Source organism: Eutrigla gurnardus (genome assembly GCF_963514095.1).
Source record: "Eutrigla gurnardus genome assembly, chromosome: 14".
In the NCBI taxonomy this organism is placed as follows: domain Eukaryota; kingdom Metazoa; phylum Chordata; class Actinopteri; order Perciformes; family Triglidae; genus Eutrigla; species Eutrigla gurnardus.
This window is the reverse complement of record NC_139937.1, coordinates 11,317,137-11,779,636: the sequence shown is the minus strand read 5'-3', so window position 1 is coordinate 11,779,636 and position 462,500 is coordinate 11,317,137. Positions and strand designations below refer to the sequence as shown.

The 462,500-nt window shown below is 42.1% G+C and overlaps 16 protein-coding genes and 2 long non-coding RNA genes across 27 annotated transcripts; 6 read left to right on the top strand and 12 right to left on the bottom strand.

Annotated features, from left to right (window-relative positions):
* Positions 1-8,160: 8,160 nt before the first annotated feature.
* znf407 (zinc finger protein 407) lies at positions 8,161-144,291 on the bottom strand. Its single transcript, XM_084026973.1, has 10 exons — positions 144,227-144,291; positions 141,638-142,372; positions 139,184-141,451; positions 131,930-132,044; positions 82,098-82,172; positions 59,282-59,448; positions 52,015-52,098; positions 50,052-50,172; positions 44,185-44,363; positions 8,161-9,722 (listed from the first exon to the last, which is right to left on the bottom strand). Exons 2-10 carry the CDS (start codon positions 142,305-142,307, stop codon positions 8,842-8,844), a joined length of 4,560 nt encoding a protein of 1,519 aa, XP_083883099.1. The 5' UTR covers positions 142,308-142,372; positions 144,227-144,291; the 3' UTR covers positions 8,161-8,841.
* On the bottom strand, positions 141,063-396,614 carry atad2 (ATPase family AAA domain containing 2). 4 transcript variants are annotated; one of them, XM_084026975.1, is made up of 31 exons: positions 396,232-396,613; positions 395,551-395,705; positions 395,081-395,136; positions 394,770-394,935; positions 394,470-394,557; positions 394,285-394,366; positions 393,991-394,161; positions 393,460-393,580; positions 393,186-393,200; positions 392,574-392,675; positions 392,244-392,352; positions 391,826-391,941; positions 391,294-391,468; positions 391,002-391,090; positions 390,407-390,566; positions 390,189-390,279; positions 389,887-390,064; positions 389,657-389,793; positions 389,328-389,460; positions 388,871-389,057; positions 387,648-387,833; positions 387,393-387,528; positions 387,083-387,279; positions 386,810-386,969; positions 386,563-386,685; positions 385,077-385,229; positions 384,268-384,981; positions 383,936-384,066; positions 383,597-383,725; positions 383,198-383,257; positions 141,063-141,073 (listed from the first exon to the last, which is right to left on the bottom strand). In XM_084026975.1, exons 1-30 carry the CDS (start codon positions 396,430-396,432, stop codon positions 383,225-383,227), a joined length of 4,494 nt encoding a protein of 1,497 aa, XP_083883101.1. In that variant the 5' UTR covers positions 396,433-396,613; the 3' UTR covers positions 141,063-141,073; positions 383,198-383,224. The 4 variants fall into 4 exon arrangements, with proteins under 4 accessions (XP_083883101.1, XP_083883102.1, XP_083883100.1 ...); XM_084026976.1 differs by lacking the exon at positions 141,063-141,073 and having other exon boundaries at positions 383,079-383,257; positions 396,238-396,614; XM_084026974.1 differs by lacking the exon at positions 141,063-141,073 and having other exon boundaries at positions 383,079-383,257.
* On the bottom strand, positions 168,832-183,023 carry has2 (hyaluronan synthase 2). The gene is made up of 4 exons (XM_084027722.1): positions 182,534-183,023; positions 174,361-174,987; positions 172,682-172,783; positions 168,832-172,557 (listed from the first exon to the last, which is right to left on the bottom strand). Exons 2-4 carry the CDS (start codon positions 174,985-174,987, stop codon positions 171,631-171,633), a joined length of 1,656 nt encoding a protein of 551 aa, XP_083883848.1. The 5' UTR covers positions 182,534-183,023; the 3' UTR covers positions 168,832-171,630.
* zhx2a (zinc fingers and homeoboxes 2a) lies at positions 317,131-339,358 on the top strand. Of its 2 annotated transcripts, none has more exons than XM_084026989.1 (12): positions 317,131-317,342; positions 331,147-331,629; positions 331,959-332,636; positions 332,795-333,007; positions 333,482-333,961; positions 334,119-334,203; positions 334,394-334,579; positions 335,296-335,717; positions 336,501-336,753; positions 336,870-337,029; positions 337,336-337,455; positions 337,997-339,358. In XM_084026989.1, the coding sequence occupies exons 2-11, from the start codon at positions 331,537-331,539 to the stop codon at positions 337,451-337,453; spliced, it is 2,688 nt and encodes an 895-aa protein (XP_083883115.1). In that variant the 5' UTR covers positions 317,131-317,342; positions 331,147-331,536; the 3' UTR covers positions 337,454-337,455; positions 337,997-339,358. The 2 variants fall into 2 exon arrangements, with proteins under 2 accessions (XP_083883115.1, XP_083883114.1); XM_084026988.1 differs by having other exon boundaries at positions 317,131-317,571.
* derl1 (derlin 1) lies at positions 339,759-345,229 on the bottom strand. The gene is made up of 8 exons (XM_084026992.1): positions 344,913-345,229; positions 343,105-343,216; positions 342,955-343,019; positions 342,321-342,347; positions 341,370-341,465; positions 341,117-341,169; positions 340,751-340,861; positions 339,759-340,615 (listed from the first exon to the last, which is right to left on the bottom strand). The coding sequence occupies exons 1-8, from the start codon at positions 345,063-345,065 to the stop codon at positions 340,471-340,473; spliced, it is 762 nt and encodes a 253-aa protein (XP_083883118.1). The 5' UTR covers positions 345,066-345,229; the 3' UTR covers positions 339,759-340,470.
* tbc1d31 (TBC1 domain family, member 31) lies at positions 346,847-356,545 on the top strand. 3 transcript variants are annotated; one of them, XM_084026985.1, is made up of 23 exons: positions 346,847-347,197; positions 347,571-347,711; positions 347,960-348,075; positions 348,221-348,399; positions 348,605-348,756; positions 348,914-349,073; positions 349,264-349,464; positions 349,597-349,755; positions 349,927-350,006; positions 350,118-350,264; positions 350,470-350,603; positions 350,849-350,982; positions 351,083-351,262; positions 351,363-351,595; positions 351,888-351,960; positions 352,101-352,180; positions 352,274-352,409; positions 352,579-352,671; positions 353,116-353,244; positions 353,416-353,610; positions 353,835-353,904; positions 354,002-354,136; positions 356,238-356,545. In XM_084026985.1, exons 1-23 carry the CDS (start codon positions 347,127-347,129, stop codon positions 356,390-356,392), a joined length of 3,153 nt encoding a protein of 1,050 aa, XP_083883111.1. In that variant the 5' UTR covers positions 346,847-347,126; the 3' UTR covers positions 356,393-356,545. The 3 variants fall into 3 exon arrangements, with proteins under 3 accessions (XP_083883111.1, XP_083883110.1, XP_083883112.1); XM_084026984.1 differs by having other exon boundaries at positions 349,582-349,755; XM_084026986.1 differs by having other exon boundaries at positions 346,848-347,197; positions 349,582-349,755; positions 353,982-354,136; positions 356,238-356,377.
* LOC311024545 (uncharacterized protein) lies at positions 356,723-362,271 on the top strand. Its single transcript, XM_084026990.1, has 6 exons — positions 356,723-357,871; positions 357,986-358,096; positions 358,344-358,462; positions 358,803-358,970; positions 360,193-360,317; positions 360,523-362,271. The coding sequence occupies exons 1-6, from the start codon at positions 357,574-357,576 to the stop codon at positions 361,817-361,819; spliced, it is 2,118 nt and encodes a 705-aa protein (XP_083883116.1). The 5' UTR covers positions 356,723-357,573; the 3' UTR covers positions 361,820-362,271.
* cUnh8orf76 (chromosome Un C8orf76 homolog) lies at positions 363,010-367,142 on the bottom strand. Its single transcript, XM_084026212.1, has 8 exons — positions 366,941-367,142; positions 366,499-366,600; positions 365,779-365,922; positions 365,289-365,339; positions 365,008-365,152; positions 364,679-364,814; positions 363,895-364,027; positions 363,010-363,780 (listed from the first exon to the last, which is right to left on the bottom strand). Exons 1-8 carry the CDS (start codon positions 367,043-367,045, stop codon positions 363,604-363,606), a joined length of 993 nt encoding a protein of 330 aa, XP_083882338.1. The 5' UTR covers positions 367,046-367,142; the 3' UTR covers positions 363,010-363,603.
* zhx1 (zinc fingers and homeoboxes 1) lies at positions 372,001-382,170 on the bottom strand. Its single transcript, XM_084026987.1, has 8 exons — positions 381,235-382,170; positions 380,083-380,414; positions 379,520-379,977; positions 378,956-379,159; positions 378,512-378,727; positions 377,883-378,047; positions 376,381-377,613; positions 372,001-375,401 (listed from the first exon to the last, which is right to left on the bottom strand). Exons 2-8 carry the CDS (start codon positions 380,297-380,299, stop codon positions 375,120-375,122), a joined length of 2,775 nt encoding a protein of 924 aa, XP_083883113.1. The 5' UTR covers positions 380,300-380,414; positions 381,235-382,170; the 3' UTR covers positions 372,001-375,119.
* Positions 396,615-397,001: 387 nt separating the features above from the next.
* Positions 397,002-400,999, bottom strand: psma2a (proteasome 20S subunit alpha 2a). The gene is made up of 8 exons (XM_084026523.1): positions 400,922-400,999; positions 400,307-400,383; positions 399,870-400,002; positions 399,250-399,372; positions 399,045-399,126; positions 398,613-398,686; positions 398,022-398,079; positions 397,002-397,930 (listed from the first exon to the last, which is right to left on the bottom strand). The coding sequence occupies exons 1-8, from the start codon at positions 400,960-400,962 to the stop codon at positions 397,814-397,816; spliced, it is 705 nt and encodes a 234-aa protein (XP_083882649.1). The 5' UTR covers positions 400,963-400,999; the 3' UTR covers positions 397,002-397,813.
* A 791-nt stretch (positions 401,000-401,790) lies between these two features.
* On the top strand, positions 401,791-403,561 carry mrpl32 (mitochondrial ribosomal protein L32). The gene is made up of 3 exons (XM_084026254.1): positions 401,791-401,962; positions 402,258-402,454; positions 403,006-403,561. Exons 1-3 carry the CDS (start codon positions 401,860-401,862, stop codon positions 403,255-403,257), a joined length of 552 nt encoding a protein of 183 aa, XP_083882380.1. The 5' UTR covers positions 401,791-401,859; the 3' UTR covers positions 403,258-403,561.
* Positions 403,562-405,057: 1,496 nt separating this feature from the next.
* On the top strand, positions 405,058-406,048 carry LOC311024381 (uncharacterized protein). The gene is made up of 2 exons (XM_084026752.1): positions 405,058-405,316; positions 405,616-406,048. Exons 1-2 carry the CDS (start codon positions 405,183-405,185, stop codon positions 405,971-405,973), a joined length of 492 nt encoding a protein of 163 aa, XP_083882878.1. The 5' UTR covers positions 405,058-405,182; the 3' UTR covers positions 405,974-406,048.
* A 683-nt stretch (positions 406,049-406,731) lies between these two features.
* Positions 406,732-410,521, bottom strand: LOC311024656 (coiled-coil domain-containing protein 127-like). 2 transcript variants are annotated; one of them, XM_084027166.1, is made up of 4 exons: positions 410,426-410,521; positions 409,382-409,516; positions 408,488-408,732; positions 406,732-408,389 (listed from the first exon to the last, which is right to left on the bottom strand). In XM_084027166.1, the coding sequence occupies exons 2-4, from the start codon at positions 409,509-409,511 to the stop codon at positions 407,943-407,945; spliced, it is 822 nt and encodes a 273-aa protein (XP_083883292.1). In that variant the 5' UTR covers positions 409,512-409,516; positions 410,426-410,521; the 3' UTR covers positions 406,732-407,942. The 2 variants fall into 2 exon arrangements, with proteins under 2 accessions (XP_083883292.1, XP_083883291.1); XM_084027165.1 differs by having other exon boundaries at positions 409,382-409,519; positions 410,426-410,518.
* A 203-nt stretch (positions 410,522-410,724) lies between these two features.
* On the top strand, positions 410,725-418,683 carry sdha (succinate dehydrogenase complex, subunit A, flavoprotein (Fp)). Its single transcript, XM_084027163.1, has 15 exons — positions 410,725-410,838; positions 411,512-411,592; positions 411,883-412,044; positions 412,222-412,365; positions 412,617-412,781; positions 412,874-413,022; positions 413,163-413,287; positions 414,907-415,075; positions 415,168-415,363; positions 415,453-415,624; positions 415,915-416,033; positions 416,255-416,366; positions 416,833-416,963; positions 417,248-417,361; positions 417,457-418,683. The coding sequence occupies exons 1-15, from the start codon at positions 410,776-410,778 to the stop codon at positions 417,541-417,543; spliced, it is 1,989 nt and encodes a 662-aa protein (XP_083883289.1). The 5' UTR covers positions 410,725-410,775; the 3' UTR covers positions 417,544-418,683.
* A 2,612-nt stretch (positions 418,684-421,295) lies between these two features.
* LOC311024206 (uncharacterized protein) lies at positions 421,296-434,355 on the bottom strand. Of its 2 annotated transcripts, XM_084026511.1 has the most exons (4): positions 434,051-434,355; positions 433,197-433,248; positions 432,937-433,166; positions 421,296-422,317 (listed from the first exon to the last, which is right to left on the bottom strand). In XM_084026511.1, exons 1-4 carry the CDS (start codon positions 434,189-434,191, stop codon positions 422,162-422,164), a joined length of 579 nt encoding a protein of 192 aa, XP_083882637.1. In that variant the 5' UTR covers positions 434,192-434,355; the 3' UTR covers positions 421,296-422,161. The 2 variants fall into 2 exon arrangements, with proteins under 2 accessions (XP_083882637.1, XP_083882636.1); XM_084026510.1 differs by having other exon boundaries at positions 432,937-433,248.
* Positions 434,356-437,954: 3,599 nt separating this feature from the next.
* fxyd3 (FXYD domain containing ion transport regulator 3) lies at positions 437,955-450,508 on the bottom strand. Of its 2 annotated transcripts, none has more exons than XM_084027099.1 (8): positions 450,258-450,508; positions 442,310-442,365; positions 441,225-441,257; positions 440,830-440,853; positions 440,545-440,619; positions 440,411-440,447; positions 440,233-440,276; positions 437,955-438,673 (listed from the first exon to the last, which is right to left on the bottom strand). In XM_084027099.1, the coding sequence occupies exons 2-8, from the start codon at positions 442,341-442,343 to the stop codon at positions 438,654-438,656; spliced, it is 267 nt and encodes an 88-aa protein (XP_083883225.1). In that variant the 5' UTR covers positions 442,344-442,365; positions 450,258-450,508; the 3' UTR covers positions 437,955-438,653. The 2 variants fall into 2 exon arrangements, with proteins under 2 accessions (XP_083883225.1, XP_083883224.1); XM_084027098.1 differs by having other exon boundaries at positions 442,310-442,367; positions 450,261-450,507.
* A 385-nt stretch (positions 450,509-450,893) lies between these two features.
* Positions 450,894-452,087, bottom strand: LOC311024258. The gene is made up of 4 exons (XR_014598288.1): positions 452,068-452,087; positions 451,705-451,779; positions 451,555-451,579; positions 450,894-451,419 (listed from the first exon to the last, which is right to left on the bottom strand). It is a non-coding gene; the product is annotated as an uncharacterized lncRNA (long non-coding RNA).
* Positions 452,088-452,327: 240 nt separating this feature from the next.
* Positions 452,328-454,384, bottom strand: LOC311024259. Its single transcript, XR_014598289.1, has 3 exons — positions 454,258-454,384; positions 452,631-452,675; positions 452,328-452,382 (listed from the first exon to the last, which is right to left on the bottom strand). It is a non-coding gene; the product is annotated as an uncharacterized lncRNA (long non-coding RNA).
* Positions 454,385-462,500: the final 8,116 nt, after the last annotated feature.

Genomic DNA, 462,500 nt, shown 5'->3' with positions numbered 1-462,500 from the left:
GTGGCCGTTACCAACACAGCACTACGTAGTGCAACGTTTGAGCTGAACTTTTTTCGGACGCCCTGTTTCTATGTATTCCTGTCGCTCTCATTAAAGCCCACAGTGGACAGGGAATGGCTGATTCGTGAAGAGGAGTTATCTATATGATACTTCCAAATCCAAACACCAGATGTTAGCAACTGCTACTCACCATCTTTTGAGTGGTTACATCTCCAGGCTGATCTCGAGTATACTGTATGTATCTCTCTGGTAAAAACTGTGAGCTCTGTTAGCACGTCCACTGTGGTTTGTACTGTTAGTGCTGTTACTGCGCTACCGAGTCCGACGTCGCCATGTTGAGAGCCGGGGAGAGGCAATCAAAATGCTCCCAATCTTGAATTTGGTATATTGCTAATGCTAATTATCCTTTAAGTTAGCTACAGGGTGAAGATTTGTTGACTTCCCTCGTTTATGGACACTTTGGCACGGGGAAAGTTCTAAATTCAGTTGAACATTACTATGTTATGGAACATTAAAGCAACATGGAAAACCTGGTGGGGCATCCTAGTGACTCACTTGACTAATGTACTAATAATTACAGTGCCTTGGGTTTGATTCTGGCTCAAAATATTTACCACGTGTCATTACTGCCTCTTTTCTCTACCAACTGTCAGTTAAAGCCAAAAGTCAAATGCTGTATGAACTGATAGAGAAAAGAGAATTTGACAGAGATAACAGAGAAATGATGCCGCTATGTACAGCTGCGAAAATTAGCTCAATTTTATTTTGAACATTAGGTGCCACACTGTATTCCTGACATTTTTTTTTCATATTCTCACTTGGTACAATATGTGGTGGTTCTTCTCCCATATGAATATAGGACGTGCTACATGCCCACGCACCACCCTGACCTTCATACCTTAACTTCCCGCCTTGCTACATACATGTCACACTACTTCCTATGTTGGCACTGAATGTTTGCATTCAACGTAAATCGCGAGGTGCAGAAGTCCGATCGATGCTGGTCCATTTTTCACATCATATATGAACCGCATATCAGCAGAGTTTGGTTAATGGACTGCTTCTCCCACCATGACACTACCCTGCCACGGATCTGCACGTCTCTGTCACCGTCACAACTTCACAACCTCCACCAGCTTTTTAATGAGACTGGCCGAGTTCCCTGTTGACAGCGCACCTTCTACATAAAGAACAGGAAGCGAGAGAGGGAGAGCATGAGTGTACGATGGGTGGATGAAGAAGAGGAGGAGAGCAGTATGAAGAGGAGAGCAGTGGAGAGTGGCGAGGCATTCTGAGAGGAGCAGGAATTAACAGGGCCCCAGGGACGGCCAGATCAGAGCCGGGGTCCCGAGAGAGCACTTACCACAGGGGCCCCCCACGCTTGTTACAGCAAGGCAGGGGCCACTAGGGGACTCTCAGGGCTACACTTCACAAATGTGGGGCTCAATTCGCCATGCAAGATGGTTAAAAGGCAGACGGTCAGGGTGGCTGGGAAGGAAGCACATCGCAATTATGAGCTGCTTTGAAATACCCTGCTATGAGAAAGCTAGAGAAATTATAACAAGCTCCAATATGTTTAAGATCAATTTGGGAATAAATCCTCACAAATGACGTATTCCTCTTCTCTGAGGACATTATACTCAAAGGCTAACTCCTATGCAGGTTTTTTTAGGGCTCAAATGCCAACTAGATCTTCGGGGATGAGGGAATTAGCCAATAACGTGAGTCCTGTTGAATGACACAGACACCACCCATTGGCAGCACCATAAATTTGCGACTGCACTTCTCCGGTGGCACTGTCATGGGTACTATCACATCTAATCCAATATCAGCGACACTAAAACTCAATCCCTGCAAATGAGATCACCCTGGGAGTGGAGGCCTGACTTCCTTGTTGTACATTCGGAGGGAGAAGCAGGAGAAGGGAAGTAAAAGACGTGAGGGGGTGACAAAGAGAAAAGGCTGCTGCAAAGTATAGCTTTTCATGCACGGATATATTTGACATTCTCATTTGAGTCGCATAATTTTGATAGGGAAGATGCAAACACATGGGCCCATTTATAAACATTTCACGCACTGAAGATAGTCAAACTGGATTGGAATGTAAGTGTAATAAATGGAAACAGAGTGGTGTTGCAAGAGCAGGCTGGGGGATTTTTTTTTTTCTTCAACTGAAAGCTGTCTCATCTGCCCCATGTACAGCATTTTTCCAGTTTCTCTTGGTGAAACAACGTCAGGCAGTTAGTAAAGCTAAGAAAATCTGTTGCTGAAACTTTCAGGCAGTGTCAATATGTATGTACATATCCACAGGATGGGGCCTCGCTGTTAAATTAGTAACGGACACCAACAGCTTTGTTTCCTTCCAACTGACAAAACACATTTTCAACACACTTTTGAAATGGTGCAATATTAATAACATCTGAATTTAGTTCCCACCAGCTGAGTTGGGGTCAATCAATCAGCTTTTTGAATGTCAAAAAGTTACATCCGCAAAATTAATGGAAGGAGCCTTTCAGGATAGGTTTAGTATCGGTCCGACTGCTGCTGCTCTTTCATGTCAGAAAGTGTTAGTTGTACTTTTGCTGTGAAAATACAAAAAATTCTGAATGTGAATAGAAGAAATTCCCAATGTGATAATAATTTTGACAAGATGTGGGAGTGAGAACAGGTATGATATTTGCTGAGGTTGTGGTGGACAGAAGGGATGTAAACTGCTGTTTTTCAGCTCAGGTAGGTAATAGAAAACAACATTATTTTAACAAGAATATTAAAAACAAGAATGTTTTAACAGTAAATTTTGGTGTAAAGAGATTTAATTCAGAATACAGTTTTACTTAACTACTGATCATTTGCTTCATTTTGGTGCATTAATATTTCCAGTGCTGGCACTCGTTTTCTCTTTGACGAACATTTGCCGAGCAAAAAACATTAAAGTTTCACCTCATCATGAAATATTTTCTAAATCAAGAAAAGCTTGTGCTCCTTTTCTCTCTTCATCTGTCACGCTGTTTGTTTTGATAAAATGAATACACCAACATAATTAACCCTTACATGGCAGGAGTGACATGAAGCAGATGGTTGTAGCAGCTATGTAGAAAGGTGTTATCACAGACTGACAGTGAAGATCTGCTATTTAAACAAGTGGCGTGTTGGCGCACGATGGCGTGCCGACTTCTCAGACTCTATACATGTGAATCAGACTCTGTGGAGGCCACTGATACAAAATTGAGGATGTCAAATTGTTTGATTCAAGAGGGTAGATTTAAGGCGTAACATTTCCTTCCCCTCAAGAGGGGTTTATAATTTTGAATATTGTAAATCTTAATGGAGAAGAAACGAAACTGGAACCCTTTTGAGGGCATTTCAGCTCAATTCAATTTCAGGTTTCTCTTCCATGATGTGCATGGCGTTGAAAAAGCGTTGCTCTCGTAAGGGCAGAGGGAATAGGCCTCCCACTGATCCACTCTTTGCCTCATCATGTACTTTCCCTTCTGCTGGAGATACTCGGTCTTTCACTCCCTCTTTTTATGTTTTGAAGTGCTATTCCTCAGTGTTGTGTGCCTAATTAAAAAGCACTTACAGTTGTTTCTGGTTCAAGGTTGAAACGCTGCTCTCATCATAGAGAGCTAATCAGATCTCTTTTCAATCACTGCCTCTCCTTAATGAAGAGCTGCAGACGGTCAATGGGCCTGCCTGCCTGGTGTTTTATTTTTTGTTCTTTTTGGGGTGGGGGTAAGCTGCTGGGAATGGAGAATGCTTGCCACTTTTGGAGGGGGTGTGCATGTGTGGGATAGAGCGGGCTGTCAATGTCTGTCAGGCGCTGAGGTGTGTGGCAGTGAGTCTATGGCAGGGAGAGCGGAGTGGGGGGGTTCGCTAGGCAGGGATTAACATGATCAAAGACACAAATGCAGAGCCACATAGGAAAAGTAAGAGAAAGGGAGGAGAGCCATGCAGGGCTCCCCACATACCCCTCCTTCCCTCCCATAATAACTCCCATGAAAGAGATGAACCGTAACTGAACCGCGGCTTCCCCGGCACGCCACCTCTGCCTCAAACAACTATCGATTTACAGCAACAAAAATGACAAAAACAAACAAACATTGGATTCCGACCGTACATGCCAGGATACGTGGCCTATCGATGTTAGCATGGATGTATGTACACACCGGGATTCGAGGTTCTAGCAAGCAGGGCACATGTAGAGGGGAGACAGACAGGAAATAAACAAACAAGTCGGGTTTAATAGAATTGTACCTGGAGCCCTGAGGACACGCACACACACACAAGCAGAGCATATCAGCCGGCATGCTAATACTGCCAAAGGGAAGCCAAAACTAATAGCAGAGACATTAAGAAAATGATCCCCGGGCTGATATGTTTTCTATAGATGGCGACTAAACAGAATTGCTATATTTATCATACTCAGGGAAACAGAAAGAGAGAGAGAGAGAGGGAGAGAGAGAGAGAGAGACCCCCATCCATGCTCCTGTCCCTCTCAGTTGTCCCCAGGAGAGTGATGAGAGTTGCCCCCGGGAGAGGGTGCAACTTACTGTTTCTATGTGTGAGAGTGTGCATGTACGCGTGCGTGTGTGTGTGTGTGTGTCACACCCAATACTGAGCTCTCTATGCTGTACTCCCGTCCAGTCCATCCTTAAAGTAGCAATGCCACAATGTAAAAATACCACATTACAAGTATCCTTCCTTGTCAGTACAAATACAGAAGCATATTAGCTTTTAGCCCCTGCTGTTCTATCTGAACATGCTGGCACTATGCAGAACTTGTAGAGACTTTAATGGAAGGGGAACCCCCTCCTGAGTAAGAACAGCTCGCTCTTGGTTTGGAAGGAGCTAAGTTTTGAGTGCAATAACCATCTGGATTGACTATGTTGATCTATGGTCTTACCACAAAGCTGATAGTTCATCCGGCCATTTTGGTGGCAATGTAGATCCGGGTTCCTGGAAATCCAGGTGTGAGGCTCGCCATCTACTGGAGTCGTTGGATCTCCTTAACTGGACCTCCTCACTCAATAAGCACCCGACCTGCATTTACAAACAGGCTTACAGACTCTGGTTTGTTGTTCTTCATATTCCATAAATAAGTTCAGATTTCAAATTCTCAAATATAATAATTATTTTGTTCTAGGAAATTTGGCTTAGCATATATTGACACAATACATACCGGTAGTCATAAAAACAGAACTAACTTATTAGCGTAGCCAGTTTTTGAGGAAGCAATAAAACATATACACTCTCTGTAAAGCAAAATTTTATTTTTCTGCAGAAACAGCGATTTTACGTGTTTCCACAATTGAGTAAACACACAACAAAGCTAGCAACGCAGAGAAGCTAACGTTAGCTTACCGAGGCTTCTGAGGTTCACCTGATTAAAATGAATCCGGATGAATTCCAGCACACTAATATTACACGTCATCCGATAACTGCCCCAACAGTTCTGACTTAGTTCCTACTGTTTCTCAACTTTTTGTGAAGTTCAACGTTGTTAGGAGTAACTACTCCTAGTTTAACATGGGAGGGATTATATCCACGTCGCGGGTTTCCCCTCGCAAACTGCACTGCAAAACTTCCGGTCGATTTTATTAACCGCATTTTTTTATTTTTTTATTGACAAGCACAGATCAAACATGACATCGTCAACACGTCTACCGGTTCCAACAGATACAAAAGCAGTGCCAAGTTTTAGTAAGTAACCGCACTGCAAAACTTCCGGTCAATTTTAGTAACTGCACTGCAAAACTTCCGGTCAATTTTAGTAACCGCACTGCAAAACTTCCGGTCAATTTTAGTAACCGCACTGCAAAACATCCGGTCAATTCGACCAAACGTGAGAATGAGTGAAATAAAAGATTTGAAGTTATGGCAAAGGTAGTGCCTAATGAGAAAAATAAAACCATGAAAATTTAAGTCACCAGCTCAGCTGTTTATGACTTTATTCATTTCTATTGTATTAATGTTCAGATGGGTTGCAAAGGTTAATATGAACATTGAAATAGTGAACGTGTAGGCAAACTGTTGCCTATTCACACACCCTGCAAGCACAGAGCAACATTAGCGTTCAACTCCAAAATTCACTCTGATTTTGTATCCCTTTTAAGAATATATATACTGCATATTATAGTATTTAAATATGGTTCCCGATGCATTAAAAAAAAAATCATCATCAGTATCCTCAGTGGAGCTAATTTTGCATACTTCTGTGTAGTTTCCCACAGGCAAATTACTGCTGTATATCTCCCCCCCAATAGTTACATTCTGTTGTTACTTAATACTTTAATGTGTTAATCCACCTTGGTCTCACTTCTTTACCCTCATCACTCCATCCCAGACTCCCCCTCCTCCCCCTGCCCTTTTCCGGCTCTTCAATTAAGCATCAGCAGCAGGTTTCCATCAGCCGTCTGGTCCGCTGCAGCAGGACTCGTCGGAGCAGAGGCCTGTCAGGAAATGAACTCATCACTGGGTGACAGCTGCTAATTTCTCTCTCTTCCATGTCACACGAGTGGCCTGCTGCAGTTAATAATGAGCCATCCAGCCCTGATTAGGGGCATACACTAGGAGGGAGGAGATGCACACAATACCGTACACAATCACTCAGCCAGACATGTAGGATAATGTGCGAGCATGGGCGCAGATGGACATTCCTATTGAGAACAAAAGCATCAAGGCACACAGTGAACTGGGGACTTTCATGAAGAGCATGAACCCAGCTTATCTGAGGTCACTTACTTTGTTATTTGCATCCCAGTAATACTAGGCTACTACAGTAATGTGGTAAATGTTAGAGATTGAATTCAATTCATTACTAAAAGAGAATGTTGGGCAAGAACATACAAAAACACTTTTTATACCAGCAAATCTATCTTGTAATTCAGTGAAGTGTCTCCACTTCATGAAAAGAATCTGAGGGGTCACAAGATAATTAGAGAGAAGAACAAAAAACATGTACCAAATACAATTATACTACGTGTTTTCAGCTTTTCCTCTTACCGTTTCGTATATATCTAAATAGAATTCAATCATGTCACAAGTAGACAAAGCTTGCTATTAAGGGAGTCAGAAGCAAAAAGAAAAACGGGTCTGAAAGTACCAACTTAAAGAATGCATCCGTTTTGCAGTTCATCATGAAATGCTAACCATTACAGGTTACACGGACTAGTTAACCCCCTCCCACAACCACTTGCACGCTGCTTCCTGTAATTGGATATTAAACCTCAATAATGTAGGGTTATTTAGCAATTTGAAAACAGACTACGGCGATAAATTATATAAGGCCTTTCAATGATATCGTTTATCTTTTACCACTCAGTGGCTGACACGCATGTATGGATGCTCACACGGAGAACGTGACCCCGGTGAAATGTGCCCGTCTCTGCTGAATGGAGACAAAAAAAAGAGCATGAAAAGAAGGTGTGATTTTATAAATGCAACAAGGGGCTGAGAGCAGGAGACAAAGACCAGCTGAAAGGCAGACAGGTGTTACGTGAAATTACTTCTCTCTGTGTGGTTGTGGATCGCGCCGCTCTTTCACTTCTCTCTGGCCTCACCTCTCTCAACATCTATCTGTAATCCTCTCATTTTTCCTGCCCACTCCTCCACCACTTTCTCTCGGCCCACCTTCTCGCTCTGCGTGTGCCGTTCATACGTGTGTGTGTGTGTGTGTGTGTGTTAAAGGGATGATCTCTTGATGCCCTCTGTGTGTATGAGTGCTTTGTCTCGCCACTTTCAGCGGTTGGCCATTGTGTTTGCAGCCGTCATACTGCTCTCCCACTCACTCCATCAGGAGCCAGGCCTGTGTAGGGGCCTAAATGAATATTGATTCTCCCTCCAGTGCTGAATACTGCTGGGGGGAAAAAAAGGATGAGTGTGTTGTCTGCAATGAGCAGAATGGGCCTGATGGGGGGATAGAAGAGAGGATGACGATTAGGATGATGGTGATCATGATGACGATAATGATAATGGTGATGATAATGACTTTGTTCGTGATCAGCAAGCATGATTGGAGCCATCAGCTGATGCATGTATGTGCGAGTTGCATGTATGATGGCGCTGCGCTGGACATGTTAACGCCGGTGTCGTTGCTCAAATGTGCGCCTGACATGACAATTAACAGCAAATGCGATTCAGAAAAAAATCTGGACATAGTAGTTAAAAATTAGACTCAATCTTTATTGACAGACATGAAATTGCATGAATGTTTTTTCGAAGTTTCCCAAAAGCTGAATTTACAAGCAGCAAAAACTGAAAGGTAATAATTATCAACTCTATTTCATTACATATAAATCATCAGTAAATCTGTTTTGGAGTTTTTTTTCCATTAATCCATTTAGTTATTATTTCAAAACTAATAACATACTAATGCCTCCGAAGGATGGAAAGAAAATTAAGAAAGTTAGTAAACCATTGTGTCAATATTCTAACAACACAAAACAAAACAAAAGGCAATATTAAACAAAGGTATCTTAAAGAAAACAAAATGCAGAATACACATTTTCCTTTGAAATTACCCTCAGAATTAAGATGCATATTCAAAAAATGATCTCAGGAGGGAAATATATTAATTTCCTTGTGTTGCATGGCATTAATCAAGTGGTTGATGTAGTCTTGGTGGTTGTGAGGATTGCAACTTGACTCACTTAGCACCAAAACCGGTTTCCCTTCCCTCACTGTCCCTCTGAATAAATGACGTTTAACCTGAGTTTGGCATAGCCCAAGGGAAGATATTAAAAAACAGAAAGCACAAGTAATGTTAAATAATGTAGGCTTCAACAGAACTGAACGAGGAAAACTGAGATGATATGTCAAATGTAGCTGTTAAATTTCTCTCCGCTACCCTTCCAGAACTATATTATGAGGGGTTCCATCCAGATAGACTACCATCTCTTCTCCAGCCTGCGGCTCTGCCTGCTGCACCTCCCCGTCGCCGGCCTCAGCCTCCCCGTACACGGCTCCCTCCACCTGTAAGGTGCAGTTATCCAGCTCTGTCACTATGTAGTGCGTTCCTTCGTCGTTGACAATAACCTGGGTCAGACCTTCCTTCATCATCTGGGATGCAGCGAGCTTCAGCACCTCCTGCATCTCCTGCTGGTTAGCCTCCTGGATGACCTGCACCTCCTCCTGTTCCTGTTTCACGTCCTGCTGCTCTACACTCTCCACAGCCTCGGCTAACTCGGGCGCCAGGACCTCGTGAACGATGGCTGGCCCCCCTTGCATTTCTTCCTGGTGGCCCATTTCGCTGACGGCGCTGAGCAGTGCATCCAGAGCCGTAGACGACTCTGAAACAATATGACTTTGTCCTGCGGGGGTGATTGCTAGCCCTCCTCGAGCCACAGCCCGCAGCTCTTTCCTGGCCTCCCCAGACTCCAGCACCACATACTGGGTGCTGCCTCCGGCCAGGTGGGCCCCCGCGGATGCCAGTTCCCTGCCCGAGGCTATGAATTGTCCGTCTTCTGTGATGTGGAGCACCTCCGCCACCTGGCCGGCCATGGCCAGCGTCTGCAAGGTGGCAGCAGCCGACTCCTCCAGGGCCTGGTCGATGGTCACCTCCCCGTCACCGTAGCCCTGGATAATGATGACCTGCTGGACAGGCTCATCGTGGCCGTGCACCTCAGATGAGCCCTTAATGTGCACAGGGGATTCCACAGCTTCTGCTTCCACAAACGTAGCCCCCTGACCCTTCAGACGACACTCGAAAGACTTGGACACGATACCTGGCAAACACAGAGACACATTGGACATCAGATTGTTTCATATTTTGCTGATACTTTTATTTAATTCCTAGTCAAATTAAGAGAAAAGACAATAGGGCCTTAAATGAGAGATAGAATGGAAACAGAATAAAGAAGGGAAATAATTTAGTGGCTAGACAGAAAATACAGGACAACACATGGCTGTTAATTATTCATCCTTCTTTTAATGTTCTTTGTAACCACAACCGTTTTACCGGTTTACTATGTTTCTGCATCCATCACTGCGACAAAAAGGGAAAAAGCTATAAGGAAGTTGATGTAACACTCACATATTTGTGTCACTTAATGCTTGAAAGGAGACAGAATATGGAAATATTAGGCTGACGGAAGAGTGTGGTGAGATACTGCTGGTGCTAATTGAGCCACACTGTGCCCTCTCAGATCACAGGTTGCCATGGCGTTTCCAAGGTGATAGGAACAATGTTAGAAATGCCATTGTTTAAACAGCGCCTGGCTCAGACATTTGTAGGCTAATCTATGCAGAAAAATGGGAAATTTGAGACGGTGAAGCGGGAACTCTGTTCACGCCTCAGCTTTTGAGCAAAATAATAACTAATTGTACAAATACTAGAAGCACACAACTATTATTGTCATGTAAGGATTACATTAACCCTCAATTTGCAATGTTTTAGTTTCACCTGAAGGTCTGCTCTCCAGAGTTTGCGGATTCTACACTCCCTAAAAATATCAAAACCTCTCTTCAAAACATCTACTTTTGGGGAAATTACAAAAGGACTTTTGGTTGTTTGTTTTTTTCCCCTCATTTCCTGAAAAGTTGACATTTTGGTGGTACAAGGTTTACCCCCCAGGGTGGCGATGAGATCACACAGATCTCACAGTACATACAGGAACAAAGTCATCAATCATTGATATCCCTATCTCCCCCTGACATTTAATGTCCTGCACTCACACGGCTGACAATGTGATCAGAAAGTCACAGTTGTGTTGCAAACAGCATCTGACCCAACAGTGCCCCGTCCTCCAGTGTAAACAGATGCAGCTTCGGCTCTCGCTCTTATTGAAAAAGTAGGCAATGACCACTGATCCTTTGGTAAGAACAAGCCTGTGTGTGGGTACAATTCCAAAATGGACTATCTGAAGCTTGGACATGAAACAGTGAAGAGTATGTTTTACTGGTGAACTGTTAAGACCTGGACAGACATGAATAGCAGGAACACACGTGTTCTGAAAGGCTGCTCCCAGGTTCAGCTAATCTTAGAGCATTTAAATGATCAATAAAACACCAAAACACAGTGTTTTCTGGGCTTTTCCAGCAGCAAATGCATCCATAGATACCTTCCGTCTGTTCAATATATGATGAGAAGATTGGCAAAAGATTGCTCATCTCTGTTTAATAAATCAGTCCTGTGCTAATGTTCCCGCTTTAGCATACAGTATCATAAATCATTAGGAACTGACATTATTCGCAAAAGTGAGGAGATGAGAACTACTTGTTATTTTAATGACATCAGCACATACACCCACACCTGTCTACTAACTGCCAGGGTTATTTTAGTGAGTAACTAAATAAGAGGGAACATTGGACAAAAGACAGGCATTTCAAGATGTCTCTTCACAAAGAGGTAGAAGAGTTAGCGATAGCGCAGACAGACAGTGTGATTTTCTTCTGAGGATAAAGCTTTTTCTTCTTTCGCTCACTCACTTCCATTCAGAAGATTTTTCTCTGTGTGTTTTCATACCTGGTGAGAGCATTTACAAAAACTCTGTTTCCCTTTGTGTAAATGGGGACAGGACAATCAGACCAGGGCTGCTTCGTGGGCCTCTAAAGCCTTCATATCAGTGCTAGATTTTGCATTTAAGCTTAAAGTGACCTATTATGTTATACAAGTTGTACATGTGTGTGTGTGTGTGTGTGTGTGTGTGTGTGTGTGGGTGAACTAACTGCATGTGTATCTTCAGCTTGGTAAAGCTTGTTTTGCCAGTTTGTGCCAAAATATGTGCATGTGCGTATCAACTCTCTGACTTCATCTTGTATGCATGTATCAATATGTGGGTGGGATGTTGAGGTCAGACTTTACTGGTGTGTGTTAGTACAATATGTGCTACTATATGATTTTGTATGTATATATATCAGTCCCTGCGTGTGCTTGCTTATATAAGTGTGTGTAGTGCTGTGGGGGTGGCAAGGCTATGCGTTGATAGTGTGTGTCACATTAGCCATGGGGTGCTGTCGGCGGGACCCAGCGGCGGCCCGCTGAGGTTTATGGAGTGTCACTCAGTCGCCGCAGCCGTGAATCAAGTTAATGTTGCAGATCCCATCTCTTCAGTTGTCCTGCGCTCCCGGTGGAAGAACAACATTTGAACAGCGTGATTTGGCCCCGGCGAGAGGCTGATGCCTGTTTAATATGTGTTTTGAGTGTTCTGACTGACTGATTCCTTTAACAGGAACTAGGAGAGGAATGAGAGAGAGAGGAAGACAGACAGAGAGAGAGAGAGAGCAGGCTGCTTTATTGGCTGTGATCTGAAACAAGATGGAGGCTCCCTGAGAGGAATAATACAACAGGAGGAAGAAAAGGATGCCGAGACGCTCGGTGATGTCATTTTGATTTCCAGATGACAGGAAAGTTGAACATTAAAACTGAATCAGTGACTTATGAGATATATAAAAAGCTCATTGTATATATGGGGGAATCGTACTTATTACATGAACTTAATCAATTACCAATTCAGATTCGGACATTGTGCAGAGGTATGTGGATGCAATTTTATGATTCTGTGAGAACTTGTCACAGAGCAGCACTATTGAAGACATCAGAGACAAAGAAGAAAAAAAGAAAAGAGAATGAGATGAGCGGAAGGGACAGAGAGATATGCGTCTATGAAATGACAGAGAATAAAGAGCTCTTGTGGTTGCATTCTACATTTTGCAATAAATCAAGTGTCAAATGCGAAGCGTTGCTTTTTTTTTGTAATTACCTCCGCTGAGTGCTTTTTTTTTTTTTAAAGCTCAGACCTGGTTGCTAAGACTTGTGGCAGTCATAGAAAAAAGTCCATCCGGTCCAAAAGTTAATTATTATTGGATGTGCACGGTTAAAAAGCAGTAGTGGAGTTCTCATTCTCTCTCTTTACTCTGCTTTGGTGTCAGTCTTGTTTAAAGGTTGGGATCCTGATCAGAATAACATCTGGGGGAGAACACAACTGTCTGTACGGCATGATATAAAAGTAATGAGAGTGAAACGAGTGACATGGGATAAACTCATATTAGGAATGAAATTAAACATAACCTGATTTTGCTGGAGACTCCTCTGGAACCCATTTAAGGACCCGTAGGTGATCCCCGGGCCGCGGTTTGCTAACCGCTTGCCTAACACCAGTCGTGTGTTAGCGTCATTTAAGAGCGCGGAGCCTCCCTGCTCAGTGTACAGTACAGATGCAGTTATTGATCAGCGGATCAATGGGTTGGCCAGCGGCGGGGGCCCGGGGCCTCTAAGTGGCATTACTTCAGCTCGGAGAGGCCGCCAGGGGAGCGGTCAGACAGCACTTACCAGCAGTTAGAGAAATTAACCTTAACACCGAGACACCAGCACACACACAATCAATTACACTGGCTGTAACACAGGTCAGCCCGCTGCAAATGTAAGCTCACTTGCACATGCAATCAGGCCTGCAAGCACACACACGCCTACACGGTAGTCCTGGTATACTTGTGGGGACATATCACTGATTGTAATCCATAAACCTGAACTCAACCCTCACCTTAACCTATGCGTACAACACACTGAATCCTCATTGGTTCTCACTAGGATAGACAGAAATACACATGATAGACAAAGGACTCAACCTGAATAGACAGGAAGCTTGGACGAATATGCGATATCAAAACACAAGAGCAAAGAAAAAACTTGCTCACCAAATCAATTACAAGGTCAATGGCAGGACCATGAAACAGCCAGCGCTTAGGATCAATTCTTAACTACAGCACAAGCCCCTTTACAATCCTTTTACCAGCCGATTACCTTCAATTATAGATATGGAGCCGGTGCCTTAAAAGACATGATGGAGACCCCTAAACCTGACACACATATAGCTGTTATTTGTGGGGGGATTTTTACAGACGAGGTGGTGTGTGTTTGTGTGTGTGTGTGTTTGTGTGTGTGTGTCACTGGTGCAAGCTTTTGAAGGTGACACTGCTAAGTAGATAAAGTGTCAGTTCTGGGTGTATCCAGGTCACCGGGGAAGGCCCGCATATGAGAGTGTGTGTGTGTCTTCCAAGTGTTTATATTTCTGTGTATTTTTATTTTTATATCAATGTATGTGTGTGTATTTCATTCTTTGTTATCATCTCAGCATAATTTTCTTGTAATTAGAATTAGTTTATTTAAAAGGGGACAGTACAATTTCATAAAACACATGGTTACACATGGTTAAAAAAGCCAGAATTAGCCAGAAGGCTAGTTTTCATCTGTAGTCCCCTGGCCATGATTACAACATTACATTTAAAAAAGAAGAAAAGAAAAGAAAATACATGTATTTATATGTAATGATTTTAAGAATTGTGTTTACGCATGCATTGTATTGTTCATTCTGAAATACAAGTGCATAGATGTTGAATCCTTTGTGTTGATAATCACCCATATGTGTGTGTGTGTGTGTGTGTGTGTGTGTATTTTAGGATCTCCTTTGGTCGTGCTGTGTACATGATGACCTTACCTGCCTCTCCTCCCCTGTGAGGCCTCAGGCAAAGCTGCATGTGTTTCCTATGCGTGTGTATGTGTGTATCTGACTCTGTGTGTGTGTGTGTGTGTGTGTGTGTGTGTGTGTGTGTGTGTGTGTGTGTGTGTGTGCGCGGGCACACAAACTAGCAGGTCAGCTGAGGTCTGGCTAGTGATGGCTCTACTTTGTCTGGTAGGGACAGCCGCTACTGTCACCTTTACAAACGCCATGAATCAACGCCAGGGAGGACAGGCCGGCCGACCAAAAAACAACCAATTACACAGCAGCCAGATTGACACCGGGTGGACTGGGCAGAGAGAGAGATGGAGACGCACTGAACACACCCCAAGGACGAATAAACTCCAAGAGAATGAGGGCACAGACTGACAGAGGGCCTTCTGTGCTGTAACACCGGTAACGGTGGCTCTGAAGGCCAATATTTATCCATCAGTGACTTCAGTGGGAAGTTAAAAAAAAAGAGTGAATATCACTTGTGTAATTTGTGTTGTTATTCTCTGTTGTCGGGAACACAATGTTTAGTCTCATGAAGAATGTGTAACATAGACTAAAGGAAGGATGAATCATATGACACACTTCCTGTGTGTCAGATGAGGTTGGTCTCAGAAAAACCCATATACACATGTGTTTTCCTACATTTCTTCATTATGTATAATGAGTATTACAAGTTAAGAAGATACATATTGGTGTCGCCTATTGTGACATTAATGTCACAATCACACAGGGTGAATGTTTGAATGTGAACAGAAAACATATCAATACACAATACAGGAGAGGGAATATCACACCAGCCAAAACCCTTGGACAAATATATTGTAGTATTCCATAGATTGAGCTAGGAAGGGTTCAAAAGGTGAGAAGGACACACACACACACACACACACACACACACACACACACACACACACACACACACACACACACACACACACACACACACACACAGTGGTCAGAGGGAAGACAGGTCAGTGTCCTGCTCTCAGCTCTTTTTCTGCTGACAGAGGATGACCCAGTGTGAGTATAATCTGGTCCACACTAACTCCATCTACCTCATGTCCCCCGGTTCTGTGCCCCCAGAGAGAGAGAGAGAGAGAGAGAGAGAGAGAGAGAGAGAGAGAGAGAGAGAGAGAGAGAGAGAGAGAGAGAGAGAGAGAGAGGTGAAAGGGGAAGCACATAAAAAAACACAATCATCAGGGAATCCATCTCCACTACACCTTCACTTTTCATCCTTAGAGCAGCATGGGTGTCTCTAGTGGCCATGAACATAGTTAGTACAGTAAATATTCAATAATATTCAGTTGCGGCAATTAAATTAACATCAATAAATGAGAAAGCAAACAAATCTTCCGGATGCATACTAGATATAAAGTTATCATATGTATATCCACTGCTTCAAATGCAAATTACATGCTATTCAGATTTTTTATTTAATTTGTTTTTAACACCAAAAAACAAAGAAGAAAGGGGCGCAGCAACCCACTTTGTAGAAATGAAGACAGAATGTAAAGGTTTGAGTGTAACAACTGTTCCCAGGGACTAATATATAAGCTACCAGTGGTCACCGCCGCCTGAGAGGACCATATGGAGGGGATTTTCAAATTAAGAAGGCTAAGTATGAAGGCTTGCTTAGCCAGCACAGGTAGTACACGCATGCAGCGCCTCTGCAGGAGAAAACGCCGCCATGCATCACAGGGAAGACGAGCGTCATCCAGCACAACACAGAGGCTGCTGCAAATTCATCTGGTTGGCTGTGGATGAAAAAGCTCAAACGTGTGGGAGGGTGCTACAGTTGCACAAAGTGAGGCCTGATCCACCTCAGCAGGGCTGCCAGCGAGAGGGCGTCTGACGCTGAAAGGCCTAAAAAACACCTGATGACTGGGGGTTACATCACTGATTATGTGGCCCAGAAAAACACCAGAAGATGCATCATTTCAACTTTAAAAATGACTAACCAGATATGACAAATGCACTACTTTTTTCGGTTGGAGCGCCGGTTGTTCCCCCCGATGCTGTAAATCACAGCTATTTGCACTGCAGATGAAGGTCAGAAATGATCACAGTGAGAGCCCGGATAGAGAGAGAAGGCATGTAAGAGCCTCATCTGAGAATCCAAGAGGGATAGTTGACATATGAAACAATAACAAAGATTCCTCCTCCTTCCTTTCCCTTCTCTCATTCTCCCCATTAGGCCCTCTCTCTATCTCTCAAGCCTGTTTCCTTCTTCCTCTCTCTCAAAATCTCTGGAGGTGGACCTTTGATTGCTTCTTTAATTAGCCATGTCAGACGGCTCCGTGGATTTACTGGGGATGTCGAACTTCTGCAGATAATTACATGCCTTTTTCCCTTTCTCTCCATTGCTACATCCCTCCATCCATCCTCCTTTCTCACTGTGTCCCCTATCTATCCCTCTCACTCACTCTACCATGATATAATGATTAATTATGGATGCTGAGTTTGAGAATAAAAGATTTTTTCTTTTGCTAATCAAAATGAAATCCCCCCCCCCCCCCCCCCCCCCCCCACCACCCCACCCCCCCGTCCAACCCCCATTCTCATAATTACAGTGTGAAGATGATGTTGCTGATGTCTTTTTGTTTCCAAGGCCTGGCCCGCGTTCTGATCCGAGGTCCGTCAAGGCGGAACGGAGTGAATAGTCGACACATAATGGCTCGCTTCAGAAGTTAAAATGCGGACAAAGAGATGGAGGCAGATCGCTATGGAAAACGTATGGAGGCCAAGACCAGGAATCAAAGGGAGGCCTGGATCTCCCTCCCATCCTCCTGCCATATTTACTGGGTATTTACCTAACAGAGGCATGCTGGAGATATTTATCGTCCTGATGGCTCTATATATAGGGCTGAGGAGCTCGGCGAGAGGAGAGGCAGGCGCGGTGGGAGGTTGCTTCTCTAATCTCCATCTCCAGGCTGACAGGCCTGAGAAGGCCTTAATGAATGACTCTTTTCATCTGCACGCCCGTGTGTATGTGACAGTATAAATATTTAGCAATATTGCAGTCAGCTCGTGATTTTACACAGATGGAGTGATTGATGGCTCAGCCCCGCGATGCATGCCAAAGACCATCCTGGAGATGTTATATAAACCACCACAGCCTCTCTCTCCTTCCATCATCATCTCCATCTCGTGCTCTCTCTATCTTTCACACTGCCTCCTCTGCTCTCCGCCTCCTTCCCAGCTTGTCTTCTCGCTGTCGATCCGCCCTCTGTGGCTCTGCCAATTTGCTTCACTGTTGAATTCCTATCATACAGTGAGGTGTCCCTACGGCTGTGAGACAGGCTAAATCAGAGGAAAACAACCTGACAGGCAGGAAACTTGGATGAGACGGGCCATCGACATGTAGTATTTTAAAGTATTTTAAACCGCTTATTTAAACATAATTTGTCCCGCAAATGTTTCTTTTTTCTTTTTTAATCTTTGTTGTAACGCTGTTTTAAATTTCTAAAGTGTTTTGGAAACTTTTAAAAAAGTTTGCCGATGGACTGATTGATGATGATGATTATTTTCCATACATGAAACGTGTATACAGTATGAGCACTCCTCCCACGCTCTGTATGTACAAACCAAAGGTCAAAGTCGAAATGTGAATGAGTTGCTCTGAAGTATGATGTCGCACACATAAACACACACACACACACACACACACACACACACACACACACACACACACACGCACACACACCAGGATGAAGGGATATACTCACAAACACATTCTGAAACACATCCACACAAGGCTGTCATCTGTGTCAGAGAGAAACCAGACCATAGTCACTATCTCGCCAACACACACACACACACACACACACACACACACACACACACACACACACACACACACACACACACACACACTCTGCTTCCAATACACTGCTAGAGCTCTCTATGCAGAAATGTGTGTGTGAGGGTGTGCATATGCAGTTCAGTATACTTGCAGCTACTTTTGTGAGGACATTGAGTTTTGTGGACATTTTAGCTGGTCGTCATAGCGATCAGTTCACATGAGGCCTGGTCACTGAATAATGGTTAGGTAAGAGTTACAGCATTAATGTTATACATGTTGCAGTAACGTTAAAGGAAAGACTAAACCTCAAGTAATGCATACGAATCTATTGCTTCGAGTGTTTCTGTATTTGTATGTTTGTGTGTTTTTGTGTGTGTGTGTGTGTGTTTGTGTGTGTGTGTGTGTGTGTACTAAGCAGACCTTCTGCATTGCCTCTGCATAGCCAATTAAACTAAAATACAAGAACACAATCCCTGAACAAATATATGAGGACTTTAAGGGGGGATGTTGAAGATGTATTAACCTTGTAATTGCCTGTGTAAAATATGCTCCCCTGGTAATGAAATTTCCTGCTTTAATTTGAAAAAATTGGGGAAATATCTCCCCTTTTTTGCCTTGTGTTTTCTCATTTAATTGCATTTAAAACTTCAATCTCAAACACCCCCACCGCTTTATGGGAGGGAAGGACCAGCGCTGGAACACCACATCTATTAATCTAACTGTCCTTTATCGGAATTAGCATTCAAATGTGATCGGTTCCACTGCGCCTTCACCACCACTTGTAATTCCATGAAATCCACTCCTATGCAATAACTACAGTGCCCTTCAAGACCACTGCAACCTCCCCCTCGCTTTGAAAGGTATTGATTTTTATTTGTTCTGTAATGAGAACAATTAGTCTTTTTCCTGCCCTCCTTCATCTATCACCTCTACGTTCCTGTGACTCTGCCACCAAGCCGGCCTCTGTCTTTAAACCCAGCTGGAGGTCCATCCTCTGGACAGAGGACACCACTGCGCCCCTCTGCATAGGAAATACTACCAGCTCAAAGGGAGATAACAGAGGGCATGTAGCTTTTTCTACCTGACTAAAAGTAAGCAGGAACTGAACACAGCTAGTTTGATCTCTCTGTGTGGTTGGACAAAGGCCTTTGGAGGAAGATGCTGATACAATGGAGATTCTGATGGTTAATATTAATGTACATTTTAATAGCAAAACAATTACTTAAAAAATAATATTTCCCTATATTTTTTTTTCTTGGCATGAAGAAAAAAGGTTTGACTTAAATTAAAAAAATGAACACCAACAAAAATGTTGAACTCATTATAAATCAATGCCACGATAATTACAGAAAATAAATTGTATCCTATCTATCTCTCTGGGTGGTTAATCTCTTATTTTAATGAAAGGCCTACATACAACCCATGAACCAGCCTGACTTTAATTGACATGGTTAGGGGAAATTACCACACTCTAAATCCAGCACGGCTGGTATAAACATGTATCATAAAACGAGAAAACACAATAAAGCACTCCACCTATCCTTCAATTCCCACTGTGGGAGTAGAGTGGCATGCTGGACTGGCGACTAGCGGCGATCAGGAGACTTTAGCCTCTATAAACCACCTGATTGACAGAGTGATTTGTGACTGACTGACGGGATAAGTGGCTAGCTGCTTGCTCTGTGCAGCATTTGCGCCGCTGCACACGAGCATGTGTGTTTATACGTGTGTGTGTGTGTGTGTGTGTGTGTGTGTGACGTCAGGTCCTATTTCAGCTGTGGCCGGTGAGGAATGAAGCAACGGAAAGGGTCCATTTCTCTTGCCGCGCTGCCTGAGCCTTACTTACCCTAATGATGTATAATAGCCTGCAACTACACTTAACCTGAGCATTACTGTGGCAAAGACTGAGTGGAGGAGGCACACGCACACACACGCGCACACACACACACACACACACACACACACACACACACACACAAAGGTCTAGCTTCTCTGAGGACGCTGTTTACCAAACGCTGTGAGGACAGGGAAAGACCTGGCACGTTGAGAAATGAAAGACTCGCAAATGGCACTCCATCAACTCAAATCAAACCCCGAGATGTATCTTAACATCGACAGCTGTATCCTCGCTTCCTCTCTGATCCTTCGCATGCTCTTCACTCCGCTGCTGAGTCACTCCGCAGCTATAAGCTAAATGATACAAGCAGTTAGCACGCCGCATCTGTTGTCTGTTAATTAAGCTCATTTTCCAGGATGCCTGTGTATGTCCACGCACGCAATATGGAATCTGCTCCTTTAACCTTTTCGACGTTCATTAGCGCGGACGGGAACGAGCTCATCGCTTACATGTGTGCTTCATAAGTGACTGGACGGATGCATGTGCATGTGAGTGTGTGTCTGTGTGTGTGAGTGTCTGTGTGTGTGCAAGACAGGTCGGAGACAGAGGAGAGACAGTAAATGACAGAGTCACGTGAGGCGGCTACTGTATGAAACCTCAGATCTAATCAATAGGAGTGAGGAGGACGCCAGGCGCCAGCCAGAGGGTCACCACTCATCACTCAGGTCAGCAGTGAACACGCACACACACATACATGCGAGCATGCACGGGGAGGGCATTGCATGGGGCACATTACTAGACAGGACTATGAGGCAGTGGAGAACGGGTCAGAGAGGGGTTGAAGCGCATAGCAACAGAAGGGGAGCCGGATCGATGGGAGAGATTGAAGGAGCTCCGTAATACCAGAGGAGTCACGGATGTCCAGAACACAGCTAAGCAGGGCTAGGACACAGGTCAGGAGGGTTAAAACAGCCTCGCAGTGCAGGGAGGAGGCATCGACAGGCCATAAAAGGGGTGAGGGAACAGTCGAACCGACTGATTTCAAAGCTCAATGCAATTGCGGTCACCACGGAGCATCGTCGGCGTGGAAGATATGTGAAAAAATGACCACGTTGTAGCTGGAAATGATCTAATATGACAAATATAGCAAGCTTTTAGCAACAGTTGCAACAGGAGACAGCCTGCTAAGCTGTGGGAGCTCGGCTGAAAGTGGGGCAGCCGAGGAGCACACCAGAGTGTGTGTGTGCGTGTGTGTGTGTGTGAGTGTGTGTGTGTGTGTGTGCTGTGGCTATGCAGTAGAGAGACACCGGCGGAGGGAAGGACTAGGCCTGGTGGCATTTAGCCCTGTTCTATAATGACACTGAGAGCTGCGGAGGAGACACAGGCACTGTTATTGAATTATTGAAGGTGCACGGTGAGGTATAAATCTGCCATGGAGATGCCATACTGTAACACACACACACACACGCGTGCACGCACGCACACACACACGGAGGCCACCGACATTCAGCGAGGTTGGCGTGACGACTGCAGGCTTTGACTTGCTGACCTTGAGGTTGTTAAAACAAGCTCTCCGTCAGCTTTTCTGCAAAATATGTTTACCTCGTGAGAGAGAAGGGGCGAGAGACAGAGGAAGAGGAAGGGAGAGAGAGAGAGAGAGAGCGAAAGTGTGTGTGCTGACATTGCCGGATATAAACACAGCAACTCCATCAATTCTTCTGGATTGTGAGGCAAAATAATAAAAAAAAGGAAGACACTGCGGAGGGAGACATGAAGTAACTACCAACCCGTACCAGCCGGGCTCCGGACGGCTTTTACTACACGGCACCGTCGTGACCGAGAGAAGAGATTAAGCTCTCGAGAACAAACATTTGAATCCTGTGAAACCACAGATTAAAAGAGAACGGTTGTATATATGTACCTGTAGTGAATGCAGCCGGGGAACCGTACATCAACCACCAATTACTGATGGCTATCTCTTAAATAAAAAGAGACAGAGTATTGCTACATGCATGAAGACATCACTATATGTGATAATTCCCTTTTCTTCCCCTTCCAGCGGAAAGATTCTCAACGCACGCACCAACACATTTTTTATTTCCATTTTTATTTCTGTATCTCTCTACAGATAGGGAGGTAGTGTTCCTCAGCTCGGCCGCCTCCCACCTCGAACACACGGAAGCCTTCCCGAAGAACCGTGGAAGTGATTTACTGGATGTGTGTGAAGCAACCGCGTGTTTACAGAATGTTGCAAAGTGCTTATATGCACATTTGGTTGTTTTTTTTATGTATACATATTTGTGTACGCGTGTGTAAGTGGGTACGTGTGTCCTGCCTGAGCTCGGTAGCCGAGGGGGGCACCTCTTCTTATTAACATCATCAGTCTGCATCATTACTAGGCTGCCTGGGTTGGGCAGCAGGTGCTATGAAGGTGCCAGGGTTACAAACGACCACGGAATCGCTCCTGGAACACACACACACGCACGCGGGTAGACACAACACACACACACAGACTCCGAACCCCCCCCTTTCAAATCCCCAAAAGGGATGTGGGGTGTCTGTGTCTATCTATTATCCAGTGGGTTAGCGCTCGGTGTCTGGCCAGGTTTTCACTAGGGGGGACGGACTCCATCCATTCTCCTGACAACGGGCCGGCGATACACAGCGGAGGCTGAGAGCAACTGGGTTCAGAGCAGGGGAGGGTCCGCAAGTCAACCAAAAAAACATTACACAGGCAGGACAGCATGCAACTAACTGGAACATGCACACGACACAACGAACAAAAAAACACGCCCAGGTGCAGATTAAAACAAATGCAAAGGTAGACGTTTATTTGGGGATGACAGTGGACTTTTAACGTTATCGTACATATGTTAACATACACGAGCTGACTATGGGGAAAGGGTCCGTCCCAAAAAGACCAACAAAGGAGATAGTTTTCGTTTCATTTGGCAAGTTTTTTAGGTATCCATCACTGCCTCCACCCTTGTAAGGTAGGTCAATAAATCTCCATTTGTGCTCACTATATTAAAAGTAGTTTTAATACTTGATGAACTGTAGATGTAGCTGGCTAGCACCCTAGTTTTAGGGAAAGTAAGCGTCAAACCATTCTTCTTTTAATGCAGTTAATGGTCAAACAGAGGAATAAAAGTGGAGGGAAAGACTCTTTCAGGAAAGACATATTGGATCTTGTTAAATAATTTGTTCAGCGGGAACCGCAAATGAAAATCCATTTACCTCCACTGTATTGAGGCGTAAGCAAAATCTCAAAAAGGGATATTTCAAAGCCTGGGCAAATAAAACCAAAATGATCTGCGTAGCTGGATCCCACTAACTGTAAATTAAGATAATTAGAAGTTTTAGTTTTTTTGTGATTTGGGTGACCCTTGAAACTGGACTGATTTAACTTGATTTAAATCAATAACATACATTTAAGTCTTAAGATATAAATCGAAACTACTGGCTATCAGGTTTTTGAAATTGTACTAGTAAAACACACACATGCATGCAACAACACAAACACATGGACATCCCATAAATGTGAACATTGTTATGCTGACAGATGGATATCCACACCAGTGACGTTAATGCTGATAAAATGCCCTGCATTATTACGGCGCGTAACCAGAGAATGGGAATAAAAGCTATATGAATGGGGGCCGGCCTGTTTCTGAGGCGCCTGTATGGCACCACCCTTGACACCAAAGATGTGTCAAAGACAACAGACACTCAATACAGTGCTGTGCTGCTCTGCCCTGCCCACTCTTATGGATTATGTAGCCGGTGTGCGTTCATTTAAGATGTGCACATTGATCTGGCATTGACGAACCCTTTCATATTAGCCAGGGTTTGCTCTTTACGGCATCAAGGGCAATCAGATGCTCTGCACTGCATCAGGCTAAATTTAACCTCCTATCAATCCAAATGTGATACACTCAAAGTCGTCCTGCTTCAATCACTCACTGGCGGGTCACTTTCAAATAAAACCTGGACTTCAGGATTCATGCTAAGAGAAAAAATAAATCCGTATGACTTTTTTTTATTCTGTAATAACATGATTCCAGTTAGTTTCATTAGATTGACCCACTCAAGTGGCAAAATCAGTTTTGTTGATTGCACAATATGCTGATATATCCCTCAACCAAGCACTTAAAACTGAGTCAGAGCAGAGATAGGTATGCCACTGAATAAATCAGCATTAGGGCGATATCGATTTGACTGCAAAAATTGAGCAGGGTGGGGGTGCAAAACAAAATGATGAATAAATCCCAGATTCACAACAGGGGGAAAGAAATTGTATTCGGTTCTCTAATATTGAAGCCGCAGCAGAAATTAATGTCCCCGGTTAGTTAGTGCTGTTAATTGGGCGTGCAAAATTAAAATGTTAACGTCACTGCTACCCGGGAACGCAGAGAAGGGCCCTCCAGCTGTATTTGACCTAACAGAGCGTGCTTCCTCCTCCTTCCTTCTCTCTCTGCTTCAAGTGTCTCCAAAACTAATAAAAAAATACAAAAAAACCCTCACAAATCCCCCCGTGAAGCCCTCCATATGAACTGTCACATTAATAACACTGCACTTGTATTCAAATTTTCTGTCGAAAAGCTAAAGAAAGATTGAATGCCCCGCCGTCGCGCGGCCAAAGATTGAAGACGTGTCTCATTGACATTGTTAAAAGTTTATGAAAATATATGAATTCTCAAACGTGGCGGGCCGCCGTGCAGCTCCACTCCTAACACTTCTGTTAGAGACGGCGGCTTTTAATCAAAATGATTGAATACCACAAGTTTGGATTCAGGGATTCTAATAGAGGACGGATAAAGTGTCACGGTCCAGAACTAGAAAAACCACACGGGATTACACATGCATGCATAAAAACCTTTCTATATATTTTATTTTTAACAACATATTCCTCATTGCTAGGTATCTTGTTTCCCTCGGTTACTAAGTGCTTGTGTAAATGGCATGTGTGCTGACTGCAGTGTACAGTGGAGGATTGTTTTTTTTTTGCTCTGTACTTTGATTTCTGGAGCTGATATAAAGCTGTATCTGGGGAAAGAGACATATGGCACCAACGTGCACACACACACACACACACACACACACACACACACACACACACACACACACAAACACACACACACACACACCTGTGCTGAACATATAGTAACAGCTGCTGGCGACGTCACATGTGAAGACTGACGGAGTGACAGGCGGCCATGTCTTCATGTGTCCGTGTGTGTGTGTGTGTGTGTGTGTGTGTGTGTGTGGTGGCAGCAGAGGGCTGAGGTAGAAATGCTCTCCTAAGACCAGGAGCACTGCAGATTAAAAAAAAAGAAATAAAGACCACTCTACTGGGGGTAACACATGCCATCTCATTGGACCACACACACTGCATATCAATGCAAGAGCAAAAGGGGAAAAAAAGAGCCTTGTTTTTTTCCACTATACCTTTCTTTACTTCTTTTTTTATAGCTGACCTTTTTCCCACAGGGGTAATTTGGACTTCCCAAGGGGAACTTAAATGACTAGAATAAAACTATAATACACCACGACTACTGGCCATTACTTAAGTAAGGGATTCATGATTGAGGAAACAAAATCTGATTATAAGACAGGTGAGTCAATGTTGGCATTCTCTTCCCTGTTTGTATTGTGGAGTTGTGTTAGTTATTGCTTTTTGTCAAGCATGTGCACTTATTTAGACGACTCTGTTGCACCGTCATTGTCTAGAAACACAGTTTAAAATCAGTGACACAAGCATGCACACTCACAAACATACCCATTTGTGCTTTCTGCATGTTTACTTACCAATATTATTAATATTAATACTGTGCAGGCATTAAGCTTGTAAGCTGCTCGTGGCTAATTAATGTCAATATCTTCATAGAACCTGCTGAACAGGTAAAAATCATCGAAAAGTGTGGATTTCTTATTTTCTGAGGTATACTCCAATGTATCTGAATTCAGTCTATATCTAATTAGAATAACAGCGTATAACAATGAGCCTATATGAAATAAAATGTCTATCACCCAGTTAATAAAACGCAAATCATCAGTTCACGTCAATCAAGGTGTTTTAATACTAATTTATAGTTGGACATAACGTCGTACTGTGAAAATGATGGGCTGCCCTTAAGTTTGACTTATCTGACAAATATTAGCTGAGCTTCTGCACTGAGTGACGTTTGTGTACTGTGTGTGTGTGTGTGTGTGTGTGTGTGTGTCTGTGTGTGTGCTCTCATACTGCTGTAGCAAGCAGGTGGTGTTTTTCACTCACTCCAGGAGGCTCCTCAAACAAAGAGCTTTTAGCATCAACTTATCAATCTCTGCTGCGACACCAGTACCAGCTGGTCGGAGGGCAGGTTTGAACGTACAGTATAAACACACGCGTATATATGCACACAATGCAAGTGTTGCCTGGAGGGCGCTGCAGGAGGCGGCTCTTGTACCCGCTTTATGTGAACGAGTTCAGCATACGGGGGACGCAGGTGAGAGCAGAGGCAGAGCAGTTCTGCAGGGAAAGAAGCAGTGATGAGGTGGATGGAGGGCTAGATGTAAACTTGGCTTTCCACAACTTTTAATGCAATACAACCTGCTTTATTAACTAAGGATGAATGAGCAATGTGGGCCGTTAATTACCCCGACATCTAACAGGTCACGATTACTTTATGTATAGTCTCTTTCTACCCCAGGGAGAGGAGCGGACATGGTCAGGAAGGTTTGAGATAGCAGAACCCCCAGTGACAAAGAATGAAGACAGAGTAATTCAATATTGTGTAAGTGAAAGAAGCCAGTCCATCAACACCGTTAGAACCTGGATCAGGTGGCCGGTACAGAAGCTTTTGTTTTAATGCACTTTGGTGAGAGACGGGTGGGTAATCTACTACATTAGATGATGCACTTGACAGTCATGTCACTGCACTTCCCCCAAAACTGATAATTGACCAAAAACAAAATGCTTCAGTACATCTAAATAAATGCAAGCTGGAAATGAATTTCAACTCGGGTCTATAATCTATAAAATTCAGTCTAATTTCCCTCCAATACAACAACCTCAACCTGAAATCTACTGGTGATAAAATGAAATCCCTTTGAAAAAATATCAGAGGAACAATATAAGGCAGAGCTGAACATCGCAATACAAAATATCAGTTTCCAGGTTTGCTGACATTTTAAATGAGAAATTATTCAAATCCAAGTTGGTGCTTTTATCTATCATGTTAGATAAATATGATCATTTCCACACATGCACACTTCAAGTTCAAATCAACAGTGCCATAACCGTCATCAGTGGATGTGTTGAGGGCCGGTAATAATCATGGCCAATCACACTGGCTCCTCTCATTCCCTTTAGAAATAGAGCTCTGTCACTCGAAAAAGCTCACAGTTTGGGAACTGTGGCGGGACTGATCTTGGACCTGTGGAGTTGAACGTTCTCAATGTGGCTGATGGCCGGCTGTGTATAGATATAGTATAGTATAGTATTGTTAAATTTTGCATTTAGTCTGTCTCTCTTCGTTTGTAACTTGTGACTTGCGTAACTCGCTTTACTTTATACGGAAGTGGCAAACTACAATGGTTGCAATGGCGACAGTACACATAATAATGGCTGCCATTCTGACCATTCTGCTAAGTTGACTTGAATAGGAATGTCTCTTCTAGTACTATTTTAATTCTATGGGCAAAACTTAAACATATAACTTTATTCTGTCTTTCAGTGATCAAATGGAAGAAACACACAAAAAAAAAAGTCAAATTTAAGCAATTTTAGTGACAAGTTTTCCAAAGTCACTCCCTCACTGAACTCCAAAAGTGCTGTATGGAAAGTCACCAAAAGTCTGAAAAGGTGCAAGTAAAGGAAATGGAGTCCTTGAGCTCATGCGACATCAATACGGTGCCAACCCACCAGTAGCAAGACAGAACACAAAAAAAACGATTGGAACCCACCAATGACTGTCATGGGGTAGTTTAAGTCCATCAATGATGAGGGAGGTACAGCTGTAAATCCTGCCAGTGACAGGTGGGGTAGAGATTGAGGCCCAACCAGTGAATGATGGGGTGAGTTGCAGTCAAATCCATCTACATCAAAGCTCCAGGCCCTCGTCTTCCTCGGCTCTCTAAAGAGGCTCAGGAGTCACAGCTATCACTCTCTTCCTCTCAACCTACCGTCCCAACAACCCCCCCCCCCCCCCCCCCCCCCTCCCTTGATTTGCCCTTTCATTATCTCCATGGCAAGAAGGGTGGAGGAAGAAAAAAAAAACAGAAGAGGAGAGTGGAGAGGTCTGAAGAGGTTTTCAAATCCAGTGAAGCCTGTCATATTACAAAAACATGTCGCTTTAAACTAAATGTGAAATATCAGTAATTGAAGCCATAAATCCACTGTTGTGTTTCCCCTCACCTCCTCCCTTCTCTCCCTCTTTACCATCCCTCCCCTGCTCTCCTTATTTTTTGTAAGGGTGCTTTTGATGAGCGGTAAATTGGAAATTATTTTGTGTTGTAATGCCGCACTGAAACGTCTTTGCATTACCATGCGTCAGTCAGCGCTGACAGTGAAATTACTCAACTGTCAATCTGGCTATCAAAAGAGGTGGGTGGGGGGGTTGTTCGCAGAGGTGGGTGGTGCAGGGGGAGGAGGTGGTGGTGGTGGGGAGGTGTGTACTAGGAGTTAGAGATTGATCAATAAAGAGAGGATGATAGGGAGGAGGTTTTGTCCATGATAATACTTCTGTTGTGATTGAATAAATCAAAGCTGTTGCAGAATTTAGCTGTTACTATTACCCTCCTGAGTGTTCGTATTACTGTGTGTGTGTGTGTGTGTGTGTGTGTGTGTGTGTGTCGGTGTGTCATTCCCGCTACAGGCACCAGCTCGGGAGGGCAGCAGCAAATTAACCATAATAATTGCCGATAAGGGACAATAAGAGGGAAAAATGTATAGAATCAAGTAAATGGAATTATTCCTTTGTATGGCAATAATTTACGGTCTGACCAAGGCTCCTGAAGTCTGTCTTAGATTCCCTCCTGCTGCGTCCCTAGGATGTGTGTGTGAGCGAGCGAGAGTCCCAGAGGGCACAGCTGTGTTTTTGTCGGGGTGCGTGACTACATTTCTAGTGATACAGCCGGGAAATAATAAGCTGGATGAAGCTCTAACCTCCAGCTGGGGATCATTATAAAGCAAATATCTACCAATACAACCAAAAATGTTGTGATTCTTGTTTAAATACTAATCCAACACAGTTACTCACTAAAAAATATACCGCAACGCTTCCAACGATGGATTACTATTTCACTTTTGATCAAGAGTGGCTTCACCTCATGGTAATTATAGTAATAGTTCACGAATGTTCCACTATTATCACTACTGCAGTGTGTGTGTGTGTGTGTTGTTGTGATGTGTGTCTGTAATGACTGGTGTGTTGAGAGCTTCTGCAGTATATAGGGGCAGAGAGAGAGAGGGAGAGACACGGGAGAGTGAGAACTCCTTTATTGCTCAATGCTAAATTAATTGCACCAATTATTCACGGAGAGAGTTGTCTAGTGGCGGCCTTCGGGGGGCGAGGCCCTGACCGCTCTCCCTCATTTTTAATTGGCTGTCCTGTTGAATAATTGATTGGAGCAAATGTGAAATGGATGGGAAGGTCCAAGTGTCTTTCATCACAACGGGCTGGCCGCTCTGACAGCCGGCCACAAACAAACTCTGCTGCTGTACGCAATAAACAAACCGCACGCAGTTGAATTGGCCACTGCGGCGGGGTTAGAATAGCAGATATGACTCCTGTACAGGACACTGCCCTCTGAAAACCAAACAAGATGCACAACACCAGCAGAGCGAATACTGGTGGGGCAGGAGTCAAGGAGGCAGGGGATAAACTGTTTGTGTGAGCCAGGATAAATAGTGCTCAAATAATTTGAAGTGGCAACTGAAAAGTGAACGACGGTATTTTAATGTTAGTGACTCAGGCTCAAGTGTGGAACTGGATAGTTTTTCAAATTAAAATCCAGTACCACCTTAACCTTGAGCTCAAAGAATTAAAAAAAAAAAACAGTAGGGCTTATGGGAAATGTAGTCCTGATACATACCAGCAACTAAACCAACGCCAATCTACCATTCATGGTTTGTTTTTCTGCAGTAACAATCACATAGCCACTATCAGGATATAATTAGAATATTATTAAGTCATTATAATCACTCTACTAATTCATGCCCCGAAAAACTATTAATTTTCATTACCTTCTGCAAAAAATAAATATAAATCTGATGTTTTTGGCTATTACGGGGTGCTTTAAATAAAAAAAAAGTGACCACAATTGTATTTACTAAATTGTTACATGAACCTCTTACATGAGCTCTTTGCCTTTTTAATTTCTCTTTAATATTTGGGCTAATTGGGACCTGATAAGTATAAAAACTAAGCATCATCTTTTGACATCATGTAGTTTTTGTAAGTGTTCACAAATGTGGACATCGGGCCCCCGTTAAGCAGAATTATGGTATAGACAACCCAAAATGTGATGTCCATGCATGTGGACGCCAGGTCTAAGAGGTTAAAAGTGATTCTGATGTGTGTGAGGAAACACTCAAAAATGCATGAATGTTTAACATAGAAATCTGTCCATCATTGCATCCACCCCTGATTCTTTCTTACGTAAACACATATTCTATGTGCCTCAACCAGCTACCACACACACACACACACACACACACACACACACACACACACGCACACACACACACACACACCTGTGCACACAAACGATAATCAAAGGCTATTAACTCCCGGTGCTTTCGCAACAAAACAGATGTAAGATTCATGAGTCCCTGCCCGTGACTGTTGTCTTTGCCACAGGCTAGTAAAGAAACAATTAGTGCAGAGCTGGCCTCACTGTCCGCCACAATCAATAGTCCCTGATGGTCTTCTAAGCCTATTGACCGAAGCCCGCTCCTCTCCCTGACCCCTCATCTGTAGCGGCCGACAGCAGCTTCAGCCCACGTATCTGGACCTTGGAAGAGGGTTACCAGGTTAAACAAGGCTGATCCATGCAAACAGGCATTTCGTAATACTGTCTGCCACAGGCTGCATTTGTATGCAAGGGCTGTAGTTGATGGTGTCTGTAAAAGCTCGCCAGCTATTTAGCTTGATATGAAACGTCGAACTTAAGGGTGCACGTCACACAAAAGAAGCAGCTCTACAGAAGTCACACGTGACTGCCAGAAGACCTTGAGAAACTAGCAAGAGTAAGCTAGATTTACAAGTTATCCAACTGTTAAAACCAGCCCGGTGTGCCAATGAAAGGAGCTGGCAGCATTAGCTCCAAAAGTCACTTAATCAGGCAAGATTCACTGACAGCAGTCCCTTCAGGCCTCTATCCAAAGACACTCCCCCAAAACTATCATAACAAATGTGAACAATGAAAATGCAAGCTTGTGTAAGACGTGCAATGAGTGCGCAGGTAGACACGTAGGCAGACAGACAGGCAGACATGTAGGCAGACCGGCAGCCCATCCCGTCCAATTATTTCATTTCAGGTGCATGAAACAATTAGACGGGCTAATTACAGTCCTGGGATTACCAACTGTAGCTTTAAGCTAATTGTTGTTCATCTGGGAATGTTTGCATTGGAGTTATTCCTGAATGGGGTTCTCAAACAGGTTTTCCGACTGTATTTGATATTCTGAATCCCTGAACTAGCTTAGAAAAGGACTCTCAACAGGGATGTACTGTACGATCCTCAGTAGGTGTTTAGTTTGCGACAATAACAACGATAGCCGCAACTTAATCTGCTTTTCCGAATGGAAACTTTACGTCGAACTTTGGAATGATTATAAAATTCAGCATATACTCACAAAAAAACCCAATACAATTATGTTTTTACTATTTCCCAAAGAGAAAAAGATAACAGATAACACATTGCAGGGCTACGGCTATGCACACCTGCATTTTTCAGCTTTGTGTATGCGTGTGGCTTATGCCGCTCGATTTACACACACCATCTTGTACCAATCATCTCACTTAACAGCGGCCTTAGTGGCACTGAGGCAATCTGCTGATGTTACAGTAATTGTTTGTGTTTGTGTCCTGACAAAACCCTCCTCCTTCCTCGCATGTAAGAACATCTGGACCGGTCCAACTCGCTGCTCCCCGGTCTGCTGTGACGAGCTTCTCCTGCTAAGGAGGAGGAGGAGGAGCGGGGACGCAACAGAGACGGGAGGCAGCGGAGCAGCTGTAAGGATGAAAGGGTGGGCAGCGGTGAACAGGTGTCACTCCCACCGACGGGCTGCCACTGTGGCCCCCAACCTGACCCCCCCTCCGCCCCGCCCCACCTGCACTGCCCACGCAGGGTAGTGGGGATAGCAATGGTTAGGAGAGCACCCATCCCTCACCTGCTCCGAGCCCCACGCCTACCTTCCTCCTCTTCCTCAGATGGCACCCAAGTCTCCGCTCAATCTGGCTGCTGGGCCCCCAGATTGACATACAAACTCACACACGTGCTCATTAGCACACGCAAATACCCGTACATATTCATAAGTGCGCCGACGTGAGAATGCATTGGCTCAAAGTGCTAAAGTACTGTTTATACTGCACAACCTTTACCTGCAATACCAATACAACGGAATTTCAGAATACCACAGTGTCAGTGTCAGTCTGGGATTACCGTTTTACTTGAACGTGAAACACCAGCTCAAACTTTGCGGGGCGATCACCTCATTTTTAGAGAATTAACTATTTGCAACACATCATCAATCTTTAGTATCGATGGTTTGATTCAGAGTCCAAGGGGGCGTTTTAAAAATGATTGTTATCCAAAAGTGGAAGGTATTCATATATATGTATAATATAATAATATTAAACAGAAAAAAGCAAAGCAAATCCAAACTTTGTCTGTTACTATTTTTACGGGCTCTCTCTTTTTTTTTCTTGTCGGGGACGAATCAATAAGTTGATTTGATCGACAGATCTGTAAAACTGAGCTTCTTCACAAAGAATCACACAAAAACACCACTTTAAATCTAGTTTTTAAAAGAGATGTGCTCATAAGGTTCTTCAGTCATTCAGCATGAAAAAAACATAAAAGAATGACTGATCGATGACAGGAATCTTAGTCGAGACCATATTTTTGTCTCACTCAATGTATAGTTACTATTTATGTTGGGTGTTTATGGTATTCAATGCCTTTCACAATGTTTCAAAGCTTAATTTCTTCTAAAGTACATATAGTTTAAGTAAGTTTTGTATTTTCTCTCAGCTTACTTATTTATATATATCAGCTCTAGTTCTTAACTTTTCTGTTTTGACACACGTCTACTTCCTGATGTGGGATCAATAAGTTTATCTTATCAAAATGGAAAATGTTTTTTGATTGCCTAATCATTTGAGCAATGAACTGCATCAACTCTAAGACAAATAGAAGCAATAAGATGATAATAACCACAATAATATAATAAGAAGCGGATGAGTAATTATGACCAGGCCATGGGCTCATTTGTTTACAGTAATCAAGCAAAACTGTCGTAACTAATTAGGTGGTAATGGACTGATGTTTTAAAATGACATGTAACATCTTCATGAGGAATGGAAAGGTCTACCCAGTATGTTAATTAATCAATCAATCAATTTGAAAATCTATTTATCCATCCACTGTGTCCAACCATCTATCTGTCCATCCGTCCACGTCTGATCCTCGCTGCCATCACGGCCTCCATCACCTTCATCACTTTGTGCCGGTGGCGTTACAGGACAGTGTGGAGGGAGGGACGGAGGGAGGTGCAGGTGTGTGTATAAAACATCCCCCCCTACCTCCCTGCCCTCATCCCCCCTCCACTTCCCTCCCTCCGTTGCCGTGGTGAGGAGGGTAGTAATTACTCTGGTGTCAGCGGTGCTGGGTGCGACTCCTCCCCCGGCAAGGGGCGGCGGGCATCCATAACCCATCGTCCTGCCACGGGGTAAACGCCGGGCCATCCATCACGCACCCACTTGACAAATACCTTCCATAATAGAAGTTTATTTTTATGGGAGGCTGAATCAAGGACTTTCCCATGCATACAAAAACGTGTCAGAATTATTTATGGCTTGTGCTGAGACGCACAATATGTCATATCAAAGTCCCATCCCGCTTTGCCGGCGCCGCTGCAAGCTGCCGGCGCTTGGCCTGTCGATATCTCCGCTCGCTATCAATAATGTGGAACACCGCCACGATAAGCCTCAGGATTCGGAGGTCATACTCGACACACACAAACGCACGCACACGGGAGCTGACACACACACATACACAAGCATCGCATGCATACACAGACAGGGACATGCAAAAAAAAAAGAAGAATTCACACATGATGACATACATCGATGTGTTTTCAAATGCATATCAAACAAAGGCAAACATTTCCGCGTGCACACACACACACACACACACACACACACACACACACTGTGTGTGACAGAGTCAGGGAGGGAAATGTAAAAGCAGAGTCGAGATGAGAACATAAATTCATACATGAGCCCACATTCCCTCATGTAATGCTCTTAGCAATGAAAACAAACATGCCTTTGCACTCGCACATAAAAACACAAAACAAGACAAATACCAATCTCTGCATGAATCAAGTGAGTTGTTTTTTTTTCTGTCTTCGTTTAACTGTTGATTTTCTTTACCCACAGTTTCTCCCCCCAAGGATAAATTACGTAAACAAAGATGTTCACAAGGCTGATCTTGACCCCGCTGTGTGGCGAGCGGGACCGCGGATCGCCGTCCGTCAGTCAAAATCACCGCCAAGGTCAGATGAAAACAAAACGGTTTGGAGACGAGGGAGCGTGTGCGTGTAAAAATGTATACGCACGTCCATGTGCGGTGGAATAATCTCCGACGGTACGGAAAAAAAAAAATAGAAGAAGAAGAAAAACATAACAAGTCAAAGGAAATCCCTACACTGCAGCCTGCAAATCTGAGAGCTGTCAGTCAGCGTGAGTGGCAACCCCTTTCGCCCAGAGAAACAGCAATAAATTGGGTTTCCTGATAAGGACCCAGCATTCAACAGCACAACGTCTGACCAAAAGGAGGGGGAAAAAAAGAAAAAGAAAACGAAAAATGAGCTGCTTTTCCGTAGGCCACTTGAGTGCTGTCAATCAACATGACTGGCAGGCTCACATGTCGCCAGTGGAGACGGCAATGGAGGGAAAAAATAGATTAATGTACAGAAGAAGGAGCAGTGAGAGAGAGGGAGAGGAGAGAGAGAGAGACAGCGTTAAGCCTGGCTGGGAGAATATGAATAAATATGATAAATATGATAATTGAAATGATGAGATTTTGGTACTTGGTATTGGATTCCGCTATGTGCCCAAAGGGATTAGTCCCTCATTCACTGTCATTTTCAGCCGTTCTGTCCCCTATACACACAAACACTGGCCGCACGCCTACAGAAACTCACACAAACCACGCACATTTAACACAAATAACTAATTCTACCAGGTGGGATGCTGTAATGTGTAAAACTCTGAGGCAGCAAGAGGCAATAAACCGAAAAGTAGCCGTCTGCGAAACCCAACGACAAAGTAAAAAGAAATGGGGGGGAAAAACAGCGTCGGTAGCAGCGGGAGAACTTTGTCCTGTGAAGACAGAAGATGTATGGCTCCGGGGAGATAGTAGCAACAGTAAATGATTACCTTTTTACAAACTGGGCCTTTGTAATAAAATGCGTAGGGGGGAGTATTATCAATTCAGCCGCCCGGTGAAGATAGCATTTCTGAAGCCACGGCGAGGCTGATCACTATCTAGAGAGGAGCCTGAATCTGTATTCCTCACTGCGAGTCCAGGAGGGAGAGGGGTCTGAGACCTGTATTGCGTGTGTGCGTGCGTGTGTGAGAGAAAGTGTGTGTGTGTGTGTTTCACTGAGAGAGACATCCGTTAAGGCCTCTTATGCCTGCAGGCCCAGCCGTGACAGAACCAAGATCTATTTTCTTACACCCACAAACAGAAAGACATGCAAGAGTGTGTGTGTGTGTGTGTGTGTGTGTGTGTATTTGCAGCAACAACACACATACACATGAAATCTCTTCTACGTGCAAACATACACACTTAGTCCTTGGGGCAAAGAACTATAAGATAGGAGATGTAGTCCTGTGTAAAACTGTGTGTGTGTGTGTGTGTGTGTGTGAGATTCTCTGCTAGATGTCTGATTCTGGAGAAAGACATTGACAGAAGACATGTACACACACTTTCTCAAACAACACTTGTCTGATAGCAGTCAAACAGGAGCTGAAAGACAACGCGGAGGAGACAGACGGACAGACAGAGAGACAGATAGCATGGTGGAGCTCAGCTGCTGGCCCAGAGTCACATCACTCACTAGCAACACACACACACACACACACAAACAATCACACGGCACCAGAAGAAAGAGGCAGAAAGCTGATGCAGGGAGAGAGTAGTGTGAGTACAGTCATGAAGGGATATCAGTGTAGCCCGGGGCTTAAATGCATATATGAAGCTGGGTGACCCATGATGCAACACTCTGTCTGTCCCTCACACGCGAATCTGCTTTGCGATGTCACACAAACTACACCGCTGCAAACCGTCACTCTTCACCAACGAGAAGGCCTATCAGAGGTCACTGAATAAGAAATAAATAAATCAGTCCCGGCCACGCTTGATGAATGAAAGTGCACAGTTTTATTTAAAATGTTTTAAATATGTGGTAGAAAATAATTATTAATGGAAACTGTGAGCCTGGGCTTGGAGACTACACATTAATAACGGGAGAAGCTGCTTTATAAACCGGGGGCATGGATGTTTTAAATATTCCATATCTCATAGCAGGGACTTAAGGTCAGTATATTTCTGCCTGCAGTTTGAATTTAAGGCATCATTCTTGTTTTAATGTGCCTGTCGCTAGCATACCCCTTCGAAAACACGGCAAATAAAGCCAGAACTATCTGCATGGCAGGACATTTAAAAGTGAACAAGTCAAATGTAATGTTTTATAAATTGTTTAATGTAAGTTTAAACTAAATTTAAGACGTATTTCACCACCGACATGTAATACAGTTAAAGTTTGTACTTCCACGAGCCCGAATATTTTTCGTTAAATCATCTAGTTTAAGGCTGATACTTTCACATTTACTCTTATTCAATTAGACATTTCAAGACATTCTTGGACCCTTAAATCCAAAGCGACTTTCAAGTAGGTAAGATAATTAAAGTAAAATAGACACATCCAAGCAACCAACACACACGTCGGGAACCCGGCAGCTTCCCAAACTCTGATCTCCAATTTTAAATAAAGTGCCCTGTTGAGATCCTCCTCTCAACAAATACATAGCTCTGGTACAGAAACACAAAAGTCCCCCCCCCTCCTCTCTCCATCCTCCTTATTCTCTTTTTTTCTACCCTTTTTTCACAGGTGTCAGAAGAGATTTCATGGCCTGTGCGTATGTGTGAATTTGCCACACCCCTTTTGAGTGCTAATTTACCCTTTTAGGTTTAATCTCCCAGTGAGTGGCTTTCCTCGCCCTTTAATTAGGCTATGGGGAGTCGACACCAACACTAAACACACACACTAAGACTTTGGAGACACGCACACAGTCCATTTCTAGCTCCCATACACACATATATGAAAACGCACACGCAGAGAGACACACTGAAATGCTGCAGTCCCAGACTTGAGACACGCTTTGCTAAGACAGTCCTCATCAGCCCTCTGTGGGCCTCTTTCACACTCTGGCTCCCCTCAGCTGCACCAGTCACCAAGACAGGACAGAGGGGAAAAAAGAGGGAGGGAGGGAGAATAAGAAAAGAGTAAGAAAAAAAAAAAGTGAGATATTCTGTACTTGTGCTGGTGGTGAAGGCATTCATCTCTAAACCTTTTTCCATTTCAAATCTATTTGTCAAGTTAAAGCTGCATTAAGCCACATCAGATTTTGGCAGGCCCAAGTGGCAGCAGGAGATGGATGTTTGAAATTTTTTTTAAACTTTAAAGACTTCGCTGCTCATAAATTTCCTAACAAGATTTTGGTGATATGTGCACTCATTGAACCCGAATAATGGCGGTGGAAAAAAAGAACCTATCAGGGCCAGGCATTCTCTTATGTTAATGAGATGCTTGAATTTCACTCAGTCGTTTCATCACCAAATCTGGGATTTAGGCTGAGAGCAGGCGTATTTTATTTTTACATAAAACTCTTAAATGACCTGTTGTAGTACTACCAAGTACGCTAGAAGAACTTTCACATTGAAGGACTGTCTGAGCGACATCACTCAGAAGGAACATGGGCCGTTTGTTGCTCTCCGGATATTCCCCCTAATTAGTTTCCTTCTCCATCTATGAGCATTTCTTAGAACACCACCTGCACCAATGCTTAACGCAACACTTAAACTCCCTCTTTTTCTTCTTGCTCTCCAAACAGATTTACCCAAACAAAACTGCCCACTAAAGAGGGAAACACAATAACAGCAGTAGTGATAGTGGCTTGTTATGTTGGAAATAAGAGGGCACTTAATTGGGGTCTGATAGTGTAATAGGCCCCTCTGATTACCAACTCTGCACATTGGCTTAAATTAGCCCACTGATGAGCAGCCAGGGGATTCAATTATGCTGGGGGAAAATATAAGGGGCCCTAATAGGCCACTGTATCAGAAAACATGGGACTGGGCTGGGCTAAAGTGTTGGTAATTGGTTGTTTAGTTGGGAAAGTTGAGCCTTTTGCTAATTAGAGATGCAGAAACGTTGGGAGAGCCACCAAACACACGACACATGGAGGCTGGAGAGGCGAAGGGGGAAGACAAGGGTCCTTGGCGCAGAAAAGGGGGCAAAGGTCGTGGTGGAGATCTCAGAAGTTCACTTCAGCCAATGAGGGTGTAGATCACGGAAAACATGCTGGTACTAGGGAGCCATGTTTTCCCAGTCCAGGTCAAGAGGGGCAAGAAAATGAAAATCAGCAGTCTGGCCTTGTCTCACAACATGCTCTCCTTTTCTTTTCTTCTCTTTTATCTTTTACTCACATTCCTTATCAGTCGTAACAGCCTTCTTTCTAGCTGGTCTTTGACGGGTTAGCTGTTAGCTGTAGCTTGATATGTACAGTGTCTGAATTGAGGGAGAAGGAGGATTGAATTATGGATGAGGTTTTATAGGAGCCGGCGGCCTGTCTGGTCCCATATTCACCGTCCCATACAGGGAGACCAGCCCTGCCCGCGAGCATCACCACCACATGTCACTGCAACAAGGTGTCTGTGTGTGTCTGTGTGTGTCTGTGTGTGTCCGTGTGTGTCTGTGTGTGTCTGTGTGTGCTGCTGTCTGAGTTCTGTATGTTCACATGAAAGCAAACGGTGTCCCGACAAACGCAAACAAACATACAGCGAATGACTTTCCTTGTATTTTGAATAAAAAGAAAGAAGTTAAGCATTTGAAGTGCGCCAACACATTAGAAATTATTCCCCAGGTATTTTCAGGAAAAGAGGTTTCGGTGATTGATGTTTGCTCGTTAACTACTTTAACCAGATTGTAAAATTAAAACTTTGTAGCTAAATCTCATCTATTTGTGTGGTTGCAAAACTACTTTTCTCCTCTTTGTACCCTCTTTGTAACATGCAACTTTCTATCTTCCAAATTTGGTCCTGCTATCACACTGTGCATCTATTCGGCTGTGCCCTACATAAACCATCTGCATGCTTTCGAGAATAGTGCAACATAAGCAAGCACCTACACAACTGTGCCACTGCAACACCAGGGAGCATATATCAAGTGTCATCAATCTGCCTCGAATGTTATGACAGTGACAGAACTTCACCCAGAGGCAGAGGTTGACCCAATCAATGACACTACACGTCCAGTCATCATTAACCATCTGGGAAAAAAGGAGAAATCTGTCTGCGATGGCCTAAAGGTGGCAAAAACACACAATGGAGACAACAGTTCACATTCAGAGCAGCCAGAAACCTACTGCCTTCCACGTCGCCACACTGATTGGATGGGACTTGTCAGTCAAGGCTCTGAATGGCCACTAAATGGCTGAACAGAGGCTCCCGGGTTGGTGCCAGGAGGGAAAGGAAGGGAACGGAAGAGGTGGATGAAACAAAAGGCCGTTTGTTGTGGCTGATGGGTGATAAATGCAGCCAGTTGGGGGAGTTTTCACGCTCATTGGAGCAGGTCATTATGCAGGAATTGCTGCTCGCTCGGCCCAGACCGCCACCGTATTGGTTTACTGAGACGCATGCAACCGACAGTGTGCATTTTCCCCCTAAACCGCTTAGCTAACCCCCCCCCCCCCCCCCAAACACAAACACACACACACACCCCTTGTTGCATATCTCCTGGGACATACTGGCATTGAGCAGCTGCTTCTCAACTGTAGTGGCTAAACCGAGACACCATGCCGAGTGTGTGGATGGAAAGGACAGAAGAGGTATACAAGTGTTAGGAGTTCAAAACAATTCACTGCCGTCCTCAATGTGAGTCATTCAGGACCAGACGAAGCTGAAAGGTGTTCCTCCATGAGGGAATTCTCCAATTAACACCCCAACAAGGGCTCGAGCTAATCTTCAAGTTTCTACATGCAGGCGTGCTGAGGTTGTTTGTGTGGTCGGGAGAATTAGACACGATGGAGACGGAATAACAAACACAATAACAGAGTGTTTATAGTGAGTGTTGCAGTGGAGACATACTTTAGGCCATATTCAGTGGTTTTTGAGAGGCATTAAGAAAACTTTGTAAAATGTATTTTCTATGTGGGATTGCTATGATAACAGCTGAGCTCAATTCCGTAATAGTTAAGTATTTTGATATTTTCCGTTAGGCCAACACATGCCTGATTGTTGACTTTGTTAGATACGACTCACAGTAACTAAACCTATGCTGTGACAGCATCAGCACAATGATTCACACTGTTAATCTGACTTTACATTGTGCCGAACAGAATGAGTGTTTTTCATTAATGCCCATCATCTGAACGCAACATAAGGACGGTGACACAAAGACGCAGGTTCATCACTAACGCTGACGACTTGATGTTCTATAGGTGTTTTTTTTTTTTTCTCCCAAAGAACTGTGATGCATTGTTTTTTGGAGGCTTTTTTTTTTCTGCTTCTTTCACATATTTTCCAACACAGAAACGTGTCACATATAACACATTGTTATTAGAAACAGATGTTGATTTTATCGTCGGTGTCTGTGGCTTCTTTCACAACGTCGACACGGTGTCATATGCGCTGGGATACCGGGACGCATTTGCATGACACACACACCTGTCCTCCCGCAATCCAACGCGCCTGGTAACACAATACGCAAGTAAAAACTCAGGAGAGTAATGTTTCATTACATGATGAACAGAAGGTGAAAGCGAGGGAGGAGAGCCGGCGAGGCACACAGATGCATAACTTAAGTAAAAGCCATCCAAACCCATATTTGTTTACAGATTTGTTTAATAAGGACAAAATATATGCAAACAAATGAATTTGCCTGTGGTTGTAACTGTGTATTAAGATCATCACTTACAAGGCCAGGTCTCCTCTAGCCCTCTACTGTAGCCATCCATCATACATTATTAAGGAAAATAGAATCTGCATAAAGCGGCAACAATGCCTTGAAGAACTTTATTTATTTATTTGTTTTATCTTTTCGAGGCACTAAGCAGCGGCTCCAAGTACCCAGTCGCTGTTAGCTAATTACAAAGCATTTGATCGCTTTGCCTCCAAGATGTGCAATTATAACCTTGGTTGAAAATATAATAAGGGGAATATTTCACAATTTGAAAACAGTGGGATGAAGACGCCGTGACAAAGCTAATGGCGACATCTCACCTGTGAACGTAACGTGGTTTTGGGTATCGAGCAGGACGGGAGGCTGATTTAACAAAGCCATTGCCCTGCAACCACGGCTGACCTCGCTGGAGGGAGACAGCAGCGGAAGAAGGAAATATGCTATTTCCCAAAGCTGCTCCGGTCGTAGCGCACTTGCAGCATTTTAACTAGAAAGAAAGTTCCCGCAGACGGGTAATTCAGCAAAGTTGCTCCGAGGTACCTGTAGCTCTAATTCTGCTGCAGTGCTATCTATGGCGAGATCACACAGGCGGCGCCACTTCTTTCTGGCATATCTCTCCGCGGATCACACAGGGAAGACAATTGTCATTACCATTTTATTAAAATGTGTCCTATCAGCAACATTTTCCCCTCACATATCTAACCTCCTTTTTTCTTCTTTCCCCCCCCCCTCTAATTCTAATCATCATTCCCCTCCATCACTTGCTGGCTCTAATTCCCTCTCTTCCTTCGTTTGCAAAGGACCTCTGCTTTCATCCTTGAGAAGGGCTTTAATTCGAAGTGCGACGCTGAATAAAGAAGGGAAGATGGAGAGCGAGAGAGAGAGAGAGAGAGAGAGAGAGAGAGAGTGATATGGAAAGGCAGAGCAGCGGTGCAGACGTTCGGGTGTCAATCAATCGGGCGCAAGGGGCTGCGAGGGCCCGTGACTAGGGTGCGTTTGATCTGTGTCTTTCAAAGGGGGAACAGCGGGAAGGGCCATCACAGATGATTTTCCTCTTGCTGCTGGCCCCGGTGCCATTCTGACAGAGAGCAATCACAAGCAGGTTAATTCAACATCTACCTTCTTAATCTTTTTTTCCCCTGTCTCTTTCTTTTGGTCTCGTTCTGTCTACTTAGATGAAACACTGCTCTTTCCGCTACTACCCCCACCTCCCTTTTGCCTCTTTTGAAAGAGGGAGAGATCACAAGTGTACCTTCAATGCCTTTCCAAACCACCTATAGTTTGATTGCTTTGGTCTGATCAGGTAAAGTGTTGTTGATTATCGACGCCACACCATCAGCTGTATCTTTGAATAATTTCTTTTGCTGCCATTCTCTGGGTTCATATCTGTGGTGTTGCTGTGACCGGAATATGAATTAGGGGGTCAAGATGACATCTTGAAAACACGCTGCTTAACTTGATGGGAAGAGCAGGATGTGTCCTCAAAATGACTGAAAGACGACATGCAACGCTCTTTAACACCGAAAAACTGAAAAGGGCCTGAAAGTGGACAGTCAAGCATCGCTCGGTGGAGCTGGGTGGAATCGCAGCAAGATCATAACCACCTTCAAGACGGAGCCACAGCATTGGCCTTGGCTCATAGAGAGAAATCTCCTTTATTTGCTAAAACTGTGCTGCTCTCATATGGCTTAACGGACCACACAAAGCAACAAAATGAATCTTCTTCACCAAAGGTCAGCCGTGCATAAGGACAAACAGAGGTGAGGGAAATTCTGGAGTGAAAGGGTAAGAAGGAGCGTAAAGGTGTACTTTGGTTAAAGGTGAGAGGGTACGGAGAAGACAAAGGAGCGAGGTGTTTTTATGAATAGTTGAAGGTAAAAAGGTTGCGTGGGGAGGTTAGGACATGGAAGTGAAGGAGAACAAAGTTAGTTATCGAATCAGAACAACTGAAATTACACCAGGATTAAGTCCGTTTTAGACATTTTTTAAAAGAAAATAAACTTTTCAGAGTCAGCACAAAGACACAGCTCCAGATCCATTCAGTTACAACAGGAAATAAACAACAGTACTTCCAGTAATGTCCCCGAGTGGCCTCTTTCCCATGATGCTCCCCTCCAACTCTATAGCTTTTATGTAAGGTCAAAGGGATAACGGGATAAAGGCTGTCCTCTCTGCTCCTCTGAAGGACAAGCACTCGGCCGATTGGATTTGGTGGCCTTCAAGGACAAAGGGAGAACACTGGGATACAAAGGAACCAATAGTGGAGGAACACGATTTCATCTGTCTCTATGGCCTGAGTGATTGGCAGGGATGGCCAGACCTGCAATCTTTGAGCGCTGCCCCTTTGTGTCCGGGTGCCCTCCATCAGCATCGGATAGCAAGACCCGATCCATTGACAAAAACACACTCGAGGATCTGACCTCTGTGGAGCGGCGGAGAGCCTGGACAGGGTTGTGGGGGCAGTCAGCTGGTTCATCCAATGAATCCATGGAAGGATTTCAAATGTTGATTTGTCTGTGGGCTTATAGTGTATGTCTGTGTGTCTGTGTGCCATTACACACGGAGAAAATGAAGATGAATGACCATGGAAATGGCATAGTTCAAAAGGAATAGCGCGCACACACACACACACAGTTACCTGCATGCAGGTAGGCGAGGTCTGGGTTCTCGATATCAGGGTGAGTGTCCTTCAGGTGGTTGCGGAACTCCATGGGAGAGTTGGTGGCAGAGTCACATTTGGGGCAGTTGTACATCTTCACGCCCTCGTGTTTGCCCGTATGGAGAATGTGCTTCCGGATGTTCTCAGCACAGTTGGATCTGAGGGAGACAAACAAAGATAAAAGGCCTTATTCCTTTTTGGAATAGATAAAAAAAAACAAAGATTAAAAGATGAGAGTCATGAGGGAGAAAACATAAGATAAACAGTTTGGCAACTTTCCCAAGAAAAGGTTTGCTGTGCTAACATTTTATTTTGTTGCAATGATGACACACACACACACACACACACACACACACACACACACACACACACACACACACACACACACACACACACACACACACACACACACACACACACACACACACACACACACACACTACAGAATAAACCCCTCAAACTGGGTTTTGGAGCTGAGGGAGCAGCCATGTTTGGACGGACTCTCAAAGCATTCATCTAACCTAAATACGCCTCTGTGAAACAGCTGCAACCGGAAAAAGACTAAAAAACACTTTACGCGAACAGTGAAACACAACTTGTTACACAAATAATATTTACATCCCGCAAATTCTTTGATAGCAGTGGGTGCTGCCTACTCTGAGACTGCGAGTGGATCTGGAGGCCTGCTGGGAGCACTGGAGATACGTCTGAAGACATCCGTTATACATCATCAGATTTGTAATTGTATGAAACGGTGTAGAAATAGCGGTGCGCGTTGCGTGTGTGAGAGTTTTGCGAGTCTTCGGGCTGGTCAGATAGGGCAGGCCAAGCGGTGAGCTACTGCATGGTGTAGGATGTAATGATGTCAGCTCGGAGAGTCACACACAAACCCTCCGCTGATTAATGACGCTGCCTGACTTGCTCCTGGGCTCTATCTAAACCTGCCCACGGACACACACACACACACACACACACACACACACGTGTGTTACCGTGGATCGGCAAGACAAACATGCACATACATACGTAGACACGGACAAAGATAACTGTCGCCCGCGCCTAAATAAAAATTACACATCTCCGATATGACCACGCGGGTGCAAATACACAGACATGAATCCTCCCTCGCGCACGAGAGAGCGCACACGTGATGCATCATGGGAGTGTGGGACACAGTTTCATACACACACATAAACGCGCACCGTCGTGTGTTGATGGATGGGGCACTCGTGCTCAGTTTGGACCTGACATTCTCGGACAGTATAATACGCAATTACTCTCCCTTATCACCTTGGCCGGGACAATAAAGCCTCACAGTGCCATAGCTCATGCCAGCCAAGGAGAGAATTTGTTTTCACTTTTGCAGAGACACCTCTCTCCATCATGGGGCCACAGTCCAGCCCGGCTCTACTAGGGCCTCAACAAAAAAAAAACAACACAAAAAAAAAACAGAGCAGGCCCTCACTGTGTCTGTTCATGCTGTATGAAATGCATAAGCACTCGGTGAACGATGAGGGCTCTTCACAAAACTGAACACTAGAGTCGGTCGGGGCGCCAACTCTCAACAGAAGAAAAACACTTAAAAAAAAAAAGCAGTAATCCACAGCAATTTAGAAATGTCTGTTTTTCATCCACCGATGAATATAACATAAAATATCTAGATCATGAAAGCTTATACATTCGCTTCGTGTCAGGGAAGTCACAGGAAGTGATGTATTTGGATTTCTGGTTTGTTTGAAATAAAGCAGCAGAACCAGGAAGTTAGTGATAGCAATAACAACAAGGACGAAGATGATACTGGCCACGCTGATGCAGACCTGAACATCAGGCCCGATATGAAAACCATACAGTTAAAGTTAAGAGCTAGAATCATTTGAGGAACCTAAATGAGTCAGATTTACATCTACATTGACGGTACAAAGATATGTGCATATTATTAACCCTTCATATTTCTACATTTTGCAATGAGCAGCTTGTTACGCACTGTTGGGGATGGCCATCGAGACTATAGACAGGTTCACAGACAGATCATGGCCACGTTTCGTGACTGCTCCTCGGCTTAATGAAAAAATGATCGATGTAAGAACTTAAGCTGTCACATGCTCATGAATTACCACAAATCATACTGCTAAAAAATGCATTTTAAACCAAAAGTGAACTGATTTCTTATTCGAAAGTGGGAGCATAAATAGATAAAATTTGAAGCAGAGCTAAAAGGTTCTAAAGAGAGCGCGGGTGGATTCCTAGGGGGGCCATGCTATCTCTCAGATATGGTAATGGCGTAATTGTCATATTAAAACAACACAACGTGCATTTAGGAGTCAGCAGGTGTCACAGTTAGTGAGAGCCCACACCAGCCCTCCTACTATACACTGTATTAATTAGTCCAACACTGTTTCAACTTCCTCCCCCATCTATGCACTCACCATGGGAATCAGCCATACTGATGCTCAATGGATACATCACCCCTTCACTGCCTCTCTCTCTTATTTCATCCATTTCCATATTCCTCCTCCCAACGAGTGTATGGTAATGGGAGAGGTGTAATTGAGAGGCGCTTCGTTAGAGGAGATTTAAATGTGTTTCTTTGTGTGTGTGTGTGTGTGTGTGTGTGTGTTAGAAGTTGGGAGGTAGGGGGGGTGGGGTGTATTTGGATCATTGGTGCTGTTTGGATCTTATTCTGCCAAGGAGGGCCAGTTATCATCATTAATGCCCCCCCCTCCCTTATCTCTCCCTTCACTTTACAAGGTCGGACACCTTCCTGGCATTGACAGTAAGCGTGTCATCCTCAAAGCCGCCATCGCCTCGAATCGGGACGGCATTTTAACAGGTAGATTGAAACACTAATGCCGCAGCGTTCAATAAACAATAATGCCCCAGAAGGAAGGACTAAGAGGCTACGTATCAATTAGACCGCTTAAGATGCCACTGTGACTTTAATGAGAGAGAGAGAAAACCTCCTCATTGTGAACAATGGAAGTGATTCCTTAAACAGCCAAGTAAAGAAGTTTTCCGGTTTGCATAAATAGCTGGAGAATAGTCAAATGGACATCATTAATTGACAGCCCAGGACTCCCAGTGCAATATCATTAGAATATTTTTACCACTATTCCCCAACTATAATTATCCCCCCTCTATTATCTCTCTCTGTCTGAATAGGAGATGAGTGGCATTTGATAGATCATTCACTCCCCGCTCATTTACATGCATTTGAGGAGCAGCGTTGATGGCGATCACGTCGCATGTGAGCGGGAACCGCTGATGCCATCGGCAACATTTAATATGGATATTTTAATAGCGGAAATCAGATGTGTACCTGTGAAATAGATATAAACATTTTCTATGAGTAAGAGCTGTCAATCACAAAGCTGCTGTTTGTCTCCTAAACACCCAAATGTCTTTACAGCTGCACCAGAATTATTACATAAGCTTACACTGAAAGGTCAAACATGCTTACACATCTAGACGCTGCTTATCGTGGTCAGGTCACCAGAGACGTCGGAGCTTAAAACATGTATTCAGAGTGTAAAAGCAGGGCGGAGGCGAGGGCCCTCGCGGCTGTCTGAGGCCCCCGCATTCAATTTCTCATCCTCACATTATTAAGCCAGCGGGGCGTTTCCTCAACCTCTTCCTCCTCCCACCTTGCTCCCGCTTCCCTGCCCTCTGGACCTCTCAGAACCCCTGGGGCCACCAAAATGTTAATTGGGCTTCTAATTTACTGTTTCATTTGCCACTATCTGTAACGATCATTAAGTATCAGTGCAGGAACAATGGGGCCAGGAATATTTGACTCCGTGTAGAGTATCTCTGATACTCGGGTTAGTCTACTGCGGTGGTTTCATATCGGTCCAAAATTTGCCCTCAGGGACAAGAAAAAAAAAAAATCAAAACAAGAAATAAGCCAATTTGTATGATTAGCAATCTTTTTTTCCCTAATACTTTCAATAGAGACTTTGGCTCAATAAGTTTAATGAAACATTTGGAAGGGATTCAACAAATGTTTGCAAGATGGGATTCGCAACAAATTCCTGCAGGATGCAAATTTAATAAAGACTATCGGCAGTTCCAATCTGACTAGACTAAGAGCCTAGAGCCACGCTAGCGGTTCTGTGAGGACGTACTCTGTGCTTTTGTCAGCATGCTCACAATGACAATGCTGATGTTAAGCAGCTTTATTGCATCACCATCTTAGTATTTGAGCACTAAACACAAATTACCACTAAACTTCATTGGAATGATGTTAGATTTCGAGGTATTTGCTCATGAAGCAAAAAACTGGAAAAAGAAATTGACCTATAATGGCACCATGGGAAGTCCGAAGATCACAAAATTCCACAGGATTCATCCTATGGAAACTTTGGATATCTGTACAAAATTGTGTGCCAATCCATGAAGTATAAGTAAAGATATTTCACTGGATAAGTGATTTGATTGTGCTGGATTAAATGTCAGCGGTTCACTAAAGTCATTACAATTCATGTTCAGGGCAACATAAAAGCCCGTATACCATTTCACCCGATAGTTGTCGAAACATTTCAACCTCATTGTGACACTTGAGAAAAGTTGATCACCAGCATCAGTGGGATTCATCCCATTTTTATTGTTACAGTTGTTATTGTTATAGATATTTTATTCTGAACTAAAGTGGTGGACTGATGGTTATTTCCACCCCTGGAGCCATGCTGCTAGCAAGGATAATAAAAATATCAACTGCGTGCTGGCTGAGAAACCTTGTAGTTGAACTCAGAAGAGCACATATTAAAAAACAAGATGCGGTCTTCCTTAACTATTAAATTACACGTGTAATTAGTTAGGCACGGAAACCTTCGGAGCATCTTAAATTAATCTTAACCCAAACAAAGCCGCTACGCTGTTCCAGCCGTCATCGGCGCAGTCAAGAGATATATCACGATAACTTTAGGTACAAGGTGAGATACTGCGTTGATACTTCCAAATTAATAGCCTAGACTGCAATTATAACATCTCAGCATTTCATTTTTATCTAAGTTGGACTGCACACAAAAGACTTATGAAATGAGCGGAGCGTTGCACTGCGAGCCGAGAGCAGGTGTCGCAAGCTGGCGAAATGACTTTGTCACAGAGGGGAACAAACGAATGAACAGTACATCTAAAACCAATGATGGGTTTGAGATCGTTCCCTTTCACACTCTTCTGCCACAACCTGACGAGGGACCGCAGGATGAGGGGGGGGGGAGATGGGGAGGATGGAGAGTCAAGGGGAGAGTGAGGGTGAGATAGAGAGAGAGATGGAGATGTGCAACGCCAGCCAAAACTTTTTCAATTTCACCGACAATTTCCTGTGTAATTACTGATCTGGTATGATGGTGTTTTAATGACAGGGACCTGCCAGTGACAGTGACATTGTGTGTGAGAGAGTGTGTGCCTTTTTTTTTTTTTTGGAGGGGGGAGGGGGGGGGGTCTGGCTGGGCCTGTTGATGAGGCAGAGTGATGAGATGGAGCCGTGCTGTGAAGATTAGACCTGTCTGCCCTCCACCTCACACACTCACACACACACACACACACACACACACACACACACACACACACACACACACACACACACACACACACACACACACACACACACACACACACACACACACCTAACCCACCCACACACACACAAAGCCTCTAGCATTAATGCCACCCACCCCCACCCCTCCAAACTACCTTACAATGCCACCTGCTATCTCACCATCACACTCGCTCACTTACATACACCCTCCTACACCCCCCCCTTCCCACCTATCAAGCCCCCCCGATCATCAGTGCCACGGTGGCGGCCATCAGTGCCACCAACCATGAGCGGGTCAATGAGCCGGTACCTGTAGTCGCACCAGGGGCAGCGGTACGGTTTCTCTCCGGTGTGAACACGCTTGTGCCGCGATAAGTGGGACTGCGTGGTGGAGGCGAAGTTGCAGATCTTACATTTGAAGGGTCTCTCTCCTGTGGGGAGGAGGGGTTGAGAAGATGAGAGATGACATGAATGTTTGCAAGAACAAACACTGAAACAACAAAAACTTTGACACATACATTAACAACCTCGGGTAGAAGGCTGACACGGTTTCGCTAACATTGAACACATTTAGGACTTTTTAAATGATGCTGTGTGGGATTCATTTGGAGATCAATTAATGACAAAAGCATATTTTTCTGAGACATTTTTCGACTGTGATAAAACTGCGAAATTAGATTTTCTGAAATTAATTTAAGAGTGGTTGTTTACTTTTAAGACCGTAAACAACATAAAATGAAAAAGAACTTTTAAATGTGAGTTAAAGTTAAATCAGGGGACGTGTGTTTTGACGTGTATTTGCTGAAATCATTTGAAAGGTCCATTTCTCAGTAAGCGCTGAAAGCAGTAGATCTGGCAGATGAAGATTAAGATATGAAATGACAGTCGAACTGCAAATGGAGAAAGAAACTGGACTTTTCATTTGATCTGAAGTGCCAAATACAGTATAGTTGAAGTGTCTGCACTGTCCATATAATTAAAGTGCAAGTTCAAGTAAAAGGTAGTCGAAGAAAATGTTGTTAAATGTTGTGTTCTCTCCCCGGACAGTTCATCTGTCAATCCATCTCCATGAAATATAACATTTTGACGGGAATCCAGATGATTAAATGATGGATTATTACCACGTTTGACACATAGCCATTAATCTCATAGATTTATAGACTTGATTCTAAATTATAAGAATGAGCTCACGGGGGTTAAAGCGTTGATTTAACTTAAAGTCAACGTGGCAGGACTGATGTCGGTGGGTGTAACAGCAAGTTGTGGAAAATTGTCCATAGCGAGCGCAGAGGTTTCGTGCACTGTGAGTTGTATTTTTTAATTCTTTTTTTATTACAAATGGCAGAGCGGAGCTGTGTGGGAGTCTTTTACTCGGCGGCGTCTGGGATGTCAGTGTTTAAAACCTGCAATAAAACCTCACCCTGCTTCGAGGAGCTGCTAACCTACAGAACCTTGAAGAAGTTTATTAACATGGCGTTCGATTGACTCTCGCGGTGCTTGTGAATACGCTGCTTCAGTGACATTTCCATACAAAAATAATATCTGAAACAAATAAAATATATCTGAAGACACTAAGCCATGGTGGGATGTGCAATGTTGTCTTTAAAATAATGTAAAGGATAGGAAAAAAATGGCATTTGGCTTTAAAAATCTGTCAGACAGGAGACTATAGTCCGGTCCCTTCATGTGCAGCTGCATGACAACAGATATACAGCTCAATCAGTGGAATTGACACATGTCAACACAGGGGAGGAGGACAGAAATTGGTGGTTTTGAGGGACGGGATGGCTGGGAAAGTGAGGAGCAAACAAAATGAATTATGAAAACCTAAATGAATATTTATAACAGGATTCTTGATCCTTGGGCGCCTGCCAGACAACGGTTAAGAACAGTATTTGTTTCACTCTCCCAATTTCCAAAAAAAAAAAAAAAAAAAAAAAGCACTTGTTATTGACAGCCTATCTAAAAAAATGCAATTTCCCTAAGCGACAGAATGACATGGTGAAATGATAACTGAAATTAAAAATCTCAGATTCAGTCAGCCATACTGGTACACATGCCTATCACTGACAGCAGCGTGTCACGCCGATGCGCCCGCGTGTGAGCGCGAGGCCGAGACGGAGAACAGTTGCTAAAAACTACGTGAAGGAAAATTGACTGTGGCGGTTCAGATCTTCAAGTGTCAATCACTGGAGGTAAGGGAGGTCTGCAGTCAGCGTGTGTGCTTAGATTAGTTTTGGACATGAGTTCAGGGTGTGTGTGTTGTTGCTTACCTGTGTGTTGGCGTCTGTGCTTGGTGAGTGCATGTCTTGTGCCTCCAGCGAAACCGCACAGGTCACACAGATAAGACTTCTCTCCTACGGAGACGGATTGAGGGAGGACGAAAAGGAAAGATGAAGCATTAGGGTCTTCTTGGGCAGGGAGGAAAAATCATAGAAGGAACATTTACATTAAAAAGACGTTAAATCAGGACAGAATAAGAGACAGACAGCAGGAACCTGAGAGGCAAAGATCAATTCTTATTTATACTATATTTTATACAATAAAATCCAGATTTCTTCCAAGAGACTAAGAATTCCTGAACTTGAATCTTATATTTTAGACCTCCCAAAAACCCAAACATAATCAGTCATACAATAATACATGTTTTGAGCTTCACCTGGATGTACCAAATGTACTTGCAAGACGGGAAAACACGCATTCAAATTTTTTTTTTTCAGTTAATAGATGTTTGACCTTGCTCAACAATCTTTGGTGGACTCTTTTGTTTGTTTCTTCAAATAAAGTAATCGCTCTAAACTGTGTCTGGTCGTCTCACCACTCGTGTCACTGTAGGACTTTGCTTGCAGATCTTGAAAATGACTTACATTACAGTGTTGTAATAACTGACAGAAATGACAAAAAACTGTTTATTTATAAATGCTGAAACTGAAAAGAGGACATCATACTTTAATAATTACCGATGTTAACTCCAATTTAACTTAATGAATTAAATTGAAAGACAAACATGTTTATGTTTTTAATATGTGTTAACCCACGTATTCATGTGCATTTGGATCAAGCTTATTATGATACACTGAAAATGCACATTACGGCGTCAATAATGAAATAAACTGCTGCTACATCGGTCTTATTTCAGTTGTTTTGCCTCCGTCTACCTCAACTCAGTGTGGCTCAGTTTAATTAATCTGTCACTAATACTTTTTTAAATTCAAAGTTGCATAGACATTAATCAAATACAATTAAATAGTGAAATTTCAGGCTCGTGGGACGGTAATACGTGAACGGTTACTGAAGCAGATTTATGAAATCCTTGAATCCTTTCGAGTGGGGAGAGTCTGGTGGAGGAAGGAATGAGTGATGCGTCAGTTCACTCAGAACTACTGCCGAGGTGCCACTGAGCAAGGCAGCGAGAGCCGCAGTAAAGCCAACGAAGGATAAATACTGCGTGGATAGGGAGAAATGTGAAGAAAGGAGTAGAAAGGAAAAGACGTGAGAAAAAAACGAGACAGATTGAACAGATGAGCAGCGGGTCTAGTTGGCTAACAGATGAGCCGAGCAGAAGTCACAGATCACTAGTGTATATCCATCAGAGCTCTCACAGCTAACTAATTCCTCCAATCAGATGGATCCGTGTAAATATGTCAAATGGGGGACGGGAAATTGCCAGTGTGGTTTATTGACTGTGATAAAATCTGAAAAGCACCGCTGAACATAATTACATACTTGTCAGAGCCATAAAAATTAGCTTTATTATCAATGGGATGGTTTTGTACAACTTCATTTGGGGGCGATGCCTTCCAGATGGGGAGCGTGGAGAGCTTTTTTACACTCCTCCTCTCTTCCCTGCATCTGGCTCTGTCATTAACAGCATGATGGGCTCTCTCTCTTTCTCTCTCTCTGCCACGGCACGCAGGCAGTAACACACACACACACACACACACACACACACACACACACACACACACACACACACACACACACACACACACACACACACACACACACACACACACACACACACACACACACACACACACACATAACGCTCACTCAGGGAAACACATGCGCGTGCTCACACAAATACATTCAAAGAATGGACGCAGATGTGTATGCAAATGTGCACACACACACACACACACACACACACACACACACACACACACACACACACACACAGATGCAGATACTCCTATGTACAGACACACACATCAAGCTGCATGTGGTGCCCCGGTAACACATTACGGCACGCAAGCGCCTACATGGAAGCACCACGAGCGCCACACAGCTGACACACGGACACGCGCCGCACGCGTGTACGTCACGTGCCGCCCAGATCCCCATCACTTAAATATTCATCTAAATGCTGATGTTGAACTCCAGCTCTCACCACACACTGATAACACATTTGGGCGACTCTTCCAGCTGGGCCTCAGCGGTGCTCCGCTCCTCTTCTTGCACAGATAGCAGCTTTCACCGAGTCCGCAGAGACAAAAGCAGCCTCAAGTTTCCTCTACAACACCCATTTAAAGCCACTCGACTGTGAGAAGAGTTTTAATGCAGAGCCACTTAGAGGGGAGAAAAACAGCCTTAAAAAAGGTGCATTTGTTAGCCTATTCATACAGGTTCACTTTTCAATCCCAGGGCGGACAACATTTTCATATAAGTAAATGTCTGTTCTCCTACTTTCAATGGCTCTTTACATGTTTTGTTCTAATAGGAAATATCTGAGAAAATGAGTATGCGGCGTAGATAATACGGGTTAAATAACCTTAATCAGCAAAAAAAGGGAGGATGAAGAAGTCAAAGTGATCTGTGACAAGCAAAACCGCTGCAGTAATGAGAATTCAGCACAAGGGATGAGGAAAAAGTAAATAAAAGGGACAAATGTATGGTCAAATCCTAATTGGTTGATGTCAGTTTTTTTGTGGCCGAGCCCTGCCCACGACAAACCAGTAAGCAGAGCACCAACACAAACACAAACAAACAGAAACCGGTCATGTGAAGTATCCAAAACAGTTTGGCCAAACTTCGGTAGATAAGTGTTAATGTAGAACCATTGCTCAAAGAGAGAGAAAAGGGCCTTTAATGAAAAACAACAACAGCAAACAAACAAAAAGTCATCTTTATCCCTTTGTCTCTAAACTCTGCAATAGTTACTAAGGATCTGGTCAGACCTTTTCTTCCAATCAGAAAAACAGCACCGGCCCCTCCGCCACTCCTCCCCTCCCTCCCCTCCCATCTCTCATTACGCCCAACGCTACAAGACCCCACCACAGAAAAATCCATAGCCATCGATCCCTGCTACCAGCAGCGGTCGCCACAATTATTCTTGAGGAGGAAACGTTGGCGATAAATTACATGTGTGCTTTTCATCTGCTGCTCTGTGGCGGTGAGCCCTCCGAGGACCCGGCTGGGGACAGCGAGGTGGGGTGGAAGAGGAGTGACGTGCTCCTGTCAACACTGGAGGATGTGGCCACAGCAGCGTGGACCCCCCACAAACCACACAACCACGCATCGACTCGGATTCACCTTAGCCTCTACCTTTTATCGGTAAACAAATAACACTTAGTAACCCTTAACTTAAACGTTTTCCTTATGCAACATGAACCCTGAAACCACATTCACCAACCTCAACCTCGTACTCAACTTTAACCTCAACTCGTTTCTAAAATCTGAACTCAAATATCAACTTTGCAAACAAAGAAATCAAGCTATAGGTCACAAACATCTGTTTAAAAGCATACATGAGGCTAGCGCCAGATACAAAAATGCCCTGAAAACTACATTTCTTGCTAATGTATCTGCATCAAGCCAGTAAACTTCATGGCCTTTTGAATATTGGCTCATCGCTTCTTCTCTGTTTATCACATGACCAACCCTTACAGGAATTAAATATCCCTTATTGCAAGACAATAAAGATCTTTCAAGTCAAAATATACAACCTCTCTCTCTCTCTCTCTCTCTCTCTCTATATATATATATATATATATATATATATATATATGTACATACATACATGTGTGTGTATGTATGTATATACGTGTGTATGTATGTGTGTGTATGTGTGTTTTAAATAACCCCAGAGGCGTCTGCTGCTATAATTGCCTCCCTCATTAGTTATGTTTTAGCAGGAGCGGATGGGAGGGCAATTAATTTTACCGCTTAATTTTTGACACGGAATCCGCTGCTGTATTGATGTGCTCGCCATTTTGGGTCTCATTTTTCAGGGAAATTAATTGACAAAGTGCGAAGATTTATCAGCATATCGCCAGATTAAGCGACAAACTGAAGCAATGAGGAAATCAATTGTGGCCCTGTCGCTGTGCTCAACCTTCCTCTACCCCCCCCCCACAACGCCCCAGAGCCTGGGAAACGCTGGGTGGGTCAGACGCAGTGCACTTATTTATTTATTTGAGTCGCTCGTTCATCAGCCGTTACAAATGACCCTGGCGGCTGACGACCACCGAATCCCCCGCCCCCCCCTCCCTCAGACACGACTGGTGTGTGAGGGAGGGAGTGATTAGCATAAAAAACACACAAATCAGAGGAACAATGCATCCTGTTACAGGCAGGAGAAGGAGAGCAGAGGTGTTCAACTTTTTTTTCCCTTCTTTTTTTTGGGGAGGGGGGCTCTGCATGTCGCAACTCTATCCACAGGTTGATGAAATGACTCCTTACTCCTGGTTGTTTGTTTGGCTACGATGTGGTTGTGGGCGCAAATGCTAAATATGTATTGTTGAGTTTGCCTCCATCAAGTATTTATTGCTAAACTGACTATTTGCCGAGTTCTGCCCTTCTTAGTTACTGTTGCTATGCCTGTCAAGCTGTCCGTTCTCACATGAGACACTTTTGTTTTCTCCAATTTTGAAACAGGTTTCGGACAGTTTCTCAGCTGCCATCAATTTGTCGGCTAATACGAGACACCGACGTTAGCGCAGTTGTAGCTAGCTAGCTAATTAAACGAACGTTAGCGCCATTACTTAATTGAAAATGACATATCCGGCTAACTTTTCAATGCTACAAGCTGACTGGTTTTAAAACGGCACCCTGCATCTCGTGGACAAAAAAGCATTCACTCTTGTATTCGTGTATCCATCGTTGATATACTGTGGTCAATCTGGGAACCTTGCGGCTATCGGACAGATGACGAGGTAACCTCTGGGGGCAATATCTACATAATTTTCAAAAATTATTTGTACATTGTCTCAGTGCTCAACCTATGCTCAGTCTGTCTCACTGTATTTCAGACTATTTCAGAAATGTTGTTTTAAGGGAGTATAGAGCAGTTATACACACTTTAAAAAGAGTAACTCATATTCAAAACTTTCCCCTGTGGTGAAGTTCTTAGTAGAGGGAAAGTACTTTGTTTTTCTTCATCTAGTGACTTCGTACTTTATAGTTCCAAATAAAGATGTAGATGTTTGTCATCACACCAACTCCCCAGTTAGTCAGCTTCCTGTGAGCCTCTACATAACCCAAATACACTGGTACTGGAACGCACCCCCCGCCTCCATTACTGACTGCTCTGTTCCCAGGAAAGATCAGCTCAACTTTAAACCCCCCACTTACTTTATTAGTATTGTATCTTAGTGCTGTGGAGGAGCCCATTTGTAACATTTAAACAGATCACACGCATGCAGATCATATTTCAGTGTGTCAGGTTGGCTGCTGGAATGCGATTGCAGTGATTGTATAGCTGTAGCTAACCGTCCGACCCGGCAGCAATTACAACCGGCAAAGGGGTGTGGGGGTCAAAGTAGAGCAAATCGTGTTAGCTTTTTTTTTTTTGGGGGGGGGGGGGGGGGTTGCTTATCAAGTCAGGTCTTCTCCCTAGCTAGAAATGAGGTTGTGTCAGGATCAATCTCCATTCTTCTATTTTCACATGTTCATACATGGTCACCCTTGATCTTTCAAGCTTTCTTATTTCATCACTTTCCTGTTTCCATCTCAATCTCTTCACTCACTCTGCAAGTCTGTGTTTCCTCCTGCCAAACTCTCTCTTTCACACACACACACACACACACACACACACACACACACACACACACACACACACACACACACACACACACACACACACACACACACACACACACACACACACGCACACACACACCACCTTATGCCTATCCAGGTGACAGCTAGGTGACAGTGTGACGCCAGCCCGCTGATGGGGAATGATGAGGGCTGGAAACAAATGAAAATAAAACGTCTAATTATGTCAGAGGCGCCTTGACGTTACATCACTGTTAAAACACATTTAAAATAACATCCAGCAAGTCTTAGACACACACACACACACACACACACACACACACACAGCAGGCACCCGTGACGGATGGAGGGCTCTCCTGCAAGCGCTCAGTCAGGCTGTCAGGCCACTGGCTGCTGCTGCTTCTGTCATTGACTTAAAAGGGCATCAAGGAGCCGTGTGTGGGACATTACTGAGGCCGAGGGGAAACTGCTGGGCTGCAGCATAAAGACACCTTCAGAGAGCCTGACTTGGACTCCAATCGAGGGGCTATTATTCAAGACAGTATCCTCCCACCGCACCATCTGTCTATCCAAAGCTTTTAGTCGGTAAAAAAGCACGACTCAGTCAGTACGGTCCCACAGTGTACTGTACGTACAGAAATGAAAGGGAAGGGTGGAATGTTAAAGAAAAAAAGCCCTGCTTCTATAAAAAAAAATACACAATGACAATCCCATTGGTTTTAATATGAAATGTCATGTTCCAGTGAGTTATCCTCTTATGCAGCCTTTTTGTATTCCATTTTTCCCTTTTCTTTCACACATTTTGCCTCAAAAGGAACAAACACTGGACTGTGTCAATGTGGGAAAACACACTCTTGAGGATCAGATGGATTTGATGAACACACACTCGCTGACCAGCTGGGTTTGGAGAAGCAACGCTTGGTGACCAGATGGATTTTGGGGAAAATACACATGATGACCAGTTGGATTTGGGGAATACACAGCATCTTAATTTCCTCATCAAGCAACCCTCCAAGTCGGGAGGATGGCAGCGGACAAAAGCAAACATGTAATCCAACCATCTTCTCCCTTCTCTCTTTGGCTATCAACCGCGTCTATTCAAATACAATTGGCTGATAAAACACCACTTAAATGTGACAGTCCTATCGGGATCAGGAAGTAAGGGGTTAACCGTCCGACAAGATGTGTGTGTGCAAGATGGCCAAGAAATAGTCCTCGACTTTGTCTGGATGTTGGAAAATCAGTACAGATGGACAAGTCACGCCTGCTATCGGCCAAAAACGTGTGTATGTTTTTTTCCCCGAACAAAGCTGTGAAGATTCAGAAATAATGTGAGACTTTCACAGCTAACACATAAAATTGATTTTGTCTATAGAAGAATAAAAAAGTACATTATGTCTGCTCCAAGTACAGTGTTTCTTGATAAATAACCTTTTGTACCGAACTCATAAAAAAACAGTTTAATGTGTCAGCCAACGTGTTTATGGAGGAGTAAAGGAGTAACGACTTGGGGGTGGAGGTTACCAGCTCTCATCGTCTCACCTGTGTGTGTCCTGTAGTGGTCCTTCATGGCCGACAGGTTGAGGAAGGCGTAGTGGCACGATGGCCAGGCACACTTGTACGGTTTCTTCCCACTGTGCAGTTTCATGTGGTTGTTCAGGGCCCATTTTTCACTGAAGGAGCGATCACACAACTCGCATTCGAACTTCCTGCAGGGGAAGCGAGGTAGAGGAGGAGGAGGAGGAGGAGGAGGAGGAGGGAAAAAAACGAAGAGTTATTTACTGATCCCAAAGCTGACGTAAAATGCTAGACAATCTACCCTGTGAGAGAGGAAATGGGGGTTGCTGGGTACTTCACAGCTACAGAGCATGCGGCCATATGACTGCGTGCTGTACATCTACACACACACACACACACACACACACACACACACACACACACACACACACACACACACACACACACACACACACACACACACACACACACACACACACACACACACACACACACAGAATGCAGTTGGCTGCTGGTGTGTCATGTCTGTATAAGCAGGCATTGATTTTTCTGTCCTGGCCTGCCACCTCCACCATTTATTCTCTGCTTTGCACCAGGGCCCAGAGGACTAGAGAAATTCTGTTACAGTCCACACACACACACACACACACACACACACACACACATACACACACACACACACACACACACACACACCCCGCAGGGCCAGTGGGGAGAATAGAGTTCACCTGTCCGGCGTCCCTGACCACTTAGCCAGGGCTAAATGAACAGTTAGCCACATTTTACCTCCCGCCTCTCTCTTAACGCTCCTGGATCAGAGCTTCCCTCCGTCTTAACTTCTCTACAAACACATCCTTGCAACCTCTGCTCACATAATCCGCTCTGCTATGGTTAGTCAGTATCAATCGATGATGGCAAAAGCCTGATTTATCACGTGTGGCTTTTGTCTTTCTGTCGTGCGGTACCAAAAGCCTATTTTGAAATAAAACAAAAAAATGCATGGTGTTCTTTCTTTACTGGACATCCGTCTGTTCTTCATGCCGACACCTCCTATCCAACAAAAGCTGTGTGTTTTAGCTGTTGTTTTCTTTACGGCGTGTAGGATGTTTGCACCTATATTCATCTGCTGTGTTGTTAAACTTCAAGAAACACACAGAAGTGAAAACAATAGAGAGGAGCCTGTGCTTGAATTAATCTTCACCCCATGCGCTATAATTTAGACACAGAATGACTAATGTGCGAGTCATAAACAAATGACGTCGGGTTTTGGGGAGCATTCGTCTTGCAGCGAGGGCCATGTTATTTTAGGGAGGGCGGCTGTCTTTAAGTCCTGATTGTGTCGCTTAATCCCCGTGGTATCTGTTTCATAGCGAGCAGCATGACACTCACCTGAACAAATAATGACTCCAAGCAGCATGTAGCATGTGTCTGAATCAATAATTCAAACTCATACATCTTCCTTACTGGAAGAAGGGTGGGGGGCAATGGAGAATGAGAGGGGAAAGGAGAGAAAGGAGGGAATTAAAGATGGGGATGGTGGAGAGAGGGAGAGATAGAAAGGAAAACGTGTTCTGGCTTCCGTATCAATCTATATGTTCCACGAAGATAAATCTAAATGTGATATGGATGTCATCCTACGCTAGTTGAGAGGACATTTTAAGCTCACTTACCAGGAAGGATGGAGCGGCTTTAAAATGGCGCCTTTATCACCTGGCTCTAAGCTCAAATGCATATTTAAACAGTCCTGTTTTCCTCTCGTTCTCATCAACCGACTTGGCACGAGACAGGATTTTCGACTAACAGATGTATGTCTGCGTCTGTATATCCTTCCCTTTCCTCTCCTCCCTGTGGTATTTATATAGAACAGCCCGTCGCCCGTGCCACCATGGGAGAGGTAAATAAGATGAGTGAAGAGATGCTATCTTTTATTGTAAGCATTATGCACAACACTCCTGCTTTATGAGCTAAACGGGCCATTGTTTATCACGGGGCGTAATCGCAAAGTCGGGCAGGCAGGCCTCGACGTGGGCACGCTGGGATGGAGGGAAAAACGAGAGAGAAAAAATAAGGCAGCAGGAGAGCAGAGAAGATGGAGGAGTCAGGGCTGGCAGAGTTGACTATCAGTGGGGGTTTTGTAAGGATGAGAGGAGGGTTTGCGTCTGTTTTTATGGGATCAGATGGAGCGCTTTGATCTTGTCCCCGCATGTCAGATCCCGTCACGATCCACCGTCTCGCCCATACATATGCATACTGCCTCTAAACAGCCAGGCACCATGCAAAACACACCAAAGGTAGGAGGTAGAGGGGAGAGAGAGTCAGAGGGAGAGAGAGAGGTTGAGTGAATGTGTGTGTGCGTGCGTATAAAAGAGGAGAAAGGCAACGACATGCACAAGTAAGAGAGGTCTGCCAATTCAAAATATCTCAAGACATTTTATGAAGCTTCCGAGAGCCGAGTTTAAAAGCGCCAACAAACAACCACAATTAATTCAGAGATGCTGCCAAAACAACTTGTTTCACGTTCAGCACAGCCTGAGAAAAGTTCTGAAACTCTTAGTTTTAGAGTTTTTTGGTGATTTTAGGGATGGAAAGTATACGTGCATGGCTATTGTTTCTCACTGTATTTTATGAAGCAAAGGAGAAAGAAAAGGACTGTACAATGTGTACCACACTCCTAAACGACTACCATGGTATGATTTAATATTCAGATATTATTTAATTTAAATGTTTGGGCCTGTAAATGTAAGTTGTTGTTTTTTTCTGAGAACCTGCAGATAGCCAAATGCTAAATAATAATAAACAAAGATAATGACAAGTCAAGAAAGAGACGATGGGCTAATAATGACTGACAGGCATACAATTATACAGTGACGACTTATGGAAATGCATTGGCGTGTACATATTATAATAGGCTAGAATAACTGTGTGTCACAAAACCAGTGGGAGAGGTGCTGGACACAAAACTATAATGGGGTTTCCGCAACTAACAAACAACAAAATGGCCGTTAATCAAAGAAAAATAAAGCGCATGCTGCTGCATCACAAAGATGACTCGTTTCCTTCACATTTGCCGAGGAGGAAGTTGTGTGGAGTTGAAACGCAAACAAAAGAGCTCTGAATACAACATGTTTCTATTGTGTTCATGTACAGATTACAGTGTTTTCGGATGCTCAAAGCTGTTCAGGTCGGAGATTCAAATCAACACTTTGTGGAGGGAAATTACCGCACGCTAGAGAGATTAAATCAAAGTCCAGAGATAACTGTTTTAAATCATAGAGCAAAAATATACATCAAATCAAAACAAAAACACGAGGAAGTATTATACTTATTATTATTTTGCTCCTTGGATTTTTCATATAACTGTTGAGCTCTGATCATCACAATTTGAATAGCCTGTAATCACGAGCAAGTTCTACTTCCAGTCATTATATCTCCACTTTTCTTTCTCCCGCATCTCTCCATCTCCTCCCTCCCTTTTGCCTCCTCCCTTTCCTTTCCCTTCTGATCACGAGGCAAGGCGACATGATTGACACCGTGTGCAGATTTATTCAAAGACCCAGGTGGGCCTCTTGCCTGTATGTTCAGAGAGCTGCATGCTACTGTGTCTATACTGTCACTCATTACCATATCTATACTGTGGTGTGATAACTGTCATCAGACCAGGCATATAGGGCTACTGTCAGAACATCACAGGCCACACTGGCCTTAATTGTGATAGAAATCCCTCAGGAGCAGTTACTGTACCTCTAACAGGGGTTGGGGGTGAAAAAAAAGACATGACTCATTACCACACGCTCACTATCGCCCCCAAGTGGTGAGGTGGGGCTCTTTGATGGGGTCCTGCAGAGTGTGTGCTCAGTGTAAACTGTGCTCTTGCGTTCTGGATAAAAACTGAAAAACAGTGATTAACAAAAAGAGGTTTGTATAAAAAACAGCAAAAATGTATGAAAACTGCATAAAAAGCAAAACACTATGTCTATGCTGACACCCCTGTTCCTCCTGCAAGTTTGGATTTATGCTGCAGAGCATCACGCTAATCAATTTGCATGTTTTTTTAATTGACTGGATTAATTGTGTAGGCCTATTTGGACAGCTACAGATCTTTTCCCTGTTTTTTTAATTTTTATTATTATTATTTTTGTGTTTGTGTTGGCCGGCCGGTGAGAGGAAATAATCTGCCAATGCTCTCACACTGCAACACAAAGACAGAAAGAGAGAGGGAGAAAGAGAAAGAGAGGGAGGGAGAGAGAGAGAGAGAGAGAGAGAGAGGCCGACGCTCGCCTCAAGCCAAACTGACACAAACAGACAACTTCAAAGTGAAGACTGTTGTTTATTTGGTGAAGGGAAGGGGGGAGAGAGGGAAAAAAAGGGAGAAAATTTATCTGATATGCAACTGTCAGGAGAGCATTTTCACATGCAAAATAGCGAGTGAGTGAGAGAGATTACCTAGAGGGAGGAACATGACAGCATTCGCTAGGGTCAGGATGGATCATCATCTTCAGCCCCCCACCCCCCTCATCTCTCTCTTTCTCCCTCCATCGCTCTATCTTTACCTCTCTCGCTCTCCCGTTCCCCTCCCTCCTTCCTTCCGTTTTCCCCTGCACTCCCTTTCCCTCTCATCCTGTTTTCAGACTCCATCACTCTGCACTTCGACAACCCGGCAGCTTAAATCCAGACTAAATTAGCTGAATGAAGATTAAATCATTTGGCCCTGAGCTCTCCAAGATATTGGGAGGAAGACTGAGTAAGCCTTAAATGGTGTCTGACTGGCTTCGGACCTATGCATGTGTCTGAGGGGAGACTCTTCCCTCAATGGCAGTCAATTGAAACCTGATTAGAGTGGGGTGTTGGGTAAAAAATGGGGGAAAGATTACATTGCTGGGACAAGTGTTTCCTAAGCAAGGACGCCGGCTTCGTTAGTTTTCGTTTGCCTGCACAATGTCGCCCCGACGACAGGTTTGTTCCCGGGGCTAAGATATCGAACCGGGCAACATCATCGCTCATGGTGCTGAGCAGAAATGCTTGTGAACGTGCTGTAGTCAAAGTGGTCTGCGGGTACACAAATCAGGCTCCTGGATGGTGCCGGTTTAACATTCAAGTTAACGCAGACAACCTGGCCTTCTTGAACAAACTCTGCTGAAGAAAGAAGAGCAGAATCCCTCAGGAACACGTCCAAGAATTACCCCAACAGCAGAGCATTTTACAGTGAAATATCTACGTCTTATAGTTATATCACACTGAGACCTGCAGGAGTACGCAGCCGGCACGTCACACGAAACAACAACTAGAACCACCATGAAGAGGCCACATGTGTCTGCAGAGTATTGTAGATGAAGCTCCTTTGAGAGGGCCGCTGCTGCATATGACTGCAATATAAACAACAGCACACAACAGAGATGCTGCTGCTGATTTATGTTTACCTTCAATCCCGGGAGAAAAAAAAGGGGGGGGGAGGAGGAGGAGAGAGGGGGAGTAGAAAAAAAAAAAGATAATGAAATAAATAATAAAAGACCAGGCCCATCAGATAAGCTCCTGTTTATCCCGCTGTAGGGCAAATACAAATTGTCAATTTAATGAACACGGTGGACGTGATGAAAGCGGGGTGAAGGAGCCTCCTGCCTGACAAACAATCAGGAAATGTTATCTTAATATTGTTGCGCTGTTATTCAGCCCATAACTTAGGGGGTGGGGAGAGGCCATGAGGAGGAGGAGGAGGAGGAGAAGGAGGAGGAGGTAGCATGCAGGGGAGAGGGGAGCGATTGGGGGGGGGATGCAGGGAGGCACAAAGGCCAGGTCCCTCTGTGGTGGCCCCGTTATTGCCTGTTTTTATTATGAGCCATAGCTCAATAGTCCCAAACACACTCTGAAACACACAGACCTAAATTTGAGCCTGCGAAGTGCACACACACTCATACAGACGTGCGTTTTGTGCACACTCACAAACGCAACATTATTAACGAGAAGTCATGTCTTTTCTTTTCTTTTTCTTTTTTTTTGCAAGAGAATGAAAGAAAAAGATTCTGAACAAAATGATCTCTTTCTCCGAGTGTACGCGTATACTGGTGTGATGTCTTGTTTCCAGACTCAGTTAATTTAAAAGCTTAATAGGTTTTACGCATATCAGACTATTAATCTAAATGTTTCAACCCCCCAAAAAAAACTGCAAATCAAGATCTCCAAAAAGCTTCGTGCTGAAATTAGCAGCCGCTGAAAAGTACTGGAAATCTGATTTGTGTGACATAGTTCGGTCAAAGGCCTCTTTCCAAACCCCCCCGCCGCCCCAACCATCCTTTAAACGGCACTTTAAAAAGTGTCCAGATGCTTCACCGCTCAAAGTTTTTTTTTTTTTTTTTTGTAAGTCTTGAATTTAAAGCATCGCAATCTGAGCAGCCACCAAAATTAACTATTATCTCCATATTTATATATTGCCGGCACTAAATTGCGTCGGGAAGAATTACTATCAATATGAATATCTGCAACAATAACTCAGCCGCAGTGCTGAGGACAGGATGCTCTTTATCAGGCTTCTGATAGGCCTTAAATACAGCACAAGGCAGCCATATCAGAGCTTTTTCTCTCTAATATCAGGCCGCATTAGCACCTCGTAAATCAAATTACACTCCTAGAATTTCATTAGGCTCACCTGCCAGCGCTGCTGTGCTGCGGAAATATTTATGTTTTTACGCCGCGATTGTGCGCTCTCAGGTACACAAAAGGGAAGAAAGGGGGGCTGAGAGGGAGAAAAAATGGGTGATAAACCTAATTATCTTAAGAATACAGAGAAGATGTGTCATAAATTGTGGCGATCCGGAGGAAAGCCGGCGTTTGCGAAGCCTGTAGGCTGAGAGTTGGGGGACACGTTGGCTCTGCTGTTTACCATCTTTAACCAGGGCTAGACTCCCGCAATCCAATTAGCAGCTTCCCCAAATTCGCTCGCGACAGAAATCAAACAGGATGATGTACGACGCCGATCACCGGGCCCTCAACAACAAGCTGATCTAATAAAGCCAAAGCATGACTGCTAATAGTGCAAATACTCGTTCAAACTGGATCCAAATGTTATGATAGGAGTCTGTCTTTGTTTCACAATTACCTCAAGAGAATTTCACACTGTTTATTTGTTGTTTGTTGGATTATAATATCTGCACCGTGCTACAGCTTTTGCTGGGTGTGAACTGAAGCCGGAGGGGGCTGGAGACCGTGGCCGTGCGGCGGGGACGCCGACGTTGCCGTAGTTTCTTCCCCCCGTCTGGAGCGGCTGGGTCTGGATGGTGGGGTGTCTGGATATGGATTTTGATTAGACACAAAGGGAAATGACTGAGCCAGAGACCGTAACGACAGCCACTTAATAAAAGGTACAGTCTATACATCAGAGAGCACCTAGCTGTAAATCATTCGACCCTGTAACGACGTGCATTCCCGTCCCATTACCGAGCCCCTAACAGGCCACTCATATTTACTCTCTGGGCCGCCATATCATTTTAAAATAATGAGCTTTGTCCCTTATCTAATTAACAGAGGCCATTTGTCCCCCCCCCCCACCCCTCCTCTTTCTCTCACTGGGATTAGGAAACTAACACATTTAGCAAATTTGCTCCATGGTGTGACCAGTAAAAGTTATAACATAGATGGGGCTGTTGCGACTATTGTTGTATGTTGTGTGTAATTGCTAGATGTTGCAACCAGAGGCTGTTTATCCAGGATTGTGTGTGTGTGTGTGTGTGTGTGTGTGTGTGTGTGTGTGTGTGTGTGTGTGTGTGTGTGCTCCACTGGGCAGAAGTAAAAGACCAGGTCCATTCTCCCTCTTATTACTGGAATTGTAATTCAATGATCACCTTAGATCACATGCGTGCCATAAATCAGATAGGCTTGACAGAGGATGAAAAATTGTATTAATAATGTGAAACTTATTATACAGTCCCAAATGCTCCCTTGATAAATGACATTGTTTGGGCCTGACAATGATTGCATTTAAAACATTATTTCTGTTTTCTGCTGGTGAGTGTGTGTGTGTGTGTGTGTGTGTGTGTGTGTGTGTGTGTGTGTGTGTGTGTGCACTGCTGGACACGGTGGTGGTTGTTTGCTGGGTGGGGAAGACAGAGGTGGGGTTCCCGAGCTTCATAAAATATTCAAGATGTTTCCCACCCTTCTCTCTGGAGTCAGTGGGCAGGCGGTGGCCGTGGCAGTAAGGATATAAAATCAGTGTGTGTGTGTGTGTGTGTGTGTGTGTGTGTGTGTGTGGCCAGCACAAGTGAAATAGGCTGGTGGCTCACCGCAGCGCAAACTCCCAAACCACAGAAATGATTTGTGCACATCTTCAAGTCATAAAGCGGCATTCTTGCATTATTGTTACGGCGCATCCTAGTCAGATATTAGCAAATGTGAGGAACTGCAGAAAGGAGCTGCACGAGGCTAATCATTTATGAACGAGTCAACTATACTTTGCCCCCCCCCTCCCCCCGCCTTCTTTAAATAAGTGATTTAGAGAAAGAGTTTATTTTTCTTCATAACTCAATTTATGTAAGAATGTTAATATAAGAAAGAGCGAGTCTAGACTTGAGCGAGAGCCAGCAGAGACACAAAGCCCCTTAACGGAAAGTGAAATGTGAAGATGTGGAGGGAAAAAAAAGAGATTCAACACAAAAACCGTGTCTGCACTCTTTCTCTCGGAAAGAAACAGGAACAAGCTGGGCGGCAGGATTTAACTACACGAGTCCAGTCTGCGTTCACCAACAACAGACAAACCTCTGAATCGGAGCTTGTGGAGAGAAAGGCGTCTGGCACAGGTCCTGTTTCTTATTTCCAAGGACGAACACATTAAGTCATAGCACAGTATCTTGCTTATGCCGTCTCATTTTTAACACCTATCTATACGGATTAAGAGCCTTTGCTCGGTGTATTAGCGGGGCGTAACGCCCATGGAGTCGGGAACACCCACCCTGCCTGCCGACGCACATCAAAACTGACTCAACAGCCTCATGTTCTGACACACTAATTCTCTTTGTTCAAGAGACAATAACAGCAACAGCAACACGAGATCGCCCTTTGGGACTCGTAATGATCCAGCTAAACAGACACTCGCATCCAATACTTGGCACGATACTCGCCAAAATCTCTGAATCAGACATCAGAAAAGGAAAAAAAAAAAAGTTACAATCTGATTAACAAACAAGTGACGAACAGCGAAGCCAATATAGGGTGTTTAGAGAGCAATATGAGTGTTTCAAGGGGCAGATTTCAGTGTTGGAACTTAATAAAACACTTGTAGAAGCATGGTGCAGGCGACATGCAAAGTGTGCTAGAGCAATAAAAATGTGTTGGAAGTGATGAGGAGGTGTGAAAAGGGCCTCCAGACAGCAACAGAAGTAAAGTTAGTGATAGAGACAAACTGAGAAACTTTTATGTGCTGGCTGACAAACGGTTATAAACCATCACGCGGTGCCAAAATGTGACGTCCTCTGTCTGACAGCACACCGGTCATTATTACGGCTTACTGTTTATCATGTATGTGTGTTTATTATTATGGCGTAGTACATGTTGAAGAGTGAAAAAAATCCAATAAACAGAGAAGATTGCACTGGTTCTTGCAAACGTTTTGCAACGGGCCGATAATATGTGGCATGAATAAGTAGCACTTTGACTGCTACTTGACGATACAATCTCCAGCTACTTATATCGGCTGGAGAAAAGTGGTATCAGTGCAGCTCTGGGGGTTTAACCAAAGTCTAATTAAGTTCCTGGACAGTCGGAGTCAGATCCAAGCACAGGGACACGGAGAACCAGGCTGGTCTTTCCCTGTGGACTTGGCTTTCCCTGGCTGGCCCTGTCCATGTCCTTTACTGTACTGTAAGAAGTCCCCCCCCCCCCCCCCCCCCCCCCCACAGCTGATCTTATTACCCAACCCACCCACTCTCCCTTCTCTTCTCCTCCTCCTCATCCCTGCAAATGACCATGATGGGAGGCCATTCATCTCACTCCTCCGGCCACCACAATGAAATAAATCAAGATTTTTTCCCCCCCAAATATAACAATATTTGTATTTGGGGTGGGGCAGACGTAATTGATGACTGCGGCCGTGCTAATTAAAAACAGCGGAGGTTTCATTAATCTTGGTCATTGGGTAGGGGGGGGGGGGGGTAGCGGGGGTAGCTGTACAGTGTTGGCTGGACGGGGGGGGGTGTAGGGGGGGGGCCGGTGGACTTCCATCGTCCTCATCGCTCAGGTGATTTGGGCCATTGTCGAGCATATTAGCACGATGAGGTTAATGTGAAAGGGCCATTAATAATCACAACAAAAGTCCAGAGTACACAAAGTCAGTCTCTCTGTCTCTGGACTTCCAGCACGACGCAACTCTGGGAGCCAAACAAGACAATATAGTGAACAATCACACGTGTTTACTGCCATGTCCTGGCTGGAGAAGTTAATTGCTTTTCGGAATTTGTTTTGTAGCAACCCAATAACCTGACACACACACACACACACACACACACACACACACACACACACACACACACACACACACACTCGAACACTGCTTTAGAGAGAATTAATTAGCAGCCCAAACTTTCTCTGCTTTGCCTGTGTTTGCGTAGTCAAACTATCCAGCCACAGAGGACCGGAGTGTCACGGCCTCTCCAGAAGAACACACACTATGAGCACCAGGTCCATGAGTGTCCCACTGTGAACGATTCTAATGACGTGATCAATTCACAATCTTCACACTCGGCATTTGAACATTTTATTGAATGATCTGCTACATTCGACACGCCGTCTCGCCTTAAGAGCAAAGACAAACAGCCGCTGTCGCTCAATTCGGATTGAATGGGATTGCTGTTTGGTTTTACTTGAATTGTGTTTGTGTTTTAAGAGAAAAGGCAGATGAATTATAGATGTTGTCAATGAGCGCGACAAAAGTGTAACATGACAAGATGACAGGGTGACAAGCTGCTAATCAATAAAAAAATTCAATAATATGACAAATGGGACAATTTCAAGCATATTTAATGGTTCATAAGTTTGAAGCCCGAATTATTAAAAATACATTTCCAAGACTTTAGCGGAACCCCAGGGCTGCGACAAACCCAATACTCAGCAGCATCCAGCAAATAAGTCACACAGTGTCTACTTAACAGAAAAGACGGAAACAGATAAAACACAATCATATTGTTACCGTTGTGCCATTACAGCGCAGACAATTTACTAAGTAGCACCTATGAACGGCGCAGATGGATATCATCATCACTCCATAATGGCTTCTACATGTTAATTCACAACTTTAGCTTCTCCACCACAGAATAATGGCGAGCATGCATCTGGTCGGGCAGCGTATGAAGCATAGAGAGAAACGGAGAGAGAGAGACAAAGAGAAGGAGAGGGAATTAAACAGAGAGAGAGAGAGAGAAAGAGGAAGAGATGGGTGGGTGGGGTGGAAACAGTAGCATATGGTGCCACGCTGCCATAAACAAGCTTTATGAAAAGACCGGAGACGTTTATTTAATCATGGAATACCTGAGGAATCGCAATAAGACACACACTTTGTCCCATTATTGTTAGCCCATAAATTTAACTGCTTTACCAGAACGACGAGGAACCTGATACAGCCGCCGAAGTCAACGCGGGGAAGCAGGTGAATTTATGTATGTGTGTGTTCGTGAAGTGTGCGGGGTCTTGGCTACGGTAAAGTGTGTGTGTGTGTGTGTGGGTGTAACAGATGAATAGCCGTTACTGCTGCACCGTGCTATCTGTGAGATCTGCAAACACAGAACAATACACTCTGGGAAGTATCTGGTAGAGAATGCCCAGATACAGATGTGTCCTCCGTTTCTACTGTATTACTAATTTTCTTCTTCCAGCAGTCTCTCTGCATGCATACATATTTATCTTATCACCTGTTGTCGCTCTCGTTCTCTACAATGTAGTCCCTCATCATAACTCATGTAAAGAATTAAAACGTTCATTAGTGTTTCGACCTCGCGGGTCAGTCAAGAAAAAACATCAGAAAATAACAATGTGCGTCTAAAGGCCCCCTGAGGAAAACGCATTCCTCATTTGTACTGAACTGAAACTGGACATCCAAATAAAAGCTGGGCGCTGCACTCGGGTCATCACAACGTCACGCACACGCCCTTACAAATGCACAAAAACAACATGACTTGCACACAGACACGGACATGTGCAGACAAACACACCATCAGCACTCAGCAACACACAGATACACATACTTGAAAGTTCACAAATACACTACAAAGAGCTTCCTAACCTAAAAACAATTGGACTGCATGTGCACACACACACACACACACACACACACACACACACACAGCTCTGGGTCAGGGGGACAGCGGTAGCTCAGAGCCAGCTGTGACCTGCCGGTCCAGGTGCTCAGGAAAACCGCTGTTAACGGCCACGATTGATGATCTAATCAAACTGTCACCACGGCGATCCGCTGCAGGGGGAGGGGAGGTTGGGATGGCGTGGGTGTGTGTGGGAGGGGTGGGGTGGGGGGGTGAGAGCAGGTGGGGGGGAATATCCAGGAGGCCTTGTGCATGCTTACCGTAAGCCCAAATTGAGAGTGACAGTCTCAATAGTGAAAAGGCCCCTTTTTTTCCCTCTCTAAGTAATGGAGGAAACAACTCCAGCGGTCTTCCGGAGGATGTCACATAATCAAGGGAGCCCCCCTCCCACCCCCGAAAGCCGCCACCCACTCCCCCACCCCTTTTCTGGGGGGGTGGCTGGAGACTTTGGACACGGGGAGATGATGTGGTACAGTCCTGGACCTTCGGCCCACACACAGCTGATCATGATGAGCTCTGCTGTGTTTGGTCGTAAATACACTATTCAACATGAAAATGTCAAGTCACGATAATGCTGGTAAAAAAAAAATTGTGATTTATGATATTATCCCAATAATCATAAAAATATGCTTATCTTAAAATGGCACTAAAACATACTGGTACAATTATTTTCATTACATCACTGATGAGAAACATTTTTTCGTGAAAAATAATCAAATAAAGTCTCCCTGAATTTTTTTAAACATATTTTTGTATCCTATATTTTTTCAAATAAGTCTCTATTTTTCAGCTCTACCATGCCCAATAATGGAAATTCACTAGCAACTTATTGTGAATGTTTTTATCGCAATCCACGCGATCCATCGTCCTCCCATCCCTAAAACACACAGCCAAATAAATAAATACTCCGGATATCATGTAGACCTGATGAGGCCTCACAGACCCTCAGTGTACTACATAACTTTTAGACCTTCTGCTCTTTAAGGGAAGATTTTTATCGTTGATTTAGTGATGAATTGTAGAACCAGCTTCACTCTACATGGGTAGATGATGGTGGGAGTCCTAAAACTGCAGTAGTCATTTTTATGTTCTCTAAATGGAGTAATTTCCAGTGAATTATGCTGCAGTGAACCAAGACTGGTCCTCATTGCCCCTGAAGGACCCCTACGGCCTCCTAAAGACTGTCCGCTGTGCAGGCCCCCGACCCCACTCTCAGAGCTGCTGTCCTAAACTATGATAGATCAGCCTCATACGATGTCCAACACACGAAACTACACCCACACAACCTGCAAAGGCACATCAGATACCAGAGGGTGTGGAAATCACATGTAAAGCTGTTGATTGTTGGCAATAAGATACAAGAGCAGAGGGTTTATCAGTGAGGTATGAGTACTAGCAGGTTTTCTTAGGGGGGCACTATGGAGCCCGTCTCATTTCATAGTACACTGCTCCAAAAAATGAAGGAAACACTTAATCATCCCTGTATTACAGCAAGTCAGTTAAACTTCAGGGATATCAATCTGTCCATTTAGGAAGCACAAGTGGTTATGGCAACAGTGACAACAGGTGCAATGGAGGCAAAAACAAGACAACCCCCAAAATGCTTTTGATGTGGTGCGTTGCTCTCTAGTTCTCCTTCCTGACTGATTCTACTCTTGTCTAGTCTACTTGCAGCCCAATCAGGTCCACAGGTAGTCCAGCTCCTCCAGGATGTCACATCCATAAGTGAGGTCACAAGAAGGGTCACTGGGTCTCCCAGCACATGAGGGTGGCATGAGGTCCTAACATTATCTAGTTGCAAAGTCCAGCACCGTGCAGCTCGACTGGCATTCGCCAGAGAACACCAGAAGTGGCAGCTCTCAATTGTCAGACCTTATGCTGGTGTAGTGGGACCTGGTTTCCTCCTGGTGCAGGACTAGCCCGGCCTCGTGGCCAGAGCGCGTAGGCAGCTCCTGGATGACGAAGGCATTGATGCCATTGACGGGCCCTCCCCAATGTATCGGTGCATCCGATGCCGCCAAGTACCACCACTGACTGTCTAGGAGTTCCCTGATGCCCTGGTCCAGGTATGGGAGGCGATCCCCCAGAACAACATCCTCCGACTCATCAGGAGCCCAGAGGTTTTCGGGGGGAGCGTGGGCATGCAGGCGCATGGGGGCCAAACAGGCTACTGAGTCACATTATGAGTTGCCGTGATGGAATTCATGTTGGATCAGCCAGTCACACACAGCAAACACAGGAGATGTTTATAAGATTTATACTATTTTTTTTACAATCCTTTTAAATACTTAATACTTAAATAAATAAATACAATAATAATGAATATGAATTCAATATAATCTTAAAAATAGAACTGTTTTAACTGTAATAAGGAAGATTTTCTATTTGGGCTGTGAATATTATTTGTTAACTCACTTATGTGGTGACACGTGAGTATTATGTTGCACTGTGCATCTTTGAAACTATAAATATATGGTGCGAATTTGTATGTATTTGTTTCAGAAGATGGTACTTAAAGACTTGCAGAAATCACTGAAAAAAAAAGAAGAGATAACAACATCTCAATCTTTTGAATTCCACAGCATATATAGGCGATGCATACGTGGTGTGTAGCCACATGGGAAAATATGATCATATTTTTCTAGTCCACACAAAATAAAACAAATTACGCTGTTCTAAATTTAGCTGCAAGAAGAGAAAGTTCAGGAAGTTTTCCAACTTAATAGTGGCCTTGTTGATCGCTGCCTGTTCCTCCTCCTGTGTGTTAATAACCTTCCCCAGGATATATCCATGACTGCCGCTCGCCCGTCCAGCTCGCATTAATTTAATCGCTGCTCAGCTAATTCATTGATTAATTGGCTCATTAGTGATGCCTGGCAACATCCATTTCTGCCATGACAGTCTGATGTTTCAATAGAAAAGAAAAACAGGCTGGCACCAGCCCAGTTTTTCCACAGTCCCACTGTGCATAATGGCCAACCACTGTCAACAGCTCGCCGCACAATCGTGTCACTGTGTAACTGCCTGGTTTCGTGTCACAGGATGTGAAATGAATATGAAGGTGAACTGTGTGCGTTCTCCGTTCTCTTCTGGTTGAGTAATGTCACTTGGGTTTCGGCGCTGGGTGACATCATTCGAAGGGGGGGGAAAGAACAACTTCAAAAAGCTGGAGGGACTGTTGGAGCGGCACTGGCGAGATGAGGTAGACGCCGTTACGAGGAGACAAACTCCGGCTGCAGATTTATTCCACGAGGTCACGTTGCTCTGACATGATGAGTGGCTTCCAACTCTGGGACGAGCTGTCGACCGCTCGCTAACATTACTATTAGTAATAGGAGCCAATAGGACCCTGCTGCACCCTGCAACAAGGATGTGGATGCTGGCGTGTCCAACAACAATACATCGACAGGATCGCTGATGACATCAGTGGCCATAAAGGAGCGACGGTATACGTGACCTCTGACCTCATCCCTCCAAGACACAAGCTCAGATGTATAATTGGCATTGTCACACAGTTGCTGCTACGGGGCTGCGGTAGTCCTTAGCTTTAACTAATGATGAGTCGGACCACAGAGGGAGAGATTTCAGCATTAAAATGTGTCAGCTTTTCAGAGAACCAACATGCCTCCCCCCCGTCCACACCACCCGCAAACACACACTCCCACAATTCTGCACCATATGCCCATGACAAGTGCATAAAAACCGTTCCCAAGCGATAGCACAGGCCAACCCATAAAAACTTAATGCACCTAATTTTCCAGTAATCAAACTTTTATAGACTGCAATGGCTTTTAAACTAACAAATTTTAATTATCGCTTAATTTTTTTACAGCAATATTAACACGATCCCTCATTCTGGGGAGTGTTCATTCTCCATGAAATATTGAGTAGGGTAAACAGTGAGGCGCTGTCCGCTGGCTCCTGTTCAAACAAGGAGCCAGCAAACACAAAGGTGAGCTAGGGGTCGCTGAGGCCTTTGCCAGTACCGTGCTACGTGTGCTGCAGGGACCTCTGGGAAATGGCGCTTCATGAGTGCAAGCGCACCGAATCTGTCCGCTGACGTTGCACTGCGATGACTACGCGGCACTGATCACTGGTGTGTTGTAGGGATTCTGCTTCAGTGAAGTTTTTGTGGATAAAAACAAGAAGAAAAAAAAGATGATTTCCTTTCACTTTTGCCACGATTAAGCTTAATATCCCAACTATCCTCGCCTGCTTTCAAGTTAATATTTCCCTGCTGCTTTTTCTGTTCTGCTAATCACATCCATGCTTACAGTAGCGGCAGAGCGGGATGTTATTGACTGCCGCCCTTGGGTGGCTGAAAAGCAGGCCTTACCACCCAACACCAAGCCAGAGAGACAAAGTGCTGACACAGGCAGATAAGGGAAGGAAGAAAGAGAAAGATTAAAGAGCAGATTCATTATCAATAATTAAGGGAAAGGATTTATTCTAATGAATTAGGGGTTGTCTTTACTCTTTATCTCCATATCACACCGCTAACTCTCTCTCTTTTCCTTTTTACACACGCACGCACACGCACACGCACACACACACACGCACACGCACACGCACACACACACACACACACACACACACACACACACACACACACACACACACACACACACACACACACACACAGGCTTGTGGTTTTCTGTGGGACTTGACCCCTGCCTGCTCCGTGTGCTCCATATTGCCACCATGCTGGCTCTAGGCAGGGCTCTTCCGCCCCGGCTCCACCAGGCAAGCCTGGATGGTCCCGGCCCTCAGTGCCGGGGCAATATGGCCGCGCTGCTCGGCATGCTGGGACGCGGCTGCAAGCCCAGAACCCGGCGCCGCAAAGCCAGATGCCCAGCTCGGCCGAGCTCGGCCCCTGGCAAAGCAACGTGACCGACCCCAACGACATATATTGGTCTACTGATGTGTTTTTAAATGAAATCATATCCGATTTGATCGACATTTACTGCAGATTTCAATAAATAGAGAAGACATTTACGTGCGTTTACTATTTCGATCCAAAATGAGTATCTCCTTCCAGTCATTCTCTCTTCTCACTCCAGTAATATGTAATAAAGGATGCTCCGACTATCCCTGCCTTCATTTTGTGAGTCATCACACCTGCGCTGCATGCACCATGCTAGCTATTTCTGGATCTGTATTCATGCCTTTTCACCTGGTTTTCTTCCGAAGGGATTTTAGCACCCACTTACCTCGCTTAGACATACAGTAATGCTGCACTTGAGCAAAACTGTGAGCAGATTTGAGCAATTAGAAGACTCCAAAACACTGAAAACATTCTCTCCAGCCGCTCGTATCATGCCTCCCCCCCCCTACTTAAACAAATATATCTTTCTTCTGGGTTGTCAGCACTCCTGTTTCAAGAGTGATGAGTGTATTAGTTCAAGGAGTTTATTATTACAAGCGTGAAAATGGCAGGCGTTTTAACAATTACCTATGAAAACAGGTATGTGAGACAGGTCAGTTGTCTTTTGGCGCCCTGTTTTTAAAGAACTAATTACAAGCAATTGAGGCAAGGTCGCTGCTGTCAATCATGCTCTCAAGCCACTCCCTTGTTATTGAAGTGTTGGTTTAGGTGCCTGCAGACTCACCGTCACAAACTGAGACGCACACCAAGGTCAAAATGCATGTGCCAACTTCATTTCAATTAAGTCAGTTTAATTCATATAAGAACAGCGTTTGGATTGTTACTCCAAAGAAGCGATACACAATTTATTCCACGTTTCCACACATTCATAACTGATGGTCATATCCTCTATTTTTGTTTCACAGTCAAGATGCCTCTTTCGTTCTCCTGTGAATGAGCAGGATAAAGCATTTCTGATGTGCGACACTCAATGGCGATCAATAAAATCAAACTAGTGGGAATACTTTTAGAGATTCTGGAGACGATACAAGCGTTTTCCCTCTAGGCCGGCTCAGACCGCGCATCCATTAACTAAATAAGGGAGATTATATATTCAGATGAAAACGCACTGAGGAATAAGGATAATTCAACTCTGTGTGACATTACAAGCGGGCGATAACAAAAGTGACAACTTGTCGTTATAATTCTGAGCTGTAATGCAAAAATGTTACGATACAAAAATATATATTTTTTATGTAAACTTGTGAGGACGTGTGGTAAGTATACGGCGAAGAGAAAGCACACATACGGGCAGACAAAGGGACAAAAAGCCCTCGTCTCCGCTCGGCGCCTGCAGTGAGGAGTAGTGGTGTGACTGAGACGAAGACCCAGTTGTGTCACTTTATAACAGTTCAGCTCTCTCTCTCTCTCACCCTGAACCTGTCAGATAGTTGGAGCCTGTCATCTCACCCATCCTCCCCTCCGATTCCTCTTCCTCCCCACTGGGGTTAGAGCGATACGTGGAGCTAATATTAGCCTTGTTGACCACCATTGGCGACTACAGTCATTGGTGGGGCCTGACTGTAATGAGACACTGGGATTAGATTACATGAAAAGGTGTGGACAAAACATATTCTTCTTAATGTGATAATAAATGTGTTTTTAACTTGGCCTTCCTGTGTTTTTGTGGATCTGCCTCAACACATTAAGCTGAAAGGAGATTCCACACGACTAGAACGTTTTGAGTTTTGAAACCAAAAAGGAAGTGCTTCATCTGGCTTTCACCGCTGCAGTGTGTATCGACTGCTCAGCTGAATCTTTTTTTTGTGTGTTTTTGCTCTGCAATTTTTTTCTGCTAACCCCGTATTACTGCTTCCTCTTGCTTTAGTCCCTGGGTGGTCAGCGAAGGCTGCTCAATGTCCCTTACTGCTTAGGAAAAGCCGAGTGGGGACAGATTACCTCCCACATGGATCAATAAAGTTCAGTCTGATAAAATAGAACGGCGATATTTAAAAATTGTCAGCACTGTCAAGCACCCAAATCGGTGGGACTCTATCCCCCTCACGGATACCCATCCAAAATAACTTGGCGTTTGAGGCCCCTGACGGATTTGGCTAAGTGGAGCCTGGCATTATCTACGGCGAGTCAGGTCTCTTCCTCCTCCTGCTCCTCCTCCTCCTCCTCTCTTCCTTTGACTAACAGATCTCCCCAGTGTTCTAAAAATATCAGGTGAACGGGGCCGTAGAGATGGTGATGAAACTGCCTCTCTGACACTGTCCCACTGCAATCCATCTCTCCACCGCCTGCCAGCCAGCATATGTTTGCAATTGGCTCCCCCCAGCAACCCCCCCACCCCTCTCAACAACCCGCCCCCCCCCCCACTGGTCCCCAGTTGCTGGTTCAGATACCCCCCCTACACACATTTCCCCATCCTTTCCCTCTCCCTGTCTCTCTTTATCCCTCAGCTACCGTCCTAGTCTCCAGGTCTGGGCTTTCAAAACCGGTGCAGTTATCAATCACCGAGCCAGCACTGTCATGTCGGACCAAACCAGCCTCACACACACACACACACACACACACACACACACACACACACACACACACACACACACACACACACACACACACACACACACACACACACACCCTTCTTTTCCTCCTCCATTTCTTTCCTCCTTTCTCCCTTTCATCTCCCCCCCTATCTCTCCGTCATCCCGCCTCACTCTCTTTCCTCCCCGTCTCGTCCTTTATTCCCTCCTCTGTCCTCTCCTCCTCTCTTACACTTGCCCAAATTTGTTCCACTTAATAAGCCCTCCCCAATGACCTTGTGCTAATTAAGCTGCACTGTGTTGGAAATATGATGGTTAATTAATGATGAGATAAATTCTGTCTGCAGGACTGTCAGAAAAATGATGACACCGTGTTTTACAGGTTTAAATAGAACAAACCTTGTGGCCGTCCTCCCTCTAAGTGCACATGCAAGGGAGTGTGTGTGTGCGTGCGTGTACACTAAGCACGTGTTTAAGTGCGCATGAATGAGTGCGGTAAATTGAATGAGAGAAAACATGGGTTGACAGTGATCTTTCTGATGACGGGTGGGCGTGTACAGTGTGTTTTTATGCGTATGAACATAACTGTATGCAAGTTAACATGGGTGTGTAACTTAACTTATACAGTTGAAATCAGAAACATTCAAACCCCTCACCTCAAAAGAGATTATAATGATGTGAATCAAGATTAATGATAATATATGACCAAAAACCTTATTAAACAACGGAAAAATAGTTATTGATACATATTTGAGTCATTTTGAGATAATTAAATTGACTTTGCTTTGAGTTCAAACGGAAATGGAAAAATTAAACCCTTCTTCACAAATATGCATGTGCATTATGATCCAACCCCCGGCTTCAGTATTTAGCCTTCATATCTTCCAATAAGTGTTTTCAGTAGGTGCTGACAAGCTTCTCTTACAAAAGCCTCTCGCTCATTGATGTTTGACTGCTTCATTGCTGCAACTGCCTTCTTTAAATCCCACCAAAGATTTTCAATAGGATTTAAATTCAATGATTGAGAAGGCCACTCCAGGATCTATTTCTTAACCAAGCTTTGGTCAACTTGGAGGTGTGATTGAGATCATTGTCTTGCTGGAATGTCCAATGGTCACCAAGGGTCAACTTGATAATAATTGTTACACGGCTGTATTAACAAAATATGCTGTTACACGTGAATACTATGTCATACATTTTCTCTGTTGATTTTATGTATCAAGCAACTGATAAAGAAGTCCTCCAAAGCAAAATCAAGCTCTTTGAAAAAGAATGTCTTTGAAAAAGAAAGAACATTTTTGGGGGTTAAATATTTCCGATTGAAACTCTGATTGTAGGACTTGATGGGGGGGGGGGGGGGGGGGGGGGGGCTACCTGCTGCTTGATAATTCTTAATGGTTTTGTAGAGTGGCAAAAATGCACACACTGAGCTAACACGATGTGGTAACACACATTACAGCTTCATTCATGCCCAGTATCCTTGTGTCTGAAAAATGAGAACAAAAGGTCCTCCATAGTGAAAAGTTGATGCATTAAGAGATACCAGCCAGTCCACTGAATCCGAGTGCTGTCCTTGTAAAACTACACGTTCTTTAACCTAAAATCAGTGCTTTTGTTGGCTTTGGCCGCATTTCCAAATTCACAAAGATCCACTTGTGCGACGGACATAAAAAAACAAATACTCCGGCTGCTTTCTAGCATCGCCACCATTACTGCGGCGGCAGAATCAAACGCATTCTTGTTGACCGTGAAAGCAGAAATGTGTTAATGTGGAAGTCATTCAGTGTTCAGTGCTCTAGTGTGAAATGTCTCTGGGTGTGTAACCTTCACCATCCATGATGTTTTGCATTGTTATCACATGGCACGCATCACATAATACACATCTCATACACGTGCCTATGTGGAATTGGGGCCCTTTTGTAGGCGTGCCACTAATAAAGCAAGTTAGGATGCAATGGAAATGAATAAAAGTGATTGGAGTAGAGATTTGTGGATTTTTACTTTCAGCTGTCAAAGTTAAAGTTTAGCTCAATAAGTGTGGTTTCAACATGAAACTTGGTAGAATCTACAGTGTTACTACTGTGCAGGTTTTTCAAATGTAATGGCAGCTTGTCCGATGTGAACATATGTAACTGTGAGCATGAAGTATCAGCTATCATTGGATCAATACAAGTTACAATCACAAAAAAACGGTGGCGGCTCACACGGAGGCTTGAAGCCGTTGAGGATATGAGGATTCGCTTCCATCTAATCCAGATGAACAGCTGACAGTAGGAATTCCGTTGATAATGTCAGAGAGATGGAGAGGCATCTGGTCGGGTTGCTTACTTCCATATCTGAAGCCACTTGTCATATTTAATACCACACGTTGTCAAAAGTATCAATTTTGGTTGGGGAGTAATGAAAAAGCGGGTCTGTTTCTATTTTAGCAGCTCGCTTGACAGATTGAGAGGTGTTTAACGTCTCGTTTTGGCTTGTCAGGGTGGGGGTTGGGGGGGGGGGGGGGGCTTCACAACTTCATCTCCTCATCTTTCTTTTTCACACACACACACAAACAGAAACACACACACACGTACACACGACGCACATCCACTGACAGCAGGGCTCTGCCTCTGATAGACAGGGCCAAGCGGGAGACATTACACATACACGGAAAGACACACTCACATGCGCAGACAAAAATGGTAAAAGGAACATCATTCATCCTTAATTCAAGAGGGAGAGCTGAAAGTAAGATGAGGGAGGGAGCCAGATAAAGTTTGACAGAAAAAAAAAGAGATGTAAGCAAGAGAGCGAGACTGACAGAATGAGTGAAAGCCGTTTAACTCATTAGGGAAAGGGAGGATCTCAAGTTATATTTAACTTGAAATTTACCGTAACTAGTGGGGACCATTTTTTTTTTTTGCTTAAACGCTTGCAGATCTCCATAGAGGCTGTAGGAACCATCCTCCAAAATCTAGAATTAATTGCCTGCTGCGTCTCCCACTTTAGTCTCCTGAAAACAAGCTAAAATACCAGAATCCAGGATAACGAAACATATCTGGATCCTACTCTCTCTTTCATTAATGTAAATGTGCTAGAGTTGACCTTTTTACGAGATTTGTTGTGCCGTTTATGATGTGTGGTGTTTAAATTACCTCTCTTTACGCTGTCCAACTCCATGTTTCCCCAGCAGGTGGGTGCTGAGGTGTTTCTTCATCACGAAGGCCCATCTACAAAAACACACAAGAGTTTTGCTCAGCGCGGGTTCATTCCAACTTTTCTTCTTTTTCTTCTACTGTTTATTTAAAGAAAATCCAAACCATAAATGCATTACTTCAGTGAGCCTGACAAATTCTTCTTGTGACATTGAGAAAAGACAGCCTTCTGTAATGATGTGAACTCAAATTAATGAACTATAGTTCTTAAAGTAAGACAAAAGCTGGATATAAACATCTTTTTTGTCAGTGACTCCGATTGAGCTGTAAACGAGAAAAGATGTTGCGTCTTTGTTCTGGTTACTCCTTTATTTTTCTTCCCGTAAAGATGAATGTTCACTTTAGGAATGAGAGCAACTGTCTGATGCTTGTCCTCTGGTTTTCTCCAGTGATGGACACTTTTGAACAATCGCATGAGAACACGAAGCCATCATTCTCTTACATTCCAAGACTTCTCTTTTTACAGTAAACCCCTTCTGACAGAGTTTTAAACATAATTGGTCATAAACAGGTTTTTTTGGTGGAGATGGAGATCTATTGTTCTGTTAATAGATGACAGAAGGGCGAAACAGACATAAATGTATATGAAAAACAACACAAGTGGACTACAAAGTTGAAACGTTTGCTTCACAAGCACCTTTTTGGTCAGACAGGCGAGTGAGAATCTCGGCAAAGGCTTCCACATGTTGTGCATCAACGTGTCAAACAAATATGTAGGTCTGCACACTTGCGAGGATCCCAACGCACATGCATCTACAGTCGATACGGCTGCACGCACACGCAGTCGAAAACACCGGGGCACCGCGGCTCGACGGTGACCGCAACGTCCTGACTTTGTCGAGGGCCCTGAGTTTACCGTGTCTCCTAAACAGCATATGAAAACATAATGAACGGATGACAGGACTAACTACTCTGACATCCAAGCTGCTTCACCAGAGTTTTCGTCCCCTGGCCTTTTCATTTAGCACCCATCACTTCCCATTATTGTGCAACTGAGAGACAACGACCACATCTGAGAGCCGAGGATGGAGCTACATGAAAGAGGCCGAGGGAGTTGAACCGACAGTCATGTGGTTGGCGCTGTCACTGCAACCCGCCCTCCCCCCCTCGCTCCTCCCATTTCTCCTTCTCTGGAGGTTTACACTTTTGTTTCTTCCATGATCATTATTCTATTTTCTCTCTGGCAAGCCCCGGCTGTGCCTTTCCAGAGCTTTCCTTCTAACTTCAGGAGTCAGTGTCTCATGAAGCAAAAGCATAATAAGTTCACTATTTATGTCGCCATGTCAGCTATTGCCCGGCTCTACCCCGACGCCCACACACACACACACACACACACACACACACACACACACACAGACACACACACACACGCGAGTCCTGTCCGTCATCGTGGCCCCCGAGGCCAATACTAACTAACACCACCATATAAATATGCAAACATGTTCCACTATTTTGCCTCCCTATCATCACTCTACATTTCCTCCATCCTCTCTAACTCAATCCATCCACCCGTCCAGAACGCTGCCTTGGAGTCAAACTGGGAGCGAGTGTACAACTAAATCTTGTACACTCCAATCACGGAGAATGGCAAGATCAAAATGCTGATCTCCCCAGTCCACTGGAAGGAAGCGCCTCTGAATGACGGCATCATTTATAAATAAACAAAAGATCTTTCTGAGGGGGGTGAGGGTTAGCTAATTAATCAATATATTTGGGGGGAAAGCACGGCCTTGGAACACTTTGCGCGTGCTTGTTTAAGTCGTGTTTTGATGTGGAGGGAGGGGGGGGGGGGGGAGCTTGCAAACATTTCTGTTAATTATGTATTACAGCTGTCCTTCATAAACCTAATTACAGAGTGCTGAAAGGCAACTGGGGCAATTTGCATATGTGCATGAAAGACAAGACATATGCAAAATATGATTTTAATTAGCATTCTTTGATAGCAAGGGGTACAAATCAGACTGGCATGTTGTGAGATTCTCATCTCGCTCACTTTTTTTTTTCTGGATTATTCTCAGAGTGGCACGGAGTGCAAGATGGGTAATGCCCTGTGGAGGCACCTGGCACAGTCTGCTCACACGCACGAATGGCTGTTAATATTCACAGAGATGCACAATAATAACGTGCACAAGTAAAAAAAATGGAACGAGCACACAAATGGTGATGATAACACATTTACAATTAGCTATTCACCATATGATTATCTAATACACCCAGGCTACTATTCCTAATAAGGTTGAGATAAAACGCAGGCTGCGCACACACACACACACACACACACACACACACACACACACACACACACACACACACACACACACACACTGATACAAATTCAGACAAATGACAGTCCTTACTCACAAAAACTGACATCCACAAGTACCCTATGTCTCATGCGTACACACACACACACCAACCAACACACAGAAAGAGCCCATATCTAAATGTTAAAGGGGCAAAACCATTTGTTTAAGGCAGTGTGTAATCAGCCCCCTGCCCTTGGTGTGTGTGCATCCTCTGCCATCCAGGTCAAGGCCTCAGCTTGTCGTCCTGCTGCCTTGGGCTGCATCATCAGCCCCAACCATCAGCCTTGATGGTTATTGTAACAAAGGGATACTTTAACATGCCATTCATCCATATCAATTCTCTCCCCCCCCCCATGAATTGAACTAATAAGGCTGTGCCTCTGCCCTCCAGGGAGGCTCATAATATCCATTGCAGATATGAAAAAAAGGAAAAAGAAAAAGAAAGACAGAGACTCTGGTGTTTCACGTTCGACTTTCCCTTCAGACTAATCGGCGCGCCACAGCTCGTTAGGTCCGTGACGTGCCGGAGCTTTACCGATAAGCAGGGGAGACACGGCTCAATTACCCACAGTTACAATCTTTCTCTCTCTCTCTCTTCCCTCCCGCCGCATGATGATGAAGAGATAACATGTCAATATTTGATACAAACAACTTCATTTGCCTAATGGTGTTCCTGGATAGGCCCGTCTACAGGTCCAGAAGGGATGGGAGATCTAAGAAAAGGCCTGGAGCAACGCTCGGCTTAGACGCACCGTAGCCCACCACCCCTCAAATCACGCACGCCAATTCCCGAGAGCTGTGCACAAGGCATGCTGGGATAAGAGCCAGGTCAGACATGACATACTTTGCCAACTTTTGCTCGAGTTACTTTCCGTGTGTTCAGACGTGTTCACTCGAAATGTTGCCTTCAAAAAAGTCATCGGAGATGGGTTTTGAATTGACCCAGCGTGGGTAAATACAGCGAAGAAGCAACGGTGGGTTAATTTTGCCCAGTAGGCATGGGAAGAAAACCACCCGATAGAAACGTTGTTTGGATCCAGCAACCCAACAGTGAAAACACCCACAACAATGGGTCAAAATACTCTCCTTCTACATTGTAAAATTAACACAATACCCGTGCTTTATTGACCTAGGCTGGGTCAAACACACTTTACTCTGGCAGGGATGGAAAACAACTTCTGGTTCGAAACCAAAAGGGCATGGCTGTCGATGTCTCATATGAAGAAACAGACCGTCAGACAAGTCCATGGACACAATAACACATCTGTTTGTATGTGACTGTTCATTTTCAGTGCATTGTTATACATTATGTTCTGCATCTCCACACTGGGGAAATGGAGTCCATTAAAAAAACCAAGACAAGAACAACCAGAAAACAAAATGAGAAAAGGAGGAAAGAAAATGTGCTTTTCTTTTTTAAACAACTGCCTTCTAACAATGGTGGTAGAGGACAAAAGTGAGGGAACAGTTGGCCCGATTTCTTACACTTTTACCTTTGAAAATGACTGAGCATACAACGAGAAACGCTATGAGCTGAAAAATTAAGCTGAAATCGAACAAACCGCTGCATTGTAATTGGTTAAAAGGTAACTGAAAGCCCATTAGGAGAGAGGTGCCAGATGCGGGAACTGCTCAACCCTCACCGGGCGAAGCCGGCGAAACCTGGCGAGGAAGAGGGATTCCATGTGGGGAAAGATGAAAGGGGAGGTGGGGACGAGCTCTGAAGTTATGGGACTATGCTTCAGCTCTTTTGGAGGAGGAGCACACACATACACACAGACTCTTCAGTGGTCCGCCGGGCCCCAAAGAAATGAGTGTGTGCGGGCTCATCCAGCCTCCTGCGCCAGTCCTAATGATGGCCTCCACCTGCTGCTTTAATGTCACAGCTGGATCGCCCTCCATCCCTCACTGACTCTGACTGCCATCAGCAGCAGGTAGCCCCCCCCCCCACCCTCTTCTCCACAATTCTCCCTCCATCTCCTCTGCCATCTCAGCTCCCTTCACTTCCATCTTCTGTTTCTTTGTTTCTACCACTCATCTCAATATCACCTCCTTCCATCCATCTCGCCGCCACACTGCGTTTTCTACTCCCTTCCCGTAGCACGAAGCCTTACAGCACCTACATCGCTTTACCACACCTCCATTCCCCTCCTCTCTCCCATTTCTGTCCATTTTCTGTCTTCCCCAATTCTCTTTTCTGTCTATTCATCATCTTCACCACCTTTAACTCATACCGGGTTAGTGAAGAAGCAGCTGCATTCATGGGAAATGTGGTTGGATGGATGTTCTTGTAAAAGACATCACAACTTATTTGACAATGATCTATTGGCAGAAGAAATGCTAAAAAAAACACGTTAGACGGGATACTGCACCCACAAACTATATTTACCACCGGAGAGGGAGACCCATAGCATAAAAGAGAACTTTTCTCAATGTCACAACTAATTTACTCTTCTGAGTAAAACATAATGTGTTTCTTCCTTGTTTCTACTTTTTTTTTTTTTTCATAAACCCATCGTGGAGAAGCAGAAAAAGCTGGAAGTAAGTTGACAAGTCTAATCTGAGAAGCTTTGACAGGCAGGTGAACTGACAGAAGAACAGAAACCAACACTTGGCTGACAGCAACCCTGGAGCGCTGAGACAGCTGCCGACGTGTCAGAGAGACAGATAAACAGACAGGAACAAGAAGTCCAAAGATAAGACATTTATTGACAGACAGAGCGACTGCTTTTCTGACAGACAAACAGACAGACAGACAGGGAGACAACAAGAATAAGGACCGAGGAAGGAGGCGTTCTGCTGAGTTTACAGGCTGAGTTTAATGGATGCTCTACAAGCGGGCCTATAGCAGTTGATGGGGTGAACTAAACGTGGTGTCAAATTTGCAGATGTGGAGATAGATGGTGATGGAAGGATGGAGAAAGAAAAGCCACAGGAGAGAAAGAAGGGGAAATGCAGGAATATGAAAAATCATGATGGAGTATCTCGATAAGCCGGAGTGAATGTGAAGTAGGGAGAGAAAGCGGAGGCAAATGCAGTTTGTGGCGCTGTCGCTTTGTTTGAGGGATGCAAGAGAAGACTTTGCATCAATATTGCTCAGGCTTCTAAGAGATCCGCTTATGGAAACATCCCATAATGTAACAGATATTGGGCAGGGAAATAAATAAATAAAACATCTGAATTGATTTTGTTTTTCAAGCCCATGCCAGAGCAAAAGCGAGCACTTGATCTATTCTGAGATGATCTTGATAAAAATAAAAGGGAGGCAAAGTGTTTCTCTGACGACTGATCAACGTCAAGCCTCTGAATGGAACAGACACCTCTCACTTATGATGCCGCCGCCGGTGGGTGTGCGCCGGTGGGTGCGCGTGTATGTCCTCTAGTTTTAGAGGAGGTACATAAAAAGCTCACTTTGCCTCTCCAAAGGGGTTTTTGGATCATCTGCTGAGGCAGGTGATGGGGCTTGACGGATTGATTGAGGCGAAGTTCTCATCGACAGTGGCAGCGCCCCATAGAGTTCCCAGCTCCAGTGCACACTGTTCCATTAAAGGATCATTTAGAGGGAGCGCAAGTTCCACCTGCACTTATGCAGAGCACACCCTAATGTGAGATGAAACAGACATTTCCAAGCTACGGGAAGGGAGGGAGGAAGGGGAGGGGGAAGGAAAGGAGGAGAGGGGGGATTATAATAATGAAAAATAAAAATTCAGTCCCTTCCCAACAGCGCATTTCCATCTTCGAGAGAACAGCGATTGATGAAGTAATCTATTATTGATATCATCATCGTTATGTGCTGATGGCAGTTTCAGTGTTAAGGAGCCCCCAGCTCTGAGCGTCATAGCACTGTTTGCATATTATGCTACTCAGCATCATTATATTTTCTAATTAACTGCTTTAATTTGGGATTTAAATCCTAAGTGAGGGGAGAAACTTGAAAATGCTGAACAAGAGAGAATAATACTGTATTTGGTGTCAAGATGAAAGGAGAGGTCTACAGAGAACAAGGTACAGACAGTTACACAAGTGGCTACAGCACTTTTCAAAACAGACTTGAATTAGCTGCCATATTTTGTGGCGTCAGCACAAATACGATTCACCTTTATGGATAAAAGAAAAAACACTATCTACACACTATGAAGACTGAACATGTCCTGAGAAACATGTTTAAATGAAATACATATAACATACTAGAACACGGCTGTGTTATGAGGAGGTGAAACGGTCTCATTTTACACAACAAAACAAAATGAATCAAAAATGCTGGTTGTTAAAGGCCGTTAGCTTCTTTTGCTAATGCATCTCTCTCTCTCCTTCCTTCCCTTCCTCTCTGCAGTGCAGTTAAAGATATGAAAAATATATGTGCTTTTTTCCCCTCTCTCCCCCCCTCTCTTTTCCACCGCGCCGTGTTAAATCATTAAAGAGAAGTCCTGCTCATTATCTCTCTAAACAAAACTTCTCTTAAACCAAATAAATCACCGTTGCGCGGCACGGCTAACAGCCGTGAAGGGATAAATTACAAAGCGCCTCACTGGCAGCGCTGGTATTTTAAAAAGCTTGCTGCACAATTTCTATGATGTGCAGTAATTTGTAATGCAGGTTTCCTTATGTTTATAAGGTCTCCTCAGGTGTGTGTGTGCGTGTGACAGTGTGTGTGTGTGTGGGGGGACTGAAAAAAATAAAATAAAATAAAAAGAGCCTATTTGTGTTCTTTATTCTTTCCATAATATAAGGCTTATTTGGCTCCAAATCAAACACTAAGCAACATTATTTGACATGTCTGAAAACATTTTTTGTAAAGTTGATAATATTACTAAGACGGCAAAGGTGGGGGTTTGACTGATAACATTTGAAAGCCTGTATGAAGCTGTATGTTTGGGCTGAAGGTCAGGACTTCAGATAACACGCACAAGCTAGCATTTTGTGTTGATATTACAGAGCATAAAATTTAATAATGTATGGTTGAAAAAATCAGATTCTGCCAGAATGGCATTCTTGGCAGGTTGGACTTTTGAAACGACTCTTGGACCATCACAGGATGCAGCTATGGGACATATTGGTATAATTAATTTCCTTAAGGAAAGAGGTGTTTGCTTTCATATCAAGATATATAGGCGCTGATGCTACTGAAGCTGTTACACCAGATCCTTCTCGCTGGTCTCCGAAGGTGCGGCAAGAATAAAAAAAAACGGCGACTTGTGGTCAGAGAGGTTGCTACGTTGCATTAGAGGTAGACAACGCTGCTGATGTAAGCATTATATTTTTAATCAGCCAGTCAAACTGATATATTGTTGGAACTGTAACCAGTTTTTTTATTCTTCAGTTGACCACGACTTCATTATAACAGGACAACACACCAGCAGGGCCTCGTCTCGTGTTAAAGAGTCTAATTGAGGGGAAAGACACCAGCCAGCGCTCTTCACCTCCGTCCCCACCTCTGTGCTCCTTCAGGGATCAGGAGCCGTGATGAGCCCCCCCGACCTCTCTCTGGCCCCCAGTGGGCAGATTAAACTGCGGATAACAGGAGTGCACTTGGGTCCGTTTACAACAGCAAGCTTCCCCCGTGCCTCCTGGGGATATAAACCAACAGTATCCCTGAGACCCACCCCCCCACACAAAAAAACATGATTTATTCAGTCTGTTTACTGTACACTATATCTGCCTGTCCTCTGAGAACAAATTAAATGTATGAAAAAGAGGGTGAGGAGAAAAGGGAGGAAGAAAGAACGAGCAAAGAAAAGGAAAAAGGGAGCGAGCTATCAAAATAAATAATTAAATCCAGGAAATAAGAATAAAATAACACAAACACAAAAGTCTAAAGGCGTGGAGTGTGTAAAATGTTCACAGGAGATGTATAATAACAAGCTTCATTCAGGACACACACTGCACCGGGATAGCAAAGATGCACGACAAAGACCGATTCTTAACAATAACTTATAACATCAAATGTACGTCCAAAACCCCAAACTACGGCTCTTCAAACTAAGGTGTAAAATATAGGTTTTGGTAAATCAAAGAACACCGGGTCGGGTTTAAACCTGAGCGACTAGGAGATGCTAAGACGGAGGAGGGAGAGGTGGAGAGGGTGAAAATTGAAAAGAAACAAACAAAGAAGACAGCCTCTAATTTTGCCCGTTGTTGTTTTGGTGAGTGGTCTTGCACATTAAAAAGAACTGAAGCAACATGACAAGCACGAGTTGTATTTCTCCCACTATAGTTTTGCCAAAGCAGATAATCCATAAAACATAAGGCCTCTGTATTGACGTTTCTCCTCAGCTGGCTGAGTGAAGGGCGTAGCTGGGATGTCAGGCCTGTCTGTGGGCCAGCTACCACTCTCATTATCCCCGCGCCTCTGTGAAGGGCAGCTAAGGTCACACTCCAGAGGAGCAAAATAAACCGCTGTGGTATTAATCTAATATTCAGCGATCCTATCAAAGAGTGACTTATTAGGTCTGCGGAACCATAACTGTTGATGGAGGAGATTGTACAAAGGGGGAAGTTCACACTGTCTGGGTATGAAAAGTTGAGCTGCAAATGTGACGTCTGACATCTTCTCTGGTTGACGATATTGAAAGGTACTTTTTCTCAGTTTGTGAGTATTTCCTCAGTGAGGTGTCAGCTGTCTGATGTATAATAAAACAACGGACTTTCTGGAGATTGAGAGCACCGCTTAGGCATTTATACAATGCACCATTCAAGTGTTATTATAGATGCTGTTGCCTCCTACTCAAAGTGCTAGTGCACTTCTAGAGTGTGCACACACACACACACACACACACACACACACACACACACACAAAGGATGTCTTTGTTTGGCTATTGCTGCCTTGCGTTGTCTTGACACCCACCATCTGCCGCCCCGGCAACAGAGAAGAGTGAAGAGAAGACTTTCTCTCTGGAAACTCGCCCTCCGCCCCGGCAAACCCCACCCGCAGCCCCCCGTCGACAAAAACATTCGGCGAGGTTTCACTCAAAAGGGGCGCTGGCCTCCCTTCCAGCGTCGACGCTCTCTGATGCTCTACAGGTTGAATCGCAGCTCAATAAACATGCCAATTTCTACCTTTTCTAATGCCTTGTTTAAGCCCTCGCCCAAACGTCTAAAGTGGTAAACAAACACTACCGATTTACAGCGCCGTTCCTTTTTTCTTTTTTCTTTTTCCCAAGAGCAAAGAAAACCTCCAAGATCTCATTCAGCCATTTAATAAAGACTCGTCTTATTGAAGTGTGTGTGTGTGCGAGTGTGCGAGTGTGGGTAAATTGTAAAGGTCCTCCTCAGTCACATCCTGCAGACGAGAGATGTATCACATAGAGCAAGCACTCAAAAGTAAATGAATAAATAAATAAATAAGTAAATAAAGTATGCTATGCAGATGAGGGTGACGAAGCCTCCATCTCAGCCTATTCTGCGATGCACTGGCCATTCATCACCTGCACATGCAAAGCGCCGGCTCCGGTCCTTAGCATATTCGCATATTCTAATGAAGGCTTGCATGCAAATGAGGACGACCTTTTCCTTTTTGCTTTTCCTTTTTTTCCCCCCCTTCTTTTTCTTTACAACTTTACATTAACAGGAGGAGAGTGGAGAGTAGCGGCTGTAATGGCTATTAGAGCGACAGGCTAGTATGTGACGACGGATCTAAACTCAGGGACGCGGTAATTAGGCTAATCTATTACCAGACGGCGCCTGTCAAAGATCTTTATGGTAAAGGACGGACTTGTCAGACACTTTATTTATTCAAACTGGGTGTGGATTTTGTCAGGGGATGGTCAGCTAGACCCACAGAAAAGACCCACGCGGTGACATGTGATCAGACACGGATAACAGATCCAAGACAGACACCCAGGAGACCTGAGCCCCGCTCCTGGACCTCTGAGGTGCTACATGTTGTGCAACCTAATATGTGTCGAGGGTGTCCAGCCTTGTGTCATACCAATTTACTGATATTATCTTGCATCCTGTCCAATAACGCGTGATGTAATGTTCCTTTTTTTTATAAAATGTATGATTACTTGAAGAATTGAACGATTGCACTGATTGTATTTGAAAAACTCGTAACCTAAGCAGTAGCATAGTTATTATAAAAAGCATTTGCTTTCCCTTTTCCCCACACATCTTGAAAGAAGTCAAGCAAAAAATATCTGTAAATGTGTCAAACTACAGTGTCAACGTGAGCTTTAACATCCCTTATCGTTTACACATCAGATCAAGCTGTCTGTCTTTGCATCCGACTCCCTGAGCCTGGCCTCTCTTCCTGTCGCCGCTGACCAGCCGAGGGGAGGGGAGACACCAGCCTCCCCTCTCCTGTCCACCAAGGCAGGGTCCTGCACTGTCGGCGGGAGAAAGTTATGCCTCCTTACTGTGACTTTGAACTTTTCTCAGATGAGGCATAAATATTGAAATATTGAAATGAAAGATGCGGCGGGCGCAGAGGGGATGGGAGGGAGGTGGAGGGGGAGAGGGGAGGGGAGGGGAGGGGAGGGGAGGGAGGGGAGGGAGAGAGGATAGACGGATTGGGGGGGTAGAAGAGACAGGAGGCCCACTGAGAGAAGAGACAAGGCCCTCACCCCTCTGCCAGGCTGCATTCTAGCAGGCCGACAGTTATGGATAGGAAACATTACTGCTGCTGGTAATTAAAGCAAAAACTAATACTGTCTCTTGGATGAGGGGGTTTCATAGTGAGCATCCATTTGTCACTGCTGCACGCTCGCCGAGGCCAGATTAAATCACACACATATTTAGTCCCGCTGTGCAGAGAGGCTATCTATCTATCTATCTATCTATCTATCTATCTATCTATCTATCTATCTATCTATCTATCTATCTATCTATCTATCTATCTATCTATCTATCTGTTATATATTTACACATTATATACATAAATATAAAACAATCACACACTATTGCCGGCTTCAATCGCAAACACTGGTATCAGTTTTCCGACCCACATGTAGGTCAGCTCCTACTAAAGACTCCTCAGTGAGGCAGTAAGTGACTGACTGAGTGACTGACTGTAGAGTGGCAGTGAAAAGGCCACTGGCTGGGGGGGGGAGACGAGGACTGAGGAGGAGGAGGGGATGCCATGTCACCAGACGGAGGGGATCGGTGACACTGAGCGTGTCACAGGGTGACGGCTGCACTCTGCTAGGACCAGCAGCCCCTCCAGCGCTGTCAGAGGAACCAGCAGCTCCAGATACTGACACTAGCAGCCATACTGACAGGCCAAACATGACTCGTCTCCGCTCTCGCCGCAGACGAGGCCTGACGGCACACAGAGACAGAACGGAAAGGAGCGATGGAGGGATTAGAATGGGTGGGGGTGGGGGGGGGGAGGGCAGTAAATAAATACAGACTGAATCTTTGTCTCTGGAACTGGACAAGCAGAACCAAAGGAAGATCCAGTGAGCGACAAACCGTCACAGGTAAAACTCTTTAACAAAGATCGTGTTAAAAATGATGTCAGCTTGTTTTGACTAAATAGACGGCATTTTATTTTATAATGAGAAGAAAGAGTCAACATTTCTTGAACTTTTGTTTTTCGTTGTTCTTTGAGAACTTGAAAAGTGCTCACTTACTAGTTTGGCAAAACCACTTTTAGACTTAAAACATGATTTATTATGAGAATGTCCTTTAGTTTTTGAAAAAAGAAGAAAAATGAATATATATATGGATTATAGCAGCCGTACCACGTTACTATGGAAACACTTAAATAGCAGCCATGATAATAGCTGGAAAATTACATGTTACGAAACATTGTTTCTTTTTCTTGTAACCAATGCCTCATAAAGGAAAGCACATCACACCAAAGGAGACCATGTAACTATGCACCTGACGTTACATAAACAGCTTCGGTTACGCTCTCCTATCCTTGCTTTTCGTGAATTCACATCCAAGTTGACCTCATGATGTTTTGAGGAGTTGTTAGGTAGGAAAAACAAAAACAAAGAGACAGTTCAGATCCAGCAAGAGACGCAGCATGGGGGGAAGGTGGGAGAAAAGGAAGGATGACAATGATAAGATATAGATGGAAATATGGTGATTTGAGGGGGAAAACACGGAGGGGGGAGGGTGGTAATGCCAAAAGGGGAGAGGGCAGAAAAACAGAAAGGGGAGAGAAAGAGGGAGGATATGTAGAGGACTCGGAGAGAGGGGGAGCACAGCGGCGAGACTGATCGCTGTTGATCTTCACGATAAGCGCTCCCGACAACTTGTGACCAAAGTGGCGCTTCGACACTAATCGGCCGTGAAGGCTGACCTGCAGCGAGGCAGCGAAGTTCAGATCGCATAGGGCCGGCGCTGCAGCTCAGACGAGATGGACCCAGACAGGAGACATCCAGGCATCAAAACTCCCTGAGAAATTGCGACATGGCTTCAGTGCACTGTGAGAAGAACATAAGAGGAGGGGGGGGGGGGAGCAAGCAGTGATACTCGGTGCTCTTGGCAGTCGAGGCAGACTTATCTGGCTTGAGATGAAAAGAGAAGGACAGAGGCAAAGGAGAGTGGAGTGAGGGAGTCAATGGATGTGCGTAAGGGGAGGGGAGCCGGACGGAAAAATATGAGCAGAGTAAGAAAAAAAAAAAAAGATCAATTTTATTGACAATTATCTGTGAGCTGCACTGAATTGGAGACTAACCTTGAACTGTGTGTGTTCAACCTCTGCAAGACATAAAGGGTGTGTGTGCAAACTGTACCGGCATGTCAGAATACTCTCATGAGCAAACAAGTCAAAGGTATAAAAAAATAAGTAAACTGTGCAATCTTTCATGTGGTGTGCTGGGCCATTCTTTGTCGCACCAGACCCATCTTCATAGCAGTGAAAGAAATAACATTATTTTGCTTGAATAAAGGAGATATAGTTGGGTAAAATAGTTGGTCAACTTTTGATGCAGAATAACAGAAAAATCCCACTTGTCCATCATCTGTTGGCCAACTGATTTGACGACAACATGAGGGCAATTTGTGTCCGACATTTACCCTCAATATAATAAAGAAACTCCTCCTTCATTTAATAACAATCCAATTCACCGTGCAAAACCACCACACCAATAAGGACATGCAGTAGCATAAAGAAAAGAAATTTAATACAACTTTTTTGATGAAATTGTTTACTGTTTAAGGATAGTTCCTCTGCCACGAACACGCGGTCTGTCAGTGATCCACGTACCACCAAACGTCTATTCCATACTTTCCGTCTCATGCCGGCCCGTCCTGCAGATCTTCAGTCTTAGTTCACGTTCACAAATTAATATTTTCTCTTCCACACAGAGCGGGGTCGTCCTCGGTTGCCAAGGCGCTGCCACCACGACATTAATGGGGAGGGAACACAAAGCTGCATTTTAATAAGACGGGGAGTATTTCGTTTATTCCGGCGTTCATGACTACTGTCTCCCACTTAAGGCGCCGCATGCAAAAATGCGTCGGTGGTGTAAAAATACATGGGATCTAATCATATCTGGCACCATAAATCATCTGTGGCTGTGTCCCTTTAGGACAATTTACGGCACGTAAACATGAGCTAGGTGAAGAGTGGGGGTGGTGGAGATTGTGCGCGCAAGACAGAGTGCATCTACATGTGTGTGTCAATATTTCATACCAGGAGTGTGTGTGTGTTTCCAGAGACGATACGATAGTTCTGCCTATATTTTATGTAGGAAACGGGAGTTTTATCAAATGCTCCACAGCGGATGAGGCAACGGCGAGTGTTTTTGGGTTGATTGATGAACGGATCACATACAAACAGGAAACATGAATCTAACCGCCATCGCCCTTGACTAACGAGTTTAGAGATGAAACCCAAATATGGCTCTACGGCTCTTCTGGGTCTGATAACATGCCAATGCATTCGATAATGGCAGCTAAGTTCAACCTAACCACCAGCACACAAGTGAGGTTGTCAGTCTGAGTATTCTTCACACGGGAGCAGGCACACGCACGCACACACACACACATGCACACACACATGCGCACACACATGCACACACACACACGCGGTTTGGTTAAATCGGAGACAGAAACAGGGCTTCTAGAAATATTCCCTTATTGATCTGTTGTGGGAAGATGCTATCTCTTTACATGAGGAGCAGACCACTGGAGCCAGCAGACACACACACACACACACACACACACACACACACACACACAAAATCATGTACAGACACACCTCAATAGCATTAATATGACATGATGAGCGTATGCTCCAAACATCTAAAAAAGAAAAAAAAAAAAACACTCACAAACGTGCACGATACATTTAGACACTGACAAACCAAACACACCCGCAAACCACACACACACACACACACACACACACACACACACACACACACACACACACACACACACACACACGGCATAAATGTCTTCAGAAATAAAGCTTACCAAGTACAAATACAGCCGTCTCAAGACACAAATACCATTCAGCGCAATTACAAACCGGCCAAAACACTGTTTACTTATTTATTGATGAAGTTAATTGCTTGTTAAAATTGCACACGGATTCTTTTGCACAAACTGCATAAACATTTCATGTTCCGTCTAAAAAGAGGAAAGTTTGGAGGGAATGGAAAGCAAAAAAAAAAAAAAAAATCACACTCCTCTCTTCACTTTACACATGTACACATCTTGAATTCTTCACCACAACAAATTGCTTATATTTATTCTGCAATGCTGGAAAATTAGTTATTTTAGAAAGGACTGGGAGTGGAGTGTTTTCTGGTTGGATTTTTGTTTAACCCAACACACCAAAAGGACTGTCTGAGAGGTAACGCAGCACAGTGCACGCCATTAGTTCCGACTGCTCTGGCATCCCATTCCTGTACTTACAGTATACCGCAAATAGGACCATCACTTTTCATTACCTGCTGTTTCCAGCGGAGCTTCACTCTATCATTGCCACGGCATGCTAATGTAAAGCAGGCTACTGTCATGTAAATTAAACTGTTTGTTTTGTTTGCCTTCCCTCCTCCGGCTGATTGTCAGAGCGACTTGCCAGGAGCAGCAGGTGTGTTTGTTTGTTTGTGTAGGAGTGCACCGGTGTGCCGGGTTTGCTGTTTGTGTGGCGCCGCGGCTGCTGCTGCTGCTGCTGCTTCACGCACACAGGCTCCGGCTGCACAGCAACAAGTGAGCCTGCACATGTGTGTGTGTGTGTGTGTGTGTGTGTAAGTTATCGGAATCTGAAACACAGAAATGACACACCGCACACAAACCTCCCAGTCAGCCAGATGTGCTCCTGACCCCGAGCTCAGCCACTGAAATGCAAAGTTGCATGCATACTTGGTGCTCCCCCACCCCCCCGGCGCAGGTACAACCAACTGTCACAAACAATGGGGGAATATGCATACCGTGGGCTCGGGTTTGCGACAACATGCTCTCAATGTAAATCATCTTTTCACAGGTTTCCAAGAGACAAGCCAGTCCGCCACCAAGTCAGCCAGCCAGTCACCCAGTCAGCCAGCACGGCACTCGGCTGTATCTGCAAGGCTACTGCCACTGGGTAATTGACAGTGCATTCAAAAAAAGACAAAACAAAAAAAACACAAGCGACCCTGTTAAAAGCGCTGCCTTAAAATATGGAAACTTGTTCATTTGTAGACATGGTGAAATATCAGAGCGAAATAAGAAGCCTTCATGATTCCTCATTACGAGACAGATGACAATGACTCCCGTCTCTAATTAGACAGTGGGGCTTTTTTTGAGCGGCGACTGACATGCGTTAACTAGACAAACAACTCTTCCACATCTGCAAGGAGCGTCGCAGGAAGCCACAGTTCCCCTTCTAAAAACTGAGCAGATTTGAATCTCTTTCTGCTGAGCAGTATGTTAACTAGAGAGGTTTTTACAGCCGGCTGGTACACACAAGTTACTTTAAAGCACGGAAGGATTTCTTATTTTGTTTTGGTCAGATGAGAGCACAGCAGTCGGACCAAGGCCTTGGTGAGAGGGAGGTTTCCCACTAGTTTTTTAAAGAAAGTCTTCACTTGGACTAAAACTGCGATTCAACCATGAATTGTGGGTAAATGGGTCAGCTGTGAGTTCTATTCCCAGTAAAAAGAAATTCATCCACAGCCATTCTGCATAAGAAAATACTGTCTGCATGTTTTTAATTGAAAATAAAATGTAGCTGAATGTGATAGTCAAAGGCAAAGGGGCGTTTTTTTTTTTTTATTACTATAAACTTAAAATATGACATACAACTGTTAGAGGACGAATAAAATGATGTACAGAGAAGCTGTTCACACCCCCGTACAACACACATTTTTGACTGGCATTAAAGTTTGACTCTATCACACTAAATATCCATTACTTGGACATTGAAATGACACTGACTGTATGCAAAGCACTTTACATGTAGTTTATTCAGACCAAAGTGTGTAGGTATAAATGATTATGGGCCTTAATGTCTGCCATCTGTCCTTTAAATTGCATTTATCAGATGTTTTGGATTCACATTAATTTGCTGTCCCCGAGGCTAGACCTGTATTCATTTGACATGTTCTTTATTTCTATTTCATTTCACACTTGAGTTCTTAATCAAATGAGAAACCAATCGGCATTTTTAATTGTTTTAATAAGTATTAAATTAAAAAATGTAAAGACGATACACAAATATTTAGGATATATATAAAAATGTTTTCTGGTAATTCAATAAATCATCATAGTATATCATTATCAAGATGTGTTATTCCCTATATCGGGGTTTGGTCCTGCTCTATAACACACAGAAGTGAAATATGAATAATCAGAGTTGGACATGAAAATGAATTTTATTTTAATATTAAAATTAATCTAATGATTATGAGATGTTATTAATTTGGTCATTCTTAATTATGAGATTTTTTTAAGTTTATTTTTCTCTTTTTTTCCCCTTTAGCTCCTGTTAGCAAAAGCAACAACGATGCCAGACTCTAGCAAGCTCAGATTTATGACTCTGTGTTACAATGCTAATGTTAATTCAGAGTAACATCAGCAGAGTTTTGATCGTTAACATCTTTCCTAAAAAGACACACAACTCCTGTGCTAACTGTGCTAACAGGTGCTAGCTTGTTAGCTAAAAGTTGAGTGGATGTGATTGACATGAAGATGAGGGGGGGGGGGGGGGGATATCAGGACACAAAAGAGTTGTTGTGAAATGCCATTGCAAAGTTAAAACAGACTTTTAAAAAAAGGAATTTTTAAATGTCACAAGTGAAATGAAGATGAACTGCAACAAATTTATAGGAAACACTCAACCACGCACACATTCAGTGAGGCGCATTCAGCTCGTTGCTAAACAGGCAGATGCAAGGTAAGAGTATTCTCATCCAAACAAAGAGATTTAATCCATGTAAATCCAAACGGCTGCTAAAGAGCCCTCGCATGTTTTAAGCAACAGTTCTGCCTCTTCTAACAGCCTGATGAGAGTGGCTGAAAACAATCAGAAGAATAAAGTGTTTAGAGAGAATCCATGGAAAAACTGCCTTCCATTTCTGCTTGAAGTAATAGTTACTCATGGTCTCCCACGCTCACGCACGGCGGCCTGTGCCAGCGATGTCCACCAACAACAGGCCCCGTCTGTCAGAGGACATTATTCGTCATACCTTATCCCAGTGTTTAGCTTTCTCAGTCCCCAAAACAAAACAACAGCAGGCTGTAGCAACGTCGGACGTGATCCCGTGACAAATCTGAAGCAACACAAACGTGGCAGAACTTAAAGTGATTCGGGCCTGCGTGATGAGTCGACCACGTCCGTCACTGCGAATCGCTCAGCTCTCCTCTAAAGCAAAGCAGATGTCATCAGAGCAGGCAGAGAGAACGGGCCGCTTCCTACCGCCGTGATAGAAACAACAGAGAGCTTTTTATACCAACAGAAAAGTATGTGTTTTCAGCTTATTTTTAAGACGAGCCATCCAAATCCTCGTCAAGTGAATTATAGTGACAGCAGCCGTGAGACTGAAATGAAGCTTTTTCCACATGTAATGATATGTAATGTAACCAGAACTCTTGGACACTGATGACCCCACAATTCCCGACATATAACCAATTCATTATTGACAATTGTTACATTTTTACAGCTTTTCTAGCCTTTACAGGCTGCATTGTAAATCACCTTACTACTCAGCCAATCAAATTCATGCATTATGATGAGCATATAGTGAGCGACATAATCACAAACGGGGGAGACGAGATGAGAGACAAAAGTCAGAAAAATAATAAATGATCATGAATTAATGGGCTCTCACACGCTCATTATTTCCACATAAAATTCAAAATGAGTAGCGTTACGTCTGATACGTTCCAAGGCCATTATTAAAAGCAGCAATGTGACGCACGACTACTAGACAAAGCAAAAATCTTTAAGCAAATATACATAATGAAAGTAAGACATTATGACATAATGTTTGTCTAACTGGCCTCTATGAATGTTAATTGAATACCCCTGGGATACATTACAGTATAGATGTATCACACACTTTTAGCCCTGATCTGAAAAACATGGAAAACTCAATTCTGTATGTATAATACAATTTTTATTGATGCTGGAGATTGTTTGACTTATGATGACAACTGACTAAGGTCATAGCTTATCCACCCTTCTCTGTGCTAGACTGTAACGCACTGTGACGTACAACACTCAGTGCTTGTGCACATTTCAGTGTTTAATGCATTGAAGGCCTACCTTCAAAAAACATGGCTAAAAACAAATTCTTGACAAAATGTAGCGACGAAAATCAACATGTAGCTCATGTATGTGTGAATGAGGATAAAAACATTCTCACAGACTGTGTGTCTCTCTAGAGACAGAGAAGAATAAACATTTGGGAATGATGGCTGCAGACGGACTTGTGGTGAAATTCACGATGCAAAACAGAGAATTGATTTCTCCAAGAGAACAGGCGGAAAAATTAAAGTTCAAAAGAGAAGAAAAGGAACATTTGATACGTAATATGTCATGACAATCAGGTTGGTGGGATTTTTTTTAAGAGAGAGCCTGTGGCCTCACGTCACCTTGAAATGTTCTTTTGGGGGACGTCAGTCAGTGCAGCATGAAGATCTCCACCCAGTCAGGGGAAGAAATGAAAAATGAATTAAATAAATAAAATGTCTTGTTAAGAAGGCTGCTACTAATAACTATGTGACTTCTGCAGAAGGGCGAGTGGTAAAATAATAACAAGGGGGTTCAAGTTGCTAACAAAATAGGAGGCTGAGTAGAAAAGGTGAAGAAAAAAATGTAAGAGGGAAGATTTCCAAACCTGCGTGTGTGTGTGTGTGTGTGTGTGTGTGTGTGTGTGTGTGTGTGTGTGTGTGTGTGTGTGTGTGTGTGTGTGTGAGCATGCTTGTAATGTTGGTTTTAGCCTGGTAACACATTCCCAGGACTACTGGTTCCCACTGGTGTTAACCAGAGCCCGGGCCTGGGGGGTAACTGGGAGAGTTTGATCTGGAAGTTTCCACTGACCTAGGGCTCCTTCTGTTGCTCTGCCCAGTTATGCTAATGCCTGGCCGGGTGTCCCTCACCATGGGCCAGCCTTAATGACTCTCAGGATGGAGGGGAGCAGCCAAAACAACTCTCCTTGGTGGGTATCTTGTTAAATTAAAGACTTCGGGGCCACTCAGGCAAGCCTTTGCCAGCCTCTGAACTACTGACGGACTGCAGCGGGAAAAGTCAAGAAAAACAACTTCGGTGTACAAACAACAGCGGGAACTCGAGGTGGGTTATCTGATACAAACAGGCAAATGAATATGCAAAAAACAAATGGTGTCAATAGCACAAGAAAAACATATGCTTATTAGTTTGCAAAGCACAGAAATTAGACTGGATATTTTGATAAAGTAGGAAGCGTGTGTGTGAGTTGAAGGTATATATGCAAGGTTTGATAGGTCAGTAGCAATGAAAGCCACGCGTGGGCAGCTGTGATTGTAACCCAGTAGGTCGGTCAAGGATGTCCAATCTCTGCTGGTGTGGAGGTAGTTGGAAAACAAAGTAGGGTGGGAGTGTGTACAGTCATCCTTCTTCTCACTCTCATACACACACACACACACACACACATACGGACGGACGCACCAACCCTCACTCTGAAAACTACTCACACACACACACACCTCGAGACTCTTTGCCCTCCTCTTCCTCCCTCCTCCATCTCTCTTATTCTAATCTCAAGCTAATCTTTTCTCATTCTTACCTCCCCAAACCGACTCATATTTCACCGCCCGTATCTTTACATTTTCTATTATCCCCTACTGAAAAATGTGACCAATGGAGGCACTGTTTTGAAATAAAATATGAATCATCTTAGATAAAGATATGGTGCAGTTGTTATTTATTTATTTTGTATGTTGTTGTTTTTTCCTCTAAATTCCCAGTTAGCCATCGCTGGCCTGTGTTTGCCGTGTTTACCCTCCTCTTCCTGCTCGGTGTGAAATAGGTTATTCTTCCCCCCAACTCGCTGACATTTCTGTCAGCGGTGCAACTAATTTTTCTACATTTTCCCTGCAAAAACAAGGTTTCTTATAAAAAAAAGACGAAGCAAGGTCTGCTGACCAGCGAGTGGTGTCTGATCAGATTGGGACGCCCAGAATGTAATACACTACACACACACACACACACACACACACACACACACATGCACAGCTCTTGTATCTACAACTCTGCCAGATATATATAATAGAGAGAGAAATAGGAAATATGAAGCCTTCAGCCGTAGCGCAGCAGCGTTACATATGAGGGGAGATCCCATCGGTCCGGCTCTGTATTTAGTATTTCTCGTGAGTAATCTCTTGTCATTTTATCACAAGAAATGAAATAATGGGGCAATCCTCTAATGAAAAATGAGGCCGTTGCTGCAGCACAGGAGAGACCGAGAGACAAAGAGGAGAGAAAAGGGTTCTGAATTTAAGGCTTTCAAGGATAACAAACACCTCTATCCTAGACGGAAAAACAACAGAGGTGCATATCCCTAATTAGGTTGAATTAAATGTGATGCAGGAGAAGGGTTGACAGCAGAAATTAGCCGCTTTTTGAAGAATAAAAAGAAATCTCTGAGCTAAAGTAAAATAGCATTTACAAGTCTTGACTGAGCTTGAAAACCTTATAAAAAAAAGATTTAGGACTGATTTACTGAAATCATTTTTAAAATGATGTATAAAAATACACCTATACAGAAGAGATTGGGTGAAATATAAGAGAAACCCAACAACTGAGCAGTTAAACAATATTAAATTAGAAACAAGACATAATGAACAACATTTATAAATAAAATTATAAATAAGTCAGAAACTCCACTGAATTTTAAACTCCCAGCAAACATGCACAAACATTTCAATAAAAACATATCTGATCCATTTAAAGCCAATCATTTTCAGACTTAATTTAAATTAAGTTATTTATGTTTGCAGAGTGAAGATAGAAAGAGGTTGTTTCCTCTTATCGACACACACACACACACACACACACACACACACACACACATGCACACGCACATACACACACACACACACACAGACACAGAGTCCCTTACATTCTTTCATCTTCTTCAATTGTGTGTGTGTGTGTGTGTGTGTGTGTGTGTGTGTGTGTGTGTGTGTGAGTGTGTGTGTGTGTGTCCGTGTATGTGCCCATGCTCGTCTGCATGCGTGCAGCTGCTGAAGTGTGTGTGACAGACAGTCTCTCCTTCCATGCATCTGTGTTTAATTAAAGGCAGAGTTTCGGCATCCCAAGCCACCACAACAGCCCGTGTGCGGGTCACACACACACAGAAACAGACACACACGCACACGCGCACACACACACACACAGAAACAGACACACGCGCACACACACACACACACACACACACACACACACACACACACACACACACACACACACACACACACACACACACACACACACACACACACACACACACACACACACACAGTGAGCAAGGGAGGGAGGCTGGCCCTAATGTGCATAATTAACTTAACCCCCATCACTTGACTTTAAAAGGGCTGTTTGGAGGACTGAGCCAGGCAAATGGAGGCTGGGAGAGTGGTCCTTTATGTCTAAAATATTCATTACTGCATTTCAGAGCATTTTCGAGCATCCTCTGATTTTTGTTTTCTCGTTTGGGAGGACAGATTGTTGCTAAGCACCTCTGAGACGACAGGAGAAGCTAGTGGGAAATGGGACGACTCACCATTTCAAATAACACGCGCAGAGTTACCAAAACACACACAGACACAGACAAACACACACCCGTGCAATAAAACAGAGAAGCCTGGAAGTATATCATGTGGTTACACTCTTCTACTTCTGACTTTTGGAACAAGAGACGAGAGAGTCCTTGCATGTGAAACACGGTGTAAACCGGCCAAGGGAGGCTGTCATGACTCCAGCAGAAGAGGAGTTGAGAGGAGGAAGGAGGATGGGAACAGGAGTGACTGGCCAAGAAAATCTCTCGCCCTCCGGCCTGGTCTTTTTCCTCCTCCTCCTCCCGTTATTCCTGCGCCTCGTCCTGCTGTGCCAGTACTGACTGCTACCAGCCACACACTTCACCTCCCATCAGGGTCAGGGCGCCAGCGAAAAGGTCAGCTCGCCGACAGCTGATTGGCCGGGATGGCCCCAGTCGGGCGGCCGGTAGCCAATAGGCATCCTGACGCACCTGATGTGACACACACCGCTCCGAGCGTCCTCTCTGCACAACAGGCCAGAGAGGACGGACAGAGTGAGAACAACAAAACATGCAGAGCAGCTAACAAAGAGAAACAAGAACAGACTGTCCAGTCCTGCAGCAATGTATGCACCAAAAAAAGAGGAGTTTATTAATTGGCTTTTTAATATTCTAAGCTTGAATTGAACATTTCTGCAAAAAAATATATATATATAAACTGAAAATCAGCTTGAATAAGAACATAAAGCCCCAGTGAGGATGGAATTAGATCTCACAGCTGCAGCTGCTGGACCGACTCCTGAGGTCGCCTGCAGGCCACCAGCATCAATTGTTGCTAATGAAGTATCAAACTGACAACGCATGGACTACAGCACTGCAGATATAAATACTGAGCTGACTGAAACCGTCCACACCTCAGACAAACGACGAAACGTACCCATCCCGTAACAAGCAGTCTGGTTGGCCGACTCTGATCTGGTGAAGCAACTCATGATCGCCTTGAACTCCGTATCACAAAAAGCATGACGAGTCAACGGAGGAAATTAGAATGGATATATTCATATTTCCGCGTATTAAGCATTGGGAAATGCATATTCATGATGGGCCGGTTGCTAATTATCCAGTAATAGGAGTGCTTGAGCGTGTGTATGTGTGTGTGCATGTGGTTATTTAATGGGTAATTAGCTGAGATAAGAAACTAATAAGCACTGCACCTCAAACACTGGCTCCTATTACAGTGAGTCTACTTAGTATCTGGTAAAAAAAAAAAAAAAAAAAAATCATGCGGATGGAAAAAACAAGTGCTGGTGCAAGTCAAAGCCCCCCCCACACACACATATGAACACATGCACAAAGGAAGACTGAGTAGGGCTATAAAAAGTGCAAAGGGCCAAACTGCAGGGCTGTCTGTGTGTGTGCATGAGTATGCGTGTGCATGTGTGTGTGTGTGCATGTGTGTGTGTGTGTGTGTGTGTGTGTGTGTGTGTGTGTGTGTGTGTGTGTGTGTGTGTGTGTGTGTGTGCGTGCCTGGCGGCAGGGCTGTTCATGTGGCTCACACTGGAACAGATCAAAGGAGACGCATCATTTTTGGGCATGTGTGCACCAGCTCCCCCCCCGCGCCTCCGCCCCCTCCATCCACCACCCCTCCATAATAAAACACAATAAGGACCAGCAGATCCGTCGTCAGCGGCTGATGTGGACGGACAAGAGCAGGAAATGGATTTGGAAACCTCCTCCAGCGCTCTGTCACATTTCCTTGCACTCTGTTGCTGACAAACAAGACACATCACCGTTCTGTTTGACCGCCCCTTCGCAGTCTTTTTCCTTTCTCCCTCTCTCACAAGTATTTGACTTGTGCATGAAATGTGGGCGGAGCTAGCCGCCGCTGCTGTTGTTGTTGTTGTGCCCTTGAGCACACTTGCCAACCTGAACAAGTTAAAGTCCAGCTGAGTAAATGCTACAATTTATTTGGGAGTACTGGGAGGGCTGGTGGGTGAGTGAGTGAGTGAGTGAGTGGGGTATGAACTGTGGCGTGTCAGTCATAAAGTGAATGTTTGACTTTATTTTTCCATAATTCACTCCCAAGCCAAATTCCTGTTAATGGTTGGACCAATATTGTAGTCATTGCAACGGCAACTTTTTTGACAACAAATGTATTGAAAGTCAATTTTCAGGGGAAAATGCAAAACAATTGATGTTTCCTGCTATGATGATGTTGTACTTTCATCTGTCTTATACTATTATTGAAAATTCAATATCTTTGGATTGTTGACAAAACAAGACATTTGATGACCTTCCCATTGGAATGATGCAACATGTTCTGTTTTATGGAGCAAATAAATGACAGATTCAACTTCCTTCTCTGGCCAAAAAAAAAAAAAATATCTGACAAATCATTTTAGAAATAAGAATACGTGATTATTTTGTGGCATTTTTTTTAAAACCCACCAGTTAGTGATATCAGAGAAGCCCAGTAAGCTCCTCCCAACACACACACACGGACACACACACACCACACACACACACACACACCACTCTGCCACTGTAAGGCAGTGCTAATATTTGCTTGGCTCACTTCTAATACACATCAGCATCAGGAGTGTGTTTTTACTATGCTGTCGCAAGCCAGAGAAAATATTTGCTTCCCTCAAAGCTCCCCACCTCCTCTCAAAGCCTCTCCTCCTCCACCATCGGCCGCTGCCACCCCAACTTTCTCCAGGCACACACACACACACACACACATCTAGCCTCCCCCGATAGATAAATGGCGGTGGATTTGCTTAGCAAATTGTTGTGTCACCTAAAAAAAAACCGACAAGACTTGTGTGGTAAAGATACATGTAAATAGTTGACAGGCAGAAAATGATTTTCCGTGATAGCCGGCCATTAGGCTGGCGCTCTCCAGCAGGAGAGGTGTTATTGGAAGGGAAACCCTACACGGCTGCACAGACACACTCCCCAACCAGCGCGATGAGGTAGATGGTCCGCCAATGCTTCACACATGTAGACCCACAAACACACACGGACAGACATGTGCTTTAGCACTCCCCAAATGGTGTGTTTTGCGTCTCGTTTTCCCCCCGGCTCGTGAAACATCATGACATTGCGGAGCAGGCCCCATTAAGGTAGGGCTTTAAAGCAAACATTACAGTGTCATCACACCACTTCAGACCTCCCCTCTCACCAAATATCAAAGCCAGAAGAGCTGTCAAAAGCCTGTATTAATCAATTTCAAACTGAACAGAAAATTGTTTCCTACTCTCCACTCCAACGGCTCTGATTTAGAGTAATCTCGAACCCTCTGGAAAAAGAATTCACCTCCGAAACGCCGGAGTGAGAAAAGAGAGGAGGAGAAGGAGAGAAAGAAAGAAGTAAAAGAGAAGAAAAAAAATCAGGGTCTAATTAGGAGTAATTACAGCCTTTTCATTTCCAACATGATGAAATAATTTGATTCTTTTTAAAGACGGGGGTCTGGTTTGGCTCAGCGCAGACAAAGCGCCCCTACGTCGAGAGTTGAGAGCTGAAGCAGGACAATGGCGGTCCTTCTGAGAGCTGAGCGTCACACCGGCCCATAAATCATGCCAAAGGTAGGCTTCAGACACGGCTATTTGACTGTGCCTCGCTGATGGCCGCCATACAGGGGTGACCCACATTAGCGAGATAAAATAAATATGGGCAGCGGCAGCATTGAGATAGAGGGAAAGTGACATGTTAGAAGGAGAAAGGGGACATACGTCACCACAAAACACTTTGGCTGGAACAGACATCGGCGGCGCATCGATAAAGGGCCATGTTGTTCCAATTCGCTCTGTAGCGATGAAGTAAGGAACAAGAAAATGTATTTTGTTTCATCTGGGAGGAACGACTTCTATGAGGATGGAAGTAATCAAATACTGTTTGGTGAACAGTAGAGTAAGGTCTAAAAGATGTGGCTGGTGTTTGAAAATGAAGAAGATGGAGCAAGCGGGAAAATGTTTCATCAGCAATAAGAGACAAGGAGGGAGGGTGCAGTTGGAGAAGAAAAGAGAGGAAAGGGGAAAGAAAGGAGGATGCTGGGGCATAATTACAAGTAAAATGTGGGGAAATTAGCATAGAGAATAAGGGCTTCTAGTTTGTCTCTCTCTTAGGCATCCTCCCAAAGGTTCTCCCATTGGAAGAGCTAAGGTAAGAAACAACTCCGGCTAACTTCGGCTCCTTTTCATCTTACTAAGGACACAGCACATTTAAGGCTTCCACAGCTTAAAAGGCCTCCTTAATCAACACCAACTCTTTCATGTGTTCAGCACTAAAGAGAAGAAATTCCTGTTTCCAAAGGCTAACAAGGAGAGTATCGAGAGTCTTGACTCAAGTTCTAAACTGAAGATTGGTAGAAGGAAGAAATACCCGCTTCGATACAACTTTGTCAAATAGATTTTACAAAAATATATCAATCTAGTTTAAAAAAAATACCCTTAAAAAGGAATTAACTGGATTTTGCAGGATTTTGCTCAGCAGATCATAATCAATTACATTTTTAAAAATCATAAAAGCCCAGAAATAATAAGGCTGGGGGCTAAGGGGTTATTTTTCTTATTGTCAAAAAACGACTCGAACCGAAATGCATCAACCGCTATAAAAAAAGTAATTTGCTAAGACAGTTGCATGTTGTTTTTAACAAATGTAACTCAAACAGGAGTAAACGGTGCATTTGTTAAGAAAGATTTGTTTTTAACGGCAGCAGGCATTGTACCTCCAAAATAAACTACAGTGCACATGTTTTGTTGTTTTTAATCACTTTTGGAACACCGATGGATCTGTGCTGCAGGTGAATAAAACACACAGGCACTCTAAGATAGTAGGATCAAATCACTGTTGTATTGTTTTGGTGGAATCGGTTTACAATAAGAAATGGAATATGGCCGCCCGTATCCTTTAAACGCAACTCAAAGACAAAGAGGCAGATAGGTTGACAGGAGCTGACTGAGCCCAGACAGGGAGGCCAAGTGAGGAAGTTGAACACCAGCTTCCCTGCTCAGCATCAGCAGCCTGCCTACAGCCAGCTTGGAGCAATCTCCTCCAACTCTACCTGCCAATCAATAGACCTGGACCTCTCCCCCAGGCCCAGTCGGGGGCCACAGGGTGGCCGAGCCGTGTCCCTGGAGGCCCGTCCCCACCAGGGTAGATAGCATAGAGAGGGAGAATAAGCTGAAACAGTTGTTTGTGCTGTTTAAATAAAGACAGTGGACTCTAGATCTACAGGCAATGGATACAATACACATAATAATGTAGTTAAATGAGAGTTAAGCTACCTTTAAGCTTCAATGCTCAGTTGTTGAGTTATTATTAAAGTTTCAAACTGCAGCTACCACTCTCCTCCTGCAGGTTGCTCATGTTCATCTTAAAGCGTCAGGATCCTCCAGACTGTCTTTCCCTCTTGTCACATTAAAATTTTTAGTTAAGACGTGCTTGAAATGTTGTCTCTTTTTAAATCTGGCAGCCTCATTCTCTACAGGTTCTTGTCAAAACCTGAAATCTCTGAATAGAAATCTGTTCTATGAAAAGTGATTTTTTTTTCTTCTTTTTTGCCTACAAGATAATGTTTGACTTTTGTCAAGGCAATATACCCCTGTCTGCACAGCTTCACATTTATCTATGTGTATGGGTGTGTGGGTATGTCTGTGTGTATCTGTGTCCGATTCCAAGAGAACCGGAAAATAAAAGCAACAGAGATGATGGAGGTCAGAGCCCCCTTTCATGCTTACAATCATAGCAGAGGCCCCATTGGGCGTGTAAAGCTGAGCCGAGCATCTGTCTGTCTCTTCTCTCCTTTCCAAACCGCGCGCGCACACACACACACACACACACACACACACACACACACACACACACACACACACACACACACACACACACACACACACACACACACACACACACACACACACACACAGATATAGACGTAACTACCCGGGCAGGCCTCCCCTTCCTTGCCTCCCCGTCCACCTGGCCGTTTGATGATGCCTCACTCGCTCATGACAACGCATCGATTTTACTTCTAGCCGCCGTGTAAGCCGTCTGCCTGGAGGAATCCATTAGGGCCAAACAGTTCTCATCCTCCCATTGAGTGACAGCCGTGACAGCCCCCCCCCCAACACCCCCCCACCCCCAATTGCCTCATTGCAGACTGACAGCTCTGCACTCAAACGGGCCTTTTTTCACAGCAGCTCTAATAGTTTAAAACGCTTACCATTACTAGGCACAGACACACACGGGGCCGGATGGTGGCCAGCCAGGGTGTCCGAGTGTTCGGGGTGAGGCGATTTGGCTGGCCGGCCGGCCTCTTGTCACAGCCACACCTCCACCTCCTCCTCCTCCTCCTCCTCCTCCTCACATGCTTGCCTCCACTGTGTCCGTTCCCTATCATTTCCTAACAGCAGCTATCTGGAGAAGCTCTCATGGGGGGGGGGGGGGGGATCCTTGATCTTACGATCAACCTGCACCGCATTTTCAGTAGAAAAACCAGCTGACATAAATACTACTATTTAGACCCTCCAGCAGTGAGAGGCAAACCACTGACAGCCGTAACAGTGAGACATTTATTCACCGTTTTTGACCATGACCCCAAGGATCAGCTTACGCCTTTGGCAAATTGTGCTTCCCAAGGCCACTACAGAAGATATGAATACGTTCTGTGTGTGCAACAAGCCGGCGGTTGTCCTTCTCGTCCAGTTTGAAGTGTAGACTGTAATTTGCGAATGCAAGTGTGATTGGGGCGAGTGTGTATTAATATGTGTGCTCCTTTATATCTGCGAGCGTGTGTGTGTTTGCGAGTGGGGGCCGAGGTGAGCATTTTGCCACATTTAGACGCCACAGCCAAAGTCTCTCGGGTTAAGGCCCCCGTCATTTGGCTGATCGGATTCAGCGCCGGAGGACAGATTGGTTACATGCTTCATTTCTCACTCTTGTGCATTAATGCTTGATGTTTTTGCTCAACTGTGTTGGTCGCCGTCTTACTTCTAAATCGAATAGGAATCCCAGGCAGACAAGAGAAACAAGATAAAGCTACTTCTGTCCAAACATACAAAGCACTTCAATTCTGCTTTCAAATCCAGACCCGTGTACATATTCACATCGGGCCCATTAAAGATGCTCTAATATTCTCCACATTGAATACTTCAAAACACACTGTTTAGCCTGCCCTGAATGCTGGATTCACACTCCCAATTTATGATGTCAAGACTTTAAAAGTCGCACACTCGCTCACTTCACTTTCACCTGAGCCGTGTGCCGCCCGGCCCTACCAAAGGCTTTCTACCGCGTCTGTTCTCCATCTCAGCAGCCACTCAGAAAGAAAAAGCATGACCTCACATGAAAATGACCCCGGGAGGAAATTCAAGTGTCAGACACACACAGAAATATGCCTGAAAAAGAGGGGGGGGGGGGGGGGGGAGGCGGGGGGAAGACTGAACAAGTACCCGGTGTAATTAGCTAATAATTAAGTCACAGGGTAATATGCATTTTTAAATTAATTAAACCTTGCCTTGCACCATAAATCAAGCGAAACTGTCATTGTTTCACAAATTAAATATATACATTTCCGAGCAATAATACTGTTGATTGCGTAACTGCGGGGCTCATCAGGGAGGGAAGGCACGACATGTGTGTGGCAGGCATCGACTCAGTCCAATGCCCCAAAACCTTTGACAGGCCCACGAGTCACAGGCAGCCAAGCACGCTCGAGGCCTCCGCCAGTCAGACTCCACATCAACGCACCTCCCACTTTCAGCATGGGACACTGCCAGCATTCAAATCTACGGGAATATTTATGCGTTACATACGGAGCAGTTATTTAGCATGTTCTTACTATAAAAAGGGAATGTGCTGTTTTCTTGCGGATACAGTTTATCACAGACAGATAGTCCATCACGCATCCAGTAAGGCCCATTCAAGCAAACTGACATAATATCTCTGTTTGCTTTCATTGCTCATGAAGGAAATTCATTACCTCACATTTACAAATGCAGAAGCCAATAGATGCAATCATTATCCAAAATATATTGTTTGTCACCGGTGGCAAACGATGGTATATTTTTCTTCCCAGTGGTTCAGACGTTAATTTGCTGAAACATGATGTTGTAAAATAGCAAAAACAAAGACTCTCTCACACACACACTCACACACACTCACACACACTCACACACACTCACATAAATTCAGAGTGTCGTGTGACACCCAGACGTATAATGAACAATATGAACTGCTGCCATCATTATCCTACACAATGTATTTGTTATCACTGCTCCCATAATGAAGTGTGTTTGATGGTTGGTACAAAGTCCCATTGCTCAATTGCTTTTTCATAAAATGGCATCAATATATCTATGTGGACGCACAGACAGACAGACACACACACACAGATATGGAAACTAACAGTTCACATGCAATTAATCAGGGGGGGGGGGGGGGGGGGATGCTTGTGTGAGCAGAGCAAAGTCTTAGGCTACATTTGTTTTAGCTCTAAAACTATGTTACCTTGCACCCTTTTCTTTAATTCAATATGAAAAAACGTGCGTGTCCATTAATTATTACAACCAGTACAAAAGAGGGGGGAAAAAACCTGAATATGTTAGTGTAGCTACCGCTTATATTTTTTGGGATAATTTAAAAAAAATTCCTACAAGTGTATGTTTTCTGTTCTATAACAGGCCACAGTAGACAATTAGCTACAACCCAATCCTCAATTCGGGAGGTGTCTACAAGTTGCAGGCTGATCTTTTCACTCTCTTTTTATATGTGTCTAAGTTTTTTGAGGGAACTTGGTCTTGTCGTAACCATTTTGCCCTTGGCTAGCATACTAATATGGCCTTGGGTTGGAATACATTACTGCTCAGATTAGCAGGAAGGATGAAGAGGAGGTTTTATTTTTAGAAATTAGAATATTTGTTACATTATTAAAAGGGGGAACATCCTTTGATTCCTCTCATGTCTTCTTTTTTTCTCTTTTTTTTTTACCCCCCCCTTCTTCCTCACAGAGATAGTCCCCAAACTGCCTACCTGTGTAAAAACAGAAGTCTTCAGTGGACGTGAACATGGCTTAGGGACATGAAAGCAGCATGTCTCTCCCTCTCGTAGCCCGGCGTTATGCTCGGCACGCCACACAAACTCCGATTTTACTGCCACAGCATTTTTCTTCCACCACCCCCCCACCTCCCAACCCACACCCCCATCCTGCCTTCTTCATTATTCAATCAAATCTTTTGTAGTTAACATATGTGTTATTAATAGCAGGTCGACAATTATATGCAAAAACAAAAGCGCATAAGCGAAAAACAGATTAAAACAGCCCATTATTTAAATCCTTTGAAAATGTACAAATACTGTTTATTGTAAGTGCCAGCGAGTTCTACATTCTTTTCCATTAAAGTAACCAAATCCGATCAGATTCAGGTGTGTTTCCACTGACTAACGCCGTCAGCTCGGGCAATAACAATAAACGGAGGGAGTGATTCCCTCGTCTTGTCCCGGGGGTCTGCGTGGTTGACCTATCAAGAGAGTGAAAAGAAGGAGGAAGAAAAAATAAAACTGCACCTCGCTAATGTTGTTTTCTCAAATGATTTTATGACAAGGGAGCGACGAGGCCGAAACAGGATTAGTCGACTGTGTCTGAATCCATTTAGCTAAAAATTGACCACATACTGATTTTATTTTAATCACAAAAGACCCTTTTAATTATTGCAGTAATTAGTAAAATATATGTGCCTTCACCCCATATTGATCTATATTGTCTGTACAGTTAGTGATGCAGAGGTCTGAGTATTGACTGAGACCTGAGACCCCCCCACACACACAGTCCTTTTTACTACCCCCCCCCCCCGACAGACACACACACACACACACACACACACACACACACACACACACACACACACACACACACACACACACACACACACACACACACACACACACACACAACCCTCTCCTAACCCCTTGAGGGCTTTGATATCTCTCTCTCTAACACACTGCCTCTCTCTTCTGCCTCTGGGTGCTTGGATGGGTTGGTTGTGGTGTGTGTGTGTGTGTGTGTGTGTGTGTGTGTGTGTGTGTGTGTGTGTGCGTATGCATGTGTGTGTTGGGTGGGCTGTTTAGGCTGATGGGCCCTGAAGAGGACAGATGACCAGCAGAGCAGAAGAAACTGCAGAGCTGAATAACTCTTCTATCCCTCCGTCACGTCAGGAGGAATCCAGCGCCGCGCGAGACACCCGGCCTAAGTGTTGTGACGCCTAATTACCACCAGCATCAGCACCCGGCGGCACCCACAGCCGAGCGGCTCCTTCGGACGGACGGCCCTTTGTAGTTTCACACGCAGAAGGAAGGAGCGAGACAGGGGGAGAGAGAGACGCCCATATGACGCCGGGGGGATGAGTGTGTGCGTGCCCGTGTTGGGAGGTGGGCTAAAAAAGAATGTGAGGTCCGTTTGAAGTTGGGAAGTTTTTTTTTTTTGCTTCTTCTTCTTCTTATAGCAGTCACTTTTCTGACTCATCAAAACGTGCCTTCCTTTCCTTCCTTTGTTTTTAACAACATTTTTTCCCTCTTCCCCCGACTGAGCATGACACTTCGTCCTACTTTCCCCAGACAAGGCACCTTTAACGGCACCTCTAAAGACTCACAGGGCTCTCTTCCCCCTCTTGTGTAACAAACACTGGCTCGTGTGCTGCTGTGTGGGTGGTGTACAGTGTGTGCAGGGTTTTTTTTCAAAAAAAAATTTTTTTTAAGTTTGACATTGGAATTTGTTTTGGTCGGTGGAAAATTCCTAAAAACGAAGAAAAGAAATCAAAGTAAATCAAATTTAAAAAATCAAATCAAAATAAAATGTTTAATTTAAGAATGTTTGTCGTCTAAATATCTGCTTTTGTTGCACTACTACATCCATACAGTATGGGGTCTGTGCCTGGTAAAGCCAAAATGGTCAATGTGCATTACAGCCAAACGGCGTGTTTTCTTGCTCTGAGGAACATTCTAGCAGAACCAGTCCTATGCCATTAGTGGTACAGCAAATATGATTCCACGGCATCCATTGAGTCCTTCACCAAGAATTTGTTTTGAGGCATTCGTGTAAGAGCAGCGGGGCCATCACACTTTGGTCCATCTCATTTAGAGCTGGCATGCTTCACACAGTCTCTCTCACACACACACACACACACACACACACAGATGCACACACACACACACACACGCGCGTCCAGTGGGGAGGGGTGCAGAGCGGGTGTTCCCTGGCACACTAATCGGCATGACAGAAATAAAATAAAGAGAGTTGGACTCCGTCAAAACATGTATGGCCCCTTAAACAGAGAGCTAATAAAAGAGCTAAAGCTGCTTGTCCTTTCAGCTGAGCCTGCCTGATCACACACCAACAGTCACATTATCTTAATTCAGGGGATTCTTTTAAGTGTCTCCTTAAACAACGGAGAGAACGTTGCTGGCGAAAGACAAATGAGTTTACCAGTTTTAGCAGGGGTAAGTGCCTAAATCCAGTGCCATCGATCCCTATCTGGGTTATAACGAGGCTGCGAGCTGCCACCGGAGCTCCGCTGGTCGAAAAAGGCTTAAAATATTACGGGCTAAAGAGGGAGGAGAGAGGCGTTTGAAGCAAACCGCCTCGTCCTCTGTACTGGTCAATACCTTTAGGCGCCACAGGAAGGGCATTCACACATGCAAACACTCACGAGTGACAGTCGCAGCCACCCCCACCCACACACACACACACACACACACGCATATTGGTAAAGGGATGCCTTCAGAACCAACAGATCGCCCCACTGACTCCACAGGGGAAATTGATTTTTCTCCCGTCTTTTTTTTTTTTTTCCTGGGGAGGTGCTGGGCAGGTTTTTAACCTAACACTCTAACCTGAGTGTTAATGCACAAAGAGACATCATGTCCATTGATCCAGTGGTGCCGCCAGGGCGTCTTTAAATGTCTGAGGGGGAAACAACACGGGGGGGTTTTATGCTAAACTAGTGGGATCAGAGAGGGATTCGTGAGGCCTTATTTACACAATCATCACTGTTTGCTACTGCGGTCAGCATTATCATTTGATGGGGGGGATAGTCCATGTCCTGCAGTAGTTTTTAATTGTTCTACTTCAAGTAAACAGCTGTTTGTTGGATGTAGAGCTTCATACAACACAAAAACTAATTTAGATTCAGCAAAAAGTTTGGCAAAATATACAGTACCTGCAACAGTGGGTAGAGTAGGACAAAGAAAGTACTCCAACCCTGCGGTGTAGCACATCCTGTCTGCTAATTATTGTCTTAAAAAAAATAATAAATACTAAGGATTAATAATACATTAAAGACAACCAGAAGAAAGGAAAAAATCCCAGCCATAAAACATATGTATTTTTAATATGAATCTCACTGAATCAATACCCTCAATTAGCAAAAGCAAGCAAATTGCCAGGCGAGGCGTAATTACTCGAAGGTCAGTAGGTATTATTCACAGTCACTTTAGTTTACCACATTAGAACAAGACAGGACGTCGGGCTAAAATTATAAATTCCATTCTCATATCTGTCCTTTTCTGATTTAGATGGATGAAGAATAATTAACTCCTAATTATTCACATCACTTAAGGCACTTTCTGGATCCACAAAAGAGATGCAGTCTTGTCTGTCAGCCCACTTCAGCTGCTATCATTTAGAACGATCCAACAACTTGACCAATGACAACGGGGGGAAAAAATAAAAAGCCACTCGGGCTGCCTGTCTGTGTCCCCCCCGAACCCCCTCCAGCTCCACCCGTTTTCTACCTCAGAGGGTCTTAAGGAGGCACACTTCCTTTAAATTCATCCATATGCAAATTCAAAGATGTGATTTGCATTTTAAAGTATTTAACTCCCCATATTTATTGGGCTCTGAGGCCTTGCTGATCATTGATTTATGTGCTTCCGGCAATCATATTTCCATATTTTGTGTGGTTTTTAACGACAGTAATAATTCAAATATGCAAAAAGTTGTTCTTTGAACGATATCTTTAATTATATCCTCAAAGCATCATTCCTTTTCGTTTCTTTTTTTTTTCCAGAGCTGAGATTGTCTTTGAATAAAAAAAGGCTGAAGACTCATAAATTAGACTGCGCGGTGAGACATTGACAGGCAAAACTCCGGTCGGTTACCTTATGCACAGGGAGACGTCTGAGCATGTTTTGCCTATCTCAAAAGCCACAAACAGACTCGGGGTGATCTGCTGTACAGGGACCTGTGTGACCTTGTCCCCAGAGCCCTTTATTAATGCTGACATTCTTTCACCACAATTCCAGTCTCAGATAGTGAAATTCGTCTCTTATACTCATCCAAAAAAAAAAAAAAAAAAAAAGCACATGCATAAAAAAAACAAGGAGACCTTCCCCCCTCTGCTTTGCCACTAACACAGAAAGTTCTCTGTCACCTCTCCTTATTACAGTTGTCAGAGTCGCCGCGTGCTCTTATGAAAGCCGTCACCCTCCACATGATTAAAAGTGGCGGGTTCCCACCACCGTTTGGCCTACCAGCATCACGGAGCAGCCGTCAAATCTGTCTGCAGTGCTCCATATTCCGGTGCCCATATTCCCTTTGTCACTTTTTAGTTTTAATAATTGTTCACCCATACACGAGCATGGGTGACTAACACATTCGATTAGTAGTGTTTGGTTGCAAAAGGGGGAAAGGGGGATGTTCCATTATCTTGTTCACTTGGTAGGCTGCATACTGTGAGAGTGGATATAAAAAAATAGAGAAGAGATTGGTTTAGCAAGAGAGCCTGCATGAACATTAGACCCCTGACCGAAATGAGCAGCACAACAGCCGACTACACTGGGAATTACAGCATCATCGTGCTGAATGTCAGGATTATGCACTATCAATATCTACGCTATAAAAAAATATGTTACAAATATTATAAAGATTTTAAAAAAGATATAAATGTATTGAAACTTATGAACATGAGCAATATATTTTACTTGCGTATTTTTTGTAACCTTATATCAACCGTATACGGGCAGAAGACTACATGTTCTCTCTTTTTTTTCTCACACACACACACTCACACTCACACACACACACACACACACACACACACACACACACACACACACACACACACACACACACACACACACACACACACACCAAAATCCAACATACTGTCTCCTATTTATTGGAAAAGGCCAGTTAAAAAAAGTACAAAATTAACGTGGTAAACCTAAATAATAATTTACAGGCAAATACAAAATAACTAATTAAAAAAATGTTTTGTATATTAGGGAAGCATCATAATTATCAGCCACCGTAATTATTGCTATTACTGTAATTTTTTTTTTTACATTTACTTGATAATTTGTATCATCAAAACGCGCTTTTCACAGCAACGTAGCTTTAAATGCAGGGAGGTTGAGGTGCTGAGTTCAGTACAAGCCAAACACATTAACACGGAGGCCCTTGGAGGATGCATTTCACCCCAATGTTTAACTATCACTGCCGAGTCTTGCACCGAGTGTACGTAACATATGTTACACCCCCCCCACCACCCCACCCCCCGAGACTCCTGGCACACCAAACTCCACTCCGCAATTAAGCATTAAGCCTCACTTCAGATTTCTGCACAGTGGCTCTAGAACTGATCACTGCGGATCAGGGTTATACCATTAAATTGATTTAATGTGATGTTTATGTTTGTGACATGGACGCAGACACACACACGTACGGACCAAACACACTTATGAGTAGCAGTCACACTCCGGAGCAGATTTCTGCTTTCATCTCGAGAGTCGGTCTAATGGAGATTACGACGGGCGAATGTTCAAAACTAAATTGATTATGTGACATTTGAATATGTATTTAATATAAACATGGAACTGCACATTCGCATTTACACACACACACACACACACCCCATCATATAGAGGCCAGTCCACAAACGCACACTTACGAGGAGTGCCAAAACAGCAGTCGAACGCGGTCAATGAGGAGGCTGAGTGCTGATCAATTTACAAAGCAAATAAAAAAGCCCAACGATAAAATCACTCCAATGCAGCACGCAATATCTGCAAAAACTCCTCTAACATCCATTTTTAAGTAGCACTGGTGAGAGAAAGGTTTTTTTTTGTTTTTTAGTTAAATCAGGATAAAGCAAATCAATTAGGCTCTGTTGAAAATCCCTCATCTAGTGTAGCAGAGCTGTGAAACAGGGTGTAAAACTATTCTCTCTCCCTCTCCGGAAAGGTTATCGCATTGTATCTTATTGCCTTTACCTGCACCTATTCACTGTGAACATGCACTGATTTGAATAAGCACCGCTCCAGAGGCTCTCTTATCAGATCCCAGACGGGTGTGCCAACACAGCAGTATCAGGTACACACCATCTCTTCCTCCCCCCCCTCAAAAAAAAATAAAAGATTAGAAGAAAAGAAAGAAGGAAAAAGAGAAAAAGAAGGTGCATCTGGGATCTTACCCTGATAACATGATCTAACTATAATCACACCCAGGCTTCATATGCAAAAGTGACCAAAAGAGGAAAACTGTTAATCCTTCTTTGGAAATGATTCCTTTTTCCCCCCGTTTTCATTTTATTTATTTTTTTTCATAAACGTATTTTCTCATCCAAAATATATATAATCCTACAACTGCTGACCTACAGACTCATACATTTATCTCACATATAAAATGCGGGATATAATGTAGTGAATTTTTAAGTGGGATATTATTAAAAAAAATCATTAAGTGGTGTGATAAAAACAAATTGTGGATCCGCTAATGTGCAACAATTACCCACCGAAGGCACGATATTTTAAAGATTTCATTTTATTAATAGCTTGCATTGGGACTTTCTTTTCTCACTATACACAGCCACAGGAATACAATTCCCTGAAGATGCACTGGTTTCCAGTTCCGTGGCGTTGTTTGCTTTTGCTCTGTGAGGGGAAAACACCAGCTCGGGAAGGCATCAGTCAGTGAGGTTAGCGAGCATGGTAGCAACATGACCTCAGAAAATGTATCCTCCTCGGGTAGGTTAAACACACACAAACACACTCGCGCACAAACAAGCGCGCACTGAGACCGCGCTCATTTTCCCTGGTCCTCTTAGCGGGCTAACCTGCTCTCTTCATTAGGGTGCTGTGGGGACTTATCACTGTGTAGTCTTTGTCCTTGCTGTAATTGCCCTCTCGGCATGTCAGCCCCTCCACCCAACCCACCCACCACCGTCACATCAGCCCCACACCCAGCCAGCCAGCCAGCCCGGCATCAGCCCCCTCGTGACAGGCCTGGTTAGACGGCGGTGCGGGGAGCCTCTCCTGAGACCTGCTGATCAGCCCCTGAGGTCCACCGGTATAGAGAGGCTTGTTCTAGTTAAAGCAGCACCGGCAGGGACCCCCCTCTGAACGCCTGCCCTGCTTCGAGCCCAGCCTCCAACCCCGCTCATTTACAACCGCGGTAGTCCACCATCTCACCGAAGAAACGGGGGAAATGTTCTGTTGACAAATTTCCTACTTTTAAAAGTAGAACTTTGGCAAGAATTGGACATCAAAGTACATAAAAATTAGCCATTTCCCTTTCAAGGCATCGACACATTTAATCAACAGAACAATTTGCTGAAATCAGGAAGAAGTTTCACTTCATTTATCTGTCTCCCACCAGTTCTGACACTGCCTCTAACCCATACAATTACACCCGTGCCTGTTCTACTTGTATTTTATTCTAAAACGACAAAATCAATTGAGATGAATGCTAAAAGAGTCACAGATTTCAACAAACCTTTAAACAGAACAAAAAGAGTCTTAATTGCATTTCAATCATGCAAGAGATCCACATGTACCAAACACCAGGCGGCCAAATATTGCAAATGAAGTCTGGGACTGTGGCTTTCTAGCAAGTTGAATGGCGCCATCTAATGTCCAATAAAAAGACCACAAGTCAAATGTTTCTTTGAGCTCCAAACTGGGCTCAAAGAAACAAATTACTTTTTTTTTTGGCTCTACTTGAAGCTTATGTAGACTTTAAAAGTCTAAGTAATCAGATTTTGCTGGAGGGGGGGTTTGGGAGGCAGCACGCAGGCTTTGAAGTGACCATAAAAGTGGGCAGAATGAACCTCCTAATTTGAAATGTAACTGTAATAGACACAGAGCTATCAGTGTTGCAGCATAATCCTGACCTCTGTTTGTTTTGCTGAATAAACAGAATAAATGAATAAATGCTTCCTCTTCACGCGGCACGCTCCTCCTCATCACGCTCAAGGTTTTTTTTTTTTTTCTCTCTTGTGGGGTAATCGATGTGTCAGCGTTTTCATGGCCGAATGCAGGGGTTCAGACCTACGCCTCGGTCTGGAGGGGCTCCGCATCGCAGGGGTTAACGTGGTGCAGTGTTGGGGGGGAGTGAAGACTTCTACTTATCTGGCCACATGTCCACCCCTCTTTCCTGCAGGCCAGACAGGAAGGCGAGCATCTCCCCCCTCTACCCATTTGCCCGCTCCTTGCACTTTATCCTACTCAAAAAAATTACCCCAATCTGCCCCCGTCAACAGCTTCGGCACAATTTGGTGGCGACCGCTCTGGCGACGAGATTTTGGTGACAGCCTGCAAAGCGTGATTGTGACCTCTTCCGCCGCTAAACCCAACATCGGCTACCGGGGCCACGGAGGATTCAGGCGAGCAAACAGCGAGACATAAAAGAGATGTGATGTGCCGTATAACGTTTTAATAACTTTGTTGCACCACATCTGAAATGCAAACACATTAAAGTGGACACAGTGCCCATCTCATTAAACACACAGCAGTGTAAACATTATCTACCCCTCTCCACACTTGCATAAACATACAGAAAGACCTCATTGCCTTTCTGCATCCCTGCATCCATCCGACGGATGCCACCAACAAGCCTGGGGAGTTTTTCTACGAGGGTGTTTTATGCGTCCCGCGGGGCTCGGAGACAGTGAGATGTGGCTATAGCACACAGAGGAACCCAGTCAAGGACACCGGCAGCATCACTCACTCCGCTATTATTTGCTCATATTTAAAGCCGGGGCTACCTGAGGGACTGTAGCTACACATGCAGAGGAGGATGGGTGATTTCGGAGTCCGACGGGTGTGCTGAGCGACCGGCAGCTAAAGGAGACGCGACGCCGGCAAGGCGAGAGAGGGAGGGAGTGACGGAGGGCTTTATATGTCAGCCCGGTGATACCAGCGTTTTTATGGCCGAATATTTTTCCTCTTGTCAGAGCTGGATAAGGAATCACCATAAGGTTGGGGAGCATGAATATTGCCCTTGAGGGCCCACTGTGGCTGCTCCTGTTTATGGTTGACTAGCAATCAGCCACCGATTCAGGACCCGCAACCCCTCATCCATCCACGTCAGCAATTAATCAATTAAATGGGCAGCGGGGAGGAGTGGGATCGGCTAGGTGTGTTAATACAATAGCCTGTTAAGGTTGATGTAATTTCGTCACTAATATCAGCCATTCATCACGGCCTATTATCGGTTTCACATAGACAACGGTCGATATCACTTCATAAATCCGGGAATCATCCGGATCTTGTGATATTTAGCCTGAAAAAATGCTACAAATGACAAACTAGAGAGAGTTTTGACCGTGTAGCGTGTGTTTGATTATATACAAATCACATAACTGCCCTTGACTGCAGAGGGTGGAGCCAAAGAAACTTCACATCGTACATTGTGTCTCTGATTAATCCTCAAGGGTTGAAAAATAAAACAATAAAATTAGCTGAATCCTCACTCGCCCCCAGACACCATTTTTGGGAAGAGACACATGATGTTCGAGACACCCTGTTTGTGTGAATCATGATGTATGTATCATAATGGAGAAGGCGCGTCTGTGTGTGCGTACAAGTGTGTAAATAGATGGTAGTGTGTAGGAGGAGGCCCTGTTCCTCGTATGAGCATGTGTGGGCCAGACCACATGTGATACACAAAGTGAGAGTGGTATTTGGCGTATCGGTGGATAGGAAGGCTTGTATCACTAACAATGCTTTTTTTGGAGTCGAGCCACTGACAGCAGACAGTTTGTGCCAGTATTTCATAACTTGAAATGTCACTATTTTCAAGGCCAAAATATCTGAAAGCTTACAAAGTCTCTTTTCTGAGATTTTCATCCCAGTTACAACAAGGGGGGAAAACCTCAGACACAATATTTATATGGAACATATTATTTTCTTGCTGCTGAATCTCGCTCTCACAACTGTATTTTTGCCTCCAATTCACTTTTGACTTTTTTCCCCCCCGAGCTCCACACCCAGCTGTTTTCCTTCAGGCTGGGTTGCTGATGTTTTTGGGGCTTGTAAAGCTCACTGAGGCACCATAAGTAATAGCGGGCTGCACAAATGAACTTGACTTGACCCATCTACTAAGCGTAACCATAATCCGTGCATAATTGTTTGGAATCTGATCAAATTGTTTCATTAGACTTAAGAGCTTACCTCAGACAAGCAGCGCAGTGTTGATTAATTCCACAATAAATACGCTTTGTAATCAAACAAACTACATCATATCCATCATATCAATTGGACAGCACAAATTGGCTGACATCCAGTTTTTAAACAGAGGGCCAATACCTGCCCTGTGTATCGCTCTAATGTGACTAACAGTTTCATTCAGACACAAAGAGCATCCCTTCCACCCAGGCCAACAATTCCCCAGCACTCCCAGCAGGTACATCAGCTCAATTATGATGATGGCAATGACTGATTACATTTTACCTCTCCCCCGTTCCCCCAATAAGTCTGGCCATCACACAGAGAGAGAAAGAGAGGCGGGGGAGAGAGAGAGAGAGAGAGAGAGAGACCGAGATAACGGCGTCATCTCCGGTGAGCTACAAGCGTCCCAGATGCCAGTCTCCGGGACGGTATCAAACATCTCGGTGGCAGACTCGCCGTGAAAATAATCTATACCTACAGGAAGTCAATTAAAAAGTGCCAGGGGAGATTAAGAGCAGCGTGACAGCTTTTCGTCAGGCCACAGGTTTGTCTGGGGGAACCGGCGTGCTGCGTGTCTGCTGCGAGACGGTAAAGAGTGTATTGGTAGTAAAGACATGTTGGAAACGCGGGTGGCGGCGGAGGGAGGAGAGAGAGAGACCGTTGCCGAACACCCTTAAAAGCCCCCTCATGAATATTAAAAAGGCCCTTGGCAGCCGGCAGCTCCGCCACAAGTTTGCAAACCAGCGTAATGTGTCTGTGTGCGCTGAGGAAGGGCTCAGTCCGGATATCAATTAAATCAGGCGTCGTCAGTCTGATGGCCCTCTCGATGGAGGGACAGCCCATTCCCCTCTACACATCCGCTCAGCTTTGTGTCAACCATCCATCTCTCATCTTCCCCTTCCCTTCCTCCTCTCTCCCGCCTCGCCATCTTTATCAGCCCCAACCTACTCTTCCTCTCCCGCTCTTCCCTCCTTTGCTCTCTCCCTCTCTGTCTCTCAAGCAGCCGGTAACTGAATGCACAAATTACTCTCCCCTCCACCTTTAACTCCCACTAAATCTTTTCCCTTTTCCACTTTGCTGAGCCGGGATATTTTATTCCTCCATCAAATATGCATCCCATTAATTAAGTTAAATTACTCCTGACTGCCAAATATCCCCTGCCCCGATGGGTGTCAACACAGAAATGCATGACTGTGAACCTGCAATGACACGGCCCCAACACTTAAACATGAGTTACAGCCTTTTGCAGCTCCATCCATGGGCAGATTACCAGACACTTTGGGCTGCTGGAATTAAGCGCCGTTTGCTCCTTCCTCTCCACCCAGCTTTTTAATAAGTGCACAATGGATGACACTCGCACTTCTGACAATGAGAGGACTGATATTTTAATTACACCCCTTTTTTCATCTGCCTTCCTCTTCATCTTTTAATTGCTGTTGTTAATCACTCATTAACTTTCCCCTCTTTATGTTTTTTTTTTCTCCTACAGTGTACCTATGACATGATTAATTCTATAGAATTGATTGTTCAGCAACATTTTTAAAACAATCCAACTACTTTAAAGGATAAAGTTAGCACTTCTTTTGTGGGGACTTGGTTGGGGCAAACTTTACTCATGTTTCTTAACCGAATGGAGCCAATTGTTTGCTGTTATTAATCTGTAGATGTGTCTTTGCAAAGTTTATATATGCTATCAAGATAGGAGCAAAATATTACTACTACTGGAGCGCATTAGGAGCCGGTTCGATTCCAGCCTCGGGAGCTTTGTGGAATGCCATACCCCTCTATCCCCCCGTTGTCTCTTTCTAGATACCGTCTAATAAAAAAGGCAAAAAATGCCAAAATAAATAAATAAAGACTAATACGCTATTGTAATTACTATTACTTCATTTCCCTGCAAGGTGAGATTTAACAAAAACAAAAAAGTGATAAAAAAGATGAGAAACGCTGAGGCTACAAGAAGTTTAATGTTTTCGAAAGGAAACTACTGAGATCATACGTAGTGCAGACAATAGCCTCTTAAGTTAGGCGGTCCTCAAGAGTAGTATAACTTACTATCATAAGCCTATGTGCTGTGTTGGCTCCCTAGCTTAACTACTGATCTTGCCGTTTAGTGTCTGGACCCAATGTTTGTTTTTGTTTGTCTTTGATTAAAGTGAAATGGTCTGATTATGAAGCCCCCAGGCCCCAGTTGTGGGCCCACTAAAGAATATGAGATTGTTATTAAAAGCTAATAGGACTGATCTGCTGACAGAGATTTCTCTCTTTGTCTCTGGCGCTGCGAGATGCTGCGTGGGGTCCCATTCAAACTCCTCGAAAGCATCCTCGCACCGACATGAGACTGACCGAGCAAACCGACTTCATCTCCCTCAAGTACTTGCGCCGTGTAATTTGAAACACAAATCTAATCGCATTCATTGCCTTTCTGCTGAGCGTTGGGCCTGTAATCCAAACTCAACTAATGAAGCCATACGTTTGTTGTCATCTCTTCAGCCGAGAAATATCTGAGAGGACGCGACACGAGGAAATAAAGTTTGACAAAGCTGCAAAACAAGTATAAAAAAGTGTAAAACTGTACACCGTTGGATTTATATTGATACATCGGAGCTGTCCGGAGTAGATTTCTTTCTCTACTCACTTTTTCCCTCTCTTGCCTTTTTCCTGTGTGTGCATGTGTGCCTGTGCATGAGTGTGTTTCTATTGCAAAAAACATTAATTTTACAAACATCAGCCCAAGGCTACTAAACACATCCAATCCATTATGTTGCGCTTTATCGTGTTATGGGGGGTAACGGGCTGTAAAGCTGTCTCGGTCATAAAGAGCGATCGCAGAGTGCCGAGTCAAACCAGAATGCCGAGCTCTCCAAGCCATACGCAGCCCTCGTTATCATCAGAACAGCTCCGTCACATACTTAACCTTTCCAGACCAGCCTTTCTGCATTATTTTCCAAATGACCTTTAGCGTTACTTATTTCATTTCCGATAATGGCATACTAAATTTAGTTAAATGCATCAGAGCAAAATGTGTTTATTTTGGTGAAGGGGACTTCACTGACTGACAAGGACCGTGCTCCCAGACACAAAGTCTTAATAGTCCAGAACGGTAAACATTAATACGTCATCCTGCTGGGAGTAAATACAGGGCCCTGTGTCTGAAGAGCTCACATCAATTAGACGGATCAAAACAAGTCAAATAAGGGCCGTACCCATTTACATAAGGAGTACATACATGAGATATATACTGTAAATAAGATATTGCCATCTTATCCATACACAAGTTCAGGGAGACATTGGGGAGGCAACACACCTGTGTCAAGGTTAGTTTGCTGCTTGGATTTCTAGTCTCCGTATTTGGGTGGCAATGGGGGATGCACGCTAGAGATCCGTCACTCCCAAAGACCGGGTCGGGACCCTCAAGTGGGTCGCAGGAGATTTTATTAGGGTCGTCAAATACATTTTCTTCCCCCTTATTAAAAATATTGAAAAAAAAATACATTTCTTCCGTTGTCTTTAATTTAACATGTATACATATAATTCACGTTTAGCCACATGAGGGCACCTGAGCATTCGTATTGTTCTAATAACCGTAGTCTACTTTTAACATTGAATCTTATACGAAGTGAATGCATATATTTTATATAACAAAGTTGTGATTTTTCAAACAAACATTTCTTCAAAATGTATTCCAGATAAAATAGCATGATATAGAAATGGTAATAAAGATGGTCGTAAACATTAATTTATGCACAAATACACATATGATTTATAGATAAGGCCTATTGTGAATTATCAGTTTGTCATTTTTTTGTTTGTTTGTTGTTTTGGGAAACTAGATGCCAAACTTCAGCTTATAAAAAAGCTTATATTGCAAATTATCTGTTTCTAACACACATCCACATAAAAAGTGTGCAAATTTTCCCTGTCTGCAACTACATATGGACAGACATCTGAAGGTTAATAAATGCAGGAATGAAATGTGCAAACACAACACAGATTGTTTGAGAAATTATTCAGTGTTATTGCGTGTTAATTAATTCAAAATCCGTGCTAAACATTCAGGACAGCTTTCAAAAGGTCCAACTCTAACATTTCTATACGTAGCCTTTTCCGAGCGCTGGTGTATCACAGACACAATCCCTCAGCCTGTAAGTAGCAGGAGTTTCGTGCTCTCGTTGTATGAGCGGAGGGGTGGGGGGGTGCAGTGGAGGGATCTTAGCAAAATCGCTAATGTACGTGATGATTAAGTGTAACTCAAATACCGAGTGTGTTGTTCATAGGCCTGACAGGCAGTAATTTGGTGTATTATATTCTGCGGTTTTAATTGCACGCCACCAACGTGTCCCTCTGACACGTTATGAAGCGATGATGTACAATTATTTCGGGGCGGCGGGAGATCAGTGGAGTGACATTATAATCATCCTCATAGGGATCCCTCTCTTCATCTGCAACAACCATTAATGTTTAAATAGGAGGAAGGGAGGAAAAAAAAAAAAAAAGAAAACACATAAAAATAGTTCTCAGGGAGTTCTAACCAGAATCTGTTTGAGGATTATAGAGAATCACGTCAGGGGAGAAGGAGAGGGGTGTGGATAGACAATAGAGGGGCTGAGTTAAGTGACGGCTTTCTCTGGATAAGCAGCGAGCTAAGATGCTCTTCCACTGTCACTGCCAGGCCTCACACTACTCATACAGGCCCGGGCATTAAGGCACATTACAGCGGATGAGCCACGCAGGGCGGAACTGATGGGCTATTCTGGGAACAGACCAGACAATCTCACAAGACAGGGGGGACATAAAAACCCTGACATGAGCCAGCCCCATCCGGTTAACAGTCAAATCACACACACAACACCCAACATGAAATCATGACTATATATACTCTCTCCAACACTAAGTCAAGAAAACTGAGACAAGGAAGGGAGGGGGGGCACAACGCAGCCTTCTCCACAGAGAAGACAAACTTTAGCACATTGGAAACTTTTTTTTGTGTGTTGTGAGAAAGCAAAAGGTTTTTTTTAAAGTTTTGTTCAAATTCCTGAAGTGACACTAGGAAACGGGCAGCTTATGACCCATAATCATAAAACGGCGGTCCACAAGAGGACAATCCATGTCTGTGATAGTGTTAATACTTTCAAGGCCTGGGCTGAGATATTAAACCAATGCCTCAAAGCATTTAGACTGTTTATGCATAATTTAACACCTACAACAGCACTGGATGTCCATTGCATCTTTGGGGAGGACGAGAGAGCGGGAGGGTGGAAATGCTGAATCCAGAGCCTTTCTGTTCGATGATGGAGGAGAGGAGGAAGAGGCTCATTAAGTGGCAGAGCCCCACTGTGGACAAAACACGCCATGAGGAAATGCAAGAATCTGCCGCCTCACATGCTGGAGATTTTCTCTTTTTTTTTTACCAATTAAATATGAGAAATCTTATCTTGTACGCTAACAGCCAATATGTGTTTTTCTGCTGTTTTTGCACCTTAAGAGTTCTTCATAGGCAAATTAAGACAGAGCGGCCGGTTTGAAAATAAAGACACAAACAGATAGGTAGAAGCCTGGACGCGGATGTGGAGAGGAAGTGAGAGAAATGGCGAGGCAGAGACAGAAAGCCTATAAAGTGTTAGCGATGATGAGCGAGGCGCTGACCGGCCCACTCAGCTTTGATTGACAGCGTGGTCAAAGGGTTCCAATCTGTCCCGGCCTCGCATTTGCATTTGTTAATTAAATGCCACAACAATATGATCTTTAACTATCAACAGGTTCAACAAGTGCGGCGAAGCTAAAGCGAGGTGGACAGCCGAGGCGCAGCACATCCGCTCGATCGCGGCGTCGGTGCCGAGATAATCTGCTAGTCTGAGACCTTAACAGGGAAAACACGGCAATCGATGGTGGTTTGGGTGGGTGGGGGGGGGGGGGGGGAAGAAGAAAGACAAAACACACAAACAATATGCTGAGCTGGTGCTCTAAACAAAATGGCAATAAACTAAACCAGCAAAACGCCATGTCCCGTGGAGGCCCAAGGAAATAGTAGAGAGGGAAATAAATGAACGAAGCCCAAAAATGTATATTAAAAAAAAAAAAAGCAGCCAAGTCGTGCGTTAATTGGAATGATTAATTGCGATTATGAACAAATATCTGGAAAAACCTTTATTGGTTACGAAGCGTTGCACCGTCATTAGTATCTGCAAGAGAATGCAGAACTTAATGGCACTATGATCTCACTTTAAACATTACACCCCGAGACGTGGCCATCCATTAGTAACGTGCTTGGGATTCAGGTTAAGGACATCTCATCAAATGTGAGGAGTTTGGGAAGGGGAGCACGCCACGTGTATGTACGGCTCTGGCCTTAATGAGCGTGTTTCTGGGGGTTTCTTTGTGTTTGCTGCTCTTTAGTCAAGAGGAGGGATGGCCTGGTGATCAGTCAGCACTGAAAGCACACACAGGGCCGATTTGTCACCAGTGGCTGGCACTGGCAGCACACGGCTCCTCCGTCCGCATGATTTGTGAAACCGGGGGCTGTATTTAGTAGTCCCATTTAAAGGCATATTGGGGAACGTGCATGCGCGTATGTGTGCGTATGTAAAGCCTCGGCGCTTTGGTCAAAACCCGACGCGTTCGCAAGCACTTGGGAGAAGAGGGTTTTCAGCTGGAGGGCGTGTGAAACATGAGCCTTCCCTCTCATTAAAGGAGAAGCTGTGTTTAAACCAAAGCTTGTTTGCTCTCGCTGTAATGTGTTTGCGAACATCAGCGGGAGCAAATAAACACATTCGCTCCGCTCGACTTTTAGAAGAACAAAAATGGGGCCCGGCGACTGAACTAAATGGAAACGGTTTACACAGAATTACGCAGAGGGAGAAACTAATAACTCCACATATGTCTTCATCCGAGCGAGAGTGGAGCCGCAGAAGCTCGGTGGCACAAAGCTGGAAATCCCACAATTTATTCTATTCCCCGACTTCATGTTAAACAGCTTAACACGTCCATTTGAACATGGCAAGGCAGTGAGGAGGTCTACCACGGGAAAGGACCGAGCTGAACACAACATATGGTGGAGATGTAGGGGGTACGAGGTAGTGGGGTATAGCTGTACTCTTAGCTGCACTACTGGGTATTTATAGGCACCTGGTTACCGACATCAACTTCCAATTAGGATCATTTGTACAGCTAAAACGACAAGCAAGGTAAAGTAAACTCTTATTTATGCTGCCTAAATTTCAGGGGGAAATTTGATTAGAGGCAAATACATTTGTCTTTTTAAGAAAGGCCTGGGAGCAGTTAGAGGTTAGATGAATGTTTTTTCCACACAGCGACAAATTGGGTAGGTTTTGAACATTGGCTAGCTTTTAATGTCTTTCAATTGTTGTCTTTCCTAAAGGAACAATAGCCAATCTATAGAGAGATTCAACCAGAATATTAAAAATAATGTCAAATGATAGTGTCTGGATGAGCAGCTCATTTAGGCAGCGTGTGGAAGCTTTTAATGGCTTTTTTTTACAGCTTGAAATCCCACACTTTTGACAAGGAATCTACAGCAGATTCGTATCACTTCTCTTATTGTGGTCGGCCCAGGGTTAAGTTGGAGTGAATTATGAATTAGGTTGAGACAAATGCAATTTAAAGTGGGCTGTACGATAGATAATTAGCAGAGATCCCCCTACACCAACATGAAACCTTCCTACAGCTTACAGCGGTAACACCACCATTCTGGCTGTCACCACTTCTCAATTTCAAACCAATAATGAGAGGCTTATAAAAAAAAAGGCAGCAGGTCACGTTATCACCCATGTTTCTTTATAACTAGTAATAATGTTCACTTGACTAGTTATTAAAGAGTGTTTGTTTTTTTTAAGATAAAAAAAGTGTTTTCAATCATTTTTAAAGATGTTATTCCTTGCAACTCACCCACAGATGTCGCATTTGTACTCTCTCATGCCGAGGTGTCTCTTCACGTGGTTCCTGGCGTCTCCCAGCTGAGCCGTGGCAAAGTTGCAGATCTTACACATGAAGGGCTTGGATCCTGCAAATCAAAGTATGGAGAGAGTTTATATCCGACAATAACATTATGTCTGAAAGAAAGAGGTGGCAATTCTAATAAAACCTGACTACGTAGCCTCTGGGCAAAAATCTGATTTTACATAACACATCATTTCTCAATGCCAGGCATGTGAGACTGTTATTAGTTCTGCGCGAGGACTTCAACCTACTTCAGAGCCACAAAATGACTTCAGAATTATAAAAACAGCCCTTACTACAGTTGCCATAAAAACTACAGTAACATACCAAGTGCCAGGCGTCTCTTCGTTCACTCTCTATCTATCCTTGTCACTCTCCTTCATCTCTTACCTACTCTTCCTTTGCCTGTGGATGCGTAAATTGGATTCCAAAGGTCAGGGCGAATACGTAAATCAATTCTGTGTGCGCTCACGACCTCCCATTCCATCATTAAAGCGCTAATCACTCTGGCGGGCTTCTCGGGGAGGTTTCTCCCTAATTATTGTCATTAATAAGTCCAGGGGGCGGGGTAGCGTTTGAGAGAGTGGCAGAGCCTCTGCCTGCCATCACTCACTGAGCAGCAGAGCTGCGAGGGCTGCTCTGAACGCGCGATCTGTGTGACGCACAAACATCTCGCAGCTCAAATTAAGTTGGTCCTGCAGGATCGGGTTTATATAAATGGTTGTTTATGTTAGATGATCACTTATTCGTATGGTTTAACAAAAAAGACCAAAGTCTTAATTCAGCCACCGCAGTTGCTAAAATCCTACACTTCATAAAAAAAAAAAAAATATGCATTCGGCGACAATAAAAATGGATATTTGGTTTGTCAGGCTGGGCCACATTCAGGCCAGCCTCACACAGTAAGACATTCGGATCTAAGTGGCGGCACGGGTGCATCCACGTATCCACGCGTCTCTGAGCAGACCTTCACCCTCTCGCAGTGAATCTCCCGACATGTTCTACAATATTTATTCCAGGGGCAGCCGCTGATTTGATTAAGCACTTTGTGTAGATTACTAATTCGTTCATACACGGTTCACTTGCTGAGAGCTGGAAGTACGACACATCGAATTTTAAGCCGGTAACGAAGATTGAAAGGCAAGCCTGTGCTAACAAGGCCCATAAACATGGGGGTTGGGGGGGGTTGAGGGGGTGGAGGGGGGGCTTTGCTGTTGCCCAGCCAGCCTTTTCATTTCACATGTCCCTACAGTACACACAAATCACTCCACACGGACACAAATACAGGCAGATAAACACAGAAAACCCCTATACATGAACACACTTCACACCTAAATGTGCAGACACTTTCACACACATTAAAAAAAAACTCACACAACAAAATCATCAACACCCTTAAAAAGAAAAGAAAAAAAGACAGACACACTCACACCACACCTGCCATCACGCCTATGCATACCTTCATCTAGATTCAGAACCCCAGCTCACACCTATGCATTGCATACATACACACACACACACACACACACACATTAAATTCATAAGACATAACCGCCCATGGACAAACAGAATGAATACAATCATTCACACACACACACACACACACACACACACACACACACACACACACACACACACACACACACACACACACACACACACACACACACACACACACACACACACACACACACACACACACACACACACACACACACACCTAAAGTTGAGGTGAAAGAGAGGCGTGTGGGGAGCTGATTTGTCCAGATGGCTGGCTGAGTATGAGACATGGCAGAAAGGAGAGAGATGTAACGTCCCTCAGCTCCCACATCTTATCACATTAATACTCCACCACTCCACTTAAACAGCCTCCGTGAAACTGAAATTGACCATCAATGCAGTGTCATGTTAAATTAATATTGCCATCCACATAGGGGCGATGTGGCTCCCTCACATCCCAGATGAGACAGGGAATGACTAATTCATTTCCTGAGAGGAGAGAAGAGCCTCATGTAATGTTTCACTCTGCACACGCACACAAGGTGATGTCTCAGGCCTTGCTCTGCCACACATATACATTCATATAAATATATTTAAACATACTAGTTAAATATACACCGTTAGCACCGAGTGTCCAGCTGCAAACCTACCCCACATTTTCTATTACCCGTCACATTGTTTGGTTTTTAAATTACTGTACCAATAGATCAATTTTACATTATAGTGAGTGGATTAGAACACGGTTAATTTAGTGCCATCTGCTCCTATATGGAGAAACTTCACCTGTGCACATCAGCACAAATGGGCAAAATATAAGGCAACTGCAAGCAAAAGGTGAATAAGAGGGGCAGAAAGTATCCCCGCCATAGCTGGGCAATCCATCCACCCCTATATGGTAACATCATAATACGCAAAGTGTCTTTTCCTGGTTTTTAAGACTCCATAACAGCAAAGTGACGTAGTTTGGTGAAGTTACTAGACTGTTTTAATATTAATTTAGTCATTATATCACCATTGGTGATGATGATTATCAAAAATATTTTAAAATGCACCAATAGTCAACCCTGCAGCACCATCGCACTATCAATATTGAGGTATTTGGTCCAAAATATCGGCATATTTGACTTTTAAATATGTGGCTGCATTTAAGAGGCACTCTGGCGTTTAAGTGGGGACTCACAAAATCCACAAAAAAAGAGAGACCTGAAAGGCTTGTTTTTTCAGACTTTGTAAAGGTCCTTTCAGAAGATTACACAACTATGTTCACAAACTGTTTGGGAGTCCACGTGATGAGCAAGCTGAGGTGTCAAATTGGTAGAGAAAGACTCCGGATGAGGTATCATTCAGCGATGCACAGCCGTTGAACTATTAGTTGGGAATTTATGTATGACTCGACAATGTCACACTGATGGCCCATTAGTAAAACAATGGAATACATTTTTCCGCAGGGCAACTCTTGCATCCAACAGCTGTTGGATTGGATTTACCATTTTACAACATAAACAGTACAAATCAAAGCATAATATTTGGAAATAGGCCTACACCCATTAGGTGGTATGAATATACATGTGATAACACAGAAAAAAGGAAGAAAACCAAAATGTTCTAAGGACTTCAGCCGCAAGCACCATCAAAACAAACTGCTGCAGAGCTATGTCACTGTCATTATCCTAAAGAGAAGGCAGGATGTAAAGTGTTTGCAATGGTAGACCCTTTGTGTCCTGGGGTTTCTCAGTCTTCAGTCTTTCATCAACACGGTTTCTAATGTCTTTCCGTATGAAGTCTGACATTATGTCTTGTCACGATGCGGAGGAAGCTCCTTTATCTTAAAAACAACATTCCTGGGAAGGACTTGTTTGCGGTCCAAATGGTCCACAATCATCTTGAAGGTTCTTGCTTCGTGATCATCTGGTGGCAGCCATGTCTGTGTGTTGTACCTCACGGTCTGCAGAAAAATGTCTGGTATGATATCGGCCGTTGGTAGAGCTGCCGTAGAGAGTAGGGTTCCCCGTTTGGCAATGATGGCAAGAAAATTGTGTCTCCACACACCTTGAGGAGGAACTGTAGTCCGGTGTCCATGGGGGCCTCGGAGAAGACGAAGGGTCCAGCAAGAAAAACTGCTCATGGTTCAGTTGTGGTTTTCGCCATCCTCAAGAGAGTCTGTCGGAAACGACTTGTTGTCCTCAACAGTCAAGTCAAGAGTTGTTCTCCGGTGGTCCGATGACAGCTCATCCAAAGACTTGTGGAGCCTGGAGACCTCCCTGTACACATGCTGTTTAACCTGTCCCTCCACTGACTGATTCACTGGCATGGATACACAGCTATTTCATCCAGAGCTGTAAATACTGCAGTCTAATGTCTCTTTTCACTCTCCGCTTTCACCTTTTCAGAATACATGCTTTTCTCCGTTCGGTCCGGAAATTTGTTTTTTTGTCATGAAAATTTGACGCTCTGATTAGCGCCGACGCTTACTATAGAATCCATGTACACGAAACATTATCTCTTCCTTCATGGTCTATTTGACCAAATTGTTTGACACTGTTTGGTTCTGGATCGCAAAATGGACTTGGACTTTATTAAAAACTGAATAAAATAAATGATATCAGAGCTTGACTGTAAGAGTTGCCAGGTTGCCATCAGTCGCAACCACATATAATATAATATAATATAATATAATATAATATAATATAATATAATATAATATATAAAAGTAGTGACAGGTGAAACAGAACAAAAAAGAAAAAGGAAATTTGTATCCCACTATATTTGAGCTGGAAGGAAATGATGCTTTAGTACTGCATATTATCGTTATTAGTGAAAATATAAGGTGACTAAAATGTTCTTACAGCCATGTGTATGTTCATGAAGCAGAATAATTCTAAACTGAAAGTCACGTACCCGTCATTCACAATCAGCATACTAATAAGTACTAATTACATAAGGAAACAGGTGGTGGAGGACAAGGACTTGCTGAATTATTGGACAAACAGCCAAGTAGGATATTTCCAAGAAATGGACATGCAGCAAGTTCTCTCAAAGGCATTAGGTTGATTTCAGGTAAATTCTGCACAGGTACAGATAATGTTCAGCCTACACTAATATCATTAGAATTATACTATTTATAGAATTAGATATCACTGGTGGCTGCACTGTTTCCTATTTGTGTCCAAACATTTACAATAACTCCAGAGTTATCATGTCCAAAATTTGCCAGAACACTCCATTATTAACTGGGCAGTCGAGCAGCAATCTAACAGCCCCATATATTACATTTACACAAGTACTATGTCAAATCATATTTTTTTCCTTTTTTTTTTTTTTTTGGTGTGATGGCATCATATAATATGATGAAAGGCACTTAAAGCTTCATTCCTTAATAGAAACTTTGAAATATATATTTTATTTATGACAATAATTGACGAGGATGACAGGGCATCAATTTCATAGTTTTTTTAATACATTTGGCCAATATGTGGACTAACAGGTTTAAATATTGTTGTCTATCAAAGCTGACTTTTTATCGACTGCAGTTTGATGCTCTAAATTTATTTTTTCGGCTTTAATAATATATTATTCTTAGAAACTGCTGTTATTTCTGCAATATTACATTCCAGATATTTCTACAAACACGCATCACATCCTGCATGTGAACATGCATGCATGGCATGTTTGTCCATTACTTCAAGGCTCCGTCTCAGGTCAGACAGCTCACTCCACAGTGAAAAAGTGACCAATTTACCTCAAAATGCAAATTCCGGCTGTACCCTCATTGGCAAAATGCAAGCATGTGTACGCGTTTCCTTTAAGGGACAAATTGACAAATCTGTGTGCAGCCTCCCACCGCCGTCTCCTGATTTCACTGATTAATCAAGTGAATAAAAACTAGGTCTTAATTAAAAGGATGTGGACATGCTCCCAGCCCAGAAACTGGCAGACCCCCACCGTGCAGCTCCATAAGCCCCACAAACAAACTCCCAGAATAAATGACCGCCATATAAAAGGTGAATAATTCACTGTAATGAGGGAACTTAGCAATAATAACAACTGGCATATGTTGTCAAAATGAAGAGAAATAGTGTTGTTTTTTTTAACAAATAACATAACTGAAGGGAATCTCATAAACAAGTACATAACTCAACTGAATTTAAGGAGGTAAACCTTAAAAAACAAAGTATTCATCATTTGAAACCTCCGAATGTGCCCTTGACTTGAAGCCATCTGTTGGGACCTCAGTGTCACGGCTTTCATTTTCTTAAGTAACACTAAGTAAGTGACCTCAAAACTCAAGAATTATGACACGGGGTAAAATTATGAATACATATAGACTATTCATTAATAAGAAGAAAGTGGTGGCTCAACATGAATCATCAGGACCTTCAATCTTTAAAGCTTCAAGCAATCCGACTTTGGACACATAAGGTGACTGGCATACATACTACACAAAAAGGACAAAACATGTTTCCTTCAAGGGAAATGAATCCTCTGCCCCAGAAAATACATCGGCTGTCCCTCTTATACTGAAGCAACAGCATATCAAAATTATTTTACGGCAGCACATTTTTAGCTCATTGCATTTATGGGAATATGATGACATAATGGACTGTTTTAAGTACTTCACCGGTCTTCAGCGAGTGAATATTATCTCTGGGTTTCCTAACCGAAGCTACAATACCTACACCGTCATCGGGTCTGAAAGTGAAAACAATCCTATTTTATCTCCCTTACAACACACGCGCACACACACACACACACACACACACACACACACACACACACACACAAAAAGCACAGAGCATGGACTTCAATTAAAGTCCCATTAAAGTTTGGGCTGAAAGGGGGATGAACCATAGGAGGCAAAGAAGGGCATTTATTGATGTCGCCCTCACATCTCGTTCCTGCATTTAGTTGATTTTAAAAGCAATTAATACACATGGTCAGGGGAAAGTAATGGAGCGCCCTATGTTCTTAACCTGCCGGACATTTCCCAGCCGAAGCCCTGACCAACGCAGCCCTGCTTTGCATTATAAATGACAAGATAAATCTTAATGGATTGAGGATAATCAGCAAGCCATGAAGGCTGACATGTACACACACGTTGGCTCGGCATACGAGCGCTTACACACATATGCACAAACATGGACATACAGACACAAGGGAAATTAAGGGCTTTGAATACGTCTGCATTGATTATTTTAAATTATTAGCCCACCTCTCTTTGGACCTCCAATGCTTTTAGCCTAAGCTTTAACACATTTACAGAGACTTATTGACTATAATTACAACTGAGTCTTGGTAATGGACACATCAATTATGAGTCGCACATGTCTTTGACCAAGCATTGCTCAGGGAATCCCAATCTAGGGTCCATTAGCGTCTCTCTTGCTGGTCTGAAGCTCAATCAGTCTTTACCTTCACCTCTACCGAAGCAGCTATTACCTGGCTGCAGGAGATAGTAGCCTTAAAATTAGCTTGAGCTGCCAAAGAAGAGGCTGCGTCTCCCCACTCGATACACTTGTAGCCAAAAACAAAGCGCTAATAGCTGAGCAGCCACACAAAGAGATTATTGTTTATTGATAAGTTTAGAAAATGCCTCACGATGCTTTGAAAATGCAGGATGTCATACCAAGTAAATATCTGCATATATTGTTAATGTGAGTAGGAGAAAGAACAAAGAGTGTGAGTGAGTAGACACAGGATACATACCTGTGTGTGTGCGAATGTGGGCCAGGAAGGCCATGGAGTTGCTGCTCTTGCACACCTTCCCACAGTATTTGCACACGCTGCCCTGGTTCTCCTCACGCTCGCGGTTGATCTGCTCCGTGTCCTCCAACACGTACTTGTTGACCTCCCTCAGAAGCTCCTCGTGCTTCTCCTTGATGTGGACGAACAGATCCTGCTCCGACTCGAAGCGGTCGGTGCATTTCACGCACTTGAAGCTGGCGCCCCCTTCGGGCAGCTCCTCCACGCTGTTCTGCTCGTTGCGTAGGTGGGCGGCGCTCGTCAGGTGCTGGTGCAGGTTGCTCTCCGTGTAGAACGACTTGCCGCACACCAAGCAGTGGAAATGCTTCTCCTTGGACGGGTGCTTCATGGAGATGTGGACGTTGAGGCCGCTGATACCGTCGGCCATGAAGCCACAGTCCTCGCAACGTATGCGAGAGCTTCCTTTGGCTTCCTCTCTCACCTTCGTTTCGTTCCGCTTGAGCTTCTTAACATAAGCGGAAGTGGGAGGCAGGTGGCCGGGAGGCAGGTAGCCAGAAGGCACTGTTCCTCCGGTCAGACATATCACAGCAGCCTCGCCCTCTAGAGCCAGACCTTCCTGCAGCTGCTGCTCCTGCTCAGCAAGGGCCTTTATGGATACAATGCAGGCATCAAAGGGAAGGGCTTTGGACATTTGTGTATCTGAATGAGAGCTGTCACTTTTTGCATCTAAAATCACCTCAACTGCACTAAATTGTTCTTCATCGGCTTGGTCCCCCTCTTCCTCCTGGTTCTCCTGCTGATCTGACTGATCCACTGCAGGCTGAGATCCTGCTGGAGCCTCCTGTGGTTCACACGGCTCTGTACATTCAATCGTCTTGTCGGTTGGATCTGGTTCACCACTACTGGAAGATGTACCGCTCTCTGCTTGCTTCTCGTCGGCACTGCCGGCTACACTAGCCGCAGCATCAACAGGCTCTGTGGTGATGGAGGCTGCAGCTGAATTCTGACTTTCCATATCTTGGCTGTCATCAAAACAAGGGTCAGAATCTTCTGCGGGGCTGAGGTGTTCACATTCAAGGTTGGAGTTTCCCTCTACAAGTTTAATAACCTCCTTCAGCTTCAATGGGAGTCCCAAAGCTCTTTGTCCATCACTCCCTATTGGTTCCATGTATTTCTGGCTTTTCTGTTTGTGCTTGTCTGTGTTGGCGTGGCGAGACATTTCCCTGCTTGTTACAGCATAGTAGCTACATGCTAGACAGACGTACTCAAAATCTCTGGTATGCTTTCTCTTAACGTGAAGATGGAGCGACGGGATCGATTGAGCGACAAAACTGCAATGGACGCAAGAAGTAACGGAGTCATATTTGCTTTTCTTCGGGCTCGCGTCCGACTGAGTTTGCTCCTGTCCACCGTGTTCGTCGGAGGCCGCGTCGTCAGATTCCTGCTCGTTGTCGGCGGTCGGCGTGGCTGCGTTTGGCTCCTGTGCTTCTGCGGTTGTGGGCTCCTGCAGCGATGCACTTGTGTGATTGTTGACCGGGTTCTTGTTTGCACACTCCTGCGCTCGTCTGACGTGTTTCTTCGTGATACAGTGACGATCCATGTCTCCTTTGGTCACGCAGCTGTAGTTGCAAAGGGTGCAGCTGTAGCCGTACTCCTTGCTGTGTTTGCGGCGGACGTGGACACTGAGGTTAGTTGCGTTGGAAACCACGAGACCACAGTATCCACACGTGGTTGTGGACCCGTGCTTTGGTCTGCCTCTCTTCTTTTTGTGAGATGCAAGCTCTAAATCTCCCTCCTCGGCCAACCGCGTCCGTTTCCTGATCTCTCCGTCCGTTTCCTGATCCCTCTCTGTTGAAGTAGCTTCCCCTTCACCACCAGCCACCTGAGGAATATCTTCTACGTCAGCAGCATCTGCATTAATGTCTCTGCTAACACTCTCAACGTAGGCTTCAAATGAGGCCAAATCTGTGCTCTTCTCCCCCTTCTGCTGCTGCTGCATGTGACTCTCTGAGGACAGGTGGATGTCCATCCACTGAGACGTGGCCGCAAGGAAGTTGCACAGTTTGCAACGGTACCATTCCTGGTTCAGGTGTTTGAGTCGAGTGTGGTTTTCTAGCAATGCAGGGGTGCTGACCCTGAAGTCGCAGTGTGTGCACTTCAGTTGGAACCGGCTGAACGGACGTTTCGCCGCCACTCTGGTTGGAGTAGCCTTGAGAGTGCTGCCGGGATCCTCGGCTTCCTTGGGTTCATCCACGTTCTCTCCAGCATCAACTAAAAGACATTTCAAGAGAGGCACTTTTCAAATCTCCTTTCAACCATCAATGTGAACAATTCAGTTAAAAATATGTTTAATTGCTTTGAACAATAAATGCACGAATTGTGGACATAGCATGTCTTAACATGTTTAAAATAACATGTTCAACTTCAATGTAACTGGAGAAGAGCACATATACTCACATGTGTATGGGGTGTCTTTGGTGTGGTATCTTTGAATATGCACATCCAGAGGGGACTTGTCTCTAAACTCTTGTCCACAGTAGTTGCAGGAATATATCATCTTAGGTTTCGGGGTTCGATTGCTTAATCTTCTCTCTTGGGTAGGGATCACCTCCTCTTGATCTGCCTGCTGTTCATCTGATGTTTCCTTTTTAGTTAAAATATTTGTGTTAATGCCATTGTCACTGGCTGCTGATCTCAGCTCATCAAGATCAGACTCCTGGTTTTGTTTGACTTCAGCAGCACGTTCTGTCTCCATGTCTACTTCCTGATGATTTTCAGCTGGACTCATGTCAGAGATATTCTCACTTTCTTCAGCTGGCTTTTCAGGTCGATTGGTATTCTTTGACTTCTTTCTGTGCTTTCTTGCATAGTGGATCTTCAGTGATCGCGGGCATTTGGCTGAGAAGGCACAAACTGCGCAGAGGTTATCCGCAGCTTCAGGTACAGAGTCCGGCTGCAGCCTCTCAGCGGGTTCCTCTTCTGCTCCATCGGGCATGGCAGTCCCACTGGGTGAGTCTCTTTTGGTTTCCTCCATTTCCACATCACCTGTCTTCACCTCCCCCCTGATGTCATTATCACTACCTTTGTCCTCAACAGCCTCCTTTTCTGATAGCAATGCTTTTTCCATAGCATATCCTGTTATAATTATATAACAGTGAAGTTGATCGTGATCATTGATGCTGGATCAAACTCCTGGAAAGAAAAAGCAGAACTTATGTTTGGCATCTTCAATTGTCTGAAACACAATTTAATGAATAGAAGAACATTCAGGAAACGAGTAAAAAAAAAGTTAATTTGCCACAAATTGTGTAATTAAACATTAACTTCTGAAAAGTGATCAACCCTTCAACACCACCATCTCCCTAAACCCAAGTAAATGTCGCCATCTAGTGGTTACAGACAGACATTGTTTGATAAAAACAATGTCAGCATGGGAGCCGGCTGATGCTGCTCACTCAATGGGAAGAACAGGTCCTCTTAATTTACAGTAATGGTCCATACATACTGATAGAAAAATCATGACTAAATTCTTGTAAACATGATTCAAATCATTTCCACAATTAGACCAGTTAAAACAGCTTAACATTTAATTATGAATAACCATATTTCTAGTGTTTTACACAGTCTCAATGTGTATTTTACAGTGGTTAAGACGCTACAACTTAAAAAGTTAGTTTTCTCTATTTGCTTGTATTTTCTCCACACTTGTGCAAACTGAAAAGTGCTGCTTAACATGCTTGTGTTTTAGTTACTTGGAGCTTTCTCAATCACCATGTAATACACAGTATTAAATATCGGGGATGGCTAAAGTAACTGCTAGTTTCACGCCATGTTCTACACAAAAGGACAAAAGTTTCAGCATTATTATTTTAATGATTGAATTTCTGCTTTGTTATTGGAGATAATTAGGGTGAAATCTATAATGAATATGGTGTTTATTTGTGTGTGTGTGTGTGTGTGTGTGTGTGTGTGTGTGTGTGTGTGTGTGTGTGTTGTAGATCATGCATTGTTTCTGCTGATAAACCTCTGTCTATTTGTGCTTGTAAACGTAAAGTGGGATCCATAAGAAGTGGTCTTTGAGGTTCTGTTAAGGTCAACCAGTGATCACTTTATTTCAATCAAGTCCAACTTTGAGGACGAGCTACAGCTCACTTTCTCCATCCACTGTGTGTATTTTTCGCAGAATATGACAGGATTAACAAGAGGTACACTATATAAAGTCAGAATGTGTTTATTTTAAATAGATTGAATGCCAAAATTAAAAGGTGAGAGAGAGAGAGAGAGAGAGAGAGAGAGAGAGAGAGAGAGAGAGAGAGAGAGAGAGAGAGTGTTGAATGGTCTCACTTGTCGTTCGTTAGAGAGAATAACGCGTTATCTGGGAGGAAATCAATAGTGTCGGTTCAAACCGACACTATTGACAAACTATTGTATTGACAAACAACGTTACTGTGTCTGCCTCTGGGACAACTCATATAACTGGAATATGATTTAGACACACTGCGGACTGGCTAACTATATACATTACCAGCTGCTTCACTGGCGAGCATCTGATGCTAGCATAAGAGTAATATTAAGTTAGCCGAACATGTTTACGCTGCACGTTGAAACCCTGCGACGACAACCCAAACCGCCGAGCGCTAAGCTGTTAAAACACTCCGTGAAAACTCGTTTCACGGCGTAAACGTCTCTCACACCTGTATACATATATCAGTTTGTTGTTGTTGGTCCTGCCGGCTATCGCGGCTAACTCGCTAACTAGCGAAGTGTTTCTCAACTGTATTTTGACCTGCACGCCGCACGTCCAATTAAATTGCTACTTCGGCCGTGTAGACCAATCACATCGCGACAGAGGCGGGTCTAGACGGATCCACGGCTCGGAAAACGACGGCAGCACAGAGGCCCAAAAAGGAGGCTAACATCGACCTCTGAAACAGTGCTCTATTTAGCCCAAACAGTGCTCGAAAACATCAGAGAGGCATCTTTCGTTTCAGTAAAAGCAACTTAATTAACGCTTAGGCAATGCAGGGAGTACACATTTGAACTTACCTCTTGTTATAGGACTATTTCCACTGTCCGCGCTTTTTCCTGCTAGACACAAATGGCGTACCGTAGCGTGAGGCGTGCGTCACACGAGGGCGGCGCGGCTTCGCTTCTTTTTTTTTTTTTTCCATCAGCTGATTTGGTCACGTGACGCATTCCGGTTCTGTAGTGGAAAACGCACGTAAATGAATGGCAACACATTTGAAATTGTGCCATTTCAAGACTGGTTGGGTGGAAATGTGAAAGATCACATTCCTGCTGCTGAGAATAGTGACTCTTACAAAACACCGGGTCAGGAAATGTTGCATTTGAGTTCATGTTGTTATCATGAGGACATTTACATAGACCGTGTGAATGCAGCACATTTTCTTACATTTCTGCAGAATGTGTACATTTTAGTAAGTTTTGATTCTGTTTTGAAGTTAAAAATGTGCAAATGTGTAACACAAGCTGTACCAACAGAAAGTTAAAACAATCCCTATTTTAGAGGAAATGTGTATTTTATTATATTGCTTGGCATTAAAAAAGAAAACTCAAACCACTAAAAATGGTGCTAAAGTCCCAAATAGAGTGAATGACCATTTATTTTACCTTTCTGAACTGTCATTAAAATGTTATGTTGAGAAAAGGACCATTTCTTTTTAAATTATTGTCTTTATTTAAAGTAGGTTCAGCATGTGGCCTGTGCAGGGAGTGTATATATTTGGTCAGCCTGTGATGAATCACCACTTCTAGTTGACATCCAGTGTTCGCTTTATGGAAAGACTGAAGATGGATTAATGCATAGACATTAATTGATTAAGTAGTCTGACAGGTCAGGAGGTGATAAATGATATCTCCTGCAATGAATACACAGTTTACTTTGGAATAATTTTGTTTAATTAATCACAGTCAAAATTATATGACATGGATGGTTGGAAACACATAAGCCCTCCTCCCCAAACCCCCATTTTTCATTAGGATTCATCATTCATTTTTCTCCATTAGTTGTCTATTAAAACAGAGGAGGCTGGCTTTGGTGGACCGGACACAGCCTCAGTCTCCATTGTTTTTAGCCACCGTGCTTCTTGTAAAGTTTTGCCATAAAATCGACAGACACCCTTATTTTTTCTTTGCTTTAATACTGCATTTACAGATCTGTGGATATGTAAAAAGAATACACGTCATTCATTCAGATTTCACTTTATGATAGCATTCATAAAGCTTTCACGTACTGCAATAGAATAGAGCATTTTGATTTCCCTAATGTTACGTGTTCTCATTTTACATACATAAGGATTAGTCTAAATAAAGGAACTTATATTCTTCTAATGACAACCACTTTTTATATTGTTGTTTTAGTAAATAATTAAAGCTGTCTTAACATCTACAGTCAGATAACGGTAATTATATGATAAATAGTAGCTTACCTAGATGTCTGTGTTAACCCAGACATGAATAAGCCTATCAGATGAAGAGACCCAGTGATCAAACACTCTCACAGACAAAAGACATTTTACTGGAAAGGTTGAAGTCGTTATTCCTGCAACATTGGTTTAAATTATTTTATCTTGTAAACAAAGAATCCATCAAAGTAACATTTACAGTCTACAATATATGAAATATTTATATGAAAAACTAAATGAAACACAACTAAAGTCGGCATCCTTAAATATTTGGCGCAAACTATTTCTAAAGGCCCTGAACTCTAAGTCAACCTACACAGGTGTTTTACATTTTTTTGCCCAATTAGTCCTCCTCTCAGGACTGTCGGCCTGTAAATCCATGTTTAGTACTGAGAGCGCAGGTTTTACTCATAAAGAAGGCTCCGTTTCATTCCAACATAAATCGTGACAGTGAGCTAGCATGGCCCTTGAAACAAAGGCAGCTGCGTGGGATTCAGTCATCATTCATTTTACTGTCAAAAAGGCTTATCGACATTTAGTTTTGTTTTGCAATAATCATTCTTATTAAGGAGTTTGGTTCTCCAAGTAACTTTAAGAATTGCCTCTTTTATCAGAAAAACTTTCTGTGCGCCAACTGGGTCATCAACTGATACTGTGATGTGGACCCAGCATAGGATATTAATCTTTACATCAAACCTGGAAACCATATGCAGTACAAAGAAGAACAACGTCACTTAGAGTATGGCATTTATGTTTTATAGCAACGCAAGACTGACCCTGTTATCTGTCTCATTAGGAATAATTGATGTTCTACCTTTAGATGTTCCACATATTTCCCCACTGTACTTTAAGCATTTTGTGCTTTAGTCTGCGAGCCATCTGTGTCAGTGTGGCCATGCTCAAGTGTCTTTGTACTTGGAAAATTATTATTATTATTATTATTATTATTATTATTATTATTATTATTATTATTATTATTATTATTATTATTATTATTATACTGCCTATGGATGAATATTATGTAACACTTGAGGCCAGATTTAACAAGATATTACTTACACACATGTGGTCTGCAGTTTTCATTGAGCTTGCGGCTGCAATCTGTGTATATTCAACATCTGGTTCAGGTCTTGCAGTAATAATCTTGATCACAAAATATTTATTATAATATTTTCAAATCCACCTGAGAAAAATGTACTATTACTCAAAATATTGCTTGTAAAATGATGATCCCGTAATCCTTCGTGTGTATCTGATAAACAAAGCACATGTTAGTGAATCTGGAGTTCTTCAGCTGAACAAGTTTCACTATAACGGACACTTAAAACCACCAGAGGGAGCAATCGGCACATTTATCACACTTGGGTAATCCTCGGCCACAGCTGCACAGTGTGAGTATGTGTGTGCATCTGTGTATGCGTGTGTGTATGCGGTGCCATGGCAACCACTCCGAGACACATCTCACAAAAACTGTGAGCTGAAAGACAGGACTGTTGCCAGAAAGTGATAATGCTGTAATGGTGTTTCTAAAGGAGGAAAGAGAAAGCTCCTACACACAACGTTCCAGCACAGTGATATCTGAATCTACAGAACCAGCTAATATAAAACTTTAAATAGACTTCTATAGGGTCCACAGGGACAGTTTTCCTATCAAATAGCCTACATATCTGGTCTTTCATGTGTAAAATACAGAACATCATTGCAACCTGCTAACCTCCTAATGACTGCTTTACCCATCAATAAACGTTGTCTATTGGTTCTAAACATAATATAAAGGTAAATAATTGGTCAATTAAGTTGTTGCACTTGCTAACACCAAATGTGTTTTCCCCACATACAGCAGCAGAATTAAAGAAACTAAAAGGCATGGTGGTAGCCATGACAACTGAATCACACAGCAGCTAACAGCATTGCAGTCATGAAGCTGGGTCTCTGCTCGTGTTTTAGCAATACCTTATGCATTTTGAATGAAAGGTTTTAGGTTTTAAAATAAGACTGGGTGGCAGGGGAAATCCCATCATGCTCACTGCAGCTCGAGGCCTGTTTGAGTCCCGTCAACAGTCCAGCGTCATAAAGAACAACATTTTCCCATGCTGCATAGATGCTGTAATGTAGTGTGAGGATAGCCCCCCCTCCTCCTTGCCCCCACCCAGAAAACTCTACTACGTGTGTATATGTATGTGCGTGTGTGTTTGCCTTCATTATCGTACCAGCAGCTGTTTTAAGACCATGAGGTCACAGCAGCCCCAAAATGCATCACCTCACTGTGTAAACACACCGGCACGAGTTTTAGAAAGGGGTGCAGTGATGTTTGGGTTTGAGGGTTTCATGGACACACACTGGGGAACATTGTAGCGTTGATTTAGTCTGAAAGAGAAGGTTTCTAAAAAAAATAATGTAGAGGATATCAAAGATCCCCAACGATGCTTTCCCTGGTTATTAGTGATTAGTGGTGAAACTAATTTACATGAACACATGTAATCAGTGAGGATTAGGCTACCTTGTGCTCCATTTTGATCTATTTCCTGTACTGTTTTGTCTGCTCCTGTCCACACCGTACCTTTATCCTATCTATCGTAAGCCTGCACCCCAAATGGATGGCATGCACAGTAGCACTCGCTTCACTGCTCCCTGTCACTCAAGTTCTGACATTTCCCTCTACAGATCTGAGCCAGACCAGGGCCGATACACAGATCAGGTTTCTGTCGGATCTAAATGAACCCGCCTTTCTTTGTCCGGATCCTTAATGTCCGAGCAGTGTATGGGATCAGAGTAGAAACTGGACAGGGTGGAAGGGAGGGTGATACGTTAGTCAGTTGGCTGCTCATCCCTGCAGCTACAACGGCCCGTCTCTGCTCCATAAACATGGATGACATTGAATTATGAAGGTGAAGGGTCAGTATTGAGGTTTGGCTTCGTGTTCTGTGTTCACTGGGAGTGTCTGAGTCGAAACAGACTGAGAGATCGCTGGTTATCTGGCATCAAACACAACAACACATGCAAGCCACGCAGCTGCGGGACACGTTTGCTCTTGGGACCCTCTCTCTGTCTCTCTCTCTCTCTCTCTCTCTCTCTCTTACACCCCAGACGCCCCCATCCCTCCCTTTTCCAACCTCCACATCCTTTCCTGGAGGCATTACCTCACAGCGCATTAGGCAGAGTCGGAGGTATCACCTGGGGAGTGCCTCTGTGTGTGTGTTTGAACTCTGTATCTATGTGAGTGAAAGGGAGAGCAAGAGGGGAATATGTTTCTGAGACACTGCTGTTTAAATGTGCCTTTTAAACAGCTTTGGGTGGAGCACAGTTGACTTAATCCTTCTTTTTCCCCGAATTCAGCTCATTCTCGAGCCACTTGCAAATGTACAAAAAAAAAAAAAAAAGAAACATGGAAGGACGAATCACTTACAGGACAAGATCAGTTTCTATTCTGTTTGGTATCATGCAAAGGTTTTGCCCTGTTTTCTTATAACAAACATTCATGGTTTGATATAATTGTCACTGCCACAATCATATAATAGTTTGAAATATATTGAAGATTCTGAAATGTATGACTACTATTACAGCGAAGGGAAAAGTGGAGGGTGTATGCTCAGATACACTTAAATGATTGTGATTTTGGTGATGATAACCTAAACGAAGGCCGTGAGAAAAGGGGAGTTAATTGTTCTTACAGGAGAGGTTGCTGTTAAGAAAGCCATAAAATACACAGAGCATAACTGGGCAAGTTGCTGCTGGTCATCTAAACATCCTCGAGGCCGAGGCTTATGAGAGTGGCTGTGTATAACACCAGTCAAACAGCCCTGATTTAAATCTCAGCGCCTCCCCGGGCCCACCCAAAGAGACAGGACAAATTAGACCGCAGGTTGCCTCTCGTAGCATCTCTCACTGTGCATTTGTTATAATCTCATCCTCGCTTTTATTGTCTCAATCTTGGTCTCTGTTTTTCGCTTTGTTTTGCTGGATAAGCCTGCTTTTTTCAGTAGGTGCCTTCTGTGCGAGCAACCCCACTGTGCAGACGCAGTGGTCCCATTCAAATGAATGAGGGGGCTGTGGTGGGGTTTTTTACACACTGCTAGGTCAGTCTCCACACAGCCTCATTAATGTTAAAATGCAGCTGAGGCGGACACGAGTTTGGTCAATAGTTTTAATGGTGTCCTGCAGTGGCAGTCCTCGATGTGTTGCTGCCCGAGGCAAACTCTAATTAGGACCCCCCATCAGGGATCCTATCATGTTTTGTAAAAAGTTGCCATGGAGATGATTTAGGTGTGGCGTCTTGTAGCTATGGATGTGCAAACAGCTATCATTGGATCCCCACTAGGCCACAGAGCGCTGTTTTTCTAAGCAGATTTATGGACGTTTATCCAGGATTCACATTGAAGATATGAGTGTAGAACAATGCATCTACTCCTGGAGGGAAAGAGACCAAAAACAGTTAAGTACACTGTGTGTCGATGTACTACAACGGTTCAACATGGAGTTCATATCTTTTATGTCCCAGCATGAGAAATGATTCTTTCCTGAGTTACAGACTGCAGTTCTAAAACTTGACTGTTTTCCAGAGCTCCTGTCTGAGATGTGAGGTCTCCGCCTGCAGTGCAGCTCTGAATGTTTTTTTTTTCTTTGCAGGTTCACGTCGCAGCTTTGAGGGTTGCGTGTGTGTGTGTGTGTGTGTGCGTGTGTGTGTGTGTGTGTGTGTGTGTGTGTGACGGTGATTATGGTGTCATGACGTCCACTAGTGTTAGGGCTGAACCCGGGAAACCATTCAGACACAGCAACCCCCACAACGGCCCTTCTTGCACACACACTTGCCCGCCTCCCTCGCTTAAACACACACGCGTTCAAAAAGCACTCTCACACACGTGATTACCAATAAACGGCTCTTCATAGTGGGCGAGTGTGTTTAGGCGGACTGCAGACCCTCAACAGCTGATGTTTGGAGAGCTTTCTGTCGGTAACAGCCACATCAAGCTGGAAGTCAACTGGCCGAGAGACTATGACTCAGTGTATATGTATTTATGTTTCACATGTGTGTAGACTTGTACACGCTTACTGCACATTGGGGACATGGACATACAGTGTCCACACAAGAAAACATGTACTCACATGTTGAAATAGGGGATCATGGGTAAGGGGAGAAATTAAAGGAAAAGTTGGACCTTTCAGGAAATATTTATTCGTTTTCTGGTGATTTGACATCAGTCTCATGTCTGCACTAGTAAATATGAACCCAGCATCAGCAGCTGGTTAGCTTAACTTGCCTGGATCTGTCCACAGTTATAAAATACACCTACAAGTATGTGCATTAATATTTCTTGGCTGGGACCAGTTGCTAGGCAATCAGCCAAGAAATAATCTGGCACCCAACCTTTGTAAATGGTTGTTTTTAAACTAAAGTTTTTTTGCACAGATCAAACAAATGAAATCGAACATATTAAAGAGGATCCTTTAGAGGTCACTATTCCTTTATGAATGTAATAAATAATGCACCAATGAAAATTAAATAGCTGATCGTATCAAGAAATACGTGCACAATACATCCATACGAACAAAACCTCACTTTTTGTTAATTAAATGTGTAAAAAAAAAGAAGAAAAGCAACGACTACCAGACTTCAAAAAGGCTGCAAAGTTCACAGAGTAGAAATTGTTATTCTGTGTTTGTAAGATTCTTAGTGTATCTTCAGTGTCTTTTACCTCAAATAGGAAAAAAAACAAAAAAAACATATCTACATTTAGCTTCCAAGATGCTCAGTTTAGTATATTATAGTATATAGTATAGAAATGAGTACTATTATGGCTCTGGTTTTAACAGGTTTTCTGTTTCTGATAACCCTGCTGCATCATTGCATCACTCTTAACACTACGCACCACCCATATTCCTGCTAATAGGGAATGAATGTCATTCAGCATAACTTTCGATTCGAGAACACGTGCGGCCAATTATGATATTGCATCATGGGAATCTGCATAAAACTGTGCGCCTGTTTGAAGCAGTGAACTTTGCATCGGTTTCTCCCACAAGGGCAGATTCCACTCCAAATGTCCTGGTGCCCAGTAAAGGAGGGGGAGAAGGGATGACGGAGTGGATGGATGGGCAGCACATATTTTAAGTATTCACTAAAAGACCAGCTGGACTACAACATAAGAACAATGTGGCTTTGTGGTTAGAGCTTGTGGTGGAGATAACTAGACATGAATGTTATTTCCTGCTGAAATGACTTGATCTTTAATGTGGTCTCTTTTTTTTTTAATTATTCCCAGCTTTTTTTTAAATTCTCCAGCAGTTTCAGTAGAACTAGGAAGTGATGAAAAACGGTGTCAAAATGAACGGGTGATGTCTAGTTTGATTGATAGTATAAAAACTTTATGTCCTGATTTACAACAAAACGAAACTTGATCCATTGCATTTGTCTAAGAACATCAGTATCCTATATAGACATATAGACTTACTGATATGATATAAAATATACAAGGATTCATCACTCAGTTGGCAAAGGTGTAAGCATTTCTTTATCCCTGGAGGACACAAACACACAAGCCTCCTTTTGTCTTCTTCATTATTCTTGAGTTGTTCTCATTCAGACACTCACACTATTGTTGTGCTGGCTGAGAAAATGTTTGTATCCGCTGTGGTTTACGCAGTGTTTAGTCTAGAATAACACCAAAGCGGGTCGGCAGTCTGAAAGCTTAAGTGTGTCACAGCCTCGAGGGCCTGCTTTGCCCCCGGACAGCGACACCGAGAACGTTCATGCAGCATTTAAGATCTTATCCAGAGAGAAAGAAAGCATCTTGAAACACTTTTTAAAAGGAGTGGCATAATGGTATGAACAAGAAATGTTTCTGACAGAATGGATTTTAAAAAAAAAGAATGTGTTATAATCAGAAATCCATTCTTTTGATCCCAATTTCAAACCATTTAAAATCGTGTGCAAAAAAAGCTCCCCAAGATATTCATACTACTGTTTCAGGTCATGCATTCAGCTTTGAAACAGTGAAAATGTTTCAAGCTCCACTGGAAAATAATGCAACTGATTTTTAACAAGGGGCATCTGCTAGTCATTTTTTCCAACTGAAACACGTGTTTTTCATGCCACGGGGAGAAATGTCATGATCAATAGAAACCAGGAAACCTTGAACCTGAAATAGTGAACCTTGCTGTTAAATAAGCAGGTGAGACCTTTCAGAGTCCGGTGGGTGAGAGAGAGCAGGGGTGATTTTCCCAAACAGATTTAGTGCCGTGATTTCTTTCAGTCTATTGTTCAGGAGATGGATGACTGAGGGTTTACAATGTTACTGAGCTTTTTGGCAAAGTCACCTTCTGCACCAATGCTTGGGAATGAAGGGAACTTACTTAACTGCACCTGACCCTCTTTTTCATTCCGTTTATTCTCCATATTCCAACTGAAAAGCAGAGAGACTTCTGTCTTTCCCCTCTCATTTCTCTGTTTCCATTTCTTTATTTTCCATCTGTGTGTCCTCGCTTTACTCGGCTGAAATCGCCAGTCACATAGTCACACTATATTAGTATTATGATAGCGTTAAATTACACACTAAAAATACATCAGATCCTCATCCGAGACAGTTATGGTTAAATACCTTGCAAGATGTGACATTGCAGGTTAGTGTTGTCGCGGTGACTTATATGCCAGACAGCACTCAGCAGGTCTGAGCTGACTGAGGATGAAATACGGTCCAGACGTTTAGGTCTCCGTGTTACGTGGGAATATATTATTGGCGACGACACTGAGGAAGTAGTAGTGTTCCCTTCTAGGCTTCTGTACTCCAAACAGTATCATATTAATCCACCTTTTCCCGAGGATGTATAATGCTGACATGTAAAATTGCATTTCTGAATTACTGTTAAGTACGTCTGCAAAAGTGGAGTTATATCTCCTTTCCTCTCCTCATCCCTCCTCTCTTCTCTATCTCTCTTTTCTGTCGCTACATTGTGTCGCCCTCAGAGAGTAAATTTCATTTTAGATATTGGATTTCAAATCACTGTAAAAGGAAACGATTAAAAGAAAAAAGATAACGCCACACATTAAACGTCAGTGTAATTCAGAGGGGAATTAAGAGCTCATGGATGAGCTCAGACGCAAATTACATTTCAAATGATGGCGAGGAGATTAAAAAGCTGTTTGATTTGCGCTCAGTTGTTTGATTCCCAGCAGTGTGTCACTGTGATCTTATGGTCTCCCTTGATTAACTGTGTTCAAGTCATTTTATGAAGGGAGGGGCCTGCCGAGTCTTTTTCATTAGAAAACCTTTCTGAAAGAAGTTTGTAATCTCCATTAATGAAAACTTTTTAGGAACCCCTTTAGATATCAGCTGTCAATTCAAATAAAATTATCTTGGTTTTTGGCCGTAAATAAGACGTTTTTAGACGACCAAATAGTTATAAATAGTTGAAAGGCTTAAAGCTGTTAGATAAAAACACGACAACTCCCCGACCGGAAAGAAATGGTGCGGTAGCACAACCTGTCAATCACAATTATAACAATGTCTACTGAGTCACTTTCTCATAGCCATACATTCTGACTTCTTTTTTTTTCAACTAGAGGAGTCGCCCCCTGATGGCCATTTAAAAGAATGCAAGTTTAAGGCTTCACTTTTCAAAGTTGCTGCCTGCTCACTATTTGTTAACGTATCTATGAAGTACATACTGTATATTTTCTATTGATTTTTTCACCGCACCAGAGTCGCTTTAGAAAACTTGCAATATATCTGACAGTCCGCCCCGCACAGTCCTGGTTTTTCTCCCATGCCTGCTTTCCCTCCAGTGGGCCCAGTATGGCCTGGGCCTCCGGGAGCATTGTGTCAGTATTGGCTGCCAGTGTGGACCAGTGGAGCAGTGAGGTGAAACTCTGCTCCTGGCCAGAGGAGGCGCCACTGCTGTCCGACACAGAGATCTCAAACTCCCACTGGAGGTCTGACTGCGGTTGAAAGCAGCAGCGAAGCAGGATCTTGGTCTTTCCGCGGTGGGCTGGTTGCTACCGGACGCCCCGCTGGAGCCTGAGCTCCAGGAGTTCGTCCGACTTCCTTGTCATGCATCTTTGCAGTAGAGACTGAATATTCTAGACAGAGCATCAGCAGGCTACCTGAGAGGAGCAGGTCGATGTGAGCAGTCACACAGATCTTCACTGACAGTCTCCGTCCCAGTGGTTTCGATGCACCAAGATTATCTTACAAACCTTGAAAAGAGTCTATAGAGTGCCTGAACTCATTCAGCGGATGTCTGGGTGGCCACTTATCCTGCTGTGGAAAACTTTGTCTGAATGACAAATGAATATATCAAAAACAAGTAAATTGCCTTACATTAAAGGACATTTGGATGATAAATTGTGTGGAACAGGACAGTCTCAGGTATTTACAAGTAGTCGGTTTTTTTCTCTCCTTACGACAAGGTCATTTGATCCATTGTTAATATAAAAGTATATCATATAGTCTTTTTCCTGTTTTGAGTACTATAGTGTATTTTAGAGACTTATTGGTGGCACAGGTTTAAATCTAGCTCACAGCTATGATGTAGGGCGTCCTTAAAAGCTCCCATTCATTCCCCATGCCTTGTCATTGTCATCTAATAAAGGAGAAATGTCATAAAAGAGGAATATTTTAACAGGCCAGACTTGTGACTCGAACCCAGTGACTGGAGAAGCATGCCATGATGTTTTATGATCGATGTAAACGCTCAGCAGGATCTTGTTCTTTATGCGTGTGTCAAGATCATTTCAGTAGCCTTGTAGAGAACGCAGGCCTCTGTCTCTCTTTCTGTTTCTTTTTCTCTGAATCCGATTGATTCACTCAGTTTCCGACTCTGTGTTTCGAGTCTGCATGTGTGTGTGTGTGGGTGTGTGTGTGTGTGTGAGGGTGTGTTACAATTCATGCTGTCCTGTCCTACTGGGAGGGGCGGGTTTGAAGAAAGTCTCTGATGTCACACTGGTGGAGTTACAGCTGACGAGAATTCGAGGCTTCTAAGAAATACAGAAATGCATGCGGCACATACACGCACACACAAACACACACACACACGCACACACACACACACACACACACACACACACACACACACACACACACACACACACACACACACACACAGAGGAACAAGGAATTCCCCTTGTTGTTCATGAAACATCTGGAGCACAGAATCCCTGAATCCCTGGTTCCCCTGGCAACATTAAATCAACAGCTAGACAACTGCCTGCCCTAAATATGTGTGTGTGTGTGTGTGTGTGTGTGTGTGTGTGTGTGTGTGTGTGAGAGAGAGAGAGAGAGAGAGAGAGAGAGAGAGAGAGAGAGAGAGAGAAGGAAAAGATGCATTTGTTAATCGAAACTTTTTATTACAATAGTCATCTACAGACATGGAAGTAGATTTCTCTATTGAAGCCGTGCGAGGATTCAAGCAGCTGGGAATCAAACCTTGTGGTTGAAGGACAATCCACTCTTCCCACTGACCACAGTTCCCTGTGTGCTATTTCGTAACGTGTGTGTGTGTGTGTGTGTGTGTGTGTGTGTGTGTGTGTGTGTGTGTGGGTGTGTGTGTGTGTGTGGGTGTGCGTGCGTGTCTCAGACGAGTGATCAGTATCTTCTGAAACAAATGTTTCAATTCGTTTTGAGGTTTGAGTGTTAAACTGCAGGGATCCAAATAACTTTGTTGTGCTTGCAGTCAAATCATTTCCAAAAACCCTTTTAAGGGAAAAAAAAATGTGAGTTTCCACGAGCCTCCTGTGTGCAGCAACAGGCCAAATGAGGCATGTCTGACCTTGGGAACATGGTAGCTGTCTGAGGTCGTTATATTGTCTGACCCCAGCCATCCGCTCCGATTAGCCTCCCTGTAACAGAACTGCCAAACGTTTTATTTTATTTTATTTTTTTCCACTTTTCTTTAATTATCACATACTTTAATGGACATTTTAAAAAGTTTATAAGCCAGATTCCTATCCAATGTGTTGTGAACCAATATTCAATATTTATGAGACCCATGATTAACTGAAGGGGTTGTTGACATCCAGCCACCCCCTCCCCCCCTCCACCGTCTCAGCTTTGTCTGTCTGACTCATTTCCTTTCATCCTGACCAAAAGGCAGTCAAAATGACACGAGCCACACCACAGAGACATCTGAGAGCCACGATCACTGTTTGAATGCAAACCCTCAACCGCTAATGAAAGTGCTTTTAGACATCATAGATGTATCTCGCCTGTTTGAGTCACTGTTTCATCCGCCCTCCTTTAAAGGTTCTTATTGTCACTGACAATTGAAAAAAAAAGTGCCTACACTCAGAACAAACAGAGTGTGTGTTAGAGTGTGAGCGTGCATGTGTGTAATCATTTAAATGAGTGTTCTTGATAGACTTTGTATCGTCTGTGTTGACTTCTTCATTATCTTCCATCTTGCAATATGTGATGACGAAAAACCTTGCAATAAAGCCAAGCTCTTCAAGTCTAATGTCATGATGTTACCACTTTCTGATCATTGATAGAATTCAAAATTTAGCCTCAGAATTGAATTTGATTTATTGAGAAATGAAAAGAAAATGTATATAATTTAGAGAGAGAGAGAGGCTGAGATAGAGAGAGAGAGAGAGAGAGAGAGAGAGAGAGGGAGGTGTTGGGAGAACATTAACATATTCACTTGTGGCATTGTTATGGCGTCCTCCTCTTAAAACCAGGCCACATTAATCCGACAAAGCTTTTCTTGGCGGACAACATCAACTTAACAGCCATTCATCGTCATGAGCCACACTCATTCCATTGTCCTTCCCTTGTAAAAAGTATACACACTCACACACACACACACAGACACACACACACACACACACACACACACACACACACACACACACACACACACACACACACACAGCCACACACACACACACACACACACACACACACACACACACACACACACACACACACACACACACACACACACACACACACACACACACACACACAGAAAGCCAACAACACAGCAGCCCTGGTTGAGTTCCTGTTTACTAATAGCACTTACCTTTTGCCATATCTCACTCATAGCCTGCTTTGTCCAAAGGCAACGTGTCAAAAGCTCACTCATTTATAAGCATCTCATTTGTTTAATCTGTACAATAATTGTAAAAAAAATAATAATAATAATAATTTGCTGTTTTCGAGGGGATAATTGTACCAGACTATTTCTTGGCTTGAAACAATCATTTCCAGTCTGCAATTGGTCAGGGCCAAGAAATACACACTCATAAAACAGCAAATTGCCATTTTACACTTTGGATTTTGACCAACATGTGCTGGTGGTGGATTCTGTCAGACTGAACCAGGCTAGCTGTTTCCCTATGTCTCCAGGCTTCGTGCTAAGCGGAGCTAGCCAGGTGCTGGCTGTTGCTTCATAGGTCACAAATCATTTCATCTGACCATCTGGAGGAAGGGGGCACTTGCAAATATTTTGCATCAAAACTTTTCATTTGACAGTGATGTGAATTAATGACAGTTGCAGCATTTTTTTGCTGGCAGAGGACCAAAGGGGTCCAGTTCACCCAGAGCAGCATCTGGCAGTGTGTCTGAGGTAAATTGTTGTATAGCTTAAGCTTTTGTAAGCTTCTATAGTTTTCAAGTTTTCTTTTAGGGAACTGCTGGGTGAATTTGAGTTCCCTCTGGTATCCAGCTGCAAAGTGTATATGTGTAGAGCTTTTATTGTGAAAGGGAAGAGCGGAGGCAGTGGATCTTCCATGTTGTTGTACTCTTTGGTGCACATTGTGAATCTATCCCTTCCACACAATGTTTATTTTACAACGCATTATATTCGCATTCTATGTGAACGTACGACAAAAGGCAGTTAAAAAAACGATATTGACGTGCAAAGACCTTAACTTTCCTTGAAATGCAATCATATGACAGTTTTATGAATATGCCCCTGCTGTTGCGTACGTTGATTCATTTTGAAGAAATGGGATGAAGCTTGACAGAATGCATGTTAACCTTGAAAAACTATTATGAAATAGCGTCTTGCTCTTTCATTCCAGCGCTGCCAGAGTTCTGTGAAATATGTAGGCAGCATAAAGTAGAGGCTTAGGATGAATCATATATCCATAGTTCAGTAGTGGTGTACCACCGGAGCTGCTGCACACAGAGAGAAAGTCTGTAGCTCGCTGATCCACTACACATGTTACATCATCTGCACAAAGACCACAAGCCAAGCAAATCACTTTGGCCTTAAATTGCTGCGGGTACATATTGTAACCCTAAGTCACCCATGCTCATGTTACAATCAAGAGAAGCCACAGCCTTCCAATCCCCCCCCAACCCCCCGCTTTGAAGACCTCAACCACATCTGTAACTGGTAAGTGTCCAGCTTCCGTTTGGAGGGGAATACATTTTTCTCTTTGAGATGATCCTTGTTATTTATATTTGATTTCTATTGTCAGCTCTGAATTCTTATTCCTAATTGCGAGATGGCCTAAAGAGAAAGGGCTGGAAACGGGGCAGGACGCTCAGGGGAGAGGGGTGTTCGTTCACACAGAAACCTCGGGAGAGGAAAGAATGTATCGCAGCGGGTTTGTGACTGTCAATGTCTTGCGGTCAATTTGTAAACCTATCCTCACTATTCATAGTGCATGCATATGTGCACGTCAAAAAGAATTATAAAACTTAAGGGAGAGCGTTTCAATCCCCTTTTTGGTCTAAAGGAGGGAATTCTTAGTGTCCAGGTTTTCTGATAGGCCTACATCTGCCTGGGAATGGAATTATTGTAATTAATGTAATAAATCATAAAACACCATTAGATTAAATGGAATTATCTCAAACGTTATTTCTCCATGATTATAGTGATTATAGTACACTTTAAAATAAGGGTACAAATCTTATGTTAATACTTATTGATATTGAATTAATGCAGAATCTGCATTCCCGTAGCTCACTCTTTACAAATGATCAGATCCCTGTGACTTTAAGATAAGAGAAGATCATTCTTTATTAGTCCCACAGTGAGGAAATGTGCAGCGTTACAGCAGCAAAAAGAGTTGGTGCAACAAACTGAAAAATCACTAATTTGCAATATCATTGTATAATAAACTATGCGTTCCTTTCTATCTTCTCAATTTTGTAAAAATTATTTTTTTTAGGATCTGTTGAAGTTGCTTTCATTCCTTTGATTGTGTGCTTTCATTTCAGTGTGACTCATGTTAATGTGACACATTGTAGCATTCAGAGTACATGAGCTGAAGTTAAGTTAACCTTAAGTTAGGATTTTAATTGTGTGTTTCGAATAAATCATCATTCCCAGAAAGAAACCCAAATGTGAATTTAATTACATGTTCTTCATGTTGGTCCAGATCAGAGTTCTTTGAGAGGGTTTTTTTTTTGTACACCATAGACGTCAAAGTTGTGGTTGAGCTCCTTGACTTGCATGAAACAAAGCAGAATTTGTCTGAATTCTGCTATGACTGTCTGTCGTCAAGATGTGCGTGACCCATGCTCCCTTTATCTCGGGGCTTTCTCAGCACTCAGCATTGTTTTCTGCTGTAATTATGGTTCCACTGTTTATCCCGATGGGGATTTTAGTGCTCAAACACACAAAGCCGCTCCACCCTCACTGCTCATTATTATCATATACAGCATTAGGGAAACGCTGCATTGGTTAATGGTTTTATGCTGGATGTTAGGCCAATCATAAACATTATTGTAATTGTAGAGGAGAAAAACTGATTCAAATACCCCCTGCACTGTCAGAATAAAAAACACATTCAGCCGGCGTTAAGGTTAAAATGTTCCTACTGAGAGCCAAAATTGTTTCCTGCAAAAACGCCCATGAGCCTCTGCTCTACACTGTGCTCCATGTTTGAGGAGGTTTTTAACAGCATGTCCATGCAGTCCCCAAACTATTGTCATCTTTATCACCATCCAGAACCTGAAGCGGTCAACGAGCCAACATAAAGAGAGTCAGTGCTCCTTTAATCAGCTTCCACTGGGAGAGGTCAAATTTACTCAGCTTTATCAAATTAGGGTCTGCAATGTGCACTGTGGGATTCAGGTGGCACGTGTGTGTGTGGGTGTGTGTGTGTGTGTGTGTGTGTGTGTGTGTGTGTGTGTGTGTGTGTGTGTGTGTGTGTGTGTTTGTGTGTGTGTGTGTGTGTGTGAGAAAGAGAGAGAGAGAGAGAGAGAGAGAGACAGACACACAGACACACAGCAAACAAGAGACACAAACTGAGATACAAGGAGAGAAAAAGAAAGAGGACACATGGCTCCTGTTAAGGCAGGGATGACTGGATATACTCTACAAATGAATTATCACTACCCCCCCCCCCCCCCCCCCCCCACGCCCCCCCTCACTGTCCCCTGAGCCCCATGACTGTCTGTCAGTTGAGACTTGAATTTCACAGGGATACGTGGCCTTCTATAAACATACAAATATAGTCATTTCATATGATCATTGTGAGACCATCAGTGAACAGAGCCTGAGTTATCAGTTAATGAACTAAAAATATGTTTTATTCCACTGACATGTATTTGACCAAGGCCAATAAGTGATAAACCACATGAATATATAAGTATTAAAATACTCATATACACAATTAATTGAGTTCTCACATAAATGGGAATTTATATTATATGTTCTTATATTTTCTTATATTATTGTCCCATTGCTTGACAGAATGGCTGCGTAGGAATAAAAATAAACTGAAATGTTCATTAGACTGACCATTTCCCAAATCTGACCTACAATATTACAATCCAGAAACATTACTCACCACACTCACTCCCATAGGCACACACACACACACTGTGGTCCATCCTCCCAGCTGTGAACTTCTCTCCAGGCATTAAGGCATAATCTTATTTCCCCCTCGCTATGGGAATCAAACCACAGCTGGATCTCTCTCTCTCTCTCTCTCTCTCTCTCTCTCTCTCTCTCTCTCTCTCTCTCTCTCTCTCTCTATATATATATATATATATATATATATATATATATATATATGTCTGTCACATACATGCACACACATAAATATATCCCAATGGCCATTTCTAATTCAAACTAGTTCAGCTGTGACCAGCTACAACAGTAAAAGGCTGTAGCTTACACGCTGCTACATCAGTAATAACTATCTAATAGATAAGTGGAGTCCCTTCCCTTCCGGTGTCGCTCATGGGACCTTATTTCAGAAGAAATATGGACGCTAGAGACAAATGTAATTTTTCTTATCCTGTTATCATGCCATGAAATACATAAGATCATTTTGCAAGTCAAGAAAAGTCAACCTTGTAGTAGTTAGGTTTGTCATAGTACCATTCCTTTTTGTGTGAATCCATTCAGGGTTGAGTGATATCTTATCAGAACTGATAGAACAAAGACATCCGACTTACCGTGTGTGAAAAATCGCGAGTGTGCTAAAGCTGTGGGTGGTCAGCCATTTGGCCGTGGGGGAACAAACATCTGGACTCTACCAACGTCACCCACTAAAGCCCCACTTAGCAGCTCCAGTTTTACCAGACAGACATCGACGACCATCAAATATTATTCATTATAAACAACACCATTGGATTTTAGTTTTGTGTTTTTAATAATGTGATGGTTACATTCAAAATATGCGTTGCATGCTGTCCAAAGAGAAAACGGTTTACCATCATCAATGACTGCTTTAATTCTGTCTGAGGCCTTAGAACACATGGGAGTTTTTAAAACAATTAAAGCCCTGAATGAGGTTCATTATGTGGTTAGAGGGTTCAGAGGAGAGGAAAAGGAAGAGAAAGGTAAAATGGAGTCGGAGGAGGGAGATGTGGGGATATGAGGTGAAAGACATGGGTGAAGTGCAGACAGGAGGAGGAAAAGAAAGAGCCAAACAGAAAGAAAGAGGTGGAAGAGGAAGAATCAGGGTGGTGAAGGAAGCATGGGGTGAGGGCTTTTTCTTAAACTGTCTGAACTTACGTGTCTTTACCCCCCAAACACAGTGAGAAACTCCACAGGCCAGGGGTGCATGGAATACGTCAAGCTGTGAAGAACACCCCACCCTGACACGTCAATTAACCGAGACCCCGGGACCCCAGGGCCAGTTACCATCACACACAGATCTCAAATCCATGATTGGCTCTGAAAGAAACCGTGTTTAGAAAGAAGCTGAACATCTGGGAGATTGGACAACTGAAAAGTACGAACAAATGTTTATGACTTAAGAAAACGAGAAAGCAGGAAATCCTTTGAAGTGATCAGTTGCTGGCAGCGTTGTCGTCCCCCCCAGAAAACCCATGACAGACTGGAAACTAGCCATCCAATCAGCTCGTGCAAATTATTTTCACATGTCTTTCAATGCATTTATTGAAGAATATTGGGTTTGAATCAATAGTGATAGTCTGATATCTCTCTTTCCACCTCTACGTCACACTCCCTTTGTGGAGCAGCTGCAGCGGATTTAACTCACGACTGTTTTAAAATGCAATCTGATAGCAATAATTAAAACGCCAAAGCCTCTGTGAGGAATTAATTGCACTTACTCGGTCAGGAAGTAACAACAGGCACAAACGTACGCGTGCTGTGACTTCTATGGCCAGCTTGCGGTCGGTTTGCCTTCCAATTTTACAGCCTCCTGTGTAACTAAACCTCTGGCGCACCAAACAAAGGGCTGCTGTCACTCCTTTTTCCATGCATCACCTTTCATCTGACTTGAGTGAGAGCTCTTTTGAGTCTTTTCTAGTCTAAAATTTCCCATTCATGTACTGTATAATTTACAGCTAGTCTTTTGCACATGTTGGCCACAGTATTGAGAGTGAGTGTTCATAGATTTGTGACATTATTCTGCACACGTTGCAAATCCATCCAACATTCTTCTCTGGAGTGAATCATACATCAATATTACTGGCAATCCGCGAGTAAATGTGACATTATAGAAGACCGTGGTGCATAACGTGCCATTATACTACTGGGACGGAGAGAATACCATATTCATCAAATACAGAGAGAGAACTTTGGATGGATGGACTTTATGGCTTTTGATTTTACAATAATTTTGTAGTTGAGCTGTCTTCTTGTGATTTACAAAGATCGAACCAAACCAGACCTTCATGTCCCCGTCTCTAATCAGGTGGCTGTTCTCTCTCCTACCTCGTAGGTCCACAGCAGAAATTCAGAAGTAGAAGTTGTTGCAAAATCACAATTAATGACATTTGGAAACTACATTTTTTTAGTAGTTGTTTACAGGTGACAAAACACTGAGAAGATATGTCTCAGGCAAAGTTCAAACCCACTTTTCTACAGCTTGTCTGGGAGAGAAAAGAAAATGAGACTGATGCTGCATTTCTTCAACCTACAGAGGAAATACATTTTCAGGCTGCTCAGCTGTTAGAGTCTTAGCATCAAAATGGTTTTGGGTTCAAATCCCAACAATATTTGTTTCCCTTTTTAAATGTTGAGCGTGTATTCATTCGGCTGTTGAGCTTCTTGCCTCATAAATTAGAGGTAAAACCAGATCTCTGTGACCTGTTGATCCAAACAGTCTTGTGGTCAGCACTCATGGAGCAACAAATGGTGAATTTGTTATGTTTTTACTTTTTTTTTTGTTAAATGGGGATGAAAAAATGATCTAAATCCACAACAACAACCAAAAAAACTTAAAAAACAGAACTATTTGTGTCCCCATAAATCTAATGTATAAATGGGGCAATAAGAGACAATCTGTGGTGAGCATCAAACACTTGGGGCACATTTCCTGGCGAAGTTTGGTACAAACTGTTCCCATACTAGGAATTGAACCCAGACCACATGGATCTAAACCAGGAGTCCTGACCACTAGACCATCGGGGACAACAGGACAGGGAAATCTGGTTTTACTTCTAAATCATGAGACAAGGAGCTCAAGACAGCTCGACAACAAAATGACTCCAAAGTGAAAAGCCAGAGAGTTCATCCCGTGCAGGGTAGACCCATTAGATGACTCTGGTGTGTTGCCAAGTTGTTCTTCTTCCTCTAACTTGTTTGACAGATGGTTATTAGAGCTGGACGGGTATAAATGATGACAACGGTGACAACATGGTCACAACGTGGATTAACCAAAAATGTTAACCATAATCCACATTATTAGATTATTGGATTCGATTATTGGAAAAAGCAAATATCATGGTTTTATGTCCAGCTGGCATCAGAATAGTTATCACATTCGTTGTTAGTGTTTCATTGTGTAAAAGTAGAAAGAGCAGCCTAACATAACGCAAGAAGTTTCTTTCCAACAAAAGTTAATAAACTGTAGCGGAGACGTATGAGATATGAGGAAAGGTTCATTTCATATGAAGAAATGAATGGTTTCTATTCCGACATGGTGAATTCAAAAGCCTTCACATGCGCTGCTTATGATCAGAAGGACCTTGAATATTTACTTTGTGCCCGAGATGACATGAATAATGACTATGAAAAACTGCCTCTCTGCTGACTCTGACCCCTTTAGATGTCTCTTTATGACACATTATGTAAGACAGCTGAAAGCAACCCTCCTACCTCATGTTCCCGTACAACTAAACTGCAGTCGTTTCCAGGGAAACATTTTTTTTCCCCGGACTAAACAATTGCAGTTTTAAACATTTTTGAAACACGAACAACGAACAAAACAAAACTTAAACAAAAAAGAGATATAAATGGATCGCTACCTCTGTGTAAATGAGAGTTCCATGTTCACGGGTTGTCACATATCTATCATAATTCATAGCCAGCTCAACTATAACACTTCCAACACAGTTAAACCGCAGTATGTGCAAAAACGGTGGACACTCCTATCAGTGACGGGAACTTGTGATTTTGATTTGATAATTTTTTATTGTTCCGCAAAATGAACTGCAACCTTCCAATGGTTCAACTCATAGAAAACACATTCGACATAGTTTCACATGAGGGCTGTGAAGCTCGAAGGACTTTACAGCCAAGTTGTGCAAAGGTTTCACATCCTGTGGTGCAATCTGTCCTTGTGAAGTACATTTGATGTGATAAAAGTGAGTAATGGAACGGTAAGGATTTCAGGCTGAGGGCTTAGGGGCAGTAGTAGGCAGTCGTAACCAGCTGAGAGGGACAAGCAGGGTATGATTCGCTCAGCTGCTGGAGACATTTTGCCAGTAGGGAGCCATTAGCTTAGCAAGCCACAGTGCTAAGCAGTGCTGTAATGTATTTGGCAGAGATAAAGCAGCGATGGCGTTGTCTGTTGACGCACTGAGAGAAAAGTCTGGCTGCTTCCAATGTGCTGCTGCTCTGCCCACATGTGCTATTCTCCTCTGCGTGGATGACAATGACCTCAGTGCGAGACAACAGACGCAGAGAAAGTACTGCAGATATGGTTCGTAAAAGACTTGGTGAATATTTGATGTCTCATCTAGTGGGAGTTTCAAAAGTCTGTGCAAATGATAATAGTGGACCTGAATTTCTATAGCGCCTTTCAACCGCTTTACACTACATTCAGCCTATTTTCCTATTCACACACATGCAAACACTGATGTTCAGTATCTTGCCCAAGGACATTTCTGCATGCAGACTGAGGAGCCAGGAACCGAACGGCTGTTCTTCTGATCGGAGGACGACTGCCCCATAGTTTTATTTCAGGCATTTAGAAATGATTACAGTTAGTATCTTTTATGCACGTTGGCAAATACCCACACAGATACCTATTTCAAAGTAAAGATTCAAAGCAAATCTATTGTAGCAATAATTGATGACTTTAGCATCTTTGTGTAGAAATCCTCCTCCTCAACCGAAAAATTCTTTAAGACCTGAATAAAAATAAGCAGTTAATCTAAAATGGAAAAATATATGGAAAATAGACAATTTTGGACTTTGTTTCTATTTTAGTGTATTAGTGTACAGTGCCGTGTATTAACTATTGTTCATCCACTGAAAAGTCCCTTTGGTAAGAGAGGGAGTAAGAACTGACTGGGTCATCAGTAGGTTCTGCAACAGTGTTCTTTAAATCTTCCAATCTTTTAATCTATCTGGCTAGAATTGGCTGCTTAACGAATGATGGTTGGTCATTTATTAGCATGCAAAACTTTGTTTTGTGTTATTGAAGGATACATTTGGTGTTTACCAAAGAAAACAAACCATATGTGAAAACTTCCTTTTATATCAGCAGTTTATTAATATATAAATACATTATTTCAAACATGTGGGCACTTTAGTAAATAGTGTGCATGTATTTGTTGGGGACTATTTCTACTAGTATTTGGTGTTTTATATAGTGAATATTTCAAGAATAAAACAATTAAGGCTTTCCCTCCATAGGCAATACTTTTACTGTTCATTGTTGTTTTTGGTCTTTTGTGTATGTTGCCAGTCCTATCATTTACTGCTGCAGATAAATAATCTCTCCTATACAGTAAATTGCTATGGCAATGTAATGAAAACTTGGTGACATCAGTGGAAAAAACTAATTTGGATCCCTGACCATTTTCAGAATACAAGCTATGGGCTGTTGATCCCTTAAAGTTTCCATTAATGGTGCCAGTAGAGACAGCCAGCACAGGCGATCTGACAGAAAATGAAAAAAAATGTTCAAACAAACAGGTCATTAACATCAAGATAAGTCATTTAATGTCACAATTTAACAAACTCATTTGATAAGATAAGACTTTTAGCTTTTAGCAGCATTTGCACGTCTTAGATACTGAGGAACAACATTTGTGTGTGTGTGTGTGTGTGTGTGTGTGTGTGTGTGTGTGCGTGTAATTGAGCTTAGTTGTGCCTTGACAACTGTCTACCCTCTGATACACTAGTGGAATAAAGGAGCTCTGTTCTCCTTCTCTTGATTCCTCTAGTTCAACACAAAACTAACACACACACACACACACACGCACACAACCACACACACACACATGCACAGCCAAAAGCCTAGTTTTGGTCGCACACACCTATTGTAAGACCCACACAAACAACACGGTTCCTCTTAAGGGCTGAACATCCATGTCTGTGCGTCGACTGGCCGTCTGGGAATTCTGGCAAATATTCAGATGGACCGACTCACCTTTGGACCGCACACTTTCTCAGAACTCACTTACTTATTAATGGCAGCATATTGTTTCTAAAATTAAAAACTGAACAGTGATTCCATTATAAAGTACAGGACATCAAGTTCACAATTAAACCCAACAAGAATATAAACACCCAATTTCCCCAAGTCTCTTAACACCATTTCAGGGAAACTCTGATTCGCGGAAAATGACGGTGTCATTATGTGTGCGGTGACGACCCCGGCTACTACTCAGACACGTGAAGAAACAAGAATCAACAGAAATCCAATCAAACAGGAGAAAATTACAGTAACGACCATGGTTAAACAATATATTGCTTTATACTGTTTGTCTAAATAAAATGCTAAGTAACCTTGAATCATTTGGTTTAAGTTGAATGGTAAATGGTTGGAAATACAGAGCTGTTATTCTGATGAATTTTCTTCTTTTTTTTGGCTTTCTGAGACATTTACATAGCTGAGAAGTGTAACAGAAGGAGAGTTTATTCGATATTAACTAAATCAAATAATTAAACAGTATCTTTCATTCCAATGATTTACACATACTCATGCCAATCCTACACCTCCCACACAGAAGAGGATTTATTTATTAAGAATGCACTTTTTAGGTGGCAGATGCATTTATGTATTTCAGAAAATGGATGTGACAAAACAACAAATCAACACGCAAATGAAGAACATTAAAAGTGTGTACTATGGAAAGTTATTTTCTTGATTGTTTCAACCTTCTTGGTGCATGGGTTTGTCATATTGAAGGTTTATATATCAAATGCCTCCATGTTTTAATTCAGTGAACACAGCATAGGCATATCTAGCCTGTTTTTAGGGGTGCATCCCCCCCCCAACAGCATCATGGTATGGTATGATTCACATTCAGAACAATATTTAGGATCATTGGGTGCAGCGCTCCTAAAGCTCTGTTCCTAGAACCGCCCTGGAACACAGGCATAAGTTTGAGTAGGAAAACACTGAGAGGAAGAACTCCAAGTATGACCACCTGGTGGAGGAGTGTTGCTGCCAGGGGTGGAGCTCCCGGTGCTATCTGGTGGAAGTGGGATGTAGGCTTCACAGGCACGTCCTTCAGCAAAGTGGCCAGTCTCCTGCATGACAGCCATCAGGAGTGCGGCTCAGGCAGCGTAAAGATCCTCGAGGCTACTGGGAATAGGGGCACATCCTAAGCTTCATCAATTAGATAAATACAAATTCAAATAAAAACTCCAACAGCAGCAATTTTAAAGAAAATTTTTATTTGGCACAACACAAAAGTGCTTTACGATAACACTGCCCATGACTAGTTTGGCATGAAAACACCCTTATGGTTCAATTGTTGGTCTCGTTCGTTAAACCTCGGAATAAAACCTCTCCTTAAAAGTGTGTAAAAATGTCACTCAATTTTCTTTCTTTATTGCTCACTCAGGCACCTCGAAACTTAGAATACATATAATTTGCATATAATTCAATATTTGTGCAAATGTTTTGGATTAAAGTTCATTGTTCATTGTATTAAAGAACTGAAGACGGGAGGCACAACTCCACTTAGTTTCATCACTGCAATGAATTTGAAACAACCATTTTAGCATGTTAGGTATACTTAAAAGATCATTTCTAGATGCATTTATTGGTTTGCAGTCTAGACTAAATGGAACCGCTGGGGTTGTACATGTATACCAGAGGACATCTGAATAATTACAGAATCCTATAAACCACAGAATTATCTTATATAAATATGCTGGTTTTCTATCAAAGTACAAAGTACAAAAACACAGGTCCATCGCTTCTCTTGAAATCAATAACTTATCCCTACAAATTGCATTTTTATTGTTATTGCAGACAAACCCCCCAGCTCATAATTTCACATTGTTTGGTCAGATACACACGTCATTGTCAGAACAGTTGAAAGCATCCAACAGATACATTTTCCCATTTTTCTTATAAAAAAAGAACACGAGTGAAAATAAAGAATCTTTGGTAGCTAAGCAAAAATAGAATAATAATGTCTATGTATATAAAATGCATTGAAATACAAAGTAACAAGAAGTAAACGGCTACAGCAAAAGGCTGACAAGGCAGAGAAATCCAGCTTTGACTTAATAAGGAACTGCGTATACAAAAAAAAAGACATTTTTATATTTAATATCACAAAAAGATCATAAATTACTTCATAATGCATCAGTCTTTGGATGGCATCCTAATGCCTTGATGCGATGCAAAGAGAACCACTGAGGTATTTCATCTTGATTACGTCCAGCATCATGCTGGACGACAGGAGAGACATAAAAGTGCATAAGAATTAAACTCATGCCTGCTCCTGGTCTACAGCAAACACTGGACTTCTTCATTCCAAAATGCTGTTCCCTTCCATCAAGTGCCCTTATTCACATTCCTGTCATCAGGTAGTAATTTTCTCCTATATTTGGTGCATTGTTTTGTATTCTTCTCAAATGTGCTCCTCCCGTTGCCGCTCCTTCTACACAATGCAAGGAAGCAGAGGGGTGAAGCAGCACTGTCCTTAATACAGTATGTGAAGAAAGGAAGAGAGCAAGGACACGTGGAAGGCAAAAAAATCACCAAAATCTTTGGATTGGAACACGTCCGCCGTGTCTACTTGGTGGTTATCATTCAACTTGGTAGAGAGAAAAAAAATACATTAACAATAATAGTGTTAAAAAAAACATTTTTTCCAACATACACCCATCATTCATGTCAAAAAAAGAAATGTAATTGTTTTCTGTAAAAAATAAAACAGTCACAGCAGCAATGATACGCCATCCCTCTTCTGGTCACATGTTCACCTGGTCACCTGATCCGGCTGAGATTACATCCACCAATCAGTGATCAGTTTGAGATTCTTCACTTTGTAAACGTTGAGAGAAATACTGCATTCACGTCATATGGGAACAACAACAAGACGCTTCCAGACGTTCGAACACAAGGGGGATGTTGCAGCCTCTTAATAGCATGGTCGGACAATTCTGGGGATGTTGCAACTTTTTCACATTCAACATATACACACCGCAGCTTTGCACTACCGTTGATATTTAGGAGTTGCAATTATGAATTGCTGAAAGTGACAGAATAAAAATGTCTTCCGTTGAAATAGATAAATACATTAATAATGTGTGAAGACTATGAGGAAATCCTTCCCACTTGAGATGAGTGCAACAAGAGAAAGAGAGCAGCGTTTTGCTGTTAAGCCCTTTCTGCACCCTGAAATCGATATTGTGGCTGTTCCTAAGAGAGACTCGCGAGATAAGCCAACGCTTTGCCCTCAGAGCTAAGAACTTTGAAGCTGTGGCATCTTTAAAAAGACGCAGGATAAATCATTGTTTGTTTTTTATGCTAAAATGGCTTGCCTTACCTATTCATGTGATTTACAGAACATGAATAGTGATGGCGGTAGCCTCTCTCAGCATCTTTTAGGATTAAGAATGTAATCCTCGATAGTGGAAACAGCGTGACAGGGCGCTGGCCTTTTCATATTGAACTTGAACTTGAAGATATGTGGGAGTTTTTTCTTCCCTAGTGGGGGCAATACGTAGATCTGTTGCTAATCAGAATGTACATTTCTTCGAGACACGACGATGCTCTGGAGGTAAAATATTTGTACTAGTCAAGTTAAACCCCAATGGGTGGAAATACAAAAAAGTTTTCTTTGGCTGAATTGTTAAGCCCAGTGAAAATGACGTGAGTAAGAGGTAGCTAATATTACAAAGCCTAGCACTCTTGCTGCCAACTGCGATATATATTTAATCTTGCCATACTGAGTAATCAGCTAGCTAGTGAGTTTACAATAGCCGATCTTCAGCTAAATGTATTCCAGGTACACCAAGAGCCTGAATACTGTGGTCATGAATGAGCAGAAAGAAAAATCATCAGCCCCTGTCATCTATATGCTCCTGCCATTCAAGTTTGAAAAGAAACACTGCTTCTTTGCCCATTTCGGTTGAACTCAACCAATTTTGCCTCCAGAGCTGCTCGGCATCTGAAAAAAATTTGTGTGACAACAAGATTTGAGGGAAAACACCCATAAAAGAGAGTTCTGTAAGTCATACATCCAGCACCATATCGTAGTGTTCCTTCTTCCTCTTACCGCACTTATTTATGAGCACGGTGTACAACGTCAACAGAACGACCCAGTAACTGGCATAGACAACCGCCCCTATGACCAGAACCAGCTTTTCGGATTCAGGGAAGGGTTTTCTAGTCTGCAGGATGACCGTGTAGATAATCCCAATGAAGAGGATGGTGAACCAGACGGATATGGGAACCAGACCGATGAAGTTCGTCACCACCGTTTTCCTCCCAGACGTCCCCCACCCGGACTTGTTGATGGTCGCTATTGCAAACATTTTGGCCGGCAACAGGCTCGACATGTACAGTACGGAGTAGAAGGACATGAACACCATGACGATGTTGCCTCTGAGGCAGCTGGCGAACGAAGCCTTGATCAGCGCCACCGCCTGCACAATGAGCAGAAACAACAGAATATTCCACAGCCTTCCTTGGTAGAAGAGTTGGATGGCGGTGGCGATGAGGAAAAACGGGAAGAAGCCTGTGATCACGGCCTCATACGTCATCCACAGATGGTGCTTGTGGAACCACATGGAGTTGTACAGCCACTCTCTGAAATAGGACTTGCTCCATCGAGTCTGCTGATTGAGCCACCGCAGGTATGTGATCGGCGTCTCAGTGAGGCACTTTGACCGAGCGGTGTATTTGGTCGCGTACCCGAGGCTCAGGACTCTGTTGGTGAGGTGGCGGTCATCCCCAAAACTGCAGTGGGAACCCATGAAAGTCTGATTGTACCAGTCTTCGAGGAACTCATGCAGGAGGGAGTTCCGGTACATTCCCAAAGGCCCGCTGATGCACTGCACACAACCAAAGTAAGACTGGCAGGCCCGCTCAATGTTGAAGGCCATCCAGTACCGCACACTGCTCAGGAAGGAGATCCAGGACTCATATTTGTTCAGGATCTAGGGTGGCAAAAAATAAAAGGTTGGAGGTTCAGCGAAAAAGAAAAAAAAAACATAATTGATACTCTTTGTTAATGTGTCACTTGCAAGGAATATGAAAAGGATTCTAAGTTTTATAACTAACCTGCACATCTCCTCCAACGCCTCCCACCATCATGTCTTCTTCTAGAACCTTCACCATCTCCACCGATGACGCCGGGTCCAACATCGTGTCAGAATCACACACCTGAGTAAAACCCAGAACATAGACAGTGAGTTACCCGTGTTTCAGGGCCCAAGATCATCTGTTACTGTTGTGTAAAAAGGCACACGGCTTGGAGAGTTTTTCTTTATCTAAATCAAGTAATGTAACGTAATCTCATTGGGGCAAGCTGGCAGCGTTTCTTTTTGATTCTCTTTTTCTTCTATAAATGGTAATGGTTTCCTTTGTAACAAAATCAGCTGATGAAAACAAACCCGGAGCCCAATTCCTATTAACAGAACACATCTGCTGGAAGCCGAGCCTGATGATAGTAAAAAGGCATGCAACACTGTCCCTCCTTTGTTGAAGAGTACTGGCATGATTCCTGGCAGCGTTGCAGTAAGTTCTTTTGAAATCTCTGTAAAACAAACCTGGCAGGCTGCATCCACCTGCAGGTGTTAGACAGCACCGAGGTGTTCGGCTTCAACTCCCATTTTTTGGGGATTGCAAACTCATAAAAAAATTATTGTAATGATAATAGAGTAAAGAGGGATCTGTTCAGTTTTACTCAATTCATTTTTTTTTCTTTTGCAATACCAGCTGACTATTAGAAAGCAAATATGAAGGGATTATACTTGGTGTTTTGGCCAAACTATGGAAGTTACACAGTCTCACTTGGGTTGAATAGAACTATGCTCTCGGTTCACAACCAGAATATTTATCTCTACTACAGCCCATATTTATTTGAACATTGACAGGGTGCAGGATGCAAACAGGCTTCCATCAGGTTGTATGTTGCCAGCTTGGCACTGTTGTTAATGCGTTTAGCTCCTGTTTGTATTTTAAGCCACATCACCACACAATGTTAGCATTATTAGACCGTAGGAGCCCGCCAAACACCCCTTGGGAACTGGCTTTCCCAAAGACATAATTAAAGTGTCGTTAACATACATGGGTCACTCTTAATCATGTTCAACTTTCAGCTATTTTTAGATTGTTTGCCAGCAAACACATCCATACCAAATGTTACCTTTTCTTTGACAGTGTTCGGGGCCCTGACTCTTGAATACCACTCGTGTAGATGATGTAACACTCAGCTCTGTGAAACAGATCTGTTAGACATAAGCTACCGCTGCCCTTCTTCACGCTACACTTCCCAACCACGATGCACACAGCCACCGTCCGTCTACAGTAAAAAGCAATACAAAAGACTCTTTGTGGACCCCATGTTTGGTTTGGCAGAGCCCCTCCGCCTCCTTCACTCTTTCTCCATCTCTCTTTCTCTTCCCTTTCACTGATGTCAGCTGTCCTTGTTTTACATCTACAGAGATTTACACACAGACCACACATACAACTGAATATGACAAACGTGTCCAATTTGTACTATTTCACTTCTTGTCGGCGCATTCTTTTTGTCCCTCCCATTTTAGTTGTAATTTCTTTTCATTTAAACCCATCTATTAATATTTACATTTTCATTTAGGTCATTTAGCAGACGCTTTTGTCCAAAGCGACTTACAATAAGTACATTTGTCAAAAGAAGGAAACAAAGAAACCACAACGTACCATTGCTGATAAAGTAAGAGCTAAAAATATATACATTTCTAGTTTCGCTGATGTACCTGCACATAGTCCATGCTCCTGCCCAGTGCTTTGAAGGCTGTGTACATGACCTCTCTCTTCCCTCCCCACTTCTGCATGATGCACACACACTTGTTGTTCAGGACCAGCCTGGAGACCTGCTGGATGCTCTCGGCGTAGCTCTCGTCCGTCTCCTCGGCCCCTCTGCTGTGAAAGTTACTCCGCCACACGTACGTGGCCGACTTGTCCCATCCCATGACCTCTTTGAAAATATCCATCATGTACAGGTCGTCGTCATTGTTCCCGTCGATCACCATGATCACTTTGATCCCCGGGTATGTCAGCCTCTTCACCGACACCAGGCACTTCCTCAGGTAGTTGGGGTCCTCTTGATACGCCGCGATGCACAGCGCCAGGGTTTTATTCAGTTTGATCGGCGTCTCGAGGGACCGCCGCATGTTTCGGTGTTCTAAGAGCGCGAAGAGGCTCTGGATGACGAGGTGGACGACCAAGATGGCGCCGTACAGGCCGAAGGATAGGTGATTGCGTGCCGTGGTGAAGAACTGGTAGCCCATGATGTAGGCCGTGGAGATGCCCACCAAGAGGGACACGCCGAACATGGTGGTCCCAAATATCCGCAGGTAGGTGAGGGCTCTCTGACACTTCATCTAGGAACAGAATGTGGACACGGGTTACATTTAGTCAGTGTAGTACAAAAAACATATTCTAGTGTATGAATGACAAGCCAAAATGCTATGGGATGAAGCTGTTTTACTACTTTAAGTATTTTTTTACGCAGCATACATAGAAAACACGTCCATACCAGCAGTAGAATTTATTAGGCTTTAATAATATGCAACTCTTCTACAGCACACTCAACCTTGTTTGATTATAACAAGCCCAGGTGGAGAAAGCAGTAAAGTTTCTCCTCCTGTCCCCCTCTCCTTCCCTCTACACCTCCCCACAATCCCTGTCTAAATGTCAGACATTTGTGAGTAGCCGATTGTTCCAGCTCCCCCGTTAGTGTGGGTGGGCGCACGTTACAAGATTTCTTGACCCAATTAAGCAACAGGCTGGCTGGCCCTGCCAAGTGTTCTGAGTGCTTTCTAAATGAGACAAACTATTATGATTTTTTTTTTCTGGTTCAAAAAGATTTTCAGACAAGGACAGACCATGGGAGTTTATTCTGTGTGGGGCTTTATTTCATGTGGGCACTGGCGAAGGACATTCCCTGCCTTTCTGTCTAATCTCTGCTCAAACTCTTCTGCTCAAAATCCCGAAGTTTGTTTCCAGCTCTTATTACGTTGCTACCGCCATCTGTTTGGCAGACCAGCGGAGACCCACTCAGCGTGGCTCAGCTCGGCTCAACGCAGAGCGGACCACCCTGTGATGTCATCTGTTTATATCTCCGTGGGAAGAAGAAGACAAGAGCCTTTTAGATGTTTTAATGCTGCATGTGTGCTTCTTCACCTCCTCGCCTTCCTGTAGCAAGAGCATCGTGTCTCGGATTAAATAGACGCGGAAATAAAAACGTCATTTTGATACTTTGAGCTGCATTCTAAAGATTTTAAACTCCCTTTTTTTGGGGGGGGGCATTACATGTAAGTTACACGTGTAAGTTTAGTCAAGGAAAGCAAATAACGTAAATCAGGATGAGCAATAAAATCATCAACAGAGAGAGTACACACAGCCTAGCAATGTTTGTGATTTGGCAAGAGTCCTTCACACCACACCTAAGACAGATGGAGGGAGGGAGCACAGAAGACAGTAGACAGAAGGGGAGAGGGGCGGACGACGTCAAAGAGAAAGAAGTAAAGACATGAAAAGAGGAGTGGAAGCAGAAAAGGAGAATGATTTCTAGAGAGACTGCAAGAGAAAGACAAAGGAAGAGATATTGAGAAATTAGCAGAGAGAGAGAGAGAGAGAGAGAGAGAGGAGTATGCACACACCCCTTGGCTCAGACATAAAGCCTTGTTCATTTGATCGCTGGATGGGAAGGCCACAACCAGTGTAGCAGGCCTCCTCTGGCACGTGGCAAGGCTCTTAACGTCAGCCGCTCATTTACAAGACCCCTGACACACACTATACACACACAACGCAAACTCATATGCACACAAATGCACATATAAAACCTCATTACACCAGGGAAGAGAGAGGGAGAGGAGTGTGTGTGTGTGTGTCTGTAAAAACACACATTTTTAATTGCGTTAAACTGAGCGTGGGTTTCACCTTAGACCTCCTTTAGTTTGTGCGCGTACTGCATGTGTGTGTAATGTTTCACAACTATATAAGGTAGTGCAGAACAAACTCTCCCAGCATCAACTTCTGATGAACTCAGTCACTTCTCAGGAGAAATGATCTGAAATGATTTGTCAATGTTTGGATTATATATTAAAAGAAATGAAGACAAGAAGTCATCACAACTCTTTTGATAAAAAACCTCCATGGCCAGGGAAGACACATTCACACCTACTGTTACAGTCACAGTTACACAATTCACCGAACCCGCACGTGTTTGGGCTGCGGGAGGAAATGGGAGATCTCGGAGGAAACCTTACTGCGGACACATGGAGCACATGCAGCGTTCACACGCCGTTTGTTGCTTTATGACTGCTTGTTTATTTATGATCTGCACTTAACTGACATGAAATGCTTGCTTCTGGTTAAAGGTTTGTGGTGGAGAGTACGAAACCAAACTGTGACACACATGTAAAGCTTTGCCTCTGAATGCTGTCCAACGCATTGAAGTGTTTGAGTCGCAGCTCAGACATTGCCAGTCATCGGGGTGCTTTGCTCTTCGTAGCGTCTCATGCACCTTCGTGGGCGTGGGATCCAATGCAAAGGTCAAGACTAACAATTAGCTCAGACTGCAGGAAGATTAACTGCAGACTGAAAACGTCAGTCATGGTGGCCGTCCGAACCGGCCCCAGCCCCTGAGACATAGAGCTTATAATCGTATCTGTATCTGTGACGGTGAAGGTGTCATTAACACATGTGGATGTTGTCACTTAGGAGTAGTGTGTACGTGGCTCTACACAGGTCAGTATATGGTGTGTGTGTGTGTGTGTGTGTGTGTGTGTGTGTGTGTGTGCGCGCGGGTTGAAGGTGTCATTAGGAAGTGTGGATGATATCACCCCAGCTTTTTGTTTGTTTTTGTATCTTGGCACATGTGAGTGATAGACCCCCATCACTATCTGTGTGTGTGTGTGTGTGTGTGTGTGTGTGTGTGTGTGTGTGTTTGACCCTATGGTGACCTTGGGTTGGATGCTTTAATAGTCTCACTCTAACGTCATTAACGGTCTCTTGAGTTAAATTCCCACCGGCTCTGTTTCAGAGATCATTTTACAAAAATGTCTATCTCCCATGGATGGGGACTAGATGGTTGTTTAGCAGAGAGGAACTGATGAATGAATGAATGAGTGAATGAGTTGTCTCTAATCGGCTAATATACCCTTTCAATGCCATGAAATCATCTGAAATGAAGTCTTTTTAACCAGTTAGAACACAATATTGTTCATAACCTATCCATTTGATTTCTATTTAATCTTTGAAATGTTAATGTTTAATTGGGTTTGTGGTTTGACAGCGAATTGAGTGTCAGATTAAGTATATCTGCTTCCATGGAACCTACATGGACCCATTAGGCTTCTTTAAGGGATAGAGTATAGAGTATCACCATATGCTGCACTAATAACCCTTGTGAATGTTATTTCACAGTGAGCAAAATTATATATGTGACTTGTCTGGGGTAAATGTGAGTGCCATTAAGTATCGCTGCTGCAGCTGAGCACTACGCTGAGCACAAATACATGAGCTAAGCAAAAAAAGCCTCTGAGTGTGTGTGTGTGTGTGTGTGTGTGTGTGTGTGTGTGTGTGTGTGTGTGTGTGTGTGTGTGTGTGTGTGCTGCAGAGAGGACGAGATGGTTTGACTAAACTCATAGGAGAGCAGTGAATCCCTGTCAGCAGGGTCCCACTTCCAAGGCCTGTGAAGGAACCTAAATATAATAAGGCTTGCCAGACTGTGTGCACAATGCACATGAATGTGTGTGTGTGTGTGTGTGTATGTGTGTGTGTGTGTGTGTGTGTGTGTGTGTGTGTGTGTGTGTGTGTGTGTGTGTGTGTGTGTGTGTGTGTGTGTGTGTGTGTGTGTGTGCGTTTGTGCCTTTATACAGTATGTGTAGAATGTGTGTGCTTCTTTACTGCGTTCTCTGTACAGGCTGTATAAATCTGAACCTGAGCCAAAAAAGACAGCCTGCCGGTCCGTGTGGAGCTGAGACAACATAAAGCTTACATCTTTATAATATTGTGAGTCGGTAGTCGCTGACAAGAAGTGTAACCTTCATAAATCAGGGGCTCTGGCCAGATCAGTGCTGTTCACATAAAACTTTAATGATGCTTTGAAGAATGGGCCAGCTCACACCTGTGGAGGGTATATACGTGAGGAAAGAAATACACTGAAGGCATAGCAAGCTACAATATATGGTATACAGGCTAAAATAATATATTAATTATATTTATGGTCTGATAAAAGCCTCTTATCTATCCATTGAAGAAATATTGGGTAATGTATATTCTATCACCAAGACAGCATTGGAAAACCAAGAGCTGCTGAAGTCATACACACCTTTGACCTCTCAAATCCACGATGTTCTGCCAACAAAAAGTGTGTGTGTGTGTGTGTGTGTGTGTGTGTGTGTGTGTGTGTGTGTGTGTGTGTGTGTGTGTGTGTGTGTGTGTGTGTGTGTGTGTGTGTGTGTGTAAACTGGGCAGGGCTGGAACAGGCCAGGATGCATTTTAAAGGCATTAAATGTAAAGATGGCCCTTGTGACAGTTGCAGCAGGATGCAGGAAAAGGCTCACATGTTTCTAAGCAGATGATGAAGCAGAGGAGAGGGAGCGGCTGGGAAAGACTCCAGAGTTTGTCTGTGGACACACTCAACACCCTCAAGGCTGGCTGGACACTTCTGTTTCCTGCCGTCTGATTTACGGTCTCGTGGAAATGTGTTTTTTTCATTTAGGATTTGTGTAAAATAATCTTTGAGACGTATATTTATATTCGGACGTAAAATCAACAGCTGTCATGACCCTCCTCACTCCTCCTCAGTCTCCCACCCACAAAACTCCTGTGTGGTCACTGTGTGCTGTTGTTGTGGGAGCGTTGTCATTATAACCCGGACTAAACAGTATCGCCAACTACACTATGCTGCTCTTCCGACTGGCAGGTGGACAGGGTACACAACTGGCTACGGTACAATGTTACAACATAGCGGGGGAGTTGACTCTCCCTTTATTTCCCCACCTTCCGTGTCATATTAGAATCACGTGTGATATTAAAATCATGTGTGATATTAGAATCATGTGTGATAAGGCTGTAACTGGCAAAGGCACATAGGTTGCAACATCAGAGAAGACTGCTCTGCATTAATCTCTATAAATCAGTTTCATTGATGTGCTTCATCTCAGTGTTTTACTGCTACAGTCGGGGGTTGCATCATTTGAGTTCAATTCAATTGAAAAGTGTTGAAACTTTGTAATAAATCCACTCTCAATTTCAAAGACAAACTATGCTCTTCGACTCATTGCTAACTTTCTTTTTTCTTTTGTAAATGAGCAGGAGTAAGCAATGTGATGCGACTGTGTACTACAGAGAGGAAGATGGAGAGAGGAAGAGCAGCTGACAACGAAGGAAGACTGCAGTATTCAGTAAGAAAAGAGAAAAGGTGGGTTGGAAGGAAGTGAGACAGTGTGAGAGGGAGAGATGGCAGATACCAAAGGAAGGAAGGGGGAGAGACTGCAGGCATGGTGGTGGAATTGAATCAGTTCACCACCAACTGGACTTACACCACTCTGGCAGCCTCCAAGATTTTCAGCCAAATTAAAATATTCGAGAATGCCTAACTCTAAAATCCATCCTCCGTCTGATTATTTGTTTGCTTTTCTTCCCTATAAAGTGCATTTTCACAGCAAAGGTGATTTCTAACTGTTGAACTGTATGAAAAAAAAGCTTCTGTATGGTTTCTCCCGCTCCCGAAGGCCAAGAAATCTCTGCCGTTGATCCAACACGTTCCTTTATCTGACTTCAGACGGTTATCAACAGTGCTCTAAAATAACTGGCTTCCTCCCCACATAGTGCTATTCTAGCACTTCCTATAATCACAGTTAATTACAGCTGAGAGATAACCTAACAGACAGAAACCCATAGTAGCCTGAAAGAAAGTACGGATGTAACTGTAACAGCTTTATTATAAAACACAAGTTGCCTCCTGGGTTGCTGTCCCGTAACTCCTGGACCTATGCATTAACACTAGCCCTCGCTGTGAGACCCTGTGACTGAGAGGTGATGGGAATCTAACTCAGAACCTCATCGACAAATTGGCATAATGTGGCATTAATGCAGAATAGATGAGGTAGGTGGAGTTTTGTGTTTGAGGGGGGATGCACACATGCCCTCTATCCTAACTTCAGTAGTTAGACATGGCCAGCCCCTGAGGTCCTGTACGCTGAAGGACCCATGCTGTGAGCAGTAATGGCACGTGGGCCTTGCTGTGAGCCCTAATGGAGACCAGCCATGGAACGGCTTCCTCTGTTAAGTAGTAAACTTCTCAGTGCCCTGTGTGGAAGAACATCCTGTAGCAATGATGAGTCTACAGTGAACTGAGTCACCTATTGAAGAGAGCAAAAAAAAGTTACTCTGGCGTCACCAACTATAGTATGGCAGGCTTCACGGACTGGACGGCCCACATCGCTGCACATAAGAATTAAATCTCTGTTTAAGTGCTTAATGTTCCACTAACAGGCACCAGGGATGGATCGCCGTCCTCACTGCAGCAGACTGGGCCAAACGCTCGGCAGAGGTACTCCCTGGAGGGCTAAGATTAGGGGTAGTATATTGGTCTTAGTCTGGATGCATGTGTGCATTGACAGAGGGTCCACTCATGCGCTGATTATACAAAGCACTTGTGCCCTGAAACTGTCATTTTTCAAATGTAAGTTAGACTAATACTGATTAGTGTGGCAGCTACTGTAGGAGGCTCTCCAGGAGAACGGCGATGCAGGACATATTTCTAAACAATGCACAGCAGAAGAGCTGCTAACGTAAAAAAGATGTGGTGGATAAACTCTATCTCGTTTCAAATACTGTCGGGGGAAAAAAACGACAGCTTTGAGTTCCTCCGCCCCGAGGAACTCTCACACAGATTATGATAAAACTGACAGTGGATTAAATGCCCCATCATTTCTATCACAGTTTGCACAGTGTGAATACTGCGTGATAAAAAGATAGAAGAATGCAGATTGCATGTGTAGGATATTAATTCTATACTGTACATTATAGATCAACGTCAGGAAAGATTAGACAGATGGGCATTCCCACAGATGTGTGGGTTTTACATGAGCCTGTTGTGGTATCTACACTCTGTGAGGTCAATGTGGGCGGAGGACGAGAGTATGCCAGATGTTTATTTGTATCAGTGTATTTGTGTAGGGATTAATGTGTGACAACCAGCAAGAAGTGTGCAACCATTGTAACCTAAGGTCACTGTGTTAAGGTGGCATTCCTATAAGCTACTGTCCAAAACCTGAAGGCCATTCAGTGTCCATGTGTGCGCAAATAGCAGTCTTTCTCATTTGCCATCAAATTACGCGCTCAACCACGCGGTATCCGATGCCGACCCTCCCATTGGCTCGCAAACCTCAATGAGTGACGTACGGCTTGCGACGTCATCAATTCGACGGATCCTCCTGCTTACGGTAACTGGCTCAGAGGAGACTGCGTAGTCTTGTATGACGAGAAGACCGATTAGGGCGGATATGTTTCGCACATTTTCACATCTGGCACTGCTACGCAAACAGGAATGCAGATGTTCGTGCTAGTTTTTTTTTCTCTCACTTTAACTATAATACTATAATTTTGAAGGAAGAAAAAATACGCTTTTTCAACCTAAAACCTCTCAGAGACGTTGAGACGCTTGAATAATAATAATAAACTACTGTAGTGACAGCTGGCATGCCTCCAACTTAAATCACTCCTTTCATTGAGATGAAATACTTAACAACATCCTTAGAATTTTAAATTATGAAAGCAATATCTGACACAGAGTTTAGGGGATCAACGTCTCCAAACGACAAAATTAATATGACAGGTTTCTGATGGAACATGCATCACTGTGTCAGCAAGCTGCGAGCTCACCGGACCAAATGATCACCGGCCGCCTACCTTGGAGCAGCTGTTGTCCTCTCGGTCGTCCTTGAAGGATGCGGTCAGCTGCGGCGGCTCTGGTGCCGCTCCACGGGGAGAAACAGTCTCGACAAAGTTTCAAAGGACACTTGTGTAGTAATGAGTCTCATGAATCCGCTGACATTGATCCTCATTAATAATAATAAAAAAATAAATTAAAAAAAAGTTTGACTTACGTTCCTCTAAGTTTGCTCAGCTGGATGCTCAGAGGGTTCACGACTGCGTGTACTCACCAGCGTCTAGCATTCTGTCTGGAGTCATTAACTACACACCGCATGTTTCTTGGGTGTACAAACACAGACATCATGCCGGTCGACTCTGGCATCATTCATATACAAAAAAAAGAAGCATAAATTAAGAGTATAGGCTATGCAAAAAATATATAAATATTGTCCTCCATCAACTTCTGACAGTTTCATTCATACTTTAAAAGTTTTTAAACAAAAAATGCCATCAGCTGTGGCAGCGTCTATCATACTCAGGATTTAAAAAAAAAAAGTTTCCAGCAATGACTCTAATAGAATATCAAATAAAATATGATAACATCTGTATTTTGCTGTCTCGTGGGGCATGTAGGTAAGTATTTTCTATCGTTTCCCCGAGCATCCAGGTTACACAGAGCGCAGAGAAGTGGCCAAAAGTCTCTGCCTCCGCTGTCTAATTCCTTCCAGACGGCTGTGTGTGGAGCCTCCTTTATGACTGCTTCGGCCCCCAAACCTTTTACCGGGCTACAACAGATTGGCGTGTTGTTTTAATAAGAGGGGATGGTTTAGGGGTATAAGGAGGAGCGACGGAGAGGAGAGGAGAGAGAGAGAGAGAGAGAGAGAGAGAGAGAGAGAGAGAGAGAGAGAGAGAGAGAGAGAGAGAGAGAGAGAGAGAGAGAGAGAGAGTCAGTAACATTGGTTGTCCATGCCCCCATTCAAACCTGAGACATGAGCAAGATTATGGCATGTCCTGAAATGCAGTTAAACCTCCAAGTTTTGCCTTTAATTAGCCTCCCCCTCTACACACTACACAATGTGGAAAAACTAAGCACACAACGTCCACTACAACATGTATACTTATACATTGAACCACTTTAAATTGCCCGGTATTTAAAATAACGCATAGGATCAGAAATGTTAATCTAAGGAGGCGTTGCACACTGAGCGCACAAATGCACGTGTAAACTGGAGCTTGGATGTTATGGAATTTCAGTCATTTCATTGATTCACTAGAGCGCAGTTCCCAACTTTGACCAGCAGGCAGTGCTGTGCAATACGGAACCCAGAGTCTGGACTGTTCAGTGGCTCCTTCTGAAAGGCGACCGAGGGAATACCCAACCAAACTCAGCAGTGTCACTCTTTACCACCACGACGCAAAACGTGTTCTTCATCAGCTTCGCCTCTTCTGTTATACATGAAAAACACGAAAGTGAGGAGAAAAAGGGGTTGCATGTTGTCACTGTGATGAACATTTGGTGATTTGAAATCATTCGGATATCTGAAGGAATAAATTGTGAGCCTTTGTGAGCTGCAAAAAAACCCCCAAATCTCCATTTAAATGAATGCTGTTCATCCATCATCACAGGACAGTGACATACGTCTGAATCCACAAATATTGATTCTGTAGATTGTGTTATTTTCTGGATGGACTTTGAAGCCTATCTACTATGTACACAGAATTATTTTGGGAGGAATCTGTTAATGTAGCAACGAGCGTGAATTATTTTAATGCAATACTTTTACTGCCAGCTATACTTTTAATGCTTTATGCATGCATGAATTCTCTTGAGTCTGGTATAGATTTTGTTTATTCAACTGACTGATCTTGACAATATTGTCGTGACCCCATTTCTCGTAGTGTTCTCATATGTTATGCCAACTCTGGAATGTTTTCGCAAAGATCCAAGCTCACATGGAAAGCATCCTTTTTGTGAAACATCACAGTTCAGAACGTGCCGAGGTGATGAATAGAAAATGGGACCTGTGGTAGCGATCCCCCAGTAGACCTGCATTGTTTATGTGTGGCGCAGTAAAAATACACACTTCCCAAGCTCCCGTGGGCCTATTCCTGACTGCAGTCAGTTAGCGACATTATTGTCACAGGGGCCATATACTGTTTGGAGCCAAATGAGTCCTTTACTTTTCTTTTTGTTGTACAAGCTCATTTTCTCAAGTATTTATTTAAACAAGGAAATACACAATCACTTGCAGAGACCTAAAGGCTTCCTGGAAGAGAGTGTAGAGCTTAAGCAGTATAGAACAGAGCTGTCACTGGCATCACAGGAAACTATCAAAGTGAGTGCTAAAAGGTAGGCTACTTGTTTTCACAATGTTGTTGCACTGTAAAATTGGATCCACAGAAAAGCATTTTATTGGGCCTCTGTTGAACTAGCAGAAATACATCTAGTTCTACTTGGAGGACAGTAAGTAACAATTTAGTAAAGCATGAGTGCCTCTACGTGAGCTAAAGCATTTGGTTTCATTTCAAAAACTACAAGGACTGATGGAAGCAAATGGAAACATGATGTCAGTGCTGATAATTAACAATATCTCCCACACATTATGTACTAATAAAAGTGTTGTTTAACAGTTTAGTTTTCGATCAATTCAACAGAATGCACCAAATCCCGATTGTATGGTGTCCATATGGAAATACACCCATTCTACATGTTCTACGTCTACTTCTGTGAGACTCTACAGGCAGGAAACAGCAGCAGAGCATTGGGAATATATTGAGTAATTATTCTGGGAGGTATAGTTAGCCGGGAGCCTGTGTTCACCAAAACATGTCACACTGTTGATCGGAGGTATTGTTTTACTTTTGCCTGTCCAGTATGGCCGCCTGAGATTGAACACAAATCCCCCCCACACTGACACAACCCCCCCGAAATATCGCTTAAACATTTGAGGAGCAACTTTATGGTTAGAATATAACACGGTTGATTTATATCCCTGAGACACTGTTGCAGTATCAAGCTCAAAATCATCATCAGGAGCAGGTTACAAAGGTGGTAGAAAACCAAATATAACGCAGGCAACAAAGGGTTAATAACACGGAAGTGCCCGAGCCAATCAAAAGGCACGTCCGCACCGTACGCAGGCTAGAGACAGCATACGCTAGTCGGACGCTGGGTGACACTGTAGGGCGACGAGCAGCTGCCAACGGCCTTAAAACACGATGTAATATTGTCAGTTTAAACCGTTACATAGTTGTGTGCTAGAAACGCCCTGCTCACTGAATACTGTCGAGTGAAACCGTTACTTCCGCATTGGTGAGTTGAGGAAATAAATAATGCTAAGCTATTAGCAGACAATGCTAAGCCAGTAAGCTAGCAAAGTGTCAATCAATTAACTATCAATAACTGTGTAAAGACCTCAGCTCTCTATAGTAGTTATCAATTATATGCTTTTTGTGGCTGGTCAAGTCAAGTTTTTTAAAATGCTGAAGCAATATTTTTAACTTTTTTTTAAATTCATGGTAATTATAACCTAACATTTGAGGAGTTTACCTCATTGTAATAATATAATGATCTCTGATTTATAAATGTAATAATAGTGTGTGCAGAATAGTTAAGTGCAAAAAGTAATTTAATTTTAAAAATGTGTTTTATTTTGATATTGTGACAGTATTTCTATTTCTTGATGTTAAATTAATGAGCAGGGAGACAATCTACTAATGGTCATGTTCATAATGGCAGGTGAGGTGTGTTTTCGAGTTGATGGAAGTTGATGGCGAGCCAACCCGAGAGAGATCGATCCCTGGATTCTTGAATTGAAGATCCTTGAGCCAAGAACTGCCAAACGTTCCGTCTTCCTGCAGCGGCGCTAGGATAAAACCAAGGTTAGCTTCACACATACATGTACGCTTAGACTCTGACTTACAGTCCCATTTCACTGGACTTGGAAGAGACTATTTCCTGGTATACCTCTTCAAACTAATCCTCTGTGCCCGTGGAAGGACTGAGTCATGAACCATCACTGCTTTATAGTGCATTATTGTGCCGCATACAGTGATCTTGTAATGGCGGTTACCCTAAACAGTACCACTGTAAGGTTGGATTGATCTGTGATAGTCGTTACTGAGTATATGATAGGAAAAGTATTAAAAAATATGTTTTGATTGAACATTGTTAATAACCTTTCCTTGGATCCACATTTGGGAGATTATATATATTTTTTATTTCCAGAATCGAACAGATCACAATGTGCATCCAGTCAGACAGAAAAGTAATTTAAAAAGTTTAGTGGTTGAATACGACAAAACAGTTGTTGCTGAATGCACAATCTTTGTGCAATAAAGAGTATATTGTTGTTTATTAGGTTTGAACAGAACTTTTGATATTCTACAACTGAGCACTTTTTCTCTGGTGTGTTCATTCAATTCCAAATAGTCTTTTCTATGAGCATGGTGTCTTCTGATTCTAGTCCATGTAGGATCAATCTAGATTTAAAGCCTTCTTGTACTCCCACATTGTTATGAATATGGTCTCTTCAGTTAAATTAAACTTCTAAATATCGACAGTGATCCTGCTAGTATTTGTTCTCAAAATATTCAGTTAAAAAGTAGATGGATCCATATTTTAAGACAACAGTCCATCTTGTCTGTTTTTCCGATCACAGACATAACATGATTTCTTCTATGATCTCTTTGGGGAATCTATTCCATGCCACACAGGTTTGAGCATTTTATTGAAATGATTACGGCAGCAGAGTATTTAGCTCAAGACTTGTGATCCGAGAGATTTTGTATTTCCGAGGTATGAGGTTGGTGAAATTATTTATCATATGGAGATCTGATAAATATAGCTGAATGTGAGCTCATATGAAATACATATGAAGTTGATTTGTGAATGAAAAATCATTTAAAATCCCGGGAAAGTCTGATGATCTTTGTAGAACAAGGTTCAAAAGCAGGAGAGAAGGTGCTCCCCAACAAAGTCAGATCACACAGAATACATTTAGGTTTTTTAAACAGTAGTACATCTTGTTCACCCCTAACTGTGTTAATATGTGAAGCTGTACTAATAAGTCACAGCTTACACTTCCAATTCTAACCATTTCAGCTGTCTTTACCAAAATCGGCAGTATTGCACTGCTTTGGCTTCAGATGTGGGGATGAAAGGTTGCAGGTGTGTAATGGTGCTGAAAACACTGTAGCGAGCTGTCTTCTCTTGCTCCTCTTACCTGAATATTGTGTGTGTGTGTGTGTGTGTGTGTGTGTGTGTGTGTGTGTGTGTGTGTGTGTGTGTGTGTGTGTGTGTGTGTGTGTGTGTGTGTGTGTGTGTGTGTACAGTTTCACTCATCTCACAGTGACCTTTGAAAACCATATGTATCATCCCATCTCTCATCACTTTTTTGATGATACAGTGTTTGAATCAACCTTTTTGCTGACATACCCCCATCGCCCTGTCAGATGACTAAAGTATCATTGACACCACCTGTCACTGTCCAAATGTGTTCCTTTGAATGTATTTTAAACAGGATATTGTTATTATTTATGTTATTTAACACTTTGAACTCGTCATTAGTCGACTAGGTGATTAATAGCAAGATGGTTGCTGTGGAGGGCCGCCGGTCCTCCTGCAGCAGCGGCGACTCTCTGCTCTGATCTGAGCTAATCAGCTTTTCAGTTCCATCCTGTCTCATTCTCCTGCCCCTGTCTATCACCACATCCTCTTTCTGAAATGCCATCCGAGTTCAACAGTCAGTGTGGTTCTCTCCTGTTTGATTGGATTGGAAGCACATTTTAGTCTGCTGCTGGCCAGACTTACTAGCTCACAAGCAAGCTAGCACCTATGCTACCGACTAAGGCTGGCAACCTTAATTGATGACTCTAAATTGGTGCTAATAGAGATGTCAATGTGAGCATTAATGATCAGCCCTGTGATATCCTGGCGACCTGTCCAGGGTGTATCCTGCCCTCGCCCTATGTCAGCTGGGATCAACTCCAGCCCAACTTTGACCCTGAATCGGATAAGCAGTTATGAGTAATGGATGGATATTTAATTTATTATCAAGTAAATTGTTCTTGATTTTGTTTTATTGTATTGAGCGGTTTTTAGTCTATTTTCAGAATAATATCATGCTGATGAAAAGGTATGCATAACGTTTTAGGATTATAGCATCATAGATGACAGAGTAAATACAGTTATTTGGGTTAAGTTTATATTTATGTTTCATATTTCACTGTGACCTTTAAAATCAGTCTTGGTTTATTCTACTTTACACTTCATGACAGACAAATGACTGAGCAAAACCACACTTGATCTACAGCACAGTAATTGGTGTAATTAAATGGCATTCTTTAGACCTGCAGCTTATCTAATGGAGAGAGGAATTAGATACGGTATTACTTTAAGACACATTTACATAATCAGGGCCTGTTCTGAGCATGCAGCTTTAATGTGTCTAAAAGTTAACGTTACACTAACTCTTGTTCAACAGAAGAGAATGGAAGAAGACAATGTCTGTTGCGTTTAACTTGTTACTAGCTCTAATACAGTATTAAAAAGATGGAAGCACAAATATTTTGTATGCTTCTCCTAGGGGCTAAGCTCCCCCTGTCTTTAAATCCTAGTGACGTCTCTCGTGGGAGGTATATAAATCAGAGTTTAGTTTAACCACAGTCGCAAATCAGCTGTGTCTCAAGGCGTGGTTTTCAGCTCAAAGCGCAGTTTCTAGACTGCTCAATCAGAAAACCACCAAAAACAGGCTGCTGATTGGATGTTGACGTCGGGTCTTGTGACTGGAGGGATTATTTCAGAGACAAAATGCAGACACACGCACAAAATGGATTGGAGCTGGGCGTGACACACAGTATTATCCAAAACACACATATACATGCTCTCTCTCTCTCTCTCTCTCTCTCTCTCTCTCTCTCTCTCTCTCTCTCTCTCTCTCTCTCTCTCTCTCTCTCTCTCACACACACACACACACACACACACACACACACACACACACACACACACACACACACACACACACACACACACACACACACAAACACACGCACAGAGCAAGCTACATTGGTTTCCCTACTCTCCTCTCTGACATAAAGAGTTTTCCTCCAAGACTTTAGCTTCAATTGGTACCACATGCTCTTAAATACGTTGCAACCTTCAGTCTATGATTTCCTCACGTCTCTCTGGAGGGCTGTATGTTAAGCTGTGATTTTCCCAAATTTAGGAATATGGGGAATATGTTCTTTGCTGTCCTACCCAAAAATGCAATCAGTCAGAAGGAAATAATGCTATTTAGGCAGGGCAGAAGTCAAGCGGGAAATTGTTTAGAGTTTAAAATAACATGCTTTGCTCTCTTAGATTTCTGATATTCGCCCGTATCTTATCAGTTTAGAACCATTATATTATGTGCAAACACATTTCATCTTGGACAGGGAAATCCCTGGTATTCCCTGGTAGGTTGTAGTGTTACTGAGGGAATAGTGATTAGCATGTAAGGCAAAGGAAGAGTAAATATGCTTTCTGCAACCTTGAGTGATCCTGATGAGGCAGGAATGAAACCACACACATGCACATACATCCTTTAATCTCCCCAAATAGTCTGTCAGTTGAGGTGGGGCAGCGTTGGTAATGGATAGAAATAACCTTTGAACCCTAAGAGGGAAGCATCTTCCTCCTCCTTCCTCTGAGTTTCCACTAATGCCGTGGTGATCTATGGTCTGTGGATGGTAACTAGTCAGACAGACGACCAAGAGAGAGAGAGACTTTGAGGGAAAAAGAGCGAAAGAGATTGAAGATTGAAGCAGTAAAATGGTACTTGTGTTGATAACTCAGTGTGTGTTAGCACTCATTAGAGAGTTGTGGTAAGACATGAATGCCTCAGTGCAGGAGAGAGAGAGAGAGAGAGAGAGAGAGAGAGTGTGTGTGTGTGTGTGTGTGTGTGTGTGTGTGTGTGTGTGTGTTTGAGAGCCAGAGAGAGGATTCCCCACCCATCTTGTTGTGGTGTTGTAACCATGGTGATTTCTAAGACCAGACCACTGTGCAGAATTAAAGGAGTCATTTTTAAGTTTAACCAATAACTCTCTCCCTACACTTCCCTTTGTCTGTCTGTCTGTCTGTCTGTCTGTCTGTCTCTTCCTTTCTTTCTTTCTTTCTTTCTTTCTTTCTTTCTTTCTTTCTTTCTTTCTTTCTTTCCCCATAGTGTTTCCATACCCCCCCCCCCCCCCCCCCCCCATCTCCACCAGTGCCCCCTGTCTTCCTCAGTCTGACGTCTCAGCCTCTGCTGAGTATTATTTGAGGTCACACAGACCTCAGGGCCACAAGCTGTGAGGATTGCAGTCGACATGTATTCAATCATCATCCCCCCCTCACAGGACAATGAGGTGCATTTACAAACAGCTCCATATGTCTGCAACATGGCAGCACAGAGAGATTATAATACAGCAAACCAAAAAATACTTGCATGTTCCCCGATCCATGTGTCAAATGTGTGTGACAACAAGTGTATACTGTACTATGTGACAATCAGAATTCTGAGACAAGCTACTTAAAACCGTTTTCTCTATATATAATATATATTATATTATATGTGTGCCGGAACAAAATCAGATGATCCTCATGTTAAATATATTACTTAATACTCATATGGTTAACAGAATAATTGCCAACTCCAGTACACAACATGTAATATTAACATTCCTAACCAGCCAGTTGTTGTCTTCTGTGTATGAAATGCAGCTGAAAAGTAAAATCATAAACAAAATGCCAAACAGAAATCATTCGTCACTGTCTACCAGACTTCTGAAGAATCAGTTAAAAATCAGGTTTTCAACGATTCTCATAAAATAAGGAAAGTCATTAAGGTGATAAAACAATGTTCAGTCTTTTTGGCCATTACAGGGGATCCAAGGATCTCCAGGACAACAAAAAGAACATTAGGGTTAAGTAAATATATTTGTCTAATCTCATTTATATATTCGATTGAATTGTTTCAAGCACGCAGAGGGTGATGATGAGGTTTGGTTAGGATGTAATTAGTCTATACATGTTTATATATGCCATTTGCTGGGAGCAGAAGATGCTGTGATGTACGTGAAACACCACACTACCTAATCCACTACCACTACTAATCACATTTGGGTCTTCTTCCCCTTCCGACATGTACACATAATAAAAAATACCATAGTCAGTATTTTTTACCATGTAAATTTGAACTTTATATATTTCAGTGTCAAAACAAATGGTTTTGAAACATATTTCACAGTACAGTTTAGATTTAGATTCAGTTTAGGGTGAGTTTAGAGTGAGGACTATAGGTTGAGTTTTCATCATATTTATGCAATAACCACCAGAGCTTATTTCTGAATAACGACTGGTCTCCTTGACCAGCAATGATCATTTTCAGGACTGATTGAGATACAACGGTTCCCTGTGCACAGAACAGTGAATTGGCACTCAGTCCAAATGGCGTCCTGAGTAATAACCTTCGGAGTATTCAGGACAACTTGGAATTAAAGATGCAGATTGATTGATTGCTCTCTATATAATTTCCAGGTGAAATAGGTCATCAGAGCCCCCCTTGGTGTCCTCTGAGAGGCTCCATCTCCTTAATACCTTCACAATTGTAATGCCAAGTAATTGAACTGTTGTTGAACTAACTTAACTTGATGTTTTGTATGATAAATTGGTTGAGTCCATTAGGTGATATCTTGAAAACTCTCACCCCACAGAAGCTCAGTTTTTATGAAAACAGTTTAGCTTTCGAAGCTTGAAAATATAACCTTGATGATTTCCAACAATGGTAATATCTGTTTTTGCGCAATTTGTCCATGACATGGGGTCCTAACCGGCCGCGAGTGAAGCCAGTTCCCTGCTGTTATTATGGTTGTTGGATCCCCCCCACACACACACACACACACAATTTAATATTAATTTTCATATTTGAATATGTTTTTTTTACTATTTTAATATATCTATGTCTGATGCACAAAACATTCCAAACATTTTCATGCACAACACGGGTCATCAAAAGTTTCAATATTATTTGATAAATAGCTGTATATTTCATTAGAATATATTTTTGATACAATCATATCATCACCAAGGATTGTAAGAAAAACTGAATTATAACACCATTACCGTTATGTCATTATATTAATCTTCCTGCCATACGGTGTAGAGACAAAGCAGAGACTTGCAGACATGAATCCAAACAGAGCTGCCAGGATGAAAGTCAACAGTATAATATTTGTTCTAATGTATGTGCCATTCTGTCTACAAAATCAATGAATACTTGAAACATTTTAATTTCTGAGTTCATAAATGAAGAGTGCCCTTCTAATGGAGAAAACACTATGCATTGCCATAAAGATGAACCCAGTTTCTGCACGCTGGTAAAAGTAAAAGAAAACTAATGATAAAAATTCAGTAATAACATCACATTGATTATTCAAATATTTGGTTCAGTATTGTTGTATTCTAGTATTGGACCACTATTAGATAGTTTCTAACACTTTCCCCTCGGGCAGTCACAGTCCAACACTCATATAACCAACCAACTCATGAGGATCTGTGTGAAGCAGGAAGTCTGCTGGTCGTTCTTTATTGCCTCTGCTGTCCTCTCCACTGCTTCAAAGAGCCGCTATTATCAGAGTAATGGTCGCTCTCAGGGGACTCAGTGGCTTTTATCTGAGAGCTAAATGACAGTCGTATGTTACTAATAGGTTCTTTTTGACTGCTTTCACCGTGGAAAATGGCTGTTGTCGTCACAATCTCAGACATGCAGTTTATTGTCAAAACTAATCCTTAAGATTTGTTTTTACAAATGTTGATTTTATTGCCAATAGATGTCTAACTTAAACAATGGGATTGTTATGCAGTAGATGACAGAAATATTAAGAATTGCCACTAATTCTTGGTCTCTAAGTAAATGCTTTGCTCTCCATGTGATCACAATTTTCACATTCAACACTTCCGAAAATCTGTTCTGCCTTGTTTCAACACTCATACAATTACATGTGTAAAGCTTGCATTCCAGTTTGAGCTGACTAAGAGGTGTTATGAACGTATGACGGTATAACAATAGAACTAACATTTTTCTCTATTTGACTCTCCTCGGTTAAGGAACATTACTCATTATATATCTGCTGGCCTTCAGTTCATTTTTGTATCTAAAGCAGAAATTCAGAGGAAAACACTTCAGTGGATCCCGAGCCTGTCTGGTAAATGAGCATGACAACATTTCTTACTAACAGAAGTGAGACTGGAATCGGAATTTAAAGGGAAACAGGCCTTGGTGTGTGCTGCTTTCTGTAATGGATGCTACAAAGGATGGAGCTTGAGCGTTATTATAGACCTAAACGGCGATTATGAGTGTTAGATTACACAATGAACACACGGCCTTTCATGTGTTTAGTAACCATAATGTAATGCAGAGGTCTTCAACGTTTTTCAGGCCAAGGACCACCTTATTGCTTGCTGTATGTTTTCTCTAACATTATAAGCGTTTGTCACTGCACCTAAGCTGAAAGAACAGAAAAAAAACATATTGTGACTCCTCCATAAATTATTGCACATACACTTGCATATTTCTGCACATTTTTATGGTCTCTGAATGAATTAGAGGAATTAGAATTAGAACTACTAGAATGTTTTTTCAGTAAATGTTTTAATTTTGATTCATCAACCACATGATTAGACACCATTTGATAGGAAAAACATGCTATAAAATTGTAAAGTAGTCATGCGGTTTGTGTACAGTTTATTACCGAATTAGTCTTACTTGCTACCTGCTGATTAAAGCGAATGGATAACCATCCCTGAAGTTAGCAACAACTCTGGTTCAGGTTCACTTAAGGTGGGCTGACTTTAAAATGGACCAACTATTCGCCTGACAACTTTTAATTTTTTTAAAAAAATTCTAAATTCTCAGTTAATGTTTAAACAAGCATTTTTAACATCCTTATTTTGAGCCAATTCATTTGTATGTACTTGACAAAAAAGTCACACTGCAAAGTCCATTTAGTAGCTGTTCTAGTGATTTCAATCATATCACACAATCTTCTGCAGAAGATGATTGTAGATGCTTAAAAATACATTGTTTTCAGTAATTTAAAGGGGCTAAATTTGAAATTAAAATCTCTGGGACCACAGTGAACAACTATCTGCAATGTAAAGATATAATGGAATAATGTCTAACTGAGCAGGGAAGTCACTTTCCCTTTCTGTGTCTTGTAATTCCAGCTTCTCTGTGCTTTATTCTTTATTTTCAAGTTTAGATTCATTTTTTATTTTATTTTATTGCAACTTTCAGCACAAATGTACTATTTAATTAATTTGTTTGGTTGGGTGACAGCTCTTCTGAAAAAAAGTTGCTTCTTCTTCTTTCAGCTGCATGTGCTAGACATGTTGCTCTTTTTCTCAGTGGGACAACCACTCATGCTCAACAAACACAACCAAAGGACAAAAAGAAACATTGATCAGGACATCCCCACTACTATTAAGATTCCCCCTTAAAGCAATATCAATGCCCTAGTCTCTGATTAGATTTTGATTTGGCTGCAAGGTTAGTGTTTTAAAAAAAAATCATAATAATGGGTTTAATACATTAAACCAGTACAGGAATTAAATAGTCAATGTGACACCAGATATGGGAGAACAAGGAGGGGACCGCCTCCTGTGTAGATCACAAGACTTAAACACATGGCAGCATGCAGAGAAGCCTTAACTCAACTGTACAACATTCTCAGTCTACACGGTGGGTGAATGATGATTACAAGCATGACATTAGTTACTGATGTTTCACCAAAGCCCTGTCCTCCACATAACATACCATGGTATGTAAGAGGTCTTAAGGGCAATCAGAAGACATGTAGAAATGATGTATCTATATGAATTCCCCACTGTGAATTTCTCCATTCATCACAATCAATTTTACCACTTTGTTCTGTGCAGAAAATACCAGCTGAATTTGAAATTCATTTTGAATGCTGGACCAGCTGAGTATTCTCAAACAGTGTCATCAGGAATATGACAGACACAATATGGTATAGTGAACTGGATATGAACCCAGGAAGACATGCATGTATGATGTGCACTCTGGAACTCTGCGTTAGAGGAATATCCTGCTGTTTAAATCATGCACACATCAAATCTAGGACAAAGAGGACATTTGTCATACAACCTTAGCCAATCGGTCTTTATTCTTGTATTGGCTTTATTGTTGTGGGCTAAATGTTATCTTCACCTTATTTTAACCTTGACATTATCTTTATCTTCATGTCATAATTTTGACAGATATTAAAAAAAGGTTGTTCTGCTGCTTCAATGATGCAACAAAAGCATTCAATCTCCTTTGGTTGCGATCTGGATAAGATCCTTTGATGATGTTGGTGTGTGATATATGGCTCATTACACTATCAGAGTACCCTGCTGTCTGACCACACTGTGGACCTTTCTCTGTGCTTGTTGGTCTTATCTGAACAGACAGGCGAACATGTGACAGAACTGGACCCCTGCTAGTCCGGGATCAGAGGACGTTTGGGTCAAATTCTTCTCTCTCTCCAACACCTCCACCTATGGTGTGAGACACACCAACGCTCTCATGTAGAAAATCTCTCTCTCTCACACACACACACACACACACACACACACACACACACACACACACACACACACACACACACACACACACACACACACACAAGAATACAAAAGCACCTCTGCACATATACTTTCATCCTAAAGTTGATTTGTTGACTGGATGGCCATAATTACGTGAATAACACACTTGCACATAAACCAAAGCCCCTCTTTTTTCTTTGATTCAGACGTGTTCAGTGGCCAGCGTGATCTCTAGCCTCAGGGGTCAGAGTGCAGAATGTCCAGGATACCAGAAGTCTAAGGGTCATATTTGACCCTTCAGGGCTGCGGTCACCGAACCAGCTGGAAAGTCATGTATGAAAGAGCTGCAGAATGAAGGGCTCTGAAACCTTTATAATCCTCCAGCAAAAAACATGGACACCTGAAGAGGCTGCAATATTGAGAGGTTGGAACCTTTTTTGGCTTGTTGTGCAAAGTTGTCTATTCAGAAAGTGGAGATTCTGATTTTAATTTCAGAATAAATAATTGAGAATTTGCAACAGCCCTGCTCATCAATCATACTCTACTGATAATTGTATCAGAAAGCAAGGAGAACCATTGTTTTCTTCTGTGATTTCACTACCATTTCTTTCTGCTTCCGTTGGTCTGGATATCTCCCATCGCAGCGATTAGAACCTCATGTGATGTGTTGATGAGACAATAAAGGCAGATAATGAAATATTACATATCATGACTTTATTTTGAAAACATGCAAAGGCCCCTAGAAGCTTCTGGAAAGGTTTGATGTAAATGATCAATGCTTCACAAAAGCAGCGTGTTTCAATTCAACCTCAACAATGATGCTTTTAAACTCTATCTTGGTTGATATAAGGTTATGTAATTAAGCCAATACAATTAAGTTTATATAAAAATGTGAAAAAAGCACATTCATACCACAAGAGTTATTCATCTGCATGGAGTGGTGTAGCTTGACCACAAAGAGTAGTGCTCCATGAATACAATACTTTAGAGACCAAAGCACACCCAGAGAGAGAGAGCTGTCAGCTCCATATCTCCCAGATACATCACTGTCAACAGTTTGTAAACATAGCTTCCCACTTTTACACTCCAAAGTCAATCCTTTAGTGCTGTCATTCCAACCAGTCATCCTTCAGGATACCTGCTAAGTTTGTGATAAGAGGCTGAAAGAGCGTCACTGGTGTTGGAGGCAATGTCTTACAAAGAAGAATGCATACCTACTGACAGGGAGGTATTTAAATTGCACTTTTTCAGCTTCCATGGCTCTGCGGTCTTGTCACAGTCTTTAAAGAGAAGGCCTGTCAATCTTTCTTTTTTCATTCGTCTCCCAGCAGGCCTGGTGGAGATAAGGCAGGGAAAATATAGGCCAAGCTGTAGAGGTATATTTCATTCAGAGGTCAGAGTGGACAAGCCACAGCTGTCCAGGGCTGAGATGGACTGGTGCCTGCAGTGATCAATAATCTGGAGGTTCCAACCGCTGCCCCACACCTCTTAACCCGCTAACCGACCCGACTCAGGACCTCTCAGACCTTGTCATTCACCTGGGGATTTACACTAATTCTCTCTGACCCAAACATAAACGCTCTGTCATTACTACCTTGTTGTGTCTCTGTTTGCCTTTTCTTTATTCCACATGCTTAATGGACATTCTTTAGCCCCCCATTAAACTTTTTCTACTTCTCTGTGCCTTTAAATAGATTTCCCTTAAAGTAAGCTCCACTCACGATTGTAGCTGCATATTTCCAAATACATTTTTGATAAATGAAGAAATTGAACAAAATATGAAACAAGGCTTCATTCTGAACAACTTCAGCCCATATGAAAAAGTGCAGCCGAGTCATTCAATGGAATTCGACCAGTCATGGTACGCAAGAAAAAAATTTAACCTGGAGCTGCGGTGGCAAGTCAAATGTGTGCAGCCAATACTTTACTTTGCAATGTATATTTCTACTGGAGATGTGTTTACCTTTTGACCACTGCAATGGAAAATAAAATAATTACTGCTGTGATAACTTTCCAGAGTTGTAAAATCCTGTCTCAGAGTATTTTAAATGCTGTGCATTGCTTTAGCATCTGCTAAGCCTTCAAACTCATGGATCTGTAACTCAAACACAACCCCCTGATTAACGCAAAGCTATTTCAGGTCTGAACGCCTGCTAAGAGACTACAGCCGTGGTAGCAGCCCTGTGAGGCTGTAGGCACATGGATGCATGCTGATGTTTAGCAGGTATAGTCGTTACCATGTAAGTGAACATGTTAGCATACTGGCATCTCAATTAGTGCTCAACATAAAGTCCAACTGATGCTGATGGGAATTTGATTAGTTTTGCAGGTATTTGGTCATAAACCAATGTTTTTTTTTCATTTGTATCCCTATTAAGCAATTTACATTCATACATCATCCCATCCAAGGATGCATTAGTCAAACAAAAACCTACCGATAATACATTTTCAAATATAGCCACTCGCATAGAATATTTCCAACATAAGGATATGGCAGGATCTCTGAATATATTTCAAACTAATGCAAAACATATTTGAGGTAATTACTGGCTTTTGAGTTCATCTACCACTCACTCAACCAGACAACGGTCAGATTAAAGGTTGAAGCAAATGGGACACAGCTCCATTGAAGAAGTGGTTGTGGTGCTATTAGCTTAATCCTTGGTGTTACTGCAGGTTAAAGGTCAGATGATATCAATCTTGACTCTTGCTCCCAGTCCAAAACTGTCCAATGATATGTGAACAAATTATGTAGTATCTTTGGAGGTGTAACAGCAATGAAACCACTATTTTATACTTTATCAGGTGTCAGAGAATGACAACATTTCTCCATTTAAAGATCAAATGAATGTCTGTCTGGCAGAATGTATTTAGGTTAAAACTGCTGAAACTAAGGCTGAAATCCATCACTACTCACTACAAGTGAACTACATTTTGTAGCTCTCTTTAGTGAGAATGAATATACCCTGTATAGTGGGCTCAAAGTCTCCTGCAATTCATCTTGAAAAGGAGTGTACAACTGATGGTCACTAACCAGGTCACTAAGTGTAGACAGAGCAGCGAAATTGAGACAAATTCATGAGTTTGAATATCTATTTAATTTGAGCAGAACAGTGCTGCCACAACGTCCTTGTATTTATGAATTAATTTGGGGAAATACGCTTATTATATAGTTCTCTTTATATTCCACTACATTGAACTCCCTGCAATGTGAGTATGAAGAAGTGAATGATAATGGCTGCAATGCACAATTATCTTTTTGCAAAATGAAAGTGGATGTGAAAGTCCTGAAGCATGCTGACCCTCTTGACCAATGACTGTGTTCTTAGATGTGAACACTTAACACAATAGAAGTGGAAATCTGGCTGTTTGGGGTGGAGACATTGATCCGGCGCTACAGATGATTAGTCTCCAGTCGGATTTGGTTCCAGGAGTTGTGCTCCAATCGAGGTTCGAGACAATCGTCCTGGATAGTAAAGTGAAATGTGTCATTGACTGATAAAAACCAGACTGGACACTCACCCAGAACTTGCCAAGAACGCTGCCAATACAAATGTTTAAAGGGTGTGGCTCACATTTCAGGTGCTGCAGATATTTCTTTATGATAGAGGCCTGTTTTACTTCATCAAGAAAATACATTTTCAAGTCATCTCCAGTGTAGTATCCGCCTTTGAATCAAAAGACAAGACAACGCTTTCAGATATAATTAAACTGAATGCTTTAAACATAAACCGATGAGCACATTACCACTGATCAGCCGACCTCCGTCTCTCCTCTGTCTGTTTCATCGGGGGGCGGGGCTGAGACACACACACACACACACACACACACACACACACACACACACACACACACACACACACACAGTGATCAATAGTCATGTCGAAGACGATTATTATAACTTTTCTCTGAGTTTTGTCAACATAAGAATCACTCGACCCACAAGACGTACAGTATTTATACACATTTGTATGGTCTCTGAAAGACAAGGACTTACAATTCAGTACATTTCTTAATTTTGATTCATCAACCACATGATTAGACACCATTTGATGGGAAAAAATGCTATAAATATGTAAAGCACAGAATTTACAAAAATTAAAACGGAATTTATCGGATTTATCAAACGTGTTTGTCTTTGAAATGGCTGGTTCACCTTTGCTTTGACGATACGGAAATGGCAATAAATGTGATCAGGGACATTCAGTTACGCACTTTCATGATTTATAGATAAGGTCTCTTTTGAATTGGGTCTAAATGGGTTGCCCTTTTTAAAAAGTGGGTCCCCAGGAAGACATCTGTGTGTCTGTTCTGTTAACTGTACTTCACCTCTGTTTTACTCCACAAAGCTTTTTCGAGGCTGATCTAACAGACTACATTTTCACCTCAATAGTGTTTTTACACCGTCACTTGTCTCTGTGTTAATTGAGTTGATTTTGTTTCCTCGAATGTTTCCATTTGTTCTTGAAAGCCAAACTGAATCTGCATCTTATCAAAAAACTGTATATTTATGGAAGTTATGTAATATCAATATTACTGCCCAATAAACAGAAACCATTGTTTACTAAAAATCAGAGAGACGTCTTGTTTCCAAGCTTTTACTTGGTGCAGGGATCAATTAGGCCAGTGACATCACAAGGCTGTGAGTGCGTCAACAGCGGAGTTGCCTTTGATGATACTCATTCACACCCGGGAAATCGTGTGTCCATTGTGATGATGTGAGGCAGAGACTAATAGCGGGACTCAAGATAAGAGAGAGAGAGTTGGCCGTGGTACAGCAGTGTTACACTTGGGATCTCTTGTTTCATCCTCTGATTTCTCAACACTAAGCATGAACATATGAGCCTATTCTCTTTTTTTTCACCCTCACTTCCAAACTTTTCCTTGAGTTTTGCATTTACCTTCTTGTGTTACACCTTCCTGTCGCTCTGTCACTTTCCGTTCTCTTCTGTTTCTCTCTAACTTTGTGCTTGGCTCACACAGGGGATACCTCCAACTCCAAACACTGCAGAGTTAAAACAAACCCATTTTGCTACAGTGAAAATAAACCACTTTCTCTCTCTCTCTCTCTCTCTCTCTCTCTCTCTCTCTCTCTCTCTCTCTATCCTTTCTCTTCCTCTTTCTCTGACCCCCCTACTTAGCCACAGTGAAAATAAACAGCTTGGTCTCTATTTATTTTACGTAGGGAGACCTGACCACCGCAGAGTTTCCTTTGAGCCATTTCATCCTTAACCTGCTTAATTTTCCTGTTAGAAAAACGTAATCTGAAACCTCCCACTGCTAATTTGTGACATGTGAACGTATTAGGGAACCAATTAGATGTCAGTGTCTTCATGTGCCAAAGTCCACCATCCCAATATGGTGATTACTGATCATTTTATCTCAGCAGATTTCCTGAATAAAGAAATGTTTTTTGGAAGTGCTACATGTGCAGATGATGCACTGTTCCACGTCACAACCTTCTGAGGTCAGCAGTGAAATTGAGCAGCTTTTTCCTCAATTCCTTAAAAGGTGACACATTACAGATGCCAGGAAGTGCAGCTTGTATGTGGACGTAATCGAACCCATGGCTCATGTACGGGAGATGCAGGGAGAATAATGTCGGGTATGCACATGGGTCAGTATTGCCAAACAAGCGAGGGGGTTTCAAGTGTTAATGACCCGGGAGTCCCAGGACGCACCAAACCACCTCATATTGGCTTTAGGGGTTGAAGCAACTCAACGGTTGCTGTGGTTACACGGGCCAAATGTTTTCTGTCCAAATATAGTCAGTGGCTACCACCAAAGTATTAACATGAGAGTTGAATAAAATGATGGGATAAGGTATCGTGTTTACCTATCACCTAGGTTACAGAGTGTTGTTCAGGTTCTTTAGAATAGGAGGATCAAGACAGTAGGACAACAGGTGAAAGATTACAATTATTTATGAATGAAAAATGTGCAAATATTTACGACGGTGTATAAGGGCAGAAAAAAAAAGAAACGGAGCCGAGAGCGGTGGGCGATATTCTGAGATTAAAAGTCGCAAATTTGCTAGTTTTAAAGTGGCAAATTTGCGGCTTTAAAACTAGCAAATTTGGGGGTGGTTTGCCTAAGCTAGCGGTAGCTTTCACTTGTTGTCATAGCAACGGCAAACGTCGGGTCAAGCTACGTGTTTACTTCCTCTATGACCTACCGCTAGCTTAGCCAAACCACTCGATCAACAAACACACGTAAGATGACAATTTGGCCCATATAAAATTAACCAACAATAACGATCAACAGCAATCACCCTAGGGACCTTAGTAAAGCGTTGTCGCACGTTGGGATGGATTAATTAGAAAGGTAAAAGCGACATTCATGGGAAGTTAGCTATGATAAATGCCGGTTGTTAGCATCGTAATAAACTATCAAATTTGCGACTTTAAAACTAGCAAATTTGCCACTTTAAACCTAGCAAATTTGCGGCTTTTAATCTCAGTTTTTTTTTCCGACAGTGGCCCTAATACGCTGTCGTAAATATTAGTTAAATACAAAGCTAAAAAGAAATCCAGCATAATCAGGAGGAGAAATGAATGAAACGAATGGAAGTCCAAATCAAAATGCTTACTTAGTTACTCAGCCGCTGCATCTGCATTGCTTTGTAGCACTCTGGACTTCCTGTTCGCTGACTTGTTGCCCTCTGGCTCACGTATCTCCATTTTTCTCTCCACATCCTCCCCCTGTAGTTCTGTTCTACCTGTAAAAGTCCTGCAGGAGGAGAGGGCCTCCCCTCAGGCCACACCATTGGTCTCCATCGTAAACAGACAGAAGATTCTTCATTATCAATCTTATGACATAATTGTTCAAATTTTTACTTGTTTGTGAATTGTAATGCAATCTAAAAACAGAACACAAAGACCGACACTAATAAAACATTACCTAAAGTGGAACTGGCAACCCCCTGGCACAGTGTTGAGAACATAAAAAATAGTTTGAAGAATATTAAAGACTTAACAGCAGTGATAAATTACATTGCTGGCTTAAAAGGGACTAATGTGTTTTGAATGAAGCTTCTATTCACTCATTCAAGACTCCTTACCTCACATGATCTGTCAACAAATCCGAATATATTGTAGCCCCATGTTATTTGTGCAGACTGATTGCAGGTTGATAGATGTGCCTTTTCTCTGCCATCGACTTGAGAAGGTTGGCAGCTCAATAAACATCCAAAATGTTAGTACTCCACGCTTTATTATTCCCTTATGAACCTTTCCATTCTTCCTTATTTTGTTGCTTTTTTCCGGTCTTGCCCGGACTCTCTTTGTGCTTCTCTTACTGTCACATTTTATCTCCCTCCAGCTCTCATCTTACCACTCCGGCTCTCATATCTGTTACTCCATGCCTCTTCATGTCCTTCTCCTCTAACATGCTGCCAACTCTCTTTTGCTTTCCAGCTACACCATTATATCATCATCATCATCTTGTACATGCAGCATAGCTCATTGTTCAACAGTAGAGCCTGAATTGTGTTTGGAAAAGACAGACTACCTTTTGTCTTTTAAAATCACTACCAGGTTGTTTCCAGTTTGTTGGCCAGGTCTGTATTTGGGTGATAAACAGCACTGTCTCTTCTTCCTCTCTCTTCCAAGAATCCCCTTCTACTGAGCTGATTAGGTCTGGGGCTGAACTAATCATTAATCACTTTTTACCCTCTTTGAGGGTTTCTCCTTTGTTAACGTTTATACTTTAATATGGGTTTAATTTGTTATTTTTTCCCATAAGGCAGTTGTGGGAAAGGCCTGCATCTGCCCCAGCTATTTTCCATCAAGCAAGTGTGTGCTGTTACAGTTTTCATTGTGAAAGGCTCCTATTATTTTAAGGACACTGACTTACTCAACTCAAATATGACAGCATGTTCAATACAATACAGGCACACAAGTGCTGTGGCTGGGAAGTGTCTTTGTGTGCATGCATATATGTGTACACAATAAGTCTGGACAGAGCGTTTATTCATCTGCGTGTCCTGTGTGTGTGTGTGTGCGCGCCTTTAAATGGAGATAGTGGGTCTGTGGTGTCAAATAAGGAACACATTGAGGGGAAACTGTGTGTGTGTGTGTGTGTGTGTGTGTGTGTGTGTGTGTGTGTGTGTTTTAAAATCAAAACTGGTAGACATCCACCCTGGTCACATCTGGCCATGCATCCTTTATAGCTCCTTTAGCACAGAGAAAGACAGTATTGTTTTGAGGCAATTAGACTAACACATACAAACATCCTGCAGCAAAGCATGTGTGTGTGATCGACCTACCAGAATATAGGCATGCATGGGAGTGTTTAAGTGGGCAGGTTAGTATACCCAGTGTTTACTTTGACAGTTCATATTAACATATAACTTCTGTGTATGCTTTTTCTGCAGCTGGATTTTAATGACGAAAAAACGTTTAAAAATCGATTTAATCACATCACAATTTCCTTTACGTTGGCTTTCTCATAACGTAGGTGCTTGGCGCCTTTTTGTTGGCTGGAAGGTAACAATGTACAGTGAACATAAAGAGCAGGAGACCTTAAATACTCTGGATCAAATGTTGATATTAGTCACAATGGAGCGGTGCTTTCTACCAAAACTGTCTCCTGCTTCAAACTGCAACTGTTGAACTAAACTCTCAATGGCTCTGGGTTTACACAGTACCTGTCGTCTTGACAACAGTGACCCATGGTTGCCTTATGACATCATTGCTGGGTCTAATTAGGTTGCTGGGGAAAATCCCCTACTCACAGCCCAAACAACCAGACCACCACGCTTCACATCAGCTCGCTAGCCTTCTAGGAAACATTCTGTGTTTGGGTGGAAACTCGTACACACATTAGTGACTGCGATAAGATGAGGATGCAGTCAAAGATGTCTGCCAAGGTAATGCATGCACACAGGTTGAATATACAAGCCGTATGTATGTATGTTTATCTGGATTTAGGCACACACACACACACACACACACACACACACACACACACACACACACACACACACACACAAACATGCACTAACACTCGTGCACATTACAGCAGCTGTGAGCAGAGAGAGCCAAATAGCAAGTGTCCCACTTCTTAGAAGGAAGAAAACTGCTCTGGCTTACCAAATGTTTTAAAGCAACATGCTTTCAGCATGGCGCTTCTACAGCACAAAGGCACTCTGTTTCTTCTTCATTGTTTTCAAGAACAGAAATTGTTGCTTAAAGAGTAACTTTTCAATTGTTTAAAATCAATTTAATGTTTGCTTATTTTCCCCCCATATGTAGGTAATTAAGCATTTTCTAATGCACTTGAGTTCAAACAGACTATTAAACTGTGAATACCAAGCCAAAAAACAACGATATGATAAACGATTTAAACAAAGGATTTTTTTTAAAAGATTTTGTTGAGTTCCTCTTACTGCAGCTGTCAGAGATTTGAACAGAACCAATATGTGTCAAGCATTTTTTAACACACTTCATTTTGTAGACATGGTACAAATCAGGAGTTATTTTGCAGAGAAGAGAAGAAAAAAGTTTTGTAATGCAGTGGCAGTCCAACTACAAGTCCAATAAACAGGAACCAAGAGGAGAACATGGGTTAATGAGTTTTGGAGCAACGCTTGGCATGTTTAGGGATTCATCGGTCAGTATCCTTATTGTGTGGGTTTTTCCCCCCGTCTGTGAGCCTGTGTGTGTGTCTGTGTGTTTGTGTGGGTTCTGCTCAAAATGCTGAATCGCCCTCATCAATATCACCCGATGGATAATGGGTTCTTGCCCACTGTGTCCAATTGGATCATGGGCCAGAGCAAACATGGGTGTAACCTGTTAATGCATCAAGGCGTGACTCCTCCAGGGTGTGGTGCCCTGAAATCTATCTGTAACTGCATGTATTGTATATGAGAGAGAGGGGGAGAGAGAGAGAGAGAGAGAGAGAATGGTGTATGATAAATGACAACAGACGGGAAAGGAAGAGGAACACAACGAAAAAGAGGAGGACTGAGAGACAGAGAAGGAAACATGTTCATTATGAAGTGTTTTCAGTGATTGATTGGATAACTGCCTTATTTATGGTTTTATTGCCTCATAAAGCATTGACTTCAATAGGACAGAAATCTAGAAAGCAGATTCAGTCTTTTTGTGATTGACTCATCTGAAGTGTGATTTAAAAAAATCACATCAACCCATGGAATTAAGAAGAAAGACAACGAGAAAGAAAAGAAATAGTGAGTCAGCATTTTGCCCCAAATATTACTTTCTTTAGAGCACAACTGTTATAGGTTATGTTCTGACCAATGTCAGCAGGACGTTCTGAAATGGACCGCTGCATCGGCACAGCTGGGGTGTTGATGTCGAAAGCTTCACCATAAAAGTGTCGCGCAGCCCAGTAAAAAAGTTGAAGCGGTTTTTCCACAATATAGTGTGACATGGAACATCAAGGCGTTGCATTGATCGATCAAAGATGGGCACATTTCTGGACACAGCTAGGTAATTGTAGTGTTGACCATTCTTTGTCAAAACCGAAGAAGTTAAATAATTGCCGTCAATCTGACTTTGATTTAAAATCTTCTCTCATAGTGTAAACCATTGTGCAGAGCTTTGGTACATGATGACAAAGTCTTCAAAATTAAACTTTATCAAACTGTTTTTTCTAGATAGCAATTCATCATATCAACTGAAGCAACCTTCAGCAACACAGCCCTCACTGGGCTTTGAAGTTGGTATGATGAACTTCGCAACTTTGCAAACAGTTGGCTACACATCCTGTTGGAAAAGAGCAATATTAGCATTTATTTTTCAAGGTGTTTCATTGTACGCCCGGCACATAAGCCCAATTATCATACTGTGTCTGTCTTCTGTTCGGTGCTGGGCTGGTTTGCTGCAGCCAAAAACAATGCAATGAAAAGCTATTAAGCTTTTTAAGTAAAATATTACCATCAATAATGGAGAAAGATCTTGGACTGAAAATAATAAGTTCTCATTTAATTCAATCAATTCAGGAAGTCAAGACCCTACAGAACTTAAGTGATGATAAAATTATGATAAAAAATTATAGAATGAAAATATTTTTTACTAGCAAATCAATTTAAATTTTTTTAAAGTGTATGTTACATTTTGTCAAATAAATTGCACTACCCCAGGTCCAGACAGTTTGTAAGCTATCATTAAATGTTTCTGTCATCCAGAAACGTGCTTGCTGAATGCTGTCACCCCTCTCTATTCCATGATGCCATTCTTCTTCTAGCACGGCTGTTGCTTTGGCTAATGGCTCCCATGAGATCACTTCAAAGTCTGCTTCGTGGCCCACTGAAAACTGTCTGTTGATGGCGACAGGTCAGAGTGACACACATACACAACATTCACACATCCAGGCATGTATGCACCGACGCACGCGGCCAAATGCTTGGAGCACAGACTCCCGTCTGTCCCCGTTGCTAGCTGACATCACCTTTTTATGAAGTGCACCCTGTTTTACACTGGCTAGGGCCTTGTTTGGATTGGGCTGAGCAATGAATTGGCCTGGGTTGAAACTAATACTTCTGAAGGGAGGATCGGGGGAAGGAAACCTGGAGGTGTGACTAAGAGAATGGAACCAGACCCAGGGCTGGTGGGGCATTTTAGGTCTGGGGCAGTTGGGGCAAGAGCAAAGGTTATTAGTCAAGGCAGAGCATCGAGAGCTGGAGATGGGATTGATTTAGTGGTGGGAGGGGTGTGGCTAAAGTTCTGGCTTTGAGTTGTCAGTACTCAACGGCAGGACCTCAAAGGGGGGAAGGGGTTTTGAGGTCTGAATTATTAGGTTTGGCTTGGCCCTGAGGTTGTTGGGATGTAGTTATAAAGGGCGAGGTGGAGCTACGGAGATAAAGAAGCAACATATTCACTTATTTTATTTGAATTATAGTGGGCCCTGACTTCATTACAGACAGCACTTGAGCAATTTGTTTAGCATTACCTTCAGCTTCTTTTTCTCAGCTGGAGTTTAAACCAGCATCTGTTCAGGAGCCTTCCGAACCAGACGACCTGGGTAGGAAACACTGGACCTGAGCTGGAGAATGGATCCGAGTATAAAACTCCCGGAGTTGAAATCACATTATATCACATCATAAATCTCGCTCATTTTACGCTGCTAATCATGGCTCTGACAAGGGCAAGGCGCTGCAGTTGGCAGGCCAACACATTGAGATAGACATTTTCCAGCAGGCTCTCAGCACACTCCGAAGCAGCCGATTCAGAGGATTAGATGAACCTTGTGGTATGGCGGTATGTCTCCCATACCTCAGCTGCTCCCACTGCAGTTAAAAGGTTTTTTCTGGTCAGAAGACATCTGGCTGGGTAACTGCATGTCAGTCAGTGAGCCAGTTTGAGTGAAGCTGCTCAAAGAGAGTAGACAGAGAGACAAAGAAAGGTGAGTTACCCTTAGTCATGACTTTTTTTTTCTAAAATCCCCACCTTGTGTTGCACTACACTGTTTCAAGCAAGTGGTCACCACAGGTAATATTTGCCATATCAAATAAGACAATACGAAAGAGGTGACGGGGAAAAGACCTTTTTCACTGATGATTAAAGACAATTCAATTTCAGTCCTACTTCACAAAGCTCACTGTCATGACATTGTAGGACACTTGAATAGAACAGAGCCATCATTACTGCTATTGTTAACACCTTTGCTTTGCCCATTGTGTTGTTCAAAGCACTGAAAAAAAGCATTTAAACTCAGTAGTCTTATATTCTACCATCCCTTTCATGCAGTCGATATACCTCAGGTGTTTATTTCCCTTATGCTCTTTTCCTTTGTGAAGGCAACACACAGGTGAAACCGTATTCATCTCTAGGCTGACCCACACACTTGTTTGCATTCAGGTGAGAATAGTGCATAATGTCCACAGTACATTTGCTACTGCATTTAAAGCTAGTATTTGCTTTATTACCATAAAATAACCTTTACCTTTTTTTTCTGTGGTTGCTCATGACTACAAAAGCAGTTTCAGAACAGCGTGTTGCTATGGATACCACTGCTTATTTCAGTGGTCAGAGATTGAGCTTGTCATATCTCATCATCTCTGTGGATGTTTCTTTGCATATTGAACGACAGTCATTTGGCATGAGATCACTGATGGATCACAAATGAATTGATGCTATACTTTTTTGCAGGATGTGGACGGTTAGAGGGTCTATATGTTCACCACTAAACTCTTAACAACTTGGTCTCTTCAGTTCAGCTGAATAAGGCATTTTCCCCTGGCTGCAAATTAACTGTGAGATTTGAAGTCACGTTTTGAATTTCACTTATGTCACCCCTTCATACCGGCAACCTAACATAAATGTTGTGGCTCGTATCTGTGGTGAACAGTTTACCTACAGTATAGCTAGTAGACAAAACCTTTGAAGCAACTCAATCCAAACGGTTAATTTCCAGAGCAAAACCTCCCTCTCTAACCATTAAAAACAGACAAACTTGGATTAACACATTAGTATACATCACAAATACATTTCCTGCATCTAACGTATACATATAAATATCACTCAATTCTGTAAAAAAAAAGTGCTTTGGGAGGAAGTTTAAGCATTGAGAGGCATAAGAAAGTAAACCTTACTTTCAAAAATAAATTGAAATGCTACTTACTGTATGATATATAATACTAGTGATCCCCACTATTAGTGGTATTGTGGCTGAATACTGTGTTAGAGGTACTCGCCACCAGTGATGATCAGCCCGATTCAGTTTGTGCTTTGGCAGAGAAACACTTATTTTTTTGAAGACTGTTGAGAGACAAAGTGGACTCACTATAATCCAAATTTGAATGAGTGGATTAGATCCCCCTTGTTGGTCAATGAGTGAGTTGCTGAATGAGATAATTTTGGTCATGAATGATATGTCCACTTTTCAATGAGATGAAGTGAAGTTCCATCAGTTGCACTACTCAGTCAGACAGTTGGCTAATACTGGGGTCAGTTGCAGAGGGAAGATTTTAAAAAAAGCCTTGCGGCGCTGTAAAGAAGGTCCAAGGTACTTAAATCTATTGTGAGGGGCTTATGTTTATGACTACAAGATACAAGAGAGGGTATTTCACATTGCCAATAGCCACAGTTTCGAGAAGTGATGTGAAAATAATGTGAAAAGTCTAAAAGCTGCTGGGTTCTCAGAATGCTTTATTTTTCGGAGACTCTAGGAAAATTCTTAAGGGACTTCATGGCTGCTGTTTGCCAACAAGAAGTGCTTACAGGGATCATGGACGCTTTATCTGGGCCACACTGGAATGTGTTTATGTCAGATTTTACACATTTTCAACACAGATTTGATTCGATTTGCTGTCAGAGAAGCTGTCATACAGACCCATATGCTTCAGACTCATACATGTTCCCAGAAACAGTTATGTATCTGAATCCCCCAGAGTGAATAATTATAATAGGATGTGGGATGGTGAAATGAAATTGAATAAAAATGGTCTATTGACAATACGATACAAGACAATACAAGAGAAATATTTCATGACATGTATATATATAAATGAATAACATGCATATGTCGCAACAGGAGGCGTCATGTCTGAATTGTATTCATTTTGTTAAAGGAATAACCCAATAGGATTCAAAGCAAGTTTTCGCGTCGCACTAGCCGCTGGATCATTTGGGTTTATTTGTGCGTTGACAATGGTATTCTATACAAATGAAGATTTTTTTTCATCCCCATTTGGACATCCTACGGCACAATAAGACCTTCTTCAACTCCTTTCCACTGTTTTTCTGCCACCACAATACGCAGGCAACTGCATTAAAAAAACATGACAAATTGGTCTATAACTTGGTTATGAAAGAAAATTACTTATCATAATGACACAGCAATATTTGGTCATCTTGGCAGTTGGTTGTCACAGTTATGTCAAACTTGCTGCTGCTGAGTTGTGATTTGCCACAACTCAAAACGTTAAATTAGTGCAGCAATACATCTTAGTAAACAGCAACTGTCTCCCCTCACCTCCTATTAGAAACATTGTGGTGAGTATCTGTAACCCTGTGTTCCTCTGCCATTATTTCTGATTAGGAGAGATGAGTGTGTATACTTTCTGTTCCATCTGTTTGGCTTATTTCTGGGTAGCAGAATACTGCCCAGCTCTATTGTACTTGGGAACTATCCATCACAAAATCATGGGTGAATTACAAATGTTTTTCTTTGTCATCTAGAACACATGTTACTTCAACACATTGATGCAAGGATCCAATATGCAAACTTTTTTTAGATAAATTACATCCAATATGGTTATCTGGGAGAACCTTTTATGAAATATTAACGTATCTGCCTGCAAGGACCATCAGAATAACACGGTGACTTTTGCCCTACATTTGAGGCCACATCCTCTTCTGTGATCTCCTGTTTTAATGTCTCCTTTCCTTCCCCTCTCATTTACTTTTTTTTCACCTCCTTTGCACCCCCTCTTTTTCTCTCCTTTTTCTCCTTTCCTCTACCCTCTCTTCTACTTTTCCTGCCGCTTCACCCCCACCTCCTCTCCATTTGGTATGTAAGTAACTAATGTTCCTGGGGGGGCTGTTCAATTTGGAGAAAGCCTTACCCCCTGCATTGACATCTGTTGCCCTGTTGCCTGCTACCAGTGAGTCATACACACACATGCCTGAATGACCCCCACTTTCTTTACTTCTCTTAAATTGTGTTAACCCTCTCACATTTTCACTTCCACCACAAACCACCACGTTCCTGTTTGTCTGCCACCTTCTCTCCTTCTTCACTCACTCATTTATTCCCTCCCCCTTTCCCAGCTCCCTCTCCTCCCATCCTCCTCTTACCCCCCAACAACTCTCTTTATCTCTCCCATCAGGTCTGTTAGGGGAACAGGGTTACCCTGAGACTAAGCTATTGCACAAGATTCTTCACCTCTGCCCATGCACAGTTTTTCTGTTTAACTCTGATCCACATGTTTTCTAATGTGCATGGGGGCTGCTGGCTATTCTTACTCAGAAAGCCCATTAATATGTTTTCAATGTGTTTGGTGAAAAATGGCTCTTGACATTTTTTATATTGCTTTCTTTTTCATCTTAACCACTGCAACCTCAGTAAATTAACATATTTGAAGTGAACCAACATATGTGTGCAAGAAGAAATGTTATTATGCAATACCCATTATTACTTCCAGTAATAACCTCTAGTGCCACCAGTTTATAGCCATACTAGGTGAGGCTAGGGGTCCACGTCCAGGTCTTTGGTCCAGACTGAAAAATATCACCAACTATTGGATGCGTTGCCATGACATTTTTCTACATTTTATGGTCCCTGGAGGATGGATTGTAGTGACTTTGATGATCCTGTGGACTTTTCCTCTGGAGCTACCATCAGGTCAACATTGTCTAGTACTTTGGTTTATGACCAAATACTTGCAAAGCATCTCCGTCATCTCATCATCCCCTGCATGAATAACTTTTTTGTGAGCATGTTAGCATGGTGACGTTAACATTTAGTTAGCACAGATGTGCCGTCAGTAGGCCGTCAAATGACTTCTAGTAATAGCTTATTATCACATGATTTGACTTTGATTTATTAATTTAAGTCTTCAGGCTGACAAACCACTTACGAAACCTCCATAATGAATTGCTGAAAATGCACAGTGGCGGCAATATACTTTGTAAATAATATAAAAATCACACTGTCAGATGATTAACATGGTTGTTTTTTAATATTGCATAACCACATTGAAGGCCAGCTATTGGCCATTACATTAGAACACCATTTACAGAGAAGAAGATTGAGAGGGCAATCAAAAATTCTCTTTGCCAGGTGGTATGTTGTCCATTAGCTGTTAACTGCTGGCAGATGTACTTTCCTGATCAAGTGTCAGTTCATCCAATTCATGTTAATCCACTTTCAATACCAGACTTCATCACATTTTCAGTGCTTTTGAGCAGCATTGTCTAAGGCAGACTCATGGAGGAAAGAGAGGGAGGAAGTCAGAGAGAGAGAGAGTGCCATATAAACCTTTCCATCCATTACAATCACTGATCAAACCCATGTCTGAGCCTCAGCCAAGAAAAAATCAAAACATTCTTCCTTTCAGGATTTAAATGATAATAATTATAGATTTCAAGTTGAGCCAGAGGAGCTTGTTGTAAGACTGTGGCCCCAAACCTTTTTGCTCCATGGACTGGTTTAATATTAATAATCTTTTGGCAGACAGGGAGTGGGGGTCGGGGTATGCCAGAGTTTGCTATTGACTTATAAACAAGATTTACCCTCCCTCCCTTTCTTTTGCTCTCTCATCCATGGCCTTTCCCCTACTGGAATAGTGTTGTGTGGCTGGGTGTGTGTCAATATAATGCACTCCAATTGTTTTGTGTGGACAGTACTGAGCGCGTCTAGTTGAAAATCTTTGAACTTTCCAGAGTGCCGAGCTTCACTGTCTCTCATTGTCTCCGTCGCCATTCCAAAAGTAAAAATGTATAAAAAATAATAATAATAATAATAATAAAATAATAATAAAATAATAATTTCCTAGAATCGCAACATGTTTTTAATCTAACAAAATAATCAGTTTCAAACCATATTCAGTGCTTCCCATCACCCAGATGTGGCTAAAAAGCCTATAGTACTGATGACTGTATTTGTAAACGGCACAATAATGTTTTCAGCTATAGCCTAATTATAATTTGAACTATGGCAAGCTACATTTGATATAATGTGCTGTACTATGTACTTTATTATAGTTTATTTGAATCATACACAGTACAGTACAGGGTAATTTGAAACGTGTTTAAAACAGTCAATAAAGTTATAATTGTCTGCTTTTATTATTATAATTATATTAATTTGACCCAGACAAACATGATCACTACAAGAGGTTTCCACTGCATTTTGCAAAGCATTATGGTCAAAGTATCGGTATCAGAATTGATTAAGTCAATCAATCGATACCAAGCCCTACCAATAATTGATGACTACAGATTGCCACAAAATCGCACAGTATATAGAGGCATTTTAAGACCAATGCTTACACTTTAAAAGGGCAATTTTGTTTGCAGGTTTGCACAAGAAAAATCTGGACTACTGTGCATGTCTTCATTTGGTTACACTGAATCAATCTGTAAGACATCTGTAGAGGAACATTCCTGGCTTACAGCCTAGAAACAGTGTTTGTGATAGTGATGACGGTGAATCTGACCCCTACTCTTGGGTTTCCTCCAGCTCTGCAGTTCATCCTTTTTATTGCTATAGCCAACTCACGTGGGGGCATGAATGGCATGATTGGTTTGGAAGAGATTCAACTATAAATACAGTTTATATGGTCGAAATGGACGTCACCCACATTACATGTACCTGTCAGTAAATTTTGAATTAATCGTTACACTTAATAGAGAAGTGTAACAGCTCCTGGTTCTTTAGGTTTATTTCGAAAATTTAAGAAGATATTTATGTTTTAGTGTTGTTCAGTGATTTGTCTACCCAATTCCTCTCACTTCTCCTCCCTTTCCTCTCTTCATTCCACAGCCATCCCTCCCTCTCCTTTACATTTTGCTGTAGCTCCACAGCTCCGTTGTCATGTCTACCATATGCTGCGTATGTTTCTGGGATCACAGCCAAAGTTGAGTCAGGGAATTACATTGAGATTTGTCAGTGCCAAGAAACACAGCGGTGTGTTGGTTTAGACACAGACACTTGTCAAGCCCTCACGAGGGAAAAGTCAAGTATTCGCCTGTGATGTAATGGTATTCCCCCTGTATAGACAATTAAAAAAGACACATGCTTTATGTCCAATCATGAGTCAAAAATTAGTAAATGAAGAGTATTTTCTTGACAAGGATTGATAAAGGAACCAGATTTGGTTGATTTTTTAAGCTGCTTCGTGGGAAACAGACTGAATATAGTTAGTTATCTTGATGCTAAATACAAGTGAATTTTATTGCCAGTGAAATTTGCATTGGCAATTATTAGCTTTACACTTATTACGCTATTCTGAATCACATCCATAAAATCCTTGTCAGTATAAGACGGTTAGGAATAAGGTCAAGGTTGGACAAAAAAAAAAAAATATATATATATATAAAACACCGAAGCATCTGAAAAAGTGTATTTAATGCTTCCCACATTTTGCAACGCTGGAACTGTTGGCATGATGTGTTTTTGTTCACGTAGCCATCGTCATCACTTCGGGGAAAGGGAATTTTGTTCACAAATGAACCATCTAATGACCACGTTTGTTCCGAGTGGTGAAGCACGATATTACATTGTCGTTCCTTTCCTCTGATACAGTCAGATATCTATCATTTGATGAAGTGTGCCTGTGTGTGTTTTTCAGCCATAAAGTGTACGTGGGTTTACCTTTGTTGTGACTGTTTTGAGTTAAAATGAATCAAATCGATACCACTTTTGCAATCAGATTGATTTCTTGATCATTTTTGGATACATTTTTCTATTTGTGTCCTGTGGTTCAGTACGGTATGTTAAAATAATTTATAATAAGTTACAGCCGTTGATGGTTTGAAACGCGGTCCAACCATTCGTGAAGCACTTTGATTGGCGTGCACGGTAACTGGGCTGTCATTCACCACAATACCGGAGTTCAAATTGATAGACGTGCAAATGTTTTCTCACCCCATGACAAATGTCTGGCAAAAGAAAATAAGAGATAAAAATAAAATGGCAGTAACTGCCTTGAATTAATCTTCGCAAGGATCTCCCACAATGGGAAGAATTGTTGGGCAATTTCAGAGGATAATTTTCAGCACTTAGCCACCCACTAGGCTTTCCCACGGATCTGCCAGACCAAGATTCCCTCTCTGGTGCAGAAGCCCATCAGCCTCTTGGTGAAATTAAAGTATAATTCAACTCAATCTCTAACTCCTTGAAAACGTTTTATTACCAGTAGTGTGTAACCGCAGTCATAGATCTATAATTCAGTCGGGTCTTGCCTTTATATTCTTTGGACACGAGGACAGCCTCTCGCATGGCCAAGTTATAAAAGGTTTCATGAGCAGTTACAACCCTTGCTGATGATAATGATACACAAAGCATCTGCTGGTGGTCTGCATCCAAACCAAAGCTACATAAAATGGTTACACTAATGGGTCATTATGTCTCATATCGGCACTCCAGTATGGGAACAACTGGTATGTGCTGAATTTTCACACACTTTAAAATGTGTTCTGCAATGAGAAATATAACATATAGCTGTACAAATGTAGCATCATCAAAATCAATGTCAGGCAAAAAAACGAAAGACAACGTTTTTGTGGTTGTGCTGAAATATGATCTGAGCATACAAATTCAGTGGTCAGTTATCATATACCAGTGATGTGTGTAGCAGGTGATTGCGACTAGCCAGGCTCGGAAAAAGTTCTGCAGGGGTCTTCATGTGCAGACAAATTCTGAAAGAAATGCTGCCATATGTGATGTTTCGTGCGGAGCTGAACATCCTGACAGGCACCGGCGTACCTTGAGTTATATATCACCCTGTGGAGTTAGATATTCGGGTAATGAATATCATCTTTGAACCACTCGTATAATATATGTAGTGGCGTTTTGTATCCAGCTGATTGCCCGGTTACTTTTCCTGAATACTATGTCATGATGGGCCGCTCTCCACATGGGGCACAATGACACATTATAGTATAAGACAGGTCCTATGTACATCCAGATGTGATGTGCTGCACCTCAACCTTTAGCTACAGTTCCCTATGGATGCATGCCGAGAAAATTATGTAATCCAGATACTGCTTGTCAAAGCATTGACCTTTCTATTCCATAGATGATAGATTTGGTACTACAAATCACGGTCACTGATAATGCACCAGAAATCCAATGACCCTTCCATTTCTGTCTTTTTTGTTGACTTTTTATAAGTTGGGTCTTGTTTTTCATAGCTTTGGCTATTGGAACAGTTATTATTACACTTACCACCAGTTTAATTACTGACATAACATAACATAACAAAGTCTAATGTAGCAAGAAACAATCAGAAAGGCTGTAGCCACACTGACAGTTAACCCAGATGATCTAAAAGGCTAAATCAAGACAAATTTCCCTGAACGGGACAATAAAGTTTATCGTATCGTATCGTAAATGTTGAGGTTAAACTGAAAGAGATCACGCCATTAAATAACCGTAATAATCCCTCATTGCAAAGGTAGCAATAAATGCTTTCTGAATGGGCTACTTTTTACATACTACTTTTACTTTTATTTGACTGATGATCGTCAACAAGTAAGTTTCCCATTCAAATGTGTGTATCTCAACTACTTCACTAACACTATTAACAAATTAACCAAATTTAAACAAACCAAGATGTTTCTTGCTGGAATCAACACTATCTGTGTACTTATACCACGTACACACGAAAATCTCTAAAGCCAGTAGAAAAGGTTTCCTTCACATCAATTTGTAATTTAATCCATGATGCTGTAATGCATTTGGATTCAGTTTCACATGTATATGATGCACAGTTCAGAGACTCTTCTCACACAGCTACCTTTAATATTGAAGGTAACATACTGGATGGCTTTTTTTAGATAACACATGTGAAAGGGAAACCCAATGTCATCAGTCTCATCGTGCTGTGTTGTACATGGACCCGTGCCATGCCTCACATACTTCAACAGTGGGAACAGTATTTTTCATCCGCGAGGTGAGCAAAGCAGAACAGTAGCTGTTCCTCCCCTGCAGCTTGACTTCTACAGTGTAGAGTTTATCAAACAAAGACCGATAATGTCCCACTGGCTAGTGATGTTTACATTAACCGACAGTTTTAATCTTCATATTTATCATGAAGACCCTTTGCTAGATTTCTTTATTTCTGTTTAAATGTCTAAATTAGCACCGGCTTAAAGCTGACCTGTACCAGCAGAGCGAGCATGCACATGTGCAGAGCTAACACTAGACCGTTCATTGAGCCGTTAGCTTCAAAGCACAGGAACTGTATGCCAAAGAAGGCCTTTAGCACAATAACCTATGTAATCACACACAACCGTTCATCCCTGTAAACGCATTCAGCTGCCTGAATGACCCCCCCCCCCCCCTGCTGTTCTAACACCATCTCGTACTCGGAGGAAATGAAGGAGGCCAGTGTGGCTCTTAATTGCTGGCATCTGATAACATGTGGACACACGCAGCATGGTGGATGCACATGGCCCTCACACACAGGACCATAGATGCACCACAGTGAGAGCAGTGCTGCATTATCTTATCAGTGGAGTCCGGACTAAATTATCTCAGCAAGTAAGATGTCTAGTCAGACGGCTGTTCAAGCTCCCAGCACACCTTTTCTTATCACAGAGGAGAAATTCTGAAAGTCTGTGGAGTCCTGTCTATATAGAAATGTAGTCTCATACATTGTAAAAAATAGGGGAAAAACATAAATTAATTCGGGGGAAGTGAGAATATCACATGTCATTGAGTCATTGATGTTGTCTCCCAGCAATGAACAAGGAAGCCTGTTAATAGAGAATTTGAGGAAATAAAAAAAGAAAGAAGTCTGAATTACCAGCCTCAGGCAAGAGATTTCTTTCATTGCAGTTGTCAACAAGCATGATGAGAACAGAAAGTTCCTTCCTGATGCAGAAACTGGAGAGGGGTTTTTTTTATTTATCAAAGCAATCACTTTGAGACAGGATTTGGATTTTGCACGCTAACTGATTGGAGTGACAAAGTTAATCTCTATTTCACATTCAAACCGCACACAGCCACCCAACACCAAGTCTGTTGTATTTATTCAAGGACTGGTCCATTCTCTTCTTTTCATCAAGCTCTGTGTTATAACTGGAGGCCACTCTAAAAAGTAAAGACGCAGACAAATTGAAGCGATTTTCATTTTGTCAGCTTACCGTGAGCTTGACCAGAATGAGAAATTAGATCTGTTATTATTCAAATAAAACGGCAGTGGGAAACTTCAAACTGTTGAATTTGTGTTTCTCCCTGCAGACAAGACGGAAGCCAATACAGCTGGGAGAAAGAAAAAAAACTTGCCTTTCAGAAGGAAAGATGTTTTGAAAAATAAATATGAAGGAATTACAAGTGAGCCAACTTGTTAAGGTTGTTATGATTCTGAGCAAAAGAAGGTTCACGACTGTGAAAAGCAGACCACAAATGAAAATTTCATTTGTGGTCTGCATCGCTCAGCATGATTGTCGCGGTCGCATTTGGACTTTGCAATTGACCCTCAGCTCATAACAAGGAATAGATTTGCTAAATCAAATTAGGGGTAGTTTCATTAAGGACAAAAGGGGGGGAAATACAAGCTTCTTTGGAGTCCTTACAGCTCCTTAGTACCTTGCAAGACAGCGGATATTAATGCCTTTTATTTGCATTTTTAAACTGAATTTTTCAGTTCTAACTTACAAGCGAAAAGGCTTTGAGATGGTGTTAAAATGTAATGCCCACGTTATATTTCCTATAACTTGTGTCATCCAGGACCAGCTTCCTCACAGTGGATGCTGATCCTGAATGGACCTTTTTTTAAGTGTAACCTGTGACTGCTCAACATAATGTAGTTTCCTTATGATATGCTAACTCATAGCCTTGGAGGTAACTTTGGATGAGATTACTACTGTCCGTTTGCATACAAACCCACTGTAAATCCTTTTTACTTGTGTTTCTGCCGATTGAAATGCAGAAAGAGACTATGGCATTATACAGTCTCATGCACACCGCTACGGTATGTGGTGAAAGCCTGTCAGGCCTGTCATGCCTAGTCGACAATACATTGTTTCATTAACATTACTCATTTTTACACATACCAGGGGTTGTTTTCTTGCCTTCAGGACTCATTGCTGCTACCCCTGTCTTAGAGTAGGAAAACAACTTCAACAGACCTGAAAATTGCCTGTGCTTCATAATCCATCACAGTAATGAGGAGGCCCTTATTTGACTTTGTCAAAGTCTCTGTTTTATCGTTATTTCATCTCGAGTGTTTTCATATCGCGTGCGTTATGTTACACTCTGCCTAAGCCAATCACGCGCAGGAAGAAGTCTCTGTCAGGATATAATCCCTCACAACATGACTTCTTGCAGCCTAGATTGTCACATCAATTTTTACTCAGGGTAACAGCAATATTTAATATTCCATGATAAAGGGAAAATCTGTTCAACAATAAGATTTACTTCAAACATCAGTAAGAAAATAATTGGGGAATTCTATAAAAGCAATATAAAATCAGACATAAATATTTATGACACCTACAATTTTCTTCCATTTAAGTGTTAAACCAAAGAAAGCTTGATTTTCTGATTACTGAAGTAGCTTATTTGATGCAGAAAAGGAAAGCCATTACAATTTTCCATTGTTGACCTGTTTTAAATCGGCCCACTTTTTCCTGGGTTTGTAATCTTTTAGATAAAGGCTTCTGCATGGGTCCTTGGGGTGCAGGGCATGGCTGTAAATAGATACGAGGAGGAAACTAAGTGGGTGATCATGTTGTTTCAGCCTTTTCAACAACACACTTGCAGGGACCACCCCCCACCACACGCCGCCTCATGGACCAAACTCCCTATTCCCAAGCTGATTGACAGTCTGCAAACGCCATCCGTCATCCGGCCACTAACTGGCCAAACCATCCAATCAGTTTGCTGCCCTGTCGCCAATAAGCCACTGTTAGCAAACCAGCAGTCAGTTGTTCAGCCTGTCAGCCACCCAGAGGACAAGTCACACAGCGGTGGTTCAACCAACCAGCCAGCCGGTCAGTCAGTCAACACCTTTTGGTTCTTGCTATCAGGAGTTTCCTGTCACTGTCTGCCCCTCCTATAACACCTGGAAACACACACGCGCATGCAGACGGGCACTTGCAGAAAGACAGACTCACACAGGCAGAATCCAGCCAAATGGCTACTCCTGTCACTCTGTGTTACACCTTGTTGTCAAACTGAAGTCGCACATCCATCCAACAGATGTTTTCTCTTTGAAGTGATCAGATGGTCTACCTTCAGAACTCTGCGGTCGCTCTGGCTCTCACGTAGTCCGTTATGAAAAACCACAGGACTAGGAAGGATTAAAATAGGGAGTGTTGGGCTATCACAGAATGAGCATGCTGTCTGTTGCCGGGGTCAAACCGCTGACCTCTATTCAGCGTCTGGCCACCACAGCTGGTTGGTTATGACTTAATAATCACCTTTTCGTTTTTAGCATTCAGAGTTTTGACGGATATGAAATACATACAAATAGTTTGCTATTTGAAATGCAATTGAACATACACATCCATACAATTTAGATTTTTCCAGGCTAGGCCATGTCCAAAACATATGGGGTAAGTGATCTCTTTTACACTTCTGGATACATTGAGACAATTTTGACTTGCTGTCCTAAACTGGCCTGTTTACCACTTTAAACTGTAAAAGACAGAGATGAGCGCAGATAGATGTTGAATCGACCAGCTTGAAGATTGAGTTCGATGTGACAGTTTAATAAAGTCACGTGCCTCTGCACGACTCATAGGGCAAGTAAGGCATCACTTGAACACACTTAACAAGTTAGCACATCACATCTCAAATCACCTCTCCAACTACACACACGCAGCAGGTGAATAGACATTCCCATGATAATCACTCGAGCCAACCCAGCCAGGAAGCAAATGGCTGCAGCCAATAAAACAGTCCAACTTCTCCATTTGCTTTTTCAGGCCCTCGTCTAGACAGAATCGCTCAACAGCCGTCCCAGAGTCTGAAATCTTCTCAGATGTATTGTGAGCTAGTCTGATTTCGACTCTAAATCCTGCTCATAATTTCCCACCTCCTCTGCATCCATAAAACAAATCTTTTGAAACTGCTCTAGCCAAAGGTCATAAATCTATAACTGCGGTACAAGAAAGGGGATATATGTCCATTACATTTCAACCACCTTTGGATATTGTGCAAATTTATGGGTTCTTTGGTCTTCTAGTTATAATTTTGATGGTATTGAAACTGTTCCGTATAGTTACATTTTTAATGCATTTTCCATAATCCATCTATTGCCTCTTTCAGCGCTAATGCTCAGCTGCTGTTTTTCCAGGTTTAAAGTATCTAGGTTCAGTGTTTGTAGGACAGGCAGCATTATGTCGTCATCGTCTCCCTGCTTTCCCAGCTAGTTTGCTGTTTATTGGCTTCGTCAACTCTGGACTACATACATCATGGTAAACTGTAGCAACAGGAGCCAAGCATATGGCGCCAGTAACATTAATAGTTGGGAAACACAGGAGAGATCAGACAGAAGACAAGGAAGCCATTCAGATCTTCTCTTACAATCACTGTAGTATAATTCCCATGTAATACAATAAGATATGGAAAACAGACAGTGGTTTTGATAGTGAGAAACAAGCTAGCAGTTTCCCCACAAAGTGCAATGATTATCTTTAAATGTATTATGTGAATGTGACACTTTCAATTTGACCAAATTACCCATGGCAAAAAGCGGTGCACACTGTCACACTGGATCAAATTGTAAAATCAAGTTTTAGGTCATATTTTATAGGGGTTTCTATGGGGTTTCGACTGTCAGTGTTTGCAAAAACAGCTTGTTGCATTTTATACGATATACCAAGAGAAACTTTATAGGAGGTGGGGGGTACACTTCTCTGCAGGGAGGGTAAATAGTGAAGCTGTTTGATGACTGCTGATTCGCTCTCACCTGCCGGGTGTCCTTGCCAGCTCTTATTGCTTCTTAGTTGAATCCTGTTACACTAAAGTGAAAGATGTTGTAATACTCCTAAAAATCTAAGGACTGAGATGGCTTAAAAACGGGGTCAAACTGACCCACTCAACCCAATAGCAGGGCTCTTTGAAAGCTGTATATGTTTCAGCTCGGTGTGTATCCGCTTGTTATAATTCCTAGTTTCTCTAGTGTATCTTTGCTGTATGTGTGCATATAAAAACAGTTTGCCAGAAGAGGAAGCTGACAGCTCTGGGTCTCACTAGCAAGTCCTCCCTTCTCCATGACATACTGCAATAGTGCGGGTGCAGGTCAAGCTGCTAAAGCCCCTCAGCTCTATTGAGTTAGCGGTAACATGGGGAGCAACTTTACAACGTGATCAATATTTTCACGTGACACGATCCTTGGTCGTAATGCCTCCTACTTGCATATGTTTCCAATCTGTGCCATGATTTACCATTAGCATGTGAGGAAAAGAGAACATAACAGCCTTATTATGAAATGTAGATAGAGCAGTACAACCACAGTGCTTCATTTAAAGTAATTTAGGTTGGTGCTAGCATGTGCTGCTTATTAATGTCATGATCTGATACATGGGCCTCACTATCAAAAGGATGTGGTCCATCAACATTAGGCAGCCTTGTTATGGTGGTATTGTTGACACGTACAAGTTCATAATTAAAAGAAAACATTCTGCCAAAGTCTGAAGCTACAATTTTCTCATGTGACGTCAGGAGGAAAGGCAGGTTTGCTACATTATAACTCCCAGACGTCACAGACTCCCATTGTCTCTCAAAAAAGCTACTAAAACCAGCTGCAGTTAAATCTACAGCTGCTCGACTCTGTAATACATCATGGTGAACACCACATGCAGGCAATTGGGTTTTTTTTTCGAACAAGACTTAATGATTGAATTTATTGGTGACTATGATCATTTTTTCCCACTACAGGGTGCAGTTTCTTACCTCTAGTGGCAGTGTAGGGGTAAACAGCCCTGAACACCCTAACAGGTGTTTTGAGTTACTGTGGGCTAATTGGGCCTTTGTTCGACGATATGAAGTCACCAAGCTTCAGGGTTTAAATGATATGGGTCCGGACTAAAGACATGGAATAGGAGACTGAACTGTTTTCCATGGTCATTTGACTTAAGTACAGATGATGGTGATTGTTGTTACTTGTTATAGGGACAACGCGTCAGTGGGGCCATAAAGAGTTTTTCGCAGCTACTCAGGAAGAGAGCAAACTCATTTGCAGAGACGGATGAATAGCTTAGTAGCTCATCCTTCTCCAGCAGGAAGTGAGGCAGAGAAACTGTTAGACCCAGCACTGTCACTGGCCACCAGCCTGCTGTTTGGCTCTCTGTAACCGGTGTAACATTAAAAAGCTAGACAGCTAGCTAACTAGCCACCTTTCCGCTAGTGAATGAATGAATGTCATTCATGGCAGTATATCCAGTAGTTGTTATTTAGATTCCAAAGTGGACCAAAGGACTGACCAACCAGCCGGCACTGCTAAAATGAATGAGGGATGATTTTAATTGTAAATATGCGGGGTGTGCAGCATGGTGGGTAAAATAATGGTTGGTGTAGACTTTGAAATTACAATGCTGATTCAAATGCTATAACTAAAACAGTATGGGCCCTAGTTTCGTAGACCAGGCGCAGTCAGCTTTCAGCGCACCTGCGCCGCGCCGACGGGGTGTGTCCGCCTGGACTTTGCAAGTTTCGTGCACCGCGCAGGCTCGCGCAGGCACACCTCCTGTCTCGCCCACCGGCGCAAGTGGGAAAGAGGGAGGAGAAGAAGGCGTGAGTGGGAGACGAGGAGGAGACGAGGCGTGGACTGGGATTAATACAGCCGATTCAGATCTTCACCAATCAAATGAGCTCCTCTCCTCTCCTTTAATGCGTTAGGGGAGGTTCAGTGTAAGATCCGTCACTTGACAACCCGATGACAGAAGCAGCGCCGCCGCTCCCACCACGCTCATCACGCGCTGTGCGTGCGTATCATAATAATAACAATGCCGATATTATAAAAAACAGGAGAGAGAGAGGGAGATGTTTTGGTCCGAGAGGCTGAGTTTCCGTTACGCGTGCCATCCGCCTTTGATCTGACGTCAGATGTGACGGGACAATCTATAAATATAAATTCACGTGTTGATTCAATTAGTTGCATTAAATAGTGTTTGTTGTGATTATGTATTGCATTTAAATGTGCCTGGAACTGTGGAAACCTGCCTGTGAGGTCTCGGTGACGTGTGCGCACTGCGCGCCGTCAGCCAAACTTCCACTCCGCCAGCTGTGATTCGCATTGAATGAATGGACTTTATTTACGCCTTGCGCCTTGCGCCGAAAGTAGACCAGGTTGGAGCTGGCGAGCTTTCAGCGCAGTCTCGGCGAGGCTTTTTGCCACGAAACTTCCGCTACGCCAAGCTGAATCTGTGACGCCTCCCCCTGCTGCGCCGCCACACCCATCTTGGCGCAGGCGATCCACCAAACTGCCAAACTGACCTTGCGCAAGGCTGCGCGGGTCGAAACTTGCATTGCGCCGGCTCCGCCACCCTGCGCCGCCCTGCGCTGCGCCACGAAACTAGGGCCCTATAAATCTATCACCCATAAGCCCTTTTCGTGAAAACCATTTTGTATATAAATAATAAGTAGATGATAAATAGTGTAAATAATGAAAGACTTGAATAGCAAACCATTAGTTTCATTCGTAACACCTGTGTTTTTCTACTATGACAAGTCAAAATGTCTGCTGGGAGAAAGGCTTATTACATCCTGTCAGTGCTGCCATGCTTAACTGTACAACTCCTTTGGTTGAAAAGCAATATTTGGATCAGTTTTCACCTCCTTTCATCTAGGTTAGACCTTCTCCTCTTGACCACCTTTCCACATTTCATGGACTAGACAGAGTCATGTATTACAACTTCCCATTTTACAACCATCTCATTGCCATATTGCCTTCGTTAACCCATGGCTGGTCCATTAATGTCCATGAAATGACTCTTAACCTCGCTTGTATCGTTAAAGCTTTTCCCCCACACTGTGGTCATAAATGATCAGAGTGGGAGAGGACAACCCACCAATAGTACTCTGTTAGTTTAACAATTTGGCATGTTTTGCTGTAGATAGAGGGAAACAGATAGTTTTAAGTGGATGAGACAAGAAAGAGCGTAAAGAGAAGAAAAGGGAGGGAAGATCTGAGAGTGGAGGATCTCTTAAGTGTTGGGGCTGTTAATACATTTGGAAACATATCCCAGTTTACATAAGATGGACTTGGAGCCAGCTGTTGAACGGATTTCCTCTCGTCTTGCTCTGCTTCTTATTTTCCCCCTATTATTCTTTTCTTTATTTACAGTATATACGTCTGCTGTGTATACCAATGCTAGGTCAGGATTCATGCTATGCCCCAACTTGCCAATGTTATGATTCATCCTTTGGTTTTAGTCAGTCGATCTATCCATATCGGCTGTGTCAGACCTAATCATAAAAAATAATAATTATTAAAAAAACTAATATTTTAGTCATTTTAAAATGTTTTCCCCCTTTTTTCTGGGGAATAGATCTTCCTTGTGTTTGTAAAAATGGCGCAATCTTTGACCTTGTGAAAACTTTTCAAACACAATTAAATAAATCTGGATTTTTTTGTTTGTTTAAATAAGCAGTTTTTGGAGAGGGAGTCAAAAAAAATCAATCTAAGGCTTTTTCTTCTCATTTTATAAAAAGACCTTTTGTCTGGTCAGCTATCCATGTTGAGCAACCAAAATGCCAACATAATATCTATATACAAAAAATACACTGTGTGTATTTAAGAGAACGAGGCATTGTGAAGCGCAATGCATTGACAGGTTGAAAAAGTGTGAAATGTTTGCTACAATTTGTTGACATATTTTTTTATATACAAATATTAGCATGTCTTATCCTAGTGATTGCCCTGATAACCAATTAGTCAGAGGTACATGTTGCAGACATGCCGTGTTCTAATGCTTGGCATGTGGCATCGTCACATGCTAAACATTAGAGCCTGTTTAACATTAAAGTGTTTAGGGGAACAGTAGAACATCAGTGGTCGTGTGCAGCATGTAGAAGAAACGCGTAAACACAAACACATATGCACACAAACGAAGTAGTATTTACATCCGGCGGAGGCAGCCATTTGCAATCTTGCCCATATGCTGCACTAACACATGTGTACGGACACTGCTGCACATTAATGACGTCCATCCACAGCTCCTTGCTATTACATTTCCTTCCGAACAGACCATTATCCAGCATTTAAATTGCAGTTAGCAGTATTTGCGTAAATAGTGGCCAGTACCATAATGGAAACCACCTACACTTGTTAAAGTACCATGACCATGTGATACCAAGTTTGCCTGTTCAACAAGACCAAACACATCATCAGTGAAAAAACCCCCACAGAGAATAAAGAACCAAGAAAAGAAGAGAAAAATAGTGTCGCAATCCTAAAAGATGTCTTTCTACAAAAACAGTAACCAGATCTTCACACTTCAGTCAATTAATAGCTGAACACTACAAAAAAAACAATATTTTTCTTTTTGATGTGAGCTCAGATTTTGCATGAAAACTTGCAGCCCTAAGAAGAACCTCTTGAAACCATCATGTCCATGCTTGTTTCACACCTCTCAGCATTTGGCCACACTTAAGTTGTCTAGATCCCGCTGTAGAGACGGATGTACTTGTAATATCAATGCCTCTGATTATGTAATGTCTCATTTACTGTGTGTGCATTTTCATACAGCGTAGGTGTCTAACGATGGTCGTACACTACAATTTTCCATTATGACTCATTTCCGTAAACATACATGCTACTGCACATTTTTTTGTTTCATATGAACCTGTATGATTTAATGTCAAACAAATGCAGACGAATGTTTCAGCACGCGTACTGACTTAACCTGGGAGATAATTATTTTTGAGTTAAAAGTCAAATTTATTGGTGTTTTTTTCTGTGGGAACCCAGACCGGTGGGTGTGGTGCTTGTTTGTTATGGTTCCTGAAAAACAATCACAATACAATAGAAAACAGCTGCCCAATGATACACAGATGGAACCCAAGAGCCTGGTCTGCTCAAGTTTTTTTTTTTCTCGCAACTGTCGCTGTAACGTTTACTCCTGGGTGATGTTGGGACAGTGAAATTCATTTACTTTGAAAATCATGAGCATGTTCTAGTCCTGTTCTGTGTGAGAAGTGTCCTCAGATAACTCAGTGCATCTGAATGGTTGGGTACTTATTTATATACACATTTATTTGTGAGGAACAATTTGAGTTTCAGACGTTCAGAGTGGACATTTTTGGAAAATTCCTCATAAAGATAGAGGTGCAGGGATGTGTGTGTGTGTGTATGTGTGTGTGCTTGTGTGTGTGTGTGTGTGTGTGTGTGTGTGTGTGTGTGTGTGTGTGTGTGTGTGTGTGTGTGTGTGTGTGTGTGTGTGTGTGTGTCAGCGTGTGTTGGTGTGTGAGCATGTTTGTGTTTGAACAGGAAAGGAAGTATTTGTGTGAGTGGGTGGGTGGAAGTATAGTGTGTGTGTGTGTGTGTGTTGTCACTGACAGCTGTCATCAGCCATCCGTGAAAAATACCTCCCCACTTCTCTGCGGGGGTTATAGCACACAAACAGACACTCACATAAACGGACACACACAAACATCTGAGTGATTTATTTACAACCACGTCAATTATGAATATCACACCATGGTAAACAATAAAAGGTTTTAAAAAAAGAAATAATTGAACTAGTCTGCTCCACGAGTGCTCATTTGACAATCATCAAGAAACAAAAGGATTGGCTGCAAGTGTGAAACACAATAGCACACAATAATGCCTCTACACACACACTCACTCTGTCTGTGTGGGTGGGATTGCTGCTGGAGCAGACACACTCCATCAAACAGAGCAGTAGAGTTTACAGCTTGATCACATCAATCTGCTGATTGGCCGGCCAAACTAAAAAAGGTCACTCTGGGACAATACTCAGAATCACAACTGTTCTGTGTGTCTGTATATGTTTCTGTGGTGTGTGTGTGTGTGTGTGTGTGTGTGTGCGTGGTCATGCCAAAGTATAAACACCACACACTCAAAGCATTTCAGTCTACTTCTCTACATTTCATGTCCTGATTCCAGTCTTTAGACCTGCAGATAAAAATGTTGTCACCATTTACCAGCTTGACATTCATGGAGATCTTTTAACGAAAATGAATATAACAGTATCAAGTGACATTGTAGAGAAAACATAAATAATAACAATAGGGATCGCTTCCTGAAGTTGTCAACGCTTGGGCCCTAAAAAGAGGGCTAGGGGACAGCAAAAATGAATCAAAACAGCTGATGTATTTTACAGAATAAGGCAAGGCAAGGCAACTTTATTTGTATAGCACATTTCATACACAAGGCAGACTCAAAGTGCTTCACATCATAAAACAAAGTGAGAAGAAAAAGAAAAAAAAATAGAAGAATTAAAAGAAAAAAAAAAAAAAATAAGTGGCATACATTAATGATTCATCCTTGTCTTTGTTTGAATCAAATGCTAGTTATTGGCTATAGTGTAGTCTAGAGCATAATCCAATAACTTACATATTGCCGTTACACCGGTCAGCCGTTGGTTTTTTTGACATCACAAAAAAGACAACATAGAAAAAACAGAAACAATAGACACCATTATGTTGTTTCACGATATACCTCATATCGCCGCACCTCCATTGCAATATATTGGCACTGACTGAAAGACACATTGTGAGACAGAGACAGATATTTTGTAAGTGAGTGTGTGTTTGTGTTAACTGCCAGTAATTCATGGAAGCCGTTGCCTCGCTGCTCTGAAATTCACAGAAATCTACAATGACACACAAGGTTGGATGCAGCTATTGTATACATAGAGTAAACCCACAAGCAAATTACCTCACAGATGCAAACACACACACACACACACACATACAGAGACATGCACACACCTACAGCTGTGCAAGTTTAAATTGGGTTTCAGTTTTCCATGAACATGCATCAGGCGTTAGGCTTCCATCTCGTCTCTCAGCGCAGGAGACGGCATCGGCCAAAACCAACACACTGGCCGTGTGTTTGTGTGTGTGAGAGAGAGGGGGGGGGGGGGGGGGATGCTCAGAGAGAACAGAGCAAAAGTTTGAATGAGCAAAATGTGTGTGCGCGCATGTTCACACGCCTTTTTGTCTACATAAGCAACCGAGTACGTGAGCATGTGAAGATGGCAGCTTCTCAAACCCCCCACTGATATGATACATGACCAATGCAACTCAGGGAATCGTCCTCCCCCCATCTTTCCCTGCTTCTCTCCGCTGGCTGGATATTATAATGCAGTAATTACCCTCAGTATGAGATTTATGGAGTGGCTTACACTAACTGTAATGTTAGTGAAGATTATTAGTGGAGGGAGCGAGACTCGCGTTTCACAGCATGGCTCAACATCTGTGGTAAAAATCACGCTGGTCAAATAATCTAAATGCTGATTCGGATTCACCCGCTTGGGTTGTTTGTCTTTTGATTAGTCGGGTCAAACTCATGTAGTAAATAGGCAAACGTTAGATATTTCATGATGACAGTTAACTAAGTGTCATAAGTTCAGCGCTGGCAAAATTATTTATCTGCAAGTAATGTCACAGCCAATGGATGATCTCTCCTTACGGGTCTAGGAGTGCAAATTGTAAAGCTGTCAAATGAATTCTCTGAATTTTATTAACAATGGGTCAAAGGACTACATGTAATATGAGCAAGCTGTTGTATTTAGGAACCCAGAGACTCTCTAAGCTCCCCTTAGCTCTACACCGCCTTTTAGCGTCTTCCAACTGCAACTTTTATATTTTGGTTCATCGTCACCATTCTCATCAAGGTCATCTCCGGCCATTTTCAGCGAAAAACCAACAGTCCGCTATCTTCCCAGCATCCAATCTCAGACAAATGAAGTAGTTGGTAAACATAGTGGAGTATTTATTAGCCAAAGAATTTCTCTCAGCAGCTGGTGTAGCCTAAACCAAAGTAGAGGAGGGGATATTAAAGTCACTGTACAGTTTTTAGGTGGACAGAAAAATAACTCTAAATTAATTGCCTTATCAATTTTATGAGGTGATAACCATGACATTTTACCATCCGCTAGTGTCCACTATTGCTGCAAATTTTGTGTTTTTGCATAATTCCAGTGGCGTCATTTGCAACAAGTGGCCTTGGGGGGCCTCGGTTGGAATATTTGTCTACTCTCATCTTTGCTTTGAATTTGTATGCAATTGCGCTGTGCGAAAAATCGCTTTGCGTTTGGTGTGAACACACCTTAAGACTCAGTATTTCCAGTAATATCTGCAGACTGAGAGCATATGAATGCAGAATCTGTAGGCAGGACAAGATTTTAGCATCAGAAGTGTTGTGGTTTCTAGTCCCAGTAGTATTGACCAATCATATTTGGCTTCAGTTCAATGCAGGTAAACAGTTCATATGGAGAGCAAAAGAGGCCGAATGTGCTGTCCGTAATGCCAGAACCAACCTACTATCGTCTGACGATGATTTCGCTTTTTATTTGTTTCAAATTGGTTTGTTAACTGGCTACTCATGAAATAACCCGGTCATACACATTGTCTCTCAACTCCGACTCCAGTCTCGCATCTCAAGTTGCCAATCGGACTGTAAACGATGAGCTGTAGATGGAAAAGCAAATCTTCGCCGGATTGTCTGCTGGCTACACCAAACCCTAGAAATATAGCTTCTTGCCCCTTGAGGCTTATCTGTCGTCAGACTGATAGCCGATGGGTTCTCAGATTGCAAAAATACTGATGACTGGGATGAAGAGACGTGGAATAATGCACCAGAGTGAGGCGAGGGCGCTGGTCAGCGCCCGCACTTCCTGCGAATGTGGTCACGGCCCCAGTTTACGTACAATTTCTTAAGTTTAATATGGAAAAGTTTTTGTCTTTTTTTTGTCGCCTGTTGCATGTGAATGTGGCTTGGCATGGGTGTGTCTGTTGTTTGTTTGGGTTTTAACATCTTTATTGTGTGTGTGCGGCGAGGCTAATAAAGCTGAATGATGCAGTCTGCATCCTCCGGTAACAACAGGACACATCATGTTCATCAGCGTTTCCAGCTCTCTGTCTTTTGTGCGCTGTAATGTTGACGTTTGTGAACAGACGCAGCGCTGGCATGCACACGACCCAGATAGTAAGCAGTGGAGGCCGCCAGTGGATCAGTGTTTATAACATTGAGATCCGATCGACCCTGAGCTGTGCGCTTGCTGTTATTGTACAATCCCTGCACAGCTCCGGCCTAACAGCTTCCTCAGCATGTTTATATCCACAACACTCACTCACACTGCTTCCATCACAGAGGATTTCATAGAGAAAGCGAGAAAACACTGAGTGACTTTGCCGCACTGCTTTGTGTTAACTTTAATTTTCTTCTATTTATTTAACTGAGACCAAGCCCTTTCAGGGATTCAGAATGAAGAACGCTGGGCTCCTTGATGTCTGTGTGGTAGTGATGAGATATATTGAAATGTATTTCGAAGTATGACCATGATGTTTGAAGGAGGGGGAACGCTGGGCAACAATGTCAAATGCTGGATTTACACAGAAAATAAACTATTCCACAAGGATTTTCACTTGTCTGTGGTAACATATTCAAACTAAACACCTCGGCTGTCCACAGTTTGAGGGAATTTGGGGATTTTCTGTCATTAACTGGTGAATTGTTACTTGTTAGTTTAAGGCAAACTGACCTAATGGTATCACTACAGTTAAAACATGTCGTACTCTACACATCTGACTGAAGGAAACTGTACACGGATGTTCAAATTAAAAAACGGTTTATGCATCTGTAATTCTTCTAGAAATGTTTCAATCACATAACGTCCACATGTTTAGGTTTGTAATATTTTTAATGACTTGGAATGGCTTTAAAATTATTTACAATCTATTAATGATAACAACAAACTGTTTATTGATCAATTACAAATGAAAACAGTTAATATTAATAGGTTTTCATATGATGTGCAGCATATGTGATTAGATCATTACTATGAGTGTTAATAAACTGCATGAAGGGATTTACAGTTGGATTTTTATTATTTCAGCAAGCTCATAAAACATGTGGACACTGTTACTCTTCTCTTTCATCCCCATCCTTACAATATCATGACTGTATTAATTATTGGCAGCAGCAGAAAGTGTCCCATTTCTGGTATATGCACCACGCACACGCTTTTGACCATTGCTCTTTCCTTATGTTAACTCCTGACCTACTTTTTAGTTTACTCCCCACAGTCGCATCAATCAGAGTCGACACACAAGCGCGATGGTCATATCAGTTTTCACAGATCTGCACAAAACACCTCCAACAATTCAAATTAGTGCTGGAGATCAATAAAAAACAAATGTGAGTTTATACAGAGATGGCCAAACACTAAATGACACAGCTCATACGCTGCCACACACACACACACACACTATTTATTGTCACTGATTCTATGTCTATAGTATGAGTGACAGAGCAACTACAGCTACAAACTGATGCCCGAAGCTTGGCACTTCTGTGACACTGCTGTTATTTAACAACGTGATGATGACAACACTTCAGTGGCGATTTGGTGACGATAGAGCTGGCCACAGGGGGCATCTTTGTTGCTTGTGTGGGTCACAGGGCCCTAGTTTTGTAGACTAGGCGTAGTCAGCACGCAGTGCACGTGCGCCACGCCGACGGGGTGTGTCCGCCTGGACTTTGCAAGTTTTGTGCACCGCACAGGCTAGCGCAGGCCCACCCGCGCAAGTGGGAAAGAGGGAGGAGAAGAAGGCGTGAGTGGGAGACGAGGAGGAGACGAGGCGTGGACTGGGATTAATACAGCCGATTCAGATCTTCACCAATCAAATGAGCTCCTCTCCTCTCCTTTAATGCGTTAGGGGAGGTTCAGTGCAAGTTCCGTCACTTGACAACCTGATGACAGAAGCAGCGCCGCCGATCCCACCACACGCATCACGCGCTGTGCGCGCGTATCATAATAATAACAATGCCGATATTATAAAAAACAGGAGAGAGAGAGGGAGATGTTTTGGTCCGAGAGGCTGAGTTTCCGTTACGCGTGCCATCCGCCTTTGATCTGACGTCAGATGTGACGGGATAATCTATATAGATATAAATTCACGTGTTGATTCAATTAGTTGCATTAAATAGTGTTTGTTGTGATTATTTATTGCATTTAAATGTGCCTGGAACTGTGGAAACCTGCCTGTGAGGTCTCGGTGACGTGTGGGCACTGCGCACCGGTCAGCCAAACTTCCACTCCACCAGCTGTAATTCGCTTTGAAAGAATGGACTTTATTTGCGCCTTGCGCCGAGAGTAGACCAGGTCGGAGCTGGCGAGCTTTCAGCGAAGTCTCGGCGAGGCTTTTTGCCACGAAACTTCTGCTGCGCCGCCACACCCATCTTGGCGCAGGCGATCCACCAAACTGCCAAACTGACCGTGTGCAAGGCTGCGCGGTTGAAACTTGCATTACGCCGGCTCCGCCACCCTGCGCCGCCCTGCGCTGCGCCACGAAACTAGGGCCCATAGTGTTAAAGTAGCATTAGTCACATGACTTAGGTTAATTACCTGAAGACATGAAACCCGATCCCGAGTATTGACTCTCCAGGTCTTAACCCTAAATTCGTAAAATAAATTGTGAGTTAAATGAGAAGATATCTATTTGTTCAAAAGAAGATAAAGCCACGAGACGGTGAGCTTAGCTGAAGTGATGTCATCATTGCAAAGTTGGCAACCAGTGGAGACTCCAGGAAGTCACCCATAGTCATACTCCAGCACATATTCCAAGTAAAACCACAACTTCTTTATTTGACGCTACAATTAGGCAGTGAATTAATAAATTAGTTAATTAGTGAGCTTTAGTGCTGGTGGGCAGATGTATTTACCTTTGGACAGGTTAGCAGTATCCCCTCCTTTCCTGTCTTTATGCTAAGTTATGTTAGCCAACTCTAGGCTCTGTCTTAATATTCAGCATTCACACTTAAGTGGTATTAATCCTCTCATCTGACCGTTAACAGGGAAGCATATATCCCAGACTGTTCCTTTGACGTTTAACTTTATAGAGATATGTTTGTCCTTAAATTGGCAGCGAGTCCATATAATGACACTGTGAAACAGTTCTTGTTCATCTGCATCAGGACAGAATAGGTGCAAAACATTGGATCAAAAATGAAACTCTTTTTGTGGTTTTGAAATGGAGGAGGCTGTAAGGGTTTTTCCAAGTTTTAAACAGAGAATGTGTTTATTGGAAATGTGTCGCTCCAATAAAACATCCAATACATGTATCATCACCGGATTTGTCTCGTTCTCCAACAAAACAGATTGAAACTAAATGGAGAGGAAATGTCAGCCCATCCAAGAGATCATCATGTCTAGCCACCACTAAATGTCTCTCAAATCATTCATACTCAAATCATCACAAATAAAGTCTTTTGCCGTATATCATACGGTCCAAGCCTTGCTCTTCAACAGGCCTGAGTGTCCGCCCTGCTGAAGAGTCCTTGAGCACTGTTCCAATGTAAATCAAACCCTGGATTACAGTAGAATCTGTCAGAGCATGGGTCCCGACCTGAAACATTGTCTCTCTCCAGCCTTTTGGATTTTCTCACAGTTATCCATGAGGAACACCCTGGTGAGTATCTCTCTGCCAGACCTCTACATATGTTGGCCAGACAGCAACACACACACACACACACACACACACACACACACACACACACACACACACATTTAGTCCAGGTTGTGGAAGCACCACACCCTGCAAGACAACCAGCTTGTCAAACCCATTTACACGTAGGTTTCTGTGCACAAATGAATCTTTCATTCTCTTTGTGGCATTCAATCATTAAAAAAGATGAGAATTTATGCAGAAAATAATGGTGCAACTATAGGATGTGTGCAGGAGGACGAGGTTTCATGGTGACCTCTTGCAGTTGTAGTTTAGAATGACAGCAGCAGACAACAGAACGTGGTTTAGAGAGGTCAAGCTGGGGTTAAAGACTGGCAGGGTGGGTCTGTTTTTTCCTGGCAGGAAAATATCAAAGCTCACATCTGGAACCCCTCCCTCACAACACAGGAATAGCTTTCTATAATACTTAATAACTTGTCAATGTTAGCTCTGTTTTTGTTGATTGTATTGTTTAGTAAAGCCTTGCTGAATGACACTTCAATCGGACAATCATTCAATATGTTTATTTGGGCAATTTCAAGCCATCAAATTGTCAAAAATCTGCTTATCATGATGTAAAAACTGTCACTGGAAGAAAGCAATAATTTGACGTGGATCCACATCACCTACTGAGAGCATGATACAGATGTTAGAATAACACAAATGATGTGTAAAACAAAGTTATAATGAAACAACAGATGTGATCATAGGCCAAGGGTGGCTTGAAGGAAACACTGTTTCATCAGCAGAGCCAGCTGTGAGGCGAGCGGTGTGAGCGAGCAGTCATCTGTGATGATAAGGAGGGTAGCAGGAGATAAAGATGTCTAAACTGTTTGATTTGGCCAAGCTCTGGATCGGGCTGCTTAAGGTTAAGTAAAGAGAGCCAGGGAGATATATGTTTGTGAGAAAGAGACACTGATATTGACCAGAGGTGACAACAACACACAAACACAAGGAGCCAACGTAGTCACAGGTCTTGTTGGCTCCTTGTTGAGTTTATTGCCAGTATCCTGTTGACCTTTTGTTGTTGTTTTTTTACTCCGAATGATTTTAGCTCTACAGACTTTATTTTGAAAAGTTCCCCAACCACAATCTCTGTGTGGTTTATGATCAGTATCTGGTCAGAAATCTCTGTCATCTCTGCTCAGGAAACCAAACCAGCTCATTCATGATTGGCAGACTAAACAATCAAACATCCATCCATCCATCCATCCATTGTCTACCGCTTATCCTGTATTCAGGGTCGCGGGGGGGCTGGAGCCGATCCCAGCTATCATTGGGCGAAGGCAGGGTACACCCTGGACGCCAGTCTATCGCAGGGCCGACATGTAGAGACAAACAACCATTCACGCTCACATTCACACCTACGGGACATTAGAGTCATCAATCAACCTATCCCCATCCTGCATGTCTTTGAACTGTGGGAGGAAGCCGGAGAACCCAGAGAGAACCCACGCTTACACGGGGAGAACATGCAAACTCCACACAGAAGGGTATCGAACCCGGAACCCTCTTGCTGTGAGGCGACAGTGCTACCCACTACACCACCGTGCAGCCAACAAACAAACAAAAAAGGAAAATAAATCACTCACTGATAATGCATTATAAAAAGACAAAATGTACTGTTTACTGATTACTTCTTAAATGATCCACATATCAGGTGTGCAGAAACAATTGAGACCGGTAACTGCAGAGAGGCGAGGCTCAGATCCCACCCAACTCTTGTGGGAAACCAGCCTGTAGTGGTGGCTGGCAACCAGCCCGAAATAACAGTCTGGAAAGAGGATTAGACCATTTTGTGAGATGTAAAAGACATGTACTGGACCAGTACTCGAGTTGTGGTTGCTGTAATTTGGCCATTTGGACTTTATGTTGATTGTGGTTCCAAGGCAGGTCCCAAGAACAGCATGTTTCCTCACTGCAGTGAGCACATTTAGGACAGTATTGTCCTCAACAATGAAGCGATGTACAAAAGCGTGGAGAGATTCTGCGCCGCACTTAGGGATGGATATTAATTAAGTGGGGTGGCGCTGACTCAGGAGGTAGAGCAGGTTGTCTACTAATTGCAGCATTTGCGGTTGTATCTGCGGGTCCTGCTGACAGCACAAAAGGGCAGTATTGTAGTCCATTTATCATGTAGAGGTGCGATATGTCGGGTGGTGGAGTGGGGGGTAAATTAATGCAGGTCATATCAGCACCCTGGTGTCAGTAGCCAACAATTCTATACACCATGGGTGCCATAGCCAGTGTGGCTATTTGCACCCAGCTCATAATATAGTGGCAAGAAAAGCATCCAGGTGTCCGTAATAGCCAACAATGCAATTTGCTCCATGGGTGCCACCATAACAAAGTGTATGTGTAGATGTATTGTATGCACAGTATATGTTTTAGAAGGGAAGAACAAGAAAGACTTGCACACTTGTTGGCTTTATACATACAGTATAGACACAATCAATCAAATTACTATTACTATTTTATCTTATTTCACTCAATTTTTTTACTTACTTTTGTATGTATGGACATTGCTTTCCCAATGTTAACATAATTCCTTTACATTTAGTGCATTTAGCAGACGCTTTTGTCCAAAGCGACTTTACAATAAGTACATTTGTCGAAAGAAAGAAACCACAACATATCATTGCCGATAAAGTAAGAGCAAAAAAGTAGAAACAAGTGTTGGGTCCTCATCTGAGTAGCCTTTCAGCAAGGATACCTTAAGAACAACAGTGCTATGATCAAAGTGCTACAGGTAAGAACATAGAGGTGTGTTTTTTTGTGGAAGTGAGTCATTCTATGCAGTAGGGCTGCACGATTCTGGAAAAAATGTGAATCACAATTTTTTTGCTTAGAATTGAGATCACGATTCTCTTGCACGATTTTTTTCCACAAAATGTTTATTCCACTGATAAACTTTAACAAAACAAAAAAACGTTTGTTGCTTTGGCAGAGGCATAGTAGTAGTAAAAATAAGTAAAAAAAATTATCTTTGGACTTCAAAAAAAGTCTCTCCGCTTCCCAGTATTGCACGCTTGGTGGGCTGCCACTGAAGGTCCGTGTCCACAGGGGCGATTTTAAACGCGAGTGGACGCGTCGCTTCCCAGTATTGCACGCTTGGCAGGCTGCCACGAGAGGATGATTGACAGGCGCTCTCCTTTAAACAACAAATTTTTGCGAGCGTTCGCAAGTTTTCTGGGTCTAAACTAAGTAAGTTACATTGTGCATTCATGATGGATTTTTATTTCTGTTCACATTTTTTAGTTTGTCTGTCTGTCTCTCTGGTCGTCCTAGTCTGTTCTTCCCCGGTGTGACTTTTAGTCACCCTCATGTCATCTGGCCGCTCCTAAAAAAATCCAACGGGGAATACTGAGGTTACATCTTGGTTGATTCTCCAGACGTCATCTGCGTCATTAATTAAAGAATGCCTCTTTGTCTCACTTTCTGTCCTGATACATTAATTTGCCACAATCATCCTCTCTGTGTGCAGCTTTCTGACCCCAGCCTCTCCAGCTGGAGTTGCTACCTCCATGGCCACATGGCACACTGGATTGCGCTTCACACCATGTGAGGCAGGTGGCTTCAATGTGGTTGGAAGGGATTATCAAAGGTGATTTCCAACCTCCACCTCAGGTTGACCGTCAACTCTGTGCTCTTTGGTGAAACAATGATGGCTGTCTTAAGGGACACGGTTTCTTATTTCCAGCAGGAAATAATGTGGGCATGTGAAAGGCCGAATGACCCAGACACCTCTGCCTAACCTGACCCCGCTCTTTCAAGTTTTTGACAATATTCACCATCGTTTCAGTTTCAACTTGTATTATACTTGCTGTTTGATGTTGTGTATGTCTCTGGCTTCCCATGACTATGTTTGAAGAAGGTCAACAGGGAAGTCGATCTGACCCATGTGTAAAAAAGTTTTACATGAGCACAGCGTGCTAGCATGGCCAGTAGTGAGTTGTAACAAACAAATCAAAGTCATGATGTTGAGTTGCCTCCCGTAGGCTCTGAATAAGTTTAAGTTACAGTGTGTTGTGTCTGGTGATTTTATTGTGGAGGGTGGAACAGAAGGAGTGAGGCGGTAGCTGCGCTGGTGTTGGAAGGTTGGAATATTATAGATGTTGCTGTCTTAGTGCAGCCGGAGCCTCCGTGTTATTATTTTCCTTCATAAAGTTCATTACAGGTGCAGTGTAACCCTGGGCTACACCAGCTGTCTGACTGGTCAGCTGAGTTTGCCACACATCTTAAAATGTAGCAAATTCTTGTAAACGTATAGCTGCTGGCTGAGACCAAGCAGCCCACCCAGCAGTGTGGACAGGAGGAATCACTGATACTGACTGATGTCTGTGTACTTCATTCTTTTGATTGAGATTATAGATTGGTTGCCAGTGAGATATAAATTTAATTTATATAGTGACTTATACTGTTGTAAAATATTAGTTCTGCTATAGAAACAACATTTGGCCTAGTTATATAACATTCTGTTATATTTATTTTTCTGAATTTAAAGATATCCAGGCTAAAATAGAAAAATATATAGCTAATATGTACGTGCCAATATTGGTTTCACACACATCAGTTGAGTAGGCGGTCCTTTAGGACACATTTTTGGACACATTCGCATACATTCCGCGAAAAGAATGTGGCCATATGTGCCCAGACCACCTCTGAATGCGGTCTGGGCGATGGGATCTCAATGCATCCTCAACGTGTCTTGTTGCATTCACACCTGTGCTGAGAGCTGTCCTCTTGTGCTATATGCTATAACAGATATATTAGAATAGCAATAATATATGCCTTGTAATGAACACAGGCATCAGTAATGTGGTGTATTAGTAGCACATGAAAAATGTTGTATACCTTCATATAAATGTACTTATAAATAGATTAATAAATTAAATAAAATCAGCAGCCAGAATACATCAACTGTCAGCAATGCTACAAAATGGTGTAACATTTTTAATGAATGCTTTTGTTGTAATTTCCTGTGTGTGAAACAAGTATCCTGCAGAGTTCAGCCCCGACTCCAACGTGAGGCGACCTTAATCCTTTGACCTCTTCTGAGGTTCCTGCTCCTCGCCTTCCTCCTTATGAAGCTTATTACTCAGGACCCCCCGCCAAACCGCAATCTTCAGACTTGATTTAGTTGGCTCACTTTCTTGGACGCGGGATACTTATTATTGCTTGGCTTGTTTATGTAAGCTTTAAGTAGTCCTTATGTTGTTACAAATGCTTAAGGGCAGTTTGACAGGTTGCTTTGTCTGGCACAGTTTCACACACTTGAGTAGCTCATACACACAAAAAAACAAGACAAAACTGTTAAACTACCCTAACACAGGATTTTCACCCCTGTCAGCAGTGAGTCAGGCCTCTATTTGAACAAGTTAAATTCAAGTTTGCTATATGATCTGATTATTATATACTATGGTACTATAAAAGAGTGTCTGTGGAAATCATACACTATTAAGAATAGTGATTTTAAATAGTGGAAGCATGTATGGATGCATGTTACAACCATTTTTCAGGTCATGGTCCATGCAGAAGACTGATGTAGAGATTTAAAATGATGATCTATAGTGTATTCTTATATTGCAGCTTGTTGGCTAGAGTCTCTTCTTCATGGATTTGAGGTCAGTTTGACTGCAGAGGAACTAGTGTTCAACGAGCCATGTGTCTCACTAAGCTTGAGACCAAACTGAAAGAAAGGAGAGAGCCAGTGGAAGAGAGTGAGCAAGCATTTGGTTATCTGATGATTTTTAAGAAAGACAGAACTAGCTGAAACCTCCCGGCCTGCTCCCCCGCAACTGTAACCGGACTCAGCATGATAACATTTTTAGGTGAATTACCTTCCAACTCGTCACGGTCAAATCGATTATCCTCTACATCTCTGTAACATAGACCATGCTTACGGAATCAAAGTCAAACCGTTTGCCGCGACCTCAGCCTCCATCGTAGAATTTAGCACAGATTTAGAAAGCGAGTATGAGTCCGATGTAATGTGATATGGAATCAAGCGTGATGGAGAAACGGTGAGAAATGATGTGAAATGATGTGACAGAAAGAGGACGGTACATGGAAATATATACACAACAGTATTTTGAGAAAACAGCCTTGTAATAAATCCCAAACTTACGCCAATGAAACTGAATAATTATTGTATGTTCACCAGAGGAAGAGAGAGTATACGAAAGGTAAAGGAAGGTGAAGGAAGGTTGTTCGTTTCAAGTCATCAGAATAAAGTTGAACTGAAATAAAAAATAGATTTTGGAAAGGTAATTAGTAAATTGTACTTGTTTTACTACTTTTCATGCAGTTTTTTCTTTACTCCTACTCAAGTATATTTTCAGACAAATGTATCACTTTAACCCTGTTAAATTTGGCTAAATGAATCTCGCTACATTCATTTATTTATTATTTTATGCCTCCACATGACTCTCTGAATGAAGCGGCCTGGCTAAAGCCACAGCAGTGCGGTGCGGCCAGCATTTTCCACATGTTTATAGCTTTTAAATAGCCCGAGCCGCAGCTAATATTTACAGACGAATTAACAGCACGATGTGCAGCGGCTTGCGGTTGTGAACGCTGGTCTGAAGTCAGGCTATATCAGAGAACCATGCTGACACTGAGTGTGTCCGTACTAGAATGATACAAAATGAAGAACATGTTGACACTATTTATATTTACTTTGTGACATAACAAAGAATGAATGCATTTGTGACAGTTCATCTTGCAAGTTTTGCTGATGTATTTGCTGAATCATAATTGAATATGGAGACAACAAGCAAAGAATATAATTAATGAAAACAATCTTTTCTTCATGGTCTACTTAGAGTATAATAGTAATGTACTATTTTGTGATCACACTTGCAGACTGGGAATATTGTCTGGTGTATATGTGGCACATTAATGTATTTTCTATGGTGGTTGTCAAATCTGGTGTGTGCTTGCGATAGTGATGTCACCAAACTTAACAGGGTGACAGGTTTAATTGACAGATGATGCAAATTATGCAAATAATCATTTTTGCGTCAGAAGTGGGGGGATGTCAGTGAATTTGATTGTTTGATTATTCTTTGAACTTTTAGCAAGCCACGCAGAAATGGCGAGCACTTGTGAGGCGACCTCTCTTCTTCAGGGACAGATGTATGAAATTGTACATAAACAATACTATGCTTGGCCAGTTAAAAAAGGGGGGAAACATTTTATATCAACGTTCGTAGGCTATACAAGCTTAGGAGATGTTCCAAGTCATTAGCACAGCACAGCCATTCCCAGAGAAATGTTGATCACCCACCCAGAGGCCTGAAGCTTCAACGCTGTCGATGTCAAAACATGCTCAATTGTTGCAGTATCGCTATATTCTGTTTCCTTACACACACAAAACTAAGGTAAACCCAAATCCCTGTTCAACTTTACCAAGAAACATCAAGGAAGAGTTTTCTAGGTAACACAAATGCATCTGTCTGAAATAAATTCTTAATTCGTACCATCCCAAAGTCCTGGGGGAGATGTAAGCTGTTGTTTAGACAATTGGGCAGATATTCAAGGATAAACAACCCTGATGGGAGAACAATGGCAATCATTGGGACCAGTTTAACTTCTGATGCAGACCTCCATGTTTGCCACTACCTGTTGTCCACCGAGGCCCAGTGGACTGCAGGTGACCTCATGTTACATAACCGACACAGACAAGCTCAGCTTTGTTTCATGGGGTGTAAAAATATCCATTTCACTTTGGGGCCTCAGTCTTCTCATTTTGTCCTTCCTCATATCAAACTGTCAGATCACACTTTCTCCATGCAGATGTGTATCGACCTGCCTGAAAGATAACAATATTCGTGTATATTGGTTCCATAATAACTCCGCTGCGCTCCCAAATATGACCCAGTTTTTCCTGTCCTATCGTTTTGTCGATCTGAGCGTCTGCCTGTATTGAGTTAGTAAGATTGACGGGTTGGTGTGTTTGGGGGGCCTAAGCTGCCTTCTGTATTACCACACACTGTCAGGCCTGGCTTACATATCCCATTCAGGTCGGAAGGAGAGATAGGCAAAGAGGGATAGAGCGGTACTGGAGGGCTGTTAAGAGTCAACAAGAGGAAGACAAAGGATTGGATCAAGGGAATTAAAATTGAACAGGTCAGAGAGGACAGAAAATTGGAATCAGCGGATCAGGAGAGGCCAGAGGATAGAGATGTGAATGTGGAACAAAGACAGGGATGCAAGGAAAGACGGAAGGAGGCATCATGAAACCTCTTAGGATATGATCACATTAGCTTTCTGTTTACAAAATTGTGCCATAAAGTAAGGGAAGTGAAACCTTTATACCACACAGGTCCTCAGACTTCTTCTGCTTAAACTTAGTAAATATTTTATTCTGCACAATTTACGACTTTACAGATATGAGCAAGCTTGGGATGCTATCGATTGTGTGGCTCTTAACATGGCAGTGCCTGAGCTGGCGGCTAATAGCTAACATCGCTAACAGTACAAACAAGGGCAAACAGAGCTAACTGAGGAGGAACTGGATGTTGGGCGCTACGTTATGGAGACACTTTGGTTGGATTGGCGTCATCAGCTCTTACCGCCATATAAGAGTAGTGCAGAGCGGTCCATGAGCTAGCCTGTGGGGCATGCTCACGCACAGGACTTGCTCGGATAACAACACACACAGAGGGAAAGTGATTCATTCTCTGCTCATGAAGACATAACTCCACTGTAAGTTAACATAGAAAATAGTTCTTACCTGCTATGTGAATGCTCTGAATGTTGTATATTGCTCCTTTAACAAAGCTTCCTTGTTATGATTTATTTTAAACGACTTAATCATAAGGTAGCATTGCACTTCCTTTAAAACATATTTGCTTTCTGAAATTTGAAGTACGTAAATATAATTTCTAAGAGACAGGCCCACCATCCACGCCTGCCCGATCAAAGTTAAACAAAGGTGAACTCTGAGTAACAGGGTGACACAGGGGAGGTGAATGGAACCGGAGGGAAAGATGGGGAAACGGGGTAAAGTGGAAATAGAGACGGCAATGGGAGGTCGGAAAAGCGAAATGGAAACCATCTGCAGGCACCTAAAATGTGTGTCAACCTCTCACTGAGAGATAGAATAGGATGGCAGAGAGGGGAGAAGGGTTGTTGAGTGAATGAGAGATATCAGGAGAGCCAGTGGTGTGGTTCCTCTTATCCTCAAAGCCTCTCTTTCTCCCTCAGTGAGATACCGCCTTATGAAAGTGAGCCGTGGGGCCAAAAACACACATGGAGTTAATGCCTTTAATGATAAATAGTGCTTGTAGGCTTCTCTGGTTTGCATTTCTGAAAGTAAAAACACACCATAATAAAGTCCACAGGGCCAACATTATGTTTCTGTATTTTCAGCCAATCACATTCTCACATCTTAAAACTGATCCTGAGATGCCCTGGGTTTCATTCAATGTACAACATGATGATACAAATATTATGTATTGCAGGAACATGCGAAGATATTTAGAGTAAAGTTAATAAAATAAATACTATTTTCTATGCCAACCACGCATCTGTATTTGTTTTCCACAGTTCATTTTGCCTTTTTTGTTCATGTTAGTATTTGTATTTTCTATTATGTAATTCATGTTCTGGAGGTATGGGGCAGGGGTGGTGCCTGGGGGTGCAAAGAAGGAAGACCAGCAATATTCAAAAATGTAACTGAACAATTATACAAATAATATATAAAATAATAATATATAAAATGTTGCACAGCAGTAAATTACCATTTCCAAACAACACTACAACAACAACAATACTTCTGCTTACTTTTGTTTTATCAATAATTTGATCATAGTTCCATATTTTTAGGTCCCGTGCCAATCAGTTGTAAATTAATAAACATTTCATAGGAATTTTTTGCATATAGGGTATATGCACAGTTTAACCAGTATAACCAGTTTAACCTGGTTCAACTTTTGCTGCAGCACCATGCAACAACATTCAGCAAGATGCTGAATTGACCAATCAGACACAAGCGAGTAATCATTACTGGTAGATGACGTGAATGGTGTATTTTTACTGTTTAACTGGTGACCATCACATCAGAGAATGATGATTGTCAACATGGTAACTTTCCAGTAACATCATATGCTGTTATAAAATGTAAGCTGATCTGATGAGCTCTTAAACGCATGGATTTCTCAAACGGCCCTTCTTGAATTGATTTTCATTGTCTCACTTGTACCTAAGAGAAACATAATGGATGTTTTTGTAGTGGCTGTTGCTCAAAGGGAACATAAAATGACTGCAAAGTAGGCTTGGGCAGTGTTACGATATTATAGTATGTCAGGCTATTTAGAAATATATACAGTATATTGTATGTGATTTTTCATACTGACATTCTTCTTGAAGCTCTTGATGTGATGTATTGTAGTGCACAGCAGGCACCACCAAAGGTCAGCTTCTACTGGTTGAAAAGTCAGCTGAACTGAAAAATGGTGACTATGAGTGGTGGGGATAAAGTTACTGGCCTTTGCTCCTGGTTGGTGGTTGGGGTTTGTCTTTCCAACTAATCCCACTGATGCGTTTGTACCGGCGTATGCATAACATAGACACAGCGAGAGAGAGCGTATGTCAGTGGTTGCGTTAACTGAATATTTTTCGTCATTGACTGAATTTCTGTTTAACAATGACGGAAAACTTCTGCAAGCCGTCCGTTGTTTCTCAATCCACAATCCAAAAGGCAAATGTCTTGAAAAAAGATTGATAATGATAATCAATCCATATTTGTTGGCCTTTTAACTTTTCAAAAACAACATTTTCCATCTGCCACACACACACAAAGGGCGATTTGCAGCTGTATTAACATTCAAAGCTTCAAGCTTCCTTAGAAAACCTCAGTAGAAGCTTTGAATGTAAAAGATGACATTCGCTACAGCCCTAGGAGCTTGGTCCCATCCTCTTGGTTGTTTCCCATCTACAGAGCCAAGTACAGCTAACGGACCGTCAGGAGATATAGATACACTCTGTCCTTAGATAGGCCTATGTCTTATCACCCCGACCTCATCATCTATGAATAATGTTCTTAATTATGTATCTGCATTCATCTACAGAATAATTTTTTCCTCTGAAGAGTCCAACATGACCAATCAGTATCGGTGTGTGTGTGTATTTGGTAGGCGCACAATACTTAGGGAACAAGGATTTCTTTTTTGGATGCAGGTGTGTTATGAGGTGCTTCATAATCTTAAAGGCTGGGGAATAATCATAGTTTTGGCTTAAAAAAAAGAGAGAGAAAAAAGGGTCAGTACTGACCACAAGCTCCAGGGCTCATGCTACTTCCAACATTGTGATGAAATTGACTGTAAAACGCTAAATCAGATTTGTTGCATGTTACCGAATCATAGGAAGCAGGGAAAGCCAATTGTCAAGCAGCTGTCTTGGCTATATCTGCATACAGAGTCTTGCTTCTAACTGCTTGCCTTGTGTTTCTGATCATGGGCTGTGATGAGGTGATGTTTGAGTCCAGAGCTTCATGCTTGAATAACCATGTCTTCACACATTGGGTTAACCTATTGCACTTACGATGTGGCACATTAAGATCCGCTTTAACCCTTTGACCTTTGGATGACCTTCTAAAGGATCTGAAAGCATCTATAATTTACTGAGTCACTTCCCCGTGCTTGACTGAGTCCCGTCCCATGAAAGAGCCACATGTGCCGGTTCTGCCGTCTGAAATCAAAAATGTTCCGCACACTAGGTCATTTTCTATATGTCTACGTATATTTAGTATAGACAATGTAACTGTTGAATCCCGTTGGCCTCTTGAGTGGCTTGTCAAAGTAGCACATTTAACATGAGGCTTATCCCACTGCACCGTCTGCACATGTTTGATGCCCCAACCTTTGCCGGGCCATGAAGTATTCGTGAAGATTAATGAAACGGGGAAAACTTCTGAAAGGAAACAAAAAAAATATATAATGAAAACAGTTCAACCTTAAAGGGACAGTGTTTAACGTTTAAGTAATTCATTAGCTAAAATCAATGTCTTCATTCATAAATATGTACTCATAAGTGTATAATTACCTCTGCCAATAATCTGATTTATCCTCGTAAGTGAGGAATTTCTCACTGTATTAAATCTGTATTTACATTGGATGGGTAAGTCTTCAGGAGGCGTCCATGTCGTTCCGCCATTTTGAAAACTATAACCGCCGAGGAGGGACATAAATGGACGTCCCGGACACAACCTTTTGCCTTTTACAGTCAGTGTTGTATAGCAATATAAGCGCTTTCGTCACATTTGTTTGTGTTTGTTGTGTGCCTAGTTGTAAGCCGATGCTATAGGCTATGACATAGGAATGGAAGGCTCCCAAAAATAAACCAATAAAAACATGGCAACATAAATCACTATCTTGCTCATGTTATCAACCTCATCCCCTGAAAGAATACTGGTGAAGTGGTATAGGATGACATGTTGTCATAGCTTCTTGGTACACAACGGCTAGTTAGCAACAAAGCGATGCGCTAGAGAGCACTATTCCTTCCAATGCAAAATACAATTTCACCACGAGATGGAAGTAATTCCTACACACTGTCTCTTTAAGATTAATAACACCGTTACATTGGCTGCTGTGAAGTGGAGCAAAGGTGCTTTTCCACCATGCAAATACACACACCAATGCCCCAAAAAAGTAAAAAGAAAAAATTGAAATAAACCTGAGAAATTCATCAATGTCTGACCACTGCTTGGAGGTGAGATGTGGAAATAGATCACTCAGACTCCTGCTGGTGTGACCTCATGGCCCCATCTTATGATTAATGAAAACGGTAATTTTAAGTTCAGTTTTACAACCTTTTTAACCTCTCTGTAATTCCAGAGGCCAATACATAATAATATAGACAGAACTTGGTATTACATAAGACGATTTGGCATATGATATAATGGGGCTGATTATACCCCTTCTGTCTTTGTTCAGTGGCTGTGACATAAGAACAGATTTTGTTTTTGTCAGATGTTATTGACAAAAAAAAAAAGAAAATTTGGGGTGTGCCTACTTCTTGCTTTGACTGTAGTCATGTTAAATCGCTCTCGTTGTTAGGGTTGTGTTATTCCTGGAAATACATAAAATTTCTCAATATCACTGGGCATCCACTCAAGACTAACTTGAAAAATGTATTCTCTATTGGCTGTTGCTTAGCTCAGAACCATCAATGAAAAAAGATTTAGTCTGCTGTTGGGTCTTCAACAGTTAAATGATTCAACACAATATTACTTTAAATTTGTGCAGCACAGACGAACCTTTGTCTTAAGCAGTGGTTTGGGATGGAAAGCCAGCAGAAAGCAAACATTCTGGATCAATTAATAAGAGGGGAGGGGGGTCGCACTGTGACGGTAAACTATAATGCAATGCATTACATCTGTTGGTGTGTGTGCACGTGTGCTTGTATCTCTACATCTTCCTCTTTGTGCGTCTTTCCCCAGCATGTATGCATGTCTTTCTGGGTGTGTATGTGTATGACAACATCTTTGTGCATATTGTACTTGTAGCTCTATATGTTTTTGTAGAAAGCTGCTTTGATGCTTCAGTCGTGACTCACTGCAAAACATTCAGAATGAAAGAAACCACAGCTTTACAAATGTGTCTTTCCATTAAAGTGTCTGGCACAAACATAATAGAAGTGGAATTCCTCAGAAATTACAGACATCTTTACATTTCATCAGATAAGACCAAAACATGTGTGCACTCATGATGCATTGAGTGCCACTTAGCATAATTCATGTAATTTATCGGTTAATGCAATTAACATCCACTGTTTAAAAGTTGCAATCTGTTTCGTACAAAAAGATGTGACATCTCTCAACTCTTTGTTGCTCTCCCTGAGGCAATACCAAAAAGCTCTGTATCGTTAAACAAAGGCACCTACGTCAATGCAGAACTACCAGCGCTAGAAAAAAATGTTTCTCACATTATGTCAGAAAGTAGAAAGAATCCCCACTCCCTCGTGCAGATGCTCCATAACCTCTTGGCATTTCTTAATAGCAAAAGGAAGGCTTTGGGGCCAAAACACTTGGATTGTCTTCGTTTAACCTTTTAAGAATGTCAAGGCTATTTGAATCCTTTAGTTCACATTATCTCAGGCTATTAAAAGAGTTATATTGAGAAAGGTCTCTCGTTAAAAACAAACCAATCCGTAATCACAGCTGTTCTTATCAGTAGAATGAGCTGCACCTGGGCCATGCTGCCTCCAGCTCCTAACAGTATCATCTAATCTCCACAATACATCGGGCATAACCAAACGGCGATCTGGACCCGCGACCAATTTCTGATAAATAAATATGAAATAATAATGTTTATGGAGCATTGTATTTTCTTTTTTAAGCTAATCCAGTTAATATGGCAATATCTTAACTCAGTTAACCCAACCAAATCGATTGTTTAGTGTGTTCAGTTGGCTATAGAGAACAGTGTTAGAGAGATGTGAGATGACAGCATGAGGCAACTGACCCTGCTACTTTCTGGCTTCACACTGTTTAACCTGGTCCAACCAAACCAACTACACACCTTAAGGTTTAGAGGTTAAGATCGTCTTACAGCTGTCAGTTCTCTATTGTATTTATCTACTGGTAGGGCAGTCACAGGTTACACTCTCTATTTATCTTCTTCAGAAGATTTTGTCATGTTTTCTTTGACTTGAAACGTGATATGATGATTGAATTCATTGATTGGAATGATAAGGAAATGTACGTTGTTGATTGTACTTAAGGAGAGATGTAAGGACACAACCTTATTAAGAGGGTGAGACCTCTGCTGCGAGGGTTTGCTTGTAACTGGAACCAGTGGAAGAGAATTCAGTCCAGTTTCTGTGAGCAGTGCCCTCCTGTCACCAGGCAGCCAGCAGTAAACCGGCTGTGATGGAGAGAGAGATGCTGGGGAAAAAAGACACATTGGCCACAACTAACCTCATTAACCCCTCGTGTCTCAGATGTCCTGATACAGCTTGACCTCCCTCAAACACAGGGTTAACTACCACAGCTTTTTTGGAGGCTACATTTTGTCATTTAGGGACTCGGTCTGGGAGTGTGAACCTTTGTGACCCTACACCTTTTTGAATTTAGAGACAAAGCATGGCTGATTGAGATATCCTGAGCTTTAACAAATGACTGCATTTGAGGCATTCTTCTCTTCTATACAGTGTTTGAAGCTGTGATTTTGTTGAACAGCTGCAGGGTGAAAGGCTTCATAAATATCAGATGTAAACTCCCTATCATCACCGGAGACACGATCGTCCAAGTGTGCTTGTTTGTAAACCAGAACGTGACAGTTTAGTAACTGCATTGAAGAATTAAGCACCTCATCTGATTATTTTTCATGGCTCTGCTCCCGCCAGATGTCTCTCATTCTGGTTTACGTTTCACATTTGTTTACAGGTCACACGTGTATTTGAATTAATTTAACAGATATGCATATACAGTGTTTGTCAAGTAGGCCCTTCTATTCTTCAGCTGATCATTAATAGACTGACAGAAAATAAATACGCAGCAACCTTCACTTCATGTGACGAGGGCCACCCAGGACATGAAAGCTACGCGCATGCATGCACACAGTAGCACTGCTCGTAATCATGGCTGTGCAGTGCTATTGAGCTTTCCAGTGTTTTCCTATTTATCGGAAGGGAAACCACAACCTGTTATAAACCGTGTGGATTAGTTTGACTTTACATTTATGATTCCTTTATGTGGCTTCTGCTCATTATCGCCACATGCTGTAAGATTTTCCACTAGCCGACGCGTCTGTGGTTAAATGCTAACGCAAACACAATAAAGAGCAGGTTATTATTCTGGTAAAATATTACTAATAATGGGATGCATGTGTGTATAATGAGATATATGTGTGCCTGCGTTTGTGTTTGTGTGTGAACGAATTGCATTGCATGCATTGAAATTCAGGGAATTACACCCCCTCCCCTCCCCCCTCAGTTGGAAACTGTTGAGTTTTGTTTCTCTGAATCTCAGTATGTGAGTCCGTCCCGCTCCCAGGTTGGAAATTATAGTCCTAAAAATTGAGCTGTATCATCAAATTCCACAAAAGACATTTCCCAACACTTCTCTGAATTGGATGTGCTCGAGCCAAAGCTCAATTTACTTACTTAATGTGAATGTCTGAAGCTTAAACTGGGGCTCCACAATGAATCGAAATTTTATTGAAAAAGCAACTTGCTGCAATTTTTAAAATTGCATGTGTGGAATTGACTTGGCCAGGTCTGCTGCTGTGTGTGCAGTAGCAGCTTCTCTTTTGTGTGGGGAGCGTGAACTGCCAAGCTGAAAAGTTGCTCAGACGGAGCATAAGTAGACTGGCTGAGAGGAAAGTGTTCTTTAGAGCAGCATTTCCCAAACTTTTTTCAGGGGACCCACTTTTAAAAAATGACGATTTGACAGAAATCAATTCAAGATCGAATTTGTGTGTAAATAAAGGTTCGTGATAATTTTCACTGCCAGTCAACCTTCATTTACCACTTTTATTTTATCTTGAATTGGTATACCAGCCATTTTGATGAGATAAATACGTATGATAAATCACAATTTTGTTTATTGAAAACATACACGTTAATTACTTCATGAATGTGATCAAATAGAAGCTTTCGGGTGGAGTTAAGAGGTTGTTTTTCTACTCATCAGGAATGTAACTAACCCTTTATATTAGGTTCAATGTTATAAACAGGTTATAATTATCAGAACAATACGAACATGCAGGCTCCCTCATGTGGCTGAAATGTGTACTGCAGATATAAATATTAAATAAAAGTTGGTGGAAGAAATTCTGCAAATAATAAAATGATATCTCCCGCATGTTGGTCCCGACCCAGTCTTTGGGAATGACTACTCTAGAGGCCAAGTGAGTGTTTCCGTAACTCAGCTGGAATGAGACTTGCTGATGCAGCTCCTCCATAAGAGAGCAAGCCCAGAACTACAAATTTGCCTGCAGGGTAGCCAGTAGGTAGCCTGATGTGGACAGCACCACGTCAGCTTTAGCAGCGAGGATGACGGTACAACGGGAAGAAGTGAGCATTTCTCTCTGGCTTTTGGTGGTAATATGAGCCTGAACAGTTGTCTTTATCTGTGTGCTCTGGCCTGGCAATCTGTAGGACTGGATTTTTTTTTTCGTTTTAACTTCTAGCTATGGCTTTGCATTTGCCACAAGTTATTTGACCGTCCAACCCGGTATTACAACGAGGTGGCTGACGTGAGTTTCAATTCCGGGTCACAGTTTTCACTTTCCGTGGGTCCTCCCAGCTGCTGAAGATCGTATAGTCAGACATCTTAAACTGCCACATTCAAAAAAGGAAAACATGCATTTAATATCAATGCAGAGCCACATTTATCACATGCTCTTGATCAGTTGGTCTTTATCTGGGGTCCTTGAGGGAGTTCCAGGGCGTTTATTTTCTTTAATTCACTATAGAGGTGATCCCAATGTCAGCAATGTCTTCAACTGTAGATGACGACTATGAATTCTGGTCCCTGAAGTGAAATCTTCACAAACAGGGTTCCTAATTTGTATCAATTTAGGGGCCCTTGACACAAAATGGGTTTGAATGCATGTCTTCCAGCAGTGTTGGCCCACCCAGAGCTTCAATCTTAGACGTCCAAAAACGGTTGAAAAGAATGTCACAATAGACACAATTGCTGCAGTATCATTATTTATCATTATACATATTACACATAAATTGAGGAGAATTCAGATGTTACTTCGAGGCAGTGGTTACCCTAACTTGTTTATCGTCTTGTTGACAGTGTGACAAAGCCAAGAAATCCAAGCAACCCTATTCAGACCTCTCACGGAGAACTGTGAGCCTCAGTGTAGTGTCAAAAATTACCAAAGCGTGGAATCTCTCCACAAGCGCAGGATGTTTCAACATTTGGAACCGCTGTGATTCTTCCTAGAGCTAATTACTGTATGCCAACAGAAATAACCCACGTTGCTTCTGTGCCAGCCCACCCACCCACACACACACACACACACACTCACACACACAAAGACAACATATATCTTACTCACTCACTCACACACAAACACAAGGTCCAATTTTGTCCCTTTTGCATTCAAGTGGTGTATCAGCTGAGGGTCACTGCAGCTGTTCCTGCCGCCTACTGCACCTGATAACCACCATGGGAGCAAAACACAAGCACACACAGAGAAACATCACCGTATCTCCTTCTGCAAGACATGAGATAGGGGAGCAGTCACTTTTCCACTGTGCTGGTCGGCTGATCTGTTTGCCTCTTTCACCGTCTGCAACACACACGGACACAAACCTCTCCTGTAGGACAACTGGTAGCTGTGATAAATACATTAAACAACTTTGATTCGGCGGTCTTGTTGTTGCCATTTCCTTTCAAGCCAGGGAAGGTCTTTATTCATGTCTTCTCTTCAGACTTAACATGAATCGACAGGAACAATTGCTTTAGGAGTGAACCTGAAACTCGAAAGTGTTCTGGTCAAATGCTGTGTATCGAAAGAAGATTATTAGTAATGTCAGGTCTTGGCCAGTAAATAACTGGGCCAGAGAGAATTGCTGAGGTTAACATTTTCAAACTTTGTTAATGCACACACCCTTCAATTCTTAACTCTTGTACTGCAGACCGAATTCAGGAGATAAATAAACTGGGGCAGTAACCTTTTAATTTCTAATGCCAAACTAGGTGCGGGCAACATACAATTTAAAATATTTAGCAAAATAAGAAAAGATTAAAAGTGTTTTATTTATTAAAAGGCGATGTGTAACCTTTACCAACCCATAAATCATGAGCATGAACAAAAGTTACATTTTATTTGATCATTTTTCCTTTGACAAAGTTTGGAAGGGAGTTTGTGGCCTTCGTGAAAAGAGTAATTGATTCGAATTGATTGACCACAACCTCAGTGAAACTGTGTTTATTGTTTGGGGCGTAATCATTAGTCCAATACAGACATATTGTATCTCGTAAAGTTGCTGTGGATTGCGGATTTTTATTTTTTTTTAAACTGGATGAACTCACTAACCCACTCTAATTCCAGGTTAGTGGGTTGTAATGCTCAGTGACAGAGGGGATGTTAGTATTATGAAGTTAAGTGACACTGACCGTAGAGTGATGTTGTTCACATTTTCTAGGAAGCAAATTGCTTTTTTCCAAGAGGAATCATTTCCCCAAAGGGCCACCCACCCAACATTATATAATTATGTGCAGTGACTTGTGAACTTAGTTGACATTAGGTAAAATGGTAAAAACGCATGTCTCAACCCTGAGCAGACAGCCTACATCCTACACTCATAAGGACTACAGCCTGTTTCTACAGATCCCTCCTTTAACTTCCATGGCTGCAATTTTCAGTGTGATTACTTCCTCTCCTCTAAACTCGGAGGGTAGAGCTCCCAGCTTGGAGAGCCCTAGTGTATGTGCATGTGTGTGTTTTATGTACATCCAGATTGTTAGTGGATACATGTGTGTGTGTGTGTTTGACGTTAAAGGTAACAGCTGGTTCTCAGATCCATCGGTATGAGCTCTGTCTACCTTCAGGCACTCATTCAAGGTCAAGTGTCTTTAACATTCAGAGTTTTCACTTTTCACTCTGTGCAATTAAAACTGGACGTGTGTATTTGACATATTCACCTTAAAAACCAATAACTTTTGTTGGTGATTTATGGTCTCTTGCTCCAAAAAAAAAAAAAAAAAAAAAAAATACATCAATGAGTGTGATGGTTAGCACTCAAGTACTGGGACTCAAGTGAGTAATTGAATTAGGATCACACTTGAAATTAGGGGGTCACTGTTCAGCTAGTAGGTATTGTTCATCTTACAGATCAGTTCTCTCCCAATTTGTCAAAACAGTTTGAGCGGTCCTCTCATTCAAACTGCTGTTTTACCCTTATGGATTCGTCTTACAGCAGAATTATAATATAGTACCGTGTTCCTAGAGACACCTCAAGCAGTTACAAGCAGGAACTCGAGAAAAAACAGTGATTTTAGACAAATTTTAATTCACTCGGTTTTGTTCAGGACCAGTTGTGAGACTCCGACCCCTACTCCCTATCAGATTCAGCTTGGCTCCTGTTGGCAGACCTGCAAATAGATAATAGTACAGAAGTTTCTTCTTCTTCTAATTGTATCTGACAAGAATTCATGTAGCAATAATTTAAAGAAATAGTTCAAACAAATATTGCTTTAGAGCTGCTGGGAGGTTGATTTATTTAACCTTTGGACAGAGCCAGGCTGTTTCTCCAGTCTTCATGTACATACCAGGCTGCAGCTTACGTATTTACTGAGTGGTGTCAATCTATTCATCTCATTCTCTGCAAGAAAACAAAAAGGCATAGTAATTCCCAAGATGTTGAACTCCCCCTTTAAGCTGGCTACAAGACACAACTGGCCTTCAGACAACCACCTTGCAAGCCCACAGGGATGAGCTTTCATACTAAGATACATTTTGGTGAAGAATCCCTTTCATGTCGCTGATAATAAGATTGTGTGTGAAACGATGACAAATCGACAAGCGCATGTCGGCATTTTTGAAAAGCTGACTCCAGTTTAGGTTCGACCGCTGAAGAGATCCAAGATGTCTGGTGGAACCACACACAAATAAAGCCAAAAACAAGAGACAAATCGGTGAGGATTGAGAAAGGAGATGGCTGAGAGAGAGGCAGCAAAGGGGAGGGAGGGGGGGGGGGGGAGGGTTGGTTCCTGTGACTAAAAAGTGAGATTAGTTTTGGAGTAGTTCCTGTAGTAATTTTAAGGGGATTTCCCTCCTGATCCGCACAGCTGATTACACGAGGGCTTTAAACTTTAAAGGGCGATTAAGGAGAACGAGAGCAGGACAGTGATGAAACTGAAGTTGACAGTGTGAGAGAGGGTGATGTTTGGATAACGACCCGGTGGTCGTGGTGGGGAGGAACATGAACAGTGGGACTCCGAGAGGCTTTGAATAATGGACGTGGATATGAAGATAATATTAAAAATAATGATGAGGATCACTGATGCACTGATCAAAGAGGAAATCAGGCAAAGGTCGATCCTAAGGTAAATAGTCCCATGACCCAGATCTAGACTCATATGTTAAGACTTACACTGTGTTTTGGCTCGAGGCTAGTTAACAGCATGAGAGTCTACCTGTGTGTCTATTTCTGCTCGGAGCTAAGATTAGATCGGCGCCAGTCACATGGGTGCTGCAGGTGTGTGTGTAATGTTTCTCTGAGCTGAACCCAATTTTGTGTGTATGTGTTTGTACGTATGGATAACTGGTCAGAGTTTCTGTCAGCCTCAAGCTCTCCGGACGGCACACACACATCCACATGATGCACGTGGTGGCTGCTGTGCACCTCCTTTCCCGGCCGGCGTCGGTGCCGGCCCCCCTGTTCCATGAACGAGCAGGAGAATATCAACAGTGAGTTCTCCCTCCAATGGGAGGACTGCTGTCCAGCGCACACAAGCTGTACGCACACACAGCGACGGCCAACGCTGGTTCTGCTGTTCCCCAATGTTTTTGAAGTGTGAAATTGAGCCCAGATGCTCAATAAAGCGGTGGGAACGAGGAGATGATGTGTGTGCGAGTGTGCTTGTGTGTGTGTTTGTCTGTGTGTATTTGTAAAACACACAGACCCTGCCTATGTCTATTCATGCCAGACTTGAAGCAACTGTCAGACAGCCATGTTTTTATCGCGTAGACGTTTACTCACTTTATCACAGAAGATATGAACAAAAATGACAGTGAGCGAGCTCAAAATCAACCCTCTCCTCTCAGGACCACATGCACTCTCTCTCTCTCTCTCTCTCTCACACACACACACACACACACACACACACAATGTATACACAGTGCATTATTTCCGATCTAGTAGTCCACCCTTAATTTTCCCTCTGATGTGGACCGTAAAGGGGTCACAGACGTACAGAGGAAGTGTTTCCACTGGAAAATGAGCTCACGAGACTGGAGTGTGTACGTAAAGACACTACGACATCTCGTGAGTTTCCGACTCTTCTAATCACCAGTTGGAACGGAGTCACAGTGGTTGCCTATCTCTGTCTGCGTGTATGTGTGTGTGTGTTATCCGCTTCCGTCTGTAGTGTAATTTTAGAAGGAGCCAGAAAGGTTTCTCACACACCCACACACACACACACACACACACAAACTGGCAAGTGGAAGTCATTGTTGTCTTGGAGGTGATACTGCAGAAGTGAGTCAGAATTATATGAATGCAGCAGTGTTGACGGCTCCGGATCATTGTCAAATATATGTTATTATTGATTATATATTATCTTAAAGGAACACTTAAAGTGGTACACCAGTTAACAACATAGTTTGTTGTCGGCTACCGCTGCTCTTAGTGGGATTCTTATCTCCAGCCAAAGTGTGGCTCCTTGTGATCACTTCTGTTCCACTAGAGGAGACAGAGAGACCATCCAGTCTTATCTGTCCGACTGCTGCTCACGGACTTAAATTCCTGTTTACCTGCATATTCTGATTGACATAAATTTAGATGTCTTTTCCCTGTTCTTACCAGCATCATCTGGTCCATTTGAGGAACTCGCTGCTACATCCTGATCACAGGGGCAGGTGAATCCCATTTTGAGGTGATTTCCATTTTTTTGACATTCTCGGCTTTCTTTGACAGGGTGCGATGCCCTAACATGCAGTTTATTCTGTCAAAATATGGAAGTGCCTTGTGCCATTTTGCCAAAAAATATTTTTTTCCACGCATTGGCTGACTTTTTCGACCATGCAAACACAAATTCCCTCTTTCATTCGTTCACCAATCTTCTTGAAAAGGTTGGCGTTATGATATTTTTGCCATTTATATCGACATATCGCAAGTGCTCTATTCAGTATAACGCCTATGATGTTTACATGACCGCATCAAATCCGGAATATTGTCATATTCCGAACAATAGTGCAATGTGAGTGTGCATGTAAAGGTAGTCACTGAGATGCAGCCGGCCGGGCGTCATGGAAAACACCAACATGATGTAGATTTCTCCATTATGAGAGGTGATCAGACGGGCCTTTGGTGGCGATGATGCTACAACAAAAATAATAATATTAATGGTGACCTTAAAAATTGGGTTTTTACAGCGTTCACTTTCATCCCTCTACCAAACTGAGAGGTGGTCAACTGTCCACACATGCGTCATGAGGCTATGACTCAAGTCCAGCTTAAATCAGCCAATGATGTCATCATGAGTCATTAAATAATCTTCAGAGTTATATAGCCTGTTTCTAGGTGAGAAAACATCAACATCCAAATTGAAAATGTAAACTTGTGTAAATCCTGAAATGCTCTGTTTTACAGCAACATTTGTCACAAAAGCTCTTTTTTTGCAGCCAGTGGGCGTTTTGCTTAGTTTAGCATTAAGCTAGCCTGCCAGCAGAAAATCAATCTACAAACACCCTTAAAGCTCACCAATTACATGATAGCACACAATTTCTTTTAAATCAGTTACTCCACACAATCTGGTGCAGAAATCAATGTCCAGAGGCTTTAAAATCAACTTCAGAAACCAAGGCAACTGAAAGAAAAACAAAGACAAGCATACGTGCATACATACAGAAATCATGTGGGACACAGAACAAATGGGTGAGGAGATGTGATGTGCAGGCTGACCAATGGACAGGAGTGGGAGAGAGCCACAGCTGACGGTTCACCAGCTGTAGGACTCACCGCTCCCTTGTGGAGCATCCATTCACTGTGAGGACAGCCATGTCAATAGATAAGTCTACATTTCCTGCTGTCCTGCATTTTTTCCCAACTCCCCAAAAAACAATCAACTGTTTAAATCCAATTACACATTCTGTAAAATGGCTCTTTGTACATGTGGATGAGTTCTTTCCATGTGTTTAGAGTATATATTCAGTTTTTGTTAATCTGTTTGACTTAAATGAATTGGATTACATGTAAGCAGAATGCTTGCTTGTGTGTGTGTGTGTGTGTGTGTGTGTGTGTGTGTGTGTGTGTGTGTGTGTGTGTGTGTGTGTGTGTGTGTGTGTGTGCGTGTGTGTGTGTGTGTGTGTGTGTGTGTAAATTTAAAATGACTTCATCATGGGGTGTGAGCCCGCCTTCAGTTCCACTGCCAACCGAGGCATGTATCCCATCCAGGGCACGGGCCAATCGCAAATGAGTAATCATCGTCGTGGAAACGTGCTGACAAATATGCTGATGTAGTGGGAGTGACTGATTATATTGAGGTCAAAACAATTATATGGGACCGTCTGACAGTTAATCCTGCTCAGTCACAGCACATTGTATGCGCTGGGAATAAAAAAAGAGAGAGATTTCAAGCGATAGCCTTCGTCCATACTGTAAATGTGCGTAACTAAAGCACTCCAGTGTGGAATCGGATGTCAACCCTGGTGAGCGAAGCAAGCACAGAGCTCTCACATGCAGCACACACACTCTGTTGCCAAGTAGTTTTTGTTTTGTAATTCCATCTGCAGATTTATTTGGCCGTGTGTTGCAATAGAGTTGGGTTGGTTTTATATACAGTATTGTATCCCACATGTTGCTATTTAGCTATATAGAGAGAAAAAAGTCTCTCCCATGGCACCAGAGCTCTTAAAACTGTATGCAGGCATGTGATGCCAAAGACACCAGCGTTAGGCAACACCAAGAGTCATTGGATGTGCATTTGGCTGGCATCCATTCAGCGGAGTGAAACACGACCGAATGTCACAGTTGGCACAGACGAGGCTACGTGGATAGCTAATAGAGTAGAGTCACGCTGACTTAGAGCTTCAGTAGTTGCCATTTAAAAGTGACATTACTGTGGGAGATAGATGTGTGGCTTGAAACACACAGAGCTATGCCAGTGAAATTTCAGCAGAATAACCCTTAAATAAATAACTTTAATGATGGAGTCACAGATGAATTGCAGTTGGTGAACGCTCACGTCCCACGGTGACGTCATAGACCCTTACGGGTTGGCCAACCTGTCAGCCTGCATTGTGTGAATTAACGTATGATGTGATAAACATGTACAGTACCCACTTTAAGCAATCAGTGCTCGGTGTTTGGCATATAAATGTTACGTCTCCAGTTCGGTTTGGTCTCACAATGGTGGCGCTGGGAGGGGCCATCATGTCATGCAATTGGAAAGTCGATATGAACATTCCCCATCTTATTGTGCCCCTGTTAAACTATCAGTAATCAGTCTCTCTGTGTTTTTATATCAAAATCCAATCATGTTTTTTTCCTGTAAAACAAAATATCTAGTATGAATATTTAAGATTTCAACCAATAGTATCATGACATCCATCCATTAATCAATATGCAACTTTTAGCGACAAGTGAGTGACTGTGCAGCCACTGTCTTCTGTACCGCCATATCGCGCCCCATCCTAAGCCTGCCCACTCTTTAGGGTCCTATCACATGCTCTACTTTATTTCCTTTCAGACTAGTGAGTTATTGCTTTTATAATATTCAATTTAACTTTTTTTATGAATTAATAATATTGTTCAAAATAACTAGACTGCCTGTATGTACTGAGGTTCTCTGTTGGTGCCGTGGCGATCTGCACATCAGATAACGATGTCTTCTCTGGATGAGAATTAATTAGGTAGTGACTGTGGTGCTAGATTAGGAAAGGTCAAAGGGGTCACCGAAGATATTGACATTCATCGTCTGGGGTGCAATGACGTCCACATGGGAGTCAGATTTCAGGATACCTTGTTAGGAATGAGGGTGGTTGTCATGGGAACATTTTTACCTTACAATGGTGAGGAAAGAGGAAACATCATTGAGGCATGGAAATCATTAAGAAGACTATGAATATACATACCAAAGTCCACATAAAAATTAAATTACTCCTACCCGATGTGCAATGATTATTGTTATTACCTATTTCTTTTATTCTTAAAGCCACAGGGGAATTGCGTCGACTGGTGAGAGTTTGAATCCATCCTTGTTGTGGAATCACAGAGAGTCGTGGAGGTAACACCCCCTCATACGCAAAATAAATACCCACGTCAGCAGTCGTCATCAGCGTTGGGTAACTGAGTCACCTTATGAGTCACCGTGACCGGGAACACCCACACAGCAGATTCGAGGCAGCCCCCGGAGTCTGTGTGACTGTGTCTGTGTTAGGGTGCTTTGTGTGTGAGTGCATGGGAGTCTGCGGGGGGGGGTTTGAGGCTTGCCCAAACAGTTGAGCAATCTGATCTACGTTGTGGGGGGGGGGGATTTCTTCTTTCCTTTTCTTTTCTCTCAAACTAATCTGCCTATGTGAATAATGTGTGTACATGGTTTTGTGTTGGAGTACAGTGTGTGCACCAGTACAGTGTACAAACGCTGCCGCTGACACTCTGACATTCTGTCTGATCGTTGGGTCCCAAAGCTGCTGGTTTGTTTGTTTAGTTGCCTGTTTCCGATTCCCCCACTTATGGCTTTTTTTTCTATAGCACTTTGTTTCATAGAGCATTGTGCAATCATGTGCTGGAGGCTTTTGGGCTGCTCTCTGTGGTGTTTTCCACTGACTGAGAGACACTACACCAGTGTCCCGGCTCTCCTGCAGAGTATAACCATTATTTTGATTGTTCCGTGTTCTTCTACCAAAGTGGTCTGAATGTTGACATGCTGCCTGATGTAATAGAAGTTGAACTACCACACCACTTCACAGTAACAGTCGATTATCTTATATGAGAATAGTTAGCACTGGATCACACAGTCTACTGTCTACTATATGTTTCATGGCACACCACTGTGTTTTAGATACAACTCATTGAGCCTCATGCAAGAACCATTCATTCAAACACACTTTCATCACACACAGTTTAGAGCTGGTCCAGACCTTAAATTAGCTATTGATGCTATCGTATAACACTTCAATCAATCAATGTGAACATATCAATCTGCATGCTTTTGATGCTCACTTAATAACCTCAGACACTTGCAAAAACAGCTGTATCCGTAAAAGGACGTATCATTGTCGTGTTGAAGGGAGAAAAACGTTATCTGATGGTTTTCTTTGGCTATGTTGTTGTTAAGCCACATCATCGCAGCATTAGCTGGGAGCAAATGTTCCTGGCCTGGGGTTTGACATCATCACCATATCGCTCCATCGGTACCATCAGCATCTCTTAATAGCTCACACATCCACTGATAGGAAATACGTTTGGCTTTTAACAGTCTGCAGCTGGGAGTTTTCTTTTTCTGGGCCGCGCCACTGCTTTGTTTACAGTGCAGTTAATAAAAGTGCAACACACAGTTGCTTTGGAAAATTTGGGGCGTGCATTGTCTGGTGTTTGTCCGTAACACCCTTCATAAAGAAAACAGTAGATAGTTGTAGTGTCTTTTTACACCAGGCTGATTGGCATCAAAGAACTGGAGGTTCCCTTTACAATAGTTATAATAGATTATTTCACATGTCAGATTTATTTTTCTTCAATCCTCCAAACAGGAATGTTATGTGCCTCTGTGCACCAATCAGAATTTAGAAACATTTCAATCAGAATCTGATATTTGTGGACAGTTTGGTTGCTGTCAGTGAAATCTAATCAAATATGCAGAGAGAGAAAATAAAACGAGGATGAAAAATCATAGCACAGAGTTAAAGGGGTCCTGCAAACATAAAGTTTCTGTTTACATTCAGCATGACTCACCAGTGTGTGTGTGTGTGTGTGTGTGTGTGTGTGTGTGTCTGTGTCCTTGAGGTCGACCAACACATTCCTCATCACACATTCGCTGAGCAGATTCATAAACGTTTGAATTTTTGCATTGTTTTCTTCCATGTTTACTCCTTCGCTAGCTTTATTGCTAAATATGTGCGTTGCCTGACATGTTGCCGTTGCCTGTACATCAGCGTTGCACAGTGTAAAAAAAACCTTGACTGGAATTCAACGACTGGAACTAAAAAAAAGAAGTTGGAATTGAGACCAGCTGCCTGACCTGCCACACCCTTTAATTGTATGGGCGAGCTGAATATGACCTCAGTAGATGTAGTCCGGTAGTGATTTAAACCTAACTTGCCATACCATTTAAAGTGCCACACCTTGATTGTAAAAAGTTAGGTTCACTCCTGCAACATGTAAATCATCTATCTACGTCACGTTTTGAGTTAAATGAGCTTGACAGTTCCTCATATCATCTCCGCAGAGTTCAAGCTGCTATTAAGGAGCCAGGCTTTATCTCTAGATGATCCGTGTGCGGGACATGTCCCCAAGGCACCAAGCTGGAACGACGCCCTGAGCATCCTATATGATAATGGAGCATACTTTGTAACTTGTGTTTGGTTGGTTTACATTCTTCACAAACCTCTGACTTCAACTGGGGCCATGAAAGTTAGTGTATCAGAAACATGTGGGTAAAGATGGAGGGCTACGGCAGACTGATGAGGAACTCTGAGAGAAAACCTGATTTAATTTGTGAGTAAAAACCCTCAACATCCTGATAAGCATGACAAGATTCTGTGCGGTTTGGAAAACTGTAGAAATGTAGGTTAAGGTCCATGATGGTGCCTATGCTGTAAAGTTATGTTTTTGTCTGCATTTTCTGGATCCGTCTGAACACAAAAATAACTTGCAGGAGTTGTATTGTGCAGTGTCTAATTTTCTCTGGGAAGTTACATGATAGCATCATTTCTTTTCTGTCATACTGTTGAGTGGACACTTCCTATCTGGTTTCTGACCTCTCTGGTACCATGCTTCATCTTACTTCACGCCAAGGTGTAAAATGACCAAAACATTTCCATCTTTGTGTGATTCATCTTAATTCGTGACAACCAGCTTCAAAGACGGTCCTCTCAAGATCCATGTAAGTCTACGCAGATGGTGCATACTGTGAGAGGCGGTTTGAGTGGTGCAGTGTTGCATTTTGGGAGACTGTAGTGTATGGACTGGAAGGGAAGACATTGTCCTTCAGAGGACGGAACAAGAATGAAGCATAATGCTAAAGATGCAGTCAATTAACCGAGGTGCCACAATGAGGATTTTAGGAAAACACCTCAAACCTGATGTTGAATGATGATGATGATGTTGGGACATGCAACAAAGAAAAGAAAAAATCAAATGTGCACCATGTGCTTTTTTCACAGAAGGCCATCCCTACTACAGATAATATGAAACAGGACTCACAATAAGAGAGTTTTTTTTTTAGAATTAATTAAAGTATAGAAATAAAAGGCTGTTGTACCCAAAATGAACAGGAAATAACTCTGAATTAATGTCCTGTTTCAGGATATAAATTGCCATCTTTATTACCATTTTGAACTGGATGTTAATCCCACTCAACCTTGTTCAGTCAGGAATGTGCTCTCACATGCTGGGGCAAACAATAAACCTCTGCTTGTCTGAAAACGATTCTGATAACAAAGGGGATTTGTCTGGTAATGTGGACGTCTTAGGTTCAGCCTGGAGTGCTGTCAGTTGCTTTTATTGCTGTGAAACACTCAAACAAACTATGAACTGAGGCTCTGCAAATGGAAATTGTTATTCTATCCCCCTTACAAAATGTAAACATCACCATTTATCGTTTTGTTGTTACATTGACTAATGTAAGACTTATTATTTAATACATAAAGAGTTGATGTGTTACAACACATTAAATAAAATCCATTTGGAAGGAAATAACTTATCTTTCACAATGAAGATGTTGTATAGAGTTGGTGTTACTTCTCATTTTTCTATCATTCATCAGGGATTAACAAACATGTTTTAATTAGAGTTGGGATTATAGCACATCTGCAGCACATTCAATCTGAAAATGGTGTATGTTTTGTCAGCGGCCCCGGTAATGCAGGCAGCAGGGCACAAGAGCCCATTTTTTAATAACCCAGAAACTGTGAGAAGAGCAAAAAGTGAACATTTCCTCTTTTTTTTTTAAATAAATACTCTTTAAATTGGTATTTGTAAATGAACATCTCTGACCAAACATCATTTTCGCATCACCTTCTACTGTCTTGAACAGGTTAACCAGCCATTTCAAAGACACATACGTGTGATATACCACAATTTTATGCATCGTTAACTTAATAAATAATACTGAATAAATGCATGTAGTTGGAGTTAACGGACTCTCTTCATTTCCTCTCATGAGTTAAACAATACACACACTTAGGTAGAGTTACCATGCAGAATGTACGCTCGCCTTTCATATTATATCCAATGTTACAAGTAGGCTACAAATATCAGTATGTGCTTTCAGCATGCACTCCCTCCTGTGGCTCAAAGGTGTACTGCAGATATGAATCTTAATTAAATGACTATATGGAAGAATTTATTTGGTGACCCTAATAAAATGTCCACATATGGGAATGACTGCTATAAAAGGTACTAATACATAATGCATTAATGGTCATGGCATGCTGTAAATGAATGTGTGATTTTGTAACAGGAGGAAGACATCAGATGGCAGGCAATCTGACTTTGGAAAAAAGGAAAAACTTAATATTTTTGTTATATAATATTGCTCTCCAGCTACTACTGGCTACACCATGGTGTCCAACTCATGGTATGATGTACTGTGTCCCAAATCCATGGTCATAGAGGCAAATTTAACGTTTCAGAGATCAATTTACTTTGGTCGAGTTGCATTTAATTTACTACTCATGATATCTTTGGGTTTGACAACCTCTGAATGAAAAAATGAAGAGATCAGATCTAAATCCAGCACTCATTGATTGAAAGTAAGTGAATAAAAATGCAGTTATCTTTTTCCTCTTAATTGTAAACAATCCACCAAAAAGGTGTGTCAGGATAGGATGTAATGTGAGTGAAGTGAGATTAGAAAACAGATGGATATACCCAGAGATGTCTGTATGTATACTCCTGTCCCCTCAGTCAACTGTGATCGTATAAATAGTCATACTGGGAGTGGAATGTGGCCATACAGGTCACTTTTTTTGTACTGTCAGTGTGTCTCGCATCAAACGTCAGACCAAAGCATGACAAACATGCATATGTATCATGTGAACGGAGGAAATCATACATATTCATTCATACCGTCTCATGTTAGATGGCAACATGCACATTCCTGCACTTCCAAATACAAACAAAACCACAACGTCTCCAGTAGTTCATATTACCGACCTACAGATCATCATAATTGACATGAATTCATGTGACAGGCGTAGAGGCAGGTTCCCACATATAAGGCTTAGTTCAGCTACTCTGATGGGGAGGAGAGGAGAGGAGGGGCTCCTTGACTCAAAGGGAGAAAAGAGTAGGACAGCTTTCATTGATAAATAATGACGATAAATCAATATGAAGAGGACGCTCAGAGTAGGCAGTCCGATGATCCAGATGGAAGTGGTTCTGGAGTTTGTTGCTGCATTGTGTTAAAGGCTGATGAAAATATAAGCATGGATGTTTATTCAGGTGCCTTAAGGTATTTATGAACAGTCCAAATGTAAAAACCGGGAAGAGAATGGAACCTGTCTGTATTATACAGTGAAAGTGTGTACATGCTTACAACTTACAGAGCTCATAGTTGGAATGTAGATAATACTTTGAGTCTTATTTTCTGTGTCTGTTGTGCTCATAAACCTCACAGATTTTTATTTGCTCAGATATATTAGATCTGAAACATATACAAAGGTCATTCAGAGACGCCTAGTCCAAACCCTTCAAGGCACGGGTGTTTATCCAAACATTCCTTGGGTCTTTGGCAACCCGGCGCTCATATAACGCAGTCATACATCAAAATCATGTTGCTTTTAAGAATACATCATTAATAATGACAAATACGCAAAACGTATATTTTGGAACTTTTACAGCCTCTTTTTGTCTTTTTAGAAATGAATTCATAAATGTCAGCTAACCTGTTGTATTTCATGTTTATGCTCTACTTTCTTACACAAAGTCTACTGTAACTTTTCATACAAAACTCAGGCCACTTGCTTGGGTTCAAAACAACCTGGTGTATGAACTGTGAGGAACGCTTCGTTGTTTGGTATTTGTGTGTGGATGCATGAATCCACATTTCATCAGCCATGGTAACAACAGCTGAAGCACAAGGTTAACCAAGAAAGTGAGTTGTTGTGAGATGCTTTTAAAAACTCAACATCCCAATATGAACTTCTCACAACAACAACTAGTTCTGTGGAGTATTTTATCTTCGAAGTAAACATCGCTGTTGAGGATTTGTGTGTTGTTTTGGCAGTTTGAGCACCACAAGCCGAGATCTATCTTGTTCCATTATATTCGAGTAGACAGACGTCTCCATGGCAACTCACACCAAAACAACCTAGATTGCAATAGCACTACGGCTAGGAAAAATCTGTTTTAGTGTGAGCGGTCCCTTTTAACTTTATATCAGTCATTATTCAAGCCCTTAGTCGGCCCAATAAGTCATTTATTGATCTAAAAGAAGGCTATGCTTCTTTGTCACCTTTCTCCTCCACTTCTTCCCCCCATCCATTCTCTTCCTCCTCACGTGTCTTTCCTCTACAATCATCTGTTTTTCTCTCTTACCTCATATCTGCCGCCCTCTGATACGGTTTATTAGAATCCCTCTCTATTTTCCTCTATTTGGTCATTAGTTAATGCTTTTCGATTTATGGTGGGTGTCACCAACAAGCATATCGACCCTCGGCAGGACCTCTGTGTGCGCACATGAACGTGAAACACTCGTCAGTGCACACAAGCCACAGAGTCTACACAAGTTAACAAGTACACAGCTGCATGCACATACCCAGCAATAAAAGCACTCCGACACAAGGATCAACTCGCAAATACAGTCCACACACACACACACACACACACACACACACACACATCGGAATCTTTCCAACGCACTATACGCACATCTTCATTTATTGCCATGACAATGATCAAAAACATTCCCACCCTTTCTTCTCCGTAAACCCCCTGAAGTCAATCACATGCACACACACACAAATGTATGTGTGTGTATGTGTGTGTGTGTGTGTGTGTGTGTGTGTGTGTGTGTATGTGTGTGTGTGATGAAACACAGCATCCAGGTCCAAGACCTTTAACTCCAACAACAGCTCGTAGGTGTTGCCACAATATGTGCAGGTCACTGGACAGTCATGATTAATTACCAGGTTTTTTTGGCAGGCAAACATCAGCTAACGTGCACCAAATCCTCAAATAACGGTTTCATTCAGCCTATTTTAAACAGACAAACATCAGCTAAAATGCACCACATCCACTGACAATTATCCAATTGTCTTTAACTCTCACGGATCAGAAAACACAGATCTGGGCCTATCCTACACGTTTATTAGCTACTACTAGAGTGATTGCATCTCTTTGTCTGGGCGTTTGACAAGGAGGTGGGAACATGCGTTCATGTGAGAGAAGCTGGATTCGCAGGTATATGTTGACCCCGAGCATTGTTTAAATGCAGATGCTTGGGAATGCCTCCACATCAATTCACTTAATACTCACAAAACTTTTTGATGCCCTCTTTCTCAAGTGTATGCTTCAGATCAGATGATGCTTGCATGTCAATAACCTCCAGTTGCAGAGAATTCTGTGCTTTTGGGGAAATATTGAATGTGCTGGCGATATGGTATGATGGTATGAAAATGCAGCAATTCTTTGGGCATGTCAGAATCACCGAATCTGGCTGCAAAGTAATTGCTCATTTTACCCCAAACATCGTCGTTACTTGTGTGACCTTGGCACTTGCTGATGACTTTGATAAAGTCATGGAGTGTGGGAAAGTGGATCATTCTGTGAGATTGGAGGAGAAAATAAATGGTTTCTTCTGAAGAGCAGGCAGTTTTTCAATGGGATCATCATCTATGTTTTCCCTCCCTTTTAGCCCAACATTCAGCACATTCAGAAGAAAGATGTGGCTTAAAAAGAACATCTCTGACATGAATCCATCATCCAGCACTTGCGAGAGAACCGTGTCGGCTTTCTCGCCTTTGCCATCGCGGAGAAAAGACAATCTCCTCCCTTAGCTCACATACTCTCTCGAGGGCATTTCCCCGCCTTAACCACTGAGCATCATTGTGTAAAAGTAGGTCACAATGCTCAGCTCGCATATTGGCAACTAGTTTGGGAAACAGTCAGTGTTGAAGACTCGATGCTGATCTGATAAAGTTAATAGTAGATGACTGTGCCATAGTATTTTGCAAGTTCATCCTCTGGGTGACAGCTGACAGTCACGCTGATAGTCCTTTTACTCTCCCTGCCATTGATGGAGCGCCATCTGTAACTAGCATGTTAACACACTTCAGGAGAATCAATGTCATTTACACTGGGATGCTTTGTTTCGAAGTGCCTCTGCAAGTTATTTTCCTTTGTAATGGAGGTACGCTCATTGCAGAGCAGACACAACCTTGCCCTCTGCAATTTCAATGTACACATATTTCTGAGTCCAGGACCCGGAGCTTACGTAATGGATAATGCATGTTCTGATTGGCTGATACTGACGGCACAGAAGCACTCTGAGTTTGAAGCATGGGTTTGAAGGATTAATTGTGGCAAAATGTCTCTTATTGGGGCGTTTGTTTATTCTCCAAGATTCATTTGTAAACGATCTGTCTGGCTTGAATGTTCTCCATGGTGAACCCATTTCCTGATGCTAGATGTGCAGTCAGGGGATCAATTCAGTTAAATTTAATTTGATTTATATAGCCACAAATCAAACATTTGCCTCAGAGGACTTTACAGTCTACAGCTCACAACATCCTCTGTCCCGGGACGCTCCATCGAATGAGGGAAAACTCCCTAAAACAGTGGAACTCCCGAAAAAAAGTGAGGCAGGATCGCTCTCCCAGGCTAAACAGAAGTGCAATCGATGTCATGTGTACAGAATAAACAGCAAAAAACAATTTTTCAAAATTGTCAATCCATATAACAGAAATTATACATGCGAGAGAGCCGTAACATTAACGGCAGGCAAAAAAGCAGCAGCAGTGAATATAATAAAACCAGAGTGATACAATTCATAGATGTGCCTGTACTTCATTTAATTCCATTCAATGGGGGAACTAATCCATTTCTAGCCTATCATGGTCTTTGGGTTTGTAGAGAGTGAAACAGTTATTTCAAGTCAGGGGTCTGTTTTGATTTTGACTTGAGTCCAAGCCATGTGAAACCTCTGCTGAATGCTGCATTGACAACTGCCAAAACCAAGCAAAACTCAACAGCCTCACAGTGACACAAGGACACTAACCTTTATCCTCTCATCCTCTATCACCTCATGTGTCCAGGTTTGAGGAATAAAAAAACTCATCATCTCACATTTCTTTAATTTTCACAGTCACCCAGTCGGTGCCAAAACATCAGCTCAACTCGGTTCAGTTTGTTGTAAGTGTTTGAAACACAGCTGATATACACACTCCCCTCCCCCTCTCCATTTTAACGCCTCTTTATCGCTCCTCTTTCTCCCTGTCTCGTTCATGTTCAGTGTTTTCCTTGATGGTTTGGATTCAGCACTACCATAACAAATACATTGTTGCCACGGCAACATTCCTCGAAGTCCCAGGAAAACACGACAGAGCATCGCTTCTGAGAAGGAGTCTATCTGTAAAATCCTTGGGCTAGAAGTGTTGCTTCATGCTATATGATTCTCAACAATATTTTTAATTTTGTTGTAATTATTTCTGTTTCATAGGGGTGAGGGTTTAAAAAGTAATTTAATTACATGAAAGTGCCACAATAAATGCCTTTTTTCATGAGCAGAAACCATAACTTTGTTTTTCTGTTACATCAACCTGTATGATTTTCCCAGATGAGCTCACCTACCTTCTGCTCTCTGACACCATCTGACCACGGCTGACGTCTGGTAAACGTACCATTTGTGTATGTGGGCTGTAGGTGTGTGAGGGGTTTTGGTACGGCATGTGTGTGTGTGTGTGTGTGTGTGTGTGTGTCAGGAGGAGTAAAAGAGAGTAGTGGGGTTTATGGCAAGCAACGGTAATTTAATTTATACTACATTCTTCATGTAATTTATGATTTATCCAAGTACAGTGCTGGCTGCCTCTTGGCTGGAATGCTACTGGCTGCATGTGATCACGCCGTGAGGAGTCTGCTGAGCTCAGAGACTGAGGTGTGGCAGGGTTAAGGGGGTTAAAGGTGGTCTCATATTCTGGAGTCGCTGGTCTTTCCCTGGAGATGAGAAAAACAAGGAAAGCTTTGGCCACTTTGGCTAGCTTCCCATTATCTCCTTGCAACGACACTTCAGCCTGCAGGAGTCTATGATGTGATTTCCACAGTCTCTGAATTTCAATCTCACTGAACTGTAGCTACTGTTTACGGAGGCTAAAACATTATTTGACAGGCACTCACCACCCTTTTGGTCAAAATGTGTCTGTTTTTTCTCATCTGGGTGCAAAATCTTTCCCACAATGCAACAACAGAAAGTAAAACAGACTTCTGAAGTTCCCACACCTTCATTCTTTAAGATGACAAAACAAACCGGAATAATAGAAATACTGTAGCCTCACAATCTCCCTTTTTTATAATTATTATACATTGTATTTTTTTTTTTAGAAATTCTCACCATCACTTCTCTTCCATATACTGTCAACATCTGCTCAAGCCAAATTTGGTCATTGGAAGAAAACTCACCTCCTCACATGCTGTTGGATATGACTGTCTGCTGGCGTTTTTGAGTGGTTTACATAACCTTGTGTCAAATTCCTCCTACTGATTACAGCATTACGTAGCAGCACTCTCTGTTTTTGTGCAGTGAAGGTTAACTTCTCATGCCTCGAGTGTTTTTGTGTACAGTTGTGAAAGTGCCGGTCCTCGCTCTTTGTTATATGTGGCTTGTGTCATGGCAGAGAAGTAACATTACAGGTCCATGTTTCATGCAGTGTATGTATACAAACACATGAGGTGTGTTTGGCTCAGGAAGAGTGATGGGTCAATTTGGTAAAGTCTTGAAACATAAGTCCTGGGACAATCACTGTAGTTAAACAGACATCATGGTGTGTGGAAAATTATGTTTTTGGCTTTTTTTTTCTTACATACATCAAAGCCACAACATCATCATGGTTCGATAAGGGGTTTAAGCAATGGCACATGGATGGACAACATTGTTATTTTGCTTATTATCTCATTATAACCAATGTTTTTCTTTTTAAATCAGTTTTGGCTCATAGAGCCCACAAAAGAGTCGAGCCACAGTAGATCAAGGAGAAGCCCACGTAAATAAGTGCCACAACAAGAGAGAGAATACCACGAGTCCTCTCAGAAGGTCTTCCAGTGATGTTTGAACACAGAAAGGGATTCTGCAGCCCAAATCGAGTTAGGTAACTCGTTCCAACAGTCAGGCACCACAAAGAGTTGAGATAGAGATTTTCTGCCTCAGATGGTTGGACTCGACTTGGGCCAGTGGAGCATAATGGAAAGATACGTGACATAAGCTGCTTTTGGTGATTGAAAACCAAACGCATCGGGACCATTTTCAGCAGTTTGTACTGGGCATGTTTACAGCCCTCCGAGGGATGTTGTAGCAGTCAAAGCCAGCGATGACCTGTGTCTGTCGGATAGGGCCTAATCTTTCTGATGTTATGTATTATGAAGCGACATGACAAACCAGAAGAAGTAACATTACTTAACTATTTGAAAGTTTGCCCACACTATGTTGGGAGAGTGAGAAGACGCTAATGTTGTGCTGACCAGAAGGACTGTCTGTAATTACCAGAAGTGAGAGAAAGTGAGATTAAGCTGCTTAACCATTTTGAGATATTAGTGAGGCAAGCAGAAATCAGATCTCAGGTAGGAAGGACAGATAGAGCTGAGTATCTATGCTGGCGGTCCTAGCATAGATCCTTGTGGTACACCAGGGAAAAGAAAGTGACTTTTTTCTTTGTCCTGTGATATACTCACTTTTTTGACAGTGTCTCAGTAATGTGAAATGGATGGAGAGAGAAAGCATTCCAGTGGTAACATTTACCATGTACATTTTAAAATTTATTTTAATTCATAAAAACCCCATAGAATTTCATGTTCCATGTTTATCATCTATTTTTCCAATCCTTTTTCCTGATGTTTTGGGTTTTTGCCGTGGTATCGTTTCAGTGTTGGTATCAAGATGTTAAGGCAGGGTGTACTATTCAAGTCACAATTTTGGTATTGTGACAACATTAACAGTGTGATCGTGAAAAAGAGAACCATGGGGGTGAAAGAAAAACATTAAGTATGTTGTCCCCACCCATGTTTTCCCAAGAGTTCCTTCTCTGGACCCTCTGAGCGGTCTCTGAGGCTATCCAGGTTCAAAAACACACACACACGCACGGCCAGGCAAACACACACACACATACACACGAGTGTGCTCGTGCATATATCCAAGTCAACATATGCACGTTTGCCCCTCTGGAGGATACTGTAACAGCTCACATGCAACCTCTCTCTCTCTCTCTCTCTCTCTCTCTCTCTCTCTCTCTCGCTCTCTCTCGCCAGTGGAATGATGTAAGTTAAAGCACACAAACAATACACACACACACACACACACTCACACACCAAATCCCCTTTCTGCCCAAATCTATAAAATGTGATATGGCCTTTAACACACTCATCTGAAGCTATTCGAACCATAGACGTAGAAGCTGTGTTTCCACTGGGGCTTTAATAAAGATTTTTACTGCAGTCGTGGAACCGTTTGAATTATTCACCCATCTCAACACCAGAAGTAACACTAGGAGCTGCTCGAGTCTTATCACAGACCGTCTCCTTCAGATTCAGTGTTACTCAGTGAAAACAGAACACACACTAAATTACAGCCAATTGTTGAATGAATGTTTTGTAAACACTAAGTTGCCTTTCCTTAATCCAGACTTTGACATGACAGTGTAATGGTTGTAAGGAGGAGAGTGGAAAGTGAACTTGTGTGGTGTTAGGAGAAGGTTGACATCAGGTCCATGCATGTAATGCACTTTGCTCTTCAAACATATCCTGGAAAGGCTGGTGAGCTCATGGAAAACCTTGATCTTTTACAAAGAGTGTGCAGATCCCAGCTGGTTTTCTGGCTTTCCTTTTAATGGCTGAATCACAGGATGGCAACAAACTACTGAAATGCTTTTTGGGGGGGCAGCAGTAGCCATACGATTAGTTCGAAGAGACATTTACGTGGAATATGGCCAGCTTAAATTCCAGGAAAGGCTGGAGAAGTCTGTGTGGAGGATGTGACTAAGCACAAGGTCATTTCTTTTTCTCTCAGCAGCTCCTGCTAGAGGGCCCATCAACAAGGCACTGAACACTGTGTTGATTTGCTTGGCTGAATAAAGGTTATAAGGTTACAGGTTATTGTAGCATTAATGAATAAAAACACCCATGTAACTAAACCCAATGCCCTCCCTGATTTTTAACATCCTTACATTCCAAAGTAACAACCAGCCTGGTCACTTTTGTAATTAGATCCAAGTTAGAAAATGACAGCGTTTCTGTAAATTCTAATTCAATAACTGTAAATTATGTTTAAATTGAGGCGAATAAAACTGCAAGCAAGGAAGGATGTCATGGATCAGAAAGTCACACCTTTTGGTTCTGTTTGGTCTCCACCAACTCCTGAGGTAAATATCTGGCCCTTTAGCTGCTAAATGCTGCACCAGCCGTCACGTCTGTCAGCTGTTTGGTGCTCGGCCGGTAGTGAACATTGGATGCTTGCAGCTGTCTGCTGGCATCATTCAATGACAGAAGGTTGATGAGAGGGTTGCGGGCCGATGAGCTGAAAGATGTTGAAGTGCTCCGTAGGGCCGAGGGGGGCCGCAGAGTGGGTTCAAGACTCTCTGTGGGTTTGCACGTACGAGTGACACCTTCCACAGGCCACGTCATGAGTTGAACCATCATATTTAACATTTATTTGTGCAGCTGTAACATACATAAGAAAGTTGAGCCCAGGCAATGAGAGTTAAGGACAAAGCTTTCCTGTCATTCCTCAGAGCTTTCAGGAAGCAATTGTGTTGTAATCACTGTTGTTATCAAGTCCAAAAGCTGTTGTTTAGCCTCAGGATCGGACATGATTAATTAACTCTTTAGAGGCCATTGTAAATATTAGCGTCAAAAAGAGAGTAATTGTCAGTGGTATCTCTTCTAGGAAAGGCCCTTTGCTTATGAGGTCGAAAAGGTATTTATTAGCTCTTCTTCAGATTTATCTATGAGGAGGTCTGCGGTTTTTGAACCGAGACAAACGGAGAAGTGTTTACTGACTTCTTCTCATTTATCATTAGAGCTCCGAAGTGTGTTTTGGTAGTTTTGAAGACAAATTGAAGGGATAGTTTACTGCTCCGCAAAATTTGAGGCCCTGACCCAGAGGAGAGGATATGAGAAGAGGGGGAGAGGAGTGATAAGGAAAGCCTTAATGAGATATGAAAAGGTGTTTGAAGGCAGAGTTGGCACTGATTTAGACAATGAATATTCCAATACAAATAAATAATCACTCTGAGCAATTTGACGTTGAAAATCTGTTTAATAGTTGTGTATTATAAGTCTATTTGTATGCAGACGTTTAGTTTAAATGAAGGTCAGTCAAGGTTGAAAAGTGAAGCTTTAATAGATGTTTAGTCTTTAGTCACACATATACATTTACTTGCATTGATTTATACATTAGCACCATGGATTTTTTTCTTCCTGTTTTCCACTTGTTTGAGTGTTTTTGAAATATGGAATTTAAGCTTTTTTCTCGTAATAGTGTGACTCCAGGTGGAAATCCAGGGATTTTCAGGGGATTTTCGTAAAGGAGTAGTTTGGCATTTTGGAAATGTTTATTAATTAAACAAATGTAATGAGATAATTAGAGTCAGTCATAGCTGTTTCCCTTTGTTTCCAGTCTATATCCATACTAACCTAAACAGCTGCTGACAACAGACAGATACGTGAGTGGTATTGATCTTCTCATCCAACACTTAATTGGCAAGAAAATATATCAGCATCTTTATTCCTGAAATATTTGCATGAATATTTCCATGATTTAATTGTTTCTGTAACTACTATTTAATGTGTGTGTATGTGGAGCTATATTTGTAAAAGTACATGTGTGTACAGTATGGATGCTATATGCACACATGTTCACATGCTAATGTTCTAGTTCTCCATTTGTGAGGTCCAGAAGTTGTACAATTACTATGTCTGAGGACTTCTCGTGGCCCTTTGGGGTCAGTGTTAGAATTAGCCTTGAGTTAGGGCCCGTATATGTTTCTGTCTGTGGCTCTGTGTGAGTTTCCACTACTTCAAAGGCTGTCTGAGGGCCCGTGGGGCCTCAGACACCTCGCAGGTGTTTCCTTTGAGCAGACACATACTGTCAACATTTCGGCCAGGAGCCAAAAGCTCCCAAACTACAAACCCTGGAAGAATACCCGCTCCTCAAACTATAAAGACTCTTCATCCACCAAGCACAAAGCAATCACCATCTGCTGTAGTGAAGTGCTCAATGTGGTCCTGCTGCTGCTATATGTGAAAAGCTTTGCTCCTTATAGATTTACACTTTCACAACATGTTGCTTTGAGAATAAAAGCATACTTACACCCCTTCTAACTACTTAGGAGGAGAAATGTTTTTTGTAGGCTGTTGGATTGATGGAGATTAACATGTGAAATAGTTTAGAGAATTATTAGCTCAGAGAATGCAAAATATTTTGATCTAGGTGAAGGAAAGATCTCCAGATAAACAACATGGACCACTGTCACAAATTGTCCTGTCTGTTGCTCAGTCAGCAGCACGATCTTGCAGATGCTCCCGCTCAGTTATCTTTTTCTCCCCAGCAGAGTCTGTGTGAAGCTAACAGGAGCTCCACACTAACAGGAGTGGGCCACTGACCTCCTTCACCTGACAGGGTGAAGAGTAACGGGGCATGTTGTCTGTCTGGCCGTGTGGCTGGATGATCACATGTCTGGCTGCTGGGCAGACTGTCTGTCCACCTCTGACACTCTCTTCCTCTGTCTTTCTGGCTTGTGAGCTTCTCTCTCATAATACATTTACTCAGATAGATAATTCTGAGGAAGAACTTACAGGAAACTCATTAGTATTAAATGCTGTAGTGTAAATAGAAGTGTAAATAAATAATAAATAAATTGAATTGAACTGGTGAAAGCAGCAAGGCACTGTAATGTATCCAAGATGCCCAATTACTGACATGTAGAAACAACAACTTATTTACCTGATTTAAATAGTTTTTATCGACTATGATACATTTAAAACCCAAATATAAAACTGTATTTTTTTTATTTTGAGGATAACTAATTTGTTCTCAAGGTCAAAAGGTCAGCCTGGTGTTCTCATTAGCCTGTCAGGATGGAGAAATCAAAAGGATGAGTCATGAGGGACTCATTAACAATGTTTAGTCTGAGGAGAGACTGAAGACATGACTGGGTCAAACAGTCTGCTCACATCACAGTCAAATGATAAGAAACCACAACTAGAAGACTTACAAAGTCAATGAATTGGGTAAAAATGTTGAAATATGAAATAAAAATGGGCAGGAAGAGGAGCTGGAAGGCGAACGCCTGGTGGTCAAAGTTTGATCCACATGTGGGTTCACCCCTGGATGAAATATCATAAATTCTCTTGTGTACCAGTCCAGCAACTTGTACTGTACAATAGAGATTCTCTATCTAAAAGAGTGGACCCAATGATACACATTAGCCATAACATTGGGTTAAAATCACAGACATCGTTGTAGGATGTTTTCATTTAATATTTTATTATTATTAACATTTATATTTAATAATTATGAATGTTGGACATTGTCAAATGTTATACAGAATACAGTTACCGTGTAGTTGGTGGTGTAAAACCCAAACAGTATGTGTAAGCAAGTCTTTTCCCCCATCTCCTGATGAAGGCCTACTGGCACGGTTTGTTCATGGTGACATGGCAAAACAAACCCTCTACCTTTGGTGTTTTTAGCTTACCTTGAATACTCACAGACAACGAAAACTGCGAAGACTTCTATTGAAAGTCAATGGCAAAGCACATATACAATGATGACAGTGTATATTTTACACCTGTAGATGTGTATGTTTGGAAAAGCCATTTAAAAGACTTTCCTTTTTTTCTTTTTTCACTAAATGGACCAAGGTATGATGCAATATTCCCTTGGTAACCAGCCAGCCAGTGTTTAGGTCTAACGTTCACCTTCATCATTGGCTGATTCAACACGGAGACCAGAGCAACATGCTAAACAGGAACCCAGTGTGTCCCAGGGGCACTTTGACAACTTTGACAGTTGTGTTCTTTAAAGTGAATAATGGATTATTGTCAAGGGTCATGAGCCATTTTCTACAAGAAAAAAAATTCCCAGCATCTGTTTGCAGAACAGTGCTAGGTTCTTAGTAATATAGTTCGAGGGTTGTAGAGACGATTAGAAATCTATAAATATACATGAAATATTGTAGAAGACGAATTTGTGTAGTTGCTTTTGCTATTGATGTGACTAATTATTCTAATTATGGTATTGAATGTTATTTTAATAATAAGTAAAATCCCTCAAATACATTAAACCTACCTATATTGTGTTTATTTATTGTGACCATTAGTATTCACCGGGTCATTATTATTTAATATGAACCATGAATTAATTTCCTTCAGAAATAGTAAATATTGTGCGACAATACATTGTCTTTTTTTCCAACATATACCATACCAACAAAATGCAGACGGATAAATATAGGAAACATTAAAAAAGCAAAAGTAGTCTTTTCGTAAACAAAATCAAAACATTTAGGGCTAGATTTACAAAAGCACTTGCGCCCGCTTGAGGCGCATTCCCCATCCATTCACAACTAGCATGTAAAAACATGGAACGCTATTTACAAACAGGGCACACTTGGGTAAAAGTGCAGATTGCGTGCCACACGAGTGAAAAGAGGCAAGTAGAGCTTACGCTTAAACTGTGCCTAATTACATATATTTCCCCGGTATTTACAAAAACTGCGAGTGAGAGCACATCTCTATTCTTCGGGGGAAATTATCCGCCTCTTAAAAGCAGGTCTAAACCAGGAAGCACCACACGAATGACACTTTATCAATCACACAAACCAGAAATCATCCGGCATAACAAATTAAGCAGCCATGCAATAACACAGTTACTGGACTTCTTCTACATTTTTATGTTGAAATTGATTGTAAATAAAAGTGAGAAAATAAATAATCAATGCAGACTGGAACAATTCTGTTTTTGTGTTCTTTATTATTTTTTAGTGAGTGGTGTATCTTAGACTGTTTGCTCAGGTATTTTTCTTTTCCTGGGGATACGAGTGGTTGCGGACGTGGATGTCTCAGGTCTGGATGTCTCAGATCTGGATGTCTCAGGTCTGGATGTCTCAGGTCTGGGTGTCTCAGGTCTGGGTGTCTCAGGTCTGGATGTCTCAGGTCTGGGTGTCTCAGGTCTGGGTGTCTCAGGTCTGGGTGTCTCAGATCTGGATGTCTCAGGTCTGGGTGTCTCAGGTCTGGGTGTCTCAGGTCTGGATGTCTCAGGTCTGGATGTCTCAGGTCTGGGTGTCTCAGGTCTGGGTGTCTCAGATCTGGGTGTCTCAGGTCTGGGTGTCTCAGGTCTGGATGTCTCAGGTCTGGGTGTCTCAGGTCTGGGTGTCTCAGGTCTGGATGTCTCAGGTCTGGGTGGAACATTGGAGGTCCCCTGCAGAATACCGACATGCCTGCAGCGATCGTCTTCTCGTTCTTCTGCAGTCGTTCTTCTCTCTTGGTTTCCACTCTGTCTATTCCATTTATTGCGCAAACCAGTTATTGTATCTGCCCGCTAACGCTACCGTTTCCTTGGTTCGTTATGTGCTTTTTAGCGCTTTCTTTTTGTCATTTCAAGATCCATGTGAGATACATGTGGGCCCATTCATTGCTCTTTTAGAGGCGTACTAATTACGCTGGAGGGTGGAGTATGCGCTGTTTGCCCGGTGGCTGTCAAGTTTGATAAATACTACGTAAAATGAGGAAGCACAGCAGGCGCTGTTTGCGAACTTGCAATAACAAACGCAGCACAAACTGCGCCAGTCTTAGTAAATCTACCCCTTAGTCTCTTCTTCCCCAAAACAAATGCAGATGGCAAACATATAAAACGTACAGTACGTTCACAAAGCTGTCAGCTTACATTTCCACAGAATGAATGGCTCTGTGTTTTGATAATTAAACGCAATGTTTACCTGCAGCGTCTCTAATGGTCCGTGTCCCCTTATCACAGCCGACGTGAGTGAAACCATAGGGTGACCTCACGGTACGACGTGGCCTGTATTCCCGCTTTGGTTTACATCCAAACTTCCTGTCTTCTCGGCAGCGAACGCACCTCAGAGACCACACCGCAGAGGGAAGTGGGGGGGGTGTGTGTTTGTGTGTGTGTGGTTGTGTACAGCCATGAGAAAATTACATTTGCGGCTTTTCAAGACTTTTTAGCATTCAGATTATTTGAGCCTGTGCATCTGCCAAAGAGCATATATATGATGGTTTGAAAAAGACAGAAGGAAAAAAGGTTAATGAGGCCTCGTGAGTTATGACATATGGATTATACAGAGATAAAGATACAGAACAAGGCAGAGAGAGAGGTGGACAGACCATATGCATAGATGGCATAAGGGTTTGATTCCCCTCTCCAATGAATTATAACACTTCCTGGTTCCCTTACACAGGGAAATTATTTCCTCACTGCTACCCGCTACTCTTCTCAAGGATGGAGCCCCGTGGATATGTGTGCATGAGTGCCGACCCTGGACAGGATCTTCCTGCTGTGAAGGCTATTGTGCTCTCCAGGGTCTCCATATGTTCTCCACTGTTCACAAGATCTGACCAACATCAGCTTATGACTGATACGGGGTATGAAAACCATACGAACACATAAAAGCTACACCTGTAATCATTATATTGATGTAATAATTCATGTTTCCATAATTCATGATTCCGCTGTACGTGGACACAAAGCATGCAGGGTTTGATAATGTGTTAGTGGAAGAATGTCGTACACAACGTGAGCAGGTCGGGTTTTTTTTTTTGAGGAGTGGTTTATTTAGAGCAGAGGTAAAGGTTTAGAATTAATATTATGACCAGTTATGGATAAACCAGAAAATATTGACGCTGGCTTGGGCTGATGCAACAGCCTGTTTAACCTGCTAACCTGCCACTCTGCTCAAAATCATGTGAAGACAGATGCATCATTTAAATTTTCCAAATGGTGACTCACAACAAAATGTATGCTGCTGCAGAATGGGAAATGTCAAAGTTATTACAAGGTTAATGATATGGCTTTCACAATCCACATCAGTAGATACATTAAGATCATGAAAGGTAACCAGCATGCTTCCCCACCTCACAATTTACATCCGATGCTAATGTTGGGTGCAAAGGAGGAAGTAGGATGCCCTTTATGTAGCAAGCCCTGAAGTGTGGAGTTTGAGCTGGTCATTAGGAATTGTTTGAAACAAAATATTGGTTTTAAAATTATTTTATTGATTTAAAAAAACATTTTCTTCCTTTTGCTAAAAAGAAAAACAACCAAATAGTTAATTCACTCATTCATTCCAGCAGTACCAGACCATAGGATGCTGTACTTGACCAATCAGAATCAAGTATTCAACAAAGCTGTTTCATAAGTAAATAAATAAAATACATTTTGAAAATACGATAAATCTTTGGCACTGAACATAAAAAAACATGAAAACTGACCGTAATATTGGGTTTTGCAGTATCCCGAGAAAACACTCCAGCATTGATGATCCAGGTTACCATGACCTAGGAAGGGAAGGAGATAAATAGAAGACCTAACCATCAAAGCAACACAAACAAACGTGGTGTTTGAGACCAGGCGAGCGCCGGTGCTTGATGTGAAAATCTCCAATTTTGTCCTTTAATTTCTCAATACTTTTTCCCACAGCAGATCTGTTGCAACGCGTTCCAATGTTTAAATTGGTGTGTGTGTGTGGATAATTGCATATAACGCACTAGCACAGAGTGAAAGTGTCTTTGAAGTCCCTGTCTAACCTGGCAGATCCCACAATGTGGTTCCCATCAGGACCCAACGTGACTCTGCAGGGGGCAGAGAGCGAGGGCAGTGGAAACAGTGGTAGTAACAATAATTACCACAGGCTTCGCTTCTGTGAAGTCACGGGACACACAGACAGAGGTTATATGAATATAAAGGTAAAGCCAGAGAAGAGGGAGCCAAGAGTGTGGAAGAGGAGGGATTCCAAGAAAGTGTGCAGGAGACGGAGAGCATACCCAGTGGCTGGAAATGATTAAATCATTTGGAATTTTCAACAGTACAAATTATGTACTGTTGTTTTTTTTACTCTGGGAAAAACTGTGAGAAACAGGGTCGGTACACAGATCAAACTATTAGCCTTAATCAGCCCCGATCCACTGGCATTGAGGGTTTTATAAGAGTCACAGTCTGCCTCAATGAGCCGCCAGTGTGCCGCTCCGCTCGCAGCTGTGTCACAGTGAATGTAGTCCAGTAAAGAAAAGGTTGACAAATATCACCATGCAGACATGAATTTGCTTTGGCCTGAGGCAGATGCATCTGGAAATTCTTGCCCCAGTCTGTATCACCTCTTTTGACGATAAAATACATTGTGTGGTATAAATTCACCCAAAATATATTGCAGCGTCTCCTGTTTGCCTCCTGATTATTGTGAATGATGTTGAAGGCCATTCGTTGGCAGTATTTCTTGCTTTTGAATCATGTAGTGAAAGGATGTTTGGACTACAGTGGTTTGTTTGTGTTACCATCCCTGCGTATATTGAACCAATCTATTCCCGGCCCATTGCCAATTTGTCAAGAGTAAGCTTGCAACATCCACAGATATATTTTTTTGCACATTATTTATTGATTTGCTGTTGGGATGTAATTTGAGGTTGAGTAGGTAATTCTATTCAGAAACACTTTCTGTTATATTACCTGAAATCCTCATAACATATTTAATATTTAACACATTTAATTCTCTGACATTAAAAAAAAAGTCATCTGTGGCCGTGGCAGGACTGTAAAAACCCCGTCCAATCAAAGAAGTCGGGCCGGAGAAGATAATTGGATGGTCTTCCTGTCTGTCAATGTTTACTTCCTGATTGTGGCACTCTGCTGATCTCGAGCACTTGTTTGGCATTCTGAGGGAGCGGCTTTGAACAGCGGTCTGAACAAAGGGGGCGGGGCTTTTTCAGTTCAATGATGCGTTCAAAGTCAAAGTTTCTGTGGTTTATCCAAATGACCTACTCAACCTTTAACTTTAATACCGTCCACTCACTAGTTAAGGACAAGCTAGTAAGTGGACACTGTGATTATTTTGTGACACATACACATGAGCCCAATGTCAACACCGAACCTCCATGCTTAGTTCTAGTACAGTAGGACCTTGAAGCACTGCCAACATACAAATACCCACCACATCATCCGCTTTGCTTGCGTTACCGCCACACGTGTCTATACATACAAATAGACCAAGTTGTCAAGGTTTTAATTTGTTTTAAGCTCCTCGTAAAATACTTAATGAACAAGTAACAAAGTGTTTTATTGTGACATGTAAAATACAATGTGTCTGAAAACATGTGACAACTAAGTCGACTAAGTCTCGTTAAATTAGTCTGATTAAATGCTTCAGTAAAACTTCCCTTGGAAGTGTTTTTAGGGGTTTGTCATTTATTTTAAAGGGATTATTTGGAGTGGTCGTGAATGTTTTCCGTTAACCATTCAACCATTGATTGGCCTCCATGTAATCCAGTGAAGGTACATATGAATGGAGAATATTGACAGTAACAACTAATATTGTAGATCCAGTTGAAGTAAAGACACTAGAAATGTAGGTAACATGCTCCCTGCTGTTGGCCTGTTTTGATCACATGTCTGTGAGGTTACAGTTGTCGTATAAATCCATGATCACCTCACAGGTTAACGTATTGTCAGCTCGAGTCCAGTCACACCACAATGCACACCTGAGTTTAATTAAACTCACGAGCACCGCCAAACTTCTGACTCTTTGTTTTGTGATACGTGAAACATGACACGACAAGCTAAAATTACATTTCAAACTACAAACACCTTTAAATGACCCTGCAGGGTTCAAGGGCATGTGTCAGTGTGACAAAGGGAACGGTGCAAAAAAAGGTGTTATTGACAGACTCTCTGAAGACAGGTGCTATTATTGTTTCCTCTCTAGTAGCGCCCTCCCTCCCGTGTGTGCACATGCATGTGTGCACGTACGCATGTAGAAAGGCTGCAGAGACCCTGGTTGCCTGGTTTGTGACCCTGGTTGACCTGTCCCACTGAAGGATTGTGTAGCTGCCTTTAATTAGCACAAGGGCATGTGTGTGTTTTCGTACAGATATGGATTATTTTTGTTACCCATCTCTGTTAACAAGAATTTCACTTTTTGAATTATTTAATTTTTTAAATCATGCTTCTTTGGTTGCAGCTAAAGGTTTGTTTTAATCATTGGGAGACATATGAAAAGCTACACAGGCACATTTTTGAAAGGTATTGTAAAGGGGTTTTAGCTTCTTTCAGATATGTCTTGTCTTTTAGATGAAACACACAAAAGGTTAATGTGAATAATGAAAAAATCAAACCTTGAATGCAGTATTCTGTTGTTTCTTTTTCAACACAAGGACATGAGATGAGAATGTAATGTTTCTGTGTAATGACAAACGTTAGAGCCTGCGTACGCATCAACCTTGAAGAATGATTTTTAACGAAACACATCTGGCGAATTAAACGATAACATATTGTATTTACAGCCGCGTAACTAGAAGAGCATAGATCGGAAGTGAGCAGATCAGTCAGAACGTGCTGTTCAGCTCTTTATGGGGTTTAAGGAGGTGGGGGAAATGCACAGATTAAAAACATCTTGAATGAATCCGGGATATAATACACTCCAGTGGGCAAACATTTTGATGTTAATGTCTCTGCTTCTGCCTTATCTGGTTCTTCTTTCATGTCTTAGGTCAATGTTTATATGAGCTCAGTGTTAATAATTGGAATAACTGATTTTGGTTTGATTTGTCTCCGCCTGTATCTTTCCTTATTCTTGTCCTTGATGCTCCCCCAGAGCAGAGAGCCTTTCTGTGACCCTCTGCAGGTGCCACGTGTGCTTTTTGTGGGTCACCGAGTCGCATCGTAAGATGTATATCGTATAAGTGGAACTGACAGAATGGAGGAACCACTCACCTCCAGTGACCTAGAAAAATAGAGACACAAGGCGGTCTTCAGCCGTGCTAGTATCTCCGTGAGGCTGCATTCGGGCACACTGGTGCTTTGAGCTAAATGCTAACATCAACATGCTAAACAGGTGTAACTTTACCATCTTAAATTAGCATGTTTGATAGCATTAGCATTAGCATGTTTGCTCATAATATATTTAGATATTATATTTGGTGATAATAAGACAATCACTAAGGCTATAGAATATAGAACTCCTATCTGAGTGGCTTTTTGTTGTTGGACATAATTTAGTCCCCCTAAATGTCAATGTTTGTTGCTAAATGTCAATGTTTAAGATAACATGGCTCTACATATCTTCCAGTGTAAGTTCTGCGGGTCAATTTGAGAATCCATCAGTAGTCAGGTATAAGTCATTTGTAAATCTACAGGTCTTGTCGTGGTTGCAGCCATGCAGTACAAGAAGCAAAAATCTTTGTAAACCGATCCCAAAAATGACAAAAGTTATCAGTTTGAACTTGCCATTAGACATGACATCTCCTGTAGGTTGAATCCTGTGGTTAAGACAAAGTTTAGGTTATGAACAACATTTTTGGTAATGGTTTTACGGGCTCATCCGAACAGTGATGCGAGCGGTGTGAATGCAAGCCGACCAGACTGTGCATCAGGCAATAAACAGTAAACACTCTGCTTGACACAGGATGTGGGAACCGCCGCGGGATACCAAAAGTTCAGAGACTGATGGGAATGTCAGTCTTCCAGACTGATCATAAACCATAGTATTGCTCAAATTCAAATTGAGACCCGATAATGGCCCTCTGTGGAAAGTGAATGGATCACAGATTTATCCTGAGGATAGCAGGCACTCAGTTTAAAATTTATTAGGTACACTTTGCTGAAATTAACACAACAGACCTGCAATAAGTGCTACTTTCAGGAAGGTTATTATGTTTAGTTTTCACACTGTGTGTACAGGTATGTGTCCGAGTTCAATGGAAGTCTGAAGGATCGATAAGCCAAATGTACAGAAAACTGTCCTGTTTAGTTGAAGATCACTTTAGTTTACAGCAACAGGGAATTGCATAGTTGTATAGTTACAGATAACATGTTTTATTCTCTCGTAGAGGAATGCAGTGAAAATGTATGCAGTGTGAACTTCTTCTCGCCAGACAAACGCACAAGATCGCGTCAGTGCGAATTAGTCTCAAAGTCCGTTTTAAAGGTATTTCAACACTGAATTACAGAAGTCAGAAAAGTGGACATCTGAGTGCAACTGATTCAGTTTCGGGCTTCAAATGTATCCCATCCACTGATAAAGGAGAAACACCTGCTGTGACATCACAGAGGTGTGGCCAGAAACAGAAACATGCTTCAAAGCAGCAGATGATTTCTGCAGTGTGCCATCCACGCATAATGTCATATCAATGTGTTTAGCGTTTTTCAACAATGGTGGAGGTAAAAGTAAAAATAACGTTCTTCTACACGGGACCATTTGCTGAGAATTCAGTACGTAAGGAAATTGTAACCTATTGCAGCTTTCTTATCTTTCTTATTGTAGACCTTACTTTCAGAAGTCTCTCTCATGGTGGTTGAATTATCATCGTGTTTTTGGCAACATATAAATCCCCTTAAAACTCGCCACCTAACAATGAAGAGCTTGATCAACCCAAGTGTAACAAGTGTCACTGGTCAGGAGTCTATCTGAGAGGCAACCAGGCCAACTGAAGTCTGATTGTGATGGATGAGTCTGGTCGCACAGTTCTCGGACATCTCCGGGGGAACATCAGACGAGGGTCCGGGGCTGAATGATATAGATGCGTTATTATTAATTCTGGAAAAAAACATTACAATTCTGTTGTCAATCGGAACTTCCTGACCTCTGACCCCTAACTCTGCGTCATGGGAAACGGTGCGATAAGGAGCCTGGGTTTAACAGCCATGAAAGACCAACAAGCTTATCAGAGACACAAGCCAGACCTGCTGACTAACTACGCTGCCAGCACATTATAAAGAGCACATGCACTTTACGAAGACCACATGCACTTGTAAATCCAATTTTATAGATTAATCACACTAAATAAAAAGGGAAGTTGTTGATACTGGGAAGTAAAAAAGATCGGACGAGGCCTTGAGGCAATGGCAATGCATAGTTGTGCAAAATGTGGTGCTCTTTTAAACATTATTTTGTGCATTTGCCAGATCAGCAACATGCTATAACAGAGAGTTCTTTATAACGCCTCTGCAGAAAATTACAGGTTCTGTGCAGTGTGCAATCTCATACCAGAGTTTTTATAATGACATCATAATCTTTGTATGTTTTTTTTAATTCAAATCTTAACACAGACAATAAATTAAAATAACCTAAATTGTTTTAAAATCAACTTAAAATGTGCTTCTTTGAGGGCCGAGAACCCCCGGTTCTCGGCCCACCACGCACCTGTCCTGGTACCGGTTGTGTTTCTGGTGCTTTTTTAACGATTCTGAACGACGACGCTCAGACAGTAAAAGCAGCGTTCAGGCTCGGCTCTTACTCTTTGCAGTAAATGCCTGCGGTGAACCAGAGACCAAATAAAACGACAGGTTCTTAAAACTACGACTGACCGGATCACCCGGTTCGCGACACCGGCTCAGATAGAGACGAGCGAGACAGGACCGGTATCTTAAGGTGCGATAGGAGACAGGACACGTGTCCCAACAACATTCACCAAAGAAGAGACCAGGGTCAGAGCCATCAGAGACGAAGGCCCGCCCCTACTTGGCCTCTGATTGGCTCAGACCTTGGTATTTTTTCTTCGCTGTATGCCCTGGGGGGAAAATTTTTTTTGCTACACATAAACAGACCTGCTAAATGTTAGGCGTACCGGTGCGACCAAGGAACATATTTAGCCGCACGTCACTAATTTTTGGTCGCATGTGCGCCCAAAATGGTCGCACGCTGGGGCCCTGAGGGGCATCAAAACTTGTTTTAAGGTTTGGCATTCCTTGTTTTGTCGCTCTGGTCGCCGTCAGAGAGAAAGCCAGAACTGGGTTGGAAGCACATATGGAACTGCTATGTTCTCCCAGAGTGTTATGTTGCTCAACATCTGCTCAGTAACAACGCTGACCACAGAGTCTGTGCCAAAACATTGGGTCAATATTAGCATATGGGCTCGATTCAACAGCACACTGCGAGTGAAAGCCGTGCATAAAATAATGTCAATTCTCAAAAGAAGTTTTAAAGAGGTGGTTTAACACGTGACAAGCTTACATGAGAAGGTCTGGAGATGCGAATAGAAAAAACTTAAGTGGACGAATGAAAACATTATTTTCAAAAATGACCTGCTGAGCTACGTCATGTAGCTCCATATGTTGCATAAGAAAGCAACCGCCTCAAGCACTTTGTTTTACTTGCACTATAGAACTACATTATACACAAGTAACCACTGTATGTCTTTTTTTTACTGTGTGCGTCGAACATCCCCGGCCTCGCAGGAAAATCTGATTGTGTGGAAGTCCCAGCAAGAAAAGAACACTATCGACAGGAGCAGCAGAGGTCTCTGTATCACTGTAGGAGGCTGCAGAACCACCATGCTGCCTGTATGTGAACGGAGCTTTACTGTGAGCAGCTCTGGTGCACCAGACTGATGGTGCTGCAGTTGACTCAAGGACAGCCGGAGAGAGTGAAGGGAGAAAAAGGGGCTTTCCATTGCCCTAGTTTCCATGAACGTGTGTGTGTTTGTGTGTGTGTGTGTGTGTGTGTGAGATGGAGAGTATGATTCCCTCTTTGACGAGAACTACAGCTTTAACTGGCTCACATTCAAAAGACGATTGAGTGAGAAAATGTGATTAACAGGGAAATAATATACACAAAGGAAAAGCCACAGTAAAACCGTGTGTGCGGTGTGCACTCACTCTCACAGGTGGGCCGAATGCACATCATTCTTGTGATGTTACTCTGCAACCGCAAACTCTCTCACTTTACCTCCAGCACTCACGTTGCCGTAAAAATCGCCAAGCATCAAAGAGCATTCCTACAACCGAACTATTGCAGTGACAGCGACTGATGATGGCGAGGAAAACCGGCTGCCGGAGACAAAATATTTGTGGTTGATATTAAAGGTTTTAAATTCCAAGTGGTCCACTCATCACCTAGTCGTCCATCAATCCAAGCCAAACGATTGTGAATCACCCGTTATGTTCCGCACCATGTATACTGCAGTAGGAGTTAAGGTATCCCTTCAGTCTAATTTAAACAAGACAGTAAGAGTATACAGCCATGCTTGCAGCTCTGTGAGGCTGTTCTTAGGCACAGCTGTGCTTTGAGCTCAACTCTAATGCAGGGCTGGCAAGTTTTCAATTCAGTTTGCAGTGAGATCCGGTATCAGTGCATTTTATGAGAAGGCCTTCTGTGATCACCACAGGGGTCGCTGGTCATCGCTCCTCAACCCCCAGGAATTTTGTTTAAAAAGTTCTGCAGCCTAATTCACAATTTTCAGCGTGTATAGATGAAAGGTCATCATGGTCAATGATGAATAAATATGGTTAGTCAGCTGAAAAAGTTGAAACTGTGTGAAAAGCATCCTTAGATTTAGCATCCTGCATTCAGAGAATATTGTCAATCAGCCAAATTCTTTTTTTTTTCAGTCAAAAATGTCTGTATGCTAACCCAATTTTGCAGAATTTTCTATTGAAAGGTGAGTGTAGGATTTGGCCCCATCTAGCAGTGAGATTGTAGATTACAACCAACTGAAACATCCCCCGCATGCCAAGCGTGTCAGAGAACTATGGCGGCCTTCAGTGGTAAAATAATAGTAGGGCCCTATGATTTCCAACGGAATCACAGAATTTGACAATGAAAATGGAATCAACTCGGAAAAACGTGGAATTTGTCAAAAACTGGATAGACATCCAGTTGAGAGTCTCTACTGTGTTTTAGTGTAATTAGTGTAAAACGGGCACACCGCTTCATCTAGCGTCTCTCCGCTGTCTGTTTCACCGGAGGGCGGGGCTGAGACACACACACACACACACAGTGATCATTGTCATGCCGAAGACGTTTATTATAACTTTTCTCTGAGTTTTGTCAACATAAAATGAGTCGACCCTCAAGAACCATGTGATGAGCAGCTATAAACAGAATCTCACAGTAGGAGTAGAGGATCACTGTTCTAAACTAACGAAAGCACAGCGATTGTTAGTTTCACGTGATCATTCACTTAAGGAAACTTAGCTATGAATATTAAATTATATTTCTGCCAATGGATGCCCCTAAATACTGCACACTGGCCCTTTAACAATTTATTTTTATTGTGATGGATTCCTGAGATTGCACGTGCTGTCTGCTGGACTGAAACTTTAATTAGCAAACATAGTTTGATAAGTTAATTGAGGATTTAAATAGGAATATTTAGAATGAGTATTTTCTTTTTTTTTACAGCAACACAAACCGTATTCTACAAAATGTATAAATGCCTTAAGCAGCTTGGCAAAGTAAAGCTCTGTCTTTCATGACAGTAAGTAGCATTATACCAAAGGCCTTCGGTGCTCTGATTCATTATTTTACACAGCTTATTCAGCCAACATTAACAGGCGTGTTGAAGCCGGACACATTGAAAACAGTTCACACAGCTCCACAAAAGATTGGGAATCACTTAAAACTTAATGCCTATAAATCTCTCCATCATAAACACTGGGTTACCATGGTAACTGTGCTGGAAAACGCACACATGCAGCACATTTGGTCCTGACACCATGGTTATGGCTATACGCATCATCCTTTGATAATACGTCATAACTATAACACAGGTATTTGCGTGGTTGTGTTGAGCAGCATGATTGGATATGGGTTGTCAAAACTAAACTTTGCATCATGACGGGGACTTCTTGCTTGAGCAATCCCAGCGGCGGTTATGCTATATTATTGCTATATTAGTGTCAACTTAGGCAGCAGTCTGTCTGGAACAAATTAAAACCAATTTGACAACCAAAAGTGAGGCTTTAAGAAACAGACCTGAAGTTAAATACTGTTTTTACTAGCAATTTTCCATCATAAACACGGAACAGTGCAATTTGTTTAATGTGAGAGTGGTGGGACTGTTTGTTCTGTGTTACTGCAGCCTGTCAATAAATGATGTGATGTGAGTAATAGGTGGATGCTCAAGGGTACTTCAGGAGCCAATACCATGGAGGAAATAGAGTTACTTTTCCATTCGCCATGCCCTTTACAGCCCAACATGCCATTCATTCACATTAGACACACTATCTGTGTAAGAAGAAAAATGGTGATGATTACAGTTGAATATAAAATTGTTGTGACAAATGAGGTTAACATAACGTTGTACATTGTAGTTCAGCCATTAGCCATAAATCACAGGTTGATCCAGTGCGGCTTCAAAATAGACTGCTTTCCGGCAAGTTGACACTTTATACACAGCATTTTGTATGGAGGCTGCTCGGCAGCCCACCGCTCTACACATAACACTTTTCCACATTCATCATGTGAACCTGCTCTACGTCGCTGTGTGCAGTGAGTAGAGCTTTTAAAAGTGGGAAATAAACAAGGTGTTCTTAACCCCATCAGAAAACAGCATTCGGTGTTGATTTACAGACAGTTTCCTGAATGCTGTCAACAAAGAAGCCATTTACTCCAGTTCACTCCTGGTTCCTGTAATTAACGGTCAAGACCCCTGAAAACCGTGGTTCCCTGCTTGACAAGACTCACAACTCATTCTCAGGAGAAAATGAATCTCATTCATAGACTGAGGAAAACCTAAACAGAAAATGTTTTGATACTTGGATTTAGGTTTACTGCAGACAACAAGTAAAATGACCAACAAGGCCTTATCTTATTGAGAGGGAAAATATTGACCTCAGAGTCATTGTGAATTTACCTTGAAACATCCAGCTGCCATTCGAGGAATTGCTTCTTTGGAACGGTGGCTGCTACTAATGGCTGCCATCCATTCATTTGACAAACTAACAAGACTTTAAAAGTACACAGGCACAGTAACGTAAAAAAAAAGAAGGGAAAAAAGGGCCAGTTAGCTCAGATGGTTAGAGCATGGTGCGCTTTATAACACCAAGGTCATGGGTTAGACCCAGACATATCTGCAGTGTAAGTCCGTTACCAACAACATGTCTTCCTTATTGTACTGATAGAGATATACTGCTGCACTTTCTTCCAACAAATGTACCTAATGTAAGTCGCTTCGGATGAAAGCTAAATGCTAATGTAAATGTAATGGCATGTTAGCAAAGTGATGTTACCTGCTAGATGCTGACATCAGTATGCTAATATGCTCACAATGAAAACTGTTTAGCAGTATGTTTCCCATGTAAAGTAGGTTAGCCTGTAAGCATGCTAGCAATCTTGAAAAAAGAGTTTGGTCTATTTGGTATGCATCTCTACTACTAGCTACTTTAAACAATATAACCGCTATATATTATATAAATGATCAGAGTCTGATAAATGGTAAATATGCATCCTGTTGACGCGCTTTGATTTTCCCTCCTCTCTCTCCCCGTTCTGACATTTCGCTGCTATGTGCAATGTAAACCCGACATTAGTGTTACATGTATCATCAAGGGTGAAAAAGGTGACAAAGATGCGGTCTTTGTGAAAAAACAGCGCAGCAGTCTACCGGCAGGTCATCCAAAAGCTTCTAAATGTTTAGCTTATTTGTTAAGAGTTGATGACATTTGTCCTTTGTAGGTTTCCCCGTTTATGGCGTCATGATAATATCACATCTTTGTTTTTTAAGGGTGTGAGTAACTGAGTTGTTCATAACAATTGTGTCATTTATCACTGCATTGGCCTACACTATTTGAATCACATTTATTGCTATTCCCAATGACAATGCATGCAGGTACAAGGCTGTGATCAGTTTATCTCTCGGATCAGTCCCCCAGTGCGATGTTCACGCTGCGTTTTCTAACTAAACCCAGATGTTGGCAGAATGCTTCACACCGCGAGAGTGACATCACACAAATGTTTTTTTTTTTGTCATATTTACACACATGGCTTCTCCACGAATCCTCCCAAAGGAATACTCAAACTGCACCATGGATTTTGCAGAGGTTGTGACGAGATTAATTTATGTAATAATCTGTTAAAATAATAAATTACAGGCAGCCCAACTTCTTTTTAAGAGCTCTGGCGGCAGGATGACATGTCCACATTTGCTACTGAAGGAAGACGGACAGTATTTACAACCTCAAGTGGTCACAGGAAAACATAAACATAGTCACAGATTTATGCTTGTGAATAAATGATGCTGTTTTTTCTAGTGAGGAGTCTCTGTTATGAAGGGCTGAGTTGGGGAACTTTCCAGCCTCTTTTTGGCAATTAGTGTAAAGTGGAAAATGTATACTTAATATTACTCCACGGTGGATTTGGGGCAGCAAGTCTGGATTGGACCTAGTCTCTCCATTACATATAAAATATGGTACTTGCCCAACAATCCAGCGTTCCAATGACGAGCATGCTACATTTGCCGACTCGTGTTCCACTTTTGACAAAACCCCAGACATGATGAATTCAACCACTGAATTCTAGCGTTAAAAATGGCATAAAATGGGGAAACTGCAATTGCAGTTGCAGCTCAGAACAATGTTACGCATTTGTTTTTGTACACACATTTACAAATAGTAGTACATATTGCAAAATCCATCCTTCTCGTTCCATCTCGGAAAAGGAGGTGGTTGTGCTCTTGTGTGACACGTCAGGGAGACGCCGACTTTCTCTTTGTTTATCAAGCAACCATCTCCATAGTGATAAAGGGAATGGAGTCCAAATCCAGAGCTGATGTTGCAACATTTAATCCTCTGATTGAATTACTAGGGAGGAGCAGAGAGAGGGAGAGAGAGAGGGGAGTCTTTACTCTACTTTCATAAGCATTCACTTTGGTGAGGCTGTAATGGTGTGGAGGCTCCAGTTGTCACTAAGGAGGGTGTGTCATCATCAATATTACTGACATGTTCAGTTTTGCCGTTTTATTGCTACACCGCCCCCTACTTTTCTCACCTAAAAACTCCTCATGAGAGTTTCCTCATAATAATTAAGGGAAATTATAAAGGCAGTTTTAGTGGATTTATGTTGCTGGCACTCTTTGATATTAACACTCCATTCCAGACAGCGTATTAACCATCAGGTAATTTATGCTTCCCAAGTACATCATTATCTCGGATGTCTGCTGTGAATAAACATCTAAAGATTCACTTAGAAATCATAGAAAAAAATATGCTTTAAAACTTACCTAGGAATGTTTTCTTCACGGTAAAAGTAATTCCAGTGATAGTTGTCTGTTCATCCATGAGTATATTGTAAACATGAACATGATAATAGCTTATCAGCAGCAACTTTGCCTAAATGTAAACAAGGCCCAAAGATTATAGCAATAGCTGACACTGGAACAGCCTGTTTGATGAGATGAATATTTGCTCTCCTGGTGGCTTCCATTTGTTTTTTCTGTCTATATGGTGGTGTTAAAATAAAGGAAGCTTCTGATACATCCAGTGTACACTACCAGCCCACCACCAAATAACCGAGGTGAACATAATGAATGGTCGGATTGGGTTTTTTTTCCAGACAGGCAATTGATTTGCAACACACCCATAGAAAAACACCTCCATAAAAATGATACTGTAAGGTGATCTGTATTCAGATTGTCATAATGCCCATAATTCACTAATGCTGCTTTAAGTGAAGTCATGTGCAAAAACCTTCAACAGAAAAAAACTTAAAATGCATGAAGCAGATTAAGTTAACTGAATAGTTGTAATTGAAATAACTGGTGCAAGTATGAAATATAGTCTGCCTCCTGAGGGTGTAGCAGATTCATAAATGTTATGTGATGAAAATGTTGGCAGGAAATAGATGGTAGGTAGCAATGTGAAAAGAACCGTTATTTGGCTGAGTGACAGAAAAACACGTCCTTTACTTCTAATATTGTATTAAACTCTCTAATATGCACATATATTACTCAATCTCTCTATTACTCTCTCTCTCTCTTATTTGCCCACTCGTCCCCCACCCCCCCTCTCTCTCTCTCTCTCTCTCTCTCTCTGAGTGGGTTGTATACACAGTGTGGTTACGGTCTCCTCAGCCCATTAAACTGTGTGGAAGCCATCTGTATTGTTGGTAGTGGCCTTGTTGTGTGTGATTGCACAAATTCATCACCATTAGGAAATCATGGCAGAGCAGTGTGGTTGGAATACACACTCAAAGGTGCAGCCAGGAAGAGAAAGTGTGTTCTTGTTATGTGTAAAGTATTATGTAAGTAACGTGTTAAGGAATTCACTAAATTTAACTTATAATGCAAATACAGATATTCAGATATATAGTGACATGTACTGTATGTGTCTCTTCATCACGGAACATGTTCTACGGATGCCAAAAACAATAAAGCACTGTTTGCCTGCATATTTCACACACAGCCTAACTACCGGTTTGTGCACATGACACAATAAGACGACCGCTTATACAAACATTATCCAAAAGCGGACTCTCCAGAGCTGCTACAGCAAATTTGATTCAGATTGCGGCTGCAATAAAATGACCGTAAGAGACCTTTTGTCTCGATTCCATGTAGTGAGGAAACGCTTGGCTGGTGGAGACCGTCGTAGTAATCCACAGCAGAGCGTCAGTGCTGTTTCAGTGCCATAGCAGTATCAAATGTGTGAACATGGATTGGACGAGATGACATGGAAATGAAGTAGAACTTGAGGAAAACAAGCTAACCAGGGGACAAAAAGGAAAGATGATAGAGGAAATAGTTACCCATGCTTTTATTTTTCTGGTGTTTACAGTTTCTTACAAATAGTTAGTTGAGGAAATAAATGGGGGTCTGATGATTCTATATAGCACTATTTCCATACAATCTGACTCAGCTTCTGTCTCTCTCCTCGACCATTCTAAATGTAACAATCAACATACAGCGTTTTAATGAGGGAACTTTAGTAGTGTTTGTAGGAGCGGTTTCTCCCTGCTTTCTTTATGCTAAGCTAAGCTAATGTCTCCGGCTCTAGTTGCATATTACGTGGACAGATCAGATGTGATAGTGGTATCGATCTTCTCACGAACCAGCTCTCGCAAATAAAGCATAGAAGCATATTTCTCATTAGCAGGGAAATAGATAAGGTGACAACAATACAGTGATGGCACTGAAAGAAAGTCAGATGCTTCTTACTAAGATGTCATAATTTACCACATTGTAACAATACCTTGTCTTTAATCCTTCACATTATATGTGCTCTCTCTCTCTCTCTGTCTCTCTCTCTCTCTCTCTCTCTCTCTCTCTCTCTCTCTCTCTCTCTCTCTCTCTCTCTCTCTCTCTCTCGCTCTCTCCTCTAGTGGACTAGGCTTCCATCCAGATCCATTTAGTGGTTCATAATGCTACACACACATCCACACACACAAAAAAACTCGGAGAGCAAGGAAGAAAAAGCGAGCGTTTTCATACGATCTGCCAAGTAGGTTGTTTGTATGTTCCAAATGCACCCATATACCTCTGAATTAAAATCATTCCCGCTGACGTGATCTCTACTGTTTGTTCATAGGGCTGCAGTTGCATGTAAATTTTGTTACAATGTTTTTATTTTTGTGTAGGAATACAATGTTGGGTTGACACAATGAAAATATTTATTGATTTTCCCCTTTTGCAAAGCAATTTCAGATGGCAGACGTCTTTAAGAAGAAAACGTTTGTATGAATATATCACTTCAATGTGCTTGCACCACGTTTAAAGTCAAATTCAATGCTTTTCCGTTGTATTTATAAAACATATGTTTAAGAACCAAAGGTTTTGTACAGCTCTCAGTTGAGGACAAACACTAGTCCTACAGGGAGAGGACCCTCACTGTGTTGCTGCCTGCATTGCCGTATTGTTCCAACCAACTTTACATGCGTAGGACTTGTTGTATTTTAGTTTATAGTAAATTAATACATTTCATCATTTAAATATGCTTTGGCAATATGAAAAGTGTTACATCATGACAATAAAGCCATTGGAATTTTAAGACCCAATGTCTTTGATAGAAAAGAGACGATTTACTGACTATATTTCTTGCTGAAAATGCTGTCAATTTAAATTGTTTCCATTTAAGTGATTAACGACTAAGAGAAACTTGTTTTTTTAATGACTGACGCATGACTGAAAAACAACATAAATGTTATGAGTGGATCACATGACTGTTTTAACGAAAGAAACCAATGAATAGACCAAACAGACCAAAGCCGTTCCAACATCGTAACGTCACCCCCAAACTCTCCTCAACACACACTTGTGCCGTCGCTCTGCTGCTCTCGTCTCAGTTTCACGGCCGACATCCACCAACAGAGATCTGCATTTGACATAGTGCTTCTCTTCTTCTCTCCGAGCTCATCTTGAACCCAGAGAGATGCGTGTGAGTGCTAAAGAAAACACACCTGTAAGAAATCAGTGTTAAACTGAAAAAAAATGATTCTCTGGACCTGTAAATATTTATTTATTGTGAACTTCTAAGTGCTTTTACTTTAAAATGTCTAGTTTTATTATAACGTGTTACTCTGTGTTCATATTTCATTGTGTGTCATTTTTAGATGTAGATTTAAACCATTACTAAAACAAATATGTTGAACGTACATGCTAACAAAAGCCAGACAAAGATATTTGAGTGAACTTGTCACAGTGAGTTTGTGATGTCAGAGGAGACTGTGCACTCGTTACCATAAGGAGCACCAAAACAGGCCGGGACTGGTCACTTATTTGAAGTGGATGTGGAGCCTTGTGAGTATGTTTATACGGTTGGTTAACTTTCCTCACACTCAACGGGTTGCTGAAATTACATTAGTTGAGCAGCTGAGCCAACTTGTTATCATGCATGTGAACTTGACCCATTAGGCTGAGTGTCTATTGCGTTTTTTGAGTGCCAGCGTCTGTTTACAATTATTCCAAAATGAGGCCGCCTGGAGAAAAAACTCTGCCCTCGCGTCATTACAGAGCACTAAATACGCAGCTACAGAGAGTTTCTGTTTCAGAGGAACATGAAGCATTACTCTCTTTACATCAGTGTTTACATTGTACCAAACTTCTGTTAGGGATTAAAGTGAACATATACATGTATTCCTGTTCTGTGCTGAAGTCCACTGCTGAGGAGCTTCAAACTATTGGTTTGTAGATGAATGGAATATAATCCAAAGAGTCTTGTATTTTCAGAGAAATATTTCCGATTGAAGAAACTTTTGGTATAAAACTGTCCATAATGAGGTCTGTTGAAATCTCCATTGTGTTGGGAGTAATCCCACCAAAAAAGAAGAATACCCCTCCAGCTGGTAGTGGAAGGTTGGCAGCCCTGCATTACTCTGAATTCTGACTCGTAAGTCTGCCATCGTTGTGGCGTCAGTGAGAGATTAAAAAGTTGCATCAGAACATTAAGCAAATAGCGAGTAAAAGCTATTAGCTTGAGATATTATCTTATATTTATTCATAGTGTTATGAATGACATCCAGATAGAGATAACCGAGGACCCAGACTTCCGGCTGCTCATAAACACAGACGCACTCGCACTCTCTCTCTCAAACACACAATCCTCTCCGTCTCCGTCTGTGGCCACCCACTCCCCCGATCTCTGCAGGAAGTTACTAATCTGTTGGTCAGACTTGATCATGATAAACACAGTCGGTGACCCTTCTGCCCAAACCTCACGCTCCCGTTTCTGCCTTTAAACAATTTGTTTGGCTGTCCGACTACAGTGCAGCAAATTACTGGCATCCAGGAATTATCTGACCCCCCAGCCCTAGCTGCGTCATTAACTGTGATCATTAGTGCCCTTATCCACAGCAGGGCTTAATGAGACTTGCTATTAGTTTTTTAAAAATCCGAACCTAGAACAGATTGCATTATTTCTTTAAGTCCAACTAAGCTGTGCTGGAATGGATTTGCATTTTAAATGTGACCACGGTGTTTTGTTTTGTCTTTCAAACAGTACAAAATGCATTTCAAGGCATGCCAAATGAAACAAACTGCTCAAATACACAGCATTTCTTATTCCTCGAAAATCCTTGTGAGGCTCTGAGTACACGGATGGTGTGCAGTCAGTGGCATCAGTGAAATTTTGAAGAAAAGCTTCTAACATACTGGCATCTGTCTTAAATAATTGTGCATCACTGTCTCACCACTACACTGCCTTTGGTGCCTGTGCTCATTAACATATTACCGCAACATCTCTCATCACCCGTCATGGGAAAGTATTGGATGCTGTGGCAAACTATCAAAGTCAACAAATCCTGATAGTTTTGATACGACATTAACACTGTAAAGCATAGAATGTAAACTTTTCTGTTCCTCCAATGAAGCGGTTTCTGGATAAACCAAACCAATAAAGTTGAGACAGTTGAAGTAACTTCATTCAGGTTCAGAAACCATTAGGTATGGTGATCGTTTCAGGGCTCGTCTCAGCTAGCTTTGTTATTCTCACGCTCCGGTTCTGCTTTTAAATGATCTGATCCATAAATGGCATTAAAAAAATCCCAGAGGTATGTCATCTAATCCCTCCAAAATCAAAGAAAGCACTGCTCTGCACTATACCTTCCCTCCACCTAAAGCCACGACATTAGAGATTTGTTCGTGAATATAACATCAGGCTCGCAGGTTTTTAAATATCACGGTGAAATCTTATCACAGTGGGTGATAGATATTCACATTCCTGCTAAAGTGCAAAGTCACCGTGATTCACTTCCCATTTGAATCAAGACAGTTTATGGTCAGAGACTGAGAATTTGGAGTATTTAACTTGATGTATTATGCTTCCTCCGTGGGCTGCATCTCTGTTTCAAAGTCAGGGAGCATGTAATTGGGTTAAGTGTCCTGGATGTTTTCTTAGAGACACTAGGGAAGAGAGCCAGTCATGCATCCTCGCACATCAAAGCACGCAATGAAAAAAGAGACAGACAAAGAGAAGCCAATGCAATCACCATCATCAGAATTTCACATTATTATTTTAAAGTGGTAAAATATCTCAGTGGTGTCCAGCCACCACTTGATGTTGCGTGTTAAGCTTAGCGCTGATAACATAAACAGTAACCGCAGTGAGACTTAGTCATCAAGCACACCAACCCGAATTGTGCACAGTGATGGTTTTCTCGGCTCAAATGGCCGTGTAGAAGTGTCGGAGACAGGATGGTGACACGAGAAATGGCCAAGATACAGAACTTGTGTCCAAAACAAATCAGGGGAATTTAGAGTTGGGAGAGACTTTTCTATTATTCTTCTTCCATGCAGAAGGATTTCATTAGCCCAATACCCATTGTTACGAACCTTCACCTCATCAAACAACTTTCTTCAGAGTTATGGAACCATTTATGTCAATATTGAATAAATAAATCTTGAGATAAATAAATTAGGCAATAAAGACATGAATTAATGTAAATAGAAATACCTTTATTTATTTCAAGGGGCTTTTATTTCATCCTCTTGCAAGCCCCACGGCTGTGTTGGGTCACATTTTCAATTCATCATGACATTTTTTTGTGAAACCGCCAATATATGAAATCTATACAGTTGATGTCTCACTTTAAAATGTTTGGAAGAGAATTTAATGATGAAATAGCTGTTGTTCTGAGCAGGTAACGGCCGGTCTAGTTGAAGCGCCGGTTAGCATCATAGCTAAGCTAACATTAGTCTTTCACAGCCAGCGGCCAATCAGAGGCATACTGTGTAGGTGCAGCTGGGACGGAGCAGGCACCGGCTGTATGAAACAAGCGACCGTGAGTCCGTTTTTTTCATTCTTTAAGTTTTCTCTGAATACTTGCTGTATGTAATTTTGTGTGTGTGTGTGTGTGTGTGTGTATGTGTGTGTGTGTGTCACAAATGAGATCCATCCATCTATCCATCCATCTAATCCATCTGCTGAAAACTGTTAATAGGTTGCTCTAAGCCAAAAATATTGCAAGATCAACACAATTACACATATTGTACACATGTACATCTGTTTTGTTTTTCAGCACTAATCCATCACTAGATATCATTTTAAAGCTTTTGAGATACGTTCCCACTAGAGCTTGATCCTGCCAGAAACACTTCATTTGTGACTTGACTTCATTGTCTGAATGATCATATGTTTTATTTCTGATTTATATGCCAGAATGTGTCATGACATCATCATTTCGGAGGTTAGCAGTTAGAAAACGATGGTTTGACAAAACCCCAACAATCTTTATGATTAGTATATTAGTTATTTAGCATTTTATATGCTGAATGTAAAGAGCTAGAAAGTCCATGGTTTAGAGCCTGGAGAGGCCCGGCAGAGTTTGACTTTAGTGGCATTACATGACCCGGCAAAATCATCACAGGTGCTTTCTCCATGCACATTTGTTTTCATTAAGACTATTAATAACTACTTTCTTTTTCCCGTCATGATTTCAATTTGCACCCAGCACCAGTCTTGGGTAGCCAACCTGAAATTATGGCTTACTGTGGGTTAGTATCAAGGAAGTAAAATAAAAATGTCAGTTTTCACAACATCATTTTCATCGCTTACATAGTTACTATCATGCTCCCGCTTATGTCTGAATTCAACACTGATTTGTTTGTATGTGTGTCAATCAATCAATCAGTCGTAGCTGTTTCGGACAGAAACTGTCAGTACGCTAACAATTCGCTGTCGTGCTGAAGATAAAGTTCTATTTTTATCTCCAGAAGGCTTATTCCTTCCCTCAGAAAGAACAAAAATGCCACGTTCTGAAAGACATTGCAAAAGTGTCTTTTCAGTATCGCACTGTGGAAATGCAGATATTAAAGATCATATTAAGATGGAAAGATAACAATATTCAGTAGCAGCCACACCAATTTAATAGTAGACAATCAGGCATCACCTGGGATGAATTAGATACTTTAATTAGAGTTATCGGCTTTCTCGCTCCCATATACAGACAAGGTTGTTTCTTTTGAGTCCCACAGTGGGATCTTCCGTGTAGATGTTTTGTTTGATTTAGATGCTGCACGCCACTGTTCACCTTCGTCACAAAATCAAGCAGCGACAGGTGGATTATGCGTGCTTCTCAGAGATCACACAGTATTTGCCTGCTGCGAGCGCACACTTACTGCCTCCACTGTGTCTGCACAAGAGGAAGTGTGTTGGTTATTTGATTGTGTGCGTGTGTCGCTGCCTGTTCTTCCTCATCACACGGAGCATTAAAAGCTAGCGGGCTAATTAGTATTTTGGCTTTTGGTTCCTCTCTGACAACCCCATGGTGTTCTGTCTCCTGATTGGACACTGCAGGCCAGCAGCTAATTGGATCAACATAATTACTGACATTCTTATCATGTTGAGGGTTTCGCTTCATGTGTTCAATTTCATTAGAAGCCCCTAAAAACACACAGACACGCATTCACACACATGTCAAACACATCTACACAATTGTACATACGCGCACACAAATGCTATCGTAATCTCTGACCTATATCTGCTGGTCGTGCACTTGATGATAAGTTATCTAAGCAGCTAAGATGAAATTTTATATGTTGGCTAAGTAGAGATTTCAGCGGAGTCTTTAGATAAAGACAGCTAAGTGCTTTGCTGACAGCCAAAGCTTATAGGAAATCCTGTTTCAACTCCAGTTTCATAACTGGAGTATTTCACTCTCTGATTTGACTGTTTTTACAGCCTCTTACTTGTGTCTTAAATCTGGCAGGTTTTGCCTCCGGGTTCCTCCTGTCTTTCCTCTACATGTTCATATTTTTGTTGCTTGCTCTGTCTGCTTGCTCTGCGTATTTTAGGAATTCTTATCATAACAACAAAACAGATTATGGCATATCTTGTAAATCAAAGCCAGACACAGGGAGATATATTTTCCCTTGTTTTTTTGGTTGCAAAAATTCATACTTGCTTTGTATACTAACTACTTGCTTTTTATTTTTGTAAGAGAGAGGGCAAGATTCTTCATTGTATAAAAAAGTGGCAAATTTGCTACTTTAAAAATAGCAAATCTGCTTCTTATAAAGTGGCAAATTTTCTAGTTTTAAAGTCACAAATTTGCCACTTTACAGTATAAAGTCGCAGATTTGCTACTTTATTATGGGGGTCATAGAGGAAGTAAATACTTTATTTTGCAATTGCTGTGACACCAAGTGAAACCTACCGCTAGCTTAGCCCAACCACCTGATCAATAAATCATAAGATGACAATTTGGCCCATATAAAATAACCAACAATAACCATCAACAGCCCTAAGGACCTTAGCAAAGCGTTGTCACACGTGATGTATTAATTAGAAAAATAAATGCGATATTCATGGCATTTTAGCTAGCATACATGCCTGTCATCAGGATAAAGTCACAAATTTGCTACTTTAAAAATAGCAAATTTGCGACTTATTTTTATCGGAATACCTCTCTCGGCTCCATTTCTTTCCCCCTACAGTGGCCCTAATACGCGGTCCTACATTACAGCATAAAAAGCAACCTTAAATTTTCCACTTCAATTCATCCAAAGCAAATCACCAGGCTACCTCAGTAGCTATTGAACTTGAATTTAGAAAGAGTCAAACCAATTATTTAGCAGAAGATCTGTAGTTTCAAAATGCTAACCGACAAAGTTAGGGATCAATTCATTATTTTCAAGAAGCGATCATCATTGTAATGACAGATGCACTAATCCAGATTTGCATGTTAACAATGCCCAACACCATATAACACAGTGCAGCATTTAGCAGCTAAATAACCAGACAGGTTCTACAGGAGTTAGCAGAAACCAAAAAAGAGCTTAAAAAAGGAAAGAAAGTTTGTCCCGTGGCAAAAAGACTCCAAATGCTAATATAGCCGCGTGCCAACACATTCTTCATATCAACTTTATAAGGTGATAACATGTGGCCCTGCCCCCAAGTGGCCAAAAAAAAAAATCTATTTAAGTATGTGTTTAGCTGAATTAAACTGAGGCCAGGGTGAAGTTCTTGAATGTTGCTGTGATTTATAGGTTAGTGTGTGGCACAAGGAGAGAGAACAAAGGAGGAAATGTATATCACAATCTAATTAGCTATATTGAAAAAGACAGACAGAGAAGGAGCTATGAAGAAAGAGTGTGTGTGAGAGAATGAGTGTCCGGGCTACACAGCAAACCACTTCATTTCATCTGCTGCCCATTTGGCTCCAATTAGCATGCAGCCCCCTCTAGCTCCCTCTGTCTCCTCCCTCCCTCCTTCCCTGCCTCCTCACTCTGCTTCCTACAGCCCTGACACAATTACCTCCAGTAGCCTTTGTGATCGGGCTGTCTGTGTGTTAGAGGAGAAAAGGTGTCCATGTGCATGGATGCACATGTGTAGCTGCGTCTGTTTGGGGGTAGTGTGTGTGTGTGTGTGTGTGTGTGTGTGTGTGTGTGTGTGTGTGTGTGTGTGTGTGTGTATGTGTGTGTGTGTGTGTGTGTGTGTGTGTGTGTGTTTGTGTGTGTGCCTAGCCTCCCGCTGCCTTTTTCCATAACAGGCCACCACCAAGGCAGCCCCCCCCACCCCACCCCCCCGCTGTCTGTTTTAAGACATAAGCACACACACTCAGAGGCTGAACAAAGCCCCCACAGTTAGTCAGTCAGTCCACTGAGCTGCGCAGGGGTTGCTTTTTGTAAATGGTAACATATTTCCTTCAGCTGCATTGACATAATAAGCACTTATGGAAATTTCAACATGTAAAATCAAAAAAATGGCTCAATGGCAAACAATTTTCACTGAAGAAACAGAGCCACGTGTATTGTTGCTGTTAAATTGTAGAATCTTGCACACAGCTGTGAATATCTCAAACACCAACGTCCGTATATGGCAGCATTTCTTTTCTTGATTTGACACCAATACTGTGTTAAAAAGTTTTTGTGTAATGTCATCATATCAAATACCTTTCTGAACGTTGGAGCACAGGAGTGTGGATGTGTCACAGGACGTGACTCCATAAGTGACACGCTAATGAGTTGTTTTTACGGCCGTGACCTTTAATTCTAAGATGACATCACGCTGCACACATCCGCGCATCCGCGGTCTAGTTATTAATTGAGGTTCTCTCTTGGTTGCTGGTGTTTGCACTTTGAATGGTCTGGGGTCCCCCAAGGATGAGCTGTTATTGAGTCATTTGGAATCCCCTACTGTCAGACCACCCAATGATGAGTACTGCACATGACCTCTGACTCCTGCAGAACATCACGCCCTTTCTCTCCCTGCTATCGCTTCCTCAATCAATATTTAGCATCTACAGATTAGGTCACAAAAACACTCTTAATTTGAAATTGCAATTGAGACTCTGAGGTTTGTGTGTGCCACATCTGCTCACCGGTTTTGGGTAAGAAAATACAGAGACACAAATGACATAACACAAATTAGGCAAATCTTTTATTTTTGAGATTCTCCTCCTGTCGACACAGAATTAGAAATGAAGACAAAACATATTGTAGCGGTCTGTGGTCACCCAGAGCTCTACGATACAACCTCACAATTGTACAGAGACTGAACGGTACTATGTGTAGAAACCATTGACAGTCTGTGGTACAAACAACAAGGTCGAAGCCGTATTAATGTCGATACAACCTCATACAACCGATTCAGAAAACAAGCAGACAGGCGTAACAAACCGTGACTTCAGACGTTTTACAAATTGTCATCATTATGTAGTTACTTCACTTTATCCGTTTATTGCAATTCAATCACAAGAAAATTCTCCGGAGACCATGGGTATCTACCAAATTTCATGACGTTGCATCTGTGTTTATATAAAGAGAACTTCATACCTTTTTATTCCTATGAAAGTTGCTCATTGCACATTCAGCAAAAACAAGTTTGACTGACTTGATTACATCCGAAATTTCACAAAAAATGTCAACTCTATGGTGGCGCTAGGGGACAAATCAGGAGATGACCAAAATCAGTAAAGTCAGTATGAACTAGCTCCAGGCTAACTTTTTTTTCACCACCGTCCCAAAGTCAGTGTAAAATTGTATTACTTGGTTATTCTTATCTAACAAAGCTTCTATTCAAAAACCTCAAGCAAAGCTTCAAATGTTTAAAAAAACAACACAAAGACATTTGGCTTCATAGTGAATGTGATGGGAGATGAGGAGAGGCCGGTGTGTATTTTATGTCTGGTAGCTGAAAGTATGAGAACCAACAAATCAAGAAGACGTTTACACCTCAGTCACGTCAACAACAAAAGGTAAAGTTTGATGGAGTCAGATCAAGGTCTGCAGAAGAAACACACTGCATATTTTGCACTCTTCTCTCGCCTATAGCAGGCAGCCAAGAAAACATGAAGGAACTGTCAAATAATGAAAGTTTCTTGGAATGGTTGCCTTGTTTATTAACATGTCCAAATAACTGAAAGAAAAGTCAAGGGAATGTCCATGATCTTGATGTTATTTTATACGTTAAAATCGTATTTTGTACGTTAAAATCGTATTTTGTACGTTAAAATCGGCCCATTTTGTCAATGAGGTTTGAGGACTACCGCCACTTGCAATGAGATAAATTGCACTTTCCCTTTTGTAATAGTGTACACTGTGAGACTTGTGATTACAAATGCAGTTTCCCCTCAGTTCTAGTAGTTGCAATGTGTTGAGTCACCGTGTATCATTTGCCTGGTGTGTCTGGTTTTGGGAATTAACCAATAATGTCTTTACTTATCTGTTGTTTGGGACAGAGCAGCTGTGGAGGAAGTCAAGGTTAACAAGATAAACAGTTTCTAAAGACAACCCAGCTTTATTTGGTCTAACGCAGGGGGACTGACAGCAACTTGAGTTTTTGGTGAGTCATGAAGATAAATCCCAAGTTGTGTTCGGAGTTGGGAAGTTTTTAGTGCACAGGCGGTTTGCAACGAGTCCAGCTGATGCATTTTGCATGCTTAATTTACTAATTTATACGCATTTGCACGCTTTAGCTCAACAAATCACATCTACTTAGCATGCTTAGAAGCTTGTACACTCCAGGCACCTGATGGATTTAATCTATTTTAACACAATATGAAAGTCATCCTGCATAGGAGAACATCTGACGACAGCTGCCATGAGTTCGCAGTGAGAAAACTACCAATCATGTGTTGCACAGCGTATTTTAAATGGTGTCTGGCCCCAGACCACAGACAGGGACTCATGCTAAAATTGTATGTATGCAAACAGTTAACTACTACTGGAAATCGCTACGTCCATTGCACTACCCGCTGACATAATTTGGTTTTGACCAGAAGGAAGTCTGAAATACATGTGTGTGGTAATGAGCACAATGCACAAAAGATATCCAGAGGCTGGCCATGATGTTTGTTTTAACCAGATACGGATGTGAATCATTGTTCATTGTAATGAAAAAATTTGAATATTCGGAAACGGCAGTATAGCCCGTGGACCGGGTTAACTCTGCGTTGAGAAAAAGCACTTGAGATCAAAGAAACCACCAAATGGCATTAATATGCTCCAGCCTGCAGATGTGGAGGTACAGCAGTGTGGTTCACCTTTTCAAAGCTGGTACAGATGTCCGGTGGTTTTTATTTCGGGTTAGAGTAGGGACAGAGGCTAACCAACTGACAGTTAACAAATGGTCTCCCTGCTTTATAGAGCGGGGGAAAGGAAACCAGAATGCCATTCAACTTCCTCTAGCCGCCTGACACACACACACATACACACACAGTGGCTCACATACATGCCACTAAAAAGTGATGAGGAGGGGACTGACTGCGGTCACATTTACAAGAAGACTCTACTCAACAGCAGCCTACAGTTTCAGTTTCCCAGGCAGATTTATGGAGGATTATATTTCAGTTTTGGGTTAGTGAATACCCCACTAAGCGTAAATACTCTGATCTTATCAGTTGTGTTATTTCAGGACACAGATAGAAAAGAAGTAGCATGTGACAGCGGTGTGTGTTGGAGGGGGGCTGTTGCATATAAGCCAAACCCAGAGAGCAAATGCCTCCCCCAAGACTGCACAATCCTCTAGATGTCAAATATTAATAACAGAATGTTGTCCATCTGGATCCGGATCTGCATCAAAATACACTTTGATGGATACAAATGTAGATTTTTTTTTAAATTTGTTCAGAGATGGGGGCAAATGTATTGCTGGTATTGTTATGCTACTGTGTTGCTGAGGCCCCACATATTGAAAAAAGGCAGCGCCAACCGCACAGTACAGCAAGACAGCAAGTTATCGCAGTTTATTTCAAAATAAAAAAAAACATACTTTTTGTTTCCTCAAAATTTGTCGTATGCCATAAAAACATAGAAAAGGAATTATGTTGGGGCAGTCTCCACCCATGTACCTGTTAATTCCTGAACTTTGAATGATATCACATTGACTTCACATTGTACTGCAACAATAAACAGACTTGGAGATGGAGCAGCTTGCTACTGCATTTCTGTTACCTCATCCTGCATTCACTGTTTATTGGCTGTAGCAAGTGTGCCCTATATAGAATCTAGTGCATTATGATGTTATCGTATTGTCTAGTTTTGACCACTGGCAGGATAGCAGTCTACTTATATACTGCTCTCATATATAATTATAATGTTCTGATTATGGGAGAACATTGTTAAAAATCTTTCTTTGCATGTTGCCTATATGGATGTAACAATAACTTAATTTAAATGTTGACATTGAGGCACACAGATTAACAACAAAATGTTAAAACGGCACTTCATATCAAAAAGGTTGCCGTCCCCTGCTGTAAACATCGTAGCGACCTCTTGAATGATTGGCCAAAATTGATTTTGTTACACAACACTGAGAGGAAACAGCGGGGAATCAGGCAGTGCTCCGGATCCCACACTGGACATCAAACAATGTTCTCCGGGCTCAAACTATTTTCCGTTCCAGCAAACACGTCCATTCACTCCTGTTCCTCTCTGTTATCCGGGGAAGCTGTTTAACCCGTGTACCTGACCACGGGTCAGTCATTCAATTGAACCAGCAAATGTGAGTGAATCAAACTGGAATAAATCCCGCTTCTCAGGTGAGTCCAATTCAAGTTGACCGGCTCAGGCAGCGGTCACAGCAGTGCCCCCCGTCCACTCATTTGCTGGGTTTGGTTCACTTGGCTGTAAGCGGACACCATTAGTTGGTGGGGTTGTTAAGCCACATTAGGCCAATTAACTTTCCTTTACACGCAACACGCCCAGCTGGAAGGCGCATGATTGGGTTTTGAGAAAGAGAAAATGAGAGGTGGACAGAGAGGAGAACAAGGTGTGGTGGATATAGATCTTTTTTTCATTCACACGTTTATTATTGTGTGGTGTTTTTGGTGTACTAAAAGACAGGTATGACCATCATGTGGTGCTGAGGTTACCAAGGTTAGTGCTGTTGTATAGATGAGAAAGACACAAGGAGTGAGAGCAGGTCTAGGGGAGTGAGAAGGAACAGAGAAGCAGAAAGGTCAGCTGAGGTGAGATTGGAAACGTTCAAGCAAGTTAGGGAGGAATGGGAAAGGAAGAAGAGAGGAAACGAGGCGGTGAGGCAGAACTTTGGTCTTGTTTTCATTCTGTATCCCGCAGTAATCTTGCCGGAGGATTTTTTAGCATCCTGGTATAAACTGACTCATGTTCATTCAAAGGGGGAATTGAAAAGCGAAATGAAGCAGGTTTAGAAATAAGAGGTGACGGTATTTTCACATGTGTGTCATTCAATGTTTACTTGCATCTTCCACATCACTGAAACAGGATGTGGAAGTTTAAACTGTAAAATAGAGTCAGGATATCTGTAATCAGAGACCAAAATGATAACACAGACAAACAGATAAAAGGACCCCAAAAAAGCTGTGGCCTCTAAATAACAGAGTAGAGAGAGAGAGAGGGTGACACACTTTAATTACTCAATGAGAAATATATACAGGAACAGGCAGAAGTGGTAAGATAGAGAAGATTGGGAACAGAAGAGTGTGTTCTTTCACAGATTATAGCCTGACTCCCAAGTCCTGCAATAAAAACGTAACAATAAAAAAAATCTAAACTATTTACTACATGTATCCACAGCACTGTTTACAGCACCATCCGAATTCTACCGCTGGATGCATGTCAAGTGTCAAGCAAGAGGAGGCTCTCTGAAACGTTATATAGACAGAAATGAAAGGGCAGCACATCGCAACGGATTATATGACGTTGGTCTTGCATACTTTAATTACAGACCAACAGCACGAGTGCATCATGCGTATGTAAACCACGTTGATACACACTGAAACCAGGGGAAGAGAGGAGAAAATGCACATATAAATGACTTGACTGAGTGCAGGAAACAAAGTATCACTGACAAAGTGGTTGTTGCACAACAGTATGATGCACCATTATGATTCGATATAACGCAATGCAACAGTAACTGTTTTTGGCAGGCATGTCAATACCGCTGCATCTAATAGGCCACAAAGGGAGCATTGTAACTGTGTGCACGCTGATTTCCTCTTTTGGCTTCAAGCTGTTTTTAAGTTGAATGTTATTTTGGTCTAGGCTATTGTGTCCACAATCTGCCAATTTATTCTAATCTGAAAACGCCAATCTGAAACCGTCTCGACCCCTACCCCACAATCAGCAAAACAGCAATTCTTCAACTGTCAACAATCTGACATTCGTGCCCATTCACACAGCGATTAAGTGACAAAACAGGCAGGATTTGAACTCTCAGGCTCTCTTTGTTCATTCATCAGACAACAACTTTTTGGCTATAAACACGCGATCCTGTGACGGAAACTAATTTCAGCCAGTTGTATCCTTCTCATCTTCATCGTTGGCTCACCACCCAAAGCTCAGTATGACCAGTTAATGGCTGTTGAATCAAGACGCTCAGCAGCATATTTACCATGTCAGCCAGTGTTGGGAGAAGAAAATGGATTCTGATACATTTTACACTATTTAAATATTTGAATCCTGCTAATAATCCCTATTTTTTCAAAATGCATCTGTTATCTGATTATGTATTTTTTGTCTATAACTGTAAGGGAATACAGTAACCTTTTCATTGTATCCTGATTACATTTCGCTGCTCCATGTATTCCGTTACAAGCCTGGCCATTAGCTATATAGCCACACAGGACTCACATGCACTAAAATGCATGTGTGGCCTGTCCAGCTATGTCAACACAGAAACTTGGATTACAACACACACAGAGAGATCTCTATGAGGGGCCATTAGGGACATTATTCAGAATTACCATGCATATACACGTACTTTTCCTCTCACATACACCTATGAAATGTCATTCACATACTATGCTGAAAACCACACACACACACACATACAAGTGAAATGCTTTTTCACACACAACTGAAACACTCTCACACAGACAACTGAAAAATGATATGTTCACATGATAGTAAAATGTGCTCAAATGCTGAAAATAAATTCAGAAAAACGTTAATATAAACTATTGAAAAGCGTCTACATTTTAAAAAATATATAATTTGTGTGAAAGCATTTCAGTATGGTGTATGTGGGAATTCCACTTGAATGGAAGGTGGTTGAGAGAAGAACAAGCATTTCATAAGAAAGGCAAGCGACTGTTGTTCATTCACTGGCGGGCTGGGAAGAGAGATGCTAGACGGCTGTCCACTGTTCCAACCCGTGGAGTGTTTCAGTTGTCTGTGTAAAATCATTTCACTTGTATGTGTGTGTGGCTTTCAGTATAGTATGTGGATAACTGTGATTTCATAGGCGTATGTGAGACGAAAAGGAAGTTTATATGCAAGGTAATTCTGATTAATTCTGCTCATTGCTCCTCTATATCTTTACATTGCAAATATTGTTTGCTGATATATTAATGCTCTGTATATATAGAAATGATAAACCCAGTCCCTTACAACTATACACACACACACTGCATAGTTAAATGATGGCAAGTACCACCTGAAAGCCACCAGAGGATTTAAAAGATGCCAGAAACCACTCTGCCCATCTCAGTTTATCTTTCCCTCTCAACTCCAATGTCCTCATCTTTACCCCTTCATCACTTACCTATCTTTGTAACTTCACCCTATTTGTTTTGCCTCCACTATCTCTCTCTCTCTCTCTCTGCACTTTCCTTTTCCTCTCTCTGCCTGTTACTCGAAGCTGCACGGTCTGATTGAAACCATGTGTGTGTTTGATGAATACAGTGGAAGCTCTGTGAAACTCCGAGAAACTTTATTACGGCGCGTAGAGGTGGCAGCGACAGACGCACACATTCAAACACTTGCATCATGCCAGAGATGCTTCAAGACAAAGAGGAAGCGATTTGATGGAGTCTCCTCCCAATGTATGTCATTGTGGTAAATATTTTCATATCACACTTTTGTGACGTGACGGTACCCTGAGCCGCAAGAATAAGTGTTTCACAGAAATGGAAATGGGCTGATAAATCGTCTGGGACATGGGCCCTCCTCTTCTTTTTCTGGTTCCTTGGGAAAACATAATAGTGCCAAGCTTTGTGCATTGTGCTGCTGCCTTGCTCAATTAGAAAGAATGCTGTTTCTGTCTTGCAAAACACAGGAATCGCGTAGATTTGAAGTCGAAGAGGGCTGAGTTAATCAAGGATGAGAGGTAGGAGTAGAGGGAGTGGGAGAGGAGGAAGAGCAGCGATCTGGTTTCCTTCTTGTAATGACTAGTAGGATTTCCAGTCTGAACAACACACTTTACACTGTGTAATAGTGTATTTGTATATTCTCACATTATGTGAAATCATTTTGCAATCCAAGGTAATCATCTGAGAACCGCTGCTCCTTTGAACAATGTACAATAAAAAAAAATGTGCCAAGAGTTTATAGTTGGATTCAAAGATCCTCGTCCGAGCCAACAAGACCATTTGCAGTATTGTTTAAAAAGCAGGACTCCACTGTAAAATACCGCAATTCAACACAAGCGTTGGTGCTTTTCTGTGAAAAGAGCCTGTGTGTTTACTAAACCTACCAGCACGGTGAACTTAATTGACCTCCAGCATCTCTGGCCTCAATTAAGCGCTCCTCTCCTGTGACCGAGAGAGGGTCTTTGCAGAAGTCTTTTCCAAAAGAACGAGCTCTGCTGTGCTGTTCTACTCTCCGTACTGGTGAGAGGCTCGCGCTCAGAGACTTCGGAAAGGTGCTTTGCCAGATCACACTGTGGGAGCACAGCTGCAGGATGGTCTCTTTAACCACTAGGTCATCCCTTCCTTCTCTTTGCGTTCTCGTAACACATACAGTAAGTACATTGAAAAAGCCCCAGTCATTTCTATCAGGGTTCCAGATAGTAGTCCTCACTGCTTCTCCTCTGCTACTCTGCTGTCACTTTGTTTCCCTCCCTACAGCTTCCCCACTCTCACTCCTCTTCATCTGCTGTATCACGGTTGTTTCAACAGCTGTGTCATGGTGGAGCCTGAACGTGGGAAGGGAAGTTGGTTTGAGTTTGCGGTGGTGATAACAGGATTTATAAACCCCCAGTGGGTGAGCTATTTGTGAATGCATCGTTACAGTTTTTGGACTATTTTCCAACTTTATACTGTCTGAATGGACCTGCTCACCGGGGAAGTGCACACACAACATAAAAGCACATTCACAAATGCACATTAACTCGCCACATCTCATTTGAACTACAACATCTCTATTACACAGTGCAATCTCAGCAGTTAAATAAGGCAATAAAACACTACTGGCCTATTATTGTATTTGTAAAACAGCCAGTTGATCAATGGACCGTTCGCTAAGCCCCATCCCCCTTAGTTACTGTTGCTACTATGTTGTGCTGTTATTTGAAAATGAAAACCATGAGACATTTTTCTTAAATATGCATTAATTAGCTACGTGCCACATGCTAACTCTGCACCATCTAACAATAGCAATAAAAACTGAGGATAAAGCAAAAAGCAAGCATCCTCATCAGTTGATGATCCAAGTAGATGAACGAAATAAATGTCAGAATTGTTTATGTATTGCAGACTACAGCTAGTTAGCTCTCGTTTTATAGTACAGTATTATATTGAATTGTATGGAAGTATTTACCAAGACCGTTTAAAAGATCACAAACATGCCTGGACATGAAACACAGTGTAGCTTTATGCTTTATTGTATGTAATGTAATGTATATTTTTTGCAAAAAATTCTAACAGAGTCCACATGTGGGAGTGGCCCTCACACATGGGATGTGCCGGTCCTGAACAAGGCTTTTTTACTGACATAACATCTATCTCTACAAAATAATGTAGTTACCTATTATTATGCTACCCATCCCCTTGTAAGTAACAGTAGGTTTTGGTCATGGAAAGGGTAAAAAACATGACCCTCCACATTTTCAGTATACCAAATATCACTCTTAGTGGTGCTCCACCCGCTTGGCGTGTTCAGAAAGCTTAAACTCAACTGCTGTACCGAGTTGCATTTGTTTCACATTTGTAGGAGGGCAGTCAGCAGTGTCTCAAAGAAAATCACATGAAGGACAAACAAATAAACCAACACATGGAGAGAAGGAAAGCCCTTCACTGATCCAGTGGATCCAGTGGACAAATACATGGAGAGGAGATCAGGCTTTGTCCAAGTTGTTGAACAGGCATGTGGCACCATCTAGTGACCTTCTATTTTAATCACATTTACACAGATAAAGAATTCACTGTCTATGGATAAAGTGCTGTTGTATTTGTGTTCCTACTCAATGGAAGTTAAGGGATGGAATATATTTTCTTTACAAGTCTTTACAATAACACAAATTCAGACATCCCTGGAGCCCATAGTCACCATAATCAAGATCACTCTTCCTTCCTTCTTCAGTGACGCAAAACTAAAATTTGCCTCAATGTGAAAAAAGTTGTTCTAAATATTACAATGAAGAGTTAGAGGCATGAGTCAAAGCTGTAGCAAATAAAAAAACAGTTGGGAAGAAAACCGTGTGCTATTATCATCCAAATTCTACCCAGAATCTGAAGGTGAATGAATTTATGCTGGCAAATGTATTCTTAAACATAAATTCAAGCTTTGGCTCACCATTGGCTACAAGGGCTCACGGCAGAATTTTAAGTGTATGATGGTTATGTTTCATAAATGCAACTCAGAAGTCAGAGCAAATATTCTCCAACACATGTGCTCATGCGTTGTACTGATGATTTAACCTGGAGAGTTTCATACCCATACAAACGTTGGAAGTGCCCCACAGGCCATGTCACCTGACACTGAAAACAGAGGGGTCTTTTACATCCAGAGCACATTCACTTCAATTGTTGGGTGTATTTTTTGTTTGCATGTGTAATGAGACTGCCAGCATCCCTCAGTCGACACAATATTGGATCATGCCTCAAACAGCACTGTGCACGCGTACAGGCCGATTTGCTAAGTTTGATATGATCAGAACAGTGTTTCAGTCGTGTAAATGCGTCCCACCTGTTTTGTTTGAAGTAGAACGGTGCTTTATTCGGTCTGATGGACAAGATAGCCGAGTCGGACCTTAATATCCAGACTGGCCAGCAAACATCTCTCTTTAATACTCTGATTCTGTGCTCCTATCGAGTATTCCTCTGAGGCCCGCAGGAGAATAACGAGGCATGTGACACTTGTCGGTTCAATTGCTTTCACATATCTGTAAAAGAGAGAAGATTGGTTGACCTTCAGTGAACTGTGTTCTATGGTGCCGTGGCCAAGAGGTCATGAAAGCAGGCGCCTTTGTGGATGAAAGCATTTATCAAGATAAAGAATCACAACTAAATTGAACCACTGCGAGAAATGATTAAACTAGCAAAAAGAAACTTCCGTGATCTGACAGCTAACAGATCAATTGACCACTTCAACTCATTCAAATAACGTGTAAAGGTTTCCTTTTTTACAAAGTATTAACCTTCATAAGAGGTTTTGATGTCAGGGCCAGAAGAGATGGGAAAAGCTGGATCAACAAAACACGGTAAAACATTCTGGAGGTAGGATAGCCTTTCAAAACAAGGTTGGAGAAAAAACCTGCTCTTGATCTTCTGATGTGTCGCCATTTTCCCTTCATAATATTGTTGGACAACGGCTTTCCTTTTATGTTTTTTTGGTTTTATTTAGTCCGACAATTTTCCTCAATGTTTTGGTCTGAGAGACGGCGCTGCTACTTTTGATCAATCTGAAAATGAACAAGCTGGCTACGAGACAAATAATGATGATACTTTCTCTCAATTTTTTAACTTATCACCTTTTGTGGTCGGCAACTGGAATTCCTATCCTTGGGGCCATTCTTGATATTTAAAGTGATAAAATGAGAATACCAATCATGCACCAGTTCAAATACCAAACACAATACACCTTGCCTTACGCTCAGGTTTGCAAGGAACGCACTTGAGGAGATCAGCCTACACGCTGCAAGCGATTATGCAACACATTCACGCATTCAAACACAGCGTTTTGCAAGTCTGACGTTGAGTCTGATAAACACCAAGAAGCTTCACTGCAGTTCAGATTGTGTACATGACTCCACAGCTCCATGAAGAATCTGATGCATGCATGGGGCCAAGGTCAAAATCAATTCTCACGAGGATCCAGTAGATGTCACTGTTGTGCTCGCTGCGGCCTCCTGCCGTGTCATTTCAGGGCAGTTTGTCTCACACACACACAACGTGTGCGTATCGGCCGACCTCAGACTAACCTTTTCCCGGAACCAGATGTGACTGTGGTGTTTTTTCTGTGCGTGATGGAAGACGTTTCCCCGCTGCAGAGCGGCTTCCACTTCCACTGCAGCAGCAGCAGCTCCTCACCTCGCATCACATACACATGCATACAGAGCGGTGGGCGGGGCGAAGAAGGGAAGGGTGGGACTTTTCGGGGGGCAACGGACGCCTCCCCCCCTTCTCTGATACTTTAATATTCAATTAGCTCCAAGCGCAGAGGCAGGCAGAGAGGCATCAGCTCGGGCGACAACTTGACGGCAACAAGGCGCACTTCATTCATTTTTACACCGGCGGGCACGCTTCGTGGAGCCGCCAGCACCCCTCCTGTCGTCGGGATTAAACAGTTGTGTCACTTTCCCCCGCCTGCTTCTGAACTTTTCGCGGCAACAACAACACCATGGACCCGCCACGGACTGACACCGGCGCTCCGGTACGGCATGCAAATACGTACTCTGACGTCGGCGATCATGTGGCTTTTGGCGTAGATCCTCCTTGTGATCGCCAATTTTCTCTTTCCTGTCGCCTGTTGTCTGCTCGGTTACCGGACCGCCGCGAGAGCGTCTAAACCCCCCAAACGGCTTCGTCTTATTTCGTGTGTTCAGCGGTCGCTTTGGGATTGTACCGCACTACCTGAGTATCGCGCCAAAAACGGTGGGCAGGTAAGAAACGGATAAACTCTTCCTCTGTTTTTCTAACGGCTCTCTCCCCCTCCTCCTCTTCCTCCTCCTCCTCCTCAAAAGTCCCTCAAGTTACGACTGCGTGTAGTTGTTTTGTGCCCCATCTCTTGGCTCGCGCTTCCTTCTCGCGGTCTCCCTAACAGCCACACGCCTCTGTATAAATATTTTAACTTGTCTAGCCGGATGAACTTTGCCTGCCCCTGCCATTTACACCTGCGTGCTTGAGACAATGTGTCCCGCCAAGTTGTTAATTGGACATTTTCGTGTCCCCCTTCCCGTGTTTTAAGTTTCACTTAGCTACGTCGCGGGAGGAACGCGGAGCAGGAGAAACATCGTGTCTACTTTTCCTCCTCCCCGTGTCGACATAACCAGCAAAACATGGCCGTCCTTTGCCGACATGTTGTTACGTCGATGGCGAGAGGGGGAACATTTGGGGGAGAGTGTGTTTTTCCTTCCCCGCGCCCCGCTGTCACATCTCGGGGTTGGCCGGGCGGAAAACGGCCGTTAAAGTCAGCACCGCCGCCGCCCGTACCCGCTCACGTTCAGCGGCACCGGGGGGTTTGAGCGCAACTTTTGGAGTCCGACGTTGTTTATAGACTTTGATTTGCGCGACTCCGTGATGTAGGCGTAACGTTACCCCTGGTGATGCCTCCTCCCCTCCCGAGACCGCGGCTTTTACTGCATGCAGACGGATAGACGCACACACAGTGCTGTAGCATAGGAGCCGACTTGTATCCTGCTGTAAAAAAATAAAAAGTCAGGCGTGGTTTCTGTTTTATTCACAATATCAACTTTGGTAATGAACCCAGCGGCCCCGGACTGTAGGCAGCGTATGAGTCAACGTGTCCTCGGTCCACCCAGTAAAACCCTGTGACTGGTTAGTGGTTGTTCGTGTCGCATCTTACATGTTGTAGAGGGCTGAAGAGACGTGAACATACACGGACAGGATGAGGATCAAACGCCTCTCATGTCATAATTAGAAACCCCATAAACATGTCATGTACTCATCAAACTGGGAAATTCTGCTAGGCCAATGTGTATTACCTCCTACACAGCTTTCTGGTGTATTCCGTTACTGTGTTGTGTAATGGTACATTTCATATGCAGTATTATGTCATATAGTTTATTGTTGGGAGACCATGCCATGAAATGTCTCCAAAGTCCATGTAAGCTCACTAACTTTCCAGTAAGTTGGGAGATGTGTCTCCATCAGACCTGAGTGCATGCTATTCAAGTCCTTATCTTATTGCTTTTTAGGAGATTTTTTTTCTGTACACCTACAGTCGACTCCTGTCAATCTATCAAGGCACCGTTGCCAAATCCCCTGTATTGGTTTGGTTGCTGACACTGTCCACATCTAGTGTCTTACTTGACCCATCCGCATCATCAGGTACACTTTATTTGTCCGTTGTTATTCTGAAATAAACGGAGCAATCGTTCACCTCACGTTACCTTACAGGAAAGTTATTACAATGAGTTTTGTGTAGTGAGATGCCAATTTACAATTTATGACTAATAGAGCACTGGTATCAGATTAGTACTTATTGGTTCATATCCTATATTGAGGTATTTGGAGAGGAAAAGTTGGCGCAACTTGCATACACCTACCATTTATTGGCCGGTAATTGTTGCGTACTGTGGGGATAGTAATGGTTTGATTTGAGTCTGTCCCAAACAACGTACACATAAGTATTGGTAATGACGGCAATATAAATGATAAGCAAGAGGGAAAAGTAGCATCTGACTAGGACAATTCCAAGAACAGAGACACTCTGGCTCCAAGGGCCAGGTTGAGATAAAAGTAGCATTTCTTATCTGGGTTGTGATAAACACTCCCTGACACAGATCTACTATGCTGTAATTCAGTACACCTGTTCCACAGTGAACCGTTTCAGACCTCTGGCGGGTCTACACCCCACAGGTCCCTACAGGTGGATCATTTAATTGAATAGAATTCAGTGTCTATTATGGATGCTACTTTTCTAAGTAAAGCTGTCACCCAGATCACATTCACGCTCTTACTGTGCGTCTGTTGAAATATCTTGTTGATTCAACGACATTTCCCTCATACTGGGATGACCTACTATGTGTTATTTCTAAACATCCTTTGATCAACGCAGCCCAACGGAGCCCAATCCATAAAAGATATAAGTGGTTTTGATCACAGCACAGTTACCCCCCCACCCCCCTGTCATACCCGTTACCAGCAATTCCTCTGGGTATAAACTTGGCTTCACTCACTAAGCCACGCACTCTTGCTCTTTCCACGCGAGTAGAAATGTGGCTCATGTTTGTTCTTCACATGGTTTGCACCTGTGATCTGCCAAATCACAGATAATGTTATGTAATTTAAAATGACAACCGGCACAGATTTCATTTGTGGCTGAACAATCAAAAGAGTTTCTGTTCATAAAAGTAAATCGTCACATTTCATGTGACACACAGTTTCTTTCAGTGCATCGTGCAGGCAATCTCTTTTTGCAGACATTGCGGGGAATACAGCCAAAAATAGGCATATAACAAATTAATATATGCATCGACCCACCTAAATAAAATTAAACTATTTGTTTTTTTGCATGCCCAAACAAGTTGGTCATTACAAAGTCAGTGTATTAGAAGGAAGTGGTGAATATAGCGGTTAACAATCTCAAATCCCCATTGTGTTATATAGGACATTTCTGAATTGTTTTTACATTTTGACAGATGCAAGATTAAGGCAGTGTTTAAAAAAACATTTTGGGGGGAAATTGTTATTCTCAGTATTGCTCAAGGGATTAGCGAATGCACAGATGTCCGCCACCCTACCTCGTTGTCCATAACATCAGTGAGTGTCCCATCATCACCGCACTGTGACAGCAGGAAAGAGTGTGCATTTTGGTAAGGAAACTTAAATCTTTAGCTTTGGTTACAGTAAGGAGTTTTGCAGCTATTACTTCTAAAGAAGTGTCATAGAAAATAAATCACTTTCACTGAATCACCTATTTTTCCAGTCTTGCTCAACCATGTGTTGTTTCTCAATGTACTGTGACCTCTTAGACTGTCACAGCCAAAACATCCAACTGTGAGGTGATCCGCTCTATTTGTTCCTAGAGGCGTTTATTCGTTTCCTCTAGTCAGATGGTGGAAAATGAACAAGATTCAGTCTGTCAGATTCATTTAAATAGAAACCATTGGTGTGGTCTGACAGCGAAGAAAGTGCACCACAGTCGGATATCATTCAAATAAATGATGTGTGAGATCTGATTGTTGACAGTTATCTTACCACAAGATGTTACATGTGCCAATCATGCTAAGAGCTTTTGAAATGATCTTTTGAAATGATCTGACTGAGTTTCTGACTGCTATCTGGAACTAACCTGGAGCAGATGATTGACGGTAAATGTTTGTTTTTGGTAAATTCAACAAATGGGCAGGTGGAAGACAGTCACTGACATTACTCAATCAGTATTTTAATTGCCGTCAAATTTCATCTGTGTCTAGAAAAGCCGTAGTTTACATTAGTTGAACAAAATGATAATTTTCATTATTCCAATCATTCAAGCAAAAGTGCCATTATTTTATATCAGTTCTGATTTCTATGGCGTTTTACACATATGGCAATAATGGGGAAACTACTGGTAAGCCACACCTGACAATTAAAGCTGAATATATCAGATATCATTGAAGCTGATCCCATTGACAGCTCAGTCTCGCTCTTTAGCTGCAGAGCTAACGTTGCGTTAGCTAATGTTACAGTGTCACAGACTGACGTGATCAGCTGCTACTCGGCTCCGAATGTCCAAAGATCGTGATTAAAGTGATATAAATATTAATGTGATGTGAAACTGAGGGATTCCAATTATTCACGTGCCGGAACTTGCTCCTGTGCAAGTGTGAATTTCGAGCCCTGAGTGGTTGATTTTTTTCCTGTATCTTTGTGTTTGTCTTGAGTCCAGACCTTATTATAGACATCATGTTATATTTAGAGCCATGCTAACTAACCTATGGTGGACTCCAACAAGTTTTAGCTTTTCACATATTCATTAGGAACATCCAGCATTTCCTGAGGGCACATCACATTAACGCATCCAATCCCAAGCTTTTATAATTGTCGATTAAACGCTGGGCTGAGTCATCACCGGCTGGAGAACGGAGGTTGTTGTCATCGTGGCCTGTCGTGCTAAGCTGGGCTCTGTGATGACATCACCGACATCTACGCCATTCTTCGTTCCGGTGTTTTCAGTTCAAGTCCTCTCTCCGCTGTGCCTCCACCGGCTCCTCAGATCTGTTGTTAGGTGACTAAGGCAACCACAGAGATGAGCTCATCACCTGTAGGTGGGGCTGAGAGGGAGAGCGTGGTGGAGGGAAGGAGACAATTAAGGAGGCAGAGCTGAAGGGTTACATAGGGACAGAAGGAGAGGGAGCGTGAAATCAACACTGTATGAGAGAGTACATGTGACGTCTGAGAAAGACAGACGCATACAGGAAAAGAGGCACTTGAGTTGCACTTCGTGACGGAGGAAGAGAGAATTGAGAAGCCAATGGAGGATAAAAGCCAACATGCACCTTGACCTGTAAAATACTATTTTCCACTTTGATATCATGTCCATTTTTGGTGAAAAGGGCTGTGTGCTATCTCATGAGCTAGTTGGATTCCTGGAAAATGAAAATGTATTGAGTACACGAGTACAGTATTAGACACGATCACTGGTATTGCATCCCTAATATTTGGTTATTTTTGGACGTTTTATTTGCTTCCTTGCTTGGACTGGTGGGTTAGGGTTTACCCTAACCCCAGCATTAGTATCTGCAGTCGGTCATTTAATAAGCTGTGTATTTTATTAAAGACACCACTGCTTTATTGCTGCATTGATTATAATGCAAGTCCACGGGTGCAAAGCAGTTTGTACAGCAGTTAGCTTCTGCATGTGTAAGCATTTCTTAAACTACCCCATGTACATCCAGTCAGAGGGCTCGTTTCTCATCTAGTCTTTTAGAACTTGAACGTTTGAATTGGATCCCCTGAACATAATATGTGCAACTATTGAAAAAGTTCGTTTTTAGACCCTTGCACATACATTCATGTCTGTTAGCATGTGTGTGGAGGAGCCCCCCCTTCTCCAATCCCACTGTGTCCTCCAAATTTCAAGTTTGGAAAAAAAGGAAAGGGGGTGGGAGAGAGAGCTTACTGAAAGGCCTTCTGCACTGCACCACGTCAGCCGCTGGCACAGTACAGACACACCCCTCCCAACATGAGACCAATGAGGAGAGGCTGGAGACAATTCACAAGCCACACCCACTGCAGCGAAGGAAGAGATTGACAGGTTGGAAATCTGGCCATACAGGAGCACTAAATGCTCGCTGAGACTCTTAACAAACGCACAATAAAGAGCTCCAAAGACGGCATTCTTGGACTCGTGACACATCCTTCTCTCCCTCTTCATGCATTCACATGCACGTAAACGATATACTCTATACGACAATATGCCGTATTTAACCTGAACGCTATTTCACATTGCCTTTGCGGTGACTACAGTGTTGTAACTATTGGACAAGTTTTGCAGAGCCCCTCCCTTGTCATTGTTGACCTAATTTTGGAGGCTGCTGGTTGGGTGCAAGAGATGACCTTTGCCCTACTCCGCTTGTGTTCCACAGTGCATTTACTGTAAGTAAAAACACATTATACCGTGCACAAACCAAAACATTGTAGAGCATTTTTGTGGTTTAAGCTCTTAAAAGTTGACTAAGGATTAAGGTTTCCGTGGGAGAGCAATGTGCTGTTATCGTTGGGACTATTTGTCTGTCTGTGTATAACGCCATAAGGGAGAGTGAAAGAGAGGAGCATAGAGCTGGACAGAGGGAGTGCAAATAGGACAGCAAATTCAAGTCAAGGAGGCCGTCATCAAGGGAGCTAAATAAAAATGTTCTGGAGGGATGGCTAACCCTTGTTATTCCTTTTGCTGTAATGAAACTCAGTCCCGCCGCACCCCATCTGCTTTTCATTCCCGCTCGCAGCCCTGAGATCAAGTGAATGCTGGCGGAGGTGTTGGCTCTTCGTCATGGGGTCACTTTGTGAGTTTACATGGGGTCGCAGCAACAAACTGAATTAAGACGGGCACGCGTGTTTCTGTGACATTATATGCATTCCTGATGTTGAGCAGGCAATGCAAAGATCTGAGCCCACCCTAGTTTCACCCTCATGTAGAATGGTCTATTTTTAATTATGCTGGAATATCCCTGAGGATGCAGTCCCCCATGTGTTGCATGTATGTACGCTGGCTTACGCAATGTTTGTGACCTCTGAATGTGTCATTCTGAAGTGCTAAAAATGTAAAAGATTTTTACATTTGCATTTAAAAGATTGTAGAACCTTACCATCGTGCCGAAAACGTGAGCTGGATTTTAAACATAGCTGCTGTTGTGACACTGATTGACCTCTGCTGGGTTTCGGCTCCTGGATACAAGTGCACACGCATGCTTACTGTTCGTTACAGTGTTCCCATAGTAACGCAACCATCAGCAGCAGAGTGGGTGACACTTGGATATTTTTATAGCTTGCCCTTTGTGTGCGTGACGGTGTGTGAGTGGGTGTCCGTGTGTGTGTGTGTGTGTGTTCAGTGAGAAAGGTCTGTCAATGTGAGACTAGTGTCTGTGTTCAATGTTATATGAACCAGAATAAACGGAAGAAGAAGATGCAGTGTAGTCTTCTTGGCAGTGTTTCCATATCACTGTATATAGGCCACTGTGTCTCTTACAGTGTTCCTAGGTTGAATAAGTCCACACTAGTGATGACCAGTTTAGCTTCTTGTCACTTCAAGGAGAAAGTTTGTCCAACTTGTCCCAAAAGCTGATAGCTGGTTGTATGATATTGAGAAAGTAGTCCCTCTCTGGTACACCTTTAAGAAGATTTAATAAAATACTGGAGAGGAAAAGAGCTCATCTGGGGAAAAAAAGTGAATATGTGCAATATACACAACTTACTGGAAAATCTGCTGATGTGACTGAAATCTTGTGCAATTGAAAGAGCGTGTCGTAAAATTTGCTTTGTCACTCTGATACATATATCAGCATCAGCCAATAAGTAACAAGGAAGTTGCAGTACAAAAATATGTTTGAGGCAATATAGAAACACCATTAGTGTCGCCATAAGTTTGTCCCCCAGTGAGACAAGATTACTCTCTCAATTGTGGGGAAAAAGAAGTCCCACATAGTACATATCTTGTCACAATTCTTTAATAAAACACATGTAAAGGAGTAGTTACATTTTGGGAGATACATTTATTGGATTTATTTAATGTTTGTTTATGTTACGGCTGTATGTAAAACATATATATACCGTTTTTATCACTCAATATTAGCACCAGTCTCAGAAATCCAGTACTAGTTGGTGATCGTGTTAAAACAACCATTCTCATCATTTATCCACATCTATTCTTTATCCCAGTCCAGCAAAAGTAGTGCTGCTCTGTTGCTATGCAGAACATGCCAAGCTCTCAAACACAGTGCAGCACTGCTTTGCTCTAGAGGCGCCGCGTGATGAGATTTAAATCAATTCTGCGACGGTCCGAAATTCCACCTCTTCCACCCCTGCTGGGACACGTCTTGATAATGGTGGTGGTGCTTCTCCTCAGCCACACAATTCAGACACACACTTTCCTCCTCACTGCAGTGGCTGAGTTTTGGGCCGAGCAGTCAGGAACGAAAACACATCACACACAGCAGTGCCAAAAAAGCGACGCGAACCCTCCCTCGGCGCAATGTTTTTGTTACTTGTGATGGAGCTTTAAAGTTTTAGTTAATGTAACAGAAAAAGTCATGTCACTGTAGCAGTCAAGCGTTTCTTCAGCTTGTGGTTTCTGTGCGGTTTCCTTGTGTTGTTGTGCTTGTTATTTTGGAGCCCTGGTGTTACTGACTGGTTTGGGCTTCATGCACGGCTTCAAGTGCAGGAGCTGCAGAGGTTGCCTTCTACATGCCTTTGGGTTTGTGATGACTGCCTGCCGGAAAAACTCTGGCACTTGGTTGGCTGTTTCTCTACATTTTCGGCAGTGCATTGCTAGGGCACCATAAAATCCGCCTGATTGTTTCCCAAATTCTGTGTTTTGCATTTTTAATTTCTCCTGATACAACTTCTACGATTCAAAAGAATAAAATATTCCAAATTTACTGAAATGAATGATTTTTTATGTAACACAACATTGTGCTATGCTTTTTTTAATCAAATAAAGTGAAACTTGCTGGGCTGCTAAATGATGCATCATGCGCCAAGCCAACGCCAGTTTGCCTATGGGGCATTTGATGGGAAGCTCTGAAAACTGCCAGTGGGAAATCAGGGCTACAGTCGTGGAGTGTGATGTACGCTTGCTGTCTCCGAGGGCCTCTTCTGTGTGTGTGTGTGTGTGTGTGTGTGTGTGTGTCTGTGGAGACTCGGTGAAACACTGACAGAGGAGTGAAACGGCGTGGCCGTAAACACAGCGGAGACGATATATAAACACCCATTCATTCAGCTTAGGTGGAAAAAGATTCTGCGATTTCGTTTGTGTTTTCCTCGTTGCAGAAATCATACAGCCCCAATAGTCTGGCTGGATGCATTACATAATTGTATATTTTCTGTATATCATATCGGCAGTGTGCACTTGCTACAATTCTCCGTGGAGCACATGCAAGCTTTCCTATGCTTTCCTTACTGTGTCACTGAATATAGAGCTGCAACCTTTTACCTTAACCTCTGAGTCACCAGTACGGCAGTTACTGTAGTGATGCATAACAAGCTGTTTCCCCATAATTACATCACTATCAATCAAAAGATATGTATCTAGTGACAATTGGCAAGAGGGTAATTCAGTTAAGATTGATGTGTTCTGTTAACAGTGGCTTTCCAAACTTCCAGTTTCAGAGAGGCTGAGTCATATACGCCCCCCCCCCCCCCCCCCCCCCCAACAACTACACTTTGAGATTACATCAATGATGCACAGAAATAGGAGCTGAGTGGAGAGTGCTGCTGTGACTCATCTGTTCATCCTCTTCTCGCTGCTGTTTGGATAGATATCCTTCCTATAGCGCTGCTGTACTTCTGTTGTATTAGATCATCAGTCTGTCTTCATACATTATCCAGACTCAGTGGTATGAAGGGTTTGTATTGATTTTGCCTCCAGCATGTATGCCAGCGTGTAGAATAAACTGATTACTGCCAGGGCTGATAAATGAATGTGCTGCCTGCCAGCATTAAAGGTAACTCCTTCAGAAAGATAGCTACACTAATATAATGCACCACTCAGACGGACAGACAACTGGCAAATACAGACAGACGGGCAGGCAAGGGGCTGCCAGGCTGGGTATTCATACAAGTTTAATGAGCATCCAGACAGTAGGGAGTTTGTGGCTCCAGCACAGAGCTCACTGTGCACACAGACGCAAACTGGCTGACTAGGTGAGTCGCACTAACGGAAAGGTGGGAGACTGACTGTTTGACCCTGGTTATGAAAGCAGCCGAGTTTGAGTGCAATTATTGTTTGTACTGGAAACAAAGTGAAAGTAATTACGTGAGAGGCTCAGATGGCTGATTAATTAGCAGTCGGGGAAACGTTAGTTTGAACACATTTCTTTCAGCTCCACATCTGAGATGTTTACAACCAACAGTTCAAAGAATAAGATTTGTCTCTCGGGGACACCAAGTTATTATTTTCTGTCGGTGAGACTGAGCCTGTTAGTAAGGTAATTATGAAGGTATCGTAGTAATTATTTTGATAAAGTTACTGTGACTGGCGAAAAGCGTTTCATATTGCCATGGTTATTAATCACACACTGTACCAATTATTTCTTCCGTGATGGCGTTCAGTGCTCCCCAGTAGCCAGTGCCCCTCTTCCTGCTGCTGCTCCTGATAGAGTGAAGAGACTGAGGAAGAGGATTTTTGTGCCAGTGTATCCTCAGTGTTCAGCACTCTTTGCACAGGCTTTTCCCTTTGTTTGAGGCAGTCAGCTCACACAAGTTTTAATTCGCCTGCAACATCTCAAACGGCAGAGCTGTTTAGATGATGTGTACGATAACGTGCCTTTTTCAATCAATTATTCAATAGGCATTTATTGGACCCGTTTGCAGCTTTTATGAGTTGACAGCAATGACATTGTTGAACTATATTGCAGTTGCATTGCTGTGGTTACACTTGACTTTCCATTGCAAACCTTGTCATGCGTTCATGCCAGGGTGAACTTAAGTGTCGGGTCCGTATGCTCCGAGATCGGTTCCTTCTCTCGTTGTGATCCGATCAGCCTGGCCCCATGCCAAGGTGACGGGGCTCCCATTGAGTTAGGTCTTAGTGAGATGTGGGCACAATCCGTACAACTCCCACAGGTAAGTCTCATATCCTCTTCCCCGCACACTGGGGTTCCTCTCCCAAGGAGAGCAAAGCGAAGAGAGGGTGAAAACCAGGGGTTGGAGACCTCCTGTCTGAGTCATGTTACTGCTAACAAAAACCCAACATTTCCTGTTTTTGCTGCTTCAAAATAAAAGCTTATTTTACATGCTTTGTTTGCAGCTATTGTTCTATAAAACAAGTCTACTAATACTGCAGGGAGGAAGCGTAAGCAGGAAAAATAACTGGACTGTTACCATAATTTAGAGGAAATGTGTATCCAACCCAATTTATCCAATCACATGTGAAGTGACAAATGTGGACACATGAATGCGGACACAGCAGAGTTCTGACCTGGCACATCTGATCACAAAAGTCACATTAAAAAGACAATTGTATCCACAGCCGTGGTTGTTGCATAAATGGAACTGCTCATAGACTTTCCCTGTACTTGTGTGGGTTCAACACACCAGTAGGAGGTAAAAACGAAAAAAATTCAGCGAGCTCACAGTCGGATCCTCATCCAGCCACTGTGGCCCATCAGCACACACAGTGTTCAGGCTGTGTCAGCAGGGAGACAGCAGAAGTTCAGCAGGTCGTGTATAGTGGCACTTCAGATGCAGCTGACAGATGCATCACCAGCTCCTTCTTACCAGATGTTGACTACATCATTGGATTTCGGACAGACTTTAAGGGACGGAGCGATAATGTGGGACAGAATGATTATGTAACCTGCCGTATTCACGGTCTTCAGCTATACAGCACCCAATAATAGCAGCATAATCAGGAAGCGCTTAACCTTGCTACCTGAGAAACTGTTCATGTGCTGCTCAGAATTAGCTCTGATTAATCTGGAAAAACTTCTCTTGTGACTGTTCCTTTACCTTTCCCATCAACCTTCAGGGAGTGAAACTGAAGAAATGGGGTTTCCTTGGCTTTCAAGATGGCCTGCATGACCTTCAGCAAGATTTCTGTTTTCCGTTGTCTCTTAATACAACAAAAACGGGTGTTATGGTCGTCCCTGTACATATACAGTCTCTGCCAGTGACACGGATGTAGCAGCTACTTGACTACAGCTCTACATCCACGGTTGCTATAGAGACACCATGGCAATGAGTCTGCATTCTGATAATGCCTGAGTGGATTCTATGAGGAGTTGAGATATCTCGAGACAATGAGTCGACTATCGAACACGAGCCTTTGTACCTTGAAAGGTACGTTGTCATGTGATTTAATGATTTTCTGTCGGAGAGACTCAAAACGAGTGTGTGACACTTTGGTGTGAGTACAAAGTACCCTCATCACCTGATGGGCTGACTTACTTTTTTACTGTAGCCCCACTCTTTTACAGCATGTACAGACTTAAAAATGAATCATACTGATAAGTAGGATTTTTGTATGCTGGGGTTAAACCCAAACCGTGTGTCAATAATTAACTTGTATGCATCACATATTTAAGTAGTCTCGTGTACAGGAGAGGTAGAAGACTTTCCTGTGTCTGTGCCGACTTGATGTTCTGGAACCTCATTATGTCTTGATAGAAGAGCGTCAATGCTGCATCGACTCATTTGATTTTTACTCATGTGAATATGAGTTTGAAGCTTCAGCAAGAGGCCTCCAGAATATCAATAGACTTTTTCAGCCAGTTAAGCTTTTCTCTCTCCTCTCATCACAATATTATCCCTGGAAAGTTTCGACTACTGACTCTCTCCTCATTTTTACTTTCTTTATTTCTCTTCGTGGAGTTATCATTTTAACGGAACCCGAAGCAAAGCTTCTCTTGGCTTTTAAGATATTCAAGCTGCTTTTGTCTCTGGTTTATCAATCTATTCACACTTTGTACAATCTGATTCATGATTAGTCAATATTTCTCAGAACAACTTGTCTTACTCACACCTCCAGACCTGTCAGCTGCATATATTTGCATACCAGTTACACTATCAAACCAACGCTATCAAAGTGTGATGATAATGTGATGATAATAAATATTTACATAAATAGACACAAGAATGTATTACTGACCAGTGAATAGTTGGCCTAATACTAATGTATCCAACTAATATGCCTTGTTGTTTTGCCATCACCACATTAGATAGATAAAAAAGATTAACATTATATACATCAGTGCTTCCCACAGGATCAGATTCTATTTGTGGTGGTAGCTCCCCGGGGGGCACACACAATTTCTTAAATCAATTATTAAATAATACCACTGTAGATAAGGTGCTCCACTGTATATTTTAATTGGCAAGTACTTTGTGAAGCAACGAAGCTGTATATATTGTTCAGTTATTTGTCACATTGTGTCATAAGGGAAAAACATAAACACTGAGTGCTCGATTGCTACACTTTTTCAAATAACTGAAAAATATACTGTGCTCCATTGCCAACACTTTGTGTCAAATAACTGAAAAAATATATACAGTGAGTGCTCCATTGCTACACATTAAGTGACTGCTCCACAACCTACTTGTAGCAAAGTTTGATTTTATTCAGGAATTAAATCAGCCGTCTTCTCTGCGGGGAAAACGATCCTTCCTGCGCATGAGCATTGAGTGTTCACGGAGAGGAGGGCTATTCACGGGTCCGAGAGAGAGCGGAATCGGGGGGACCCATTTTGAAATGGTTAAAAAAAAAATGTATATGTGGCAGTCAATGTTGATATTCTGGCGGGCCGCCACAAATAAATCAATGTATGGGAAACAAAATAAAATAATAAACATAACAGAAATCACACAACACAGAAAAAAATCAAGAGCTGTTGAACTAAGGCTTCCGTTGTGAATTAACCATTATTAATCAATGAATCTGTGTGCAAAACGTTACAAATGTGTGACAAATGGGAAGTTGCCAGAGCTAGTAGTTATAGGAACAATACATGCAATATTTGACTCACTCACTGACTCACTCTCTCACTCACTCACTCACTCACTCACTCACACACTCACACACACACACACACACACACACACACACACACACACACACACACACAGCGAACGGAGCTCATTTCCTAAATTCATGACTTCCAGTGGTGATTCCCAGAAACAGTACTAGTACAGTGGTAAATATGTAATTTGTGGTTCTATTACTAATGATGTTGACATGCTGTGATGCCTTTATTTTACATAAGGGTTTTTAAACAAAAGTCCAAAATGAAAATGATCCATCCAATGTTCATAATAAGTCATTTTTCTGCTCTGGTTCTTCTTTTCCTTCTTCCATCCAGGTCGCATCCTGTCATGAAGTTCCAGGAGGCTGGCCAGCACTGGAGCTGACGCTGTCAGCGGCCTACACTACATAGCAGTCCCATCTCTACCAGACTTTCACCTTCCACTGCCCTCCTCTCGCTCCAGCCACTAATCCCACCCCTGAGGAATACCGTTCTTTAGACTCCTTGGCTGCTCGCTGCTCTGTGTTCGCTCCCTCTCCTGATAGAAAAGAGAGCACAGGCCTATATCTGGGTCCCAGTAAAAGCCGGGACTCCAATCACCCCTCTGTGATAGCAGTCCTTCATTCTGCACCCTGGGCACATCACCCTCCTTAATATCGTCACTGGCCAAGCACAGGCACCAAGTGAGGGCAGCTGTCCACACAGGCAAACCCAAGATCCATTATCATGTCCAGTCGTCGGAAGGCCTCCACTCCCTTGATGATCCGACCGGAGCAGACAATGGTGGAGCTGGATGATGACGCAGAGGAGGACATGGAGGTACTCTTTTAATGTCTGTACCTGGCCTGGTTTAATAGGATTAACTAAATAAACAAGGTTTCACACTTTCCTGGATTGATTTATATTTTTTTTAATGTACATGGTCATATGAAAACAGTTCTTAATGTGTTATTAAAATAGTTGTGTATTACACTGCACTTACACTGATCTTTTATTTCACATTCTCTTGTATTTCAGTTGATGTGTTCAATTCATAAATCTATGAGATGACAATTAATATATTGATGCAGTGTGTTTAATGTAAACATGGAATACATGCAAATGTCATTTCTAGTAAAGTGTCCTTTTCAAAAATGTCCTTCTTCCAGACAACAACCGAGAACCATACTGAGGAGGGGCCTATGGAAACGGATCTCTCAACAGAGGCAAATCTAGACCTGATGGGAAAGGTCTCAGACCCTCCCACGGCTCCAGACAAACCAGCAACCGAGCCGCCAGACCTTTCCAAGCCTCAGCGGAGACAGCAGGGCGGCTACGAGTGTAAATACTGCCCCTTCTCCACACAGAACCTCAACACTTTCAAAGAACACGTCGACGCCAACCACCCTAATGTCATCCTCAACCCCCTGTACCTGTGTGCTGTCTGTAACTTCAACACAAAGAAGTTCGACACCCTGACGGAACACAACGAGAGGTGTCACCCAGGGGAGAGCAACTTTAAATTCAAGCGCATCAAAATGAATAATCAGACAATCTTGGAACAGACAATAGAGGGGTTCAGTAACAATGCAATTTATAACACTTCCAGCACCATTTTTGGCAAAGGGGAGGGACTAGGCACCCTGCCAATCAGCAAACCCACCACGGTCAAGATCGGTAAACCAAAAACAATGACGCCGGATAATAAACGGACGGAGTTGGCCAAGAAACCTTTCACAGCGGTCAACGTGAACGGGACGGTCATCATCCCTGAGTCGAATCTCCTCAAAGCAGAAGGCCTTTCTCACATCATGCCTTCCTTACAGCGGCCTCTAAACTATACTCAGGTAGGACACCCAGTGGAGGAAGGAAACTAGTCTTCTTCATAGTCCTTTAAGGATTATCTTCTGACATTATTAAGGAAATTACAGACCCCTAAAATAAAGTGTTACCATTTGTTACATTTTATGTTTTCTATACACTTATGCTTCCTGTATAATTTCAGGTGCCGAAGATCGCAGTGCCCCTCAACACAACCAAATACAATCCTTCGCTCGACGACAACCTGACGCTCATCTCTTCCTTCAACAAATTCCCCTACCCAACACAGGCTGAGCTGTCCTGGCTCACCGCAGCCTCCAAACATCCAGAGGAGCAAATCAAAGTCTGGTTCACCACACAGAGGCTCAAACAGGGTATTAGCTGGTCGCCTGAGGAGGTAGGAATTGGAGTAATGACGATGTTTGAGGCACTCATTCAGTTCTCTGTGTATTTTAGTAGTGTATTTTACCAGGTCGCTTTTAAAACTGAGACGCTCAAATAGGGTATCATCTGGTGTCCTAGATACTAAAAAAATGAATAGTGATGATAGAAACTGGATTACTACCTTAATTAACTTGCATTCAGATTCCAAATATTGAGAATAATTAGCCTGGCTTGCATTTTAACCTGGCTATCCTATCATGTTATTTCACACTAAAGCAAATTATAGCTCAAAACACAAGTATACTAAGTAGAATTGTCCATTGTGATAACCTGTGATCAGGCTGTGGGCTTTTGTTTGAGCCATGTTTTTAAATTATACACAATTTTCACTTGTATTTCACGTTGCTTTAAAGTTACATTCTCGAGAAGTTAGCAGATATAAGGGTTTCTTCTTAAAAGTATAACAAGTGCTTTCCTTCTTTGACAGGTGGAAGAAGCCAGGAAGAAAATGTTCAACGGTACAATTTCCTCCGTGCCTCAGACCTTCACCGTGGTGACTCCTCAGCTCAACTCCCAGTCATCCAACCTGTGTGGCCCCACTGCAGCCTCCAAAGCCATGCAGTCGGCGGCCTCGGTCCTGCAGTCCCTCCCCTGTCAGCTCCTGGGACAGACCAGCCTGGTGCTGACTCCTGTAGCGAACGGAGTCAGCACCGTCACTTGTGCACCGCTGGCGCTCACTGTGGCTAACCAGGTGGCGCAGTCGCTCAAACGACCCCTGGCCTCCCCCATGATCGTCACGGAGAGCAAACGACCCTCCATCATTCAGACCACCTCGGTGCCCGTGGTCACCTCCAAGCTGGTGTCGCCCAAAGTGCTGAGTTTTACAGTTGACCACAACAAGACAGCGGAGCAGCTATCAGTACTGAGGTCCAGCTACACACAGTGTCCTTTCCCCGAGGAAGATGAGGTAAGAATAAGTGAGTGAAATGACATTTTTGTGCCATGTCTTAGAAGGTCTTTTAATTTCTCATTTCTTATTTCTTTATTTTTTTAACACACCACTGCCACTGATAAAGCCCCACACTTGTTTGTCTCATTTTCTGTTGCATCTTGTCATGTGATAGATCTACAGGCTGATCGAGACCACCGGGCTGTCCAGAGGAGAGATAAAGAAGTGGTTCAGTGAACAGAGGCTCCTTAATCTCAAAGGTACCTTCGAGATTATCTAAAATGATAAAACACCCTGTGATTAATCTTTCTGTCGGTGGTTTTAAACGGGATGAAGTTCCTCAGAGGCCGTTTTTAAATTGCTAAACCCGTTATGTGCTGTGTTATTTAGTAATATCAATAACCCGTGAAAATAATCATAAGCAAGTTCCTCTCTCTGTGTTTCTTGAAGGCGTTCCTCCACCCCCAGTGCTGGTGAAAGCAGAGGTGACGGCGGCACCCAAAGGCGATCCTGTAAAGAAAGCGGTCCCCAGCCAGTTTCCCCTGCTGGAGAGGGTGAAGGGGAAGTCGTCTGAGCAGCTGAAGGCACTGGAGGAGAGTTTTCAGAGGAGCGGGACTCTGACAGAGGCAGAGCTAGGTAAAGCCTTCTACCAACCATCTCACTAATTATTCAAATGAACTTAAATGCATAAAACCCAAGGCTTTGGATGGAAAGCATTGCAATTTGGTTCATTATATCACATAAGAGTGACAAGAAGCCACTCAGCTGTACTGAATGCTTGTCTGTAAGTCAAACAAATGTTATTCCATCCGATCGTTTGCTGGTGATCCCAGTCCTGAATACAGATACTTGAGGTGAGCACATACCTACAGAAACACAAGACCGCCGCCCTGCAGGTTGGTAGCCAATGAATCACTAAATCGGCTTGCCACTCATCTATTTTTAGGATCCTTTGACGGTGTGAAGAAGAGAAAAATAATAAATTGTTGTATTAACGTTTAAAGTCCTGATTAAAATATCAATGAAGGGGATTAAATTGAGCGAGATTTCGTTGGTCGTGTACCTGTCAAATTCAATACCCCCACCCTGTAACTTTCAAGTTAAATTTACTTTAAGAAGTCCAATAGTGTTTTTTCTATTTATACTAGTTCACAGCACGTGACTTAATATTCTTTCACCCCAAAGGAGCTGCAGGCCTTTCTCTGCTGGGTTCCTGCAGACAGGAATAGCAGAAATGTTTTAATGAGCCCATTTTAAGTCCCCTGGAGAGAGAGTGAATTCCCAGGTTTCCAAAAAACCTTCCACATGGAGGTAACTTGGCTCATCTGATCCACTGAACTGTTCTGCTGCAGACCAACTGGCCCAGGAGACCAGGCTGTCCAAGACAGAAGTGGACTGCTGGTTTTCAGAGCGCCGGGCGCTGAGGGACAACATGGAGAAGGCTTTACTCACCATGTCTTCAAAGAACATGGAGGACCGAGCAGACTGGCCGGGAGCAATGCTGAATGGGACTTCACATCGAGAGCACGACGGGAAACCTACACGCTCCTCTCCTCATCCCCCTGTCCTCTCCTCCTCCTCCTCCTCCTCCTCTTCCTCCTCTTCCCCTCCTGTGCTCGCTGTCTCCTCCCCTCATCCACCAAACCTCTCTTCCTCAGCATCGCCTCCCATCCTCACTTCTTCTTCCTCCTCCTCTTCTCCCCATCCTCCCATCCTGTCGGCCTCCACCAGCCCGGCTCCCATCACCAGCCGCTCCCTCAGCCTTCTCAGAGAGGTGAGTAAAGCTGATGAAAACATCAACTCTGGTTACATGACAATATATTAAAATATGACAAGAGTTAAAAATACGATGCAAGCTATAATGATATGAAGATGAATACATGGGGTGGTGCTGCTATTGCACCAGTGCCTGAGGAAAAGCTGTGTGATTGACACTACATGTCCAGATTTGAACTGAACTGAATTGTTAAAGGTGGCAGTCAACTACACTCCTGTGAGCCCCTGTGAAGTGCTTCTCCGTTTTTATAACGAGTGGAAATATGGCAAGAATGTGCAAATGGAAGCAATAGAGGCAACTGCTTTTAACTGTTGTATTCACATTGTTTCCATGAATACAATTCTATCTACATAGGGTGAAATGTCAGAAAGCAAACACTGACCGTCTCCAGCCATGCAGCTAGTAGCTCTGTGAGGCTGTACTCACTGAACCAAATGCTAACAATAGCATGCTAAATTTGTACATTTCGCAACTCATTGTTGATCAGTTATTAGTGTCTCTCAACCGTGAGCAGGATGCTATGCACACAATGTGCCCTTGATAGAAAAGCACGGCACAAGCTAACTTTTCCTTGACCCAATAACTGATCCTTGAGTTTGGAGCTTTGGGTTAGTTTTTTTACACACGCCCAATTAAGCATTTTATTTTGCCTCCCTGCTGGAGAAAGCCATGGCCAGAGACATGTCTGTCTGCACGTCCGCCTTGCTGGCCCCTCCTCGTGTATTTGAACGGTCTCACAAACGGCTCTTTTGTGTTTGGTCACATAATGTGTCTTGACAGATGTTCTGTAAGACTCAGTGGCCATCTCCTGAGGAGTACAGCCAGCTAGAGCTCCAAACCAGCCTCGGACGCACCGACATTGTCCGCTGGTTCAAGGACCACCGCTCGGCACTGAAGAACGGCGAACCTCTAGACTGGATGGAAAGTTTCCAAAACCAAAACCCTGTAGAGGGGCAGAGAGAAGGCCAGGAACAGAACGGCCAGGGATCTGAAAAAAAAATGAGTGTTTCCGTGGAAGTCAAGGCCGTGAAAGGTGAGTTTCAGAAGAGAACTTGGAGTGGAATTTTTATTCAATTTTTTCACAATTTGATGTGTCAAGTGTTTTTTTATACCCTTATTTGACTTTGTGTTTTGTCTTCTCTGGTGCAGTGGAGGAGGCTGGCAAGAACTCAGCTCCTGCTACAGAGCACTCCCGGCTGTCCGACAAAGACAAAGTCCAGTGGTTGACTGGCAGATTAGCCCACAGTGTGACAGACCTGAGCCGGACCAGACCGGACCAGACCAGCTCCAGCACTGCGGACAAAGGGAGGTGGGTGGAGAGAGGGAAGCGGATCTTTCATCCTATATTTATTTTCTTATGTGAGATGTTATGCAGACAAAAAAAGATCAGCTCACTGCCAATATTTGATTTTTTTTTTAATATCTGAGGAGTTATTTTAAGATTTTTTTTGTTGTGAAAACAGTCTAAAAATACAGCACCATATGGGCATCACAAGTTGTGGATGCTTTATTACTCCATTCTATTGAAACCATTTAATGTGCACATAAAAATCTGTGTTTGTAGTTCCTTAAAGGAGTTTGTTAGTGTTTAAGCTTTGTGTCTGTTCCTTGCCAGGTGGGTCCAGGTGACTGTGGCAGTGGGGGAGGAGAGTGAAGCGGGAGTGGAAAGACAGAAGCTGGCAACAGACACTGAAGTTCTGACCTTGGAGCAACCTGGGAAGGTCACTAGTTGATAGTAGGTCGTATTGGTGAAATATCCCTCTAAAGTGTTGAGAAACTGGGAAAAGCATCGGCCGTTTTGTTACTGTGACTTGGCTTGGAAAAAAAAAACAGATAAATAAACTGTTCCTTTAAGAATCCACAGCTGCAGTCTCCAGCTACCCAGGAAGTTATTATGGTGTAATTACCTCTGATTGGCCCTTCAAAAAAGATGGCATGCTGGGAAGGCAGGATGATATTTGTACCCACACCATCATTAACATCAACGATGTAGACACATTGTTATTGTCACAGGGAGGCAGAACAAAGGCTGTTACATTTCTAGTGCTTTTTATTAGAATTTAAACCTTTTTAGTATCCAATAAAGTGTTTTCACTCAATATGCAAAATATATATTTTCACATCCAGCCCTTAAGGTTAACCGTTTGGTATTTCTGAATTTTCAGCTGTTCAAATTGTAATCTGGCAACGATGTTAATAAAACAATGAGGTGTACTTCCTTTGAACAGAGAGGCAGGACATTGATTAAAACCTGCTCTGTCTGGTTTCCCTTCCAGGTCGACTGAATCATTGACCGCTGAGTCAAGGACCATCATATGCCGACTCGATGACTGAATGTGGAACCAGTGATTTAACTGTCTGTGTTGTCGTCGTCACAAAGCGCCGCGGACGTTGGAGTTCCACTGTTAAAGCACTGATTTGTGGTGCCGATGCTCACTTTAAGAGGAGTGCCAAAGCTGGACTTGATGCATTGTTCTTACTACTACACTTTTTTTTTTCTCCTTTTTTTTAAAGAAGCACCCTTGTAAATATTTTTCTGTTTTACAAAAAAAAAAAAGTTTGTACAGTTTTACTGAGAGGGCAAGTTTTGTTACATAAAAAAAGTAATCACTGGTGCCCTAAAACCTGGAATGTTTTTTGTTGTTGTTTAAAGATCAAAGTGTATGATAGTGTGTTATTCGCTGAAAATAAGTCCTATTTTTTGTTAAAAAATCACACCTGCACACGACTCATTAAGAGTAGTCTTTGATGGCAATTGCATATATCTCTGCGTTAGTGATAGACATTTGCATACTAGGCCACTTGGGAAACTAACTTTTCTTTTGCAGCGTCTTCTCGACTCTTAAAAGTTACACTGACAAAGGTGAAAATCTCTCCGAGGTGCTTGAGGGGCAGCTAGAAGGAGTGATGGTGTTTTTGGGCAATCTGAACACGTAATATGATATAGAAATGATTGATCACATAGAGGGAAGTGTCTGTTTGATTGCACCATGCTGCCTTTTCTGCTGTCTTATGACATTTGCTGTCCGTCTCAGAACTGGTACAAAACCAACGATGAGTTCAGCTCATCACTTAACACAAATAGTCTCGACTGAACTTGTCAAGAACATTCTGGAGAACGTGTTTCACGCATGATGAACAATCTGAGGCTCCTGCGATATGTTAACGCACCCCATGGCTTATCTAGTCCTGTTTTCTGTTCAAAGCTGGATTGGATTTAGTCAAAATGGTCAGACCTGTGCTGATTTTCTGAAAAATGGCAACGACAAAAAAAATTGGAATATCAACAGCCAAAGCTGTCATGAACTTCTTGCATGTGCTTCAACAATTTTCATGTTGAACAACTCATTTTTCAGGAATGATTTAAAGGGATATCTGTGATTTATGGGTCAAACTGCAAACGCTTGCAATATTTGTGCAGCAAAAGGAAAAAGAAAACGAACTTAACCCTGGTTTGAACAGCAGGTGTATGGCTGTTTGCTGGCTGAATGTCTGTTGCTGCTGCTGCTGCTTTAGTTTCATGTTCAGACAAGTATCTGGGATACTGTACAATCGGTTGGCTAGAATGGAAAAACGCTTGCATTTTTCATTTTCTACTTTAAATCTGCTGTAACTCAATAAACACACAACCAACTGTCTTCCAGTGTAAATTGTATTATGAAAATCTGGGTTTGGACCAGGTCCAGTGTGACTGATTAAGATCGCTTGTTTGTTTAAGTAGAACATCATTTTGTGCATTTCAAGTTTGACAGAAAGCTGAGCATTGAATGGGTGAGAAAAATCCCCTCTTCTAGACTTTACACCAGCCTGTCAGGTCACTGTAACTTTCTATAACTTATATTCACACAAAAATGATCAATATATCACAGAAATAACTGGCTGATTATCTGATAATGAAAATGTCAGCCACACTAACTGTATATTGTACAAACTGTAGTCAGTGATTTTCACCACTAGCTCATAATTGTCTGAGCTCTCCTGACTCGAGAGGAAGATTAAGGAAACATAGATGGAACAATAATTACTCTGACTCGCTCATCCTTTCAATAAACAACTGTTTATATTTACAAAAAGAGTATATGTTGAGCATCTCCTAAGACGGGGAGATAAGGTCCGCCACAAAGGCTTAAAAAACATTTTACACCCATGTAAAAATCAGACCTGGAAACAGTGCTCTCAGAATAGCTTTACCCACGTTCAGCTGAGAGCATGCTGCCAGTGCGTTGGTAATTACAATGTAATCTGATATGGCATCAGAGAGAGAGAGAGGGGGGTGGGGGACAAGAGTCAAAATGAACTGCACTGGTGTGGCGCTGCATCATCTCTTGACCCGACAGTCCGATAGGAGAGGGTAGAGAAAAGAAAAAGGGGGACGGAAAGGATGGGAGCGAAAGAAACATCACATTAAAAAAAAAATTCTCTTTATTCAAGTTTCCTTTCATCTGCTTCACATGGACACACGTCCGCAGAAGTATTGTTGTAGAGCTGGCTGTACTTAACTGAGCCAACGGCCAGAGACTGAGGCCTGCTGTGCAGTGCTGTCTCTGGGTTAAAATGCATGCTTCCTCCAATTTCATCCTCTTGTATCCTTTAACACTAAGCATTAATGTGAATTCAAAGTCAAGAACAACGAGAAAAAGCAAGCACCTTAACCTCAACATTGACTGCAACAGTGTTTGTTATCGGGAACCAAAAAAAAGGCGTTGGGGGGGGGGGGGGGGGGTAGCTCTCTCTCCTCGTGTGTCTCTGCTCATCCATCTCCCAGGCGGAAGCCTTGGCCCCAGTTGTAACGACCTCTTCCCCCTCCCCCTCCCCCCTGCTCCTGGGCAGCTGGCCTGGTGGGAGGGACTCCGAAGCCCGATACGCCTCCCCTCCGGTTAGGGAAAAAACGATACCTGGAGGGGGGAGGAAGACGTCACGCTTTAATGCCGTGTATAGCACATCCTTGACAGCTCAGCAAAGAAGTTGGTGAGTAAATGATTATGCTTTAACTAAAAATAAATAAAAAAATAAAAAATAAATAAACTTACAAGAACTCTGGTGTGGAGAGGAAGGAGCGTCCTCCCAGGTCGACCGGGTATTTGTACATGAGGAAGAAGTAGAGGTGACCAACCAGGTTCCCTGTCAGTTCATTCACAAACCTGCAAAATAATGGCAAAGAGAAAATTAATCAAACCTCACAGAAATAACATGACACAGTGCTGTTGTAACGTGTACATACTCTTAAATATACTATGTGGTTGCTTACCAGGCTATTCCCTACTTGTGGCATACAGACACAAAGACCATTCCTGATTCATTTAAAACCATTTCATTTACATTTATAGTGTAGTGTGTTTGAGTTGCAACTATTTAACAGTGGCTTTGGTACAACCAATTAAAATCGGGTTACTTACGAGCCTCCGATGATGAAATTGAAGACCAGGATGACCCACGGTAGATAGTGCGCCTGGGACAGAGCAACAGGAAACATTTATGACTATTAGAATCAACCTCACCTTCAAGTAGTAAATAATACGTGTGGTAAAGATCACATAACAGTCCATACCATAACACATGCTATTTTATGTGCTGTGGTTTTACTGAGAAATATGAGTTACCTTTAACAAGACAGTTTACTAGTTTAAAATTGTATAAAAGCTGTGGTACCTTGAATCGTGTTCCAAACCAGAAGGACACAATCGTGTCTTTGTTGAACTGAGCCCAGACGTAGAGCACCGACATGATGAGTGGGATCATCAGCAGCTGATAACATAAACAACAATATATGAATGTGCCATCTAGCACGACTTTACGACAGATCAAATACCCCAGCAAGTTTTTTTTTCTTCTTTTTTTAAAGTCGGATTATTATAAAACCTCTTATACAAGTCAAATGTTGACAGGAATACTGAACAGATACTTGAAACATTATGAGCTTGAATTTAAAATACGATATAATTGCATCGTGTGTAAAATATGGCCTGCAAATAAACACGTGCTCATCGTGCAGCAGTATGGGGGAAAGTTTCAGGAAGGAAGTTTTAAGAAAACTCTTAGTTTTCAGCAGATGAACTTGAACGTGTTTCCCAAAATGTCGACGTGGGATATTTCAGTTACAATACCAATTTTGCTTGGATATTTAAGAGATTCTCAGTGAACTAATGCTTTGAATTGTCAGAGAATTTCTTTAAAATATGAATGGAGATTTGTGGTATTTCAATAACAACCAACTTATCACATCTTATATATACGACTTTGCTTTTGTCCAGCTCTGTCCTCGTAGTTTTTAAATCCGGAGATCTGCCTTTAGGCTTGGCGGTGCCTTCAGTGGAGCAGCTCCTGGCATACTTTCATTCAGCCGAGGTTCGCTGGTCTCTCACGTGGTCAGATCTCATTGTATGCAGAACTTCAGGCTGGTCACGCGAGATTAACTGGGTTAAAGGGTCGTTCATCCGCGGGAAAGGCATTTAATAAGGGATAGATCTCTGGACTTTATTGACTGATCGATAATCAGATAATTTGCATAAAGATAGATTTGATTCTGAATTATTATTATTTTTAAACCCGGCCATAATTTCATGTTGTGGTGTAAATACAAAGAGAGGGGAGGATTCTTACCCGCATGTTCATCAGCAGCCCAGTTATCTATAGTTAGAGTCAAGGACAACCTCGTGGCTCAATAAGACCACAGCTGGAGCTCTAAGATTAGAGCAGCTGGTGACTGGAAGGTTGCCAGGTCAAATCCCCACACTGTCACCCGCCACTTCTGCCTCTTCCCCTTGCATGAGCCTAACCTCCCATACCTGAGTTCTCCCCCCCATTCCTATTCCCCACAATTTGCCTGTAGTAACAAAAACTGAACACTTGGTTTGGATCAGGTTTAAGCAGAACAGAACAAATTTGTCAAAAAAAAAAACCTGACAAGCTGACAATCAAAGCTGAGCTTCTGACAAAAGGACAGAGTCGTGATCTGGGCTGGGCCGTACTGCTTGTGCTGCATGTGACCTAGATTAGGTTTCTCTGCTCTGCAGGGGTAGACTGACACTGGGCCACTGGCACAGAGCCACTCTGACATGGCACAGTGCTGCATAGAGAGAGAGGGAGAGAGTGGGGTGGCACCGAAAAGGCAGATGACAGAAATGCAAAGGGTGGATCAATGGTGGAGTGGAAAACGGACTAACAGGGATGTAACCAGAGATGCTGAGTTTATCATTAAACGGGACGTTTTAAAAAGGTTAGGTGTCAAGGATACAACAATGCAGATCCAGTTGAATAAGAGCATGAAGATGTAGTCTGCGGGTCTGCCATCGAACGCCCCTGGAAAACAAAAAAGAGCGTGACAAAAGAGCATCCCGTCTGCAAGATTACATTGTTTGTGAGCCACTGAGGCCAGTTCTCTCACCTGTCTCTAACCGAGAGGAGTAGTGGTAGAGGAAGTACAGGTTGACGAGGTACAGGAAACCAGTATTCGGGGTTACAGGGAAATACAAGGTGGCAGTCACTGGTCTCCAGAGCTGCAGCAAAACAGTAGAGACATTAGTTGAACAGAAATGCCAGAGATCCAGACTTTTAAGGCTGCACTTGAAACGCACATGAAGCCTCCTGAGGATGGTAAATATTAACTTGGAAGCAGAAACAAAGTGGCAGAAGTTTAACAGACATCAGATCTATGCAGCATTTAAGAAATGGCTTTGGGCTGATAAGCATTTCCTTCGTTAAGTTACAATTCATCAAGAGTAATTGCAACATACAATACTGAAGTGGAACACATTGTAACTGGGTCTAGGGAGTAACTGGAAATGTGGCTGCAACACCTTCAATTTATTCATTCAATCATTCATTTTATTTTGGCAAAAATTAAAATAGAGCAGTTATCTAGTCGATGAGGCACTTGTCAATAAATGTTTAGATTTGACTTTCTAGCTTCTCAAACAGGAGGGTTTTTTTGCCTGTCTATCAGTTTAAATTCAATGTTGCACAAAACAACCCATCACCTTGGGCTCCCACACTTTGTGATGGACATTTGTCACTATATATTTTTTTAACATTCCATAGACTAAATGGTTTATCGTTAATTAAAAGAAAGTATAAGATGAGTCAATAATTACAATAATCATTAAGTTGTACTGAGTACTCATAATATTTCCTTATATTTTCCATATTTCAACAATAGATAGTCTTCAGATGTATAATATTTGAGTTTGGGGGAAAACTTTAAAGATTAACAGCCCCACAGTATGTCACAAGGTGGGGATTAAAATCCTTATTTGGTTGCCATACAAGAAAAAAAAATACATAAAGAGTCATACAACTATAAGCTATTCAGCTGCAACACTGCCTGTGTTACTGGGAGATACCAGTAACCTATTGTTATCTAACTGGCAGGTTAAACCGTAGGGAAACCATAACCAGTACACAGTCATATAACTCTACAGAGAGTGTAATGATTGATCAAATAACCAGCCATGGTAGAAGTTTTTTTTTTCTTTAAAAAGATAAATAAAAAGCAGTAATTCTGTTATAAGTGGCTGCTGTTGCTGTTCGAGCTCATTTTAACTAACGCTGGGTAGTATAATCTAGTAATACATCAATATAAGTAATAATACACTCTTATTATTCCAAGGAACCTGTCACAATAACAAAAAATACATTTAGGGGAAATCTAAAATATTTCCCTTAAGTTAAGTAGGATACAACTTGTACATAAGTGCAATACTTAAGTAAGTATACTGCAAGTAACCAGTTTTTTAGACTATTTTGCCATAAGGACAGTCTTTCAGGATTCATCCCGCCTCCTAACCTTGAATAAACTCTCAACCCGTTCGATCAATAAGACGCAGCCTGAAAGGAAAGTCCCTTCCAAAATACTGAAGTATCTGAAAAACACCAGCTGTTTTTATTCCGCCAAATACTGGAAATGCAACACTACGGCTACGTCACCGTCTCTGGTCATTATTTATTTTTATTTTTCTACACTGATAGCCTATTATATTAATACGTTTCTAAATTACGTAGCATTTTGACAGCCTTCCGGAAGTCGTGACGTCTCCGCGTACCCGCGTCTCGTCCTCTCATTGGCTGTCACACAGCACAGGCCTGCTGCTCAGTTAGCCTCGCTAGCAACCTGCTAGCTAACCGACCGCATCCAAAACACAAAAACCACAGCCAACTGCTGCAACACGAAGGCGAACCGAGACCAGGCGGACTTACGTGAAATTTGCTGAAGACCAGCTCCGGCACCAGCATGAGGCTCCGGAAATCAATCAATCCTAGTTTTCCAATAAGAGGAACAGCAATCGAGGCAGCGAACCAGGACCGGGTGATGAAAGGGATGCTTCTGAACCAGTCCCCGATATCTGACATCTTTCCATATGATCACCGACCGATTATAACCATGAATCAAGAGCTGCTCTTTGAAAATGAGCTGGTTTGACCAAAACACTGCGACGCCTCGCTGCTTTTATATGAGAGGGTCTCCACTGCTAACTTTACATGACGTGGCTAATCACAAGCAGCTAGCTTTACATATGATAAAGTTACGGAGGGTGTAGCTGACACATCCGGCTCAGCTTTTCAAATTAAAACCAAACTGTTGTTCAAGAACGATGTAAACCGCTAGTGTACTTTGGCTTTTTTTTTCTCTTCTTATCAGATAATATTACACATGTGATTATAAGGCACGCAGCACCAACGAAGGGAAATTCTTATTTATTTTCAACGTTATGGGTTTGAACATTTATATCTCTATCTAGGTAATTTACATCAATGTATTCATTTTGAATACTGATTTATACCATGCTCTTATTTTGAAGGGAACCCGTCAAAACCGGATAAATCTTTATCTCAAACCAAAATAGTTTTTGTTTGCTCTGCGTTATGATAGTACTTCCTGAAAAATCAGCAACCTTCCACTTGACCAATCCAGAGGCACCCAGCAGCAGAGAGAGGCGGGGGCAGACGCGACAGCCAATGACGTGGAGAATTGAAAGAACGTAAATAAGCAAACTATCCCTTTCTGTGAAGTTTGATGCCCATCTGTGAAGTCAAAACTACAACAACGCTGTAACTCAGATGTTAAGTTTCAGTTTTATATAAGGAGATGTGAAATAGCTCTTCAGCTAATTCAATGTATTGTATTGGTATACTTTATTTGACTTACCTTTCATATTTTTGCCAAACTGGCTGATGTAGACCAAGTGAAAAAGGAAAACCTTGTGATTCAACAACAGAAAAGACTATCTGGTGAAAGGTGATGGATTCTTCAAGGAGACTTCAAATTCACTGAACCCAGCTGTAACAGACGAGGACTCCAATGTATGAGTCTGTCAGCACCATGAGACCCCTGGTCTTGCTGTGAATGACACTCTGTGCCGACTGTGCCAACCTTCTTCAGTCGCACAGAGACTTGTCTCAACAAACCCGACGAATACTCTCACATTACTTTTTAGTGACATTCAAAGATGAGCATAACACAGTGTTTCTTTTTTCAGTTAAATATGATGGAGTCATGAGGCCTACAGTCCAGTAGCCACTTTCACTACTGATCTTTGTCTCTGTCTGATGACAGATGGGAACCTTTAGGCCAACACCACTGTATGCCTGCCTGCTGCTTTCTGGAGATTTTTTACTCAGTTGTGTACTGGCATCTTTCTATTTCTGATGGAACAGAAGTATCAACCAAGTATCTCTTTTAAATGTCCGACTGATTGTAGAAATATAGAAATAATATACATAGACTTAATTCAGAAGTGATATTCTCAGAAGCTTTTCTTTTCTTTAGAAGTTAGTGTAAAGTAATAAATCTGAAACAGCTATACTTGGGAAATGTATCCTACACTGAACATTTACAGTGGAGTCTGTACTGGACACTTCTGTGATGGAATCTGTTTCCCATATTAAAAACCAAACAAAATAAAATTACAAAAAATTATAAGTACATATTGTGTACTTGTTTTATTATTTCACATTTAATTTTGTGCCACTCTCAGTTTACAAAACTATGTCTATGTAGGCCCTGGTTATAATGTAGTAATTAAGTCGAAATAGTTTTGAACGACAACTCCCAACATGCACTCCTCTCTTTACCTCTTACGTCACCTTTGGGCGACAAAAGAACCGTCCTCTCAAAATAAGTTAGAAAAAATACCCTGAAATTGAAGTGCAAGAAAACTGTTAGCGTAGCGTTCGATACGCTTGCGGGATACTGTTTAACTGTGATTAACTCTATCGTTAAATGGTGCTGAGCTTGACTCTTTCTCTGGCCGTAATGTAAAACTAAACATAACGTTCTCCTTTCAAATTTCGCGCTGTTCGTTCCGCGTTTAACTATATTAGCTGCCCGACGTTAGCCCTTAAGCTAACCATGTTACTCGGGTGGCAACATTAAGGTAAACGAGGAGATAAGTCTTCTGTTTTGTCTTTGAAATGGAGGTGACGGACATTGGAAACAAAGAAGAGGGAAAAGTCTGGCATAGAAAACCAACTCCAGGCAAGGGGTAGGTTTGAAACGGCTAACGCTAAAGGATGCTTGATTAGTTAGTTGTTATTTACACCTGATGCTGCGGGGAATGGCGTTGCATTATAATGAGAACTGAGCCTAGAAAAACCTGCTTTCAATGCCGTTATCTCCGGTCACACTTGTTGCACTCATCGTACATGAGAATGAACTGTAAACACTTGAATGGCACCGCTCTACATATAACGTTATGCTGTATAATCCCAAGGGATGAAGAGAGATGAAGGGATCTCAAACACGTTTCGGGATGTATTGTAACCACTAGAGTGCAGCCGCGCTTCACTGAGACGTGCTGCTCTCCATCTGAGCACTGTGGCGGTTCCCCTCTCAAGGGTAGTGGTTGTCATCCTCAGGGTGCTGGTGACGGTGGTCCGCACTGCTCAGCAGGCCAAGACGGTGCGTTTCCTCCACGTGACCTTTGACACCACAGGAGACTCCTTCCTGGCTGGAGATCACCATGGCAACATCTATGTCTTTGACATCAGTAGAAACAGGTAGCTGATCATACTTTAAAAGTACCCAAATGCTGTTTTCAATTGTTTGTTTGATCTCTTCTATTATATTATTTTATATTATACACTTCTATCTTCTTATTTTTTTCTTTTCACCTACAGGTACATGATTGTGGTTCAACAATAAATGTATCTTCCTTTCTATTTAGCAAAGTGACCGTTACCCTTCAACTCATCCTGTTTCACATTTATGTAATGTTGCGTTTTTCACTGTTTATTTCTTGGGGCAGATTTCGACTGGTGCAAAAGACAGGACAGGCCTGCACCGCTCTGGCATTCAGCCTCCGCAGGACCACAGAGTTCCTTGTGGCCCTGGCTGACTACACCATCAAGTGCTTTGACAAAGGTAGGATGGGTACAGCCACACGTTGTTTTGTACTTTTTAATAGTTATTTTTTTAGGGATGTACTCTATTTTTAGTTTCTCAGAATGTTTTTCACAAAAGGTAATTTCCAAGGACACTTTCTATTGTTTCATTGTCTTTCTTTCAGACACAAAGCAGATGGTCAGTTGGATGCGGGGTCATGAGGGAGCAGTTTCGTCCATCTCTACCCACAGCTCCGGTCGCTACGCCATTACCACATCCTCGGACACGGCTCAGCTCTGGGATTTGGACACCTTCCAGAGGAAAAGGAAGCTCAACATCCGACAGTCTGTTGGCATTCAGAGGGTAAACATGCAAAATCAAAGCAACATGTACAAATAGTAGTTTGATCATGAAGGCCATCAAACACAAAGCATTCTTTGTCAAGTAGGAATATAGGTTTTTGGTTTATTTTAAGCTGTTGATACTACAGTATATGTCTGTTATATTTATGATATGCATTTATGTTCATTATTGTCATGATCATTTTACACCGTTGTTTGTTTTGCAGGTGTTTTTCCTGCCTCACAGTAACACCATCCTCAGCTGTTTCAGTGATGACTCAATCTTTGCTTGGGAGAACGACACACTGTTTTGCAAATACCAGCTCCCAGTCCCCGACTGTGGACCCAAAGTCTCCTACAAGGCCTTCGCTGTAACACGGTGTGTCTCTTGCATCATAACTAGCTTCATTGATTATGTAGTTTTCCGGGTTAGTTCTTCATGACTATATTTCCCTTTCCTGCTTCTAAACAATTGGAGCACACTAAAAGTAAAAATCAGAATTCTTGTAATGCTGATACCAGACATATGTTGGCAGTGATGGTAAGAGCCTGGTTGCTGGTGGGCGCTCCAACCTGCTGCATCTGTGGTGTCTGGACAGCAGACAGTTGGTCAGAGTGATTCAGATGCCCACGCAGGTCCGAACCGTCCGACAGCTGGAATTCCTTCCCGACAGCTTTGACGGAGGAGCCAGCCAGGTACACAGACGGCAGGACTTCTTTCTCATCTTCTCTGTTTTCTTTTGTTGTTGTTTTTTTTTACCATACCTTCCTGGAAGATCCCCTGTTTGTGTTTCTGTGCATGTTAAGTCTGCTTCTCTATCTCTGTACACATATGTTTAACATGTTAACTCTTCTGCATTGGTGCACCCTATGTTTGTCTCTGTAGACACTAGGTGTTTTAAGCCAGGAGGGCATGATGCGATTCATCAACATTCAGTCCTGCAAGCTGCTTTTCCAAATGGGTTCCCACGAGGACGCCATCACCACAGTGACGGTCAGCCCTAACGGCCGACATGTTGTGGCCATCATGGATAACGGCAGCATAAATGTCTACAGTGTTCAGAGTCTCACACAAGAAATAAACAAGGTGACATTCAGTTGTGATATCAGCACAAAGATGTACATGGTTCAAGAGATTTCTCGTTTGTTGATAATAATAAAATGATCTATATGTGTATTCATACTGAATGTGTGTGTCACCAAGCCTCCTCCCTCCCAGGTGGCAGTAGTCTCTGGCTGTGGAGCTGAGCGTGACTTGTCTAACCGAATGGTTCAGGTCCGGCCAGAGGTGGTTCACAGACCAGCCAAGAGCATGGGTAGGCGACCACGGGTGAAGATACTGAGACCCCCTGCTGGGTTTACAGCTGAGGATAAAGAGGTGGGAGAAACACCCACTGATGTCTCAATATATTGTGTTTTATTCTTCATTTACATTATATGAAGTGATGTATTCATCATAGAGATGTTCCACCATTAATACACACAAAGTATCTTCCTTCATCAGACTAGACAGTGCATAATTTAATAGATGTTCTGTGTCTATCAATAGAATGAACTACCTGCTGGTCTTAATAAGAAGAGACTGGTGGCTATGCTCAAGGCATTTGGAGAATATCCGGCTAAATACAGGTAAAGATTACTTCACAGGAGGAGGATGCATGTATCTGATGGCTGAAAATGCATGCCAACCGTGTTTGTGTGTTGAGATTCACATGAATAACTTGTGTGTCCACATTACAGGATGTTTGTATGGCGGTCCTTGTTGTGTCTCCCAGAGAACCATGCAGCGTACAGCAGCCTGACTGATAAAGGCCTGCATTCTGCCTACCTCAGTCTTCATGATAAATACCCCATAAAAAGTCACAAGCTCCAAAGGGGACTGCAGAGGTACACACACACACACACACACAAACACACACACACACACATATAATCCCAAGTCAAGTTTTTGTTGACTAAAATGTATTCGAAGCAAGTCATTCAGTATGAAAAATCCTTAAAAATTGACTAAAGAAATCTTTGTTGACCTATGACTGAAATGTCAGATTTCTCAGCTAAGATAAGATGTGACAGTCTTTCTTTTGCTCCACAGGGTTTTGTCTGCCTTGGCTCACTGGGCAGCCATCTTTGGAGAGGTGGAGTACCTTCCCCTGGTATCCTTCCCTTTCGTCAAGCTCTTCCAGAACAACCCGATGCTCTGCTTCGAGGTTGTGGCCACGGTCATAGGTACTGTTATTATGAAATGTAATTTTCCCAGTAAGCACCACATTGTGTAAATTTAGCTAGACAAATTCAAAAGATGTTGTTTTGGGCTGCTGGTTTGAATCCAGTACAGGTTGTTTGCCCTTTTAATGTGTAGAGAATGGCCCTGCTGCATTGGCTGTGTTGAACAGGCATCTTGATGTCTTGAGGCATCAGCAAGGTATTATCAAGGTATTGTCTGTTGAATATTCAGATGTTTGTTTGCACAGTGAATTGGGCTCAGCATTGGTTCGAGTACTTCCCCAACCCTCCTCTGAACATCCTGAGCATGGCGGAGAACGTTCTGGCTCATCACGACACGGAACTGCTGCAGCACCTGGTGGACTGTGGCATCACCTCACAGGTGAGGCATGAGGAGGAGGATGGACGAATGGACAGGCTGTCCTGGAACCCCCGACTCGCAGATTCACAGATTTTCTTGCACTTCTGTAAATGTGTTACAGCTCTACGTGTGGCCCCTTCTTGAGACCTTGTTCTCAGAGGTTTTGACCCGTGATGAGTGGCTTAAACTGTTTGACAACATCTTCTCCAACCATCCATCTTTCCTACTCATGGCCTGTGTGGCCTACATCACCTGCTGCCGTGAGCCTCTACTGCTCTGCTCCCAGAAACAGGACTTTGAGGTAACTCTCCTCTGAAAATAAAGTCAGCCCCATCATTCAGTAATAATTTCTTCCTCTCCAGCTCCATCAGTTTGTTCTCTCCTGTTTCTTTTCCTTTCAGTATTTTTTCCACCACCGTAACAACCTAGATTTGGGAGCCATGATAAAAGAAGCGTATAGGCTCATGGGCAGCACGCCAGCTGACATCCATCCCACGACTATGCTTTCTGACTTTACACCACTGACCCAAGGCCAGTACCCCGTGTTCAACCACTACCCTGAGTTCATAGTGGAATACCAGAGCCAGGAGAGGGAAAAGATACGACTGCAGGAGATGGAGTATCTCCGCGAGAGGTAAAATTACATTTAGTGTATTAACAGTGTTAACAAGATAGGCAGAAATGCATGTTTAATTAGCTAGAAGGAGCGTTGGATAATACATTTCAAAGTCATTAGTGAGGAAATATGCAACAAATGAATTGTTTTTTGGGGCCTTTTTGGCTTTATTGAGTTAGGGGTTAGGGGTTAAAAGGTCGGATTTGACCCCGGGGCCACTGCAGTGAGGACTTAGCCCCGTCACATGGGGCGCCAACTTGCCACTGAGCTATCTGACGCCCCCAAATGAATTGTATTTTTGTCTCATCAGGCAGGAAGTGTCAGCCCTGCACACAGATTTTGTGCGTCGCCAGGCTGAAGAGGAGACCTTTTATGCACAACAGGTAGATATTGTTTTTCAAAATTCATTTTGAGCATATATTTTGTTTTGTATGTTTTTGGCTAGCTCATATAGTTAACCTTCTCTAAGAAACATAAGCTTGGAATGGAAGTCAGGTGAACTAAATACTTGGTTTGAACGAAGGAGCTGCTGCAGAAGGCAGAGGAACAGCGCAGGAACATCCTGGCACAAGAAGACGAAAAACTAACACAGCAGAGGGCAAAGTAAAAGCACGAGACAATCACACCCCTATTGTTATGAATAAGTACCCTGTTATTTAGCAGAATGGGTTGTCAACACTGCTCCTACATCTGCAGGTTGGCAGCCATGAAGAGAGAGCTGAAGGTGAAGGAGTTACAGCTACTGGATGCAACTAAAAGACGTTTCCTCAAACACCAACAGGACCTCAGAACCTCACAGGTCCAAAGACTAGACCAGGAGATCAGCAGGAAGGTAACCTAGTGATTTAAAGGTATTAATGGTATTTAAGGTAGCCTTTTTATACAAAGGAGCCCACATTAGCCCTGCCAGAGATCCTGGGCTGTAATCCTAATCTCTGCTGGTCGCAGTTCGTCATGTTTGAGCACTAACCTAATTATGACCTTTTAATGTTGTTTTAAAGATGGATCTCCGGGAGCGAGAAACGGCTGCAGCAGTCCAGGATCTAGAAGTCCGACAGATGGAGCTGGAGGCTCAGAGGAGGAGGCTTGAACAGGTGACAAGCAACAGCTTGCAATCAACCCTCCTCTGTCCCTCCCCTGTCTCTCTGACCATTTATTCCAGAATGATGACTCTCTTAAACCTATTAACACATATTGCATTTGATATACCTCCATACTAATAACTTATTAAAGCATGTGCTTTCTCAATGGACATTGAGTAGATAACATTCTGCCAACAATCAAAGGTCAGTCTCTATGTTTGAGACATGTTTGTACCGAATTCAAGACGTCTCCGTGTTGTAGCCTCCTTTAATCATAACCAATCAATAACACATATACTTACAATAACCATTCAAATTCTCACAGCCAATCAGTGAGATCCATCAAACAAGAAGTATTTAGCTAATATAATACAATGAATTTCCATCATCTACAATGTCTTGATTGTTTTCATAATTGTGAGTTTGATGTTTTTGGCTTGTTTTTTTCGATGACAGCACCTGATTAAGGAGCAGGAGTGCATGGGACGGGAGGTTGAGGAGGAGGCGGAGATGAGGATGAGGAGGGCAGAAAGAGAGGAGGAGAGATACACAGAGCTGCTACACGGCACAGAGACAAACATGCAGGTTGGTGCCACATTCCAATATGGAGCCACTGTAATGATATCTGTCATCACATGATCTTGACCCCTCGTAAATTTGTCTGACTTTACAAAAAAAAACAATCAAAGCCACACACTGTGATTTTGGCACAGGTCTCCTCCTGCACCCGTTAACTTTCTTTCTCCCAACACACAGGCTCTGGAGGAATCCCTGGCTGAGGCGTGCCAGCTGGGCTTGGAGTCAGACTGGCAGAGAGAGGTGGCAGAGCGCCTGCAGCAGGTCGATGTCGAGCAGGAGAGGAAGAAGGAGAGACTGGCAGAGCTTCACAGGCAAACCCTGGCAGAGGAGGAGAGACTGGCTGACACCATGAGACATATGGCAGGAAGAAAGGTGAGAACAAGTATTTTTGTCAAGACAACAACTTGCATCATGTATTGGCTTGACGGTATACAATTACTACGGCATCTGTTATGGACATTTCTATTACCTTTCATATCTGACCATCTGTTTCTCATTACGATGAAATGAAAACACCACTGAAGATGGGATATGGATAAAATAAGCTGTTTGGTTATTATTATTCAATTAGAAGATGAATACTTGTTAATTTGCAGTGGGATGAAGTGATGAGTTCCAGAGCCCAGTTACAGGAGAAGCGACAGCCCCTGTCCTCAGCAGACACAGGTATTACACCACACATACAACAGTTCTCTGTCTGGCCTTTGAGCTGACCTTTCATATATCCAAATGTGGATCTCAAGGTAATTATGTTCCACCACAGGACTTCCTCTTTATGTTGGAACCAACGCTGCAGGTCCAGCGGTCAGACCCAACTCTGCCACTTCCCCAAAGCAGTCAGGCACCAACATGGTGTGTCTGAACAGCAGTTCCCCTTCAGAGAGCACCTCCACCATCTGTAAGTCATTGTAGCTATGCTCTCGTTTTTAAAAGGGACTAGTGCAGTGTTGTTCAGATTGGGATGGATGTCTGGCCTGTGGTTTTGCTGCTTGCAGCTTTCTTGTGAAACACACACACACACACACACACACACACACGCACACTCGACGACGCGGTCTACCTCTGAGCCACAAGAACTCCAAAGAGCTATACTTGTATTATGTTAAAATATTAAGGATCCTAAAGAATTTATTGATGTGCAACTCAGCTGTACAGCCTTATTGTGTACTTCTTCAGAGTAAAACATTGTGGTACTACATGTACCACAATATAACAATTAAAACGCTCCTCAAACTGAATCAACATCAAATCAACATTGGGAAACAAACATCATAAAAAAACAAACCTGGAGCTCTCTGAAGAGGGACAGAGAGGATTTTATTTCTCTCTTCTCGGTTGGTTTGTTTAAATATCACAACACAATAAGCATCCATCCATTCATTCATTTTAGTCCACTTATCCGGGGCCGGTCGTGGGGGCAGCAGGCCTCTCTCTCTCCAACATGTTCTGGGTCTACCTAGAGCCTCTTACCAGTTGCACAAGTGCGTGAATTTTACCCTCACTTATGAACAGCACCGTTACCCAGAGATACTTGAACTCCACCGTTTCCCGGCAGAGAACCATGGCCTCAGACTTGGAGGTCCTGACTCATCCCAACCGCTTCACACTGCCCTGTAAACCACCCCAGTGCATACTGAAGGAGCCTAAGCACATCATCTGCAGAGACCCAGACACTCTCCTCCCCCTGGCTACACCTTGAAATCCTGTCCATGAAAATCACAGTCATGATGAGAAGGGACTATACTGGAGGAGGCCAATACCCACTGGGAATGACAACACAAATGTCTGTTATAAAATGAACATGAATCTGTGTTCATCTTCCTTTTTGGAGTTGAAACGCTCCACAGAAGCCTGCAGGCGTCGGTCGCTTGCTGGCCAGTTAGAGTCATGGACAGGGTACAGAGCAGCAGGCGGTGGGGAGGGAAAGAGCAGCCTCTGACAGGAGGGAGATAATTGTTGAGACAACATGGCCCTTCTTAAACGGTAGTTCTCAACTGACTAAGCCAATGCACTCTAATATTTGCATCAAGCGATGTCATATTTCTTCACTCGTTGATGTCTTGTTTCACTGTGAGCTGGGGTGGAGGAGCTGAACCATGTGATATCTTATGTTGTAGTAATAGCAGTCATTTATTTTGGCCTTATTAACAGCTTTCCAAAAAGGAATGCACAGAAGATAAAAACAAATAACAATGAGGTATATTAAATGGAAGTAAACACATACATGTGAACTGAAAAGGTGTAGGTTGAAGCTTAACCTTATTGTAACTATCCTTTTCATCATCATCGTCGTCGTCTACCGCTCATCTGGTGTCGGGTCGCAGAGGCAGCAGCTTTAAAAGTCCTTTTTATTTGGCATATTCTAGTAAGCAACTCGGCTAAGTTTATGCTATACAGAAACAATAAAAAACAAAACACTAACCGATTCAGTTCCAACATTTAATACACAATAATACCTTCTATTTTTTTTAGAAAAACTACACATTCTCACTTCCTTCCACAGATTAACCGCTTTGGCAAATATACATCTATTTTTTATCTTTGTTCTCACCCTTTATTTTATTACTATTGCTCTTAATTAATACTTGCTCTCTCTAATTTCAAAGTTATTATATGCTTTGTACATTATCTATGCAGTTTTGAGATCAACCAGATCACAGAATTTTAAAGCATAGAAGTTAATAGTTGGTTTACTTGCAAGCATTGCTTTCTTAGTGTTGTAGGTGGTGATCTGTGATACATGTGTGTGTTGTCCTGGTTCCACCACAGCAAGATAATGATCAATAGCAGAGACCATAAGATGGAATCATTGTTGGCATTTTTGCTTGAAAATTGACTTAAACAATTAATCGATTCATGAAAAATATTTGCTGATTAATTTTCTGCCAATCAACTTATCGATTCATCTACTGATTGTTGCAGTCTATATAATATGCCCTCCTTTATCTTGAGTTTCTGTGTAAATAATGTTCTTTCTGTCTTTGTTTGTTTTCCCTCAGTTTCCCTGGACCGAGGCCGGACCCAGCTGGACAGCAGCGAGAGACAAATGCTGAAGGAAATCCGAGAACTTAGACAGAAGCTGGCCGCCAGAGCCAAAGAGGCGAGCTCTTCCTCTTCACAGTCTGTCCACACGCTCTCCTCTGTTGCCCAGTGACCACAAACCGTTCACCGTCGCCATAGTGTCACAAAAACATATTCTTGTCTGGAGGGAGAAACAATGATTCAGTCATGTGTTATACCACCTTCCAGTTCTGTTGTACAATTTATATTCATGTTTTATTTGCATATTTGCACTGGTGCTTGATTTTAAGTTTTTATTACAATGAATTTTGTAGGAGTTGTCTTATTTAAATCTTGGTTTGGATAAAATTTACCTAAAAATCCTGATTCAGTTTCATTTTGCCTATTAAGATATACATGCATCCCATCTGTCTTATTTTCTGTGGTATTTCTAATGCAGCATATCAAACTCTTTTGCTGTCCAATCAAACATATTATGAAATAAATGAGAATGGGGATTTAGGCGTCTGCTTGCAGGAAAGGAGATCCAGCTCCCATTTCCTTCATGCAGATCACATTGATCGTGTATAATGAACAGATATTCAATTTGCAAAAGTAGTTCCTCGAGGTTTGGATTAGAGGTATGTCTTGACTGGAGAGTGAGTGTGATTCGGGGTGTTCATGGTCCGTTTGTCTGCTTATGTCAATACAATAGGACATTTGCTGAGGACCTGTTTGGTTCTGCTCATCACTGGGTGTGCCTGTCAGGCTTTTTGTCCAACACTCATCCAGGTGTTGCTTGACGTGAGCTGAAATGACAGCCATCTCCATTCCCGTCACTCATTCTGTTCATTCCCTCCAACCATCTCCACCCGTCCTCCCCTTCTCTAAAGGCCCTGGAAGGAAAACGGCGAAATCAGCCGTTTTCTGTTGTATCACTCGATCAACAAGCAGAAACATACACTGCCTTGTGGAAGTAAAGCCAAACTTCACATCTCACACATGATGTTGTGAACTTCCCTTTTGAATGAATATGTGCTAGATTTATACACGGAGGTACTTCCCTGTGTTTTCTGTCTTTCATTAACATCCCAGCTGCATGGTTTTTGCTCTCCGCTCACACCTGTCAAGTCTCATTACTGTGAAACCATCTTGCCCGGAGGCAGACCTACTGTTTTCTCTTTACCTGTCTGTGCTCAACCAGTAGTTCTGTCATTGGTGTCGGAGAAGTGCAGGTGACCGACTCAGCCAGGCTTTGAGGATCATGCAGTTACGTGGTCTTGCTTGATGAGATCATCTGACCTCTTACACACCAAACTACAGTAAACGAGACTGATGTCATCGATGGACGCCAGCGGTGTGTCTGTGCTGTTGTACAGAAGGTCAAAACCCGTGGGGAAGTTGAGGCGACGGGTTCAAGACCTCCGCATCCCTTCCTCTTGCCACGACTTCACAGCCAGCAGATCCGCGTTGGACCTGAGCCACAACGAGAGCGCTCGGCTGGCAGCGGACTCCCTGCTCAGCCGGGGCTTAGAGGGATACCACGAGATGTTGAACGCAGAGGGAGAAGTGGACTTTCTGTCGGAGCCAGAGAAGATCTATTTCCTGGAAAATGGGAGGGATGGCAATACAGGTTGGAAATATTTATATCCCCCCTAAGAAGATTAATGAATTAGATAAAAATAAAATGATTGCTGGTTAAATGAGTTTTTATTTATCATAGCTTTATGTTGTTTGCTTTACGCAGCTGATCCTGGTGCATCTGATGATGGTGACAAAGAGTTTGAAAACTCAAGTCTTGCAGGTTCCACAGAGAGTGATCCTACTGTGATAGGGTTGAACCTGAGCTGCCTAAAAGGTATTACCGGAATGGAAAACTTCTATTCAATTATTACTATAATTATTATAAAAACACCTTGATACTAGAGCTTAAGTACCTTAGTATCTTTCTGTGGTTTCAACTCTTGATATTTGAAGTGTTAAAATCCTGCAGAGTTTTGTGTGTCAGTACAATTTTCTTGGTAAATCTTTCAAAAATCACTTTCATGTTAAATCATGAAATCAAATTTTCTGCCATCTCTGTTTACGTTTTTGTCCTTTTCGAGATATGAATCGGACCGATCCTGTCCTGGATGAGTGCAGCGTGGAGGTTTACTTCCAGACTGACAGCAGGGCAGCTGGCATGAAGGACCTGATCAGAGAGTTCATTAGAAAGGCTGGAACGGTAAGCGTGTGTGTGTGTGTGTGTGTGTGTGTGTGTGTGTGTGTGTGTGTGTGTGTGTGTGTGTGTGTGTGTGTGTGTGTGTGTGTGTGTGTGTGTGTGTGTGTGTGTGTGTGTGTGTGTGTGTGTGTGTGTGTGTGTGTGTGTGTGTGTGTTACTTCATGTGTCTGCACGTAAAAAGGAACATGACATGCATGCTCGTACATGTGAGGGATGATTAAAAAAGATGTTATTGGATCTTGAGTGCTGTAAAGTCTGATACCTAATGAGAGATATTTGTCTGTAGAGGTCTTTGCTGCAGTGATCGACAGCTTTACTGACACGTGGGTGTGTTTGTGTGTAGGCCCTGGCCATAGTGATGGACAGCTTCAGTGATGTAGAGCTGCTCTGTGATCTTCTGGAGGCGAGCAGGAAGAGGAATGTGTCCGTTCATCTGCTGCTGGATCATCTCAATTTGAACTTGTTCATCAGCATGTGGCAGGACCTGAAACTCAACAGCATAGGTTTCCCTGTGAGTCTGTTCATTGTCCTCTTTCCATCTACCTGCCTGTCTAAGGTGGCTTTATTTAAACCAAAACTTGGTCTTGTGAAATCATCAGAATGCAAGGGTCAAAACACAGTTTGCCTTACTTTGAGGAGCTCTGGGGCCTCATTGTGGCTTTTGTTACATCAATTAAGCTTTAAAATGTTTAGGAGCGCTTCTTGGACTTAGAGTTTGTTTGAGGTGTTCTGTGGATAAGAATATATGTAGACAGAAATGTTGCAAGGAAACATTGAAATGCATTTATTTTAAAGACATAATCAGGTTAGACCTTAAATCAAACTCCAACGTTTTTCGGTATTAAGCCTTTGTCAGGGAGTCTTAAGATAAGATAAGATAGTCCTTTATTCGGCCCACAGTGGGGAAATTTACATTGTTACAGCAGCGAGACAGCAGAAAAATAAGTATAATAAATAATAAACATGCATTAACAAGAAAAGTACAATATAAAAAAAGATATTAACACTAAGACTATATAAAGAAAGTTAAATAAAGTAGAATGTATAATGATCTAAAGATTTAAAGATGGCTATTTTATGTGATGTTCTGCCGATAAGAATATTCCACTTGTTTATGTAGATATTTAAACCCCTGTAGACTGCATAATTAGGCACACGGTAATCATAATAGCTCAATGAAAGAGCAGATTGGTAAATACAAACTGTAATAAAAACAAGTAAAATCTAGCTCCTCATTTAGGCCCGGGTGTTTAGCACTTTTTTCAAGATACTATACTATTACTTTCTTTTCTGTCCTGTGGACACATTTAGCTGCTGTTTTGTGTGATGTCGTATGGCTGTGGTTAGGAGTGTGTGTGTGATATGTGTTAAATTGTGAATACAAATAAAATTAAATAAAAAAAAAAGATATTATACTATGACTTTCTTCGACATACTATATTATGACTTTTAAATTTTTTGGACGTACTATACTATAATAATAATCATTTCTTTACTACTTTTTTCGACATGCTAGAGTTAAGGACGTGTTTTTTCTGCTTCCTTGGGTGAAAACCAACTAATTATACATAATAACTGCTGTGTGTGTGTGTGTGTGTGTGTGTGTGTGTGTGTGTGTGTGTGTGTGTGTGTGTGTGTGTGTGTGTGTGTGTGTGTGTGTGTGTGTGTGTGTGTGTGTGTGTGTGTGTGTGTGTGTGTGTGTGTGTGTGTGTGCGTGCGTGCGTGCGTGTTAGAAACTGTCAGTACGCAGTGTGGATGGACAGACCTACTGTGCCAAGACAGGCAGGAAGCTGACCGGTCAGATTGCTGAGAATTTTATCATCACTGACTGGGCTGAGGTGCTGACCGGCTCATACAGGTACATGTGCAAGAGTTTTCACATATCTAGTCTGTGTCCACTTTGTCTACCATTGTGTTCTTTTTTTAGTTTTCACCTCTAACATGAGTGTGTGTGTGTGTGTGTGTGTGTGTGTGTGTGTGTGTGTGTGTGTGTGTGTGTGTGTGTGTGTGTGTGTGTGTGTGTGTGTGTGTGTGTGTGTGTGTGTGTGTGTGTGTTTCCTCAGTTTCTCCTGGCTGACTTGGCAGGTCCATCGTAGTCTTGCTGTTCTTGTAAAGGGCAGCACAGTCGAACCGTTCCATAAGGAATTCCTCAGGCTATACTCCAGCTCCAAACCAGTGCCTGGCTTTGTCAACTTTATCACTGTGCCTCACACTGTCCCTCTTTACACCGCATTAGCTGCCTTTCAGAATACTACAATTGGTGCCAGTGAGTCAAAATTAAGCCCAGCCAAAACAATGTGCCACAGAGCTGGGAATGAAGATGCTCAAAACACTCGGACAAAAGCAAAAATGCCGGTTTTATCGAATCCACACAACCAGGCTCTACACAGAGCAGGCACTGGGACGCAAGAAAAACCTCCGCAGCTGAACCCAAAACCTCTTGTTCAACCAGGAGCACTGCCCGTTGTATCTGTGGACAAGTCAAAGCATACAGTGGGAGCTCAGCTCACGCAGCATTGTGCACAAACACATGTGGGACCTCTGGAGAAGAATCAAACCCAGATCCAGAGTCACTCAAACCCTCTCAGTCAGACCCCTGTATCATATGTTCAGTCTCAGCTCACCAGCCTTACAATCACCACTACAGCTGAAAAGAACATGAGGGCTCAGGAATCAACCTCTGCCCACGCTGCTGCTTCCCCCACACAACAACAGCACAGAGTCGTCAGCTATCAATCACCTTTTAAGGGTAATATTGAGCACCATGTGGGCACTGAAGCTGTTTTCTTTCAACAAAGGAATAGGAACAGACTGGTGGAGCCTTCAGGGATTGCTGCAGGTCTCGACAAACCAAGTAGACAATGGAAGGTGGACTTTCTATCTGATAATCCCAAAGTCCTGCCTCCTTCCACGTCGCAGCAAAAACAAGCAAAGACAGCTCTGCGGTTTCCTTTAACTCCGCAAAAAGGACACGCATCTCCCGGTTCAAAGCCAGCATCGTCAGCTATGGGGGCTCATCTTAAACCTCCGCTCCAGATGGACTCCAAGCTGTTCTCACCAGGTGCAGGAGCCACACTACATCTACAGCCCTGCGCTTCCCATCAGGCGAGGCCCCCTCCAAGACTTAACTGGATGCCCCAGAGTCGCACTGAGAGACCAAGACCTGTGGCGCGTCACAGCTCCTTCGGCACCACCTACGGGACGGGACAGAAGACGGGTGGACAGGAGGGCTGGAGGCCCTTCCAGAGCAGCATCAGTACATTATTAGGAAGGAGCAACAGCATGACTGACCGACACTCAGCAAACCTTCATCAAACAAAACCAAGACCTGAAAATAGACAGTTAAATTATGCAGACTAATTTTGACCTTTGGGACTCTGTGCCTACTTATAACTTATGGTTGGGAGAATTGTCAAACACTTTACATCTGGAGAGACTGAGATACTACAATGAAGATAGAGGGGATACATTTGATAAAACATGGGATCCAGTCCTGAATTATCTTAAAAATGTGAGCCCATAGACACTGGCTATTGTACAAAGCCTCACAGCGCAAACAAGAACATGATCTTGTATAAGTCTACCCACCTATTTATTTTACTATTATTATTATTATTATATTTTTTTTCTGCTCTTATATTCTGTCTATACTCATTTTATGACCACGACTTATCGTTGTAATGCTTGATGTGCTGTTCTTTATTTTTTTTTTCTCCATTTTATATCTTTTTTTTCTCTCTCTTTTTTCTCTTCATTGAAAATCAATACACATATTTAAAAAAATAATAATTTTGACCTTTGGTTTTATATAAACTGATATGCTTGGACACATTTATTCACCCTCACACATTATAATCATACAGGTCAATAAAACACATTACATTAATCTGTTAGTGTGAAATGTACTCATGAAATTGTACTTATGAAATTATATTTAACCAGTCTATTGTCTACAAAATGATGCGTTAAGACTGATTTGTGAACTATTTTAAGACCAACAACTTTTGGGTGCAGGATTTTTAAAAAGCACATAATTTTCTTATAAAATAAAGGATTTATTTCTGCAAAATATGCTATTTTGGCTTACTATTGTTTTAAACCTGGAAAGGCTGTAAAAGAAGTATAGCGTACCATGTCTAGGATCTTTAAATATCCACATAAAGGGAGAAAATAGAGTTTCCCCTTACCAACTGCCCATTAAGTGTTAATTACTTTATAATTTACACTTGAATTGAATAAATTCCACATTCCATTATTCTGCTATTAAAAACCTTTGAGACCAGCTTGTTTAATTCCTGCTACAGTAGAAAGTGGATTGCCGGTTGTGAATGTCAGTTCTAGGAAGAGCTCATGTTGGAGGCAGACAGCTCATAAACTGTAGACAAAAGTACCCACATGTAAGAATCGGCCTTTTTCACAGCATTTTGACTCGTCGTAGCAGAAGCTCAGGTGAACACAATAGCACTAACAACCGCTCTGCTAAGCGTAAGTATTGTATGCTAGCATGCATTTGAACTATGAATCTGTTGTTATTAATAGCCATGCCTTTTCCCGAAGACACCATTTGTTTTCAGCTCGTTTAGGTTACTTCTCTACAAATTGTTTGAGAATATTTCAGGTAAAAAAAATTGGCATTTTTATTAAAATCATTAAGTTACATGTGAAGGCATACGTGATATGTTTGGCAGAACATTCAAAGCGTTGATTCCTGTCTGAATGCAGAACATAAATGATATTAAACACAGTATGAAGTGTCTGAAACATCAACGGGTCTGTGTGTAAGTCTGGTTAGTTCGATGCTGTGGGATTAACTGCGACTGCATCCACTGTGCAGTCCTCCCTGTGCTCGAACTAAGGGAAGATGCAATTATGAACAAATCTAGAACATTTTCTTTTTCATGTGTGATTCATACTTTTGAATTTTGTGCTTGTTTGGTATTTTTTAGATTGTCAGCATCAACATTCAGCATTTCAACTGTATATGTGTTTTTCTACTTCCGTTTCAGGACTTGGATCTGGCTTTCAGTTCATCTAGTGTATTTCTTTTGCTCTTACAGCTCTTGAAACAGTGACAGGACCTTCAGCATGCTCTTCTGTCCCCTCCTGCCCTGTCAACTTCTCTGCAAACAGGCATCACTGGAGCATCAGGACTCTGTGTCCGTCTGTGTCCGACGTTGATGGCAGTCAGTCTCTAGCACACCAGTCAGTAAGATCTTGTTCCACCAGCGCTCCCTGAAGCTCTGCACACACACACTGGCCAGAGTCTCTCCGTCCTGGTAGTCCTCCCTCATCTTATCCGGGATCAGGTCCTCCGACACCACCTGTGAGGTCAAACAGAGAGAACCTGAAAGTGTGCTACGGTTTAAAACCTATCCACTGACTTTAACTCCGCCCCAAAAACACTAAACTGGCCTTGACCAGGAGTGTGTCTTCACCTGAGTGAGAGCCTGCATGGTGGTTTCTTTGGGATTCAGCCTCTGTAACACCTCATCTGTCATCTGTAGAGTGCTTTCAGTGCGCTGCAACACAAAGGAGGACTGCTGCTGTCGAAGGATTCTCAACAGGAGTCTGAGGGACACAGAAGAGACACTACGGTTCACACTTAAATTCTTCAACTGTGGCATTGCCACAGCTTACCTTGTCACTGTGTTATGCAGAATATCTGGCTTCTGATGTGACAACTCATTAAAATTAGGTCTTTTAAAAGCTGTACATTTCTTAATTATGTGAAAAAAAAGTATTTAAGTCTACAAACTCCTTTGCTTCGAGAACATAACTGTTTCCAGTGACTTTCAGCGATTACAACATGTAGTATAAATAAAAGAACTGGCTGATAGTTTTGTGTACCGTGTATATGTGACATAATAATCACTATGAACAGAACAACAGGACAAGATTTTGGTATCAGAAGCATTCTGGTTTCTGTTCGGTAGTCAGAGTAGTATACTAGATTAGTTAGTTTAATGCAGGTAAACAGTCCGATCGAAATGCAATCTTGGGACACATTGACGATAATTAAGATTTGTATTGGTTTGAAATAAGCTTGAAAACTGGCTACATATAAAACAATCCTGTTGTACACGTCGTCTCAAGTCTAACTCCAGTCTTGCATCTCACGTTGCTAATCAAATTGGCTTATCCGTCATCAGACCGATAGCAGATGGGTTCTGACATTGGTGACATAGAGTATATGAAGCATTAGGATTACAAACGCTGTACCTCGTTCTGATGAAACAGGCGCAGGCTTTCAGCCAGACTGTGTTCTCATCGAGTTCTGCTGCCTCGTCCTGTTGTTCCTCAGTCTCTCCATCGTTCTGCTCTTCTGCTGAGTTACAGCTCTGTGGGGAACAGGATCCTAGTAAAGGCAAATACATCAGATCCCATTAGACCACATGTCCAAAGACATGCAGGATTGATGACTTAATTGATGACTCTAAAATTGCCCGTAGATGTGAATGTGAGTGTTTGCTTATGCTTAGCAGCATAAGCGGTTGTCGATGGAGGGATTATATCGGTGCTAAAGAGATAGGAAATGAAGTACGTCTTACCTGTGGTTCTGTCATTCTCCAGCAGCTGCAGACACGTCTGTCCCAGGTTGCACCAGTGCCAGGGGTTGAAGGGCAGCAGGCTACACAGCTGCTGCAGAGACAACATCTTCGGTCCTACGGCTCCAAATTGCTGGTAGATACTGACCTTTAGTGAAAGTTTACATTTAAATAATAACTTTATTACTTTTCCATAGAATGTGTTTGTATGTGTGTGTGTGTGTGTGTGTGTGTGTGTGTGTGTGTGTGTGTGTGTGTGTGTGTGTGTTCTGGCTAATGCTGACCTTGAGCAGCAGGAGGCTGGTCAGGTGAGAGGTGTTGGATGCTTCCTTGCTCTGGAAATAAAGATAATGAGCTACGTTGGCGAACAATTTAAAATAGAAGACAAAAAGCAAATATGGACACTGGAGAATTAATGTATTAAAACGATTCCTGTTTACAAACCAAATGACCAAATAACAACCAAACCAAATAACAATCGTGGGTAAAAACTTTGCTATGCTTTGAGACCTGATAATTAAAATTGTATTTATAGTGTGTAACATATTGTATCATACACATACTATATACTATATATGTTTAGTAAAAACCTCTCCCTGGCTGACTAACTGTTGTACTTGCCACACCAGAAAAAATATCCAGAATGGGGAAATACTGGTTTTGTCTCTAATGGTTGTAGACTACGTATCATATACTAGTGGTTTTCTGGAGTAATTGCACTTCATGACGCAGAGAGCATATATAAATAAACAAATGATGCATAAAGGATTTCACCACTAAGTTAGCAAAGTCCAGCGCCCTGCCTCTCTGTCCCAGTTTGGTGCAGCATCGGGCCATTCCCTCCAGCACGTCTCGTCTGATGGATGTGTTGTTGTCCGCGATCCACTCCAGGCAGCTGCTGTATGCATCCAAGGCTTTCTATATCGAACACACCACAAAACAGAACATCACACACCTCACAGTGGACAACGGAGAGTGGTGCACATCACATGATGCGACAACAGCTATGTGGCAAGTGAAACCCAGAGTTTTGGCTTCTGTCTAGTCCAGTATGAGTACATTTACATTTACATTTAGGTCATTTAGCAGACGCTTTTGTCCAAAGCGACTTACAATAAGTACATTTGAGTATGTTTACATATCATGAGAGCAGAAAGGGTGTTGTATGTTAAAATGTACATTACAAGAATAAGTTATGAGAATTGAATTGCATTTTATGGAATGAACTGTAGATAAAGTATCTAAGGTATAGAAATGGTAAGGAGCATATAATCTATCTCAAGCTCTACAGAAACATGACAACAGTGATGCTGCATAATACAAGCTGGCTGATAAAAATGTACATTTCTGAAGGACACTAAACGGAAAGCTTCCTCTTATTTTTCTGTAAGTTGTCACCAACTTCAATGGTAGTTTGTCAGCATTACCCAAAAACCACATTGCTACGTATTTGAATAAGGGATGATTGGCTGAACTAAATGGCTATTTAATCACCTGATGGTGTCCCCGCCTCACAGCCAAGTCAGCTCTGAACTTATAGATCTTCTGCTTCTCCAAAGGATCGTCTGTATTGAGAGCAGAACTATCACAGAACCACTGCCGGGAGAAACAGGACAAGAAAAGAAAACCATTTTAAACACATATCCACCAAATGCCATGTAAGTTTCTTCACATGCAAAAATCTGTTTAAAATTATTATATTTTTTAAAGGGAAGAACCGGGATTTCCCCCCAGATATTTTACCTTACAGCTAAATAAACACACTAGGCTAAATATCAATGTTCACGTTTCCCTTGTCACGGGAGCCACGTGATTTATTGTAATAAGTGTGTAACGCTGGCTGTTCGTTATAACATCACCATTACAACGAATTATGTTGTTTACCAAAGAGTCAAATTAACCGTAGCTTGCTAGCTAACTACTTAACGCGTCTCACCTCTGGCTCGCACAACTTGGCGTTATAAGACGACAGAGTCACAGAGACTCGGTCTTTCGACTCCAAAAACATCGAGTCGTCAAACGTACTCCCAAATATCTCCATCAAGAGCCTAAAAACACAACCAAATCCCTGATTTAAACTAAATTACGCGTATTTGAAAACACAGCTAGCTGAAGCTCGTGTATTATTTGTTTACACCCTCTTGGTCCTTCACTAGAAGTGCACGGCTATGATGCGGTGTCCGGCGTTAATAGTTCCGGACAGAAAGGTTCCGACCCGTTTATCCGCAGCAAAGATGGGAGTGGCATTTTAAAGAGGCACAGTAAATATTTATCATCTTTAAATGAAGAGTTTACAATAAGATCATTGTATTCTGCCTACAGTATCTGTGTCTACGGACCCAACTGTGACTTCATAGGAGCCAATATCGCTGTCATCATTCGGTAAAACAGGTCTACAAGAGCCTAGTAAAGATGGCATTAAAAAAAATATCCTTTTTTGTTGTAAGCCATGTTAAAACTTCAGGGAGAGTGGAGATGCCCTCTGCTACACTCGATCCATCATGGTTTCCCATTGCTGCTGCTGCTGCTGGCCTGGGCATCAACCCACCACCTACAACACATATTAGAGGAGAATTTGTCTCAACAACAATGCTACTACTGACCATCGTCCAAATGAAGAAAAAACAATCAGGCAAAAACACTGATTTATCTTTCATATTAACCACAAATGGTCCCCTTGATTCTTCATGGCACCACTCATGTCACAGCTTTCAATCTAATTCTTTGGATCCCAGCGATAGAATTGTACGGCCCGATCATCAACCCAGAACCAGTAATCCAGGGTGTAGCGAAGGCCCAGCCACACAAAGGGAGTACTGGCATCCTTGACCGCCAACTCAGCCAAGGTCATCATCATCAACGATGGACGCCAGGTCCATATTGTTGGACAGGACGTCTTCCCACCTCTTTTTCTCTCTGATCAGCACAAAGGGTGATTCTAGAAAAACAAACATCAGGGTACGTTTTGTTTTTAAGTGAACAAAATAAGTAAACACGCACAAGCAATTTTGAGGGTTAGGGCTAACACACAACAAGGGTTTAACAACTGTGTTTAATTAACAGAGGGATGAATAGTAAACTGAGTCACCTGGGAGGAATCCACATAAGAATAAACAAATGTGTTCCTCTTTTATGTTCTCATGATAAATTTGACTCTCTAAGTCTTTCAACATGTATTCAGTCCAGCGCTCCCTTAAGGGCAAAATAGAGAACATCTCCTAAAAAAGAGAACATCTGAGAGAAAAGCAGAAAGGTGTGATGAATAAATGAGTCCATGTGATGCAATTTACATGCAGAATCATGTGACATTTGGAGGTTTGAAATTATTACACGTTTCAAGTGATTTTGTCATTCTCTTCTATGGTGTGAAACTGAGAATACATACATAATATACACATACAGTAGTACGTCATAAAGCAGAATACATCATGCATCAAACCAGGATTGCTATTGCCATCAAGTAATCCAGACAAATAAGAGCCTTTACATTAGTTAGCTTACATACAGCTTGTCAATTTAAAGTCACCCGAGTACTAGTTTTACAAAGCTGCTAAAATGCCACGTTATGATTTTCCACAATACAGTGTGTTCTTGTATTAATGGCTTTGTGTCCACATTTAACCTTAAAGGAGATATTTCACTTAACTGATATCTAGTAACTCACTTCGCAGAGAACATTTATTGTACCTTTGATTGTGCCGAAGATCTTCACTTCACAAATAATCATGTTTTTACTTTGGGATGGACACAGTGATGCAACGCCCTGATGCGCAGTGGCCAAAAGTAAAGTTATTATTGTCTTGTCTGAAGTTTGTGATTTCTTTATGCCTGGAAGAGAGAAAAAGATGAAGATACATTAAGAGAGAGAGAGATGCAGAGCTATCTTGGGGAAAACAAAGCAATTTAAAGATGCCTACATGTCTTTGGTGCCATTATTCTCACGAGTTCCCAGTGTAGATCTGAGCACCACTTATGTCAGTGTGGGAAGATTCGTCTTTTCAAGATATTGCAGCTATGGCAAGTCAAATCCTCTTTTCTGAATAATGCAGTTATGTGTGCTCCATTCAGGAGTAGAGCATATACGGTTTATCTCATTCTGCTTCAGTCATTTAAAAAAGGTCACGGACATAAAGTGAGCGACTTACCCATTCAAGAGATGAACGTGAGACTCCACAGCATCTTTACTGTGGAGGAGAAAATATAGCAACTACTGGGGCAATCTTAATATTTTGTAAGAGGCAGAAGATACTTTGTAAGGACTCTTTAACATTACAAAAGTGGAAACATTGACTATTTAGGTTGTACTAAACGCACTCCCCTTGCAAGCCTTTTCCTCTCCACAGTATTTTTTTTTTTAAATGATGCCCTCTCAGCCAGAGCCGTCTTTGCCTCTCTCGCTTCCCTGACCTTATGTAACCCGGAGCAATGTCATTTCTTCTGGTTGTCACTTGGAGACCAGCTTCATAGTTGAAGCGCCTCCAGATGAATGTTTACATCAACACCATACTATGATTGTATTGTCAAATCACCCTCAGGTCAAATTACAGTCCTAACACAAATATCTCTGCATTTCTTTGATATACACGTCAACAGAAAACGTTTTTGTTTAATGCAAATATATGCCCAGTCTTTCCACCAGTATTCAGTACTTTCCACCGGTTTGATGAAAGATACATTTGACTATCAGTTGCATGTTACAGTTCAACAAAGGGGGTTTTAATGTTTGAAAGCAGGAACAGTAACAACTGTTTTTAAAAACAGACGATGCATCACTGATGGTTTAGTTAGAAAAACACTGTTTATACCATCAACAGTGATGATAAATGAGAAATAAGCAGCTACAGTAATAGTTAAACCTCTAAAGTTACAAATGCTGACTAGCTGTCATAGATTTAATGGGACCTTTCCTTTCTGCATTTGTATCTAGCCCAGACGGCTTCATTTCACATTTATTTAAAGCAAAACATGCAAAATGTTGCCCACAAGTGCACATCTTTTGATCAAAATTTATTGGGTTTTGTCCTCAAACAAGTATAAAATATAAATCTGTTCTAAATCAAGCTAGAAATCAAACCAGAGCCTCGAGAAAAGCTGGGCTTTTAAATTAACATTGCACAAATGTTCTGCCTCAAAGCTGGTAGCTGCACACCGACGAGTGCAGAGACTGCAGAGGGTTAGCTTTCTAAAGGAAGCCTGCAGAGGTGAACCCACGTACATACATACCATGTTTAATCAAAGTTTATGACAGAGACCCTCAGGTTTTACACATTTCAGATGTACAGGCAGAATGTAGAAATAACTTAGTGTGGATGGAAACGTCAGATCCGTAGACACAGAATATCACCGATTTCAACCTTTACGTTGAGGAGTTCAACCTCGAGTAGGTCAGTTTCTTATTCCCAGAATCCCTCATACTCGTCAGTTCAAAGAGGATCTTCAAGATAAAGACTGAGATCACAGCTTCTTTTTAAGAACCAAGGTCTAGAGGACAAACTGTCAGTTAAAGATGGGAGTGGCATTTTAAAGATGCACAGTAAATATTCGTTATCTTTATGTAGAGTTTACAGTCAGATCATTGAATCAGTATCTGTGTCTACGGACCCAACTGTGACTTCATACAGGAGCTGAGATTACTGTCATTATTCGATAAAACAGGTTTTCAAGAACAAGTTGTATTGGAGCAGGAACAAAGAGAAAACGGTTAGAAGCAAAGCACGCTCTTTAGAAGAAATCACTTGGGAGTAAAAACTGTCAACAGATAAAAATGAGAGAGAAAAACAAATCAGAAAAAAAAAACAGAAGATGAAAATTTCACTCTTGACTACAATAAACATTTATACATAGAATATATTACAATTCTAACAAGGTGGGGGTTTTCTTTTTGCCAAAAAAGCTGGCTGCTGTATAGTGAAAACATTTGAATCTCTGATTGCTGTAGGAAACATTCAACCAAGTATCTGTCTAAATAGAGAAAACGAGTGAGGACGATAGCAGAAGTACAGCGAAGGATACAGATATGACATGTGCACATTAGGACAGCAGGTAAACTACTCAGATCACAACGTTAGCGCTTAGCTCTACTGCACAAGGCTAGCTGGGATACATGATGACTGTTGGATATAAAATCACAACTCAGGGAGCAGACATGTCACCTCAGGGACCTGGGTAAACTATTTAAATACACAATCATTTTTAAAATAGAATGGCTTATTAGGCCGGTGTATTGTGGCGGAGCCAGGCTTGTTTGGTTTCTACTGCCTGTCTAATGGATAGAACATTTAAAAAGGGGTTCTCAGGTGATTTAATGCTGCCAGTTCATAAAGTTGGGAGAAAATAGTCTACTTTTACGGTGTTTTCAAAGGCTGGGTAATACTGCTCCAGTAAACTTTGTGTATAAAATCCATCATCTTAAATAATTGTCCCGTTACATTTAATGTATCTTTATAAACCAGCTTAGTTCAAGAGCCTCATACTTTACCACATTACCAGCAAGCAAAATACATTTCTACCAGGACTTTAGCAAGTGCATGTCTTCTCTATTGAGTTCCGATTCTATATTTTTTGCAACCAAGGTACCAAAAAGAGACTTGAGCAACACTGAACTCTAAAACTGATTATATTTTAAAAGCACTAATCTATTGTACATATTGCATGAGTCTATCGTGTTAACAAGCAATCCACTGAAGTCTGGATAGAGTTGTAAAGACACAGTTTTCATAGATAGAAACATATAAAACCATTCAAAACAGACCGACTATAGTAAAGACAAAGCACACTGTAAAAGACTGTGGGCTGGATACCCGCGGGCAGGATTAAGCCTAACCTGTGAACTAAAACCAAGCCAACTGCAGACAGCCAGTTTGTAGCATGTGTACAAAATAGCACATGAAGTACCAGGATTCAACAAAAGGCCACAAAATGTCTGCTGAACCAATGACTGCAATTGTGTTGATACTTTAGTTCCAAGAAAAGGACTAAATGCGTCCTTGAATTGGATTTTTTTTTTTTTTTGTATTTTATTTTTAAAAGAAAACACATCATAGTTGCAGTCCCCTTGGTATTGAAACATAACTGCTATTATTAAAGCTAGACAATGAATGAATCCCAGATTAGGCTTCTACTGTGCCAAGTATACCAACCCAAAATATGGTATGTACAAAATGAGTAGTTGTTTGTCTTGGTTATTGCATGCAGGATTAGACAAAAGGTATAGAGTAACATTTTGAATTTGCAATTTTTCAAGGTCAAGCACTCACAACGAACGAATCAAGGTTGCAGCTCTTGCTATGAACTAGCCATCGAAGCTAGTTCACGGCTAGAAGATAACGCTGCTTTCAAAGGGTACTCATTAAAATGCTTTTTTTTTTTTTGGACAACTTAAAAGGTGCCAACGTGTAATGTGACAGGTGCCCGGTGAAATAATACAATACAATTCAGAACACCAAGGTATCCGTTTAAGGACTTACAACAGAAGTTTCCAACTTCAGAGTATCTAGGCATCTTTTAGCGTCAGCAGGAAGCAGAGCTCGGTCGTGCATCACAACTTAGTTTGAACAAGCCTTCCGTACGAATCACCCGACTATGGGATTTCCAAAGCATTCATAATTTCTCTCTCGTGATCTTCTGTCAAGAGTTGCTGAAATTCTGTTCAAACAAGCGTACGAGCCACGTAGGCACATAGGTTTATCTGCAAAGCTTCATCAGTCTCTCCCCTTTTAGTGAAGAACTGCGGTCAGACAGTTTTCAGTCTATTGTCCGGTCAATTCAATGCGGTAAAAGCACAAGGAGACCAGTTAGAAAGAGGAGTGTTATTTGGTAGACCTCCCACCACAGAGAGAACGCTGCGCTGTTTCTTCAGGCATCACAACAATTCCTTCTACGAGAGACAGCAGATTTTCCAAGAATGTTTCATTTTCTGAACTCTTTCAGTCTTTTGACGATGTCCCTATAGCCCCGTTTCTTTGTCCGTCCGTCCGTTTGAAGATGATTTAATGAGACAGAGAACCAACGGGACACTGCTAACATTTACAGAGACATGTCTTGGGGAAGTGCACATCATAAGTCTAGGCATTCATTTTCACAAAAGTGTACTGGAAGAGAGGGGTAAAGGGTCAGACAAGGGGGTATTTGGGAGCAGAGAGAGGCGGGAGACAATTCCCATTGTTTAGAGCAACAGTACAAGTATAACGACAAATAGAACTCGTGCACTTTCAAAAGAAGAAAAGTTTAAAAATGGAGCTCAAATTGTGCAATTTAGCAAAAGAAAGCAGGTGGGTGATTGTTCAACTAGTTTTCTTTTTTTTTGCCATATAAATATCTAAATATGAAACAACACATTATTAGAAAAGTGGACAAATTGATTTCTCCTCCGGAAAAAAACACTCAGAGGATAAAAAAGGCAAAAAATACTGGTTCAGTTGGTAGAAAAGACATTTGGTCTCTCAGAGCCATTGTATGGTATAATAAGAGATTAAGGTGCCAAATCAGGATTTAGTCCACTATGCATACAAATGGACAAAGTGCTTTTTAAAAAAACAACAACCACAAAAGTTTCGTTTAGGTGCTTCACGTTTGTCTCTTCAGTGCAGACTGAAGTCAAATTATTATTCGAAATACTGTTTAACAGTCTTTCTGAAAGTAGACCCCAAAATTATTCACAGGCCTCGTTTTTGACATGAGCCCAAACCTAAAGGCAAGGTGTCGGTAATTTGGTGATTACAGTCAAAGGTGACAACTTGTGGATTGACTTGGAAATTTACACGGGAGCTGCAGCCGGTGCTTACATTTACATTTACATGGTTTGGTTAAAAACTGCTGCATTCCCCATCTTTAAATCAAATCAACCCCCATCAACCCATCAGTAACCCGCGAAGAGTCAACTCCAAGCAAAACACTGCAGCAAACGGTTTCCATTATTATTTCGGTGGACCCAGAAGTCTGCCTCACAGTGGACATTATTTAGGTCAGCCTCAAACTGTAAACTGTAGCTCACCGCTCAGGAGACGACACATTCAACTTCGGGACGACAGCCTCATCCCATCCGACTCACCCTTTAAAAAGGGTCGTTACGTTATGTGTTGTATCAAAAGATGAATCGTTAGTGTAAAAATATTAGGAGTGCATACTAAACACATACTGTGGCATTTTTTTCCTATCAGATCTGTATGTGTTCAGTTAATCTATACTACTGAAACAACAAGCTGCTATAAAGGGAAGACTTGAGTAGACATCCTGTGTTTAAAAGCATCATGGCATTGGCATTCATTCAGCAGTGAGGTCTCCTACCGTTTTAGGGGTTCATCTCCGAGAGATAAAAAGCCCAGACTCTCAGTGTCATAATCAATCCATGACAGCCTCAAACAACCTGCTGATTCATATTCGGTCCTTTTGATGATATTCACAGATGATAGAAAGAAAAAAAAACGATGCTGTAACGAGTTTCATTGGGCTCAGCAGTGACATCTAGCTGCGATTCCTTTTTAAGCACCTTCATTAGCACAAAGGGGCCAAGGTTGAAACATTCATAACATTGGAGATTAAAGTTAGAATATAGCACTTAACCGGCTCCGGGTTCCTTCTAGAGGAAACACAGCTTATCTGCCTTGCTGGCTTCATTTGAACAATAAAGAAGTGCAAATTTTACAAGGGATGTTAAAACCTCACACTTACAACTGTAAGGATTCATCAATTGCAACCAAATGTATGGATGTCTATCTTTTTTGGGGCAACTAGTTCATCTCCACAGTTTTCATCCTCAACTTGAAGGCTGCACTTTATGGTATTCCTTTTGACAAAATGTTGTGTAACTTTTTTTGAGCTTTATCAAAGAAGCTTTGCTAAAAACTCCTTTTACGACGATCCTTATCTAAAGTGTTACACATTACTTACAGTTAATAAGATACGTATTGAGAGAGTGAGCTAAAGCTAATAGTCCATCTGTTCGTCCCATGTTGACATGATGTCAGAAACAGTTTGAAAATACAGTGAATTAATGTTGCAAATCAGAATAAATCAGTGGCAAAAAGACTTGGTTCAGCTAATTGTCTTCCAGCATTGATCATACCGCTATTTCTCTTGTAATATTCTGTAATGTTGCACCATGCTCTCCACAATCATTAGTCTTCAGAGACTGACAGGGATTTCCTGACGCTACGCGATGGCTCCCAAACCTCACTGTCGTCCGTATCGTCGCCGTCTTCCTCCTCATCTCCTTCATCATCGTCGTCCTCGTCTCCCTCCCCCGTGCCAGTCTGCTCCTCGGTGGCCGTAGACGCCTTTGCCTGCGACTCCCCTCCCTCCCCGGCCTCGCCTCCATCTGTCCTCCCTGCAGCCGCCTCCTGGAAGGGATCGGCTCCGGTGTCCAAGCGCCGTTGGACCTCGGCGAACCACTCCCTCACCTTTTGACGGACAGAGAAATGCGTTAACTGTTAGGTCATGTGATATTTCTCAGAGTTCAAACACATTTTACCTCATGGACTTATTAAAAAGCTGTTAATATAGTGAGAGTCTGGAGTGGAAGAACTTTGTAGAAACCATTAACTGCTGGGTTTTAATGACACAAAGATGAGTTTGGGATCTGATATATATTTATGACTAAACACGTTTAACATTTTCCACTTCAGGCAAAGCATTAACCTTCACCACAATAACCTACCTGGCAGTTTAGAGAACACCCTGATATGTTATGTGATATAACATAGCACAGGGAGATGAAAATGTATAGGGCATATCACTTGAATGGTTAAATAAATCCATTTTAATTCCTGGGTTCTGCAGGGGGACTTTCCACTCATGACTCCAGTATTTCTCCTCCAAGAGACTCAGCCTCTTCTCCCTCTCTTGTGGAGTCAGATGGAAGCTGTTTAACATCCTCCCGGAACCATTTTCTTCATATCCGTTTACATTTTATGTGTGATTTATCATTGATTGTCTATAATGTCATTTTATTATTATGTTGATTATTCTGTCCACACATCTGTTGCATGGTTTTCATCCAGGGAGAGGGATCCCTCCTCAGTATCTCTTCCTGGGGTTTCTTCTCTCGAAATGAGGGTCTAAGGACAAATGAAGCCCCTTGAGGCAAGATTGGGTTTTGCTATATTGGGCTGTATAAATAAAATGTACTTTCATATTTATAAAATCTAGCGTATCCTTATAACGATCAATTTTAGATTTAAAAAAGTACTTTGTTTGAGTCTTTCTACAAATGTGCTTAATAATCTTACACAATTTCCCTAAGCAGTACTTCCCTAAGAGCAACTGTGTGTGTTACGTTTGGTTGCATGAATGCGGATGCCACTAAGAGCTTCTTCACGCCGCTTACCTGACACGCATTCAAATACATTGGGTATATTCAAAATAAAATCATGTCATTACCTGTTCATAGCTCATGTTGGTCTTGGTGACGAGCTCATCCAGGTCTTGCTCATTGAGAAAACGGTACTTTATGTAGTACTCCTTCAAAATCTCCCTTCCAGTCTTGAATTTCTTTGACGGGGGGGCTCTATCCACATCTGCACTGGAGGAAGCGGACCTTCTTGGCTGCTTTCTGGTTCGGGACCGCCCCCAACCGCGATTCCGGCCACGTCGTTTTCGACCGGTGCTGCTGCTGCTGCTGTTTCCCATTTTATTGCTTCCTCCGCCATTTGGCCCTTCGACGTTGCCACTTTGGTACTGGAAGAACCACTTCAGGTTACTGTTCTTCCATGAATACCGAGAGTCCCCGAACCAGCTGACGATGTAGGAGCGAGGGAGGCCGCTCTCTTCTGCCAGCTGGTCGTACTCCTCTGGTGTGGGCCACTGGGTCCGCACAAAGGCACTTTTCAGAATATGGAGCTGCTCTGGAGTCTTTTTACTCTTATCTTTCATGTCTCTGCTGCTGCTGCTGCTGCTGGTGGGTAGCTGCTTACTGCGACCACCGGGAGGAGTTTGACTACCTTTACGAGAAGAGGAGGCAGAAGGAGAAGAAGAAATGGCTCCTCCTCCTGCTTTTGCTCCGTCTGCCTCCATCTTTCCTCCCTCTGAAGAATCCGGAGAGGAAATACTGAGCGATGGCATTTTTCGTCTCTCAGTGAACCAGGCATCGATCTCCCTCCGTGTCAGTTTAGTCTCTGTCCTCATGCGGCTCAGTTCTTCATCTGACGGGGTGCCGCTCTTCTCGAAACTTTCCTCCAGCACCACCAGCTGCTCCGGGGTCTTCTCCTTGAACTTCTGCAGGGTAAAATCTGGGAACGGATTCCATGTTTTGGGCCGCGTCTCCTTGTCCTTCACAGGAGGAGTGCGTGGAGGATGGGGAGATGTGGGGGTCTCATCACTTGAGTCAATAATAATGGTGGTGCTAGCACTGCTACCACACGCGCCACTTCCTCTGCCGCCTCCATCGTGGAAAACAATGACATTGCTGTTCTTGGAGTTGCGCTGGTTGTACCTGGTGTCACTGAACCATTTCTTGATCTCACCCTTTGTGAGGTTGGTGAGCTTCATCAGCCGGGAAATTTCTGCATCGGTGACAAAGTGATTCTTCAGGTAGCTGGTTTTCAACTCTGCCAGCTGCTCTTTGGACTTTTTGGGCCGCAAACTGTACGTGTCAGCACTAAGCGCCGAGTTCTCCTGAGAAAGGGAAGGGGAGATTTACACATTAAAGATGGGATTCTATAGTGCCATTTTGCACATAGGAGGTACCAAGTACCTGCTAGCAGAAAGACAAATGGCTACAGATGAGATCTGTGCAACTTTTTTGAGCTCAGACAAACATCACTCACAACGGATAGACACCATGCTGTAGATTTGTGCACTGACTGAGGTAAATAAAAAAATAATCAAAACCTTGACTGAAACAAGTATTTGCCTGAAATTCAGCAAGCAGTGCTGTCCTTTACCTGTGGGGAAAGAGAGGGAGGCTGGACAGTTGTAGCCCGTTTCAGCTCACTGTTTGTTAGGGTGGGCTGGCAGGAAACTCTGCTGGAGCTCTGGGACTGGCTGGGCAGCCCTGCCACTGTTAGAGTGATGGGACTGGTGACTGGAAGGTGTCCCCCTGGGCCGACCTACACAGTCAGAACATAATGATGATGAGAATGTGTATTACATATGATGATTATACATTATATTTTATTAATTTGCCATTATGTATAACACTCATGTATGAAAAGAGCCCTAAAACTGTTTTTGGGTGTATAAATGCTGAGGGCAGGTGACAGAGACTGAGCAAGCAGAAAAGTCAAAGTCATGTCCAAGCAAAAGCAACAATCAAATGGTTTAAATGGACATCAAATCAAGCCATGCCAGGCTGACTTTTAGTTGAGTCACATCAAATGAGATCAGATTCAATTTCCCTGTCGGGATTAATAAAGTGCATCCATCAATCTAAAACAAAGTCTAATAAAACCAAAACAGGCGATCCATGTAGATTTGATTTCAAACTAAAGCATGTCGGAGTCATATCAGTCCTCAAGGAAAACCAGGTCAAAGTTGACTCCTGTTAGATGACGTGTTCTCTTTCCTTACCTACCTGTGTGAACACCAGGCCAGGCTGGCCCACTATCTGGCAGGTCTGGAGGATGGACTGCAGGCCGTTGGCAGCAGCTGAGAGCTGGTGAGCTGGTATGACAGTGATGGTCTGAGGCACAGTGTGCACCGTGCCATTAAACTGTTTCCTCCTGGCCTCCTCCACCTCTTCAGGAGTCCAGCTCACACCATGCTTCAGCCGCTGGGCTGAAAACCACACCTGTGTGTAGATCAAGTAAATTTGACTCTTTCATTTACAAAATAAGCAAAGGCCATATTTATTACACTTCAGACTGAAATGCTGGTGAAAACTGGTGGCTTTTTACTTTATAAAATACAGAGAAAGGCGCTTCCAATTGTAGCTTTTTGATGTAACAGAGAGGAGTGAACACATTATCCTTTGTCGGCAGAGGTAATCTACCCAAAACATGAGCCAACTTTCATCTACCTTGATCTGCTCCTCTGTGAACTGTGTCTGGGCTGCCAGGCTGCAGATCTCGGCCATGCAGGGGTAAGGAAACCTCTTGTATGTGCTGCCCAGGAGTGGGTTGGTGTCCATGGCTGCGCTGTAGGATGGGATGCTGCTGAGTGGAATCAGCAGCTGAGGCTGAGCTGCTGCTGCACTCTGCTGGGCCTGGAAAGCAGAAAGCACCTGAAATAAAGGAAGACAGAGGGGACATAAGAAAGGTCTTGACGGATAATGCCACATTGTGGCAGAGGCGAAATACCGACTGCTCGAACTCTGATTGGCAAACTGCTGTCCTGGCAAAGTGTCTCTGAACAAGACGATGAACATCTATCAGCTGCATGGCAGCTGTTCTGTAGATGAAGACGTCTTTTTGTTGCGGATTTAACTTCATGGCCATTATGCAAAGTCTACCAGCCATTTTAGGCGTACTATTGCATCTAAAAACATGCATTAATCCATCACAGTTAGGGGTAAAGGTAGTATTGTTACACCCATGCTGCTGCAATGAGTCTACTAAGCGTTTGTATAATAAAGACTCTCTACCTGTGCCAGGCCAGCAGGCAGAACTGCAGGGTTTAAAGTGGCTGATTTCCTCTGCTGGTCTGAGTACGGGCTGACAAGCAAGCCGCCTCCCCCAAGCTTCATGGAGTCCTGCAGTAGCATCTCCACCGGCGTCATCGGCCCCAGAGGAGCCTCAATGGGCTCCTGGTATCCTTCCACCTCTCCCTCGACGCCCCCTCCAAAGCTCTCAGGCACCTCGTCTGTGGATTTCAATGACACGGCAATCCTCTTGGGTTCAGATTTGGTCTTCATCCTCATGATGGGGGTCTTGCTGAGGGAGATGGCAGCAACAGCACCAGGGTCTTCCTCCTCCAGTGTATCACAATGTTGTTCCTGGGATGCCTGGTCGCTGCTCGGATCCTCAGGAAGGCTTGTAGCACTGCGCTTCAGTGAGGGAGCCAGGATTTCGTTGTCTTCTCCAGTAGAGAGACTGGGTTCATCTGTGATAACAATACATTCATTTACACAATGTGTGTATATTTAAGGCGTGCATCTAAGTGCTATTGCTGTCTCCACATGGCAGAATGGGTCATAAAGAATCTCACCTGTATCTGGAGGGGTGGGGACCACCACTACTGCCTGACCCAGCTCCTCTGCAGTCAGACCCTCCTCTGTTCCCTCCTTAACGTTCCCCTCTTCCTCCTCCTCCTCCTCTACCTCTTCCTCCTTCGACCTTTCAGTGTTCTCCTCCACCTCTTCCTGCTCCACCACATCGGAGGGCAGCACCATGCAAGGTGTGGTTGATTTCCGGCGGCTTGACATTGTCAGACCTCTGTTTACGTCTACTCGGGGTAAAGAGGATCTGGGACAGTGTGAGTGAGGCTCACATGTCTTAGGTGGTTGTGTTCACATGCTAGAGTCCTTGAATCGTGTGTTTCTGGTGGAGGAAACATAACAAATATGCAAATGTCAAAGAAGGGATCTGTGACAAAAAAAAATGTTGAATTATCAAATGCTTCTTTCAACGTGTGGCCTTACACAGATTCTTTTAGTTACAGGTCATATGAGGGAAACTGAATACCTTTAGAATCATGACTAGATCATTATCATGGACAAAGGCAATAATGTTATGCTCAAATTGTAAAATTAAGAACAATTGTGACGGGCTTTGTTCAGTTCATCATGAAATTGGATGCACCAGATACTAATGATTTGTTGCAGCCCTATTTGAAGCCATTCATTCAGACAACTAAATTTCTGCAAAAATCCTAACACGATATGCTTCCACATGAAAGCCATTTATTATAGGACTGAATTGCCCCTCAAACCTTCCTTCATGCAATGTTGGAGGCTATTCCAAAAGTAGCAGGGCCCAAATTATATCACACGAATGAAGATGTTTTCCTCATCTACACATTTGCTGCAAATATTTAGACACCACAGTAATGTGCCTGGTGTTCCTGACCTGCTGCTGGTGAAGTCTGTTAAAACGGACTGCAGTGTTAACAATAACGTGTTCAGTACGCTACGCTGCCATCACGAGATCATTTGCATTAACAGTTAGCACATTAATAACAATCTGGAGGTGTGAGCTAGCTAACCCGTCGTCGTTTAAAGTAACGTTTATAAATCAACATAACAGGGCATCTAACTTAGCTCCACGGCGCCTAGCAATGTAATGTTATATGAGGCGGGCCAACTAGCCGGTGTTAGCCGGGGCAGTCATTATTATTGATCATGTCTGGCGGTAAACTTACTGGAACTACTGAAATGTGCACTGTGTTGCTACCAGGCTGTCGAGGCGAGGAGTAATTTCCTGAGTCTCGGCACAGCGACCTTCGGGCTCCGTCTGTCGGCGTCTCTCCTTCTCCCGGTTAACCAATCAAAAAAACTAACAGAAGCTAGCTAGCGTTAACGTTTTTTTGGGGGGTGGGAGGGGGCTCTCGGGTCTCCAAACCCCGGCGGAGGGAGGCAGACAGACGGGACCGGTCTAACGGCTACGGCTCCCGTCTGCAGATGCTGGAAACACCGGACATCTCTGTCCTCGTCGGAGCAGGTTATTTAGGACCCGTGAACGTTACACAATGAAAGACACGGCGGTTACACTCATAGCGGGGCCGTTGTACCGTGGTAGCTCGCTGACCTAATTCTGATATTTTTTTTAACGGCAGATCTTTTTAATGATCAAACAGCGTCATCATTCAATGTAATACGTCCTGACGTCATTCCTCGGCGACTCTCTGTACTCCTAACAATTACGAAAACTTGGCGAAAAAAACACATACAATCAGCAATACAACAAACTAATTACGAGGTGGCTTGAGCTATGTGTTGCCCGGAGGATATACGTTGTATCAGATGTCGTTACAAGCGGAGCATAAAACTGGTTCGTTGCCCGACCCGGCTGTCTGCCAAAATGTCCTTACATGACCCGCCTGTGTGGATGAGAAGCTACTTGAGGACAACGCTGGCACTGCCAAGTTTCACTTCACGACGCAAGATCTCGTTCAGATTGGTCTGTTTGTTGTTTCAACCGCTTCCTATCACTGTCGTATGTTAATACCTGCGCGCGAAAAAATAAAATGCGATTGTAGCTATCCGAGTTTGTAGGTAGATAATTTCACAGCAAGACACATTTGCACCATCCTGCAACCGTTGGTTAAACACGACACAGATGACGAGAAATACTGGAAGATATTACTAGCGGGGAGAATTGTAATAGTTAAGACGATATATAAAAATAAACGTCAGACAAGGACTAATGGTGCCTTCACGTGCTAGTCGGAAGATCCTACTTGGGAAATCGAAATTACGAGAATGTCATGTTCAAGTGGGAAAAAAGGCGTCCGCCAATGTAATAACTTTACTACCACGATAGCAGACTATAAACCCATTTGTGATGGAAAGAACAATACATAACATTGGCCTATACATCAATTTAAGTGTATAAAGATTACAGATTGAAATGAGGTGCAGAAGCAACAGCTAATACTTGTTGCACTGTTATCAATAAAGAATGACTTGCTGTCCATTGTTGATTATCTTCTCTGCCATGTTGAAAGGTTCTTGTCACCCCAACTCGTGTATTAAAACTATCTCCGTGTTTCCCCACCTGTAATTACGATTTGAGAGGGCGTTCATGGACAATTTCCCAGCCGGCACCTCGCATTTACCACAATCCCGATACCACGCGAAGGCAGCATTAAACAGCATACCCTGTGTAACTTTAGCTACCAGATATAACTGATATTTGCCTTAAATTATAGTTTTTCAATTTAGTATTACAATTCCATAAGACTTTTAGTCTCTAAATGGGTGAGACTTAAAAAAAAAAAAAAAAAAAAAAAAAAACACTCACACCTAACATAATGCAACTCAATAGCGTCTTGTTAGACCCCCCATTTACCAAGTAAATATCAGACACTCAGTTTGTAATTCGGCCAGTCTGGTCTTTGTGCATAAAACAAGAAAACACAGGTGATGTTTCCAGGAAGCAACCACGATACTTTCTAATATAAATCCCCCACACGCTGTAGTAGCTCAGTGAACCAGGGTTTGCAGCTGTGACGTGAGCACATAAAAAAGCCACACAACATTTTGAGGAAACCCTTTTAATTAAATATAAACAAAACGGGTAATACAAAGATTTTGCTAATGCACAAATAGAGGTGCCTGTATATTTCTATGAAAATAGAACCAATGTATATGTACATAGCTGAGGAGCAAAAAAATGTTCCTGTAGAAAATTCAACAGAAGTCTTCAATCTCTTGTTTCAACTCCTAATGAAATGGGAAGAGCAGGAAAAGACAATAGATTAGAAACAGTAAAGTACTTTAGGCAAAAGTAACCATCTACTGTATGGTAATAATAGAAAATATGAATTTAATAATAACACCAGCAATATTCTATGTTAAGCCTACAAGTAATTATTATTATCTCCTCTTAGATACCACTGCAATAATAAAACGTGAGAAGGCTGGAATACCAAAAGCCTCCATTACTGCAGACATTTTGACACGTCATACAGGTTATTAGTTAAATTGCATCTAACCTTTTCTTTCTATGGCCTGTCAGAATATCTGCAGTAAAAAAGAATACCAGTAGAGTCCAAAACAAACCTGTATTAGTGAAGTTTTGTTGTAGTCTCGTCTGTGTCTATAGATACTCTGGCAGAGCAGAGCATAGAGTTTCTCCAGCCTGTAGACCTCGTAGCCTTCCGTCTTGTTAATGACTCTTTCCAACAGCTCCTGAAGAAAGGAGAAGGAAAGAAAAGAGAGGAAGGAATGACAAGCAGATAACATTTACTTGTCAAACGTCATGCCTCCTAACAAGGAAAGGATAACGCAAAGTTGCCTGGTCTGATCAGTTTATTAGGGCTTCTATGAATAAAGTCAAGATGCAGAAAACACATCTGACCAGTAACTACAAAAAAGAGAAAGCGGAGGTATCCCACACACCTTTAATTTGTCTCTGTCCACCACCAGAGGAGTTTCCTGGTGCAGGATCTGCAGAGCTTTGTCCATGTCGACCATCTGCTGCTGCAGCACAGCGTTCTTTAGAGCCCGGGTTACTCGCCTAACGTTCTTCTCTGAGACACAAAAACATGAGCACAATGTGTTTAGATCACTGTGTTAATCTGCTGAAACAAACATGAGCTTGTACATTGCCACCTCTTAAAACACTACACTGATTTTTTTTAATTTAGCTAGTGGATTGGAGGTTAATATTTTCTTATTTATTCACTTAGAGTTGAGCTTTAAGTGTAAGTCAGACGGTGTTAATAGCAAACCTGTGCCTGTGTCGTCCTCTCCTTTGACAGCTGCAGAGGCATCTGTGGTTGAGGTATCTGTTGCTTCCACCTCCATTGGTTCAGCAGGGCTGTTCTGCTCTGCCTCTACAGTAACTACCTTGTTGCTTTCATCTGCTTGTATTACAGTTTGACATTTCTCAGTTTCTGTCAGCTTTCGGCTAGTAGTTTTACCACTCTCCTCTGTGTTAGATTGCCCCTGGGTATCTCGTTCTGTCTCATCCTGGTTAGTGTTTACTGAAATGATTTCGCTGATCTCCTGTCCTGCCTTTGTCAACACTTTGTTTTCCTGTGACTGTCCTGGTTGATCTGTGACTTCAACCACCTTTTTTTTGTTCTCAGTCTGGTCATCATTTTCTGCTTTCCCTCTTTCACACAGGATAACCTCATCCTCAGCAGCTTGACTCCTCTCCTCTGCTCCCTCCTGACTGTCCTGTTCCTTTGAAACGGGCCCAAAGCTACCTTCCTTGGCTGGTGCAGACCCTGAGTCTACATCAATCATCTGGTCCTCCTCTCCTCCAGTCCCCTCATCACACTCTGCTTCTCCTCCCTTCTCAACCTCCTCCTCATCGTCCCCATCCTCCTCATCAGACTCTAAGTGTTCATCATCTCTGGACATGTGAGGAGAGCAGGAAGACCTTTTCTTTGAATATAAGCCAGCGGACCAGCGACTCCTCCGTCTTTTCTTCTTATGGGCTGGAGGAACAAAAGGCAATGAAATAACTATAACAAACAACAAAAACATCAAGGTTAATCACTTCATTTTTTTCTATCAGTACAGTCATTTTTACCTGTGTTTTTAGGTGTATTAACAGCAGAGGCACTTGTATTGGGAGTGAGTGCAGCTGTGGGTCCAGCCAGCTCTCTCTGTGGGGTTATGTCAGTGATCTTGGCTGTGGGAAGGACGTGGTAGAACGTCGGAGCATACCGGGCAGTGGTGCAATCTGAGGTATTCAAAAATACAAGGAACAATGCTTGTCATTCTATAGCCTTGTAACACACTATTCATTCTGAAACTTAAGCTATGGTTTTAGTGAATGCAATTGTGCAAAGTTATACTTGAAGACAAACAGATGAGAAATGCACAAAATCAAGTAAGACTTAAATGACAAAATAATAGGCAAGTAGGGGGAAATTAAACATATTTTATCTTATCATCTATCTTATCATCTATGTTAATCATGTGACATTTGCCTTCTGACTACATGCATGTATACTAGGGCTGGGTATCGCTACAGATTGATTCACAAGGTCACAATTTTATATTAATTCATTTGGATGGAGATATTTCAGTTTCAATACCAATTTCGCTGGATTATGAAATCCATTTTCATGAAACTAATGCTGCAAAACGTACATGTAAGCAGCGAAATGACAGAACAAAATCTGTTCAGCAACTGAGAGGAGGAGAGAGAGCAACCCTCAATTTTCAGACCCTCAGAAGACTGTCTGTCATTTTAATAAGACTGGAGACCTTGGAGCACATCTGTAACAACCATGAGTCACAGAGTGGTGCTGCTGCATCTGCTTCACTGCTGTAGAAAGAGTGCATGCTGTGGGATTTCCTCCCGGTCAAGCAAGTGCTTTCAATACTGGTAAATCCCACGAGTCAGATCCAGTCTCCAGTTTGGCAGCAGAGTGCAGGTTCAGAATTCAGAATGAAATTAAAAGTATATATATATTAAAAAAATCACCTTTGGGTGAGTTGATATGAAAAGTTCCTGCAAGGTCGTCGTTGTGTCTCTGTTTATCTTTTCTCTGGATGCCCATATAAATGCATAAGATATAAGCTTGTCCTGTATTCTTTAGTGTTTAAGAATAAACATTCACTACAGCTTGTGCTGTGTGCGCCGCTGTCCCAGTCATCAGTCCAAAACATAAAAGTAATAATTTCCACATTCACAACATATTCTAATGAAATGAAATATCCTGAGTCAATCCTATTCGTTGGCATTGAACCACAACTTTTTGCCTCTAGTTTGCACATCTTGCATAAGACTTTGCTTTTGTTTTTAAATCAGAAATGCTGCCAGACATCTGCCTTCAGGCCTGAATGTACTTTCAGTGGAGCAGCTGCTATGTTCACCAGTCCTTCACATGGACAGATCTCATTGCGCAGTCACGAGACAAACGCAGAGGCTACAGGACATGGCATATATTAAAAGATAAATCCAACAACTTTATGAATTGATAGCAGATCATTCAAATGAAGATCGATATGAATCGGAAAATGGATTTTTAAAAAAAACAGCCCTAATGTATAAACACAGCATTCACCTCTTGTGCTACGTGATGCCTTAGTCTCCACACAAATCTTCTCAAAGTCTTCATCCAGTTCATCTCTGATGATCGCATGGACGGTGTCCTTCAATGCACACGCTCTGTGGCGGATCTGACGGTCTGGAGAAAACAAAAATGCAACTTTTTTTCAAACTGTTGCATTACACTATTTGATTACTGTAAGTGATAATACTGTGTATGCTTCTGTGAGGATGGTATGTATTTTGCTGATCCCTGTGTGTACCTGAGGGGTCCTTATCTGGGTTGTATTCCAGAGCATTCTGCCAGATGAGATCCACATCTTGGAGAAACTCTTTGGCCGTTCCATACTGATGGAGGTCGATCTTGGAGAGAACTGTTGACAGGTCCATAGGCTTCTTGATCACTTCAGCATAATCGGGCACCTAAAAGAAATATGACAAAGAGGCTGCTGTCAGTACAACGGTGGGGAAAAGGGAATAGTAAGGCTTAAATATGGAATATCAAAAGAGAAAATGAAATTAATTGGCACAGATACCTCTTCTAAATCCACAGGTTTTGTAAAAGCCTTGAAGCGTTTGTCTTGCGACAGGCGGTTGGTGACATCACGCAGGAAGAGGCGGAGCTCCCTGAGGGTATCTTCCTCCTGCTCCTCCAATCTACGAGTCTCCTCTTCTGTCAGCCTACGTGGGGGAGGTGGAGGGGCGACAGGAAGCACCTCCAATGCTTTGAGCACTAAAGAAAGTAGAATGTTGATAGTTTAAGAGAGACTAAAGCCCACCTTAAATACAGATCACACAAAGCTAGCTTGGATCTGTATTTCATAACCACACTCATCCATTTCTCACCAGCTTTCTTTTTTGAGGCCGGGGCCTTGGCCGTCTGATTGAGGATTAGATCCTCAAAGAAGTATCTTCTTTCTCTGCTGGTGGGGACCTGGACACGGATTACCTCTCCATACTCCAGCCGAAACAACTCCTGCACCTGTGACAAGAAAGAGAAAAGACTGACATCTTATTTTCACTCGACACCTCTTTTCTTAAATGGTATGCCCTCGTGTATCACCACTCTAAGTCAACTAGGCATCACTCCACTTTCCATACCTCCATACTGAGGTGGTCATAGTGCAGATTGCATGTAGCCAGGAGCAGTATTGGAGCAAAGGGAGGGATGGAGCTGAGCAGGCTGAGGAAGGTGGCTCTTAAGGTCGGACCCACGGTTTCCCACCACTGACCGATGTGAGGTATGTACAGGATACTAGGAGATGTCCGCTTTGCTTCAACAAAGATCTGCAGTAGGTAAGATGGGGATCAATATGACAGGATGATAAAAGACTAAATACATGAATCAAAGGCATGATGAGGAGATTAGAGAGCAGAGACACGATTTTACAGAGGCTCATTTTCTAGTGAACTGGCATGACAAACATTAAGAATAACTATATAGAAATAAAGGCATGTTAACTCATCAGGGGTGAAACAGGTGACATGTAAAGGGTGAGTCACCAAGTGAGACATCCGACATGCCCTCAAACAACAGAGAGCAAGCTGTAGCATAATCTGAAGAGTTTGGTTAATGATCGCCTAGTCGAGAAGATGCCGTTTTCTACTTTGCGAAAGGAAATGTATAGGAAGGGAGTATAGGAAGAAGTGGCTAAAATAAAATTGTATCACTATACGTCAGCAGTACAACTCCTGTTATCCAGTTATGGTAAGGGCTGGAAGTCCACTGTGGCAATGTGCCAATCTAAATGCAAATTATTTCTGTAATCGTCATTTTTTCCCAAAACAGATGACAAATATGCATGCCAGACGAATAGCCATTCTTCTCGCTGATGTTCTTGTTTATTTATGTAGGTCATACAGCAACATCTGTAATAAATATATACTATTTCAAAACCACTTAAAAAGTTCCCCATAGTAATTCTTCGTAAAGTAAAAAACACACAAAAAGAAAACACATGCCCAGGTTACAGCCTGTTTCCATTTCATGTCATTGTAAATTTTATATATATATTTTTTTTTACCGTTGGCCTTAATAAATAAACAACATCCAGACATCACTTTTAGTAGCACAATGTCTCATTCAACCCTTCCATCAACATGGCTCTGCCAAGGATTTGTCTGTAGTACATATTTATCCCCACTGCCCATGATGTAAGGAGGTGGGGCCCATGAACTACAGTCACTGTGGCAGCCATTTTGGCCAGTGATGTCCATTGAAAAGAACTCACTGAATTTGACAAGGCTGCAAGACTCAAGAGTACATCCAGTCTCCATCAGATGATATGTACATGAATCATTTTGCATTAATGCATCTCATTTACCTGAGCACAAGTCTCTTCTGGTGCAGTTGCGCTGGCTCCAAACAACACGGCCATGTCTAGCGTGTACACGGTGAATTTCTCCAGAGCATGGAGGACAGCAGGAGCCAGGTGAGTGCTCTGTCCTGAGCCTGGCGTGCCCTCCAAAAGTAGCCTGGGACGGTAGGAGGTCGGGTGGCTCAGCACACTCCTACACACCGAGATATGACAGAGACACTGAGATGCGAGAAGTGGTATGAAAGGGCTCATTCACTTGCCAAAAACATTTGGTTCACTGGGACACAAAACTGCTTGCAGCACTTCTAAAGTAAAACAAAGATAAAGTAAATAGAAGTAAGACAACTTCAACACTTAAGACTACATAGTAAAATACTTGAGATAAATCAGCAGTGACTTCCCATATATAGAACTACAAGTGAGAGAAATAAAGTAAAATATAATAGGGAAGAATAGAGGATACCTGTTGAGGCTGAGGAGTCCCTTAACAGCAGGCGTTTTGTCTTGCGAGTGAGAGGTCTGTCCATTAGAACAGACTTCTGAGTTCTCATCCTCACTGAACATCAAATCATCCTCAAACACACCACAGGCCGCATCTGGAAATAAACACGTAAAAACACACAGCATAGCAGTTACTCCAGATGCCCAAAGAGGGGTCTGCAAATAAACAACCAATCGGCAATTAATATGGACAAGGGGAAAGTTATTTGACCATGAACAGAACAGACAGGTAACGCAGTAAGTGAATGCCAAACAGAACAAGAGAAAAAAAAAGACAAAGTGAGACCGCACCCATGTCTTTCCTCTTCTTTAAACCCTGCTCAGCATGCGGGAACAGTCTGTTGACAGTTTGGAGGATGTTCTGTAGAGTGGCACTCAGCAGAGGACGAATGGCAGGTATCAGGGCCTTGGCTGGTGACACTACTGCCCTAAGAATTACAAGTATCATCGTATTGACTTAAGAACCATTTAGGAGAACCAGGCACTGGAAATGGAGGTTAGTATAGTTAGCTTGGTAATACCTCTGGGCAGCAGGCACCATCTTGGACATGGCGCATATAAAGTCTTTGTTGGTGATAGCGATGGAGTTGACATCAAGCACAAGTTTCTGCGATGAGAAGTAGATTTGCGGGTAGCACCGCCGCAATGCACACAGGGCAGCCTCTGAACAAACTGCCTTGATGTCTGCTCCGCAATAACCTGGGAAACAAAAACAGACAGATTGTAGACAATCAATTGTTATTTTTACTGGGCATATTTATCAAGATGTGTATTTTTCAAACTGTTGGACCACTGTTTTTGCACCATCTTAATGCAAACATACCAACACATTTATCCGCCAATTCTTCCAGAAAAGTGTCGGCAGGTGGTGGAGTCCACTGTTTGGTGTGGATCTTCAGAATGTCCTTTCTCGCCTGCCATACAGAAAAAGATCACACCAAGTTCAGGTCCAACACTTGCAAGTTGAAAGACTTCTACTGTCATTTAACATGTTCATTCTCTCTCCCCTCTACGTATTTAGGGGGATCTGCAGTTTCTCACCTCTCTGTCTGGCAGGCCAAAGAGGAACTCTCTGTCGAAACGGCCTGGTCTTCTCAGTGCTGGGTCGATGGAGTCCAGTCTGTTTGTAGCTCCTATCACAACCACCTCCCCTCTACCATCTAATCCATCCATAAGAGCCAGTAGGGTAGAAACAATGGAACTAGAGAGACAGAAAAAGACCAAGATTATATGTTCAACTCGTCAACACCATCTCCTGGTAACAAAGAAGATAACACTGTAGGGTATGGAGCCAGACTGATTTTGTTGGACAGTAGTGACTACAACTTGCTTGTAACAGCAACACTGTTTTTTTCAAGGGCAGTATGATAGCATCCTTGAACTAGAGAAGTTATAGTTTACATCTTGTCTGTCCAAAATATCATCACTTTGTCAAATTCATGTCATGAATTCTTGAGTTATGGTCACAGTGACCATTGGCCACCAAATCCAATCAATTCAACCTTGAGTGCAAGTGAGTGTAATTTGGCATCATACCGGACACCTATTTTCATTGGTCCACTCAGTACATTTTACACTTGCCAATCTCAGTACAATCATCACACTGTACAACATTGAGAAGAGGGCTGCTGCTCACCTGTGAATCTGGTCCTGTCGGCTGGACCTGACTGGAGCCAAACCATCAATTTCATCAAAGAAGATGATGGATGGACGCATCTGGTACGCCTAGGAACCATCCATTAAGAATTCAATCAATCAGATTGCCCTGATACTTGATAATAACAACAATAAATGTTTTCTGGTCTTTTTTGTTGAGCTTTCCATTTTGTTATAAAACACTGACCAACCATGCTTGTATCAAAGAGAAATGAAACAATTCCCATCTTTCCCAAAATGTATATTGCAAGTTGATGAGGAGTTTGGGTTACCTGGTCAAAAAGCAGACGTAGCTGTCTCTCAGATTCTCCCACCCACTTACTGAGGCAGTCAGCTCCTTTCCTCATAAAGAAAGAAACCTTTCTTTCGCCCTGACTGCACTCATTGGCCAGCGCTCTGGCCACGAGGGTTTTCCCTGTGCCTGGAGGACCGTAAAACAGACAGCCCCTAAAACAAGAGAAAACATGACCAAAATAAGACCAATAATGGGTGTTTCTTAGAGATTAACTGGTACAACCCAATCTGCAATGTTAAAGAAGATATTGTAAAATCTGAGAAGAAAAGGACAAACATGTAACAGAAACCAATTAAGACAAAGAAAGGGTTAAATAAAAAATGTCTTATGGTGATGACAAAACTCTCTCCACTGATATGACTCATAAAAGGTCAAGTCAAAACAAGTCAGATCGTTTTGTTTTTTTCTTTAAAGCATACAGTAAATGTGATATTAAGTCACATGGATATAGAATGCGAAACTATTTAATCACATGATATCTTCTCAACAAAAACAAAAATATTGTTTACCTGGGAGGCTGTATCTTGAACCTCTCAAAGACTTCTGGGTAGAGGAGAGGAAACACCACCATCTCCTTCAGTGCTGAGATGTGTCTGCTCAAACCTCCAATGCTTTCAAATCGCACCTGGGAGACAAATAGTGTAAGGTTAGGATTGTTTACTCATAATACTATTACGGACTGTACAATCATCCAGTCATCACGTTTGTATTAGCAGTAACATAAGGCTTTGTTTTTATCCTCAGTAGTTACCATATAAAAAAGGCACAGGCTTACACTTTATTTTGATTTAAATGTGCTAAAACATTTTAAAGATGAAATATTGTATGTCTCCTTACTTTGCTATTTTTGAAGAAGCACCCTGAAATTCTACATTTTGTCAATGCAGTAATATTTGTTTGCATCCATCCATCTAGCATGCAGCTTACCGTCTTGTCTATAAGCATGGGGTCCACATCAGCAAGGCTTGCTCCAATCTTCATCCTGTCCTTGTGAATACCCAGCAGGTCGTCTTTCACAAGGTTCATAGGCAGACATCTGTTGGAAAGAAATGGAAAACGCAACAAAAGACATTCAATAATTACAATTTAATAAAATAGCCACAGTAAACATTATTTGGTTGAGAATTGTAAATTTGGTGACCTATTGTAATTATAGTACAAAAGTTACTCTTCAAACCCTCTAACACCAAACGTTGTGCTAAAGAACACTACTGTTGTCTACCTGCACTATATGACAGCTGCTGCTGATGCTCTCACCTGTTGACTGGCATGCTCCTGTTCTTACTTCTCCGTCTCTGAAATTTCTCTTCGTCTGAAGATGAAGAAGTGGAGTCACTACTATGGATGGCATGTCTTCTTCTGCAAAGGCAACATAAATAACATTATCTCTCGTCCAATCTGTATTAATATACTAAGAAACAGTCCCAACAACATTTCTGTAATGGTTGTTTCTTTTTTGCTACTTAAATATTTTTTTTATTATGTTACTCTCAGCCCCAAAACAAACAAACAAACAAACAAACAAACAAACAAGGAAGGAAGGCTTGACACACAGAATTGGTCTTAAAGGCTCAATGTGATAAACCAAGAAAACACTATTCAAACATTGTAAAAAGAAAAACACAAGATACTGTTTCACAGAAACTCAGCTTTCAAACAAAAGGTCTTTCTTTGTTCCAAAGTTAAACAAGGCTAAGTCAATGATTATGTTCTGGTGAAGTTTGGCTCACATCAATACTTCAACTATCCTGTCACCCAAATATTCCAAACCTCCCAACAACTACAGTGCTAGCAGAGACAGACAGCAACCCAAAAACAAACTACAGACTAATAATAAACACCAACATGGACAAGTAGTGAGGGTCTTACCTCTCAGAACTACTCCTGAGGTTGGGATGAAGAGAATCAGAAAAAAAAGAGAGGAATTTTGGGGTTGATTTTACATGCGGTGTCAATACTAATGGCTACAACAGACAGTACTATGACCCACAGGGTTGCGATGATTGCAACTGTGATAATGATCTGACTGCTACAGTAAGTTCTAACAGTATTTCGTAAGATATTAATCAGTACATCAAGTGTAACTAAGAAAACAGATCCCTTTATAATAGATGTTATATTTCTCGGTGGCTGTCATACTAACCTGCTGGTTCTTCTCCTGTTGTAGGGGCTCCTGGGGGCCGTTGAGCTGAATCTAAACCTGCGTCTGGTAGGAGACGAGTGGTCCTTGAAGTACATGCTACGTTTCCTGGGCTCTCTGGGTTCTAAGACAACGATAACATACATCAATAATCTTACAGATTTCACAAATTATTCAACTAGGTAATGAATGTGACTCGACCTTGAGCTGACAACCAAGAAAAGTACTGAATGTCATTTATCTATTTTCTCTTGTGCAAAATGTGCTTCAAAAATTCTTAATACTTTGCTGAGTAGAGTAGCGTTACCGTCCAAATAAGGGTATGCTAAGATCTCCGATAAAGTAATTGAAACCAACTTGAATACTATGATTTGTAATTTTGGTAGAAACTACAAACAGTAATTAAAAAGGCTCTAGTGGAAATGCCCTTAATTTGCATTTAGGTCCAATTGTAATTTTCATGTAATGTTTCCAACCTTTCCCATGATATATCTGCCATTTAAAAGATATGATCTAGCTGAACAAAAGCAGTACCATCCTGTGGTGCCTGGTAGCGAACCACAGTCTTTCGCTGTCTGAAGTCATAGCGCTGCTGATTTTCTTCTTCCTCATCCTCCTCATCCTCGCCATCCTCTTCGTCTTCCTCCTCCTCCGCCTCTTCTCCCACTTCCCCCTCCTCTTCGTCGTGATCGTCCTCATCCCCTCCTGTGAATTAGGAAAAATGTTGAATTATAATTTTAACCAATTCTGCTTTTGATTTAGCTACATAGAAGTTGTGTTTTTCTCGTGTCTGTAGTACGCCATGTAGTATCTTAAAATCCATCTCACCTTGGTTCTCCTCCTCTGTGTCTTTACTCTCCACATCTGTCCTCAGAGACCTTGTCATTCTGCCTCTGGTGTACACACCAAGCTGCTCAGGGGAAACCAGTCAAATGCTGATTAATTCAGTTCAGAAGCATGAACAACGCAACAGTTTGAAATGAGAAAATTAAGTTTCCTGTGTGGGTTATTACCTCATTTTCATTGTCTCTATCTCTGCTCCTCAGTCTGCGTCTCATCTTCTGCATGTCGTCCATCTTCTGGAGAACAGCTTCGGCCGTGCTGAGGGACAATCAGAGGAAAAACGTATACCATTTTATCAAAGTTGTTCTCACCATGTGTGCCTATCTCTAATCTAATTACTTCACCCACAACCTATGGTTTATATCAATGTATTTGTTAGATACTACGTGTCATGGTAGACCAGCATTATGTTGACGTGAAGCAGTGAGGTAGGAGCCAAAAGAAGTTGGATTGAATGTTACTGAACTTACTTGGTGATGAGGCGGTCGTAGAGCACTGACTGATTACGGGAATTCAGTTTGTATCTGGTAATTCGGGAACTGCGTCGTACGGATTGATCCTCCTCCTCTTCCTCCCCTTCTCTGCTTGGCAGATCAAAACGACTCCTCTTGGGAGTGGATGACCCCTCTACAGTATCTGGAACACCAGCGGTAACGGAAACAGTTTTTGTCAGTTTAGTAGTAGTATAGACACTTCCTAATCACTAAATGCTGCTAAAGGTGCTTTGTGTGCTGTAGTATTTAGGATCATTAGGGATCTTTGTAAAGAAATGACACTGTACCTGCTTGCTGCCTGCCACCTGATGTGTTTCCCTCTCTCTGCAGCCTGGAAGATTTCCTGAAGAGAAGGAGGACACATCAAAATCTAATAAATTCCACATGTATATTGTCATTAGCCAAGTGTTAAAAATGTGCATAGTCATGCACACATTCTGAAAAGATTGTATACTCCCAACATAGGCTTTACATAAAGATGTTTGATGTTAAACATATATTTTGGGAATGTATTCATCTATGTAATATGTAGGTCACGTGGCTAGTTACCAATGTACAAAATTAGAAATATTCTGGACAATTAATACTATTTAAGTTCCAAAGAATCCTTTGATGGATTCTTTCCACACTTAATCAGAAAACCGGGGACTTGTCCTCAATAGTAAGGTTGAGTGCATTTTATGTAAAGTTTTAATGGAATAATCTCAAACTTTGATTGCCAGGATAAAAACGCTTGCACTTGCAGAAGTTAAATTACCTGAGGCATCCTCCTCCAGTGTTGGCATCATTCACAGGGGAGCTGGTCTTTGGCTCGATGTCAGCAAAAGAGACCTCTAGTTTCACTCTCTGTCCTCGGGTCCTCAGTGAGTGATGGAGTCCACTTCCCTCATCCTTCTTCATGTCAGTACATCCCTGGCAGAGTCAAATTACGAGTTACAGTCTATTAGGCACATTCAATAACTTACTTTCTGAAAAGTATCTGTTGAAGTAACCCATCAATCTGATAACATTGCACAGTTAAAGCGAAACTAACTGTTAAGTTAATAAACTAATGAATGAACAGATTTACTTCCTCCACAAAAAAACACCTTGCCAGAGACACTTATGACATCTGATGTCAGGGATATACGCTTCTTAACAACCTTGTCTAGTAACTATGACATTACAATTTAAACAGTTTAATAACTGTCATTTTGATGACATGTACGATACACATCAATCGACCGAGATCAAGTAGACATGCGAGTTGGGGTGAAACGTTAACAAGTGCTACTGTACATCATTTGTCAATAACGTTAAGTGACAATCTGACACGGTGGCTAGTTAGCTTAGCACGCTAGCAAAGCCAGCACAGCAAAGTTTTGTTCATAGATAATCTAGCTATACAGCAACCAAATGATCGAGTTATCCGGCCAGCTGCCGAGGTGTACATGCTCACATTCACCATGTTGTTTTCGGTGCTGCTGAAGCTGTCATCCAGGGCCTGGGAGGAGGACCGGGTCAGCCGGGCGGACTTTCTCTGCGACGCGGGAAGCAGCGACAGAAACTCGGTGCTCGTTTCCAACTCCATCGACCTCCTCTTCGGAGTTGTTGCCCCCGACTCAGCTCCGGCACCGCTGCTGCTGCGTAGTATCACCATCTTGACTTCGAACCGACCGTATACTAGCACGAACGATGGATTACTAGCCACTACTTTGCCTTGAGATGTCTAATGATTACGGTGACAACAACATAGCACAGATAACGGCAAATACCCGCCAGCTGACGAGCACAGCCTCCTCACTAAACCCTTGATTTCTGGCGCCATAAACGTCATCGGTGGTTATGAGGTAACTGGATAAGCGCTACCGCCAGGAAAATTAGATCTCTTGGCAAAATGGCAAATTAAGCAAACTCGCAAATAGTATTATAATTCAGCAACTTTGCCGACTATACGATACAGCCCGTGTTTCTGGTTGGTTGTTCTAACAGTCGCCGTATATTTGTTTAAATATAACATCGGCGGAGGGATACGTTTGAAATGTGAAAAGGTGTTCCGGTAGATGTTTTAGCGCGCTCTGCCTCGAACTGCGTACTACTAGCGCGCGCTCATTATGTACGACACACCAACCGTGTACTGAGAGCACGTTTGCATTTAAAATGTACTGCTTCAAACTGCCAATTCCAAAAAACTATGCATATTGATTCAAAACACACAGTCAACATATTCTCATCATCTTTTATTTGAATAAGTGACAGATACCAGAAGAGAAAATACAAACTCTAGAATAGTTTCTAGCCTGAAAAAAAGTACATCGTGTAAAACTGCTGTAGAGGCATCCAGATAATAACTGTAAAAATCACAAAACTTTCCATTGCATCCTCCCTTTTGCTGATGCTCATTACTAGTATTTGAGGGATACTAATGAAGTACAGTCAGGGGAATAGGAGGAAAACTGTCATTGTTCCGGATTAGTAAATTACCCCCAGAGACCAAACCTCTTTCTGGTCTTTAATAACAGTTGGCCTCATTACCATTTTAATAAGCAATGGTGCACGATTTTCAAATCTGATAGCATTGCCTTTGCAACAGTAATGAGAAAATTGAAGGATTCAATGAAAGACTTGAGATTTCACTCATCAGTGCCCATGTTCCTTTTTCATATGCACAGTAGCCAACTGCCACATTTCACAATACCAGGATGTATGTATGACAAAGTAAATTTTGTACGTGAAAACACAGCCACTGATGGGAGTTAACTCAATTCGGTTGTGAATACCAGCCACATTGAGCTGTGTCATTTTACGTAAATTAGGTCTGGACATAATCCAAAACAGGCTGTCTGATTCTTCTTGCTTGCATGAATCATTTCTGAATATAGCGAAGTTATAGTGGGTGTCCTCTCAAGTTTTCAGGACAAAAACACAATGTGACCAAACTCTTATCTGAATAACTGGTTTAAGTGACGTGAGACAGTTGGCTATTGTGCTGCTATGTCTTGAAATGTGGCCAGAGAGCCCCATCACCAGAGAGGGTGTGTTCACGCAATGGCTGCCAGGTAGTCTTTCACTTCGGCTGGGGTGAGTCTTTTGAAGCCGGCCTCATTGCAGATCCCCACCTCAATGTTCTCCTCTGTCATCTGACCTTCAAAACTCTCCTGAAACGCACAGACAGGAGAGTTTAAATGACCGATAATAATCAAGGGATGGATTCCACACCTTATGCTATTTTTTTTATAACAAACATACCTTCAACGTCAAGATGGCTGTGTGGATGGCATCTTCCAACTCCAGGTCATTGTTGTACCTAGAGAACAAAAACAAAGTGGTCAATGTCAATTTATTTATATAACGCATTTACAGACGGCCCAAAGTGCTTCACAATAAAGTAAAATTATCAAGGAATAAACACAAAAAAGAAAAGGTCATCTAGCAAACTGTTTCATGAGCATTAAGTAGAAGAACTGTAAGAGGTGTGAGCCTACTGTCCCAAGCAACTCAACTGTGCACATTCATGGTGTATTTTTATTTATTTGCAGTTGGGCTGGTGGGTCAATTGTGCCCTTTTTAGTAAGACGTGAATGCTAATATGATAAAACTTATGTTAAAAGTGCATTAAACTGTAGAAATACTTTCTTTTTTATGGTTTTCATGTTTAAATGAAATTAAAGATTCTGTCATTCGTATGTAAAGTGGCAGGACTATGCAAAACATTTTTTACACCTGTTTTTTATCATTGAGATAGCTATCATAAACATGCAGAGCACTTGTTGTGGGCGATTGGCAACTGAATGTCAAATCTATTAATTAAACAGAATATGCCTTTTATTGTTATCTTACCTTTTTTCGAGGAATGTTTTGCCATTAACATAGTTCTTTCCCATGGCTGTGGCTTTCCATGCAAAATATGCACCCTGCCAGGCAGAAACAGAAACATGTAAATGATGCGTGATGATTTGTGTGTGTGTGTGTGTGTGTGTGTGTTTGTGTGTGTGTGTACACATGCGTGGGATGCACCAGTTAACATTGGTTTGCCTGTGTTGTGTTCAAGGCCTCAGGCACCCAATTGTAGGCAAACAGCACCCAACCACCCTGACATCTCATAAATAAATTATTAATTTATGTTAGGGAAAAACGAGTAGGAGTATGATTACAGCAAGGCAGGGTTAGCCTGCTGTCAAATATGCAATAAAATAAAACGATGAATAAACGTTGAACTGGAAAGAAAAGTGATTGAAAAAAATATGAAACAAATATGAAAGTTCAACGTACAGAGGGGTCTGACTGGAACAGGTAGGGGTGGTCTTCATCCCATCCAGCTATCAGCAATGACACACCAAAGGGACGCACACCACTGGAGGAAAACACAACACAGATTAAATCCAAAAACTCTGATTGAATACATCTTACCTCTGAAATGAAAAGGTGATGTATCTATAACCAGTGTGTGTGCTAGTGCATCTTTTTGTAAACCCACCCAGACTGTGTGTACTCCTGCATTACAGAGGCCACTCTCTGGACAAGCTGACCTGTGGGGATTGGCTCTTGGTAAACAAGGAAGTACTGTTGTGCCAACTTCCGGGCTCGTCGCACTAAAACCCTGCAAGGAAGAAGCAACTCATTAATGTATCGGTGTGCATGAGGTTCAGTAGTCAGACAAACTGATGGCCTCTTGTAGATTTCTAACATTCAGAGCCAACAAAGCCCTGATGATGATCTTGTCCACATGAGATATCAATATGATCTGTACTGTCAACATGGAAAATAAAAAATAAACATAGCTTATGATTGTGTCGAGAAATGTAGTTTTTCAGCAGGTAATTTCTAAAATTTCAGATGTTGGAGCACCAGACATTGCTAGCTGCGTGGAAAGCAGGATATCAATAAGTTAATGGTCTACTTCACAAAATGTTAAAAGGGTTAAAACATGCAAAACCTCCAGTAAAATAAACTTGATAATGCTTATATTGTTGCTTATGTGCGCTTGTGAACAATCTGCAAACATCTTCACATTTTCCTTCTACATTTAAAAGCTGTTGGAAGAAACCTATGCTGCTGGCCTTCTGTTTTCCTTCCAGACACACAAGGAATCCTCACCTGTAGTCAGGCCCCATGCCGCTGTAGACCATGCCTATGTGTTTAGTGATGGGCTCCACTTTATGGACACTCTGCTCATCATACAGGATGGACTTTTGTTTCTTCTCTGTTGCCAGGACAACTCCATTGGATGCTGAAAGAATATAATAACAAATGAATGAATTACAATGAGCCTTCACAAATACCAGCCAATGATCAAAAGCTGGGAGAAACTACTCTGACAGGGTAACAATACATCCGATTTCTATGGGTTTGTTTTAATTAAATTGCAATTTAATTGCATTTATTTTCCAGAAACAGAGTTACATTCTCTGATGATTTATTTCCTAATTTAATCAAAGGTTTTGAATTAAAAGGATGTCACTTATTTTCTCTATATGAACATCCTCTTCAAACGGGGAGTTTATTATGATCCCCACATTTCCAGGACTCCATACCTTTGATGCCAACGGAGGGTGCTCCGGCTGCTACCGCTGCCAGGGCATATTCAATCTGGACCAGTTTACCCGAAGGGCTGCAGGAATAAACACACGGTGATGCTGCGTTAGCATGCTGTGAGGCGGAGAATCGACTAAACTACGAGCAAATAAGATTACGATGTACCCTGATTAACAAAGGCGAAACTGAAAGCAAAAGCTAAAACAACCGACTCATCTGAGCTAACTTAGCTAACGTTAACTAATATAGCCTTCGTATCTAGAAGGATACAATCATGGAAAACTGACTTATTTCTGGATATTAAGTAATGCGCACACAGGTAAAAGAATTTAGCGAGGGTATATTATCGATATTCGAAGAAAAGAAGCACTTGGCTAGATTAGTTCAAACACACGTTAGCTGACGTGCTAACGGTTAGGTTAGCCGATTCATTCCACTAGACGTTACCCGGCAATGACAGTGCATCGACTACAACTCCGCACCAAAACCTGCCTTTCCTATCCAAATGGAAAACCTTGAACACAGCTTATCAGACTGCTATTAAACATACATCTCTACATGATGAAAGTTTACATGCTATTTACAAATTTAATCGCAATTTGGACAAAGTTTACCTAAATGTGGTGAGGGAGAAACTGTAGCCTCGTTCCGCCATCTTGTTCTTGTTCTTCTACTCTGTGTTGACTGGAGACTTGCAAATCCACTTAGGGGGGTATACTGCCACCTATATGGATTTGAAATGAATTGTAAACAAACCAAACAATGTTTAAAAAAAACATAAACATTAAAAAAATAGAAAATAGTGTAGATAGATAGTAATAGAAATTATATATATATATATATCGTCCATAGAAAACACCTTACATTAATGGTGTGAATAAGTTAATAGTTAGTTATACATCTGATTAACTGATCTATTTGTCATTTATAATTTTGAATTATTGATTATATTGGAGCAAAACCAATAATCTGGTGGTACAATAGAAGAGAATGTGCGTCTTTTAGTACGTCCCGTATGAACTTTATTTAAAAAATAAATTACAAAAATTATATTGACACAATTTCTTCACTAAAACATGTATTTTTCGAAATCCTTTTTTTTGTTTTACATCCCAACACACATTTTAAAATAGAAATGAATTAAATCAATTGATAGGTGTCTTATTAATAGGTAGTATTAGTAACATGTGCCACTTGAATGCCATGGTATGATAAGGCAAGATATCTGAAAAAACATCGTTTTGAGAACTAAAGGCAAAGGCTCGGATAGTCCAGCCTATCGTGACAGTCTGAGAACTCATAGAGAAGAGGACCTGTTTTAGAGAGTTCACTTAGAAATAATCATCATCATCTTTTGTTGAATTACTGTGAACACAATGACGGGTGAAGTTCGGAATGTTCGCCGCTAGATGGCAGTGAGACGTCTGAAGTCATTTCAATTCTCGCCTGACGGAAGTATAGTTTGCCGTCGCTGTTTGATGACGTAGCCAACCTCCGTGACCGTGAGTCGTTTGACATGTTGGTGGAAAAGGCAGCGTGCTGACAATCTAAAATGATGAATATAGCCGCTTTAGTGCAAAGCCTCAGATGTTCTTTGCTACACATCGAAAGCAGAATCCTGCAGGCGGCCGGACTGACGTTAGAGAGACAACTGGGTGAGTTTACTGCCTGGAGCTCAGGACGGCACCTCACGTACTTACCTCACTACTAATCTTGGTAACAAGCTCTTTCCCTGACTGACTGACACACACACACACACACACACACACACACACACACACACACACACACACACACACACACACACTCACTGCATTTCTCTGTTTGTTTTTTTTATCTGACAATTGATTTCATAAAGCATTTAAACCCGCTACCTTTGACCGCCACCTCTCTAGATTTGCCTCCTTGAGTTGCAGTGAAAAGTAGGTAACAGTGTTTTTCTGTGTGCAGCTCCAGCGCTGGCAGTGAGTGGCCCCAGCCTTCTGCCACAACTCGACAGGGAGGATGAGCTGGAGGAGCAGCAAAGCCCAGAGCAGCCTCCTGGCCTCCTGGACAGCATCATGTGGATGGCAGTACCCAAGAAGAGACGCACTATAGAGATCAACCGCACCAGGAGGAGAGCTGACAGCAAACTCCTCAAACCCAAGGTACACTTTGGACCCTCTCATTTCTACCATCTGTACTGCTTGGGAGTGATAACTCAGCACTGTACGTTTAAGATCAATATTTGGTTTAAATTCTTAAAAAACACATTTGCAAAACTCAACGAAAAAAATCTCTTGCAAATATCAAATATCAGATAACATTTGTGTAGATGTTGCATCAACAGTTTGCCAACCAATACATTTCTCTATATACCACAACTGATGGCACTTCTACTAGCATGCATACACATATACTTCACTGTGAGCAAAGTCGATAACAACAGTTGTGACTGCAAGTTAACATGACCTGTATATACCTCAGCATACTGATTTATTTCAAGCCTGATTGACCATTAAACATCTTGAACCAGAACCAAGATGAGTAAACGTTAACATCCTCACTTAGAGGTGTGCCGATATCAGTGGTTGACGTAAGCTGACCACACATCAGTATGTTGGCCAAGATGTGCTGCAACAGAAAATCCCTGATGAATGTGACGCGTAAATCAGAAACAGTTTCACCATGACGTTGTTGTTTGTTCTCTCTCTCACAGAATAACATCGAGCCGTGTCCAGAGTGTGGCCACTTGAAGCAGAAACATATCATGTGTGGCTTCTGTTATTCCAAGGTGTGCAGAGAGACGGCTCTGATTCGTCAACAGATGAAAGCGATGGAAGGCGGCCCGCTGAGGGCCCCGACTGTGGAGTCTGTGGTCCTGTATGAGGATGAAACACCAAGTGAGTTGGATAAAGACAAAAGGATTGTGGAGAGGGCCAGGAAGAGGCCTCATTGGTTTAGCTCGTGATGCTGAGATGTTAATGCTGTGTGTGTGATACGTACATTTGATTGTGGTCAGACATTTATTCTTATTGTGATTTAGTAAACGGCATATTTTGTCCAGTCTGTCAATAAATGAAGGAGGCTGACGTAGCGAACGTTTTCACTTATCTGGGAACAAACTGTACTACATCGATGGTGTGTGGGTTTAGGGCTCACACAGCCACAAAGTCATTGGAGTTTTTGGGATCATTATTATTATTTTTGTCATTGTTTCAACGGTTTGTCCCTTTTTTGACTGAGCTAAATCTTCTCCATATGTTTGACAATAAATTCAATATTACAAAAAAAAGAACATTGTGTATTACTTTATTCGCCTTTCAGTTAAAGTGGGCACACATCTTGGTATCACACACAGAGGGGCGTGACACAGCAGCAATATTTGGTGACCTGAACACGATGCTCACCCTGCTTATTGACTGGGGGTTACAGCCCCATGTGGGACACTGAGAAACAGAGCACAGCAAAAATAATAAGAAAAGAAAAAAAAAGGCAGAGGGCTACCAACACTTCTAATGGGTCACATGATAGGTCTCCTCGTCAAAGATGGAAGATCTTAAGATTTCTTACATTTAATGTAAGAATCTGTGCAATTAATACATAACAAACACATGTAGCGTCACAATAATCCTACAGAATAAATATGATTCATTCATATTAAATATCATTCTACATTTAATGACTTGGCTTTAAAATTGCCTCCGTGTGATAGAAAACGAATTGCCACTTCTTAACTTGAAGAGATGCCCGTTTTTGTTGATGGATGTACGTTTGTGTTGCCACAGCAACGTCTTTTGGTCACGGTTCAGCATCAAACTGAAGTCAAGTAGTGCTGCCTCTTGTGTTGCGGGAACACGCCGTTTTTGTTGGGACGAGTCCAGCATACCTTCCACTGCGTCAGGCACGTCATCATACACCCTCCGATTCAGTTTCACCCTCACACTTCGATGAAACGGGGTTGCCAGCGTCTTCCTGAGAGTAAAGTGATAGCCAAACGAGTGTTTAGGGCTGTGAACTAACAAAAAAATAATTTAGTAATTAAAAGGTCAAAAACAGAAGTCCTGCCTGTCTAACTTGTTTACACATCCATCCATTATACCTGAAATCTGAACTCTCCCTGTCCAACATTACATCTCGTTATTCCACATTCACGGAGAGTAGGGAATAATGAAAAACCAGATCACAAATTTAATGCACAGTGTCAATGGTGCCAGAGAACCTGTGTAAAACTCAGTCAGTCACAAACATGAATTTTGCAGTCTGTGTCTTGATTTTGGCCAAGGAACTCACGTAGCTTTGGAGTTGGATTATGACTGTTATGTTAGTCAGTGATCTGATAACCCTCAGCTGTTTCTGTGGTCTATGTGAGAGACATCCGAGGAGTTGGAGGATTTTTCTTTGACCTGATGGAATGAACCCTAAATCCATGTCATTTAAGCAGATAGGTCGTTTCACATTTGTTAACACACACACACACACACACACACACTGCACATATACACTTTTATCTCTACATACATGGTACAACACAAGTAGGTTAAATAAATGAAATAAGTGGGGGGTTCATCTGGGTCCATCTGCTTGACCCATGTCATGGAAAGAGATAGCGCTCATTTTCACATGAAAACCAACCTTCAGGATGCCTGGAGTGATGACATTCACTACATTCACTGCAAAGTGATGCAGGGAAGTAAAAATAGAAACAAGGCTGGATATTTAAGACATTGCCAAGCACATCTCACACGTCAGACTACCTGGTACACGCAGAGATACATACATCGATGACGACGCGGGATTCGATCGCTTCTCTCGAGTCAGGTGTGAGTGAAACGGGACGCTAGTCCAGGCACAAGCTTTGTTACTGACGTTTGCTGCACTCGACACAATCCCGCCATGCACTGTGTGAGCAGAGGAGGCTGCTATCTGGTGAACTCCTGCTGCGATCTCCAGGAGGAAAACCAGTGGAAGAAGGAGAGCTACCAAGCATCCTGGCTGAGTCTGGTCCTTGAAACAAGACCACAATACAAGTAAGTTATTCCCACTTGGAGTTCATCTTTACTCTGGATTCATTTTTGGATGAATCCCTGTATTTTCTTATTTTGTTAATATGAATTATTTTAAGTTTTTGTAGAGTGATATAGTTTAGTGCTCATCAGTTATTCATTGTGGATCGTCTATTTGAAAGAGATATGATGATGACAGACACACTCTACTAATTACTTCTCGTGTGTGTGTGTGTGCGTGTGTGTGTGTGCGTGTGTGTGTGCGTGTGTGTGTGTGTGTGTGTGTGTGTGTGTGTGTGTGTGTGTGTGTGTGTGTGTTCCAGGCTGACTCTGTCAGAGACGGACAGTATTCGTAAAGAGAGTTACAAGCAGCAGCAGGTGATGCACTTCATGGTCGAGAGGAGTCCCAGCCAGACACTGAGGCTGGGCAGCAACACCACACTCATGACCCTGCACCAGCTGCCCTTCTTCAACACCGGCCACCAACATCACGATACAACCAGCGCGGGGCGCACAGGGCAAGAGCCAGTCATACAAGGGAATGGGAATAATGAAGCAGGTAAACAGGGCGGTGCTACCATAACTCAGGACCTTAGCAAACCAGTCAGAGTGAACTTCAGAGCCTCGGGTCTGATGTCCTCGCCAAGGGAAGTCTCTCACCGGGTGCAGAGGAGGGAGTAATGCAAGGCAGTGGAAGGCATTTAAATGTTCAGAATAAATAACATGTCCTTTGTTATTGTAATGTACACACTGTTATTAAAATATAAATGTTTACTTCTAAATTGTATATTGTGTACCTCCTGCTGATATGCCTCATTAGGATTCTTTTCATGCAAGTAAACAATGTCTAAGTAATCTTGTGTTTGAGTATCTAGAAAAAATGGTGTATTCTTGTATAAGTGTTAACTAATTGTATTACCAAATTAGAATTATGTCATTATTTAATGTCAAAAGTCATCATCAAATCATGTGTTATAAAAATGGTAATAATAGACTATTTCATAGATCTGAACACTTTGACTCTTCACAATGATTGTAGAATAAGTTCCATCATTGTCATTTCCATGCCTCACAAAGCTTCGTGAAACAGGAACTTCGTTCTACCTGTGGATTTGCACGGCATTTACACTAATAAAACTGTCCCGTTAGAGAAAATACAACAACTACCGTTACATACTATGGTAAGGTTGGGACTATATATGAGACGAGTAGGCTTTGCATGTATTCCTGTTGCATACAGTTTTTCTGTATGCATTTCCAGCTTCCACATAGCCTTTGTATTAAATGATCTTCCTGCAGGATACAAACACTGCAGCAGCAGCACTCCCCAGTGGCAAGACAACAGCATCGTACCACCAATGAGCTGATATGTACTTTGGTAATGTAGCTTTTTAAGATTCTTAAGTGAAAAGAACAACAAGTCTGCAAATTAAGTTCTTAAATCAGCAATTTATTAGGAAAATGTCACAGGATGGTACATATTAATTCATGGCATCGTATCCAGCACTTAATTACCATGTTATGGTCCAGACAATAACAGCACAGAGAGGATTTGTAGCTGTACAGAAATGCTACCGCTTGAGTTCATTTTTTCATTGCAGGGGTGAAGTGTGAAGTAAAGGAGTGCTGACTATATTTGTTGCAGTATTATGGCAAGCGGTTACAATACTAAGCACTACTTTTGCTCGATTCCCTTATTTAGATTCACATGCACCTTCAGTGTCCCGTCTCCCTGACAGTTAAAAAGCTCCCACAGACCTGCGATGAACACCAGAAATTCAAACCAGTGACCAGAAACAGACAGTATTTGGTTGGCTTTGGACCATTTATCAACACACACATCGGGGTGTAAAGAGAGATGTCAGAAATGGAAGTTATGGACAGGAGTGTTGGTAAAAACAAATTAAGTCCCATAGTATATTTTACTATGCTAAATATCTCCAAATAATAGTCCATCAACATATTAAAGCATTGTGTCAACACACTCCACAGTAAGACGCTGATTTTAAGATAAAATAAGGTTTGAAAAAGGTTTGTTAATGATTCCTGGATGTTTTCATTTTGAATTTTGTTTTTCCTGAAGACACTTGCAGCAACAAAGAGATATGTAATATCACATCACATTGGTAAGAGTTTATAGGAGCTCTAAATGCATATCCAAGTTGGAGGAACATACATTTCGTGACCAACAATATATGCACAGAGCAGAAATTCATGGCACTCAGAGAATGCAAGTTAAATTGACACAAAATTCGGACAAAAAAATCCAAGGGGCCAAAAAATACATCTCTATGTATTAAACATCAGTTGTGCATCCAATATGGATATCACCTGAATTATCCTAGTGCATTTTTATCACTATACATTTTCTCAGAATTAATTTAAAGCTACAGAGTCTTAACTGGGGCTTCTGAAGTTACAATAATATTGAAGCATTCTCAAATCCCAACAAGATATCCCTTCTTTTTCACTACTCTGGGATCAAGCGAGGGAATTTCAAACGCAGGACATTATTTTATTTGGGTCACCTCTTGTGTGTGTTCGATAAAATCCCAATCAGGTAAATATAATACAAACAACAAAACAAAAAAGCATGCATCTTTCCATTCCTGTTCACATACTTTTTGACATAAACAACATCTTGTGTTTGTCACTTGGTGTGAGATGGGATTTTACCTCCAAATATGGCTTCTTCAGCTCTCTTGTGTTTCTGGACGGTGACCTGCAGCTGCCAGTATTTGAGGTACACCCACATGAGGCTTCCATTCTTCCTCTTGTCCATGTTTAGCACGTCCGCACAGTGCTTATCCCTCTTAAAAATATCCTTCAGATCAGACTCTAGATCCAGTCCTGGCCCGATGGGCTCTTTGACGACCTTAAGCAGCATGTTCTTCTCCATCTCCAGCCGCTGATCTCGAGGTTGGATGAGGGAACAGTAGGCATTCTGGCGCTCCAAGAGCTGACTCTCCAGCTCCTTCAGAGTCATGGTGGCTCGCAGGTACCAGTTGTTCTCGCGTTCCAGGGCGTGATGCAGCACAGCCCCTGCAGCACCTGACTTTACCAGCCTTTGCTTATCGTCCTCTAAGGCTTCACGCTCCTTAGGGAGAAGATGTGATGAGATGACGTGTTTGGTTTTATGGAGGTTGAAGGGAAACATACTCAATAGCAGTAATGGATTGCAAGACAATACTTTACCTGATGTAACTGTTTCCGTTCTTCCATCAGCTGCTGGCTTTGTGAGACCAGGGCCTGCTTGTACCCTTTGACTCTCTGCCTCTCCTTCTCCAGCTCCAGCTCTAGTGTAGCCGCTGCCCTGCGCCTCTCTGTCAGTGTGTCCCGGTACCGTGTCTCCATTTCACTTTTTATTTTGGACACGTCCTTGTCATATTGGTCTTTGACCTTCTGGATCTCCCTCTGAGCCTCCCTGGTCCAGATCCAACCTAAAGGCACGGTGGGAGTCAAGGCATTTCTTAGGTAAATATATAGGTTGCTTTCCCACCTAACCTGTTTGGTCCATTTGAACTGAATCCTGAGTATTTGGTCAGATAGTCTGGTTAGTTGGGGCTGCCAAATCGAACCCTGGTTCCAGACAGAGATCGGATGTAATGCTTACATATAACTTCCGAGTTTACTCAGGTTGTTCATAAAAAAGGAAATGTGAACAGGAACTGGACCAGAACTAAAACAATGTATTATTATTTCCCTTGGTCCAGTCCAAACTTTGAGATATAGTGCAGCAATCTCAAATATTAAAAATAGACATAGTAAACTGTCTCTGGTAAACTTAATGCCTTTGTGTGACCAGTTAAAAACGACCAGTTATAAATCTGCATTGAATTAAAAATGTTGGGAAATCCTCCAATTAAATATCCACATAGTATTTTTGTCACATTGGCCAGGTAATTAGTCCTTCAGAAGGAGGAGGAGGGTCTGTTAATTTGATATAATAAATAAGAAAAGAGACAGTTCCAGTGAAGATACATATTGTAAAAAAAAAAAGACACATTCATTACCTATACATTCCTTAAATTGTGTTTTCCTATGTCCATTAGCTCACCACAGACACTTCACATTTCTTGGTAAACTTACGAAACGCAGCGAGTCCCAGCATTGGGACCAGCAGGGCGTAGTTCCATTGGTTGCCATCAGCGCCCCCCGCCCCCCTTCCTCTGGGGTCTGGTTGGATGTTCCATCTGGGGGGGTCATTCAAGTTGTTCATGGAGGCTGCTGTCACACAAACACATCACTCATAATATACATGTTTACAACTCAAATAAATTGACAAATGTATATTTGTCAATTAATTCCATGTACCACATACAATAAATCGAAACACTAAGGTAAACAATAACAATAAAGTGCACGACAACACATAAGACATTTACTAATACTAAAAATAAACAATCAAATATAACATAATAAAAAAAGTCTACTTCACGCAGTAGGTGATACTAGCAGCAACAACAGTTATGTATGATATGTTGTAATTAGTAATGATGAGAATAGTAATAGTGCAATGGTAGTTCACGAGACAGTTGTCTGTCTGAAGGTTTTGGGGAGTTTTTTTTTTTACAGTTTGCGTCTAAAAGGATGGCCCTTAAAGTAGCAGTGTATTTCCAGTCTCGCACTGCTACTGTAGTAATGTCTAAATTAGAAGTGGCTGTCAGAAGCTAAATTGTACTGTAAGGTGACTGAGCTAGAAACATAACCACACACAAGTTAATTGTGAAGTTGTTTAAAAACACAATGGATGTCGGATGACCCACTGAAATCGTAGATTACTATAAAGAGATTGCTTTAGAATAAATAATAAATTAGTAACAGACGTTAGTTAACTGTGTGTGTGTGGTATTGGTGTAATTGTGTGGCAGCTAAGCAATAGATGGGAATGTTCGTTAGCAAAACCACTGCGACAGGGAGCCACAACAATACCAGTCTGACGTGACTTGGAAGTTTTGACATCCCAGCTAACCACAAACAAGGCTAGCTGTGAGCTAATATGCTAGCTAACGTTTAGCTTCTTGGCTCGTGCTCGCTAGAGTATTTAGTACAAACATCACATGGGACATACTATTTTGTAAATCCGACTACGAGTCGGAGTGTTTCTTTTTAAAATATGGTGCTGTGTCTCACCTTGAAGGATAAGTCTAGGTCACTTATACATTTGCTCTTGCACACCCTGCTCGCTGCTTATACAATTCTACGCTGTAACAGTCCATCTCTACCATCGGGGGTATTACATGGCAAGTCACCTTTATAGATACCGTTATGTATCAAAATTAAAGTCTTTCAGTGTTTATTTTTATGTTTTTTGGTCACACGAACACGGTGTTTGAAGCTTACTCATGAAAATAAATGTTTTAAAGAATAGCCATTAGGTGTACCATAAACGACACCCCCGTTTTCAGAGAGTAGTTTGGTCCATTGCTTTGGCATACGTTCCCCTCCGCCGCGGCTCTTACTGGGTCCTTCAACTGACAAACATGGCGAGTGTTCGTGCTGCCTCCCGACTCCTCTCCAAGAGGGTGCTGGCTAAATCAAAAGCAGTGAGTAGTAACACCACAGAAATATAGAGAAATGTATTTTTCATATCTACAAATGCTTTGTCTTTGCGTGTTGATTGACTGAACGGAAGACTTTGTCGCACAGCTTTCGTAACATGTAGGTTTGGACTTGCGTAACGTCAATGTATGTTATGTAGCTTAGGGTGGTTCAATGTGACACCGTAAAGAAAAGCTGCTTTAACAGTCCAACACAATCTATATGTACATCTACCACATTACACATGGAGAGTAATGATGTTTTCAGTTAACTGTCGACATAAGTGAGGCATTACAACATGTTTAGTCTACTTACCCTTGTGGAAAAGTCATAGCTAGTGTGTGTTAGCTAGCCAAATATTCATGGACACAATACAAGTCTCTTCAGCGGCCCCTGATGCCAACGCCAAATTAAAACCGAACCTTAAGTCACAAAGAGCCCTATAACAATGAAGTGAGAAATGATTACGGATATTAATTATTTTCGTATAGGTTGGTATTCAAATGTTATCGGTAATATACATTTAAAGCTGTATATGATATGTGAATAAACAAAGCAGTATGTGCTTATTAGAATAGTGAGTTTTCTGTAGGCAAGCAACCTTTTAGTATGGTTAATGTTGCAATGGAGCTGCTCTTGTCTGATTTCTCCACTGATAGCAGTTTTCTTTTGTGTCAGGTCCCTGCTGCAGCAGTTCACGGCTCCAGGAACTTCCACTTCTCCATCTATGGCAAGAAAAATGCCAAAATATCAGATGACGTGAGTTACATACGCTCTTTTATGTAGATCAGTATTCAATAAAGTTATTAGTGCATCCAAGATTGTATTTTATCATGGAAATCTTAGTTTGTTTGTACTTCTTATTTTGTTCATTGCAGAATTGAGTGTCAATATAGACATGGTTATCTTTTGATAATATATACAATATTGGCCGCAAACTGGTCTTGCATACTCAAAGCACACTCTTGACTACATTATATGCCACTATATGCAAGCAAGCTGCCCTTAATTGAATGTTTTCAGTATCTTCTCTCCTTCATTGTTTTCAGATCTCTACTCAGTACCCAGTTGTGGATCATGAGTTTGATGCTGTTGTGGTCGGAGCTGGAGGAGCAGGACTAAGGGCAGCTTTTGGCTTGTCCGAGGCTGGCTTCAACACTGCATGCGTCACCAAGCTCTTCCCCACCAGGTCTCACACCGTTGCTGCACAGGTATGATATTGAGAATAAAGATGGTTTTATGTTTTTCTGCATCATTTAATCAGACTCACATTCTTCTGCATTAATTAGACTGTGATTTAACAAACTCTCAGTACAATTTAATGCAAATTGAAAGCCTCATGTTCAATTGTATTGTATTGTAATGTTGAATATTAACCTTATTCACAGGGTGGGATCAATGCAGCTCTGGGGAACATGGAGGGGGATGACTGGAGGTGGCACTTCTACGACACAGTGAAGGGATCTGATTGGCTCGGAGACCAGGATGCTATTCACTATATGACAGAGCAGGCACCTGCAGCTGTAGTGGAAGTAAGATCACTCACTCGCACACTCACGCACTCACGCACACACATTACTGGTTTGTTAGCTGACAGTTGCTGACTTTTTGTCACTTAAGGAGAATGACAATAATTAAAATAGAAACTCTCCATAGTGTGAGTGACTGTTAGCCTATCAGCTTGTTGTGCTAACCTTAGAATATGTTGCTAAGGTGTGCTTTCTGCATAAATCTATGACACCACAGCAAATCTCAACATCATGTTGCTGTGCCTCTTTTCCAGCTGGAGAACTTTGGCATGCCATTCAGCCGCACAGAAGACGGGAAGATCTACCAGAGGGCCTTTGGAGGTCAGAGTCTCAAGTATGGAAAGGGAGGCCAGGCTCACCGCTGCTGCTGTGTAGCAGACAGGACAGGACATTCACTACTGCATACACTTTATGGACGGGTAAGTCCACCACTTGTTCTCATTCTTTTCTTTCACTCAGTTCATACATAAAGTACTATGGAGTACCATTTAACCCTCTGTCTTCTGTTCAGTCCCTTCGTTATGACACCAGTTACTTTGTTGAGTACTTTGCTCTGGACCTACTGATGGAAAATGGAGAGTGTAAAGGAGTGATCGCTCTCTGCATGGAGGATGGATCTATTCACCGCTTCAGAGCCCAGAATACTGTCATTGCTACAGGGTATGTTTCACACTCTGTTTACCAAGACAGAGGAAGTAGATTCTTTGTCTTCATTTATAAACCTAGTTAACTGTCATACTTAAAGAGGTGATATGAAATGAAGCACAATGGTGTTAAAAATGTGTTTTTCTTTCTTCCAGGGGTTATGGAAGAACTTATTTCAGCTGCACATCTGCCCACACTAGTACAGGAGATGGAAATGCAATGGTGACCAGAGCTGGCCTGCCCTGCCAGGATCTGGAGTTTGTACAGTTCCATCCCACTGGTGAGAAGAATAAAACTATTCATTTATTAATCCCCAAGTCATAAAGTATTTTATCTCCTGAACCATAATAGCAGCTCAATAAAAGTACAATCTTATTTTGAAAGACAGTCACTTGAGAGCTCCACAGCTGCTACATGCCAGCCGTTACATACATACTTAAAGGAGCTTTTTAGAATATTTATTGTAATTGCAACTACCGGTAGTTAATATATTTTATCAAAGTCTGTTATTTTATTACTGAGTAGTAAATGTGTGTTTGGCATGTTTGGCAGCTATTGTCATTCCGTTCCTTTTAAGTTACAGACCACTGAAGACGTAGACCTATAAGCAGTAAATTACTTCTGGTTTGATGCTTAGACAACTTAATGGTCAAGTGTTTGGGACAGATCATGAAGAAGATTATTTTTAGAACTATTAATTCAATTCCTTTTGTCCCGTTTACTTTGTGAATAACGTGTCTGGTTCTTTTACGCAATGCTTATCTGAAGAGCCTGGTGTCAAATGTCCAGCAGGAACAAAAATAAAGATGACCACTTGTAACAGGGGTGTGTTATAGGAGCTCAATGTAAACAGCCAGGTCTGAACAGACTAATGGATCAACCCAGAATAAGGAAACCGTTTGACATGACTGTTTAACATGACAAAGTCAATGACTGATCGACTTAAGTCGCCCAGTAATGTGGCCTGTGGGATCTCTCCAAAGGCTGAGCTACTGCAGATTTTTATCACCTTTTATATATGATGCACCAACTTTGTTGTAGCATGTTAGTTGTTTAACATAAATGCAATATACCTTGTTTTTTTTTTCTATTGTAGAACGAAATAGAATAATAAGAATAATGAAACAGCGTAATAAGTAGTAGCTGGGGAGGCTGTGGCTCAGAGGTAGAGCGAGTTGGTTCAAATTCTTGCTCCTCCAGTCGCAGATACTGAACACCAAATTGCACCCAAAGGCTGTGTCATTGGTGTGTGAATGTGATTGAGTTAAATCCTGATGTGCAGGCGGCTCCTCTGCCGTCAGTGCATGAATGTGTGTGAAATGGTAGACAAACTGAATGTAGTGTCGCTGAAAAGGCTAGAAAAGCGCTATATGCATGCTGGTCCATTTACCATAGCTGAACAAGGGTGAAGTCTTGGATGTCTTAGTATCAATAGTTTTATATTGGGGAAAAAAATATTTTACTAATGTTTCTGTTCCTTTTTCTAACTAATACACTGAATGAACATGAGCACTAAAGACTATTTAGGGGTGACCATTTCTGGTCCTTTCATAATGCACAGTTATATAATGGACAATATTGTGTCAACAATAAAGCTTTGAGGATTTTATGTCCTCAATGTTGACATTATATTTCATTGATGTGGTTAAAATCTATTGCATTAATTATACATACCCATATACATACTTATTAATCATACTCAATAGCTTGAACAACACATTGTTCGAGAGCAGGTTCATGTCTATAAGTTACCATGGTAACCAGAGGAATAATGTGCCCCACATAAACCAAATTGGTTGTAGTAAAAGGAGGATTAAGCTCAAAATTACTCCAAAACATCTATTTGGTGTCTCATATTTCAGCAAATTACAAGTCCCTTAAATTTGTGAATATTTACAGGGATCTACGGAGCTGGTTGTCTGATCACGGAGGGTTGCCGTGGTGAGGGTGGGATCCTGATCAACAGTGAGGGAGAGCGTTTCATGGAGCGTTATGCACCTAATGCCAAAGACCTGGCCTCCAGGGACGTGGTGTCCCGGTCCATGACCATAGAGATCAGAGAGGGCAGGTATGGACAAAATCTTTGCGTTTTTGCATGTAAAAATGTTATCTATGCACACTGAAATAATTCCTATAATTTGTCTGTCTTTTATCCTTAAGGGGTGTTGGTCCAGATAAAGACCATGTGCACCTGCAGCTTCACCACCTGCCTCCCCAGCAGCTGGCCACAAGGCTGCCTGGTATCTCAGAGACGGCCATGATCTTTGCTGGAGTTGACGTCACTAAAGAACCCATCCCTGTCCTGCCCACCGTTCATTACAATATGGGTGGAATACCCACAAACTACAAGGGACAGGTAGGTAATGTGTGCACATTTCCTCCTCACTCTCTTTTAAGTACCTCACCAGCAAACTGACCCGCCTCTTCCATTTTCCCCCCTGTCAGGCGATCACTCATAAAGACGGAAATGACAAGGTAGTACCTGGCCTGTATGCCTGCGGTGAGGCGGCATGCGCCAGTGTCCACGGTGCTAACCGTCTGGGTGCTAATTCTCTGCTGGACCTGGTGGTGTTCGGCAGGGCCTGTGCCCTCACCATCGCAGAGGAGCACAAACCTGGTGAGGACCTTTCTTCACACGTTTTATTTGAATGAAGAGTTTAAGTTTTGCTTTGTTTTTTTCATATTTGACCCTAGAACATTATGATGCAAAAATGTATTGTCATCGTGTCCTATTTTCATTGCTCATTTAGACAAAGGAAATATCGGGTCAATCATTCACCTTCTGTTTTCATATCAAATAACACCACTACTTTGTACTCTACAGACAGGGTAATATCTAACATCAGTGTTGAAGTGCAAACTACCTTCTTGCATCCATGCTGACAGGTGTTTATGTTTTCTCCCCAGGAGAAAAACTGTCCCCTCTGACGCCCAGTGCAGGAGAGGAGTCTGTGGCCAACCTGGACAAACTGAGGTTTGCCAACGGAAGCCTGAGAACCTCGGAGATCAGGCTCAACATGCAGAAGGTACACACAAAAACATATACACAAACACATGATGTCACTATGATTGTGCATTAAAAAAAAAAATCTTGTAAAAGTGTAGGTACAGGTAATGAAAGTCACAAAATACTTTAGTCACTGTGCATTAAATGCTGTGTTCTACTGCTGTGTTTCCTGCACTAAGGCCTGCAGACACTTCCAAATATGAACATGAATCATCCGTCTCTTCCTGCTTTTGCTTACAGACCATGCAAGCCCATGCTGCAGTGTTCCGTACTGGTTCTGTTCTGAAGGAGGGATGCGACAAGATGGATGCCATTTATCAGACCATGGAGGACATCAAGACCTTTGACAGAGGTGCTGCACCACTTTGTGTGCCTGTTTTGTTCGTGTGCCTTTTTCTGCAAAAAGGTCTCATAGTATTTGTCATGCCTTTCCGTCATGTAGTTAAGCTTCCCCAATATCCCCAATATATGCATTACTTACTTGCTGAGTTGGGTTGATTTGAAGATCTAGGTTTGGGTTACAACAGGCGAATGCATACATGAATGGAGTGCATGCAAAAGTGCAGTGCGTGTTACACTTGTAACAAAATAAAGAAATTAAGTATTCATAAGCTTAGGCCTTAGCTCAAGTGAAATAATAATAATAAACTTTATTTGTATAGCACTTTTCAAAAGCAGTTACAAAGTTTACAGTTAAATGTAATCCTTTTTAGCGTACAGCTTGAGACCTTTTTAAAAATGGGCAATCATGCCACACATGTCTTTTTCTAAATGATGACTAAATGGTTCCACAATTAATAACTCCAACTCTCCTCCAGGCATTGTGTGGAACACAGACCTGGTAGAAAGTTTGGAGCTGCAGAACCTGATGCTGAATGGCGTCCAGACCATCCACTCTGCTGAGCAGAGAAAGGAGAGCAGGGGAGCCCATGCCAGAGAGGACTTCAAGGTCGGTTTTACCGTACTTAATTAATCTGTGTATATCTTGTTCTTTATCCATTGTTCTCTCAGTGCCATTGTTCTCTTTTCTCCTTTTCTTTCTGTTCTTCTCTGCTTACCTTAGCTTTTGATCAATCTCCCACTGTTTGCTCCTAACTTTCATTCCCTCTCTTGTTCTTTTCTAAACTTCCTTTTTATTTCTTTTTGTATCTGTGAATAATGGTGTAAATAACTCCTCGCTCTGTATTGCAGTTTGTCACTCCTCTCACATTGTTTCTCTTAACTGTCTTCCAGGACCGTGTCGATGAGTACGACTATGCAAAGTCCCTGCAGGGTCAGGAGAAAAAGCCCTTCGAACAGCACTGGAGGAAACACACTATGTCCTATGTCGACCCTAAGACTGGAAAGGTAAAATCCCCCTCAGTGTGTTGTGGCTGCTCTAGTAACCATCATTAACATTAAAAGACCGGTGAAATCATTAATATATGATTTATCCCTCACAGGTGACTCTGGAGTACCGCCCTGTTATTGACCAGTCATTGGATGAACAGGACTGTGCCCACGTTCCTCCTGCCATCCGCTCCTACTAATCTCCTTTCTGACTCCTGTCTCCTCTCTCAATTAATTCACTCATTTATCTGCTATTTATAAAGATACATGTCCTGTAATAGAGATGATATTTTGGGACAAGCTATGCTTATGATTGCACATTGTATCCATGGTTGAATGCAAAACTGTCTTGTCTTTAAATGTCATCCCTTTGTCTCACCTTCCTGTTTCACTGTGTGTTTTGCCTTGATTTAATTCCAACATGGTTCCTGCTCACACCGTGTGAGCTGGTTTTGTAAATCTCAAGACAAGTCGGTTACTTTTCAGCCTCAAGCGGAAGAACAAAGCACATTTAACATGCGTCGTGCACCACTTAATCTTGGATTTCTTTGATGACACTATAGTCATCTAAGTTTTGTATTGCATTCTTTAACGAAGACATGGTGGAAATGATTGCAATTTGAAACACACATCCCGGCAAGCCACATAGGGGTCTTCTAAGTATGTAAATATTGCATAAATGTACAATAAACATGACGAGTTATACTTAATGTAATCATTATGGCCTTCACTCCTGGATACTTTTTGTGATACTTGATGCGCGTGGTCCAAATTATAAAGTACATCATCTCCCCATGCTCAGTAGATAATCGGTTGAGTGATTTAATTCTGTAGTTATTCAATCTTAAGTTTAACCAAATCAAGAAGGTTGCTGTGTGTATGTTTTTAGCCAAAATATGGTGTCACATCTGTTGGAGCAATGGCTTCTTTATACATTTTGGTGTTGCTGTTGCCTCTGCAAACTGAGCTTAAATACCAGGTTCAGTGACGTACACGCTGCTTGTTAGGTTGCTGATGAGTTATGTTAACATGGGTGCAAGCTCCAAGCGCGACAAGAGCACATAAGAGTGGTTTAAACAAAACTGTAATTAATATTGACTGGAAATCTCCAGCAACTGAAACTTGCCACATAATCTGCAACTCCACAAATGACTTTGAAGGATGCACTCGGTGCTGTTGATGTGTTGCACCGGTTCACACACTTTGCTTCTTGTACTGAATCGCTGAGTACAATTAAGGGAGACTTAATTTATTTGCGTGTTGTTATTTAAAAAGGTCATCATTTTTTTCTGATGCTGCCATTTGTTCTTTATTTTCATATGTTCAATAAAGTGTAGACTGAACATGGAAACAAGAGCTTTTGGTTTGTCTTCGTCCAATGGACGGAGTGGACACAACACAGACACATGCATATTTAAATGCTATACCGTTAAAGGGCCCTTTAATTAGTCCCACATGGATGTAAAACAGAAACATGTATACTATCTTATATCCTTTTTGAGTTGTGACTTGCAGATTTGTGGTTTCCAATGCCTCTTTATGGCCACTAAGAGGCAGCAGACAGCATATTGTTGAAAGTACTGCAGCAGCATTACACGGTTACTGTTGTTCATGAACAATGGAGTACGTGCTCTAAATGGCTGGTAGCTTGTAATGGCTGTTGGTAATTTTTACCACATAAATGTTGCTGTTTACTGTCCCTTATCAGAATCATGTTAATGCATTGAGGTGTGCAGTCCTATAACGGCCCTGCTGTTTACAGTGTTTTCACCTTACTGGAAATTGTGCTGGAGGAAGTCAATAATCACTGAACAAACACTGAAGTAACCCGACCCGTTTCATATCCTGACCAGCTGTAAAAGCCAAACCCAGAAAGGTCAGTGCTGAATAGGATGGAGGTAGTTGGCACCCTCCCTTTTAGCCCAAATAAAAGAATAGTTGAGAGTTAACAATGGAAGAAATAATACTTGGCTTACATTTATGCCACTCCCTGTATTGAATCTACATCTACCTACCATCTGTATGTGTGGAATACTTTCTGAAACACGACCATCATGTGATTTTCTATGATCTCATATCAGAAAGCCAACATTACAACACCAGCGAGAGCAAATAAGTAAGAGTGGCCACAAAACTGAAGTTACTGCCATGTGACATTCAGGCTCACCACATCAATTGTGACAAGACAATCACTTTTGCTGAGAAATCTTCATGTTAATGGATGTTTACTGCCTGAGCTTGGGCATGCAGGACAATTGAGTGGTTGGAAATAGGACCAATTATAAGGATAAGTATACATGCAACATAGTTTAATAGGAAACAGAAGCTACGAATTGCCATGACATTTATCAAGTAATTTAATGTAATTTCTTTTAAAAAAAAGTACATATTTGGCAACAGTACTTTTCTTATTAAAATAATTCATTCTTGTATGAACTATACAAACAGCACATTATTGTATCAGACATTTCTGTGAGGCACTTTGCGAAGGTTCAGTGTTATGACAGCATGGTTTGTTACAACTGTGTGGTTTGTCACTCAAAACTCCAGTGTTGCAAAGCAACCACAAGACGGAAGAGCACAGTGGTTTTAAAGTAAGAAAACTAAAAGCAATACTTGAAACCGCTCAATGACCTATTTCCAAGGCCAATGTTTATGGTAAATTTCAACAGTTATAAATGATTCAGACCATATGCAACCAAAGCACCTTGTTCCTCTTTGTAAAGCAGTCCACATCATCAGAAACAGAACCTCCTAGATGCTAAAGCAATGAGCAGGGGAAGAAGAAAAATCACGTACATTTACAGCCTAAGCTCATCTGCAATGCTTGTCCCTACACGGGTTTTAAAAATAAGTTGCAAAATAGGCAGCTATACAAACTCAAATAGAAAACACTCATTATAATCCCCCATTAATCTAGATTAATTAAAAAAAGGCACATGATCAACCATGTCCGACATTTAAGTAAAAGCAACAGCTAAACATGTAAACAGACAGTTAATGGGGAGCCAGTGCGTTGCAGTTATAAATGTGGCGTCTGTTTGGAGGTCGGATCTGTCTGCTGAAGGTGGTGACCATGGCAATGGATGACGTGGCCGCAGAGATGCATGTAAAGAATGCAGAGCAAACACTGTAGCTGATTAGGCCAGTACTTTGTAGGAGAAGCAAGTCAAAAATAATGTAATTATGCCAGTATTCTTGCAGGAGATCCAATTGTGCTCAAGGAAACAAGGAGGGAGGGGCCGGGAAAGCAGGAAATGGGGGCAAATCATTTACCGTAACAGTCTTGGATTACATCCAGTAACTCATACAGTCCTGACCATTTGATGTCCTGATATAATCTCCAGAAAGACTCTCCACTGTGAAGCTACAGTGTTACTGACGTGGTAAAACAATTCTGTGTTGACACTAAAATCCCTGCAGTTAAAATGTCTGCACTTTAAACAACAGAGGTACTTGTAGCTTCAGGCTGGCCTGACATGCCGCCCAAACAAAAGAAAACATATCTTTCCATAACAGGGCATCTGCAAGTTACTTTAATAGCACATAGAATCCAATGTGATTTTAACATAACCAGCCAAAGTACTACAGTATGACTGGGAACCTGTAGGGATTTTAATAAGGTCTATTATATCACTGTTAACTACCTGAAATTGCAGGTAGAACTTGCGAAGCACCAGCAACTGAAGCATGCATTACCAATTAGATATTTGAATTGTATGCGGAAGCATGTGATTAAAACTTGGACCAACAATATTTAAAAGTCCACAAGGAAATATTTCTTGATCACAGATCACATGCTCTGCATTTATCATCTGGTACACTGCTTGAGTCTATCCTTTGGTGGCCATCACATATTGGACGGGTGTAAGATTATGTTCCACAGTGCCACTCTTAGCTTTGCAGAGAGCTAGGCCTAATAACAATTTCAATAGACCAGACCACACAAATGTTTTCTTAATATCATTTTATTTATAAAGAAATTTGGTATACAGTACATCTTCCTTTTTCAGCTTTGGATAATAAAAGAATCAACACACATTGCGTGACAGACAACTCCCAGTATGCTATGTATAATACTATGCTTTTAAAAGTGTATGTGAAGCTGTGCATTCCTGGTCAGCTGGAATAAAGAGGACTTTAAAAAAAGTAAAAAAATGACTTTGTAGTTTGCACTCTCTTGCACGTACTTCTTTAAATGTTAGCTAAATGTTGTTTCATGTTAGCATACTGTTAAGAGGTTAAGAGGCTGTTAGTGCATATTTACAGCCAACAAATCTGTTAAAAAGGCAACAATATTTGGCAATCAATCATATCGTTTTCTGTTGCAAAACTAAACAAACCTCAACTCAAAATATAATCTGAAACAAACTGTGTAAATTGGTAATCATGTACTATTTGGACACAAAATGTAAAACACTGGATAATACTTGAAGAATATATGTGTGGTGGAGCAACACCGAATTAAGGCTGAACTCTTAAGGCATCAATGTTTTTAGATGTACATTTTGTCAAAAGATAAACATTTCGATTTTTTGATGTGTTATAATGTAAAGAAGCAAATCACAAACACAACAAATGTTGAAGAAATATGAATCTTTGGAAGGTTGTTTTGGTTACTCTCTACAGTGTTGCAAAGTAACGGATTACATGGCCATATACTGTTGATTATTAAGCGATAACTTTTTGCCAGGTCAGGTGAAATCATGTGAATCATTTTCTTCCTGGTGGCCAGTAATGTTCCTGATGAGGTCTGAGTACATGATGCACAATGAAAATGGGAACTAGAAATACAGGAACGATCATAGTGAAACAGATTTATTGTTGAACCAGACTCGCCAGAACCACAAAGTAGACAATGAAGAGGATGGTGACCCCGATGCCGAGTCCCAGGCCCACGTGGTTCAGTGTCCTGGCAATCCTGCTGCTCCGCTCCGCCGCCATCTGGTCCCCGGCGTGGTTAGCTTCACGGGCCTGAAAGAGAGAAAAAAATACACACCAGTCAGGTTTAAAAAAACACTACGTTATCAAAGTATGTGATAAAGTATTGGCCTGACCTGCAGTGCAACACAATCAATGCTCAAATGTTGTGCAATGGACACACAAGCAGAGCAGACTGCGCAACGTATTAAAAAAAATCAGTCACGTTAAACTTGCAATAACAACATCGACATGTTATCACCTCGTCAGTCGATATGGCGAACAGTTATTGACACATCAATGGTTAAGGAGAACGTTAGTGTTCATTTGGAGTCACCTGGCGAATGCAAGTCCAATATTGGTTTACTGCTTTTGGTTTCTACCAACGAGGGTCTTTATATGCTCCACTATGTTCAGCAGCCATGTCACGGCCATTTTAAGCAGAACTAGATCAATGTTTCATCTTCCTGATGGTAAAAAAGGGGAAACATGCAGTATTGGTAGAAAATCATCAAGATTGCTTGGTTTCATGTAGTAAAGCTTTCCCCAGCACAACAAACACTTCAGTGTTGGCCACTGGCATGAAGGAATGCGAGAACTGGCACGCAAAGAGGAATGAGATAAGAGTCCCTCCCTGGCTTGGTAGAATAGCAAATGGCATTTTACCATTGCAATTTTAATTAGAACAGAAAAAAATAAGCTGAAGTTTAAGATACTTAACACGCTTTGTGTGAGATGATCTTCACAAATGAACACACCGATTATTGTTTTGAAGCGGGAGTTCAATGCTAGGCTATAAACGAACTACACCACACTGCATGAGTGAAGGTACACAATGAGGCTATGAATGTCATAGGATATGAATTACCCGCCCAGCCTGATCCGCATACCGTGCATCTCTAGTGTGTATAGTTTGTCCCTGATAACTGCTACAACTCCATGAAGCGAGTCGTCCCTGAAGTGAGTCAGACGTCAGGTCATTTTTTTATCTTTTGATCTGTATTTTTAATCTGTGACTAGTTTTCAGCATTACATAATAAAGCTTCTTTGTGCATGAGAAAATGTCGCAAATGCACCTATTTACTTTTCTTGCTGAGGGTAACTGTTGAAGAGAAGATCAATGTTACTCTCGTATCTGTTAAATACGGAGCTACAGCAAGGCTTAGCTTAGCATAAAGAATCAAAGAATAGGAAAACAGCTAGCTTGGCTCTGTGGCAAGCCATGAATTAGTGCACCACATAACCCAGTTGCTTTTAGTAAATTAAAAAATCTTACATTTCAACAAAATTAGACGACCCTAATCAGGAAAATGTGCTGTCTGGAGCTGTTCCAAGTGGCTGCTGCACCGCCACATTGCTAAAAGGTTTAATGTAGAGCTATTCTATAAGCTGTGTACTATAATCATATAACACAGACCCCTCAAAGTGGATCAATTGGATGCAGTTTCCCCCATTGTCCTCCATCTAGATTTTATTTTTTAAATTGTTTCAATATTGGAACAATTAGTCAGTGGTGATGAATTACAGTGATGAGATGACAGTTTTAAACAACGCCATTACTGTTACTTCAAATTAGGCCTAGAGAAGAACACTGGACAAATCGATTAGCTGATCTAATCGACAGATCTGTAAAACTGAGTCCCTCCACAAAGAATCACACAAAAGCACCACTTTTAATCTTGTTTCCCAGAGATGTGCTCATACGTTTGTTGAAATATTTTCATTCAGCATGAAAAAAGCATAAAAACGACTAATCGACGGAATAAATCTTAGCTGACCCGAGACCAACATGACCGGTTAGTCGCCAATACATATAATACATTAGCCTAAATGTGTTAGCTTCATTGGATTATTGCTAAGGTATTTCATGGGATCATGACATCTGATTTAAGGAAATACCTATTTCTAAAGAGTCCTAGAGAGAAGTTGATAAGCATGTCTCTGACCCTTCCCCCACTGAACAGGTCAGCTGCTGGGCAGCAGCCGGAGCTGGTATTCAGAGCCTTGTTAAGGGTCTTTTCAACAGGGCAAGTACTTAAAGACGGTTTCAACAGAATTGCTTTGCTAGCCAACAGCTCGTCTTCATCTTTATGTCCTAGGTTTACAACCTTGAAATGGTCTATCAGACTGTGTTGTACTGAGTATCAAGCTATGTACAGTGGATTTTTTATACAGTGAGGTTGTGTAAATCCTCCAAAGAGTGCTGATCAAATCAGAATCTCTATCTAAAGTCATATTCCTCCTCATCATAACGCAAGGGAAGCACTTGAATTTCACAATGACATATTGCCTAACATCTAGAAGGAACAACGTGGGACATTTCAGAGACCAGCTCACTTTTTACTGGTATTTAATTGCATCATAGAATAATAAAAGAGCAGTTGTGAAACAATCTGTGGTGGATGACTTTGAACACTTTCAATTATAATTCTATACAGAAGATCAGGGTTGCAGAAGGTTAAGATATATCTAACAAGTGCAGACGTATGGTGCAAATAGTGGCTGTGTTCGTACAGAAATAACTTTATTGTAATAAAACTAAATAAAGTCAATGAATAGCCCTTTAATTGGAAAAGCCAGTGAATACGTACAGTATTCATAAAGAAATATATTCATATGAAACTATAATTCCTGCTTTGAAAACATTTCTTGTAATTCGCTGTAAGTAAAACCACGCCTTGAAAACGGTAGAATACAAAACAGGTTATTCAAACTTTAAGCAATAAACTAAAAGGCTGATTTCAGGAAGTGAAAGTGAATTTACAACCAATCAATAAGGCTGTGTTCTACTGAGCGACTTCTCCCCAACATAACAGCCATTACCACCACGATGTTTAATTTCTCCTCTACACCAAGGTAGCTGATATCGGATATCAGTCAGAAACACTCAGCAGAGTTGTGTTTGTAGCTCAGAGATTAAAACATGTACTCCACAAGTTATCAAGTAAATACTGTGGACCAGTGGTCTACAGACATTTATTAACTATAAAATGGAATGTGAAAGCAGGCAGATTAGAGAATCTTGTACTTGGGTACTAGTGATTAGGTTAACACTTCTGCTTCAATGTTAAGGGTCGACAAAAATGTCCTGCCAAGAAGTCCAGCACATTAATATTATAGAGTAAAACCTTTCACCGACTGCAGTTCAGGTCAACTACCACAATTTCATTCATTTTAAGAATTTTAACCTTTAATGCCAGTTTTCTTGACAATTATTAGCAATATTAATAGTATTTTCCACTTTCACCATATCCATTTTTTTAAACCCGCACTCGTCCTGATCACTACCAAATATGAATTCATTTTGAGAAATTTTATATATACAGCTCCTTCAGTGACAGGCTGCTTCACCCGCGGTGTGTGAAGGAGAGTTACTGCAGGTCCTTACTACCTGCGTCACTGCACTTCACATAGATTAGAAATGTCAAATCAAAACGCACAATTGTTTGAACACCACGCCAACCACGACACATCATCGTCATCAGGTAGAGCCAAAGTGTTTTGCAGCTGTTAGCTTGCGGTTTCTTTTGAAATAAAAAGTTGTGCAGGAGACGACCCTGCACCGGTAAACGCTCCACAGTCAGTGGTGAGGCACTTTGACTGAATATGAAGGCATTATGGCAGGCAGTGATAGGTGCATTTTATTTTGGTCATTACAGCTGACGGTGGCATAACACATATTTACAGCCCAGTTTATTTTTTCTCCTTTTTTTGGGTCACGTTATGTTTTTTCCCCTCATTTATTCGGGAGGGTGATCCACAGAATTGATTTAACAAACAGAAGTGCACCTTCAGTTCCAAAAGGTTGAGAACCCGTCACTTCCAGCAGGTTTGACTTCATGTTGTTCTCTGCAGCTCAGTGCATTAACACATAGCTGCCTCCGATTGGACATGGATCCCTGAAACTGGCAGTGTGACATGTAACAGCATGCAACGCTTTCTAGAAAAGCAACGCATTCCAAAGGGTTATAATATTTAGACTCTTTCTCATAGACAGCTGGGAGATGGCTGCATGTTATCTCGAAGGAGATTGGAAGTTGATTACTGTAACGTCTTAAAGAGGAGCAACAGGAAACTATCTCATGTTGCAAATATGGTGAAACGAACCCCATCATTTTCATCAACTGCCATCTGGAGCATGATGTGGGGTTAGAGTTGCACACTTGGTCAGAATCGTTTGTCTACTGATCATTAATTCAATGTAACACAAGGTGTGTTGAAACATTGAGGATGCTTGAAACAGAGAAACTAATATTTGACAAGAAATCTCCTTCTCTGCAGAAGGACATAACATGCAGATCATGCCTTCACACTGTAAGGACCGCCTTGAGTTACTGTCTGGATGTTCATCCACTGTCAATAAGAACTAAGCAGTGAAAAAAAGCAAAAAAGCCCATGTTTCGGGAAACAAAGGACTGTTTGATGACGCTGTCAGACAGAAGCGAGGAGTGACTTGGCGCGGGACACAGAGCACTGATGTTGGATTGTGACAAAAGATTCACTTGTGTGGACACACCAGTTGCTGCTGTGTTGAGAATTTGAGCTCTCACGTCTCATCCGGAGTCCAGCAGAAAGTTGTTCTCATTTTTTCCACATGAGACAACTGGCAAACAGTGATGCAATTACTTCTCTGTTCTGAGAATCAGAATCGTTGTAGTTGTTAGATTATATTGTCCAAGTATTGCTTTTCTTGAGGCCTTGAAATTGATACCAAGTCTGTTTCCAAACAGGTTTGTTTGAGTGATCATTTTGCCCTCCTGCCCGTCGAGGTTGAAATGCCTGAGAGATAATGTTAAGTGAGACAGATTCAGGCAGCAAGCGCCATATTTCCCCAACACTGCACCACTCCTTGTCTGTTTCCTATCTCCTATCCTGTATCCGTCTCTGTCTTATTTTATGTTTAGCCTTCCGGCTATAAACCCTGAAAAGTTTGATATACACCAAACAAAAAAAACATGACTGTCCGTCTTTGTCTCTATATTCTCTGCACCTAAACTCAAAGTTTTGGCCTCATTTCTTTAGGTTGGTTCTTTATTCTTTTGCCTTTCTTCTGCATCTGTCAAGGCTTTCCTGTTCATCCTGCTCAGGAAGTGAATAATGTGGGCGTATTGAGCCGTCCACCAACAGGCACCGTTTTTCCTTCTCACGTTCAAGGAAAATCCAGGGAAGATCCTCATACTGCCAGACTGATTAGAACCTCATGACCATGTGATAGCCACCACTCATGTTGTTAAAAGAAACTATTTACAGATCAAGGCATTTCAGAAAATCAGTGCTTGTGAGTAAAACGGCACACTACGACCATTGTGATGGAACACTCAAGTTACATAGTGAGACAAAACCCAGAAAACATTCGCTTTTGGTCCCGGGTTTCGTGCCTCTTCCGTCCAGCCTGTTGGTCATTTTCTTCTTATACAAAAATTAAGGTTGCAAGTGGTTTGTGCTCCTGCAGTGTTCCTGCACACTTGGGTTGGTTTAAGTGTTTGAGAGAGTGGATTCATTCAGGTCAGATAGGGTTAATGTTCCCTGATTTACTGAGACAGAAGTAGGGAGGGGCAGCGCGAGAGAGAGGAAAGCGAGGAAAGAGAGGGGGAGACATACAGTAGACTGCAAAAGCAATGCAAAAGCAATGGCGACAGAAGTCAACCGTAGTTGACAGTAAAGTTTCCTATCCATCAGTCAAAGTCTGAAGATCAACAAATTATTTATTTTCAACAATTGGGACTTGTTCATTCTCTTCCGGTGGCAGTTTACAGTTTAGCTATGCAGACAAATGCTTTTAGAATAATCAAAACAAAAATCTGTAACGGATGTTATAACTAAAAGGTCAGAGAACTATACGCTGCTGTATCTCAACACACAGACTGTGACAGATGTGTGTAGACAGTTTTCTCAGGGCACTTCTTTTTTTTTGTTGCATAAATTGACCAGGGTTTGGGAGAGCTTGAACGACAAATCGTGCTCTGCTATGAACGTGCACACCCGTATTTATATATATGTGCGGCAAAAATTAATTAATATCTCCTCACCCTCAATAAATGTCCACTATCCACCATCGTGATGCATCGAGAATCATTTACTAATCGAATCGTGACTCTCTGAATCATAATTTAATTGAATCGTGAGGTGACTGACGATTCCCGCCACTAATAGTAGGAGTGAGTTCTCCGGTGCATTATTGCTTGTTTCACAAAGTAAAATCAGTGTCAGACGGTGTCAACATTTCTGACCATGCATGGACAGATTGCATGTTCTGGTTCTGTATTTCATTGATGGGAAACATCCCCCCACCCCCCAAACACACACACAAAATCAAAAAAATAAAATCATTTTAAAGACATTGTTCTTGGAATATTGTGAGCTGGTGTTACTTTATGTGACTGTATAAAACTGTTAAATGGTTTCAAAACAAATGTCCTTTGAGTAGTCTGTGCTAAACAGTATGATATGTTTCATCTGATTATTTCTTATGGTCAAAATCCACCAAAAACTATGTTTTTATGTCTCCACTTAACTCATCAACTTGATAACATCAACAGAAATTAGTTTAACAGAAAATTAAATTGCATGCGATCCTCGGAATTATAATCTCTTGAGATTGAGCAGGATAGGACGGATCAGAGCATTGACCTCCTAAACAAGCAGAAGCTTGAGATTTGCCAGCTGAAGGAACTTCTTCAAATCAAGCAGAAGTGGAGAAGCCACAGAAGAGCTCTGAACTCCTGAACAGGCAGGAGTGTGACATTGTGGTATATTGGATTGAGCACTCGGTGCTCAATTGTGTTGGACTGTCACCACTACTGAGTTTTGTAACACGCTGGTTTTGCCTGTAGTAGTGTGATTCGGCTGCGAGTAAAGATCGGACTTGTGCTGCATAGTGTTTGCAGCAGTGTTTAAGTTAGTAACCCACAAACAGTAACACTATAATAGTACAACAAGTGAAACCACAACAGACATCAACGAGCTGAGGAAACTTCTGCTGCGTTCACGTGCTCCTCTAAAGCTCTGACATAGCCAATTCAGAGAGAAATATAAGGATGGATAAGTGAAATTACGTGAAATTTTATTGCAAAACCCAAAATACCTTAATTCACAAGTGCATATTGAACCGTGCATGGCGTACCGTACGGTTCAATATTATACTGAGAACCGTTGCAAAACGAATGACTTCACATTGTTATTGTGAGCATGTCAGCATAGTAATTTTAGCATTTAGCTCAAAGCTACACTACCTATAATATCACAGATCAGATAGCATAGCTGTAGCCTCCTGCCACCTCAAAGGTAGTGTAATGTTAAGCAGAATTGTGGTTTCTCTATAGAAGAGTAAACTCCTCGTGGTGAGATCCGTTCGTCTTATCTACTGAAAGCCAACATCATGGAAACAGCAATCTGTTGTAGCTGTGTACATACAGCTGAGTTCTGACAGTATGGAAGCACAGCTTTGTAAAGTTTCTTGTTCCAGATCCCCAAACAGAAAATCTAATTGAGTTTTGTGAAATTATCTCTGCACTGTGGAACCATATGGTTACAAATTAACTCTCAAAACACACTTTTGACGACCTTTGTAGAATACATTTATCTATTCAATTTAAAAACCACCAGCTACGATCTTATAAAAACGCGTATCGTGACGGCGTGTCAATCTGGAATGGTTCTCTTAAAAAGAATAATTTAATTTGGGAAATGTGTCCATGCGTTTTAGAATAGAATATCTTTATTTGTCAGTGTAACAGGTACAACGAAATTAAGTGCACCGTTCAGTGAGATAATGGCTGTTGGGTAGAAACTGTTTTTTAGTCTGTTTGTCCTGGTTTTTATGGATCTGTATCTCCTGCCTGATGGCAGCAGTTCAATCAGTTTGTGACCGGGGTGTGATGAGGCTTTCAGGATGGAATTGGCCTTTTTGAGACAACGGGAATGTTGCAGTTCATCCAGAGAAGGAAGAGGGCAGCTGATGATTTTCTTTCTTTTCTTTTCTTAATGATGATGTTTTAGTTTCTTTAGTCCCAATATCTGACTTTTATGTGGCATGGCAAGATTCCATAGGACATACCCAAAGACTTATTTTTGTTGTATGGGAAGGCAAGAAGTGAAATGTTGGACATTCTGGTATTACATAATCTAGAAGCATGTTCTCTACGGGTCTGGGAGGATGAGCAACTGAGAAACTAGCAAGACTTCCGAGTTGCAGGTAAGTCATACTGGGGTTTTTCCAGAAGCTGAAATGTCAACACACAAGTTCTGTTTTTTCTTTAACCCTTTCAGGATGATGCTTGAGCTCGCCATGTCTGTGCAATTAAAGGCTTAAGCACAGTTGAGGTTGTTTTACCAACACCAACACCAGTTTTGAGCTTTCATTAAAGCCTTTTTAAAAGTTCAATTATGAAAAAAAAACCTTCATAAACAAATAATCCTAATATCTGCTCTGGGTTGACTAAGCATGCACGAATGTTGTCTGTCAGTTGTTTTTTTTATACCCAAAATATAAACCAATAATTCATCTCTGATTTCCCCCCCAGTGTAACCCAATGATTCTTGTCTAAACTGTACGCCCATAATCATAATAACAGCGCAGACAGACACTGCTCACAGCCAACAGGTTTGTCAAAATGTAAACAACCTTTGGTTAGCAACAATCTGTTGGTAACCATGTGCTGAAGTTCAAGTTGTTTTCAAGAGAGCTACTCATTGCTCCCATTTACAGCCGGAACGCTTCTTCACGCAGGTAACAATTTCAAGAAAATCAACAAATAAACATAATCTACATCAATTGAGGTGTGCGCAGGGGTCGATGCAATGGTACAGTCATGGAAAGGGGATTTGAATATTTAATTTAGTATTAAACAAAAACTCTGGTCCAAGTCGATGTGCTGATATTGAAATGTCAATCTGCTGTTGCTGAGCCAAATGTAAATGTGTCCCATATGTAGAATCCTGGATAGGTAGATGCACGGAAACAAAGTGGGAGATAACTGAGTTTGGTTTGCATCCTCGTCAGCTCAGCCCTGCAGCTCATACAGTATCTGTTCATTATTGTGTTCATTACGGGAGCTGAATAACTGACTGAATTAGTGACACAGTATCCTCTCTCTAATGATGCAGACACTGGCACCAGTCAAATTATCTACTGGCCATGAATTAACTTTGATGCACTTTGCTTATATTAACCAGAGATAGTTTAATCAAAGGCAGGGGAGGACATTTGTCCTAATATAATGGAACAACAGAGTCATTGCTGATCAGAGGACAGGCATAGAAACAACATGTAGGACTCTATTCTGTGCGTTGCTTTCAAACATCAAGGTAAGTAATGGATGCTAAATGTGGACTAAGTCTAAAAATAACGTTAAACAACTGCTGCTGATACTGTGAGTTATTTGCCACCAGCACTCACCCTGACACGCATACATACAGCCTAAGCACAGTATCGTACACTGACTTGGTGGTCTAACAAAAAAAAAAAAAAAATCCCCCAACAACAAAAAGATGTATGTTTCTTTCAGTGCGCAAATACATGAATGCACTTATATGTTTTAGAGACAAATAAAATGTTATATTTGGCTTTTAATTCGTTTTAAGAAACATGTAGGAAGTCACACAAGAGTTTTCCCCCCTCTGAGGATGAAACACCGACCACATGGAAACAATCAGCCAGCTTTCCTGCGAAAGAAGTGTTTGCTCTCGTTCCGCCATACCACTTTAATAAGACACAGTGCAAAAACAAACTCGTTAACTTTCCGACTTACCTCACACAACAACTACACGACTACCTTTAAACGCAAGAATCAATCCTAAAGTGAGGTGACGTAGAGCTTTTTACGAACATTCTCAAGTTTGAAAAAAAAAGAAAAAAGGATCACAATCCACATAGCAGCTGTTTTTTTTTCTTTTTCTCTCTTTTCCCCCTCACTGTGAAGGATAGAATACCACCATGACTGGCAGCCAAAACAAACAAGGATGCCAAAGAGCGAGGGGGAACATGAGGCAGAATATAACCAGTATGTGTATATGTATGTGGCTGGGGTAACCATCACCTAATACAACATCCACCAAACGTTTTCTCCATGCAATTGTTGGCACCATCCTCCCTGTTCTCCCTCTCTGGAATCCTCCTCCCTCCACCCCTTCCAGTAATCCACATGTACTTCCCCAAACTTGGCACTCACACTCATCCATGCACACACAAATGTTCTGCTGTGTCCTCTATCAATTATTTACAGGAATTGTATTCACCTTTGCCTAGACTTTTAATTGTCATCCCCCCCGGTCTGCAGGTACAATACTGTGGCAGAGAACATAGAAAGCTCATCACCTAACTATTATTTAACTAAGCAGAGGGCGTTTTTTTCTGTAGTTTATTTGAAAACAATCTTGTCTGTTGTCTGTCATTAGCTCTTCCATCCCTGCAGTAATTCATTAGGAGTAGATGTTTCACTCCTTTTATTCGAGAGTATTCAGACTTAAGTGCGTGCTCATTTATTACGAAATGTGTGCTTCCACCCTCATCTATCTTATATAGAATAAGATTCTTTATTGGTATTTTATGCACTGACTCTATATCGCACATATTCAGAATACAACGACTAATATTTGGGTTGGGGGACATTTTTCTTGGGCGTATCCCTGCACCAGTCCATACGGAATATAAATGCAAAATGAATCAAGCTTACTGAGATGGAGTAGATGAGGGCAGCAATTCCAAGCGGCAGGCAGCAACAGATCATGGTGAAGATGGAGTAGCACAGGTAGTCGTTGACAGGGTTAGCCAGCGGGCCCCGAGTCACGTACACCGTGGGCTGGACAGTGACAGTTCCTGGCTGTCCTGCATACTGCTGTTGCCCTGGATACTGCTGTTGCCCTGGGTACTGCTGTTGCCCTGGGTACTGCTGTTGTCCTGGGTGTTGTCCTGGGTACTGCTGTTGTCCAGGGTACTGCTGTTGTCCAGGTGCACCTCCATACTGCGGAGGGGGGGCTCCGTAGCCCTGCAGGCCACACACAGGAAATACAACTCAAACAGATTTTCAGGCAAAATGAAAACCACAGATCTAAAAAAAAAAAAAAAAGTATATATAATTTATTACAGTTTTAACAAATATATAACAACATAACATTTAAAGGTTTGCTTGTTTTAATAACACTGTTTTAATTGTGTTTTCATGTCACCTTACCTGTTGTTTACCTATTTTAATTCTAGACTTTTCAAAATGTTAATGGCTTTGTTAAAAATGTATTTCTCTGCCGACGTGAAGTACTGTGAATGCCTTGTGTATGAACAGTGCTATACAAATAAACTCGCCTTGCCTTAACCAGTAATCAATATGGAAGGCGTTGCATGACTCGCCCACGTAAAACGGTAATTTGATTTGTGGAGAAGTGAAACTGAATAGACTCATCCAGGGTGGGGCTAATGGTAATGATTAAAAAAACGGTTGTAGGCCTACCGTTTGTTTTTTAACCACAAAAGGTATTAAAGTTACTTGAACTGTTTTAAAAAAAAATATGTTTTCAGTGACCAATAGTTACTGTGTAGTTACTATGTAACGTAAATTCAGAAACATGAATATATATATAAAAATATATAGCCTATCACAGCAGAGATGAAAACGAGTTAAAAGTAAATGACATCGATAGATGAGCTCAAATAGTGAAATATTACATCATTAATATGACATTAATGCCAACACATTAATAAAATGTAATTTAATGTACATAATGTTACTAAGTCAGCAAGCTATGTAATGGTGGTGTAGCAGCCACTTCTTCCATGTCAGTGAGGCTGCTTACCTGCTGCTGTGGCGGGTATCCCAGATTAGGGTTGCCCGGGTGCGGGTTGTCCTGGTAGGGAGGAGGGGGTGCGTGGCCCATGGAGGACTTCTCATCAGACCATTCCGTCTGAAGACCGGTGGCGGATTTAGTGGGGTCCATGATTCAACAACTCGGGCTCTGAGCCTTCACAACTGACTAAATCGACCTTTAAGTGTTTCCTTCGATTAATGAAAGGTAAATTCCCACCGTTGTTTATTCTAATTGCACGACCGCTGCTTCCAAGTGACTTGTGCGAATTCGCACTGAGGTTTGATAAGAATGTTTCTCATTAGTGTCAAGTCACGCAGAATGAATACGGGAAATCCGGTCGCGACTTTCAAATTAAAAGCACCGTCGAACATGAACTGAGCTTTTAGAGCGAGAGAAAGTGGATCACACCATACCATGACGCGGTTTGGGGGGGGGGGGGGGGCGGGGTCGTTTGTATTTTCGTTGTTGAAATATTAAGTTTAAAGTAAACCATAAGTAGGCCTACTTTTTATGTTTTTTTGACCACGTTTAAGCTTGTCAAACACATACTTGCGTTTAAAAAGCAACATGACTGTTATTTTTATATTGCATTAATTTATGCAATATTTCTAGGGGTGCTGGGACTCAATTTGTCACCCCTAAAAATGGGCTAGATACGCCCATGCAATGTAAACATTAAATATGCCAACTGAGCATGGTCTGACAACAAATATGTGAATGTGAATGCAGAATATATTTATAGACAACTTAAGTAATTGCCACAATATAGCTGTATTAAAAGAGATGACTAAAAAAATTTATTTGGCCATCCGGGAAAAACGTCACTTGGTTTTTACAAGGCTCTGGCCACTGTCAGCAGTTAACTTATACTGCTGTCCATATCTATTCCACACTATGTTTATAGGTGTATACTCACACCATTCCAAGACACTTTCCATACAAGGAAGTATAGTGTTTCAATAGTGGCATGAGGCATTTGTTGCAAGGATTAACTCCTTGAGATAAAGCATTTACGTTTCCATAATTTCCATTTTGATGATGATGAATCAGCTCTTCATCATCCACAGCCTTCCACACATGCAATTGAACCAAAAACACACAATTACGAAACAAACAGGACATGTGCAAAACTGCTAGGAAGTTAACTTATGAAACTTTCGAAGTAGCCTTAACACAATTAATACAGTTATCATTCCGAAATATTTCATGCTTTTATTTTAAATGCGAATCGGTCTAATTTCCGGTCCTATTCTGGCTACCCATGGCTAGCTTACATCTGCCTCGCCCTCATTACAGTCATCCAATACATTTCAAGAGGGAGGGTCAAGATAGGCGTCTGCAAGGTTGGAGTGAGTGTGCGTGCGTGCGTGCGTGCGTGCGTGCGTGCGTGCGTGCGTGCGTGCGTGCGTGCGTGCGTGCGTGCGTGCGTGCGTGCGTGCGTTAAGAAACACAAATGACGCAGATGGTATCGAGAGAGAGTATTGCTTGATGACTATGGAAATAGAAGGTAAAATATATACACATATAACAGCGTCCACTAGGGGGAGCCAGAGCCTGCCTAAAAGGGCTCTCAATAAGGCAGAACCTGGGACAGGAAAAAAACACAGCTGTAACCACTTTAAATGTAATTGCATCTGCACTTTCATGTTACGACAAGTAATCTACACGTAGTTTATATGCCATGGCTATATTTATATCTTGTTTAACTTTCATTGCATAGGCTTTTATACACGAAAACATCATGTTTGTGTAATAAGGATATAGGACACAAATGCAATCAAAGAGGTAACGGGAACAAAGGTTTAATAATAAATGTACAAATTCAGTGGAAAAGGGCAACAAAAAAGAAAATTCAGTCGAAAAGGAAAGAAGAGTCCAAAAAACTAAAGGCAGGCAAAAGCCACAAACAGGGGGCTGGATTATGCTCCAAAGTAAGGATTAATTTAGGCAAAAATTTACATGATGATTTTCAGAGGGGTCCCTTGAACTCTCACCTCAAGATATGTGAATGAAAATGGTTTCTATGGTTACCCACGAGTCTCCCCTTTACAGGCATGTCCATTTTATGATCATGGGGCCCCTAAACCATCTTGGAGTTACAAATAAAATTGGGTATGACTGGAAAGCTGAGACTCTTAGATCTAATGAGCCCAATTTTATGTGTGATAATGTGAGATCAGTTTATTTTAATTCATTATTTGATTAATTCTTATTTCTGACTTGAAACAACTTGACAAACTCTGCTGAGCTGCATCTCAAATTAATCATTGGGTTACCAGCTGTCATCCCTAACACGCCCCACCCTTCTATGCGTTTTGAGGGAAGGAAGTGCCAGCTCATGAATGGAGTTTTGTGTTAAAGCCAACATATGATGTTTACAAGTAAAATTCCATGTGTTTTTGATGATCTTCTGTTTAAATTATGTGATGTGTGCTTGTACATGGTGTTTTATAAAGGTATGGTTCAATATCATAGTAGTTGTAGCATGGATATACAGTGGTAATTTGGTGACTAGTGTTGATATGCTGTGATATAGTACCAAAGTGTTATGGAATAATAACAAAATTAGCCTACTATGCCAATGTTTTCATGGTATTATACAGCACTTTTCCATAATGGCCCAAGAAGAAAGTTGACTTTTTCCACGTCAGGTTGTGCTTGACATGATAACATAGAAAATTTAGACCTTAAAGATCCCATATTATACTGTTTCTCATCAATTCCACACAGCTGTCAGAGGTCCAACAACACTGTTTTCGATATGCATTGCCCCAAACCCATCCGTGGTCCTGAATTTCAGCTGTCTAAAAGTTTCTCAAATGACCTCTGCTGAGCTCTCCTGAGATTAGGCTGTTTCTGTGTCTGCACCTTTAATTGATAATGAGCTCCGTCTGTCATATCCTCTTGGAGAGAGATGGAGACGATGCCGCTTACGTTAGCGGTAGCATGCGCCAATGTTTACGTGGATGTATCGCTATGGCTCGCCTATGTGTCTCAGGTGAAGTTGCTGGTCCCGTATGGTTGGGACAGATCCTTTTACGAGGGTCAGTGTCGAGGCAAAGCCAGCTTTGTACTGACCCTCGTTACTGAAGCAGTTCGATGGGAAGTGGTTAGCACACACATACAAGCTAACACGAACTGTAGCCGGCACGTTGTCAATAAAAATTAAACCCAAGAGACCAGATCTGGACCGTCGTTCATGGCGTTCTGTCGGACACATGCCCCCGGGTTCTGTCCGACAGTCGGCAGCAGTGAAGACGCACCAGAGCGCGTGAGACAGGGAGAATTGTCTCCAGCTTCACCCGCACGGGGATTTATTCAGGGAGCACCAGCCGGATCACCCAATGCCACAACCGGTTAGTTGAGCTGCGCTCTCCTTGCTGCCTGCTGTCGGGCTGCGCTCTCCTCGCTGTGTTGCTAAACGCCCCCTCTCAGATATCTCCCTTCAGTTCGGCCTATGCAAATTACTCCTTTCTTTACATAACAGGAGCTGAATCTGAACAGCCTGCAGGAGCGCTGTTTTACCAGTGGGTGGGCTGCAGAGACCATGCAGGAGTGGCTTGTTTTCCTCATCCTGGGAGTTGACAGGCTCAGGGAGGACCAGTTTATAGGTGTTGAGACCAGAGAAACCCTGTTTTTCATAATATGGGACCTTTAAAAGCTAACTAGTTCTCACCAGTCTTTTGCACAAATGTTGTGTCTGTAGATGAAATTGTCTTGCCTTTCTCTTTCCCTTTCTTCCTTCATCTATCAGTAGTTTGACCAGTGTGTTACTGTAGCACATCCATATATCAGACATGATGTCATCCATCAGTCTCACTGCTCACAACATGGATGCTCCATACCCCCCCCCCCCCCCCCCCCCCACACACACACAAACAAAACTCCACACTTCTTCGTTGTTTGTTTCAATAGTTATTTTATAGAAACATAACAGAGTGTTTCAGCATCTCTGAACAGTGCAATCCACTACTTTCCTCCATAAAGCTACAGATTATCATGAATTATCAACAGCACTCTACACACTCATGGTTATACGGGTTTCATATGTGTGACATGAAAGCATGGACAGTGGGTTAGGTTGGTCACAGTAAGCAACTAATATCTACATCAACGCTTACCTTACACACACACACGATACAAACAACAGAAGTATTGCGAGACACTGACGGACGCGTAAGGGAGTTTTTGGTAATAGGTTTGTGTTAACTGTTTCATGGGGCTACTTTCAGCTCATTCAACCAAAACTATCAGCAATGAACGACAAAAGCATCCACACTGAGTTAGAGGAGGAATTCTCACTAGCCTTTTCCACCTCTAACTGACAAAAACGGTTCGGCTGATTGAAATGAAAGCAACAACTTGTGTGTACAAATGTGTGCGTGTATGTGTAAAGGATCAGACTGCAGATCAGTAGCTCAGTTATCAGACTGGAAGCGTCGCGCCTAACAGCTGGTACACGCAGACTACTTTCTGTTGCTCTCTAACAATAAAACAAAAGCCTCTCGTATGATGCGTCGAACCCCATCGCTGCTCCTCCTCCGTGTTTTCTGTTGGAAGGCAGGAAAGGGGTGTGTAACCTGGTTGACATCTAGCAGTCGCAGGAGCGGCCTACAGACAGACAGACAGACAGATAAATTCAGATGGTTAATTTTCTGCTTGAAAATGTGATCACTTACACAATACAATGGGTTTAACTAACAAATAATCTATTATTTTAAGTAGATTTAGATTACTTTTTGACCAAAATTGACATTTTAAGAGCAATTTATCAGATTTGTGATGTGGTTGTAGGACTATATCAAGCTAAAATCAAGGATTTTTTTTTTGCATATAGCCCAATTTCACAACCTTTAACTCTATATTTTATGTGGCAATTTATTCATCTTATTAATATACCAATATACCCAATGTAACTATACATCTTTTTTCAATGGTCAACCTTAAACATACTGGAAATTCATTTTATTTTCAGTTTTGTTCTATACCATCATTCAGTGTATGTGAATAAGATTAAGATGAACACACTGCCACTCATTAATCTCTGATAATAAGTCGGAGAGAGAGAGAGAGAGAGAGAGAGAGAGAGAGAGAGAGAGAGAGAGAGAGAGAGAGAGAGAGAGAGAGAGAGCATGTGCCCATGCAAGTGGAAATGTGTCCCTGTGGGCTCTGCTGAGTTGCAGTGTTTTTCCATATGGGCCAACCAGTCAGGTTGCAATGTGAAATTATAATCTTCATTAGCATATGAATTCTTGAGAGAAAGACTGGTTTCGTGAGGTCACAGTGACCTTGACTTTTGATGACATTAGAGAAAACAGGCCTTTTTTACAGCAGCCATTTTAATGTCATAGCAAGTCAACACCTGTAATGGCATGATCCATTACGGTCCCATCCTATGCAGTGTGTCACAGCATGCACCAGCATGGGCCCTGGCCCACCTTAATGGAACAGGGCCATAATTAATATTATCAACCACACCTATGTTTGCTCTTCAATGACATGTAAGAATGGCTGCTGTGAAAAGACTGCATTCCCTCCGTTTCTGAAATATATCGCTTTTACAAAAATGGGACGGCTGGACGGACGCTGAAAACGTAACGCTGCTGCTGTAGCCGACATTAAAAGTATTGGTTGCCTCACACCACCCTTGCTCTCCCTACTTTCTCCCCTTTCTGAATGCCAGACACCCAGAGTCCCACCACCTGTTGAACAGCGAGGTCCAAGGCATTCAAGTCCAGCACTATGGAAGATTTCCATGCTGTGTCAGTATGTGAGTGTGTGTGTGTGACATAAGGCCGTCTACAGTGAAACAGATGGACAGAATAAATATAACTTAAGGCCTGAGGAGGACATTAACCGGGTGATGAAATAAAGGACCAGAGGGATAAGAACCTGGTACATACACATGTCTATATATGGAGTATTTTTTTGAAGAGCGCAAACAACATTTATTATTTATTTTAGGGAAGACTGGTATGTTTATTTAGAATAATTTAAGTGTAGTAATGTGAAAAGGAACAAAAATCTATTTGCTGATTTTAACAGTTGATATACTGTTTATTTCATTCAGCCGTTCCAGGTTTCATCTCTTGAGGATGTCATCAGCATAGTCTTGGCTGTAGGTTTTCTTTTGGATATAGGAGGGGATTGCTGATAGGTGATAACATTACCTTGGTCAGAGAGCATCTGCTGAGCATTGCTTCCTGTCCTCCTCCTGCACAGAGAAAGGAGAGAGTAAGAGACGAGAAAAACGGAAGACTTCTATGTGCCGTTTCTACAATATATATCAAACACATATTATCACAGCAATTACACAGGCGTTTTATGTTTAACTGTATGAAGGATCACCTCTTGTCCTGGTTGAACTTGCACCTGCAGTGGCCACCTGGAGCAAGAAAAGAAGAGTTGACTTTGTTTATATCTGTGCATTGTTTATGACTCTGTATGTGTGGATAAGGCTGTATGAATAAGTTGCATCTTACTGAACAGGATGGTGATGCCAATGAGACAGAGGACCGCAGCTAGAATCAGGCCTCCAACACGCAGTCTGTGGTAGTCTGCACAAAGAGCTCTGGGTTACCATTTAAAAATAAATACAAAGAACAAAATGCAAATCCAAGCAAAGAAACATGAAGCAAATTAGATGGGAATCACCTCTATCAACATGTAAAAAAGTGAGGTTTTTTTATTTGTTATGTCAATGATACAGACCAGCGTCCATGTTCTATCAACTTCTAAAATAATACATTAGAAAGAAGATAGATTACCAAAGGTAAAGGGGTCCTCTTCCACTGCAGGGGCAGAAATGAAGAGGGTCAGTTTTAAGCAGCTACACAGAAACATCCACATAACAAACACTGGCATAATGAAGTCAACAGTACAAAGTAAGATGAATAAACAATAAATGATTTTCTCTCGCTCAATCAATACATGTCTACATAAAAGTGACATGGCATTCAATTTGGATAAAACTTGTAAATGTAAATTCTCTAATGGTTATCTTATTATTTTAAGATATAAATACACATTTAATCTAATCTAGTATATAGTGTGTGTGTGTATATATATATGTTTGTATTTTGTTTTGGAGGAAATCTATTAACTACATTACTCAGATATTTACTGTAGTTGGATGAGCTGATTGAGGGGGGAAAGTACTTACAGTTCTGTTCTTCCGCTAACACCAGGGACACAACTGCAAAAGTTCAGAAGAAGACAAACTTACATCAGTGTTACACAACTTGAGGCATCTTGTTTTGCTGATTAGGGATCATGAGGGAGAATATCCCACTGCCCAACATTTTTAAATGACTCCAAGTAGTTTAAATCCTTTTGGTTTTGTTGACTTTATATTGCAGTACCTTCTATTTTATTCTTACCTTCGAGGTAACACGTTACTTGTCATGTCTGTTATTTCGAATCACTGACAAATGAAACTGTCAGTTATACACTATCTACTTGTAACGGAAATCCAGATCTGTTTAAACAGTCATAAAACTCTGTTGTATCTCTCTTCCTCCTCCTCCATCCCATTTTTTCTTTAACAGCGCCGGAAGGAGCTGTGGATGCTGTCAGCCTCACCTTTTCAGGACAGTTATTGTATAGCACTTCATTTGCCTTCTTATTTAGATGTGTTCGGGATCTGCTTTCGTTCAACACATAACCACGTCAATCGTCCAGATGGTTTCATATCTAGAGTGAGGGCTCAACCAGAAAGCATCGCTTCCACTCTGCTCCAAGAGGAAGTGGAGGAAACTTGGGATGTACCATTAACATGATTAGTGTTAAGTGGCTTGCTGGTTGAGTAAAACTCGATAAATACGATTTGCTTTCAGACTTTTATAATGAGGAAGTTAGTAGTGTCTATGGTCCTCGCCCTGGAACAGCCTGCCAGAAGGGCTGAGGGCATCTCAATCTATCAACACTTTAAAAAGAACCTTAAAACTTACTTTTTCAGTTTAGCATTCTCTTAATCATCCATTTTTTATGTTTTATATATATATATTTGTTTATTATTATTATTTATTTAAATTTTTTTTTAAATTTGATTAATTTTCATTGTTTGGCTGTATTTTCCTATATTTTTGTATTTTAATTGCATTGTTAAGTACCTTGTATTGCAATTTTGTATGAAAGGTGCTGTATAAATAAATAAAGTTTAGGTTTTAAGATTTAATTTAACGAAGAGGTGTCTTTTTTTAAAGAAAAACTCTGATTAAATGGAAAGACTTAAAGAGAGTTACTCACGTGTCATCAACACCACAGCACCGATCTTTGACATCTTCACGCTTGAGCCTGTTTACCTGCAGAGATTAACACAAACACTGACATCAACAACAACATCAACAATTAAGAAGGTAAAGAGATTGAGAAAACAAATAATAATATAATATATACTTAAAATTCTAAGCTAGTTCAGATAGTAAAAACCCTCATTGACAGGCAATTAGAACAATTATCAACACTGGGTTAATAACATTATCTTCAGTCCCAGTGCCACAAATAATCACATAGATTACAGTACTCCAAACTGGCTCGCACCAGCCGGCAGAATCAACAGAGATCTGATGCAACACTCAGCCTTCCTGTGTTTTCTGAGGGGCACTAAACGGACTTAAACACACAGCACAGGCATCTGTTCCCTCTGAAGCACACACAAACAAATCTGATCAAATTTAGATAGGCACAAAGTGGTCTCTCCTGCTCTCTTTCACACCCAGACACACACCGAAACCTGATCTGATGTTGGTGGGTGCAAAGTGCTCTGACTGAGCCTCAACAGAACTAAATCACTCTGCGTAATGCATTACACTCTTGCCATGTAAAAGATCCAAAGCTTGATTAGTTTCTTAGTTTAGTTTCTATGATATGTTTCTAAAACGTATTATGTACAGCACACATGTGCACATCCATGTACATGCGGTCACATGATGCGACTGTCCAGAGTTTCTTTCCCTTTCAAGCTTTCACTAGCTGATGAAAAAATCTATGAGAATAGAATCAAGAGCACTCCCCATTCCAAAGCTATTCATGTCTGTAATATCATTTTGATCGTATTTCTAGCGTACATTAGTGTATAGATGGTTAACTTTCAGCTTCTTTTTGAAGTAGCATCAATCAATGGAAATTTATTTTTATTTTCCAATGCCTGCAAATGATGAAAAACGGGCAAAAATTCAGAGTTCTCTCCTAATAACAAGGCAGAGTTTACAATAATCCCACTTATATCATCCCGAACTAACAAGTACATTTCCTGACAGCCGCAATTACATCCCACGCACTTTCTGAGTGTCTTTGTGTCCATGCCGGCAGAGGTGACACGTGCACTGTGAGGACACACCTCAACTAACGCAGCGGTGATTTTCCACTTACTGCTCTTTTTCTGTTCAGAGCGCTCCATCGTGAGGAGCAAACACACCCGTGCTCATTTCCAACGGGCATTCGTGCAGCCACGTGTGTGACACACACCCTGCTGAAGCTACATTTTAACCTCGGCAACGGTATGATTTGCTCAAAAAGACCTTTATTACAATTCTGGAGGGAACATTTTCTATTGAAGGGGTGGAGGGGGGGGCACACAATAGATAATCTTAGTTAGTTTGAACTCTACTTTGGACCGCAGACAGCAGGTTTTTTTTAATGGATCCCAATATGTTTGTGTCGTGCACGAGATAAACGGTTCAAGTCAATGGTTTCAAATTATTCCACTGACCCACAGGTGGCACTAATGAGCCAAGATACACAACAATGTGCCAACAAAGGCAGTGAAGAAGAAAATGCAAGTTAAGATGGATGTTGATGATGCAGGATGCAAACTCTTGTGTTAAATTGTCATTGCAAATGTTTTATGGCAGAGTAAATGCATTCAACATAACACAAGAGTTCAAGGATACACGCAATACGTTTTGGTGAGTAATAGAATTAAACACATTTTTTCCCCAGACCAAGTACAAGTACTTACATTATAGTACTTGCCTATATCGAGTACTGATATGAGTAGTTCATGATATCATTACAGTTATAATAAGGACTTTGAAAACATTTTCATCAGATGTTCCTCACTTTCTGACTGTAGATTCATCTCCCAGCATCAAGTAGATTCCCTAGCTTAGTTGTTAAAGCACCAGTATGGAGTCACATTCAACAGTGACCAAATAGAGGAGGATGTTAGTAAAATGATGCGTCTCCTTGCTCTGCGGTTGGTATTTGGAGATCAGTAGGAAGGGAGAGAGAGAGAAGAGCAGGACGAGTGCACCTCTCCTGGTGCCTCACCACAGCAACCAAAGGCGAGTCAGGGGGAATGTAGAGAGCGGGAAGCGGGCCAACAACCACTAGAGAATGGTTTACCTCAGGAGAAAGACACACAGAGCGTCGAGAGAGGAGGAAGACATGGAGGGCAAAGACAGAAACAGGAGAGAGGAGGAGACACAGGGGGCAAACTGAGGGTGAGACTATTAGAAGGGAGTCAGAAGAGACAAAGAGAAGAGGGAGAACAGTGAAGGGGGTAAAGAGATGGCATGGGAGTATAAAATAGGTGGCGCCTCCCTTTCCTATTTGAAGATCATATTCTAAAGCAAATGTTAGTGTAAGGCGAAGCCAGGAGGTGAGTGTGCACAGAAATCATTGTGTGTATGTCTATTTATGAAGCCGAGGGCACCCGGTGGATCACTATACTGTATGTAACGGCCAAATGTAGCCAAAGAAATAGAAAATGTTTTATTTTCTCCTTGGTACGAATTCCCCTTGGAGCCACTTCTCCAGCTCCGCCTGGTCCAGGGATAAAGAGTTTCCTGTCCTGGCTCTGTCATGCTACTCTGCCCGTCTCTGACTGTCCCTGGTCTTCTTTTTCTTCCCGTCTTTACATTGATTTCTAATGCTATAATGTCTCTACACCCTCTGCTTCTTTCATTCTGTCTTCTCGCTCTCCTTCTAATACTCTGCTTATGTGAAAAGCTTCATGAATTGACAGTTTAACAGTGCTCCTCTGCTTTTGTTGAGTTGAGCTCTTCTTTCCTATCCTCTCCAGCCCCTTTAAACGTCTCCTCTGCTACTTTCTGTCCTGACACACCTCCGCATGTCCCTCCCCTCTCCTTTTGTTAAGTCTTTTCCACTCATTTATCCCTTACAAACTCCCTTGAGCTAGGCCCTATTCCTGTCTCATCTTCTCTTTTCCAAACAACTCTTCTCTTCTCCTAACTCTAAATGTAGCTATAGGTGTCATTCACTCACAATCCCACTTATTACTTATAGAACTTACTGCGTTTAAATATTTATATTATGTAGAAACTGTTTCTTCTGCATCCTCTTCTGGGATTACAAATGAAAACCTATTTACTTATAGTGAGGTGGAGGCTGAAATATCGGAGGCACTTATTTGAATTTATTTCAAATCTGGTCAAGTAAGGTCAATGGTGGTGAATGGACAGCCAAAACCAGGCAGCTACTGTGGATGATGACAATGAGGGAAATATGGAAGTGGACACATGCAGAGAAAGTTCAGCAGTTTAAATGGGTTTACTCCCCTGTGACTAAGTTTGTTGACAACACACATACACACACACAGAAGATTACGTGCACATACATGCAAACACACAGTCTTTGAATAGCTAAAAATATACTGAAAAAAGAAGCAAAGCTTTCTACTGCTCGACAACAACCAAACGTTAGTTATCCATTCTTAAAACTGCGTATCCTGTTCAGGGTCAGGGAAAGTACCATCGGAAAAAAGCTTAAAATCTTTTACACAGTAAGTATAAATTCACATTTTATATTGTTTTAATGCTCCTTCGCTACTTTATTCCACAAACCAGAGATCCAGTTAGTGCTTCCTCTATTTTGTGTGCACATGACTGTTTGTGTTACGGGATGTGGTGTGTGTTGGACTTAGTCCCTGTCAATTTTTCCCCCCCAACACTCCCCCACCCAACGTTTGAATGCTGGACCCCAGTGTGTGCTTGTGTGTTCCTGTACTGCACTACAAAGACAGCTGCCTATTCTCAGAGGTATTTTTCTTATTCCTAAATTAGCAGCGCTGGATTCCAGTCTGCAACACATCCTTTATGACACGCACACACACACGCGCACACACACACACACACACACACACACACACACACACACGCACACAGAGGAAAGTTTCTGGCGTGGTGTGATCGGTGTGAACCTGCTTTATAATCTGTGATAAATTTGAATTCAGCTCAACTTGTTCCGCCCTTCACTTTACCAATAAACTCCTCATGTTATGAACACGGTATATGATGTTTCTCTGGAACTGAATGTCTGAACATGTGATAGATAAAGCTCATGCCCTCAGAGGGGGATTTTGACTTATTATTTCTATTCTGCTGAATAGAGAGGTTATAACAGTTAACAGCTCTGGACCAAAGACAGGTTTTGACAAATGCAACTAAAGTGTTCACTATTTCTAGCCTACATGTAATAAACATAGGAGATAGAAAGGAAGAGACAGAGGGAGGCGGGGAGTCGGATTACGAATGCAAAAAGGGAACAAGGGACAGGGAAAGGTAAGTACAAAAATGAGAGTGAGCAAAAGAGAGGGAGAGACAGAGGAAGAGTTGAAGGAAAAGAGAGAGGTTGGGAAAGAGAGGGAATGAGGAGGGATACAAAGCGACAGACGGAGAGTAAGAGGGAGTGGAGTATACTGGAGCCATGAGTCACACATGGGAACCACAAGGCTCACAGTGAGAGGCTCAGCAGACTTCAAGCTCTCCACTCTGCAGTCATGATCAACAGGATGGAGTAGAGTTACCATCGTTTGATCCCACTTCCCAACCATAAAACTATTAAGCATGCACATACTGACGAGTATTGCATGATTACAGTTTATTATATATTTTATTTGTTATAACATAACTATGAGGTGTTGATTGTTAATCTTTCTTCTTGGAATTCTGTCATGTGAGAAGGTGAGGACAGTGAGCTAAGTCTGTTTCACCTGCAAAAGGAAAAACAAATCTGTGTCTCCACCTTCATTCCCCCTCCCTCCCTCCACCTCTGTCTCTCACCTTGTGACCTCTCTCATCACTCTCTGTCTCACTTTTCTCGCCCTCTCTCTCTCTGAAACAACTGCGCTCACAGAAGTAGAACAAAGGTGCATTGAAATGCGTCACATTTTGCAGGTGTGAGTTGAATGTGTGACATTTAACATTTGTTAGCTAAAACCATTACATCACAGTACGGCAGAGAACTAAAATATCCAAAACCATGTTTGGGGGCTGTAGTTTGTGGAAACCAGTCAAATCAAATCAAATTTGTTTGTTGCTAAGCAATCATACTCATGTGCTGCATGGCAAAATATTTACTTGTTTCATTTCTGCAGGCAAATGACTCATTATATAAAGCAACTAAAAGGCATATTCCCTTGCACTGCTTAACATCCTGAATCTATGATATATATGTTTTGATAATCAGAACTTAATTATGCTGATTTGGTGTAATTTACTATCCCCCTGTTTAATTCCACCCCAGTTATTGATGTCCCACATTATAACTTTCACAAACTGCCACAGGAAGGAATCCACTTGTTGCAGGAGAGGCATAGTGCAGACCGCTTGCCTAAGAGCATGTTAGCTTAGCAGCATGTCAATGGTCAGCTCACCATCACATGCTCAAACACAATAGATGATACGACTGCAGTGCTTTCTGACCTATGGTCAAGCTGAGGCTCTTGTACAACTGACAATACCTGTGGACAGCAGAGGTGTATACTGAAATATATATAGGTACCGTTACGTGATTATAAAAGTACAGGTAGAAGTACTCAAAGTAAAAGTTACTTAGCGACTCCCCATCCACAAGTTGATTTTTTAAATAAATCGTGCCACTGTTTCCTTACATATAGTACATATGAGAGCTCCATTACTTCTGACACATTATTATAACCTTTATAATTTATCAAACCCATTATAACCAAATACTGTAATTTTACGTCACCGTAGCAGATGGGAGTTGTTAGGTGCCTCGCTGCCTCGATGGGGTTCATATTGTGTTCAACTGGTGTGTTCAAAACTGGTGTGTTGACCAGCAGGTAAAATGACTGTTTTTCTAATGGAGTCTGGCTGCTTTAAAGACAAGCAATTTAACGGCTGTTTCTGGTTAAATAAAAAGCGTAGCTAATCACCTTGTATTTTTTTTACCAATACAATAACACAGGACGTAACTAATTCAACATTTTAAAACATTATGTACCCCACTCCTTAGTGCCGGCCTAACTTAAGAGGCATCTTACCTTTAAGTGTTTCCAAGTACTGAAACGCAGCGACGCCTATTAGCTAGGAGGCAAGGTTTACACTACATTACGACACCGTCGCCTTTTCTGCATTTATATGCAAATATGTGTGAGTGATGCGGGCAGGGATTTACATCCTCATTATCAGACTCTCTATCTCTGCTGATGTTTCTGCTGTTGATGCGATGCATTTGATTGTAGTCTTGTCAAGTGAGTTTTTTTGTTGCTCACAATATTATTTAAAGGAGTCATCACCTGGAAATTGCAATTTCTCTTGTTAAAACATGCATATCTGTGTTTGACCTCAGTTGAAACTTGCCTGAAAGGCTGGAGTTTGAAAGTGGCGCCGTTTTTTCGCTTCTGCTCTTTTTCCGAACAGGAATAGCACACAAGGGTGTGCATTCCTAAAGCACGAGATTTTGATTCTGCGCCTTCGGTGACGTCACCGTGGAGGCTACTTGCATAAGCCCACCCCTCTTTCACCACCCAACCCCGCCCCGTCCGCTACCTGAAATCGCCGAAGCGCCGCCATTATGTTTTGGAGTCTGCATGCAGGCAAGCCCCCCCCGGCTCTGTCCTTCCTGCGGCGAATCAACGCGCGCCTCATTACATATTATACAATGCACATCCGGACCAGTCAAAACCTCGCGCGTAATCTCGCGTGATAAAATCGCGGTACGAAAAAGGGTCAGAACAAGCTCAATGTTTGATTAAATTTTTTTTTTTTTTTTCTAATAAGTTTTACGAATTGATCCAAAGCGATCCAAGGGGGGCTGGATACGTATAAAACCAGGTGATGACTCCTTTAAAAACAAAAGTAACGATGGTGTACAAATGTTAAAACTTCTGTAAAAACTTACTTCAGTATAAATAAAATTGCTGACACAAGGTCTGTATCTGTAACCATGGGTTACAGAAACACAATACATCAGTAAACTGCTCAAGGATATTTCCCAAGCAACATCTTAAAGTATTGAATGAACAGTGTCAAAATGATTTGGAAACCCACCGTAGGAGATTATTAAACATTAGAAATGTTGAAATAATTAGTCAATAAAAAATTGATGACAGATTGATAACCAAATCATTCATTTAAACGCCAAATTCTTGCATGTTATAGCTTCTAAAATACGAGTGTGATCCATTTTGAGGCTTTCGACTGTAACCTAAAAAATAATCTGATTGATCCAACAGTTAATAAATATATTGTAGTCCTTTCTTCCTTACAGTTGTACCGCATTGTACAGCAACATTTGACTTGTCTCTTGTGTCTGTCCTTCAACTGTTATCACCACTTCTCTTATCAACTGGCCTTTTCACTCACAAGCAGGCACACACGAATAAGAGGCACAAACCAGCTTACAGTATGTGTTCAATTGAACAGTAAGGTCTTGAAAATCCCACAGCAGGGAGATTCAGGTTAAGAAAACGATTTTAAATAATTCTGCCCGTGACATATCCACTCTTTTATCTGATCTATTTTATGTGTAGCATCAAATAAAACACGTAGTAACTGAATCCTCCATATTTATTTGGGTCAGTTTGTTCCTTTTTTCTGGAGGGTTAAACAAGCACTAATGGTACAAACAGACGCAGAAGAACATGTGGTCATCAAACGGCGCCCTTTAAGCCAGTTGGGAAACAGCTGGCACGAGCAGTGCGGTCAGAGCGCGCGAGGGAAGACTACCGTCGCCTTTACGCACGTTAGCCCGCGTGCGCGCGTGCCGTTCCATTGTCCTGGCACTGGATGGCTCGGGTAAAAAATGTCAGCCGGATAACACGATAGTCTTATCACAGACTGAACATTAGCTCAACGTTAGCTAAACCGCCCCAAAAAAAGATGCCCACGAGCGTATTTTGGGGAAATTTGCACGTCGCAAACATTTCCTTAAAATAGTTAAAAACACACTTGAGTGAGATGTGAGCTAATTTCTTCGTTCAACTTACCTTTTCCTTCACACGGTGTAGGTTATTTAGCAGGGAGAGATGCGAGGATATTTCTTCCAACAGGGCGGATATGTGACTCAAAGCAGCGACTTTTCTCTCCACTCAGTACGCCAACACCCAGCCGCCGTGCCCTCAGCGCTGATACGCGTAACAGGTTGGCTTGCTTTTAGTTAAGGGGGCCGAGTTTGAAAATGTTGGTAGTTTTGTCCCGCGAGTCCTGATCCTGGGTCGGTTTCTGTGCTCCGTCTGTGGCAGCTGAAGAGTACGCGGCTCAAGAAGAAGCGGGGCGTGGAAGCTGATCCGGAGTCAGAAGGACCGAGAGCCGGGAGGAGGAGTGAAACGTTAATGTTTGCTTGTCGAGAACGAAGATGTGGAAGTTTTACGAGTTGGACTGATTTACTTCCACGCCGGGATGTTGGTTTATGGAGTATAAACATTCAGAGGGAAATAGTATAAACTATAATTTTTTGTTTACTAATATGCTAATATTATATAGCAATCATAGCTATAGTAAGTTACTACTGCTCTCGATCAATAAGCAGTCTTAGTTTTAGGAGTAAAGGTCATTAAAGGTCATAGAGTAGGACAAGCTGACCTTTATTATATACCTGTGAAAAACAACAATGAAATATCATATTTTTTGTTTGGCATGGTGACATTTATTTTCATTTTCTGTGTGCACACCAAAGGTTTCTAACTTTCTAACTTTCCACATGATTAATCTAGTTTATCATACAGCAAAACACGCAATGAAAATCACATTATGTTCATAATAATGCACCATTTCAGCAACTACATGCAACGTTATGATAACCAGACGTACTAAATATGTTGTATGGTCCTTGTGTGTTTTCAGGGATAAACAGCTTGGTGAATATATATTATCAGTACAGATTTGGGCAAAAAGGATACATTTTGAAAAAAAAAAAACAGGAGGGGGCCTTTAATTTATTTCATGTTACTCGTGGCATGTCAATCCATGAGACGGTTTTCACATTTTGCATTGAACGGTAGATATTTGCACAGGTCTGTACACATAATTATCTGAGCTCCACCCACGCACCCAAATCTAGACTCCCCTAGCCTGTCAGCTCATCTTTTCTGGCCGAAACCGGTTTGTCAGGCCCCATATCAGATTTCACTGTTGTCGTCTTCCACTTTTCTACAAGGTAACAGACAAGGGAGGGGCGGCAGTTAGCATGAGAGGGACGAAAGACAGAGAGATAGAGACAATGCAATGGGGACCACAGACACAAAAACACACATTTCACAGCCAGTATGTGAGAAAAAAACCTACTTGTTCTTCGCGGTGCACTTGTTATCTGTGAAGGCAAAGTAGGACGTGTTACTGAGGTTTATTAGTACTTACTAGGACTTTAATTTGGGATTTAAAGGTAAATTAAAATGCTCCACATTGCCTTTTTATCTGTGCGGCTTCAGAACTTACAAAGTAAAATGGTGATTCCTCCAGCAAACAACAAGCTGGCAAAGATCAGGCCTCCAATTCGTAGCCTTTCGTAGTCTGGTAGAGGATAATGTTAGAAGTTAGAAGGGTTCTGGTGTTCTTGACAAAGTAACTCCAAACACATTCTCAAATGTATTGCAGAATCAACTAACTTTTTATTTATGATTTATCTAAACTTTTAACTGCTATTAAAACACATTGCTTTTTCTCATCACATATGCAGTGGTTGCTTTTGACATTAGGCATATATGTGATCATGATACTCCACACTAGTCTTTTTATAATCCATACAAGGAGTGAGATGTTGTACTGCAGATAATAAGAATGAAGAGTGTCTATACTTACTGTAAGCAAATGGATCTGCAGACCAAACACAAGAAGAGAAGGAGGAGAAACAAGAGAGGGGGGGGGGGGGGGGGGGGGGGAGAAACATTAATGACAAGACTCGCTTCAACTCATTTCAATGATTCAAGATTTTGACATTTTAATCCACACTGGTCCATGTTTCTGGGTTAAATTTGTCATGAATGTGGCCATTGTTGTGGATACAAAAGCAAATGTGTTTGATTTGTTTGTCTAAACCAGTTTCTCAACAAACCAGTCTCAAAGCAAGAGTTTTGGCCTTACTTGCTTCAGCTTCCACGAAAAGGGTGAAGAGAGCTGCAAGGAAATCAGACAAATGAAATGTTAATTTTGTTGTCTTTCATGCCTCCAGTCAGCAGTTACGTCTCGCTACAGAGCTCGTAAGAAATATGGTAATTTTCTTCTCTTAAAAACAAGTTTAATCTTCAAGGGTATCAGGGTCATGGGATGCTTTTTCAACAAGTGAGCTTTTGTGTGCTTATAAACTCCCTTGAAAACAAAAAATCTGGAAAAGATTGTCGACCGTTTTCTGTTATTTCATTTACCTGCCATAACAGCCACCAGATTAAGTTGTCCCATCTTTGACACAACTAAGAGTCGGATAGAAAGAGGATCAGACAAAGACAGAGAGAGAACATATGATGAAAGACAAAGTGGAACAGTCTTTCACCCCCATCACGTTGCCTTTGTTTCTCACACATATACACACATAGCAGACCAGCAACAAAGCACACACTTCTCCCTCTCTCCAGGAAGAATGTCCTTGTTGTGTGAGAGGTCAGCGTCCCGTCAGCAGGGATGCATTCTGGGTGTTTTGAGAGTAAACAGTGGATAATTTTTTGTCTTGGGGTGAAACCCAGCAGGTTTCCAGACAACTTTCCTTCAACCTCTTCTCTCACTTTCACATTCATATGTTGGATTTATTAGACTTCATAAAGTCTCTTATATTATATTACGTAGCATCCAAAATACAGCTTTCAGGGACAATAATCTGTTTTATAGTTTTATGATATGTATATCAAAATAAATACATTTGCACAGTCATTACAAAGTATAGTCATTACAGATTGGTATAAGCTAACAGTCTTTTTCAACCCTTTTTTAAAAAAGCTTAAAAAACATTTAGCTCATTATAATATTTAGTTGACCTACTGCATTGTCCTCCTAGTTTTTGGGCAGAAATATATACTAAGAGTATGAGAAGAGTGGCCATGCAACAGGACTTTTTTAGGAACCTCACAGTAACCTCTAACTGATCTTGGACACCCTTGGGCCTCCATGGAGGTCGGCTTCACTGCATTTTTGAAATTCAGTTCCTCTTTTGCTTTGCTTCTGTCTCTTTTTGAAAACATCCCAGACTTGCACAGCAAACGCACATCGAACTTAACGATTGATAAAACACGTTTCATGCTATTTTTTAACACATTTGATAAGTCTGACAAGTAAAATACTGGCTTGAGGATTTTTTGCAGAGAAACAAAGTTCGCACCAGCTTTTCAAGAAATAGACATTAAATGAAAACAAAGACAATACAGAGACTCCAGCTTTTGTGACTTATCTTCAATCATGGCCTCTCTGCTCTGTCTAAAAATGTCATTGCAGCTATCAGTGAGCATGACATTAGCCAAGGTCAAACTGTGCAAAGTTTAAAAATGAGTCCCGCATCTCAGGCGACTCAGCAGTGACAGACAGAATAGACTTTCTGTCTGTGTTTGAAGTGATTTTACAAAATAATACGGTTTTGCCCACTAGTGTGGACACTACGGTTCAGTGTCCTTCACAATGTTTTTAATTTCTGATCAATACAGAAAAAAAGGTTAATTTAAAGATAGCAACATGCTGTTTTTGTTCAGTCAAGACAAACCAAAGATGAGCCTACACTCATTGACACAATGTCATTAATGATAAAACAGAAGCTGCCTTATACAAATGCACACATTTTTCATCACATGCATGTTTGCTATTAAATGTGTGATATTTTTCTCAACGATTTAAAAGCTCATCTTTCACTAAATTTCTCAAATGGCCTCTTCTTTCGGTGAAAATAAAGCACACTTTGTTATGAAATTATGAAAGAATCACAACCCTAACAATCCACTTTTACACAGAAAGGTGCCCTTGACCTCTAGCCCCGACTAGCGTCCTGCCTTGCTCCACCAAACCTGTGCTTACCTGAGCTGACGGTTCAAGAGCGGAGCCGTGTGAGTGTGTCAATGTTCCAAGACACTACCTGCTCAAAAGTGTGTATTTTCTACTTTACCCGAATAAGTAGCCTCCTCCTCTTTGTTTGGGATATAAACTCCAGTGTGCGCGACGCGTCCAGTGTGAATGTGTGACGTGTTGACGTATGTATAGGAGACCAGTGGCAATGTTGTTCCATAAACATCAGAGTGTGTGCATGTGCATGATGGAGTGAAAGCCACTTGTAATTTGCCTCTGAGGGGCCATTTTGAGAGCCATTTTTACATTATACTCTGTCCCCTTTATAATATCACACTACGGCACAAGCAAGGCTGCTTGAAAGTCAATGAAAGCGTTATACTGCAAACAACATATGAAAGTAGAAAAGTCAGAGGGGAAGCCAGTCATGAATAAGAGGACAAACTGTGAGATGAAGGTGAAATCATCTCAGATGCACACACAACCTAATGAACCAAGATGTTTCTTCTTCTGTAAGTGTATTCTTAAGTTTAAGAGGAGACAAAGGCAGGAGGAGTGTGAGTGTGTGTTGTTCAGTATACTCCTTGTGTCCTTCCTCCCCCGACTTCATTGTTTTGTCTCTGTCAGGTATCCCAGGTACCCACCCTGGTTTCTCCCTCTGATTGCAGTCTGTTGGTCTTATGGTTGATAGGCATTAACGTTTTCTTTTAAAGAACCCTGGGCAGGAGGGAAGGATTTCACTCAACTCAGGATCAATTCAAACTCACAACCTTACTTAAAAGTGAAAATGTTTTAAATTGGGAGTTCAATCCGATAAAGTGACCACAGTTAAGCACGTGGGATTTGTTTCTGGTACAACAATACATATTATACATTTGGTGGATATCTGTGTAGATTTGTTAGTGTTACTTTGTACGCATTAACACGCGTGTGCAGAAGTATGCGGAGTCCTTCCATGTGTCACGGTGGTGATCTGTGACTATTTATACCTTTTCCTGTCGCATACTGACAAAGCCGAGGCATGCATCAGCCTCTCAACAAATGATAAAACTGTGAGGAGAGAGCAGATAGAGAACGACAGACAGAAAGAGACAAACTATAGATGTGTTTGAATGTGTGTGTGTAAGTCATAATACTACAATTTGACAGGAGATAAAGCGGAAACTGGTGATGACAAAGCAGAGAGAGAGAGAATAGTGATAAGATTTACAGCGGCTTATTCCCACCACGTTTGTCACATTAATGTGCATGGACTGGATCTCATGGATTCCTTGTAATCATTTTGTGGCATAAAACTTCACACAGTATAATAGATAATCTAAACACATAATTAGCACAAATCAATTTGAATCCAGTTTAAAATGAAGCCCTGAACAGACAATATGGAAAGAGTGAAGGGCTCCGTACACCGTATCTGTGTTGTCTGTGACATTGTTTATGTGAGGGTAAATAAAGGACGCTGTGTTCCATGTCAATAGCATGTCACTGATAGAATTAGAGAGAGGGTACTGAGTGAACCTTCTTTCCGTATATGAAGCGGATGTTACGGTCCGTGGTGAAAATGACAATGGAATTTTCCTCAGCGACACATCATCTCACATCTCACAGTAATGATATTAAGTTGACAGCTGTTAAATATGTGAAGGTTTAACATTCATCAATGGCATTAAAAATGTATCTTTAAAAGAAGAAAAAGAAGAAAAAAATACCACATTTTGTTTATTACAATGCAATTTTGCTTTTCTGCTTCTGCATATATATATATATATATATATATATATATATATATATATATATATATATATATGCTGATATATATGCTGAGCAAAGGAATAAACAGAGTCGTTGTCTTATAGAGGTTATAGAGGTTAAGTGAAGTTGAGTCTATCGTCGGTTACTGGAAACTTCACTCAACATGATCAACTTGTTACTATTTAACTTTAATTGTAATAGTTTAACCCATGTATTTCCTCAGGTATTGATATGTAGTATAGCAAGTTAAACCTTGTCAGTTAAAGTCATCTTGAGAACACACACTGAACAATGTAGGTTATCAGTGGATACACACACACACACACACACACACACACACACACGCACGCACGCACGCACGCGCACACACACACACACACACACACACACACACACACACACACACACACACACACACACACACACACACACACACACACACACACACACGTCTCTGTTATGGTGGAATTCAGGATGTTTGTCCATAAACAGTAAAACTGAAGGTCAGGTTATCTTACATAGCACTGGATGAGAGCTTTACTTTGAAAGAACCCTGTTTAAATTAAATCAACTTGTAGCCAATAGATAGTAATTCTTAATATCTGCTTGCTTTTAGAATTTGAAAACTCATGAAAACTCAGCAGGCCGGAGTGTATTTAGACTCCAAAGCTCAGATAAGACAGAGATGTGACTTCCGCTGTTGATACACAACACAATTGTCTTAGTTGAGCTTTTGTCAAGCAAACATCATATGTGTTACGGTAAAGTGTTCGCTGAGACTACATGTTCAGTTGTGGAGAACGTGAAGAAATCAGACAGAGAATATGACAGGAACCTATCATGAGTGAACTGAGGTGTCGCTGAGCAGCTGAGTCAACACGTTGCTCCATACTGCCTCTGTTGTATCAACTAAAAGACGAGGCAGAATTTCTCTCCTGCTGATTGCAGCATGTGTGTGTGTGTGTGTGTGTGTGTGCTGGCTGTCCGTGCTGCTCTATCAGGTGTCACAACATGCAGTCGAGGGAATTAAAACCACAGTCAAAGCATTCAAATACCAGTTGTCATATTATATTGTTTCGTGCTCAAGACATTCCATACTTATAAAAAGTAGATTGTGTGTGTGTGTTTTTTTTTACAATGGCCTTGTGAGCAGCTGTGTTTGTGTAGTAAAATTCAATACATTTGGTAACACAATGGAGATGGATGATGTGTGTAATATTGCCAAATTATAAGTAGTTTTGTGCTGTCTTTCAGATCATCAGATCATTTTGAAGGAAGGAAGAATCCCACTTATATTTTAGTTATGAAATATACATAAAGTAGTCTGAGTCTGAGGCAGAGTAGTTGTATGTTGTAGGACCTGCAGTTGCTAATAAGTTCTATTCTTTCTGTTATTTTGTGCCATATACCTCCATTAAACAGCATAATGGCAGCAAAAACAAAATCCTGTGCAGGTCTTGCTCTGGCCGCCAGGAGGACGCAAGAGACAAGCCAATGTTTGTGGTCACTGGTCACAAGTACATCCTTGTTCATCACTGGTAGCTGGTCTATCTAACAAGTGCCCAAGCAAAATGACCAAGGCTTTTATTAGAAATCAGCTCCGGTGTGAAATCATCATGCAGCAGAAGTGTTGGTGATAACAAAGAGGTTGTGAAGCGAGGGGATACAGAAATAAACTCCATATGCACAATTTATTGATTGTACAGAGTGACCCAAACAGGACATCCAAAATGGAGTCAAGCACTTTGAATATACGTGAGAGAATCTTCTAACCTGTCAAATGATAATCCAGTTTTGGTTTTAACGTCATGTAACTTTAATTTGGCATCAAAGGGCCACAGACAACAATCTCTAAAATGCTAGTGCATCTCGGGTACAGGGTCAATAGGCAAGACGATGGGAACAATAAACAAGTCCATGTGTTACTTTCCAGAGTAATGCTTGTCTTTTTGCTTGTATGCGTGTGTGTGCGACTCTTAGGCCACGTTTATACATAGCAGGGTATTTAGAGAAACAAATATTCCCCCCCCCCCCCCCTCTGTTTTCAAAAATAACATTGTGCACACAACATCGTTTTCAAAGAAGTTATCATTTACATCAACCAGCATAAATACGCCGTTGAGCGTCATTATAACTATGCCAAACCTAAGGGCGGCAGTGTAGGGAGAAGGATCGAATAACACAAGCGACTTCCTGTTCCTTTCAAAACAACCAATATGGCCCGAGGTTCGTTCGTGTGGACAGACAGCGAGGGTGCAGTCGAATAGTCTATTTTCTTAGGAAGGTTCCTAACTGAAGAAGTGACCCGCAAGTAAACAAGTGGCCGCCATGATAAGAGCCGTTTGGATTCTCTGAATGCAAAGGAAAGGAGCTCCAATGCTTCCTTTCAGAGCTCCTTTAGCATAGGATGCAACGGACCTTCCTATGCGAAAGGAAAGGAGATTACGCCGACCCACAATTCTTTGCGAGCGCAACATTAGGCGCGTTTCCAATCAGGCATGCGCATGCATTTGCCTCGCAAAACCAGGCATTCTGGGAAAAAAACGTCAGAAATGCTGGGGTGCAGTTGAATAGTCAAAAAATAAGGTCCTAACTCCTATTCCTTGACCTCTGGGGAAAACGTCACGGGGTTAAGGAAAGGCAATAGGAGAACGCAAAAGGATTTAGGAAAAGTCGACCACGGTGCTCAGAGAATCCGACCGGACTTTCACTAAGCTACGTCATTATAATGCTGCTGATGATTGACAGCTGATGATCGGCACCGGCGATTGACGTGCGTCTGCGCTGGAGAAACTACAATAATGGACTACAAAAAACGCGTCGTCCACTTCTCCCCATGTTGGTTTTATAAACAGCTGGTTCACTGAACGGCTTCAGTTCCAGCAGCTCCTCCTTCCTGTTTGACCGTTTGCTGTATTTACGTTTCATTTGTGGTTTTAATTTCGTTTCTGTCAAACATTTGTAAAATGATTGAAATAAAGAAAAAAGTATCATTAAATTATTATCACTGTCCACACACCTTTATCAACACAATTCCAAATACTATGTCTGCATGAAAGTCATTGTTAAATATGTAAATGCACATATAGTTTGTTTCATGAACGGCCGACGTGTGCGGCACTTTAAATAGGCTTGTTCAGGATGGTCTTGGCTTGACTTGACTTGACACACACACACACACACACACACACACACACACACACACACACACACACACACACACACACACACATGCAATGCAACATGTGGAAGGCATTCTTTTTTTCCAATATATTTGTATTATCATTCTATGTTTGTATTAACCAGACCTCACATATAATAGGCCTACTCACAACACAATGCACAGAACTTTAGATCAAGCCATGAGATCAAAGCGACCAAAATAAAAAGGCAAATCATTTCACCACAAGGTGGCCGTCGAGTGCGGACCTGAACACACGTCATTGAACTTTTAACCAATGAGAACCATTCTGCTGTAGCGGAGGTGTGGACAAGTGGGTTGCAGCCGTGGTAGACCGTGCTGCCAAGCGCTGCAAGAAGCGGCTCTTAAAATCTTGTTACCGCGAATTTTTGGGTCACGTGATATGGTCGCGACCCTGTGACGTCTTTGCAGTCGGCTGCTAAGTCGGACACAATTCTAGCCATCATGCATCGCTTTCAACCCACAATACATCACGTTAGGTAGCGCGCTGGCTGCAGGCGGCTACATCAAGTCGAATTTGCCTAGTGTTGCTCTCGCAAAGAATTGTGGGTCGGCGTAATCTCCTTTCCTTTCGTATAGGAAGGTCTGTTGCATCCTATGCTAAAGGAGCTCTGAAAGGAAGCATTGGAGCTCCTTTCCTTTGCATTTAGAGAATCCGAACGGCTCTTATCATGGCGGCCACTTGTTTACTTCCGGGTCACTTCTTCACTTCACTTCACGTCAAGCAAAAAAGACTACTCGACTGCACCCCAGGTTTTCCCCAGAAAGGCTGCCAATTATTAACAAAGCCCACATCTTTATCTGGACCACCTCGACAGCCAGCGGTGGAAAGATGACATGCGGCTATACATGTCATCACTAGTAAACTTTGGCAGGGGACCAGAGAAAACTACAGAGTCCGATATCGTTTTTGCATATTCACACACCAAGCCAACATTAATTTTAGTGACCTCCGATTGGCGTAATCGGGTGTCATTAACGCTGATGTGAATAACAATCTTACTGTATTTACGTTTATCCTTAGCCAGCAGTTTCAATTGAGCTTTGATGTCGCCTTTGATTTATATATATATATAAATTAAATCAAGATAAATAATTTCACACATTTTTCCACCTTTAATGTGACCTATAACCTGTACAACGCAATTGAAAAACAAACAGAAATCTTTCAGGGAGGTGAAGTAAAAATAAACAACTGAGATAATGTGGTTGCATAAGTGTGCACACCCTTTTATAACTGGGGATGTGGCTGTGTTCAGATTTAACCAATTACATTCAAATTCGTGTAAAACTGGAGTCAGCACACACCTGTCACCAATTAAAGTGCCTCTGATCAACCCCAAAGAAAGTTCAGCTGTTCTAGTAGGCTTTTCCTGACATTTTTGTAGTCACATCTTCCAGCACAAGCCATGGTCCGCAGAGAGCTTCCAAAGCATCAGAGGGATCTCATTATTCAAATATATCAGTCAGGTGAAGGCTACAATAGAATTTCCAAGGAATTAATATACCATGGAACACAGTGAAGACCGTCATCATCAAGTGGAGAAAATGTGGCACAACAGTGACATTACCAAGAACAGGACGTCCGTCCAAAATTGATGATAAGACGAGAAGAAAACTAGTCAGGGAGGCTGCTAAGAGGCCGACAGCAACACTGAAGGAGCTGCAGGAATTTCTGGCAAGTACTGGCTGTGCAGTACATGTGACAACAATCTCTCGTCTTCTTCATATGTCTGGGCTATATCTTACAAAGAAAAACATCCAAGCTCGGCTTAATTTTGCAAAAAGACATCTGAAATCTCCCAAACCCATGTGGGAAAAGATGTTATGGTCTAATGAAACCAAGTTTGAACTTTTTGGACTTAATTCCAAAAGGTATATTTGGCGCAAAAACAACACTGCTCATCACCAAAAGTACACCATACCTACAGTGAAGCATGGTGGTGGCAGCATCATGGCCTCATCGGCCTTCTGTTAGAAAGCTGAAGATGTACACGAACTTCATCTTTCAGCACGACATTGACCCAAAGCACACATCTACATCACAAAAGAATGGCTTCACCGGAATAAGATTGAGGCTTTGGAATGGCCCAGCCAGAGTTCAGACATGAATCCCATCGAACATCTGAGGGGTGATTTGAAGAGGGCTGTGCACAGGAAATGCCCTCGCAATCTGTCAGATTTGGAGCGGTTTTGCAAAGAAGAGTGGGCAAATATTACCACATCAAGATGTGCCACCCTCATAGCTCCTAGCTAAAAAGACTGAGTGCTGCAATAAAAGCCAAAGGTTCTGCAACAAAATATTAGTTTAAGGGTTTGCATATTTATGCAACCAGGTTTTTTTAAGTTTCCCCTTTAAAGGTTTCAGTTCGTTTTTCAATTGCATTGTACAGGTTATAGGTCACATTAAAGGTGGAAAAAGTTGTAAAATTCCAAAGCTCTCTAGGGGGTGATTTGTTGTCTGAGGTCGTCCTGCTCTCTGCTGTTGGCATCTTTCTTTGCCCTCGTCGCAGTGCACTTCCCCTCCAGAGATTTTTCTTTGTCTACTTTTTTGGAGAGCTTCTGAAGTTCCTTACGAAGCCTCTCGTTCTCCCGTTTCACGATGTTCTTCTCTGCTTTCAGGGAGTTGTAGATGGCGGTCAAAGCTCTTTCCCCCTGGAGTTTGTTGTGGAGCTCAAGAGCCTGGAACTGAAGAGTGTCATTTTCTTGCCTCAGGGCTTCGTTCTCCGAATTCAGGGTGTTGCTTTTGTCCAGGAAAGTCTTTTTGTCAGAGAGCTTTTTCTGCAGCTTTTTGATGCAGGAAAAAACCGGAGCACCCGGAGTAAACCTTGTCAAAATATATGGTAATTAAAATGTTAGGAGAGAATGGCCGAATGAATAAAGTTTTTTGATTGAGGGAAAAACCGGAGCACCCGGAGTAAACCTCTGATGTGTGTGTGTGCGTGTGTGTGTGTGTGGGGGGGGGGGGAGGGGAATTTCCAGAGCTCTCTATGGCGTGAATTGTTGTCTGAGGGCGTCCTGCTCTCTGCAGTTGGCATCTTTCTTTGCCCTCATCGCAGTGCACTTCCCCTCCAGAGCTTTTTCTTTGTCTACTTTGTTGGAGAGCTTCTGAAGTTCCTTACGAAGCCTCTCGTTCTCCCGTTTCATGATGTTCTTCTCTGCTTTCAGGGAGTTGTAGATGGCGGTCAAAGCTCTTTTCCCTGGAGTTTGTTGTGGAGCTCAAGAGCCTGGCACTGAAGAGTGTCATTTTCTTGCCTCAGGGCTTCGTTCTCCGAATTCAGGGTGTTGCTTTTGTCCAGGA

What these genes read in the sequence shown, in the direction of transcription:
- has2 (XM_084027722.1), bottom strand. Translation starts at nt 174,987, where the DNA reads ATGAAGTGTCAGAGAGCCCTCACCTACCTGCGGATATTTGGGACCACC. An exon ending in GGAGCATGGACTATGTGCAG is followed by an intron (nt 172,784 to 174,360) that starts GTACATCAGCGA and finishes GGTTTTACTCAG; the next exon opens with GTGTGTGATTCTGACACGAT. An exon ending in GCGTTGGAGGAGATGTGCAG is followed by an intron (nt 172,558 to 172,681) that starts GTTAGTTATAAA and finishes TTGCCACCCTAG; the next exon opens with ATCCTGAACAAATATGAGTC.
- atad2 (XM_084026975.1), bottom strand. Translation starts at nt 396,432, where the DNA reads ATGGTGATACTACGCAGCAGCAGCGGTGCCGGAGCTGAGTCGGGGGCA. An exon ending in ACTGGAGGAGGATGCCTCAG is followed by an intron (nt 395,137 to 395,550) that starts GTAATTTAACTT and finishes CCTTCTCTTCAG; the next exon opens with GAAATCTTCCAGGCTGCAGA. An exon ending in ATGACCACCTCAGTATGGAG is followed by an intron (nt 387,529 to 387,647) that starts GTATGGAAAGTG and finishes TTCTTGTCACAG; the next exon opens with GTGCAGGAGTTGTTTCGGCT.
- sdha (XM_084027163.1), top strand. Translation starts at nt 410,776, where the DNA reads ATGGCGAGTGTTCGTGCTGCCTCCCGACTCCTCTCCAAGAGGGTGCTG. An exon ending in TGCATACACTTTATGGACGG is followed by an intron (nt 412,782 to 412,873) that starts GTAAGTCCACCA and finishes TCTTCTGTTCAG; the next exon opens with TCCCTTCGTTATGACACCAG. An exon ending in CCACAAACTACAAGGGACAG is followed by an intron (nt 415,364 to 415,452) that starts GTAGGTAATGTG and finishes CCCCCCTGTCAG; the next exon opens with GCGATCACTCATAAAGACGG.
- LOC311024206 (XM_084026510.1), bottom strand. Translation starts at nt 434,191, where the DNA reads ATGGACCCCACTAAATCCGCCACCGGTCTTCAGACGGAATGGTCTGAT. An exon ending in GATACCCGCCACAGCAGCAG is followed by an intron (nt 433,249 to 434,050) that starts GTAAGCAGCCTC and finishes TGTGGCCTGCAG; the next exon opens with GGCTACGGAGCCCCCCCTCC. An exon ending in CCCTCATCTACTCCATCTCA is followed by an intron (nt 422,318 to 432,936) that starts GTAAGCTTGATT and finishes TCTCTCTTTCAG; the next exon opens with GCCCGTGAAGCTAACCACGC.
- derl1 (XM_084026992.1), bottom strand. Translation starts at nt 345,065, where the DNA reads ATGTCAGATATCGGGGACTGGTTCAGAAGCATCCCTTTCATCACCCGG. An exon ending in TGGTCTTCAGCAAATTTCAC is followed by an intron (nt 343,217 to 344,912) that starts GTAAGTCCGCCT and finishes GTTTTGCTGCAG; the next exon opens with CTCTGGAGACCAGTGACTGC. An exon ending in GGTTTGGAACACGATTCAAG is followed by an intron (nt 341,170 to 341,369) that starts GTACCACAGCTT and finishes GCTCTGTCCCAG; the next exon opens with GCGCACTATCTACCGTGGGT.
- LOC311024545 (XM_084026990.1), top strand. Translation starts at nt 357,574, where the DNA reads ATGTCATCGATGGACGCCAGCGGTGTGTCTGTGCTGTTGTACAGAAGG. An exon ending in TCAACAGCATAGGTTTCCCT is followed by an intron (nt 358,971 to 360,192) that starts GTGAGTCTGTTC and finishes CGTGCGTGTTAG; the next exon opens with AAACTGTCAGTACGCAGTGT. An exon ending in GTGCTGACCGGCTCATACAG is followed by an intron (nt 360,318 to 360,522) that starts GTACATGTGCAA and finishes GTGTTTCCTCAG; the next exon opens with TTTCTCCTGGCTGACTTGGC.
- zhx1 (XM_084026987.1), bottom strand. Translation starts at nt 380,299, where the DNA reads ATGTCAAGCCGCCGGAAATCAACCACACCTTGCATGGTGCTGCCCTCC. An exon ending in TCACAGAGGAGCAGATCAAG is followed by an intron (nt 378,728 to 378,955) that starts GTAGATGAAAGT and finishes ATCTACACACAG; the next exon opens with GTGTGGTTTTCAGCCCAGCG. An exon ending in CTCCCTCTCTTTCCCCACAG is followed by an intron (nt 377,614 to 377,882) that starts GTAAAGGACAGC and finishes TCCCTTTCTCAG; the next exon opens with GAGAACTCGGCGCTTAGTGC.
- LOC311024656 (XM_084027166.1), bottom strand. Translation starts at nt 409,511, where the DNA reads ATGAACAACTTGAATGACCCCCCCAGATGGAACATCCAACCAGACCCC. An exon ending in GCTGGGACTCGCTGCGTTTC is followed by an intron (nt 408,733 to 409,381) that starts GTAAGTTTACCA and finishes CCGTGCCTTTAG; the next exon opens with GTTGGATCTGGACCAGGGAG. An exon ending in AACGGAAACAGTTACATCAG is followed by an intron (nt 408,390 to 408,487) that starts GTAAAGTATTGT and finishes CTTCTCCCTAAG; the next exon opens with GAGCGTGAAGCCTTAGAGGA.
- psma2a (XM_084026523.1), bottom strand. Translation starts at nt 400,962, where the DNA reads ATGGCGGAACGAGGCTACAGTTTCTCCCTCACCACATTTAG. An exon ending in TGTTCCAGTCAGACCCCTCT is followed by an intron (nt 398,687 to 399,044) that starts GTACGTTGAACT and finishes TCTGCCTGGCAG; the next exon opens with GGTGCATATTTTGCATGGAA. An exon ending in AAAACATTCCTCGAAAAAAG is followed by an intron (nt 398,080 to 398,612) that starts GTAAGATAACAA and finishes TTTGTTCTCTAG; the next exon opens with GTACAACAATGACCTGGAGT.
- fxyd3 (XM_084027099.1), bottom strand. Translation starts at nt 442,343, where the DNA reads ATGTCAAAGATCGGTGCTGTGGTGTTGATGACAC. An exon ending in TGCTGTGGTGTTGATGACAC is followed by an intron (nt 441,258 to 442,309) that starts GTGAGTAACTCT and finishes GAACTTTTGCAG; the next exon opens with TTGTGTCCCTGGTGTTAGCG. An exon ending in AAGTTCAACCAGGACAAGAG is followed by an intron (nt 440,277 to 440,410) that starts GTGATCCTTCAT and finishes TTCTCTGTGCAG; the next exon opens with GAGGAGGACAGGAAGCAATG.
- zhx2a (XM_084026989.1), top strand. Translation starts at nt 331,537, where the DNA reads ATGTCCAGTCGTCGGAAGGCCTCCACTCCCTTGATGATCCGACCGGAG. An exon ending in GGCCTCTAAACTATACTCAG is followed by an intron (nt 332,637 to 332,794) that starts GTAGGACACCCA and finishes GTATAATTTCAG; the next exon opens with GTGCCGAAGATCGCAGTGCC. An exon ending in CTTTCCCCGAGGAAGATGAG is followed by an intron (nt 333,962 to 334,118) that starts GTAAGAATAAGT and finishes GTCATGTGATAG; the next exon opens with ATCTACAGGCTGATCGAGAC.
- znf407 (XM_084026973.1), bottom strand. Translation starts at nt 142,307, where the DNA reads ATGGAAAAAGCATTGCTATCAGAAAAGGAGGCTGTTGAGGACAAAGGT. An exon ending in TACAAATGCGACATCTGTGG is followed by an intron (nt 82,173 to 131,929) that starts GTGAGTTGCAAG and finishes GTGTTTTTGTAG; the next exon opens with ATGGGCCTTCGTGATGAAGA. An exon ending in GTTGGACAGCGTAAAGAGAG is followed by an intron (nt 59,449 to 82,097) that starts GTAATTTAAACA and finishes CTTCCCCTGCAG; the next exon opens with GAAGTTCGAATGCGAGTTGT.
- cUnh8orf76 (XM_084026212.1), bottom strand. Translation starts at nt 367,045, where the DNA reads ATGGAGATATTTGGGAGTACGTTTGACGACTCGATGTTTTTGGAGTCG. An exon ending in TGAGGCGGGGACACCATCAG is followed by an intron (nt 365,923 to 366,498) that starts GTGATTAAATAG and finishes TGTTCGATATAG; the next exon opens with AAAGCCTTGGATGCATACAG. An exon ending in TGGACTTTGCTAACTTAGTG is followed by an intron (nt 365,340 to 365,778) that starts GTGAAATCCTTT and finishes CTTTATTTCCAG; the next exon opens with AGCAAGGAAGCATCCAACAC.
- mrpl32 (XM_084026254.1), top strand. Translation starts at nt 401,860, where the DNA reads ATGATGAATATAGCCGCTTTAGTGCAAAGCCTCAGATGTTCTTTGCTA. An exon ending in GACGTTAGAGAGACAACTGG is followed by an intron (nt 401,963 to 402,257) that starts GTGAGTTTACTG and finishes TTCTGTGTGCAG; the next exon opens with CTCCAGCGCTGGCAGTGAGT. An exon ending in GCAAACTCCTCAAACCCAAG is followed by an intron (nt 402,455 to 403,005) that starts GTACACTTTGGA and finishes TCTCTCTCACAG; the next exon opens with AATAACATCGAGCCGTGTCC.
- tbc1d31 (XM_084026984.1), top strand. Translation starts at nt 347,127, where the DNA reads ATGGAGGTGACGGACATTGGAAACAAAGAAGAGGGAAAAGTCTGGCAT. An exon ending in AAGGCCTTCGCTGTAACACG is followed by an intron (nt 348,757 to 348,913) that starts GTGTGTCTCTTG and finishes ATATGTTGGCAG; the next exon opens with TGATGGTAAGAGCCTGGTTG. An exon ending in CTAACACAGCAGAGGGCAAA is followed by an intron (nt 352,181 to 352,273) that starts GTAAAAGCACGA and finishes CTACATCTGCAG; the next exon opens with GTTGGCAGCCATGAAGAGAG.
- LOC311024381 (XM_084026752.1), top strand. Translation starts at nt 405,183, where the DNA reads ATGCACTGTGTGAGCAGAGGAGGCTGCTATCTGGTGAACTCCTGCTGC. An exon ending in GAAACAAGACCACAATACAA is followed by an intron (nt 405,317 to 405,615) that starts GTAAGTTATTCC and finishes TGTGTGTTCCAG; the next exon opens with GCTGACTCTGTCAGAGACGG.